General features: G+C 33.5%; 42 protein-coding genes and 2 long non-coding RNA genes across 59 annotated transcripts in view; 23 read left to right on the top strand and 21 right to left on the bottom strand.

Annotated features, from left to right (window-relative positions):
* LOC144849637 (uncharacterized) overlaps positions 1–43,465 on the top strand; it is a 123,173-nt gene extending 79,708 nt beyond the window's left edge. Inside the window, exon 17 of the mRNA XM_078706617.1 lies at positions 43,455–43,465. The gene's annotated coding sequence lies outside the window, so the exon portion shown is untranslated. The remainder of the gene's footprint in view (positions 1–43,454) is intronic.
* On the top strand, positions 386–13,677 carry LOC144849636 (CMP-N-acetylneuraminate-poly-alpha-2,8-sialyltransferase-like). 3 transcript variants are annotated; one of them, XM_078706615.1, is made up of 6 exons: positions 386–526; positions 2,864–3,009; positions 4,248–4,370; positions 5,028–5,117; positions 11,138–11,692; positions 12,454–13,677. In XM_078706615.1, the coding sequence occupies exons 2-6, from the start codon at positions 2,864–2,866 to the stop codon at positions 12,710–12,712; spliced, it is 1,173 nt and encodes a 390-aa protein (XP_078562741.1). In that variant the 5' UTR covers positions 386–526; the 3' UTR covers positions 12,713–13,677. The 3 variants fall into 3 exon arrangements, with proteins under 3 accessions (XP_078562741.1, XP_078562742.1, XP_078562740.1); XM_078706616.1 differs by having other exon boundaries at positions 5,025–5,117; positions 11,138–11,670; XM_078706614.1 differs by having other exon boundaries at positions 5,025–5,117.
* On the bottom strand, positions 14,279–39,927 carry LOC144849641 (uncharacterized). 2 transcript variants are annotated; one of them, XM_078706621.1, is made up of 6 exons: positions 39,757–39,927; positions 38,782–38,960; positions 32,909–33,044; positions 24,830–24,984; positions 23,897–24,066; positions 14,279–14,720 (listed from the first exon to the last, which is right to left on the bottom strand). In XM_078706621.1, the coding sequence occupies exons 1-5, from the start codon at positions 39,915–39,917 to the stop codon at positions 23,930–23,932; spliced, it is 768 nt and encodes a 255-aa protein (XP_078562747.1). In that variant the 5' UTR covers positions 39,918–39,927; the 3' UTR covers positions 14,279–14,720; positions 23,897–23,929. The 2 variants fall into 2 exon arrangements, with proteins under 2 accessions (XP_078562747.1, XP_078562749.1); XM_078706623.1 differs by lacking the exon at positions 23,897–24,066 and having other exon boundaries at positions 14,279–14,866.
* LOC144849628 (F-box only protein 15-like) lies at positions 40,022–46,539 on the top strand. Of its 2 annotated transcripts, none has more exons than XR_013613988.1 (15): positions 40,022–40,148; positions 40,433–40,560; positions 40,694–40,939; positions 41,371–41,484; positions 41,732–41,824; positions 42,324–42,533; positions 42,830–42,956; positions 43,690–43,772; positions 44,094–44,149; positions 44,376–44,474; positions 44,679–44,794; positions 45,203–45,281; positions 45,393–45,430; positions 45,772–45,851; positions 45,985–46,016. XR_013613988.1 is itself a non-coding variant. In XM_078706603.1 (15 exons), exons 2-15 carry the CDS (start codon positions 40,442–40,444, stop codon positions 46,072–46,074), a joined length of 1,533 nt encoding a protein of 510 aa, XP_078562729.1. In that variant the 5' UTR covers positions 40,022–40,148; positions 40,433–40,441; the 3' UTR covers positions 46,075–46,539. The 2 variants fall into 2 exon arrangements, 1 of the variants encoding a protein (XP_078562729.1); XM_078706603.1 differs by having other exon boundaries at positions 45,203–45,264; positions 45,985–46,539.
* Positions 46,540–46,702: 163 nt separating this feature from the next.
* LOC144849635 (lysosomal phospholipase A and acyltransferase-like) lies at positions 46,703–52,694 on the bottom strand. Its single transcript, XM_078706613.1, has 8 exons — positions 52,471–52,694; positions 51,812–51,953; positions 50,526–50,650; positions 50,085–50,183; positions 48,652–48,879; positions 48,191–48,436; positions 47,873–48,020; positions 46,703–47,740 (listed from the first exon to the last, which is right to left on the bottom strand). The coding sequence occupies exons 1-8, from the start codon at positions 52,580–52,582 to the stop codon at positions 47,614–47,616; spliced, it is 1,227 nt and encodes a 408-aa protein (XP_078562739.1). The 5' UTR covers positions 52,583–52,694; the 3' UTR covers positions 46,703–47,613.
* A 6,899-nt stretch (positions 52,695–59,593) lies between these two features.
* LOC144849634 (lysosomal phospholipase A and acyltransferase-like) lies at positions 59,594–68,770 on the bottom strand. The gene is made up of 8 exons (XM_078706612.1): positions 68,601–68,770; positions 66,506–66,659; positions 64,499–64,617; positions 63,909–64,007; positions 63,236–63,463; positions 62,181–62,426; positions 61,623–61,770; positions 59,594–60,961 (listed from the first exon to the last, which is right to left on the bottom strand). Exons 1-8 carry the CDS (start codon positions 68,716–68,718, stop codon positions 60,829–60,831), a joined length of 1,245 nt encoding a protein of 414 aa, XP_078562738.1. The 5' UTR covers positions 68,719–68,770; the 3' UTR covers positions 59,594–60,828.
* Positions 68,771–70,130: 1,360 nt separating this feature from the next.
* On the bottom strand, positions 70,131–104,709 carry LOC144849632 (septin-7-like). Of its 3 annotated transcripts, none has more exons than XM_078706608.1 (13): positions 104,699–104,709; positions 102,908–103,000; positions 91,604–91,710; positions 82,994–83,094; positions 82,316–82,450; positions 81,876–81,993; positions 80,389–80,484; positions 79,636–79,686; positions 76,845–76,941; positions 75,594–75,756; positions 75,238–75,385; positions 74,710–74,852; positions 70,131–74,148 (listed from the first exon to the last, which is right to left on the bottom strand). In XM_078706608.1, the coding sequence occupies exons 1-13, from the start codon at positions 104,700–104,702 to the stop codon at positions 74,100–74,102; spliced, it is 1,305 nt and encodes a 434-aa protein (XP_078562734.1). In that variant the 5' UTR covers positions 104,703–104,709; the 3' UTR covers positions 70,131–74,099. The 3 variants fall into 3 exon arrangements, with proteins under 3 accessions (XP_078562734.1, XP_078562732.1, XP_078562733.1); XM_078706606.1 differs by lacking the exon at positions 104,699–104,709 and adding an exon at positions 103,755–104,281 and having other exon boundaries at positions 102,908–103,013; XM_078706607.1 differs by lacking the exons at positions 79,636–79,686; positions 104,699–104,709 and adding an exon at positions 103,755–104,283 and having other exon boundaries at positions 102,908–103,013.
* A 203-nt stretch (positions 104,710–104,912) lies between these two features.
* LOC144849620 (WD repeat-containing protein 97-like) lies at positions 104,913–123,907 on the bottom strand. Of its 2 annotated transcripts, XM_078706588.1 has the most exons (28): positions 123,627–123,907; positions 123,323–123,478; positions 123,084–123,200; positions 122,753–122,973; positions 122,061–122,279; positions 121,631–121,759; positions 121,373–121,412; positions 120,662–120,797; positions 120,076–120,389; positions 119,792–119,864; positions 119,428–119,610; positions 118,770–118,908; positions 118,354–118,460; positions 117,938–118,088; positions 117,657–117,732; positions 117,128–117,356; positions 116,659–116,906; positions 116,323–116,337; positions 114,075–114,104; positions 113,562–113,951; positions 113,159–113,371; positions 112,650–112,756; positions 112,349–112,517; positions 111,761–111,916; positions 111,442–111,532; positions 110,976–111,162; positions 105,633–105,709; positions 104,913–105,539 (listed from the first exon to the last, which is right to left on the bottom strand). In XM_078706588.1, the coding sequence occupies exons 1-28, from the start codon at positions 123,885–123,887 to the stop codon at positions 105,307–105,309; spliced, it is 4,467 nt and encodes a 1,488-aa protein (XP_078562714.1). In that variant the 5' UTR covers positions 123,888–123,907; the 3' UTR covers positions 104,913–105,306. The 2 variants fall into 2 exon arrangements, with proteins under 2 accessions (XP_078562714.1, XP_078562715.1); XM_078706589.1 differs by lacking the exon at positions 116,323–116,337.
* A 9,876-nt stretch (positions 123,908–133,783) lies between these two features.
* On the bottom strand, positions 133,784–136,232 carry LOC144849465 (AFG2-interacting ribosome maturation factor-like). Of its 2 annotated transcripts, none has more exons than XM_078706380.1 (5): positions 136,117–136,232; positions 135,495–135,808; positions 135,222–135,401; positions 134,581–134,690; positions 133,784–134,304 (listed from the first exon to the last, which is right to left on the bottom strand). In XM_078706380.1, exons 1-5 carry the CDS (start codon positions 136,219–136,221, stop codon positions 134,264–134,266), a joined length of 750 nt encoding a protein of 249 aa, XP_078562506.1. In that variant the 5' UTR covers positions 136,222–136,232; the 3' UTR covers positions 133,784–134,263. The 2 variants fall into 2 exon arrangements, with proteins under 2 accessions (XP_078562506.1, XP_078562507.1); XM_078706381.1 differs by having other exon boundaries at positions 133,786–134,304; positions 136,113–136,232.
* A 304-nt stretch (positions 136,233–136,536) lies between these two features.
* On the bottom strand, positions 136,537–138,533 carry LOC144849464 (uncharacterized). Of its 2 annotated transcripts, none has more exons than XM_078706378.1 (2): positions 138,416–138,533; positions 136,537–137,887 (listed from the first exon to the last, which is right to left on the bottom strand). In XM_078706378.1, exon 2 carries the CDS (start codon positions 137,878–137,880, stop codon positions 136,666–136,668), a length of 1,215 nt encoding a protein of 404 aa, XP_078562504.1. In that variant the 5' UTR covers positions 137,881–137,887; positions 138,416–138,533; the 3' UTR covers positions 136,537–136,665. The 2 variants fall into 2 exon arrangements, with proteins under 2 accessions (XP_078562504.1, XP_078562505.1); XM_078706379.1 differs by having other exon boundaries at positions 138,443–138,527.
* A 91-nt stretch (positions 138,534–138,624) lies between these two features.
* On the top strand, positions 138,625–144,080 carry LOC144850021 (borealin-like). The gene is made up of 8 exons (XM_078707184.1): positions 138,625–138,834; positions 139,836–139,987; positions 140,266–140,394; positions 140,939–141,087; positions 141,391–141,506; positions 142,368–142,475; positions 142,828–142,951; positions 143,040–144,080. Exons 2-8 carry the CDS (start codon positions 139,846–139,848, stop codon positions 143,157–143,159), a joined length of 888 nt encoding a protein of 295 aa, XP_078563310.1. The 5' UTR covers positions 138,625–138,834; positions 139,836–139,845; the 3' UTR covers positions 143,160–144,080.
* A 1,034-nt stretch (positions 144,081–145,114) lies between these two features.
* On the top strand, positions 145,115–147,426 carry LOC144849581 (transcription and mRNA export factor ENY2-like). The gene is made up of 5 exons (XM_078706535.1): positions 145,115–145,253; positions 145,503–145,583; positions 146,148–146,218; positions 146,374–146,448; positions 146,904–147,426. The coding sequence occupies exons 1-5, from the start codon at positions 145,246–145,248 to the stop codon at positions 146,978–146,980; spliced, it is 312 nt and encodes a 103-aa protein (XP_078562661.1). The 5' UTR covers positions 145,115–145,245; the 3' UTR covers positions 146,981–147,426.
* LOC144849580 (glutathione S-transferase theta-1-like) lies at positions 147,310–150,889 on the bottom strand. Its single transcript, XM_078706534.1, has 4 exons — positions 150,502–150,889; positions 149,035–149,156; positions 148,550–148,669; positions 147,310–148,188 (listed from the first exon to the last, which is right to left on the bottom strand). The coding sequence occupies exons 1-4, from the start codon at positions 150,661–150,663 to the stop codon at positions 147,834–147,836; spliced, it is 759 nt and encodes a 252-aa protein (XP_078562660.1). The 5' UTR covers positions 150,664–150,889; the 3' UTR covers positions 147,310–147,833.
* A 1,877-nt stretch (positions 150,890–152,766) lies between these two features.
* LOC144850506 (putative aquaporin-12A) lies at positions 152,767–154,341 on the top strand. Its single transcript, XM_078707789.1, has 2 exons — positions 152,767–153,385; positions 153,990–154,341. The coding sequence occupies exons 1-2, from the start codon at positions 152,794–152,796 to the stop codon at positions 154,265–154,267; spliced, it is 870 nt and encodes a 289-aa protein (XP_078563915.1). The 5' UTR covers positions 152,767–152,793; the 3' UTR covers positions 154,268–154,341.
* A 501-nt stretch (positions 154,342–154,842) lies between these two features.
* LOC144849638 (deubiquitinase OTUD6B-like) lies at positions 154,843–160,505 on the bottom strand. Its single transcript, XM_078706618.1, has 9 exons — positions 160,381–160,505; positions 159,762–159,913; positions 159,216–159,323; positions 158,563–158,700; positions 157,870–157,935; positions 157,595–157,703; positions 157,132–157,193; positions 156,936–157,048; positions 154,843–156,462 (listed from the first exon to the last, which is right to left on the bottom strand). Exons 1-9 carry the CDS (start codon positions 160,460–160,462, stop codon positions 156,369–156,371), a joined length of 924 nt encoding a protein of 307 aa, XP_078562744.1. The 5' UTR covers positions 160,463–160,505; the 3' UTR covers positions 154,843–156,368.
* Positions 160,506–160,511: 6 nt separating this feature from the next.
* LOC144849625 (geranylgeranyl transferase type-2 subunit alpha-like) lies at positions 160,512–168,773 on the top strand. The gene is made up of 12 exons (XM_078706596.1): positions 160,512–160,636; positions 161,136–161,246; positions 161,362–161,486; positions 162,017–162,204; positions 162,755–162,952; positions 163,219–163,302; positions 163,398–163,579; positions 163,879–163,972; positions 165,383–165,523; positions 166,258–166,469; positions 166,968–167,166; positions 167,807–168,773. The coding sequence occupies exons 1-12, from the start codon at positions 160,634–160,636 to the stop codon at positions 167,962–167,964; spliced, it is 1,695 nt and encodes a 564-aa protein (XP_078562722.1). The 5' UTR covers positions 160,512–160,633; the 3' UTR covers positions 167,965–168,773.
* A 5,638-nt stretch (positions 168,774–174,411) lies between these two features.
* On the top strand, positions 174,412–180,628 carry LOC144849697 (uncharacterized). Its single transcript, XM_078706707.1, has 7 exons — positions 174,412–175,358; positions 175,754–175,779; positions 176,288–176,405; positions 177,690–177,814; positions 178,423–178,542; positions 178,695–178,820; positions 179,187–180,628. The coding sequence occupies exons 1-7, from the start codon at positions 174,815–174,817 to the stop codon at positions 179,787–179,789; spliced, it is 1,662 nt and encodes a 553-aa protein (XP_078562833.1). The 5' UTR covers positions 174,412–174,814; the 3' UTR covers positions 179,790–180,628.
* Positions 180,629–180,904: 276 nt separating this feature from the next.
* Positions 180,905–198,587, bottom strand: LOC144849763 (uncharacterized). The gene is made up of 16 exons (XM_078706799.1): positions 198,531–198,587; positions 197,629–197,657; positions 196,083–196,203; positions 190,269–190,343; positions 189,700–189,788; positions 189,212–189,404; positions 188,812–189,044; positions 188,188–188,709; positions 185,992–186,147; positions 185,343–185,522; positions 184,338–184,910; positions 183,971–184,206; positions 183,288–183,535; positions 182,834–183,037; positions 182,420–182,598; positions 180,905–182,276 (listed from the first exon to the last, which is right to left on the bottom strand). Exons 2-16 carry the CDS (start codon positions 197,641–197,643, stop codon positions 182,205–182,207), a joined length of 3,096 nt encoding a protein of 1,031 aa, XP_078562925.1. The 5' UTR covers positions 197,644–197,657; positions 198,531–198,587; the 3' UTR covers positions 180,905–182,204.
* A 643-nt stretch (positions 198,588–199,230) lies between these two features.
* Positions 199,231–199,806, top strand: LOC144850367 (uncharacterized). Its single transcript, XR_013614082.1, has 2 exons — positions 199,231–199,280; positions 199,504–199,806. It is a non-coding gene; the product is annotated as an uncharacterized LOC144850367 (long non-coding RNA).
* A 2,432-nt stretch (positions 199,807–202,238) lies between these two features.
* On the top strand, positions 202,239–204,785 carry LOC144850580 (uncharacterized). The gene is made up of 2 exons (XM_078707882.1): positions 202,239–202,316; positions 203,825–204,785. Exon 2 carries the CDS (start codon positions 203,845–203,847, stop codon positions 204,241–204,243), a length of 399 nt encoding a protein of 132 aa, XP_078564008.1. The 5' UTR covers positions 202,239–202,316; positions 203,825–203,844; the 3' UTR covers positions 204,244–204,785.
* Positions 204,786–206,041: 1,256 nt separating this feature from the next.
* LOC144850560 (uncharacterized) lies at positions 206,042–207,084 on the top strand. The gene is made up of 2 exons (XM_078707855.1): positions 206,042–206,085; positions 206,396–207,084. The coding sequence occupies exon 2, from the start codon at positions 206,416–206,418 to the stop codon at positions 206,968–206,970; it is 555 nt and encodes a 184-aa protein (XP_078563981.1). The 5' UTR covers positions 206,042–206,085; positions 206,396–206,415; the 3' UTR covers positions 206,971–207,084.
* A 1,557-nt stretch (positions 207,085–208,641) lies between these two features.
* Positions 208,642–221,319, top strand: LOC144850259 (uncharacterized). The gene is made up of 4 exons (XM_078707499.1): positions 208,642–208,925; positions 218,015–218,437; positions 218,561–218,680; positions 219,134–221,319. Exons 1-4 carry the CDS (start codon positions 208,835–208,837, stop codon positions 219,496–219,498), a joined length of 999 nt encoding a protein of 332 aa, XP_078563625.1. The 5' UTR covers positions 208,642–208,834; the 3' UTR covers positions 219,499–221,319.
* Positions 221,320–221,776: 457 nt separating this feature from the next.
* LOC144850643 (low-density lipoprotein receptor-related protein 12-like) lies at positions 221,777–236,368 on the top strand. Its single transcript, XM_078707985.1, has 11 exons — positions 221,777–221,904; positions 222,195–222,342; positions 225,807–225,845; positions 226,289–226,427; positions 226,781–226,971; positions 227,568–227,708; positions 228,014–228,375; positions 228,706–228,856; positions 229,577–229,693; positions 231,834–232,073; positions 232,626–236,368. The coding sequence occupies exons 2-11, from the start codon at positions 222,300–222,302 to the stop codon at positions 233,612–233,614; spliced, it is 2,412 nt and encodes an 803-aa protein (XP_078564111.1). The 5' UTR covers positions 221,777–221,904; positions 222,195–222,299; the 3' UTR covers positions 233,615–236,368.
* Positions 236,369–236,430: 62 nt separating this feature from the next.
* On the bottom strand, positions 236,431–242,898 carry LOC144850642 (NACHT, LRR and PYD domains-containing protein 3-like). Its single transcript, XM_078707984.1, has 6 exons — positions 242,833–242,898; positions 241,512–241,677; positions 241,170–241,262; positions 240,702–240,791; positions 237,113–239,885; positions 236,431–236,724 (listed from the first exon to the last, which is right to left on the bottom strand). The coding sequence occupies exons 1-6, from the start codon at positions 242,833–242,835 to the stop codon at positions 236,634–236,636; spliced, it is 3,216 nt and encodes a 1,071-aa protein (XP_078564110.1). The 5' UTR covers positions 242,836–242,898; the 3' UTR covers positions 236,431–236,633.
* Positions 242,899–243,835: 937 nt separating this feature from the next.
* On the bottom strand, positions 243,836–245,991 carry LOC144850349 (uncharacterized). The gene is made up of 3 exons (XM_078707613.1): positions 245,874–245,991; positions 244,909–245,316; positions 243,836–244,572 (listed from the first exon to the last, which is right to left on the bottom strand). Exons 1-3 carry the CDS (start codon positions 245,927–245,929, stop codon positions 244,299–244,301), a joined length of 738 nt encoding a protein of 245 aa, XP_078563739.1. The 5' UTR covers positions 245,930–245,991; the 3' UTR covers positions 243,836–244,298.
* Positions 245,992–246,669: 678 nt separating this feature from the next.
* On the top strand, positions 246,670–249,952 carry LOC144849658 (uncharacterized). Of its 2 annotated transcripts, XR_013613991.1 has the most exons (3): positions 246,670–247,225; positions 247,428–247,683; positions 248,228–249,952. XR_013613991.1 is itself a non-coding variant. In XM_078706645.1 (2 exons), the coding sequence occupies exons 1-2, from the start codon at positions 246,801–246,803 to the stop codon at positions 247,600–247,602; spliced, it is 600 nt and encodes a 199-aa protein (XP_078562771.1). In that variant the 5' UTR covers positions 246,670–246,800; the 3' UTR covers positions 247,603–248,207. The 2 variants fall into 2 exon arrangements, 1 of the variants encoding a protein (XP_078562771.1); XM_078706645.1 differs by lacking the exon at positions 248,228–249,952 and having other exon boundaries at positions 247,428–248,207.
* A 7,776-nt stretch (positions 249,953–257,728) lies between these two features.
* Positions 257,729–276,604, top strand: LOC144849467 (uncharacterized). Its single transcript, XM_078706384.1, has 13 exons — positions 257,729–257,997; positions 262,746–262,880; positions 263,186–263,428; positions 263,805–263,926; positions 265,137–265,228; positions 270,113–270,142; positions 271,261–271,350; positions 271,829–271,945; positions 273,050–273,145; positions 274,220–274,309; positions 274,555–274,665; positions 274,784–274,813; positions 275,470–276,604. Exons 1-13 carry the CDS (start codon positions 257,776–257,778, stop codon positions 275,583–275,585), a joined length of 1,494 nt encoding a protein of 497 aa, XP_078562510.1. The 5' UTR covers positions 257,729–257,775; the 3' UTR covers positions 275,586–276,604.
* Positions 276,605–276,888: 284 nt separating this feature from the next.
* On the top strand, positions 276,889–328,798 carry LOC144850174 (ankyrin repeat domain-containing protein 27-like). 2 transcript variants are annotated; one of them, XM_078707402.1, is made up of 26 exons: positions 276,889–276,958; positions 277,391–277,513; positions 278,880–279,002; positions 280,279–280,338; positions 280,901–280,991; positions 281,374–281,448; positions 281,944–282,089; positions 282,301–282,423; positions 283,049–283,262; positions 283,457–283,598; positions 283,827–284,016; positions 284,696–284,826; positions 286,127–286,209; positions 289,310–289,425; positions 290,534–290,626; positions 291,541–291,649; positions 291,782–291,942; positions 292,405–292,515; positions 293,012–293,176; positions 294,206–294,406; positions 296,631–296,750; positions 299,453–299,614; positions 319,397–319,490; positions 324,233–324,417; positions 325,222–326,308; positions 328,563–328,798. In XM_078707402.1, the coding sequence occupies exons 1-26, from the start codon at positions 276,947–276,949 to the stop codon at positions 328,565–328,567; spliced, it is 4,122 nt and encodes a 1,373-aa protein (XP_078563528.1). In that variant the 5' UTR covers positions 276,889–276,946; the 3' UTR covers positions 328,568–328,798. The 2 variants fall into 2 exon arrangements, with proteins under 2 accessions (XP_078563528.1, XP_078563527.1); XM_078707401.1 differs by lacking the exon at positions 328,563–328,798 and having other exon boundaries at positions 325,222–328,421.
* Positions 328,799–336,355: 7,557 nt separating this feature from the next.
* On the bottom strand, positions 336,356–374,330 carry LOC144850178 (putative G-protein coupled receptor CG31760). The gene is made up of 11 exons (XM_078707406.1): positions 374,179–374,330; positions 353,544–353,730; positions 350,486–350,618; positions 348,562–348,897; positions 347,897–347,965; positions 347,080–347,189; positions 345,476–345,690; positions 342,489–342,627; positions 340,602–340,707; positions 338,820–339,002; positions 336,356–337,367 (listed from the first exon to the last, which is right to left on the bottom strand). The coding sequence occupies exons 1-11, from the start codon at positions 374,294–374,296 to the stop codon at positions 337,101–337,103; spliced, it is 1,863 nt and encodes a 620-aa protein (XP_078563532.1). The 5' UTR covers positions 374,297–374,330; the 3' UTR covers positions 336,356–337,100.
* Positions 374,331–376,158: 1,828 nt separating this feature from the next.
* On the top strand, positions 376,159–384,388 carry LOC144850177 (receptor-interacting serine/threonine-protein kinase 1-like). The gene is made up of 8 exons (XM_078707404.1): positions 376,159–376,197; positions 376,661–376,887; positions 377,909–378,215; positions 378,843–379,023; positions 379,991–380,143; positions 380,316–380,407; positions 380,761–381,565; positions 382,332–384,388. The coding sequence occupies exons 2-8, from the start codon at positions 376,685–376,687 to the stop codon at positions 382,604–382,606; spliced, it is 2,016 nt and encodes a 671-aa protein (XP_078563530.1). The 5' UTR covers positions 376,159–376,197; positions 376,661–376,684; the 3' UTR covers positions 382,607–384,388.
* Positions 384,389–386,509: 2,121 nt separating this feature from the next.
* LOC144850179 (receptor-interacting serine/threonine-protein kinase 1-like) lies at positions 386,510–390,339 on the top strand. 2 transcript variants are annotated; one of them, XM_078707408.1, is made up of 8 exons: positions 386,510–386,594; positions 386,866–387,084; positions 387,444–387,747; positions 388,305–388,488; positions 389,094–389,246; positions 389,509–389,600; positions 389,797–389,944; positions 390,028–390,339. In XM_078707408.1, the coding sequence occupies exons 2-8, from the start codon at positions 386,885–386,887 to the stop codon at positions 390,315–390,317; spliced, it is 1,371 nt and encodes a 456-aa protein (XP_078563534.1). In that variant the 5' UTR covers positions 386,510–386,594; positions 386,866–386,884; the 3' UTR covers positions 390,318–390,339. The 2 variants fall into 2 exon arrangements, with proteins under 2 accessions (XP_078563534.1, XP_078563533.1); XM_078707407.1 differs by lacking the exon at positions 386,510–386,594 and having other exon boundaries at positions 386,673–387,084.
* Positions 390,340–391,166: 827 nt separating this feature from the next.
* LOC144850176 (protein FAN-like) lies at positions 391,167–404,455 on the top strand. Its single transcript, XM_078707403.1, has 25 exons — positions 391,167–391,295; positions 391,663–391,761; positions 393,006–393,084; positions 393,235–393,290; positions 393,903–393,990; positions 394,396–394,509; positions 394,945–395,130; positions 395,561–395,632; positions 395,816–395,924; positions 396,386–396,479; positions 397,029–397,191; positions 397,440–397,594; positions 398,228–398,403; positions 398,623–398,754; positions 399,128–399,170; positions 399,478–399,701; positions 400,013–400,112; positions 400,893–400,951; positions 401,504–401,639; positions 402,048–402,171; positions 402,356–402,433; positions 402,729–402,879; positions 402,968–403,070; positions 403,245–403,354; positions 403,919–404,455. The coding sequence occupies exons 1-25, from the start codon at positions 391,252–391,254 to the stop codon at positions 404,005–404,007; spliced, it is 2,784 nt and encodes a 927-aa protein (XP_078563529.1). The 5' UTR covers positions 391,167–391,251; the 3' UTR covers positions 404,008–404,455.
* A 242-nt stretch (positions 404,456–404,697) lies between these two features.
* On the bottom strand, positions 404,698–406,045 carry LOC144850184 (exosome complex component RRP41-like). The gene is made up of 3 exons (XM_078707415.1): positions 405,884–406,045; positions 405,467–405,673; positions 404,698–405,286 (listed from the first exon to the last, which is right to left on the bottom strand). Exons 1-3 carry the CDS (start codon positions 406,043–406,045, stop codon positions 404,924–404,926), a joined length of 732 nt encoding a protein of 243 aa, XP_078563541.1. The 3' UTR covers positions 404,698–404,923.
* Positions 406,046–406,103: 58 nt separating this feature from the next.
* On the top strand, positions 406,104–412,508 carry LOC144850180 (heat shock factor protein 1-like). Of its 2 annotated transcripts, XM_078707409.1 has the most exons (11): positions 406,104–406,333; positions 406,738–406,846; positions 407,000–407,124; positions 407,332–407,450; positions 408,109–408,237; positions 408,716–408,779; positions 409,071–409,489; positions 409,755–409,860; positions 410,687–410,716; positions 411,129–411,174; positions 411,790–412,508. In XM_078707409.1, the coding sequence occupies exons 1-11, from the start codon at positions 406,238–406,240 to the stop codon at positions 411,912–411,914; spliced, it is 1,368 nt and encodes a 455-aa protein (XP_078563535.1). In that variant the 5' UTR covers positions 406,104–406,237; the 3' UTR covers positions 411,915–412,508. The 2 variants fall into 2 exon arrangements, with proteins under 2 accessions (XP_078563535.1, XP_078563536.1); XM_078707410.1 differs by lacking the exon at positions 410,687–410,716.
* A 412-nt stretch (positions 412,509–412,920) lies between these two features.
* On the bottom strand, positions 412,921–499,535 carry LOC144850183 (testis-expressed protein 47-like). The gene is made up of 8 exons (XM_078707414.1): positions 499,525–499,535; positions 415,586–415,723; positions 415,258–415,330; positions 414,826–415,133; positions 414,591–414,650; positions 414,148–414,211; positions 413,753–413,848; positions 412,921–413,533 (listed from the first exon to the last, which is right to left on the bottom strand). The coding sequence occupies exons 2-8, from the start codon at positions 415,673–415,675 to the stop codon at positions 413,490–413,492; spliced, it is 735 nt and encodes a 244-aa protein (XP_078563540.1). The 5' UTR covers positions 415,676–415,723; positions 499,525–499,535; the 3' UTR covers positions 412,921–413,489.
* On the top strand, positions 415,964–429,582 carry LOC144849693 (tyrosine-protein phosphatase non-receptor type 1-like). 2 transcript variants are annotated; one of them, XM_078706703.1, is made up of 10 exons: positions 415,964–416,202; positions 418,169–418,265; positions 419,593–419,693; positions 421,502–421,600; positions 423,241–423,381; positions 424,506–424,715; positions 425,062–425,238; positions 425,330–425,421; positions 425,868–425,990; positions 428,278–429,582. In XM_078706703.1, the coding sequence occupies exons 1-10, from the start codon at positions 416,143–416,145 to the stop codon at positions 428,306–428,308; spliced, it is 1,131 nt and encodes a 376-aa protein (XP_078562829.1). In that variant the 5' UTR covers positions 415,964–416,142; the 3' UTR covers positions 428,309–429,582. The 2 variants fall into 2 exon arrangements, with proteins under 2 accessions (XP_078562829.1, XP_078562828.1); XM_078706702.1 differs by having other exon boundaries at positions 425,868–429,582.
* On the top strand, positions 430,088–443,299 carry LOC144850617 (5-oxoprolinase-like). 2 transcript variants are annotated; one of them, XM_078707943.1, is made up of 27 exons: positions 430,088–430,169; positions 430,698–430,862; positions 431,627–431,818; positions 432,058–432,189; positions 432,879–432,985; positions 433,139–433,254; positions 433,675–433,807; positions 433,924–434,036; positions 434,336–434,424; positions 434,628–434,745; positions 434,977–435,119; positions 435,220–435,452; positions 435,700–436,005; positions 436,417–436,555; positions 436,662–436,838; positions 437,288–437,425; positions 437,682–437,792; positions 437,900–438,001; positions 438,153–438,327; positions 438,721–438,830; positions 439,033–439,254; positions 439,350–439,484; positions 439,969–440,118; positions 440,469–440,543; positions 440,875–440,957; positions 441,360–441,618; positions 442,251–443,299. In XM_078707943.1, exons 2-27 carry the CDS (start codon positions 430,701–430,703, stop codon positions 442,419–442,421), a joined length of 3,891 nt encoding a protein of 1,296 aa, XP_078564069.1. In that variant the 5' UTR covers positions 430,088–430,169; positions 430,698–430,700; the 3' UTR covers positions 442,422–443,299. The 2 variants fall into 2 exon arrangements, with proteins under 2 accessions (XP_078564069.1, XP_078564070.1); XM_078707944.1 differs by lacking the exon at positions 430,088–430,169 and adding an exon at positions 430,216–430,233.
* On the bottom strand, positions 481,844–482,839 carry LOC144850495 (uncharacterized). The gene is made up of 3 exons (XM_078707775.1): positions 482,808–482,839; positions 481,987–482,633; positions 481,844–481,936 (listed from the first exon to the last, which is right to left on the bottom strand). Coding segments are annotated over exons 1-3 (681 nt in total). The 3' UTR covers positions 481,844–481,934.
* On the bottom strand, positions 482,513–496,608 carry LOC144850618 (partitioning defective 6 homolog beta-like). Its single transcript, XM_078707945.1, has 3 exons — positions 496,103–496,608; positions 495,586–495,808; positions 482,513–484,740 (listed from the first exon to the last, which is right to left on the bottom strand). The coding sequence occupies exons 1-3, from the start codon at positions 496,163–496,165 to the stop codon at positions 483,977–483,979; spliced, it is 1,050 nt and encodes a 349-aa protein (XP_078564071.1). The 5' UTR covers positions 496,166–496,608; the 3' UTR covers positions 482,513–483,976.
* On the bottom strand, positions 498,465–508,131 carry LOC144850493 (NPC intracellular cholesterol transporter 1-like). The gene is made up of 20 exons (XM_078707774.1): positions 508,066–508,131; positions 506,435–507,739; positions 505,809–506,038; positions 505,461–505,561; positions 504,834–505,009; positions 504,403–504,531; positions 504,011–504,193; positions 503,522–503,636; positions 503,204–503,331; positions 502,852–502,989; positions 502,602–502,691; positions 502,148–502,338; positions 501,427–501,578; positions 501,139–501,271; positions 500,948–501,012; positions 500,497–500,647; positions 499,880–500,111; positions 499,418–499,531; positions 499,090–499,252; positions 498,465–498,815 (listed from the first exon to the last, which is right to left on the bottom strand). Exons 1-20 carry the CDS (start codon positions 508,129–508,131, stop codon positions 498,586–498,588), a joined length of 4,092 nt encoding a protein of 1,363 aa, XP_078563900.1. The 3' UTR covers positions 498,465–498,585.
* An 8,596-nt stretch (positions 508,132–516,727) lies between these two features.
* LOC144850181 (uncharacterized) lies at positions 516,728–536,205 on the bottom strand. Its single transcript, XM_078707411.1, has 7 exons — positions 536,178–536,205; positions 521,947–522,069; positions 521,513–521,596; positions 521,225–521,356; positions 520,792–520,863; positions 520,058–520,114; positions 516,728–518,563 (listed from the first exon to the last, which is right to left on the bottom strand). Exons 3-7 carry the CDS (start codon positions 521,591–521,593, stop codon positions 517,592–517,594), a joined length of 1,314 nt encoding a protein of 437 aa, XP_078563537.1. The 5' UTR covers positions 521,594–521,596; positions 521,947–522,069; positions 536,178–536,205; the 3' UTR covers positions 516,728–517,591.
* On the bottom strand, positions 523,367–528,502 carry LOC144850492 (uncharacterized). Its single transcript, XM_078707773.1, has 4 exons — positions 528,207–528,502; positions 526,127–527,502; positions 525,537–525,631; positions 523,367–525,118 (listed from the first exon to the last, which is right to left on the bottom strand). The coding sequence occupies exons 2-4, from the start codon at positions 527,492–527,494 to the stop codon at positions 523,741–523,743; spliced, it is 2,841 nt and encodes a 946-aa protein (XP_078563899.1). The 5' UTR covers positions 527,495–527,502; positions 528,207–528,502; the 3' UTR covers positions 523,367–523,740.
* LOC144850490 (uncharacterized) lies at positions 531,273–533,706 on the bottom strand. Its single transcript, XM_078707771.1, has 4 exons — positions 533,614–533,706; positions 532,872–533,126; positions 532,383–532,697; positions 531,273–531,953 (listed from the first exon to the last, which is right to left on the bottom strand). Exons 1-4 carry the CDS (start codon positions 533,704–533,706, stop codon positions 531,645–531,647), a joined length of 972 nt encoding a protein of 323 aa, XP_078563897.1. The 3' UTR covers positions 531,273–531,644.
* Positions 536,206–555,583: 19,378 nt separating the features above from the next.
* On the top strand, positions 555,584–556,288 carry LOC144850604 (uncharacterized). The gene is made up of 2 exons (XR_013614089.1): positions 555,584–555,649; positions 556,021–556,288. It is a non-coding gene; the product is annotated as an uncharacterized LOC144850604 (long non-coding RNA).
* Positions 556,289–576,716: the final 20,428 nt, after the last annotated feature.

Below are 576,716 nucleotides of genomic sequence, written 5' to 3'. Positions count from 1 at the left end.
AATTCAATTGAAAAACTCGTTGGCTGGCATCCAACTTGACTATTTTTTGCTTTAAATGACAGTTTTTTAAGGAAATACATTTTTTCGATCCATTTTTTGTAAAAGTGGATAACTATTATGTGACATTAAAATGGCATATTCAACAAAACATTGTTTAAGAATTATTTTTCAGGGGAGAATACATCTTTAATGTTGTCATTATGTACACGAAAGCATAAACAATAACATAGAATATTATATACCGTATAATATTATTCATGTACACTAAAAAAAAAGGTATTAAGTGACGTAAAACATAACACATTGGGCATGCGCATACAAACCAAACCAGCCAGCAGGCCTATATAATATCAACGTCAGCCGTTATTTACACAAATTGTATTATATATGATGTAAGGACCAGCAGTGACGTTCCGCTACCAGTAGAGTAGGTCGGTCTAGAAACTACACAGCAATGGATTTTATGATACGTTTCGAAAATTGAATCGGGTCACACGGGGGCACAAAAACACGATCAGTTAAAAAGGTAAGTTCTACAATATTCTATATTATATTATTGGCGTTATGAAAATCAGTGATCACAATAATCAATTAAGCTACACTACCGTACGGCATATAATAGATTATACCAATATGCACTTATTATATTTAAATAATTAACATAGTATAAAATCCCTCTCGTTATTGGAGTCAGTTTCATACTGTAGGCCTAATAGATAATGTGAGCAAACATTTCAGGAGGTAATCAAAATAAGTTTTATTGTATTGTGTGAAACAATAAACTTGATACTTTTCTGTCTTATGATTTAATTTAAAAAGAAGATTTTAAGCTCTCCAATCATGATGCTTTTCATGTTCAAACAAATCTTAGGCGCCCCAAAGCACGTTCGTTCTTCATTTTACATGGGTTATTCCGGAGGTTAAGCCGCCTTCTTCGATTGCATTGCTAAACTGTGCACATCCGTAATGTTGTTTGGTGCCAGACAAAATGCCTACTTCACGGATAAATACAATGGCCTATTTACTTCCTGGTATAACGCAATCATTATTCATGTATTTCTCATCATCTAGGCATATAAAAGCAGAGACACTGCCCTACACATCGCTCAAGACACCGGCGTTCTGTATGGTGGTGGTATTCTCCCCCGCTGCCGTCCGTGCGCGCCCCTGGGGTGTTTGTGTAACTCAGTTTTAATATCAAAGGATAGAAATAGGCCTAAGCAAGGGCATTAAAACTATATCGTTTTCAGGAGATCTCAGAATATTCATTAATTCATTATTTATTCAATAGTATGTAGGCCACTGGCCCACGTACAATACTTAGAAAATAATACATAACTTAAGTAGTAGTAATTAACAGCAAAATAATTATATGCAAAAAAGGAAAATCCTACCAGGTTATTGATTAGTAAAATGAACTTTTTATGTGTTGGTTGATTAAAATAATATGGTTTTAAAAAGGAGTGTCTAATTCCGTTGTAGTATGGACATACTAAAACAAAGTGATATTCATTTTCAATAGGCCTATAGACACTATTATTATTATTATTATTCATGATATTTTTTATTTCCAAAAAATATTACAATTAAGTGGCAGCCAAAACCTGAAATAAAGTGTCTTTTACAATTACAATAAAGTATAAGATCAATAAACAACAGCAATACTATTATGGTATACTTACTAATATTACCAAAAAAAAACCTAACAATGAAGAAACCGTACAAAACAACGACAATATTTGCTAATAAAAAAATATCGATGTCTATGTAAAATATAATTATCATACTATATTCACAAATGAATTAAAATTGGATAACGTTATTATTAAAGCGTGGTTCCCACTAGCGACGTAACGTAACGCAAATGACGCAACGTAAGAAAATGCCCTTCCAATATTTGTGTTTGCCCCCGCCTGCGTGAAATCAAACCTGTGATTTTTGCAGCACTGTTGCGTCGTCGGTTCCCACTTGTGATTACGCAATACAGCCTAAAGCGTGGTTCCCACTAGGACGCAACGCAACGACGTATTGACGCAACGTGCTGTATTGCGTAATCACAAGTGGGAACCGACGACGCAATAGTGCTGCAAAAATCGCAGGTTTGATTTCACGCAGGCGGGGGCAAACACAATGATTGGAAGGGCATTTTCTTACGTTGCGTAGATTGCGTTACGTTGCGTCGCTAGTGGGAACCACGCTTAAAGCGTGGTTCCCACTAGCGACGCAACGCAAGGACGTAACGCAACGCAAGCGAAATGACTAATCACAAGCGATGGCTTATTCGCTTGAGATTGCTAACTGTCTATAACTTCGCTTGTCATTGGTTAAAACGCTTGCGTTGCGTTTACGTCCTTGCGTTACGTTCTAGTGGGAACCAAGCTTAAGTGACACCATTGTTAATCAACCCTGTAATTCATAAGACGGGTGAGATAAGGTATTGGACTGTTAAAATAACGTTTTGTTTCCCATTAATATTCATGATATTCACTCTGCTTTCTGAGCGCCACATTTTGAAAAAATGTTCAAACCTGGTGTTTTTTTGTACATTTCAGTATCTGTATCCGTAACGTACAAACACCATCTCTAGTTATCGCGTACGTTGGTTATATTAATTATATATTAATTTATAGCAAACGGTCGACTTAACAAAGTTCACTATACTTTTATATCAATCAATATCTAAAATTATTATTCGATTGATTAGGACTAAAGAAGAATCCATCTATTTTTATATACTTTGGCAAAATTTAAATAACCAACATTTTGTTTTTAAGCTTAGGGTAGTTATAGGCCTACAATACAACGATGTTGAAGTTGTTATTATTAAATTGCATACTGTATTTTTTTTTTACTAACATTCAAGATGCCCGGAAAGAGGAAGACAATACTTGGAATATTCACCACTATTGCATTCTGGGTGATTGCTGTTGTTCTGTACGAACAAAATGTTTTAACTCTAAATCTAAATCAATATTACGGCCGTGGAACTTTACGAGAAGTTAATATCAGGTAGGGTATACTCTGTATATAAGCATTCCAGGCCGTTAGCAATACTGTAGTTTCTCCCTCTTCATTTATGATGAGCCTCTAAAGTTTGGTTCTCACTAGCGACGCAACGTAACGCAACCGACTCAACGTAACAAAATGCCCTTCTAATAATTGTGTTTTCCCCCGCCTGCGTGAAATCAAACCTGTTATTTTTGCAGCACTATTGCGTCGTCGGTTCCCACTTGTGATTACGCAATACATCACTTTGCCCTCCTCTCCCCTCCCCACTCGTACAACCAATAGATCAAACTACATTGTTGTGTTTAATTTTGTCCTAAATTAACTAACTAACTGAACTGCATTTCTCTGTTTAATTTTGTCCTACAACTAACTAAACGTGCATATCATTGCTATGTTTAATTTTGCTCTAAAACAACTAACTAAACTGCTCTGTTTAACTATGTCCTAACCACACTGAACTGCATTCGATTCCTCTGTTGTCCTACAACCAATAGATCAAACTACATTGTTGTCCTAAACAACTAAACTGAACTGCATTGCTGTTTTTTATTTTTCCCTAAGCAACGTAACGAAGACACGTCTTATAAAGCTCTGTCTACAAAAAAATGTGATGTGGTCATATGGATATGATGATGTCATATCGCTACCATATTTGGGTATATCACTACCATATTTGTGCACAAATCACACTTTTTTTGTTAAACTAGTTTGATAGTGTAGACAGAGCTTTAGGCGCAACAACGCGACCAATCACGAACGTTCTGTATGTGACGTGATTCATGGCATCCTATACCTCCATGATCAAATTAGTCGCGCCTGTTGTTTTTTCACCCTTATTTTCGTTGCTTCCAAAAGTGGAAAAGTAATGCTTGGTTCCCACTAGAACGCAACGCAAGGACGTATACGCAACGCATTGCTTGTGATTGGTCAAATCACTTAAGCTTTGTTCCCACTAGGAGGCAACGCAAGGACGTAAGCACAACGCAAGCGAGTTGACCAATCACACGCGATGGATTATTCGAACTGACACTTGTCATTGGTCAACCCGCTTGCGTTGCGTTTAGGTCCTTGCGTTACGTCCTAGTGGGAACCAAGCCTTACGTTTCGCTTGCGTCCTAGTGGGAACGAAAGCTTAATGAACAAATTGTAGATCTAACAGGTAAATCTACCTTGATTGATGTTTTTTTATGTTATGAAAATTAAAAAAAAAATCAATGTTTATTTATTGTTTTATCCAGTAAATTATACAACAACAGTTACAGTAAAAACCAGGGAAGAGTAAAAGTAGTAATATCACTTGTGGGTGAAAACCAAACACAACCGCATCGGCATGTTCCGACAACGGTATCGCATATGCCAAGGTATGGCTTCAACATTATCTGCAAATTATAACTTCACTTTATTACTTAACCTTGGTTCCTAACGCTACGCAAGCACGTAAGCGCAACGCAAGCGAGTTGACCAATCACAAGCGAAAATTCGGGTAATCCATCGCTTGTGATTGGTTAAATTAGTCCTAGTGGGAACGAATACATTGAGCGTATACGCGGCGCGCGCTTAAAGCTTGGTTCCCACTAGAACGCAACGTAAGGACGTAACGCAACGCAAGCGAGTTGACCAATCTCACGCGACTGTTCGAATAATCCATCGCTTGAGATTGGTCAAATCACGTTGCGTTGCGTTACGTCCTTTTGGATCAAACACGTCTGGAACTCCTATTGCAGCCAGTAATCAGCGCAAAATTGTGTTTTGACCCTACCTTGTAGGCCTACCCATGTGTGGACTGAGGCAAACGCCCTGTGCGTGAAATCAAACCTGCTATGTTTGCAGCACTGTTGCGTCGTCGGTTCTCACTTGTGATTACGCAATACGGAACGGAAGCGACGAGCTTTTGATTCGGACCTATGACCTCACGATCGGTAGGCCTAGTCCAAGGGGGCGAGGGCCTGCGCCTCACAAAGTATAATGTAGGCTATAAATATTACATTAACATTTATATTATTGTTTTAATCCAGCAGTAGTGGATTCAACTCCAGTAACAATATTAAAGCTCAGCCTCTAGCAGATCTACATGTTCATATTAATGTAACAGCAGCATCGATATTAAGGTATGCTTTATTTCATGGACTGTTGCTCCAAAAAGGTTATAGTGTATCTCAAAGACCACTACAAATACGCCAGCTCTCGCGTGATATGCGAACTCCAGCGTGCTTCCCCCTTGCACGCAAAACTAAACGTGGGGGGGGGGGGTTGAAATTACTTGCGTTGCGCTATCATAAGCTTGGTTCCCACTAGAACGTAACGCAAGGACGTAAACGCAACGCAAGCGTGTTAACCAATGACAAGCGACAGTTCGAATAATCCATCGTTTGTGATTGGTCAATTCACTTACGTTGCGTTACGTCCTAAAGCGTGGTTCCCACTAGCGACGCAACGCAAGGACGTAACGCAACGCAAGTGAATTGACCAATCACAAGCGATGGCTTATTCGCTTGTGATTGCCAACTGTCTATAACTTCGCTTGTCATTGGCTAAAACGCTTACGTTGCGTTTACGTCCTTGCGTTACGTTCTAGTGGGAACCAAGCTTTATGTTGCGTCTCTAGTGGGAACCAAGCATTAAGCTTGATTCCCACTAGCAACGCAACGTAACGCAACCTACGCAACGTAAGCAAATGCCCTTCCAATAATTGTGTTTGACCCCGCCTGCGTGAAATCAAACCTGCGATGTTTGCAGCACTGTTGCGTCGTCGGTTCCCACTTGTGATTACGCAATACAGCACTTTGCGTCAATACATCGCTGCGTTGCGTCACTAGTGGGAACCACGCTTTACGTACATGCAATTCCTTGAGTCCTAGTGGGAACCGAGCTTTAGTTTGCGCGAACGAAAAAATAAAGAACAGGCCTACAGACACTCAGAAAAACGAGTTCTTGTTATTGTCCCCGGACCCCATAATGAAAAATAAGATGAATAAAATCAAACTTAGGCCATTTTGTAGTTTTAAAATTTTAAACATTCGCGTTAGACAATATTATTCAATACATTTTGAAAATACGCCGAATGTTTTACAATTTTTGAAGTAGTTTATACAAATGTTGTTTTTTTTTTTATCAAACTGTTTATTTTATTTTTGTTATGCTGTCGGAAACACTTGGTGTCAATCAAGGACTTACGAAAGTTGGAAAAGCTCTTGAAAAAATCCGTAAAAGCAGAGGCTGATATAAACTACTTAAAAAGTATTCAAGTTATTATATTAATGACTAATCTAAATGTAGAGGCCAATTAACATTTGTGAATGCCTCCCTTGAGCTTGGTTCCCACTAGCGACGCAACCGACGCAACGTAAGCAAATGCCCTTCCAATAATTGTGTTTGTCCCCGCCTGCGTGAAATCAAACCTGCGATGTTTGCACCACTTGTGATTACGCAATACGGCACTTTGCGTCAATACGTCGCTGCGTTACGTTCTAGTGGGAACCACGCTTTAGTTTGTGTCACGCACGCCTAAGCAAGCGACGAGAATTGGATTCGAACCTACGACCTCGTGGTCAAAGTACAAAGGTATTGTAACAAACTCAATGCATTCGTGGTGTGCACTTCTTTTGAATATAGATAACCTTGAACCAGTATTTACCCGTCATGTGTACTTTATTCAAAGATATAATTGTCCCCCGAAGAACAAAATGTACATTGTATTCAATTTAATTTCCTTGTCAGGGATTTTATTCAGGCCTGCGGTACACCACGTATCATTATTATTATGAAAGAACTGTTGAGTTTCTCAATGGTTCGATCAATATGCTTTGATCGTCCTCATGAGTGACAATGTAGACCGGGAAGCTATAAACTAAATAAAAATATAAGCGAAATAGTGTGTGATTCAGGCCCTTATATTTCACAAAAGTAAAAGATAATTAAAAAATGTATTATAGACCGGCAGCCCAGAGACATTTGGTTAGATGAGCTAGGTACCAATATCTGACTATTTTAAGTGTTTTGGGGGTCACTTGAAGTCAATGAAAATGGGAGTCTGCCGGGTACCCCCTGCTGCGTCTAGACCGGGGGACCCCGAAAGGTGCTAAAAAATCGGCACCGGTTAGATGAGAGAGATACCACCTAATTTTACCACCATGGGATGCCCATTGGCATCCTTATAACAGTATCACAAACGACAGACTTTTTGTCTGCTGCAATAGGCCCGCCAGACAGACGAGGGAGGGCCTAAAATGGGGCTAGCATAGATGAGTGAGGTACCACTCAAAATTAATGCCAAATGAACAAGTTGTATTCATACAATACGAAATGGATAACAACAGACTAATTGTCTGCTGCACCGCAAGTGCCAGACACCCGAAAGTTAGACTAGACACCCCGCTTCCCCCAACTAACCCAGCCTAGATATTGTAGATACCACCAGCAACCAATTTTATATGATTTAGCACAATGTAATACCAAATGACCTATTACAGACTATCTGTACACTGCTTTGGCCCTGGCAGACTCCTCTAAAGTTCGACTAGAGACCCCATTTACCTAAAGTACAGCCTACCTTAGATATTGTAATACCACCAGCAGCAAAAAAAAACCAAAACAACATGTTTAATTGAATAAAGTTTAACTTTAATCGAACTAACACAAAACAATTGAAAATATATCACCATTCTAAAGGGAAAATAGTTTAAGAGTTTCACTTAAAACTTATATAAGCCAAATAATAAATACTTTTCAATGCATGAGGTTGTTGGAATCTACCTAAAACATATTTTACTGACTAAACGCTGTAGTTTTACAGAAATAACTTTAAATACCTTTTTTCTAGGGACAGTACAACATACTGAACTATTTATAGGCCTACTGTAGTACTGTACAATTTTAAGTCAAAAAACGATCTGTTGCCCAATGCTTTTTAGAAGAGTAATAATAATAATTTGTAACATAATGTGGTTATTATGTACTATTAACATTTAAACATAATTCTGACCAAACCCAGTAGTATTAAATAAATAACCTTTACAATGAAAGTTTTGCCCAATGCTTTTAGGTAGATTCCAACAACCTCATGCATTGAAAAGTATTTATTATTTGGCTTATATAAGTTTTAAGTGAAACTCTTAAACTATTTTCCCTTTAGAATGGTAATGGTCATTTTATCGTCATTGATGGGATATATTTTCAATTGTTTTGTGTTAGTTCGATTAAACATGGTGTTTTGTGGGGGTTTTTTTTGCTGCTGGTAGTATCTACACTATCTAAGGTAGGCTATACTTGGGGTAAATGGGGTCTCTAGTCGAACTTTAGAGGGGTCAAGGCCAGGGCACATAACATTCATGATAAATGGCACCTCTAATTGGCCGGAAAAAACACTCTCATGCAGCATCATGCTACCGTACTTTTTATCATTGTTGAAGGTTTTGATATTAGCCTTTATTGTTAAAACGACCTTCACAACCAAAATATTTGTTTGTAATAATTTTTTTTAAATGGAACGCTATAAAAATAATCCTCTGCTTCATCAGAGCATGAATACCTAATAACCAGACAAGAACGTATCTTTAGTAATTATTATTTATTTTACTATCAATCCATTTTCATATCACGCAATCCATTTTTCAACAATATAGTAGTATAACAATAACATTTTGATTGAATAGTGAGGGATTAGTTACAGTTTGACTTGAATAAACCATTGGTAATTTACTGAAAATCCAAAATGAACTTGTGTTATAATACAAACAATATTATTCAATCAAAGAAACGCTCTACTACACATGAGAAGTAGATGTCGGTCGATAAACTTCTGACGACGACTAAAACGACGACAATCAGCTAAATGTTAGTGATTTTATTTCATCTCTGGCTTGTTACATTTTTCATGACACATTACCGGACTTCCCCCTCCTCTCGAAATGAACTACAGTACAGATCTTCCCTATCTAGGCTCGTGTATGTAGCATACTACGCTATTCACAAATTACCCACGCATAGCAGTGTTACTAGAGCCATCACAGATTATCTCTAATGGATCAATCATTCACACATGAATTCAAAAATTCATCGACAAACGAAATATAGCCTATATTCATTCCTTTTAAATATTAGGCATATTGCCAAGGCTAATAATCGATTTGTCCATAATTATTGCGTTTTGCCGGGGGTTTTTCATAATCTAAGGCCAATTTTTAGGCCAAATAATAATTGTGCGTATAGTTTTGTATTTCCGATGCGTGTAGTACCCTATTTATCTTCATTTCCGTACGTTCGTAAATATTAGGCCGAATTTCCGTAGTAATTTATAGACGTTCCGAAATTTGAACCGTGTTATACCGGTAGCAGAGCAAAGTTTGCTTCTTTCTGCAAATGTCCTATCATTATTTTCTTTGTTTTATTTGGAGTGTGGTTTAAAACAACACTTTTGTAAAGTTTATAGTGGATAAATAAAAATGAATTTTTGGAAATTGTGGTTTTAACATCTGACTTTATTTAGCATTTTTAAATGAATTAAAATTCCAAATTATACAATTTAACCTTTTGCTCAATATCTTTAAAGAAACAGCTTCATATTTTTTGTATAACTTTTTAAAATTATTAATTGATAATTAATTTACATTAATTGAGTACAGTTATTAGAATGTATTACCGTACCAAAAGTACCTTCATCGGGGACTTCCATGTGACGTTCGCATTGAACTTAAAACAATTTAAGTTAAGATGATGACGCGCGCGCGTTACGTGCAGTGGCGTAATGCAGAAGCTTGAGGCCCCTGTTTTAGGGACGAAGTGGCCCCATCCAAGGAGGCCGTTTTTATGATTTTTCAACATATTTTAATGCCTTATTTCTCCTCCGGGTCCTGCTCAGGGGCCCTTGTAAGCTCCGGGGGCCTTGGTGGTTTAGCTAGCCACCAGTGAGCGCTCATAGCCGTTACGCCACTGATTACGTGTCTATAAAGTCACGTAGTATATTATTTTATGATTATTTTTCTATTAGATTTTGGAATACAACGAAGACACCATCGAGCGGTCTTTATCTAAATAGTCAGATATTGGTACCTAGCTCATCTAACCAAATGTCTCTGGGCTGCCTGTCTATTATGCCATTTCAATGTCACATAATACATGAATAGTTATTCATTTTAACCAAAAATTGGATCGAAAACAACATTATTTACCTGAAAAAAATGTAATTTAAAGCAAAACATAGTTAGCTTGGTTGAATCATGGAGGTATACAATTACCTCCATGATTTTGGGGACAATACATCTTTAACAATACTGTGCAATGAACGAAAGCTTCTCTTTAGTCAGCGTGAAACGCGATCGAATGGGACAAGTTATTGTCTCGTTATGTTACCTGTAATTATTGACTGCGATTCGCAGTAATTAAGCCAGCACATACAATAGATAACGTTTTGTCATGACTACCATAACAATGTCATCATAATAATATAACTAAACAAATTAATGAAACGGTGGAGTTGCATTATATAATCAACAGTAACATGAATTACAAGTATAGAAATAGACATTTTGCTATATTATTATTTTCTGGAAAATATGTGCTTCTTAATCCGTTCAAATCAACGAAGTTAAGCGTAGTTCCCACTAGGACGCAACGCAGCGACGTTGGCACAACGCAAGCGAGTTGACCAATGACAATCGATTGATTCGTCAAATTACTTACGTTGCGCTTAACGCATGGTTCCCACTCTAGAAACTCAACGCACGGACGTACTACGCACAACGCAAGCGAGTTGACCAATGACAAGTTCCGTGTCGACACATTGAGTTCCGTGTCGACACATTGAGTTCCGTGTCGACACATTGAGTTCCGTGTCGACACATTGAGTTCAGTGTCGACACATTGAGTTCCGTGTCGACACATTGAGCTCAGTGTCGACACATTGAGTTCAGTGTCGACACATTGAGTTCCATGTCGACACATTGAGTTCCATTTCGACACATTGAGTTCCGTGTCCACACATTGAGTTCAGTTGGTGGGGTTGCAAGGCCAGGGCGCATGGCAGTCTAGTACCAATACAATAATGACCCGGGCCTCAGAGGCTTGCTGCGACCTCCTAGTTCCAGTGGGAACCAAGCATTAAATCGTATATATATTTTGTATCCATTTTTAGAAGTGCATTGAATTACAGTGGAATCTCAACGTTCAACAACTTACAGGTATATCTGTACCCGTCTCCAAAAAAAGGAGAAATTACTATCACCAGAAAGAGACTACATGTTTTTCTCAGCCCCCAGATGGAACACAGCATGGCGAGACCAGATGGATCACCATGGTTACCAGAAGCAGATACATGTGCTGTCATTGGAAACGGAGGAATATTAAGAGGGAGCAAGTGTGGAGATGAGATAGATGCACACGATTTGGTTTTCAGATCCAATATGGCCGACATTTCTGGATTTTTTGAAGATGTTGGTGGAAAAACTAATCTTATGAGTGTTAATATGGAGAACTCGAAAATCTTAAATAAATGCGTGAGATCTTCTAAATGTCGCAGTAGATTATTACAATACATGAGACGTTTCAAAGGTACAATTTGGTGGTTTTCAAAATATGGAACGTTCGAGGCGAACAATCATTATATTCGAAGTGTTATAGCATTAAGAAGATATTTACCCGGTATTATATACGGATACCCGAGAAAAAGTATGATACCCTTACTGGAAAAGTTAGTAGTAAAACTTTATTTTTGTTTCAAGTTAATCTCTTGTCCGTGCTTATTCTAATAGAGCTATTACGTCATATATAATACCCATACATAGTCTATTCAGCAGTCATTATGAATATTATACAGAATTTTATTAATGATAAATTAAGGCCTATTTACACAGACGAGCGGCCACACGGTAAAGTTAAGCGGAAAACAAAACTATAGAATCTACTCTTACTTATGACCGTTTACACGAAACGCGGATGTTAAGCGGAAACACGCTCAGATTTCACGTGTGAAAAGCACGCGATTTTCCGCTTACCGTTTACCGCTCGTCTGTGTAAATTGGCCTTTAGGACTAAATCAACCTTTGGCGGCTTTTTCTCATTCTCACAGCAGATTTCCTCATCTTCATCGTTTCAATATGAATATTCACTACAGTATCACTGGACGGTTTAGTATTTCTTCTTATACCTGTAAATGATGATGTGTTTGAAAAAAATGATGAAAAAAACAATTTAAGTTAAGATGATGACGCGCGCGCGTTACGTGCAGTGGCGTAATGCAGAAGCTTGAGGCCCCTGGTTTAGGGACGAAGTGGCCCCATCCAAGGAGGCCGTTTTTATGATTTTTCAACATATTTGAATGCCTTATTTCTCCTCCGGATCCTGCTCAGGGGCCCTTGTAAGCTCCGGGGGCCTTGGTGGTTTAGCTAGCCACCAGTGAGCGCTCATAGCCGTTACACCACTGTAATCATTTTATGATTATTTTTCTATTAGATTTTGGAATACAACGAAGACACCATCGAGCGGTCTTTATCTACACGCCGTCGCCGCTTCAGCTTGTAAGAAGATTTCAATGTACGGGTTTTATCCCTTCAATCAGACGGAATCTGGCCATGCTCTGCCGTTTCATTATTACGAAAAAGGGTCATTTAAGAATAAACACAATATACCAGAAGAGTATATGAAATTAGTTGAATTTAATAGGACAGGTGTGATAAGATTGGTTACCAAACAATGTAGGCCTACTACATAAAAGGACAGGGTTAGTATTTATGACGTCAGGGTTGGGGAACAAATTCTTGTGACAGTATTGGTTTGAATAGTCTGTCATTGTGGTTGGTTAAATTTATTGCGCGTACGTCCTTGTGGGGTGGGGAGCCAATTCATGTGACCGTATTGGTTTGGATGATCTGTCATTATGATTGGTTGAATTCATTGCGCGTACATCTTTGTGGGGTGGGGAACCAATTATTTTGACAGTATTGGTTTGGATGATCTGTCATTGTGATTGGTTGAATTCAGTGCGCGTACGTCCTTGTGGGATGGAGAACCAATTCTTGTGACGTATTAGTTTGGATGATCTGTCATTGTGATTGGTTGAATTCAGTGCGCGTACCTCCTTGTGGGGTGGGGAACCAATTCTTGTAACAGTATTAGTTCGGATATCAATGCTATCTATTATTAACGAGAAAAATATTAATAATAGGCAGACACATTTAAAAAAACCCAGAATTACACTCTCGATTAATTATGCTGGTTTCAGTTATTAAATCGTTTCATAATTTTTTTAGCTAAACTATAATAACACAGTTATTTTTGTTTTTCATTTTAAATATATATTCACTTAAAAATGTTGATAGTTTTTAAATATACTTTATTTATGTATAAAGTTAAAGATATATTGTCCCCCTGAAAAAAATATTCTTTTTTATAAATTTTTGTTGCTGAATATGCTATTTTAATGTCACATAATAGTTACAACTTTGGCCAAAGATTGCATCAACAACAAAATTATTGAAACATTGTAATTTAAAGTAAAAAATATTCTATTTTTTTTATTTTGTAAGTGAAATCATTGTTTTTTTTATTTTTTTCGATGGAAAAATGGTCTATTTATCAAATCTTCGTGTTTTTGTGGGACAATACATCTTTAAGAAATGTCAAGTACTGTATTTGGTAATAAAGTTCACAATATTTCTTTTTATTTTATATTTGCATTCCACAAAATAAAAGAATAAACAATTAAAAAATATAAATAATTATGTCATTAGATCTATTCTTTGTTGTTGACACTATACCATCTATTTTTAGTCTTACTGGAGAAAATAAAAAACTACACATTTTATCATAAATTAACGAAGAAAAAATATACTTTACTTATAGAGAAAAATAAGTTTGATTTTGCCCCCAAAAAACATTAAAAAAAAGAAAATTAAAAAAAAGATTAAAGGGACCAAAATAGTTTAAATCAAGAAAGATGTTTTGAAACTAACAAATAATTGAATGCGAACAGAAGCAGATCAATACTACGATATTAGTTTCTTATTTGTAGTTTTCGATTTGATTTTCTATTTTTAGCTCAGAATCCAATCTCCATTGTATGTTAGTCTAGGATTTCAAAATTCACCTTCAATCAAATATAGTTACAGCGCTAACCATGTAATTGGTGTACCAACATCCAATCAATGGTATTACTGCACTTTCGCACCACAATCTCTCTCGAGCTTACCCATTTTAAAAACATTTCCCCGCTTGCTGCGCGAGACTGTGTAGGCTAACGCCCAGTTTTAGGTGCGAAAGTGCAGTGCGCCCAATCAATTTGGTGTTTTTATTAACCAATGTTCTGAGAAGAATGATTTGTGCGGCCAAAAAATGGAGATAATTTAGACCTGTTTCTACCGAGATTTAAATACCGTATTTTCCTGCCAGAAACATGTCCTTTATAAAAAACAACCGATTTTAAATTATGATTTAAAAAAACCTAATTTATTCTGGTTTTATTTATTATTATATTATCATATATTATTATTTACAGATTATAAATTAGGCTACATCATGATTTTTGTTATAAATTATAAAAACCGGTTTCAACAAAACCTGTTCATTTGGAATTTCATAAACAGAACCTTATTGATTGAATCACTTGATTGCCCGCAGCAGAAACTGAACTCCAAGTACTAAACTCGTCAACTCTGTACACCATTATAATCTCTTTGCTTTGTTTGTTCCATCTGCAGAGTTCACCTGTCTACCAGACTGGTGTTTGCAATCTACAATTTTGAATGTTTTTTGCGTAGTTTATCATTTTTTTCTTTATTGTTGGATGGACTAACCAACGTATTTTGATCAATGTTATATAAATCCTCCTTCATCGTTCGCACCATATCACGATCCAATTTCCTCCCACCTGTAATCATCAAACATATATTATTATAATTGATTTCATGCTGAATGGTAGTGACCGCACAAGTGGAACTATACGAGAAGTTAATATCAGGTAAGGTATACTCTGTATATAAGCATTCCAGGCCGTTAGCAATACTGTAGATTCTCCCTCTTCATTTATGATGAGCCTCTAAAGTTTGGTTCTCACTAGCGACGCAACGTAACGCAACCGACGCAACGTAACAAAATGCCCTTCTAATAATTGTGTTTTCCCCCGCCTGCGTGAAATCAAACCTGTTATTTTTGCACTATTGCGTCGTCGGTTCCCACTTGTGATTACGCAATACATCACTTTGCCCTCCTCTCCCCTCCCCACTCGTACAACCAATAGATCAAACTACATTGTTGTGTTTAATTTTGTCCTAAATTAACTAACTGAACTGCATTTCTCTGTTTAATTTTGTCCTACAACTAACTAAACATGCATATCATTGCAATGTTTAATTTTGCTCTAAAACAACTAACTAAACTGCTCTGTTTAACTATGTCCTAACCACACTGAACTGCATTCGATTCCTCTGTTGTCCTACAACCAATAGATCAAACTACATTGTTGTCCTAAACAACTAAACTGAACTGCATTGCTTTTGCCCTAAACAACGTAACGAAGACACGTCTTATAAAGCTGTCTACAAAAAAATGTGATGTGGTCATATGGATATGATGATGTCATATCGCTACCATATTTGGGTATATCACTACCATATTTGTGCACAAATCACACTTTTTTTGTTAAACTAGTTTGATAGTGTAGACAGAGCTTTAGGCGCAACAACGCGACCAATCACGAACGTTCTGTATGTGACGTGATTCATGGCATCCTATACCTCCATGATCAAATTAGTCGCGCCTTTTGTTTTTTCACCCTTATTTTCGTTGCTTCCAAAAGTGGAAAAGTAATGCTTGGTTCCCACTAGAACGCAACGCAAGGACGTATACGCAACGCATCGCTTGTGATTGGTCAAATCGCTTAAGCTTGGTTCCCACTAGGAGGCAACGCAAGGACGTAAGCACAACGCAAGCGAGTTGACCAATCACACGCGATGGATTATTCGAACTGACACTTGTCATTGGTCAACCCGCTTGCGTTGCGTTTAGGTCCTTGCGTTACGTCCTAGTGGGAACCAAGCCTTACGTTTCGCTTGCGTCCTAGTGGGAACGAAAGCTTAATGAACAAATTGTAGATCTATCAGGTAAATCTACCTTGATTAATGTTTTTTTATGTTATGAAAATTTAAAAAAAAATCAATGTTTATTTATTGTTTTATCCAGTAAATTATACAACAGTTACAGTAAAAACCAGGGAAGAGTAAAAGCATGTTCCAACAACGGTATCTCATATGTCAAGGTATGGCTTCAACATTATAACTTATAAAATTATAACTTCACTTTATTACTTAACCTTGGTTCCTAACGCTACGCAAGCACGTAAGCGCAACGCAAGCGAGTTGACCAATCACAAGCGAAAAATCGGATAATCCATCGCTTGTGATTGGTTAAATTACTTACGTCGTTGCGTTACGTCCTAGTGGGAACGAATCTTTAATAATACATCGAGCGTATACGCGGCGCGCGCTTAAAGCTTGGTTCCCACTAGAACGCAACGCAAGCGAGTTGACCAATCACACGCGACTGTTCGAATAATCCATCGCTTGAGATTGGTCAAATCACGTTGCGTTGCGTTACGTCCTTGGATCAAACACGTCTGGAACTCCTATTGCAGCCAGTAATCAGCGCAAAATTGTGTTTTGACCTTACCTTGTAGGCCTACCCATGTGTGGACTGAGGCAAACGCCCTGTGCGTGAAATCAAACCTGCTATGTTTGCAGCACTGTTGCGTCGTCGGTTCTCACTTGTGGTTACGCAATACGAAACTTTGCGTCAATACGTCGCTGCGTTGCGTGCTTTAAGCGTGGTTCCCACTAGCGACGCAACGCAAGGACGTAACGCAATGCAAGTGAATTGACCAATCACAAGCGATGGCTTATTCGCTTGTGATTGCTAACTGTCTATAACTTCGCTTGTCATTGGTTAAAACGCTTGCGTTGCGTTTACGTCCTTGCGTTACGTTCTAGTGGGAACCAAGCTTTAGTAAGTGTTTAGTTTAGTTTAGCGACGCAACGTAACGCAACCTACGCAATACGGCACTTTGCGTCAATACGTCGCTGCGTTACGTTCTAGTGGGAACCACGCTTTAGTTTGTGTCACGCACGCCTAAGCAAGCGACGAGCTTTGGATTCCTACCTATGGCCTAGTCCAAGGGGGCGAGAGCCTGCGCCTCACAAAGTATAATGTAGGCTATAAATATTACATTAACATTTATATTATTGTTTTAATCAAGCAGTAGTGGATTCAACTCCAGTAACAATATTAAAGCTCAGCCTCTAGCAGATCTACATGTTCATATTAATGTAACAGCAGCATCGATATTAAGGTAGGCTTTAATTCATGGACTGTTGCTCCAAAAAGGTTATAGTAATAATAATACGAATTTTGATTGAATCAAATTACTTGCGTTGCGCTATCATAAGCTTGGTTCCCACTAGAACGTAACGAAAGGACGTAAACGCAACGCAAGCGTGTTAACCAGACAAGCGACAGTTCGAATAATCCATCGTTTGTGATTGGTCAATTCACTTACGTTGCGTTACGTCTTTGTGTTGCGTCTCTAGTGGGAACCAAGCATTAAGCTTGATTCCCACTAGCGACGCAACGTAACGCAACCTACGCAATACGGCACTTTGCGTCAATACGTCGCTGCGTTACGTTCTAGTGGGAACCACGCTTTAGTTTGTGTCACGCACGCCTAAGCAAGCGACGAAATTTGGATTCGAACCTACGACCTCACGATCAAAGTACAAATGTATTGTAACAAACTCAATGCATTCGTGGTGTGCACTTCTTTTGAATATAGATAACCTTGAACCAGTAATAATAAATAATTTATTAGGAAATGACACCTTTACATCGGTGGCACACACAGAAGTGGTGCATCCAAATTAACATAATACTGTACATCAAAACAATACATAATATGACGGATACAGGTTCTTAAACTATTTGCAAAAATATAAAAGAAAAATCATTATCAACATGGTAATACAGGTACTGTATTAAATTGTCCTACAGTATCATAGGTTTGAGTTGATAATTTAAAAAGGTATATAAAAATAAACATAAAATATATAGTAAAGAGTTTACATTACAAACCATTGTGTTTCAACATCAGGTACTGAAGACCTATAGTTGTTATCACAGGTGTATAAAATCATATATAAAAGCAACAATACAAAAGAAAAACAATCTATATATTGGGAGATTTAAGTTCTAACCGTTTCTCCCATGCAGCTCTTGTGTATTGTTTACAGTATTTACCCGTCATGTGTACTTTATTCAAAGATATAATTGTCCCCCGAACAAAATGTACATTGTATTCAATTTAATTTCCTTGTCAGGGATTTTATTCAGGCCTGCGGTACACCACGTATAATTATTATTATGAAAGAACTGTTGAGTTTCTCAATGGTTCGATCAATATGCTTTGATCGTCCTCATGAGTGACAATGCAGACCAGGAAGCTATAAATAAATAAAAATATAAGCGAAATAGTGTGTGATTCAGGCCCTTATATTTCACAAAAGTAAAAGATAATTAAAAAATGTATTATAGACCGGCAGCCCAGAGACATTTGGTTAGATGAGCTAGGTACCAATATCTGACTATTTAAGTGTTTTGGGGGTCACTTGAAGTCAATGAAAATGGGAGTCTGCCGGGTACCCCCTGCTGCGTCTAGACCGGGGGACCCCGAAAGGTGCTAAAAAATCGGCACCGGTTAGATGAGAGAGATACCACCTAATTTTACCACCATGGGATGCCCATTGGCATCCTTATACCAGTATCCCAAACGACAGACTTTTTGTCTGCTGCAATAGGCCCGCCAGACAGACGAGGGAGGGCCTAAAATGGGGCTAGCATAGATGAATGAGGTACCACTCAAAATTAATGCCAAATGAACAAGTTGTATTCATACAATACGAAATGGATAACAACAGACTAATTGTCTGCTGCACCGCAAGTGCCAGACACCCTAAAGTTAGACTAGACACCCCGCTTCCCCCAACTAGCCCAGCCTAGATATTGTAGATACCACCAGCAACCAATTTTATATGATTTAGCACAATGTAAGCAATACCAAATGACCTATTACAGACTATCTGTACACTGCTTTGGCCCTGGCAGACTCCTCTAAAGTTCGACTAGAGACCCCATTTACCCCAAGTACAGCCTACCTTAGATATTGTAATACCACCAGCAGCAAAAAAAACCCAAAACAACATGTTTAATTGAATAAAGTTTAACTTTAATCGAACTAACACAAAACAATTGAAAATATATCACCATTCTAAAGGGAAAATAGTTTAAGAGTTTCACTTAAAACTTATATAAGCCAAATAATAAATACTTTTCAATGCATGAGGTTGTTGGAATCTACCTAAAACATATTTTACTGACTAAACGCTGTAGTTTTACAGAAATAACTTTAAATACCTTTTTTCTAGGGACAGTACAACATACTGAACTATTTATAGGCCTACTGTAGTACTGTACAATTTTAAGTCAAAAAACGATCTGTTGCCCAATGCTTTTTAGAAGAGTAATAATAATAATTTGTAACATAATGTGGTTATTATGTACTATTAACATTTAAACATAATTCTGACCAAACCCAGTAGTATTAAATAAATAACCTTTACAATGAAAGTTTTGCCCAATGCTTTTAGGTAGATTCCAACAACCTCATACATTGAAAAGTATTTATTATTTGGCTTATATAAGTTTTAAGTGAAACTCTTAAACTATTTTCCCTTTAGAATGGTAATGGTCATTTTATCGTCATTGATGGGATATATTTTCAATTGTTTTGTGTTAGTTCGATTAAACATGTTGTTTTGTGGGTTTTTTTGCTGCTGGTAGTATCTACACTATCTAAGGTAGGCTATACTTGGGGTAAATGGGGTCTCTAGTCGAACTTTAGAGGGGTCAAGGCCAGGGCACATAACATTCATGATAAATGGCACCTCTAATTGGCCGGAAAAAAACACTCTCATGCAGCATCATGCTACCATTGAACAAAACGATCGTACTTTTTATCATTGTTGAAGGTTTTGATATTAGCCTTTATTGTTAAAACGACCTTCACAACCAAAATATTTGTTTGTAATAAATTTTTTTTAATGGAACGCTATAAAAATAATCCTCTGCTTCATCAGAGCATGAATACCTAATAACCAGACAAGAACGTATCTTTAGTAATTATTATTTATTTTACTATCAATCCATTTTCATATCACGCAATCCATTTTTCAACAATATAGTAGTATAACAATAACATTTTGATTGAATAGTGAGGGATTAGTTACAGTTTGACTTTAATAAACCATTGGTAATTTACTGAAAATCCAAAATGAACTTGTGTTATAATACAAACAATATTATTCAATCAAAGAAACGCTCTACTACACATGAGAAATAGATGTCGGTCGATAAACTTCTGACGTCGACTAAAACAACGACAATCAGCTAAATGTTAGTGATTTTATTTCATCTCTGGCTTGTTACATTTTTCATGACACATTACCGGACTTCCCCCTCCTCTCGAAATGAACTACAGTACAGATCTTCCCTATCTAGGCTCGTGTATGTAGCATACTACGCTATTCACAAATTACCCACGCATAGCAGTGTTACTAGAGCCATCACATATTATCTCTAATGGATCAATCATTCACACATGAATTCAAAAATTCATCGACAAACGAAATATAGCCTATATTCATTCCTTTTAAATATTAGGCATATTGCCAAGGCTAATAATCGATTTGTCCATAATTATTGCGTTTTGCCGGGGGTTTTTCATAATCTAAGGCCAATTTTTAGGCCAAATAATAATTGTGCGTATAGTTTTGTATTTCCGATGCGTGTAGTACCCTATTTATCTTCATTTCCGTACGTTCGTAAATATTAGGCCGAATTTCCGTAGTAATTTATAGACGTTCCGAAATTTGAACCGTGTTATACCGGTAGCAGAGCAAAGTTTGCTTCTTTCTGCAAATGTCCTATCATTATTTTCTTTGTTTTATTTGGAGTGTGGTTTAAAACAACACTTTTGTAAAGTTTATAGTGGATAAATAAAAATGAATTTTTGGAAATTGTGGTTTTAACATCTGACTTTATTTAGCATTTTTAAATGAATTAAAATTCCAAATTATACAATTTAACCTTTTGCTCAATATGTTTAAAGCAACAGCTTCATATTTTTTGTATAACTTTTTAAAATTATTAATTGATAATTAATTTACATTAATTGAGTACAGTTATTAGAATGTATTACCGTACCAAAAGTACCTTCATCGGGGACTTCCATGTGACGTTCGCATTGAACTTAAAACAATTTAAGTTAAGATGATGACGCGCGCGCGTTACATGCAGTGGCGTAATGCAGAAGCTTGAGGCCCCTGGTTTAGGGACGAAGTGGCCCCATCCAAGGAGGCCGTTTTTATGATTTTTCAACATATTTTAATGCCTTATTTCTCCTCCGGATCCTGCTCAGGGGCCCTTGTAAGCTCCGGGGGCCTTGGTGGTTTAGCTAGCCACCAGTGAGCGCTCATAGCCGTTACGCCACTGATTACGTGTCTATAAAGTCACGTAGTATATCATTTTATGATTATTTTTTATTAGATTTTGGAATACAACGAAGACACCATCGAGCGGTCTTTATCTACACGCCGTCGCCGCTTCAGCTTGTAAGAAGATTTCAATGTACGGGTTTTATCCCTTCAATCAGACGGAATCTGGCCATGCTCTGCCGTTTCATTATTACGAAAAAGGGTCATTTGAGAATAAACACAATATACCAGAAGAGTATATGAAATTAGTTGAATTTAATAGGTCAGGTGTGATAAGATTGGTTACCAAACAATGTAGGCCTACTACATAAAAGGACAGGGTTAGTATTTATGACGTCAGGGTGAGGGAACAAATTCTTGTGACAGTATTGGTTTGAATAGTCTGTCATTGTGGTTGGTTAAATTTATTGCGCGTACGTCCTTGTGGGGTGGGGAGCCAATTCTTGTGACCGTATTGGTTTGGATGATCTGTCATTATGATTGGTTGAATTCATTGCGCGTACGTCTTTGTGGGGTGGGGAACCAATTATTTTGACAGTATTGGTTTGGATGATCTGTCATTGTGATTGGTTGAATTCAGTGCGCTTACGTCCTTGTGGGATGGAGAACCAATTCTTGTGACGTATTAGTTTGGATGATCTGTCATTGTGATTGGTTGAATTCAGTGCGCGTACGTCCTTGTGGGGTGGGGAACCAATTCTTGTAACAGTATTAGTTCGGATATCAATGCTATCTATTATTAACGAGAAAAATATTAATAATAGGCAGACACATTTAAAAAAAACCAGAATTACACTCTCGATTAATTATGCTGGTTTCAGTTATTAAATCGTTTCATAATTTTTTTAATTTATAGCTAAACTATAATAACACAGTTATTTTTGTTTTTCATTTTAAATATATATTCACTTAAAAATGTTGATAGTTTTTAAATATACTTTATTTATGTATAAAGTTAAAGATATATTGTCCCCCTGAAAAAAATATTCTTTTTTATAAATTTTTGTTGCTGAATATGCTATTTTAATGTCACATAATAGTTACAACTTTGGCCAAAGATTGCATCGACAACAAAATTATTGAAACATTGTAATTTAAAGTAAAAAATATTCTATTTTTTTTATTTTGTAAGTGAAATCATTGTTTTTTTTATTTTTTTCGATGGAAAAATGGTCTATTTATCAAATCTTCGTGTTTTTGTGGGACAATACATCTTTAAGAAATATCATCAAGTACTGTGTTTGGTAATAAAGTTCACAATATTTCTTTTTATTTTATATTTGCATTCCACAAAATAAGAGAATAAACAATTAAAAAATATAAATAATTATGTCATTAGATCTATTCTTTGTTGTTGACACTATACCATCTATTTTTAGTCTTACTGGAGAAAATAAAAAACTACACATTTTATCATAAATTAACGAAGAAAAAATATACTTTACTTATAGAGAAAAATAAGTTTGATTTTGCCCCCAAAAAACATTAAAAAAAAGAAAATTAAAAAAAAGATCAAAGGGACCAAAATAGTTTAAATCAAGAAAAATGTTTTGAAACTAACAAATAATTGAATGCGAACAGAAGCAGATCAATACTACGATATTAGTTTCTTATTTGTAGTTTTCGATTTGATTTTCTATTTTTAGCTCAGAATCCAATCTCCATTGTATCTTAGTCTAGGATTTCAAAATTCACCTTCAATCAAATATAGTTACAGCGCTAACCATGTAATTGGTGTACCAACATCCAATCAATGGTATTACTGCACTTTCGCACCACAATCTCTCTCGAGCTTACCCATTTTAAAAACATTTCCCTGCTCGCTGCGCGAGACTGTGTAGTCTAACGCCCAGTTTTAGGTGCGAAAGTGCAGTAGCGCCCAATCAATTTGGTGTTTTTATTAACCAATGTTCTGAGAAGAATGATTTGTGCGGCCAAAAAATGGAGATAATTTAGACCTGTTTCTACCGAGATTTAAATACCGTATTTTCCTGCCAGAAACATGTCCTTTATAAAAAACAACCGATTTTAAATTATGATTTAAAAAAACCTAATTTATTCTGGTTTTATTTATTATTATATTATCATATATTATTATTTACAGATTATAAATTAGGCTACATCATGATTTTTGTTATAAATTATAAAAACCGGTTTCAACAAAACCTGTTCATTTGGAATTTCATAAACAGAACCTTATTGATTGAATCACTTAATTGCCCGCAGCAGAAACTGAACTCCAAGTACTAAACTCGTCAACTCTGTACACCATTATAATCTCTTTCCTTTGTTTGTTCCATCTGCAGAGTTCACCAGTCTAGCAGACTGGTGTTTGCAATCTACAATTTTGAATGTTTTTTGCGTAGTTTATCAATTTTTTCTTTATTGTTGGATGGACTAACCAACGTATTTTGATCAATATTATATAAATTCTCCTTCATCGTTCGCACCATATCACGATCCAATTTCCTCCCACCTGTAATCATCAAACATATATTATTATAATTGATTTCATACTGAATGGTAGTGACCGCACAAGTGGAAAATATAGCAATGATTTTAACAAACAAAATATGAATTATTCATATTTCTGTTTATGTTAAAATCCTTAAGCTCTGTCTACACTATCAAACTAGTTTTGCTATATTTACTGTACCAATTCCATGTTCTACATAGTGTACTGTAAAGCTCTGTCTACACTATCAAACTAGTTTGAAAAAAAAAAGTGTGATGTGCCCAAAGAAATGTGAAATGTTATTTTAAACTGTTGTATATTTTTGTGTTACTTTTTCTGTATTTAAGTTTATTTCATATTTACACTTTAGGGGGTCGGAGAGTCACTCGATAGTGTTTTGTTTCACTTTTTGACAATCCCGTCTACCCCCTAAAGTGCTATGTACCTTGTGATTTTTATTATTTATAAAAGACGAAATATATGAAATGAAATATGGTAGTGATGACATCATCATGTCCATATATGGGCACATCACATTTGTTGTCACATAAAGTTTGATAGTGTAGACAAAGCTTTGTGGATTATGTATACACAACCATGTTGAAAATAGCAGCAGGAATACCACTTTGCTTGTCAGGTTTGAGAACTAATGCAGATTAACTAACAATTCATAATGATGTTTGCCTCTATTGTCAAAAAACTACTGGCTTGTTTTACGAAGGGAAGTATTGTGTTTCCTTCCAGCTGTGTATGTACGCTGGGATTGATATAGGCATTTACTTACCAATACATTTCTTTGCAATAGATTTAGATGTCAATATTAGGTTATTGACTTCATCGACCTCGTCAACAATATCAGCTTCCAAGCACTGAGGTCCGGTAAATCGTTTGCCAAACAAAATGGCGTCACGTGCTACTTTGTTTGATTTCAATCGCAATCTTTAAATAAAAGAATCAATCATCATACAATTTCTTTTCATTATTTTATCTTTAAACAAGAAACATTAAAGATGGTCCCACTGAAAAAATGATTTTTTACATTTTTTTTCTTGAATATGCCATTTTAATGTCACATAATAGTTATCCACTTTGAGAGCAAAATTGAATCCAAAAAAAATTTATTTACCTAAAAAAACTATAATTTAAGCAAAAAATAGTCAAATTGGATGGATGGATTTTTGGTTGAATTTGACCATTTATTGTGTCATTTTATATGAGAAAACATGATTTTTTCCATTTTTTTTTCTACGGATGTGATTAACTTTATTGAAACTACAAAATAACCTATTCAAAGTCTGATTTAATTAATCTTCATTTTTCATGTTTTTGGGGGACAATACATCTTTAATGTGCTTTGCCACTAAAAACTCAATATTGAAGTGGAGCTGTAGATTGGTGGTTTAGATGCTTGGCTACCAATCTTAGTGTCCTGGGTCAAAATCCTGTCAGATGAAGGGGTTTTTTTCTTATGACAGAACAACTCCACTCCCAATAATACTTTATTTGTGTAGAGCATCTTGTGTATATGTTTGTCTCTGTGATTATTTACTTAACTTGTTTATGTATGCAAATATTTAGCAAGCGTTTTGTTGGATAATCATACACACTGTTTATTTATTGTTATTATTTGTTACTGCCTCATAAATCTGTAAAGGTTTTTGAAGCAAAATTGGACAAGTATTGGTCAAAATGTTATCCATTTTAATACCATGTTGGGATTCAAAGCATAACTGATTATGGGTCAAAAGAGGCAATTTAGCCTATGTTGTATATACCCACACACAATAAGTTTCAAAGTAAAATCATACATTATTGCAGTACAAATATAGTATTGTTGATCCAAAATGGAGCTATAACATTTTTTTATTTTTTATTTTATAGCTTTATGTTCTAAATTACATTTCAATCACAATATTTAAGTTTTGCTCAAAAGAAACATTCTTTCTTAAAGTACTCCCAATTATTTATTTTATTGTTTTGTTTGTAAATATTATTTAAATTTTCCATGTTTCTTTTAAACAAATTTTCTGTTTTGTTTCTGGACCACATTTTGTGATTGCTACAGATTCAAACCGGGTGAATAGTCAATTATTATTATTACTTCAGCAGTCATAAAATAATTATCAAACAAAATATTGCAAACAACCTATACTGTATACTGTACATTACACCATACACAGTATTGCAGTCTAGTACCGATGAATAAAAGCAATTTTTATCACGAATTTGATCACCTATCATCATAAAACAGTCTTTTCTGAGAATTTGTACCTGTGTCATTTATCTATCTCGGCTTACTGTATATACAGTGTGTAAAGTAAACTATGTTTAAATAAATAAAAAACATCTGTTTGCATGGAGAAATTTTGATAGAAAGACAGTTGTTGATTAATTTATTCAGTCAAAATGAATAATACATACTTAAATACAACAAACTCTGTATATAATTATTTTCGTTAAACATTTCATACGTACGTGTGTGACGTTACAAAATGGCATAAAATTCTATATTGCAAGATTCTACTCATCCCATGCATAATGTATTTGAGGTGTTACGTAGGTGGTAGATGTTACCGGTCCATCATCTCTCGTACAAATAGGTTTCATAAAAGCTTTTATCCAGCTACCATTGGGGCACTGAATGCTTGTCAGTATACCGTATGAGTGATGTGAAACTTTGTAATTGTTAGTTGTTCTAAAATCTGTTTTTGTATATCTCAAAGCAAATATAATTTCTATGTATATTTTATATGCAAATTACAATAAATGGAAGTAATTTTCCACTGATGAATGAATGAATAAAAAGAAAAAAGAATTTTATAAAATACAGTTAAAAGCAGAATAGACATTTAAAATCAATCTATCAATTTTTGCGATTGAATGCAGAAAAGCTAAATCGCAATAGAACTCTGAGAAACCGGAATGTAACTCTGATAGATCGCAATGTAACTCTAATATATCGCAATATAACTCTGATAGATCGCAATATAACCGGGGGCAGTCGCAGAGACTCCAGGGCTGTAGACACTGAGTATTTGAGCAAGCAAATTGTTAAATGACACCCCTAGATGGCCGCAAATGGTACTCTCGCACGTAAAAGTCATGATAAATTGCACCTCTAGTTCGCCGGAAATGTCACTCACTCTATAGTGCGCTAGCAAACAGAGGATTGTAGCCTATATTATTCCGCCGGTAATAAAACATACGCGACTAAAAATATAGGATAACATTTTTTTTCGTTCACAGGGAAGTCCCCGATGAAGGTACTTCTGGTACGGTAATACATTCAAATAACTATACTCAATTAATGTAAATTTTTTTAAAAGTTGCTGCAGCTATATTATATTGAGCAAAACGTGAAGTTGTATTATTTTGAATTAAATGCTAAATAAAGCCAGATGTTAAAAGCACAATTTCCAAAATTCATTTTTATTTATCCACTATAAACTTTACAAAAGTGTTTAAACCACACTCCAAAATAAAACAAATGATAGGACATTTGCAGAAAGATGCAAACTTTGCTCTGCTACCGGTATAACGCGGTTCAAATTTCGGAATGTCCATAAATTACTACGGAAATTCGGCCTAATATTTACGGACGTACGGAAGTGAAGATAAATAGGGTACTACACGCATCGGAAATACAAAACTATACGCACAATTATGATTTGGCCTAAAAATTGGCCTTAGTTAGATTATGGAAAACCCCCGACAAAACGCAATAATTATGGACAAATAGACCGGCAGCCCAGAGACATTTGGTTAGATGAGCTAGGTACCAATATCTGACTATTTAAGTGTGTTGGGGGTCACTTGAAGTCAATGAAAATGGGAGTCTGTCGGGTACCCCCTGCTGCGTCTAGACCGGGGGGACCCCGAAAGGTGCTAAAAAATCGGCACCGGTTAGATGAGAGATACCACCTAATTTTACCACCATGGGATGCCCATTGGCATCCTTATACCAGTATCACAAACGACAGACATTTTGTCTGCTGCAATAGGCCCGCCAGACCCCCCGAGGGAGGGCCTAAAATGGGGCTAGCATAGATGAGTGAGGTACCACTCAAAATTAATGCCAAATGAACAAGTTGTGTTCATACAATACTAAATGGATAACAACAGACTAATTTTCTGCTGCACTGCAAGTGCCAGACACCCTAAAGTTAGACTACAGACCCCCCTTCCCCCAACTAGCCCAGCTTAGATATTGTAGATACCACCAGCAATGTTATATGATTTAGCACATTGTAAGAAATACCAAATGACCTATTACAGACTATCTGTACACTGCCTTGGCCCTGGCAGACCCCTCTAAAGTTAGACTAGAGACCCCCCCTTTCCTCAACTAGCCCAGCTTAGATATTGTAGATACCACCAGCAACCAATGTTATATGATTTAGCACATTGTAAGCAATACCAAATGATCTATTATAGACTATCTGTACACTGCCTTGGCCCTGGCAGACCCCTCTAAAGTTAGACTAGAGACCCCACTTTCCCCAACTAGCCCATTGTAGATACCACCAGCAACCAATGTTATATGATTTAGCACATTGTAAGCAATACCAAATGACCTATTACAGATTATCTGTACACTGCCTTGGCCCTGGCAGACCCCTCTAAAGTTCGACTAGAGACCCCATTTACCCCAAGTATAGCCTACCTTTTTGTAGATACCACCAGCAGCAAAAAAACCCCACTAAACAACATGTTTAATTGAATAAAGTTTAACTTTAATCGAACTAACACAAAACAATTGAAAATATATCCCATCAATGACGATAAAATGACCATTACCATTCTAAAGGGAAAATAGTTTAAGAGTTTCACTTAAAACTTATATAAGCCAAATTAGGGACAGTACAACATACTGAACTATTTATAGGCCTACTGTACTGTACAATTTTAAGTAAAAAAATATTTACTTTAACATATACGTTAACTTATAATTCAAATGTTTATTATTATAGTCAATATATAATAAATAAATAATAATCCAATATTACATTTTTATAATAGGCACTAAATTAACAATATAAATAATAAATCTGATGAAGAATATAAGTTCCACTTGAAACTTATTGGGTTGGATATATATAAAATAGGGTAATTCGCCTCTTCAGACCCACAATTAGTTATGCCACCGAAACGTTTGAATTGTAAATAACATCAATCAAACCATATGGCCCAGTATCGATATTATTGAAAGGTAGTGTACAAAAACTAAACGCCAATTGTTCTAGGTGCAACATTATGGGGTAGCTTCTGTGAATTGCCTGATGAAAACGGATTGACAACAAGTAATGCATCAACAACATAGTAATAGGCCTGATAAAGCATGTATGGGACTTTTATATAACGTGTCATTTAAAACACCGATTAAAACACAGACAATACGAGTTGTGAATTTTAAAACGTTTAAACCATTGGTGTTAGAAAAATTTATGCAAAACAATTATTCTACAATAACAGGAACACTTGTTACCCATGGATAGGTGTCAATTTTCCCCTGATGAATGAGAACATCTTCTGCATTATACTTCTTTATTTTTTCACATTATTTATATTATCATTCGAGTGGTTCATTGTAAAGTATATTGCAATACACTGTACTGAACAAGTTAAGTACGACAGTATACATTAACTCTGATTCCATTTCAGTTTTTCTCTCTTGACAATTAGCATTTATTCAATTCAAGTTTATTTTTCTTTTCACAGTTGAAAAAAAAATGTTGACGAATAAAGTTAATCTTTGTCAATAAATAAGATAACAACAATATGAACAAATTAAGATGCCAAAATCCTAAAAAGAAAACGATGAGATGGGCTGCCCAGAAACAGATACATAATATACAATATTGTATTCACCATTTTATCCAAACATATAAACTAAATCTTACTATGAATAGGCCTAATATATACATTTTGATTTAGAAAAATGATAAGCTATCTTTAACAATAGGTCTATAGTTCTTAATGTTATAGCTAGTACATTGGTTAAACATTACTAAAAATAATACTTTTGCCAGGAACATACAAACAAATTGTTTGTTATTATCAATATAACTTAATTGTATTCTATTTATTCTTGGTTATCATACAAATACTTTATATACAGAATGATGACCAAAGACGATACATTATAATAATGAGCGAATCTCTCTGTCTCCAAACATTCTGTTCTGCATATATACAGTAACACAATTGTAAACAGTTTTTCTAAAAAATTGTTTTTAAACATAATTTCTTTTTGAAATGGCAAGACAACAGTATGGTTTTATTTAATTAATATACATTATAGCCTAACAGTTAAAGCCCCCTTCCCTACGTTTTTTAGATCTAATTTAAGATCACAAACTATATTTAATGTAAAAATAATACTATATGGTCTTATTGCGATAACTTTTTTCGTCGTTAAACGGTTAAAAATGTGAAAAATAAGTCGATTCTAATAATTATAGCGGCCCGCTATAAATCCCAAAATGCATTGCTCGCGGATTGATATTTTTGTTTTTCACCTGTAATTCGCCCACTTTTCGATCGATTGTGAGGCCAAAACAAATGGAAGACTCCTAACTTTTCAGCGAAAATACTGGGTTTTCCCCAATTTGTATCAACGGAGTCTGGCAAAAATAGAAAGACAATTAATGCAGCAACTATACAACGCCAGGCTAGGTATATAGCTAGCGTACGATGTTCGTACGTTACCGATGTTTACCAGCTAGGCCTACAAAACTAAGCCTAGCTAGGCTAGGCCTAAGACCGTCCACGAGAGGTCGATCGCCGCGAGCTACTTAGGTAGTGCATTGTTTCTCACTTTTTATCATAATTTACCATAAAACGTACATTTAAGACAAGGAATGACATGGTTTAATGTTTTTAAAGTGATATATATGTATTATTTTCCAAAAAACGTCCAAAATTGCAGGGAAGGGGTCTTTAAACAATGAATGTATTTATTTATGATGACTTACGAATGCATTCCTGCTAAGACACAGTTACTAGTATTTATGTAAGAAATGCACTCATCACTTTTGATCCAATGTGTACCTCTGTAACTTAACTATATTCATTAACAAGATCAAGTCCACAATAATTAATAATTAATTAACAAAAAGTTAGTTAATATGTTTCTTTTAGCCACAACTCATGTGTAAATATCATCTGTGTTGATTACCATACATATTAGGGTCCACAATCAGGATACAGTGAGCATTTTGGATTTTGCGGTGCAGCAGACAATTAGTCTGTTGTTATCCATTTAGTATTGTATGAACACAACTTGTTCATTTGGCATTAATTTTGAGTGGTACCTCACTCACTATGCTAGCCCCATTTTAGGCCCTCCCTCGGGGGGTCTGGCGGGCCTATTGCAGCAGACAAAAAGTCTGTCGTTTGTGATACTGGTATAAGGATGCCAATGGGCATCCCATGGTGGTAAAATTAGGTGGTATCTCTCTCATCTAACCGGTGCCGATTTTTTAGCACCTTTCGGGGTCCCCCCGGTCTAGACGCAGCAGGGGGTACCCGGCAGACTCCCATTTTCATTGACTTCAAGTGACCCCCAACACACTTAAATAGTCAGATATTGGTACCTAGCTCATCTAACCAAATGTCTCTGGGCTGCCTGTCTAAAAGCGATTATTAGCCTTGGCAATATGCCTAATATTTAAAAGGAATGAATATAGACTATAATTTGTTTGTAGATGAATTTTTTTTTTTGACGCAAAGTTCATGTGTGAATGCTTGATCTATTAGAGGTAATCTGTGATGGTGCTAGTAACACTGCTATGCGTGGGTAATTTGTGAATGACGTAGTAGGCTACATACACGAGCCTAGATAGGGAAGATCTGTACTGCCGTTCATTCCGAGAGGAAGGGGAAGTCCGGTAATGTGTCATGATAATGTAACAAGCCAGAGATGAAATAAAATCATGAATACATTTAGCTGATTGTCGTTGTGATAGAAGTTTATCGACCGACATCTATTTCTTATGTGTAGTAGAGCATTTCTTAATAATTATTTTGTTTGTATTATAACATAAAGTACATTTTGGATTTTCAGTAAATTGAAAAAGGTTAGGCTTACAAATGGTTTATTCAAATTCAACACTGTAACCAATCCCTCAATTATTTATATTAATATTAGGCCTTTACTGTTTTGTTGAAAAATGGATTGCATGATAAGAAAATTGATTGATAGTAAAATTAAACAAAGATACGTTCTTATCTGATTATTAGGTATTCATGCAGTGATAAAGCGGAAGATTATTTTTGTAGCATTCCATTTAAAATAAATTTTGTTACAATTTTAACAATTAGGCTAACATCAAAACATTCAGCAATGATAAAATGCCCTGCAACTCTGTAACTACTTTATGACTAAGCCTAACAAGTTTTGGGTCCGTAAATTATGGAAAAACGCAATAATTATGAACAAATCGACAACCCATATGATGGGTTTTTCCCGAACACAGTGTGTGTTGGTCTCCTGTCGTACCTCTCATCAGGAGAGAGATACATCTCCCTGCTCTCATGACACGCACACCACAAGCAACTAGTCAATCAGAAATTCATTCTGTGCATGCTCAGAAACCTATCTACATTTATCTGTGGGTGGTATAGTAGGCCTATTGGTGACTGCTGTTCATTCTGCCAATTTACAAATATTCTCTTCCAGACTGGACTTCTATAACGTATAAATATGGATATTGTATACGATTAAATAGGACCCCTGATAACTCTGATAGATCGCAATATAACTCTGATAGATCACAATGTAATCTGATAGATCGCAATATACACCTATTGACGACACATTACAATTTATTGAAAGTACTATTAAATAATATTAAGTTCTTACTTGGCTAACTGTATCATAAAAGGTGAAAACTGTAGTTTGAGGTCGATTTCAGGCAGGCAGAGCCATCCACGGTCCTTACGCATCACACGATAATCAAAGGCAAACGCTAGAAGGGCACCTCCTGCAAAAGCGTGACCTGTCGTCGTCAGAAAAAATAGAAAATTAGTCAATTCAATCAATTTATTTTTTAATCATAAAAAACAAAAGATTATTTATTATTTGTTGTGCCCAAATATGGTAGTGATATGCCCAAATATGGTATAGACCGGCAGCCCAGAGACATTTGGTTAGATGAGCTAGGTACCAATATCTGACTATTTAAGTGTGTTGGGGGTCTGGGAGTCTGCCGGGTACCCCCTGCTGCGTCTAGACCGGGGGGACCCCGAAAGGTGCTAAAAAATCGGCACCGGTTAGATGAGAGAGATACCACCTAATTTTACCACCATGGGATGTCCATTGGCATCCTTATACCAGTATCACAAACGACAGACTTTTTGTCTGCTGCAATAGGCCCGCCAGACCCTCCGAGGGAGGGCCTAAAATGGGGCTAGCATAGATGAGTGAGGTACCACTCAAAATTAATGCCAAATGAACAAGTTGTGTTCATACAATACGAAATGGATAACAACAGACTAATTGTCTGCTGCACCGCAAGTGCCAGACACCCTAAAGTTAGACTAGAGACCACGCTTCCCCAACTAGCCGAGCCTAGATATTGTAGATACCACCAGCAACCAATTTTATATGATTTAGCACAATGTAAGCAATACCAAATGACCTATTACAGACTATCTGTACACTGCCTTGGCCCTTGCAGACTCCTCTAAAGTTAGACTAGCGACCCCCCTTTCCCCAACTAGCCCAGCTTAGATATTGTAGATACCACCAGCAACCAATGTTATATGATTTAGCACATTGTAAGCAATACCAAATGACCTATTACAGACTATCTGTACACTGCCTTGGCCCTGGTAGACTCCTCTAAAGTTCGACCAGAGACCCCATTTACCCCAAGTATAGCCTACCTTAGATATTGTAGATACCACCAGCAGCAAAAAAAACCCAAAACAACATGTTTAATTGAATAAAGTTTAACTTTAATCAAACTATAACACAAAACAATTGAAAATATATCCCATCAATGAAGATAAAATGACCATTACCATTCTAAAGGGAAAACTATAAGCCAAATAATGGAATCTACCTAAAACATATTTTACTGACTAAACGCTGTAGTTTTACAGAAATAACTTTAAATACCTTTTTTCTAGGGACAGTACAACATACTGAACTATTTATAGGCCTTCTGTACATACAATTTTAAGTAAAAAAAAAACGATCTGTTGCCCAATGCTTTTTAGAAGAGTATAATAATAATACCGTAATTAGGTTATATGCATTATCATGCATATAACCTCTTGATTCTGTCAAAATCTTTATTAGGTTATATGCATGATATGCATATAACCTCTTGATTCTGTCAGGATCTTTATTTATTTATTCTTTCCTTAGCACTATTTTGTCCGTGAATTATCTTGGCATCAGTTTCATCTAGCTAAGTCAATTTTTTAGAGTATATTCCTTATGGCCAGGAATCGATGTGGTTATGTTTTCACGGTGCGCAATCATAAATTACGCGGTCGCGCGATTTAATGAAATCACGTTTGTAATCATATCTTCACAAGCATGAATCACTTTTAAACAAAATTTGGTACTCATAAATTTCAGGTCATATTTCATCATATGGCAATATAATTACGTGCGTAGCGCATATAACGCATGCGTACGCGCGCTTAAAAGTTTTAAACTTGTCAAAATTTATTTTCGATGAAATTAGAGTACGTTTCAGGCAATTTTAAGCGTTTAAAAAATTGCCACGAGTGCGCAGAATTTTGCACGCGCACTGCGCGTTAAACGTTAATGCGCACTATTTTTGCCCGATTTCTGTTTTACAACCTTTCTTTAATAATATCATCATATTTGATTCACTTTTCAACTCGAAATTGCGTTATACAAGCACGTCAAAAGTGACAGGCTACGCACGTATAAGTTAACAAAATAGTGAAAATATGCTAAATTTTAAAATTAATATATATCGTCAGAATGCTGGGGAACACCTATTTTTTATTTCATTTTCTTGAAGTGTATGTATCATATGTATGATTTATTATCAAATTAAGAGAACAAAAGTTGATTAAGTCATCATTAATTGCATATTGAATTTAAAAAAATTAATTATGACAATCAATCAAATTATAACATTTTCTTGGGCCGAAATAACAAACTTAACATTAACTTTCTTCCTTAAGAAGTTCATATATTAAAGTTAAAAGTATATAGTTTGACAGTGCATCATTTTTTAAAATTTTTAAAGATGTCATCATAGTAAAACATTATAATTCATTGCGGTATGTAATAATCTATCTGCACCAAAGTGGTTACTGCATAGTAAATACACGGAGGAATCTTTCCATAACTTTAGTCAGTTGTGTATGGCTCGGTGGTCTTTGCTCGTGTCTATAGCATTCAAGGTACCGAGTTCGAGTCTCACCTTGGGAAACGAAACGAAATAAGATTTCTTTTTATTATCCGTATTGTTTGTTCAATTGTATTTCTTAGTGTATAGATTATACACATGATTTATAATGAAATCTAAATAAAAACACAAATGTGGTTTATGACATTATATACGCAGAAGGATTATGATACCGGCTATTGTATTTGCGTTAGCAAGATCCTATAATATATTATAATTAACTAACAATTCTGAGAAAATCAATCAATCAATATATCTTAAATCAATCAATTATCTTTATTTAAATCAATGCATATAACCTATAATTCGTCATAGTGACGAATTAAATCTAGTTTGTAACATAATGTGGTTATTACTATTAATAACATTTAAACATAATTCTGACCAAACCCAGTAGTATTAAATAAATAACCTAATAAAAGTTTTCTTTTTATTTAAATATTTCTTTGTTATATTATATTATATATAATGTACTGTAAAACTGTAGTTGTAGCCAAATTAGAAGAGTATATTAATATATTTTCAACAAGTACTGTAGCCCAATGCTTATTACAGTATATAGATTATACTAATTTTGTTTAAGTACCTTTTTTAATAGATACAGTACTACATATCTATCCCAATGCTTATTAGAAGAGTATATTAATCATTATTTTGAACAAAGTTTGTGTATTAAATAAATAACTTTTACAATAAAAGTACTGTAACCCAATGCTGATTAAAATAGTATATTTAATATTTTTATAATGGAATCTACTATTAACAATAAAATATGTTTAGATGTACATATTACTGACCAAACTCGGTAAAAGTATTAAAAGTATTTATAATAATTATTGTGTTTAATATATTTTTTTTCTCTCTCGAAATACTGGATATTACTATTTAAACGTATATGTTAAGGTAAATATTATATTGTAGCCCTTGCTGCATTAGTGAGAGTTGGATAATTGTATTGACATGGACATATAAACATTTATATTAAATAAAAAGCATAAAAACGGTATAACGGGAGAATTATGAATTATTCTGTAAATTTCTAATTTCTAAAAACAGAACACTGTCAGTGTCATCGCTCCATTCGGCCCAGAACTTATATCATCTTCGTTGGTTTCGCTAACACTCACAGGTACATCTTCAAAAAGGTTTTCGGGTAATGCCGATTCTGGAAACCAGTTTATTGTAAAAGTTATTTATTTAATACACAAACTTTGTTCAAAATAATGATTAATATACTCTTCTAATAAGCATTGGGCTAGTTATGTAGTACTGATCTATTAAAAAAGGTAATTTAAAATTAGTATAATCTTTTATTATAAGCATTGGGCTACAGTACTTGTTGAAAATATATTAATATACTCTTCTAATTAAGAATTTGGCTACAACTACTGTTTTTTACTTACAAATTGTATAATGTTGCCGAGAGTAGCTCTGCTAACTTCTCTGGCTGTTTTACTTTATCGTTTTGATTTAGCTTTTCGCTTTTTTTTGTATCCATTCAGATCCAGCCACTGATACCCACAGTATTGTCATTTTTCAGTAATTTTCCTTTGGATTTATATGTATATAAAACAAAGAAATATTTAAATAAAAAGAAAACTTTCATTGTAAAGGTTATTTATTTAATACTACTGGGTTTGGTCAGAATTATGTTTAAATGTTAATAGTACATAATAACCACATTATGTTACAAATAATTATTATACTCTTCTAAAAAGCATTGGGCAAAACTTTCATTGTAAAGGTTATTTATTTAATACTACTGGGTTTGGTCAAAATTATGTTTAAATGTTAATAGTACATAATAACCACATTATGTTACAAATTATTATTATACTCTTCTAAAAAGTATTGGGCAACAGATGGTTTTTTAACTTAAAATTGTACAGTACTACAGTAGGCCTATAAATAGTTCAGTATGTTGTACTGTCCCTAGAAAAAAGGTATTTAAAGTTATTTCTGTAAAACTACAGTGTTTAGTCAGTAAAATATGTTTTAGGTAGATTCCAACAATCTCATGCATTGAAAAGTATTTATTATTTGGCTTTTATATAAGTTTTAAGTGAAACTCTTAAACTATTTTCCCTTTAGACTGGTAAAGGTAATTTTATAGCCTAATTGTTAAAACGACCTTCACAACCAAAATATTTCTTTGTATTAATTTTTTTTTAAATGGAACACTATAAAAATAATCCTCTGCTTCATCAGAGCATGAATACCTAATAACCAGACAAGAACGTATCTTTATTACGTTTTACTATCAATCCATTTTCATATCACGCAATCCATTTTTCAACAATATAGTAGTATAACAATAACATTTTGATTGAATAGTGAGGGATTAGTTACAGTTTTACTTTGAATAAACCATTGGTAATTTACTGAAAATCCAAAATGAACTTGTGTTATAATACAAACAATATTATTCAATCAAAGAAAAGCTCTACTACACATGAGAAATAGATGTCGGTCGATAAACTTCTGACGACGACTAAAACAACGACAATCAGCTAAATGTTAGTGATTTTATTTCATCTCTGGCTTGTTACATTTTTCATGACACATTACCGGACTTCCCCCTCCTCTCGCAATGAACTACAGTACAGATCTTCCCTATCTAGGCTCGTGTATGTAGCATACTACGCTATTCACAAATTACCCATGCATAGCAGTGTTACTAGAGCCATCACAGATTACCTCTAATGGATCAATCATTCACACATGGATTCAAAAATTCATCGACAAACGAAATATAGCCTATATTCATTCCTTTTAAATATTAGGCATATTGCCAAGGCTAATAATAATGGTCTCTAGTCTAACTTTAGGGTGTCTGGTACTTGCGGTGCAGCAGACAATTAGTCAGTAGTTATCCATTTAGTATTGTATGAACACAACTTGTTCATTTGGCATTAATTTTGAGTGGTACCTCACTCATCTATGCTATTTTAGGCCCTCCCTCGGGGGGTCTGGCGGGCCTATTGCAGCAGACAAAAAGTCTGTCGTTTGTGATACTGGTATAAGGATGCCAATGGGCATCCCATGGTGGTAAAATTAGGTGGTATCTCTCTCATCTAACCGGTGCCGATTTTTTAGCACCTTTCGGAGTCCCCCGGTCTAGACGCAGCAGGGGGTACCCGGCAGACTCCCATTTTCTTTGACTTCAAGTGACCACCAACACACTTAAATAGTCAGATATTGGTACCTAGCTCATCTAACCAAATGTCTCTGGGCTGCCTGTCTAGTAGTGATGTGACATCATCCTGTCCATATATGGGCACATTTTCTTGTCACATAAAGTTTGATAGTGTAGACAGAACAAAAGAAAATTTCATACCATTAATTGCAGCAACTGTTGGCATTGGGAAAAGTAATATTTGAAGTAAAACGTCTCGATAATTCTCAACACAATCATTGACGTCTTCGAGCGTAGACTCGCTCATCCATTTCAGATCTAAACCATTGCTGAAGAACTTGCCATTTCCGGTAACAATCAATGCCTTTGTGTCCGGGTTACTATAGAAATTAAATAAATTTAAATCAATTTTTCTTCATCAATGAGTTTATAAGACAAAATAAGACTTTTCTTGAGGTCCAAAAAGGATCCAAATTCTGTTTTAGTATTGACAACACAATTGGAATACCAAGATTCCTATACAGTATTTGGAGTTATTAAAGTCTGTAGTAATAAAAAATAAGAATGAGGTGTTTGGGGGCAAAAATTACATATTTAACCCATTTGAGACCAAATGGTTCATGGATAATAAAATAATATTTAACAAAAAATGGGTTATAAGTATATTAGAATTTATAATATTAATCATCTTTCAAAATGAAAATAAATGTATATGATTTTGCCTGGCTTGAATACATCATTGGGCTAATGACATGATCAAGTTTTTCTTCAGTTCAATCCAATTAGTCTACCAAGCCGGTAATGGATTTTACGCATATTTAAATACTTGATTATTAATATCTATACTATATTTATGTTAATCCATTTAACTTTCTTCAAGTTCAATATTATTAAATAATTTAATATAGCCCTACTTTACTGCATGTTGGCAAAATAATTAAAGAATATTAAATTAATCCATACTAGATTCTGTAACTGTAACATTAGGCATTTATTATTATAAAAAAAATATATATAATTAAATCAAGAAAGTGTAACATGATTCAAGTAGGATGTTAGCCCGTTGTTAAGTTCAAAGTCCTGCCTTACACAGGCCTGTTGTCAGGTGATACACCATCTTTCCCAGGTACGCCGAAAAGGGAAAAAAATTATGATTATGATATGACGAAAACCTACCCTAAAACAACTTCTAAGCAGTGTTTTAGTGCTTTACATGAATAACTATTAAATCTATTTTCACCATAATTCATATTAAGAATCGCAAACTCTTTATCAAAGGAAACATTATAACATTTACTGGCATATAGTTGGCCAGAGGTACTGGTGGCTGAAGCCATGTCGACTCGAGCGTTTCCACCCTCTATAATTTATACCAAACTTTAAAATTCAACTCCTTGAACTTATAGAGGGCGTAAACTAAACTTAAACATAGAGGGCAGCAACTTAGTCGAGCGTTTCGATGACTACATAAAGCTTTTAACATTTTTTTGTTTTATTGGGTGACAATTTATACTTTTTATAGGCCCTAAATAAACGATAAATATTTTTAGATATGATTTATTTGAAAGGTAGGATTATTTAGAAAAACATTAGCTTGGCCTATTTTGATAGAGATCAGACAGATTTTACGGTATTGGAAAAACAAGGAGAGGGACGCTGCACTAACTCCCCCACACACACTGTCTCTGCTGGACGTACTGATATAAAAAGAGGAAAGAGACTCATTCATGCAGTGAACATAACATAAACATCCAGAAAGGGTGGGGTAATGTTAGAGTGCTGTGGTAGTGAGGCTTCTCTAGGTTGTATGCTAATGACATTTTAAAATGTAAAATTTAGATTTGTTTTTCAGCTCAGAAACATGGGTGAACATCACAAGAAAGTTCTGCAACAGTACCTGAGATCACATGAATCAAAATCTAAAACAAATGATGGTGAACATTCCTCCTATAGGCCGAATGCTGGTGATTCAATTGATAGGTATATAATTAAATTAAACATACCGTAAAACCCCACCCTTCCCACCTTTTCGAAATGTGCAATTATTGTACACTGGCAGTGGTGCATTGAGATTACTAATTAAGATTAAATTTAATTGATTTTTATATTCCAGAACTACTACTACGCTAAATGAAAAATTTAAATGGATGAATGTTTCAAAAACAGAATCAAACACTTCTGCTCCTAGAAATACAGCATTAAGGAAGACGTTGCCAAGGAGACCTGTAGCAGGACGCAAACTAAAGATTGATGACTTACCAGATGAAATCTTGCTTATAATCTTTGAATTCCTACCAGCAAATGACCTCTTGGTGTCAGCAAGTGTTTGCAGAAGATGGTTAAAGTTGTCCAATGATGAGTAAGTATCGTTGTCACCTGACCACCTCCAGTGCAACAAGGATTGGTAATGAGTATCATGTCAATTTGGTGTCACGTCCAACTCTGTTTCGTGGGTCATCAGTGTTACACCTCATGTCATGGGTCAAATCAGTGTCACAACCAACACTGTGGCATGGTTGAAGAACGAAAGAACCTACACAGACTTCACTGGCATAGTGACATAATTATTTGCTGATAAATGTAACTTGAAGAGTATATATATGTAACACTTAAATTGATGTGAAATAAGTGTCAAAATGTCAATATGTACTATTTCCACATGCAATGATTATTTATGTTAATTAGGTGATAAACTAAAATTTAATAATTCCCATAAAATTTTAAAATAAGTACATGATAATAATGACAGATAAACATAAATGCCCATGAAAATGGTTTATTTTCTTATAGTATTCTGTGGCAAAGATTGTACATAAAGTATGGACAGCTAAAGAAGAATGAATCTGTGGATGTTCAATTGAAGTGTCATGGTGGAATAAGATGGAAACGAGAATGTATTAGAAGGTAAGAATAGAGGTTCATGGGAATGCTGATGACAATGAAGATGTTATCCTAAAGCTCTGTCTGTGATGTGCCCAAATATGGTAGTGATATGCTTAAATATGGTAGTGATATGATATCATCATATATGGGCACATCAAATTTGTTTGTCACATAAAGTTTGATAGTGTAGACAGAGCTTAAGCTGGTAATTTATTATGAGTTATTATACACAGATACATTTACAATTGTTTATGTTTTCAATCTATAGATGCATTGAGAAGAGAAACTCAAGACTTAAGTTGCTACTTAAAAAAATAAACAATTATACATTACTTCCTGCAGAAACAAAGAAGGTAATAGAGTAAGTATACAATAAATAGTTGTAATAGTTAATAGTAATTTGCATATTTATGTGTTGTTTCCCCTTCCCCATCTCTTAAAGATGTATTGTCCCCCAAAAACATGAAAAATGAAGATTAATTAAATCAGACTTTGAATAGGTTATTTTGTAGTTTTAATAAAGTTAATCACTTCCGTAGAAAAAAACCCGGAAAAAATAATGTTTTCACTTATAAAATAACATAATAAATGGTTAAATTCAACCAAAAATCCATTGGCTGGCAGCCAATTTGACCATTTTTTGCTTTAAATTCCAGTTTTTTCAGGTAAATAAATTTTTTTTTAATCTAATTTTTGGTCGAAGTCAATAACTATTATGTGACATTAAAATGGCATATTCAACAAAAAAAAATTTAAAAATTATTTTTCAGGGGGACAATACATCTTTAAAGGTTTCAGTTATCTATTAAAAAAACCCGAAAATAACTAACCATTTTTTTCTGTTTTTAATACTACACTAGAAAACTTGGTATAAAATGGCAGTTGGTTTTAACAGACAGCGACAAAAACGAGCATATTATTGACCAATCAGATGTCTCCCATTTTCTAACGTCCATAACAGTTCGTTGGTATAGCTTGGAATTTCCTCCAATCAGAAACATTCGTCAAGTTGCCATATATGCTATAGCGCCTGTGTTTTTTCATAAGAATGGTAGTCCAGTTGTAAATAGGTACTATTGCGGGAAAGCATTTTATATTATTCAAATTTCAATTATTCAATTACAGAACCGTAACAAACAATAAATGATATGACAATTCTACAACAGATAACATTCTTATCTCATACAAAAGAAAGTTCATTATGGTTTTGTAATGATATGATGACAAAAATAATCATCACTGCGAAAGTGAAAGTCGTACCAAACAAGGATTGAACTCTTGAACTTGTTTAAGCATTTATTTTAATTTCGAAAAAAAAAGTGATTGATAGTTCTTTTTTTAATTTAAACTTAAAATCTTGTTTCAGTCCATGTCAAAGGTCATTGCTTCTAAAGACTAACCCACAGACGATTCTTATAGGACAAGAAATTGGTGGAGATGACCGAGTGAGTCTTTATTACGTGCAAGGTGGTCCACTACTGGCAGTCTGGAAGGTAAGCTTCAGGATAACGTCTTCTGGCACACTCTCAAGTGCATAGCCACTATCGTTCTCTCACCTTAAAAAAAGAGGTGTCCATATTTGGTTGGGGGACTGTACAGAAGCTTGTTGAGAACCTTTTGTATCAATCAATCAAAATCAACATTTATTTCCAAAATAGTGGCGTCACCAAAAAAGCAAAAGCTTGTGTCAGGAACGCCAAAACAAAACATTCAAAAGCAAACAAAACATATATATATAAGACACAGAAATTAAAATAACAATAAGACGTAAAGCCGTACATTTCAATTGCAGTATAAATCATATTAATACATTTTCAATTGCTAGAGGTAAATATATTAAAAAAACAGTATCTCTGTGGCAGTGGCGTAATGGCCATGAGCGCTCACTGGCTAAACCCAGGGGCACCAGAACTAAGGGGGCCCCAGTGCATGAGCAGCTCAAATGCAACTACCCAGCGTTGGAGGGCCCCTTAGGACCAAGGGCCCCAGAGCATAAAGAGGCCCCAGTGCATGAGCAGCCCAAATGCAACTACTCAGTGTTGGAGGGCCTTTAGGAGTGTTAAAACAGGGGCCTTTTCCCCATGCGATATGCCACTGCCCTGTGGAAAACCACAACAACATTCTCCACAAACCTAGAATATACAGGTTTTTTATTTTCAGTTTGGTTTCATGAATTAAAATACATGTTTTAAAATGTTCACCCTTCCTTTATTTTTTTTGTTAAAGGAAGACGAAGATCTTGCATTTGTAAGCCAGTCTTTTCACTGTTCACATCTCATTCAAAAGTGTCTGTATGGATCTTCTGAAAGGTCAGTAACTTCTGTCGCATTTACAATTTAAGTTGATGTGAAACTGAACATTCTCATAGCAGAATCTTTGACTCAATTAATACAGCAGATTTAGGGTTCAAAACCCTCAAGCCATAGAGATGGTAGAGTGCAGGGTCAGATCCAGGAGTTTTAAAACAGCGATTGCTATTGCAGTTACTATATAAATAAGTAGTTCATAATTTAATTTTAGCCGTCAAAAGAGGAAGCACGCCCCCAGCGATATATATGTAAATGAACAGTTACGAAAGTGAAATCAAAATAATTTTTTTTTTTACTTTAGACACTTTTTTTTCTTTTTAGTATTCATCGTCCAATTCTAAAAAAACCACCAGTAGATGATATAGACCCCCAATATGGTAAGAGAAATGTATTTTTTTATTGAGTCTATTGCCTCAGAATTCAACTCAGTATATCCTCGATTTTAGGTCTATCTACATTATCAAACTGATAATGAGCCCATATATAGAAATGATGTCATATATTTAGGCATATCACTACCATATTTGGGCACATCACACTTTTTTTGTCAAACTAGTTTGATAGTGTAGACAGAGCTATACGATATCACTGTTTTATTTGAAGGTCTCCACGACTACACCTGTGTAGTGGAATTGCGTAACCAGAGGGCAGCCCACTGGAATCAACAATTCACATTCCTTCATACATGCAAGACAAAGATAGGTAAGAAATAGAAATTCCATTTCATTTAAGATTGGCTTAGGCATAAATATGCAATGTAAGTGTGAAAAAAAGGACTTACAAATGTTTACTGTACTGTTTTAAATTCCTTGTTTGTTTAACTTTATGTTTATATACTTCAAGTTTAAAATTTAAAATGTTGTGATTTTTTGTGTGTTTTATATACACTTTCATAATGCTACAAAGTTGATGGAATGGCAAAACTTGTTCTGATCAGAGAAGATAAAGCAACGGATCACTCGGCCACGAGTAAGAAACTCTCATTGCCATGGAAAACGGAGATCTTTAAAGGAATCGTACAGGTATAATAATGACACTTAAAAGTGAACTGTACTCGCCAGTGGCATAACGGCTACGAGCGCTCATTGGCTAAACCCATTGGCCTCGGATCTTAGGGGCCCCCTGAGCAGTGTCCAGAGGGAAAAAAAGGCATTAAAATATGTCGAAAAAGGTTAAAAACACCCGAGGCCTCCAGCGTTGGAGGGCCACAGTTCCTAAGCCAGGGCCTCAGGTCTCTGCGTTACGCCACTGGTACTCGCTCAAATATTAGCACACACTAGGTGTCGTCTGCAATGAACTGCTGTCCCACTCATACTAAAAAGGGTACAAAAATGGTCACCGTGGGCTAACCTGAAACAACTTGTTTTTGAGAATTTTCTACACTATAAATTACTATACTAATATATTTTTGGTTTATACTTTTTTGAAAGAATGTTTGCATTATGGATGTGACATTGCATGATGAATTCAAGGAAGCGATGTGGACCATAAGGTACAAGATCTCTTTATGTAAATGTATATTTTAAAATATATTTAAATAATATTAGAATAGCCAAGTTTTAACTAGAAACTCGTAAGTTTAAGCACTAAATTATTATATATATTTTTTTTAAATCACAGTTCGCCTGTAGTAATAGCTGAAACAGAAGACCACAAAGGTTAGTACATTATGACTATAATGTTTTAATATTACGTAGTATTTATAAGGCTAATATACCTGCATGCTTACAAAGCAAACAAATTAGGGTTAGTCACAGAAGTTCTTGTTCAGTTTATAGCACTCCTAAGGGGCCCTCCAATGCTGGGTAGTTGTATTGTGACTGCTCATGCTCTGTGGCCCTTAAGCCTTGGGACCCCCTGGGTTTAGCACTCCTGAAGGCTCCTCCAACACTGGGTAGTTGCATTAGACTACTCATGCTGTGGGGCCCTGGGTTTAGCCAGTGAGCGCTCATAGCCGTTACGCTGCTTTTCTCGATAAACTATTTGTATTCTTTTACAGTGGATTTTACATATGATGGTCCTGAATATCACATCACATACAATGATGAGACTGGTCATGTGATGTTGCGTTTAATTTGGGTAGGTTATCAAATGTTTGTTATTTAATACTTTTGTTTAAAACAATTTTTTTTTTAATGGTAGAAATAGTTAAATAGGCCAAATGCATAAGGTTGCCAGGTTATGTACTGAAGTTTTTAAATTTTAATTACAGATTGAAGACAGAGACATATTTATGATAACTAAAGCGGAGTTAAATCTATCCTGTAAAGCTATCAATCAGTGGTTTAAAACAAAGTACTAAAAGGAAGGAGTTACGACCTGTAGTGTTCACTTTTATGTGCGCTTCACAACACATGGTTATAAAAGTAAATAGGATTTTTACCGCAGGGGAGTGTCCCACCGGAGGTGCTGACCAGTCGTGGGCGATCCAAATTGATTTTTTTCAATTGGTTTTGTTATGTACTACATATTTTATTTCAATTTGTTTTTGTTAATGAATGTTGTTTGGTATGTGTGTACTGTACATGTAAATGGTATCCAAACTGACTCACTTCTTTCGGTACTGTTGTACCCATTGTAATTCTGAATGAATAAAGAATTGATATATTAGTGTAAGACCATAAATACTGATACGTGTGTGTGCAATAACACAAAATTATTTAATTGACAAAAAAAGTGTGATGTGCTCAAATATGGTAGTGATATAATATCATCGTGTCCCTCACATGAAGTTTGATAGTGTATTATAGTAGACAGTAGACCATACCTGTTTATCTGTGCAATAACACTAAATGATTTATAGAATACTTTATCATATCATCACAGTAAATTATTTATTTATAAAATAAATACATACAGTCTGATCAGCTTTTTTTTGCAGAAAAATTGACATAAATGTTTAGCTAACTATGCAAAAAATTGAAGTACATAACTATGCGGAAAAATTGAAATATATGTGTAAGTAACTATGCGAAAAAATTTACATACATGTGTAAGTAACTATGCGAAAAAATCGAAATAGATTAGTAAATATGCAAAAAAATTTAAAATATATGTTTAAAGATGTATTGTCCCTTGAAACACAAAAAAATGAAGTTCAAAATATTCTAAATTTAAATTGGCCATATCAAAGTAATATTAAAATTATTCACCTTAAGTCGAAAATTCGAGTCAAAAACAACAATTGTACGTAATTAACAGCTAAATTAATTTGATTACATTTTGTCTGGATAATCGTCCCGAGCGAAAGTAAACAAAAATTTCAAACCACGAGTATGCATTATGCATGATGCTAATTAGGATTGTTCTCACAGATCGCGAAGAAGTTTTATGATTATGCATACAGAGTAGCCAAACAAGCGCGTTGCATTATGAGATATGTTTTGATAGAAAACTTTGACTGGAAGTCAAAGTTATTTTTTGAACCAAAAAACGTCTGTATTTCAGTTAAATGATTTTTTTTTTCGACTCATTTTTGGTAAAAATTAATAAATATTATGATACTTCAAAATGACCCACTTTTTTTCGAAATCTTTTTTTTTTTTTTTTTTTTGGAATTTGACAAAGGGACAATACATCTTTAACTAACTATGCGAAAAAATGAAATACATGTGTAAATAACTGTGCAAAAAATTGAAATATATGTGTAACTAACTATGCGGAAAATTGAAATATGCAAACAAAATGAAATACATATGTAACGAACTATGCGAAAAAATTACACTTGTCAATTGACGAGCTAAGACCGGCCCAAGTCGTAAGTGTACATAGGGTCTTTCAAAAGAAATCTTGATTTTTGAAAAATATGCTAGTTGCAATGTTTACTTATGACGTGGGAGAATTAGTCGTCTGTTTGTAGAACAGTGTTTATTATGTAGTTGTGTAGTGTAGCCTTCTGAAGGATTTTAGTATGTTCCCCTCCTGATATCTCAAATTCTAAAACTGGTTGTGTTTGTTCATTCTGCCACCTGTAGAAATTGAAACAAATTTTATTATTTTCGTTATTCTCTTGTGGGATTCAATCTAATTTGTTTATACTTATTATTCTTAATGGTTATTTCTAAATTAATCATTTTTATACTTTGCTACTAACAACTTACTTCATAAGATATTGAAGACTGTTCAAATTAACTACACCGTCCCCTTTTCCATACTTTACTGTAGGTTGCACTTCAGGAAAATCAGAATCATACGTATAAGTCTGCTCTGTCTGCACATCCTTACCGTGGACATTGAAAACTGGAACACCTTACAAAATAAATAAAAATCATGGTTTTTAAAAACCTCTAAAACGGACCAATTTCCTAAAAATTTAACATTGCAATGACAGTTCCTCCTTCATAATAAATAAGTGTTCCAGGAATACAAATTAAACATCGCAATGAAAGTGAAAGCGCCCTCAAACAAGTATCTCATACCTGGAGGTTCCATAGCACTGATTGATGAATTAGTATCCTTCCAAAGTTCGTAGCCAATTGGAAAATTGGTGTCATTAAAAAACTGTTGATAATCGTATGCTGTGTAGTTACGTGTTGGCGTGCTGATAATGACTTCATCTTTCCACAAGCTAGGTACAGGCAGTAGAATCGCACTGCTGGGGAATGTATGCACAGCCTTTCTGATCTTGTAGGGATCAACAAATATTGGATGATCGAAATTATCACCTTAAACACAAGAAATACAAAACCATTATTTTAGTGTGTAGTAGAAAAAACATGCATATAAGTTGGATTGGGGAGACCTCCATCTGGTCTGGGAACTAAATTTTATTTTTAAAATTTCGAAGTTATAAGCTTCATTATAGAATTTTGTGTGTTGATATATATTTATTATTATATTAAATACTTTCAGAGATAAATTCTATCTACAGTAGACCTACCTGATGCATAAATTTTAAACATTTTTGTAGCGCCACCTAGTGGTGGTGCGATAGCAACCCATGATTGTATAAAATTGTCCTTCCATGCCTGATCTTGGTGGTTGAGGAAGAAGAGGGTGTACACACAGCCTAGGCTGTGACTGACCATCACAACTTTTGTGTTGCCATTCATGTGGTATGTCTCTTCAATGAGGGCCACTAACTTTTCAAAATAATCACCAGCTTCATCTGTAAATATGCAAAAGAAAAAGTGTGATTAAAACAAAATAATGACTCAACTAGATACCTAATGATTATGCTTCAATAATAGACGACCAACGACCTAACTAGGTCTGGGGCCGGATTTATCAAACTTGCTTAGCAAAAAAATCGTCTTAACTTTGCCTTAAATCCTTGATTTTGCCTAAGTCAGATTTATTAATATATCTAAGCAAAAATATTTTCTTAATTTTGTCTTAAATCTAAAGCCTGTTTTCTTGTTGACGTAAGTCGACGCTATCGTTAAAGCCTGTTTTCCTGTCGACGTTATTCGACGCTATTGTCGTTGATCGTAAACAGTTCAACTTGATCGTTTTCAAATGATCAAGTTGAAATGTTAACGATAGCGAGTACCTTTTTCTGTAAATCGTTAACATTTCAATGTTTACGTGGAAGATCGGCGATTATTGTTAACGATAGCTTCGACTTACGTCGACAGGAAAACAGGCTTTTATCATTTCAACTTGATCGTTTTCAAACGATCGTCGTTGAACTGTTTACGATCAACGACGATAGCGTCGAATAATGTCGACAGGAAAACAGGCTTAAGACGAACAACACCCTGCCTTAAGATCAAAAATTTCGTCTTATCTCATTTCTGCAACAGCAACATTCTTTTTGACAACACGAGCGCACTAGGGCGGAACATTGAACAACAAAATATAAGCAAATATTGATGCCAACCCAGGTCAATCGAAGATCGTGCCTGCTGTTTTTAAGAGGCTTCTTAAGACTTATTTGTTTCTTAAAGCATTTTAATCTCCTTTTTTCTCTTTTTCCATGCCACCTAGATTGTTTTAGATCTATTTTTGTAGGGCAGGAGGCGCCTGAGTCTGGGATGACCGAGACACAACTGGTGCTGACCGGGGTTCAATTAGACCGAACCCTGGTTAGCGACGAAGGCGTATCCCCTTACTGCGGTTTGGTTTTTTTTTTTGGCATGGTTGGATTTCCCTTTTTTCATATTTATTTATGTACAGCGCTTAGAGGTTTCACAACATTAGGCGCTATATAAATCCAGGATATTATTATTATTATTACCTAGAAACCATGAAAACTGTTTCGATCGAGTGGGAAGGGAGGAAACACATCCCATTATCCCCACATGTGCACGATGAAATAACATGACATAGTTTGGTCATCACAAATCAAAGGCTCTTATAATTTGCACTTACGTGGTGCTCGTCGGAAATCATATGGAGCTCCACGAACTGACACATCTCTTGTATAACCCTTAGCAACCAATGCATTCACAAGTCCAACAAAATACTTCGCTGTTAAATAATTTGTTATAACATTAATATTTGATGTTAAACATTATTATATTTTAATTTTAAATGTCTGGGTCATAAATAATTCAATAAACTGTACATTTTCCTTTAAACACATTATAAAAAAGACATTTTATAACTTAACCTCTTTTTTAGCAATAATTATCAAGTTATTATCAATTATAAAGTAAGAAATAGGATCATGAATTGTAATTATTTGACAATATGGAGGTTTTCGTTTAAATGTTATTTGTGATCGGTGTATGTAGGTTTATGGGAGGGTCTAATAGTTTATTTTTATGTAAATACTATTTTGATCTGGGACACAATGTAAATGACACTTACCCTGAGGGAAGAACGTGAGATTAGGAGATATCCATTCAACCGTTGACGTATAGCCAAATCCTGGCACCGTGATATTCACGCCTTTTGGAGGTGAACTTGTCCTTGTTTTCATATCATATACAAGTCTACAAAAGGATTAGAAAAGATATAGTACTATGTGGTGTAACGCAGAGGCCTGAGGCCCCCGGTTTAGGAACTCTAAGTGGTCCTCCAACGCTGGAGAGGCCTGGGCATTTTAGCCTTTTTCGACATATTTCAACGCCTGTTTTTTCCTCTGGGCACTGCTCAGGGGCCCCCCATAAGCTCTGGGGCCCCTGGGTTTAGCCAGTGAGCGCTCATAGCCATTACACTACTGATGGTACTTGTGAGAGTTTTACTAGCTGTACAGGAGCTCTTCGCTGTTAAAATGACTATTAACTTTTAGTACCTCATTCTTCCCAGTTGCAAAGATAGTTTGCAGTAAAATATGTCTATATATGGTTGCATTTAAAGATGTAAAATTGAAGATTAATAAAAAGACATTGTATAGGTCATTTTGCAGTTAATCACTTTTGCAGAAAAAGTTTGTCACTTACAAAAAGACAGAATAAACAAGAAATATTTCTTACAAAAAACGCCCCTCGACATTTTAAAATTAAACATTGTTCTTTCTTCAGATATATTAAATGATAATTATTAAAAAGATGTCCTTTAATCGCAAAAATACATACAAATCAAAGATAGTTCTTTAATTATGAATCACATTATGCCCATTTTTTCACTAGTTAATTCATGGAGTTATAATCCATGGTTAATTGTATACTATAAATACACAATTTTCAACCTGTAGGCATGCAACTGAATACCCTCTAGAGACAACACAAATTCCTCCACAATCTGTTGATTCGTGTCAACCAATCAAAGGGTGAGAATCCAAAATCATTCAACCGTGAGCCCTGATAGAGTACCCTCTTTTTCCAGACGTTTTATGGGTCCAGCAGCTGGGACCTATAAATTATAGTCGAGTTTACAAATTCGCAAAACTTTCGGCTTTAGAACTATAGCTACCGTAATGAAAAAGCTTCTTAATGAGTATGTCCTCCTGGGACATAGCTGGCTAAAGCTGCGGCGCGAAAACCCATCGACATATATTTTGATTTAAATTACAGTATTTTTCAGGTAAATAATTTTTTTTTTTAAAGTGAATGACTATTCAATAATCAGGGATGACATACCAATGAAATGTACCATGTGGTGAAGTCTTCTTAAAATAAAAATACTACAGGTACAGTAAACAAAATGCTTACTTTATATTTGCAACGAAACAATCTTCAGCACCGTCGATTAAATTGAACCAGATACGGTAGGTTTTGTTTTTTCGACAGTAGTAATGCGGCACTTCATTGTTTTCCTGTTTTACCATTAATTGGCTAGCCCCATCACCTGGCACTGCAAACAAAAACAAATACAGATTGCTTATTTTTACTATTTGCATATTTATTTAAGTTTGTTTCATATAGAGTATTTATTGTATCGGTTTTCTGTTTCATACCTTCAAGTGGCAACTTTCGTTGCTGTTGGTTTTGATGAAATACAATTTTAAAAAGTTTAAAAAAAAATGTAAATATTTGATATGAATAACATAAGTTTATCCAAAGTTGAGTTAAAAAGTGCAGACTTTTCTGGTAAATGTTCTGAGTGTGATGAAATACTGTTTAGTAGCATAGAGCTGTTGGGATAGTCATAAAACACAAAGATCTAATGTTATACTGACACAAGATTCAATTCCATAAAACAGGCATCGAGATGTACCCAGAGGTGTACCTCCTTTGTAATTATTATCAGCTTGTACTAACTCCACCTATTTGCTACATAATGCAGTACACATAAAACATTTTTTTAACTTTACATGTTATGGTCATTTGATTGTTCACGAGCAAAGTCTAAAAAACAAAACTTAACTTACGTAAAACAACTGGGTATTTCTTGAACTCCGAACATTCTGCCGTAAAAATTGCACTGAAAATAATAATGGCAAAAACGGTAAATAATAATTTGACTTTTTTTTGCAAATACATCTTTACGGCGTCAGGCTAGGCTTGTGTTTCAATGCACCGTTATTGTGTACTTCACACAGTATCAATGTTTCAATACCACAGAGTAATGTGTACTGTATAACATACAACTGTATAATCATACAAACTCTATCCTCTCCTTGCCAGTACATCCATATTTAAGGAATAATACTAATTAATATGCATGTACTGGGAGGGGACTTTGAAACTTTATATGATGGTAAGAGATACTGATTGGTCCATTGTATTATGAATGTATTGTGGAATAGATTATAGGAGTTGATAAATGTAATACTGGTGCCTTCCGGGTTTAACATTTTTTTAAACTCAAATATTTTGTAAAAAAATATTTTGTAATTCAAGCACACAACAAAACTATTTAATCAAAGAAATATGTGATTTTATAATTTACCGTTTTTTTCCCCAATAAACTTTAGTCTCAAGCTTAACTGGAAACTGAGGAAATTTGGATTAGGCCATCAACGGACCCACGACAGCCAGCAGTGCAGCGTCTACCATATCGGCACACCGGGAGATGATCCCCTACTCTTTTCAAATAGTATACCAAGTTATTTAATGTGCACTATAATTTACATGGGACCAACAGGTTTATGTCCCATCAGAAGGACGAAGCAATGAGAGTAAAGCATCTAAGCTAAGGATACAATTAGTATGGTAAAGATAAGCTAGAACCCATGCCTATCACATGCTAGTCCAATATTACACCATCACTCTCTGGTATAAACAGCCGCGCTTTTCCGGTCTCCCATCCAGAATGCAACCGGGCCTACATTGCTCTTAATTTCCGTGATCTGACGAGAACCGGTGTTTCAATGCAGTATGGCTGTATACATCTGTAGAAACTAGATACTAAGAAAAAAAATCAGAAGGTAGAATTTAAAGAATACATACAATATCTGACAACAAGCAAGGCAACAAAGCATAAAAACAAGGAAAGATATTGTTAAATAATTAATATGGCGTGTTGCAATGTATGGATGAAGAAATTATTACTATTAATACTATTTTATATTATTTATAAAACTAAAATAATGGCTATTTATGGCTTGTTTTGAATGATTATACATTATGACCAATTTTTGGTACCATATATTTGTAAGTCCGGTTAATATTTGGCTAGTCTTACTGGCCGGATCTATTTTGGCTAAAATTGGTCTGTCCGGACAGGTTTCGGTGCGACAGGTCTACCAAGGTGGGAGTGTCGATAAAAGCAAGTAGAGCTTTCTTCACCACCTACAATGTCTCCACCAATTAACCCTCATGGCCGCGGTCCATGGCTAAAGAATGTCAAATCCCACCCTCCCAACGCCCCTAATAAATTATTCGGTAAGTAATCTTTTTCCCTCTTTTTTCTTGAGTGTTTTCATGTAATTAAAAATTATATTAAATACAGTCAACTCTGTCAATACTGGACTCTCCGAACACCAGAAACTCTCCCAACACCAGAAACTCTCCGAACACCAGAAACTCTCCCAACACCAGAAACTCTCCCAACACCAGAAACTCTCCCAACACCAGAAACTCTCCCAACACCAGAAACTCTCCCAACACCAGAAACTCTCCCAACACCAGAAACTCTCCCAAACCTGAGACAAAAGGTCCCAATTTGTTACCATTAAAAACACATTCTGAATACCAGACTTTTAGAAAACCAGATAGCATTAGGTAGCCTAACGGTGTCTAGTATTGGTAGGGATAACTGTACTATAATGGCTAAATAAATATAATGAATACAGAATAGTATAGTTACAAAATTTGACAAGAATAAGCTATTGAAATATCACTTGGCTCTAGAGCGAAATTACAATGCAGCGTGATACGAAAACAACCAATGAAACGGCAGGGATGCAATAGGTGTGATGTAAAAAATCTTTAACCTACTAACACTTGGGTCTCCTAAATACCAAACCCTACACCAAGCCCCAACAGTATAAAGTCTGTATTATACAAAATAGGATATAGAGGATTAATTGATATATTGATATCAAACCCTACCAATCCCTATCAAAAGGCTTGGTGTAGGGCTTGGCATTTAGGAGACCCAAGTGTTAGTAGGTTAAAGATTTTTTACGTCACACCTATTGCATCCCTGCTGTTTCATTGGTTGTTTTCAAATCACGCTGCATTGTAATCTCGCTCTAGATGCAAATGATATTTCAACAGCTTATTCTCTTCAAATTTGGAGATTATTATTATTACAGTATTAATATTATAGGTCAGAGTTTGAAGGTAGATGCCCTGGAAGATGAAAAAAAAACCTTGTGTGGTGGGCATGCCTTAAAAAAAGAAATGAATTAAAAAAGAATAAATAAATTAAAGAATACAGTAAATAAATTAAAGAATAAATTAACTGTACGGAAAAGACAAGTGAGGGTCAAGATATGACTGGCTATTATTTAATTTTTAATTTTTGTTAAAAAATGGCGGATGGAATATTATTCCACAGTGTGGGTCCTGCGTATCTTATTAATGTGTTAGAATGTGTTGGTTTTATGGGTGGGTACAGACATTTGTTTTGAGATCGAGTGTGGTGATGTGGAGAGACGAATTGAAGGTAAAAGGAAAACAGAGATGATTTGGCATGAGTTGGTTAATGCAGGAGAAGACAAAAGAACTTTGTTGGATGAGATTAATATTGTTAATTTGATGAGGCGAAGATTCCAGAATAGATTTGATGAGTGGGACAGTGGTGATGCTCCAGATTTGTTTCTTTTTTGTTTAGTCTACTAAAATATTGCGTCACAAAATGAGTACATTACAGTGAAGTAGTATAAAGCTCTGTCTACACTATCAAACATTACCTCAAGTTTATTATGGTTCCTTTTTATTCTGATTTTTGTTATTTTAGCTCAAGTATAGATATGGCACGCCAAAATGTCTTCTTTGTATGAATATTAAACGGAATTGACATCTAGAACCTGGACTATATAGGAGCGTAAAAAATACTTTTTAAAATGTGAGCAAAAACACTAAATGCTTTATTTAAAATACTGTACAAATTTGTTCTGTTATAAGTATTTATTGACGAAATGTATCATACATCTGATTGGCCGATTCGCAGCAGCCATAATAGGGACCGATCCTTCGATTTGTTTAAACAACATCTAACATTTGGTCTATAACCACACCCTGCTTACCAAATTTTTGGATGAACTTGAATATATTCCGGGTGAGTTTATAACTGGATCAGTACATTAGGAATAATAATAATAATAATAAATAACATTTATAAAGCGCAAGAGACAAAGGTTTCAAAGCGCTGTGTTTTCCAAGATATGTGCAAGTAGTAGCGTGTGATTATGCTTCTCTGAAGAGATGAGTTTTGAGTTTAGTTTTAAATGTGATTACAGATTTTGATGAGCGTATTTCGAGGGGTAGAGTGTTCCAGAGTTTTGGGGCTGCGACAGCGAAAGCACGATCACCGTAAAACCGAGTTCTGGAACGGGGTCCAGGTTTGAGAAGAAGTCTGCAGGATGAACGAAGCGAAGAGTTGGTTGACGGAGTAATGATGTCACATATGTAGGCTGGAGCACATCCGTTGATGGCCTTATATGTCAGCAACAGGATTTTAAAACGAATGCGCTGAACTACAGGCAACCAGTGTAAGTCACGAAAAACGGGAGAAATATGTTCATGTCGTTTAGTGCCAGTGATAAGTCTTGCGGCGGAATTTTGGATTCGTTGAAGAGGAGACAGATAAGAAGTTGGTAGGCCGTACAGAAGCGAGTTATGACAGTCAAGACGAGATGAAACAAAAGCATGAACAAGACGTTCAGTTGATGTTTTGTCAAGGTACTTACGAATCTGTCCGATCTGGTAAATTCCAAAGGAAGCACCACGACAAACATTACGAATGTGTTCTTTTAAACCGAGGCTGCTGTCTAGTTGGACGCCAAGATTTTTGGCTGAGCTGGAGGTAGAGACACTAGTATCTCCGATATGGACCAAAGGAAATGATGATGCCTCACGGAACTTTGAATGAAAATGGATCATTTCAGTCTTGGAGTCGTTGAACATGAGTTTATTTTGAATGGCCCATGAGCGAACATCAGTGATGCATAATTCAAGGCTGTTAACAGATTCAGAATGATGTGTAGGTTTCATGATTAAATATAGTTGAGTGTCATCTGCATAGATCATATGACGAACTTCCGGGTGGGAATCAATGATGTTGCTGAGTGGTCCAGTGTATAAGATGAAATCGAGTGGACCTTTTACGGATCCCTGCGGTACACCCCAGGGTAGAGCGAACTCATCAGACATCGAATCACCCACAATGATTGCTTGTCTACGATTCTCAAAATATGAAATAAACCATTTCAATGCGGTTCCGCTTATGCCGTATCTTTTCTGAAGACGTTGAAATAATAAATCATGATTGATAGTGTCAAATGCGGCGGAGTAGTCGAGTAGAATAAGTACCGCTTCATTACCTTTGTCTAAAGCAAGTAGTAGATCGTTTGTAACACGTAATAAAGCGGTTTCAGTTGAGTGGAAGCGGCGGTAGGCTGATTGGACTTTTGAAAACAGGAAATGTTCATCCATATATGCTTTTATCTGAGCAGTTGCAATTCTTTCCAAGACTTTGAAAAGGAAGGGAAGATTTGCAATTGGTCTATAATTTTGTAGGACGTTGGAGTCGAGATTTTGCTTTTTCAACAGTGGAATAACGAGGGACAATTTAAATGCAGATGGTACAGTACCTGATGACAGCGACATGTTGACGATTTTAGTGATATGCGGTAGTAGAGCGTCAATGCAGTTTTTTAGTAACCATGTTGGAATTGGGTCAAGTCTACTGGACTTAGATGCGCTTTCAGCAATGACTTTGCGTACAGTATCTTCTGATGTTTGCTCGAATTCAGCGAAACTACTATTACATGAATCGTCGACGTTGACAGTTATTAGTGGAGTGTTTATGGAGTTAAGTTTCTTGCAAATCTTCAGAATCTTTTCATTAAAGAAACAGCCAAACTGGTTTGCGAGATCCATTGAAGATGTGTGTTTCGGCAGAACAGGAGAAGAATCGACCGAGTACAGTTTACTTATGATGCGGAAAAGGTTCTTGTCATCCGCATTAGCGATTTCATTGCGATGATAATTGCATTTTGCTAGATCTAGCATATCTTTATATGCTTTGCATTCCAACTTGTACCTCTGTTTGTCGATATCCAAACCAGATTTCAACATTCTGCGTTCTGATCTCCGTTTGACGCACTTCGCTTCACGGAGTTCATTCGTGTACCATGGTGCCCGTGGTCTAATGGTGATCAGTTTAGTTGTTAACGGAGCATGTTGGTCAAGGATGTACTGCAATACATTATTGTATTGGTCAGCGAGATCGGAGACATTATCTTCCGGTGCGCAGACGAGCGGCGAATTCATTATATCTTCCACAAAACAATTTAGATCAATGTTACGAAGTTTGCGGAAGGAGGTTGTCCGCGTTGGTTGTTTAGGATGTGATAAATCCATCAGGCTGATGACAGCCATATGGTCGGAAGGTAGTCCTTGTTTGACAGTGGTTTGTTTTATTATGTTGTCGTTTTTCCGAGAGATTAGAAGGTCCAATGTGTGCCCACTAACGTGAGTGGGGCCTTGGACATGTTGATGAAGACAACTCGTGTCAAGCAGTTCATCAAATCGCTTGGTGTTGTTGTCCAAGAGGTCATCTGTGTGAATATTGAAATCACCAACAATCAGAAGGTTTTTGGTGCAAGAGACTGATTCAAGAAGTGATGAGAATTCAGTGATGAACAAGTCAAAGGTAAGTTTGTTTTTGGTCGATGGTGGTGGTCTGTAAATTGCAATCAAGTTAATTACAGATGAATTGGAAGTGATCTTGATATCCATATGTTCGAAAGACCGGAAACTTGTTGAAACATTTGGTTTTATTTGGAGTCCACGGTGCGAAATGATGCATATTCCACCTCCGCGTCCACCTGTAGGGCGTGGCGCGTGTGACACCACGAAATTTGGGAGGGTGTTACTCACGTCCGCGATAAAGTGGTTGTCACTTGCATCACCTTTCAACCAACTTTCGGTAATTACTAAAATGTCACATTCAACATCCAAAATAAAATCACAAATGTGAACAGTTTTATTTCTTAAAGAACGTGCATTCCACAGTCCAAAACAGATGGAACTCGAACTACGAGATTGTTCAGTATCCACGGAAACAGGTCCGCGAGGTTGAGAGATGTGTTCAGAGGCGGCAGAGATAAGCTTGCTTCGTCGTCGACCAGCCTTCTTTCCTCTATGTGTTTTTCGAGTTGAGAATGCTCGGCATGTGGTAAAGGCATTGATATTCAAACGATTTATAGTGTCAATTTCAGATGGAGTCAACGATGACTTTAAGTTTCCAGATAATCTGAGAAGTTGATCACGATCGTAGTAAATCATAGACGCTATAGATGAACTGACAGGTTGAAATTAAAGTCAATGAACACCCGTTATGATAAGACGATTCGGTTCTGTGAAGTAAGCCGACTACTACAATCCTAGGCCTACCGTAGTTGACAAATCCGGCAAAGAATGTTGAATGAACCGTGGATACGGCTGACCGCGAAGGCTGACTGCACAGGAATGTGAGTAGAAAGGCAAGCGAAACTGGCCTAGGAAAAACGGAACATTAGTTTCGCTAATAGACCAACGATGTTATCTTCACAAATATATACAACGGTCAGTAATAACCAGGAAAAGTTCGATGTGGCATTAAACACACAGATTTCAGTGTACAGAAACTGTAATTTTACAGAAACTTGGAGAACAGATCAGACTGGCCGCTTGTGAGGCGCACACGTCTTTTTAAAATTCAATTATTATTATTATATCTAATAGCATATAATAGCATATTACACTTAAATCATTGCAAATTAACAAACAAAACAAACCTAAACACTAATTCTTAATAAGAGGGTATTACTGTAGGTTGTTTGTAGCATCACTAATAACATATTTTCCAAATGAAAAAAGAGAGATTGTTAAAATGAGTGATTTCAATAAAATAATAAAGCGTTAATTTAATAGCATCAAGCCTTCTCTTTTAAATAATTTGTTATTTTTAAATTAAATGTATATTTATAATAGCTAAAAAATGCTTTAATTCAATTGTTACTTTGTCAAGAATATTCTACAAAAATCTGTTTCGTAAATATTGTAAGAATATGTACAGTCTTTTATTAAACTTGTCAACGCAATCTTGCATTTCATTTTACGTACGGTTGTTAAAAACTACATCATACAATAACATAAAACTTTCTACATACTTTGTAAATGTCATACTGTATACTCTTGCATATATCTTTCTATCTAAAAATAACACAGCTTTTTTATCAGTCAATTTTAACAAAAAAAAGAAATTTTCTTAAATTCAGCTTGTCATATAAAAAAACAAAAAGTTTATCCGATATGAAAATTAGGCATATATTAATTTATTTTTACAAACTATTTAAAATTATGAGTCATTACTTTCTTTTTAGCAATACATGTAATTAGTAGTTGATTACTTTATTTATTAAGTTATTAAAGCCATCACCAAACAGAAACACACAAACATTTGTTATTCCTAATCACATTATTTCACTGGCCCCAACACATCACATTTATTCTCATAGCAGTCAAAACCTAACTTTTGCACAGTAGCACCTGTTGTTAGTAAGGTAGGCTTTTAAAATCACTGGCCAAACTCAACGGAATGCACAGTAGTATATACTCCCAATATGCGACGTTACACGCCAGTTTTAAGCGAAAGAAATACATGCCTAATAAAAATCTCATAAAGAATCGTGTGCTACATAAATCTGCGAAAGGAATGGCATATCTGCGTAACTAAATTGCGAAATAATCAATGTCTGCGTAACTAAATTGCGAAAGGAATCAACATACCTGTTTAAAAACTTGTTATGTCACTGAAACTGACATGGTGCAAGGATCTAAGTGAGGGTGTCATTTTATGTGCAACTTATTACATTCATTCGTTTCATTATTTCGTATACCATGACGACATAATATATCCATAGTAAAAGAAAAAAAAATTTGTGAAAACTTCCAATAAATATTCATTATTGGCATACAAAAAATAAACAAACAAGAAAACAATTATCAGATAAATCGTCGTAATTAGTTAATTAAATAAAACAAATCGAAATATTTCATATCCAAATTATGTTTGGTAATGCAGCGTTTATGAGGTATAATAAAAACAGTTAAAAAATAAATATTGATCGTTATAATTTGTCGTCTGTTTGTAGAACAGTGTTTATAATGTAGTTGTGTAGTGTAGCGTTTTGAAGGATTTCTAGGTGTTCCCCTCCTGATATCTCAAATTCTGAAACTGGTTGTTTTTGTTCATTCTTCCACCTGTAGAAAACAAAACATTTAAAAATCAACATATACCAGGACAATAATTACATTCGATATTTGTCCTACAGAAAACAAAAGAAATTAGAAATGTGTAGAACAATAAAACCTAGATCAAAAAATGGGACTAAAACATTATTTCATAAAGACATGTGGTGTAAGTGGTTATCCCATAGTTCTAGGTTGAAAATCTTTTCAATTTCTTTTAAAATGTATACCATATATCCTCTGGTATAATGCCACCCCACTAGAACATGAAATTGGGCCAACATTTGGGGGGGGGGGGGGGGGGGACTGTATCCGAGGAAAACCTGGTTCAGGAAAAAAATGATTGGCAAGCATTTCTTGTAAAAACTGATCTGAACTTGCTAGAGAGAGGCTACATCCAGATCAAAAGTCAATACTGGGACTATACTCGGGGATATGCCTGTTTGTGAAATCAGACATAAAGTTGGGGGTGGGATTAGACCCAAAATGGGATTATACCCGACGATATACGGCATTTATCAATCTATTTATGTTCAACCTGCATAGAAACCACAGTTCTTCGCAGGGATCTGGTTGATGTTCTTGATTATGATTCTAATTTATCGTCCAATTAATCGAGTCATTAGATAGTAATACTCATTTATATACTTCGCTAGGATACTAATAAACTTACTTTAGAAGATATTTGAGACTTCTCATATTAACTGTACCATCCCCGTCTCCATACTTTACTGTAGGCTGAACGTCGGGAAAATCAGCATCGTACGTATAATGCTCCTCTGTCGGCACATCCTTACCGTGGACAGAGAAAACCGGAACACCTTACAAAATAAATGTTAAAATATTATTGTTTTTTAATTTACAATATTGTAAAAACATATATTTCAATAGAAATTCCCAATTTTTCCCATCTGTAGTTTAGCAAGGCAAGACAACCTAACAACAGGACACTGAGCTTGCCTTGCCAAGATATTAGGAACTCATAAACATTCCTTTGATCTTATGTCTGGCTGCCACAAAATACTAACAATACTGTACTATGTGCAGTGTCTGTTAAAGGGCATGGAACTGATCGTGTCGCAGCCACAGATGAACCCTTTGATCTCCAGAGCTCAGCATCCCGTTAGATTGCCGTAAGTTAGGTATTTATTGTGGCAAAATTAAAACACTCAGGAATACAAATTTAACATTGCAATGGAAATGAAAGCGCCCTCAAACAAGTATCTCATACCTGGAGGTTCCATAGCACTGATCAATGGTTTAGTATCCTTCCAAAGTTCGTAGCCAATTGGAAACTTGATATCGTTATACAACTGTTGATAATCATACGCTGTGTAGTTACGTGTTGGCGTGCTGATAATGACTTCATCTTTGTCCCACAAGCTCTGTACAGGCGCTAGAATTGCACTGCTGGGGTATGTACGCTGCGCCATTCTTGCCTTGATGGAATCAACGGCCCAAACACCAAAATTATCACCTTCAACACAAAAGTATATAATAATTATAGTGTTAGTACAATATATGAATAAAATACTGACAGATAAGGGCGTATCAATTTGATCTCTAGTGCGCGTGCGTACATTTGAGGGACTAGTGCTGTTCCACCGTACCACGCCGAGAATGTTAAAGAGTCGCTATCCAATCGGGTTTGAACTATACCATGAAAGTCCCAGTGGTCTAATGGTTAGGACATCTGCATATCAAGCAGAAGGTCCGGGTTCGAATCTCGGTTGGGGCGACTTTTTCTCATTCTCACAGATTTCCTCATTTTTATCGTTTCAAATTAATTAATTAAATTTCAGTATATCACCAGGCGGTTTAGAATTTATTCTGAGCTTGTGATTTTTATATGCATATATACCAAATATATGATATGTAATATGCATACGTGTAAAAGCAAAGGAGCTTGTAATATAGTTGGACCTGGGGAAACGCCACCCTCTCCTGGCACTCAAAATTTTGCACATGACTACGTGATGTGCAATCCATGATTTCTAAACCAAGTCTCATACAGTATGAGGCTTAGGTAGTGCTGTTGGATTGGCCGTTAGAAAAATCAAGGGACTAAGACAGGACTTGAACCAAGGAGGAGGATTTTAACTATCAAATCACAGTGCCACTTTTCATAGTGTTGATTTTCATCTGTGATTGAGTAAGTTACATAGTATATAGTTGTATAATCTTCATTTTGAATTTTTACTTTTTTGTCAAATCAAAATAACATACATACATACTAAATTTTGTGTATTGATATTAATTTTCTGTAATACATTCCATGTACGGTACCTGATACATAAAGTCTTAGAATTTTTGTGGCACCACCTAGTGGTGATGCGATAGGAACCCACGATTGTATAAACTTGTCCTTCCATGCCTGATCTTGGTGGTTGAGGAAGAAGAGAGTGTACACACAGCCTAGGCTGTGACTAACCAACACCACTTTTGTGTTGCCATTCATGTGGTATGTCTCTTCAATAAGGGCCACTAACTTTTTAAAAAAATCCCCAGCTTCATCTGTAAATAAAAGATATTAAAAATTAATTTAAAAACTTGTTTATTTAGCAAATTTCAGGATCATATTTTTGGAATTGGCGCTATCTAAATGATTAATTGATTGATCACTTTATTTCAGAATAAAAATTCCATTTATTAATATACAACAAACAATACAAAACAGAAAATCACACTAAAATAGGAATTTCTCCCATTTAGCGAAAAGATTTGAAGATCGTAACAGATAGTTCATAGTACACCTTACAAGATAATTTTCACTATTCAAAACTCCTATTCTAAAACTATATATTAAAAACAAATAATATAATTGACTGAATTATACCTAAATAATTACCATATTTGATCACACGCAACAAATTTTTCAGATTCTGTTCAACTTACAGAGCACAAGAAACAATTGTATGCTCTGATATGATTTTTCGAGATATTCTGTATAAAAACTTACTTGGTGCTAGTCGGAAATCAAACGGAGCGCCACGGACTGACACGTTTCTCGTATAACCCTTAGCGACGAGTGCATCCACTAGTCCAACATAATACATTGCTGTTAATAAAAAGAAAAATTATTCATAATTTGTTTATTAAAATATACAAAATTCATCCATTGTTTTAACAATATTGTTATTATTTCTTATGTAGGTTTATAAAGATACAGAATATTTAGGAAAGGTGTCTAGTTAGTCATTCTTCTTTTTTTCTTATCAAGATTTACTCAAATCCTTCTGAATTCTTTTTCTTATTACTATTAATTTTTTTCCTGTCTTTTTTTTAACGAAAAAAGGGAACAATGTATGGTAATGCTAATTTTGATAGAAGGAAATAATAATAATTGTCTTTTGTATAGCGCCTAACCAAAATAAATTTTCTCTAAGGCGCTAAGACCACAAGGCTCGAACTATGTAGAAATTACGTCATTTCATATGCTCAACTGTTTGAAGATGTCAATAGATAGATAAATAAATAATCATGTGTTGATAGCAGTAATTAAGTATTATGTATAAAAAATACTATTTTGATTAGTGATGTGACACTTACTGAAGCTCTCATGACTAGGATCGAACCACTCAACTGTTGACGTATTGCCAAATCCTGGCACCGTGATTTTCACACCCTTTGGAGGTGAACTTGTCCTTGTTTTCCTATCATATACAAGTCTATAAAAAGGAAATAGGAAGGATTAGGGGAAATAGAAAGGATTAGGGGAAATAGAAAGGATTAGGGGAGATATAGATCGTCGGTTAGTCACCAACAACCAATAAAAGAAGAGGGTACAATACATATATTAGCTTTAACAACAAGGTACATAGTTGCACTACAGTACAATAAAATGTTTACACAATGGAATGATGTACTGTACAGTAATAGGGAGGTTTCGGATACGTCACGCATTTGTGAAACTTTTGAGCTGATCCCCATTTCATATTCGTAAAGCGTATTTGTGTTGACGAATATCACCAGTCATATTCGTAACTACAAAACGAGTATAGTTTTTGATCTATTTTGCACATTTTGCATTTGAATTAGGAATGATTCATGATTATAATATAATTATAGATTTATTGAAAGTAATTTACTAAACTAATTTACTAAAATGCCAGGTCAATTTTTATAAATAGCAGTTTTTAAAGTCCTCACTCGCATTGATGTTACGCTAGCCCTAGGCATCTAAGCACCAAGCAACACGTACCTGCGATACGCTCAAATTTACCGCAGTCATATTTTGGACGGCGCCCTCAATATTTCATTGCCATGCGAAACAGATTTTTACTGGCTTACGAAAACGAATACGTGCGCGTGACGTATCCGTTTTCGTTATCGTATTCGTAAGATTGCGAAACCTCTCTAATTTCACTAGCTTACAACCATTTTCTGATATGAGCTTAAAATTCATCAAATCAAATGTACTACACATGGTGTACCGCAAATCTTATTTCAAAACATATTGATTTCGCCATGCAAATGTTCAAACAAAATATGTATTCTTTCTCCCTAAAGTTTCATTTTGTATTACCGAAAACAAAACATGTTTAAATTGGTGATCAAAACGTAACAAATTTCATTATCACGTTTAATAAAAGAATGGAAAGGATGAGTAAGTACAGTAATACCAGCATAAATATTGCTATTATCTATGATCCTTTATCTTGTTGTACAGGAAGCCAGGAAGTGTGGTACTATACTGTACTACTGTATATACTGACCGTTGCACCATATTATGGTTAATATAATTTGTATGGTGTATACCTGCTAACTTTTTCAGTGGCCAATGCGCGAGATGTTAAATTTAAATTATATAGCACCCTCTATGTTATTTTAACTCAAATTAACCGCTCCCTATGTTTAATTTTTTGACATATTGAGTTGGCTTTCCTGTATACAATCAATAATAATAATTTATTTCTCAGTCAAATAAAAACAAAATACAGTTAACATTTTCTAAAATAATAGATAATAAATAAGAAAAGGGGTACCCCACTGGAAGCTTAAGCTTTAAAATGTGGGGTCCAGGCAACATAGTTAAGTAGGGTAAGGTAAGAAACATGTAAAAAAGGCATTTAACTTAACGAATGCAGTAGTATACTACTGTACAACAACTATAAAATACAAATAAACATAGGCCTAGGCTATTGATGCTCAAATTAATTAAATAACATGCAGTCCTAGTCCTAAATTAATTTCAACATGTTTTTCTGAATATTTTTATGGATGCGTGAAAAATAGCTACGTATGCGTGAGGCATAAAAAATACACACAAGAATTGTGCACAAGAGTTGGTACAGTAGGTATAAAGGGCCTTTCACACCTGTTCCGGCACGGTTCCAGCGAATCGAATGCCAATGTTTCGTTTTCACGACGCTTCACACGGCTATGCACCAATCGATATGCCCATAGCCGCGTAAAAATGAAACACTGACTTTCGATTGGATTTTCCGGCGCCGGACTGGAACCGTGCCGGAACAGGTGTAAAATTAAGAATGTAGGCCTACAATATTATATTGTAGGCCTACATTCTTAATTTTATATTATATACATTATGCTTACCTTATATTTTCAACGAAACAGTTTATAAAAGGTGGGATGAACTCGCCTACATCTAACCAGATAAAGAATGAAGTGGTGTGTTCTCGGCAGTAGAAATGTGGCGCTTCACTCTTATTCAGTGTTGCTTTTAATTGGCTACCACCATCGCCTGGCACTGCAAAAAAAATAAACACATTCAAGATGTATTGTTTTGCAAAAATATGAAAAATGAAGATTAATAAAATCAGACTTTAAATAGGCCATTTTGCAGTTTTAATAAAGTTAAAACCCCAAAAAAATAATTATTTCACTTATAAAAAGACAAAAAAACGTTTAATTTTAACCAAAAAACCATTGTCTGACAGACAATTTAAGTTAGTATTTTTTGCTGTAAATTACATTTTTTTCAGTTATACATAATTTTTTTTCAATCCAGCTTTTGGTCAAAGTGAATAACTATTATGTGACATTAAAATGGCATATTCAACAACAACAAAAAATTTTTAGGGGACAATATATCTTTAAAAAATAAAACAAATAGTACAGTACAATAAGTCATTGTTAGAATACTGGCTGATTGATTCATACACTAACACATTATAATAATACAACATTTATGGCATAATAAAAATTGATATAAAATTCACATTACATTGATCATACTGTACTTACAATGTTTACAAAACTTGTGAACTCGCAAATAAACAAACGGAAAAGTGATTATTAAATGCGAACTATAATAAATAAAGACTTGCTAGTAAATCTAAAGCCTTGTCTACAATATAACAATTTATGTAACAAAAAAATGTGATGTGCCCATATATGGACATGACGATGTCATTTACTACCATATTTGGTCATATCACCACCATATTTGGGCACATCACACTTTTTTGTCAAAACTAGTTTTAAGACAGGGCTTAATACTGTTTATTTTTATCTTAGGTTGAGAACAAGTACATTTTTGGATAAAATGTTTTGAATAAAACCGTATAGTAGCATGCCATAGAAAGCTAGGAATTATCAGATACTAATAGTAATACACCAATGAATATTTAATGATACAATTAGACCCTACACTGATAAGATTGAACTCCAGAATACATACAGTACATGCATTTATTTATACAGTAACCCATTTTAAAGTTATTTTGTTTGCTTTCAAGTTAGTAATATGGTGTATTGCAAACACTCTTATCGGCTTGGAGCGATCACACCATATTCGATACAGAATACACACAAAACATTTTTAAAAAGATTTATTTTATATACTGCATTGCAGAGAACATTTTCATTAACAAACGTATTAACGTATTTTATTATAATAACAATAACATATGATAAATCAGAATTTTGAGTTTTGTATTGTATTTTTAAGCTAGAGTATAACATTTGATTACCTGGTGGTAGTGTTTTAATGACATAAAATGCTATCAAGCACATGTTATTAGAATGCTATATGTTAAATTTAATTGGTATTTAAAAAAGTTAAAATCAGAAATATTGGTATACATCTCTCCTGAAGTGAATTGATTCTTTTGACATTGTGGAGCAGTCTTCAATCACAGACCTATAAATTATAGGTCCGTGCTTCTTCAATCTAGTAAACCTTTAATTTAATATTTAGCAGTTAAAAAAAATGCATAATAACCAAATAACATAAAACATGATGGCCGCATGTACTATTATTGTATTTGATATACACTTTATATTATGTGTTGACAAATATGGGATGTATGTACGTCTGTTCTGTAAACTCCTGCCTGGTCTCTCCGTCTCTCTGTACTTACTGCCCTGCCACATCATCTTTTAGAACTCCATGCAATTTATTAACTGTAGGCCTATATAATATTCACATTAGTCATCATAATTATGAATTAATAAGAGTAAGACAACTAATAAATATTTCACGGATCCTATTTCACAACTGAATAGTAAAGACAAGTAAAACACCAACAGTGTTTAATCAACATATTCTCGAAGGCCTCAGCTAGTCTAGGTCTACTATCATTACCCAACCAAAAGCGCGCCTGCTGCTGCCCAATTGATAGTATGTCCACGTCCACCAACAACAAGAGCGAGGCCTAACAAAAACAACAAAGCAAACTCGACTTACGTAAAATAACTGGGTATTTCTTAAATTGTTTGACCGAATCTCCTGTTGTTAAAAGTATACTGAAAATAATAACGCAAAAAAGGGTAAATAATAACTCGATTTTCTTTCGAAAATACATTTCTAACAAAATCGTCAGGGCTTGGCTTGCGCTTGTGTACTTTTTGTTACTACGTTTTGGTGGTGTCGTATGATGTTTGTTTGTCGCCCCCCTCGCCCCTCTCATTCATTAGGGTTTAAACACAACACGTGTGTAAATAGTCCAATCTCGTGACCATCGATCACGCGAAAACTGAATAAATATAAACATGACTGGACACTCTCACGTTTAAGATGCTTTTGTTTCAATAATCATTTCATTTTTCAAAATAGCTTTTCAACTATTCGAAATTGAAATCTTAATGTTTCATTTTAATAACACGTGACCAACACACCTCTTACACGCCCCAATCTTAATAATACTCCGCCGTAGTTTGTGACTAAAGGCCAGGTGCAGGCAAAAAATTTCTATTGATCATACATTCCAATAATTATCGATCTATAGTTTCCCCTATGTTTCATAATTTTTGGGATTTTATTTGTGTTACAGGGGCTTTTTGAAAATTAGCACTTTCATATCAGTGGGGGGATAGTTCAAATTACACAGTAAAATCTCTATTCTTTTGTACACAAATTTTGAAAATAGAGAGGTATTTTAAAAAGCTATGAAAAATAAACGGTGTGGTAAAAAATGTTATCAGATGACTAAATATAGGTAATATAACTTGAATTTTACATTTCTGGTATTTTTATTCAACTTCAGAATTTTATTTTCATGCTATAGCAAAAATTATCCACCGTATATCCACCATCTTTTTTCACCTTCTAGGGAGTCACCAATGTTATTACATTATGTTAACTACCTAACTACTGAAAAAAGGTCTTCCTGGTTTTTTTGGCAGAATTTTGCCAAATTTTGTATTTGACCATATTAGGGGAAATTCATGGTTTTTCGTCTTAATTTCTGTTAAAAATATTGGATTTATGTACAATTAACCAGATATTATATTTAAAATTCATGCCTGTACCTGAGCTTAAAATCGACTTTTACTACACTGGAAAAAATAAGTTCTGCTAATATTTCCAATTTTTATTGAAAAGCGAAAAATAACGAAGTGATTAGTAGTGTTCCGTTAACAGAATGAAATTGATTGGTCAAATGAAAATGGCTCCTGCACATTTACAAACCCTATTTAAAAATTCTCCACTTTTTTTAGATAGTTTGTGTTTAGTTTGTTTGTGATTTCATACCTCCATGGTTAATTTATGTATTTACTATTACTGCTACTGTTGAAAGATAATTGTATGTATTATTAACACACACTCTTCTGAGTATTTGTGAAAAAGTTAGAGGATGAATTTTATTTTGGGAAATATTCAAATTTTAACCCTTTTTTTTCCACCAAAAAAGTTGACAAATGCACATATGTGCGTTTTTAGTAAACCAGCATTAAAGAGTTATCAAGAAATAACTGGGTTATAACCGTAAAAAGCCTTGTACTTTTTATCTATGGGTGCAAACACCGCACCATATTACCAAAACAAATGAAAGTGACACAAAGCAATGGATTGTTTAATCCTAATCCTATAGTATTAATTTAATGAGCAACATGGCGTATATTAACTACATTAACATACAAGACTCTAGCATACTTTACAATCAGCTTTAGATAGCAACTCAAGAGAAAAATAACTTTTAAAAAATATTAAAAAGCAAATTTATAATACAAAAGTAGAGGATTATTAATTTTAGAAGGATAATCAGATTTAGCCTTCTCACAAAAATTCTGATGATTACAATTTTTTAACAGTTGCCACAATAAAGATACAGTACCAGCAACAGAGTGTAACAAACAACTACATTACAAACCAATTTTGCATTGTTGCAGAAGCTATCACAACAGATTGGTTTGTGTGAGCATGTGCGTTTCGCTCCGTTGCTTTCTCTGAAGCCACTCCCAGCAACCAAAAAAAGTCATTACAGTAATCCATAACACATAATTTTTTATATAAACATATAGTTAGAAATAAGTTTACTTTTATCTTAGTATATCATTGGTTATTACAATCTTATGCACAGTATTTATGTGGAATTGGACACGCATCAATTTTGTATAAAAAAACAAAAATGTACTACGGTAATTGTATAGTAAAATTTTAAATTCTTTTCGCTCCAAAATATAAGAAATCGGCTTTGCATAAACAATATATAAAACGATGACAGGCCTATAATAAATTATTATTTAGATATACAATAATTTAAACTATAATTATTAATTAACTTAAAAAGTTAATAAGTTGGAAGATGGTCATATCATCACTAGTAGCTTTCACAAGGGAAACGGGGGGAGGGGTGTTGCAAAACCTAAAATCTTGATGGCAATAAGAATATTTAAATAAATTGCCTGGGAAAATTCTCTATCGTGCCCGTAACAAAAAAAAATGCTATACATGCTATGTTTTTTCTTACAAGCAGCTTACTTTTTTTACTTAAAAAAAATATGACACTACTGCTTTTAATAAATGGCAAAAAATGTATGGGAAGCCAAGACGTTTTGTTTGATCAGTATCTGCACCATCAACGTACACCCACCCTCAACACACTAGTCATATACTGTATATGTATCAAATATGTATTCAACTCGCATTTATAAAAACACACACGCATATTCCTCTCAAACACACACACCCACACACTATATAAATCACATAAACTACAGTAATGATATCGTCGTTATTAATAATTATTATTATTAAATATGTTTTTGCATCATGCTTGCAACGACATATTTATAATGAGAACTTGACCTTTGACCTGTGTGTACATGTGCTACCACTACACTATATATCATATTTATACCACTTATTATGTTGTTCAAATAATCAATAAATAAATTAAGAGTTATAGAAATTTGGAATTACAAATGGCAACTTTAAATAGATTTTCTTATTAAATAATACAGTTACAGTTTTAAAATGGTGTTAAATCTGGAACTACATTTGAGCTAAGAAAAAAAAAAGTTTCATTTATAGGCCTACTCCGACATAATGGCAGTACATAAAACATCTAAATATAATACACAAATTAAATGATTAGATATTAGAGAACAGAAATGCATTTTAATACATAACAATTATACAGTTACTACTTTACAAAAAATGATTATATAAGGTTGAAAAAACTAAGTTATATAACAATCATACAAAAATAAGGACTAAGTATTTTAATATATTTGGCTATAAAATAATAAAGAGCAAGAAATTGGGGCTTATATTTTACATGCTTTATTAAGCCTGGTTCCCACTAGGACGCAATGCAAGGACGTAGCCGCAAACGAGTTGATCAATGATAAGAGACGGTCGAATAAATCCATCGCTTGTGATTGGTCAAATTCCTTACGTTGCGTTACATCGTTGTGTTCCGTCTCTAGTGAGAACCAAGCATTAACTGATTTTTGTATACAGTACTATCAGACGGTTGAACGTTCACAAAAGCAAATTTAATTATTCATAATAAAGACATTGTAAAAAAGACATCTTAATCAACTTTCAGAGCACACACCATACAAACACCAGTGCTGATCCGGTGTGTGTAAAGCTTTGTCTACACTATCAAACTAGTTTGACAAAAAAAGTGTGATGTGCCTAAATATGGTAGTGATATGACATCATCGTGTCCATATATGGGCGCATCACATTTTTTTGTCACATAATGTTTGATAGTGTAGACAGAGCTTTAATGCAATGTGAAAGGCATATACATGCCATGGATTATAATCTAAACACATATTCCATTAAAATATGGGGGGGGGGGGGGGTTAGAAAAAATGACCACAAAAATAATAAGATGTTTGTAATATTGTATTCCCATAACCTGTGCAATATGATTTCCACATTATTAATATTTATTACGTTTTTTTTTTCTATCTTATATATAAAAACAAGCTTACCAATAATATGGGTATAATAATAAAACCTTATAGTTACAATACAAATAGATTCAAGATCCAGACAATTTCTACAATATTATCAACATAAAGCTCTGTCTACACTATCAAACTAGTTTGACAAAAAAAGTGTTATATGCTTAAATATGGTAGTGATTATGACATCATCATGTCCATATATGGGCACATCACATTTTTTCTCGCATAAAGTTTGATATAAGTGAGCTTAAGTCAGGACATTTCAAATATATTTGTTTTATTGTATGCACTATCATTATTGTTTGCTGACATTAAATTTTAACATGTGTAATTATTAATAAATACTGTATTCCGTTCACTAGCAGAGTAGAAGACATGTTTAAAGTTTTACCGAAATACAAACATAAAATTTGCTAAATTTCTTTTCTATAAAATATCGTAAAGTGCTAAAAAAAATCGTTGAAGAATTTTTGATGTTTAGTACCTTGGAAAAAAGAGGGTGCATGTAAATATACCCATATTTAAAATTGATATGAAAAAATGATGGCATGGGCTTATTACCAATACAGCATTTTGTCTGAGAAGTCAAATATTAACAGAATGGGTAAATTACAAGAAAAATTTAAGGATAAATTTGATAAAGTAATCACTGAAGGTCGCAAACTACTGTTATAAAATATATGGTCTACAATAGTCTACTCAAAAACCATACACAAAATGACAAAATATTTGGATGTATACAAATACATTAAGTGGTAGAAATATACTCAGAAATTTTATCCCGTATATATAACTTCTTTAATTCACAATACCAAGTACAGTAGAACCTCTATTAAGGGGACACTTGTGTGAAACAAACATGGGACAATATATGTATTAACACTACATAAACCCATATTTGGGGGAAATCCCATATTCGGGGGAAATCCCATATTCGGGGGAAATCCCTACTCAGGGAAGTCCCTATTCAGGGAAGTCCTTATTCAGGGGAAATCCCTATGTCTAAGGAATCCCTTAGAGAATTCCCTTCTTAAGTGGACACTTTGTTGGTCCTGAAAGTGTCCCCTTAATAGGAGTTCTACTGTATGATGAACCAACAAAGCAGTATGATCATCTGTGCATGCTCACAAACAAGTCCATGTTGTGATAACTTGATAGACTGCACCAAATTCTGAAATGGAGGTTGTGGAGGTAGCCACGACAAGCCATCACAATACAGATTTGTTTGTTAGCTTGCGTAGACATTTTTTACGCCCGGTTGCTTCGTTTTCTTCCGCGTGGTGTTGTGTAAAGTTTCTATTGCTGGCCTCTACAGCGTAAGTGATAGCACAATCGTAAATGATGTGCGTATCTGTCCAACGACCAGATATACTCCTCTTCCCGCTCAGAATCTGTGGCTCCTCACTGAGGTCGCAATGGCATCTTCTTTTCATCCTCTAAACATACAGGATTTGACTCAATATTATATACAATGTTGGAGAAAGGTACACAGTTCCATATTTGAAGGGAAATTCATTTTGCAAGAGATGAGGATGGCTTAAAATAAAGTCTTCTTTTTGTCCTTAGATTTCTTATCACCCATACTCCTGTTAAAAATAACAAAGAAAATTATAGTTCATTTTTATTATTTTGTATCTTTAATCCTGTACATATTCCTTAATTACGTAAATGGCTTTGTTTTTTATTTTCTATTATTGTATAATGATGATAATGACATTTTCTTTAGTGTGGTTTACACTTGGACTTAACACAAGGATTAAGCGCAATGCAAAACGTAATCGCAACGCAAGAAAGTAAGCGTTACGCAAGTGGGATGACCAATCACAAACGGTTTGGGTGATCCATCACATTGTGATTGGTCGAATTACTTGCGGTTTAGTTACATCCTTGCATTGCCTCCAAGTGGGAACTGAGCAGTAAAGCTCTGTCTACACTATCAAACTAGTTTGACAACAAAAGTGTGATGTGCCCAAATTTGGTAGTAATATGCCCAAATATAGTAGTGATATGACATCATCATGTCCATATATGGTCACATCACATTTTTGATGATGATGATGAGAAAGCTTTGTTTTAGTGGTTATGGGGAAAATTATGAAGATAATGACGACAATGATGTTGTATCATATTAATATTTAAAAACTTACTTATTGTTAAGCATCCTCGATCCCGACAGACGGACTGACTCGTCAAATACAGCCTTGTCTTTCTCAAACTGTTTTCTCTTTTCTTCTAATTCTCGTTGTTGTTGCTCTAAACTCTTCCTCATTTGTTCATCTCGTCGTCTCAACTAAAAAACAAAAGTTAATTAAAAATTAGCTATCATCATTTGATTTATTTAATTAAATTTATTAAATAGTTTATCCATCCCATCACTCCAGACTGCACATTTTGGACAAGCCTTCAGATAGAATAAAAAAATTAGATTTATTTAATTAAATTATTAAATAGTTTATCCATCCTGTAATTGAGAAGTTACTCGCTGTTGGATGCGGATGAAATAAAAAATTGTAAAAATCACTAGCCCATCGGGCAAGTTAACTGAAGACACACATTTAGGGCAAGCACTCGGATAGAATACACAGACATCACCATTTGATTTAGATATGTTTTATTACTAGCCCACCAAGCAAGTTCACACATTTTGGGCAAGTCCTCAGATATAATACACTTACATCTGCTTCTGAATCTTTTAATTTCTTTTTCTTTTCCATTACTTTCATCTCAAATACTTGTTCCATCTCTGCTTCCATTTTCTTCATTTTCAGATCATGTTCCTTCTTTTCATCTTGGAACTGTGATAAGGGATTCTTGCTTGCTACCCTGAAATTAAACATTCATTTATAAATTTAATTTTTATTTAAAAACATCCGTTTCCTCCCTAAAATCCCCTTTTCCTCTGAGCACTATGAGCACCTATGAACTATACTATGTATAAAAATAATTATAAAACTCTATACAAAATCATTTATCAAATACAAATTACAGATGAAAAAAACTATGTATTAAAAATATAGCATTTGACTCTTACTTTGACGACACTTTGCGGCCTTCACCCGCGGTGATAGCGGTAAGTTTGCGACACCTGTAGTTTTCGTAATGAACGTTATTCGTCACGTCTTTCAGGTCTTGCATGTGTGTTCTGATGAGCATATTTCGAAGTGTAATGAAGTCACAGTGTTCTAAATTTTCAACTGAAAATGATAAAAAAATATTACAAATTAAGTTTTTGACATGCAAGTAATAAATTTCTTGTAAAAAAACGTCTAAATATTAAATGATTACACAGAGCTTAAATGTAAAATTTACATGGTAGTGTTCACATTTTTCTTGCATTATATTTGAGCACCTTGGTATATCGATGCTTGCCTGTTAATATCATGGGTTCAAATCCTGTATATTAAGCTCTGTCTACACTATCAAACTAGTTTGACAAAAAAAAGTGTGATGTGCCCAAATATGGTATTGATATGCTTAAATATGGTAGTGATATGACATCATCATGTCCATATATGGGCACATCACATCTTTTTGATTTTGTTTTGTTTTTTAATTTGGAATTGGTATAGTAAATATATTATGAAACTAATTCTCTATTGTGATATTAACTACAACCATGACACTGATTGTATAATACCCCTTTTACACCGGCAGTAAAAATGCGGAGTTGATCCGGAATTGTATAACCCGAGTCGTACCCGGGACGCAAAAATGCGGAAATGTAGGCGGTGTAAACGACATAAAAAGTTACCCGGGTCGCTGAACCACCCGGGTAAATGCGGAATGTATTCAGCGTCAAGTCAACCCGGGACGCACCCGGGATGAACCCGTGTTTGCGGTGTAAAACGCTCAGCGTATCTTTACCCGTTTGTTTACTATCCTCGCTCACTATAGTATTTAATTTACATAGAATTAAGATAAGATTGATTTTGTTTATTTGCTTATTTATTAAATAAAACTTATGGTTATTTATTATTCATTTTTATTTCAAGATATTATTCTTCGCGAGTAGACTCAATTTTTGTGTGTATTGCCATAATACAAAATTGTAGGAGGTATAATGAGCAGACCGTTACTAGGGTCTCTCTTCGTGCGTGAGAGGGCAATATTTCGAATGATCTAGAACATTTACACGGGTTGGTATTTTGCAGTGTAAATACACGAAACCCGTGTCATTCCCGGGTTAATGAATCAGGTGTGAAATGGAAATTTATCCGGACACGAACCGGGTTTGTTATAAGCTCAGCGGTGTAAAAGGGGTATTACTTCATCATTTTCCTACCTTCTGCTACGCCCCATGGATATTGTCTTCCTCGTACTCGTTTACCATTAACCTCCAAAACTGAGTTACTACCAACAACCGCAAATGGTACCCTGTCCTAAAATAAAAAAATTTAATATGGTGTAACTTTATTAAAATTTATCAATAAAAATACTCCTTCAAAAACCAGAAACTCTCAAAACACTAGAAATGTCAGAATCAGAAATTTAACAAATTTTTCCCCATTATTTAAATTACATTGAGAAAACAAGACATTTTGGATAACAAGCCTATTGTCTCACTGAATATTATAGTACTGTACATACTATATGAATATTTAACTATCAACTAAATTAATAACTTGCTGATGCTTCATTGCTTCGTGGAATATATTAATATTTATTAAATTATAATATTTATATATGAGTTGATCGCAACAGTAATGTCTAATAGCATGATGAATTATGTAAGCTAAATGCAGAAGACATTGGCTACCAAACTGTATATATTTCTTAAGCTTTAGCCTGACTGCAATTTCTACATTCAGTTTTCTGAGTGCCTTCATTTAATAACCCTCACGACGGAATAGTGCTCTCTATAAGCACTTCTTTCTGGCTGTTTTACTTTACCGTTTTGATTCTTTTTGCTTATTTTATTTGGAGATGTTCTTTGCCTTTGGATTTCAATACATGTATTTGTATAGTATAATAAAAATACATTTATTTTACTATTACTATGCACTAATTTATATGTACATTAATTTAAAAATACTATATATTATAATTAATACCTATTGTCTGGTTATAGTAAATACTAGAGATCCAGTCGCTGAAACCCACAGCATTATCAATTTTTTGCCTTTGGATTTTAATACATGCATATTATAATAATAGATTATTATTATACTATACTATGAACAAATTAATTTATAGTACCATCTTATATGTTATATAAAAATACTACACATTTTATAGTTAGCATTGTACTGTGGATTTAGTAAATTTTGATTGTAGAACGCATCTTCATATCGAAGTGTGCCACTGTTACAAAAGTGTATGTTCAAATAAATTATTATTCTTATATATTATGAATTAATACATATTGCCTGGTTACTCCTTATTAGGTTATTCAACCTACAAGATAGCCTATGGTACAATTCTATTTCCTATTCAACGGCTTGCACACTTCCCGCATGTCCGCCCACAATGACTTAAACGTTGTAACCTTTAACCAGGGCTTCTTCTCCCTAAGGCTGTTAAATCTATCAATTCACCTTTACGGAGATCTTAATGTGAGTCATTATCTATTTTTAGCCAAGGATCAATAACAGGCAAAATGCTGAATATATGTTTTATCAACTACAAATTGTACATTTTGTGTATTTTTTAATATAAGTTAACAATTTATTTAATATGCTATATATTTTAAAATAGGAATAAAAGGAACCAATTTAAAGATTAAATATGAATGATTAAATCAACACAGCACTGTTTTCTATAATCCAAATTATTTAAAAAAAATTGCACATCATCACAGCAACAAAAAGTCTATTTAAAATAATTTAATTTTTCAGGTTACTAGCTCAATGGGTTATTGATACATAAACACCACCACCAATTACAAATGTTTAATGAATAATCTATATAATACCACACATTCATACAGTAGATATTAAGCTCTGTTTACACTTTCAAACTATGTGACAAAAAAATGTGATGTGCCCATATATGGACATGATGATGACATATCACTGCCATTATTTGGGAATATCACCACCATAATTGGGCACATCAGACTATCAAACTATGTGACATATTACTACCATATTTGTGCACATCACACTTTTTTTTGTCAAACTAGTTTGATAGTGTGGACAGAGTTTTAGAACAGAACATTTGTTTAAGCAATAGCAATATACCACCAATAAGCAATGCAGTTTGCAATCACAGAATACGAAGATTAATGAAGATGAGAAAGCCAAAGAACAGAAATCATAAATATTCATTAAGGCATTTATAATGAATATTCATTTAAGGCATAAATATTCATTAAAGAACATAAATCATAAATATTCATTAAGGCATTGATAACGAATATTCATTAAAGGCACAAGTGTCATTATACATAATGAATTTTTAAAGACATCCATAATGAATATGTATAAGGCATATATAATGAATATGTATAAGGCATACATAATGAATATGCATGAGGCATACATCCAATGAATATGCATGAGGCATACATCCAATGAATATGCATGAAGGCATACATCCAATGAATATGCATGAGGCATACAGTACATCAAATGAATATGCATTAAGGTATAAGGCCTACCTAATGAATATTTATTAATATGCAAAACATTGTGATTTCAAACATGAATTATATTACACTTTACAGGTGTAATATTTAACTTCCAATTCAAAACACACACAATACATTGTTTATGATACGGAAATAACAACAAGAAGAGAATGACACAACATCAAACAATTAAATACTAACAGTGATATAACACAAGGGACACAGTCAGACATGCAGCTAGTAAAATGATTACAAGTTGTATCGTCTCTGAGAAAAGTTTCAAAAAGTCATCAAAATATTTTATAAATTGACAACAAATTTGACAAACATGACGCCCACACCTGCGTTTTGTATGGTGTGCGTCCTCATGTGCGTGTAAATTCCGGAGTTTTTCTCCGCAATGTTAAAGGGGAGTTTGTTACTCAGAGAGCGACACTACTATGATGTGTATATATATAAAGCATTGGTGAATCTGATAGATGAATGCGGTAGTTATATTTTATACCTTTACATTCACACTAGCCTTTTCTTGATCTCTCTGCAACATATTTCTCCTCTGATAAAAGAAGATGCAATGAGGAGGAGTAGGAGGTAAAAGAAAGAGCAATATTAACTCATTTCAATAATTAATATCTATAATATTTCATATCTTTAAATAACTATCATAAAATGTGCCATGCGTTTATCTGCCAGAGGGGGTTGTGACCATTGTTCTAACAGCTGAGCAGACTATTTTTGTAGTACATTTTCAGGCAATAATTGCATTCATTCATTAATAACGGTGTAATACAATAGATTCCACTAGTTTGATGCATTGTGGGTTAAATATTCATGAACAGAGAAGTTGTAGCTTTCCAAAATAAGTTAATTTTTCTACCTACAAGATTTTCTTTGATTTTCAATATTTTAGTCTTCATATGTGTCAAAATAATTTATTTAACATTTTTAAATAGAATAGCATGTACAATTTATTTTTGTTATTAGAAAAGAATGGATATAAAAAGGGGTCCTTAAAATGTATGGTTCAAAGTTCAATTTAAAATTGAAGCCCACAATGCATTATTCAAAATGGTGGACTAATGAATATCTACTGTACACACAGGAGAGTCGTATTACCAGGTATGTTACAGTAGGGTGTGGTACTACCAGATGTGGTATTACACCAGGAGGGACGTTACCAGGTGGGACAATACACCAGGTGGAGCGTTACCAGGTGGGGCATTACCGGGTGGGGCGTTACCAGGTGTATCAACATTACCTTCAATACTTTGTTGTCTTTTGAGTCGTCTTCATCTTCTGGCATTTCTGGGAATTCGTAGATTTTTATCTTATTTTCTTCAATTTCTTTCATAATCTGTAAAGATAAAATAACAATGAACATTTAAACTTAAATTTTGTTAATATCAATTATATTTGGTAGAAAGTATCTAATAATATTTCCGACTCTATAAAATATTTAGATAATGAATGAGAGAGTGTTGTTCCTAGACATGTCCTCAAACATCATCATTAAGCTCTGTCTACACTATCAAACTAGTTTGACAAAAAAAGTGTGATGTGCCCAAATATGATAGTGATATGTTTAAATATGGTAGTGATATGACATCATCATGTCCATATATGGGCACATCACATTTGTTTGTCACATAAAGTTTGATAGTGTAGACAGAGCATGTCAACCATTTTCCTATCAATAACAGATGTTAATTGATCCAAAAATTCTTGCATTGAATAGCATTGAGATGTGTAGTATTATCACTGGCATGTCAACACAAACAGCCTCTGTTTATTGACATGTGACAGTGCTCTCTAGCTTACCTGCTAACCTAAGCCTAGACTTATCATTAGCATACCAACAACACAAGCAGTCAGTATTAATTGACAGACATAAAACAGCTTAAAGCAGTCTTCCTGTACCAAGCTAGGCCATCACTCAATGACTGTGTTATCACTAGCATACCAGCACACCTGCTGTGACGTTTACTACAAATCACCATAGTGATATATCATCACAATCTTGTATATGACAGTTCACTAGTGTTGGACGATGTATATAACATTGTTTGGTATTCAAACGACATATTTTATACATTGCTTTCGTTTTCCATGGCAAGTAACAAGTGACGGCTTATATCTTAGTCGACTCTCCTAAAGGGTCATTCACACCTGTTCTGGCACGGTTCCGGTCTGACAAATCAAATCGAACATCAATGTTTCGTTTCACAACGCTCCATGCAGCTATGTACCAAACGATATGCGTGTAGCCACTTGAAAATGAAACATTGACATTCGATTTGCCGGCGCCGTACCGGAAAAGGTGTGAAAGACCCTTTCTGAAACTGGACACCTAAAGTATTTTTTACCATATAAAAACAAAGAATTTCTTGAAAACAAGACATATTTGGCCAGCCCAAAGGTGTCTAGTATTTGAGAGGTGACTATTCATGTCATAAAATATTAAATAAAAACAAAGCTGGCTTGAAATAAACCGTTGTTTAGTTTTATATGCACTGCACGCCGTATGCAAAAAAAAGAAAAAAAAGGGGGGGGGGGGGGGAATTGCAACAGCTATAGCCAATGGAGCAATAGCCTTAAACTATGAAGTATGCTCCTAAATGGAAGAAGAACTTTTGCCTGTTGGTGGATGGCTGGGTCAACTCTGTCCACCAAAACCACAGTACAATCATTTCATTAGAACAGTAGTATTAGCAAAATACTCGCCAAAACCAAACAGCATCAATTTACCTGTTTCTTGAAATCCCTACATTCTTCAGCAGTCAGTGTGTCAGCTTTAGCTATCAGCGGAATGATATTTACTTTATCATGTAATCGTTTCATAAACTCCACATCCAATGCCTTCAACCTATAAATGATAAATGACAAGTTATGTTTGGGCTGCAGTCTGACGCAAATCACATTTGGGTTCAATGCTTTTCCAAAGCTCTGTCTACACTATCAAATTATGTGTTCAAAAAAGTGGACATGATGATGTCATATCACTACCATATTTGGGAATATCACTACCATATTTAGGCACATCAAACTCTTTTTGTCGAACTAGTTTTATAGTGTAGACAGAGCTTAAGGTATAGCCAGATTTATCAACCGCTTTGTACTATAAAACAACCCTCGAACCACCCACCCTCCCTCATATTTTCTATAACAGGGGTCAAAGGTCAACTTACCCATGGCCTGATGGCGCAATAAAGTACAGACAAGAATGTACCCGCTTGTCTGGAATGCTTTTTCTACTAACTTGTGACTCGGCATTCAAATATTCTTCAAATTTATTATCAATGTGATCAATAATTGGTTGCCAGCTGAAAATACATCATAAATAAATCATTACAGAAATCATGAATATTCATATATCATCACTATGAATAAATCATAAAACATTTGCATAATTAATCAATAAATCATGAATATTTATATCATCACTATAAATAAATCATAAAACATTTACATAATTAATCAATAAATCATGAATATTAATATATCATCACTATGAAAAATCATAAAACATTTGCATAATTAATCAATAAATCATGAATACCGTATTCATCACAATAAATAAATCATAAAACATTTGCATAAACAATCAATATTTATACAACTCTATAAATCATAAATATTCATATTTTCTAATCATAATTTGATACAATTAATATGAATATTCATAACGATGGGTAGGGTGGCCATTTCCTTTCCACGCCGCCTTATCTTCCCTGATATTTCACCCAGGTACTCATTTAAACTGGACTGGGAGATATTTCCTTTATGGAAATTAAAGCCAGGTCTTTCTGTATGATAGTCAAGTGTGCTGACCACTTGACCGCAATGTTTATAATAAGTGACTGTACCAATTACTATTGTCCACTTGGTCACCAAACCCTGGGGTGTCTACAATTGTTAGTCGTAGTTGTACTCCGTTTTCTTTGAGAATAACATTTGATGTCTCAACCTACAATTTAACAAAGAAATAATAGATTATTGTAAACATTAATCACACAAAACATTGAATATAATATAATAGTCATTCTAATTTGAAATGTATTTATATCTTTAAATTACTAATAAATACTATAAAAATTAATATCAATATGCACTGATTATATTTGCATAATAAACTTTAAAAAATGAGAGGAAAGTCATGATTAACATTTTTTATTGTTATTGAATAATCATGAAGATGTACAAAATAAAGATAAATAGAATAACTGAATTCTTCTTTATGAAATATTGAAGATATGAACATTGTTAAATAAATTCAAAACAACATTCTCCTATTGGGATGATGAAAGTTCTGTAAAATCTTACTACAATCAAAATTGTGTCGCAATTAATAAAGAAGCTGCTATTGAAAGAAAATTCACATTATTTATGCTTACTCGGAGCATGGAGTAATAATTAGATTTATTCCATGCTCCGAGTAATTAAGTAATTAGTATTCACATCTCGTTAAGTATTCATAATGTACTATTCAATATTTTTAGCACTTATGTTGAGAACCGTTCCATTGATCTACTAAGAAAGAGGCCAATGCACTCTGTAAATCAATTTTCTTAAAACTGCTTTCATCAATATTTTGGAATCTCTGTATGTAAAATGTCTTAAAAACATTATTATTCACTCCACAAAAGACAAGTTTTAACGCCAATTCATAAAGACGAGTGGTAACTTAAAGTGGAAAATTGCATAGCTTGTCCCATGTAGAAGCTATATCTATCCTGGGCAGAAACGCCAGTCCCCACCGCGTTGGGTGTAAATAGTCATAAGGCATAACATAGATTATATATTTTTATTACCGTTACCACTCGGCTGTGTAAATTGGCCTTTGTGCTCCAAATGTACTCTACTCTGATGTAAAATAAGAACAGAAAGCAGTGAAAAAATAGTAGGATAATCAATAACCCGGCTGGAGGAAAAACTGGTTGGAATGTTACACAGTGTATTAAATGTATAAAATATAACATGTAGTGCAGACTAACAGTACTGTAAATCATTCTTTGGCATTTATCAAGGTTAGCTTATCCTATCCATGTTGATAATTCTACTTTATGTAATGCATAATGACATCTTAGTATCAAATGATGAATTAATGTTCCCTTGGTGTGATTAGGTTAGAGCCTTCTGAACAGTTGAGTAGGTTTATGTAGATCAAATTATGTATAATACTAGAGTACTTTTATGCCATTAACCTTTCTTTAACAAAGAATTTTCTTTGCTAAGTTTTCTCTCTTATTTCTTAAACTACAGTAGGTTCACAAAAAGACGCAACGCACGGACGTGAGCACAATCATCGATCAAAACTCGACGGATCATCCATAAACAACTCATGATTGGTCAAATTATTTGGATTTACGTCCTTCTGTTGCGTCCTAGTGCGAACTAAGCTTTAATAATAACATAAAATATTTTGGTCATTTCTCTTCTAGCACTGTGGTGCATCTCATTGTTTTGGACCTTTTTATTAGAAATTTGGCAAAAACAGAAAGACAATTTTAAAATGCAGCAGCTAGGCCTGAATGATAGGCCTACAAAACTAAGACTAGCTAGGCTAGGTCTACTGTAAGACCGCACGAGAGGACATTCAACACGAGCTACTTAGGTTTTTTCTCTCTTTTTATCATAATTTACCACAAAACGTACATTTAAGACTAAGGAATGACCTGGTTTAATGTTTTTAAATGTAATATACATTATATTATTATATATATTATTATATATATTATTATTATACACATGCATTATTTTTACAATGGATCTTTAAATATACAGTATATTTATATGTTTTACATATCATACACAGTAATACTGTAGATACAATATATATTTAATAATAATAATTAAAAGATCCTAGATAAAAAATATCTAGATGTTAGCACTGTAGGCATTGTTATGAATAAGTACGTACTTCCAATGTCAGCTACTTAACTCGTACGACCTACGCCATCTGCCTACTTAATTCAGATTTTCTTTAAGCCAATACAATAAAAGAATACTTGGTAACTGTTATTACCATAATTAAGATGTTAGATCAAAACAATTGTATCATCATTTTCTCTTTTTATAAATCAGTAAATTTGTAATAATACAATTTGATCTTTCTGGTCTTTAGTAAAGTGATCACAAATTCGTTTTGATTAAGAAATAAAGTCGATATTAAATTACAAAACTTTATTGTTAGGGTTTTCATGGGCGTGGCATATAGATTAAAACATTAAAATAATATACAATTTGATCTTTCTGGTAAAGTGATCACAAAATTGTTTTGAGTAAAGAAATAAAGTTTATTTATTGTTAGAGTTTTCATGGGCGTGGCATATAGATTAAAACCTTAAAATACTTATTAAAATGAAGTTCAACAAATTAAAAATGGCTCAGATAACTATTCAAATATAATTAATATTATAATCCCATTTCTTTTGTAAATAGACAATAAAAGGAAATGATCAAATAATATTATATCTACATTGTACAGTTATATTATCAATGTGATAAAATTCACTGAAAACTTGAATATCTGAGAAGGTCCCTGAAAATGAACTTACTAGTAGTAGTAGACTAGTAGTAGTACGAGTACATTTTAGTTAGGTCTTTACCTATCCCATCTATCCTGTAGATTAACCTCATGTACTTCAATTAAGAGAAGATTCAGAGCGTAAAATTAATAAGATTATTATTCATTATCATTCAATTTAATAATTGGAGAGCATGGCGTGTCCCGGTGTACGGTAACAAAAGGGATCTTATGATAAGTTGGTTCCTCAATGTGACACAAAATTAAGTGAAAGTGAATTCGAAGAAAAGTTCTTAACAAAATGTCAAAAATATTGATATACAAAATGCATATGAAAAAAATAATACTATTAAAATTACTGCACAATCTAGTACTGTATAGAAAATTTACAGGGCATTATAAAGCTCTGTCTATCAAACTTTATGTGACAAAAAAATGTGATGTGCCCATATATGGAAATGATGATGCCATATCACTACCATATTTGAGCATATCACTACCATATTTGGGCACATCACACTTTTTTTGTCAAACTAGTTTGATAATAGTGTAGACAGATATTTATACAACAGTTCCTGTTTTGGCCACTCCCCAAGTCATTGTGGTATGTGAAAACTCTATCATATTTTTATGGTTAATAATAATTAATAATAACCTTGATTTGGCTCCAGTTAAACAAATTCTAGTTGAATTTTCATTCAATTACTCTTCATAAAATAATAAACAATTGGATACAATAATTTAAATATGATAAATGTGACCTTCACAAAGAAATGTAAATACTATTCACAGAAAATAGTATCACTAAATAATAATAATGCCCCATATTTATGTTTTATGTATTATGTACCAAATACTGAATTTTAGTCTCGACCAATACTTGTGATGTTTAAACTGGGCCACCTTTTATTTTCTTTTTAGCCATTTACCTATTTTAGACGAGTAATTTTTTTTTGTTTAAACCAATTTTTTTGCAATGCCAAATGACACATTCAATAATAACTTCTCCTACGTCACAGTCACAATTAATGAAATGAAATCAGGTCACGGAGAGTTCATCATAAATTCTCTAATTAAATGGACAGGTAAACCGCTAGTGAATTCTGATTGCTATTCTATAATATAAATTAAAGTACATTTTGCTTCTAATCATTATCTGTTTATCCTCCGGATTATACCAAATATTAAATTGAATAGTTAGCTAACTACTCACAGACCAATTAGCTTAATTCCCAATTAGTGGATATCCAGTAATACGATGCAGCAGCATCACATTATGGACAGAATTTAAACTCTGCTGTTAAGTTTCAACAGAGTTTTGGTTATTTGAAAAAACTAGTTTAACCCCTGTTAAGACTAAACAGATCTGTTTAGCCTGTTAAAGTGTTAGGGCGTTCGTACAAACTAGTTTAACCCCTGTTAAGACTAAACAGATCTGTTTAGGCTGTATGTTAGGGTGTTTGGACAAACTAGTTTAACCCCTGTTAAGTCTAAACAGATCTGTTTAGGCTGTTAGTGTTAGGGTGTTTGGACAAACTAGTTTCACCCCTGTTAACACTAAACAGATCTGTAAAGTGTTAGGGTGTTTTGACAAACTAGTTTAACCCCTGTTAAGTCTAAACAGATCTGTTTAGGCTGTTAGTGTTAGGGTGTTTGGACAAACTAGTTTCACCCCTGTTAACACTAAACAGATCTGTAAAGTGTTAGGGTGTTTTGACAAACTAGTTTAACCCCTGTTAACACTAAACAGATCTGTAAAGTGTTAGGGTGTTTGGACAAACTAGTTTAACCCCTGTTAAGACTAAACAGATCTGTAAAGTGTTAGGGTGTTTGGACAAACTAGTTTAACCCCTGTTAAGACTAAACAGATCTGTAAAGTGTTAGGGTGTTTGGACAAACTAGTTTAACCCCTGTTAAGACTAAACAGATCTGTAAAGTGTTAGGGTGTTTGGACAAACTAGTTTAACCCCTGTTAAGACTAAACAGATCTGTAAAGTGTTAGGGTGTTTGGACAAACTAGTTTAACCCCTGTTAGGACTAAACAGATCTGTTTAGGCTGTTAGTGTTAGGGTGTTTGGACAAACTAGTTTCACCCCTGTTAACACTAAACAGATCTGTAAAGTGTTAGGGTGTTTGGACAAACTAGTTTAACCCCTGTTAACACTAAACAGATCTGTAAAGTGTTAGGGTGTTTGGACAAACTAGTTTAACCCCTGTTAACACTAAACAGATCTGTAAAGTGTTAGGGTGTTTGGACAAACTAGTTTAACCCCTGTTAGGACTAAACAGATCTGTTTAGGCTGTTGAAGTGTTAGGACGTTCGTACAAACTAGTTTAACCCCAGGTCTGGTTAGGCTGTTAGGGTCTTTGATCAGACTAGTTTAACCCCTGTTTAGACTCAACAGCGGTACAGTAGGGTTTTAGTAATACAAACTACTGTAGCTTAGCCCCTGTTCATACTAACAAAGCAATACAATGCTGACAAATTGCTTGAGGTCTAGCATTAGGCACATCTTATTGACCCTGGCTGACCGGTTGACCGTATTAGCCTAACTTGCGGATGTCAATCTTTCATTTTGCAGACATACATTAGCCTTTCCAATAGCCTTGAACTATTAAGTCACCCATGAAATCAATAATTATTAATTTATTAATGCAACATTTATAATTTTATTAAATTATGGATTCAATATGTCAAGTGTTCAGTATTTTGAGGTCACTGTGTTTTTATGTAATCGATAAAATTATTTAGGCATATAATTTGGAGTAAAAATTCTTAATTTTCATAATTTTAGAATATATATATATATATATAGCAAATTTCTTCACTTGCACTAATGAAGGGCTAGTGTTGCCCGAAAGCTCTGCTAACCTTTCTGGCTGTTTTACTTTATCGTTTTGATCTAGCTTTTCGCTTTTTTTTTTTGTATCTCCATTGAGATCCAGCCACTGATATCCACAGCATTGTCATTTTTTCAGTAATTTGCCTTTGGATTTATTATAGCAACTAATACAATGTTTTAAAGAGCTTTACACACAAAAATGATACATAAAATATTCTAAGATAAAAACGTTATAAACCAAAATGATATGACACGACTAAAGCATGGCATTTATATGAAGTGCCAAAGTCATTATCCATAGTAATTGTTACGCATGGATGAACAAATGATCACAAACTATATTTTAAATAAACATATTTCTTACTATTTTTAGAAAATAGTTGAGATTTTCAGCATCATTGACAATACTGAGTACAGAAATGACAATTTAACTCGAAATGTATCACTTTATATTGGAGCATTTGCTATTTAAATATTTATACAATCTGTTGACACTGTTACCTACAACAGTATAAATGAATACATTTCAAGGTGAGGTTGTAATGGCTTAATTGGTTACAAGGTTGTTCATCCACATAGCTTTGCATAATGTTGTAATGTACCACCATGGAGGCATGGATTCAAATCCAATGAAAAATATGGCTTGATCTATATGCCTATTTCTCTAGTACCTTTATGGTATACTGTACTGTGTAGCATTAAACTGTTGTTGCTTTCAACAGAATCTTGTCTAATAGAACTAGGCTTCATGTGCACAATATGGGCTAGTAATTTAACAAGCCCAGTCACTGGTGGTCTAGTTGATACAAATGATTAATACAGCAACTCTTCTTTTGTATTGCCAGGGTATTATTACTTTTGAGTGGTTAATACTAAAATTAAATTGTAGTTTCAAACATAGATGCAGTCAGCGAGCCGTCTTTAGACAGGAAGCTTAAGAAGGTCCCTCCCTGTAAGCTTCACATTTTGCAACTCTATCTGTTTGACCTTGTTGTAACAAGCCTAAACAAAATAGGCTGGCAGCAGTTAATACATTATAGCCTATTACATTACTCTCAAGTTTTTTTTATGTAGTAGGATATGGCATTTCTTCCACTGCCTGCTAGCCTACAATAATTGTTTGTTGAGAGTGAATATAATTGGTCAATTAGCGTGTGAACGGTTCTTGTTTCTACCAGAAAACAAAACAAAACCATCAACTTGATTGACTGTTAGAATTAAACTAGTTACATACAGTAGTTTTCCTGCTATCTATGCTATCTGTGTCAAAGCACAGAATATAAAAAAAAAGCGGTAGTGTTAAACATTTATTAGAAAACAAGAACAATTCATAAATGACTTTCCACCTGTCACCAGCTATAATTGTTTGAATGTGAGGTAAAAACATTTTCAACTAGTAGATCATACCATAACTTTTTTTCAGCCGAAACACACCCTTATTTTATGTACCAAATAAATTTGGTTACTTTTTTTTATCATCAAATCTCTTTTATTTCATTCAATATAAATTGAAACACATCTAAAACGGCACTGTTACACCAAAAAGTACAAGTAACCTAACTGATTAGCCTACGGCAATGAAATGCGAGCTAAAAATTACACAAAAAAAAGACAATTTCTACTTTATTTAAAGATGACCTAGATCACTTCACAATTAAATGATTATATTTCCATATTTAAAGGGGACAATGACATCGGTGATCCTTCATATAATCACAAAACTATTTGAACAAAACACACACATTTTATTTTTTTTTCAATTATTGATAGAATTGCCAATCTTATCATGAATCCAATCTATAATTTTATCTTTTCTATTCATTTTTGTTAAAAAAACCATTCACGATTGAAAAGATTTTTACAAAATTCTAGGACACTTGGTTCAATTTAGATATAGATACGCGAAATACTTGTAGATCATAGAAAGAAGATATTATTGTGGCTAGTTTAACAACAATCTTGGGACTTTAATTATTTTTGTTTAAAAAAAGCATTTATTGAAAAATAATCTTGGTTTTGATATGCGAAATACTGTTGATAGAAAGAAGATATTCTGGCTACTTAACAAGTTTGGTTTAGTAGAGTAATATTACACTTAAGTAAGATTTTCTCTTAAATATTAAGTATTTCCCTAATAAATTGTATTCACTTTTAATTTTAAGGGTACAGTAAGTGTTTCGCTTAGCCCAGGTGAATACGGCCACTGGGACTTAATTAATATCCAGAGCAGTATTTTCTTGATTTTGCGATAGTCTACCGGCTTCTCTTAGCATGTCCTTGGTCATTTTAATGCTTAACTATATGAATACTAAAACAATAGACAATTCAAATGTAAACATAGAGTAATATAAACAAATCACAGCGAATGTACTTGATTAGATCAGCTTGAACGGAAGACTAGTGGGCCTTGCCACGATAAGCACTTCCTCTTTTAAGACCAGCAATATGCTGTACATAAATCTACTATTTCAGTAATAAACAATCATGTTATCACTGCCAAAACATATCATTGCTTTTTTCCATAACTTCTAACCAGGAAGAAATTAAGTGTTGAAAAGCATTATAAAGATTCATCAATTAAAGAGTGTGTATGCTTTTAAAACTGTATTTTCATTACCCCTTCGACACACTAAAATAGTTTGCTCATTGATGACAGTGGTGATATGAGAGCTCACAGAGATTAAATGCAACACAAGAACATAACGCAATGTAAGTGATTCGACCAATGACAAGTGATGGATTATTCGAAGTGTTGCTTGTCATTGGTCAACTCATTTGTGTTGCTTGTGTTGTGTCTAAGTTCTTGTGTTGCGTCTAAAGTACTTGTGTTGTGTCTCTAGTGAGAACCAAACTCAAGGGCCCCAGAGCATGAGCAGCCTCAATACAACTACCCAGCATTGGAGGGCTTTTAGGAGTGCTAAACCAGGGGCCTTTTCTCCCTGCCTTACGCCACTAGATGATGCATGAAGATTTTGGTTACTTGATGATTATGATAGACAAAATTGATGATATTATATTGATGACAAATGCAAACGCACACAAGATGATAAACAATAATAATAGTGTTAATTTATCAAGATACAGAGTAAAGAAAGCCTAATATTTACCTGTGTGGTTTTTTTCATTCGTTGAGATGGTCCTGGATACTGGTTGGAGTAAATATCAGTCAAAAAAAGAGAATTTATCAATGTACTTTTGCCAAGACCAGATTCACCTACAAAAAAAAGGAGATAAAAAAATGTTTAGCTTAAAATTCCATTAATTAACATTTAATTATCAAATATAGCCCATTAAAACAAATGTTATTACAAATGTACTGCAGTGTAATATATTACTACAATTTTTAATATTGTTGTGTAGGTTTTGACATGAGTGTTATTTTTGTTTGGAGAAGTTGGGCGGGAACACTTTATCTCTTTCAACCACACTCAACCTAATTCAACACATCACCCATCCAAGAATCACCCCTAGGTACCAGAAAGTATTACTTTATTTTTTTCACAGCCACCCATAACTTATTGACACCCATCCCTAGACTTCTTCAACTACCTACAATACAGTAGATCCATGTGCGTACTGTACCACTAACAAGGTGTGGTCATCAATGCTTTACTGTTCAGAAATAAAGTAGTAATTTATGACCATACTAACAAACAGGGATTTCCTACACAAGATATAAAGGTATGCAACAACAATGCATACTACAAAAAAACACTTTAACTCGCACGTTCGTTTTTTTATTACGTTTGATCCTTGAATGACAAAGTTCAACTTTTATTTTATATGAAATACTTTTCTTTATAATGAACACAATAGAGACAACACTTCAAAGGAGTCAAATCAAAGGATACAATACTGAGGTAGCACAATTAAATCACAATATTACTAGGGTACAATCAATACATTTTGAGAGTAACTTCTCACCCCTGATTACATGATCAAACACAAGGCTAGGCCGGAGCAGCAGGACCCCTGACACATGAGGCCTAACAGGCATTCTAGCCCAGTCAAGTAGAAGTAATACACCATCAGGTTTGTGTTATTCCCTCTGTGTAACTCTAACAGAATACACATGGCTAGATTTGTCGCAACAAAGCTTACGATTACCCTCGAGCGAAAGACACCTAATTTTCTAGTACAGAAAATATTATCAACAAAAGATAAAATTTATTTATAGAGCATCAACTTTATTCTTCTTTTAATCTTTTAATTGATAATCTTCTTTTATATATTATTATTGCACAAATTATGAGACATTATAGTCAGGTTGAAATGAAAAATCTTATATTTTAAAAATCTGGACATCTTGGTAGACCAGTTCTTTGTAAGGAATGGTCAAGGTATATATAATAAAGAAAGATTTTTGTATTTTTTCAAATGTTCTCTTTTTAGGAACAGTATCTTTCTCTGTAAAGCTCTGTCTGCACTATCAAACTTTATGTGACAAACAAATGTGATGTGCCAATGGACATGATGATGTCATATCACTACCATATTTGGGCATATGACTACCATATTTGGCCACATCACACTTTTATCGTCAAACTAGTTCGATAATGTATACAGAGCTTTAGTGTTTGATTGAAAATGCATTTGAAATACTTTTTATAAGCAACACTGTTCAATCCACTTCAAAGGTAAGTAGTGATTGAGTTTCTGAAGAACGTCAATAAAAATTTATAAACAATTCCAAAAATGATTAACAATAAAATGATTAACAATAACAATAAAGTGATTATTCTTGAAGCTATAATAAAATTTAATGAGAATCAAACCAAGCATTTTAGTACGAACAATATGAATGGTCAAATAGACACAATTACTAGGAAATGAACCAATTGAAAAGTTGCATAGTTTTGAAGTGAGTCAATCAAAGGAGATTGGTGTCATGACCTTCTTGTGAAAATAAAACCACAAAGCAGAATCAATAGCAAGAATTCCACAACAAGTAGAAAGAAAATGTACAACTCCAGTTTCTTATCAATTAAAATAAACTATGAATATAGCTAGTTCTACTTTCAATATTATTATCAATGTATTAACTGATTACTTTAGACTCATATCTATAATAGATCTTCAAAAAATCTTTTTATCCGGATTTATATTAATTATAATATTAGTATCTGTATATAAATCTTTACATTAAATGTTGCACACACACATATTTAATCACTGGTTTAACATAAAGAATTATATACAAATATAGATGTTTTTAATTTTCTTTTAAACGCCATACACAAACGTATTTAATTAGACCAGTTGGGAAAAAAACAACTGTGCGTTGCATGCACCCTTTTACATAAAAGTTAGTTTCTGGGGAAGTATAAGGTGTGTCAATAAAATTACTGATAGAGAAATACTGTGAAATATATCAGTAAAGATCAGCAGTTTAACATTTAGCCTATTGAAAGCTGATCTACTGCAGGAAATACGTGACTACCTCAGGAAAAACAAGTCTGTACGTTATACGTCCATTCTATAGCACTCTTTATTATATTTCATTTTTAATACAAAATTATGTACAGCACTGACTACAGTATCACATTATTATCCTTCTTTGCCTTAAGCTCTGTTCACACTATCAAACTTTATATGACAAAAAAATGTGATGTGCACATATATGGACATGATGATGTCATATACTGTAACTACCATACAGTATTTAAATCATACTGTCAGATTATAGAAACAGTGCTCATATTCGGAACATGATCTCATAATCGCGTCGAGCATAGCTCATTGGCGAATTTTTTTTTTTATGTTGAATGAAAAAATGTCTCTGACGGGATTCCAACCATATTTTGTAACATCATACCTACCTTTTTTGTCAAACTACAGTAGTTTGATAGTGTGGACAGAGCCTTATGTAGAAAATTAACTGATAATTGAAATACTGTATAACTACATCATTTCACTCTCTAACATGATCAATATACGGCTGTAGTATTTAAATATAAAACTTACTGTGTGTCTTTGTATAACCACCATACTTCAAAACAGTTTTTGCTCTGTCTATACTATCAAATTAGTTGACAAAAAAAGTGTGATGTGCCCAAATATGGTAGTGATATGCTCAAATATGGTAGTGATATGACATCATCATGTACAATGGGCACGTCACATTTTTTTATAGTGTAGATAGAGATTTACAATAAGTAATTATTTAAATGTCATGTAAACATTATGTATGTACATGTTAAATTTGATTAAATCTAAGGTAAACAGTTTGCATGAAGGAGTACTGCACATAGCATAGTGACTAATGGTGATGAGTCACAACATAAGGGTACACCTTGAATACAGTTCTACAGCACCAAATCTAGTATGCAAATAGGAGTTATTATAAAAAGAAATAAGCTCTGTCTACATTATCAAACTAAGTCGACAAAAAAATGGTGATGTACCCAAATATAGTAGTGATATGCTTTAATATGATATAGTGATATGACTTCATCATGTCTATGGGCACATCATATTTTTTTTCACATAAAGTTTGATAGTGTAGACAGAGCTTTAGAAAAACTTGGAAAAACCAAGCATGCAATTTACAGTAGTTTTATACAGTTTTGTGGTTTTGACTTGAGACTTGTCCCTTAAAGTATAGTGTTTAATATGGTATATAATAAATGTCTAATAAATAACTCAATTTCTCAATAAAGATTCCATTTGCAACTTAATACAACTTAGCTTCCAAATCCATCCAGGTTTATTTTCCTTATAAGATCTATTGTAACTGTACACTTTAAATACCTCCATGATTTGATTAAAGGAGTGTATACATTAGTTTTATACTATGTTAGTTATAACACTAACATTTTGTAGTCAGAAATGAATAATATTAATATATTGAGAGTGAGAATAGGCTAAAGTCCACAGTAAGTAAAATAAGTCCACAGTAAGTAAAATAAGTCCACAGTAAGTAAAATAAGTCCACAGTAAGTAATTAATATAGCACATTGGCTGGTAGTACTTTAACTACACATACAAATAACTCAAGTGCTGCACATAATCCTGGTAAACAGCAAATAAAAATACAAACAATATATTAGCACAAACACAACAAAATAAATAAGCGAAAAAGTTATGTAGGCTGTTTTAAGCTGGATCACCAAAACTTTACAAATGTACGCCTTACACAATTCTTTCAACTTACAGTATAGTTCTGTAACTCATTTGATTGGCCACAAAGGAAACGCAATAACAACATATTTTTTATTTTCAAATTGATGATTAAAAAGAATGTAGTTTTTTCTTGGTAATTCACCATGTTACAATGTGATAAATTATAATACTGTTCAAACATTTCGTATTATTATTTAATTATCAAATTTTGAATGGAAAGAGTCCTTGGCCTTAATCATTATAATATCCTGACACCCACAAGTTGTATTCATACCATACAAACTAGGATTTAGATCAAGGTTAGCAGCAACAACCACAATGCATTCCTATATAGTGACTGGGACCCACCACAAAAAAAAATCATTTTAAATCTTTTTCTTCTTTCTTATGACAAAAAGTGCTAACTGAACTATACTATCAGTACTACTGTAGCCCCTATATATAAAGCTCCGTCTACACTATCAAACTTTATGTGACACAAAAATGTGATGTGCTCATATATGGACATGATGATGTCATATCACTACCATATTTAAGCATATCACTACCATATTTGGGCATATCACTACCATATTTGGGCATATCACTACTATATTTGGACACATCACACTTCTTTTGTCATTGAACTAGTTTGATAGTGTAGACCGACAGCTTAATAGAGGACAATTAGTTGGGTCCCAAGGTGTCCAATTAATAGGAGTTCTACTGGAGTTTTGGTTTTTTCTAAACTCAGGGGTTAACTGTTAACTATTACGACAACAGTAAGTTTGAATTTGAATGTATTATTACACATTTAATACTTTATTAAAATACAGTACAGGCAGATAAAATCTGTTACCACCAAACATTTTGATTGGCTTCTTGCCTTAAAATCTCTGAAAATATTTGGTGACTAATGCGCAAAAAAAAACACACAGTAGCCTGTCAGTGACTAAACTCTTTAAGTTCATATTTGACCTGTAACAAGAACATCAATTAATTAAAATATTATCAATGGTTGATTGTTCAATTCCATGCCATATATACTTCTAAAAATCCCTTAGGCGTAGTAATAATATAGAGCAAACATAGCTAACTGTACTTGCATAATAAATGCATTCTTTGTAGGCCTTTATCTGAATTCCAATGAAACAAGAAGTACTTCACAAAGTCCAGAATAAGAGCTTTCAATTATATGCTTTGTAAAGGTCAGAGGTCATAGGTCACACTGAGGTGAATGCTTTTTTTTTTCACAATATTTAAAATAAGATTATTACTTAATGCCATGAAAGAGGGAAAAGAGAATGGGGAAGGGAAAGAAATTGGGGAGGAGAAAGAGAACAGGAGGGGGAAAGAAAATTGGGAGAAGAAAGGAAATGGGTCAGGAAAAGAAAATGGGGAAGAGAAAGGAGAGAAAAAGAAAATTAGGAGGGAAAAGAAAATTGGGAGGGAAAAGAAAATGGGGAGGGGAAAAATAGGGCGGGGGAAAAATGGGGAGGAGAATGAAAATGGGGAGGAAAAAGAAAATGGGGAGGAGAAAGAAAATGGGGAGGAGAAAGAAAATGGGGAGAGGAAAGAAAATGGGGAGGGGAAAGAAAATGAGGAGGGAAAAGAAAATGGGGAGGAGAAAGAAAATGGAGAGGAGAAAGAAAATGGAAAGGAGAATGAAAATGCGGAGGGGACAGAAAATTGGGAGGAGACAGAAAATTGGGAGGGGAAAGAAATGGGGAGGGGAAAGAAATGGGGAGGAGAAAGAAAATGAGGAGGAGAAAGAAAATGAGGAGGGGAAAGAAATTGGGAGGGGAAATGCGAGATGAGAAGAGAGGATATGTACAGTAACCTACCATAAATAGGCCTACACTGTAGTAGTAGAATAGATAAAATAGACAATAAATACTGTTTGATTTATTATTATAAGTCAGTGAGTATAAACATGTGTAAAGCTTTATTTAGATGAAAGACAAGATAACAAACTACTCAAAGCAATACACAGAGTATCTTTATGTTAGAATACTAATAATAAAAGCTTGTTCATTAACCGTCTCCTCATATCAATACAATCTACAAGATTTCAAGATTTTATTCATCCTCGGTAAAGAAATTGTCTAACTGTCATAGTAGCAATGAAGAACGCTAAACTCTGTCTACACTATCAAACTTGTGATAACAAAAATGTGATGTGTCCATATACGGACATGATGATGTCATATTTACGCATATCACTACCATATTTGGGCACGTCACACTGTTTTTGTCAAACTAGTTTGATAGTGTAGACAGAGCTTAAAGTGATGTATGTTGTGATGTACAAATATGGTACTGAATTGCTATCATTTAACTATCAAACCAGGTATTGTTGAAAGTCCTGTACAACGAGGATACTGGATACCTTTTTTCCTCATTATGGAATCACTTATGTTCAATATTTCAATCATCACACTATAAATAGATTTAATTATAGTGTCGTGAAAGTATGTTATAAATTGCAGATTATATAAACCGCTTAAATAATAAATTACAGTCAACGATTCAATAAAATTGAGCATGAATGTACACGGTTATGAGATTGATTATTACAGTAGGTTTTTGTAACTATTAATTACTGTACAATATCACAGGCAAATTCTGTGATACAGCATCACACATTTATCACATGTGATGTCTGTATCATAGGCAATAAGCCTATACCTTAAAATAATACAGGCGCCACAGGTATGACACATTATTACAGAATTTGGTATTTTAAAGGTATTTTATTTTTCAAACTGAGATATTAGCCTCTAAAACTATTTATTAAAAAATTAAAAATTCCTACGGTACTACTGTATAAGAATAATTTAGCAGTAGTCAAACTAGCCACGATCAATATGTTTAATGCACATCGTAACTCAACCAGATTACCACGTTCGGTTTCTGCAATACAATTCGTCAATTCTTGATGAAAAACTACTCATGCGTACCAAATTGAAGATTTCATTCATTAAAGAAAAATCAATTGTCTAACTGCAAAACGTCTGTAGCACATGGCTTTGTCTAAGTGTTATCGGTTTAAGATACTGCGTATGGGAAAGCGATACTTCTACTAGCTACGAAAAAATATTGGAGACAATGTTATTGATTTACTGATTAAATTTGTGTGTCAATGAGTTTAATGTTTCATTTAAAACGGTTATGAACTATTAAAAACAAAAATGAAACACTATTTTGATAATTTATTCTGTAGAATTCTAAAAAAAAAAAAAATAATATTTCTAAAGAAATAAACTATAAAACAGAACTGTCCTTGGTATAATTTTATACTATTGTCAAGAAAATAACTTTTAAAAAGACATACAGCAGTATCGCATTGTAAACAAAAATAATAAATTAAAATTTATAAATCGCCGGTATCCACCCCCTTCCCCCATGTGGAGCTCATGGCGCTTTGTGCATTAACGAACGTACAATAATAAACTAACATTATTTTACCAAAAATGAAACTAAAAAATTGTTTTGTTTTCCACTGATACTGACACCATTATTTTAAAAACTAATTAAAATCATGTACTGTACTGTCATTCAAAACTATGGACATTTGTAAAGGTTAATATTCCATGTTAAAATAAGCTAGCTGAGTACCGTTTCTAACTAAAACGTAAAAATCAGCTTTACAGATATTGTACAGGGTTAGCATGTTTGATATTTAAAGTTATCAACTTATTGAATTAAAATGACAAAAATGGGGGCGGTGGCAGGAAAAGGAAGACTTTAGCTATCTGGGAAATGATTTATATATTTTTCTGGGCTACATTCCAAACAACTTTACTACGTGTATAAATGTAGAAAAATAATCCCAACCCAACTACTGTACACTACTGTAAAGCTCTGTCTACCTATCAAACTAGTTTGACAAAATATGAAGTAGTGATATATGGTAGTGATATGCCCAAATATGGTAGTGATATGACAACATCATGTCCATACTGTAGATGGGCACATCACTTTTTTTGTTGTCACCAAGTTTTATAGTGCAGACAAGGCTTAAAGGTCTGTCTACACTATCAAACTAGTTTGACAAAAAAGTGTGATGTGTCCAAATATGGTAGTGATATGCCCAAATATATGTCCATATATTGTATGGGCACATCACATTTTTTTGTCACATAAAGTTTGATAGTGTACACAGTTCAGATTCCCAATATAAAAACATTTGAAAGTAAAGCAATTTTTTGGTTGATGTTTCATAATTCACTTTCCAGTAAAAAGTCATCGACATCCCGCCAAGAACGAGAATGGTGAATATTATACTTTATTTTATCACTTTCCTTCTACAGTAATCTATAAATATAAATTGAAAGACGAATTATTCAACTGAGGTGTTATAACAGCCAATAAGAGGTGACCTTTGATTTCCTCCTGTCTCATAGCAGCAGTCTGACCTTTGACCTACAAGTTGAAAGTATATTTTGTGAAAGTATCTCTCTTGAGGAAAAACTACATTAAAATGTAGAATGTTTAAAGCCAAATAAGGTAACAGAGAAATGTCAAAATTCTACTTTGAAAAAAGTAGTTTAAATGTTAAACGTGCATTTACTGTATACAATGTAGGCCTACTATTCTTAAATCTTATACTATTTAGGGACAAGGTACTTTTTAAAGCCTTTTATAAAATTCCTTAGCCCTAGGCTTCTATTATACAATACAGTATAAAATGAGTTAAATTTCATTTATTGTGTTGATTGTTCACTTTAATTATCGATTTCAATGGGTAGGAATTCTCATGGGGCATGATGGGGGTTTTGGGCGATTATTTGATAGGGTGGGTGCTTATTGACCCAGAGGTTATTTGATTATCTTAGAATTTAAGGACCCTATTTAAATTAAATTGATATTTCTTTCGACTTCGGCTTTCCTTGTTTTCTTGTTTAATGTATTTGCTTGTAAATTGTTTGTATTCATATTGTCTTGTAATCTTATATTGAAACCGAAAAAATCAAATCAAATCAAACATCAGAAAAAGTTTGTCAAAATAAAACCTAAACAATTCAATTAATACTGTAGTGTATATTCTCAGTTTTTATACAGATAACATCACTGGTTATATGTTTAATTCAAAATGAAGTGCAAGATTGTTGGGCATTTAAAAAATAAACTATACATAATGTTATTGTTAGGCAACAAAATGTCAGTAATTTTAACGCAGCCTTCAATTTGTACTGATAACATCATCAAATGAGTAATAAAACCTGGGTAAGCTAAGCTAGCTACGAATACTACTAACTAGGCTTTCTGTAAAGTTCTGGTTCATTAATAAACCATCAAGTCCTGAAGCATTTTATGCCCTTTAAAGGCAGTAATATGATGTCATCCCTACTCTAGGCCTGAAGTTGATCAAGATCTAGAAAATAAGCTAGATGCTCTCTGGGTCATACCAAGAATGCAGTTCTATTATTAATGACATCAAACGACATCGATAAAAACAAAAATATGTCTTATTTATCTTATTAAAAACCATGAACATTATATCAATAAATTTAACTAGGCTGTACTGTAGGACTACTCTCACAAAAATACCAGTTATAAGAAATGGCAACAAAAATGATTTTGTGGATTAAAGATCTGTCTACACTATCACCCTAGTTTGAAAAAAAAAGTGTGAATAATGTGCCCAAATAATGATAGTGATATGCCTAAATATGGTAGTTATACTGTATGACATCACTATGTCCATGGGCACATCACATTTTTTTGTCACATAACATTTGATCAGGGAGTTGTAAAATAATTATTATTATTTTACAACTCCCTTGTTTGATAGTGTAGACAGAGCTTAAGAATTTTCACAAGCTGCAGTATCTCCCAAACAGTAGACATGGTGATGACTATTTGTGATGAGGTTTCCGGCTGGGACACCGAAAACAATAACTGAATTGCACTGGGTATCACAAAAGCAGATGTTCGTCGAACTTTACAATTAATAACACAAGATTTAAAGGCTCGTAAAACATATTGTTACACTTGTGTGCCACCCACCTTCCTGTTAATACCATAGTAGTAAAAAGTAGTATAGAAGGACCTATAATATTTCTGCTGCAAATACTGTAAGTATACCCCTCTGGTAAAAATCTCAGTACAGTTTACCAAAAATAAATACTCAATCCTAAAATATTTTTGGTTGTCTATGCATGCAAGGGCAATGTTAAGAACTTTAGCCTTCAAGTTCTTAACTAAACCTAAAGGTGTGGCTTCTAATCTATTATTTAGTAACATCAAGTGCTGTACAGTATAGTAGCCTACTTCACTGTACAGTACTACAAAACAGTGGAGATTGATTCATTGAAAATGACATTTATGACTAAAAATAATTTGTACAGTGCAGATACTCATATGTGGTCTTTGGTTTGGAGTTACTCTAAATAAATGTTGAAATATTATATCTTAATAAGTTTTTTTCTTTTCTTAATCTTAGCTTAATTTCGCCAGTGTAGCATAGCAAAAAGCTATACAAAACAACCTTATTGCTACACATTTCTACAATTGTGTAGCAAAAAATACAATACAAAACTATGTTTCTCGACTAAAAAATCAGTTTGATTAGCAATATTGCCAAACAAAATTTTAAAATGAAATTTCCCTAACTTAGCCATATTTAGAATTCAGATAAGGTTCCTACAAACCTGATATTTGACAAAACAGGTTTCCTTTCGTGGGCAGTTTTAATGAACTTCATTTGCATACAGGAAGTAAAGGTCAAACTACCTACCACAGAGTTTTGTACGCATTATAATTGCCACAATGAGTAGTAAACATGGAAACAAGATAGACATTGATAAGGATGGTGGTCTTGTCTTGATGTTTGTGGTCTGTGGTTGACAAAAACCTAACCATTTAAGATAAACTATGACCTCAAATATGTGGCAACTTTATGTGTGGAAATGACATTCATTAACGCCATTTAAAGAGATAATTTGCGTTTCTCACTCTTCTACCAAACTATTGCCTCACTTCTCCACCAATTTATTCCCGTTCCTCCACCAACTTATTCCCCATTTCTCCACCAACTTTACTTTACTTCGCACATGAGATCCCTATTAAAGCTTGGTTCCCACTAGTACGCAACGCAAGGAAGAGTAACGCAACGCAAAGTGATTTGACCAATCTCAAGCGATGGATTATTTGAAGTCGCGTGTGATTGGTCAACTCGATTTTGTTGCATTGCGTCCTAGTGGGAACCAAGTTTAAGGGGACACTTTCTTATGAAACAAACTCTCTTATATTTAGAAACAAGATTATTAAAATGGTAAATCTTTTAAATTAAGTATGTTACTTACCTACTACCATCAGTGTATATTCAAATCCCCTTTTCACTGATCTCCTGTAAACCTGATTAGGAAGATTAGCAAATCCCACATATCCCTCCATGTCTTTAGGTTTATTCTATAGAAAAAACACACATAAAAAATATTCAATAAACAAAATATTGTTTGTATATTAGCAATTTGTTCATTCTTTCATTCGTTTTTTTCATTCATACATTTTTTCAATCATTCAGGTGTATTTCCTGACTTTAATAACTTTAAGCCTCTGGTCCCTAGAATTTTTAGTAGATCTTCAGGCAGTGGAACACAAGTCTTTGGGGACATCCCTACACTTTCTTATGAAACAAACAAGGAGGAGCAATGGATGTTTTATAACACTTTGGTCAACCATTTTAACTTCAGAGCTGAGCAGGGCCGTAGCCACCAGTACGGTTGGTAAAGTTTCAAGCTGACCAACTCAGTGGCTTGAACAGAGATTGTTCTTTATTCTTGTGAAAACTGCACCACTTTATTTCTCGTGGCTACATCACTGCAGGACACTTTTTAGGCCTGAAGTACAGTATGGATTTTACTGAAATCACTAATTAATACTGTAGGACACTAAGGTGGTTGGGAAGAGAAAATTAATTGACCAATTTAATCAAATTTTTATGTAAAAATTATTATTATCAATCATGAATATATTTTTATTTATTTTTTTGTATTATTATACAGCTTTAACTTAATATTACCTTTAATATGTATATATGTCTGTTTAAAATATAAATATGGAAAAGAAACATTCATTCTAATAAACAAGGGGCGTGCCCATTGTATCTAACCCACTAAAACCCATTAAATTGTTCCCTAGGATACTTACCGCTAAAGATGATATTCCAATATGATGGTCACCAGACGATTTGGTTGAAGAAGCAGGCATGATTGCAAAATATAGTTCAGAAGAAAAGGTGAAAAATTAAACAAAAATGAAAATTAGCTTATTACGTAATATAATGTAGAATTAAACTTCTGGTTAGTGTCACATCTAGTAAGAAATTGTCTCCTTCAGAAATGAATAATTTATTATCACAAGTTTTAACAACAAAGAAAACTTTATGTTAAATTGTTCTGGCAAAACTTTGTATTATTTCTCTGAGCTTTTCCTTTGCAAAAAGAATTTATGAATTCCAAAAAAACCAATAACCTCTTATGACGTGCTGACCACAGTGTATATAATCCAATATGAGCAGGAAGTCGAATATATCCCGTTTGTTAAAGTGGTATTCTACTGGCGTGCGTGTGGAGGAGGTATATCACACAAAAAGGCATTGAAAGGGCGAGGCCGCCAGGCTGGCGGCGCTCTACGACCGGCAACCAAACTCACTACATACATGTGTGCATGATGCTAGCTAGGCTAAAACTACTTACCAACAAAAACAGTCAACAAAAATGACCCAATTTACTTATATTATTAGCCGAACGGTCCGCCTAATTAAATTTTAATAACAGTGACAGAACAAAAGTATTCGTTATGGTTAACTCTTGTCAGTTGCACTCGTCAAGGCTAAGCTAGGCAGGCGGTAACTCATCGGCCTGTAAAAGTACATACCATGGCCCTACCACCACCTCTACTCTTTAGACCGGCAGCAAGCTAGGCTAGCACTCGTCGGAGATCATGATCACCACACAAAGTTTAGTCGAATAATGCATCACATTGTAATTAAAAGTTTACTGTTCTAATAACAAATGCATAATTTATCATTTATCTTTCAGAAAATAAACCTGATATTGTTATCAAATTTTAATTTAAAACAATTATCTTACCCATTTCTATGTTTACGGTGTATTTCCTAATAAAATATCCTGTGGTACACACACTGCACCCTCCGCGAAAAGTCTGGTGGTGGCATGCGCAGAACGTTAAATCAGAACAAATTATAGAGGGGGCAATACATTTTCTTTTGCGTTTTTTTTCTGAGGGACATACAATTACATTTTTTTAAAAACAACCACACATTAAATTAACAGTAAATCAATAATAATATAACAATATTAATAATACTTTAATCTTTAAAATGTATTTACAATCTTTTTCAATAGGCTGGAATAGGTAAACTGTAGCTTAGGCCTACTATTAGTATTATAACATTCACTATAAAAATATTTATTTTTATAATAAATAAAAATAATTATTTTATTATACTGTATAAAGTAACTTAGGTTTTATTTTATTTAATGGAGCTCATATACAATTCGATGATGACTTTCCTGCCAAATTCCTTTACATTTGAAAAAATGCTATAAAGGAGTAACGATTATTTTATATACTAAAAAAATCTGTGTACAAATTGAATGTCTATGTAATATACTACACGTCAGCTTTAATAGACAACAATGCTAATGTCAGACAAACAACTTTTCTGTTGAAATCCTCATTGTTTTGTTGGCTCATTTGACACCAACGACTGGCTAGGTACAAAATACTTCTGCGATGTCTTTAACATAAGCAAAATGGGTTGATGCATCTCATCATAAATATCGATCGGACTCGGAAAGGGGTTCATGTACAATGTCTTCATCGGAAGGTCGATTCTGTTTGTAAAGTTATATAATCCGTCTGGTTGTAATTTACGCATATTCTGGTTGATTGGTGGAAGACGAAGATCTGAAAAAGAATAAAAAGTTGGTGTTAGTTCTTAGGTGGTTAACAAAACCCTCCCCCCGGTTTGGTTACAGCTGCAGCGAGTTATAAGCTTACCAACTGTGAGGGCAGTTTCTCTCTTTGCACGGCATTTACTTGTGTGTGTTTCCCCAAGACGTACCAAACTCGGTTTACTAAATGGAGAGAAAAAAAACATTCATTCATTATTTTCCTATTAAAAAATAAGGGACCTTGTTAAAACTGCATTTTGTTTACTCTTTACCTGTTTACTATACTTATAAACAAATACAAATAAACACCCTGAGGCCGAGAGCCAGTTTTACCACCATTCTAACAAAGTTTTGTGAAGCCCTTTTATACTATTTTAATACCACATGTTTACTATGCTATCACTTTACATTTTTGTGTTTTTAATCTTCAGGAAACCCAATTTCATGTTCACCAATATTGTGTTTGTTTGTTTGTTTCTCTGCACACACACACACACATCAATTACAATAACAGAAAATTAAACTAGTAATAAAAGAGGCCATAATAAGTTTGGAAACAAACTTTAAATCATGGCCACCAAAAAAATAAAATGTTGAAGGTATAGTAGCCCAGTGTAGCCCAGACACAATTACGATTTATCTTATCTTATCGTACAGAGTATTTCTTATCCCATATACAGTTACTGTTAAAGATGATTAACAAACTAGAACATAAAAAAAGCACAGCATTGCAACAATTGTAATTAAACCTCCAACCTGCGTCTATCATTGAATATTGAGTGCGATCGTTCTCTCTGATGTCTAATTCAAAACGTAAAATACAAAAAAGTTACAAAATTAAATATAAATCACATTTGATAAAACACTAAAGCTCTGTCTACACTATAAAACTAGTTTGACAAAAAATGGTGTGATGTGCCCAAATATGGTAATGATAGTCCATATATTGGCACATCACGGTTTTTTTGACACATAAAGTTTGATAGCATAGACAGAGCTAACAGAAAGAATTTCAGTCAACTCTCCCATTATGACACTACCACTATCATAACTGGTTCCCTAAATGTCTGGTTACCCTTATCAATATCAGATAATGAATGAGTTTATGAGTTTAATGGAGATAATAGTTTCAGTTGAATAGAGCTTTTGAGAAAACCTGAGCATGAAATAGTACATTCAATTACTAAGATGGAAGAAAATATGCATGGTACAAGATAATCAACCAATCAAATAGCAAGTATACTTAATATTATTCAATTAATTATTCCTAAACACTGCACCCTGTATTTTTACCAAATTACCTTGTTCTCATATCTCTGGATGCAGACAAATAAAAAAGAAATAAAATCAATTAAATATTTATACCGACACAGATAATTTTCTGATAAACAAAAGTGAACAATAAATACACCAATAACTATTCATTCACTGGTGCATGGAGACGAAGAAAAAAACGTTTTATTTAGATTTTCACTCCTTGAAAATTTATATATTTAGGCAAATTGCCAAGGATAACCATAAGCGAATTCATTCACTATCCTTCTAAGGTGGCAATCCTGTTCACAAGAAAAACATATACACAAGATGTTCTACATAAATAAACAAAGTCATCAAGTCTTTGAGAGTGGAGTTATAATTTGTCATTAGAAAAAATCCTGACAATCCATACAATTATATAATAATAATAATGGTTTTAATTTTAGTCTTTTTTTTTTTTTTATATATACCTGTCGTGCTTCACTTTAGTTTTCTTGGTTTGACGTTCTCTATGATTTATTAAATAAAACAAAGTGTGCTTAATAAAGTCCATATTAAGAGAATTTCTAAGAATATTTCTATGAATATGACTACACTAGCATACTTAATTTGCATTTCAATCACCTCATAAGACTAACATTTCTCTTTATTTCTATTAATGGAACAATCCTAATCTAAAAGACGTTCACATTAAAATGCGAAGTAATAATATTACTATATTCATTTTATCATTATAATATAAATAGTAAAGGTTAATGCATGCCCCATTTAGTCTCTTTCTAACTACATTAATTATTGTATATTAAATTAAATAACAAATGATTCACAATATACCTTTGGAGTTCTTCAAACAAGTCTCTGAGTGGCAAAAAATAAATATTTGTATGTATGTATTATTATTATTATTATTATTTATTCAGGCAAAAGATACATTTTACAAAATACAACGGCCTTGCCATGTATTTATTAAGTAAAGGCTATAATAATATGGAATAAACAATTGACAGACAAACAAAGCGAAATAAACAAAATAAAGATGAGCTTTTTTATACATCAATATGTGTGTAAACGTACAACATGGGATACAAGTACACTCCCAAATTTGGATAATATATAAATACTGTATGCTGGATGAGGCAGACCAGGCATACGCCTCGTCTGAAATTTTTTATTTTTACCATCCACCCCAATTCGCCAACAGGGATCGTCATATTTTATATTAATAATTATATTTAAAGCATTTTTGCCTCGTCTGTTTTTAACCTCTAGCTACGGCCTTGGCATGTATTTAATTCCTGGGGGTATATATCACTTCTTTATATACAAATCAGGCAAAGAACAGTAATTCTAAACCGCCCGGTATATACAGTTATATATAGATAACAAAATCATAACTAAGTAACACATTGACACTGCAATCTTCAGAATTAAATATAAACTATACCTCGATGTCTTCTGCTCAGCGGAAGCAGTCCTAGTTGAAGCAGATTTAAAACAATATTTAAAAATATTTATTATTAAAATTAAAACTGTGTAATATCTTAACAAATTTCATTTTTCGGTTATCTATTTAAAATTCCTAATTAAATCATATTTTATTAAGATATTATATTTTACCTTAAATTTCTAGCCCCTTCTAGCATATCAACCTGTTCCATTCTTATGAAGAAAAAGGTCGAAATAATATCAATAACATACAGTAGACTGTATCAAAATAGTTTATGTAATAGAGTATTTACTATTCATTAAAAACTTATTCATTTTTTTAGCCACAAGAAATAAACTTTTAATTAAATTATACTATATTATTTTAATTAAATATAGTGTTTCCTACCTGCTCTCTACCTCATCAACAACTGCTGGATCCAAATCACTTAGTAATATAACAAAAATATCAAATTAAAAAGAAAGAAAGAAAATCTAAACCAATCAGTGATAGTGTTACATAATATGAAATAAACTCTAAACCAATCAGAGATAGTGTTACATATATAAAAGAAAATCTAAACCAATCAGTGATAGTGTTACATAAATGAAATAAACTCTAAACCAATCAGCAAAGTGTTACATAAATTTGAGTGAAATCAAAAACCAATCAATAGACCACAAATTTATAAACTGAAAAATTAATTAATTTCAATAAAAAAACAATTAATTTCAATCAATAAATCCTAAAACGTTTCAACAAATCAATAGTCAATCAAACCAGTCAATCAATCGATTAATTACAATCAATAAAAACAAATATAAAATCAATCAAACCCAATCAATTATTCAGGGAGAAAATAATCAATCGTTTTTGAAAATCACAAATAATCATAATCAATTAGCTCAGTTAATACATCACAACTGATAATCAATGCATCCAAAATCAATTAAATCAATTAGCTACTCAATAAATGACAATCAATCAATCACAATCAATCAATTACTACTCAGTTAATACATCACAATTGATAATCAATCAATCTATTCAATCAATCAATTAGTTACTACTCAATAAATGACAAGCCGATATTCAATCAATCACAATCAATCAATTATTACTCAGTTAATACATCACAAGTGATAATCAATCAAAATCAATCAATTAGTTACTACTCAATAAATGACAACCGATATTCAATCAATCACAATCAATCAATTACTACTCAGTTAATACATCACAAGTGATAATCAATCTAAATCAATCAATTAGTTACTACTCAATAAATGACAATCGATATTCAATCAATCACAATCAATCAATTACAACTTAGTTAATACATCACAACTGTTAATCAATCTTTCAAAATCAATCAATCAATCAATCAATTACTACTCAGTTAATACATCACAAGTGATAATCAATCAAAATCAATCAATTAGTTACTACTCAATAAATAACAACTGAAAATCAATCAATTACAATCAATTATAAAAAAATTTAATCAATAGCAATATTGCACATTATTAAATACAAAGATTAGAAAAAAAACTATTAAATACTAAAAAGGGACAATAAGAATAAAAATGTGTTTTCTTCCTTGTAAACAGTAAATACTTGAATAGAGTGATAATTATGTGTGCAAAATTAATTTCATATTAGTATATCACACTCAAACTTTAAAATTAAATAAATTAAAACAGAAGTTGAAAAATTGCAAGTGCAAACAATGCAACCAGGCAAAGTTTTGCATTCCTAAAAAAAAAAGGGTGCATGGATTTCAAAAGGAGAGAATGACACTAAAAAATAACACTATTACAGAAATCAGGATGTACTGCAAATAAGACATTACCTCTGTTGAATAACATTATTAACTGATCCACTAATTTTTCAAATAAACAAAATCATATAATAACATACTAAATATGGACTACTTATACACGATTGTATTGAGTTGGTAAAAGGCCAACTCAGACAGCATCGTACGAGGCCAGACAAAATGTCTTGACTCGTCGGTGCTATCTGAGTTGACGAGTCGAGTCGTCTTGAGAAAGCATCGGGTGTAAGTTTTAGGTTGTTAGTTTTCTCCCGAACGAGACGACTCGTCGGGTCTCGTTTTACGACGCTGTCTGAGTTGGCCGTTACAAAACATATACAATTATAAAAGTTATGCAGACTAGGAATGATGGTTAAAGTTGAGAATTAACATATCCATAATAAACTATACTATGCTTACTTTAGACAGATACATTTTTACCTTGATTCCGACAAAAATAACACTTTTGATTCAAATATTCCTTGTGGTACGAAGTTTTACGAGAGACAATTCCCAACTTGCTTAGTACTACTCAATGCTATTTGATGTATACTTTTTACATTTACATACAAACCTCTCGATCAAAAGACTACGATATTAATATTTTCAGCTAGACCACAGGCCAGATGCTCAACATCAAATGAGTTCAGCAGTGAAGTGGTGGCCAAGCAATACGCAGCAGATAAGAGTACAAAAGTGTAACATCACACTACCATGTGATACCCTTTCTTTAGAAGCTATTCATTGCTAGTTGCATACTCATGGGTCAACCATAAAGGTTTATTCCGAAAAGCCTAAACAAATTTTTTGCAATAAACCACTATGTTTATATTCTCAAAATTTACAATGTTTTCTTTTTCCTTCAAACAACTTAAAATTCTTTTGACAAGAAAAGGGGTCACATGGTACTGTGATGTCATCGATTTCTAAACCAATAATTGATTTCATACCTTCTAATCTTTGGCAGTACAAGTACAGTGTTTTTGTGATCATCTGTCTTCTGTGCAGCTTGTGCTAGTTGCTGCTGCCTCAGCTGTTCTAACTGCTTTTCTATTTCCATCTCTACAAAGTAGTTGATCACCTCAATCGGCTCAATATTGTCAATGGCCGAGCCATCTGGTGCCATGTCAAAGGTCACTATGAACATTTTAAAAAATCATAGTAAACTTTGCCAATAGTCAGAATTAAAAAGAGGCAAGGTTACCCAAATAATAATGAATAACAAATTAAATAATCAGTAAAAAGGTTCTTCACATTAAAATACCGTGGGTCCGTATCGGGCCTACACTGAATTTCCTCAGTTTCCAGTTAAGCTCGAGTACCAGTATTAATACCTTTACCTTTATTGTTGCTGCTTTTACTAAAATTTGGTAAATAAATGGTTTATATGAGGAAGAAAATTCATTTATATCGTACCTGTTATTGGTTTTGACTCATCAGGACTTTCATTTGGGCTGCTGTCATCTTTAGCTCCGGACCCCACTGACTGAGGACTTGAACCATCCATCTACAAGATGGAAAAAAAATGCAAAGGTAAAAATATTGACATAGGTGTGCCAACAAAACATTACTTTAAGCTCTGTCTACACTATGAAACTAGTTTGAAAAAACGTGTGATGTGAAATATGGTAATGATATGCTTAAATATGGTAGTCTTATGACATCACATTTTTTTGTCATATAAAGTTTGATAGTGTAGACAGGGCTTTAGTATATACAAAATAATGTATTATACCTTTTGGCCTTTCTTTAAGATGCTCTTCGTTGGTGATGTTGTTGGAGTTGGCCAACCACTGCTGTTGTCTCCAGATGTACGTCCTCCTGGCCGTCTCTGAATTTTGCCGGATACTTTACCTTTCTTAAGATTATCCAGTGTTTTCTTTAAATGGTTCTATAGCAAGACAAAATAATAAAATATAATAAATACAAGTATAAATAGTGTATTGAAACTTTAAGTTGGGGTGAAAGTTGGCTAAGGGGACTACAATTTGAGTTGGTCAATAGAAATTATTTGGTCTTAAAAGTTGCAGTTTTTACACCACCAGGCCTCTATCACAAATGAGTTTTTTTTATTAACATACCTCATTGAGATAGTAGAACACTTATAACTAATCTGGAAAATATTTAGTGATAACTTTAAAGCTCTGTCTACACTATCAATTATTATGCAAAAAAAAAAATGTGATGTGCCTGTGGACATGATGATGTCATAACAGTACCATATTTAAGCATATCACTACCACATTTGGGCACATCACACTTTTTTGTCAAACTAGTTGTCAAACTAGTGTAGACAGAGCTTAAGTATAAATGACCTGTTTACCTTGAACAGCGTGGTCCATTTCCCCACCCACATTTTGCACATAACTGTTAATTCCTTCTTTCGGTTATCGTCGTCCAAGTTCCAGACGTCCCAACTATCGAGTTCTCGGAAGAAATAATTATGCGTGTCTTGCAGACCAATCAGTATCAACATGTCGTGAACCAGTTCTCTGTAAAATTAATTGATAAAGAAAATACTTTTAAATAAAATATTTTAAACAATAAAATCACACTGTATAATATTCTGCATTTGCCAAGTTTTATTTTAAAGTAAAAAATAAATATTTTTGTACAAAATTTACCTAACTTGCCGATCACCATCTAAGAATTGTACCATTGCCTCGATGATGAAATCTTGCTCATAAATGCCCATAGCACATAACAACTTTAGAGCACTAACAATAAACATCTAAACATTATAAAATAAAAACACTTTCAATGTTGATTTTTAAACAGATACTACATGATGGATCAAACAACACTTTTCTCTCTCTTGAGAAGTAAAAATAGGGCCTCTTTCCATCTATGTCAGCCATTCTCACCAGTGAAACGTTATTAGTGTAACTTGTGATAAATGTCTGCTATGCTTATTAACTATCATTAGAATTATCAGCTCTGGTGCCTTGAGGCTAAAGTTAAGGGAACACCATCAGGACCTAACAAGGGTTCTTTACTAGGGGTGTCCACTGAATAGGGCTAGATCATAGTTATGAAACATATATATTGTCCCCTTGTTCATTTCACAGGCAAGTGTCCCCAGGGGTGTCCCCAAATTAAGATTGTCCCAAATGAAGGGTTCCACTGTTTTTACCTTTTGTTCTTCATCACTACAAGATGGTCCATTGTCCTTATTTAAAGTGCTTATCATCGTCTCATACACTGCTCGCGAGTTTGACAGCTGCTCTTGCTGGTTCAGCACCGCAATCACTTCTGTGATGGGACTCTTCATCCCAAAGTCGGCTATCTTTACCAGTTTCAAAAGCATTGTAACAAAATTGACAATGGTCCACGGCTTTGGAAATGACTATAAAAAAAAAACATTATGTCATTGTCAAGTACAGTACTGGATATTTGGCATAATAGCTTTCTGTATCAGTAGCATACTACAAGTTGTGTCCTGTATATTCTACATAATAATATGAATGAGGTGACATTTTTCTTGCATACATAACTGTATTTTTTTTTAAATGACCAAGAATTTAGTAATGACTTACATTAACGTTAGCATCCGGGAAGTACTTCTCAAACCAATCTGATCCTTTGAATTGAGTGAAAAAATCTGGTAGTGGTGTTGGGGGTCTAGGTGGTGACGGTGTCGGTAACGGAGGTGGTGACGGTGTTTTTGGTTTCGGAGGGACAAATTTTTCAATCTTTTTCATTGGTTTGATTTCTCTAGGTTTGGGTGGTGGCATGATCTCGACAACTGGCTGAGGGGGTGCAGCTGCGGGTGGGGTTGGTGGAGGGGTGTAATCTGACAGATCATCCTCAATTTCCTTCGGTGTTGTGCTCTTTGTAATGTCGATATCAAACTGATCAAAGAAACTAGGACAAGGTGGTTGTTCGACCTCTTTGACCTCTGGACTCACAACTGGCTCCTTGGTTGGCTACGAAAAATAAGGAAGTAAATTAATCATTTATGAGACAATATATTAAAGTATGATAGGTATATAACATTTAATTCAGTACAGTTACAATAATAAATCAATAATTTAAAATATTAACCATACCTCGTCCTCTTCATCCCATACAAAAACACGCTGAAAAAGCAACAAAATGAATAATTCAGGAGATAAATCAATGAATATTTATAACATCAATGAATATTTATAACATCAATGAATATTTATAACATCAATGAATAACATCAATGAATATTTATGACATCAATGAATAACATCAATGAATATTTATAACATCAATGAATAACATCAATGAATATTTATGACATCAATGAATAACATCAATGAATATTTATAACATCAATGAATAACATCAATGAATAACATCAATGAATAACATCAATGAATAACATCAATGAATATTTATAACATCAATGAATAACATCAATGAATAACATCAATGAATAACATCAATGAATAACATCAATGAATAACATCAATGAATATTCACATTAGGAATAAATATTAATTTCATGTTGATGACTGCCTGATGCAACTAAATTATGAAAAAAAATTAATAATATAAACATAATAAACAAAATGAGCATAATTATGTAATGTAATGAATAATGTACGTGTATAAAAGCAGGAAGGTGTTTTTCACCTTCCTAGTAAAATCAAGAACGTTAATAATTTATTTTTATGCCCAAAAGTACTAAACCCATGCTTTAAGGTATGATGCTTAAATATTGGGTTTTTGCCATGAGAATCCTAGAACACAAGATCTTAGGATTGGTATAACAAGCATGTATTCCTGAACAAAATAGGATGGAGCTATGATTTGGTTGGTTGGTTGCTGTTGCGATACTCAATTATCTTTATGAAGTGCAAATTACTGTGGCAGTCATCACCTCAAAATGTTCCAATGCAGTGCTTTTTCAACTGCCATATATTCTACTGCACAGGGCACACACAAGTACCCAACTAACTCATGGTTTGTCTTTGCCTTAGACAATTATACAGTGCATTTTCATTTGATAATATTGCAATTCAAATATATGAAAGCATAAATGAAAACAATTAAAATTTAAAAGCAATGACAGAAGCAGTATGAAATTTGTTTTTGCGTAGGTTGATCATTTTCAATTTAAATTTTACCAAATTTTCTGGCAATTTATGGGAGGTAGTTTTCACTGGTGAAGTAAAACTCAAACTTTTCTTGATTTCTTGAGGGAAATTTTGTTTTGGTGATTCAACCTTTATCTCTGTCTTCTGTGCGTGCTTTATATTTTTCTTATCAATATCAATATGCACTACTTTTTTAGTCTTTATTAGGATAAAAAAGAAATGTTAGTTTAAAAGAAAAAATAACAATAATAACTTTAACATGAAAATATTAATAACAATTGATAATTAACATATGATTAATAGCAGAACATGCACATTTTCTAACAGAACAGATAACACTGGGAATTCATTATTCAATTTAACATAAAATAACTGAATAAAATACAAATTATTGAATGATTATATTTTTTATAACAACATGCAGTATACACAACTAATACAAACATATAAGGTACAGTCAACTCTCCAGAATCGGACATCCATGGGCTAGCCAATGTCAGAATGAATTACAAATATTAGGAAAGAAATTGTGACATTTGAGATCTTGTAAAAATTCTAGTTTTAGGAGGGAGTTTTCCAAATGGAGGTCTGGCTTTGAGAGAGTTTCCAAATGGAGGCCTGGCTTTGAGAGTTTCCAGATGGAGGTCTGGCTTTGAGAGAGTTTCCAAATGGAGGTCTGGCTTTGAGAAAGTTTCCAAATGGAGGTCTGGCTTTGAGAGAGTTTCCAAATGGAGGTTTGGCTTTGAGAGTTTCCAAATGGAGGTCTGGCTTTGAGAGAGTTTCCAAATGGAGGTTTGGCTTTGAGAGTTTCCAAATGGAGGTCTGGCTTTGAGAGAGTTTCCAAATGGAGGTCTGGCTTGAAAGAGTTTCCAAATGGAGGTTTGGCTTTGAGAGAGTTTCCAAATGGATGTCTGGCTTGAGAGAGTTTCCAAATGGAGGTTTGGCTTTGAGAGAGTTTCCAAATGGAGGTCTGGCTTGAGAGAGTTTCCAAATGGAGGTCTGGCTTTGAGAAAGTTGACTGTATGCATTGTTAAATAACATTAGTATGTATATTATATATGATTATGCAAAACGAAATGAGCCAACTAAACGAACTTAAACTTTGTATTCTCCTAAAATGAGAGGTATTTCAACATTTATAGAAAATAATCTTTGCAACAAAACTTAATGCAAATAAGTTTACAACACATGCAACAACATTTATTTTCAACAAGAAATTTGTATATACCTCTGCACTTCCAGACTGAAATAATAGAAAAATATTTGAATTTAAAAATAAACTTCTCTAATAATATTCAATAATGAATCAGTGTTAAGCCCACCCTGGGGTTATAAGTCTATTTTTGATTATAAATATATACTGTATATTTGGAGCAACAATCTCAGTCTAGAAAAATATTTGAATTGAAAAATAAACTTCTCAAGCATCTAATAATGAATCAAGGTTAAGCCCACTCTGGGGGTATAAACCTACTATTAGTTATAAACACATACCTATATTTAGAGCAACAATCTCGGTCTCAAATTTATGATAAAATATTTAGATAAAAAAAGGTTTGCTTACTCGTTTTTTACTTTCAATTTCTGCAAGTTGTTCTTTGTTTAATGCTGGTGGCCTGTACCTCTCTTCTGCCACCTTCTGCGTTAACTCTTTAGGCCATAATAGCCGTACTAGTACAGAATTAGGGATGAATCCCATTGGATGAATCGGGAACGGAGTTTCTCTCTTTGAAGCAGACTCGGGTCCATCATTGGACTCTGGAGGTGCTTTGCAAGTGGAATGATGCGGGAAAAACCCAGATTGTTCAAATTCTAATTTTAAATGAAAAATATATCAAATTAAGTTACAATTTTGCTTTGGATAAATTGGATATGTTTAGTCTACATTTCTAGGTTATTTAATCGACCAAAAGCAAGATTGTTCAATTTCTAATTTACTGAAGCACATAAAGTGTAAATTTACATGGAATGATTTTTTATTGTTTAGGCTACCCTCTGCGTTAGTCAACTAAAAAGCATTACGACTACGCTACCTGCATCCCACGTTGTCTCAGTTTGTTGCCGCTTTTTTACAGGATTCGGGCTGAAATTATCTTCCTCCGGCACTTTCTCTGCATTTTTTTCATTGTGTATTATTTGCCAGTATCTATGGAATGCCTTTTCCTTGGTTCCTGGCGGTGGTGCTGGTTTCTTTTTACTACCTAACTCTCCATCACGAATCTTCTTTAATTCGATATCCCTCGCAGCTAGAACAGAATACGCCTTTAAGGAAAACAATTATAACTTTAGTCAAAGTTAATTTAAAGCTCTGTCTACACTATCAAACACTATATATGAATATGGTAGTGATATTCCCAAATATGGTAGTGATATGACATCATCGTGTCCATATATGGGTACATTACATTGTTTTGTCACATAAAGTTTGATAGTGTAGACTGAGCTTTTTTTAATTTTAGTATGGGATGGCAAAATGGCATGTAGCTATTTGAACATAGGGGATAGGGAGGAAGAATAAGTAACTTGTTATTTTATGGACAAAAAAGGAACAAAATACTTTACCTTTTGTTTTTCTTCTCTTTCCTTTACAATTCCTTCACTTTCTTCTGCAGTAAGAATGTCAACAAAACTTTCAAATCTAAATAGGTAAATGGAAGGAGACAGTACTTAATAAAAGAATAATCTGGCCCGGTGTATACGGTTCCCGAACCAAAAGATTTCCATGGTTCCAACTAACAAGAAGATAAAAGAGTGTCTGATTACAGATATTAACATTTTAGTTTGACACGCATGAATGAACACTAGAAAAAGTGGTAACATAAACGCTGTGAATGATGACTCACCGAAAGAGTGACGAATGAGCAGATTTCAATCTTTTTTTATCCACTGGATCCAAAGTTTCCAAGATATCCTCGTCATATGGAATTACTGGTTCTGTTGCCATGGTAGGAAATCGCATGGATACCATTTTGAACAAGTAGTTTCTTGGTAAAACTAAAATAAGATTAGTGTTAATGATAATAATAATAATAATAACCACATTGTAAAAGTAATTAATACAGATGAAAAGTAGAATTCTTAAGCTCTGTCTACACTATCAAACTAGTTTGACAAAAAAAGTGTGATATGCCCAAATAATGGTAGTGATATGCCCAAATATGGTAGTGATATGACATCATCATGTCCATATATGTGCACACCACATTTTTTTGTCACATCAAGTTTGATAGTGTAGACGGAGCTTTAAAAGCAAACTCACATGCACTGTGGTCCATTCTATGCATGTGTTTTCCAATCCCTATCATAAGGTCTGCTTGTTCACTGAAGAAATTCAAGCTTAAGGGTTCAGAATTCAACTGTACAATTCTGAAATTTAAAACAAGAATTTTCCTCAAAGACTTGATTGACAGTTATTTTAAAGCGCTGTCTACACTATCAAACATTATGTAACAAAAATATGTGATGTGCCCATATATAGACATGATGATGTCATATCACTACCATATTTGCGCATATCACTACCATAATTGGGCACATTACACTTTTTTTGTCAAACTAGTTTGATAGTGTAGACAGAGCTTTACACTTGCTAAATGAAGTTTCTTTACAACCTCATACAGTGTTTGTAGACAAAACGCCCAAAAAAGAAATAATAATTATTATAAAAAACTTTACCTTACGAGTCTGTTTCTCTGATCCCAGATTCTAATGGTACTGTCTAGACTGGAAGATGCAAAGAGCCTCATTCTAGGGCAGCAACTGATGCCTGTTATCATGTCAATATGATCATCATCAGGGCTATGATCGTATCGGCCTAGAAAAATATAAATTTGGCACCAATCAACTCACTTATAACCGCACATCGCCGGACCTTTTCTTATGCTGTACCTTACTGCTGGAACAACCTACCTCGCAATATCCGTTCGGCTGACTTTATCGTGGCATTTAAGAAAGCTATTAAAACATATTTATTTCTGATAGATAGGTTGTAGGTAGGCATAGACACCAAACACCACTATGGCACTTGTGAATACTGTCCAGATAGGCCTTGAACCTTAAACTGCAGGGGAACAGTGTGTTTGAATGATCTTTGTTGTTATTTTTTGTCATTAATGGGTTGTCTTTGGTTAGCCTATTTCCTGCTCAGAGTCTAGATAATTTTAATAATCAACAAACACTCAAAGCGCTCTGATCTTTACGAAATAACACTATATAAATGTTGCAATGTATGTATTATCAATGAATGGCAGGCAATAATAGATAATTTGGAAACTGACAACCCTCATTTGATGCTTCTGAGAACACTTTATCAAAACAATTCAAATAGCCTTACTCTTGTTATTTAGGTTGTAATGGACAACACTGTATGTAGCAGATGAGTTGTCCTGAAATGCAACACATAAAGTAGACTTCATCACAGTCATATGGTGCGGCAAATGTGCACAATAAAAGGACATTAACGGTGCTAGTGCTTCCTCTGCAAACGGGAAGACTCGCCATACTTTAATCACATTGTCTATAAAGTATAAAAAATTCAATGATTATTGAATTTTCTTTTTTTTCTTTGACAAAATGTGAAAAAAAAGATTAATGCATTTATTTTAGTATGCAGTGAAAAGGTACATTTAAATTGTATATCCAGACGACCTCTGCCAATTATATAGGTATGGAGTTATGTTTATAATAGTTAGGCTTACCTAGGCCAGCCGAAATGAGCTGGTTGTTCTCAGGATTTGACACTAGGCCGAGTACACCACCGGATCCATGTGCCTGTAACCAGTGGAAAAGTATATTTAATATAATCAGTTCTATAATTTTGCTCACAAAAAGAAAACATATCATTTTACTTGAACATAGTAGGATGACTTAACTAGGAAAATTGGTTTGGAAAATAAGAAAATATTAACATTTTTGTGAGCGTAGACATACAAATCCAAATATAAGTACATATATAATATAAATAAAATAAAAAAAGTCTTACATCAATCTTAAACTTAACCTTCATCGTCTTCCAATCTAAAACTGCGATGTAACCGTCTTTCCGTCCACCAATCAGAAGCGATTGATCCACCGAGTTGAGCTGGTTACCCGTACCAGCTGTGAGAGTTTTCATGATGCCTTTCCATGCGTCATCCCTCATCTTGGATTCAACAGAATATTCATACAGGCTGATGCAGTTCAGGAATTCTCCTTTCTTCTTTCCGTGCGGATTCCAGACTTCCTGGATTGTGCATGGGTTGGTTGACGTGCCGGCTTTCACTATGGCACCGTTGCCAAGATTCACAAACATTGTACCTATAAACAAAATTTTATTCATAACTTTTACTATTTTTCTAGGAAATTAGGGACTGTTGACACAAACAAACTTATTTTTGGCCTAATGATTAGACTAAAGCTCTGTCTACACTATCAAACTAGTTTGACATTGTATTGTGCCCAAATATGGTAGTGATATGACATCATCATGTCCATATATGGGCACATCACATTTTCTTTTGTCACAAAAAGTTTGATAGTGTAGACAGAGCTTTACAATACTGCTGTACAACAAGTGGAAATAGAAATACCTTCATTAGCTGCATAGACCGCATCTGTAATGCCATCTTGTTTTGATGCTATAAACGAAGTGATGACATCACCACTACCAGGTGTTACAATTCTAACAGTTGCATCACGGCATATACAGATCACCTTAGTAAGTGCCTACACAAAAAACACCGAATCAATGTATTATTATGTATCAATGTATTATGTACTTATTTTTAATGTACATTTTAACTACAAGGGGAAATATATTTTAACCAACCTCTATTCAGGGATGAGGTGTATTCTTACTTTTTCTGTGATCATACAGACAATATTAACTATAACATGTCAATGTCAGATTAGGTCATGTCATGTCATTGTCAGATTAGGTCATGTCATGTCATTGTCAGGTAGTATCATACTGTTGTATTTGTGAAAAAGATTATAATAATGACATAAATGCCTCTGTGATCATACACACAATATGAACATTTTTTTCATTGTCATGTTAGGGTCAGGTTAGGTCATGTCAATGTAAGGTCATGTAATTGTTAGGTATTATCAAACTGTTGTATTTGTGAAAAGGATTATCATAATGACATAAATGCCTCTGTGATCATACACACAATATGAACATTTTTTCATTGTTATGTCTGGGTCAGGTCATGTCATGTCATTGTAAGGTCATGTCATTGTCAGGTATTATCAAACTTCTGTATTAGTGACAATGCTGATTATAATGACATAAATACCTCTGCACTAACTGTGACATTGATATGATCAACTTTACTCCTGTAAAAACAATAGATTTAATATGTTTGTAAACTGTATTTATTCTTAGTATACGCCCACTTTGGAGCATAAGACAATCTAACATTTATTAAAGTAATTTTTAAATCTAAATAAACTGACATATGTGGGTGATCCACAAACATTTTATTTCAAAACCAAAGCATAAACCTTTACAATAATGGTTAAATATCAACATATAAACAAAGTAAATAATTTACCCGATTGTTGTGTACAGAGTGTGAAGATGTTTTAGCTTCCACAAGTCAACTCGTTGCTCAGAGTATGAATATAAAGAATCATTTTTCAGTATACTTCCAAGACCTACGATAGGATTATCTGATTCTATCCTGCAATAGAGAAACATTAGGTTAAATATACATTCATATTAAGCTCAAACTTTATGTGTCAAAAAAATGTGATGTGCTCATATATACTGTAGACACGATGATGTCATATCACTACCATATTTGGGCATATCACTACTATATTTGGGCATATCACTATCATATTTGGGCACATCATACTTTTTTTGTCAAACTAGTTTGAATGATAGTGTAGACAGAGTTTCAAATGAAAAGAGTATAGTTGGTTCACAACTGCCATTCAAATCTTGATGTCATGTTTGCTAGAAAAGTTTACTCAACTTACAAATCCACTTCATCGCAAGTTTCCAGGCTCCATACTCTTAGTGTACAATCTTCTGAAGCTGACATGATGTTAGGGCTATATGGGTAAACAGCTAAGGCGGTCACTACAGTGCTGTGACCAACAAACACCAGCTGCAGATGCCAGTCCTCATTCCATACTTTAATGGAACCATCTCGTGCGGCTGTTATCAGATATTTCAACGGGTTGAAAAACAGCAAACTGGCAGAAGAAAGAAAATATATCATTCATGTTATCATAGTAGAAAACTGTTTATTTGATCAAAATGATAGCCTATGCTTTTTCTTAACAGTACTTAGTAGTAGTACTCAGTACCAACTAACATTGGCCTTGTACAGTCAACTCTTCCAATACTGAACACCTTTGGGTTGGCTAAACATGTCTGGTTTTCGGGAGAGTCTGGTATTTTGAATGTGTTTTTAATGGTAAAAATGAATTTGGGACTGTTTGAACTTCAAGAAAAGTCTAGTATTGGGAGAGTTTCTGGTTTTCAGTGAGTCTGGTATTGGGAGAGTTTCTGGTTTTCAGTGAGTCTGGTATTGGGAGAGTTGTATTTTAACATTTAACATCATTTGTGCAACTTGATGTATTTTTCTTGTAGTTTTATTGTCTTAATTATGCAAAGCAAAATGAATTTCCATTCTAAAGTGGACTAATCAATTGTCTTGCTTTACCTTGATATGGCTCGAACATGGAGATCCTTTTTGTATGACAGCAGTATCCCATCAAAAAGGTTAAACACCGCTACACCTGTATGACAAACAGCGAAGCAGCGTTGAGTGCGACTGGCGGTGTCCTCTAGAGCCAGCAACGTGAACTTATCCTTAACGGTCAGATCTTGTTTAGCTATCTTGCGATAAATAAGATATTTTGCTCCATATCGGAAGTTCCAACACTACAAAAGGAATTTTTTCTGTTTAACTCAGTATATATGTTTTAAGGAAACCAATAAGCAGTTTTAAAAGAACTATACCAGTTTTAAAAAAAGAAATTCACAGCCCTTACCGTCACATGGCCTTCTCCCACTGCAATAAACTCTGTCTGCCATTGATTGTACAAACCGCAAAATATCTTGAATGGTGACTTCGCTTCGGAGATCAACTCAAAATCAGTGGCAAAGTTCTAAGAATATAGGTGTACAGTATAGACATTTATTGTTTTTTTTTTTTTTTCAATACACAAATAAGAAAATATAATATTATAATAGTAGTCATTGGTCAAATGAAGATCCAAAAGAACCATACCCTAACATGAAGACCTCCAGTTTCCCAGCCAATGTAGCGTTTTACTTCTTTCGCATAAATAAGATGATCAACATGTTCTTCTGGAACGAGGTAATCTTTTTCCCGTCCATCAGCATGGAAAATGTTTATACCGTTACAATCAACCGTCAAGTATTCCTACCAAAACGGAAAAAAAAAAAACGGAAGAAAATTAACTTTGTGTCATATTCATATTTTACTTATCTTATGTTCAAAAATATAATTAATTTTGTGTAAATATACTTGAAATTATTTGGCACTTTTGGGCTTATTACCATGTTTTTACCTGTGTCTGTGGATTAAATAAAACATGTTGAATCTTATTGACATGGTTGATCTTCCTGAGGTGGTGAACCCCATGTGTAACCTCCACATCTCTTGCATCGGATTTGGTTATTTCACGGATGGTATTTCGAATCGACTCTCTTAGTTTCCTCCATAAGAACTGAGCTGTTGATTCGTTGTCACGTTGACCCGGTCGCTTTTCTCTGTCTTTCAGAATCTTGGCCACGAGATTACTTCGAGAAAAAGTTTGGTTTTCTTCCATCTTTCTTTAGCTTCAGGTTTCTTTTTAAAAAGAAAGAAATGTTTAACACAAAACACACTAGGCTAGGCCTATTCTATAATATATGGTATTTCTTGTGGTTATGGAAAGACTGGCCAGCAGAGAAAGGCTTGGCCTTTTTCTTTTTAAATTGTAGGTTTAAAAAAATAGGATTTTAAATGTAAATAATTAAATTTAATTATAAAATATTAATAATACTGTACTGTATATTTGATCTTACCAAAATTATTGAATTATCAATTATCATAATATGACATACTGTAGCCTAGGCCCTTATGCTAGGCCTACTTGTTCTTTTATTTTAGGGGCAATCACCAACCACCACCCATCTCTCCCTCTCTCCCTTCTGTCTGCTGATTGTCGGACTGTCCGTCCGCCGCCGACCACACACACAAGCAGGGCAAATGTGTAAATATTTATTGAAAACAATGCATTAATTTTGTAACAAAACTACGCGAAGCAATGATTCTGGTTTGATTATTTTAAAAAGAATAGAAAACAAGTTTCCCCTTATCGCAACTCCACCGTAAAATTCAAAACAATTTCGGCCATTTTGCTTCATGTAGTCATGGAAGCAAACTAGAGAGGGCGGTATTGCAAGTTTATCTATACTTTTTTTTCACAATCCGCCTACTTTTAACCAATCAAACGATAGCATGAGCGCGTAAATTCAATTGAGACGCGACGCAGCTCTTGAGTGTGCTTGGTGATCGCGCGGCGTTGCATCACAACATCAAAACAATTTACGCCATTTCAAGATTTGGAGTGGAATAGGAAACATGGACATACATTTCTGGCGAGTTTTCCTATTTTTTTACAATTTATCTGGCACGAAATATAGAAGGGGATTTTTTTCCCTGTAAATAATTGTACAGGGGTTTTAAAAGTCAATACATTATATAATTCCTCTCTAAAATGTGTCATTATTATTGTCAGTGTTTTTTATTTACACTGCAGACAACAGCAAGAACTCAATATAGAGAGGCTGCCTGCAGCAGCATGCCTATTTTTTTCAAGACTAGGCCTAGGCTAGGCCCCTAGTGTGCCTATGGCCTAAGTTTATTATCCTTATTATTATGAATCATTGTAAAATTTAAAATAAAAAAAGCAGTCTTCTGTGAAGAAAAAATACCCAGCCCAGCCCAGCCTGGCCTACTGCTTTAATAATAATTATTATCAATAATAAAAGATAATACGTAGGCCTAGCCTAGGCATAGAGGAGGCCTAGAGGAATACTTTGTCCAGCTTTTTAATCAATATTTAAGTTGTTTTAATAAATATGTTCATTTTCTAAAGCTCTGTCTACACTATCAAACTTACTGTAGCCATATACTGTATATGGACATGATGATGTCATACCACTAGACTACCATATTAAAGCATATCACTACCATATTTGGACACATCACATTTTTTTGTCACAAAGTTTGATAGTGTAAGACAGAGCTTAATGCAATGTAATGAGAAAATATACTTTTTTGTGCATCTTTTGAATTTTTGCATAGGAGTTGTTTTCTAATGGGAATAAAATAAAGTTTATTTTCAAAGGAGTTTAATGCAATTCCACATGGAGAAGAAATTCTATACAGTATGTGGAAATATATTTATGAGTTCGAGAAAATATATTTTGTTTTTCTTTTTTTTTAATTTAAATTCTACGTCGAGTTGTTTTTCAAATGAGAAGAAATAGTATGAATTTAATATAATAATATGGCCTAAAGTTTTTTTCTAAGAAGTTTAAATGTAAATTGGAATCGTCTTTCTGTGGAGAAGAAATGCTAAATATTTTATTATGAGGTTGAGAAAATATATTTGTTGTGCATCTTTGTTAAAATTGAAATTGTATGTTGAAGGGGAGGAGTTGTTTTTCAAATGATAAGAAATATGTTCAATGAATTTAATAATATTTAATATGGCCTAAAGTTTTTTTCTAAGGAGTTTAGTGCAATTGGAATACGTTTTTCTGTGGAGAAGAAATGCTAAATATTTTATTATGAGGTCGAGGAAATATATTTTTTGTGCATCTTTTTTTTGTTTTTCTAAGAGAAGAAAATGTTGAATGAATTTACTATAATGGCCTAAAGTTTATTTTCAAAGAAGTTTAATGCAAATTGGAATCGTCTTTCTGTGGAGAATAATATGCTAAATATTTTATTATAAGGCTGAAGAAATATATTTTATGTGAATCTTGTTTAAAATTTAAATTCTACAATAAAGTGGAGGAGTTGTTTTTCTAAGAGAAGAAAATGTTGAATGAATTTAATATAATGGCCTAAAGTTTATTTTGTAAGGAGTTTAGTGCAATTGGAATACGTTTTTCTGTGGAGAAGAAATGCTAAATATTTTTATTATGAGGTTGAGGAAATATATTTGTTTAGCATCTTTTTTAAAATTGAAATTCTATGTTGAAGGGGAGGAGTTGTTTTTCAAATGATAAGAAACATGCTCAATGAATTTATTATAATAATATTTAATATGGCCTAAAGTTTTTTTCTAAGGAGTTTATATGCAAATTGGAATACGTTTTTCTGTGGAGAAGAAATGCTAAATATTTTTATTATGAGGTTGAGGAAATATATTTTTTTAGCATCCTTTTTAAAATTGAAATTCTACGTTGAAGGGGAGGAGTTGTTTTTCAAATGATAAGAAATATGTTCAATGAATTTAATATAATAATATTTAATATGGCCTAAAGTTTTTTTCTAAGGAGTTTAAATGCAAATTGGAATACGTCTTTCTGTGGAGAAGAAATGCTACATATACAGTATTATTATTATTGAGGTCGAGGAAATATATTTTTGTGCATCTTTTTTAAAGTTTAAATTTGACAATGAATTGGAGTTGTTGTTCTTCAAATGAGAAGTATGTTGAATGAATTTAATATAATAATATGGCCTAAAGTTTATTTTCTAAGGAGTTTAATGCAACGTCTTTCTATGGAGAAGAAATTCTATGTTGAAATATATTTTTATAAATGGAGAAAATATATTTGTTGTTTTTCTAAGAAATATATTAAATTGTGAATGAATATATTGTTCCATATAATACAAAGTATATTTTACAAGGAGATTTATTCTATTGGAAGTGCCTACCAGTTTTTCAGTGGAGAAGAAATGCAAGCCTTAGCGAATAGCCTATATATGTTTCAATATATTTTTAATTTTCTTCTACTGAAGAAAATTTGGAAGATTTTCCATGGAGAAGAATGATAATTATTTAAAGTCAGTTTTAATGGAAAAAAATATTCTTTATGGTGAAAAATAGTGTTACATGCATGTTGATATGTTTTCTTTTATTTGGCTTTTAATATTGCTGGAAAAAAGTTTATTTTATAGTCTAGCTTTTAAAACTAGGAAATATATATTAGTATGCTCTACATCATCACCATCGTTTTTAGATTAATTTTTTTAATTCAATTTTCCAAGGAGAACAAATATATTTTTAAAGAAGTCGATTTTCCAAGGAGAAGAAATGTTAAATAAATTCATCTATATGTTTTTGTATTTTGTTGTCTTTTATTTAAAGGGAGAATTGAATTCGATTTTCCAAGGAGAAGAAATATCAAAATAAATACATCTTTATGTGCCTTGAGCACCTTTGGTGGCGAAGTGCGCCCTAGAAATCTGTATTATTATTATGCGGTTATGCATTTTTTGTTGATGTTTTTATATGTGTGCATTTTTAATGTTATTTATCTAAAGTGAAAATAACTGCATTTTTATGTTATGTATGTTTTAAAAAGTCATATAACCTAAAGGAGATAAGAAGTGAATTTGTAATTTGATTTTCCAAGGAGAAAAAATTAGAAGTCGATTTTCCAAGGAGAAGAAATGTTAAATAAATGCATCTAATGTTAATGTATGTATGTGTGCATTTTTAATGTTATTTATCTAAAGTGAAAATAATCTTTATTTGGTTATGCATATTTTAAGTCATATCTAAAAGGAGAAGTGAATTTGGGATTTGATTTTCCAAAGAGAAGAAATATATATATAGAAGTCGATTTTCTAAGGAGAAGAAATTTTAAATGCATTTGTTGTTAATGTTGTTATGTATGTATGTGTGCATTTTTGATGTCAAAGAAATGAATATGGAATTCGATTTTCCAAGGAGAATATTTAAAAGAATATATCTTAGAAGTCGGTTTTCTAAGGAGAAGAAATATTAAACGTATGTTATGGTAATGTTGTTATGTATGTATGTGTGCATTTTTTATGTAATTTATCAAAAGTGAGAAATTATTTTGGAATTCGATTTTCCAGGGAGAAAAAAATATATTTAAAAAAATATATCTTGGAAGTCGATTTTCTAAGGAGAAGAAATATTAAACCCATGCTATGGTAATGTTGTTATGTATGTATGCGTGTACTTTTAATGTCATTTATCAAAATAAAATGGAGAATGAATTCGTAATTCGATTTTCAAAGGAGAAAAAATATATTTTACAAAAAAAAATATCTTAGAAGTCGATTTTCTAAGGAGAAGAAATATATTTTAACAAATATATCTTTAGTCGATTTTTTCTAAGGAGAAGAAATATTAAACGCATGTTATGGTAATGTTGTTATTTATGTATGTATGCATGTTAATAATGTCATTTGTCAAAAGGGAGAAGAGAATTTGGAATTCGATTTTCCAAAGAGAAGAAACATTGGAATATGCATCTTTGTGTGGTTTGTAATTTTAAACTGAATTTGCAGTTTGATTTTTTAAGAAGAAAAAATATATTTTTATATTTGAGTATCAATTTCATATTCTTCTGGAATTAAAAATAAAGTTCATAAATAATGCATTTTTTATGGTGGAAGTTAGTATTTTCACCATTATAAAATGAATGGAAGTTGATTTCGAAAGATTTCTATACTCGATTTTCTAAGGAGAAGAATATTGAAAGTTGATTTACAAGGTTTTTGTATGATGTATCATTTAGTTCGATTTGTAAAGGAGAAGAAAAACCATTGGAAGTTAATGTCTTGAAAATATATTTATGTAAAATAAATGAAATATCATTTGATGTTGCTATATTTAAGTTGAAAGAAATAAAAAGTTGGAAGTTTTTCTATGATGTATCATTTAGTGCGTTTTTCAAAGGAGAAGAATAACAATTGGAAGTTGATTTGATAAGAAGAAGATGTAATGTTGTAAAATAAAGGAAATATCATTTGATGTTGTTATATTGAAGTTAAAAGAAATAAAAAGTTGAAGTTTTTCTATGATGTATCATTTAGTGCGTTTTCCAAAGGAGAAGAATATACAATTGGAAGTTGAATTCGATTTTCCAGTGAGAAGCAATATTAAAATAAATACATCTTTATGTGCCTTGAGCACCTTTGGTGGCGAAGTGCGCCCTAGAAATCTGTATTATTATTATGTGGTTATGCATTTTTTGTTAATGTTTTTATATGTGTGCATTTTTAATGTTATTTATCTAAAGTGAAAATAAATGCATTTTTATGTTATGTATGTTTTAAAAAGTCATATAACCTAAAGGAGATAAGAAGTGAATTTGAATTTGATTTTCCAAGGAGAAAAAATTAGAAGTCGATTTTCCAAGGAGAAGAAATGTTAAATAAATGCATCTAATGTTAAGTATGTATGTGTGCATTTTTAATGTTATTTATCTAAAGTGAAAATAATCTTTATTTGGTTATGCATATTTTAAGTCATATCTAAAAGGAGAAGTGAATTTGGGATTTGATTTTCCAAAGAGAAGAAATATATATATAGAAGTCGATTTTCTAAGGAGAAGAAATTTTAAATGCATTTGTTGTTAATGTTGTTATGTATGTATGTGTGCATTTTTGATGTCAAAGAAATGAATATGGAATTCGATTTTCCAAGGAGAATATTTTAAAGAATATATCTTAGAAGTCGGTTTTCTAAGGAGAAGAAATAAACGTATGTTATGGTAATGTTGTTATGTATGTATGTGTGTATTTTTTATGTAATTTATCAAAAGTGAGAAATTAATTTGGAATTCGATTTTCCAAGGAGAAAAAAATATATTTAAAAAAATATATCTTAGAAGTCGATTTTCTAAGGAGAAGAAATATTAAACCCATGCTATGGTAATGTTGTTATGTATGTGTGTATTTTTAATGTCATTTATCAAAAGTGAGAAATTAATTTGGAATTCGATTTTCCAAGGAGAAAAAATATATTTTACAAAAAATATCTTAGAAGTCGATTTTCTAAGGAGAAGAAATATATTTTAACAAATATATCTTTAGTCGATTTTCTTCTAAGGTGAAGAAATATTAAACGCATGTTATGGTAATGTTGTTATTTATGTATGTATGCATATTAATAATGTCATTTGTCAAAAGGGAGAAGAGAATTTGGAATTCGATTTTCCAAAGAGAAGAAACATTGGAATATGCATCTTTGTGTGGTTTGTAATTTTAAACTGAATTTGCAGTTTGATTTTTTAAAAAGAAAAAATATATTTTTATATTTGAGTATCAATTTCATATTCTTCTGGAATTAAAAATAAAGTTCATAAATAATGCATTTTTTATGGTGGAAGTTAGTATTTTCACCCTTATAAAATGAATGGAAGTTGATTTCGAAAGATTTCTATACTCGATTTTCTAAGGAGAAGAATATTGAAAGTTGATTTACAAGGTTTTTGTATGATGTATCATTTAGTTCGATTTGTAAAGGAGAAGAAAAACCATTGGAAGTTAATGTCTTGAAAATATATTTATGTAAAATAAATGAAATATCATTTGATGTTGCTATATTTAAGTTGAAAGAAATAAAAAGTTGGAAGTTTTTCTATGATGTATCATTTAGTGCGTTTTTCAAAGGAGAAGAATAACAATTGGAAGTTGATTTGATAAGAAGAAGATGTAATGTTGTAAAATAAATGAAATATCATTTGATGTTGTTATATTGAAGTTAAAAGAAATAAAAAGTTGAAGTTTTTCTATGATGTATCATTTAGTGCGTTTTTCAAAGGAGAAGAATATACAATTGGAAGTTGAATTCGATTTTCCAGTGAGAAGCAATATTAAAATAAATACATCTTTATGTGCCTTGAGCACCTTTGGTGGCGAAGTGCGCCCTAGAAATCTGTATTATTATTATGTGGTTATGCATTTTTTGTTAATGTTTTTATATGTGTGCATTTTTAATGTTATTTATCTAAAGTGAAAATAAATGCATTTTTATGTTATGTATGTTTTAAAAAGTCATATAACCTAAAGGAGATAAGAAGTGAATTTGTAATTTGATTTTCCAAGGAGAAAAAATTAGAAGTCGATTTTCCAAGGAGAAGAAATGTTAAATAAATGCATCTAATGTTAAGTATGTATGTGTGCATTTTTAATGTTATTTATCTAAAGTGAAAATAATCTTTATTTGGTTATGCATATTTTAAGTCATATCTAAAAGGAGAAGTGAATTTGGGATTTGATTTTCCAAAGAGAAGAAATATATATATAGAAGTCGATTTTCTAAGGAGAAGAAATTTTAAATGCATTTGTTGTTAATGTTGTTATGTATGTATGTGTGCATTTTTTATGTCAAAGAAATGAATATGGAATTCGATTTTCCAAGGAGAATATTTAAAAGAATATATCTTAGAAGTCGGTTTTCTAAGGATAAGAAATAAACGTATGTTATGGTAATGTTGTTATGTATGTATGTGTGTATTTTTTATGTAATTTATCAAAAGTGAGAAATTAATTTGGAATTCGATTTTCCAAGGAGAAAAAAATATATTAAAAAAAATATATCTTAGAAGTCGATTTTCTAAGGAGAAGAAATATTAAACCCATGCTATGGTAATGTTGTTATGTATGTGTGTATTTTTAATGTCATTTATCAAAAGTGAGAAATTAATTTGGAATTCGATTTTCCAAGGAGAAAAAATATATTTTACAAAAAAATATCTTAGAAGTCGATTTTCTAAGGAGAAGAAATATATTTTAACAAATATATCTTTAGTCGATTTTCTTCTAAGGAGAAGAAATATTAAACGCATGTTATGGTAATGTTGTTATTTATGTATGTATGCATATTAATAATGTCATTTGTCAAAAGGGAGAAGAGAATTTGGAATTCGATTTTCCAAGGAGAAGAAATATTGGAATATGCATCTTTGTGTGGTTTGTAATTTTAAACTGAATTTGCAGTTTGATTTTTTAAGAAGAAAAAATTTATTTTTATATTTGAGTATCAATTTCATATTCTGGAATTAAAAATAAAGTTCATAAATAATGCATTTTTTATGGTGGAAGTTAGTATTTTCACCCTTATAAAATGAATGGAAGTTGATTTCGAAAGATTTCTATACTCGATTTTCTAAGGAGAAGAATATTGAAAGTTGATTTACAACGTTTTTTTATGATGTATCATTTAGTTCGATTTGTAAAGGAGAAGAAAAACCATTGGAAGTTGATGTCTTGAAAATATATTTATGTAAAATAAATGAAATATCATTTGATGTTGCTATATTGAAGTTGAAAGAAATAAAAAGTTGGAAGTTTTTCTATGATGTATCATTTAGTGCGTTTTTCAAAGGAGAAGAAAAACCATTGGAAGTTGATTTTATGGAAGATGAGAATAAATGAAATATCATTTGATGTTGCTGTATATTGAAGTTAAAAGAAAGAAAAAGTTGGAAATTTTTCTATGATGTATCATTTAGTTTGATTTTCAAAGGAGAAGAATAACAATTGGAAGTTGATTTGATAAGAAGAAGATGTAATGTTGTAAAATAAATGAAATTATCATTTGATGTTGCTATATTGAAGTTGAAAGAAATAAAAAGTTTTTCTATGATGCATCATTTAGTGTGTTTTTCAAAGGAGAAGAATATACAATTGGAAGTTGATTTGATGAAGATATAATGTTGTAAAATAAATGAAATATTTGATGTTGGTGTGTATTGAAGTTGAAAGAAATAAAAGTATTTTTATGATGCATCATTTAGTTCGATTTTCAAAGGAGAATAAAAAAACATTGGAAGTTGATGTCTGGAAAATATAATGTAAAATAAAAGAAATATCATTTGATGTTGATATATTGAAGTTGAAAGAAATAAAAAGTTTTTCTATGTTATGTCTGATTTAGTTCGATTTTCAAAGGAGAAGAAAAAAAACCATTGAAAGATGATGTCTGGAAAATGTAATGTAAAATAAATGTTATTTGATGTTGCTATATATTGAAGTTAAAGAAATAAAAAGTTGGAAGTATTTCTATGTTGCATCCTTTAGTTCGATTTTCAAAGGAGAAAAATATACCATTGGAAGTTGATTTGATGAAGATATAATGTTGTAGAATAAATAAAATATCATTTGATGTTGCTGTATATTGAAGTTAAAAGAAACAAAAAGTTGGCAGTATATCTATGTTTTTTTAAAGTCGATTTTCTAAGGAGAAGAATAATTGATTGCGTTAGAAGAAGTTATAATGTTATAAAATATCATTTGATGTCATTGTATATTAAAAGAAACAACAAGTTGGGGCTTTTTCTACGGTCGACTTTCTAAGGAGAAGAATAATTGATTTATTTCTAGAAGATATAATGTTATAAAAATATAATATCATTTTATGTCATTGTATATTGAACGTTGGAGCTTTTTCTATGGATCTTTTTTAGGTCGATTTTCTAAGGAGAAGAATAACCAGTTGATTTTTACTAGAAGATAATATTTAGCTTTGTCTACACTATCAAACTTTATGTGACAACAAAATGTGATGTGCCCATGTACGGACATGTTGATGTCATATCACCACCATATTTAGGCACATCACACTTTTTTGTCAAACTAGTTTGATAATGTAGACAGAGCTTAAGAGATGAAATAGAATCTTTGTCATTGATGAATGTTGAAAGAAACGTTCTATTTGGATGTTTGCAGTCTAATTTTAATAACAAGAACAAATTCATTTTGCAAGGTAAAGAAATACATTTTGTTATTATTTAGATGACATGTTTGCATACCTCTTTACTTGGTAAGTGATATCCTGTTGTAAAGCTATAAACCTGCATTCACACTAAGCCAAGATTAGGTCTATGTTACCTTTTTCTAGCACTGTGTTCACACACAGGGTTTTTTTTTACTGAATCAGAAATGAGTTAATACTTGTTTGGCTACAACCATTCTTTACAATTTTTTATTGGTTCATCTGACCGAAATCCTTGCTCAGTATAAACATACTTTAGTAAAACATCTTTTATTTATTATATTAAATATTTTAATATATTTTTCCAGTTAAAATAAACATTTACTTCAAACAAACAAACTGGTGAAGTAATTCCTGATGAAGTCTTCAATAGGTAGACAACCATTTGTATAAAAATATATTGTTTTTTTTTTTACAAAAATTAAATTTCTTAAATGTCCAAATTAATCACCTTCGAGGAACAGCACCAACTTTAAAACATTATCTGTAAAAAAATTACAATTTGAATTGAAAATGTGTAACCTGTGCATGGCATATATGAATTACAATTTTGTTAATAAGTTTATGTAGCGCGATCTTTTTAATTGGAATTGCCGTCAACCAACATTTCTTTGTTTTTTTACGATGACAATGTTTCGTGTACTACTCTATCTTGTATCTAATTTGTGCCAAATTTCATAATCAGGCCCATGAGACTATTAATTACTCATCAGTCATATTCTGGTAGTATTATTCACTGAATTCAAATTGACATAGTTACCTTGTGTATGAACTGTAATGTTATCTTCTTTAAATTCAGTTTGTAGTTTCTTTATTGAATTCTCGTCTTCATATCTAATTTTATCCAACAGCACATTCCTCATTGTAATCCTGACAAAAAGTCTTTTAAGATTTTAATAACTTTATTTAGAATTTTAACTATGTTTACTTAAATTAAATACAACTAAGTAAATTTTAAAGAGATTTTGACTTTGTGACCAACAGAACCTAGGACTTACTGTATGACCCACTATACGACCCCTGTGAGAGGTGCATCATTCACAAATAATTATTGATGTAGAGGTGTGTCGAAAAAATTAGATGGTACGTCACATCAATGAACAATGGTGCGTCAGTGCCGTCACTTTTTTTTGTTTTTGTTTATTTTTTTTATTATTTCATATTCGTCACTTTACCACCCACCATATCACAGTGCGTCAGAATGGGTGCCTCATGTCACATAAAGTTAAGTCACCTTTTTGACACACAGGTGCGTCATGGTATTACACACATCAGACAAATGAAGCACCTCTCCCGGGGGTGGTATACTGGGTCATACAATTGACAAGTGTATTAAAATATGAAGTTTTTAATTTATGGTCATAAAACCAAAATACAGATGAATAGAGAAATCAAGGATACTCCTGACTGAAAATTCTTGCTAGATCTGCTAGCCACTCAAGCATATCGGATATGGAAGGGCAAGTGGCTGACCGTTTGATAGCCCTATCTAGCCCCAAGACTTTGTGATGTTTGTTGTACACTTCCATGCTATTGTTGTTGATCCGACTTACTTTCTTTTGTATTTCTTGAAGAGAATGCCTGATAAAAATATAATTATTATTAATAATTATATATCATCAACATTTATTTGTTTTTCTTAATAATATTTTCAATAGAATTTTTTTTTCTTACATGTTTTCTCTCAGTCTCTTCATTACTACTTCCATGGAAAACAGCAGGGATGCATTTAGTCTGTCAGCCAAGTCTGGGAATTGTGCGACGACGGGATTATTCGCAGCCTCAACCGCTCTCAGACAGCAGTTTCGCTGTTCAGCCAAGTTCAACAGCGATTCAACCAACGCTAGAGATTTATTATTGATCTCTTTCCACTGTGTTTCTTGTATATTCACTGTTTTAAATGACTTTTTCAATTGTTTTAGAATAACTTCTTCAGCTTCGTTAGCCATCTGTTGTCCAGCTACTTTATTCATTGTTGAAAATGAAATCTATATAAAGAGTAACGTTTTATGGAAAATACTTTGCTTAAAAATTCCTATATAGGCCTCTAGTCTGAAATGATATCACTCATTTTGTTGCACCAGTGCACCAAGAGAACCTTCTTCCACCTGCAACAGCAGCAGAGTTTTAAAAAAAGAGTAGAGGCCTAGGATTCCCGAGGCCTACTATCTATAGCTATTAGGCCTAGGCTAGCTATTTATTGGTGGAACATGTCAGTGTAGAATACAATAATAAATATATCTAGCTAGGGTTAATTTAGTTGAGTCGATACATCCTATACTACACACCTACCTACCAATTTTATTACCACCAATAGGTGTACTAGTATTGTATTATAATTAAGAGTGTTTCTCTTATTCTTTACTCCATGGTTTTCTATTAAACAGAACCAAACACACATGGCATGGTGGCACAGGGGAATTACCTACCTCGGCGATTCCATTTTACAGTGGGGGTCATGTCAAAATCAACATTCCTTGTTCACTTTCTCCAGAGGGCGCCAAACACAAAATCAAATTCATCAGGGTGGGAGTTTAAACAAAATTGTACATTGATTTATTATACAGTACTCGTTTTTAGCATTAATGATACCTAATTTACTAAAGGCAACGATTATACTCTAAAACGTGCTAGTAAGTTTATTCAATGTACTGTATATTAATATTATATACAATAAAACGTGTTTGATGGACAGTCATATTGTAAAAAAAATGTAATTTGGAGGTAAAGCTACTGAAATTAAAATACTGATGTTGGAAATGGTGACACATACCATACAAGAATTTACAATTCATTTAGTTCTTTTAATTACTTTATTAAATTTACAATAGTTAACAGACAAACTTTAATTTTCATTTAAATCTAAATCTGCATCACTTTCATCGTCCTCATCATCATCATCCTCCTCATCACTATCAGATTCATCCTCTGTTTCATCATCATCATCACTATCCTCATCACTACTTCCCTCTTCACTACTGCTCCCCCATAACTGTCGTTCTCTCTCTTTTCTTAACTCCTCATCTATTAGTGGTTTAAACTCAATGGCTTCTTTGTTATCGGGTTCATAAATCAAAATCATTTGACAAAGTTTCTGAGCGTTTTCGTAATCTTTCTCCATCACTGTCTCAAGAAATTCACTGAGTAATTCAAGTGGTGCTTTTTTCCCTTCCTCGTCGATTTCATCACCGCTATCGTCGCTGTCAGCATCCCCATTTGATGCTTTTTGTGCTACGATTGTTTTAGGCTCGAAATCAACCTCATTTTGACTATGACTTACATAATAACCATTGCTTACACTTGTCATTTGTTTAATGGAGTTCGTATTACTATCAATCTCATCAGTCTCGTTTAAATTAAATTTTGTATGTCCTGCGCCCTCTTTTTGAGGATCTACGCGCTCAGTGGAAGAATTACTGCGATGACTTACATAATAGTCATCTGTTACAGTCACTGCTTGTTTAGCACTCTCAAGTTTAATCCCGTGGACTCCTGTTTCAAGAGAGTTTAAAGTCGACTTATCTTCAGCAACTGAAGTTTTTCTTAACGTTGGCGTAGTACTACAAACAAAAGATTCAAATTCTTTGTTGATTGGCATTCCATGTTTCGTTTCAAGCGTGTTTAAAGTTGATTTATCATCCGTAATTGAGGTTTTATTTAACGTTGGAGTCGTACTACGAACAAACGATTCAAATTCCTCATTGTTCGGCATTCCATGTTTTTCAAAGTCCCTTTTTACAGACGGTAAGACAACCTTTTTATGAGATGACGAAGACGCATTGCTATCAATGATTTTATTAGAATTATCTTCTCTTTTTGAATGTGAACTTGGTGTTGTATCTTTTACTGTATCAGACTTGGTATGATGATTATTTGTCTTGTTAGGCCCAGTTGGGCCCACTGCTTCAGCCTCATTTGGTAAGATTTCTAAAGTACTTCCACTGCGTTGCAAAAGCTTAGGTGTTGTTGATCTTCTTCCTGATGAGGTTGGTCGTTCAAAGATGGTAGGTTTTGACGGTCCTGTACCCAACACAGTTATGGAGTTTGCGGTGTGATCCATTAGTTACCTGCGCATGAGAATTTTATCAAATTAATTATAAAAATTATTGTTAGAAAAAATCTCACTTTTCTTTAATTATTAATAATATAATAATGATAAAGAGATAAGCCTAGATTAGGTTTCATATATTTTATTATTTATTTAAAACACGAGAGGCAGCGGTGACTGATGACAATTTTTATTTATTGGCTATTAATTAGCTAGTATTAGTAAGCCTAGCTTAGTTTGTTACTGTAAAGTTAGGAAGCTCGCCCTCTTTCCACGTAAAACATTTGGCCCTACTAGTACTAGGTAGATAGAGGCTAGTACACTACTACTCTCTACCTAGGCTAGTAGGCCTAGGCCTACTGTACTAGCCTAGTACTAGTAGTACTACTACCCTAGGCTAGGCCTACTAAAAGTACTAGCCTAGTAGGAGGCTAGAGAGGCCTAATAATAGTAAATACAAATAGGGGCCTAGGCCTAGGAGGCCTACTCATACTCTGCTAGGGAGGCCAAATAATTTATTTACAAAGAAATTATACAGATCAATTACCACTTGTTCTTGATAATAACGCCAAACCTACTTTTCTATATACAATTTCGTTTTCGTTAAAATTATAATTAAAAGTATAATGTCGCTTAGAAACTCCTAACCGGAAATACAAAATCTGAAATATAACCTTTCAAAATTGTTATTCTTTAATCAAATACTAATTACTCCAATAAATATCTTTATAAATTGTCTGATTTCGGGAATAAATTATTAATGTTCAATTAAATGATTAATAACAATATAAATTAACTGTTATGTTAGAATAATTTAAATTAACATAAAATTCAAAATAAATATTTTGACCTAGGATTAGAAAGGTTCATATTACAAAGTCGCTGATTGGTCAATTGAACATGCGTTCAAATTTATACAGCGGGTTTTATAAATGAAAATAGTGTTGACAAGTATAATTCTGAAAAGTAAGACATTATATTCCTAGTTTAGGCATTTTTTCATGAATAAAATATGTAAATTAAGATTCAGTTTAATATAGTGTTTAATACAGCAATATATTGATGTTTGATTTGCTAGTTTTAGGGCTAAATAATGTGAAATAAATTGATATACCTCCTCTGTCTAGTTAGGCCTCCTGTCTGTGTGTGTGTGCGGATGGTAACGGGACGATTCGGCCCTGAGACGATTCGGCCCGGGACGATTCGGCCCTGGGACGATTCGGCCCGGGACTATTCGGCCCTGGACGATTCGGCCCTGAGACGATTCGGCACACTTACATTTATCGGCTTTGATATGCATTTATAAGCATAAAATAAGCTTTTTTCCCCAAACTTTATTTTCAGAGAGACTATGGGGTAGCACTACTAGGGATAAAGATGCAATAAAGCAAACATTTTGAAAACATTGTCGAAATAAATAAAAATAATCATTTTTTAGTCACGCGAACGATGTAAACAAGTTACGCCCTCTGTTGGCCGCTTGGCGAATGCACGAAATAAACAAGGTTTTCGAAGTAATAAATTGAATATAAAATTACGTTGTTTTAGTAATTTATTATATATATTATATCAACTTTGTCAATATCAATAAAATACGGATTGTTAAACACCTTTAAAAACTTGATAAATAAAAAAAAAATGAATATGAATTTGGTCTAAAATGAGACGTTTCGGCCCACAAAGTGGGATGTTTCGGCCCAAAAGTGGGCCGAATCGTCCCACCAAAAGTGGGCCGAATAGTCCCGGGCCGAATCGTCTCAGGGCCGAATCGTCCCTGAACCTGTGCGGATTATGTCTGGTCGTGCAAACTCGTTCGTCTACGTCGTAAAGTGTGTGTAGCGTAGATCTGGCTTCTTTGTCTCTTATCATTTTAGGCTTTACTATCAATTAGACTTTCGTACTACTGTACTAGTCTAGGTTAATACTATTGAGTATTGTTTGTTAATAAAAATTGTTAACTTTTTAAGGAAAAATAAGATGCCTCCAAGAAAACGTCGAACAAAACTGACAACTCGACCAAAACCAAAACTTCCCCAGGGACAGGGCCAAGATGATGTTCTCGATACAAATGTACGAAAAAACAAATTGGAATTACTGCTTCGGGATTTCGACTTAGAAGGTAAATATGAAGAAAAAAAAAAGTTTAACCACAAATTATAAATAATTTAAAGAAAATAAATGTAAACTGGAAACAACAATCTGAAATGTAACCGTCTTATTTATAAACAAAACAATTATTTTGTTGCGTTTTCTTTCAGTGAAATTAGTGAATTAAATTTATTATTAAAACTTCAAAATCGCCTATTCAAAAAAGATTAATTTTATACATACTTTTATTTTTTCATTTTTTGGAGGATAATATACGTCTAACTTAGCATGTATCTTTTTGTCATTTAGTGAATAACAGACTAGAACAAATGGAGAGAGAAGCTCACAAGATGAGATCAATGATTAACACATTATTTCGTCTCGAGATGTGCAAGATGAATAAAGATATTCTACGTATGACAAGAAAAGAATTTCTTGGTATGTGATTACAATAATTGATTATATATTATAATAATATTTTATATATTACTAAGAAATTATTTATATAGCAAGCCTACAGAGTACCGTTAATACACGGTATTAAATGCAAACCTTTCCAAGCAATTGCATAAACATGTTTTAGGATAAACAAAATGTGCAGTAGTTACTGCAGTAATTGCAGTAGATTGCTATTATATACAGTAGTAGTATATATCAATCTTGTTGACCTGAACAAAACTTTGAACAAGAATACTTTAAATCTAATTTTGTAGTGAGAAATTATCTGCAAGAGCAGGCCTATATCATAGAGGTGTTATAGTATAGATCTATCTACACTATCAAACTTTATGTGACAACAAAATGGGATGTGCCCATATATGGACATGAGGATGTCAAATTGTCATATCGCTACCACCATATTTATTATTTGGGCACATCACACTTTTTGTCGTAGTGATAGTGTAGACAGAGCTTTATAGATCTATATGTACATTTGATTGGTAGTTATTATTAACATTTTTTGGGTTTTTTTTTTATAAAGCTAAAGGAGGATGCGTTAATGATACTGCTCTGCAAGAGGTTTCTCAATATGTTGATAGTTTATCAGAACATATCGTCAAACCTTTGCAAACTTCGGCAAGCTCGGCAAATTCAGATCAAGATGGAACAGCGACAGTGACAGCTAAAAAGGTAGCGTGATGTGTTCTACTACTGTAGTATATCCAAATACAATATACAATCGTAGTACTGTTTTAAAGTTCTGTCTACAAGTTTATGTGACAAAAAAATGTTTAGTGCCCATATATGAACATGATGATGTCATATCACTACGATATTTGGGAACATCACTACCATATTTGAGCATGTCATACTTTTTTGTCAAATTAGGTTGATAGTGTGGACAGAGCTTTAGAACTAAAGTAGAAGTCTAAGTTTAAAATAAAGCAATGTATTTACTGTTTATGATAAAAAAAAAAAAAACATTTTTTACAGAAAACAAAACAAAAGAAGGTAAAAACAACTAAAAAGAAATTAAAAACATCACCTGGAACAGAAGAGGATGAGAACATGATGCCTCCGCCGTCTCAATCGCTGCGTCGATCAACAAGGTAGCGTGCTTGTTTATATCTCTGTTATCTTTTGGGTTAATAGTGTCTCCTTTAACATTGGTATCTTAAAGCTCAGGTACAGCCATGAATTTTAAATATAATATCTGGTTAATTGTACATAAATCAAATATTTGTAACAGAATTCAATACGAAAAAACATGAATTTCCCTTAATATGGTCAAATACAAAATTTGGCAAAATTCTGCCATAAAAACCAGGAAGACTTTTTTTCAGTAGTTAGGTAGTTTAACCTAATGTAATAACATGTCTGGTGACTCCCTAGAAGGTGAAAAAAGATGGTGGATATACGGTGGATAATTTTTGCTATAGCATGAAAATAAAAATCTGAAGTTGAATAAAAATACCCGAAATGTAAAATTCAAGTTATTTTACCTATATTTAGTCATCTGATTACATTTTTTACCACACCGTTTATTTTTCATAGCTTTTTAAAATGCCTCTCTATTTACAAAATTTGTGTACAAAAGAATAGAGATTTTACTGTGTAATTTGAACTATCCCCCCACTGATAAGAAAGTGCTTATTTTCAACAAGCTCGTGTAACACAAAAAAAATCCCATAAATTATGAAACATAAGGGAAACTATAGATCGATAATTATTGGAATGTATGATCAATAGAAATGTTTTGCCCGCACCTGGCCTTTAACATATTACTAAAGCTCTCTCTACACTATCAAACTTTATGTTGTCATATCACAACCATATTTGAGCATGTCACTACCATATTTGGGCACATCACACTTTTTTTGTCAAACTAGTTTGATAGTGTAGACAGAGCTTTACTCTAACAAATCACAATTGTTATGACTAATTTATTTACGATTCGATTTTTTTTATAGGAAACAACCAAGTACATTGATGACACCAGCACAACAGACACGCCGTAACCGTGGCTTGTCAAATGCGGGTTGGAACACACCTGCAGTGACTCCTAAGTTTGATCCTAGGTAAGAAATCTAGATTAAAATACCCCCCAACCTAATCAATCAAGAATGCCAATTTATTAACCATAATAAAGAAAGCCAATCTATTGACATCTTCAAACATTTGCTGAAAACCCATCTCTTTCACATAGCATATGAAATGACGTAATTTCTACCTAGTTCGAGCCTTGTGGTCATAGCGCTTTAGAGAAAATTTATTTGGTTAGGCGCTATACAAAAGACAATTATTAAATGGAGGAGTAGGGGGTGATGTGGGTCCTATGGCATGTCCAAGTCATATGCCAAACAAAAAGAAGGATATACTGTAAAATAAAACAATGTTATTTTTTTGCCGATTGTTTTGTTTTTAATTCAGATTGCCGGTGACACCTGGAGCGAGGAGAGCCCGTAAAGGTGAAAGGTTAATGTCGATGACAGGAAGTCCCGTAATACCAGCAGCACCCGCTCCTACGACAATATCGCAAGATTTGAAAGACAATGTAAGTATTTTGAGAGCTTTTAACAAGTTGGGTAGGTTCCATCCTTTTACCTATCACCTTTAAATGTTGTTGATTTTTGTTTTTGCAGATAATCGCTGTCAACAATACGATCCAGCACATTGACTTAGATGACCAAGTGGCCAGACGCAATATACAAATGTTACAGGACAGTTTAGCCAAGATACTACACACACTTCCAGTCAAATAAAAACATTTCTGTTCATCGTTACCATTTTTTTAATTCTTTTTTTTTTGTGTAAAAAGTTACAAAACCATATGAACTCTATTTGGTAGCAACCTACATCAAAATAAGTGTCCAACCAATCAGGGAATTGTTTAGAGAAACAACATGGCATACTGTATGTTTACATGTTTAAACATTAATGAACATTGATGATCAGATCAACTTTGTGAGCATAATGTCCTTCTGATTGGCTACTGAACATTTTTGCATTGTATAAGTTTCTGAATAATCGTAACAGACCTTGTATTATAGCCTATCATTTTGATAGGAAACTTAAGTTTTAAGGTCTGTCTACACTATCAAACTTTATGTGACAAAATATCTGATGTGCCCATATATGGACATGATGATGTCATATCACTATGTCATCATATCATGTCATATCACACTTTTTTGTCAAATTAGTTTGATAGTGTAGACATAGCTTTAGATTATACTTGAGTTAATAAGTGGGTGGCTAATGTGCGTTTATAACACATAAACTTTGTAAAATATTTTTTCCTTTAAAAGTAGAATTCATATTAAAAAATTAGTTTTTATTGTTACATTGTATATATAATTTTATATCTTTAAGTTGTTTTTGTTCTTCAAATTTACTTCAAATAAAAACTAAATATTTAATGAAATTGATAAATAATTCAGCACTGTAAGAGAGGCAGTTTGTCTGTTACACAACTTATCACAAGCACATCCATACAATGTACAGGTGTCAAAATACTAATTTAACCAGAATTTTTTTGGGAAGGTACTGAGCTACATTTGAACCGCCCTGGGGGTGGGTATTTACACATATTTTTGTTCGTATGTTTTTCCAGTGTTATTTACATTTATAATCATTATTGTAACTTGTCACCTTCGTTCAAATAAATACCATCTGAAGAATGAGGCTTTGTCCGACCATTTGTGTAGAGTATTTGTATTGTTACTACAGCAACAAAAACATTGTTAACATGACTACAGGCCTTTAAAAATTAGTTAATAACAGTGGTGGATTTAATTGTATTGAAATAGAATGGGGACCATGGGGGTCGAGGAAAGTTTACTGATTTTTAAAATCAAAACTAGTGAGGGCGTTATCTCGCCTACAGCAGAGCCATATATATAAAGAGTTACGACATTGAAAATTAGAAGCCATTTTTGTGTCAAAGAATTTGCACGCTGAGGGCGCGCGCGTCTCTTTTGTATAGCGTTTTGCTGTAGTTCATTCATTATTTTTAGATTTTTTTGTCTATGAAATAACGCTTATATTCCGTTTTTATTTTAGTAATTAATTTTATTAATGGTATTAATTTGGTAACATATATATATTGTGTCTATAATAACAAAAGAATAAATGCTAGGGCCTACATGCAAGTCAGGATACATCAAAGCATGAACCAATACAAAAAACACACAAATTCACCCCTCTTTTTATACAGTATATGGCTCTCTCTGTGTGTTTTTGACACAAACTTTCAGAGACTCGTTCATCATTTCATTTGTAATAATTTACCTTTATTATTTTAATATTGTTCATACCCTATTCAATATATTAACAAATATATCCACGACACTATTATTTTATTTAGTCATCAAAGCATGCATTATGAATTGAAAATATTACATAATTGTTATTAATAGGACGTAGTTATGGGATGTTTCGTTCCAAAATCAATCAATCGAACTTTATAATGTACTAGCGCACGCGCGCGCAATATTCTTTGCCGCAAGTACTTCTGTACGCAGTGCACGTCGATATTTCACCGTAAAATGTGACATTACATTTTTTTAAATATAAGAGAAAGTTTAAAGTATTTTCTTGCTCCTATACTTTACATGCATTAACGGAGACAAGTTTGACACAAATTGATCTGCATATCACGTGACTATAATCCAATGTCGTAACTCTTTATATATAATGGCTCTGGCCGGCCTACAGGGAAGACTCGATGCGATCGTCGCTCAACAAACAAAACAACCACCACCGCGGCGCGAGCACAAAAAAACATTCGAGATTGTCCTAAGAAACCCACCAAAAGTAAACAATTATAGAAAAGCAGAAGGAGAAACTATGGCTGAGTATGTTTTTTTATGATTCAAATTATCTTAGACGCACGTTTTATAGCCAAGTACAAACTTATAAGTTACTGTTTGTCTTCAACTAAGCTAGCTAGGCCTAGACATGCTCTTCTTGCAATATTTATATCGCGGGCGAGTCACTCGCATACGAATTCGGTCACACTAAATCTCTGTAGGCCTAGACCCAGTAGTAATTAATGACTCGAATTGCTTGCCTTTGAATTTGGCATATCTTTCCCATTTTTTTAGATTAAGTGACAGAAAACATCATGATGCTAAAATGAGAGCAACAATACATCAGAAAATGGTAGAAACTGGTGAAAAAGAAAGGTAAACAGTTCACAGATACTCTACTTCTTAAAGTCAACCACGTTAATTTTCACCGAGCAAGAGCTAGGCCCAAATGCTACTCTAATAAGAACTTTCAACTTTGTAAAATTTTTATCACCCAACCTTACTTTATAGTTTAACTTTGTTTTTCTCCTACCTTTTAAACATTTCACAAACACCCTAGAAATTGTATTTTAACTTAAAGATATATTGTCCCCCTAAAAAAATATTTTTTTTAATTTTTTTGTTGAATATGTTATTTTAATGTCACATAATAGTTATTCACTCTCACAAAAAATTGGGTCTGAAAAAAATTTATTTACCTGAGAAAAATGTAATTTAAAGCAAAAAATGGTCAAATTTTCTGGAAGACAATGAGTTTTTGGGTAATTTAACTGTTTATATTGTCTTTTTATAGGTGAAATACTTTTTTTCCCCCGTTTTTTTTTCTTATGGAAGTGAACAACTTCATTAAAACTGCAAAATGGCCTATTCAAAGTCCGATTTTAAAAATCTTTATTTTTCATGATTTTGGGGGACAATACATCTTTAAATTACTTTCAGATTAAAAGAACTTTTACGGGCAAAGCTAATAGAATGTGGATGGCGAGACCAACTTAAAGCTTATTGTAAAGGTATATATTTTAATTATAATTGTTCAAAGAGATTGTCTTAAAATAAAAAATTGATCATAATGTCACAAGCACGATTATTTTTCGATTAAGTAAATTGGATTAATTTAGATAGGTGATAACCACAATAGCTAAAAAGTAAATGCTTATATTTGCAGAGGTTGTGAGAACAAAAGGACTAGAACATGTAACAGTAGATGATTTAGTTGCGGAAATTACACCAAAAGGAAGAGGTGAGTTTGAAATCATTTTAAATATGACATTTATTGAATATATAAATCGTTCTAAATCTTCCCATACAAGTTTGGTAGTGGAGTTGTGGCTTGGTGGTTATGATGCTTGGCTACCAATCCAAGGGTCCTGAGTTCAATTCCTGTCATATGTCAGGATTTTTTTTCTAATGACAAATGAACAATTAAAACTCCACTCCTAAAGACTTGTAATAAGACTATGTTTATGTAGAGCATCTTGTGTATATGTTTGTCTTGTGAACAGGATTGCCACCTTTAAGAAGGATAGTGAATGAATCGGCAATTTTCCTAAATATATAAAAACAAAACAAGATTATGATTCTGTTCAGAAGTCCACACTTTTTTACTTTTGTCAAATGAATAAAAGAAACACATTGTAATTTTTACTAATGATTGAGTTTAATTGTTTTTGTATTTTTATTTTTGTTGTTGTACAGAACTCGTTCCAGATGAAGTAAAGAAAGAATTGCTACAAAGAATAAGAGCATTTCTTGCGGACCAGGCGACTATTTGATAAACCAATCAAATGCAAGTGACTGTTTCATAAACCAATCAAAGCAATGCTATTCCCTCACAGGAACTTGTAAATATGAAAACAATCTAGTATAGGAGTAATATTTCTCCTTTTGGGAAAATTTGTATATCAGGAATAGATCACTTTCTGATCTATATATAATGTATTATCCAGACATGGAGACTTTGTGTGGATAATTTACACCACAAATTGAAAGATGTCTGTATGCCCAGATGAAGGTACTGTACATGAAAAGATGAAAAAAACGTTGTCCTCTCCTAGAAGTTTAGACAACAATGTTGTCTCAGCTTAGAAGTGCTCATAATCAAAAGATGGAGGGATAAGATCGATTAAATGACAGTTTTTCTAATAAAATACAAGTGTACAATAATTTATTTTCTATTTTAAATTCTATTTTAAAACTAAAATTCTATTCATCATCAACATACTGTAGTACTGTCTATTATATGTTTGGCTTATGCCGTTTAGATGCGTTGTCATGACGTCACTCACCATTGACATGACGTCACTTACCGTTGACATCGCACTGTAGATGCTCACATAATATAAATGCCCTTAAAATGTTCTAAAAGAAACTACTACCTCTTATACAGTGTCTAATAGCAAGCATCGTAAAAAGCAATAAAGAAGAGAAATATAAGCCCATGGGCTTGTTTCGACGCTTCTATGGTATACTACAATCAAGACAATCTAACTGAGCTCGGCTTGCCAGGATAGCATTACAACTAACAGTCCTTTGATCTTATGTCTGGCTGCGACAAATACCGTAGTACTACCGCGAACTTATGTCGCAGCCACAGATAAACCCTTTGATCTCCGGAGCTCAGCATTTCTAGTCAAGCGCTTCTTTAAGTTCATTAACATAATCTGTGTGCGTTTTATGAACATCTTCCCAGAATTCAACATCCTGCTCAATCAATTTCAACCATTTGAAAACTTTAGGCCACATCCTAAATGAAAATCCGACCCACTCTGCCTGAATTAACGTGGTCGCTACTACGATGTCCGCCATGGTAACTTGCCCGCCACACAAATACACATTGTCTTTTAGATATAGTTTCTCTAACATTTCTAAGTTGGTGATTAGTTGTTCTGTTCCAGACTTTACGAGGACTTCAGTGGCTGCTCTGGATGCGAGACTATACTTCTTAAGTGATTGTGGATAAGCACATCTATAGCCTACAATTCTTTAATAAGAAAAAATAATAATTTAGTTGGAGTCGCAGTCGTCTTAACTAATCTCTGTCATATAGTCATAATTATTTTAATCGTCATCGTTGCCATATCGTTGTCGTCATCGTCGCCATACCGTTGTCGACATCGTCGCCATACCGCTGTCGTCATCGTCACCATAACGTTGTCGTCATCGTCGCCATACCGTTGTCTTCATCGTCGCCATACCCTTTTCGTCATCCTTAACATCGTCCCTCTTCAGTAAATTATACCGTTATCATGATCATTTTGTCTATACAACATCGCAATCATTACCGTCAACTGTGCCGTTCTCATCGTCGACTTTGGCGTCGACGTCAACTTTAGTAGGTTTACCTGTGAAGTTCTGACGATGCCCATGCTATGATGGACTCCACTTGCATCCTCTGCGATAACGTTGAACCGTAGCTGGCATAGTTAGTGTAACGTGAGGACAGATATCTTAAAATCGTTTGTCTACAAGAAAAGTAAATTCGTACAATCAATATAATGTAATCAATTAAATAAAATGTTGTATAATATATGTAGGATTTTGTTTGATAACGAGGTTGATAATGCTGTTCTAGTTAACGTATGGTCTTTAAAATACTTTGGAAATGGAAACATAAAGGCCAACTCAGACAGCATCGTGTGCGTACGACGAGGCACGACGAAACGTCTTGACTAGTCAGTGCTGTCCGAGTTGATGTCCTCTTGAGATAGCGTCGGGCGTAGTTTTTAGGTCGTCGGGAGAACTTTAAACTAACTTTCTCCCGACGAGACGACTCGTCGTACGACGCTGTCTGAGTTGGTCTTAAGTAGGCCTATTTTGTACTACCTACCCCTCAAATACTACGATGTCCCCATCAACGATTGTTGGTACCGATTCGTGCGGGTTCCGTTCGGCTAATTCCCGGTTACCTTGCTTGTAATCAACGTCGATGAGGTTGTATGGTATCTTGTTCTACATTAAGAAAACATATTTCCTTTGATTATGAATAAGTTACACTGAGAGTTACGAGAAGTACATTCCGGCACGCGATATTTCTTTTCGTACATAAGTTGTGGGACCCCTCTCATGAAACGTCACAAAATAAACATGAATATTCATTAGTCATATCATAAGGTGTGACGTAAGAATGAATTAGAACTAGGCCTACAATTCGCTTCCGGCACACCTTTGAATGTGAGAAAACAAACAATCTAATTAATCCTATTGTGTGCTCTATTTAAACATTAATTACACCTTGTCTATTCATCCTGCCGCCGTAGGCAGGGGAACGTGTGTACCCAGTACTGGTATGTTTTGTTTCCATTCAAGTAGTCTTGTTATGTGCCCTTGTTTTGTTTAAACATGAATCGGCCTTTATTTAAGTACAATTGTATGCCATTTGAACAAAATAATAACGTAACCAAGAATGCAAAAATCTAAGACCAACGATGGAATACAGTATAGGCCCACCGTTGAAGAATATGATAAATATAAAATATTGTAGGCCTAAAAATGTAAATATAAATGGGAAAATAACCAGCGACTTGCAGCCTACTGGGCTGAATTGCGCACAGGTGCTAGAACAAAAAAATGCATGCGTTTAAAACGACTGGAATTAATCTGACAGACGATAAAATCAAATTAACCTAAAAACCAAAGATACGAAGGGGTGTACCCTTTATAGATTACATATTCATAAGGTTAATGAGTGCGCTCTGATAATAGTCCAATTTTAAGTTTTATTATCTTATCTAATTTTTTGTGAGTTAAACGATATCAACCAATTGTTGTTGATCAGTATTTTTTATCATAGAACACAATCTGGAACCAAACAACTGGTATATAAAAAAAAAGAAATTGTACCTTATAGTGTAATTAGTATTATTTTATTTCAGGACCCCAACGGAAATAAACCTGTGTAATTGGTTTTATTGGACTATCCTGGTCAAAATCAATTTTAATACTTTTACATTTTTATGACACTTTTTTAACGCTTATGTTATTGTTATTTTACCCTTATTTTGTTTTACCTTTATCAATTTTTAAATGTAAATTTTAGTGTTTTACTCTTTTAATACTTGTTTTACGGATTTTACATTTTTTACTCTATTTTAGCATTTTTATACTTTTTCTAATATTTTGAATTGTATATAATAATGTCTTAAATTTTGTGTATTGAAATCTGTGATTTTGACCAAATAAATGAATGAACCTATGCTTATTCGGAAAAAGTCGGAGACGTCACGTCTACTTGAATACCTCAACATAGCGAAGTGTAACAGTAGTATAGGAAAGTCATTGATGCTATGTTACGTACCTGCGCTAAGTAGATCCACACAGCCCGACAAGGGGGTGACAACCGAACAACATACACATCAATGGGTTCCTGGGGTACACCATTCAGCAAGCAAGAACTCTGTCTTCTGTCCAGAAGTCCACCAGATGATACAGTCAACATCGAACTCCGTCGGAAATTCATCGTGTAACTCTGGAAGTATCCTAATTATCTCTGATTATGATAACGACAATCTTGAGTGTCTATTTAGAAGATAAACACATGCTTGTGTGCAAAGAGTGGTGCGTATAGTAAACGTCAAATTGTCTTTTAAAGATTGAAGACTCGACTGAGACTAAATTCGGCAAAATTAACAACGTACGTCTTTTACTGCCAAGTATAATAAACCAACCTTTGTCAATAACGGTTCATGATTTTGACTATTAAACTAAATATAAGCACATACGACTTGGTTATTCACAATAATAATAGCTCACTTCTTCCCCATGGGAACTAGACGCCGCGCAGGTTGTGTATCGGTTGATCTTCTCCTAACAATAACCAGATTACAGACGATCGAATAACACACTTTATTGTCTTGTATACTCAGTAGCTGGCGCACTTTAAATAAGTTATATTTAGACAGTAGTATTAAAAACGTTGCTTTCAGATTTACAAATATTACGGGTCAACAAAACATGAATGAACTAATAAAACCTGTCATGCGGTAATATATTGTGTCCACACGTTCTACTATTTATATATCTAATAAGAATAGTTCAATTACCTGTGAGCGCGGTCACCGCTAATTTCAGAAAAACGTCAAATTAATCTTGCTAGTCAGTTTAATAATTTCAATTCCCTGGTCTGATTTTTATAGCTTTAATTAGCGCATAATAAAGTTGTTCAAACATATCTGATAATTAAATATCATACTTTTCCTAATATTATACCAATGCAGACATTTTGATTTCTTTTATAGCTTTAATTTGCGCACAAAGTCGTTCGCAAAATGTTATAATTAAAATATCTTAATTACCTTACTGATAACAATATGTGGTTATGAAGAAAATAATGTAGCTCAGGTAAAGCTTGGTTGCCATTAGCGACGACGCAAGGGCGTAAAGTTTAACGCACTCGTTGGATGGATCATCCAGGGGCAGATACATCATCCAGGGGCGGATACATCATCCATGGGCTGATACATCATCCAGGGGCGGATACATCATCCAGGGGCTGATACATCATCCAGGGGCGGATACATCATCCAGAGGCGGATACATCATCCAGGGGCGGATACATCATCCAGGTGGTGCAGATACATCATCCAGGGGCGGATACATCATACATCATCCAGGGGCTGATACATCATCCAGGGGCTGATACATCATCCAGGGGCGGATACATCATCCAGAGTCCATCCTTAACTAATAATCACAAACGATGGATTATTCGAACAGTCGCGTGTGATTGGTCAACTTGCTTGCGTCTACGTCCTTGCGTTGCGTCGCTAGTATGAACCACGCTAAGATTGCAATGAAGGAGCCTCATCTTTTTACACCCGATCGATAGGCCCCAATCACGGTTAGTTAGACCATCTCCAGTCTCACCCCCACACCTCCCACTAAACCCAGCGTACGGGTGTGTTAACTCTGTGCGTGTGTCACCACTTTTTCTTAATCTACAGGACTGTCGACTATTTATCATTGGTTATAATTAACCTATTTATAATATTATGATATCTCTCTTGCTGTGCTTACTGAAACGTCACACTTTATGCTTTGAATATGTATGTTCACATTCCACGCGTTCTTCTAGGCCTGTAGCGCGTTATATCATAGATGTTAATCAACCATCAATATCGAACAGTCAGTGATTTTGGGGCATCGAATTCTTTTGATAGCTAGGCCTACACCAGATTAAAATATTGCATATTGATTATATATTGTTTGTATTTAATCGCTCGACAATCATCATCGAATTCAAAAACATTTCTGCACAAGTTTTTATAAAAAAGGTAAAGGTATTAATATTTGTTCTCGAGCTTAACTGGAAACTGAGGAAATTCGGATTATTATCGAATGAACATTTGAATTTAAAAGAATCAAATCATTACGTCACCCGACTGATACTCCGAGGGATAATATTTATTGATCGGTTGAACATCGATTTTTTGAGAATCAAATCATTCGAAGTTATATCAGAAACGAATCTGTACGGGTTATTGATTTATTGAAAATTGATTTTTGTTATTAGGAAAGATTACCGGACCGGTAGTCTAGGCCTACGCGCGCGTACGACACCAGGACACAGTCTGCAGATTATACCTGCATTATGTATACTTATTCGGATGTCGGTGTTTCTTTCCTCCTGCTATTCATATCTGTTATATGTTGTCAGATGCTCCGTAGCGTATCTAGGCTACTCATACCCCCAGAATATCAGCAATACAGCTCAGAAGCGATATCAACATTTCAGTTAGTCGTCGGGTTCATGGAAGGGGACATTATTCTGGAATTATTAGGTCCCTGGGGTTACGCAACGTTCCTTTTCTTCCTTGTCATTTCGTTTATTTTAACGTTTGATGGTGCCGCCGATCCAGGTAACACGTTTTTTAATTATCTGATGGGTAACATTGACGGTGGCACAGCGTTGTGTCGAGTCGTGTTCCAGGTGATTGGTGGCCAATTTGCATATCCATGGGTACGAGCACTTTGGAGGGCCGAGATGTCGACACCTCATGCTAATCAGGTGCCCTTTATGGACAGTATCTGCCCGTCGTGTTTGCAGGTGCCTTTGATGTATGGGGCAATGGCTGAGTTGTTGGCGACGTTCACGTATTCTTTCGTCTTGGCACTTGACGTCGTCGGCGGAAAACTAGAACGTTATGTCGACGCGGGAACTCAGGTAGTCATAATAATGATAGGTATGTCAGGCCTATGATAAGTAATTACTTTCATTTACCAAATTTAACGAACTCTATCAGATTCAATTTTTATTCAAACATTTGTAAACACACATTTTTATAATATAATTGTATCATCACCTTTTGTATTCGTACCCTGCAGATTTTCTGCTTAGCATATTTCCATTTATACAACGCATAATTTATTATTGAATACAGTTCGAATATTTTATATATTTAAATAGCATGCTTTATCGACCCGCAGTAGATCCATTTCATATAATATGGCATTACATTATATAGTATGGATATTTTTATATATAGTGTGGCTGCATCGATCCGTTATAAATATATCATTATAATACTTTATTAATAATAATATTTTATATATAAATATTGAGCTTCTCTGAATCTGAATGCGATCTTAGCTGATGTGTTTTCATTTAATCGGAGCATATGACCATACCATGTCAGCCTTCTTTTCTTACTCCACTCAATTAGTCTCCTTTTCTTTTTTACAAATCTTCATTTTTTATTTAGTTTTCCTCAACAATCACATGATATTCATACATGTTTGTTCGCTATTAATTCATGTTTCATCTTTCCTTTTGATCCCTTTCTCCAGGGTACACATGGACTGGCATGATGTTCAACCCTGCTCTAGCAGCCGCATTGACATTCAATTGCAGAGATCACCCATTTTACGAACACGTCGCCGTCTACTGGCTAGGACCTTTAGCCGGTGTCTTAATACACAGCATTCTAATCAAAAGCGCTATCGAACATGGACACATCGACGACAGTTTTACTGTGAAAAAAAAACTATATGAAATGTCGCATAAAATCGTATCTTCAAAATCTATTTATAGTTGCTCATTGAAAACTGCGAAGAAAGATGATTGAAGAAATTATAATGAATTTTAATTATTCGAATATTAATATATATGTATAGTTGCAATAATCTGATATTTAGTCCATCTTTCACATTTTGTTAGAAAATCTACTATTTTATAAAGAAATGTCGAATAGGGTTTACGTCTGATCAGGCGTAAACGCAGGGGCCCCTGGTTTAGAAACCCTGAAGTGGCCCTTGAGGCCTCGGACGTTTTTAGCCTTTTCGACATATTTGAATGCCTGTTTTTAGCCACGTGAGCGCTCATAGCCATTACGTCACTGCGTCTGATAAATATCGTGCCCTTCCATTCGACAATGATGACACGTTTATAATATAATGCGCACGTATACGTCGAATAACCATCGTGCTGTTGGGTTGCCATAACTACGGTGGGTTCCAACTTTGTTTTTTTTTCATCGTGAGGTGTTTTCCCGAACTTATAATGAATACATATCTCTTTATTATGTATGTAACTCTTTATATATTACATTATTCAAATCAAAAAGGCCAAATACAACGATTTCGTTTGTCTAGATTTTACCTTATCAAAAGCATAATAATTGACAGAACAAACAGATTATATGCATATATAATTTATTTTATGGTTATAAGTAGTGATATAATAATGAGGTACCTGATTTCTTTTTGTAGACACACATTTATGTATGAGTTCCTATAAAATGTATTTACATATTTAAGATTAAACAACAACGAATACATATATATATTAAAACTATTAATAAATAATACTTAGGTAGACTAAAATTTTCCGAATCAATATGTCCATTGCTTCGACAATAAAAACAAATTATCCGTCTTCAATTATTAAGACTAAACGGAAAAGGATCTAGTAAAACAAATACAGCTGACAAAACGAAAATTAACTAAAATTATGATTAATAATTAATGATATACAAAAATAACTAATAAGTTATATTATTTTATATAACAAGTTGTTGTTGTTAAGGGTTAAAGTTTGCTATAAGACTCCATGTTGTCCATTCCATAGTTGCTGTATTAGCATTATTTAAATATAAACACATAGATATTAATAATTATACAAGATATGCCTTGTTAACACAGTAGGCATAAAGTTAAAATTGGGATGGATACATCATCCAGGGGCGGATGCATCATCCAGGGGCGGATGCAACATCCAGGGGCAGATACATCATCCAGGGGCGGATACATCATCCAAGAAGATTGCATCCCCCCACTTTTTAAGAAGCTATTAAAATTACAGTATACGTTATCGACCCCCGTTTAAAAAATCCTGGATCCGCCAACCCCCCACTTTTTTTAGAAGCTATTAAAATTACAATATATAATTACAGGTCGCCCACGCCCACCCGTTTAAAAATTCCTGGTTCCGCCCCACCTCCCCCTGTTATCAGACCGTTTGTTTAAAAACCCTTTTTAAAGGAGTGCAGACCAGTACCAGACCTATATAAAATACCTCTTTACTGTTATAAGTTAGCAATATATTAGAGTGGATATTTAAAGGCAATATTTACAATTATTTAAGTTCAATTTTTAGTGCGACCCTATTATTATTTACCTAGACGGTTACTACTCCTATATTATTGCTGTGGCAAGTAAATTTCACTAAATTTTCAAGACCTTTTGAACACAACCTATTTTTTAATTGGACTTAGGATTAAAGAAGCTGTTTGTTTTAAAATAGCAATTAATATACATGGGTTACATAATAATTTAAAATAAACAACAAATAACATGAAAAATATATATTTTAAACTTAAAGACAAACTATCATTAATATAAGACTATATCTCTTAAAATTACCATACTAAAACCCTTATGTTTTAAATAATATTTTGGCGTCTTTTTGATTGTAAAGTATTGTAAAAGTTTAATAATATAAATAATAATCTTAAAATTGTAAAAAACAAAAATATTTTTGGATTAATTTTTTAAAACTTGTTTCAGCCATAGTCATATTGAGTAAAAATGATATGATAACCTGGCAACGCAATTTACCTAGCAACTACAGTAGTTTGGTTTTGTTCAAATTGTAATTTTAGATTAATTGGTTTGAATTTTTATACTAACTCTGCATGCGTCATATAACATAAGTTTTCTATGTTTATGTTATAAGTCTTCCTCATTCTTAACTTTTGTACATTCTGATTTTGGTATAACTGAATTGTAGTGCTCTCCCAGTCCAAAAGCATGCCGATGATATCTGAAAATAAAAGAATGTATTATAATAAATGTGATAAAATTTATTGAATCGGATGTTTAATTAATTAATTAAATAATGTTATACTATACTATAAAGGCCAATTTACACAGACAAGCCATATTCCTTATGACCATTTACACAAAGCGCAGAGTGGACTGGCGGTTTCCGCTGACGATAGCTACAGATTCTATGCGGGACAAGTTCTTCGCTTACTGTTACCACTCATCTGTTTAAATTGGCCTTAAAAGAGAGTTTGTACGTATGTTTGATATACATATTTTTTCTACTGCATGTATCTACAAACACGGGAATCAAATTGACCGAAATTGTACTAGGAAGGCTTTAAAACTACAAATTTGAAAATTATCCACCAAATTGGATCAAATATGGTGGTCAAAATGATGTCTAAATTCCCAACTTTGACTGTGCTTTTAATTTTAATTTTGTAATGTGATGATGTTAAGTCTACTTACGAGAGGATAAGCGGCATATGTTTTTCGCTAAAGTGTTCTCCAACCGTCAAAGGAGGGCTATCCGCTTGAATGACTTCAATTGGTGATTGGTAAATATGACTTATTGCATTAATCTATAAATAATAATAAAAGCAATTATTGATTTAGCTTAGCATTCTAATTTTGTTACGTCATAAAAACGTAGAAATGCACTCACCTCATGCTGGCCTCCCCATGCAGCGGTGTTGGCTATTTCTTTACAGTATTCTTCATACTCTTCTAAAAAAACAAAAAACAACAAATAAATGTATTTTCAACCAAGACTTGAATCTGGGTTTTTCCGCATGATAGTCAAGTGTCCTGACCGCGATATTTCTTTTCGTACATAAGTTGTGTGTGGTGTGACATAAGAATTGACCTAACTACAATTTGTTAATGCAAATGCTTTCTGTCGAGCCGTCTGTGTAGTCAGATGGATTAGGTTACGGACTTTGAATGTCGGTGTATAGGGTTCGAATCCCATGAGCAACTTTTTTTTACTTTACAGTGAGAGAGAGATTATTTAGAGGGTTAGGTTTAGTTATACTTAGGAAGAAGTTCGGCTATCTTTCACATAAGGAGTCCCAACGAAACTGTTACCTTAATATCAGCTGATTGTAGTGTAATAATATACAGCATACCTTTAGTGTAGGGTTCCCCTGAATCAATTTTACAAAGAAAATATAGAAAATCTTCCATATGAGATCTCATGTATTCAGCTGTCTGTTCTCGCAAGCTCTGCAGTTTGGTCTGTGAGAATACAAATTAAAAGATTTTTAGTTGAATATGTTGTAACATGTAAGAGCGCCCTCTTGTAACTTTTGATTATATTTTCTGTTTGATAATTTAGATTTAGCACCCTCTTTTAGCTTTTTAATTATATTATATTTGATAATTTAGACTGATTTTGACTAACCTGGGTGCCTTGCCTTGCCAGTTGATCAATCAGGGCATTATACAAACAGTGACCATCGGACGCAATCTGAAATAAAATTGACATTCATTAAAGATGTATTGTCCCTTGAAACACAAAAAAATGAAGGTCAAAATATTCTAAATTTAAATTGGCCATATCAAAGTAATATTAAAGTTATTCACTTTAAGTTGAAAATTCGAGCCAAAAACAAAAATTTTACCTAATTAACAGCTAAATTTATTTGATTACGTTTCGTCTGGAAAATCGTCGCGAGCGAAAGTAAACAAAGATTTCAAACCATGAGTATACATTATGCATGATGCTAATTAGGATTGTTTACAACTCGTCATGGTTGAGAAGGTGTTTTCACACAGATCGCAAGGAAGTTTTATGATTATGCATACAGAGTAGCCAAATAAGCGCGTTGCATTATGGGACATGTTTTGATCGAAAACTTTGACTGGAAGTCAAAGTTATTTTTTGGACCAAAAAACGTCTGTATTTCAGTTAAATTAGATTTTTTTTTCGACTAATTTTTGGTGAAAGTTAATAACTATGACTTTTTTTCGAAATCTTTTTTTTTTTTTTTTGGAATTTGACAAAGGGACAATACATCTTTAAACCATTCCTTAAATAACTGTTGGCGTGGAAAGGCACTGGCCACCCTACCACAAAAAAGGTGATTAAACTAACCTCGCGTATGCACAGGCCACGCTGAGCTAAAATTGAGTTTATCTTTTGTTCTTCCATCTTTCGACTACTAAACACGTTGTTCGCTTCGTCCTCCACAATCCTTCTTTCACGCTCTTTTTCCTTGTTTGCCTTTTTATTCTATAAAAAATAACGACGGAATGATATATGCCACCGAGCAAAAACTCCGCCAGCCTGGAGTAGAAAAAAGGCACCACTGGGAGATATGGCAATGCCTGTGTATCGTATCATGATGAGTACAACTATTGTATCTCATCTGCTACGCCCCTACGATCATCTAGGTCTAACTAGAACTAGATACAATATATTTACAATCGGAAAATTGATTTCAATCAGCATTTAAAAATACAGTGATTTGGTGAAAGTGGAAACTATTATATTAACTATACTAAGGAACCATGGTAAAAATATTCTACTGAAGTTACTGCAGTAACTATATAAAATTGTAGTGACCATATATGGACATGATGATGTCATATCACTACCATATTTGGGTATATCACTACCATATTTGGGTACATCACTACCATATTTGGGCATATCACTACCATATTTGTGCACATTACATTTTCTTGTCACATCAAGTTTGAGAGAGTAGACAGAGCATAGTAAAACTAATATAAAAGTTCTTGTACCCTTCTTTTTTGTGCTCTTGTTGTTTTAACTGGCACCTTCTCCTCCTCCTTATCTTCGGATTTTTCATCTACATTTAACTTGTCCATTTCCGATTCCAATCCATTTTCCTAGAGAGAAACAAAATGTTTGGATAAAATGATGCTGTGAAATTGAAGAAAAATTGAGGAATAGGAAATCAATAATCTTATTTTAGTTTTAAAGCTCTGTCTACACTTTTTTGATAAAAAAGTGTGATGTGCCCAAATATGGTAGTGATATGACATCATCATGTCCATATATAGGCACATCACATTTTTCTGTCATATAAAGTTTGATAGTGTAGACAGAGCTTAATAAATATCTCTTTAAAATATCTAGGATCATGTCTGAAACATTTTATTTATATTTTTCATACCAGCAACAGTTATCTTATAAATAAAGGTTACTTTTCATACAGTAGTATTTTTTAATGTGTGGTAAACAAGAACAAAAAAAATTGGTCAATTGGGACACAAGAGCGGTCGAGTTTCCGTTGTTGGTCTGGGAAAAATAATCTCTAAACCAACCATAATAGACTCTTCGCCGGCAGTATGGGCATTAAGCTCTTCTTCATGGCGTTTATTAAGTTCGGCCTCTAGTTTTGCAATTTCTATCGCTGTTTCTTTCTTTTTCTTCTTATCACCTTTTGGAACTGCATGTTTCATGGACTGGATTTTACCTATATGAAGAACAAAAGTATAATATAGGTTAGCCTACTATATACTGTACTGTACTTTTTCTATATAGGCCTAGTATTATAAATTACACTTTAATAATACTACTAATAATACTATATTAGTATTACTATCATCTATGTATGGAGGAGAGGCCACCTATTTTAATTATTAGTTCTTTTAAATTTATATTTGTTAGGATAGATGTAAAAATATATTAATTTAAATATTGTGCTTTGTCCAGTCAAAAAAATGGGCCATGAGTTGACTAGGCCTAGACATTGATTGCTAACATAGAATGACAATGCCGGGACAAGCCTCTCATAATCACTTTCTTTGGTTTGATCGGTGGGGGTGGAGAGAGAGGCCTAAAACGGGATTTGAAAATTTTCATTGGAATTTCCCATAAAAATAATCAGTAACAGACATTAATTTCGAACTAATAAGATAACACTGTAATTCTCTAACTTACCTTGTAACTCTTTGCGTTCTCTTTTGTGCCTTTGTGCAACATTTTCATTATTTATTATGGGACTATCTTCAAAATCTCCCATTTTTCGTTCGCGCTACGAAAATCATCAACAAGGTCACATAAAGACACTAGTTATATACACGGCCGTCGTTATAGTTAAATCAGTTTTTATCAACTGGTGAGTTCAGATAGCATGAGCCATTTCCCTGCAAATAGATATTAGCTGTACGTTGAGAGTCAAATTTCGCGGAAAATGGTGGGCTCATTTTAAAATTAATTTATTTGTTGTTATAACATATAAGTTAAAAGTAAACTTTATATATTTATATTATGTCTGAATGGTATTAATAGTTTTACGCAAAATTCGTGTAGTTTTTAGTGATTTTGACTGCTAAATAATCATAGAAAGTTTTAGGCTTTGCTGTGATTTGTTGCATGACAATTTCAGAGGGAAACGGGAGGTATTGATTGAGAAAAAAAAAAGTTAATTTCCAGAGGAATTGATCTCTGGGCCTAGGCGTACCCAATGTGAATTCAAAACAATTTTTACACTTACACACCAGACACCACCCCCTCCCCCTGCAGTGTAACCCTAAATTATTACTGAAACTACACCCCAGCAGATTTGCAAGACCACGTACGTCCACACACACCTCCCCCCCTCTCTTCCCCAACTCCCCCACTCCTACTACTCTACCTTACTCTACAATGTATGCACTGTAAATGGTTGTGATCTTTATTTTTTTTTTCACTAGCATGGGCGAGTAAAAGTAAGAACTACCGAAGAACAGAAGGAAGCTAAACGCAAAGAAAGGGATAAGAAATTAAAACTTTATAATGGCGTTACGTCCAAAATATGGAAAAAGGTATTGTACATAGACTTGTGTTTGTTTTTGTCTCATAATAAATATCTAATTCAGGATGCTTCGCATAAAACGTGTTATTAAGCGTTCATATTACAGCATTAATTTGTTTTTATAGCGAGAAGAGAAAGAATTGGATGAGGAAGCGTTAGGGTTAACGAGGGAAGTACTAGCAGCCAATCCTGACTTCTATACCATGTGGAATTTCAGGAAAGAGATATTTTTAGAGATGAGTTCATCACGGTAAGGGATTATTCATTGTTACCAAGCCGCAGCTTTAAAAAAAAACAATTATTTTTGTATTAAAATAAACTGACTGAGATAACCTCCAATAATGAGGTGACAACCATTCACAAGACATACACACATACACACCCTACATGCCCTACATAAACAAAGTCTTAAGCTCTATCTACACTATCAAATTAGTTTGATGTGTGATGTGCCCAAATATGGTAGTGATATGCCTAAACATGGTAGTGATATGACATCATCATGCCATTCCATATATGGGCACATCACATTTTGTTGTCACATAAAGTTTGATAGTGTGGACAGAGCTTTACTGTATATGTCAATCAATCAATTGTTTGACAGGATTTGAACTTATCAACTACTTTGAAATTATTAGTAATAAATGCTTTTCTCTATAAAAGTAGCTAGTAATAGCAAAGAAAGTCATAAAATATAAATGTAATATCTTTCAAAAGTATAACTTTATTTGACATTCACTTTTATTTATTATTCACAATTATTTTCGTTAAAATGATCAGACCAGAAGATAATTTCCAGACACTGTGTTCTTCTGAGCTGTCTTTCCTGGAGGATTGTCTGCAAGTGAATCCCAAATCATATGGAGCTTGGCATCATAGATGCTGGATTATGGACCACATGCCTCAGCCAGATTGGAAGAAAGAATTGAAATTATGTGACATATACCTTGAGCACGATGAACGTAATTGTAAGTTTTGTTTCGTTTATTTTCCACTATTCAAGTTAATTTAAACAGTTTTAACATAAGTATACACTGTATATGGGTTTATGGAGGTCACATTAAGTTCATTGAACTTTAAGTCGTGACCCCTGTATCAGTATAATAATAATATGCTAGTAGAATAAAATATATATGTTTAAAAATGAGGGTACATAAAAATCAAGTACATAAGTTAATTTATTATCTTTTTATATCGAGGTAATAATATAGTAGAACCGATATTACATTTATGTATTGGTCTATTTATTTTCTTTTTTTGTCATTCTTTTTCACGTTTTTTGTGTTTGTATCGGTGTTGAGGGCCTCATGCATGCCATGTTATTGAGTCATCCTCATTAAACAAAGTTTAATAAAAAAATAAAATTAAAGGGACATCAAAAAGAATCAACAAAAATTTGTTAAAGTTTAGCAAAAAAAGTATTACTAACTATATTGCCCTGATTTGAAATATTTAGAGCCAATATCAAACTATTTTTTGTATAATTTGTATAAATTACAACCTTTTCCTTCTTTACAGTTCATTGCTGGGACTATCGTCGTTTTGTCGTTGCAAGGTCAAAGGTTGCAGCAAAAGATGAGTTGGATTTTTCCACCTCGAAAATCAGTAGTAATTTTTCAAATTTCTCGTCATGGCATTACCGCAGCAAACTTCTTCCGTTGCTCTATCCCGATGAGAAAAATACCGGAAGAGTCCGGGAAGATGTTCTACTTGAAGGTATGTTAAACTTTATATTGACAAATATAAAATAAAGAGTTTTGATGAAGTGCAGTTGTTTTATGTTGTATATATTTATGTTCCCAAGACTTTATGTAATAAAAAAATGTGATCTACTGTACCTATATATGGACATAATGATGTCATCACTACCATATTTGGGCACATCACTACCATATTTAAGCATATCACTACCATATTTGGGCACATCACACTTTTTTGTCAAACTGGTTTGATAGTGTAGACATTTCTTGCTTTATTTACAGAGTATGAACTTGCCCAAAATGCGTTCTTTACTGATCCAAATGATCAAAGTGCTTGGTTTTACCATCGCTGGTTGCTAGGCAGAGGTAAGTACTTCATATTAAGGCCAATTTACACAGACGAGCCGTAACAGTAAGCTGAGAAAAAAAAAAAGAATTATTATTATCATTATTTTTCACAGCTGAAAGCCCGCAAAATATTAATTTTCTGTATGCCAATAAACGGCACAATATGATTGTAGTAGTATTTGCTAAACCTGTTCTCATTCCGGAGAAAAACAATGTTAAGGTCAGCCTAGATGGTCAACTATTAGCTGGACAATGGAGAACATCAAGTGGTCAGCATGTTCATTCTCAAGTCTGGGTATCCTTACACTTGGTGTTTTCTTTCAATCTGATGAATAATTAAAATTTTATTTGAAAAATTCAGTACTATCATCACCATCAACATCATTTGTAATCATTATCGTTATCTACAATATTTATTATCATTATTGTCACAATCCAAATTATTATCATTATCCTCATTAGCACTGTAAATTACCATCATATCATTATCAACACACTATCATTGTAATCATCATAATCATCATCAGTATCTTTAAAATCTTTTTGTTTTTCGAATCAGTTGTAATATTATAAGCCTTATCAAAATGGTAACAGATTTTCACACCAGATTGTGATAAGATCAATGGAGTAACTTTGGATTTGAATTTGAACAATGGACTAGTCAAAAAATCGTGTTCATTTACAGAAGGCAGGTAGCTTTACATTTAGTTATAGGATGATGGTGACATTATGATAATGATTTTGTGGATGATGGTGGTGGTGTTAATTGTGTTAGTGGTTTGGTATTAACAGTGTTGGTAGTGTGGTGTTAGTGGTTTGGTATTTAACAGCGTTGGTAGTGTGGTATTAATGGCGTTTTTAGTGTGGTATTAATGGCGTTTTTAGTGTGGTATTAACAGTGTTGGTAGTGTGGTATTAATAATGTTAGTGGGTGGGTTGGTATTAACAGTGTTGGTAGTGTGGTATTAATGGTGTTAGTGGTTTGGTATTAACAGTGTTGGTAGTGTGGTATTAATGGTGTTAGCGGTTTGGTATTAACAGTGTTGGTTGTGTGGTATTAATGGTGTTAGTGGTTTAGTATTAACAGTGTTGGTAGTATGGTATTAATGGTGTTAGTGGTTTGGTATTAACAGTGTTGGTAGTGTGGTATTAATGGTGTTAGCGGTTTGGTATTAACAGTGTTGGTTGTGTGGTATTAATGGTGTTAGTGGTTTAGTATTACCAGTGTTGGTAGTATGGTATTAATGGTGTTAGTGGTTTGGTATTATCAGTGTTGGTAGCGTGGTATTAATGGTGTTAGTGGTATTTTAAACAGTGTTGGTAGTGTGGTATTAATGGTGTTAGTTGTTTGGTATTATCAGTGTTGGTAGCGTGGTATTAATTGTGTTAGTGGTTTGGTATTAACAGTGTTGGTAGTGTGGTATTAATGGTGTTAGTGGTTTGGTATTAACAGTGTTGGTAGTGTGGTATTAATGGTGTTAGTGGTTTGGTATTAACAGTGTTGGTAGTTTGGTATTAACGGTGTTAGTGGTTTGGTATTAACAGTGTTGGTAGTGTGGTATTAAGGTGTTAGTGGTTTTGTATTAACGGTGTTGGTAGTGTGGTATTTATGGTGTTAGTGGATTGCTATTTAACAGTGTTGGTATTGTGGTGTTAATGGTGTTAGTGGTTTTGCATTAACGGTGTTGGTAGTGTGGTATTAATGATGTTAGTGGATTGTATTTAACAGTGTTGGTAGTGTGGTATTAAGGTGTTAGTGGTTTTGTATTAACGGTGTTGATTGTGTGGTATTAATTGTTTTAGTGGTTTGGTATTAACAGTGTTGGTAGTGTGGTATTAAGGTGTTAGTGGTTTTGTATTAACGGTGTTGATTGTGTGGTATTAATTGTGTTAGTGTGGTATTGACTTTTAATGGTAATAATTTATATATTAAGTCATTTGTTCTATAATAATATTTATGAATGCTTTAAGGCTAATTGTTGACCCGTATACGCCCATAGCATACTTAGTTATTTTAAGTACCTCATTATCTATGAAATATTAACTTTTCCTGTGCACTGATGAGTATCTAAAAAAGCTTTCACTTTTCCCGCTATAGGGGATTCCGAAAGTTGGAGTAAGGAAACGAATGTGGCAGCGACAATGTTCTCTTCGCAATTAAGCGTGGAAAAATCGAGCGTTCTTGCGCAAGAGCTGGAGTCTTGCCAGCAACTCCTCGAACTAGAACCAGATAATAAATGTAAGAAAATCACTGTTTAATTGTCAAACATTTTTTATAGAAATAAATCGGAAAGAAAATTTTGTTGAAATAAAAGAAATAAATAAAGTATAGAATATAACTTTTGATATTGGTATATAATAATTTGTAGTAGAAATATATAAACAGTATAAATAACCTTTCTGGCTATAGGATCACTTGTGGTATTCCCCCCCCCCCCCCTCTCTTTCTTAAAATAAAGCTCTGTCTACACTATCAAACTAGTTTGACAAAAAACGTGTGATGTGTCCAAATATGGTAGTGATATTTCGAAATATGGTAGTGATATGACATCGTCATGTCTATGTATAGGCACATCACATTTTTTTGTCACATCTAGTTTGATAGTGTAAACAGAGCTTAAGATATTACAGTTAAAATGTTGTAATTTTGTATTAATTGTTTGTGTAGTTTAATATAATATTATTTTAATACCATAAGTACAATTAGCAGTGTAATTGGAACGCTATATTTTTATACTTAATAGTTTGTAAAATGTTTTGCGAGAACATAATAAATCCATTTATTATTTTCTAAAGATAAAAATCGTAGTTTGTCAAAACTAAAGTTTTCCAATCAAAATGAAATTAATAAAAATTGAAAATCATTAATTTTAGATGTTGAAAGATAAAACATTGAAAACTGTCTCTCACTTTCACAATATACTTTCAAATTCACTTTTACTTTAATTTGTCAATTATCATCATTTTCATCAGGGTGTGTTTTCACAATTATCCAGCTGATGAGGTCATTAGACCCGTTGCGATACGAGTCAGAGACCGACGGTCACGTGAACGTGCTCCTGAAATCTGACCCATATCGTGCTAATTACTTCCACGATCTAAGAAGTAGATTTTGTATCGAGAATGTTATATTAAGGGCTGAGACAGCAGGAAATAATGTTAAAACTATAGATATATCAAATAAGGTATTACAAATATGTATATGTTGTTTATGTTTCACTATTAAAGGTACATTGTCCCCTTGAAATTAAAAAAAATATATTTTTCTCCAATATGCCATTTTAACAGTATGATGATAAAACCATAATTTAAAGGAAAACTGGAAGCCCATTTTCTGAAATCTATTAGATTTTTGGTTAAATTTAATTGTTAATTTTATCTTTTTTGTAAGTGATAGATGTTATTAATTGTATTCATTTTTTGGGCAAAAGGGAATAAAGCTCTGTTTACACTATCAAACTAGTTTGACAAAAAATGATGTGTCCAAATATGGTAGTGATATGCCCAAATATGGTAGTGATATGCCCAAATATGGTAGTGATATGACATCATCATGTCCATATATGGTCACATCACATTTTTTTGTCACATAATGTTTGATAGTGTAGACTGAACTTTATAATATATGTTATTATGTGTTCATAAGATTCTTATTGTTATGATAATACTATATTCAACACTAGGAACTGACAACTCTAACACATCTAGAACATCTGGTGTCAGTGGAGGAAATAAACCTGTCATCCAACAAACTACCGTCACTAAAGGGTTGTCACATGTTACAATGTGCCAAGAAGATCCTTGTGGATGATAACGTCATTGATAGTTTGCAGGAGCTCGTGCGATTACCATCTCTCGAGGAACTTTCTATAAAAAATAACAGTATCCTTTGTTGAATATTTATATCTTTTTTTTTTATTTATATCTTTCTCCAAAAAATAAAATATTTATATCTAAATTTTCATAGATCTAAAACAGTGGCGAATTTTTTATTTTTTTTATATGATTTTCTTAAACAATTAAACATTTTTTGTGTCGTGTATGGTTAGAATAGAATTCAAATAACTAGGAATAACCTTTGACCTTTGCTAATCCCTGACAAGATCAAGTGGTCTCAAACATTAGGTAAGCATGCATTATATAATTTATCTAATAATAATAATAATAATTTAATGATTTTTTTTACTCTTTCAAATCACCCAATATCAGTCAATTTTGGATTAGCCAAAAAATAATAATGAAGAAATTATTTGGGACCGTTTAGACTTAAGCTTTGTCTACACTATCAAACTAATTTGAAAAAAAAAAAATGTGATGTGCCCAAAGATGGTAATGATAATGACATCATCATGTCCATATATGGGCCCATCACATTTTTTTGTCACATAAAGTTTGATAGTGTAGACAGAGCTTTAAGAAAAGTCTGTTTTTGGGAGAATTTCGGTTTTTCTGAGAGTCTGGTATTGGGAGAGTTGACTATAGTTACATGTTACTGTTATGGATTCTTATCGAATGCTATCAGATATCAAATCTATAGATGAACTTTCAAATTTAACTTTTTCGCCAAATCTGACAAGACTGTGTCTCCAAGGCAACCCAGTTTGTCAAATTGATGGTTTCCAGAGTGCAATCAAAAATCTACTTCCTCAACTCCAAACCCTCAATGGAGTTGAATTTTAAATATTTCTGGCAATCTTGTCCCTTAAGAAGAAATACTTATTTTTAACCAATTTTAAAATCATGTTGTCCAAAAACATTCCATAATTTTTAAATACCAGTTGAATAAAGGAGAGCTATGGATGGAGAATATTAAGCTCTGTCTACACTATCAAACTAGTTTGGAAAAAAAAAGTATGATATGCCCAAATATGGTAGTGATATGCTTAAATATGGTAGTGATATGTCATCATCGTGTCCATATATGGGCACATCACACGTTTGTCACAAAGTTTGATAGTGTAGATAGAGCTTAACTCACGTTGGCTAGGAGATTCAATTTAAAGATATATTCAATATCGAAAAGCAAAAAATAGAAAAAAAAACAATACAAATGAAAAAACAATAAAAGAAATTTGACCAAGAATTCGAAAACAAATTAAATGTATTGAAAGAAAATAATTGAATGGACGAAGGAAGAATCGCAAAAAAATATTAAATTATTTTATGGGTAAATGCATTTTTACTCTTTGGAACCTGTTAATTATTGATAATATGTATTTATGGAATTACTAGTCAATTAGTTACCGTTGTGTGCCACAGTATGTCGTGATTGCATGTGCACCCTCGTCATGTGTAATAAAAAGATAATAATAATAATAATTAATAATAATAAATAATAATATTATTATGTGTATTGCTTGCTTGATTGATGGAGAAATAACTTAAGATTTCTCTATGATTATCCTGTTCTGTGTTTCTTTGTTACCGTAATTTCTGAGTATTGGAAATAATGGTACTACTGTACTGAAATATACCAATTCCACAAACAGTTTTTTTCGTAGCGTTTTATTCATTTTGCCACGCGTACGAACATGGACAGTAAATTTAGATTTGACAAATTAAGCATCGTTTTTCATTTGATGACAACGTATTCGGGTTTATAAGTAGGGAGTTTTTTCCGCCGCCGAGTTGTCGTCATCGTTTCGTTTGAGGGTCCTCCTAAATACCAAGACCTACCAAGACCTACCAAGAACTACCAAGACCTACCAAGAACTACCAAGACCTGTCAATTTAAAGTGTTAATTTAACGAAATATGATATATATAGACTTCTAATAGCATTTCCAACAATAAAACCTTAATTTTAGCGCGATATAGAGACCAAAAATGTTAAATAATCGACAAGCTTCGCGTTCGCGAAACGAACTGAGTTGATGCATACATTGCGTCACAAATGTCCGTATTGCGTCAACTAGTATGACCTACCAAGAACTACCAAGACCTGTCAATTTAAAGTGTTATTTTAACGAAATATGATATATATAGACTTCTAATAGCATTTCCAACAATTAAACCTCAATTTCAGCGCGATATAGACACCAAAAATGTTACGAAAATGTTAAATAATCGACAAGCTTCGTGAAATGAACTGAGTTGTTGATGCATACATTGCGTCACAAATGTCCGTATTGCGTCAACTAGTATGGCTCACTGACACTCGACGCAGTTCTCCTGTCATAGGCCTACTGGGTCGTAGGCCTACATTTAACATTTTTGGTATCTATATCGCGCTACAATTGAGGTTTTATTGTTTAAAAAGCTATTAGAAGTCTATATATATTATATTTCGTTAAAATAACACTTTAAATTGACAGGTCTTGGTAGTTCTTGGTAGGTCATACTAGTTGACGCAATACGGACATTTGTGACGAAATGTATGCATCAACTCAGTTCGTTTCGCGAACGCGAAGCTTGTCGATTATTTAACATTTTTGGTGTCTATATAGCGCTAAAATTGAGGTTTTATTGTTGGAAATGCTATTAGAAGTCTATATATATCATATTTCGTTAAATTAACACTTTAAATTGACAGGTCTTGGTAGGTCTTGGTAGTTCTTGGTAGGTCTTGGTAGGTCTTGGTAGGTCTTGGTATTTAGGAGGACCCGTTTCGTTTGTGGGAAGCGTATTCGACTTTTATCAAGTCTAGAACGTCTAATGTTATCCCCGATGTTATCACGAGCTGTTTATGTCCCGAAAACGTTTTGTTACGAGTTGAGTTGAGTTTTTTTTTCGAGTTGTCTATGACGTCATTACATCGGCCCATCGTGAGGTTTTAATGTCAATCACATCTATGAGTATTTTACAATTCTTCTCCATCCATGTAGAGAACGGGCGATAACAATCTACACCGCCGTTTTAAATTTAGCGCGGGTTGTCGATCGGAAGCCAGATGGAAATGTTTGATGAAAGCCATTCGCCAACTTGCCAAAGTATTTTATGTTGATGACTGTTCGCAAATACATCAACAAATAAAACGACATCACTTTCGTTTTGAGTGGTAGGCCTCCTTCCTGCATATCGGAAATAAGTGTTCATTTCGTGTCCTAAATTTAAAAAAAGAAAGGATCTCACACGGCTGGAAGAAATGTATTCCACAAATGTCGATTGATTTAGCGCCAAAGTGCAATTTATCAGCAAACGATTCACACCCCAACTCTCTCCCCCCCCCCCCCCCACACCTGAACTCAACCAAAGCGATGAATATATATTTAGGCACAGAAGTTTATTCTTACTTATTATAATATATAGGCCTAAAGTAAAAAGGCGGGGAATGAGCTGCTAGGAGTTCATTGTACTATCGAATCCGAGATACAGGATTTTGAAATAGGGGTTCCCCCAGGGCCTAAGAATGGTGAAATGAAGAAGGGTTGAGCCCTATCTTTTGCTGGAATCTATATATATATATATAATATATATCTCATGTCGGACCTACCGACCGATTTATCCGGGAAAACAATTACAAGCGGAGTTTAGTACGATTTGAGCGTCTTTCAAGTCACGAAATGTGTGCAGAATGGATGAACGAACGGTCTAAAAACAAAAGGACCAACTCACATAGACATAACATAGAACTAAAACTGTCAGTAGGGGACCGCCTACAATTGGAACAAAAGCGAAACAATTTTTTTTTTCATAATCACACATTTTTTTCCTCAAAATGTTATCAATGGTTTACAATTAACGCAGAGTGATTGAATTATTATCTTCCAGTTGACTTTTATATTCGATTTCCTTTTTGCACAACTCCCTTTCTTTTTAGGATGGAATCAAACACAATGGGAATGACGTCACACGCGCAATACATTTTCCTGTTATTAAAGCAAAAATAACACTTGTAAAATGTAACTGTATGTTTGTATGCTTATATTATGTATAGTGTGTTTATTGTCACAAATTCTCTTTTTTCAAAAGCTATTGGGGTTTTTGTAGCAGTTGGACCTCGCCGCGCGGGAAAATAGTATAATCTTTCAATTTTTAAATCGCGGCGGCCCGCGCGGTCGATTTTGAATCCACCTCCTCGTCTTAACGGTCATCATTTAGGCTTGGTTCGCACAAGGACACACATACTGTACACGTAATTTTGTCGATAAGTAGATAAGCGCAACGCAAGCAATTGACCAATCACGAAGCGATGGGTCATCAAAACAGTCGCTTGTGATATGTCAACTCACACGTGCGTGGAAACCAAGCGTAATATTGACTCATCGGATTCGCGTTGCGCAACGTGGAAACCGGACCAGCTTCGTACTGAGCAGCCCAGTGCGCATGTTGTTTATGTTTATGAAATTTTTTTGTGTCGCAATCAAATTCAAAGTTGAAATATGAAAAGAAAAAACAGAGAAAAGAGTTTCGATATGAAATAGTGTTATAAATTATCTTTGATAACATCGAATTTCATGTCAAAATGAGATTGATTAAAGTTCGAAAGAAGCGAGAAAGAAAATAGTTTGACATTTAGTCCTGAAGTTGTTTATACAACGAAAGAATCAAAACGAAACTGTTTTTGATGAGTCAGTATTTTTGTTTTAAAATAGTTTCACCGGGTTGAAAGGATAGGATATTTTAAACAATCGTTTTTCATTATGTTTTGAAATTTCGTTTTTGACATTTACTGAAATTGGAGAGTGTTACTGCAGAGTGCATCTTTTTATTAGGTGATCATTTAGAATAAAATGATCACCTATTGTTATTGTATAAAATCTTTATTATTATTTTTCTTTTTTTTTTTCTTTTTATTGTTTCTGTACACTATTTTGTGTAACAATTATCTCAAAAAGTTTAATGTCAATGATTACAAAAATTTCAGAATATCTTTCAAATAATATAACTTAATCCTAATAAGCTTTCCAGCGTGATCACTCATCCGTGACGACATTTATACGCCATTTTGCGAAATCACATTATCAATCATATCTCCATAATTCATTATCACATATTAATGAAATTCACTACACGTAAACTTCAGATCAAGGGTAAAAATATTAGCAAATAAAAACGCACGCGCACGTAGGTTCATGCGCGTGATATCGCGCGTTAAAAATTTAAAACGCTCAAAATTAAGTTTTGATCAATTTAGAGCATGAATTAGGCCATTTGCGTGTTTCAATAAATTACTGCGCAAAAATGCGTTTTTGCGCGCGCGATACTTAAAAAGCGTAAAAAATATGAATTTTTTTTACAAATCTCATTCTACTCACCATCCTTAGTACATTCACCAAATTTGAGTCAGTTCCGACTTAAAATAACGCTATACGAGCACGTTAAAAATGACAAAATGCGCATATTAATTTTACAAAAGTTCTGAAAATGGTGAAAAATAGGTCTTTTTTAAAATGAAAATAATTCTTCAGAATGCAAGATGACCCCCGATTTTTTTAACTTATTCTGGAAGCCATTGAGTTGTAGATATGAATTCATGTACACATTTGACGTACAAAATGTTTTGACGTCATCAAATGGCCACTTGAATTTAAATATTAGGATTTGTTATCTTTTTGTGTAGATTATCACATTCAACAGAGCGCATCTTGGTTATGTGTGCTCGAATTTCGCACAAATTTCAGTATGTGCTTGCTTAATTAATTATCTTTATCATGAGTTGACACTATCTTCATTTTAATGACGTCATCACGCGTAAAAACTTGAATAACGTAGGCCGTGTAATTTCACCTTCGCAGTAAATTTGAATATCTTACAGCTCTTCAGAATTGAAGGTTACCTTGATGATTATAATTTATTATGAAAGCTGATGAAATGTAGATATTAATTCATATAAAAATTAAGCCTATCGGATGTTGTGACGTTAACATATGGCCAGTTGAAGTGAAAAAGTAGTTTTTTCATATTTTTCGTCAAAGTTATACACAATTCAAAGAGCGCGCACAGCGCTTCTACGTGCCAAATTTTTTTCCAAATCTTATATTTTTGGCTCAATTAATTATCTTTCGAAATTGTCATCTTAAAGTTTAGTTTGATAACGTCATCATGCCAAAAAATTAGAACATGTGTGTCCCGTAATTTCACCTATGCTACACTGTATATAGATATACAGTATATACTGTACATATTGTATATGGCATATAGGCACAACTCAGCACTATAAGCATATAATAGGATGGCATACATCAACATTTTCCGATCGTATGTTAACGTACGTGCATGTTTAAAAAAAATTAATTTCAGTAAAATGATAAAAATGATCACCTATAATTCGTCAAAGTGACGAATTAAATTCTAGTTTTATATTACTTTAGTTCCTGTTATTCTAGAAGTTTCTGCCCTATGAATATTCATTTATTCTGTTACTTTCTCATTTGCATTCTCATTTACATATTATTTGCCAAGTGTGCACAGCGTGCTGTTTCTCCTTTGTTTTCCTTTGTCTTGATTTTCTTTTGTTCTGCTCAGTTGTTGTTTGCCTGTGCAAGGGTACAGGTATGTGCAAGTGCATAAGCAGCCATTATTTTTCCAGCTCCAGCTCTACAGTTTTAAACAATTATTTACACTTTATTTCTATTGGATATTTCTGGGATTTTACTTTGTTTTGGAATTACTTTGCAAATGTTGACATTATTGTGAATGGTGCATATTAAAGGCATTTAAACATTAATTTTAATTTCACTCTTTTAATTTCTGTATGTTGTAAGAGCTGTGTACATTAAAACAAGGAATCAACAGCAGCTGACCTAATTGGTAGATCCAATTAAAGAGAGGCCTAAATAGCCTTGCAGGGGCGGGGCTCAGGATGTGTGGAGTGGCCGGGCATATCAGGACGGATTTAGATATTCCAAAACGGAATGGCGGCTTATGGCCTCCGTCGATGGCCTCTAATATATTTTCATTGACAAGTTTAAACACAATAAGGATCGGCGATTAAAACTATCCGATTAATTATAAAATATAGTCACGTCATATAATAGACGCGCGCGTAGACATCATATAAATCGCGCGTATCGCTGTACTGCGTCGCGTGTGTTATACAATTTAGTTACGTCATATAATAGACGCGCGCGTAGGCATCGTATTAATCGCGCGTATCGCTATACTGTTATCACGTGTGTTATAACATTTAGTCATGTCATATAATAGACGCGCGCGTAAGCATCATGTTAGTCGCGCGTATCGCTGTACTGCGTCACGTGTGTCAGACCAGCGATACGACAGGGAAGACTGTGTGAACTTGGTTTGGATTTATTACTGTAATCGATTGCGTTGTAATAATTTCATAATCCGTGATCAAATAGAGCGACTGTGTGTTTGGTATCCGTTATGCTGTTTGTGATTTGTTTACTTCCTTTCTTGAACGATGTATAAGGTCACGCACCGTTCCGATACTAAACCAGTTACAAAGCCACCTACACGGCCACAAGAGGCGAATCAGGCGTTGAAGACGGATAAATCACCTCACACGCTTGTCATCTATCCGCATAGTGAGTGAGAAGCTTAGAACAACCGGTTTAAAACGCCGCTTAAACTAATGCAATTATCTTTGTGATTTTGCTACTAACGCCGAAAGCTGACATTTCTAAAAGATGTGGGATGATGATTCTATAAAATGTTTATTAGGAATTTGGAACTCGCAGGATATTTACCCGCAGTTCGACGGCACACGAAGGAATGGAGTCGTGTACAATGTGATTACCGATCGACTGAAAGAACAAGGCTACGAGCGAACCGTGGCCCAAGTACGTACCAAGATGAAAAATATGAGGCGGGAATACTTTCAGATCCGAGAGAGCATGGTGGCTGGGGTGGTGGACAGAAAGGTCTGGTGGCCGTACTATGACGAATTGGAGAAGATCGTCAACAAGATAAAACCATCAACTCAAAACATGTCTATATATTATTGCCGGCCCCATAGCTGTATTGATTTCGGTGACGATTCCGATCTGACGATGAACGGAGATGAGGGTGAAGATGATTTGGAGTCGGTGGAGGTTTCGTCCGCTGCTGCTGCTGCTGCCACGGGAGTTATCGTTAACGGAAATTCGTCTGGGAATGAAAAACGAGGGACAGAAAAACGAGGAAGCGAAACAGGAGAAGAAATTAATGGACCATCTACTACTCGTGTACCAGGTAAATTTCTGTATATTTTTGCCATTGATTGATTGATTTTGATTGATTAGAGAGACGGGTTGGCGTGTTAGAGAGGGGGAATTCCCTTTTACAAAGATCGCGCCAATCTAGGTCTATCCCAATAATAATAATTTAAATGCAGGGGTTTTCAGAGGAAAGAAGACATTCCAAAGAAAAACAATTTGGGAAATTCCCTGTAGACTTTATTCAATGAGATATACAAAAAAAAGTTTGCATAAAAATCTATTAATATAATCTATTTATTTTAATAGTTAATTTTAAAACAATAGTTTTGTTATGACAAGGAAACGCCCTGAGAAAAAAAACCTACTATAATTAAGCTGTTTAATCTTTCGTTTTTTAAAAGATGTTTATTTTTTCATTTTTTTTCACAGAACCAATAAGAATCAGGAAAAGAAAGGTAGTATTATGTAATGTTTATTTGTATTCCAATGAGAAAAAAAGCAAACTATTTCTCTGATATTAATAAAAATATACAATAATTTAAATTTGTAAAAGAAAAAATATTAAAATTAAATTTTGATGACCGATGTTTAGGGACCACTACCTAATCAATAGTATAAATAAATAGCAAATATCAAAAGTGACAAATTATATGGATTGTTAATACAATACAAAAAATAAAGTAACAATATTTTTTTTTACTCTGCACGACATATTCCTGAGAAGCCAGCAAGCAACAACAAGATGAACAACTATTAAAACAAATCTTGAGCTCTGTCTACACTATCAAACTTTATGTGAAAAAAAGAATGTACCCGTATATGGACATGATGCATATCAACCATATTTGCGCACATCACACTTTTTTTGTCAAACTGGTTTGATAGTGTAGACAGAGCTTTACAATTTGTTTCCGAAAAACATTTTTTCAGAAAACTATTTATTCTTTGATATTATTTATTTAGATGTCAGAACTTCTCCTAAACATGGATGATGCATACAATGACCTCGTGACAAAAAGGCGCAAGTTCCAGCAACCAAAATATCATAATATACTTGTTCATCGGCAGAATCTCTATGAAGGTAGGCAGAACAGAGGCCATTTTATAAAACTTTTATTGTATCTCATACCTCTTATCCACAAGGAATCTTTTACCAACTGAAATTAAAAACAAAGGTAACTGGGAAAAATATCTATAAATTCAAAAATATATCAACTCAAATGTCTTCTAAGTGATTCTGCATATATCTACTTTTAAAAAAAATTTTACTTTGTATGTATGTCTTTTAGACAAAAGAAAATTTGTTTTTAACTGTTTTTTTCTGTATATATGTTATAATTTTACTTTACTTTTAAACCTTGTAACTGGACCATTTTGAAAAGCAGTAATACGTTACTGAAAATGCAATCTCGTTAAAAGAAAGAATAAATAAATAAATAAATGTAATAGCAGGTAATAGGTAACAATGTATGTAAAATCGGACTGAAAAAAAGCCACAGCCCAATAATAAATTGTAAAAACAATTATGACCAGGATATTAACAAAACCTGTGGGTGTAATATTGATTATATTAAACAGGTTGTATATTTCTTGTCAAATTAATATTAAAAAACAACTAGGAAGTTAAAATATTTTTGAAAATTCCATCTGTGTTTTTAGTAATATGGTCATATGATTGTATATTTATTTTTAGTTTTTTTTGCAATCTGTTATCTGAGACATAATCATATTTCTCTTTCATTATTGAAAACAATTGAATGAATAATTTGTAGTTGAGTTACATTTGAAAAATGATTTCTTTTACTTTCGATTTATTTTGAAAGATAAGCGTTCTATCAGGCCTTTTTTTGTTTCCTATTGAAATATGTTTGTTAATCTGAAGTATGTTTCTTACCATAAAGATCTTAAGGCCTGTTCAGACCTATGGAGCTATGTTTTCGTATTGTACGCTACGCTAACCCTACAACTCCATAGGTCTGAACCAGGAAAAGATTAATGGAAGCCACCTCTTACGACACTACTCTTTCGTTCGTTACGACAGCTCAAGATACAAGATTAGTAAACGCCGCTTACGATACGAAAGTCATGCATTAACGATTTTGACCTCTATCCTATCAAATATACTCCTGCATACCAGATGTTCGCCCAAATTGGTTGCACTTCAGTTTCAAACGAAAGCGCTAGTTAAGCAAATCTTTGCTGTTACAACGCTTATAATATGACATTGTTTGCGATACAAAAACTCCATGGATCTGAACATACCCTTAGTTGTTAAAGAATTTACTAAATATTTTGGCCATCCGGTGAACAGTTTCTTGATATTTTCACGTTTTAATTTTGATATTTAACAATTTTGCTTTTTAAGGTTTTCTTCGGCATGAAAGCAGGACGTGTGTTGAGAATGCACATCACACCACTGGCAAGCTAGACTATTGCGAGGAAGATGAAGAAGCATGGCTGTATTTTGGTCCAGTCAAAAAAACAAATGATGTACGTCCACTACATAGTTTTGTATTATATAACATTGCATTATTGCAGTAAATCAGTAAATGATTTAAGAGATAAATATGCTATTCTTTTAAAACTACTAACAGCATTAGAATCATGTGCTCCTGTAATGTAAAATTAATAGTTGAACTTAACTTCAATTTCAACTTATCTTCAATTTATTTTCCAAATTCATGGGATTATCATTAAATAATAAATTAAATGTTTAAAATGAAGGAGGGAAAAACCAAAAGATCAATGTTTGTTGTGTGGCACCCTCATGCAGCTTGTTGTGGTGTCCAAAGCAGATCAAAGCTCCTCAAACCATACCATATAAATTACAATTTAAAAGATAGGGCATTAAGTTCACTTTAGCACTTAAGCTCTGTCTACACTATCAAACTTGATTTGACAAAAAAATGTGATGTGCCCATATATGGACTCGATGATGTCATATCACTACCATATTTTGGCATATCACTACCACATTTTTTTGTCTTGTTTGATAGAGTAGACAGAGCTTTAGTTTCACAATTGCTAGGCCACCAGCTGCTCCCCCTAATTCCTGGATCCACCACTGAAACAGCACAATACTCTTGTTTTGTTCATAGAATTCAGTTACGAACATTACGGAGAAGGATCGAGGTATGGATGTGTTCCTGCTGGCAATTCTGTTTGCCTCTCAACACAACTCTCTGGAAACCAAATACCAACCAAGATTTAAGTCAGAGGTCAGATTCTAATTTGCACTCCATACTAAAGGAAATTATTATTATTCATAATGCATCATAAGTTATTTATATTAAAATGTTGCAATTTTTTAAAATTATTAGATATTTTTTATTATTTTTTTTATATTATTTTTATTTACTTTGTTGATCAGAGATTGAGCAATGGTGTAGACGGCCCCTCGTATAATACATCTCTTGAACTACAAGAAGCAGCCAATCGCTGGCCTTTGTTACCAAGGAGACAGTTACAAAGGGCATTAGGAGACTATGAATTAATGGTAAATATTTGAGAATATTATTCAAAAATAAAATAAAAAATAAATCTGCAAAATCACCCAAAGTGCTTTAAAGATGTATTGTCCCCCTGAAAAATATTTTTTGTTGTTGAATATGCCATTTTAATGTTAATAGTTATCCACAGTTATCCAATTTCATAAAAAATTGGATCTAAAAAAAAATATATATCTACCTGAAAAAGCAAAAAATGGTCAAATTGTCTGTCATAGGAAGTGATTAACTTGATTAAAACTACAAAATAACCTGTTCAAAGTCTTCATTTTTCATGATTTTGGGGGACAATATACCTTAAAAAAAGGGATAACTCATTTTTATTTTATTATTTTTACATTTTTTTTTATTTTTAGGAACAAGAAAGTAGAGCATTCGTTGATTATCAGCTTCTATTTTGGGTCGCAAGTGATGACTCGTTCCACGATCGAAGAGGAAAAAACTTTGCAAAGAAGGTACTTGATGTTCTTTTTTCATGGCACAAAGACGCAGATATTAAAATGTCTACGCAAGGTGCTGACCAAATGTTAGCAATACGCGGGATTGTCGCGCCGTTACCGGTACTGAGCCAGGGTAACGACGCAAGAGCATTAACACTGACGCATAGAATTCGAAACCATCTTCCAATCACAATGGAGACGTCGTTACATGATGGTAAAATGTCGGATTTGTACGTATTTGACACTAAACGTGGTAAAGTACTTCTGCTTGGAATCGTTTCAAACGGCGGTGAGAGCTTAGAATTGCGTAAAAATCAACTCATGGAACATATGTTGTTGTCATGGCGACCGTATCAGACAATGATGTTCGGCATTTTATTTCGGCCTACTTGCGTTTATCTTGTGATTTTCGAACTTGATATGCAAAGCAGAGAATTAAGGCGGTCAATTTCACCTCCACTTAAATATCAGAAAGACGGTTTGCGTACGGTTTTCGAGAGTGTATTGTCAACTTTATAGAGAATATAACCTGTTGAACTACGTTGAACAATAAAAATTACAAAAAAAAAAATTATTGGATGGCAATGATAACAGGTGTACTGTACTACTGTATTTAATATTATAGCAATAACAAATAATAGGCCCATAATATTGTATAAATGATAATAATAATAATATAAATCCAAAGGCAAATTACTGAAAAAATGACAATGCTGTGGGTATCAGTGGCTGGATCTCAATGGAGATACAAAAAAAAAGCGAAGTAAAACAGCCAGATAATAATAATATATATATATATAATTTCAACGAATCTTTCATTGCTCATGGCGCTGTGGACTCGGATGTTGCACTTTTCAACTACATGCTTCTCCCTTAAGGTTCACACCATTTCAGTGCAGCCACTTTAAAGAGCTCTCATCTGTCCACTACACAGCGACTGTGTGTGAACTAGTTCACCGGGGACAAGATGGACAAACTAGCTGCTACAGCATTTTTTGCAAATTTGAGCCATCCATTGTATATTGGATCACAGGATGCCGGGAAGCTAGACACCAATTTTTTTTTCGGTTAGTTTCATCGGCTGAAAATCAGATACTATTGAAAGATGGAACCAAGGTAGAAAACAAAATCGGTAGACTGATGAAACTTCCTCGTTAACTGGTACCAACAAGCAAGAGGTTGACACTTGGTCAATTGCCGTTTCATACAATGAGTTACAAATAAGTTTACCAAAAAAAAAAACTAACAAGCAAAGGCTTAATTTTTATCAACAATAAAAATTAGTGTATTTAAAATGCTCTCGTCTTTGTATAAACCTGTTTTTGTAAATGTCCAGTGTAATTCACCTATCCACATGCAAGCCAAGGTCCTCATAGGGCAGAAAAAGTCTTTAAAATTTGGTACTGGGCTTGTTTTGGAAATTGGGAGCTGAAGATGATGCTAACCAGATATTTCAGATTTAAAGAAATCTATCATAATTTTGACCTAAAATCTAGTGGCTAAACCCAGGGGCCCCATAGCTTAAGGGCACCCAGAGCCAGCCCTAAAGCAATCACCCAGTGTTAGAGGAGTGCTAAACCAGGGGCCTTTGCCCCATGCGTTACACCACTGAGTAAAGAAGATATACACTGTACGATTTTCAGTTAATTTTTATTAAATTAATTTTACAAACGTAACGAATATAACAAAACTAACATTTGCCTATTATATCTGGCATAAAACAAAACATTTTGGAGCTGTATTTTCTATGTCTACAGGTCCAGCCTATTATAGAAAATCAACTCAATGAAGCAAGTAGTAACATTGAAAATTAATTTATCAAATTGTAAATTAAAATTATTTAAATAATTAAATTTATTTTGGAATGAATTCATTATTTGATTTAGTTGCAATGCCTTAATAAAACGTGTAAAACCTAGATAATACTAAAGCATGGATATATTGTATTAAACAACATACATTAAATTTTAGAAACAAAACATATGATATGAATATGAGTATGTATCTAAGTAAATCTAATGAATTGTCTTTTAGCTGTTTTCTTATCCAAAGTATTATCCAAAATTGAATATAATTAATATTCATTTACCAAATAAAAGAAAAAAAGTGTACAAATTATATATCATTTGTTATTACAATATAACACCTCCTTTGGGACACCCCTATTAAGGGGACACTTTCCTGTGGAAGGAACGAAGAGCAAGAGAAAGGTCACCCCTATTCAGGGGTCACCCATATTAAAGGGACACTTTGTCGAGTCCTGAGGTGTCCCCTTTATAAAGGCTTTTACTGTAATTTAATTTCCATAGATTTCCTTCACCTGTGTTTCATAAATATTCATCAATATCTTACAAAATGCATTTTGATTAAATTCCCTGGTTATCATACAATATATAGATATTTACATTTGTTTCTACCAATAGCTAGTGTACCTAATTATTGCACCAATATAAAATTAAATTGCGCATTTTATATTTACTAATATTATTACTATTCATTCAGATACAATGAATACAGATATTTGATGAAATAAAAAGATTCCTCCTGAAGGGAATGTCTAGGGTGTACCTCCACCACCTCCCGTGTCAGGGTACCTCAACTATCGCCCCTACTATTTGCCCAATGCTGATTCGTACTTGAAAAATTATAATTTATACTACAGTATTATTTCATAAAAACTATATTTATGTTTTAATAGTAAAGCACCCCTTTTTACAAATTTTGTATAATGCACTATTTTTACTACTGTTTTAATAGTATTTTGACATATTCAATAATTTCCTTTATTTCGGATAGTACATCCCATATACAAAACATACAAAACAAAAAGAGAAAAAATGTCACAAAGAAATTAACAATATCATCTTCCAACAAACAACATATGATTTCATAAAAACCTCTTTTGCCTGTTTAAACAGAAATATATAAACAGGTTTATTTCTTTGGCGTTGAGCGTCCTTTGTTTGGAGTCTTTAATCTTGACGGTGAAGAATACGTTGGAACATCCTATGATAATAAAAAAAAATATTATGTGCCTTATCCTTTTGATTTACATAATTTATGCATTAATTAAACAATTTTTATATATGATATTGTAATTTAGTGACATATAATGGATAGACATAGACAAATATTGAGGAAAATATTACCTCGTATTGAGCAAGTTTTTCTCTCAGCATGGTCACTTCAGCACTGTCTGTTTTCTTGGTGGCAGTGCCCAGCTCAACTGAGCGTACACGTTGCGCAAAGCTGAGACTGCACTGCGTCTCACCGGCGTTCTTAAGTACGGGAGATACTTGCACTACCATTAACGTCTTGCTATCACCACCTGTAAACAAAATTAAGGTGTGTTATGTTAAAACGGAGTTCTTTTAGCCAAGTGTTGAGGACATTTTCACAATCATACAGAAAGACCCTCAATGTTCAATTCTCAATTTGGGATGACTCCCCAGTCCACTCAGCTGTAAATGAGTACCTGTCTGAAAAATATTAGGAAGGATAAGGCGGCATATAACAGCACATACACTAATACCAATGGTCAGATGAAAACATATCTTACGTACCTAGAGAGTCTTGTAAAAGATACGTCAGCTTTGAGTTTCTGTAAGGTATGTGATTTTGTTTGTTTCTCAGAGCTTGTATTACATCGCCCAATGATGAAAGGCTTTTGTTAATATTCTGAGCTTCTTTGAGTCTTGTTGTGTCAGTCCCTGAGCCTGATTTGTCGACACGTTCTGACCCGGCTAAATCTACAAGGTTTAACTTTCCTGCAGTAAGTAAAGAAAATGACGTTCAATGTGAGTCTGAATCAAATTAAAAGACGGAATTCAAAGAAGAAAATAAATAATTAATGTTATATGTCGCTTCTATAAAGGAGACACTAATTTATTTATTTGTTGAAGAATGCACTTCTAGTATCATTGGTTTTTACAGGCATGCAAAATTGTTATTAATAAATTAAACCAAGAGGACAGTTTAATAACACACCTATGGTCTTAAATTATCTTTTGTACTTACCGTTACTCCTAACACCTGTTGTTTTATTTTTGCCTGATATAGACACGCACAGCAAAGCGTGTGACCGAGAACTGTGTTCATTCATATCGGTACACGCCGTTGCTCTGTTTCTCTTGCCTATCTTGAAAACATCGTTCACGTCTTCAACACACTTGACTTCCGTCTTGGTTAGTCCTGGTACATGGAGACCACCCTCTGGGTTCATTTTAATGTCTAGCTTCATGCTTGGATCAGAACCCAAAAGGTCCCTATTGAGAATTGTTAAAATAACTGAGTTCGTCATCATGTTCGAGTCAAATTGAGAAAATCATTAACAAATTTGTATCAATCCAAAGTTTATATTGGTATAATTGTATATTTTTGTCTTTGTGATTATTTAAGAGGGAGGCGACTTTATTAGCCACTAGCCTTAACGGCTGTGTGTTTATCTGGCTTCTCTGGGAGACTTGTTTCTAAACTGTCATTAAAAAGTCAGCCAGTTAGACCAGTTGAAAAACCAGTTGATTGCCAGTTAGAAATATGGAATGGCAAAATGGAGAAAGAGAAAATAGTCATATTTTCATTAACTGTCAGCCAGTTATACCAGTTGAAAACCAGTTAGACCAATCAAAAAATCAATTATACCAGATTGCCAGTTAGACAAGTGGAAAGACAAAAACGAAGAAAAAAGAAAGTAGACATACCGTAGTGTTTCGTTATAAATTTCCATAACACTGACGCATATATTATATTCCCATTCTTTTTCTCTTTCCTCAATCTCAAGGAACAATTGACGAAGTGCCCTCTGATTGAGTCCAGGATCTGTGGGTGGACCTTCCATTGTGTACGTTTTCCCGGAACCTGTCTGTCCGTAAGCGAAGATGCAGACGTTGTAACCATCAATACTGCTGATAATTAACGCCTGGGCTTCTTTGAACACCTATAAAAGGAAGCATAAAGAAAGTGAAAATTCCTCCATCGGAATGGTATGTTCATTTAGTCCCAATAGTAATGCTTTCTCTAATGGTTTCTAGTTTTAAAAGGGCACTTCAAGACTTGTGATACACTAACCTCCTCTTGATTGGAAGAAGCCTGGAAAACTTTATCAACATCATATGATGTCTGCCGTCCTTTGTTGGTCACATAAATGAGGCCATCGTCGTCCCTATCATATGACACCACATTTTTCGCATGTGCACCTCCGCCATCTTCTTTAATAATTGGTCGGACACGACAGAATACTCGGATGTTCCCTTTGAGATCGACAAGTTCATTATGGTATTTCTTTCTCAATGTCATCTCCTTTTTATATTTGCGCACCAGCTCTTTGTTGTTGTCATCAATCCCCGCAATGGCTTGACCAATTTCGTTTTTAGTTTTCTGGATGGCGTTGGCAAGCATTGTCGGGAATTTGCTGCATAACTGTCTCAGCTGCTGGTACTCCTTGGCAAGATCCAGCAGTCCTGGACGAATGTCTTGGAACTTCTTGTGCATGTTGTCAAATTTGGACTGCATCAACCGAACCTTTTCTTCAGATTCAGCTTCGGTTTCTGCAACTGCTTCCTCTTTGCCAAGGATCAGTTCTTCTATTTGTTCTTCTGTTTGACGTTTTATTTGAACCATCTCCTTTTCCTGTTCTGAAATCTGTAAAATTATTCAAGCATGATTAGTTAAATCAGTCAGTAAATTGAATTGTTATCTTCTTGCTTTATCCTCACTCTAAAGCTTGGTTCCCACTAGGATGCAACGCAAGGATGTAAGTGAGCAGTGGCGTAATATAGAGACCTGAGGCCCTTCGTTTAGGAACCTTAAGTGGCTGGAGACCTTGGGCGTTTTTAGCATTTTTCAACATATTTTAATGCCTGGGAACTGTTAAGGGGCCCCCATAAACTCCGGGGCCCCTGGGTTTAGCCAGTGAGCGCTCATTGCCGTTACGCCACTGTAAGTGAGTTGACCAATACAAAGCGACAGTTCCGATAATCCATTGCTTGTGATTGGACAAATTACTTGTTGTTGTTGTCTTGTCTTGTAGTTGTGAACTAAGCTTTCGCTCTCTGTAAAATGTCTAGATGTTACCTTTTGTTCAAGAAGTTGACTCTCTTTCCTTGTCTGTTTAAGTTGACTCTCTGTGTCAGCGTACAAGTTCTTCAGTTGGTTCAATTGACCTTTCAACTTGATCACCATGGTCTGGGAAGCAGTGAGTTGTTTCTTTGCTACGTCTGATTCCACAGTGACCGTCTTGGTAACCTCAACAATCTGTTGAATAAAGAAGTAAACAGTCTTAGGGTTGGAGAAAATAATTTACAAATCACGAGTTTGACACTGTTACAGCCTAAAGTGAAAAAATTCCAAATGATTTTTAAAATATTCTTCAACTGGAATAGTATTCAAGTAATTTATATATATGTTTGTTTTTTTTTTGTTTTTTTTTATTCATATCTTAACATATTCATTTCACATTCATATGTTAACATATTCCTATCTTAGCGTTCATTTCACATTCATATCTTAACGTATTTTTATCTTAACATTCATTTCACATTCATATCTTAACGTATACATATTTTAACTTATTATATATAATGTTGATATAAAGTTTGCGGTGTACACCATGTAATTTGTTCTGAAAAGAACTGGTGAGTTTCTCGACGTTATATATTTATTAAATTGATAATATTTCCATCTTTTTTTCTAAAATTGATTTTGAAATAAAAATAAAATGAACCTCTGGGTTTTCCTTGAGGTATTCGAGTTCATTCTGCACTTCCTGTAGCTTTCCTTGCAGCGTGTTGATCTCTACCCGTGCTTCATTTAAGTGCTCTTCGTGCGTTTCCAACTTCACGATACGGTCACGCAGCTTAGCGTTGTCCTCCTCCAATAACTGAAATTTGAAAATTGTGATATAGGTAAATATTAATAATATATTCAGGTGTATATCTAAAGCTGTCTACACTATCAAACTTTGTGACAAACAAATGTGATGTTGCCATATATGGACATGATGATGTCATATCACTACCATATTTGGGTATATCACTACCATATTTGGGCACATTACCAAAACCCTTTAAAGGCTGTGCTTTGATTGCCTTGGGCTGTGTAGGATATTTTAAAATTTAAAAATGGAAAATAAAAAGAATAAATTAAATATATACAGTAATACAATATTAGCGAAGTGGTAATTTTGCAAAAAAAAAGAAATTTAAATTAAATAGATTTTTCCCCTCAAATTTAGTCTAAAAATATTATAAAAAAAATAAATAAATAATTAGGATGTATAATTACACAAACTATGAATATGAAATGATTAATATGAATAGGCTCAAGAACACAATATCCAAGCATTCAATATTGTACTAATATAATTACACTTAATATTATGTATATGCGCTCACAGCGAATGAATTCTCTATGTGTACAGAGGTAGAGAATGTTTATATTATGGATATAAACATGTTTAATTAAATCATTATGAGAATGGTTAAAGCTGTATTGGTTGGTGTAGGTAATTTTGCTCACAGATTATAATATAATATAACATTGTTCACATGGCCGTAGCCAGCATGAGGCGGATGAGAAAATTTTTAATTTTCACTACCCACCCCAATTCTCCAGCAAAGATCGTTATATTTTATATTAATAATTATATTTATAGCATCTTTTCTTCGTCTGTTTTTAACCTCTCGTTTTAACGGCCTTGTGTACATAATATTAGGATAATAACATTTTACATATTAGGATAACATTCCACATACTGTAAGCGAACAATTTGTACATTATGGTAATAAATTTATATTAATTTGATTAAAAAAAATCAGAACTATGCAACGTTGATATCTAAGCAGCTACTCTAACTTGAGTTGACATGTATGCTTAATTTATTATATAGCATTTGCTACAATAATAAATATTATAACTGGCATAGCTACACAACTGCAATATGAGTCACCAATCATACACTTACGCCAATGTAATCCATTGTAATAATCCTTAATAACACAAGCCATCCTTTCCAGTTTCCATAATATTAATAATAATCAAATAATTATGACCAAACACCATGCTTAAACATTCAAACTATGTTATACACAGATATGACTGTAAAATCATATAGCACTACACGGCTAAATATTAACATCCGATATGATCCTGTTTAGAAGCAGACGACAGCAGGTTATAGCGGACGACGACACCAGTTGTTGTTTAATCAATAGAATTGTACTTTACCAAATCATCTTGGCTGCTAAAAGAACGTGCGTTCACACAGCTGTGCAGTGAGGCGTATCGTGCGAGGAGATATGTAATTACCTATGGTAATTAGATACTAATAATACATTATAGACAATGTGGGGACTGTAGTATTGTTACTGTACATCTCTAGCAAGAAAACATACTTGTGATATTTGTCATCTATTGTTTCTAATTAAACAATACAGGAGTGATGGCGAAAAATGTTTAAATTCAATTCAATTGAATTATTTTATTTCGTCAAGTACTCTGGCTCGAAAATTATCTTTGTCACGTATATAAAAACATTTTAAGCACAATTGCTGCACTATGTTAAAATAGCCATTATTACCTATTGAATACAAATCATCATTCTAGAAGATAAAGTTAAGTGCTGAACCTAGTGTCCTTCTTTTGCATTGTAAAATTTAGGGGCCATTTCTGGGTCCACCTATGAGCCCCTCCTGAAGTCCTAATAAAACATAATAAAAAAGATAAAAACAACTCTATTACCTTGTATTCATTGGCAGCGAATTTGACAATTCGTTGTGAAGAGGACGATGTGTCCAAATTTTTTTTGCTAAAAAATTAAGGGGTTCAGGACCCCCGTCCCTGCCCCCTCCTAACTGGTTGCGCCCCTGCCCTCCTGAAGTCCTGGAAAACATAATAAACAAGATAAAAACAACTTAATTACCTTATATTTGTCGGCAGCTACTTTTTCTCCACATTGTTTCTTCAAACTATCAATCTCTTTTTCATTTTCTGCTTTCTCTTTCTGAATTCTTTTCAGTTGATCTTCCAGTTGCGCCACCATACTCTTTAATTTATGCGCATGTTTTCCTTCTTTCTGTGCTTTTGTAAGTTCCGCCACGAGGTCATCATTCTTTGCTGCCAGTTGTTTAATCTCTTCAGAGTCATCTCTGGATTCTTTAAGCTCTTTCTGACTGTTGATGAGTTGCTCTTCTTGTTTTGTAAGCTCTTTCTGACTATTGATGAGTTGGTCTTCTAGTTTTGTAATAGTACTTTGAAGTTTTTGTACTTGTTTGTTTTCTTTGCTGGCTTTTGTTAGATCTTTCTGCAACTGAGCGTTGGTCACCGTTAGTTTGAGAACCTCTTCTCGGTCTTGTTTGGCACTTTCAAGCTCCTTCTGAAGTTTTAAGTTCATTTGTTTTAAGTTTTTGACTTCTTTTTCGCTGTCTGTTATTCCACGTACACTCTGTAAATGTATAAAATATAAACAAATTATATTTCATGCTAAACGAAGGATTTAGGATTTGCTTTTATCTGTTTTAAATTGAACAAAATGTGAATTAATTACCTCCGAATGACCGTTTGAAATGTTTGCATTTCCTTTCATTGCAGACTTTAACTCCTCCTCTAATTCTTGTCGTTCTTCCTCGTGATCTCTCTGTAAATTTGAAATTTCATTTTCCAAGGAGAAAACCTTTCCCCTTATCTTTGCATTTTCTGTGTGTTGTTTGTCCAAGTCATCCGTCAACTGCTGGATTAAGACAGAAACTTTCTCTGACTTAGGCTGAGGACTTCTGGTCCCTGAAATGCAATTTAAAATTAGGCTTTAGGTTTGGTACTATCAAAATGTTCAACAGCAATTACCATACTCTTGCTTACCACAGTTAAATGAAGCGAAGCCATGCTTTCTAAGCTAAATCACTACCATATTTGAGCATATTACTACTATATTTGGTAGTGATACATACCTTTAACTTCTCCTTCAAGTTCGTATATTCTAGTTTCCTGCTCTTCAATAACGTCCTGTAAATTCTTAATGATGCCTCTCTTGTCGTCCAAGTGCGTTTCATGCGTCTTGCGCATTATTTTTATCTGCTGCCATTTACTAGTTTGTTCTTTCTCACTACGCTGTTTATATTTGTTCGTACTTTCTCTGAAATTCTAGAAAAGAAATAAATGCTTATTTATTTATATTTATTACTTAATATGATATCCTGTATAAAACGTAATATTAAATCAATTTTTTTAGGATACAAAACTGCTATTTTATTATTGTTGATTGCTCATTTTACTTCTTGGTTGTTAAGCTCTGTCTACACTATCAAAATAATGTGATGTGCCCATATATGGACATGATGATGTCATATCACTACCATATTTGGGTATATCACTACCATATTTGGGCATATCACTACCACATTTGGGTCAAACTAATTTGAGCTTTAAGTTTACGTACCTTCACTTTTAGCAAAAGGTCTTCTCTTTGATGATTCAATTCATCTATTTCTTTCTTCATTGCTTCATACTTAATTAGCGTTGCATTGTCTACAGAAAAAGAAAAAAACAAAATGTCAAAGGTTAACTAAAACCGAGTCCTAAATAACAAAGAATTGAAAGAAATATCAAGATTAGATTCAAGAAATTTTTTTGGTTGGCATAATTAAGACAATAAAAACAACAAAGAAAAATAAATCAAATTGCAAAAGGCAATGTTAAAATACTATTTATATGTTAAAATACTGTTAACAATTACTGTTAAAAAACTATTAAAAACGCAGATTGGAAAAACGCCATAGGCTCTATAAAATACTGTTAAAACGATTGTTACTATGGGTCAATAAGGGTTCTATCACTTTTTTGTAACATCAAATGCATAGATTCCAATTTTTAATTATTCAAAGACTTTGCTTGGTACCACAGAATCAAGGAAACACTACAGATACTTATAATAAAATATTGTCCTGTCATTGTTAATGTTTTTTGTAATCAATTACTATACTAATTTGCAAATAATTTATATTTGACCTTTGACCAATTCATCTTCAGAATCTGTGTCCGTATCGGAGGCTAAACTTTCTGTGTAGCTTGTAGTATCTGCAGCTGAAAAAAATAGATTTTATGTTTTTGATATTGTTCAATATTACATTAAAAAATAAACAAAAACAAAATAAATAAATTAATTTTAAAAAAATTATTAATTTTATAGTTAGTTCTGAATTAATAATTATCTTCAACTGAAAAAATAGTAGATTTTAATGTTATTGATATTATTCAATATTACATTAAAAAAAAAGATGAATAATAAAAAAAAATAATAATAATAATTTTATAGTTAGTTCTGAATTAATTATTTAAGATTATGAATGTATCCCACGCCCCGCACCTAATTGACCCCTTGATAATGAATTACTTTTTCAGGATAAAGAAAGCATCTGGAGATATAAGTTCTACGTAATCTGTTAGCCATGCAATACAAAACATTCATGTTTGAAGAAAGTGTGTAAGTAGGCAAAATTTATACAGATTTCTTCTTAATGTCAACATAAATAATGTAATGCCAAAATTTATGTGACTGTCTGCATATAATTACCATACAGAGTAAAGCTCTGTCTACACTATCAAACTAGTTTGACAAAAAGTGTGATGTGCCTAAATATGGTAAGTGATATGACATCATCATGCCCATATATGGGCACATTTTTTTGTCACATAAAAGTTTGATAGCGTAGACAGAGCTTAACACATTAAATGGGCAAAACGGACTTGCTCTATGCATAGCTCCATGATCCTCTGCATTAAGCCCATCCATTTGAATATAAGCCCATTCAAGTTTGTGCTGAAGGTTGATCATTTATATAAAGAAATTCAAATTCTCGCCAAGTTTTTGTAACTGTTGTTTAATAAAACTACACTGAATATTGGATTTTTAGATTTGGTGTTAATATGGAGCTGCTGTATGTCTCACATTTATGGTGTCATAATGAATATTATACAGTATACTGTACTATAAAAGGTATCAATTTTATGATAACACTGTGTAATTTGTACTAAACATACAGTTCTCCCCAATTGTATGGAGCCATATTGTATCTGTGAACGTATCATTTTAATATATTTGTTTTGATTCTTTGTCAAGGCCTCAATATGGCTTCAATCAGACCACATGCTGTATGTAATCAACAATCAAATTGTTACTAAGCAACCTAAAGCTATAAAGTCTAGGTGCTTTATAGCACAATGTAGAAAACAAATAGCAAAACTCGGGAACAAAACTTTAGCTACAAAAACCTTTTGTGTACTTTACTTCTTTACTTCCTTTTACAATGCTAGATAGGCATTTCATTTCCCACTACTTTCAATTTCAATCAAAGGTTTTAACTTACAACCCTAAAATAGCACTCTGAAATGGACGGGACAAAAATAAGCTACGTAGGCCTATAGAAAAAAAAGTAGGCCTAGCCCAGTGGTAGGCCTACTCATTCAAATGGTGCATGCAAGATTTATATTAAGAGAGAATGGAGGCACAGATTTCATGGAATAGTCCAAAATAATTTGATTTTTTTGAAATATTTTTTTTTTTGGCAGTGGAAGTTGAATCGAGAATTAGATGAGTATTCTAAGTGATGATAACCATTTTACATTCATTAGAACATTGTCAATAATTCATTATTATGACGGTCCTATAGCTAGAGGTACTGTATGAAATTTGATGAAAATTAGGGGATGGGATTATTACTCTCGGATTGCATTTACAATGGATTTGGCCTAAATTAGGAGGTGGGATTATACTTGAGCATGGGATTATATCCAAGCATGGGATTATATCCGAGCATGGGATTATACTTAAAAACATGGGATTATACTTAAAAACATGGGATTATACTTGAACATGGGATTCTTGAGCATGGGATTATACTTTAACATGGATTATACTTGAGGATGGGGTTATTACTTGAGCATAGGCTTATACTTGAGCATGGGATTATACTTGAGCATGGGGTTATTACTTGAGCATGGGGTTATACTTGAGCATGGGGTTATACTTGAGCATGGGGTTATACTTGAGCATGGGGTTATACTTGAGCATAGGATTTGAGTATGATGTTATACTTGAGCATGGGGTTATACTTGGGCATGGGATTATACTTGAGCATGGGGTTATTGCTTGAGCATGGGATTATACTTGAACATGGGGTTATACTTGAGCATAGGATTTGAGTATGATGTTATACTTGAGCATGGGGGTTATACTTGAGCATGGGGTTATACTTGGTCAATACAGTAATCACTAATTAACACCAAGAACATTACACACCTCAGTCAAGCAAACCGCAATTGAGGAAACTCAGTGAAATCAGTTGTGTTGCCTTTTTAGGTATAAATCTTTTCTGGTGGTTTTTTTTATCGGCTTTACTAAACAAATATTTATTGCACAGTTCTAATATCTGATATAGCTGGTTACCATGGCATCAATATCAACAAATAATAAAGGTTTGGCAGTAATAAATAGTTGTGATTCCATAATTATACAGTTCCACAGGATATTATAGCCATACTTTGTCCTAAACCTTTCAAATCTTTTAAGTCTGCTTTTAGGGAAAACTGGTATAAAATTGTATTGACAATACTATTGTCATCGCCTGAAAATAACATACAATGGTTATTGTCATTTGATACAATGAAGTTTTCATTTTGGTACACTAACTCCATTTTAATAAAACTGACCTGATTATAAAAATCATTTATATTTATAGGAAGAAGAATTTGATTCAGACAATATATTTGGTAATTGTTTTTTTGTTAAATAGAAACAGGTTTGTCACAGCATTACAGTTCAATGAAATACCACAATGGCATCATAAAGTTTTATAAATCTTGGAAAGAGAGTGAAATTGCCTCATTACATCTGTATTTACCTTTAACCTTTTGAACTCATTCATTCATATGTAATCGCATAATGTATTCCTGCTGAGCATATAGGTAACATAAAAGGTAGCACTGTTTTGGGCTTATAATTTAATTTGATTTGTAACATGTGTGCAGTTGATACAGTATAATACTAAGTGCTGTTAAGTATCTTTACAATGAAAAATCCAGGTATCAGAATTTAATTAGTCATCATTGTACTAATAGCGATTGATAGATATCTTCTAATTAAAAAGTATTGATTTTCTATTGTTTAACGTTTACAATGTTACTACAGTATATTGATTTTTTGTTAAGAAAATGTAGCAGATTTTTATGACTAAACACCATAATATGGTGGTACAGAAACACTGCCTATGTTCACATGCTTTTTTCTCTATCTAGTTAAATTGTGGTCTATCAGAGTTATATCCTTTGTGAACGAAGACAATCTAAACATGGTTAAGTATCCGACACCTGATTAGTAAGCAAACACCCAGCTACAGTATTTGCATGTAAAAACAACCGATTGCTCTTAAAGATGTATTGTCCAACTGGAAAATAATTCTTAACAAAATTGTTGTTGAATATGCCATTTTAATGTAACATAATAGTTATCGACTTTGACCAAAAATTGGATCGAAAAAAAAATGTATTTACCTGAAAAAAATGTAATTTAAAGCAAAAAATGCTCAAATTGGCTGCCAGCCAATGAGTTTTTTGTTGAATTTAACCATTTATTTTGTCATTTTATAAGTGAAAACATTTTTTTTTTCAATTTTTTTTCTACGGAAGTGATTAACTTTATCAAAACTACAAAATAACATATTCAAAGTCTGATTTAATTAATATTCATTTTCTCATGTTTTTGGGGGAAAATACATCTTTAAGCTTTTTTCACATCGCACCTGGATGCAGTCTGGCGCACTGAGAAAAATATTGTGGAAAATGAGTAAATGGTAAAGCATGCTAAAGTAGCTTTAGAATGGCGAGATAGAGTTACATATAAAACAGTTTATGCATGATTGTCCAAATATTGTAGATTTAATTAAATTGAGAACGGACAACATAACAAACAGTGACAGCAGATACAAACTTGTGCTTAAAATTTAGTCAATAACATCTGTTTATATTTGTTTACTCCACTTATGACTAACTCGGAATCTGAACTGCCTTTGTTAAAAACAAACTTTCAAAATGAGTTCTGATAAATTTAAAAAGAATAGGCCAATGTGAATTGTCCAAAACAATTCCATTTAATATTGTTTATGTATTGTAATATGGTAAGATTACAATGAAAACTCGACTCATTTTTAGAACATTTTACAATAAGGCCATGTATCTTGAAAGTAAACACATTATCAATCAAATTTCAAAAATATTTATAAATTTTAACATTAGTTCTTGAGAATGGAAAGTTTTAGTCCAAAAATAAAAAACAAATTTTATTTTCCTTGTTTGAGAGTAATGGTCACTTCTACACTAAGTCTAAAGCTCTGTCTACACTATCAAACTAGTTTGACAAAAAAAGTGTGATGTACCCAAATATGGTAGTGATATGCTCAAATATGGTAGTGATATGACATCACCATGTCCATATATGACCACATCACATTTATTTGTCACATAAAGTTTGATAGTGTAGCTTTATGAGTGATTAGATTAGTTTGGATTATTTTATAAAATTTGTATTAACGCGAGTTAATATTATGACACAATGTTGAATGCGTGCGTACAAGAAACATGAGGTAATAAGATGTATCGTGGTGATTAGGAGCAGGTGTTGTATTCAAGTTCAGTAGACGTTTACAATATAGACTTAAACGTAAATTATTGTTCACTATTGATTTGAGACAATTAAGTTGATTTATGTGTTGAAATGTAGATGATGCAGTTTGAAATTAAATGTAGGTCTATGGTGAACATTTAGAAGCCTGACACATTTAATAAATCAAAGAAAACATGGTACTAGAGTTCAGTGGCGTAACAGCTATAAGCGCTTACTGGCTAAACTCATGGGGCCCCGGAGCAGTGCCGCCCAGAGGAAAAAACAGGCATTAAAATATGTTAAAAAGTGCTGAAAACACCCGGGGCCTCCAGCTTTATAGGGCCACAATAGATTCCTAAACCAGGGGCCTCGGCCTTTTGCGATACACCACTGGTAGGGTTGGCAGGAATTAGACATTTTTGGTCAATGGTTCTTAATCTTATGTTGTGGGCAATTATATGCATATGTGTATAATGATATTCTAAGCATATTCTCATAGTCATGGACTTCTAGGTTATAAGTCTTTAAGAAAACAGGATTGGCATGAATAAGACAGCTCATTCTTGGTGAATGGTTGTTATGTTGTGGGCAATATGCATATTTCATAATGATATCCTATTAAGTACGTCCTCTGAGTTCTAAACTTAACTGGGTGTAAAGGCTTTAAGAAAATATACAGTAGGTATACGGTTTGGGTGCTAGCTTAGTGTTTTTGTCTTTTTGTTCTCTCTTTTTTGTCGAGCTCATAGAGACATCGTTTATTTGCGCTATATAAATCTATCTATTATTATTATTATTAGCGTTAGTTAGTAGGAAGACTTGTTGATGTAGGTAATTATCCATATTGGTATAATGAGATCTAAGCATGTCCTGGGTACTGAACCTATAACTGGGTGATAAGGTATTCAATACACTGGGTGTATTGATGCAAATAAGATTACAACATTCCTAATTCAATACACTTATTATCCACCTAAGGGCCTCTACACAATGCCCCTTCTATCGGCACACTCACTGCAACTTATTTAACACAGGACTCCTTGTCATCTTACCATTGTGCATTTACTGATGAATTTAATTATATATCTTTATTGAAATATTTAGTTTTAATGGTCTACTTTTTAAAAATAAATTAATCAAAAAATATAGAATGTAGTAAGACTTACCAGAAAATCCCAACTCGGCCATCATAACCTCTGTCTTGGAGGGCGTTGGAGAGGGCCTACCCTGACGGGTGTATGTTTTTGGGGTGTGAAATATTGGTTCTCCATTGACACCTCTCGGGCTCTGTAAGTAGGATAATTCAAGTATATATACATTTTTTATTCACCTCATTTATGTCCACAAAACAAGTTCAAAAGGATTCATATACTTGTGTGTGGGCTGGTGGTGGGTAATGTGGAGGTGGGGATAGAGGTGGTCCCATTGCTTTTTGACAATCTGAACTTATAATTGATCCTAATCAAATGTTTACCCCCCACCCCCACTTCAATATAATCTTGATATAACATTGCCCATACAGTATGTAGACATATACAGTAAAGGTAATGTCTTTTCAATGTCTGACAATTGGGAAAAACCAGTGACCATATTTAAATGTAATAGGAAAATGTTAATTTCCTAATGCCTGAATCATGTGATTCAGATTTCATTACCTAATAGGCCTATAGATAGAAAGTTTCAACCCACACATCAGATCCAAGAACTAACTACTGTAACAAGGTAAGTAAGTTTAAATGGCTGTATCTGTATAAAAACATGTATATACTTTTGCTCGAAGACTAAAGAATCGGTCTTTTATTTAAACCATTCTTGTAAAATCACATCTTTTATTTCAACTCAATCCGGTACTCTAGTTAATAGCCTACTTCATGTATAACACAGTGTAGGCCTGACGTGTAGTAGGCCTACACTAGTACCTTAGATCAATATGATTTTTCTTGGGAGTAACATTTTTTTATGTCATTGTTACAGTTCTGCCAGTTTATTATTTAAATGAATTTTTGTCTGATTAAATTGAAATATTTGGAATTTTATCATTTTGAAGCTTTAAAGCTTCCTTAAGTATCACTGTAGGCCTGTAGCAGGCCTATACGGTAGGCCTACTGTGCCTATGTAGATCAATATAATGTTGTTTTTTTTCTGGGAGGAAATATTTTTTTTCAACATCATGTATTCATTAGTAAAACAACTTATGAATAAGTTTTGTCAGACATTTGAAATTCTATAATTATTTTAAAAATGTCCTTTCTTTTTTTCTATAAGAATCTTTACAATATTCCACAATGGTGACGATTATTGCTGACTTTCAACCACACTGTGTTTTTAGTGGGTCAGATGTTCTTGTAACATGTCGTGTGGAAGGAATAAAGGACAAGCATGTTGTAAGCTGGCTTAAAGATGGACAAGAGATTGTAGATGATGCCAGAATATATTCTAGAGTTGATACAGATGGTCAATACAGTCTTATAATAAACAATTCACAAAAAGCTGATGAAGGGATATATTCACTTAGAGTTTACGAACAACTCTGTAGCAAAAATCTAAATCAGATTGCACAAAAGGACATTGTGTTTTTTAATATTGGGGATTTGAATGAATGGTCAGAGCATTGCGTACAGACTTCTTATTCATATTCTTCATGGGAAATTTTCCTTCTTTTAGTGAACGAAATGTGGGATTATACACGGAATTTGTTTTGGAATAACTTACCTTGATGGCAGACATTTCGATCAATTAACCTGAAAAAATATAAGAATAAAACATTATTGAAGGGAAAAATAACATTAATGATTACAGTAATTAAGAATTGTAGTTAATTGTATCATGGAGAATTAGGTTCCTCTGTGGCTGTACTATATTACTAAATTTGAAGTAAGAAGGGGAAAAAATATTATGTAAAAAATGAGCAACCCAGATGACTATACTCATCAAATGGCAAATATTTGATTCATAGAGATAGTCTAATCTTTGACCTTATTAAAAAAAAAGGTATTGTTAAGTAATTTAATTCTGCATGAATTATTCTAATTTGATCAATGTGTTGCAAAAGCAGTACAGTACAAGATCAGAGATTTTAACCCCGGAAGGCGCCTTTAAGGGTTTTAATGAGCACATCATCAAAGGAATGGGCCTATACCTGTCCGCTTATCTTTAATAAAATCTGTGTTGTAGTCTTACCTGTATTTAATACCCTCTGAACCAATGCATAGTCAGTCAATGTTCAATATTTATCAACATAAAATGTCTATATTACGAAATTCCACCCTGATTCAGATATTGAGGAAATGTAATTTCATTCCTCATGTTACCACACAGAATGAGTCATCAATCAAGTAAAAATAAATATTGTTGTTTAAACTTTTGGTCTCTTTTGTCTGACAAAAAAAAACTGCAGTTTTTTAGATTAAACCAATTGCAATTGTCTGTGTTTCCCTCTTGCCCCTACCAAAATGGACAAAGCCTAATATATAGACTAAACATAAAAGTAACACGTAAATACTACGTCAGGTGTTTATTATATCGAATTTTTATGTGGCTCGGAAGAGCAGAAGAGGCAAATAAGTTATCCTAAAGGAACACCATAAAAATGGTAAAATAATAGCCAAACTTACCAGATATTCAGAATTATACTGTAACAACGTAATGATTAAAGTTCAGTAACTCTTACTAAAGCATTTACTCTCTCCAATCTTCTTGTAAGCAACTTATCACCTATGAATGGATCTCAGTTTGTGTTTGTGAAATCAACCGGAACCGTACTTATATTTTGTCGCGGCGATAAATTCAAAGGCGATTAAATCATTGTAAACGCCCTCTCTCGTCGTCGTCGTCAAACGAGACGGTCTTATCTTTTGACGACGCACCTACTTAGAATGGACAACAGATGGCGCTAACAAATGAAAGCAATACTGATGCAAGTCTAGTCTACCCATCAAGAAACATCATTGGGCCAAATGTGAGCACGTACCAGTTTCCGAGTAAAAAATTAAATTACGCGACCAAATTAGTAGCATTAATAGATAATAATAATATGTAACTAGGTGGGGAGAGAGGTGGTCCCACTGCTTTTTGACAATTGGTCATAATCAAATCTATGTTAAGAAATGAATATGTTAAGAATGTGTTAAGAAAGAATACGTTAAGATATGAATACAAGAAATGAACATGTTAATGAATATGTTAAGATATCAAGATTATGAAATGTCATTATGAAATGAATATATTTTAGTAATAAAAGAAAAAAAAAGAAAATCTTCACTGACCTTGATATATATATATATATATATACTCAATTGGAAAAACCAGATTTAACAAGCACGAATGTGCAATACTCGGGGTACAGCGAAAGAAGCTGTAATGACGTCATAAGACCGGATGTAACGTCACATACACATCAATAACCGCGCTACCAAATACGGTTATATGGTACCATCTTCGAATAAGGGAGGAGTAGTACTTTATAAATCGCACTTTTTGCTCAATAGTGTCCAGATGGAAGAAGAAGAGGAAAAGATGAGAGAGTCCTAGACTCGGGTACCCCGAGTAATAAAACGAGATATACTCTATATCATATTACGTATACAGTATATTTCACCATAAAGTTAAAGAAAAATAGGTTTCGCCAGGGCTCGAACCGGGACCTTCTGCGTGTTAAGCAGACTTGACAACCACTACACTACGAAACCTCTTACACTAAAAATGTGGGTTACAGAAAGTTTTTTAATCCATTTAATTTACAAATAAATATGGTAATAAGCACAAAGCAAAATAAACATGTGTAAAAGTGATAATTACCGATTACACAAAATAAATATTTAAAAAAATAATAAAAATAAGATATACTGTGTATAATTATCATATTGCGTATACAGTACTTTTCACCATAAAGTTTAAAAAAAAAGGTTTCGCCCGGGCTCGAACCAGGTACCTTCTGCGTGTTAAGCAAACGTGATAACCACTACGCCAAGAAGCTGCATATAACTACGTAACGCTATGGCGTGTGTCACACATTGTGGCTTCTTAATTAAACAAATTAATTAACAAAAAAGCATGTTGATGTGCGATACTCGGGCTACAGCAAATGAAGCTGTAATGACGTCATAAGACGGGATGTGAGGTCACATACACATCAATAACCTACCAAATACGGCTATATGGTACCATCTTCGAGACATCGTATGGCTGCATCCGGTTTGAAATTTAAAAATCCGGCTCTATAGATTTGAGGACGTGTCCCTGCAGTATATTCATGCCAAATCCCAGCTCAATACTACAACTAATAAGGGAGGAGTAGTACTTTAAAAATCGCACTTTCTACTCAATAGTGTCCAGATGGAGGAGAAAATGAGTAAGTCCTAGACTCGGGTACCCCGAGTAATAAAAATAAATGGAATTGTTTCCTGATCATCATTACCTAAGATAGGCATACTGGTATAGAAACACACATCAGATTCAAGGGAACTAAGAAGGTAAGTAAGTGTACATGGCTGTATCTGTACAAAACATGTATATACTTCTGATTGAAGACCACTAAAGAATCGGTCTTTAGGCCTAATCATGGAGTCCATGCATTAATTTTAAACCATCCTTTATTTATATAATTTAGCCTTCTTAAAGCTTCCTTAAGTACCACTGTAGGCCTGTAGCAGGCCTATACGGTAGGCCTACTATACTGTACCTGTGATCAATATGTTTTTTTTCTGGGAGGAAATTTTTTTTTTTCAACATCATGTATTCATTAGTAAAACAACTTATTAATGCTTTCTTTTTTTTCTATAAGATTCTTTCAATATTCCACAATGGTGACGATTATTGCTGACTTTAAACCACACTGTGTTTTTAGTGGATCAGATATTCTTGTAACATGTCGTGTGGAAGGAGTAAAGGACAAACATGTTGTAAGCTGGCTTAAAGATGGACAAGAGATTGTCCGAGGTGAAGAAATGTTTGTAAATTTTTACACCAGTAAGCGTATGTTTCCTACAGTTAATACAGATGGAAAATACAGTCTTGACATAAAAAATGCAGACATTACTGATGAGGGAACATATTCACTCAGAGTTTACGAACAACGCTGTTCCAGAAATCTAAAACAGATTGCACAAGCAGACATTGCGTTTGTGAGTGTTTGCAGTCCAAAGACTAGTGAAAACCCGAAACGCAGATTAAATTTTTCACTTGAGTGAATCGTTGCAAGGATGACAAAGTTTTCAAATTTTGCACATATGTTCACTAGGGCATATACTTTATACTCGAAAAATCACTGTAGCCAAAACAAATTGTATTCTATGACCATAAATAGATTAATGATTAATAAATGCCATTTTGTTAGGAAAATATCAAAGAACAAGGATTGCTGTTTATTTGGTTGTAATGATTGGCATTCTTTCTTTTTTATTTCAAACATTCCTTTGGATCTGGATTTTGTCTATTGTGCCAGGGAGGTGAAAAAATAATAATTATTTTTTCACCTCCCTGATTGTGCTATGTCTCCATGGATATAAAAGAAATACTTCATTCAATTAAATTAACAAAATATATTTACGAAAAACAAAAACTTTTTTATTTAATAATTAAAACACTGCATTGAATAGATTTGATCAATATATTAGGTGTTAAAAATAAACGATTGGAAATTTCAACCCTGGAGTACCCCTTTAAGGAATCAATGCATGCTCAGTCAGCCAATATTTGCCAAAATAAAAGTCGAATACATTCTACGGTCGTAAATTCACATTTTCGCCAACCTCCTCCTGTGCATGTTACTGTTACCACAGAGAATGAGTCATCGAGTAAAAATAAATAAATTTGTTGTTTCAACTTTTGGTCTCTTTTGTCTGACAGAAAAACTGAAGTTTTTTTAGATTAAACTAATTATAATTGTCTGTGTTTCTCTCTTTTCCTTACCAAAATGTACAAAACACAGTTTTAAAGCCTAATATATAGACTAAACATAAAAGTAACACGTAAATACTACGTCAGGTGTTTTTATATCGTATTTTTATGTGGCTCGGAAGAGCAGAAGAGGCAAAGGAAGGAACACCATAAAAATGGTAAAAAATTAACCAAACTTACCAGATATTTAGAATTATACTGTAACAACTTAATGATACAAGTTCAGTCTTGAGTACAGTAACTCTTACTAAAGCATTTACTCTCTCCAATCTTCTTGTAAGCAACTTATCACCTATGAATGGATCTCAGTTTGTGTTTGTGAAATCAACTGGAACCGTACTTATCTTTTGTCGCGGCGATAAATTCAAAAGCGATTAAATCATTGTAAACGCCCTCTCTCGTCGTCATCAAACGAGACGTGTTATCTTTTGACGACGCACGTACTTAGAATGGACAACAGATGGCGAATAGAAACGGACATCAGATTCAAGGGAACTAAGAAGGTAAGTAAGTTTACATGGCTGTATCTGTACAAAACATGTATATACTACTGATTGAAGAAGTAAAGTAAAGAATCGGTCTTTAGGCCTAATCATGGAGTCCATGCTTTAATTGTAAACCATCTGTTACAACCGCTAATGTAGAAAACGCCAGCTAATGTCGAAAAAACCGCTAATGTAGAACAATCCACCACCGCTAATGTAGTAAAACCTCCAGCTAATGTAGAAACACCAACAGCTTATGTAGTAAATATAAATCAACACCAGCTAATGTAGAAACGAAAATTGCCTCCCAGCTTATGTAGTTACTATCGCCAGCTAATGTAGAAAATGTTATATATTTTACAAAAATGTCTAAATCATGTGCAAATGCATCGATCTTTACTTAGAATTTAGATATCAGTTTTTCCACCTCTTGTAAGCAAAACGACCACACATCGTAAGCAACCATATCTGTTAAGGGACCGGTTCTCATAATCGACCACCTCTCGTAAGGGATCACCACCTCTCATAAGGGACCGCTTCTCATAATCGACCACCCCTCGTAAGCGACCACCTCTCTTAACGACCACACCTCTCGTAAGTGACCACCTCTATTAAGGGACCACGATCTCTTTCTCTCTATTAAAGGACCGCTTCTTATAATCGACTATCTCCCGTCTCAACGACCTCGCGTAAGTGACCACCTCTATTGAACGACCACCGTCCCTTTTAAGGGACCGCTTCCATCGCATACGAGAGGTGGTCAATGATGAGAAGCGATCCTTTAACAGAGACAGTGGTCGTTCAATAGAGGTGATCACTTTCGAGAGGTCGTTGTGATGAGAGACGGTCGATTATGAGAAGCAGTCCCTTAATAGAGGTGGTGGTCATTTAAAAGAGGTTGTCACTTATGAGAGGTGTGGTCGTTAAGAGAGGTGGTCGCTTACGAGAGGTGGTCGATTATGAGAAGCGGTCCCTTAAACAGAGATGGTTGCTTACGATGTGTGGTCGTTTTAGAAAGTTGGTTGCTCACGAGAGGTGGAAAGACTGATAGCTAAGTAAAGATCAATGCATTTGCACATGATTTAGACATTTTTGTAAAATATATAACATTTTCTACATTAGCTGGCGATAGTAACTACATAAACTGGGAGGCAATTTCGTTACTACATAAGCTGTTGACCGTTTCTACATTAGCTGGTGTTGATTTTTATTTACTGCATAAGCTGTTGGTGTTTCTACATAGCTGGCGTTTTCTACATTAGCGGTTGTAACACCATCCTTTATTTATATAGTTTAGCCTTCTTTAAAGCTTCCTTAAGTACCACTGTAGGCCTGTAGCAGGCGCGGCCTATTCAGTAGGCCTACTGAGCCTATGTAGATCAATATAATGTTGTTTTTTTCTGGGAGGAAATATTTTTTTTTTTCAACATCATGTATTCATTAGTAAAACAACTTATGAATAAGTTTTGTCAGACATTTGAAATTCTATAATTATTTAAAAAATATCCTTTCTTTTTTTCTATAAGAATCTTTACAATATTCCACAATGGTGACGATTATTGGTGACTTTAAACCACACTGTGTTTTTAGTGGATCAGATATTCTTGTAACATGTCGTGTGGAAGGAATAAAAGACAAGCATGTTGTAAGCTGGCTTAAAGAGGGACAAGAGATTATTCGGGGTGAAGATATGTTGGTAGATGATTACACCAGTAAGCGTATGTTTCCTACAGTTGATAGAGATGGCAAATACAGTCTTCAAATAAAACATGCAGAGATTACTGATGAGGGAACATATTCACTCAGAGTTTACGAAAAACGCCGTTCCAGAAATCTAAAACAGATTGCACAAGAAGACATTGCGTTTGTGAATGTCAGAAACTTTGGTGAACAACTGAATTGGAGAATGGTGCAAAATTCTGCATCATTCTGTATAGTGAGCTGATAATACTATAAGTCCAGGCTTAGTTTAGACAACAAAACCAGGGAAGAGTGTACAATTATAATAATTTTACTCCTTCCTGCTATATCAATGTTATATTATACAGATATTGCCTGCTTAGAGGTAAAATATAAGATTTGACATCCCTCGGGGAATGATATTTTGTTCGAGGGAATATATATTTCCTGAAGGGCGCGCGCTGTCAAATCTTATATTTTACCTCTAAGCAGGCAATATCTGTATAATGTTACATTTTTGGTAGAATTTTGTCTGTTTATAAACAACTGTGTTTGTCAAAATCCTGAATAGATATCTTTTATTACCTTTTCTAAGTTTAAGTATAAAATTGTATTGTCCATGAACACTGCTGCCAATCTATAGATTAGATCAACTTTTAGGTTTTTCACTCAGAGTTTACGAACAAAGCTTCTAGAAATCTAAAACAGCCAATATTTGCCAAAATAAAAGGCGGATACATTCTACGGTCGTAAATTCACATTTTCGCCAACCTCCTCCTTCTGTGCGTGTTACTGTTACCACAGAGAATGATGTCATCGAGTAAAAATAAATAAATATATTTGTTGTTTCAACTTTTGATCTCTTTTGTCTGACAAAAAAACTGCAGGTTTTTTAGATTAAACCAATTATAATTTCCCTACCAAAATGTACAAAACACAGTTTTAAAGCCTAATATATAGACTAAACATAAAAGCAACACGTAAATACTACGTCAGGTGTTTATATATCGGATTTTTCCAATCTTCTTTTAAGCAACTTATCACCTATGAATGGATCTCAGTTTGTGTTTGTGAAATCAACCGGAACACCGTACTTATCTTTTGTCGCGGCGATAAATTCAAAGGCGATTAAATAATTGTAAACGCCCTCTCTCGTCGTCATCAAACGAGACGGTCTTATCTTTTGACGACGCACGTACTTAGAATGGACAACAGATGGCGCTATGGTAATTGTATAATAAACGCGCACTCTTCCCTGATAAAAAGTACTCTGACAAATTATTTAAAAAAAAAACAAATTGTCAAGAATGAAATTCTGAACTATTTACGGCCATTGGTTTTGTTATACACGAAGTATTCCTTCACTTTGAAATAATATGTAAGCTAAAAAATGAAAGCAATACTGGAACAAGTCTACCCATCAAGAAACATCAGTGGGCCAAATGTGAGCACGTACCATTCAGCGATTTCGGAGGAGATACGTAAAATGACGTGACCAAATTATTAGCATTTAATAGATAACAATTTATATAACAAGGTGGGTAGAGAGGTTTTGATTTTTGACAATTGTTCATAATCAAATCTATGTTAAGAAATGAATATGTTAAAAAAGTGAATATGTTAAGAAAGAATACGTTAAGAAAAATGAACACGCTAAAGCGTGGTTCCCACTAGAACGCGACGTATCGACACAAAATGATGTATTGCGTAATGGGAACCGACGACGCAACAGTGCTGCAAAAATCGCAGGTTTGATTTCACGTAGGCGGGGGAAAACACAATTATTGGAAGGGCATTTTCTTACGTTGCGTAGGTTACGTTACGTTGCATCGCAAGTGGGAACCAAGCTTTAGATATGAATACGCTAAGAAATGAACATGTTAATGAATAGGTTAAGATATGAATGTTATGAAATTTCATTATGAAATGACTATATTATATTAGTAATAAAAGAATAATAATAAAATCTTGACTGACCTTGATATACTCAATTGGAAAAACCAGATCTAAAAATAAATGGAATTGTTTCCTGATCATCATTACCTGATAGGCCTACTGGAATTTTTTGAATAGGAACACACATCAGATTCAAGAACTAACTAAGAAGGTAAGTAAGTGTACATGGCTGTATCTGTACAAAACATGTATATACTTCTGATTGAAGACCACTAAAGAATCGGTCTTTAGGCCTAATCATGGAGTCCATGCATTAATTTTAAACCATCCTTTATTTATATAATTTAGCCTTCTTTAAAGCTTCCTTAAGTACCACTGTAGGCCTGTAGCAGGCCTATACAGTAGGCCTACTATACTGTACCTGTAGATCAATGTTTTTTTTTCTGGGAGGAAATTTTTTTTTTCAACATCATGTATTCATTAGTAAAACAACTTATTAATGCTTTCTTTTTTTCTATAAGATTCTTTACAATATTTCACAATGGTGATGATTATTGCTGACTTTAAACCACAGTGTGTTTTTAGTGGGTCAGATATTCTTGTAACATGTCGTGTAGAAGGAATAAAGGACAAGCATGTTGTAAGCTGGTTTAAAGATGGACAAGAGATTATCCGAGGTGAAGATATGTTGGTAGATGATTACACCAGTAAGCGTATGTTTCCTACAGTCGATACAGATGGAAAATACAGCCTAAAAATAAAAAATGCAAAAATTACTGATGAGGGAACATATTCACTCAGAGTTTACGAAAAACGCTGTTCCAGAAGTCCAAAACAGATTGCACAAGCAGACATTGTGTTTGTGAATGTCAGAAAGTCTGATGAACAACTGAAATGCAGAATTGTGGATAAAGCGTTATACCGACCCAGAAGCGTACAGAGGCCCGAGGCCCCTGATTTAGGAACTCGAAGTGGCCCTCCATCTCTGGAAGCATCGGGCATTTATAGCTTTTTTAGATATATTTTAATGTCTGTTTTTTCCCTCTGGACATGGCTCAGAGCCCTCATAAGCTCTAAAGCCCCTGTTAGCAAGTGAGCGCTCATAGTCGTTACGCCACCACACTGACAAATTTTGCACATGTTCACTAGGGCATCTCGACAAATCATAGTATTAGTAGCAAAAAAAAAAAGATTATATGACCATAAGAGAATGATTAAAAATGTGTGTAAGCAATCTTCATACTCCAGTGTTCTTTGTTATTTTCCTGTTTATTTAATTGTACTGATTGGCATTCTTTCAAACATTATTCGGATATGTTCTTCGGTATGTATTTTATAGCAATAAATCTTCTAATAGTACCCCCCACCCCCACCACCCCTTCTAATAGTAACCCACCTTATAAGTCAATCTATAACAATAACCCACTACTCTAATAGTAACCCATGGGGTTAATATTAGAGTCACAAAAACTATTGACAAAATGACATTATGAAGAATTTATGATTTAACCGTATTTTGAAAACAAGGAAAAACATGTTGATCTCGGGAGTGGGGGAGGATTGAGTGTTTTGGGGTTTATAAAATAAAGCAAACAAATTTTCGTACTGTTTTATTATTTTGCTATGAGTTGCTGACCGGAAAAGTTGGGGATGGGCTACTATTTTCAGGTGACTAATTTAAGATTAGTAATACTGCTCTAATAGTAACCCCCATTCTAATAGTACCAACCCTAAAAAACAATCAAAGAACCCAGGGTTGCAATCAGAATATTTACGGTATTTGTTGGCACCATGGAAAATGGAAGAGTGTAGGCCTACTCTTCGCTAGAACGATGACCATAATTCATTCTGTATGTAACAACTGTGTTTGTCAAAATGTTATTGTCTTTTCTAAGTTTAAGTATATTGTCCATGAATTAGTTAACACTGCTGCCAATCTATAGATTAGTTCAACTTTTTTCGGCTTTTCTTTTTGTTATTTTTATATGTGTGTTTTTATATTTATATCTATATTTTCATCCTGTGGTGTATACACTGTTGGATGTGAAATAATGAATAAAAAAATATATGTCTATTATTTACATTACAGTCAGTAAAGCACCTAATACTGCGTGCGTCTATTTGCTTTTGACGAAGATGTGATTTATTTTAAAGAGAATTATTAAAATTACATCAAGATTTAGTACTTTTGTTTTCCGACTTTCATCCAGCTCAGCGAATGAATATTATTCACAAATCTAAGAACCTTGAATAACAGGATCATTCCATTTTATAGTAGGGGCCAAGATAACCCGATTTTATCCGTGTATTAACCACTAATTATACGAGTTTGTTGGTTTTGTTAAATTACTTATTTAACATTACTTACTTATCATTTGACTAATTCTATTTAATGTGGATCGCAAGGAACTTGTCACTTTTATCATTGTTTAGATTTATTGTCACCAACAACAAAGGGTGAAGTAGCCAGCAATGAAAAGATGTCCTTAAAATAGGACGGAGATTGGATAATTATTTACATTCAGATTTCAGTTAAGGGTCCTTGTTGAAAAGGTTTTAGTTTAAAACGTACTTTAGAGTTTAGACCCCTTTATACTTTTATCGATTTGTTTATCTTTAAGGCCACTGTGTAGTAGCTTACGACTAAGGCCACTGTGTAGTAGCTTACGACTGTCGTACCGCACCGCATTGTTCAGTGGAACGGTCTGCGACGCGGAAACGTTTCTGCGCAGTCGCAGAAGAATTTATCGTATTGAATTCGATCCCTACCGAACATCCTCAGGCCTCGAATAGTCAGTACTCATTATAGCCCAACTGGAATACATATCTGTGTACTAACTAACCGTAGTTGTTGTCTTCGTGTTGTAGGATAATACACACACACACACCCGCCTTTGTTTACGTGCAAAGAACGGACAAATCTCTGGATATTTTACTGACTTTACGGATAATATAAAACCATGCGGTTGTCCAAAATGGATATTAGATTATCATTATTCATTGTAATATTATTATCAGCATTGGTTCAGAGCACAACAGAGATAGATAATCGTGAGTATAATTTTCTGTAAATATTTTATGTTGTATATACATCATTCATAATAATTTCAGTGAAAATACGTTTAAAATAATTAAACCATGGGACCTCCATGATTAAACTGTATTAGCAAATTATAGAGTCGACAAGCTGATGTAGGCCTACATTAAATCATTATTGACAGGCTAACATATATCATTACGTAATACTATATAGAGAACATTAATTATATGAGCTTTGTTTACGACATACAATAGCTATAATGTATACTGTGTGTGAACATCTCACTCCATTCTTCATTCTCATTCATAACCTGATGAGATGTTCATTCTAATATTTTACCAGAAAACACGTAGCATAACAAAGTAGGCATTCACATAAATGTAATATTAACGTTTTTTATTTCTGATAATGGATTTTGTCTAAATGCTAAGTCCTGACGAAGCCATGGTTTGTATGCCAAGTGTATTTGTAAGAGTGTACGATTGTTATTGCGTCGTGTGGACATGATTTACTCGGAACAAAAGACAATTTTTCTGATTGAATAATTTATTTTAACCAACAACTCTGTATTTATCATTTGTATATAAACCCTGCACTTCCATACATACAAAATGATATTTATTAAATGCAGATAATGCACTCCAAAGAAATTGTTACTTGATTGAAAAAAAAACCACTTTAATACCAGTGTAGGCTATACATTGCCTTAACTCCAAATGCTTAGTTCCGTTTATACCTTTATAAACGTATTATTGAAAGTATTGTTGTATTTCTACAGTGTATGGTTTGGATAAACATTATAAACGTTGTTTATTTCAAAAAGTGAACTCATTGTGCCCACATGCACGTTGTAACAAATCACCCAAATAAATGAGGTTAAACTCCTACTTGTCTTCGTGAGTCACCAATTCGATGAAGTATGTCAAAAACTAACAACCCGAGAGTTATATCACCACTCAGTTTACTAATTACAACCATAAATTCTGCTATAGATAAAAGTCATCTTCATTTAACGTTGATTAAACTTACTGTAATTGAATCCAGGGAGTGTAACCATACAACAGTATGTAATAATACTGTATTATTACTGTATATTATTATTACTGTACCTAATATTTGTCATATAATACTGTATTATTACTGTATATTATTATTACTGTACCTAATATTTGTCATATAATACTGTATTATTACTGTCTATTACTGTACCTAATATTTGTCATATAATACTGTATTATTACTGTCTATTACTGTACCTAATACAGTATTTGTCATATAATACTGTATTATTACTGTCTATTACTGTACCTAATATTTGTCATATAATACTGTATTATTACTGTCTATTACTGTACCTAATATTTGTCATAATCACTGCAAAATGAATGATACAGCTTACAGTATACTACTGTATAGTCCTCTTGTCAACCGGCTCTGCCACCGTGATTTCGTTCACGTATGTTGACCCTGGTCTCCCCAATTCATTTTTTAGATAATATATATAAATATTAACTAGAATTTAATTCGTCACTTTGACGAATTATACACCTAAAAATAAAAAATGTGTTCATTGTCGACCTTTTCGAGAGTGTTTTAAGCAATAATATAAATTTAATTTCTTTATCATTTAAAAGTAGTTTTTCAATAAGTTAAGTGTGTACTGTAATTTAGATTTTCCACTCTTTTGGCATTCTGTAGGCCAGTATAAACTCACTACAGTATGAATACATACTAATTAATATTATTTAAATAGTGTATGTTTACTCCCGGAGGATGGTGGTGCATACGCTTCGTGTATTACTGTTTATCATTATACAATTTGTGATAAGCCAGTTGTAATCGTTTCTAATTCGATTCGTAAAAAGCAAGCCATCTCCGCCATATTCTTTACTGCTATTCCATAACACATGACTGCCTGCTTTGTTGTCGAAGCTCGTGTTTCAAAATTGTTTGATAGACCAAGCTGGCAGCCAGGATCAAGGTCAATTTGAAACAGCAATTTAATCAACCAATAATCGGCCATTTTCTACATGTTAAATATTACAGTATGTTTTAATACTGTTTAAATGCCTCTGTCCTGTTTGCCTGAGTATGGCGCGCCAAGCTGTCATTTATTCGGAAATAAAGACATCTTAGTTAGGATACTGGCTACAGAATTATGTTGCTATTGCTATTAATATTATATATACATTATATGTTTTGATACTGTTTAAAGGCCTCTATTCTGTTTGCCTGAGTATGACGCGCCAAGCTGTCATTTATTCGGAAATAAAGATATCTTAGTTAGGATACTGGCTACTACAGAATTATGTTGCTATTGGTATTAATGCATACTGGCTGGTACTTATTTTAGGCGGTCTTCAATTTAATTGTATTTATTTTAAATTGCAGGTTGATGGCTTCCGAGAGGAACGTAAATTTGACATACAACACGTGTATATAAAATTCATAACAAATACTATAATGTTTATGATATGTTTAGGAAATCCTTTCCTATAAATGTAGTACGACAAAGGAAATGACCACCATAATATTAATATACACCGTCACAAAACTATGGCGCGCCATACAAAACGGTAGATGACGTGCAGTAGTTCACCCGATTCCCAGTGCTATATCTCCACATACTATATATTTCCGAAGTATCATAGGACTATTTGGTAATGCAGCATCACATGTGGTGCCTGTATCATGTAATGTTAGGTTGAGGGTTAGGTTACTCTAGATACATGTGAAACATATGTGATGTATTACCAAATATTCCTATGATACTTTGATACTTCGGAAATTGATAGAGTACCGAGAATCGGAGAATCGGCTGAGTAGTTGATAGAGATGTTATACAATCTAGGCGGATAGAGACATTAAGATTGATATGCTCGTAGTTTTAACGTGACCATCCTACTGTATCTACACAAGACGTAATGGGGTTCACTCTAGTCACTTTTGTACACAGTTTATGTTAATCAATCCAATATTCATGACTCATAGAAATCGACTTGATTCCAGATAGAGTATAGTTTGTAGATTTTGTACAGGTGAGATATCTACTCTTGGAATTAGTGTCGAATTTCATTCATTTCATCAATAAGGTATGGATCATCTCCATGTATAGAAAATCAAGATTGTTTGTTTTTTAATATCAATTTATCATCGATGATACATTCTCGGTATTTATTTTTAATATTTAACAGCACACGGATTTGTGTATAAATTGTACGGTATATATTTATTAAATCATGTATATCATATATTATATCTCCATAACATTACAAGAACCTCCTGTTCAAAGGACAAAAAAACAATGACATCGTGTAAAATTGCACGACACATTATACGTTGTGTGTGATCGCATTCGATATTACGTTTTGTTCGGTTCAATCGGGAAATTGTAAATCAACATTTTCCTACAGGAAATAGATTTTTTTTTAAAGATTGTGTTTGATTGATTTTAATTATGTTGATATGGTCCAGGCTTTTGTCTACAACTTCCGGTGATTTTTGGCATGTGGAGCCGAGTCATGAGACAAACACTATTGTGAAACCCTGTAGGGGTCTTTTTCAGTTTGCCCAAACGAAACAAAACTGTAAACTTCAATATTAGAAGAAAACAATAATACACATGGGCTATAATGTCTCTGATTAATGAAACTGACAATTACATTGCTTGGGAATTGCTAGACGTTGATTTTGCTTCAATGTGTAGGCCTACCATGGCATAATACAATGTATGGAAAACACCAATACCAAATCTCCACATGGCATTGTGATGTAATAAGCAAATTACGTAATTCAGCATTGTGCATCAACATGGGCTGCCTGTATCATATGGAAGCTATTCGTTATGTTATGGTAGGCGGCACATGTGATGCTATATCACCGAATATGCCTATGATTGGGCAAATTTAGATACAGTATACCGAGAATCAGCTAATGGAATAGTGTACATTCCATCCAGTGGAATCCTGTTATTATTTTTCCTCAATTGTTGGCACGAATTGCACCATTGATGATATCGTATCATCCATTTACATTACACTGTACTGTGGTATCACACGCCTTACCACTTGGCGTGTGTTGATTGTGTTTGTCGGCTTTTCCGGATGTCCTGGAGCGTGGATGGCATTTCTCGTGCATGTTATGATAAATTTATCAATCGGCAGGTGACGTGGTGAAGATGTTTTTACAAACCTGCCCTTCTTAACCCCATTCCAGTGACATACTGACACTACTTAACAATGTTATCTCTTTCTTTACCACAACATATAAATACTTTAGATTTAATTGCAAGAATGTGAATCCCCCCCCCCCCCCCACCCTCTTCCAACTCAACATAAATACACTTTTTTGGAGAACCGGACATTTTTCCTGTATGTAGGCTACCATATATTTTTTAATAAAACCAGATTTCTTTTTTTAATAAAGGAAAGCTTGGTTATAGAACATGACTTGACAAGCAATGGATTATTTGAAAATTCGCGTGTGGTTGGTCAACTCGCTTGCGTTGTGCGTCTAATACGTCATTGCGTTGCGTCTCTACTGTCTAGTGGGAACTCGACACGACATTACGTTCAGCTTTAACATTAAATTAAAGAGAAGAGAGATAATGTATTTGTTTATTCGGAAAGAACGCATCTTAATTTATTAGAACAATCTCAATCCATCAAGTCTATTTGTTTTGAATGTCAGAAAATAAGAGATAGATTGATGGACCATGTACACGTCATCTGACAAAGCTCTCTGACGTGATTAAGATCGAATTAAGTCAGCTGGCATTGACGAATGTTTTAACATGTCTGTTGACACTAACACAATGTTAGCAATGTTTTATTGGTATAGCAACATAATTTGATGTAACATTTATTAGGCCAAAACAAACTAGCTTTCTGACGGAAGGCTACATCGTCGGCAGGCTATCTAGAGGTTGTGGGAGTTTCGAATTTGTTCGCAACGTGTTCTTGATGTTCTACGAAGGAGGAGGGGGGAGGGGGTGGTTGCACGAACAAAACATTTATTGAGAGTGACTAGATGACGGACGGAAGGCTACTTCGTCTGCAGGCTTTTTTATGATAACAAGTTTTTTCGAAATGCTCAATATGGTCTAAAACGTCTCCAAATGGTATAATAAGCTATTCTGTACACTTTGATATTTTGTGTGAAAAAGTTTTGTCGAAATGCTCAAAATGGTTTAAAACGTTTCCAAATACGATATTAAGCTATTTTGTGCACTTTGATATTTTTGTGTGAAAAGTTTTATCTGGATGTGTGTGAGTTCGGGTCTCATCCGAATTTGATGTCCCACACGTACAGGTATTGGGTGAACAAAACATAATATAGAGATCTCAGACGCAAAGCTACTTTCCTAGCACCGAATAGTCAAATTATCATCATGCCATTTAAATCCAATCTGCAGACAGTACTGTTTTGATTCAGAGCTCGTATACAAGAAAGCTTCTTTTCATTTCTGTGATTATTTATATATTTTGTTTGCTTTTGTCTGTTTTGTTTTGGCGTCCCTGACACACGCATTTGCTTTTTTGGTGACGCCACCATTTTGGAAATAAATGTTATTTTTGAGTGATTTTGATTTTGTTTCTTGATTTATTTAAAGGCAGTTAGGCTAATATATTATAATGGATGGATGATTACGGGGTTAAGTTCGGGACATTACTAATTTTGTCGACAAAATTAGCATTGTCCCGAACGGCGCCCCGTACATGATAGCATTTGTAGATGTTGTTTTGATTCAGTGTGCTGATTCTCAATATGTTAATATGTGTGATTCATTCTACTGTGTCAGTGGTCGTGAGCTGTCGTGCAATAATTGCATTTTAAAACAGCTAACTGTAGTAATTCCCCATGTTCTCGTATATTTTTATACTGTGCCGTATCTGTGGTTGGTATATGGATAGATGACTGATTAGGAAAAATGTAGGCCCCTACCAAGAACACAAGAAAACAACACAACAATTGATTTTGCTCGTAGCGTAGTATCTTAGGACAAAAGTGTTTTTGTCTTAAGTCTGTACTTACTGTATTTCGAGGCTTTTCGATGTTTGTCGGAGTTTACAAGCTCAAGTAGTATACGTATGGAACGCCATATATTTATCTTTTTACTAATAAGTACTTAAAAGAGTCAATGGGTGCATATTCGAAAGTAGAAGACCGTTTTTAATGAACCTGTCTGTCTTTTGGCAGACATAATTAGGCCTATTCGGATTGTATATATTTATTCGTTCTTTTCTCTATGGTTTGTCGACATGGTTCGCATTGTACTCAATGGGTATATATTCTTTCCTCATTCGGAAGTATGAGATCGTTTTTAATGAACCTGTCTGTCTTTTGGCAGACATTAATTAATCTAATTGTATCTATTTATCCTTTCTTCTCGATGGCTTGTCGACATGTTTTGTTTGTACCGTCGTGATAACAATACTGCGTCCGTCAACTTGAGACGACGACGTCAGTTCTTTTGTTGTGTAGGCCTGTCATTCGTTGATTAACACATCGATTAGAGACCCCAAGGTGAGTGATAGGTGTGACAAACCACAAGCGTGGGAGCGGTGTTTGTCACAGGCCGAAAATGTAGATCGGAACCAGGTTTTGACCAAATGACGTGAAATGTTTAACAATGTGTAATGCTTTGTATGCGGAGTGTCCTGAATGTCATGTGTTTGACCATTTTACCATTATGCTCACAGATTTTTATTGTATCTTTTATCAATTAAGATAACTCTTTTACTGGTGTGTGTCTGAATCAGTAATTAAGTGGGACCGGGAATGCAAGCTCAAGGTATTCAGTAACCATACAACCATAGATCCTACTATACTGAGGAGATACGGATATATACGACAATGTACTATAATGTAATAAGTAGAAATATACTCCATACGGCATTTACGTACTCTAACTAGACATACCATTGACACTAAAATGCAACTTGAGATTAGGCTGACCTTTGACCTGTCTCATCATCGAATCTTTTGAGAATTATGATACCTTATGTTTTTAATCTTCGATTGCTATTTCAAGTGAGAGCGGAAGACGGTGTCTGATTAGATTGTAGAATAGGTTTTCAGAAAAACGCTCTAAAAGCATGGACCGGATTTTGTTTTCTGACTGACTTTTAAAATCAATATTCCTTCCTCATAATTTACTACAGTACAAAATCAAACTAAAGCTCTGTCTATACTATCAAACTAATTTGACAAAAAAAGGGTGATGTGCCCAAATATGGTAGTGATATGCTTAAATGTGGTTTTGTAATGAATATTTATGTATGTTTATGATTTTTGTTGTGAATGGAAATAAAGAAACAAACAATGATAATGACATCATCATGTCCATCACATTTTTTGTCACATAACGTTTTATAAGTGTAGACAGAGCTTTAGTTAGGTCGTAAGTGGTACGAAATTAAACCAATTTATACATAATAATAAGCAGGTACTGTAGGCCTACTGTAATTTCATAAACGATGCATGCGCTATGTTACAATACATCAGTTAAGCCTGGTTCCCACTAGCGACGCACTGATATTCCCAAATATGATAGGGATATGACATCATCATTTCCATACATGGGCACTTCACATTTTTTGTCACATAAAGTTTGATAGTGTAGATAGAGCTTTATTATTTTGTACAGTATAGCATGGAGAAATTTCTCCATGAGTATACTAAATTCAGTTGTGCAGTTACGAAATGGGAAATAGGATAGACGTTTATTACATTAAATGGAAGCAATAAAGCAGCCCACTGTTTCAGAATTCTACCGTACGTACCGTAGGCCCAATGATCTTAATTACAGACCGTAAGGAATCAGCAGTGGTTTGTCCTAAGGCACCATCGGATAACAATCGTAATCTGGCCAAATGTTTGTGTTATTCGAAATTGAGAACAGTTAATTTCTTGTAATGTCTCGGCGCATGGGGTGCATGCTACTTCAACCCAGTTTGCTACTTAAATGGGTTCATGGCTTTTCTGTAGCTGAGTTGAGTATGGCGCGCCAATGTCATTTATTCAAGCAATAGAGATATCTTAGTTTTAAATAGATATCTTGGTTTTAAATAGAGGTATCTTATAGTTTTAAATAGAGATATCTTAGTTTTAAATAGAGATCTATTAATGGAGATATCTTACTAAGATATCTTTATTTCCGAATAAATGACAGCTTGGCGCGCCATAGTTGAGCCAACCACGAATTACCGATGTTATATCGTTTCAACCTGGTATATCCGTGATTTGCTAATTTTGTTTGATTGCTATCAATTTAGTATTAACAGTTTAAAATTAAGCGGTTTAACAATATCCTGATCACGTGTCATTAATGGATGTCAGTTGTGCTATATTTCGCTTTATATTATTAGCTTTAGGCTTTAAGGTGCCTGAATTATTTTTACGAATTTCAATTCTGTGTAAAATGAAGTACAGTATTAAAAAGATTGTTTTGGTTTTTTGATCTATCACGTCGTGATTGGTCAAATTAGGCCTACGTGCAAAATGCGTCCAGTGGAAACCAAGCATTAAGACGTGGCGCAAGGAACGCTTAAAGCGTGGTTCCCACTAGCGACGCAACGCAAGGACGTAACGCAACGCAAGTGAATTGACCAATCACAAGCGATGGCTTATTCGCTTGTGATTGCTAACTGTCTATAACTTCGCTTGTCATTGGTTAAAACGCTTGCGTTGCGTTTACGTCCTTGCGTTACGTTCTAGTGGGAACCAAGCTTTAAGCGTGGTTCCCACTAGCGACGCAACGCAAGGACGTAACGCAACGCAAGTGAATTGACCAATCACAAGCGATGGCTTATTCGCTTGTGATTGCTAACTGTCTATAACTTCGCTTGTCATTGGTCAACACGCTTGCGTTGCGTTTACGTCCTTGCGTTACGTTCTAGTGGGAACCAAGCTTAAGCGAATCACAAGCGACAAGCGACAGAATAATACATCGCTTTTGATTGGTCACGTTTACGTTACGACTTACCTCCTTGCGTTGCGTCCCTAATGGGAACCGAGCTTTAAGTAAACCATACAGCAAACAACTAAACTAACTACCAAACTATTTTATATTAAACCAAATGTTATATATTATTTTCAGTGTACGTTCAGGACGTCCACTGTGACCGAGTACGAAACATCACCAACCTCTCGGCTGTAATCTCATCTCACCGAAGCGTAACTACCTCACCATACCACCTCTCAAAAGACTGCATCGTCCTCATCTCAGCACCCCCGGGCCAGCAAATAAACCTACGTTTCGAGTTCTTCGATCTGCAGCCGTCCTACGACAAGGATAACAAGATATGTAGCCCGATTTTAGGCGATAAATTGATGATATACGAACGCGGTCTCGAAGGCCTTGCAAGCCCGCCTGAAAGAACGTACTGTGGCGGGTCTGGTGTGTTTCCCGCAGACTATCAGTCGACTTCCAATGTCCTTGGTGTACGATTCTTTTCCGATAATATTGCGTCGCAAAAAGATTATGGTTTCAGATTTACATATACAACGTTTAAAAGCGAAGGTAAACATATTTTATAATATAAATACAATAGGCTAAACAATGTATTAATAGGGAATATTTGAAACACAGTGATACTTTTTTGTCTCTCTTCTCATGTTGATGACAACTTCGGTTTCGTTTTAGTGAGTGGCGACTGCTTTATGTGTAGTGACGGGACGATGTGTATAAACTCTGACGTAGTTTGTGACGATATCAAAAACTGCAACGATGATAGTGATGAAGCCGTGGATCTGTGTGAAGCTGGTAAGTTAATGACGTCACATGTTTTTGACGTCACACGATTACGACGTCGCATTTACGGCCGGTTTCGCCGGTGTTACCAAAGTTAAAACCCATAACACTAAAACCCATAACACTACAAGACCCATAACACAACAAGACCCATAACACTACAAGACCCATAACACTACAAGACCCATAACACTACAAGGACTCATAACACTACAAGACCCATAACACTACAAGACCCATAACACTACGAGACCCATAACACTACGAGACCCATAACACTACGAGACCCATAACACTGCAACACCCATAACACTACAAGGCCCATAACACTACAAGACCCCAACACTACCAGAAAATAATTAAGTGGTAAAGTCATCCAATTCGCACGACGAATAAATTCGCCATGTTGGGAATCCCATATTTTAGTATGAACATTTACTTATTTTTATTTATTTATTTTTTCAGAAAGTAACAACATAATAAAAGAATGGATCAATTGGCTAGGCCTAGAAGTTGTGATAGTAATCGCAGCCGCTGTAGGCCTTGTTTTAATCGTCATGATAGTGACGTGTTTTATATGCTGTTGTGGTTGCTGTTCCAGAAAAGAAAAACGCGATTCTAAACCGTACAGGGCTCCACCAACACCGCGACCGACGTCATTTCCGTCGCAGTCCAACTTCTCATCGTATTCGTCAGCGTCGGGAGGGACCGGAGGACGGCCGTATTTCCAGCCTCCGCATAACCCTATGTACCCACCAATTCAAAATGGCGGATATAGTGTTGTCTATAACCATGACAACGGGAAAGTTGATTTTCCACAGAAACTTTGAATTAATTTATGACGTAATCTTACACTGTTGGTCATGACGTCATCGTTATATGCCTAATATACTATCCGATATTAAAAACTAACGGGATATTTTTGTTAATTCATTATGATATTAGATTATATCAAATATTTAAGTACTTGGGCCCATGAGTAAGGTATCCAATCTCAAGTCATACACAAAGTTGTCCCGGGATCGTATCAGTTCCCGTGTGTTACTGAACGACCGGAATCGGTCACACTTGGGCCTACGTAAAAGAGATTGTTTCGTTATGATATTATAGTTATAACAATTTACGTAATACAACTCATACTGATTTTTATATACACTCAAATTTTATATTGATATTCTATATTATATTTCATTGATCGGATCCCGTTAAAATTGTGGCGATCAAAAGCATGACGTCATTGTTATGTGTTCAGACGACAGCAGTCGGCTGTGTGTGAACGAAAATGAAGGATTGCGTTCCTCACCGTCTGAACACGCCGTGGTATGAGATCATCGCGGTTGAAGCAATGCAACTGGGATGAATTGGCCTGTTATTTAAGCTGTTTAATTAAGCTGTTTTAAAGTATTATTCTGATTATTATTATATATTTACTTCCATGTAATATTTAAAATACGGGTTACAAGTTACACAAACGTCTAAATTCTCGTTCGAGTCACTCATCAAACTGAACAACCATGGAAGTGATAACTCCATGGAACAACTATCAAACGTTTTACAGTATTTATATTGTAGGCCTACTTGTCTGCTGAATAGGGGATGTCGCAAAGAAGGGGTTCTACCAGTAGAAGGAAGTACATCCTTGGTTGACATTTAGAGGCACATTTGACGGGTTGCCTTATATGAATTCCATGGGGACTTCGACTATCGCTACGCAGAAACAACACTGACGAAGAAGAATGTGCTGCGTTGTGAGAGCATGCGTGACTACGCCAAATTCAGAAATGTGTAGTTGCGAAATGTATTACACGGTCAACCGATAACGGTTATGGTTCCGTTATCCTTATTGACATCAAATAAAACTGATTAGGATATCGGAGCTGAGCGACGATTCGATGGGAATTATGTTACGTTGTGTGAATTGTGTGTGTAACTCGGCGAGTAAGCCTATTATTAAAATGTTTTTAATTTCTACCTGAAGTCAGGTATTTTGTACATAATTTACGCCGTTAATTTAACGGTAAATTTAATGGCTGATTCGTGACATCCTACCGAAAAAAAGACAAAAAAGTCTGTGTATTTATTAAGGATGTTCTTTGTGAAAATAGAAACTTTTATATACTGCCTGGTATAAAACTGAAAATGGGCGTGATACAGTAGTAGTCCTAATGTCTGGTGACGTCATAGGTCTACACTGAAAAAAGACATGTAAACAAATTAGGCTTATATTTTTCAACTGAAACATTCGTTTTAGATTGTATAAAACATTTTAGGACTATTATTTATGTAGTGTAGTTAACTCGTGGTCCAGTGTGTGAATAAAGTGAATATACAGGTCAGGCCTGGTACGGCTAGACCATCGTTGTAATCCTAGCTACGACGAAATTAAGAAATTAAGAAAGATGTCTATAGTCTTTGTCGACTTTATTTTAGATGTTGTGCGTTTCAAGCGCAGCTCAGATGCGTTATGCGTGATGACATTTATCATCTGCAGCTTTCTGAAACATTTTAAGTTGCTAGAAGTAAACGCAAATAAAAAATGCGATGTTGTTTAGTAACGTAGTCTAGAAATTGCTGTTTTATAACAAAAAAATGTCTAAAAGGTATCTGTTATTGCTTATGGCTGACGTATTAAATTTTAAATAAAAAATGCATCAAGTCTTTTGTTTTTTCTTTGCTAAAGTTAATGCTATTGATATCAATTATGCATTAGTCTTGAACAAAATATCCATGGATGTTTTTTTTTTAAATCATAAATAATACATTATGCCTACTTTGTTAATAATATAACGCAACATTCTGCAAGTCGACTATAGAGGGAGACAAACACGATATATAATACATCAGCAATACATTTTATCATTTCATTCAACACGCAACAAGGAAAACATCCTGTATTTTCAATTGTATCTTTAGAATAATGTTTGAAATATAGAAGAAGTTTTAAATATATAGGCCTATAGACATTATAAACACACTGTAACAGTTTATTTATAGTTAATTTACAGTGATCGACACCATGATGAGAGACAAAAAGTAATGTCATCAAATTATGACGTCATCCAGTATCAGAAGGCGGTGTTGATTTTTGGATTTACTGCTGCCAGTTCACGACACGACGAAAAAAAATAAATGTTCCCTTTAATGTCTGTTATATGTTGTTTAAACGTGCTTAATACAATGAATTACATCTTATTGTTTACTTGATACATCTTTATAAGTCTACATACCATACAGTGGTGAGTTTTTATTCAGTTTATGTACGTTTAAAGTGGTGTAACTAACAACAGAAACACATACGTTTTTGCTAGGCCTGGCCCTTTTACTAGCCTAGGCTAGCTGAAAGGCAACAGTCGAGGATCCAAAAATGACACTTATTCTAGGCGTAAGCTCTACCCAATCCAACCCAACCTAGGCCTAGACTAGTTTGATAATACGATTATGAACTAGGCCTAGGCCAAAATAAATATTAACTTTTAAATACGTATTAAGAAATAAAAATGTTGATTGTTTTTACTTTTGTGCCCAGATTGGATTACAATTTTATTCAACAAGAAAGAGAAAAGACAGTTCAAAATAGTTTCTAATCCTTAGCAAATTTTTGATGTGGAGTGAGAGGTGACTAGCCTAGGAAATGATACTATCAGAAAATACTATCAGCATTCTGCTGCTAATAGGTAAGTAGTGTTACAGTACTATTGAATTTCAAGAAACATTTAAGAAGAAGAGGGAGGCTAAAGGGTCCGACGACTCGCCAGCCTCTTTCATATCTTTCATATTGAGGTGGCGTTACGGTGACTAATAATAAGTGCCGCTGAAAAAAACCCCGATATTTTATACGCAACCAACATGTATGCAAGCTAAAATATGCGCAAATAACTATAGTTTATACCATGGAGTAATTACACTTACACTAAGATAAACACCAAATTAATTTATGATTAAAATAAAAAAACAATGCCATCTTATTAAAGTAAATTTATGATTTCAGGTGGGAGAGTTTATTTATAGTAAAGTGTGTGACGTAAAATTTATTGTTAGAATGCATGTAATAAGACTATCAACGTTGACTGTTATTTGACCAGTCAAGTGGTCAGTACTTAAACGCACTGTTTGTTTAATTATAATTAATTAAGCATTGAAACATTAATTTTCGTATAATTACATTATTATGTTTCTATAATGTACTGTAGTATGTCCAAAGTTCACTCAAATTCAAGGGCTGTTTACATTACAGTCATGTCGTCTGCTTTCTGCTTCATGGAAATAGCATTTTTAAAAATTATTAATCAAATTTATTTCTATATTTAGACTTTGAATATCACTATTTTGTTTATAGTCATACTCATCTGCAATACTTTTATTACTGCATGTCATTAATGCATTTATGTCTAAGTGTAGCCAGTAAATTGTTTTTTAAATATTGTGCTGATCTGTCAAGTCATTGTAACTAAAGGAATTGATAGATAGTGTCAGGCCAGTTATTAACTGTTAATAATTTTAATTTGATACGCATCCAACAATGAGCACAAACCCACCAATTACAGGATGGATGAACTATTTTATAATTTATCTTGCTTAGGCTACTGTATAAACAAAGTCTCATTTGAGGCTTAGGGAGTGAAGTTAAAAGAGATGTGAGTTACAACCCTGGCACTAGGTCAGGATTGAACCCCGGACCCTGGGATTGGAAGGCAAGCACGTTAACCACCAATCTCCCCTACCATATTGATAATATCATGACCTATAATTATAGGTCGGGTCCAGGATAATAATACATTTGATTGGTGTCATGTTTTAACATATTTAGTGATCATACTGTAGTGTGTTATAGTATGCATAATGTTGGTTTTATTTATTAAATTATTATTTTTTTGTGGCCACACATTTTTTGTTTTTTGAATTAAAAACTTTAGTAATTTTCTTTTGCGGATTTCCGTTTATTTTAATGGTTATTATTGTCTTGTTGTTAGTTTCAGTTTAAAGTTTAAAGTGACACCATAAACATGTATATTTAATACAAACTGTACTATTACTGTGGTGTTTTTTTTTTACAGGGCGTGGAGTTTTTACACAGGGCTTAGTATAGCATCTAGTGCTGCAGCGCTATTGCGGTTGGTTGTAGTTATAAATGTATATTAGAATACATACTACAGTATTACTATAGCGGTTGGTTTTAGTTATAAGTGTATATTAGAATTCAAACTATTATAGCGGTTGGTTGGTTGTATTTTATAAAAAATGAACACAAGAGTTTGTCATTGAGCGCAGGAAATGCTCTGTGTCTGTACACGTGTTCTCAATTCTGATTGGACGTTCACCGGGGGAGTGAACCCTCACAAACTTGGCACAATCCTATCAAACTTTAGATCTGCAAGTTTCATTTTCAAAATTATCATTACTAGCAATAGCAGTCATAAGTCAAGTCAAAGTAAACATTTTTTTTTAAAGTAATACAGTACAATCATTTGATTTAAAAATAAGAGGGGGGAATTCCAATAACAGCAACATTTCTGAATGGCAACCACTAAAATGAAATGTGATAATGCAGTTTTTAATTGTTTTATTGTTAATACTTTTCCGGTTCATTTTTAAAATTATAATTTATATATGAATAAAATGTATTTCCTTGTGCTTTGTGCACCTCAATTTACAGTTATTAAGGTCTGTTCACACTATCAAACTTTATGTGACAAATGAAATGTGATGTGCCCATATATGGACATATCACACTACCATACAGTATTTAGGCATATTATCACCATATTTGGGCACATCATACTTTTTTTTGTCAAACTAGTTTGATAGTGTAGAGGTCTTCACCAGCCAGCACAAAAGCCTCTAGTTGCAGTACCTCAAGGTACTGTTTTATTTTCCCCTCTCATCTCTTACTTAACTGTTTCACATTTCCCCCTAGACTTTTCTAGCTACAGTTTCTAGCTACATTACACGCAATATTATTATTTGATTATCACGGAAATTTGTAAATTTGGATCTAGAGATGTTGTATTCATTCATTCATTATTTCAGATAGGATATCCATAAAAGGAACTATATACAGAACAAAGGAAACAATTAACAAAAAAAATATTGACTTTATTTGCCCTGCTCTGAGATAATAATTGATTAATTAATTTTCAAGCTTCACAAACTTCTATTTCTATTTTGTCTGCAACCTCAGATGAGAAAGTGAGATTTCTTTATATCTAAATTTGATCAATATTAATAGAGACATAACTCAAGGAGTTGATTGCATTTTAAAGTACAATGTGCTGTTTTGTAATTTATTTTCAAATGTGTAGGCCTTGAATCTAGGATTAGGCTGCTTAGGCAAGCAAGACCTGAGCTGACTATACAGTATGAAAGAATATGGTGTGACTGGATTAGGAGGAACATACTGTATATGGGGACCAATCAAGGGGTTAGCAACAAAAATGTGTGACCAGAACAGGCTGAGGGGTAATGAGTGAGCCAGATACATGGTGTTATACTGTACAGTAGTACAGTAAAGGGGGAAAACTACAGTGTATAATGAATTACACGGCAGTGATGAAGGGTTGTGGCTCAGCCGGCCTGGGCCCCCTCTAAATTTCACAAAATTGTAATGCAAAAGATAGGACACCAAATTAAGTCCTTCATCTCACTACTTTTAGTACCTGGGACGAACGAAATGTTACTGTATACTATAGTGATGAATGGGGCCAACTAAGGGTATTGTAATTTTAGCATCCATAGTTAAACATTTGTATTGTATACAGATAGTACAAAGGTCCAGTTATATTCAAATTCAATATTTACTTTCTCTGGCCATATTCTATTTTTAGCAAACACAAGTTTTATTACAACTGTGTCAAAAAGGAGAGAAAAAAACAATTTGACGTCAATGTTTTTTATATGAAACCTGTTTACAATACAAATCATATGGTTCACTTAACGAAATAAACTTACCAATTATCAGGTTTTTCAGTGAAATGAATTTGAATCTGAATTATATAATTATGTATTGTTATATTTTAACGCTAAACACACAAACACTGTTGTTTTTGACAGCAATTTACTGTGTTACAATCAATGCTTTTTCACTGGATATATTAATAAATATTATTATTTTAACATTACACAACTTCCTTTTTCTTTTCAGCCTCCTGTGAGCTTGGAACACTTTCTTTCAACCCACAAGGTAATGGCCAAGTTATATTCCTAATTAATTTCTTAAATGTTATGACAGATTTTTTTTATTAATAAATACTTGTTATCATTTAAAGATCTATTGACCCTAAAAACCTGACAAATTAAGATTAATAAAATCAGATTTTGAAAAGGCCATTTTGCAGTTTTAATAAAGTTATTCACTTCAGTAGAAAAAAAAATCAACAAAAATAATTATTTCACTAATATAACAAGATAAAGGAAACAGTTCATTGTTTTTGCTTTAAATTACATTTTTTTAAGGAAAATAATATTTTTTTTAATCCAGTTTTGGTCAAAGTAACTATAAAATAACTATTAATTATGTGATATTAAAATGGCATTTCAACAAAAAAATGTTTTACAATTATTTTTTTATGACGACAATATATCTTTAAGATATTTTTTTTAATGTACTATTTCAATTTTTTTTAGGGGACAGTGCAAATTGTGGAGCTGTACATCACCAAGGTCAAGGTCGGATTACCTCACCTAATTTCCCAAACCCTTATGATGATAATTCTAATTGTCATTGGAAGATAAAATCTGAAGATGGGCACACAGTCACTGTCAGGTGAGTAAACAAATCAAGGTTAAAGGTTATTATTCTGGTCCTCAAGACGAGATTTGACCCAGTTATAACTTCAGACTTAGAGCTGTTTTTGTGACATTTTTAGTGCCTTGAGCATCTGCTTACATATTGATCAGTCTGTCTGTGTTTGTTTTGATTAAGAGTTTTGATTGGCTATTAACATGTCTATTAGAATTTTTTTTTAAATAGATTTAAAGTTGAAATTTTACAAAAATTGTTTGATGGTTTGCATGGCGAAATCAAATGTCGATATAAAGTTTGCGGTACACACATATATTAGTTCTGAAAAGAACTGTTGAGTTTCTCTTTTTACAAAAATTGTTTTCCGTTTTTAGATTTACACAAATGAATATTGAATCTCTGGATGGTGAATGTATAGATAGTCTTAAGTGTAGCTATAATTCGACAGAGGTCGTTTACTGCGGTATCTCACTTCCTAACACCATAACGTCACAATTCATCACTCTCACGTTTACTAGCGATGAGAACAATGTGCGCAACGGATTTTCGTTGGATTTTTATACAAGTAAGTTTCATTTTTTTTCGTTTCCTTTATTTTCACTCTTCAATATGAATTTAAACAGTTTTAACATAAGTATACAGTGTATGGGTGGATGGAGGTCACAGTAAGGTCATTAAAACTTCATTGAAGGTGTCATCCTCGTTTCAGTATTATAATAACATGCTACAAAGTAGACTAAAATATATGTTTTAAAATAATAATAATAATAATAATAATAATACAAATGCACCAATTCCAAAAAAGGTAAACAGTACAACCATGGTAGAACTCTTCTTTAAGGTACCCCCCCTATTAAGAGGACATCCCTACTAAAGGGACACCCCTATTGAGGGGGACATCCCTAATAAAGTGACACCCCTATCAAGGGGACACCCCTATTGAGGGGACATCCTACTAATGGAACACCCTTATTAAGAGGACACAGACACTTCTTTTAAGAGGACACACCTACAAGGGGTACACTTGCCTGTGATGAAAAAAAGGCCAACATATATGTATATACAGCCAATGGAACACTTTGTTAGGTTGGAAGGTGTCTCCTTATATGGGACATCTATTTTGACTCTTTATTTATTTATACTTTGTTTTATAAACCATAGGTACATATCCTGCTGCTTCTTGTAACACACAAACTGAGTTTCATTGCAAGGCAGAGAAGAAATGTATTCCTATCACCTGGAAATGTAACGACCAGTATGAATGCAGCGACGGCTCAGATGAAGCGCCCTCACTCTGTCATGGTAAGAGTTTCAGCTATTCAATTCTTTAAACATACGTTTGCCAGTTAATATATACAGGAAGGGTATATACTTTGTTTACAGTGTATTCTTTACTTATAACCAAGTCCTATAAAGCTTACAATGTCATTTAAATAATTGAATCTGATTGACCAATGGAGACTGTTATTTTAACTGTACAGTTATTTTGTGTATACTTCTTCACAGATTTAACTTCAGTTCCTATAAAGCTGTTGTCCTAACTGCTCTCAATGTCATTTAAACGATTGAATCTGATTGGTCAATGGAGTCTGTTATTTTCTTCACAGGTTTAACTTCAGTTGTACCCGCAACTCCAACGGAATGCGGGTTACATTCCTTTTTATGCATATCTGCTGCCACGCAAAGCAAAGAATGCTTTCCCGACATAAGGAAATGCGACACCGTCAAAGATTGTTCTGACGGGCGCGACGAAGAGGGCTGCGGCAAGTGCATGCATTATCTGGAAGACAACCAGGGTTATTTCATTTCTCCGAATTTCCCAATGAATTATGGGAATAACCTAGACTGCCAATGGAAGATCATCGTGTCCGAGGGGAACACTATCCAGCTACGGTTTGTGGAGTTTGAGCTGGATGCTATGTTGGATACGGATTATATCTGGGTTTACGACGGAGGCAGCGAATATGCAGTGAGTCAGCAAGAATATATCATAAAGCTATGTCTACACTATCAAACTAGTTTGACAAAAAAAATTTGATGTGCCCAAATACAGTAGTGATATGACATCATCATGTCCATATATTGGCACATCACATTTTTTTGTCACATAAAGTTTGATAGTGTAGACAAGGCTTAAGATTTTAAAATATATCTTACACTATATTCGACAGTTATCTTTGCTTATTCATTCTTATAGTTAAAATTGATTTGTAGAGAATATATCAATTAATGCTTTCTACAGCAATTATTTGTTTATTTGTTTGTGGTAAACTAAATCTGTTTTGTTTAAATCCTATAGGATCGGTTTGGACCTTATTTTGGAACAAAATCAATAGAAACTATTCCTCCAAAAGTGATTGAATCAACCGGTGATAGAATGTTGATAACTTTCCATTCAGACAATGTTGCAAGAGATAGCAAAGGATTTAATGTGACTTACCAAACTAAAGGTTATTTATGTGCTTTATTATATTCATCATTTTTCTATGGATATTACTGATCTAAAGGATCTTTCACACCTGTTCCGGCACGGTTCCGGTCCGGCACCAGAAAATAAAATTGAACGTCAATGTTTCATTTTCACACGACTACGCGCATATCAATTGATGTATAGTCGAATGGAGCGTTTCGCATTGATGTTCGATTCGCCGAACCGGAACAGCTGTGAAAAGCCCTTTACACAGGCTTTATAGATCCATTTGATAGATTCCATTCTCAACCTTTGGCCACACAGTCATGTGCGTAGCCTAGAGTCTAATTTATGAAGGCTGTATTCACTAATCAAACTTATTTCCCCTGGCCTTAAATTTTGCTTAAATAGTAAATAAAAAGTTGAGAAATTCCCTTCTTATGTAGAATTCACTTAGATAAGAGAAGTTCCAAGTGTTTCGCTTGGCCCAAATGTGAATGGTTTAAGCTCTGTCTACACTATCAAACTTGTTTGACAAAAAAAGTGTGATGTGCCCAAATATGGTAGTGATATGCCAAAATATGGTAGTGATATGACATCATCGTGTCCATATATGGGCACATTTTTTTTGTCACATAAAGTTTGATAGTGTAGACAGAGCTTAATACACAGGCTTCTCCAATAGTACGTTCAGCCTATCCTGACTAGTGTTCTTATATGTACAAACGTCTGTTAAACCATTGTGCCTGCCTTTTTATAGGTAATTGTCTATCCAATCAACTACCATGCCGTGATGGATCCAACTGCTTTGACGTCGATCATGAACGCTGTGATGGTGAATTTGCATGCAGTAAAGGAGAAGATGAAATGGGTTGTTGTAAGTATACTTTACACATTTGGAATTTGGAATCGAATCAATAAATGTTTATCTGAGTAAGTGCAGTAATGAAATTATCAACTTCTCTCCATTGTTGGTTTATCTGGGTAAGTGACACATAGACTAAAGCTCTGTCTACACTATCAAACTAGGTTTTGACAAAAAGAGTGTGATATTCCCAAATATGGTAGTGATTTCCCCAAATATGGTCTACGCTCGCGCTAACCGCTCGCCAATTCGCCAATGGCGACTGGAGTCTCCATTTGGCGAAAATAATTATTGCCTCGTTCGCCAAATTGGCGAAAATACATTTCCAAGCCTAGGCCTAGCCTGGTCGGCGTGACTTCTTATGGGAGCGAGAATTCGCCACACTTCGGTACTTTCTGACTCGGGTACACTTTTTACCACCACAGCATTTTATGTGACGACGTCACGATCGCCGTGTTTATTTTTTTAGTTCTGATTAAACATGCGCAGAGCGTGCCTCGATGACGTTTTAATGACACACAGTTAATGTGATTGGTTCGTGGCCGGCCTTCGTCGACGTGATGATGAGCGAATAAAAGGGGAAGTCCCTATTCTTCGACGTAGAAAATGAACTTCGAGAAGAAAAATGTAAACAGAAACATGTGGACGAATACTTCCGTAAACGAGGCTGTTCTGTTATTTAAAAAGTAAAAGTAATTACCTCAATTGTAAAATGTTAACATGTTTAATTTTATTTCCCTTTCGATTATTCTAACCGAAAGTTGCGCTTAAATTGAATAGCTAAGAAACAGCGTATACTACAACGGCAACCCTGGCCAAAGCGCGTTTCGGCCGCCTACATAGAATGGGTTACGGCCGCTGCATAGCAAATTCAAAGCTTCTTAAATTTCTGCGGTACATTTCTTCCTAACGTACTTGTTTTATATAATAGATTGATAAATATTCCACTTATTAAATAATTTAATAAATCGGTAAAATTGACGTTTCGAAGCAAATATTCCATGATGAGAGGTGACATTTTTCGACATGCCTCGTGTGCGGCGAAGACTAGTTCAGAAAATGGAACAGTCCACTGCGGGGGTTATCCAATCATTAATTAAAGCGCTAATACATGCATACCATGCACATTGCCTGGGCGACGGTAATTTAGTAATAAGCGGAAAATGGTAAACACTGATATTTATGGTAGGGATTATTTTTTTCAGTGGTTGGTCTTGTTGGCTTCTTCGCACGAGGTCCACGCAAAGTCAAATAAAACGATGTGGTTTATCAAACAGAAATATAAATTAGCTTTAATTCAATACTAAATTAGCCAGATTTTGATAATGAGAAAGACTCAAAAATTCAATTTTTATCGTTAAAATTGACATATGAGGCGGATGTACATAATAATAATAACCGATTTACATATCAAAATAAAGAGTATTTAAAGCCTGATAACATGCAACAAAAATTACTCCACCACCTATTATGGACCTCGTGCGATCGGGTGCGAAAATGGGTAGGTGTTTTCCAAAGTTATTTTTAGCGCGCGGATTTCGGCTCGCCGGCTTTTGTACCTCATTTTTAACTCGCGTTTTCTATTAAAATATTTAATAAACATAGATTAAAAATATATAAAAATAATCCCTTAAACAAGATCTTTCCAGGCATATAATTTTTATTCTCATGGGTACATAAGAAATAGTATATTTTTAACTTCAAAGACACGTCACTTTTTGAAATTTCACGAACGTGTTAAAATCGCGGTAACGAAAATCAGCTTCATTGGGATACCTAATAATAATATAAATGTAAAAGAAGTCACAAATAACAAACAAATACATGCATTATTTATTAAATAAACATTTTTGCGAATTTTTATGGTTTTTTTAATTTGGCTAAAGGATTTTCAATTTGGCTAATGTTTTTCAAAACCTTTCGCCATTTTGGCGAACGAAAATTTGACCTTAGCGCGAGCGTAGATGGTAGTGATGTGCCCAAATATGACATCATCATTTCCATATACTGTATACACATTTTTTTGTCACATACAGATTGATAGTGTAGACAAGGCTTATTGAAATGACTAACAACAACTGTTACCTTTGTAAGTAGGTTTATCTGCACCTATTGTGTTTGTAAGAAAACTTATTTTATTTTTTTTCATTAGTTGGATGCACAGAAACTCAAATAGCTTGTTCAAAAGAAGAGAGTCGCTGCTACACACCAGATAAGAGATGCGATGGACAGGCATCATGTGAACACAAGCAAGACGAACGTAACTGTCCCGTGGACTTATGCAACGATGTCAAAGGTCTATTTCTATGTGACAACAAACACTGCATTTTTGAGAGCTGGAAATGTGACCTTGCCGATGACTGCGATGACAACAGTGACGAAAGAGATTGCCGTAAGTTACATTTATAGGTCATACTAGCGACTTTTTGTAGAGGTCATGAAAAAAAACAGAACAGAAATTTGACCAGATCATTCCTTTGTGTCGTTTAAAGATGAAGAGTAGGGATAATGATCCATTTCAGCTGCTTTCGTTGTGGACAGACAAACGAGTGCCATTTGGTGGCAGAACTCGACACAAAGGGACACTTAGAGCAGAATGAAATTGTGTGTTGTCCACACCTGTGCACAATTTAGCCTTGTAAAGCTCTGTCTACACTATCAAACTAGTTTGACAAAAAAAAGTGTGATGTGCCCAAATATGGTACAGTAGTGATATGCTTAAATATGGTAGTGATATGACATCATATATATGGGCACATTACATGTTTTTGTCACATAAAGTTTGATAGTGTAGACAGAGCTTACGACACAGATTGCTCCCCACATTTAACATTTTCAGAAAAATCTCTCTCCCTAATATTTTATGTTTATAAAGGTTGCATTTTTACTCTAGTTGCGACTAATGATATAGTAACTTATCATAAAATGTTTGTTTTTTTTACAGCTGTTTCCAACAAAGTGATAACAGCAGCTGTCGTTGGTTCCATCATCTGCGGACTTCTTCTAGTGGCAGCTCTAAGTTGTACCTGCAAACTGTATCAGTTACACAGTGGAGATCCCTACCAACCATCACACAGTACCTCACCTATGCAAGAGATTGAACAACAGTTACTATGGAGAGAAGCTCCGCCATCTTACATCGCGTCGATGGCTTCCCCACATTACTCCCGAGCTCAGCAAGAGTTCCTTAGCAATATTCCATCGCAAACACCTTGTCCACCTCCTGCCGTGAACACTAATAGTAATACAGAAACCAGACGTACGAGACGGCCTAGTTTTTTCAGAATGTTATCGTGGGATAGATTTGCGCAACGTCGTAATCGTGAAAGGCCAAGTAGTACGCCAAATGATGTTAATCAAACGCAACCTAGTAGCAATAACGAGTCTGATGTAATCCACCAACAGATTAGCGCTAACCGACCGAATCCTGCGCATGCCAATGGCATCCCACCAGAGGACGAGTCGACAGCAAACAGCACTGAGATGCAACCGGCAGCTCCTGTACCGTTAATAGAACCCTCACCATCTTCCGAAAGTGGCGCGGTATCAGATACGGACTCTGACACGAATCACGAAGCAAGCGACAGAGATCATATGGACAGACGTATCTTATACGCGGCTGCAAATCTGCGAAGGATACGAATCAATGGTGGTGTTCAGAACTTGTACCAGCACACCATGAACCGAACAGATCCACCATCACAGACGACCTTGCCTCGATCAAGGTCAGATATTCCATCTGAAAATATTAACTCTGCAGAACCCATTCATAGTTCTGTTTCGTCAGATGCAATCATCAACACGAGCCAGGCTACGTCATCAAATCCAGTACAAACCCATTCTAGAGCGGCGTCGAATGGCTCCGTCATATCAACCGGGTCAGACTGCACAGTTCCGTTACTTGGCCGCCCAACTAGAGAAAGCTTATGTTAAAAATATTTTATACAATTTTCTAATGATAGAATTTGTTTCTTGATGTATTTTATAATTGTATCTCATCTTGATCATAGTATTTATTAGATTTAAAAATTCGTAAAGCCTGTAAATTTGAAAATAGAGTATTTTAAGAGGACTATTAAGTATGTATGCAGAGAGTTATCTACAGAAAAAATCTCCCAATACTGGACACTCTTGGGTTGGCTTAATGTTTGTGGTTTTCCAGAAATTATGGTATTTTCCGAACGTGTTTTTAATGGTCATTTGAAACTTTTTGGACCTCGAAAGTGGGAATTTGGAAAAGTTTTCAGAGAGTCTGGTATTGAGGGAGTTGTCTGTATTCATATGGAACTCTAACTTCTTTTCTATACACAATTAATAATGTTAATGGAGAACCAATTTTAACCCCTTTCAATTTGTTTCTTCAAAATATGCATATTTGGTTCAGTTTGTGCCAATCTTGGTGATGTCATTATTACTTTATAGAGCAAACTTTTTATTTTGTTTATATTATGTAAATTGTGCAAATGTTGTGTATACTGTAATTACATATATTAATTATGTAAATATTTATCAAAATGTATATATTAAGTATCTAATTTGCATACACACCTGTATATACAGTATGTGATTATGTGAAATGTAAAGCTCTGTCTACACTATCAAACTTTATGCGACAAAAAAAAGTGATGTGCCCATATATGTCATAGCACTACCATATTTGTGCATATCACTTCCATATTTGGGGACATCACATTTTGTTGTCACATAACGTTTGATAGTGTACTGTAGACTTAAGAGGGGGAATGGATTATAGTTTAGTAGGTATTGCAGTTGCAGACAGTATATGCTAAAATCTAATAATAATGTTTTTTATACTAACATAATATTCCATCCATGATGTGTGAGATCTTGCGATTTTACTGTAAAGCCTGGTTCCCACTAAGACGAAAATAATAGATGTAAGCACAACACAAGCGAGTTGACCAATCGCAATCACCAGTTTGAATAATCCATTGTGTTGCGTTCTAGTGTGAACCAAGCCTTACTGGCTGTAGCACATGGTTTAGGACATTTCAGCCGCAGCCTCAATGCAGTCAGGCTTTTCATGAAACCAAGGCTACCTTGGTGGTCGAGGGTCAACTTTCTCGGAAGTGAGGTCAAGCTTTTCAGGGAAGCAACTGCTGGCTTTCATCATTCAGATTTAGACCTATGTTCTAAAATCTATTTATATTTACAGTACTGTATTATGATAATGAAGTCTTTTGAAAGGCAGAATATAGTTTGTAGTCTACGCACTGAAATATATGATCAGGTCTTGTAGATTACTTGTACAGAATAGTTATCTTTTAATTTCACTGCATGGCTACAACACAGATCATTTGTGACGACCTATGACCTTAAAATATAAATTATGCATGACGTCATTTATCCAAGTCGTCGTTCAGCTTATTATTATATGGAGTAATTTCGATTTTTTAAAGTCAACCATACACCAAACCCAAAAGAGGTTAAAATGCACATGTTAGTAATAACAGAATAATCCCGGCGGAAAATTGCAAGAACCAAATTTGTATGCGAAAAGTACCTCCATATGACATCATAAGCCCCAGGTCATCTAAAAATCAAAAGCTGCCTAATAATACAGTACTGCATGCTGATATATAATACATAATAAATATATTCATGTCCACCTGGACAAGTTATTTGTTTTCATTATATATGGAAATGTGCATAGGTTTTAATATGTTAATAAGTAGTACTTGATATTTTTTTATTGGTATGTTAAAAGCAAAATTGTAAATGTTTAAAGGAATTGGTGATATTACAAAATAACTTGATTTTATGTAGTTAGGCCGATAGAGAGTTTAAGTCCATTGATATATAATTGAGTGCGCCTTCAATTTGAACAATGCGACATAACAATGTTGTTTTTTTCCTTTGGTACAGTACTTTGTTGCAGATATTAAGTAATGAAGAGGTCAAAATATGACAGGGGCGGATCCAGGATGAGGGAGCGCTAACATATATTATGTTAATAGTCTGTCAAAAATAGATATAAAATGTAGTTCATAAAAAAGGTGTAGCGCAACCCTCTGGATCCGATCCAGCATCAAATTGTGTTATCAAATGTATTTTTGTTTAAGCACTGTTAACACTATCAAACCAGTTTGACAAAAAAATGTGTGATGTGCCCAAATATGGTAGTGAAATGCCTAAATATGGTAGCATCCTGTCCATATATGGGCACATTTGATAGTGTAGTCAGAGCTTTACATCTCTTGGAATGAATATGTATGTTTTTAACAAGCACAAATGGTTATTCTAAGTCACTCGTTGCTTTCATAAAGCTTTGTCTACACTATCAAACTTTATGTGACAAAAATTTGACATCCCATATATGGACGTGATGATGTCATATCACTACCATATTTGGGAATATCACTACCATATTTGGGAATATCACTACCATATTTGGGAATATCACTACCATATTTGGGAATATCACTACCATATTTGGGCACATCCCACTGTTTGTATGAAAGTTGTGTTTGAATTGGCAGGTCCACTTCCACACTGCTGGACAAAAACTGTGATTTATTTATAGTTGTAGGTTGGCCTAGAAATGAGGGGTTTTAAAAAGAAAATAATATATATGTAATTTCTAGGTTTTTATTGATATGTTAGTAACAAATATATTTATATTAAAATACTTGAAGAAAGTGGTTTAATTTAATTGTTGAAATAATGGTTTTTTTTGGTCAGAAAATATTTTTAAACAAATTTATTGTCTTTCGTTGGAATTAATTAAAACTAATTTTTAATTTAAATATTAAATATAGGCCTAATATGAGATTTAATTGTTTGCAACACAAACAATTTCACTCTTAAGCTCTGTCTACACTATCAAACTTTATGTGACAAAAAAAATGTGATGTGCCAATAATGGACATATGCTGTCATATCACTACCGTATTTGGGCACGTCAAACTAGTTTGATAGTGTAGACAGAGCTTTATGATTGTTGTTGGCCAGTTAGACTTATGATGACACTTTGGGGTACATAAGGAGAATCTTCTGCATCATAATCTGGATATAATTCAAATCTGTAAAGAAAAAAGGTTATTGTAATTTATAATTATAAATTATTTCCTCCATGTACACGTACATTATTACATAATGTTCTAATATCTATAACTTCACTCCCCATGCATATTATCTCCAAAAGTGTGTACCGTATTTAGTAAGTAGCCAATGTAGACATAGTTTGTTACCGTAGTTGGTGTTAAGCTCTGTCTACACTATCAAACTTTATGTGACAAAAAAAATGTGATGTGCCCATATATGGACATGATGATGTCATATCACTACCATATTTTGACATATCACTACCATATTTGGGCATATCACTGCCATATTTGGGCACATCACACTTTTTTTGTCAAAGAAAGGAATGTTATAATAAGCCGCACCTGCATGCAACATGTTACTTACCTAAAACAACTATTCTTTTGTTTACGAAGACTGACTTCACGTTGTATGGATTCTAGACCTTCTTTTTCAATCCACAGGTAAGTTAATCGTAACACAATTAGGCTAGGAAGAAACTTTAATGTTGAAGCCAATAGATCAGCTGTTGCATTTGTAACCTCGTGTTTCCTTGCCTCTTCAGAAGCCAAACCGAGCCTGCCTTGTAAACGTAATGATCGTAAGTTTTTTAGATTCGGCAGTAGATTCGTAGCTATTACCTTAAACACACGGTCTATTATCGGCGAAAACAATCCGTCTATGAAAAGAAGTTGAAGATTTTCGAACCGGTTAAGACATTGTATGCACTTTGAAACTTTCTCATAAGGCAGATGATATTCGAATGTAATGTTTAACCGTCCAAGATTAGAAATATTTTCCAAGCCATCGACAAAATCGTCAACAGCATCTTGTAGTAGTAGATTTGTACGTACGTAGAGTCTCTCAAGGTTAGGCACCCACTTTAGATTCTTGCCAAGAAGAGACATGCTATTTGATGTTAGATGTGTCGTTTCCAGATCTAGTCTAGTTAAATTTGGAACGCAGTGAAGTTGTTCAACGATCTCTCCAATTTCCTCCAGTTTATTCTTAGGAAGATTCAATGTGCGAAGTTCATGTAACGACCCTAGCATTTTTCCAATGAAGGAACAATGTTGGACTTCCAATGACGTACATCCCAGATCTACTTTCCTCAGTGACGTCATAGTTGTTAAATTTTGGCAAAGTAACTCGCAGTTAATTGAGAGATCGACGCCATTGATGGTGAAATTTGTTATTCTAGTGAAAGGTATGTTTTGTATTACTTTTTCCATAAAGATATAGTCACCTTTCCATGTTTCCATAAACTTGCAAAGTTCTGAAAAAGCAAGTGTACGAGCCAATGATAAATGTGGGATACCATGTGGTAACATGTGCTCTACCTGTTCATAGATTTTTTTAAGCTTTTTCTCGGGTTCTTTAGAGAGCAATTGACATCGTTTATAGTACTGTTTACCAACTGCTTCAAATTCACCCCACAAAATATCAATATCGCTATTCGTGTCCGCACTATAACAGCCAATCTTAAAATCTAAGATACGCAATTGATGAGGACAGAAATCACTTGATGGTTTCCCGCAGTGTGGACAGCTGTTTAATGCTCCTCCAAACTTTAACATATAAGCCAAAGCATGTAAAGTCATTGATGTAGCATTCGTAAAGTGGGCATTACACTTCTCAAACACATCGTTTAATAAGTGATTAAAACGTCCCTTTGATTTACTTTCCATGTTACATTTTACAAGCAGTTCAAGGAACTCTTGGAACTCTTTTGTTTTTGGTAAATCTAATTTATTGTCATTAAAATCGCTTAAATCCTGTGTATTTTGCACAATGCGCAAGAGACATTTGATAGGAACTTCTGAAACCACGGGAACTTTGGACCCACTTAAAAACCGTAGAGGTAGTTCGAAATCAAGGCAGGATTGAATGTCAGGAATCGTCTGCTCACAGATTTGGTTCAGTGAATTAATTTCTTTACTTGCTAGACATTTTGCTGCAAACCATTCTTGGAAAGTTTTGTGGAAAAACTCATAATAGTTCTTTATTAATGGCAAACTACTCAATCCCGCCGGAATTGAAGTTTGATCTTCAGATTCAGTGGTGAGATTTATCTGTAAAAGTAATCCCATCTTGCAAGCATTCCTTAAGACATTGGCGTCGATATATTCGCCTTCTTCAAAGCACATTTGCTTGTTCCGCAAGCCATTGAAAGCCAGTTCGGCAAGTCTGTCCACTGTCTCCAGCTTGTCTCTTTCAGAAACTTGTTCAACTTTGTCTTTTCTATTGCATTGCATCAGATATTCATATAATAGTTCATACAAGTCGCTTATCGTATCTGGCAACACTGCTTTGTGGTCACGATACAAGATGCATATCAACATACACATAATTGGTATAGTAGCAATTCCAGTTGATATACCTGTCATATTCATTTGATTCAACAACGTATCTGCCATTTCAACCCTACTCCCAAAAAATTGTTCAACATATTCCTTGACTTGCACCTGAGTGTAGCCTTTTACTTCATAATTCTGGCCAATGTAAACATCTGGTGACTTATCGATAATTTGAAAAGCCCTCCATGGTCGCGTGGTCGCGATGACGCAGGCCTCACGTAGATACTCATTGCGTATTATGCTCTCAATCTCGCCAGGCTCATCAGTCCCATATTCACCACCATATTCATCGACGGCATCAACCAATATAATGACCTTATCTGGATTATTATCAATATAATTACTAAGCTTAGTCTTGAACATTCTCTCTATTTCGATTCCTAATAATCTTTGCTTGAAAATGGCGTTACTCAACGTATCGCCCTTCACAACACTTTTCATTCTTATTAAGAATAATAGTGGAATCTCGTTATGAGTATGTGGAAGTTTTTCCTCTGCCCAATCTAAGGCTAGCTTTTCAAGTAAGGTGGTTTTACCTGCTCCAGCCTTTCCACGAATAAGAGCGCGATATGGTGATAACGATGGCAATACTTCTTTATAATGTTGGACCTGTACTGAAACTTCGATCGCGTTTGGAACTTCACAAATAAGATACAAACTAATAAACAAATTCTTCATTTCAAGTCTGTTTCGCGGATCTCTTGTCATCCAAGGAAGAAGTCTAATTTTGCAGTTTGTTTTGTAATATTGACGTAACTGATTCCTACACCTAATGAGTTCTTGTACAGTTAATAATTGAGGTTCTGAAATATAATATGTATACACACAAAACATATTAATTTAACATTTATTGATCTCTTTTTTATTGTTTTTGTAATAAAATAGTAAGATTGTATAACTTTGTATTGTATAGGTCTTAATAAGATATATATATATTTTATTCCATTCTATAAGGGGCGGGTTTCCCGCTGTTGAATGAGATTGTAAATAAATAAATACATTTATCCTTAAATAAACCGGTGTAAAATATAAATTAAACAATTATTGCTTAAATGAATCATGATTCGTCCAATTAAGATAATTTAATTTATTATATTAAAGGTGTAAGAGCAGGAAACACATCCCTCCCTTCTAAACAATTTCAATATTTTGAAGCGCCAAATGGTTTCTATTAAGTTAATAAGAGTGTACCCGACCCGAGTTACCCGAGTGTACCCGACCCGAGTTACCCGAGTGTACCCGACCCGAGTTACCCGAGTGTACCCGACCCGAGTTACCCGATTTTAGCTCGGGTTATTATTTTGTTTTCGCGATTTACACAAATTATTTTGTTTTCGCGATTTAAACAAAAATCATCCCTTCCTCTTTCCAATTAAAAAAGTTATACGGTAGAGATAAGCTATGCCTAGATGTCTTTTTACAAATTGAATGAAACTTTGTTAGATTGTTTCATCAGTAAGCACATGTCCCATTTCATTGAATTTACCGTTGTGTTAAACTATAATAGCATCCATCCATGGATGCTCCAGTAGGCCTTCAGATGTTAAACCGCAAATGTAACGAAATGGAACAATTAAGCTCACAAATGGTAGTCGACTTACGTAATAAAATAAACTTACCATCTGGTTGGATTACTGTGGTCGTATTAAAATTTTGAACATGACCCCCTTCACCAACGTGGATTTTAATAGGAGTGTTGGAACTTGGATCTGAAAATAAATTAAAACAGGAGTAAGATGCGGGAAAGGCCTTTCGAATTCCACTTGATCGACTTACTGTAAAATAATTACTGTTTTTAGCGTACGTGAAAATGCAAACGCGACTGTACAGCTCACTATGTCGGTCGGTTGGTCGGTCGGTAAACACTAACTCAAATTTGAGCACGCGACTACAACCATGTGTATATGGCCTTGTTTTCTTGTTGTTAACTTGGTCCTACTACATTTAACGCAAACACAAAAACACAAAAAGTTGAGCAAAAGTTATACTGATACATAAATCAGTTAAAATTGTGTAATTTGTGAAGGGTTAAATATTTTATTAAGAATCATACAATTGGATGTGTTTATTGTGCTTATTCTACGTACCTGTAGACCTCCTTTTGACATTCACGTTAATATTATCGACGGTACTATTAAACACACACACAGAGTTATTCATGTTTAATATTCGGGGGGCTTCTGAAAAAAGGAAATGTGAATGGTAACATTATACACTAAATTATAGAGTTGTTGTTGTTCTTCTCTTTGGGAATGTGGTAACATGAGCACGTAAAAACAGCCCCTCGCTAACAAGAAGGTGGATGGAGAAAGGGTGGGAGGGTGGGGTATCTGTACTTTACTGTAGCACGACTCTTGTTTGAGATTCGTCGGCCTATTTGGTTGGAAGATATAGGTAAAAAAGAACAACATTTTATCAAGTAGGCCTACCACATGATGTTCCTTGACAACTAGACCCAGGTACGTCTGATGGTGGTCTTTCAATATCAGACTCTTCCCCCGTACCAAATGTCACTCTCTGTTCACCACTTGCAATTCGGTCACCATCTCTGGTCTGTTTGTCCAAATTGTCTTCAACCTCATCTGTATTTTGTTCCTGAAGTAAAACATGTTAAATGAAGAGAACAATTTTCTACTAGAGGTTTAAACCCTGCCGATGTTGGCTGTACTTAAGCAGTCATGTCCCTGTCCTAAAACTACAGTATCTCAAATAGGCTTATACTTATAGTCCTAATATGAAATTTAGTTCACTTAGGTTGACCATGGATTAAAGAATATTCCTTAATCCATGGGTTGACCTGGTCTCCCCAATTTGTTTTTGTTTTCTATTATTCTGGTATATAGGCCTAAAAAGTCTGAAATATTGTTTTAAAAATAGGTATTTAAAAAAATGGTACGAGCCAAGAGGTTTTAGTTCGTGTATAGGCCTACAAGAAAAGCAATTGTTGCATTTTAGCAACCGGGAAAAGAAGAAGAAAACAAACTTTCAACATAAAGGTGAATCGTGTTGCTTACACTTAAAGATGCCTTGTCCCCCTGAAAAATCATTTTTTTCAATTTTTGTTGTTGAATATGCTATTTTAATGTCACATAATAGTTATGGACTTCGACCAAAAATTGGATCGAAAAAACATATTTACCTGAAAAAACTGGAATTTAAAGAAAAAAATGGTCAAATCGGCTGCCAGCCAAAGGATTTTTTGTTGAATTTAACCATTTTTCATGTTATTTTATAAGTGAAAACATTATTTTTCCGGTTTTTTTTCTACGGAAGTGATTCACTTGATTAAAACTATAAAATAACCTATTCAAAGTCTGATTTAATTAATCTTCATTTTTCATGATTTTGGGGGACAATACATCTTTAAGCAAGGAGGTGATGTAAAATAGGCCTAATTGTTTTTTTAAACTAAAACTACCAAACTTCTATGTTTTGAGCAAACACATTTCCTTTCTATAAAGATGCATAATATAGCAATTATCTAGTGTTCCAATGGCCTATTACGCATAAGAATCAATATAGGCCTATTTATGCTAAGATATTAATTCGGCATCATATGCTAGCGAGTGAAACACCAGACACACCTTGTCGCCGTTGTACCGTTTATGTGATCTTGCAGACATTAAATTGAATCATTTCCTTCCATATACGCGGACCTCTCATACCAACTAAATACTACCACATTAATGCGTATTATTGTAACTAAACTAACATTAATTGTAATAATTTATAAGTACAAAATAAACATACCATAATCTCTTCACTGGGTGGGTGATACTAACAACAACCGATCAACAACAATAAAGCAAATCCTGAACATGAATTAGTATTATATTCATTGTGGTGTTATTATACCACAGTATTGTACATACATGAATACCAGCTTTGTCTAGGTATGACGCGGCCGCATTCTAAGAATCGATCGGTTATTTATGTAGCGGGCCTTATAACCCCTATGAACTAAGGAAGCCCAATTTTGTTTGCTGTTTTACAAATCAAACACTTATCATTTTTTAAACCGTTTAATATATATAATGCGACATTTATATAGCGCTATTTCGTAAAGATTAGAGCGCTTTGAGTGTTAGTTGATTATTAAAATTATCTAGACTCTGAACAGGAAATAGGCTAACCAAAGACAACCCGGTAATGACAACAAAAAACAACGAAGATGTTTAAATGATAATAACTTGTAAATGATTGACATCGATGGTTATTCAATTCAACTTGAAAAAAAAAACTATAGAGGGCACTATAATAATTCATCAATCCATTGAGGGCGCTATGATATCGTTTAAATGATAATAATTTGTAAATGATTGACGTCGGTGGTTATTCAATTGTGTTTGCCATTTGACAGACCTCCCAACTGAAAAAAAAGAAACTATAGAGGGCACTATAATAATTCATCAATCCATAGAGGGCGCTATGAAAAACATAATTTTAAAAAAACGTAATTTTGTGTAACCGAAATATAATAATAGAATAATAGAGGGCGGTACGAAGAAAGTTGTAAAATAGTAATACTGTATAAAAAACTTGTTGAAAACCATTGGTTTTATTTTACAGTTGTCCGATTATACAAACAAATATAATGAAATATATCATAAGCACATTGTACTTTGCTGACAATTCATGTTACAAATTAAAATATAATATACAAACTAGAAAAAGGGATAAAATCATTGATCGGGCATTCAATGAATTAATTATTATGACAAATTAAATTAAATATTTTAATTATTAAATATTTAAAAACCTTTTTTTCATTCATTGTCATTAAAATTTAATCCCAAACTTAAGCATGTATACCATATATGGCATAAGTTTTATGACAAAACTTTGTTGACAAGTTATTACTCAATAACTTTATTAAAAATTAAAGGTATAATTTATGTTATATGTTTTTTTGTCACTTTAGTTATTATTTTATATTTTTTATCTTTAAATAATTGTTATATTATTTATGTAAATGTTTGAAATAAAAATAAAGTAAGTAAAAACAGTTTTTCTTTGTAAAACAAATTATTATTTTAAAACTTTTACTCCAAAGGGCCAAATAGATAGGGGAGGCCGCTAAATTAGCCACTAGCCTTAACGGCTATGTTGCTACAGCGTCTGGCCTCTCCGGGGAGACTTGTCTCCAAACTGTCATAACACAAAGATAACAGTTTTAATGTACAACAATACAGTCTTGAAAGTGTAGTATCATTTGATTAGGTCTTCTTTGATAGAACAAGAAGTAGTTGTCTTGTCAGCTCCATTTGCTGGCCCATCATAGTCAGCATTGAATTCTGTTGCTGAATGATCTGCTGAATGATCTGCTGCTGAGCTTCTTGCGCAATCTCCTGCTCACGTTTCTTTAGCTCTAATTCTTCTTGTTTTATCCTAGCGTCGCTCTCTATCTTTAGTCGTAGATACTCTATGGACGACGTATCCTCCTGGTTTTGGCGTTTACTACTTCCCTGCTCGCTGTCATCCTCGCTTGGCCTGCGAAAATAAATAATTAACGTTGACAACTTCTCAAATAAAAATGTTTAGGGTACATAAATAGGACTATAGGTATTTATTTAACTATTCATCAAAATAAACACTTTTTGACATACATGGCGTGCCATACCTATACTTAAGCTGGAATATACTGTATAAACAAAAATCACACTGTTTCTCATTAGGAATAAAAGAAAAAAATATTTAAATATTAAAAACTTTTTGGCATACATGGCGTTCCATACCTATAATTAATCTGGAATATATAACAAAAATGCATACTGTTTTCCATAAGGAATAAAAAAAAAAAAGATTTAAAATATGGGAAAATTCTACCTCTTGCGTGGTTCATTGATTATGGCCATCCTTTTTCTCAATGCCATTTCATCCATAATTATCTTCGCCTCCGCAAATTGATCCGACTTTTTGTCTTCTGAATCGGTGGTATCATGTTTTAAAAGATCTCGTAATAATGTGTCAAGTTCGGTAAGTTCGGGCATTATACCGTCAAAAATCTCCTTTTCTATTCTACCCTTTGTACGGTTTTTCAAACAGTGCCAGCGGTCGCGTACTGCTCTGGCATCAACTTTGAAAAACAAGTCAGTGTTTTCTTTTATGTTGGCAGCCACTCTTTTCCAGGCGGAGCCACGGCATTGAGTTCTTTCCTTGTAACGGAATGGGAAAACGACCAGAATTTCTTTACAAAGAACCAAATCCTTGGTATCATTCCACTTCATTAAGACTCTAAAAAAAGGTGCATAATGATTAATTATAATAAAGAAATTGTAGTTATACCCCTTTCCATCAATGGAACAGTCTATCTATCAGAACAGGATGTGTGTTTGTTGATACTGTACCCCCTTTCCATCAATGGAACAGTCCAACACTTAAACGAGTGTGTTTCCCAAAATAGGTCACATTTTTATATTATTTTTGTTCCATTTTAATTATGCTACGATTTAAGTATTTTTTCAACCATTATTAAGATTTGTACAACTTTATTCCAATGACCTTGTTCTATTGGTACATTGTTTATATTTATAATATTTATACGAAAAAATAAATTCGGGACTACGGCGGCCCTCTCGTCTTACAATCAGTGCCTACACAGGTCATACGAGTTGTAGGCCTTCACACTCTATGCTGAGAACGACCAGAGTACGCGATTAGACCCCACTGAGACTGCGCGTCTAAAAAGCTATCGTTCAATCATTTTAATGCTTAAATTACGATTAAATTATAGTCTCAGAATTATTACAATACTTTATTTAACAAAAAATAGATTACATATGCATTCATACCTATTTTGAGTAGACATTTTCCAGGTTTCAAAGTTAAATTTCGTTTCCAGCTCCATGAACGACAGACGACGTTGAGCAAACGGAAGACCGTCCTAGACTTGACGTCCAGGCGTCGACGACGACAAACAGTAAATTAGCGCGCGGAGAATCAAAGATGCCTTAAACACTTTTGTATTGGGTGTAAGTAGTAGTATTCCTCCTACCACTTACTGATATCGAATCCTTTTCCTGGACTCCTCTACCCCGGGTTGTTTGGAAGCCTATCCTAGGCCGCGGTTCTCAATATGCGACATTGTCTGTCATACCGGTCAGTCTCAGTCACGACGCGGGACCTACATTTTAATGAATAACTTATTTTAAAAAAAGAAAAGAAAGAAATAGCATTAATGTATTGTCCTTCATTATGAAAAACGAAGATTAAAAAATCAGACTTTGAATAGGCCTAGGGTTATTTTGTATTTTTCCATGAAAACGGAAAAACAAATGTTTTCACTTATAAAAATGACAAAATAAACGGTTAATTTTTTACTATATTTACAGTTTTTTTCAGGTAAATAATTTGTTTTCAATCCAATTTTGGTCAAAGTGAATAATTATTATGTGATATTAAAATGGCATAAAAAAAATTAAGAAATTGTCAGGAGGGACACTTTTTGAACTCGTTTTATACGACGTGATGATTTCTATTCCCATTAATAAAAGAGGTCCGACAAGCATGATAATAGAGTTATTGTGCATAGCGCCACCTTTTGATGGCGTCACCAAATTGTTTGCGCCCTTTATAACACACATGCGCATTGTGATCGTTCTTTGCGTCGTTTGTGCCGATCGAAGGAGGTGTTAGCAAAATTTCTCTCCGATTAATCTGCACATTTTACAGTTAAATATTCAGATACATAGGCATCGTTTAGCCTAAGCTGCATCAACATGTCTTACGGTAGCCGAGGACCCCCTGATACCGAGGGAATGACTTCCCTAAAAGTAGATAATTTGACTTATCGGACGACGGTGGAAGAGTTAAAACGGGCGTTTGATAAATATGGCGAGGTGGGAGACGTGTATATCCCACGTGATCGGTACAGAGGAAACAGCCGTGGATTTGCTTTTGTTCGTTTTTATGATAAACTTGATGCCGATGATGCCTTGGATGGAATGGACGGAGCAGTCTTAGATGGACGTGAATTGCGTGTACAAATGGCTAGATATGGCCGACCAAGTGGTGGACGACGTGGTGGTGGCGGCGGGGGTGGAGGAAGACGATATGGCGGCGGTGGAGGTTACGGCGGAGGTGGTGGAAGCCGGTATGGAGGAGGCGGCGGCAGCCGATACGATGGCGGTGGAGGTAGAAGAAGGTAATATAGGCCTAGGTCTACAACTTTAATGTTCAATTAACCCGTTTTTAAATATTTAATTTCAATAATAATTGTTTTCTATGCAGGTCCAGGAATTTGATTAACTTTCACCACCATTGCAGAAGCGACACTAAGCCTCTAAATATTTGGAATGTGTTTTATTCAATGCATAAACATTTTTCTTTACAAAATTTCTCTTTAGATCAAGATCACCACGCAGGCGAAGACGATCATGGAGCAGAGGTTCTCGATCCCCAAGCAGGAGCCGCAGTCCAACTCCTCGTCGCAGAGACAGTCCGAAGCAGCAATCGAGAAGTCCATCAAGATCGCATTCTCGTTCGTCAAGGAAATCTCCATCTCGTTCACCTGCGCACTAATCACCATTGTATTAAACTTTATGAACTGATTGAATAAGTTGTGTGCGGTACGGATGACGAGAAAGTTACCACAATGAGAAGGTTATTCCCCTTTTCATAATTTTTTTAGGTATTTTAAGCAAATTCATTAATCAATACAATGTGTGAAGTTTAAAGGACAAAATACTGCAAATGTTTAAAAGTTCATTTAAAATATATAATTATGTCGACAATAAGTTAATACCTTAGTGGAAAGTGGGTGTTTCTGCCCATATTTGAGAATCTTAATGATACCCTTAATTGCATTTGTACCATCTGTATTGCACAAATTTGAAAATTCTATTGATTATTTTTAGTTCCTTTGTTTTTTATTGTTAAATAAAATTGTGTAGCATTTCTATAATCATTTGTTCTTGTTTTGATAGCAAGGGTGTGGTGACTGAAGGCTGTGAATTTTTCTATTGTTTTTTTTTTCCTTCAATATATAAATAAGTCTCTATTCCTTCACAATTTTAGTACTGTATATTTCTTGGTTAATAATGTGAGTCCGTTTATAATAAAAGTGTTTTTAAATGTAGAATGTGTTTTTTGGTATGGAATAAAGACAACATACTAACTTTATATAACATTGTTTGTTTTTTAATAGGCACAGTAGCTGTAACTGTTGCAGTAAATAAGTGTTAGCATATTGCCAGTATAAAGCTATCCCAGTTGTTACTGTTTGTGAGCATCTCGGCTTGCCTGATTCCAAATTACTAGATCCCGTGTTCAAAATGCGTTAGCGGTGGTGGTGTCCTGAGTTATAGTAGCCGATTGGCAGACCAGTGTCCAGACACTTACTGGTAGCTGATCTCAAAGAGTTGCTGTAAATTTAAAAGTCCAGGCAGAATATAAGGGAGCTGATTGGCTAGTGGGAGTTCCTGCTAATTTAAATGCTATGGTACAGTAGTGACCAGAATGGCAGGGAGCTGATTGGCTAGTAGTGGGAGTTCCGGCGAATTTAAATGCGGTCGCAGGTGCCAGACAGATTTAGTTTGCTGGTCGGTGCAAATTCCTGAAAATTTAGATGTGTGATAGTAATTACAGTACCCAGAAAAGGGAGCTGATTGGCTAATGGGAGATACAGCTAATTTAAATGCGGTCGCAGGTGCCAGACAGATTTAGTTTGCTGGTCGGTGATAGTGTAGTAGCCGGAGAATGTAAGGTAGCCGTTTGTATATAATTGCAATGCGTCCGCGGCTTTAACTATGAATTCCTTGTTGGTGTCAAATATTTAACATCAAAGGAATTTTTGCCCGTAACTGACTATTTTAAAAGGTTTTGGAAAGTGTTTGCCTAAATTCAATTTTTTTCACTAAATTTGTTTCAAGCATTTTGGTCGGGTGTAATTAACCAGTTTTTAAAATTTGGCATATTCAAAATTGGATTCAAATGAAAAATATTAATAATCCAATATTCCTCTTATGCATTTTGCGTGCTAATAACAATTGCTTTTCAGGTAGTGTTTTTAGCATTTGGTGTGGAAGGGAAATCTTTTATCAGCATCTGAACCGACAACTATGATGGTCTTCGCTAAAATGGTGTGGTAGGTGTTTACAAACTTTCCTGTACAATATACAGTATTTGTCATATTTTCAGAGAATATGGCATAGAAAAAAAGTAAGCGGAAATGGTAAGTCGATTAAATTAAAAAATGTGTGGTTAACTTTTTTGGACCCCACACAAAATTTAAAAGGGCATTAAAGACACATTGTCCCCCAAAAACATAAAAATTGAAGATTAATAAAATCGGACTTTGAATAAGCCATTTTGTAGTTAAAACAAAGTTAATCTTTAAATAAATAACATGACAAAGTAAACGGTTGAATTCAACCAAAAACCCATTGGCTGGCAGCCAATTTGACTATTTTTTGCTTTAAATTAGTTTTTTCAGGTCAATATTTTTTTTTTCAAATCCAGTTTTTGGTCAAAGTGAATAAATATTATGTGACATTAAAATGGCGTATTCGACACAAAATATTATTTTTTCAGACAATACACCTTTAAGAGAATTTGTTCCAAAATGCTGGATCCACCACTTAAACAGAACTAATAAACATTCATTATGGATGATATTGAGCTTGTACTATCAAACTTTGTTTCCACAAGGACCATAGAGATATTATAGTGAATTATCTCTATGCAAGGACGCAATGCAAGTAATTTGACCAATCATGACGCGATGTATCGCATCCAACTTGTTCTGATTGGTCAAATTACTTGCGTTGCATGCTAGGTGGAACAAACTACCCGTTTTAATTCCAACTCTCACCACACTACAGTAATTGCTTTAATAAATGCTGGTAGCTGATTTTCCCTTTAATTCCTTATCTCCTATAAATTGTACTGTAGTAATTGTATATTAATGATTCTGTACTGTATAAATAATTGAGTTGCTGAATAAAGTATTACAAATAAATTAAAAAGCTGTAGTTGGATTTTCTTGTTTCAAAATTTGTTTAATTTAAATACGATGGTACATATCAAAGACAATATCAACGAAGAAATCGAGTGTCGAGATCTTAAGTTTTCTAGATCTAGAAAACTAAGATATTCTTTGGTCTTAGTTTTCTATACCTGAAGAAATAAATTGTTTGTCGCCCTCAATAAAGTAGAAATGTTGCTAACCGTAACAACATTTAGCGCCTTTATTAGTTCAACTCGTCTATGAAATTAATCTAAATAATTTATTCGTCGCTCTCATAACATAATATAGAAGCTTCATTAACAAATATTAAAAAAACCGAAACAATTCGTGCGTCAGTTTTATTTGTAGGGCCTACAGTATGTACAAAATGTCTGATATTTGCGTGAAGATGTAGTAGGCCCTACCAAGTGTAAATTTCTCGGAATATTTTTAAAGAAAAAAGATGGTTGTCTAAGTATTAACATGATTTTAAAAAAGCAGATCCAACAACATCCCTTTTAATTTAGCGCAACTATTCCTTCTCCCATTCTGGTATTCTAACACTACGATATTATATCATGGACATGCATGGTTTTTTTTCTAATCCAACAACACCTTGTGTTCAGGTACGCGATCCTGATTAATACTCGTGTTTACTTCTTGTAACGTCGGCATTAAATTGATGAAATCCAAAATAAGATATTTGAAAGCTGCTACGGCGTATGATTGTTCAGCTGAGAACGGTTATACATCAGTGTCTTGTTTGTTGCTGCTTTTGTGAGAATATTCTTAATTGAATTCAATTAGTAAACGCTGAAGTTTCATTTCGACTTTTCAACATGCTCTTGAAATGTCGAGAATTATTGCTCGTCAAAGCGTGGAAGATTTATTAATAGCTGTTTGTACTATTTGTGTCTTTTAATAGCAACATTTTTATCCCGTTGGTTTCATAAAATACGTCCCATCGTGTGGTACTTAGTGACGACACGACGCGTAAAAAAAGCTTCCTAAATCGATTGAAAACAAAACTCAAATTCATATTTATTTTCCAGAAATTGTAGGGCCTACCTATCCTAATATAATTGTACTTTCAATATACGTAGACAACGTGCCGGATCCAGGATATTTTGAAAAGTGCTGAATGTATATGCCTATACTTTATTTTTTTCCCCCACATTGTTTTCGCTGAATTTTAGGTGGTTGGGTCGTCATTTACCCCTAGAGAGATCCAGAATATGGGGGAGTGTTTTAGGCCTAAAGATTGTTTTCATTGAATCTAATGGAATAGAATCTCAATTTATTGCAGTTTGATTGGTTTTCTTTAGCCCGTCAAATTTAATTAATTCCCATGCAAACAACTCTCCCTCGTAAGTGACCATAGTAGCATTACACTTGAGGCCTAAGTGTTAATTATGGTATTCTCTAAGAATTATCGACGGGTCGTCCGGCAGGATAAATACAGTCGATCGCACTGAGAACCGGGCAATTCGCAAGAATGGATGGATAGTATAATAAAGGATTTCAAAGTTAATTATCTTTTTAATAAACATTCAAACCAGTATTGCCTATGGCCTTGCTCCAACTCGCTCTCTACTTTAATATTTCGCCATAAGTGATTTTTACTGCCACGTTTAGTCTCTTCCTATTTAATTTGTTGATTGTGACCGGACAGGAAAACGGTGTCCATTTCACTGCATTGTTAATAAAAGCTATATCTATCCGACTTATCTATTTTGTTACGTCGACTTGCAAATTAAGAAAGAACACAAACAATCTTAATGTACTTAAAACAAAAGGAGTAAATCCTTAAGTGCTTTGATCTTTTGGACCTATAACTGCGCGTACTTTGTGTCGTCATCACTTATCGTCTGACTCGACAACTGATTGTAGCGGGGTAGAATTGGCGCCGAAAAACTTAACGTCTGTTTATTTCACTCCTCCACCAACGATAATTTGCGCGTACATTAATTATTATTCTCGTGGGCGCTTCGTAATGTTCTGGGGAAATATTATTAAATTGTTTCTCGAAGAAAACAGTGATATTTATAATTCCTTTATTGATGGATTTCTATTTTTGTAACGTTATCTGCGCAGTGTCTTTTAATTCTTTGAACAAAATGAGCCAATGTTGAATAGTAAATGATCTCGATTCATTTCAATGAAGTTTATTAGATTGATTTATGGGAGGTATCCGGTAGGATGGGAGTACGGTCCCCTCTTCATACTTGCAGCGCTATTAGGCCTACACCCGGCACTCTGAGTGTATTAGTATTAATTCTACCCGTTGATTAAATAAAATAGGCCTACAGTTTGATCATCAATTATAAAAGTACGGACGGGACAAATCGTCGCCGTTGACTCTGATTGGCGAGACTGTTAAACATACGCTTTTTAAGATTAGGCCTACAGTATTCATTTGTCTTGGTTTGCGTTATACTAACTGGTTTGTTTTTGTTGAACACTAATTGTTTACAACCTTTCCTGTAGGCCTAACGTACCGTATCTCAAGATTTCCACAGCCTAGGCCATAGATTACAGGAGACTAAACCCTCATCAGTGTGATGATTTTGTAGGCCTATTCATTTTAACTTTCAGAAAACATACTAGGCCAGTATAATTATAATGTTCTCAATAATGCCCCAGCACGATGTAAACAAACCACAATGACGACGCTGCTGTATGATGACAGATATACTATCCAATCAAGGAAGTGTTAAACTAGTGTAACGTCACATAAAGCGCGAAATTTGCCCCTGATCGTGGGCGATGCTGAACATGACGTCATAAATATATTCTTCACTTTATAAAACATGTACACATACAACAGGGATACATACGTAATAATTTAATTAACAGTCCCCTTACTTAAACGTTGAAGATACGTTGGAAGTTGTTGTACGTACGTACAGAGGAAGACATACCAAGACTCAGAACCACACTTCCCTTGAATAGCATAACATTGTGGAAAGCGTCGCAAAATCGAGAGGCGTAACTGATGATGATTGTGATGAGAAAAAAATCCTTCTTTCTTAATTTAGGCCTACTTTAACCATGGACCTATAAATTAGTAGGTACATGCTTTAACCCAGTTTATAAACTCAGTTAGCATTTTAACCTTCGACCAATTTGATCTCTAAGCGATATTTGCCAACCGTTTTGATATTGTAATACAATATTCTCGCGCAGTATGGAAAATTCATATTTGAACACCTGTCTGCTGATCATGAAGATCAAAGTGGACAGAAGGACCAACCAAGTTGATCTTCGACAACCGATATCAAACATAGGCGATTGATTATAAATTAGTATATAAAATAAGCTCTTAACGATTTAGCATATAATTATGATGTATTATCCTAATCTAGACTTCCCACCAACTACCTGTTCCCACACTGTTGTGTTGTGTCAAGACTGGTAATTTATGTTATATAGTATTAATTTTAGCGAGATGCATTTTAGACCACCTACTATATCCAGCAAAAAAATGGTAAATAGGCCTAATTTGTGGAGGAACAAATCACACGAAAGGCTGATAGACAGAGTTAATATATTCTCCATAACTTGTGTTAAATGATAGGACTGACAGACAGACAAGTCCTATAAAGGACCCTCGATGATTCGGAAGACAAAATATGAAATAGGAATTGGAAGATTAAGTGCGACAGACCAGGGGTACGGTGCAGTACCTGAAGTGGAATGACATAGTGGTTTTAAAATTAAATTTGTTAGCGGTTAAAGGCAGCACAATGGGTCCTGTATCCGGTTATACCGTTGGGTGAAATAGGTTATGGGTAAATGCAAATCCGACCTGATCCAATTCTCCAATAATACCTTTTGTATTCAATATTAAATACAGTAAAACTTTAAAAGGTATTTTATTTCCCAATTATAATTAAAACCGCAGACTAAGAAGTATTTATTAAAAGTTACAAACGAATGACCAGCTAAATTGACCGACTCATTTTCGCGATTTCATCTCGATGATTGATGGTGTGTAACATGGGTATAATGTTAGCCTTTGTATTTTACATAAACTTTACCCTGCATATTACTAATACCGGATACATCGGATCGCGATAAGTTTATAAAAGTTTTTTGGCGCTTAAATAAATAAACAACCGTATTAAAGCCCCTGAAAGTTTTGATCGGTGACGTAATTACACCATTAAATTGTGGTTCCCACTAGACACACAGCGACGTATTGACGCAAGTGCTGTATTGCGTAATCACAAGTGGGAACCGACGACGCAACATCAGTGCTGGAAAAATCGCAGGTTTGACTTCACGCAGGCGGGGGGAGGGGGGGGGGACACAATGATTGGAAGGGCATTTTCTTACGTTGCGTAGGTTGCGTTACGTTGCTAGTGAGAACCAAGCTTTAGACAGTACACTTGGGTCAATAAGTAAATAAAAATGACTTAAAATGCAAAAACAAATACCCTTTCAACTATTTATTTTATTGACAAACTTAAGCCTACGATATTATGAGATAATTTTTAATGTAGAAGAAATCCTTTCATTAAAAACATAAATGATATCATTTTATGATAACGTAAAAAGGTAAATAAATATAATCTTTGATAATGATCAATTTATTGAGAATATAAAGTCCAGTCTGTCTATGACGTCATTGTTATGAAATTGATGTTTTATCAGTTGATAAAGAAATAATGATGTATAGTATTCTGATGAAGATAAAACCATATCTACACTATCAAACTTACAAAAAAATGTGATGTACCCATATGTGGATACGATAACATCATATCACTACCATATTTGGGCACATCACACTTTTTTTTGTCATGCTCGTTTGATTTGTAGATAGAGCAAAAATATTTTCGAAAACACTCATTATGCAAATTAGTACTATTGTTATCAACACACTTGCAGGTAGGGATTGTATTGTCATGAAAAGCTTTGTTTAGACGACCAACCCTCATAGAAGCATGCATGAGTATTCCTAGCCCGGCGAAACCATGAAGCAAACACTCGGTAAGTATGGCCTTAAACACAATAAGAACATCACCGATTCCTCTGAAATATCTTCACATTGGCATATGTGCCCAGTATCATTGGCAAAGTATGTGATACAGTGTCATATAGAATCACATAATGGCGCCTGTATTTTGACACATGAATTTTTCTTAATGGACAACACGCTGTTATATCGGTTCCTACTGAGAAACGGCCGCATAAAGTGTGGTTCCTAACATGTGAATGTAAAATTATTATGTAACATACGAATTCAAGGAAAGTAAAAATTCGTCAAATATCCAGGTACCTATTAAAATTAATTCCCGTTTTCCCCTCCATACCTTATCTTAGGATAAGTTCCTTTCTATTGGAATCTTCTGGGAATTTAATTTGTTACCGCAATTTGATATTTTAACACGCATATAAAATATGTAAAATTCTACAAAGTTGATTAATTACGAACATTTTGACTGTAATGAAGTCTGACCTTATAAGGAAAATCTGTGCCAAATTTTGGTTTTATGAAGTCTACTCACACTCTAAATCTTGGTTCCCACTAGATACACAACGTAAGGAAATGCCCTTCCAATAATTGTGTTTTCCCCCGACTGTGTGAAATCAAACCTGCGATGTTTGCAGCACTGTTGCGTGTTCGGTTCGATTTCGCAATACTGTACAGCACTTCGAGTCGATACGTCACTGCATTGCGTTCTAGCTAATATGTCTTCGCTGTAGGCCCCTCTCCTCAAAAACTAAGTTAGATTCTAAGTTAATCCGGGACGGAATTTTCTCTACGCAGGGACGTTAGCGCAACGCAACCGAGTTGACCAATCACAAGCGAACATTCGGATAATCCATCGCTTGCGATTGGTTAAATTGCTTACGTCGTTGCGTTATGTCCTAGTGGGAACCAAGCTTGGGCGACGGGGACGGGGTCCTCGGTCTCGTGTAAACATCTGGGTGGTAGCGTGGCAAATCGGGCTTGTCACTGATTCAGATAGTAAGTAGGCTACGCACTGCTGGCAGTATAAATCAAGAAGAGCGAATTTAGACAAAATTAATGTATACTGCAGTGTACAAAATATTGTGTAAAGTGGTTGGATTCCGGTGACGCAATATTAAGAGAGCTACGTGTGAATTGAGTTTACGTTTGTAACAGTTTTTAGGGATTTTCGACATTTCGAATACAACCTAATTGAGGTGATTAACCACCTAAAATGTACATTTGGGAAAGTTGATGGTGCTAACGGCTATTGTCTTTGCGTGGGGAAGTGTAAGGACTTATTGCATCTAATCAAAAAGAGATGCAGGCGTATAAAACGAACGATTAAAAACGCGTTGAACGTCGTTGAAGTGTGAAACGCGACTACAACACGTAGACCTACTGCATGGCAAATACAAAAAGACCCCGCAATTTATACATTTGAAACTGAAAATGGGTAAAAAGATTATCAATGTGTTATAATAGTTAAACAATCGACAGGGGTATACTTTGTTTCGAACGAAACGATACAGCATACACACGTGACTATAAATCTGTATTTTACAATGTAGGCCTAATGTTTCCGTCCGTGTGCCCTCGATCGGTTGGGGAGTGAGGAGCAGTATCGAGTTCAAATTGAATCACTTTATGTACTGATTACAGATGTTAGTGCAGTCAACAAAATATACGATAGAAGCGAAAGGTGAAGTTCATTATTTCCATAAATGTGTCAACGAACACTCGCTCGGGGCCGAATGTGACCCGAATGTGATGTCGTTGCTAACCGATGACAAGGTCATTTCAATGTCAAGGTTTTATCACATTCAAACATCAGGAAAGCATTTACGAACAGGGAATGTGATTTTTATTAGAAAACATAAACCAATATAGGCCTACTTTTTACAATGATATTTCAGAGATTTTCTTCTCAAGCCTCACAATATTAACCTTGGGCATTTTAATTCATGTTATTACGTTGTTGATGGATCTGCACGTTTTTGGGACGAATGTGCGTACTCCTCCAATTTAGGCCTAGCTATGTAAACAACGAGATGGACACAGCGAAGTTATATAGTCTTCTTCTTTATTGGCTTACAGCCACTGAGAATAAATGTTGTTATCGCCTCACTCACTTAATTGTAAATGAAAATTAACTTACACGTTCAAGTTATATTATTAGACTATTAAATTTACAGTTAATAGATTATAGGCCACAGCTAGGTCTACTTAAGGTAACTGGATATTGAACCTGAACGTAAATTAATTGTCGGTACACTTTGATGTAAACAACCTTTTCGCGAGAAATTGAAGAAAACAAAAACGGTTAACTATTTACAATCTTGTATCATCCAGTGTCGTCACACCATTTATCGGTTTTACTTGATTACGTTCAGCGTTCTTCTCAGGTCACGCCAAACCGTTACCTTACACTTCGATTTGATTTATCAACTGTGGGTTATTCCATTATATCTGAATCACATTACGTTACGTCATTATTATTATTACGTCATCATTATTCATCCCATGAAAATAAAGAAGATCCTATTATACGAATATAAAGAAATCCTGTTTGTTTACTTAAACCGGAACTGAAATGGCATAAATAATTCCACATAAAAATCATAGTAAGTTGTTACTCACTGATAAAAAAACCTCAATAAAAATAGAACAGTCTAAGTTTACCTTATAAAAGAAGAAACTGAATCATTTTGGCATTAGTAGAAATTTCTTCCTAGTATCGATCGTTACTTAATCAGAGAGAAAAAGAAAAACATTGGTATTTACAAAGATGCATCTTCATAATATAACACAGCAGCTATTTATTATTGGGTTAACTATACTTATTATATCAACATCCGTGTTGGCAAAGTCTGCAAAGAAGCGCGACAAAAAAGGATCAGAAACTGTGAAAAGACAAGGTTTTGTTTTAAACATCACAGGAGATGTACCAGTTTTAACGGGGCAAAGGGGTAAACAGACATCGTATATTCTCGGACCTCAGACAAAGACGGTAAGTAGGCCTAGTGTTTTAGATGACTTTTATCGCAATCGGAGACTTCCGATAAATAATGCTACTGCTGATATAAATAGGAAATCATTCGATCCATGTGATGTTGTGGTACACTAGGCTTCCTTTATTATTTAGGCCTAAGTTAATAAGGTATCAGTAGGCCTATTTTATGTGTTTTTCAGTAAGCAGTCAGAGGAAAGATGGCAAAATGTTTCCTACTTTCTAGGATTTTTATCAGATAATCTATATTGTTTTGACAACTCTTGTAACATGACCACAGTGCTGGTTTTTCCATTTTCCCTCTAACTGTAAAGAACAATGATACAAAATAGTGGCTAGTGGCTAATCCTTTATTATTTAGGCCTAAGTTAATACGGTGTCAGTATTTCATTTGTTTCCCAGTAAAGTTAATACGGTTAAAGAACAATGATACCACAAATAGTTGCTTTTCTTCAGGTGGGTCCATGTTAATGAGAGAATGTTTATTTTGTTGTTCGTTATTTTATACAACTGTTTGCTAAGATTGCCCGCATTATGGGTTTATCAAAATGACTAGAATGAGTACTGGGAAAGTAGGTTAAACTGCATTTGAAACCACTTGCCATGGTTGGTAGTATTATATAGGCCTAACTGCAATGTGGATGCTTGGGTCTAGTTCAATCAATCAAGCGAAATAACATTTAGTTCCTTCTATTATAAACAAACATTAATATTATTTCTTACGATGTGTGAAAAAAATGAAGGAGGCACTGTTTAAAAAAAAGCAGAGCTGATGCTGAAAGTTCCTACAAAAATAGTTATAGAAATTATTATATTACATACTTCATTGTGAGTAACATACCTGTGATTGGCACGATATTTTGTAATAATGCACTTTATTATGTTATTTAATCCTACTTTCTGCGGAGTATTTGTAAATGTTTTGATCTTCTTGATAAAACCAATGTATTACTATTATAAGTGAACTTTATTGCACATCTTTAAAAAGGCTGCCGACAGAAAATCTATTTTTAGACCTAAGTCAAAACATTTGACCCAGTAATTAATTAAAACTCCGCGATAAAGTGTAAAATTGGAACCACTTTGAATATCCGATGATTTGTCGGTGAATCATTTGTGGTCAAGACAGGACAATGTTTACTTTTAAGGTCCATAGAGAACATAACTGACGGTTTGGGTTTGTCATAAAATGGTCATTATAGATTTACCTGTCAAAGAATTGGGCCTACAGGTTAATGCCCTAATTCTGTATTATTCTTAAGCTCTGTCTACACTATCAAACTAGGTTGACGTAAAAAGTGTGATTATGGTAGTGATGTGCCCACATTTGGTAGTGATATGACATCATCATGTGAGCACACACATCACATTTGTCACATAAAGTTTGATAGTGTAAACAGAGCTTTAGAATGTGCTTATGTTTTTTTCTAAAGGCTTCTCAAATGTCGTGATTGAAAACGCATTCATTGTGTTTCACATGTGATGTTTGTACTGAAGGTTAGGTCTACGATACAGACTTCAATAGTATGTGTTTCACATGTGAAACGGTATCATGGAATTTGCCAATGATACTGTGCAATTTCAGTACAGAGAATCGGCTATTCAAAATTAATATTATTTCTCTATACGATTATAATACAATCGCATTTTTATCAGACATCCTGGCTCTCCGCGTCCCGTTATATCAAATGGATGATTATTATAAAACCAGGTCTCCTAATTTTGTTTGACTGTGATGTTGTATCATCTCGACGTTAGAAATGTCACACCACAGTTTATCCCCGATCAATCTCCTCTTAGCTCGCTTAATAAGTTTGTAAACACTTTAATAGGAAGAAAGGATTTTACTTCAATATGTAATGCGTTCCATATTACGAAGAAGCATTAGTGACGAATCTAGGATTTTAGTGTGATGTGGGGGTGGGGGGAGGATGTGAGGGTGGCGGAGGGTGTGGTGGACAAGGCCTATAGACAAAACAAAATTGTAAATTGAAGTTATGAACCTAATCTTGTTCAGCATTTACCGAAATGTAGGGGTGGTTCCCCTTAATCACCCACCCATCTCCCCCTTTGTATGTACAATCTGTCTGAAGCAAGAACATCTTTCCTAAATTTAGGAATGGTCCACTGATTCGTTTAGTGCCATAATAATAAGAAAATCTTATACAGTATTGCGCCGGTTTCCATTACAAATACTTTGTTCTGATGTAGTATATATATGATACATTTTGCAGATTTGAACCAATCCGTTTAAGACACTATATGACATAAGGAGATTGCACAGAAAAGCCAAATTGTTATCATTCCCTTCAAGCTTCCTAACGACTTTCGACTAATTTCTTTGAACTTAAACTTATCACCTTTCCAGGGTTTAATCCATCACTCACCACTGTAATACAACTTAAACATTGAACTCGACGACAAAACGCTCGACTAAAAACAACAGTCTATTTTAACAGACTATTGTTAGCCTACTGTCATAAATTCTACTTATAAGATTAACCATAATTTCCGCTATTTCCTGAGTTTTGGTAAAAACCACTCTATAAAACACGTTCATTATGATTAACACTCAAGAATAGGTCTACATGATTTCAATCCCGATTCCTGTGCTTCGAATAAGAGATTTGCCATGTGACAATTCATCTCCAGCTTAAAAAGCGATGGAGCGCTTTTTCCTTTTATTATTTTGTAGGCCTCCTCTCCGAAATGTGGATTTATCCGACGGTATATAATATAAGATTACTTCTTGGTTTTGAGTACTTCTACGGTGTGCTAATATTTTGTCAATTCTGCCCGTATAAGCGTAATTACATTATATAGTTGGGACCCGGCAACAACCAGTCGATCGGATCTGTAGGCCTACTCGGCATTCTAAGCGTGCGTTCACACAGTACGATAGCCAACTTTCTTTCTCATTTCTTTCCACCGTGGATTAATCGCTGAAGAAGAAAAGCATATCACCCAGTAACAGAGAAGCTAAGGGGTCAACAACCTAGACGTACTAAGTGAATATAAACCTACAACATATTTATAGTACAGGGATATGCCTATTACCAGGCCGAGGTTAAGTTGGTTTATTAGTTAATCCCTGTCTGAGCCATTTTAGGCTTAAGTCTGTATCTTTTAATATTGGGTACCATAATTCTATTGCGCATGCTTGTGCCCATTTATACACCTGCGTGAAGTGAAACAACGATATCAACGTAGATATATTGGGTGTGTAGAAAGCGACGACCTCGAATTGGACGACCCCAACGACCCGGGCGACCTCGAATTGAACGACCTAGAATTGGACGACCCATAACACGAAACCGACGACCCCTATAGCCTAGCCTAGGCCTAAGCGTGGTATAACATCCCGAAGCCGAAAATAGCCAAAGATCTTTAAACCATACCTTATTTAATACTCGCAAGCAAGCAATTGATTGAAAAAATACAGAAATATCGCCATTTGATACTGAATGTGTCGACACAAACAAACGAACAGATATGGAACGCCAAGAGTGCATCATTAAAACTGCATTCGACTCGATTAGCACACGAAATATCATAAACATGGCAACCCAGGTCAAAACGGCCCCCTTTTCAGCGGCGGGTAAGGTTTGACCGTATACAATGCATATGTGAAATGTAAAGCTTTCTTATGGCCCTCCCCATGCACATGTTCGTAACACGCTGCTTGGTAGGCCTATAGTGTTCGTTATATGAAGAAGATGTAATTATACGTCCATGGTTTAACCATGTAATGTATAATATTTATTTCTTTTGAATTTCTTTTTAATATGTTTGTCGAAATACCAATGACCAATCCACTGAGCAAACCTTACCCGCCGCTGAAAAAGGGGCCGTTTTTACCTTGTTTGCCATGTTTATGATATTTCGTGTGCTAATCGAGTCGAATGCAGTTTTAATGATGCACTCTTGGCGTTCCATATCTGTTCGTTTGTTCGTTTCGACACATTCAGTATCAAATGGCGATATTTCTGTATTTTTTCAATCAATTGCTTGCTTGCGAGTATTATATAAGGTATGGTTTAAAGATCTTTGGCTATGTTCGGCTTCGGGATGTTATACCACACTTAAGCCTAACGCCTAGGCTAGGCTATAGGGGTCGTCGGTTTCGTGTTATGGGTCGTCCAATTCTAGGTCGTCCAATTCGAGGTCGCCCGGGTCGTTGGGGTCGTCCAATTCGAGGTCGTCGCTTTCTACACACCCTAGATATATTACAAGATCGAAACTCGCCTGTGCATGAGTTATGAGTTTTGTTTATATTTATCTGTGTTTACGGTATGTGGAATGGAAAACAGCATGATATTCGTGGCTAATTTAAAGAGACCCCGATGTAGTTCATATCACAGTGAGTTTAAATAAAATCGCTGTCAACAAAAATGAAAAGACCACTGAGGTTGATTTGTTTAGTCCAATACCAAATAATATTCCAATAGATAAAATACCAAATAGCGGCGGTGTGCAGTGTCCAAAACCTGCGGTTGGTAGGAAATATACAGTATCGCGATCCCGGTTGAAAAACTGTGAAATAAATGCACTTCAACCGTGTACAGAACATTGTTTTTAGATATGGGGTAGATGTATGGTTTGAGTGTGGTGTATGGTGGTATATGGTGTGTATATGCTTCCTTGCTGTAGGTATAATAATAGGAAGTTGATATACATATTTTGGTATAATTTATAGCATTTTGATACTTTATACCATTATGACGCATTTTTCGTTTTGTTTGTTACAGAATTCAAGAAAAGGGAAAAATCGAAAATCAGGTATACAATCAGACCTGACGGCAAAGCAAGAAAAACAAATAGTCTCATGGCATAATAGTTACAGGAGAAGGGTTCCTGGACCGGCCTCAGATATGGAAGAAATGGTAAATCACAGTATTTAAAAATTGTCACGTGGCACGGTAAAATGTCACTATAATAATAATAATGTTCAATTTATACAGCGCAAAATGTCTAAGCGCTGAACAATCAAAAGAAAATGTAAAAAGCACTAATTAATGAATTAATGTTGAAAAATGCAAATTAAAAAGATGGGATTTGAGGACTTGTTTGAATGCCTCATGTGACGAGGTGGGGGAGTGTATCACGTGGCATAGCCTTCGCAGATAGTTGTTTAGACCAAATACTTTTAAATCTAAAAAGTGTTCTAAATTGTCTATACTTTTCTTAGAAATGGGATGACGACTTAGCAGCCATGTCTAAAGCATATGCTGAGCAGTGTGTATGGGAACATGGGAACCCTGAGTGGGACACCAATTACCATTACATAGGACAGAACCTAGCCTGGAGCAGCAGCCGGGCTCGGCAGACGTCACCCTCATTCATGCTATCGTTATGGAACAATGAACGAAAGTATTACAACATTTTGACCAATGCTTGTCAGGAGAACCAAATGTGTGGACATTACACTCAGGTACATGACTTTTAATTTTTAAGGGATTTAAAGCTTTGCCCACACTATTAAACTTTATGCGACAAAAAATATATGGACATGATGATGTCATATCATATTTGGTAATATCACTACCAGAAATGGGGACATCACACTCTTTTTGTCAAACTAGTTTGATAGTGTAGACAGTGCTTAAAGGTGTTTATTATACGAGGAGGTATTAAGTCTAACCTCTTTACTGCAGTATTGAGAGACTTGCAGAATAACATATACATTTATGACCCAGTGTGGGATCCATTTTTTCTATTTTCGTGTTTATAAATAGATTTTCCTTTTTCATATTTCGAGTTTGTTTGACCGTTTTAACAGCATTTAACCGTCCTTTCTAATTTATCAGATGGTATGGGCAAGTACGAAGTACGTCGGATGCGCAATACATTTTTGTCAAAGCCTGTTCGATCCTGCATCTGGAGCAACTCACAAAAATGCCAATTATCTTGTTTGCAATTATGGAGAAGGGTAGGTTGAGATTACTGTATATAGTTCATGTTTAAGGATGTTGTATAGTAAAAGTAAAGTATCGAAGAAATGGGTAATTGATGACAGTGTGATTGATTGGATGCATGGTTCAATTAACACAGCAGACGCGCGCGCCAGAGTACATGACGAGGATTACGCGTACGCAGACACAGTCTGAAGTGACAGAGATAGCTGGAAATGTATTACACCTAGACTTGTATCTTAATGACTTGCGGTAGTCAGTTAGGGTATATCTAATGACAGCTTTTTTGGTTGAGTTCGCTTATACGAGGACATGTAAATGTACCACCTACCAATTTTCTAGTTTACACTATGCAATTATAAAATTGCATTTTCCAAGGATGCTTTGGAAACGTTAAGATAATTAATTTGCATTAGGAGATAAATTACTTGGTATTTACCTCTAAAAGCTCTGCCAATTTACACGTCTCACAAAGGGAGACTATTGTAATACATGGTTGTAACATTTTAATAATGCCAACATTACTGCTTTTAAAACATTTAAATTTACGTCGTAATGGAAGATACCTTCTGTACTCAACGTGCGACCTTTATTAGAAAGTAACACATTTTATCATTGAAGATGAGCCTTTATTTAAGGAGAATTAACTGGACATATATAGTTAGTGGCAAATATTTTCTAGTAAGATGTACTTTGTATGAATTTATGATGAACAAAAAATATATAACCTTTATTATAATGCCACATTGTAGCCTATGTCAAGAAAGTACACTCACGTGAATGTTGTTATTTACCACATTTCAGTAATGTATTTTTCCAAGAATGTTTGTAAATATCGAGAAACCACACACATTAATTGGGCGATTGTATAGTTCATATTAGGGACGAGAAAATTGCAAAAACAAAGACGATGTTTTTTTTAATGTATAAATGATGAATAACAAAATCACAAGTCTAGGCGCCATCGCCATACGTTTATCACGATTCAAAAATGATTACCATAATAAAGTTAAATCTCTTTAGGAAATTGGTTGTCCTAAATGCAATATGCCATTAAGTGTTGACCTTATTTCGAACTCCGAATCACAGACCAGTTATAACACACCACCGTCCAACACAACTCGACATGTCTAAATTTGTAAATCATTAGGAAAAAATAACAGGAAAGTACTATGTTAAATATGTGCAAATAGATTTATGTTAGCCATTATATTTTTTACTTTACAGAGGAAATGTTGTTGGACGAAAACCATACAGTATTGGTGAACCGTGCAGTAAGTGTGAATCGGGCAAAGGTACCTGCCGCAACGGACTTTGTAGTAAGTATGCATCGTTTTGGTTCAAGAAAAACAAAAACACATACACACAAGATACGCATCGAAATTTCACTAAAGCTTGGTTCCCACTAGGGACGCAACGCAAGGACGTAACGCAACGTAAGTGATTTGACCAATCACAAGCGATGGATTATTCGAAAACTGGCTTGTGATTGGTCAACTCGCTTGCGTTGCGCGTCCGTTCTTGCGTTGCGTCTCTAGTGGGAACTAATCTTTACCTCACGTATTATACGCTTGTTGATCTCGTAAAAAATATAGACTGTACCTATAGTCGATGTGTTTCGAACGTTAAACATGTCTGCTTCTGTCAACGTGGAGATCTAACCTTGATTCTTTTTGAAAATGTGTATTTCCCTGATTCGTTCGTTCTTTCATTAGATTTTAAATATTTTAAATCAATATTTTTAAATCCTTGTGTCGACCAGACGCCCCTCTGGGGGAACGTGACCTTTGACTACGATTTATCCTTCACTGGAAGCCTACACTTTCCGCCAACATTGACAAAAACATGTTGAAGTCGGGAAATTTCTACGAAATTCTATTTCTGGAACGTCTGTGACGTGTACGTGACGTAGAGAAAAAAGTTATTTGTGGTTGTTTACTTGTGATAATCACAATTTTAATTGGTCCTAATAAGACCTGCAGGCTAGATCAAATGTAATACTTAGTGCAATATTAAGTGTCAGACCCGTGACTTAAAGGGTTACTCCGGGTTTTAAATTTATATTGTTCTAAATACTGTAGCAACAACATGGATATAAACCCACTTATTTTCCGACAGCAGAATGAACGTCGTAAATTAAGTCCCTTTCTAAAATGGCGCTACAGAATTTTTCTAACGTTAAAAGATAGGAAATTCAACAATGACTATCAGTTTCCAAATATCATGTATTCCTATTTTCCGATCCTTATGTCTTGAGCTATATCCATTAGCACACCCCGGTCCTTAAGACCCGAAGGAATTTATTTTTCTTATTTGAATTATTTTTTCTTGACATCAATTTTTATTTTTCAATTTGAATTGTTTTTATTGTTATACTTTTGTTTTTTGCATTGTACTATCATGTCTCATAACCACTGTAGATCAGATTGCAACACATCAAATTCCGACCGATTATCAAGTTTATTGTTTTCTCCATCTTCAATCAACCCAGATAACTTTACCTCCAATATTGACCCTGATTCACAATTTTTTTCAAATAGCAACATGAGCACCTCCCAATATTACGATCCTAATGAATTTTCTGTTAATACCACAAGTGAATGTTTCTCTACTATCCATTTTAATTCAAGGAGCATTTTAAAACATTTTGACGACATGAAACAGCTTTTAACATTACTAGATTTACCATTCGATGTAATTGGCGTAAGCGAAACATGGCTTAAGTACGATAATCCCTTGGTTCAACTCCCTAACTACCACTTTGTCTCCAATCACCGAACTCATAAAGACGGCGGTGGGGTTGCCATGTATATTCGTGATGGTCTTCAATTTGCTACAAGACATGATCTTCATCTCCATCCCTCTATTTGCGAATCCATTTTTATTGAGATTAATAGACCTAACTCTAAAAACATTGTCATTGGTACAGTATATAGATCACCATCCCTTGACCCTCTTCAATTTACGAACGAACTTGAATCTGTCTTATCAAAACTATCAAGAGAAAACAAAATTGTGTACATTCTCGGAGACTTCAATATTGATATCCTCAAATATGAATCAGACAACGATGCCCAATACTTTGTTAATTCCTTATTTAGCAATCACTACCTTCCCCGCATTCACAGACCATCTCGTATTACCAAAACTACAGCTACCCTGTTAGACAATATCATAAGCAATCAAATTGACTTTCCAAACATGAGTGGACTATTTTACAGTGACATCTCTGACCATCTCCCAGTGTTTAATATTTCATTTTTGTCCAATGTTACTACTAGCTCAAACAGGGAAGATAAATCGGCTTTTAGGAGAATTAACCCCTCTACATTAGAACACTTCCGTCAAGAAGTGGCTTCTCAACAGTGGACCAATGTATTTTATAACCAGGACCCCGATATAGCATACAATTACTTTGAAAACACACTAAAGTCCCTTTACGACAAAAACTTCCCCCTCCAATACAACACTAAAAAAGACAAAAAAATAAAATCATGGATGTCTGACGGCTTGCTCAAATCTATAAAATATAAGCAGAAATTATATGCCAAATTTCTTCACCGTCCGACTCCCATAAATGAAAAAGCTTATAAACTATACCGCAATAAATTGAATTCTGTAATCAAAATTTCTAAAGCTAATTACTTCCAAAATATATTTCACAAACATAAAAATGATATCAAGGCAACTTGGAAGACAATTAATTCTCTGATTAACAAAAACAACAGCAAACAACAATCCAATACTCGCTTTAACTGCGATGGCGAATTGACCGAAGATCAGGAGAAAATTTCTAATGCCTTTAATAAATACTTTGTCGAAATTGGCCCCACCCTTGCAAACCAAATTCCCCGTGTTACCAAATCATTCAAAGAATTCTTACCGAATCCAAATCCAAATTCAATATTTCTTAACCCAGTTGATGAGTCTGAAATAGTCAAAATAATAACTTCTTTTGAAAATAATAAATCTCCAGGTATTGATGACTTTCATACCAAGGCCATTAAATACATTGCTGACCTGATTTCCCTTCCCCTGTGTCATATTTTTAATCTTGCTTTATCCAGCGGTGTGTTCCCAGAGAGGATGAAGCTAGCGCGCGTTACCCCTATTTACAAATCTGGTCCAAAATCTGATCTTTCTAATTATCGACCCATCTCCATTCTATCCATTTTTTCAAAAGCCCTGGAAAGAGTAATTTATGACCGAATATTTTCATTTATTACCAAATTCAACATACTTTTCAACAGACAATACGGTTTCAGAAAGGGACACAACACGTCAATGGCTCTCATCGACCTGACAAATAAAATTATAGACGCTTTCGAAAACCGCCATCTTGCAATCGGCATTTTCATAGACCTTTCCAAGGCTTTTGATACTATTGACCACAGTATTCTTCTACACAAATTATCTCACTATGGAATCCGTGGATCTGCAATTAATCTCTTAAATAGTTACCTCTCCAATCGTGCCCAATGTACCAAATACTCTCACTCCATATCCACTTTTAGTCCTATCACATGCGGCGTCCCTCAAGGATCTCTACTTGGCCCCCTCTTATTTATTCTATACATCAATGATATTCACTTCTCTTCAAAGCTCCTTAATTTTTCCTTTATGCTGACGACACTACTGTTCTTTATTCTAACAAAAATGTCCAATCCTTATTCAATACAGTCAACTCCAATTTGATAAATTTGTCCCAATATTTTGCAGCTAATAAACTTTCTCTTAATCATAAAAAATGTAGCTTCATCCTCTTTGGGACCCCACAACTATTAAAATCTATTGACTTATCAGCCAACAGAATTACCATTGACAACCATGATATACCTTGTGTTCAATCAGCTAAGTTTTTAGGTGTAGTTATGGACAGCAATCTAACATGGAAAAATCATATTAAAGAAGTAGAGAATAAAACTTCCAAAAGCGTTGGTATCATTTCTAGGTTATCCTCATTTGTACCCCTTAATATTCTTCGAACCCTTTACTGCTCCCTCATTCTTCCCTATTTGAGCTACTGTAACATTGTCTGGGCCAATACTTACGTATCCAACCTCAGTAAACTGCAAATTATACAAAAGAAGGCTATCAGGATTATATCTGGCGCTCCACCGCGGTCCCATTCTTCCCATTTATTTTCCAAACTTAATCTCCTCAAACTCATTGATATAAACATAATGCAACAAGGCAAATTTGTATTCTCCGCCCTGCATTCCACTTCTCCAAATCATTTAAACAATATGTTTATTCCGAATTTTTCTATTCACAATTACCCTACACGTTCTAGAACTAATATACACATACCTATCCACAACACCAATTATTTTCAAAACAGTATTAGATACTCCGGTCCATCAATGATGAACAGTTTACCACCCCCAATTACAAATGCTGTTTCAATTTCTTTATTTTCCAAAAAATTAAAACAACACCTAATGTTAAAGTATTAAAAAGACAACAATCGAATGTCGCAATTTGATTTATGCTGCTGAACATTGATCTACTGTGGTTTTTGAGTTTTATTTTCTGATTCTACAATTTGATTGATCTATTTTTTATCAATTTATTTATTTATTTATTTATTTATTTTATTTATTTTTTTTAATTAATTAATTAATTTATTTATTTATTTTTTATTTTTCCTTTTCTGTGCGTTTTTTTGTCTTGTTTGTTTCTCTTTATTTCCACTCTTATTCAATTATCCATTTTATTTGCATAGGCATACCCAGCACAAGATTTCCTCATCTTCTCGGGATTATGCCTTCCTCCATAGCCAATTTTCTTAAATTCACTTTTCTGTTGTTTTATCCAACAAACATCTATTTCATTTTTTATATTCCTTACCATTTTTGTTTTATTATTTTGTACTGTATTGCTATGGAGGAAAATAAATGTCTTTTGAAATGAAATATCAATATTTGAGACATTTTTACTAAGTTATTTCCAATGTTGTTGTTGAAAAAGTTGATATTGTAAACAAAAAGACATTTGAAATCCGAGGGAGGTAATTTTTATAAGTGAAGTGTACAACATCATGTGGACACTTCTTTAATGTGAACCATGAATTAAATTATAAAGAAGTTCATTTTAGATGTTCGGTTCAGTTTATAAGAAATGTCAAATGTGTAACGCAATGATTTATGAATGTAAGTGTTAAACGGCCACCACTTAACTATGCTACTTTGAATTCTTTTTAGGTGACTGTAAAATGAAGGAAAAAGATTGTGGTAAGTGGAAAAGTGCATTGCATCACTGCGCATGCGTCTTTAGATTAATTAAATGAACATGTCACGTTACCATGTTGATGAACGTGGGCCAAATAAGCTTATTAATTAGTAGTGAGTTTTGCATTCAAATCTAGTGTTTTTATTACATAAACATCCGATTCGAAAGTAGGCCTACACTGTAGTTACTAGTACTACAACAGATATAAACCAGTACACTGACTTGTAATAAACTTTAGCAAAATATAACAAGGCAATTCATCTTGATGAAGTCATCAATCATAGTTAGGTGCGGTTTTAATCTGTGACATATTGATACAATACAATTATAATAAACACCATTTCTTATTGAATTACCTCTACCGTACAATGTCTGGTTACTCAAGAGAGATTCTTAATTGATACTTTATACCTACGACGCGTGGTCAAAATTGCAACGAAAATAACAATGAAATGTGCACATAAGAAAAATGTCCTCGTATTGTGCCTCCTTGCACAGTGCCTGCACTGTTGCACCTTGTCCATTTTGCTTATGTTATACGAACAGGCCCCTTTTTTTACGAACCGTCACAAATAGGCATGTTGGTAATTGAACTGCACATCCGGGGCCTTTGGCAATATTTCTGGGCAGAGAACCGCAAGGTCCGTTAATTAGATGACTATTGATAGATTTTACTTATTTTATCTAATGAAAACATGAGCTATTGAAAAGTGCAAAGTCTTGACCGCCCCGAAGCCTCACAACCAAACCGGCATGGAAATATCTTTCGACAAAAAGTTAACTAAAACACAATTTTAAACACTTTAACGTCATGGTGAATTATTTTTAGCCTCATTTTTGTGGAATCTTTCACACATTTTTACTGCAAATCATGGCGACTAATTGGAATTAATAAGACCATCGTAGAGGAATTAATTCATTTGTGGGACTAAATATAATCCAATTACTCAATTTAAAATTAGTAATATCTGTAGTTCCAATGTCATTCGAATTATTGGCTGAAAGTACTATAATATGAGGAAGTTCCATTATGGTTGTTAGTTTATACAGATTATCAAATGCAACAAATATTAGATCTATCTTGTTTACCCCACTTAAATTAGTTTTTGTCTTTTTATAGTCTGTGCTCTTACTTGTGAAAATGGCGGAGTTCTTAATAAAGACTGTACTTGCGACTGCGCACCTGGATTTACAGGCTCGTCTTGTCAAAGTAAGTAACCATGGTGATATTTCTTAGTAGTATAATTAGTAAAATTCATTTTCAAGATTCTGAAATTAATAGCAAATTGTTGGTTAATGTGTCCTTCTGATTTGGCCAATGTCAGTAGCAATTATACTCAGAAAGACAGCAAATCAATTAAACATTGTCAGTGGGCAGTAATGAAGAAACTCATCCGAAGATTGGAAAGTAAACATTCCTACATTCGTGGTAGAATGTCGGAATTAAAACTTGTTTACACTATCAAACTAGTCAAAAAAGTGCGATGTGCCCAAATATGGTGGTAATGTGCCCAAATATGGTAGTGATATGACATCATCATGTCCATATAAGTTTGATAGTGTAGACAGAGCTTAAGAAACGTCGATGAAGATTAGAGAAAGATCAATGAAATGTATGGTAGAATTGAAAGTAAAACACTTAAATTTAGACAGTTATTTTAAATGTATTTATGGTTATTTTATTTCAGATGCATGTAACAATACTCATCCATGGTGCGGCAATGGCTGGCCCAAGGAATGGTGCTTCAAATACGATGATGCAAACCCCGTAGAAACGCTTTGTCCCGCACTCTGTGGACTATGTGGTAAATTAATAGAATTAGGCCTAAAGACAATTTACACAGACGAGCGGTAACGGTAATAACAATATAGCATTCCTTATGACCATTACACTCAACGCGGAGCGGAGCTGAGGACAGATACAGATTCGACGCGGGACAAGCTACGCGGTTTTCCGCTTATCGTTACCGCTCTTCTTTGTGAATTGGCCTTTTACGCGTAATTGCTAAACTAGTATAGTACACAATTGTACTTATATAACCATTTATTACTCTTACCGTCTGTTCATTATTTATCTTGATCACGTGTTCGGTTTCCATATAAGGAATGAATTTGATCATCTGAATGTTCTGTCTGGGGAGGAAATTCGATTTCCTTAGGGTTGCAATTTACGATGATTAGCAGTAGGTATGGACGGCATAGATACTCGATTAGTCACCCCAATCTGACAAACTTCATCACAAGTTTGGCCTACAGAGATATCAAAACAGAGAAGACTTAGTTAGTGAACATAATTAGTCTTGTGACCCCAATGTTTCCAGCCACCTTGCTTTATAAAGTGGATGTACTTATCGGGTAATGACTGCTGCACACGTTTTAAACACTTGTGTTTTGTTGAAATTTGAAATTACTTACTTTTATTATGTTTTTGAATTCCATGTTTTGGTGGAAGTTAGGTCACATAAAGGCGAACGTAACACCAACATTTCATCTTTTATTTGTCAAATCCAAACTGCAACATCGACAACATAATCTAGTGAATTCATCAAAAGTGAATTCATCAAAACGATATTACTTGGTATTTGACCTATTTAGTAACTTTGCAAGAAATTCGTAGAAGAAGGTTTCACTCTCCCGATTTAATTCCTTTGAATAATTATCGGCACTGACCTGAATTTGGAAAACTGCTAAATATTCCCGGGCGGGGGTCATGCTAAGGTCCCGTGCGGGGCTCATGTTGAGGTCCCGTGCGGGGGTCATGTTGAGGTCCCGGGAAGGGGGGGGGGGGGTCATGCTGAGGTCCCGGGCGGGGGTCATGCTGAGGTCACGTACTCTTGTCACCTGCAAACATGCCTATGTCAATAAATAATTCGCATCCTCACTGAGTTTGACCTATGTTTGTTTTGCAGAATGCGGAGGACCGCCTTGTGAAAATGGAGGCTTCAAGAACCCCGACACGTGTAAATGCGAATGCGAAGATTCCTGGTCTGGTCCAACCTGTTCAGGTGTGTAGGCCAGTTTATTATCATAATAAGAGTAGGCCCAGTAATCAGAAAATATACGGTGCTGTATATGAATATATAAAGGTAAACTTGTGCGGCCAGTATCGATAAAGGAGATGCTCGATCTTGCACGTATACGCTGTACCCTAAATTCACCTCAACCCTTATCGTTATGTTTACATTTAAAACTATATTGAACAATTCTGTAAAGCATTTTGATGACAGTAGACCTGTTATAAACAAATATAAATAATAACCCTAGGCATTATCAACAAAAGTGAAAGAGTGAAAGTTATAGCCAAAGAAAAAGTAGGGCATACCTGTTATCCCGAAACAAAATAATATAATACTGGATTTGTGACACAAAGATAAAGATTCGACATCAGGACTTTCTTTTGTACACTTTCCCCTGCTTATCGTCAGATAAGGACAAGGAGCACTTGTTGCAATGGATAGCGAAACACTGTGTAAGCGCCATTTAACACGTACGCCTATTCGTGTGTACCGTTGTTATAAGACATATTTTACAATGATGAATCAAACAAATTTAGATGATATAAATTGTGAATAACTAGCTTGAAACCTATGACAGTTCTAGTTCTGTCAACAAAATGTATAACTTTTTGACAGAATGATTCAGCAAACATTTATACCATAAAAGCCCCCATCGTTGATGATTGCAAGACGAGGTCCCGATTGCGAATAACTAACTTGAAACCTACGACAATTTTTTTGTAAATTCCATGTTCTATCAACGAATGTATATCTTTTTGACAGAATGATTTAGCAAACATTTATAACTTTAAACATTTTGACAGAATGAGTTCAGCAAACATTTATAACTTTTTGACAGAATGATTCAGCAAACATTTATAACTTTTTGGCAGAATGATTCAGCAAACATTTATAACTTTTAAACATTTTGACAGAATGAGTTCAGCAAACATTTATAACTTTTTGACAGATGATTCAGCAAACATTTATAACTTTTTGACAGAACGATTCAGCAAACATTTATAACTTTTAAACATTTTGACAGAATGATTCAGCAAACATTTATTTTTTTTTCTTTGACAGAATGCAATGTGAAATGTGAACACGGTCAATTGAACACAGATCAATGCATGTGTGAATGTGATGACGGCTGGACGGGAGAAACCTGCTCGAGTAAGTCATACCTAATTTACACATGGATGAATGAATAATGGACCGTGCCAAATTCTACTGCAGTTGTTATTTAATTCTACTGCAGTAGAATTATTTTGTTGACTTGGTCCCTAAACTTATAATTGCTTCCTTATCGAGTATTTATTCAGTGAAATCAGGAAAGAGTGAAGTTTCTTCCCTGGTAAAATGGTCTTCAAACTTCGCCATTTTATAATTTAAAATAATGATTTTTTCTAATTTTATAGATATATGTGAAAATACACATGAATGGTGTTGGAATGGTTGGTACCCAAACTGGTGCGACGAAGACCATCCGTACGTACCAGAAAAGTGTCCGGCCATGTGTGGTCTATGCAGTAAGTTTTAACTTTTATAATAATTGCTTTTTTTGTACAGTATCTTCTTCTTCTCTTTTGTTTTACGCAAATAAATTTTCTGCAACTAAAGTTATTATTTGCTTGTTTTTTTGTTCAGGTGTACCAGACAAGACTTATGACACTCCAGGTAAGCATCAAAATCGAGTGTATTTTACAGTCTCAAACATATATGTATAAAGTAGAGGGACACATTTTTAACAATGATGAAGAAGCAACGCCAGTGTTACCATGTTTCAACTCGACTTGCCTTTTCATCTATTTCTCCCTGAAATATGCATATAATAAATTTGATATGCTTACAAAACCATTATCTTGCTTACAGTATACACAAACATGATTCATTCTTAATTAAAAATAAACGTTTCACGTTTATAGTAAATTGCATTTGCTAAGTCATTACATTCATTAATTGATATCTCACGTAAAATATTGATAAACACTGTGAGAGACTTCAATATGCACACTGAGCACTTATGCGAATTTCCATTTAGGTATCAAACTCATAATACTATTTGTTTAATTTCTTCAAGAAAAACAACGTTTATTTAAATATCATGATTTTTAACGAAATAATTTGTCCTCAATTTGTTTGTTTTGAAAAATAAAAATAGCAATCGTCCTCATTTTATATAACTTGATTCCCAGATCTCCAATTTAAAATACTCCTACTGACACTATCGTTTTTTGTCATTTTCTTCTTCAATTTCATAAATTGCTACCTAAGTTGTATTGTCCATTTTCATATCTTTGATAAAATAATCGTTCACATTTCTTTCTTTTCAGAATCACCTTGTGAAGATCAATTCTACCATTGTAAATGGTCCAAATCCACCTGTGATACCAACAGAGATTTTGCCGTCAACTACTGTCCGATATCGTGTGGTTTCTGTTCTCCATAGGCGGCCTAGAAGTTGATGACGATCCCCGTTGAACAATTCCGTAATCACAACTCGTCGCCGAGCACCAAAGCCGTCGTCGTCGTCGCCGTCGTCGTAGTATCGATTCCTTCTGTTGTTCGATATACGAAGCTTATTTATAATGTGTGTGTGTTAAATGTGAATTTTGTAATAGATTGTAGCCATCAAACATGAATATTTAAACAGTTTTAGTTTAAAATAAGAAAAAATTGCTAAATATTACCATAACCTTGATATTTTACTGTGTATTGTAATTTCTTCTTGTAAAAGAAAATTTAACGCTAGATATTGCCAGTGGCACGATTTTAGAACGCGCGTTCATATCTTGATATTAATAGCATGATCGACTTTTGTGCGCGCCCGTGTGCCGTCATTATTGCGTCATTGGCGAAAAGTAAACGCAATCAGTAACATTAGCAAACATTTTTGATCTTTTTACAACCCCTGGAATTTAAAGTCCGGGTCCTCTCCTCTTAACTGTACAAGAAAAACCTCTAGCGCTGAGTTTATATGCGTTCTTTTATTGCGTTGATACATTGGTCAGTATCAACTAACCAGTATTCTTGTAATTTATTCGGTGGAACCGAAGGTGTAAATAATTATTTAATTAAATTGTGCAGGTGGTAGAGCCTCTCCTATATCAAATTCAAACATATACCTCAATTATACAGCATAGAATTAAATAAGACAAATATTATTGTTATTGCAGTAAATATATGCATTTTCTCCTTGATAAGTGATGCCAAAAGATATATGCGCATGATACAACTGATGATAATTATAAATGGTGTTTAATTAATAATTGTGCACTTTTGCGCGCGTTTCTAGAGTGTGGTTATACAATTAAATGCGCATTATAAATATAGATAAAAAATTTGAAAAATATTGATGTAAGTTTGTATATAATAGATATAGTTAAATATTAAATACATATTATCTATTTATTTTTATGATTTTAAGTAATGTTTTCAAAATTAACATCGTCAATAAACATTGGAAATTGAAAATAATTGTTGCATAGATTCAAATATAAAATATTGTGTAGTTTTGACAAGCTTTATTATGAATGAATGATGATTTAATCAGGGAGTTGTAAAATAAAATTTGTAAATAATTTTATAACTCCCTGATTTAATGGACCAATACAACACCGTATTTGGACGGCGATGTGAGTTTTTGAACGGTTTGGAAATTTCACTTCAATTACAAACGCGTTTTATGGACGATAAACGATGTGTTACTTTTAGGCGCAAAACGTTGATTGACATTCAATTTTACGCAGACAGCAGAAGCAGCACACCACGGCGATATTTACTAGCCCTAGCCTAGGCCTAAATTAACTTATGCGAGATAAGGTTAGCTTTATATTGTTTACTACCACGAATGAAAATACTGATTGTACTTCATCTTACCTCTCTATATATTTAATTCTAGGGTTAGGTAGCTTAGCTAGGCCTAAACTAGTTTGTTAGAGGTCCTGCTGGGCCTAGGCCCTAGCCTAGTAAGTAGGCCTAGGCTAGTACAGTAGTACTAGTAGTTGATGAGTGTTAGTTATTTAATTAGTGTGTTGATGAAATGAGGCTCTTTATTTACTTATTAGAGCCCTCTCTAGCCTATTGAGGCCAGGCCTGTCTAGTAGGTATGTGCTCTTTTCTAGACTAAACCTAGGGGCCTAGTCTAACTTTCCGCAGGCTAACTAGCTAGTGGTGGAATAGTAATCTAGGCTAGGCTATTACAATTTTTTAGTAGATGCAGATAAAACTTTTTATGTTTTGTATCACACACAGAATGATTATGCAAACAACAAGATGGATGCATACGATGAAGATATATCTGAAAATAAATTTTATCGAACCCTGCTAAATAAGCACAAGCACTTGTACGACAGAGCAGCAGAATCGAGATGGATGGTTTGTAGAACAGTTACCACTGATACTAAACTTGTTCTAGATAGATAAAAATAAATCAACCTAACCATTATCTAATTTTATACCTTTATGATCCATTGTCCTCAAAACCACATGCAGAGTGGACAATATGTATATATAATTAATATAAATTAATTCACTTTGTTGAAGATGTTCCAAACTATTTAAAAAGTATTGTAAAAAAAATCAAAAGCTCTGTCTACACTATCAAACTTTATGTGAAAAAAAAATGTGATGTGCCCATATATGAACATGATGGTGTCATATCACTACCATATTTGGGCACATTACACTTTTTTGTCACACTAGTTTGATAGTGTAGATAGGGCTTCAGCATACTCATGGAGGAACTACTTTGACCATTGACCTTTGTTTTAAATGCTTTCCGCATAGAAACACTTTCATTTTAACCTGTAATCAGATAAAGATTCTGTACAATTCCACTTTAATATTTCTAGATAATTAATCACTAAAATTAATAAATAAAGACAGATTAATATTACGAAGACATTACAACATAATGATTTTTAAAAATAGTAACATAATAATTATTCTTTTTTGCCAAAATACATTTAAAAACAAACGCAATAAAATGTATGGTAAGAAACAATAGAACCGACTGAGTCAAGGAAGACTGAAATTACTTTCCTGGGAAAACAAAAGCAAGCTTTGTTATACCACTTATACCCAGTTGCATTAAGGGCCTGTTTCTGCTGCATAAAAATAACCGGTTAAAATCGGTGTGAATAAATTAACTCCATTTTCTTGGGAGCAGAAACAGGACAAATTTGTGGTTAAAAGGCAGTGCAAAATAACCGGTTAAAAACACCCATTCAATTCGGTGTTAGAACGCCATTTTACCGGTTATCGCTGGGCAACTTTTAGCTGCAACACAAAATGGTTATTTGATTGACAGCTGCTGACCCCGAGTCAACTACACGGCGGTAAAATTTTGGGTAATTCCACCCATTGATTTAACCGGTTATTTCGGAGCATAAATTGAGCAGAAACGCGGTCTTGTTCCATTTTAAAATAAACGGTTAATTTTCGTTATGCAGCAGAAACAGACCCTAAGTGGTCTTATTTATCTTTTTTTTTATCTTATCTGTTATAACAATGTAAATGTACATGTATGTTCCTATTCCACAACTCATGTGTGTGTGTGTACACAATTATCAGTTTCTAAAGCTCTGTCTACACTACCAAACTAGTTTGACAAAAAAATATGGTAGCGATATGCCCACATATGGCAGTGATATGACATCATCCTGTCCATATATGGGCACATCAAATTTTTTTGTCACATGAAGTTTGATAGTGTGGACAAACCTTTAAACATTTTGTTTAGATCTGCATTCCACGATCTGGTGTATTTTCAAGGCTCTCTTTAACAATCACTGATTACGAAAACCACATTCTAAGGCCATCAACACTTGGAAAGGAAACACTTTATCTCACGGCAAGTGGAAAAGTAAGTACATTGTCATTACAGTAATTAGATATATTGTCCCTCTAAAAAATATTATTTTTTCAAATTTGTTGTTGAATATGCCATTTTAATGTCACGTAATAGTGGATCCAAAAAAAAAAATGATTTAGCTGAAAAAAAATGTAATTTAAAGCATAAAAATTGTCTGTCAGACAATGGTTTTTGGTTGAAATTAACCGCGTTGTTTGTCTTTTTATAAGTGAAATAATTTTTTTTTGGTTTTTTTTTACAGAAGAGAATAACTTTTTAAAGACTGCAAAATGGCCTATTTAAAGTCTGATTTTATCAATCTTCATTTTTCATGTTTTTGGGGACAATACATCTTTAAAAAATTATTATCTTTCTAATTATTAGCGGTACCAGTGTTTTTCCGGTAGTTTTTTCATGCCTTCTGGTGGATTATTTATCTTTGACTAGACACACATCCGTATTTTGAATGTTGCTGGTACCGTTTGGTTTCCAAACAAATTTACAAAACATTGTCTTGGGATAATTTTCATTATTAACAGTAACAGAGACATTATGTTATCAGTTGAAAGAAAATCAATATATAACTATTGTAGAGGAATATTGATAGCCATACTACAGTACGTTTATCGAAAATAAAAATAATGATTGTCACATGCGACAATAAAATACATACATACAATATCTCTCCCCCTTAAATGCAATATATCTTATTCTGATTTTAAAACCAAGTTAAAGTTATGTCTCAAAGATAAGCAATAATTTTTGGTACCAATGTCCTTTTATATGAACGTTTTATTTTTTAATGAATTTTAATTAAACATTTCTCTAATTTATTGTACATGTATGAATTTTAACTTTTAAAATCTGTATGAGAATTTTAACTTTTATGAATGCCCTTGTATCTCTATGTTTGAATGTCGTCTGTATATTTTTGTATTGTTTTTAAGAGGGCCTCTTCAAGTCAGCTGTACAGCTGTTAGAGCTACCCAAAGTTGAATAAATTAATAAATGAGAAATTTATTAAAATTTAAATATTGTACATTTTATATATTTCCTGTTTTTTTTTTGGTATGTCTGGTTTTCTGGAAAGTCTAGTATTCCAAGTGTTTTTAATGGTAACAAGAGTTTGGGACCTTTTCCCCCTGTTTTTTTGAGAATTTCCAGTTTCCAGAGATTCCGGTATTCGGGAGAGTTGACTGTATTGACAAATGTTTTTTTTCTCAACAATTTTTGACAAATAATATACTGTATATACATTTTTGAGAACTTGTTGTTTTTATTATTCCAGACAGTACATTTTATTGGTGACTATATTCAAACAAGTTCTGGATTCAAAGATGAAAGGAAGGTAGTGTAGTGTACTAGTTTTGTTTTTGTTTTTTATTTTCTACTACGTTACTATCACTTTCATCATTGGTTTAAGTTTAAGCTATCTGATGAGAATGTACATTCTATTTGTCCTATCATTGATTCATCATCATTATCAATATCATCATCATCATCATCATCATCATCATAATTGTCATCATCATCAATATCATCATCAAAAATGTCATCATCAATATCATCATCATCAATGTCATCATCAATATCATCATCATCATTATAAATATCATCATCAACAATATCATCACTATCATCAATATCACCATCATCATCAATATCATCATCATAATCATCATCATAATCATCATTATCATCATCAATATCATCATCAATATCATCATCATCATCATCATCATCATCATCATCATCATCATCAACAACAACACCATCATTATCAATATCATCATCATCCTCAATATCATCATCAATATCATCAATATCATCACCATAATCATCATCATCATCAACATCATCATCATTGTTATCTTTATTGATCGCAATTTACATCTTTGCTTACTTTTCAGGTTAAAGTTTTGTTTGAAGAAACGTATTTCAACAGTCGTGATGAAAGTTTTAAAGTATTCTGTTTGGACCGACTATTAGAAGGGGGAACAGGTCAGTATATCACATAATATGCTACATACAAATATTGACATATTAAGTAAAATTTAAGATATAGAATAATAGTGGAGACCAGTTTCTGCTTCTCTGATTAACAAAATCTATATAAGTATTAATACATTTTGTGCGACATATTGAATACTTCGTTAACATAACAAATTCTATGTTTCAGTGAAAAAATAAAGAACATGTGAAATGTGAAAGATCTGGATATAGGTGACAGTTGCTATTGACAATCATATGTGACGTTTCTAAATGAATAATGATATATGATTTATATGAGCAGAATTTGTCTAAAAAGTGACATTTATGTTTTATAAATAAAAGCTTTAAATAGCGAGCATTCATTTACTTGTGTTTGTTTTTATTAATGCAGATGTTGTTGAAGATCCCATCACAACAAATCTGGAAAATTATGAAGATTGTGCAGAATATTTATGGGGAAACAAAGGTACAAAGGTATTTTTTTACACAATCAACAGCAAATACATTACTCGGCAATTACAGGATGTAGAATCCATGCTTTCTAAAGCTCTGTTTACACTATCAAACTTTATGTGAAAAAAATGTGATGTGCCCATATATGGACATGATGATGTCATATCACTACCATATTTGAGCATATCACTATCATATTTGAGCATATCACATTTTTTTTGTCAAACTAGTTTGATAGTGTAGACAGAGCTTTAAGCCTCATATGAGGCTTAGGTAATGGTGCTGAATTGGCTGTTAGAAAAATCCTGGGACTATGTTAGGACTTGAACCAAATACCTTGCTGGGATTGGTAAGCAAGCATGTCATACACTAAGCTGTAATACCACTACTTTAAAAATATTATTATTTTTAAATAGGTTTTTTTCTACAGTTTTGAAGTGATATCTTTTTCCATATTTCTTTCTTTCTTCATTATTTTAAAATGAAATCATTTTTTTTTTCATTGCAGTCAGTAAATCTTGTGAAAAGCAAGTCAATGATTTATTGCATAACTTCTACCCTACCCAGCATTCCACTAACTTACGACACATCATTGATGAAACTAATACAATATTTACAAAAGCAATGCGGACAGCACTTAGAGACCCTGGATTGGTAAGTATAATATTTATAGAAGTCATAGTTTGACCTTTGACATGTTTAGGTTGTTGACAGATAGAGACGAAATCTGTTAAAATGATAATCTTATTGAAAATTTGACTTTTTAAAGTATGTACTCCGATAAGCTACTGGATTTTGTTTTTCTTTTTCTCGTAATTTGCTTTTATATTCGTCTTAGTATTAATCGTGTGACTTTTAATTTCAGAGGAAAACGGTAAAGCAAGATAAAGCATACCTCGATCTTCTCAAAGTTGCTATGGAAACATATGTGATGCATAGTGTTTATAAGAAAGTATTCAAAGTGTTGAGCAGTCTATTTGCAAATGACGTAAGTTTTTTTTTTCTGGGTTTGAATTTTATTATTATTTATTTACTGATTTCACTAAGAGGTCCAAAATTATGAATGTTATTTAAATCTAAGCTCTGTCTACACTATCAAAGTAGTTTGACAAAAAAAGTTTGATTTGCCCAAATATGGTAGTGATATGCTTAAATATGGTAGTGATATCCCCAAATATGGTAGTTATATGATGTCATCGTGTCCATATTATGGGCACATTATATAAAGTTTGATAGTGTAGACAGAGCTTTAGATATGTGTAGGTACAGACAAATCTCTCTCTTTTTCATAATGGTACCAGTCTTCCATATCAATTGCTTATGTTACAAATTTTAGATTTATTTTAAAGCAATTTTATTCTTAAATTTTAAAGTTTAGTTGACTCTCACAATACCATTGAGCTGTAATATGGTGGCGCTATACTGTAGTTAATTTGAATACCACCTGTGTATATTTGAATACCACCTGTGTATATTACTATATAAATACACGACGTACTGTACAATAAACGCTCTCTCACTAACATTCTTTACAGCCTAGGTCTGGTTTTGCTAAATTGTAAATGTGTTTTTAATAGTAAAAAGAATTTAAGATTTCTTATTTTGTTTCTTAGGATGCAGCTCTTAACAAGACTACCCGCAATTTATCAGAACTGCAAGTGAAACATCTTGGTATTCGTAGCGAGTTCACGATGAATGTTCCTCGTGCACGTAGAGAGTTAACGAACATGAACCACTGCAAGACGCCTCTAGAGAAGCTGCATTGTTTAAGGAGGACGATTATGGGCCTTAGCCAACCAAATATGAAAACAAAACCAACCTCTTCAGGTAAAAACACCATCGTGGTGCACCACAAGCTGAAAGATTTTCCCTAAACACAGCTGTGTATTAACTACCAATATTGGCTTTGCCACGCAAAATATGCATTTCTCTAAACTTAACGATTTTCTGAGTAAACTCTTTCATTACTTGTAAGTTAAGTTTAAAACACAATCACAATGTTTTCACAATTTATCTTTTAGAATCATCTGCCGTTCTGTCATCCGACGACCTCCTTCCCATTTTGGTGTTTTTAGTTGTTAAATCTGAAGTACCCAACTGGCTTACCAACTTGGCATACTTACATAATTTTAGATTTTCAAGTATTCACAACGATGAATTTGGGTTTGTATTTTTTTAAAAACTTAACTTTTTCAAAATGTATTATGTCTTCAGGATTGCTGAAATATCTTCCTATTTTGGCTGAGAGGTTATGGCAGGAGTACTGCATACCATAGTCTTAGAAATTGGCACAGGTTCAAGTCTCTCATTCACTACAGTTCTGGTGGTAGAACAACTTCTCGAAAGTCGACCAAACAAACATATTTATAAAGTTTTTCTTCTTTTTTACAGTTTTTATTTAGCATCTGTCGAGGCAGCTGTAGAACATGTTAGATCAGGAGACATGAATGGTTTACCCATTGGGCCTGCTAGTTCCACACTCTCTATATTCAGTATGAGTCCTACTAATATGGGCTCTATATGGCCTAGAAATGACTCCTACGATGGTGATGACACACCCTCAATAGAACTCCTGTTTGAAGTAAGTATTTGCACTGTTTGAAGATTGTCAAATTGATAATGCCGCCCTCTATAAAAGCAGTACTTTTGTATTTGAATTTTTGTTTGAATAACATTTTTGTTAGTTAAAGATATATTGTCCCCCTAAAATGTTTTTTTCACAATTTTTGTTGGATATGCCATTATAATGTCACATAACATTTTTTAATTTAGACCAAAAACTGGATTGAAAAAAAATTGTTTACCTGAAGAAAAATGTAATTTAAAGCAAAGAAAATAGTCAAATTGGCTGCCAGCCAATGATTTTTGGTTAAAATTAACTTTTTATAAGTGAAATAATTATTTTTGTTGGTTTTTTTTCTACAGAAGTGATAAATTTATGAAAACTGTAAAATGGCCTATTCAAATTCTGATTTTTTATCTTCATTTTTCATGTTTTTGGAGGACAATACATTTTTAAAGGAAGCAGTGTCCTAAATGAACAATAAAACATATTTTGTAAAGTTTTTTTATTATGAGTTTATTGTTATTATTTTCTCTTTATTTCCAAAATATACAAAAATACTGACCAGGTTTATAACTCGTAGCCAAATGTAAAAAAAAAATACAATATCGCTTAACAATGTAAAAAAATCAAGAAAAAAATGTAAAAGTCTTTTAAGAAATTATCTTTATATCTCATGTTTATTTCCATTTCTTAGGAGATAAGACATGGAAGGTTAGATAAAGTAGAGAAACTGCTAAACATTGGCTCGACAGATTACGGACATGTTGTTGAAGAAATGTGTCATCCATTATGCGGATGTGACCGATGTGAAAAACTTATCACAAAGTATGTCATGTTTATTTTTCCTCCTTTTGACTCTAGATTTAGGTATGGAAACGTTTTTCCAGCCGGTCTGGACCCCCCTAAATTTCACAACTTTTAATGCAAAAGGTAGGACATCAAACTCTGGAACCAGCCCCCCCCCTCCCTATTTCAAAATCCTGTATCCGCCACTGATACGTCCAAGTTTTTTAGACTCCTATTGTATGTATTTCTTTTTGGATGATGTGAAAATAATTTTTTTAAAAAGGTATCACATCACACAATCAGTTCATCTATCATGTGGGCCTCTGGTAGCGTAAGTGTGGGAAAATATGGGGAGGTGCAGTATTTACACGGTATATTTCCGAGGACTTGTTAGCAAAACTACCAGAGTTGCCATCGCCAAGATAGAGGGCGTACACTAACAGTAGTATTTTTTTCTGCGACATGATTAAAAACCACTCTGTTTGAACTCTTGGCAATAATAAATCTTTTACTAGTGAACATTTCAATTAATATTTTGTTGTTTTGAACATTGAACATGAGGTTATTTAGTTTAATCACATCACAACCTACACTTCAAAATCAGATTTAATTTATTGTTATAAAAAAGAAAGAAGATGTTTACAGTTTTTTTTAACCGTCATTGAATATAAAACACAATAAATGAGTTATAATATATCTCTTACACTTGAAGTGAAGAAAAATAAAATTATTATTAAGTATTTTCTTAAGTTGTTGTTATACAAGTGTAATTGTATCTTTATATGATTGTTATCGCCCTAATCTTGTTTTTCACTTCTTTCTGCCTGAGAAATCTTACAATAACAACATTTGATTATAGTAGATATTAATACTAATACCCATATATTAACTAGGGAAATGTTGTTAGAGTTCAGTCGGGTGCTAAAAAATTATATCACCTACTCCACCACCTGCGTTTATGCAAATGTTTAACTTTCTGTACAAAGTATATAATTTAAATTAAGAGTATATTGCTATACTAATTTTGCATATTACTTTCTTTCTTTCTTTTATTTACCCATAAATATAAAGTAAACATTGTAACATACAAATAATAATAATTATATCAAGGGAAGGGCTAAAAAATAGTTAAAACTAATCAAGTCCAGCCCCTAAACCTTGGTGTTGGCATCAGTCGATGTAATAAATATATTGTGGTTGAAGTGATTTTATAAAAGATACTTTTAAAATGAAAAATGGTATTCTCTTTTTACTGCACCCACAGGAATATTGTAATTATGAATTTTCCAATGACAATATTTATTTCAATTTATTAATGACGTATTTTTATTTTTTTTAGCAAAAGAAATGACCCAAAAGCAGTGACTGCTTTCTCGAGGGATGATAGAGGATGTACAGCGTTGCACGTGGCAGCATCGTACGGTACGATTCATACCTTATTCTCGCATTTTAAAGTCGCACTCGTTTGGTTTAACATGAATTTTGACGTAGTACATTGTTTAAAATGTTTTTTTTTTCAAATGTAAGATGGTTAATTTGGACACTCCTATTTAGGAGATATCTCTATTAAGGGGACACTTTCATATATGTACACAACAGCCAAAACCCAATAGGACATCCCTAGGGTAGGACACTTTGTTGGGTCCTGTGGGTCTACAGCTAAACCCAATAGGACATCCCTAGGGTAGGACACTTTGTTGGGTCCCGTGGGTCTACAGCCAAACCCAATAGGACATCCCTAGGGTAGGACACTTTGTTAGGTCCCGTGGGTCTACAGCCAACCCAATAGGACACCCCTAGGGTAGGACACTTTGTTGGGTCCCGAGGGTCTACAGTCAAAGCCAATAGGACATCCCTAGGGTAGGACACTTTGTTAGGTCCCGTGGGTCTACAGCCAAACCCAATAGGACACCCCTAGGGTAGGACACTTTGTTGGGTCCCGTGGGTCTACAGTCAAACACAATAAGACATCCCTAGGGTAGGACACTTTGTTGGGTCCCGAGGGTCTACAGCCAACCCAATAGGACATCCCTAGGGTTGGACACTTTGTTGGGTCCCGTGGGTCTACAGCCAAAGCCAATAGGACATCCCTAGGGTTGGACACTTTGTTGGGTCCCGTGGGTCTACAGCCAAGCCAATAGGACATCCCTAGGGTTGGACACTTTGTTGGGTCCCGTTGGTCTACAGCCAAAGCCAATAGGACATCCCTAGGGTAGGACACTTTGTTGGGTCCCGAGGGTCTACAGTCAAAGCCAATAGGACATCCCTAGGGTAGGACACTTTGTTGGGTCCCGAGGGTCTACAGCCAAACCCAATAGGACATCCCTAGGGTAGGACACTTTGTTGGGTCCCGAGGGTCTACAGCCAAACCCAATAGGACATCCCTAGGGTAGGACACTTTGTTGGGTCCCGAGGGTCTACAGCCAAAGCCAATAGGACATCCCTAGGGTAGGACACTTTGTTGGGTCCCGTGGGTCTACAGTCAAACCCAATAGGACATCTCTAGGGTAGGACACTTTGTTGGGTCCCGAGGGTCTACAGCCAAACCCAATAGGACATCACTAGGGTAGGACACTTTGTTGGGTCCCGTGGGTCTACAGTCAAAGCCAATAAGACATCCCTAGGGTAGGACACTTTGTTGGGTCCCGTGGGTCTACAGTCAAACACAATATGACATCCCTAGGGTAGGACACTTTGTTGGGTCCCGAGGGTCTACAGCCAAACCCAATAGGACATCCCTAGGGTAGGACACTTTGTTGGGTCCCGAGGGTCTACAGCCAAACCCAATAGGACATCCCTAGGGTAGGACACTTTGTTGGGTCCTGTGGGTCTACAGTCAAACACAATATGACATCCCTAGGGTAGGACACTTTGTTGGGTCCCGAGGGTCTACAGCCAAGCCAATAGGACATCCCTAGGGTAGGACACTTTGTTGGGTCCTGTGGGTCTACAGCCAAACCCAATAGGACACCCCTAGGGTAGGACACTTTGTTGGGTCCTGTGGGTCTACAGCCAAACCCAATAAGACATTCCTAGGGTAGGACACTTTGTTGGGTCCCGAGGGTCTACAGCCAAGCCAATAGGACATCCCTACGTTAGGACACTTTGTTGGGTCCCGTGGGTCTACAGCCAAACCCAATAGGACACCCCTAGGGTAGGACACTTTGTTGGGTCCCGAGGGTCTACAGCCAAACCCAATAGGACACCCCTAGGGTAGGACACTTTGTTGGGTCCCGTGGGTCTACAGCCAAACCCAATAGGACATCCCTAGGGTAGGACACTTTGTTGGGTCCTGTGGGTCTACAGCCAAACCCAATAGGACACCCCTAGGGTAGGACACTTTGTTAGGTCCCGTGGGTCTACAGCCAAACCCAATAGGACATCCCTAGGGTTGGACACTTTGTTGGGTCCCGTGGGTCTACAGCCAAACCCAATAGGACATCCCTAGGGTAGGGCACTTTGTTGGGTCCCGAGGGTCTACAGCCAAACCCAATAGGACATCCCTAGGGTAGGACACTTTGTTAGGTCCCGTGGGTCTGCAGTCAAACCCAATAGGACATCTCTAGGGTAGGACACTTTGTTAGGTCCCGTGGGTCTGCAGTCAAACCCAATAGGACATCTCTAGGGTAGGACACTTTGTTGAGTCCCGAGGGTCTACCCTTAATAGAGTTCTACTGCACACCTTCGTATCATTTTTTCCCCAACGTTTTAGCTTTGCTAGATTGATCATTAAAGGTTATGTATGTTTATTTGATAAGATCGAATAAAAAATACACATTTAATGGTAAAGTAAAGTGTGCTTATGATTAATGATCTGTACGAACGAATCAATTGAACATCGATGTGCTACGCACGAACGCGCTCACATTGATTTTTAACATAAGTAATATCGTCATAACAAGCTGTTTATGTTTTTTACACTACAGTGTTAAGTACGATGTCATAAAAAGTTCAAATGAAAAATTATTAATGATTTGTAAGCAAGATTTCGACACGTTGTTGACTGGTCACATTACAGGACAATGGCCTTAGAATTTATAGTTTTCACACAAAATAATCCTAAATAATAGATTATAGTATTTTCCTATACACTTATAGTCATTAATATTATATAACATTACCATTTACAGTATTACACTATATTGATGAAATTGATAGATTTTATGTAATAGGATTATAGGAGTTTTGAATGCAAAAACAACAAATCATAGGGAGGTTATACAGCCTAGTAGGATAAGAATAAAATATACCCTTTTTTTCTTTTTTTTGTATCTATAAAAGATATAAAAATAAAAAAATAATAATATAAAAAAAAAGAATATCCCCCATTATTCCATCCCCTCTCTGTCTCCACTATCAAATTTGATGTGACAAACAAATGTGATGTGCCCATATATGGACATGATGATGTCATATCACTACCATATTTAAGCATATCACTACCATATTTGGGCACATCACACTGGTTTGATAGTGTAAACAAAGCTTAATATTACCAGTATTTATAATTGAACTTTTACAGGTCATTCTTCTATCATGGAAACATTAATGAAAAAGGGTGGAATAGTGTGTGCCACAGATTACCACGGATCAACTCCGCTACATCTAGCCTGCCAGAAAGGCCAACAAGCTGCTACAGTAGGTTTTCATAGTCTTTTAATTCAAGTTTAGTGTATATTGTGTTCACGTACAGGTGTAGGATGAGCCTCAATCTTGTGTTTCACTCTCAGTGCATATGTGTAGATAACCATTCCTCAAAAGTTCTGTTTACACTAACCATTCCTATCATTTCTAAAGCTCTGTCTACACTATCAAATTTATGTGACAACAAAATGTTATATATATATATATATATATGGACATGATGTCATATCACTACCATATTTGGGCATATCACTGCCATATTTTGGCCAAACTAGTTAGTGTCACTACCATATTTGGGCATATCACTGCCATATTTTGGTCAAACTAGTTAGTGTAGACAGAGCTTAAGATTAAATAGCACTTTAGAGTTTATTAACAGAGGCTTTTAGTACAGTTGGCTGTGTTGTCAAAAGCTTGTGTTTTTAATAACTTGCGATGTGTACAGATAATCTTGTGTTTTAATAAATTGTCTCTTAGTAAGTGCTTTTTAAGTTTGTCATTATGATTATTAATTATTATAGTCACACACTCTGTTTTAATAAATGTACTATTTAGTTTCATTTAAATAATCTGTAATTAAAGTATAAAATAGTGGAGCTGTAGCTTGGTGGTGATTGCCTTCCAATCCCAGGGTCCTTGGTTCAATCCTGATCTCGTGCCATCCTTGTAATTCACATTCTATTTCACTCCCCAAAAGCTCTGTCTATACTATCAAACTAGTTTGACAAAAAAGTGTGATATGCCCAAATATGGTACTGATACAACATCATCATATCCATACATGGCCATGTCACATTTTTTGTCATGTCACTTAAAGTTTTATAGTGTAGACAGAGCTTTAGCCTCAAATGAGACTTATAAGTGAGGTTAGCACAGTAAAGTTCCTTACGGTAAAGCTCTGTCTACACTATCAAATTTATGTGACAATAAAATGTGATGTGCCCATATATGGACACGATGATGTTATGTCACTACCATATTTGGTCATGTCACACTTTGATAGTGTAGACAGAGCTTTAGATGTAGATTTAAAATATATAATATAATATTAAGGCCATCTTGTCAGAAAGTTGTTTATTGTAGTTATTTTTATAATTTGTAGTTACTGCTTCTTCACCATGGTGCAGATATAAACGCTGATGACAACGATGGCAATACTCCACTGCATCTGTGCTCTGCAAATGGACATGAAGAGGTAGGTCTTAAGCTTAAAGATGTATTGTCCCCCAAAAACATGAAAAATGAAGATTAATTAAATCAGACTTTGAATAGGTTGTTTTGTAGTTTCAATAAAGTTAATCACATCCGTAGAAAAAAAAATGGAAAAAATCATGTTTTCTCATCTAAAATGACTAACCAACCAAAAATCCATCGGCTGGCAGCCAATTTGACTATTTTTTGCTTAAATTATAGTTTTTTTAGGTAAATAAATTTTTTTTTGATTCAATTTTGCTCTCAAAGTGGATAACTATTATGTGACATTAAAATGGCATATTCAAGAAAAAAAATGTAAAAAATCATTTTTTCAGTGGGACCATCTTTAAGCTACACTATCAAACTTTATGTGACAAAACAAGCACGAATGTGCGATACTCGGGGTACAGCAAAAGAAGCTGTTATGATGTCATAAGACGGGATGTGACGTCACATACACATCAATAACCTCGCTACCAAATAGTTTATACGGCTATACGGTACCATCTTCGAGACGTCATATGGCTGCATCCGGTTTGAAATTTAAAAATCCGGCTCTATAGCTTTGAGGACATGTGCCTGTAGTATATTCATGCCAAATCCCAGCTCAATACTACAACGAATAAGGGAGGAGTAGTACTAGATGAGAGAGTCCTAGACTCGGGTACCCCGAGTAAAAATGTGATGTGCCCATATGGACATGATGATGTCATATCGCTACCATATTTGGACACATCACACTTTGTTTGTCAAACTAGTTTGATAGTGTAGACAGAGCTTAAGAGATAACACTACTGATACTGGTGATAGTCTAAAAGGCCTGTATCAATTATCAATAAAGCAGTTTTAAAGCATTTGATAACTAAACTGGTACTCTAATTTTTATTATATTAATTTGTTTTTTTAAATTTCTAGTGTGTAAAAGCTATCTTATACTCTGAACAAGTCATCAACAGTGTTGAGGTCAACTTTCCAAATTGCCGTGGCAATACGCCACTGCATGAAGCTGCAAGATGGGGTTATGGTAAGTACAACTAATAATAATTTTTCTGTTACTATCTTTCTTCATCCGCTAGAGAGCCAACTTCTGTAATATTTTGTAGTTTTTTACATTTTTTTTGGATTAAATTAATTATTTTAACATCACACATTTCAGAAAATATTGTTGAGATACTCCTTGAGCATGGGGCTTCAGTTGAAGCTCGTAATCGCCGAAAAGAAACTCCTTTGATGCGTTCGCTCAACGCAAATGTCAACAACCTACTCCAGAGGGCAGTAGACATGCTTCGTGACGGTCAGGAGTATATGATGATGATGGTACAGTACTGTATTTTCATTCTGTTTTGAAGAGACTTATGTAAAGCTCTGTCTACACTATCAAACTGGTTTGACAAAAAAAAATGTAATGTGCCCAAATATGGTAGTGATATGCACAAATACGTTAGTGATATGACATCATCATGTCCATATACGGACACATCACATTTTGTTGTCACATAAAGTTTGATAGTGTAGACAGAGCTTAAAGCTTTAATGAAATCTAATGTATTCATTGTGATCGTACTATGTATGTCCAAAATCAATCTACCTTGGCTTATGTGACTGCATAGCAGTGCAATATATTGTCATTAATGAGTTATTGTTATCACTTTGTGAAAAACTACATTAAGAAGTTCAAGTATTATAGACCTTCAATCCCCACCCACAAAACAAGCTTTTCACCCAAGTTGTTTAGAAATTTTATTGAGATGTATATAACATTCACAATTTCCCCAACAGACATCACCCGATGGTCGCCAAACCGCAGGAAGTGAGACGAAATCATTAACAACACCTCTAATGAGAAGGCAAGGGGGAATAAAAATATCTCCACAACAGAGAGCAAGAGAGGTAGGTTTATAAATGGTTTTTAATTTAGTACAGAACATTAGAGGAGATTATTTGTTGATGATGATATAGGTATTTCCACATGAAATGATTGAATTTTGCCAAATTACAATGTGTTATTGTATAAAGCTCTGTCTACACTATAAAAAAAAATGCGATGTGCCCAAATATGGTAGTGATATGACATCATCATGTTCATATATGGGTGCATCACATTTTTTTGTCACATACAATCTAAGCACTACACTATCAAACTATTTTGACAAAAGCGTGTGATGTGCCCAAATATGGTAGTGATATGCCCTATTATGGTAGTGATATGACATCATCATGTCCATATATGAGCACATCACATTTTTTTGTCACATAAAGTTTTATAGTGTAAACAGAGCTTAACGATTTGAATTGATCATAAACTTAATCAATTTTACATACATAAACATAAAGTTTGATAGTGTGGACGGAGCGGAATACTCAAATGTGATTGTGTTGTTTCTAGGTGGAGAAACTTCTTAGAGCATCAGCCGACGGGGACGTTCAGATGGTACGCTACCAGTTGGGGTGGGAGAGTGACAGTGATGACAGCGACATGGAAGATGTCACTCCAAACCTTCAACTGTGCCATCCTCTTTGCCAGTGCCAAAAATGTTCAGCTCTTCAAAAGGTATCTATAGAATTTGAATTGATTGAATTGAATTAAAAAAAAAATTGAAATCAGAATATTCATATAATATATGAAGACATACTATAAGAATTTGAATTGATTGAATTGAAGTTAAAAAAAAAATTAAATCGGAATATAATTATATATATTTATATAGTGAAGCTGTAGCAATTGATGGTTAATGTGCTTGCCTTCCAATCCCAAGGTCCAGGGTTCAATCCTGACCTAGTGTTGTAACTCAACTCTTTCAACTCCACTCCGTAAGCCTCAAATGAAACTTAGTTTATAAGCACGATACATTATAAATAGTTTGTGCTCGCTGTTGGATGCATATGAATAAAAAATAATTTTAATTTAATTGCTTGAATTGCATTAAAAAAAAATTTGAAATCAAAATAATATATAAATATACATGTAGTAGGTTGTAAGTTTGAACCAGGTAATGTAGGCAAAAGCAGAGCAGAGAAATACTTAATACTTTAAACTAAGTTAAACATTTTATCCTCAATTTCTTTAAGCACTAGAATATTTCTATCCTATTTAAATACAGTAAAGTTTCTATAAAATGCAAACTTGCAAACAAACTGCCAACCATTTCAACCACTATTTCATTCATTTCTTTAATCTACAAAGTAATATAAAAAAAATGTCTAACATATCATATGTCTATTTAATGTAAAAACTCTCTTGATTTGTGTTTGATATTATTGCTTAGTAGTACTAGTTTTTTTCTAAATCAAACTATATTGGATAAAGCACATAATATAAATCCACTTAAAGATGAGAAGAGATTTTAAATTACTTCTATCTTTGCTATCATTTACTTTGCTTAATAAATAACTATTGACTACTAACCTATCAAATCAATGTGTATTTATAACATTTCAATGTTTTTAATCATTGTTCCAAGACATAAACATATTGAAAGGTTGAATTAAACGAACTCATGGGTTTATTGGTGTTATGACCTGCCTAGGTCATTATTATTAGAATTTGTCCATAGATTACTGATATTTTACTTTTTTTCAGCGGACAACATACGGTGTTGGCGACATAACTGTTAATACAAGTAATGCCGAAGGCTTCACCTCGCTGCATGTCAGTGCATTACACGGTCACGAAACACTGGTGGCGCTCTTATTACGCAGAGGAGCAAATCCTAATGTTCGAAATACGTCATATCAGCAAGTCACTCCCTTGCATCTGGCTTGCAAAGAAAATAAACCAAAGGTAAAACTTTTAAAGTAATAGTATTTATAGATTCCACACCACACATTGCTTTTTTTGGATTGCCTTATTATGAATTTAAATACCTTAAAGATATATTGTCCCCCTAAACAAATTTTTTTTTAATATGCCATTTTAATGTCACATAATAGTTATTTACTTTGACCAAAAAGTGGATCAAAAAAAAAAAAAACTTAACTGAAAAAATGCAATTTCAAGCAAAAAATACTTAAATTGTCTGTCAGACAATGGTTTTTGGTTAAAATTCAACATTTCTTTCTTGAAATAATTATTTTTTTTGTTTTTTATTTTACAGAAGTGAATAACTTTATTAAAACTGCAAAATGACCTATTTAAAGTCTGATTTTATTAATCTTCATTTTTCATGTTTTTGGGGACAATACATCTTTAACACAAAATTCGCCTTGAAAATTACAAAAATAGTGCGATTCTTTTCAACCATTCTTCTACACTTTCTCCTGCTAAGCATGACATCATAGTCTGATTCTTTCAACCATTCTTCTACACTTCCTCCTGCTAAGCATGACATCAACAACTATTCAATTTATACGATATTACTATTTATAATTCTTATTACCAGTAATAGTGTCGTTAGAGTCATGACCTCTTAAGTGTGACCTCTTAGGTGTTTTCCCCAGAGCCATTTTAAATAGTATTTTTCTGTTTGCAAATCATATTCCTGATACAGTTGTACGCGTTTGTTCCAATAAATTACTATTTAAACACCTGTAAAGTTGAAAGCTGTTTTACAATTTTAATATAAACTCATCAATTACAGAGCAATTTATTCTGACAATCATTCATTTAGCAATTATTATGAGACTTTTATTGGGTACATAAATTAATTTTAAAAAGTACTTTCTTCAACAAAAAAAAACCTGTCCAAATTTGTTATGAAAGAGCAATTATTCAACCAATAGTAGTTTGTCATATAAAAACTATTATTTTGAATTATTTCTTAGAAGTTGAAAATGGTAATTATGGTTGTGCTGTGGTTACGAGTTAAAAACGGTTATTTTTAGAAAGGTCACGACATGAAATGTAATACTTTGTGTTGATACGAGTCTTTACCTTAATCAACGGTATAGTGCTGACATTTAAAGAAAAATAAAAACTAATCAGTTCTTTGAGTATCTGATCATTAGTTCTGATGTAAAGTTTCAGGAAAGTCAAATGTTTCATAATTTTAGTTGGCTCTAAACTACACAAACAAAATACATACTAGTTACTGTAGATCTCCAAAAACCAAATTGGAAAAAAAAAAAAAGAATCTGCAGATATTTCTATGGACTATTCGCTACAGAAAATAACCTTCATGGATTGCCTCATTTATGAATTTAAATACCTTAAAGATTGTCCCCCTAAACATTAAAACATTTTATGTGATATTATACGATTGTTTATAATATAAAATTGAAACCGAACCAAATACCATTATTAAACCATTAGTATATCTAGTTCTATTGTACCACGTATATCTGTTGAGAAACTCAACAGTTTCTTCAGAACTAGATATCTGTGGTGTACAGCAAACTTTATATCAACATTTGATTTTGCCATGCAAACCTTCAAACAATATAATATTATTCAGGCCTTTGAGAGGTGGGTGTGGGATTGCTCGCCTACAATGACCCTATCCTGGAATGCCCTTGAGGAGTGCGATTTACAACACACTTAGATTCTGTGAACACCAAGATACAAACAGCACACCTCCAGCACACCTGAATGTGGCGTTGAGCACAATTTGTAAAGCTCTGTCAACACTATAAAATTTTATGTGAAAAAAAAATGTGATATGCCCATATATGGACATGATGATGTCATATCACTACCATATTTGAGCATATCACTACCATATTTGGGTACATCACACTTTGATAGTGTAGACAGAGCTTAACTCACCTGCAAGATGAGGTGGATATTAGAAATAGAACAGTTAGAGTAGAAAAAGACGGCGTGCAAAGCAAGTTCATTTCCAAACGCGATCAGTCAACATCGCGTGGCAAAATGTTCACAGAAAGCTAGAAAGCTAAACGTGCATTAGAACCGTTCATTATCACCATTAAATATCACTTTTCCATTAGATAGGGCAAATTCCAAATGACATGTGATGCCTAATTGACCAATCAAATTGCAAGAATACAATCAGGTGTGTTATAATGTGTTATAAATAATAAAACAATTAAGTTTTTCTTGCATATTTTAGGTTGTACAACTGCTATTAGACCATGGTGCTAAGTGTAATACTAAGGATGTAGGAGGCAATAGTCCACTCCATTACTGTGCAATGTCTGGCCATCTGCAGCCCTCTACAATACTCATCCAGGTATGTGTGTTCAAGTCTTTTACATTGTTCATATGCCTTCCAATTTAATTTGTCTTTTATTGGTCTAATTTATATATGAAAAAAATAAAATAAAAAAAAATGTAGTAAAAAAAACAAAAACAAAATACAGTAAAAAAAAAATACAGTAAAAAAAATTCCAGTACATTGTCATGATCATTACCATAGTTATAATCTTTAGTCTCATTTATAGTATAATCTTAATGATCATTATAAACTAGCCTATATATAATATAAATTAAAATTGGTTGGGAACTTACATAGCTGTAGAAAAACAAGGCCAACAGCCATTAAGTCACGTGCTACAATGCATAGTGATACCGGACCGACAGACAGACCGACAGACAGACCGACCGACCGACCGACAGTGAACTATAGAGTCGCGTCCACGCGACTAAAAACCACACATTTTTATTATCATCATTTTTTATATCATTATCATATCGTAAACAAATCCAGCATCAACATTATCATCACCAATAATAGTTATCATCAGTTTAGTTTCATTTATTTATTTTCCACACATTGAACAAAAAAGAACATATATATATATACTTTAGAAAAAAAACACTGCATCATCATTTTCATCACATCATCTTCATCACATCATCACATCACTTCATCTTCATTACCACCGCATCACTTCCAGCTTCATCAACTTAGTTCATCATTACTGTGACATGCAACATTAGTTAAAGTAGAGCAGCTTACAGAATTCTGCTAAATGTCAGGTCTTACACAATACTATAATTTTCATTAAAGTAAGTGTGAACACAAATCTAAAAGCTTACCAATACTTGGATTCAAGCAACTCAATCAAAGTTCATATGATCATGTGATATTTTAGAGCGAAAGAAACACACTTTTTGAAAACAATCGCTGCCATTTTAATTGTTTGTTGGAACAAAGCAGATCTAATGTCCATTGTTTTCATTGGTTCAAATAAATTAATTAATAATTAATTAATTACGTTTCATTATCCCTAAAAACTGATTTTCACCATTATCTAATAATATCTATGAAATGTATACTAATATCTGTAAAACTCTGTAACACTATCAAACTTTATGTGACAAAAAATGATGTGCCCATATATACATGATGATGTCATATCACTACCATATTTGCGCATATCACTACCATATTTGCGCATATCACTACCATATTTGTCAAACTATTTTGATAGCATAGACAGAGCTTAACACTATAAATGTTGATCGATTCATCTGTCATTTCTTCTCTCTTCTGATTCCTTGGAGACGTTATGTTTTTGTTTTTTAACATTAATTTATTTTTTGATTGAAAGAGATGATTGATTTCTTTTGTGAACGTTTCCTTGGATTAGGATTTCATTTTCGCCGTAAAATCCGATTATTCCACAGAGAATGGACAAAAAGGAGATTCATGATTTGTAAAAACTTACTTAAAATTGTGTACTGTATTATAATAAGGTTATGTTTTCCCACCCATCTTAAAATACTTTTTATAAATCTTCTGGACAGTTTTTTGTCTGGGTTGCGACCCTTATTATCCAGTTGATAAATAGAACTTCAGAGGGTGCTTGTGTTCGTGGAACCGACCCCAACCAACATTAAACATCTGAATGTATTCCAAGCTTTTACAAAGTACAGGATTTAATAGGGGATTTGGTCTATATTGGGATGGCATTTTTTTTTATTCTGTTTTCATGCAAGCCTATAGTACATCTGTGATCTATTTGATCATTACTGCAGTAGAGCTGGTGTTTGATGTGAACATCTACATTAATATTACCTCATTACTGCAGTAGATCTTGTGTTGTGTGTACAGTACATCTATTTTATTAGCTTATTACTGCAGTAGATCTTGTGTTGGTTGTACAGTACATCTAGTTTATTAGCTCATTACTGCAGTAGATCTTGTGTTCAATGTATAATACATCTAGTTTATTAGCTTATTACTGCAGTAGATCGTGTGTTCAGTGTATAATACATCTAGTTTATTAGCTCATTAGTGCAGCAGATCTTATAACATTTTAATATTCAATGTTAGTAGTGTTGAAAAAAACGCATAATGAATTTAAAATGTCAAGATAGATAGCCGTAAGGTAACAAAAGTGTTGTACGTCAATATAACATTCAGCACAGATTATTCTAAAACACTGTGTAATTAATCAAATTGACTTTGACAAAAGATGTGAAGATTTTAAAATCTTAGAGTAATTATTTAGAGGTTACCTTTACAGTTGCACTTATTATCGTCTGTTTAATCATGTTTTGCACTTTGCGATTACTACTACAAGCCTGCAGGCCTACAAATAACTGTACAACAAGTAATAAGCTAAGCTCTTCTAAGTAAAGCTCTGTCCACACTATCAAACTTCATGTGATAAAAAAATGTGTTGTTTCCATATATGGACATTATGATGTCATATCACTACCGTATTTAGGCATATCACTACCATATTTGGGTACATCACTTTTTGTCAAACTATAGTTCGATAGTTCAGATCCACTGGAATGATAAACATATTGATTCAATGTTCACTTGTCGTTGCTGCTTTTGTGTAGTTTTTTTACCTTAAATTTGAGTGTACTGTTAAATAAGAAAATAACAGTGAATTAATTAGTTAATTAATTAAGAATTCTATGACAAAAATAATTTTAAAGCTGCGAAAATGATAATTTTTGTTTTTGTATTTTTAGAATGGTGCAAACTGTAAACAAGCGAATGCTAGAGGCAACCTACCCTTACACGAGGCGGCAAGGAATAATTACGTTGAACTGGTTGAACTTCTGGCAAATAAATCACCATCAACTGTTTTATGTAGGAATAAAGCACAGTTAACACCTATCCAACTCTCACAAGTAAGCAACTTTTTTTTTCTTTAATTTTTTGTTTGTTTAGTTATCCACACCTTGGCAGATAACTCGTGATTGTATGGAATCATCTTCTTATTTTTTGTTGTTTAAAATATAATAGTTATTCACTTTGACCAAAATTATTTGTCTGAACAATCTGTAAGTTAAAGAAAAAAAATCAAAATAAATTAACTCAATATTAATTCTATATACAACAATTCACTTCATATACTACAATACCCTGCATAAATAATTTCACTCCATAAAAAAACACTCTATATATATATATTCACTCCATAATAATTCACTCCATAAAAATGCACTCCATATACAACAATACACTCCATATATAAATTCACTCCATAACAACTCATTCTAGATATAAATTCACTCCATAATAAACATATATAAATTCACTCCATAAAAATTCACTCCATATACAACAATACACTCCATATATAAATTCACTCCATAAAAATTTACTCTATATAAACATTTACTCTATATAAAAAATCACTCCATATATAAATTCACTGCATATCTAAATTCACTCCATATCTAAATTCACTCCATATACAACAATACACTTCATATATAAATTCACTCCATATCTAAATTCACTCCATATACAACAATACACTTCATATATAAATTCACTCCATAACAATTCACTCCATAAAAATTCACTCCATATACAACAATACATATAAATTCACTCCATATCTAAATTCACTCCATATCTAAATTCACTCCATATCTAAATTCACTCCATATCTAAATTCACTCCATACAACAATACACTTCATATCTAATTTCACTCCATAAAAATTCACTCTATATAAAAATTCCCTCTATATAAAAATTCACTCTATATAAAAATTCACTCCATATACAGATTCACTCCATATATAGATTCATTCCATATACAGTACAAGTTGTGTTTGAAAAGACAGTTGAAAATCCGCTTGTCCTAATTTACTAAAAGTACATTGAAAGTAATTTCAAATAATTAACGATGCCCAGATATTCTAATTACCAATAAAGTTCCAATTAAGATTACAATTATATATTAAGACCCTTGTGGATTGATTAAACTGAGTGTCTGAGATTAAATAACAAAAGAAAGTGTCGATAGTTGCAGATTCAGCTGACCTATGACCCCTTCAATAAAGTTCTATTTTAAAGTGGATGAGTTCCGCAAATTTAAAAGAGCATTTGTATTTATTTTTGTCATAATAAACGTTAAAACAAGTAACTGAGTATGATTTATAATTTCCTCTGCCTAGAACTATCTTCTTCATGTATGGTTTTATTCGAACTTTAAATGTCAAAGGTTAGGTCAAAGTTCAGTTTAGAAAGAAAGAAGAAATTACTTATTGATCATTGAAACTTCAACTATAGTATAGGAAGTCCCAATAGCTCTATATATTGTACAGAATTTCTTTCTAACACTAACAGTGTTTAACAGTAATTATACAATAGTATTTGGAACTATAAATGACGCTCAAACGTCAACAAATTGTCCCCTTAAATAGGAAAGTGTCCCCTTAATAGTGTTGTCCCCTGAATATGGTAAGTTGGTTGTATATTGAAACTATAAAGTATTGCCCCTTGTTCATTTCATGGCATAGTTTCTGCTCCCCCTGTAAAGCTCTGTCTACACTATCAAACTTTATGTTACAAAAAAATGTGATGTGCCCATATATAGACATGATGATGTCATATCACTATCATATTTAGGTATATCGCTACCATATTTGGGAACATCACACTTTTTTGTCAAACTAGTGATAGTGTAGATAGAGATTTATAGCATAGTGCAACCTCTAAGATTTGTCAACAAAGCCATTGAAGTTTATGACATCATTATAAGATCATTATTTTGAAAAGCAATTACTACTACTAACAATTAATGTTTATTACTCACTAACAATGGTTTAGGTAACATTGAATTTAAATTAAATTCTAATTTCCAACTGAAGAAGTAACTGTAAATATTTCCATAATTGAATAATTAGAAAATAATTAACTATTCATTAAAACTGAATCAGTAAATTGTAATTGCCACCGAAGTATCATTCCGATTCTTGATGGTCATATCCTTCCACAGGGAAAGATTTATCCATCCACGTATAATTACTGAAAGCCTTCAAGGGATTTCGTAGTGGCATACTTTTGCTTTTGCTGCAGTATGGACTATCATTGCTTTTCAAGTAACTGTGCAGGCCTTTTTAAATTTGTAGGTGACGTGCTACAAATTGCACTCCTCAATACATTCAGTGATGCTGTAGGTGCGATGTTAGTATTTTGGTGTGTAGAAGTTTACCAAATTTAAGTGTGTTGTAAATCACACTCCTCAAGGGCAGTTTAGGTGTGTGTTAGGTGAGTGATCGCACTCGCTCACCTCAAAAGAAAAGGCCTGTGTATGTACTATTATTAATACACTCTGATTTATTTCTTCTTTGATGCTGGGTGACTTCTTCAGTACAAGAAAGTTTTCCCAGTCCATTTATTTATTTGTTTTTATTTCAACAATATTTATTTACGAGGGTGGTCAATCCAGCCGAAGCTGATCATTAGGGACCCTCACAAAAATAGAATATGACAAGACATAAACATGCAACAATTAAATTATTAAAAATAAATACATTTCATGACCATGATCAGCACACCAGGAGACAATTATCCCCTACCCTTTTTGAATAACCAAGTTATTGTGCACATGTGCAATGTGTGTACACAGCACCAACAGCTTTATGTCCCATCCGAAGGACTAGGCAATGAGGTTAAAGCATCTGGTAAAGGATACAAGCAAAAATAGGTCTCAAAGCCATGCCTCACTGGAGACTGTTATCCCTTACTATTGCGCCATACTGCTATCTCTTTTAACTTACAAAGAACTCATATTTTCAAATTTAATCATTATTTTGTAGGTAATCTAAATACATTTTAATTTGTTTCAAATACTTAGTTCAGTTAATGGATTTTAAAAATATTTTCTTTATTTCTAAGTTTATCAATTTTATTGATTTCTGTCAACTTTGTTCATCCGTCAAGCTTAAGTTATCAGATAATTTCAAATTTATTTTAATTTCCATTATTTATCTTTTAAACTAATGCATTGGATCAATTGTTTTTTAAAGCGAAGTTCTTCACAATATGTCATTTGTTATAAATATTCCATATTTTGATCAACATTCCATTAATTTTAATGACATTTGGATCATTGTGGAATTTTTTTTTCAAAATGTTAAAATACAATAGTTGACTAGAGGAAACTGAAACAAATCAAACAATACAAATTTGAAAAACACATTCTTTTAATGAAAAGTGTATGAGATATATTATTTCCATTTTAATTTGCAAAATAAAATTGAATCTTAAAAATTAAAGAAGAAAGACTTCTAATTTTACCCATTTTCCAAGAAATGCAAAGGTTAATAGATAGATAGGTAGAAATTTCTAAATAATAATAATAGTACGAATTTGTAACGCGCCAATTCCAGCAGTAAGTGATCAAAGGCTCGGTATATGAGAGAGCTCAGTCTGAAAGAAAAAGATGAGTTTTCAAGGCAGATTTAAAAGTGAAATCTACTTTAATTTCTCATATTTTCTTTAATAATATTAAATATTATTTATTACAAGCGTAGACTACCTTCCATCGATGAATTCCAATCGTAATACATCCATGAATAATTAGTACTTCAATGTACTGAAAATTGACCCTATTAGAGTAACGTAAGTTACAAGTTTTTGACTTTTCTCTTGGCATAGGAAGAAAGAAAGAGTCTCCTGGCGTGAGAAATTGTAAGAAGTGAGAAATTTGTGCTTTTTTGCTGATGTTTTGTACATATACTGTAGACCTTATATTGTAGACCTCCTGACTTTTAATAATAAATGTCAAGTTCTATCGGAAATAAATTGCATTTTCTCATCTCTTGACATGACGAGTCAATCACACGTGATTTAAGAGGATTTGCTAATCTTAGTGCCTTTATTTAAGACTATTACAAACTGGATTCTAATATGCTGTTGATAATGTTATTGTCATTCAAGTGTCTATCCTTCAAACTATTGTCATTTTCACATTAAAAATTGTGTAACTTTTATAAAATGCTATAGATAGAGTAGCATTGATTGATTGGCTAATACAATTTCTATGTACTAAAATGACTCGATGATTATCCCGACTTATATAATATATAATTGTATTGTCACTAAACAATAGGTTGATGTAAAAATAGATTATTTGATTGTGAAAGGGAAATTACTGCTTGCTTTTAATCTAATCTTGCGTAAGACGCATCGACATCAAAGTATTAAACTTTAAATGCAATTATACAGCTAGCAGTAAACATTTTATACCTAGTAGTTGATAGCACTAACCTATTGTGTTGAATTATTAAAGGCTACAGCCTAGTCAAGAAGATAGTTCCTAATTATGCGCCATAGGCGGTTTTCTATCTTAACGCTTAGTGTAATCAACGTGTCTATGCAGGCTTCGATTAAAGTTTTATCATGTTGCTATATTCCCATTGTTGTGTTCGAATAATTATTTTCATTGCATTGTTCGTCAACTGATGTAAATTTGTTTCACATTTTCACATCAGGAATCATCGAACTTGTTTAATATAAAATTGTTGTTGTACAAAACCCTGTGTATTATTTTATTATAATTATCTTTACTCACTGTCATCATTTCATTATTAGAGAGGTTTCGCAATCTTACGAATACGATAACGAAAACGGATACGTCACGCACACGTATTCGTTTTCGTAAGCCATAAAAAAATCTGTTTCGCATGGCAACGAAATATTGAGGCGCGTCCAAAATATGACTGCGGTAAATTTGAGCGAAGCGCAGGTACGTGTTGCTTGGTGCTTGGCTACCTAGGCCTAGCGTAACATCAAAGCGAGTGAGGACTTTAAAAACTATTTAAAAGCTATTTATCAAAATTGACTTGGCATTTTAGTAAATTACTTTATTAAATTACTTTCAATAAATCTATAATTATATTATAATCATGAATCATTCCTGATTCAAATGCAAAATGTGCAAAATAGATCAAAAACTATACTCGTTTTGTAGTTACGAATATGACTGGTGATATTCGTCAACACGAATACGCTTTACGAATATGAAATGGGGATCAGCTCAAAAGTTTCACAAATGTATGACGTATCCGTTTTCGTTATCGTATTCGTAAGGTTGCGAAACCTCCCTAATATCATTATCATCACTAATCATTATCATCACTAATCATTATCAGTATCTCATCACTCATCATTATTATCGCTCATCAGAATCAATACCTTAATTTCTATGCTTGATATTTTTCTGCAATCCTTTTTCTTCAGAAAACTTTCAATTTTATTTGTCAATTATTCTAATATCTAAAAAGTTATTACGGTATTTCAATAATAATTGTTAAATTTACTGAGACGCCAAAGACTTACTAGTACTAGTCCCAGGGCATGTCAATTCAATTACATGAAATCACTATGCAAGCTAATAGTACCTAGAAAAACCACAATAATCATCATCAACATAGGCCCCGGGTTCTTTCTATGGTAAAAAGTTCATTTAATGATACAGTCTGTTTCATTTTATTAAGCAGAAGATGCATGTAGCATAAATTGAGAAATGCATAAAAAACACAAATCAATAATAGTATTTTTTCATTTATAGTGTTTTGCTTAATAACAGCAGTGTCACCGTTGATCGATACAATAACGTTAAAACTGTTATGTTTCTAAGCACTCAGTATCTTATTTTATCAATTCTTGCTTAGGGGCCTTTATGCTTGAAAAAAGTGCAAAACGGCAGGGAGAGTAGGAAATTGTTTTCAGTGATTAACGAATATACTACAGTATATTAATATGATCAAGAGTGTTGTTTAGCAAGTGTTAGATTTTGATAAGGGTGCAGGGCCATAGCCACCAGTATGATTGGTAAGGTTTCAACCTGACCACTTTTTCACAGAGGCCTTTGAAAACCCAGTGGTTTGAACAGAGATTGTTCCATTTTCTTGTGAAAATCGCTCCACTTAATTTCTTGTGGCTACATCACTGAGGGTAGACCATGAATGTGTTGGCTTTTCATACTACCTTTTTTCTTTAAGGTGTGGAGTACCTGTTTTGGGTTGTTTTTTTTTATCTTCTTGTATCTTCAATTCGCCCGTTATTAATTAGATTCTAATTTACATAAGAATTGTTAAAGTAACTTTTATAGTTGATACGTTAGTTGATAATACTAGGGTCCTGATAATACCAGAGTCCTGATAATACCAGGGACCCGATAATACCAGGGACCTGATAATACCAGGGACCTGATATACCAGGGTCCTGATAATTTCAGGGACCTAATAATACCAGGGTCCTGATAATTTCAGGGACCTGGTAATACCAGGGACCTGGTAATACCAGGGACCTGATAATACCAGGGTCCTGATAATACCAGGGACTTGATAATACCATGGATCTGATAATACCAGAGACCTAATTCAACCTTTCTATTGTTGGCTGTGCTATTTCACATAATAGTGTACTTTACATTCATATTCAAATATGGTAATGCAACCTTTCTATTGTTTGTATTTTACAAATTTATTCATATTTTTTAATACATAAATTTAGTAGAGCAACCTTTATAATTACTAAAGTTACCTGTACTATTTTACATTGTGCATTCATATTAGTCAAAGTATTATAAACCAACCTTTGTTATACAGTAGCTGTACTATTACATTATTACATTACAAATTTGATATAGCACTCTTAGAATGAAACTAATATCAAAAGCGCTGTACATTGAAATTATGTTCCATAAACTAGTTGGAAAAAAAACGTTTTTAGTTTATGCTTAAACCTATCAAAGTTAGCTGTACTATTATATGAGGAGTTCATATTTCCCAATGCTTATATGTATTGCGCTATGACCCAAAATGGCGACTCACCACCCATTGGCGCTATTCATTTCAGTCCATTTATTTCGTCAGAAAAGAACAAATACAAAACAAAAGAAAAGAGTTCAAAATAAAAAAGTCTGGTTCAAACCAAAAAGTGAACCACTGTCAAGTAACTCACCAAAATGAAAATTAAAAAGAGTAAATACAATTATAATTGAAATACATAAAAAAAAAAATTAAAATCAATGAAATACAGTAATTACAATCTAAATATATGTCTGAAACTATTAAGAATAAATAAAACATTAAAAATCTAGGAATAAAAAGGCAAATTTATATTTGATGACTTGCATAAATATTTAAGAAATGTTTAAAATCTATAACTAATTCGTCACGAACATCTATCCCATAATGTCTTTCGAACAGGAGATTCTTGTGTATAGGTTCTCTGGCTATACTATTTTTCATATTTCCCCATGTTTAATAGGAAATGCAACTTGTCTATTTTCCATTATTATGAAAACTCAAGTGCTTTTCGCGGGATCTCTCACAAATGCATTGGCACATAATTGTATGAATTATTTAGATAACATTTGTATGAATTATTTAGATCACATTTGAATGAATGGCATTTATATAATTCCTCCTTCCTGTTGACAATCATAAATCATTCACATTTAATAACTAATCTGTGATAATCATATAATAAATCTTGCTTAATGCAGTATGTTTTTTACGGATTATACTCTTGATCATAGAAAATATCATTTGAGAAGTATTACCAGGGAAGAGTGAGTTGAATGGGCCATTTTAATTTCACAACATTTATTCACTTTGACCAAAAATTAGATCGAAAAAAAAAAATATTTACCTAAAAAAACTGTAATTTAAAGAAAAAAATAGTCAAATTGACTGGAAGTCAATGGGTTTTTGGTTGAATTTAACCGCTTTTTTCCTAATCTGTTTTTCTACAAAAGTGATTAACTATAAAAACTACAAAATGGCATATTCAAACTCTTTTTATTAATCTTAATTTTTCATATTTTTGGTCGACAATACAGGGTTCTGTCGAAAATAAGCACAATGCCAAATTTGTATTAATTTTTAGTTTAGTTTTAAATAAGAACAAAACCAATCTTTGTTCTTCACCGCTACGAATTAATAAATGGTGCCACACTGTTTCTAAACAAATTTGTAGAAATGTCAGAAATGTTTTTTTCTTTTTTACGGTAACTTAAACATTCTGATATTGTGATTACAACTTATATCATTAATTCTATAATATAAAATTACAATTCAACTAAACTACATATTTGATATTATATTCTGTAAGATATTTCGACCTACATTAAAATAATATCATCTAAGAAAAAGTTTCTTCATTGACGTAATAATTTGTTAATATGAATGATATGAAATTGTTTTGTACGAATGTTTTAATCATGCAATACCAACTTCTAATCGTTCATAATGTATTTCAAGACTCTAAAGTCCTGTCCACACTATCAAACTTTATGTGACAAAAAAATGTGATGTGCCCATATATGGACACAATGATGTCATATCACTACCATATTTTGCACATCACATTTTGTGTGGGCAGAGCTTTAGATGTTTATAATCCATATTAACTACAAACCTTGATCGAAATGTGATGATATTCTGATAGAAATTTATTTTATTGACATAGGTCCATTATCACATAGACTTTAATTACAACACTTAATTTATATGAAGAAAACAATTTTTTATGCATTTATTGATTTTCAAGTAAAAATAATTGTAATGTTTAACATATATTGATCATTGTATGAAAAAGGACAGACTATTTATTTATTTTCTTTCTTTCTTTCTTTTATTCAATTTTTCACACTTCAAAAATAATACAAGTTATGTGAAACAATAATAACAGGTATCATAGTAATAAACAATAAGGTAATCAAACTAATTTAAAAAAAATATATAGAGATACTTGTACTTTAAAAAAAACAAAGAAGTGTGAAAGGAGGTCAAATAAGTATGATACTTTAAGCTTGACCCCCTAACAAGACTGCAGGTTACAGTACATAACAAACAAACTATTATTATTTTACTTCAATTGACTACTTACTGTATGCACTCCAATTTAATTTTGAGGTATTACAAACAAAAGGAAGCACAAACAACAAAATGAGCTCTTACAACTGTTACTGTGCAAACATGTTTCTGTATGTTTCTATATATATACTGTATGAAGAGTGTATGCATAATACTTTCCATCTAAAATACATTTTTTTTAAAGAACCATACTTTTTTTAAATATTTTTTTTAAAGTGATACAACTACAGTAAATTATATTAAATAAATTCATCTAGTTCTGAATATAATAAACTGGAAAATTATTACTTTTTCTGTTGAACCAAATAATACAGACACATGCCTTTTCTCTTATGTAAGATCCATGCTTTTTGGCTAAATGTGAACTTGAATTGAATTTGTATACATTTATTCTAGTACAACTATTCATATTAGATTTGCAATACGTAACATGAATCAAAACTAGCCGCGAAGTCTTCTCAGAACTATGTGTTGAATTATTCTCATTACTGCATAATATGATCTGAAAAAAAATAATTGGCCAATTTCCATAAATAGATACATTTAAGCCCTGAAGATGTAGGCTATTTATAACTATCACTAGAAATGCTGTCTCTAAATGTTTAATGAAAATGGATTCCAAATCTTACACTTAATACGTTCGTCCTGGAGGTATTCTTTATACTGCCAGATTTATGTAATAGAACGAGCGATAGCTACTTTAATTGTAATTATAGTTACAGTAGAGATCTTTTTAAAGAACGCCTCAACTTATTACCAGATTTAAAGTGTAAAAAGTAAGAAAATGTCATGGCAACTTTGTAATTATAGGTACAGTACAGTACGGTATAGATCCCTTTAAAAAATATCTAAACTTATTGCCAGACTTAAAGTGTAAAAAGTAAAAATATGACACAACACCATAGGTACAGTATGGTAGAGATCCATTTAAACAGCTTCAAATTGTTCACTCATTCACAGTTATAAACAAAAAGTGAGAATATTTCCAGATTGAAGGTACGAAAATTAAGAATATGCTACAAAAACTTTGATTGTAACTATAACATTAGAGGTCTCTTTAAATAACTTCTCAACTTATTGTTAGATAAGTACAAAAAATAAGAACACGCTAAAACAACTTTGATTGTAACTATAGATACTTATTGCTAGATAAGTACAAAAAGTAAGAACACGTTACAACAACTTTGATTGTAACTATTGATACTTATTGCTGGATAAGTACAAAAAGTAAAAACACGCTACAACAACTTTGATTGTAACTATAGATACTTATTGCTAGATAAGTACAAAATGTAGAACACGCTTCAACAACTTTGATTGTAACTATAGATACTTATTGCTAGATAAGTACAAAATGTAAGAACATGCTACAACAACTTTGATTGTAACTATAGATACTTATTGCTAGATAAGTACAAAATGTAAGAACATGCTACAACAACTTTGATTGTAACTATAGATACTTATTGCTAGATAAGTACAAAAAGTAAAAACATGCTTCAACAACTTTGATTGTAACAATAGATACTTATTGCTAGATAAGTACAAAAAGTAAGAACACGTTACAAAAACTTTGATTGTAACTTTAGATACTTATTGCTAGATAAGTACAAAAAGTAAGAACACGTTACAAAAACTTTGATTGTAACTATAGATACTTATTGCTAGATAAGTACAAAAAGTAAGAACACGTTACAACAACTTTGATTGTAACTATAGATACTTATTGCTAGATAAGTACAAAAAGTAACAACAATACAACAACTTTGAATGTAACTATAGATACTTATTGCTAAATAAGTACAAAAAGTAAAAACACGCTACAACAACTTTGATTGTAACTATAGATACTTATTGCTAAATAAGTACAAAAAGTAAAAACACGCTACAACAACTTTGATTGTAACTATAGATACTTATTGCTAAATAAGTACAAAAAGTAAGAACACGCTACAACAACTTTGAATGTAACTATAGATAACAGTAGACGTCCCTTTAAAAAACTTCTCAACTTATTTTAGATAAGTACAAAAAGTAAGAACACGCTACACTTTCCAGATTTAACATGCAAGAAGTAAAACAATAATGTTTTGATTGTAAGTATAGTAGATGTCCCTTTAAACAACTTGTCTGTCCTCTTATGCAATACTTTATTATTAATAGAATGTGTGCATTGGTGCTCTACAACAAGTCTAGGTGTTCATTCATGTACAGCTCTCTAGATTGTAAACTTCTATTCTACATTTACACTTAGGTTGTTCAGATGTTGCTGTAAATATGTCTTATTTTTAAATTTTTTCCTTCTTACTATACTACTTTCTCTTATTTTCCTCAAATATGTTTCTCATTATTTTCTTCCTTCTCACCCTCCATGCCACCTTTGGTTATCCATATATTGCATTGCATATAATACCACCTCACCTCCTTTATGTCTCATCTAGAGGATGATGCAACAACCTACTTTCCATTGAGTACAGTAATTGTTGTTTCACTTTTGTTTCAAATAATGTACCTGGATCATGACATCAAATCATGTTTCATTCAACGTTGAATTTATTTAAATGATTTAATGTTTACTTTGATAATATTCTATAAATATTTGATCTTGGAAATGTAGGTTATTTGAGTTTGTAATTTAAGCTTTGAATATTAAAGCATTAAACCTTCCTTTTTAAATGTCACATGATAAACTTTATACAAATCTTCTTCCAATTAAAATCTATCCAATTAGATCTCTTCGCTAAAAGACCAATTTAAGACCTTCTAATACAGTTAAATGTTGCACAATAGTAACAATAGGTAATTGAAATCGTCGCTAATTAAGATAAAAACACTAGGGAGACATTTGAGAAATCGAATTAAAGGATGTGGGAGACATGGGAATATCTGTTTAGGAAGCCAGGAAAGAGGATGCTTAGCAGAAAGACATACATAACAATAAAATAAGAATCTGCTTTAACAATGAAGAAGAGTAAACAGACATGAAAAATCATTGATTAAATCCAGATAATGAAAGCTCTGTCTACACTATCAAACTAGTTTGACAAAAAAAATTGTGATGTGCCCAAATATGGTAGTGATATGACATCATCATGTCCATATATGGGCACATCACATTTTTTTGTCACATAAAGTTTGATAGTGTAGACAGCTTCATGCTTCTTTTCACCAGGATAATATTTATATGCCGTTCTTCATAGCGCTTAATGCACAAATCTTCTAAGCGCTTCAAATGATTACCCCAGTCATGTATTTAACACGTATGGACACCTCCTATAATTATGTAGCTATTAATTATTGGAGAAGTCTATTTGATTTGACCATACCAGGTACCCATTTGTGCAACTGGGTGGAGAGAAGCAAATGGACTAAGTGTCTTGCTCAAGGACACAATCAATGTTGATTTCCAACTCCAGATAGATAAGTATATTAAGATATGGTACAACTAGCAAAGGTTTGCTAGTTGATAAAAAAAGGAAATTTCTATACATGAAAACAAATAATCTTGTAGTATGTTATTGATAAATATTGGGAAATATGTAGAAAAGAGATCTCCACAGCATGCCTGAAGAAAGCTGCCTTAAGTTAAAAAACAAAACGAATTGATCTATATATTTTGATGATGAGATGATTGATGGGAAGTGATATGTCATCAGTAACCGTATCTGCTGCAGGCATATACAAGAACATCATCTATTACAAATTAGTTATCTTTTCCAAATACTGATTGTGTTTCATCAGATATGATACGTCTCATCTTTTTGATTCAAGCTCAAATACGATAAATATTTATTTCTTGAATGTTTTGACTGTTTGCATTTTTCTTTTGATTAATATATTTATTGAAGATGTATTGTCACCTTGAAAAAAATAATTTTTAAACATTGTTTGTTGAATATTTCATTTTAATATCATTTAATAGTTATCCACTTTGACCAATTAATTGAATCGGAAAAAAAATGATTTACCTGAAAAAACTGTAATTTAAAGCAAAAAATAGTCTGGCTGCCAGCCAATGGGTTTTTAGTTGAATTTAACCATTTATTTTGTCATTTTATAAGTTTTATTTTTCAATGAAAGTGATTAAATTTAAAACTACAAATTAACCTTTTCAAAGTTTAATTTTATTTATCTTCATTTTTCATGTTTTTGGGGGACAATACATCTTTAAACTTAACAATAAGTAAGTATAAAATATTCTTACATGAATTGATTTAATCTGTAGTTTTTGAGATATAATAATTTACAAGTGTCATAAAATATTTAAGAAACATGACAAGTCATCAATAAAATATTAAAATAAAATATTAAATTCAACTTAATATGACCTTTGATGTTATAGATATAAAGAATTGATGAAACCATTTTTGCTACTAAATATGTACAGTAAATTAAAATGAGTACGTCAAGTGAAAGAACATTCATTTTGTTTTACAGATAATATATTGTCTTGAAAAACAATTTTTATCACATTTTTTGTTGTTATTTTAATGTCACATAATAGTTATTCAGTTTGACAAAAAAACTGGATAAAAGAAAAATACGATTTACTTGAAAAAATGTAATTTAAAGCAAAGAATACTTAAATTGTCTGTCAGACAAGGGTTTTTGATTAAAATTAACTGTTTCTTTTATAAATGAAATAACATTTGTTTTCTACAGTAGTGAATAACTTTATTAAAACGGCAAAATGGCGTATTCTAAATCTGATTTTATTAATCTTTATTTGTCATGTTTTGGGGGGATGATACATCTTTGAAACAATATTCAGTTTAACATTCATGTCAATGTGTTTTACACTAGAACTTAGAAGAGACAAATTTGTTTGTATGAAGACCATAAAGAGGAAAAATCCATACATACATCATGAATATAATAAATTAAAGTGACAGTGATTAGGAGAAATAAAACATAAATGAAGCATTTTTTATTTTACTGTAGTTGAAATTAACCTAGAAAATGTTAGAAGTTTACTAGATTTTATTGCTGTTTTTTTATATTCCAATTATAGTATGTTATTGATCCTTATATAGTCTGATTTAGATTCATAAAAAATGATTATGCATCGAAAATATGATCTTACATGCATTTTAAACCATTCAGGTTAATAGCCTGTCAAACTTTGTGTGACAAAAAAACATGATGTGCCCATATATGGACATGATTATGTCATAATAATACCATATTTGGCCATATCACTACCATATTTGGGCATATCACACTTTTTTTATCAAACTAGTTTGATAGTGTAGACAGAGCTTTGACTATTCCTACAAGAATGTCTACATTTTGTTGAATTCCTTTTACTACATTGGCGGTATGTTATAAACTTCAGATAATAGGTTATTGAATCAGATGTAAAAGTTTTATTATACATCAAAATATACATTTAACATGTACATATTGTGTCTATGTTGCGCAGCAAATGAATTTGTCCATTTGTTCAATTATGTTGAAGAAAAATAAGTACGATGCCTGTCTTTCAACTCTAGATACGTGAGGTATCTTCTTTATCTGTACTTTAACTTTAAGAGACAAGCCGATTGAATTCGTAATTATAAATAATCTATTAGCTTCATTCTCCCATCAGCGGCATACTTCCCCCAAGTCATAAACATAATTTTGATACTTTATAATGTGATGTGATGAATGTTGTTAGTACAGATAGTTCTATTTGAAGGGATTATTTATTACAAGTGTTTATTTCACTTCTACTATTATACCAGTATTCTGTTGGTACTCTTTTTGATATTCGTCGCTGCAGAACAGAATCTTCTTTTCAATCATATTATATCCCACATGTTACCAGAATTGGGAACAACTTACCCGGTGAAATTTGCAACTTCGTTATTTCTGTTAGTTCTTTTAAAACCAAATTATTAAATTATCTCACTATTTATTTTTAAAATAATTTTGATATTGAAAATGTGTGTAGTTGGTCGCTTTATTGTAGATACTTTAATTGTAGAACGTAAACATTTTTTTTGGGTTTATTTCCGTGCTCTGTTCTGGGTTGACCATCTAGCATAGGTGTTTAGCACCTGTTTGGTCTTTCCTTGCCTTTTATATTTGTTTTGTCTTCTTTATATTGTATACAGAAAATTGAATTTTTGTCCGTATTACCTGTGTCTGTAAATAGGCTGGCCCGCCACAAGATTTGTATCTTCTTGGGCACTGCCTACTTCCTTTTATTGATATCTATATACTTTTTTTATCATCAATTGACTTGTTATATATTTTACTGGAATTTGTTATGTTTACCTCATTTTCTTGAAGGAAGAAATAAATGTTAAGTTGAATTGAGTTGAGTTGAGTTGAGTTGAGTTGAATAAATAAATAAATAAATAAAAAAGCATAAATGCATAGATGTCTGTAAACAAATATTTATTCGTTCCAATTCCTTTCTCGAATCTTCCTCCTTCCCTTCTTCATCTTCTTTTCCATAATTCTCTATTTAATGTTTCCTTTTTTACCTCTTTTAACTTCTCAGATATAAATCAAAATTTCTCTTGGTAAGTTTTTTTTAATGTCAAATCGGTCATAGTTATTTGACCGGTTGAATAACAGGTCAACTTAAAGTATAATTGTATCGAACCAATGGCAGTATTAGTTTCTTTAATCAATATTACTGTACCATTATTCTTTTTATTTCCAAATCCTTCCAGATTTAAATGCTATAATTCGGATATTAAATGTTGATTTTTATGTATGAGAGTGTAAAATATTTAACATATTCAGTTTTATGTATTTTGAAGCATCATTTTCCTTCTTAAAATATTTTTTTGTTATAGTTATACAAAATAACACTATGTTTATATTTTTATTTGGAAGCTGGTATATTTTATTTAAAATGTTTATTAGTGTCACATATATCACATGTGCTGCCTGTACAGTATTATGTTAAGTTAAATTTTGTATGACCTATGATACAGGCATCACATGTGATACATATATGACACTGTATTACAGCATTTGCCTACGATAACTGACAAGTTGTAGAATACCAAGAATCGGCTACATTACTATAATCTCGCAATATGCCAAAATAAATGTTTATTGACTTTTAAATTTTAGGAGACCATTAAATTATAACCGTCTAATTTTTTCTATGAATCATGTAAATTAGATAAAGATAATCTTATTACTATCTTTTGCAATTGATTTAAAGCAGCTAAAGTAATATTTATTTCATAAATTGCTAAAAAATAATAATGTAATACTTAGCGTTATTGCCTTTTATTGCTAATAAAGTTAAAATGCCAAAAGTAACAGAAGTGACTACAAATCACTAATATCTATAAATCATTGTTTACAGAATTGTTAAATAACAGCCAATATATACAAGTGCAATAAAATGAATAATGCTTTGGAAATGACATGTCCTGTACATAAATATAATATATTTATTAAATATAATGAAAACAAGACCTCCGAAAAGAGAAAAAGGATAAAGAATCGGATAAAGATCGCTTGGCCTAAAATCAGTAAGATGATAAAAAGTAGTCCAGAATTGAGATATTGGACAAGATTGCTTAAAAAATGCCTAATATGGAGTCATTTAACTGTAGTTAACTACAAATTAGCGAGTGAGTGGCCGAGTGGTTAAGACAGTGGAACCGTAATACGTAGCCATAACATCGGCAAGAGTTCGAGTCTCACTCGCTCCATGGTTCTGGTGGTAGAACGAGTCCTCTCGAGTGGGACTATAAACCATAGGTCCAGTGTACACATAGCTCATGTGCACTTTAAAGAACCTAGATGAGTAGGGGGTTACCCCAGTGTACTAGTCCACACACTGCCACTGTCACACACCGGCGACCAAACCGGTACCCACATCAACTCCTTTAGGAGCATGTTGTGGGGTTGGACACCCACAACAGTTCAGGTGTCAGTTCAGGAGAACCAACAATGGCCATCCAGCAAAACCCCCGCCAGCCCGGAGAGGAGATAGGCACCGCTGGGAGATATGGCATACATGAGTGTCGTATATCATGATGAGTACTACTGTATCTTGTCTGTTACGCCCCTACGACCACCTAGGTCATGGGACAAACGAATTAACGAACTACAAATTAGTTTAAACTGCAATAACATATTTTGATAACATAGAAATTAATTTGTTTCAATCTAGGTATTTATGAGACAGCAACTGCAATAAATCTAGCAAAAGTTTGCTAAATAATTGCAGATTAAACAAAATATAGTTACTGCAGTAAATGAACATTTAATATGATTAATCCTAAGACTTAATGGGCTTATTTGTCATCCAGCACTTGGCGGTTTATCATGGTTAGATATGAACAGAAATGAAAAACAAATTGAAAACCAGGTTGCAACTGGGTCGCGGTCTAAAAACACATGAAACGGGGACTTTATTAGAGATTATATAGAAATTGTGTTAAGTAAATACTCAAAGTAATTTGTCTGTTCTCCTAAAATAGTAATAATTGCCTTTGACTAGTACTGGCTTAAGGTCTTTTATTTATATGCTGATATAAACTTAATACTACATCTTAGTGTCATAGCAGTCCTAGTTAGATAAATCAACTTTATTATGACACCACTGTGCTTTGTAACTATTGAGAAGCTTTTCAAATGTCCTTTTTATACTACTTTATTCGAAAATGTCTGGCCAAAAGGTTTTAGTAATGTATGATTGTTTTAGTGATCGTTTTATACATTGTTGGGTTTGAGACTTGTCTTTTTATACCTGATAATCATAAAATCATGTAATAATCTCCTCCTAAACCGCAAGTCCGATATTAGCGCCGAGCTGGGCCTGCTTTTAATTCCTCAATTAAGCTATGTTAGAACGGCAAATTTGTTTAAAAAATGTGTTTTTTAGACCAATTTCTTTCCAACTGCCAAATGCTATGTTTGGTAATTTTCTTCCATTTTGGACGGGCAACAGCTAGTAGAATTATTTTTTGTACTGTAGTTTTATTTGTGATTATGCATTTGAATGATAGTTTGTATAAAATAGAAATTTACGTTGCAGGTCAAAATCGCATTTAAAAACTAGGACTGTAGTTCATTTTATAAACATTTTCATGGATGTGGGTGACATAATAATATGCGTACTGTACTAGGAGATTTTAAAGCAGTTTGAAGGTGACTGCTTACTGAAAATGCATGCAAATGCAACCACATTTTTCAAATTAATCTCAATTTTAAAATCTTTGATCTTAAACTTAAAGATGTATTGTCCCCCCAAAAACATGAAAAATAAAGATTAATAAAATCAGACTTTGAATAGATTATTATGTAGTTTTAATCAACTTAATCACTTCCGTAGAAAAAAAACCGAAACAAATTAATGTTTTCACTTATAAAATGACAAAATAATGGTTAAATTCAACCAAAAACCCATTGGCTGGCCGATTTGACAATTTTTTGCTTTTAATTAAGTTTTTTAAGTAAACACATTTTTTAGGTGACATTAAAATGGCATATTCAACAAAAAATTTTAAAACAATTATTTTTTCAGGCGGACAATACATCTTTAAGGAATGGAACAAAATGTTTCATATAATAATTTTTTTAAACAAAGAATGGAATACATATCTTTTTTTATTCTCACATTTTAAAAATATTTTCTTTATCTCTGTCAAATCTGTTATTCTTAAAGATAAAATGCAAAAGTAAAATGTCAGTTTTAAAATATTCTTTTACACCAATTGGTTTTTTAGTTGAACTAATGCATAGAATAGTCTTTACAATAAATTAGCGTACGATTTGTCACTAAATGGTTAGAATTACATCTGCCAACTTCATCGTTTGATGTATGCTTCTGCTGGCCGGCAATCTGACTTACGGCCACAGGGTAACACGTATTTTATTCATACTTAAATAAAAATCAGAGCCAAGTTTGTAAACCATGTCTATTGTATAACCTTTTAAGTATACGCAACGTTTGTGATATTAGTGAGGTCATGTACTGCACTCGTTATGTCAATTGCCAATGCATCATGGAAACCTGTGATTTAAATCCAATCGGATTTCATGGATTTTAACTTTTTTTAAATACTCACTCATATACATTAATACTAGAATAAATGAACTCTTTAACTATAAGATAAGCCTTCTAGCTTTGTTAGCTTAGCTAATTATTTATATCAAAAGCATTTTATGTCAACAATTCTGTATGTGGACTGAATGAAGCAGTTCATATGATAACTTCTTAAGCCAACTGGTCAATTAATGTTTTTATGTCATTCAGTAAAAATAAAATACATTCATTGCTTTTTGAATTTTTTCCACCTGTTCTTTAATTATTTCTGAAGTTATTTTTCAATGTTCCATGTTTAATGAGAATTAGAGGATTATTTATTTAAAGAACAAAAATTGAATTGTTTATGCTTGGTTCATCAAACTGGAAAAAGTAGAAGAATATAATTCTTACTATTGCATAAAGTCAAAGTAAAACTTTATTCATCCCTCACTGTGGGAAACCAGGTGCTCGCAATTTTCGATATACATATTAAAATACAATAAAATATAAACAAATGTAAAAACTCTTGCATAATAAGATAGACAAACATTTCAAAACACAAATAAAAGCAAGGATTTATCTCAAAATTAATCTCTTTTTTATACATTTGATGAATCTTTTCAACAATACTACCTTTGGAGTTTCTTTACTTTGGTTACTTTTTACTTGTTCTTAGCTAAATCTTTTGCTTTATATGTTCCAATGAATCTTTTCAAAAATAACACTATTAGAGTTTCTTTACTTTGGTTAATTTTTACTTGTTCTAAACTTTGTTTATTTTATTTTTTTTAGAACAGCGAAGTTTCAAAGATTTTAAAGAAAGTAAATGAAAGTTACCAAGAGCAACAAGTTCTGTCGCAAGTTGCCGTGAGACCAACAACATTAGGTAAACAACATTATTCAATAATAACTTATTTTATAATATAAAAATCATAAGAAAAAACACCATTCTCTTAAACAGTCTTTATTTGGAGATGTCTTCTACAGTTAAATTTCCTAAAATCTTCAAACTTTTGGCCAAAACCCATTAAAAAAAAAGAAACACACATTAATGATGAAGAAAATTAAGAAACTAAATACTGCCCTCTATTGATCAATGACGACTTTTAGCGAGTATTTTTTTTGAAAAAAAAATTAAAGTAACATTATCATGAGTTGTAAATGCTAAAATATTATTGCAGTAATATTACGTGTTTCTTATTATGGAGTTATTGCTAAATAGATTAAGAAAGCAATACATACAGCTGTTATTGGCAGGTATCCAAATGTATTGATAATTAATCCATAAAAACTATACATGAGAAAATGCGAGTTGATGATTGATGATTAGTGGTTTTAACAGCTTCATAATGTTAACACATTTGTTTTTTGACACACTTGTATAATTGGGTCCTGTGGGAGATTTAATACCATCGCTGTAATCAGGGTATTTGCATTTGAATAATCAAAAAGAAGTGTACCTACTTAAGTACCTACTTTTTGCTCTGAATATTAATGCAAAATAGTTATTATGGGGTAATTGAGTGGGTTGACATTCACAATGTTACAAACTTGAAGTATGCTGATCTCATATCGGCAAAAATTACCACAGAATATCATATTTTTCATGTGGTATTTTTATGGTAAAACTGTAAATCCCAACATTTTTGCGACCTTTTATTTTCATGATTTGATTTTCTTGTCGTCTTCTACAATTTGGCAAACCAAATTGGTGATTGAATAGCGTCAGTAAACTGACTGGATACGCGATTGTAAATTTAGGGATGTAAATAAATAAAAGGTGAGGCATCATCAGCATATGCCCTCTAGGACCTGCCAGGGCTCAGCCACACTTTGAGAAAAAGTATGTATTTTATTTTAAAATAAATAATAGTATAGTCCCCACCTTGAGACTAAGGGGTTCTAAACATAACATCATAATAAGGATGGATAAACTAATTTATTCTGCTTATAAACTAAGTCTCATTTGAGTGGAGTTGAAAGAGTCGTCAGGATTGAACTCTGGATCTTTGAATTGGAAGGCGAGCATGTTAACCACCAAGCTACAGCTCCACTACTAGCTACAGCTCCACTACTAGTTACAGCTCCACTATTAGCTACATCTCCACTACTAGCTACTGTACAGCTCCACTTTTTATTTTATTTTTTTGATTAAACTTTGTTTAATGAGGGTGACCCACTACTAGCTACAGTCGATCCTACAGAAAAACAGAAAATACTGTAGTGATGAGGCTTAGGAGCTGTTAGGCATCTTGTGAACTTGCTTGACAGACCTCGATAGACACTTAGACCAAGGCACAAACAAATGACCGACTTTGGATGAACTGACTGTGAAAGAAGTGAAACTGCAAATGACCTCAAAGTTAGGGCATCTGAATTGATTGATTCTGAACGCTGCCGTTTGAGAGGATGAGTTTGTACAAATGATTATTTAATTCCTAAAATGAGCTTGAGTCAAATAGAAGAATTCTTAACTTATTTGACAGCGTACATAAATTAAAACATTCTTGTGGTTGTGCGCCGGGAACCTTATTCGGTGTCATTTTTGCTGTTTTAAAACACACATAGCGTTTCGGTCTGAAGATATTAAATATGTATTGTCCCCCAAAAACATTAAATATGAAGAATAATTAAATCAGACTTTGAATAGGTTATTTTGTTTGTAGTTTTAATAAAGTAAATCACTTCTGTAGAAAAAAAGTTTTCAATTATAAAATGACAAAATAAATAAATTTCAGTTATTAAAGGATGTTTTAGATTAGACTTGCCCCAAGTCTGTAGTTGTTGTCTTTTTTATGTTAGTCCACGTTTCGATATTTGTATGTGTACTACAAAAAATATGATGATGATCATGTATTATACATGAAACCATATGTGCCAAAATATTTATCTTTTTACTAATTTCTGTCTAGAACCTAGATCCACCAGTCAGTGTTTCAATTTTTGTCTGAATAGTACAAAAAATATAAGCTCATGTATTTTACATATGAAACACCATATGTGCCAAATAATATCGTTTTACTAATTTCGGCCTTGAATACTAGTTTAAATGTACGTAGTTAGTGAATAGGTTTGTTTAATAATTAAACCCTTCCTTCCTCCCAGTCTTGTTATTAATGCATTTTGACATTTTCATTACTGCAAACATTTCTTTAATTGTTTGAAGCAAAATATGAATATTAAAACATAGATTTGATTCATCTTCCAAATTTCAGTTGAGATATTGACCTATAGATCTCTTCATAATTAAATTAATCAAATGCTTCCATAACTAAGAATTGTTTTGATGAATAAAATGACATACAGCAATATCAGAGGAGAAAAAACATTACATGACATTGTTCAAATGTATGTTTAGCAAAATTAAAAACATTTTTCAAAATGAGTACAAGTTACTGTTTTTCAGCAAGATTTGTTGATGAACAACTGGAAAGCATTTGTCGCCAAATGCACAACATTTTTCATTCCTACAAGAGATGATTACTTTAGACATTTTTTGACGGATCGCTGTCATTTTAATTGCTTAGTACCATTTTATATACTTCCATTTTTAACGCTCCCGGTTTAAACGTTTCATAAAGGTTGTGATAAAATAAGTAAATGTCTAATAGTCTGTTTCTACTTTGCTTGATTTCCACTATATCGTGTCACTATATCAATCATGGTTTTATTTCTAAAGCCTATCATGTTTTGAAGTAGTTTTCAAACCGTCAGTTTAACCGTCATATTTAGCCTTGGTTCACATCAATAATTTTTTAATCTCCGTCATTTCTTGTTTTTTCTCAAATCTCAATATATTTCCACATTCTTGTTCATGTGTTATACATTTTTGAAGTTTGAATGCATCATTTTAGTCTTCAATATATCATATTGCAGCCTCAGGTCATGGCTAAAGTTAACATATATGTATTTTATAGTTTTTCAGTACGTAATGTGTATTAATTTGCATTTATGTATTTTAAAGTTTTTCAGTACGAAATGTGTAATACTTTTATACATTTATGTATTTTATAGTTTTTCTCAAATTATTCACCTGTTATCCTCAATTTATTTGAGCATTTTATATTTTGTTAGTGTCATAAGTTTTAGGTTGATGGTTTCTGAAATATATATATCAGTTATGTATCATATTTTAACTCTAGATAGTTCAAACTAGTTGGTTTTCTGACCTCCTTCATTTATGTTATAGGTTATAAAATGTATAGTAAAGTATCAAGCTAAAATAGTGACATTTCTTGCTTGGTTGAAGCTTTACTTCAGCTTAAATCAGTAGTTAAAAGTAGTTTAAATAAATTCTATGCTTTCTTTTATTACAATGGTAAGCTTCAGAGTAGCTTTCTATGTTAGTTTCCAAGATACAGTATTTGCAAATAATATTACTTTATTGACAATATTATTGTTTGTTTATTTTTATTTATTTTTAGATCCTTTTCCAGAACTCTTTATTTTTATGGAATAAAATTGATTTTATTAGTTAATATTTCATATTGGGTTTTCAGCAGTGGTGTAACAGCAACACAACATTACAAAATTGACTATTTGACAAAAAAAGTGTGATGGGCCCAAATATGGTGGTGATATTCCCAAATATGGTAGTAATATGACATAATGTCCATATATGGGCACATCACATTTTTTTGTCACCTAAAGTTTGATAGTGTAGACAGAGCTTTAGTTTGATCAAAAAATGCAAAATACAATTAAAAGTAAGACAATTTAAAACTATCAAAGAATTGTGTTCATAAATGTTGTGGCATATTATGTTTAATCATGCTTACAGTTTTCTATATACACTTCATACTTTCTACTTAATGTCATGCTTGAAACTAAAGGTCCTCTAACAAAAATGGAAAATAAATTATACTGATTTAATCATTTAAACAGCCAGATGTAGTATGTTATATATCTTATAGTATTTAAACCTATAAAGTAAATTACCTTGTTTGTTTTCTTAGTAAATGTTATTACATTTTGTTAAAATTACCAGGTGAACACTCCAATTCCAAATCCATTGTACACGATTATAGTAGATGAATGCCTATAGAAAAGTCTATAAATAAATGAACAAATTATTATAGTGAGTTTTGCCAATGGGGATGAACATTGTATTTCTTTGCTTTTTTATTTGGTCTGACTGTAAAAAATAGTTTTGTTTCTTTGAACATTTCAATAATTTCTTTTCACAGTGAAATATTTCCAAATAAATGAAATGGAATAAATAAATATGTAAATAATAAATTGATTTTATTTTTATTTTATTTAAATTATACATCCAACAGCCATTGGAGATTACAAGATGTCTTTAACAGTAACATTTTAAAATTCATATATAAAAAAGTAAAATAGTGTAACGATTGGTACAGTACATTTAACAAGTTACAAACATATTAAAGATGAAATAAATACTTAATTCATATATTGCCATTGACTCCACTATTAAAATTTTCTTTAATTGTTTGTCTTTATTTAAATCCAACATTAAGAATTGTTTGTAATTGGTTCTTGTGGACCTTGTCGATGTTCTTGTGTCTTGTTTTTTATGTATTCCAGTTGCGAATTAAAATAAATAAAAAAAAAAAAATATTAATATCATTAATTGTTTATTACTCTTTCTTATAAATGTTTTAGCTCCAGGATCTCCTGTTAAGAAAGTAAGCATGCATCAACTGTTCCAAGCCTACAACGAAGCCGATCTACGTCAACACGAAGCACTGAAACACAGTCTGGAGATCTTCAACAAGAGGAAGCAGCTTAAGCGAACCAAATCATTTGATCGAAGTGCACCAATCCTTGACGTCACATTAAAACATCAGGTAAATATTTTAATTAACTCAGCAACTAATAAACTTTATTTATTTGATACAAGAAATGCTAATTTTTAGTAGTAGCTGGCTATTTTTGTCATTACGGTTCTTTCAAAAACTAATGATAGATATTAACTAAGGTTAATTGACTTTGCTAGGATATCATTAGCTTGTGATCATTTCATTATGACAAAATGCAACAATGGTTCTCGTGTTAGGTCATGATTCATTAATCATCTGGATTGTCAATATTTTTCTTGAAAAATTGCCTTTTTTCTTTGAACGAATTCTGACTTTTGTGATTAGTTTGGTTTGAAGTATCCCCAATACTATAATTAGTGTATTTTGATGAGTTTTCTATCTAAAATTACTCTTTTTGAAAAAGTAATTAAATATGTTGATGACAAAATCAAATTATTTTCAAAGGATTGTCCATTTCATTTTATATTGAAGTGAGTTTAGCAGAGAATATCAGCAATAACATTTTTATTAGAAAAAAAGTTGTTGATATAAATTTGACAGGTATAAATAAAACACCAACTTCCCAGGCCCGATATCAGGACTTTTTTTTTCTCTTTACACCAAATAGAAGCTCAAAACAACCATCCAAAAGATTGAAACTTTCATTTCTGGCTGTTTACTTTATTGTTTTAATTGAGCTTTTTTTTCTTAATTTATTTTTGTATCTCCATTGAGATCCAGCCACCGATACCCACAGCATTGTAATTTTTTTGATGATTTTCCCTTATGTTTATATTTTGCTATGATATTATTTATAATTAAGTAAGTTTTTATTTTATGGTTTGTTCACAGTTGAGTATAAAACATTTTGATAGAAGGCGACTTAGACATATTGAACTTGAAGAGAGTGTGTTACATTTGGTAGCAGAAGAAGAAACAATTGACATTGTTGATAAAGATAAATGTGACGATAGAAAAAGGAAATGGGATGAAAATAGCAGTACTGAAACAAGATTAAAGGGAAGGAATTTGGAACTTTCTGGAACAAAATCTGCATTGAAGTTGAAAGATGATTCTTATGACAGCAAGAATATCAATAACAGTTCCTCTTTTGTATCAAATTCAGAAGAAACAAACTCACAATCGAATGTTTGTACAACTCAATTGAATACGTCTGTAATTAAAGATATAATAATAAGTACTGAATCAAAATTAGAAGAAATTGACTCACAATCAAATATTTCTACAACTCAATTGGATACATCTGTGGTGAAATATTTATCTGATTTTGATAATACCAATATCTCAAGTACTGAATCAAAGTTAGAAGAAATTGACTCACAATCAAATATTTCTCCAACTCAATTGGATACATCTCAGTTGGATACATCTGTGATAAAAGATTTAACTGAATTTGATAATACTAATATTTCGAGTACTGATGAATCAAAGTTTGAATGTAAGAAAACGAACTCAGAATCTACCAATTCTCAGTCAGATACTATACAGGACACTACTGGTTCTGATCTATATAATGTTTCTGAGACTGATGCTATTTCTGAAGATGTTTTTGCAATTATTGAGGATGAACAAATAAGTTTGAATGACTCCAATAATTCAGATAATTGTAAAATGTTAGAAGCTTCTGAATTTCTTGCTGATAAACGGACTGATGATGGAATAAAAAATGGAAACATTGTTGAAGAAAACCATGTCATTGAAGACATGGAAAACAGTGAAGATGTTTTACAAAAGGAAGAAGATGAAGAAAAGAAGAAAGAAAAGGATGAAAGGAAAATTGTAGAAGAAGATGAAAGAAAAGGCGAAGAAAAAGAGGAAAGGGAATGTGAAGAAAAAGTGGATGAAAGAAAAGGTGAAGAAAATGAAGAAGTAAATGGAAAAGAAGAAGAGGAACCAAAAGAGATGGTAGATCTATCAGGTAGTATACACTCTGATTCTTCAACTTTTACTCAAACACACTCACGAGGACATTCAAATGTCTCCGTAGAAGATATGGTCACGTTGACGTTAGACATGCGCGATAATTACTTCCGCGTCGAGAGCGATGAAGATGCTATCGAAGAGAAACGTAATTGGGACAGAGACAGGCCGTCGTTAGTCTCAAGTAAGCTTCTGAATACAAATACAGAACAAGCCATTGAGCATCTTGACAGTCCATTGACCGATTCAGACGTTGATAATCTAGTAGAAAGTTAGAATGACTTAAATAATCAGTTTGCGTTTTTGCAATTATCCTGGCGACGAGAGAGCTTAGTACAGCGCTGGCAATAAGCTGTAATGTAAGCCTAGGAGCTTGAGTTCATTAGACAGATGTCGTCTTTATGTCGGATCAAGATAGATGATTTTTTGTTATAACAATTATTCAGGCTCATTTGTTTTCTCAATATTTTCATCATTCCATAGATATTTTAATAATTATTATTTTTAATATGGAGCTATACCAAAGTGCTAATAACAAGTAAACATTATTAATAAGTTTTCTATAAGTTTGCTTGGATGGTAGATATTTTGTTTTAAAGTTAAATCATTATAGTGATTAACCTTGTTTCTATATAAAATACCAACTCAAAAATGTACTCACTGCCTGAAAATATTCCAATATTAAATTCATGACTTTTTCTGTTTTTAGATTATAACTTGCTATCTAATTTGACCCTTTACCTAAACCACCCTAACCTCGGTACTGTATGTACAACTTGTACAGTATCAGCCAAATTATTTGATACAATGTCATATGTATCACATATGACGCCTGTATCATATCTTCTGAATTACACCAAAGTTAAAACTACCCTCACCTGGGTACTGTATCTATGATTTGTACAGTATCATGGAAATTATATGATATAGTGTCATATGTATCACATATGACGCCTGTATCATATCTTCTGCATTACACCCAGTTTTGTCCTATGTCATAGTGTAAAAGTTGCTGCTACAGACTGTAGTTGTCTGGAAACACACTCAGCCTAAAGACAGTATGGTTTGCCTCCCGAGTCTATTGCCACGTTACAGTTAAGTGGTGATTATTTGAGTGGGGGTAATGGCTATGTTTTCCCATTTTGATTTTTTCACAGAAATTCAGCCTTTTTAAAAATATACGATTGAGATTAGACATTTATTTCTGCTTTAAAAGATGAAGATAATTACTAGCTATTGGACTACATTAAAACTACCTGTTTCATAATTTATATCAGCATTTTTTATTCGCGATGCACTTACACCATTAAGTCGCGTAAATTATTCTAAATATTCAAGTTGAAGTACTGTACATCTAATAATTTATTAATTAGTTAACATTCACTAACCGCGCACGTGATCTACGTGCGCTAAATCCGTACACACATTCATGTTCGCTTATTATGCGTCGGCGGCCTATATAAATGGATAACCATCTAATTCGTACACTGACGTCACATCATGTGCACACGTAATGACACGTTACAAGTAATACCGTATTAAGAAAGAAAAATAATATTTCTCAATGAAGAATTTTTGTCAACGAGGGATGTCTTGGTGGTACGTCGACCGTATCAAATGTATTTTTTTTTCCTGAACTGTCCTGTGTTTTGAGAACATGATATGAAATAATGCCGTGATGAATGCCTGTCAAGTTGTATCGTATCTGCAATAGATCGTTATTATGAAAAATTCTTTTTGAAACTCTGAAAACATAAATGATGGATTTATGAAGATTTTCTATATTGCGAGTATTTTTTTTTTGCACTTATATCTTTTTTTCTATCAGTATAATCATAGAGATAATAATATCTCTATGGTAAAATATATAGGATATATATGTATATAAAATATTTCGAAGTTTCTATAAAACAAACGCTAATTCCATTTAAAACTCTTTTAGGAATATTTGTTAATGTCTTAATTTAAAATAAGAAATGCTTTTAAACGTACGATAGTCAATATAGTATAATATCTATATCCACCAAAAACACGTAAATTAAGTAAACTGTTTTTTATTACGTCAATAAATGATATCAAAACAAACTGTTTAGATGATTTTGTTAATTATTGATTTAAACCCCGGATTCTCGTCACATATTGCATGTATCGTGCCAGTATCATGCAACTGTTGTAATACAGTGATACCGATTCAGAGAATCAATCGATTTACGTTCTACTATTAGAAACTTGTCTCGTTTTCTTGTTTTCAGTTTGAATGAAAAGTTAGTAGACTCTACAATAAAGTGAGAGATTGGAAAAAAAACATTGTAGTTGTATCCTAACATGGAAGAATTGTTCCTCAGGACACTGAGCTCGCCTTGCCAAGATAAGAACTCGTAACAGTCCTTTGATCTTATGTTTGACTGCGACACATCAACAGTGCTATCTTATGTACATATTCTCTGCGGCGCGTGGTGTCTGTTAAGGGGCGTGGAACTGACCGTGTCGCAACCATTTGATCTCCGGAGTTCAGCATTCTTGGTTTAACACTATCATTGTTTATCCAGTATTAACCCACTAAAATGTAGAAGAAAAAAAACCAAATACAATACAGTATTAATGAGAAGATGAGTGGTCTGTCAAACGAGTACTGACGTTACTTAACAATGTATTAGCCTACTAGAAAAATACAAAACAAGTTTTAAATCAATTAATTTAATAAAGATCAACAGTTATTCAGATTAAAAGTGACGTTGTTTATTTTAACTTAATTTAAATATATTTCACTTCATGTTTCAGCTATCGCTACGAGTTAGCGTCGTGTATAAATTAATTGTTTATTTAACAGAGAAATGTGATTTTTGAAAACAATAAATCCCCAAGGCAAAATTGGTTATCAACCATTGAAGCTATAGCAAATAAACGTAAATTGAACGCATGCGCGTACAGATTACCAATAATCAGACGCGCGTGTTTGTTCTGTTCCCCTTTATACGCTCGCGTACAAAATCTGTATCATTTTTTCAACGACTTGCACATACAGATTATCAACACTTAGACGCGAGTGTTTGTTCCGTTCCTCTTTATACGCGCGCGTACAAAATCTGTATCATTTTTCAACGACTTACGCATACAGATTGTAAACACTTAGACGCGCGTGTCTGTTGTGTGCCTCTTTATACGCGCGCGTACAAAATCTGTATCATTTTCATCGACTTGACAATTTCTTTTTCGCTCATCACTGACCATTTTCCAATCTTCTGAAATGAAAAAAAATACTTCGTTTGTTGGCATGATGATCTATTTGTTCATTTTGGTTGTGATTATTTTACTCACGAAAATATTTATAGTAGCATGTCAGTTCTGATTTCTATTTTATTTCTGAAAAACCTCGACTATTCCATTTCACTTGTTAAAGACTACACGGTTTTAGCGGATTGATTATAGGTCCAGGCGACGAGCTAGCGTCATACAAATGTAAACGCAATCGCATGATTAGACCTACCACGGAAGAGTGATTAGTGATTTCACTCTTCCCCGGTAGGCCTACTAAATCAGCATAATGTAATCTTTTAAAAACCTGTCATTCATCATTATATCCTGTCTTACGATTGGTCAATTCAGAACAGTAATTATTGGATAATCTATAAGAACGTTATTATATAATAGGTTCTTTCTTTATGAAGTGTTTAATCAAAAACCTATTAATTATCTTTCTACGGTACAATTCAAAAGCTAATTATAGTAGCTTCGTTATGAGTGTATAACAAGTGTATCTTGACCACTCATTGCATTTTGTAATCCACGCTAGATTATGGTCTTCTTTAGAGATTATCATTTCCGAGAAAAAAAACATTAGAACAGTAATGCGACACTGATTAATAACCTAATCAAGTATATAGCCTATCTTTTTTTTACCCTAAACGATTTCTTACGCTTGCGCATGCGCATGTGCTTGCGTTTGAATTTTGTTTGCAGGATGTATCAATCAATTTCTACTCTTTGATAATTCTACGTAATTGAGGTTAGAGCGTAATACTTATAGTGTCTTAGATTGTATCATCTTATATCAATATGTGATACAGTACTGCATGATGAATGATAAAGTAATGTGTTTAAATTAGTTTGTCCCCCAAGGACCCATACAAAAATGTACCCAACCGTTTGGTTGTTTGTTTGCTTGCCGTTATATTATTGATACCGAATGTGGCGGTTTATCAATGTTGATGCTTGCCAATGTTGAAGGGTTGATGCTGTGGCGGTTTGTTGTCGGTCAGTGGCTTGTGGCTAAATATTTCGGTAAAAAATGTCTTTAGGCAATGTGGCCAAGGATTACCAATAGTGAATTAATCACTGTCCTATCAGATAGGTGGGCTATTTTGTGAACCAGTTCACCGGGGTAACCCCCTACTCTTTTCGAATAATGAACTGGGTTCTTTAAAGTGCACACAGGTTATAACTGTGTACACTGGACCTACGGCTTATAGTCCTTATCCGAGAAGACTTGTTCCACCACCAGAACCAGAACCCTTGCCGATGTTGTTGGCTCTTTAGGTACGGTAAACAGCGCCCCTGCCTTAACCACTCGGCCATTTGACTCGCTTAACTCGAATGAAACTGCCAAGCGGATAAGTAAATATCGAAATAGTTTTGGCTCAGTGGACGATTAACCCCAAAATTCCTATCTCCTCTGTACAAAAGTTTGTTTTTCCCCCAATTTCTTAGGGCTGTTTTCTATGCCTTACCGTCATCTCCGAAATGTACTATTACAGTCAGCAGTATGTAACAGTGTATACTACGTGTTGACATAAAAATGAAACTTTTTGGAACCCTTTCATATCGTATTTAAAGCTTGGTTCCCACTAGCGACGCAACGCAACGCAATCTACACAACGTAAGAAAATGCCCTTCCATTCATTGCGTTTGCCCCCGCCTGCGTGAAATCAAACCTGCGATGTCGTCGGTTCCCACTTGTGATTACGCAATACAGCACTTTGCGTCGCTGCGTTGCGTTCTAGTGGGAACCACGCTTAATGCTATGTATTTGTTGATCAACATGGTAGTACCGTATTGGTATTTGGTTCATGGTTAATACATTTACACTGTTCAAAATAAATTATCTAGAATATTGTTTTCAACCGACCTGATTTTATTGCAAAAGATTATACAGATATTCAACAATAAACGATTTATACATTTTAGATTACAAATTACATTATTTTAAGATCAAAATACGTTAATTTACTAATCTAATCTCACTTAAGTGATTTTTAAAAATGCAATTGAACTATATATAAATATATATATATATAATAATAATAATAAATTTCGTTTGATAGTGCAATTATATATATATCAGTAACAATGGTTAAATTTTAACTTAAAAGAAGAATAAAAACTTAATCAAATTTAAAAATTAATATTTTATATCAAAATAAAAATCGACCATACGAATTGTACGAAGAGCACCTCAAATCAAGTGCAATATATATAAATGAAATGTTTTTTATCTTGTATGAATATGTTTTAAAATAAATAAAAAATAAATAAAAACGAGAATAAAGTAGTCAAATGTAGGCCTATGCCAGTTCATGTTACTCAAATGGTAAACTAAAAGAAATACAAAGTGGTTAAAAAACATAGTAGGCCTTAGCCATTTTAGCCTAAAGCTTGGTTCCCACTAGCGACGCAACGTAGCGCAATCTACGTAACGTATGGAAATGCCCTTCTAATAATTGTGTTTGCACCCGCTTGCGTGAAATCAAACGATATTTGCAGCACTGTTGCGTCGTCGGTTCCCACTTGTGATTACCCAATACAGCACTTTGCGTCGACACGTCGCTGCGTCGCGTCGCTAGTGGGAACCACGCTTAAGGTGACATTTAATCGGTGTTACATACAGTTCAGTCAATATGTATACATTTATTATTCGTCTGTTACTATAATTTTACCGTTTATCACCGTTTCATTCGTTAAACATTTGAAATAAAACTAGTATGCCGTGATAAATCGAATCTAAGCGGCGCTCCGACTTCATTAATCCAACAGATAGGATAGATAAAACATGGACATTAGCATTTATTCGTATTCTTCCATTTCGTTATTCTCACTTCACCTAGCCATTATTATTGCCCAGAGTAATATAAAAGCTAGTTTTTAAATAATAAAACGATGAAATGTGCATTCATGTCTTTAAGGCGTTAAATACAATAAATTGTCATGACACCACAAATAGTCACAAAGCTGACACCCGTGCAAAAGTCGTGTCAACATTTTCATCAGTTTGTGACAAGTTATGAATATTCTGACGTTTTAATCGTCGACACGACCGACAATCGCAAGTGAAATTGACATGTCAAATTGAATGCCTTTTTCCCAGTAAATTTAAAGTATTCGGCGAAAAAATGGTTTTTTTTTGTAACGCTAAATAAGGTCATTATAAACAAAACTATTAGGTTCACGTCCGGGATTTTTTCATTAGGAAAAGAGCTTTGTTTGGCATTGTGATGTACCATAAGATTGTTTAAAAGCCCAGTTACGGTTTTCCGGAACGCTTGAAACCGCGATCATGTAATTTTCACGAGAAATTTATTGATTCTTTAAAGATATATTGTTCCCCTAAAAACAAATTTTGTGTTGAATATGCCATTTTAATGTCACATAATAGTTAGTCACATTGGCCAAAAACTGGATCGAAAAAAAAATTATTTACCCGAAAAAATGTAATTCAAAGCAAAAGAACACTTAAATTGTCTGTCAGACAATCATTTTTGGTTAAAATTTTAACATTTGTCTTTTTTGTAAGTGAAATAAATCTTCAAAATGGCCTATTTAGGCTAAATCCTGATGTTATTAATCTCCATTTTTCATGTTTTTGAAGGACAATACATCTTTACATTTTTTTTACTGAATGTGACCACAAAAAAGTATGCCATATTTGGAAATATAATGCGACTCGTGTGAATAGACGAAAGAGTGAATAATGGACGAATGTAAGTTTTGTTCGGATGAATAGAACACTGAAGTGTCGGTACAAGCACCTCCGATACACATGATACCTGTAATGCCTACATACACGACGAAATTACATAGTTAATTAATATGAATGAAGAAGTATAAATGTTGAGAGTAATCAAAATATATGATAGTGTCCATGAGGGATTTGCCAATTGCGTGCTTAAATTGAATAATGTTGTGAATTTAATTATTTATTACTATGTCGTGAAAGCCCATAGACATTAATTTATTTTTAAACGGTTTCCTCCGCGAATGGAATCTGTCTGTAATCCTATCCTGTATCGGATAGATTTCAATTCTATATGTACATGTTTGAACCTATCTGCATCACTGTGTATACTGTTTGAAATGTAAGGGTTTCTTCGAATAAACTTTGAAATTTAAGTTTGACGTAGACGCAACGAGTTGACCAATCACAAGCGACTTCAGATGATGTATTGCGTCGTAATTGGTCAAATTACTTGAGTTGCGTTTACGTCATTGTGTTGGTTCCAAATGAGAACTAATCAACTAGCCTACCTGAAAAATAACACGGAAATATCACGCTGATATTTTTGAGAAATAACTTTAAAAAAAAATTGTATACAAAGAATGAGCTGGTCATTTACGCGTGTCGCTTTCGAAGGCAATGGATATAGAGCGTTATTTGGAATGTAATAAATAAATAAAGTATTGTATACACGAACAGTACTCAAAGTGGGACGTCCTCTTGGTAATAGACACCTGATGCTTTTGATATAAAAATTGGCACGCACGTAACAATATATAATTTGTAAGAAACTAAAAATAATCAACAACAACTGTGACATTTTATTTCAAATTCTGGCAGTTGTTTAAAAGCAAGGGAATAGAATTGATTGAAATGTACATTATTATTCATGATTGTCTCATGAAAACAAAACATGTTTGTTTAAAAAAGTCACTTTCTGTTTAAAAAAACTGTGTTGAGGGAAAGCCTATTGCGAAAAAGTGCCGGTTAGTAATAAACTATCTGTTCGGCTCTTGGCATTTTAGTAGCAGCATGGTTTTAATAACAATTCTAATCATCCCAGAGCAGACTATTAACAACAAATGGAAATAATTGCCTGCTGCTGTAACACTCGCACACATGACCACAGTTCCCGCGCGTACAACGCACCGGCGCCTACAACAAGTTTAGGACTCTTTAACAATCTATCTAAATCCTGTTTTCATGTCGACGTTATTCGACGCTATCGTTAACAATAATCGGCGATCTCCTACGTAATCATTGATATGTTAACGATTTACAGGAAAAGGTACTCGCTATCGTTATTATTTCAACTTGAAGTTTTCAAACGATCGTCGTTAAACTTTTAACGATCAACGACGATAGCGTCGAATAACGTCGACAGCAAAACAGGCTTTAATATTCCCACTAGAACGCAACGCAAGGACGTAAGCCGCAACGCAAGCGAATTGGCCAATCACAAGCGACAGTTAGTCCATCGCTTTTATTAGTCAATTCGTTTAAGCTTGGTTCCCACTAGCGACGTAACGCAAGGACGTAACGCAACGTGATTTGACCAATCACAAGCGATGGATTATTCGAAAATTAGCTTGTCATTGGTCAACTGCGTTGCGTCCAAGTAGGAGTTGGGTTTTTTTACGATTTCTGTTGTTATGTGTATTCCTTTTGTGTATGTTATATAAAGCGTGGTTCCCACTAGCGACGCAACGCAAGGACGTAACGCAACGCAAGTGAATTGACCAATCACAAGCGATGACTTATTCGCTTGTGATTGCTAACTGTCTATAACTTCGCTTGTCATTGGTTAAAACGCTTGCGTTGCGTTTACGTCCTTGCGTTACGTTCTAGTGGGAACCAAGCTTGAATAGTGAAAATGATTAATATATATATAAATAAAAATTAATTTCTCTGTGAAGTTGTTAAAGCTTGGTTCCCACTAGGACGCAACGCAATGACGTATGGCAACGTAAGTGAGTTGACCAATCACAAGCGATGGATTATTCAAACTGTCGCCTGTCATTGGTCAACTCGCTTACGTTGAGTTTACGTCCTTGCGTTACGTCCTAATGGGAACCAAGCTTAATCAATCACAACAACAGTTTGAATAAGCTTGTCAAATCACTTACGTCCTTGTGTTGCGTCGCTCGTGGGAACAAAGCCTTAACCTGCTGCCTACTGTAGTGGATAATGTTGCGTATTGAGCAATTGAATACAATCAATGACAACGTGTATTGTAATAATTTGCTTCGATCCAAGTGCACAATTGTATCATAAGTAAATTAGTCGAGATTCTATGTATAGGCCTAGACTTACGTCAGAGATAACAATATTCATAATCAACCATTGTGCTTTATTTCCGTCATGTTCAGCTTTAGGTTGTTGCTAGCCTTCTGTTGGCTAGTAAAATCGATGCGCATGTTTTTTTCATTCCATTCATCATAGCGCCTTATCCTTTCTTTTATTCATCCTCTTAAGCTTGGTTCTCACTAGCGACGCAACGTAACGCAATCTACGCAATGTAAGAAAATGCCCTTCTAATAATTGTGTTTGCCCCCGCCTGCGTGAAATCAAACCTGCGATGTTTGCAGCACTATTGCGTCGTCGGAACCAAGCTTTACTATTCATTCAGTTCATCTACTACTTGTTTACATACTGTATCATGTATTCAACCGTGCATCATTACGTCATTGTGTAGGTTTGCTATGATTCGACTTTATTAATGATTTAATAACGGCCAGGTTATACGAAACTATGCAGAATAACAACACTATAAAAGGGTTAAAATGTGATGAATTAATCAAGTGACACAATGTGAACTAGCAAAGCCAAAGTAACGATTGTATTAAAGGCGTGCTTTAAGAAGTGGTGACGTCAGAACTTGGCAAACCCCAGATCTTAAAGTACTGTATAAACAAACAAAAAATCAACATAAATTCGTAAATATTGTACCAAGTTATAGTACTGAAGGTGCAAGCCGATCACCCCCCCCCCCCCCCTCCCCTTGACCCTAAAATACTGTACACCCTGGCAAGAATTGTGCCACGGTGGTTCGCGTGCGTGAACAAGAATTGACCGCCATTTTGTTTTCAAAACATTACAAATTAGTAATAGTGTAATATAATACCAAACATCATTGAATATATATGCATTAGTTAAACAATCTTCCTGTCACGCTTTTTATGGAACTCGATTCCAAACCTAATACGTCTGATTTATATATTCGAACGAAAGCAATAATATATAAACTTAACTTAATATTGCACTTAAGAGTATAAACAGGGAGGTGTATAAATACGCTGTATGACGTTATTATTAATACTAATAAATTTACTAGTTTTTTAATTATACCCCTTGATTCTTGCTACTGAACCAATTGGAGCCGCCGAAATTACACACCTGACATTCAGCAACCAATCCCTACTCTCAAATTAGCAGTTTTATTTGTGATTGTAAATAGTTCAAATGATGCACTTTTCCAAGGATTTGGACCAAACACTTTCTAAACCATTATACCACCACCGGCTAATAATATGCGCAGTATTTCATTCGTATATGCGAACCATATTGATAAAATGAATATAAGTCTTAACTTTTTTTGTGCCGGATTTTGTTTCAGCAGTTATTGATCCTCTGTTATTATTCTTCTATTATCTCACCAGTTGATATTATTATGGTGATTTCTGTAAAATGTGATAGTCGTATGATGTTCGAAGCAGCGATCTTGTGATAAATCATCTTTTGTAACAATCAGTAATAAATGTAAAATAATATTTATGTATTCACACTGGAGATATTGGAAGGCTCATAAATGATCATCGTAGTTGCAATTATTATCTATATATGATGACTGTCCTTCTAGATGGTTCGCTTCACCGTTCAGCGGTTGAAGCTCCTCGTGTAGGCCCAATGACTCCATTGATTGTCGAGTTTTCTTGCAAACTTGGACCGATTCTAGGGCTTTAGAAGCCTCTGCAGCTGCGGCTAATTCTTGCTTTAGATGAGGGTTGCCTAGCCTCATGCTCTTGTCTCTGAGTATCTCTAGTTGCATATACAGTCGTCGTAATTCGACCTAAAAAATATATGATATGCTTAGCATAATTGGCCATTATACGTCCTGAATATTTTCATCAATCAGCAATCATTATCATCGTCGTTGTCATAGTCGTCGTTGTCATTATCATCGTCGTTGTCATCGACGTCGTCATTGTCGTAGTTGTCGTTGTCGTAGTTGTCATCGTCGTCGCTGTCATCGTCGTCGTCGTTGTTGTCATCGTCGTCGTTATCGTTGTCATCGTCATTGCCGTCGCCGTCGTCGTTATCGTTGTCATCGTCGTTGTTGTCGTTGTCATCGTCGTCGTCGCTGTTGCCATCGTCGTCGTCGTTGTTGTCATCGTCGTTGTCACATCACATTTTTTCTTCACGTAAAGTTTGATAGTGTATACAGAGCTTTAGTCAAGGTATTTTAAGATACCGTACTATTTTTGATGGTGAGGATGAACTATTGTATCTTTATTGCACTGCACATATCCATTTTAGAGTTTTACAGCTAATAAGTATATATCTTTCTATAGGATAATATATTGGATTATTCAACAAAATGCATCTACTGTATCGAACTACTTTCCTTCTCCCTTCTAATCAAAACAAACTTTTTAACTTCACGTGGCGTCACGTGGCGTACACACGTACACTCTGAATCTAGGGCACGTATAGTATCTTCATCTCGATGAAACTAGTTCAATGTTCATCGTCTTGGTCATAATGTCATAATTTTATTTACTCTCTCGAGCTTAGGTCGTATTATTCTAATATACTGTATACCGTAATTGCTTGTTAAACAAAGGCGTGCCATGCATACATGTGTATTGTTTGTAAATGAGTCCTGGATTTCAAGAGACACAAACTCCGCGCATGCGTGATACTGTAGTATTGTCAATATATAAATGTGCGCGTCAAAGATGCGCACTGTAAAAAATGTTTTACTGTAAAATGTCAACAACTTAACTGTAAAACTAACATATTCTTGTAAACTATTTTACAGTTAATTATTTTACTATAAACAATACACTGTAAATCGAATTACAGTTAACTGAAAAACAATTTACAGCAATAACAAACAATTTTGTTTTCTCCTCGCAGTCAGGAATAGTGTGATTTTTTTTTCCAATCAAATATCTTGAATTGCTGTAAACAGATTGTTTATAACTTGTGATCCGTCGGAAATGTACACACATTTAAATGTTTTTTGTAAAACAGTTGTTGGATGTAATTTTTTACATTAACAAAACTGTACATTTAACATTTTTTTTACAGTGCGCTAAATGCAAAACATTGTAAACGATTTGGTTTCATTAATCATTACACTGCATCAAGTCTACACTATCAGACTTTATGTGACAAAAACATGTGATGTTCCCCTATATGGACATGATGATGTCATATCACTACCATATTTGGGCACATCACACTTTTTGTTTGTCAAACGAGTTTGATAGTGTAGACAGAGCGTTATGGCACTTACCTGTATATCAGACTTCTCCATCTTATCCGTCTTTATGGCAGGGGCGACCGATGATGGATATCCAAGTGGCGGCCGCGACCACGACGCGTCGCCAACGCTCGACCTATGGTGACTTATCTGTGTCATCGTAGTCTTAAACTTTGTATCAATAACATCTCCTTTTCCTTTGTAAACCATATATATCTGTATATGATAAATAGTGTAACAATAATTGATGACGAGATTATAGAGCCAGGGAAAACTAAATGCAAACATGCCATTTAAAACTACAGCAGCACGCAACAACCCCTATTCTCACGTTCTCTCTCTCATTAATGTCAAACGCATTTTGTATATAATGTGAGAATAATACATTATGTGATATAGTTATATAAGCTATAACAATTTTGACATTACGTCAAAGAAACTAATAGAATAACATAATCAATATATCATGCGTTAGGTAATAAATAAAGTTAGATATTGGAATTGATCATATAAAGCTTGAACGCTCGATATGATGTGATCATTAATTGTGAAAATAATGCTAAACGTGTTTCGCTGTTATAACTAAACTCTGAAGAGAAGTTAAGCATAGAAGAAAAATGGACGTTTTAACGTCTGCATACAAAGATAGTTAGATTACCACGAAAGATAAAAAAAAATACTCAGATTTAAAAGCTTAAATTTTGAGCTTTCATCACAAAAAATTAACGTACAGTGTTTGTCATAATATTTTTTTATAAGAGTCTTATGCGAGCTCAAAATCTCGTATCAAACATCTAATAGCAACATAACGAGGTATTTAATACACTGTTTGCGTACCATATCACACTATTGTCATTTTAAAAGTTTTAGAGTTTAATCCGGGCTCAACCTGGCGTATCATACTCTAATACTCGTGTATATATACAATATGGCCTAATAAAAATATGAGCTTATCTCGCATCTCAAACAACACACAACAGTCGCGTTCGTTTAAGCGTGGTTCCCACTAGAACGCAACGCAGCGACGTATTGACGCAAAGTGATGTATTGCGTAATCACAAGTGGGAACCGACGACGGAACAGTGCTGCAAACATCACAGGTTTGATTTCACGCAGATGGGGGCAAACAAAATTATTGGAAGGGCATTTTCTTACGTTGCGTCGGTTGCGTTACGTTGCATCGCTAGTGGGAAGCAAGCTAAAAGGCTGCATTGCGTAATCACGTCAAGTGGGAACCGACGACGCAACAGTGCTGCAAAAATCGCAGGTTTGATTTCACGCAGGTGGGGGCAAACACAATTATTGGAAGGGCATTTTCTTACGTTGCGTCGGTTACGTTGCTAGTGGGAACCACGCTTTAACACTGCAGTAAATAGACACAGAACAAACAAGAATATTTCTTACAAAAAACGCTGCTCGCTTATTGTTATTGCTAAGGTCAAGTCTGGGGGTCACTTCATCACGCCTAGATACTTCAAGTATCCTATTACAAACAAAAACTTCAATGGACTGTTTTGATAATAATTCAATGATTATCTGACAGCGAGTTATAGTAATATCATGGGACTCATAAATACCAGAAATGCTTTGGGATTTGTCGTTAGACTCTTTCCCAGACTTTTTTTGGATTCAACAGGTGCTACCTATAAATTATAGTCGAGACTTATTTTTCGCAAAAATGTCAGTGTCTAGTACTATAACTGCTGCTATGCTTTATATCTGAATGATTTATCTCTTGTGACGTAGCGGGCTAGAGCAGCAGCGTGAAAACATAAACATAGACAAACACAAGAAAACAGAGTAAATGTAACTTACCTTACTACCAAATAAAAGAACTAGAACCACTGTGGTTGTCAACTGTGTATGTGCAAAATCTATAACGTGCATTAAATCAGGATTGGCAAGATCATGAAGGAAAAACCTATAACAGATTTGAAACAAAAAATATTTAATATCAGTGTCCATTGTAAGAAAAGCATGGTTATACCAAGGCACTCTAACAACAGGATGCTGATCTCCGGAGATCGAAGGGTTTATCTGTGGCTGCGACACGATCAGTTCCATGCTTCTCAATAATGTACATAGTACAGTACTGTTGGTATTTGTCGCAGCCAGACATAAGATCAAAAGAAATGCCGAGTGATTAGGTACTTCACTTATCGTGGCAGAATATAGTCTTTTTGTCGATAAGATAGGATCTACAGCTCATTCGTCTGTTAAACCCCGATGTAGTACTGCACATGTTTCGTTGATTGCTGTGACAGTAACATATCTGTAGGGTATTTTGTAGTTATCTGGGTTCCAGACGGAGTTTTGACTTAATATTAGTAAAAAAGATAAATATTTTGGCATGCATGGCGTTTCTGTAGATTTCTTTCTTTATTCATCCAAAAAAAAAATACATAAACATAACATTATAATATAAAACATTAAAATAATTGGATATAAAGGAAGAAGAGAAAGGGCAACTTCATGCCTATCTAGCTCTACTCCCTGTATAACGTTTTATACGTATACTACTCTACGCTTTCAGACAAACATCGAAAACCTCGAAATAACTACTACAGGGGCATGTCTAGGTATATTGTGACCTGGGAAGAAGTATGTAATAGCCTAGTAGTTAGCCTTCACCCACGTACGACGTAATCATCTTTACAATTAGTGCAAAATAATTGTTTAATTTTTATATAATGCAGATTAAAACGTTTCTCAAAACTTTTAAATGTCAACACTGACATGTATGCCAATTATATTTGAATTATCGGAACTAGCAATGACGTCACCGCGTAACATGCTTTACAAACTTTCTAAGTCTTTTCAATTTGTATTTAGATGTTTCCAATTAGGATAACAATAAGATATTTTGAAACCTAAAACCCTAATTAAATTTAATTCACGAATTTTGTATCGTTATTTATAACTGATTATTTTCAGCTGCCGTTGCAGAATGTCTTTTCATGGGAAACCATTGTATTATTAATCTGTAACATTATACAGAAATCGAGAAACAAATCGTCTAATTTATTTATGTACAAAGCGAAAAGAAAATCAATTTTTAAAAACAGGTCACGGCAAACAAATTATATCATAATCACTTTTAAACATTTTTTTTTACGTTAAAACGTGACTGCGCCAGGTGAATGTGTGACGTCATTGGTATATTAAAGATCGGGAATTCAATTCAAGCAATATTGTTTTTGAATAGCGTGTTAAATCAATCACATCCATCATCTGGTTGTGTTTTTGATCAGTAGAAAGGTCTATTCGAACATATAATTCGAACCCAGGCTCTATGGATGGCAATAATACACTACCATTGTATTAAACTACAATACCCCTATTGTACAATGTGTCAAGCGTTACTGCAACCAATTAAAAAATCCGCGATATTAAAATCCACGATACGTCTAATTTACAAATGGGGTTTGTTGCAGAAGGTATCACAACACGGGCTCATATTTTCCATCTATAGCAGTGGCGTAACGGCTATGAGAGCTCACTGGTTAACCCAGGGGCCAGGAGCTTATGGGGGCCCTGAGCAGTGTCCAGAGGGTTAAAACAGGCATTAACATATGTCAAAAAAGGCTAAAAACGCCCGAGGCCTCCCAGGCCACTTAGGGTTCCTAAACCAGGGTCCTCAGGCCTCTGCGTTACGCCACTGATCTATAGTCTGCTACGATCAAATCAATAATAGACACTTACAATGCTATTCCAGAAAACACTGATAATAACGTTTCGTTGTATATTGCCCAACTTATGAAACGACTTTCATTGAATTCAGATGGCGCCTTCCTCACGTTGTAGCACAAACGTACACCCCAGAGCAGAAACAGCAACTCGACTATAAAAATGAAAAACGAGAAACATAAAAATGAATTATTGTATCATATAACGCAGGCAACTGTCATTAAAATTGTGTTATTTATTCGTGTGTTATTTTTTTCGATAAAAATTATAATTATGTCCATTATAGCGAGTGCAGTATTGATGATATATGATGCAAAATAGTTTTTTCTATATACCACCACACGTCACGCGAGGACCATCTTCGTTTATGTAGGCCTGGTGTGTGAAAATTACCTCAAATTTGACACGCGATAACATAGAGTAAATCTCTGTCTACACTATCAAACTTTATGTGACAAAAAATGTGATGTGCCTATATATGGACATGGTGATGTCATATTACTAACATATTAGGGTATATTACTACCATATTTAGGAACTAGTTTGATAGTGTAGACAGAGCTTTAAGGGTTTATTGACACTTAATTAACAATGTGATAATATGACCGTGACCGTTAGCTAATGTTAGAGGGTCTGTTTTGCAGAGAGGGGATAATGATAATGACAGAGGGGATAATGATAATGACAGAGGGGATAATGATAATGACAGAGGGGATAATGATAATGACAGAGGGGATAATGATAATGATAGAGGGGATAATGATAATGACTGAGGGGATAATGATAATGACAGAGGGGATAATGATAATGACAGAGGCAATAATGATAATGACCGAGGGGATAATGATAATGACAGAGGGGATAATGATAATGACAGAGAGGATAATGATAATGACAGAGGGGATAATGATAATGACAGAGGGGATAATGATAATGACAGAGGGGATAATGATAATGACAGAGGGGATAATGATAATGACAGAGGGGATAATGATAATGACAGAGGGGATAATGATAATGACAGAGGGGATAATGATAATGACAGAGGGGATAATGATAATGACAGAGGGGATAATGATAATGACAGAGGGGATAATGATAATGACAGAGGGGATAATGATAATGACAGAGGGGATAATGATAATGACACAGAGGATAATGATAATGACAGAGAGGATAATGAAAATGACAGAGGGGATAATGATAATGACAGAGGGGATAATGATAATGACAGAGAGGATAATGATAATGACAGAGGGGATAATGATAATGACAGAGGGGATAATGATAATGACAGAGGGGATAATGATAATGACAGAGGGGATAATGATAATGACAGTGGGGATAATGATAATGACAGAGGGGATAATGATAATGACAGAGGGGATAATGATAATGACAGAGGGGATAATGATAATGACAGAGGGGATAATGATAATGACAGAGGGGATAATGATAATGACAGAGGGGATAATGACAGAGGGGATAATGATAATGACAGAGGGGATAATGATAATGACAGAGGGGATAATGATAATGACAGAGGGGATAATGATAATGACAGAGAGGATAATGATAATGACCGAGGGGATAATGATAATGACAGAGGGGATAATGATAATGACAGAGAGGATAATGATAATGACAGAGGGGATAATGATAATGACAGAGGGGATAATGATAATGACAGAGGGGATAATGATAATGACAGAGGGGATAATGATAATGAAAGAGGGGATAATGATAATGACAGAGGGGATAATGATAATGACAGAGGGGATAATGATAATGACTGAGGGGATAATGATAATGACAGAGGGGATAATGACAGAGGCAATAATGATAATGACCGAGGGGATAATGATAATGACAGAGGGGATAATGATAATGACAGAGAGGATAATGATAATGACAGAGGGGATAATGATAATGACAGAGGGGATAATGATAATGACAGAGGGGATAATGATAATGACAGAGGGGATAATGATAATGACAGAGGGGATAATGATAATGACAGAGGGGATAATGATAATGACAGAGGGGATAATGATAATGACAGAGGGGATAATGATAATGACAGAGGGGATAATGATAATGACAGAGGGGATAATGATAATGACAGAGGGGATAATGATAATGACTGAGGGGATAATGATAATGACTGAGGGGATAATGATAATGACAGAGGGGATAATGACAGAGGCAATAATGATAATGACCGAGAGGATAATGATAATGACCGAGAGGATAATGATAATGACAGAGGGGATAATGATAATGACAGAGAGGATAATGATAATGACAGAGGGGATAATGATAATGACAGAGGGGATAATGATAATGACAGAGGGGATAATGATAATGACAGAGGGGATAATGATAATGACAGAGGGGATAATGATAATGACAGAGGGGATAATGATAATGACAGAGGGGATAATGATAATGACAGAGGGGATAATGATAATGACAGAGGGGATAATGACAGAGGGGATAATGACAATGACAGAGGGGATAATGATAATGACAGAGGGGATAATGATAATGACAGAGGGGATAATGATAATGACAGAGGGGATAATGACAGAGAGGATAATGATAATGACCGAGGGGATAATGATAATGACAGAGGGGATAATGATAATGACAGAGAGGATAATGATAATGACAGAGGGGATAATGATAATGACAGAGGGGATAATGATAATGACAGAGGGGATAATGATAATGACAGGGGGATAATGATAATGACAGAGGGGATAATGATAATGACAGAGGGGATAATGATAATGACAGAGGGGATAATGATAATGACAGAGGGGATAATGATAATGACAGAGGGGATAATGACAGAGGGGATAATGATAATGACAGAGGGGACAATGATAATGACAGAGAGGATAATGATAATGACAGAGGGGATAATGACAGAGGGGATAATAATAATGACAGAAGGGATTCTGATGATGACAGAGTGATCAACATGACATGATATTTACCAAGTGTTCCTGCATGATCCCACCAATCATTAGAACATTGTATTGACTTCACCCCTGTCATTGACTGCACTGTTATGACTGTTGGAGGTGATATTGCCGTCCTTGCTACCAGATAACCTAGGAATACAATCTGTATGATGCACAGCCTCTTTATTAAATCAGCGTCCGTGATGCGAACACGAAGGGCAGACTGCACTTTGAATACCACTGCAATCCTGAAAACAAAAATGATTTAAAGCTCTGTCTACACTATCAAACTAGTGTGATGTGCCCAAATATGGTATTGATATGCCTAAATATGGTAGTGATATGACATCATCATGTCCATATATGGGCACATCACATTTTTTTCCCACATAAAGTTTTATAGTGTAGACAGAGCTTAAGGTTTATCGCAAATAGCGTGCGTGACGCATGATGGGAAGGCTTTGGGAGCAAACGTCACGACGCGTACGTACATTATTGTGGGTTTGGGTGGCAAATTTCTATGCACGATCGTCGTCGAGAACTCGAGCGTAAGTCCTGTCGTCGTAAATCGAAAGCTCCCTATTCGCACCGCAAAATGAATTACTAGTGAATACCGTCTTGTGCAAGATTGTCATGTATATTTCTATAAATCAAAAATAGGCCTACATCATAGATGCTTAAAAGCTCTCATTCTGTCCTGCACTTAAAAATAATGTAACTCTAAGTATCAACTCTATATAGTTTATACTTTAATGGATTTAGAAATTCTTCAATTTAAATTTAAATACTTGCACACCGGTGCATGCAACACTACATCAGCGGAAGTGAAAACGACAGCTTAACGAATCAGTCTTGCGTAGCAAAAGCGTTAGTTTTCACTACTATATAATTATATTCTAGTACTGTACAACTAAAGCTTGGTTCCCACTAACGACGCAACGTAATGCAATATACGCAACGTAAGAAAATGCCTTTCCAATAATTGTGTTTGCCTGCGTGACATTAAACCTGTGATGTTTGCCGCACTGTCGTTGCGTCGTCGGTTCCCACTTTTGATTACGCAATACATCACTTTGCGTCAATATATGTCGTTGCGTTGCGGATTAGGCCTTCTACCACGTGGACCAACCGGCAGCCAGCAGTGCAGCGCCTATCAGATCAGCACACTGAGAGACGATACCCTATTCTTTTCGAATAGTGAACCAAGTTCTTTAACATGCACTATGTGAACAACGGCTTTACGTCCCATCCGAAGGAGGAGACAATGAGAGAGTAAAGCATCTTGTGATAGGTTTGTAAGTCATAGTCTAGATTTTAGACGGCGATTCGACTTAATATTGATTTCTAAAAAATACGAACATTTTGGCAGACATATGTTGAACGTATATAGAGCTTTAGAATATACTGTACGTATAGTTTATTAGAATCGTTTCATACTGGAGCAAAAAGTAATATAAACTAATATGATTGATGTGATGTAAGCGTGTATTCAACAACATTAAAAATGTTGATATAAAGTTTGTGGTACACCACGTATATTAGTTTCTCGACGTTTCGATCAATATGCTTTGATTGTCCTCAGGAGTGAGAATGGCATCAAATGGTAAAAATGGCATCAAATGGCGCCCCATACCTACCTCCATGTTTTAAGAAGTAGCGCCCCATACGAAGTGGCAAAGCCAGCCACTTGAAACCACTTCTGTAGAATGCATTTTGTAGTTGTAAGCTCACTATACCCAGCTAGAACCTGTTATTATTATTACGACAACAAAATGAATATAATTCAATTCAATTTATTTGGTCAAACGTTACAAAATGAATTACAGGAAAGATGAATTGCTAATATTTAAGTACAATAGATACCTTTGTGCTTGAATTATTATTATTCTGTGACGTAAGAGTGTTTTAAAATCAGGTCACGTAATGTAGCTAGATGAAGTGTTTGGTTTACATGGCAATTGCTTTGTACACCGTGTTCACAAATGTAGACATATTAAAATGTTGGATTGATTGATTGACGGAATAATTGATTGATTGATTGATTGATTGAAAGAATGATTGATGAATTTATCGTTCAGACTGAATTACTTTAATTATTGTGTTCTACTTTATATCCATTTTTCTTTTCTATACTATATAAATAACTATTCGACTTAAAGCTCTGTCTACACTATCAAACTAGTTTTACCAAAATAGTGTAATGTGCATAAATATTATGGTAGTGATATACCCAAATATGGTAGTGATATGTCCATGTATGATAAATCGCATTTTTTTGTCACATACATTTTGATAGTGTAGACAGAGCTTAAAGCTAGATTCACTCAGGACCAATTACAACCGAGAGTTCGAATGACCCACTCTTAGCATTTTTGTAGATATGTGTTTTTAAATTATACGTCACTATTGTGCGGTAATTATTTCAGTGAATAATTGATATTAATCAAAACTTACCCGACAATATAACAGCAACGAACCAAATAGAATAATTCGTAATAGCATGGGGCTGGCTGCTTTTACAACCTGAAAAAAAATTAGAAAAGTCGTCTGTATACATTCTTTAATGTAACAGACTGATCCACTCTTTTTGAGTGAATGGTCACTCTATTGAGGAGTGTACCACATCTAAACGAGTAAAACAGTGAATGCAATTCAATCTAAGTTCACTCTTTTTAGAGTAAATAGTGAAGAAAATTCACTCTAAAAATGTTGTTTCTTATTCCAACTACTGTTTCTTTTAAACTATCTTAAAGATGTATTGTCCCTAAAAACATGAAAAATGAAGAATAATTAAATCAGACTTTGAATAGGTTATTTTGTAGTTTTAATAAAGTTAATTACTTTCATAGGAGAAAAAAATGTTTTCACAACATAATAAATGGTTAAATTCAACCAAAAATCCACTGGCTGTCAGCTAATTTGTACTTTAAATTACAGTTTTTTCAGGTAAATAAATTTTGTTTAGATCCAATTTTTGGTCAAAGTGGATAACTATTATGTTATATATTAAAATGGCATAATAAACAAAAACAATATTTTACAAGTTATTTTTCAGGGACAACATCTTTAAATGTGAATTTAAAATCTTTAAATGTGAATTTTAAAATCTAAAATCTTACCTTTATGTTCCTGTAGGCTAGTGTAAAATAAAACAGAGCGGCCAGTCCAACGATAGCCATACAGTCGACCGCTAATAACACGTTTCTTAGGACCCAATTATATACAAATATACAAGATTGACCATTTGTGCACTCATCACATCCGTCTCCGCATGGTAGACATATTAAATCTCTGTAATTATTATCAACTCGTATCATATATTTACGAAATTCTTCTTCCATCTCTGAGCCGTTGTAGAGACGTTCTTCCGCCGTCTCGTTCGGGAAGTAATATCCTTTTTTGCAGATACAGACATAAGATCCTCTACGGAATCCTTTCCCAGAAACAAATTTACACTGGAAAATAACATAACACATATTGAGGACTCTATATAACACGTATTCATATTCATGCCATGTCAGAGGTCAGCCCCTATGTGTCAGAAGTCAGCCCCATGCGTGTCAGAGGTCAGAAGTCAGCCCCATGCGTGTCAGAGGTCAGAAGTCAGCCCCCATGCGTGTCATAAGTCAGCCCCATGCGTTTCAGAGGTCATCCCTCATGCGTGTCAAAAGTCATCCCCCATGCGTGTCAAAAGTCATCCCCATGCGTGTCAGAGGTCAGCCTCATGCGTGTCAGAAGTCAGCCCCCATGCGTGTCAGAGGTCAGCCCCTATGCGTGTCAGAAGTCAGCCCCCATGCGTGTCAGAGGTCAGCCCCAATGCGTGTCAGAGGTCACCCCCATCCGTGTCAGAGGTCAGGTCCTCAATCCCTTACCACCTTGTTCATCAAACACCGCACTGGCCAGCTTAAGTATTTTCAATATATTAAAGTATAAAGATTTGTTTTCATTCGTAGCTTCAACAGTTTGTATCTATTAACCGACATTAATAATAACAGAACTGACCGCCAAAAAGATAAATGAACTGCAAGGTAACTCACAATCTCTGTGTTTATCGATTAATCCATTTCCAACGATAACAACTTTGACTATTAATACTACTAGTATAATAATATAAGTGTACAAATGCGCAGATTAACCCACTTCTTAAATTAATTCCAATGCGACATCAAATCCTTATTGGATTCAACCATCGATTGTTTACTGGTTACATCATTACAAACTCATTCTGACCTCCTGCTACACGTCTTTTCCAAAGAGTGTATCGATAATTTTGAAAGCAGGTGTTACAATTATTTATTACGATTTGATTTGATGTCGTAAATATACACACGTATTCTGATTTTCTCAACACGTTTTTTTTTCGAAAGTGAAGCAGTTTTATTAGCAGCTACGCCGTGAATATGCGCACGTATTCGAACCTCCTACAAGATGTCTTTTCCAGAGAGTGTAGCAATATTTTTGTTAGGAGGTGTCGCCATTTCGTTACGATTTCTAGACCAGCCGTAAATACACACGACCTCCTACAACACATCTTTTTCAGAGAGTGTTGCAATATTTGTTGTTAGGAGATGTCGCAATTTTGTTACGATTTGTAGACCAGCCGTAAATAAACGCACGACCTCCTACAACACATCTTTCCCAGAGAGTGTAGCAATATTTTTGTTAGGAGGTGTCACCATTTCGTTACGATTTGTGACCACGCTGTAAGTACACGCACGACCTCCTACAACACATCTTTTCCAGAGAGTATAGCAATATGTTTGTTAAAAGCCATTTCGTTACGATTTGTGACCACGTTGTAAATATACGCAAGACCTTCTGCAGCACATCTTTTCCAGAGAGTGTAGCAATAATGTGTTTAGGAGGCGGTGTCGCCATTTCGCTATGATTTGTGACCACGCTGTAAATATACGCATGTACTCTGAACCACCCTTCTGAATTCCTTCAACCAGAAAGGTTGCCAGGGTATTTTTATATTCTTATGTATTTATTGTGGTATATTTAACTGATTATAGATATCAATCGATTATATTAATTACTCACAGTTTGTGTTTCTCGGTGGCATTTATCTGAACCAGCAAACACGTTGTCCACTTCTTCTTCTGTGGCGTTTTCACTCACTGGACATTGGTCAATATCGATGTCCCGTAAATCAATATCTATCCCACTTGTTCCTCTTTAATGAAAAATAAAAAAAAATTATAAAAAAAAAAATTAAAAAATTAAAGAAAAAAAAAATTAAAATGTAAGCCAACAGAAAATTAGTTTCATCATGAAAAGGACGTGCGCGTCAAAAGCTTGTTTCCATGTACTCAAAGCAAGGGCGTACGACGCACAAAGCAAGTTGACCAATGACAAGCGACAGTTTGGATGATAACTGTTTCGTGATTGGTCAAATTACCAGAGTTGCGCTTACGTCTTTGCGTCCTCCTTGTAGGAATAAAGTTTAATCGTGGTGGTAGGCCTTGTGTACGCGCACGCGCAAAGCACGCTGCAAAGGTCACTCCTATATACAAAAAAGGTAACAAATCTGATCCCAACAATTATCGACCAATTTCTGTTCTTACTTTCTTTTCAAAAATTCTTGAAAAACTTATCTATGACCGTACGTATGATTTCATTAACCGACACAACATTCTCTACAATAAACAATATGGTTTCAGACAAAACTATTCCACTTCTTTTGCTTTAATTGATCTTACCAACAACATTGTGGATGCTATTCATAATAAGTTGTTTTCGTCTGGCCTATTCATAGATCTGTCGAAGGCATTCGATACCATTGATCACACTATTTTACTGTCAAAACTCTTTAACTATGGTATCCGTGGCATTTCTCTTGACCTTTTTAAAGATTATCTGTCTAATCGACTTCAATGCACCTATATCAACAATGTTTTTTCCGATTTCAAACCTATTGTTTGTGGTGTTCCTCAAGGGTCTCTATTAGGCCCTCTTCTTTTTTTATTGTATATCAATGATTTACCAAATGCATCTGACATCCTTTCTTTTTATCTTTATGCTGATGACACAACCATTTTTTATTCACACACTAATTTTGATTTCATTTTCAATACTTTTAATAGGGAATTGAAGAACGTGAACGATTATTTCAATGCAAACAAACTTTCAATAAATATTAACAAATGCCATTTTATGCTTTTTGGTTTTCGACACCAAGATTTGATTAACGACACTCATAATGTTTACCTTGCTGCCCACAAAATTCCTCTTGTTAAGCATACCAAATTTCTTGGAGTAGAAATAGACGAAGAACTAAACTTCAAACACCACATTAAAGAAATCGAAACTAAAATTTCGAAAAATATTGGAATATTATATCGTCTTTCATTTTACTTGCCCAAAGAAGTCCTTCGCATGATTTATTGTTCACTTGTTTTACCTTTTATTTCTTACTGTAATATTGTCTGGGCAAACAACTATGCTTCAAACCTCAACAAACTTTTTATTCTCCAAAAAAAAGCTATTCGCCTCATCTCTGGTGCGTCACGCCTAGATCACACTAGTGAGCTTTTCTCTGACCTTAAATTATTAACTGTCCAAAACATCAATATCCTCCAACAATGCACCTTCGTCTATGAACATGTCAACTGTCTACTTCCAACTAAACTTTCTTGCAGCTTTATAAAAAATAATAGTATTCATACCCATAAAACTAGATCCTCCTGTAACCTCCACCCTCCCCTTACCAAATTAACATTAATGCAACATAATATCCGTTATAGTGGCACCAAATTATTTAATGATCTCCCCGACGAAATTAAATTGGCACCTTCAAAAAATAAATTTTCTTTTAAACTTAAACAAATTCTACTCCATAAATAACTAATAATAATAAAACAACATATTTATTCTGGTTTTTCTGTGCTTCCATAGTATTATATTATTATTAACTTGTCGTTGACTTGTTTTGTTTCTGTTTGTTTAAACTCCAATATGTTTATAACTTTTTAACTGGCTACCCGTCACAAGTTTTTTTGGAGGGAAACCTCCAAATGTTATTACTTTCTGGGTGTTGCCTCTTAATTATTTATATTTAAATTGTTATTTTGTTTACTTTGAAATGATAAGAAATAAATGTTATTATGAATGAATGAATGGTTGTCTATGGAAAATATACAGAAACTGATGATATGCAGAATGTTACATACATACGTATGCTCCCGCTTGTTATATTTAAATCTACGAAGGAATTATAATGTTTTAAAAACGCATTAGTATAGAAATACGGTTACGCTTCAAAGATATAAGGAATTATATACTTCAGAAAATGTGATGTTTGGTTAAATGTAACAGTTGTCTTTTAAAGTGAAATCATTATTTTTGTTCGTTTTTTCTGCGGTGTTGAATAAATTTATTACAACTACAAAATGGCCTAATCAAAGTTCGATGTTGAAGTTAACAGTTCTCTTTTAAATTGAAATCATAATTTTTGTTCGTTTTTTCTGCGGAGTTGAATAAATTTATTAAACTACAAAATGGCCTAATCAAAGTTCGAATTTTTTTTTTCATCTTTATTTTTCATGTCTTTGAGGACAATAAATCTTTAATTCCAAAATAAATGAACGTATCTATTGCGTACGTTTTGACATTTCTATCGTTTCTTAATGTTTAAAATAATGACTATAAAATACATTCTGATGGATTCTTCGTATATGCTTACTTAATTTACGTAGACATATCAAATTTCCAATATCGGAAAGTTTCCCGTTTCAATTTAAATACACGAAAACGTGCTCATAATATTGAATGTTTACTACGCTAATCGCTCTAACGATTTCACTATTTATAGTATTTATTGTAACTTTGATTAATGCATTTGTCTACTTGCCATTTACTAATAACAAAGATTATTATTTTTTGAAGACATTTGGATACGACAGCTATCTGGGCGCTGATGGATGTGTAAGCATGCGCATAATGTTCTGTATGCTCTATATTTTCAAGGAACGTAACGCTCTGTCTACACTATCAAATGTTATGTGACAAAAATGATGTCATATCACTACCATATTTGGACACATCACACTTTTTTGTCAAACTAGTTTGATAGTGTAGACAGAGCTTTAGTAAAACTTACTTAAAGTAATATGTACCGTTGTCAGTCATTCCAAGGAACGGTATTGTATACGTCATCATCCAGATGTAGCCTCCACCGCAGTCGAAGTATGGTGGACTCCAATGGCCGTCTTCATAGTTCACCATGATGTACTCGTCAAAGTACGTTTCTTGGTGTTCAGTTGCGTTCAGACGAAGAGCAAACTCAACTAAAATACAATGAATAGCATTGTGATACACCTTGAAAATGTTAAGCTCTGTCTACACTATCCAACTAGTTTGACAAAGAAAAGTGTGATGTGCCTAAATATGGTAGTGATATCACATCACATAACGTTTGATAGTGTAGACAGAGCTTAAAGATTTGAATTGATCATAAAACATACAATAAATTATTAACGTTTAGGCCTAACAAAATCAGATTTAATATTTTAAAATGTATCATAATGGCATCCAGTTACTTCGTGTTATATTATTGATTAACCCTTCGATATTTGTGTCAAAACTTAAAAACTTTGCCCAGCTAACACACAGTGGCAGTCCATAGGTTTCAAATAAATCTACACTAGCAAACTGAACCGAATGTTTGTCTAAAGTTTCCTAGTTTCCTAGTGTAGATTGTTTACAAACTTTACATTACGTTATTAAGTATCGTATCTTTTTACATTCATTCACGAATGCAATTTAATTCCATTATTTACATTCAAACATTAACGCACCACAAATTGATTAGCAATTTCCATCAAGGACTGGAATTACGAATTTCTAATATATAACATTTTTAATTTCCTGTCGCCTCGATATTCAAGTCATAATGAAATAGTAGGCTATCTGATGATTTCTCACAGATTTCCACATTATTCGTAAAGTAATATACGAAATTTAATCATCTTTGCAGGGATTCTGAGAATGATTATTAATTAGGCAATTGGTGAAGAGTAATTTACAGTAAATGTATTATGTCAACATGTAGGCCTAAGGTCACACAAAGAAAATGTAGGCATATGTGACCAGTGTCGTCAATGCATATCAAGTGAGTCACAGTAGCCATCGGTCGGGTGGGACACTTGCTTTTGGCAATAGTACACTGAAATCTGATGAATTCAGAGATGTGCTTCACCCGTATTACAAACCCTCAAGAACTTTGAGATCTAATCATTTGCTTGAAATTCCGAAAGAGATATAGAAAGTCCCCTATACCCACGTTGGTCCATATTTTAAATAAGCATCATGCTGTAGTTAAAGAACATTTTAAATAATTAACTAGTATGTACCTGATTTAATTTAACCTGTTTCTCAATCGAATGAATTTTAATCACTTTTTTGCTGTGATAATTTCCCTTTGTTTTTGTATGACTATTTCTTTTTTTAAATGTTTTTTGTATACATTTTTTAGTTCACTATGTCGGTCGGTCGGTCGGTCGGTCTGTCGGTCCGGTATCACTATGAGTTTTAGCACGCGACTTATGGCTGTTGGCCTTGTTATTACTTAATGTATTGATATTTTTCTATGTTAATGTTTTGATGTTTTTGTGTACATTTTATACAGTTTGTATGTTAATGCAATACTTGCAGCTTTTTGTATATATATGTTTTTTTTATACCGAAATAAATAAATAAAGGAGGTGGGTGGTCGGCAGGAGTTTTGATGTGTCATCTTGGTGTTTTCTATAATAACACAAACTGTTGTTATCAACTTGTGCACGCGCTCATCATAATTCGTGACTGACGAAACGTTTCTATTTGATTGATTAAAAAAACTTAATATCATTCTCAGAAAGTTCCTCACTTTAAGCTAGATAAACATTGTTATTGTAGATGAATTGCCTTGACGACAAACATCTTGGGGCGATGAATATCCCTACGCGAGGAAAATGGCTGGAGGAGGTAAGCAATAGGCCTACGCAAACAATCTGTAACATATTCCACCTGCCACTAAAGTAGTGACTTTTATTTATTGATACTTTTCATACACATCGGCAATTTCACATTATTGTTTGCCTTTCATACTAATAATTTCCTTTTTAAAATGCAGTTTTTTCTGTAATATAGTCGGCTGGAAATGTGCTGCGACGTTCGGGACATTTGTCATATCTGTCGACAATAATGAACCGTGCTGTCAAAAACAGGAAAAAACAAATTGTAAAAGTGATGAATGTTTGAAAAATAGAAAAATAGAAAAACGTTAAAAAGGAATGATAAATTGAACAAAAATGACACTTTTTTAAGCTATCATCCTTTTCATGAGGGGAATGGTCAACCAGTCGGATATATTAATGATTAAGGGCAGAGTCTTACGAAAAATGAGTAATGGTCATTTTAGTGAAGTTTAAACTCTTGCTGTATTCACCTGCTGTAGGCTGGTAGGCCTACATAACGAATGTAGCCTATACGGATGAAGCTTGACAGACGTTGACTTGATTACAATATCAAATATCACTAATAGCGATATCAATTTCATAAATTTACATACACATCAAATATAATCGACTTATTAGATTGATTTAGAATAAGGAAAAGTAGTACACGTCAGGAGTTACGATATTGCTTAAATACGGTGCGCCGCGCCGTAATTATATATGTTCCATACAGCTCCCCGTACTATATAATAAAACGTGATGCTTAAAGGATATTTCCGAGTTTAATCTTGGTTCCCCACTTGTATGACGTCACGTGAGTTGATCAACCACAGCAACATTTCGGATGGCCTATCGCGTCCTGATTGGTCAAATAACTTGCGGCGCGCTTACGTCCAATTGGTAACCAAGCTTCATGCTACTAAGTATACATTTAAAGATATTCCATGAAAACATTTTTTTTAATACGCTATTTTAATATCACACTTTAATTAAAACTGAAAAAACCTATTAATTTCAAGCAAAAAATAGTTACATTGTCTGCCATATAATGGGTTTCGGTTACTTTGAACCTTTATGCTGTATTTTTATAAGTAAAACCATTATGAGTTTTTCTACCGAAGTGAATACGTTTACTGAAGCTGCAAACAAAGTCTAACCGTTCAAAAAAAAATGATTGGCATTATTATAATGTTATAATATTTAACAATAGAAATTCTAAACCATAAATTTACTTTAATAACTCTTCTTCAAGAATGTTCTTATAAAACCAATCGATTATTGTTCCCGGAATGATATACTAATTGCATTTCAGACTGTAATTTAGCTGTTGTGATAACACATTAACACAGAATAGTGGCAATGATATGTAGTAGAAAAACCATTAAATCTTATTGTGATATAGAAACATAGATGAACGCCGCAAAAGTTACACGCACAAAATGCTCGTAGGTCAGCCATCTTATGCGGAAGCTGTACACGTACATCAAAGCTGCGTTAACGCACCCTGTATGTACAAACAATTTTGCGTTATAAAATGTCTGCGTAATAAAAAATATATGCACAATAAAACCACAAGGTGACACTTAATAGTGATATGACACATGCGCGTACAAACATTGATAATCATTGTGTTTTTACACGCGCGCGTACAAACATTGATAATCATATTTTACACGCGCGCGTAAAACATTGATAATCATGTTTTTACACACGCCCGTACAAACATTGATAATCATGTTTTACACGCGCGCGTACAAACTGTAATGTAATGATATAGATTTATAATAGAAAAATCAACCTTAGTATCACAATTCGATTGGGTTCATGAATTCGCCCCAGAAAGGTCCAGTGAAGAGATTGTTCAGATGTTTTAATGTCCATTAGTCCATAATTAAACCCCAAACGAAAACAGTTGATTTGACTTTATGGCCGTTCACATCATAAAACTATTAGATATTGACAGTTTTAAGCAGAGATTCGACAGGGCCAATTCATCATTGTAACCCCCCCCCCCCCCCCAGATAAAATCAATCACTCCCATCCAAACGTACCTGGACAGACTTAGGACCAATCATTAAGCCCACAGACGATGTAATGACATATACTAATGAACAGAAGCCGATGTACACGTCATAGACACTTCTTCGAAGACAAACCTTTTTCTTCGAACACACACCTCATAGACACTTCTTGGAGCACACACCTTACCGACACTTCCTCAGAAGCACATCTACAGCCACACCTCACTTCCAGCATCACTTATACTTTGTTCCTGTTTCTTTATAATTATATCGTATTGTGTACTATAACGTATTATTGAATAAACAACTGTGATATTCTATCAACCAAACGAGTAGAGTCTTTAATACATTAAAACCTCCACACATTATATTACAAAACATTGATAATCATTATGTTTTACACACGCACGTACAAACATTGATAATCATTATATTTTTACACGCGCGCGTACAAAATTTGATAATCATTATATTTTTACACGCGCGCGTACAAACATTTATAATGTATTAATCAGTGACAATATTGATTATTAAAGGATGTTCATGTAACGAGATTTGTAATCTTATATAGATTAGAAGAACAAAAACAGAATACAATTGTTTAATAAGAACATCGTTAATGTTTAATCATCGTATGGCGTATGCATTGATGTAAATAAATAAGAACATAATATTATACTCATACTATAATGAATAGTCATAAAGACGGTGTGCCCTAAAGGTTTTAAATCGTATGCATTGAAATGAAACGAAGGTTTCTTTCTCTTTTTTTTGCAACTTTCAGCAGCGTCTGTCTCTTTGATATTGTAAACATTATATAATAATTGTAAGTACCAGTTCCTGGTATCATTTTTCATACATACATAATTATACTCATACTATAATGAATAGTCATAAAAACGTTTGTGCCCTAAAGGTTTTTAAACCGTATACATTAAAATGAAACGCTGTTATGTTTCTTCTTTCTTTTTTGCAACTTTCACCAGTATTTGTATCGTAAACTTTAAAAATATATAATAATTGTAAGTATCAGTTGCTGGATCATCTTTGACATGCGCAGAGACGATCTTAAGTATCGTTGTTGTGTCACCTTGACATGCGCAGACGATCGTAACTATCTGTCGCATAAAGCTTGGTTCCCACTAGAACGTAACGCAAGGACGTAACCGCAACGCAAGCGTTTTAACCAATGACAAGCGAAGTTATAGACAGTTAGCAATCACAAGCGAATAAGCCATCGCTTGTGATTGGTCAATTCACTTGCGTTGCGTTACGTCCTTGTGTTGCGTCGCTAGTGGGAACCACGCATTATAGAAAACTATAAGATGTGAATTCTTGTTTTTGTTTGAAAAGAAGATAATTCGACATCACACTATAACAACATTTCAACCTTGAAATGCAGTAATGTGCGAATTGTAATTAATTCCACGATACCTTTGTGTGAAAGACAATCAATATAAGCTAATGGGGGCAGAAAACCTGAAACAAATCTCCAACAAATAGCATTTTTTCCCTCGGGTTAAAAAGAATCTGTTTTCAAATGAAAGATCTGGTTGATTTGGAATAGGCCTACCACTGCACACTGGTTGCAGTTGGCAAACACTGGGATGAAACGACCATCAACAAACCATGGAGGTATAATCTATTTTTATACCTTCATGAACAAACAAACAAGCATTAAGATAATGAGGAAGAGGCTTCTTCCGTGATGAATATTGACTAATTGATATTCGTTCGCGACAGACGTTTGCAATCATTATCATACAACATCTCAAATATGAATAAATCATGACAGCTAGGCCTACTGTGTATTTTGCCTTTTGCGCGGGAAAATCCCAATAACGTTTTCGCGTGGCAGGCAATAATAAATAGCTACAGGAATATGTTTTCGTCAGCCTATGGAATCTACAGCCTGTAAAAATAGTGTTTAGATCTTAAACATGTATTTTGTTTTGCTTTTTCCACACGTTTAATCTTAAACATGTTCAAATTAACATGTTTAGGTTCTAAAAATACATTCTAAACATGTAGTCTGTATCCAACTCAACACATCAGTGACGTGTTGATTGTTAAAGCAATATATATTGAGCAATATAAAGACACGTTAAGGTTTTAAACGTGTTTAATTTTCAACATGTAGCTATAAACACGTTTAGGTTTTAAACACGCTAAACATGTAACTCGTGTTTAAAAGCTAAACGTGTGGAAAAGTCGGTACAAAATAGGTGTTTACGTTCTAAACATTTTTACAGTGCATGAGGCACGCCAGGCAATGATGAATGATTTTTCTGTTAGGCAAACAAACAATGTTTATGTATATTTTATTAACTAAGGATTACCATGGTGAGCGGATGTTTTAATAACGAACGCGTCACAGCCACTTTATTACTTTACTTTTATACACCTTCTGTCTAATGGTTGAGCGAATTAATATGTATTACAAAAAGTACACTAACATTTGTTTAGCATGCATATACGTGCATGCATATTGCATGCTTATTTCTCTACATTCTTAAAAAAAAGGCGATATTAACATTTATATCTAAAACGTTTTCTAATGTACTCAAAAGTCTCAATAGCCGTAAGGCTGTTTGAACTCAATCCTGAAACGTACGTATATTCAATGGCGAAACGGCTATGAGCGCGCACTGGTTAAGCCCAGGGGCCCCCGGAGCTTATGGTGCCCCTGAGCAGTGCCGAAAAAAGCAGGCATTAAAATATGTAGAAAAAAACTGAAAACGCATGAGGCCTCCAGCGTTGGAGGGCCGGTTGGAGTTCCTAAACCAGGAGCCCACAGGCCTCTGCGTTACGCCGCTGGTGGCAATCACCCCCACCCCTAATGCAAAATGAAAGGGATGAATCTAGTGTCTTTGAATCGGTTTTATTTGGATTGACAAGAGGGTGTGACTAGGACCCACGCCCCGACAATTATGGTAATTTGTCGGAGCTGACGACAATACATACTTTACGGTTTTAATTTGAAATTTTACACACTATCGTGTTTGACCCCGCAAGCAGAGCTAACAGTTTCAACGCGTTTTTGTTTAGTAATTGGTAAATAAAATCGCTGTTGGAAATTGAAGAAAAATTCTATAGCCTTATATGTATAATAATAGGAATCTGTAATTTGATTGTAGCCCCGTGTGGTGTGATGTGATTAAGAAGTGAAACATATCTGCAGGAAACATGAGTGTAGAATTTTATGAATAATTGATTCCAACTTAACGGCTGATACATAACACACTGTCTAATATTATTTGTATACATTGTCAGATGGTTGGTCGACAATCATCTCTAATCTTGTCGACAAATCTTCATTCGAAATAAAGTTTCAAATCTTATCTCGATCTTTATCTGAATTGTCCAATCATGTTTTAAGAGATGACAGCGTGTATGGCGTGCTTATTAGATTATTTATAGTCCGTATTGTTTATACTGTATCAGGAGGAACATAACGTTTTGCACACCATACCCATTTTATGTAAAATAACGTGTTATAAAGCTTCACGCGCGCGCTGAAAACGCTTCATCATTATCATTTTTTTTCTCGACAACTTCTCAATATTCCCATCATCCTTAAAGTATAACGATAGACATATAGACAGACCGAACAATGTATATTTAAGATTGGTTCCGACTATAGGATGTAACGCAGTGACGTTAGCGAATTGACCAATCACAAGCGATGGATTATTCGAACTGTCGCTTGTGATTGGTCAATTTGATTGCGTTGCAGCTTACGTCCTTGCGTTGCGTTGTAGTGGTAACCAAGCTTTACATAAATAACCATACTTAAACCAAATGGCGGTTATCAAAACTAGGCTTAAATATGGCCAGCTAGTGTTTTGTATGGGTTGGGTTGTTTTAGAAAGTGTTAATTTAACTCTTTTTTTCAAACAAGAAACAGGTTATACATTATACGTTTACCAGGTGATATTCAAATACTCAGTATGTCTACTTTGTCTAGAATATTGAAAGTACATTACTGAGAGCCGTTATTGATTCAATTTGCTCCTCGTGTGAATGCTATCTATGGTGAGTGGTAAGTGCTAACACCAGAGGAATCCTCATCATATTTCTCACACACCTGTCTTTCTTCAGCTGTGTTTTAATCCACCGTTTGATGTAAGCTTTATCAGTTTCTACCACCTGTAACGTCACCCTTCACCTCCGATGCTGGGTGTTCACCGGTAGCCTACGTAAGTATACCGTTTAGTTCATTGAACCGTTGTGAATTGTTGGCTAGGCCTAAAGCGTGGTTCTCACTAGCGACGCAACGTAACACAACGCTACGACGTATCGACGCAACGTGCTGTATTGCGTAATCACAAGTGAGAACCGACGACGCAACAGTACTGCAAACATCGCAGGTTTGATTTCACTCAGGCGGGGCAGTTAGGGAATATCTTGATTTTTCTGTGAAAAAATTATTAACAAAGGTTTTTTTGCAGATTCATACTCTATCACATACCAATATACACCAAAAAATTCCTCCAGACATCAGGGGATGGGGAAAGTGGTTAAATTTGACCTTTGACCTTACAAGGCATATGACACTGTATCTCGGTAACCATTGGTCCGAGAGATTTAGTTTTTGCACCAAACTGTTCCTTATATACATATTTATATTTACTATAATGAAGTATTTTTTCAAAAATTCATTAGAAATGGTGGAAAATGACCTTTGACCTTTTAAGCATATAACAAGTGTATCTCAGTGATCCTTGATCCTAGAGACTTAGTTTTGGCACCAAAATGTTCCTTATATACATATTTATATTTTCTATAATGAAGTATTTTTTCAAAAATTCATTAGAAATGGTGGAAAATAACCTTTGACCTTTTAAGGCATATAACACATGTATCTCGGCGATCCTTGGTCCTAGAAACTTACTTTTGGCATTCAAAATGTTTCTTATATGCATATTTATATTACTTGTAATAAAGTATTTTATAAAAAATGAATTAGAAATGGTGGAAAATCATGACCTTAGATGGTCATGAAGCTGTATTCTGAAGACCATTGGTCGTAGAGACTTAATGTTTCTTATGGGCATATTCATATATATTAATAAAGTAGGCCTATTCTACCAAAAATTGTTTATTATGGTATTTTCCTCAAAAAAAGCTTTATTTAATGCTGAAAAACATTTAGCCCGATTACATATTTGAATTCTCCTATCATAATAAATTCAAATTCAAAATAAACATTTATTTCCTTTAATTGCAGAATAGAAACATAATAAAGAACAATGAAAGGTAATAATAAGGTTTAAAAAAATAAAATGTAACATACAAATCATAGCTTTCATCAGAGAATCATTAAAAGAATGTCAAAATTTCAATTCTGTGTAATAAATAATAGAAATTAAAAGAAGGTGGCATAGTCCAAAAGGCAAGTCTGAGTGGGAGGAGCCATATATTAACTAAGGTTCGAAACAAAACATGATTACAGTTACTTACACACACAAAACAAAAACACACCCATAATGTATCCCTATCCGAAAAAGTTAATTATGTCTTCTGACCTCACATATTTTGTTATTGTATAATAAAGTACCCTTATCCCAAAAGTTAATTTTGTCTCCTCCTAATCTCACATGCTATATTCATGGGCCATACCGGCTCTGTAATGGACATGGGTCAAACATTTCCCATATAGTCTGTCTCATAACAGGATAAACTAAAAAAAAAAAAACCTAACCCATATGGATTTGCCCGAATGAACCCTCTATCTAAGGACCCTTTTGGGATCTCTATGTGGTGCGCTACACAAGGCCTTGTATTACTATTAGTAATTAATATGGGGTAAATAGTTCATAGATTGGACCATATATAATAAAACTAAATATGCACCCTTGATCTTGATTATGGATTTGCCCAAATGAACCCAAGGGCCGATCTTCCATGGATCCTTCTGGATTCTCTATGTTGGGCTACAAGAGGCCCTATATTGGAAATACTGTATGTGGGATGAAAATGTGGGTTCATATAGATATGTCCATGGAATAAATCTGCCTGTGCACCCTCGATACTTAAAGGAACATTTATGGATTTACCCAAATTAACCCAAGGGCAGGTCCTTCATGGATACCTTCTGGGTTCACTATGTGGCTGGGGCTACATAAAGCCCCATATTGGAAATATAATGGATGACAATGTGGGTTCATGGAATAAAGCTGCCTGTGCACTTTCGATACTTAAGGAATCCATATGGATTTGCCTAAAATGAACCAACAGCAGGTCATCTAGTTAGACCCTTCCGTGGTTCTCTACTGTATGCTTATCCATATTACATCATCTCTGCCATTGCAACCATCTTCTTTATTAGATCTTAAGCCATCCCCAGAAGTTCGAAATCTTGGGGTTTACATGGATTCCCACTTGCAGATGGATGCTAACATCAATGCCATCGTTCTGCTATGGTTGGGATTAGGAAGATTGGTCTAATTTGTAGATTTCTGGATAGGGTAACAACTGCACGACTTCTGCATGCCTTTATATCATTACGTCTGCACTGCAGCAGTATTCATGTCGCACAGCCCAAGACCCTGCTTAGGAAGTTGCAGATGTTACAAAATAGTGCTGCCCATATAGTGTGTCGAACCACATAACACATATCTTGCATGAACTGCACTGGCTTCCTGTGAAGGAGCGTCTCAACTTCAAGATATTGCTGCTCACATATAAATCTCTTCGTGTTTTCACTCCACAATCCTGTTGTCACAGTCTTCGTTCCAATTCTCAGAATCATCTTGTTCCTGCTAAAGTGAAGACCATCTTATGGTCACCGTGCATTATCTTATGCAGCTCCTATGCTTTGGAATTCTCTTCCAAACTGCATTAAAGATGCACAGTCAATGGCTCTTTTTAAGAGGCTTCTTAAAAGACATATTTGTTAACATATATTGTTTAATAAAGCATATTACTCCCCTTTTTTCTCCTTTTCCATGCCACCTAGATTTTTTTAGATCTAGTTTAAGTAGGGCAGGAGGCGCCCAAGTCCGGGATGACCGAGACACAACTAATGCTGTCCGAGGTTCAGTTAGACCGATCTCTGGTTAGTGACGAGAGCGTATCCCCTTACTTCGGTTTGGGTTTTATTTTTGGCATGGTTGGAATCCCTTTAATCGTATTAGTTTGTGTACATCGCTTAGAGATTTCACAATATTAGGAGCTATATAAATCCAGGATATTATTATTAGGTTATATGCATGATATGCATATAACCTCTTGATTCTGTCAGGATCTTTATTTATTTATTTATTTATTTATTTATTTATTCTTTCCTTAGCACTATTTTGTCCGTGAATTATCTTGGCATCAGTTTCATCTAGCTAAGTCAATTTTTCAGAGTATATTCCTTATGGCCAGGAATCGATGTGGTCATGTTTTCACGGTGCGCAATCATAAATTACGCGGTCTACGCGCGATTTAATGAAATCACGTTTGTAATCATATCTTCACAAGCATGAATCACTTTTAAACAAAATTTGGTACTCATAAATTTCAGGTCATATTTCATCATATGGCAATATAATTACGTGCGTAGCGCATATAACGCATGCGTACGCGCGCTTAAAAGTTTTAAAATTGTCCAAATTTATTTTCGATGAAATTAGAGTACGTTTCAGGCAATTTTAAGCGTTTAAAAAATTGCCACGAGTGCGCAGAATTTTGCACGCGCACTGCGCGTTAAACGTTAATGCGCACTATTTTTTCCCGATTTCTGTTTTACAACCTTTCTTTAATAATATCATCATATTTGATTCACTTTTCAACTCGAAATTGCGTTATACGAGCACGTCAAAAGTGACAGGCTACGCACGTATAAGTTAACAAAATAGTGAAAATATGCTAAATTTTAAAATTAATATATATCGTCAGAATGCTGGGGAACACCTATTTTTTATTTCATTTTCTTGAAGTGTATGTATCATATGTATGATTTATTATCAAATTAAGAGAACAAAAGTTAATTAAGTCATCATTAATTGCATATTGAATTTAAAAAAATTAATTTTGACAATCAAACAAATTTTGACAATTTCTTAGGCCGAAATAACAAACTTAACATTAACTTTCTTTCTTAAGAAGTTCATATATTAAAGTTAAAAGTATATAGTTTGACAGTGCATCATTTTTTTTAATTTTTAAAGATGTCATCATAGTAATAAATTATAATTCATTGCGGTATGTAATAATCTATCTGCACCAAAGTGGCTACTGAATAGTAAATACACGGAGGAATCTTTCTACATGTTTTAGTAAGTTGTGTATGGCTCGGTGGTCTGTGCTCGTGTTTATGGCATTCAAGGTACCGAGATCGAGCCTCACGTTGGGTAACGAAACGAAATAAGATTTTTTTTAATTATTTGTATTGTTTGTTCAATTTTATTTCTTAGTGTATAGATTATACACATGATTTATAATGAAATTTAGATAAAAAGAAACTTATGTCTTTATTATTATGTAACAAATATGGTTTATGACATTATACGCAGAGGGATCTTTGATCGGATTGCGATACCGGCTATTGTATTTGCCTTAGCAAGATCTTAGCATATATTATAAATAATTAAAGATTCTGAGAAAATCAATCAATCAATATATCTTTTACAAATCAATTATCTTTATTTTAATCAAATGCATATAACCTATAATTCGTCATAGTGACGAATTAAATCTAGTTATGATTATGTTCAGTTCTACATTTGGCCCATGTATCAGATCAATGCATTTGGCTACATAAGGCCCTGTATTAGAAATATATCGGGTAAAACTGTGGATTCCAGCCTATCTGTGCAACCCTGATCCTTAAGGAACCCATATGGATTTGCCAAAATGAACCTCTGGATTCTCTATGGCCATACATGCCCTTTATTGGAGATACATGGATATCTGGATGAAACTGTTTGTCTTATAATATGGATTCGACCATATGGGAAAAAGCTATTACATACGATTCTTAAGGAACTCCTATCGATTTGCCCAAATGAACCTTTTGGGTACTCTATGGCCTATAAATTGGCCTTGAATCGGAAACATGTAGATCGAACTGTGGGTCCCTTGCATCGGTCTATGTGGGAAAAAGTACTCAATAAATCTTTAACGTGGTCTGCAGCTCAAAATTTAACTTTGGTTGTGACATATTAACACTGTATTATGTTGTCCAATAACTTCTGACCATTCTGTAAATATTTCTTTAAATTAAGATATAATATTATATGTTACCAAACAACCACCACACCCCCAAAACACCTCTTTGAATTAAAATCCATCCCAAGAGGCTCCTATGTACTTCTTGTATAGTTATTTTCAAACAATATAATCCATTAGATTAAATATAAATATATATCTATTATAAACAATTTGCGCTTAGTTTCAACTCTCTATGCCATGTCATTATTTAGATGAGAAAAACAAGTCAAAGGTTAAAATTTCATAAAAAATGGGTGATAGAAGTAATACTAGAATAAATAAACTATAAATTTATGTCAAAGGTCAATAACCACACTTCCGGTCATTTTCAAGCAAGATCTTCTGTTAAACTGAATATAAATATATATCTTGGGAACAATTTGCTCTTAGTTTTAATTCTCTACGACCTGCCGTTACTTAGATATGGCGAAAAGAGGTCAAAGGTCAAAATTGCTTGAAATGGGGTTTCCGGTCAATTTTACAAAAAAATTTCTATTAGAACTAATATTAACATATACATTGTGAACAATTTGACACCAAAATTAACTTAATACAATATAGCATGTTGTATGAAAATAGTGGCCATTTTGTTTACATGATAAACAGTACAGAGTACATGAAAAACATGATATTTCTCAGTTTTAGTTTCAATAACTTCAATCTACACCCATGTCCACAATCAACTATCAAATGATTCAAATTTTTTTACACATGATCATTATATTGGAGAGATATTTTTAGAGAAGTTTCGTTACCATTGAGTGCTACCTTAATTTTTTTTTTCTGGTGTAAAAAATATACTTTTTTTGTTTTTTTGGAAAAAATGCTTATAAATTAGTAGTAATTGACCAAAATTCATAATATAACCCAATATATACCTGCATAACTATATATCAAAATAAAGATAATTAAGTAAGCTATCATTTGATACTAAATAAAATGAGGTACATTCAAAATTCACAACGTTATTAAAACAATAACAGGCGTATCTCTAATTTGACACCAAATGATCTTTGACCTCAAAATGACCCCTTTCCCCAGGTCAAAATTCATGGAGGAATTTTTTGGGATGACTTGGGATGCATTAGAACATGAATCCACTGAAAAACCTTTGTTAATAATTATTTCACAGATTGGCATTTTTTTGACCTAAAATTCCCTAACTAAGAAGGGCATTTTCTTACCTTGCGTAGCTAGTGGGAACAAAGCTTAAGCGTTAGGCGTAACGTAAACGGAGCGGTATTTTAACATGCATTTGAGGGGAAGGGGATGGAATATACTGAAAGGAATGGAATTTTCAAACAATTTTAATGCAATTGTTTTTATGGTTAAATAATGTAGAAATAGGCCTATATCCTTCCTCTATGAAACGCCAACAGTGCTATAATGTTTAAACTAGTCTATGTTCTACACGGCGACGATTCATCTTAAAATCGGTTTTTAAAATAAAACAATTTTTGCACAGTAACATTGCCTTTCATACCCAACTGGACGGACAAAATTTATTTATACAGCGCACATATCCACTAAAGTGCTCAAGGCGCTAGTGAAAACCATGAAAACATATTAACCTTAAAACTAAATACTTACTTATCAGCTTAATAGCATTGGTTAGGCCCTATAGTTAGTTATTATTAGATACAGTGTATTTAATTGGTACATAATAGGCCTACGTAGCAAACGTGCTCAATGTAAAATTCAGAATATGAAAAGATAACATCTTTAACGTATTAGAGTATTGTCAAATATGATTTGTGTGCGAAAGAATGACAATTTGACGTTTTACGTAGAGGAACACCATTGGCGTGGTAAACATGACGATTTTGATGATGGTTCCATTTAAATTATCTAAACAGAGTGCGTCGTGGAAAAATATAAATACATTTCTAAGTATACATCGGGCGATACATTTTCTTAGTATAGGCCTACATCTGAATTTTTTTTTGCTAAACTATTATTTTTTTAGATCCATTGAGATCCAGCCACTGATACCCACAGCATTGTCATTTTTTTCGGTGCATATTTTATTTTGTATCTCCATTGAGATCCAGCCACTGATACCCACAGCATTGTCATTTTTCATTGCTTATTTTATTTTGTATCTCCATTGAGATTCTGCCACTGATACCCACAGCATTGTCATTTTTTCAGTGCATATTTTATTTTGTATCTCCATTGAGATCCAGCCACTGATACCCACAGCATTGTCATTTTTTCAGTGCATATTTTATTTTGTATCTCCATTGAGATCCAGTCACTGATACCCACAGCATTGTCATTTTTCAGTGCTTATTTTATTTGTATCTCCATTGAGATCAAGCCACTGCGCTATATTTATGTTTAAAGAGTGTTGGTGGAATCAATTTATTCGTTTAAAGCTCTGTCTACACTATCAAATTTTATGTGACAAACAAATGTGATGTGCCCATAGACATGATGGTGTCATATCACTACCATATTTGGTCATATTATTACTACCATATTTGGGCACATCACACTTAATTTGATAGTGTAGACAGAGCTTTAGAGCCTTTCATAATGGTATTCAATATCAGCGTAGTTTAGTATTGTATCTCAGTATACCGATCAATTAAGGTATCACATGTCAATCAAGACATTACACGTAAATAAGACAACACGCTCATCAATACATTTTCAATCAATTATCTCGAAATATCTGAGTCAATTAGCCATTCAATTGTGGTTTATTATTCTGTAAGACGTCTTTGAAATTCGATCTTTTTGGAAGAAAAAATACAATGAAGGAGAATAGAGATACAGATGCTGTACGTGTTCGAGGAAAAGTACAGAAAATGAACACAAAACTAAAGCATCTTTCCCACGTAAGGGCGTTACGAGCGGTAACGGTAAGCGGACAACCGCGTAGCTTGTCCCACATAGAATCTGTATCTATCCTGAGCGGAAACCGCCGTCCGCTTCCGTGTTGTGTGTAAATTAATGGTCATAAGAAATAACATATATTATATATTTTTATTACCGTTACCGCTCGTCTGTAAATTGGCATTTACGCGCATGCAAGTGAGGTGGCCAATCACAAGCGAAAGGATCCATTACGTCATGATTGGTCAAGTTTCGTCATCCAACAAGTGTGTGGAAACAAGCTTATAAAAATGTCACGGCGCGTACATAACGTCACGTATTTTCAGTTTTGAATATTGTTAATTTGCAAATGGAATATTACCACAGATATAAGACTAATATGTAAATCACATTAAGACCGTTGAGCGGAACAAAACAGGATAAGAAAATGTTGCCATGGTTACATTGTTTGAAGGTGGTCTTTTGTGAAGACGCCACCACAGCCTGACATCTTCTTTTTTAATCCGGGGTGGTATTTATAGATAAATAGGGCATCCAGTAGTTATGTCATCTAATAAAAACAACCGCGTACTGTTTCCAAGGTAATTCATTTCATGTTATAAAAACATTAAAATCAACATTCTAAATGACTAATATACGAGAAAATAATTATCTAAATTAAAGGTTTTATTTAATAATTTCACATTGACAGGTGTCTTTTAAATATATCTCTGCTTGACGTAACAATACGATTTGAATATTTTATATTACGATTGTGAATAAGCATATCACCTCTCTGTGTGGCCACCGTCATGGAGAGAGGACCGCCAGAAACCGCGGTAAATAGGCTAACTGGGCTAGAACGAATAGTCACAGAATCTTCTTAATAAGAGAATAATTTCAGATACTCTGTTCGTCTCGAGATTCCCTCGCCATTCCTATACCCTCGCGAGTATGCCTCATCATTTGGCACTTGGCTAGTGACATTAAGTTCAATTCAAAATTGCATTTCTTAAATAAGATATTAATTACTCTTCGACTCGAGATTCACTCGCGATTCCTATACCCTCGCGAGTATGCCTCAACTATTCATTTGGCACTTAGCTAGTGACATTGAGCTCGATTCAAAATTGCATTCTTTATAATTATCTATTCATGGACGACAAACGTTAGACCATGGATGAATAACTAGTCCTCCGCTGTTAATTTGACCATAATTACTATAATTATTAAGATATACATGTGTTATTATATTATTATGTTTGTGCCGTTCTTAAGTACGAGGACGGACCGTTGTAAGCTCACGTGACCCATGCGAGTTGATGTAAAGCGTGGTTCCCACTAGAACGCAACGCAGCGACGTATCGACGCAAAGTCCTGTATTGCATAATCACAAGTAGGAACCGACGACGCAACAGTTTGATTTCACGCAGGCGGGGGCAAACACAATGAGTGGAAGGGCATTTTCTTACGTTGCGTAGATTGCGTTACGTTGCGTCGCTAGTTGACCCTAGTTAAGATATACATATTAATTATGTTTTTGCCGTTCTTTTGAAGGACGAGGACGCGCCGTTGTAGGTTCACGTGACCCATGATGCGAGTTCATAATAATGATGGTGAAAGGAGATGCGCTTTTAGAAAATCATGCGGTAATGTCAACAGCAGTAAATACGGCGCTCGTGATGTCTTTAAAATATTATTACATGTTTATCAGGCCTTTCTCTGGCCTTGAGGAGACGTAATAATTATAATAAGAGCCTACATGAATGGGATGGTGAATAGGCCTGGACCGTTACAACAAAAGAAACACAAATTATATGCATAAATCGTGTCATGTATTAAAATATCTTCATCAACAAGATCACCGAGACGTTTTAAAGCACAATTTTTCTTAGGATAAAATGTTATTTTGACCAATTTCAGCTTCAAATGTAGGCCTATATATATGTATATTTTTAATGGACAAAAAAAATTTTTATGAGATAATGTATTTCTCCTCACAGGTGTACTACTTAAACTGTAATAACTATTTCTAACAACAATTTGTGTCTCAATAAAAAACAGTGTATCTCGATCGATCGATTTTCCCCGAGACTTTGGGCTTATTTGTTAATTATGAAGACCTAACATTTTTCTAATCGTTCTTAGTATATTGTGTATTCCGTAAATAATATTGGTTTCCTGAGACGCAACGCAAACGAGTTGACCGATGACACGCGACATTGCTCGTGTTGGTCAAAGCACTTAAGTCCTTGCGTTGAGTTGTTTCCCACTAGCGACGCAACGCAGCGACGTATTGACGCAAAGTGCTGTATTGCGTAATCACAAGCGGGAACCGACAACGCAACATTGCTGCAAAAATCGCATGAATAAAAAATCGCATCGCAAAGGTTTGGTTTCAGGCAGGCGGGGGCAAACACAATTAGTATAAGGGCATTTTCTTACGTTGCGTCGCTAGTGGGAACCAAGCTTAAGTTAGGTTTTTTTTTCTCACAATTGTGCTTCATATAAGTGACAATCTGTATAAGGCCTACGATTTTAAATTCATATTCGACACATTAATTTGTTTTTACTTTGTGCTGTCGGCATGAGTGTTTTTATAAAGTGTCATCACTCTATATAATATTAATAGGCCAACGAATGAAATAATCAAAATGTTAACTCTGTGTTTTTTGGCCTACATTCCAGTACCGTAAAGATAAGTTACACTATATAATGGCAGATTTCCTGATCGATTTTTAAACAATCTAAAAATAACGTTAAAGTGTTGCATTCAGTAAGCTTACCGTTCAGAGCTAAGTATGTCTAATTTCTAACGGCAACAAGAAAGGATCAACGCGTGTTTGATAATTGTCAATTTTGTAATTTGCAGCTTAGCAGAAAACGTTTATTTTTCTTATTTGTTTTCATAAGTGTCATTTTTTGAGTTATTATTCTCAGACGATAGGATCGTAATGAAGGCAGTTGCGACTCAATTTGACGATCACCTGTCGAGTTTTCGATCATTGTGCGATTTCTATGTTTGATTATAGAATGACTGATCTGGGAAATCTGCTGACTTAAGTCCAAGTGCTTATCGACAAACTCTACCAAATCAGCTGGCCTATTTTAATTGAACAATAGTACATAACAAAGCTCGAGGAGACAAACGACAAAAATGTTGAGTCGGTCGGTCGGTCTGTCCATGGAGGAAATATTATTTCCTTCATGGTTTGCCAGTCAATATTCAGTATACAGTATCGATATAATAATTAAAAAGTTAAATTTAATACGTCAACGGATTAATCGAGGATAAAGCATTTTTGTTCAGAATTCAACCAATTCAGTTTTTAACCATGGAAAACTATCGTAACTAACAGTAGTCGTCCGTTTTGTATAAAGTTTACGTCTAAAGACAATTAACAGCACCACAGTTTCTTGTCTCCTGACTACAACCTTTGTCTCACTATTATACACACTATAACATTTCCTCTTTTTGGGCAAGCCAACCTGGTTCGGAATAACGGTATGAAATTTGTTTTTAATTTAACCAAGGCCGTACTTGTGCACTGCCTACCAATATATTATAGTAATCTTTTTTGTAATATTATGCGAATATCTAAGCTCATTATCTGCTTATTGTTCAATTTTGTACTTAAATTTGAAGGTTAAAACTAGAAATGAAAACATGATCCAATATCCTGTGCATAATCCTGCATTAGATGGGATCTATTTATTAACATTGTTTTATGTTTTATTAATTGAGATTGTGATGATGCAGTATGGCTGATCATTTCAATCGTTTGTGCGTACGTATACGAAAGGAGTAGGCCTATATCGTTTTTTACGCCAATGTAGTGTATCGTTTGTGCGTAGGCTACGTATCGATTTTATGACACGTACCATACTGGAGGGCGTACGAATGAAGTATCCTTTTTTACGCCAATGTAGTTTATCGTTTGTGCGTACGTATCGTTTTTATGACACGTACCGTACTGGAGTGCTTACGTACGAATAGAGTATCGTTTTTTTACGCGAATGTAGTGTATCGTTTGTGCGTCGTACGTATCGTTTTTATAACACGTACATACTGGAGTGCGTACGAATGGAGGGTCCTTTTTTTACGCCAATTTATTGTATCGTTCGTGCGTACGAATCGTTTTTATGACACGTACCGAAACTGGAGTGCGCGCGTACGTATGAAGTATCGTTTTTTACGCCAATTGAGTGTATCGTTTGTGCGTACGTATCGTTTTATGACACGTACCGTAATTGGAGTGCGCGTGTACGAATGGAGTATCGGTTTTTACGCCAATGGAGTGTATCGCGCGCAAACGATATCGCTGTCCGGTTTTGCGGATTCAACGTACGAATCGGATCGGTATCCGTACAAAAACGGATAAAAATACCAGGTAGTTGTTTATACAACCCCCTGCAAATGCAAACATTTGTCGTTACGAGAGATATGTGTTTTAGACGCGTGATTGTTAGGTATACAGTGCGTACGAACGGACTGTATATCGTTTTTTACGCCACATCGCTTGTGCGTACGTATCGTTTTTACTGAGTTTATCGTTTGTGACGAAACTGGGAGTATGTTTATGTATGTATATCGTTTTTAGGACCGGAGATCCTTTTTCAAGAAAGTATTTTACAGTAGGCTTAATATGACATTTTAAAAGGCCTTCTTTACGTTCATTTTACAACCTAATTATTTTATCGCATTTTATTCGGTATATCAGAAAAGAGTAAAATCTCTGGGTATATAATTTCTTACCTTTTGTAGGTTTTCTCGTTTTTAACAATTCCTCGGCTTTTTGTCCAGCTTCCCAGAAAAATTCCGATTGGTTTGTTAAATAATCGTAAGAAACGGATAAATCCTTGACCAATATCATGCCATTGGACTGGCGATAGGCAAACGGACAAAAAGCAGTATAATTCCCGAATTGTTTTCTTCCGTGGCAATTTCCGAATGCAAACACGTCGGGGTTATTTTCCACAACCGAAACCACAGCAGAATAAAAGAATAATTCGTTGTTTTCTAATTGACTATAAATACTACTGTTTTTCCAAATTCGTGTCAGAAGGTTAGCCCTATGAACGGCAAACATTGCTTGACGGCGAAACATTCTTGGGCCGTAAGTGACAGCTCCTCTGTCTAGGGTAACGTCGGTACCTCTTTCGCAATTTGCAACATTTCGTTCAATATCTTCCATACGTTGAAGAAACTTAGACACAACATCTGTATGTGCATTTAGACGTCTTCTATCATCTTCCTCCGTTACGTTACTACTGCTATTGGTAAACACAGATTCGGTACTATTATCGTACTCAAACTGTGTTGTAGTTGAGTTACCACTAAATGATGAGTTTAAACCTAAAACCGTTGTAAAAGTTACAGATAAGACGAAAAACTCGCATACCAAAGCTTGCATTTTGATAATGTTTTGATTTTTCTCGAACTATAAAATCCAAAAAGGTGCTGGTCGTCGAAGTAATGTGTTGTTAGTGTTGCGATGTGGAGTTGCATTATGTCATACAGAAACGTATATAGCGTTCACGGCCATCGATCGCTTGCTACTGTTGGCCTGCTATTCGCGACTAAATGGACATGCTCGCTCTGTGATGACGAAACAAGAACCGTCCTCCTATCGCAATTGATCTGATGTTGATTTAGTATTATACTATTTAGTGTAACACGCTTCTTTTCCACAACACGTTAAAATGACTTTTTAATGATGATCTTTTCTTGTAATAAGCCACAATTAACAAGTTAATTTTATCTAAGACATTGTAAGTTGGCCATCGACACAGTGTGTATATTAATTTTCGCTCCACCTCTTTTGATAAGATAAGAAGATGGTCTTCACAACCTATTGTGACGACAACGTAGCGAAGACAACACGCACAGTTCGATCAATCAATATATGGTGTATCGTTGTTCCAATTTGTATTCATAATTATGTTAATTGCTATCTATTAATCAATAATATAGACAAAAATTACCGTACCTTTTGATTAAAAGAATCTACTATGATAATAACTCCTTGATTTAAACAGAGCAAATACGAGTTGCGCGCACGATATCAGCGTTCGGCTTTCCGGTTATCGACGTACGGATCGGTGTGCGTACCAAAACGGATACAATTACCAGGTGTTTAACAACCCCCTGCAAATACAAAGTTCATCAAACTGCTATTACGAGAAATAATGTGTTTAACACGCGTGATTTTAAGGTAGGCTTCACGCGAGGTAAAATTAACGCACTGTGTATACAAGCTACTACTAATGCAGAGTTAATTCAGAGTAATGATTAGTTACAATACAAATGATTTTTACTCTGATAAAGGTTTTTCGATCCAGAAATGAATTTGGCTTACTTATACAGTCATATCACCTGCATTTAAATGTCAATATCGTAGATAGGCCGCTTGTCCCTATAACATAATGAGGGCGCTATTTGGTTTAATTGTTTCATCATAAAAATACCGGTTCCATGCAAAATAGAATTTAGTTTGCGTTTGGAGATATTTTTGATAGTCAGTTTGTATGTTATGACATGTCTAATCATTCTTACTAAATGCTTTTAATAAGCAGTTCCGAGGAATTTAAGGAATGCGGATTTTAGATTGGAACTATTTATTAATCATCATCTATTTTTAGAATAAGATGGGTATTTCCCCTCATTACGTACGTACCTACCCATCCATGACCAACCGGAGGTGTAACACGATACGAGAGACAGACGAGCTGTGATGTTATTAATGTAAAGCCGGGAAGAGCGAGTTGTTTCCTGGTTTGTGTTTTCTTAAATGATATGTATTGTTAATTATTAATTCATTTGAGTATAAAGTAGATTGAGGCTCAGGATGCAGTGAACATAATCGTGTCACTCAAAAGGCATGAAATCCTCCTTTTATTTAGTTTTCTAGCTAGGCCTCGCATATACACCACCACTAGGCTAGTCTAGTCTAGTAGGCTAGTTAGATTATCCCCGATATCCAACACCACACACGAGGCAGACTCGCCTCAAAATACCAAGCAAGATCGAGAGGGGAAACACTACATAGAGCCTATTCGGAGATAATGGTTTTAGTTAGTATAATATTCCTGGCCAATGAGACATACTTACTATTTGTACTTGTGTGCAGATTTCATAACAACATTTTACAAAAATAAACAGTATTATTTTTGGTTATTATTTACCAGATATTTAAAAAATTAAATAATAATAATTCTGCTTTATTTTTTACTAGCAGTAAAAAAAAAAAACACGTTCCAAAATGGCAGAGGTCAACACAGTGGATGGTATAACTTCTGGAATGGAATCAATTAGTGTAAGTGGTGGAACTGGTGCCTTCTTAGAAATTAAGCGCTTAGACTCATTTACATTTGGCCAAGATATTGGAAGTGGATCGTTTGGGAAAGTATTGAGAGCCCGTCATCCTACCTACAATGATGTTGCTATTAAAATGTTGCCGTGTGGGTATGTAAAACACGATTTATTGTCCCCCTGAAAAATAATTTTTACAATTTTTTTTTTCACATATATAGTTATCCACTTTGACCAAAAATTGGATCTAAACAAAATTTATTTACCTGAAAAAACTGTAATTTAAAGCAAAAAATGGCTAAATTGACTGCTAGCCAATGGATTTTTGGTTGAATTTAACCATTTATTATGTTATTTTATAAGTGAAAACATTATTTTTTTCTACGGAAGTGATTAACTTTATTAAAACTACAAAATAACCTATTCAAAGTTTTTTGTCATGTACCGTAACCTGCAGTCTTGTTAGGGGGTCAAGCTTAAAGTATTATACTTATTTGACCTCCTTTCACACTTCTTTTTTGTACAAGTATCTCTATATATTTTTTTTAAATTAGTTTGATTACCTTAATGTTTATTACTATGATACCTGTTATCATTGTTTCACATAACTTGTATTATTTTTGGAGTGTGAAAAATTGAATAAAAGAAAAGAAAAGAAAAGTCTGATTTAATTAATCTTCATTTTTCATGTTTTTGAAATACATCTTGAACAATATTAATGGCTAATAAACTGGTCAAGCAAAATCTTTTTTCCTATGAAAAAAATCTTTGTAGTTCCAATAAAGTTTTATTTATTTATTCATTTAGCATCCATTCAACAATACATTTAAAATACATAACAAAAAAAAATACAATGTCGTTTCAGATGCTTCCACCCGACCTGTAATGTAGAATTTAAACTATAATGTATTCAATTCTAATATAATGCAGTAAAACCGCTCCTTTGGGACACACCTATTCAGGGGACACTTTCGTGTTAATGTTCAACCCCTAATATGTATTGTCCCCAAAATCATGAAAAATGAGGATTATTTAAATCAGACTTTGAATAGGTTATTTTGTAGTTTTAATAAAGTTAATCACTTCTGTAGAAAAAAAAAAAAAATAATGTTTCACCATTTTTCATTTTTATATAGCTTAACCATGTACAAAATGTCTGATTTTTGTCTTTCAGAGAGGAAGCAAAAAAAGAAGCCACAAAAATGAGAAAATTATGTGTTTATCCATCGATAGTAAATGCGATATGTTTGGCCATCAGCAATGATGGACAAAAATTGGGAATAGTCATGGAATGGATGAGACTTGGAAGTTTAAGATCTTTTCAACAACGAATAAAACACATTCCATGGGCTTTTAGAATGAGAATGTTGAAAGATATCGCAGAGGGAATGTACTTCCTTCATCATGATCAAAACCCTCCAATTGTTCACAGAGATTTAAAAGCTGATAATATCTTTGTCAATGAGAATTTAGATGTAAAGGTATGTTGCTCTTTTTATAGAGAATGTGTTTTATCGTATTTAATTACTACGCCTAACAGTCAATATCTAATTACAGTAGAACTCCTCCTTTGAAACACACCTATTCAAGTTAAACCTCTACTTAACGGCCAACCCCTATTCAGATGTCACTTTGTTCGGTCTTGATCCTCTTGAACCTCTACTTAACACTTTGACTGCCAAACACGGAGATCTCCCTGTTTGGAAACACAACACTTGACTGCCAAACGCGGAGATCTCCATGTTATTTTACGAAAATCCAGTAGATAGGTTACTAGTAACGTTTACTTACTTTGTTGATCTCACCGGGCGATATTTTCATATTGTGATGTCTTGCACAAAATCGCGAATATCTCTACTTCATTGCTCGAAACTATGAAAAACTAAAAAATGGGTTACTTTTATTTTACTGTTACAATTTACATTTGGTTTGAAAAACGTTGTTGGTATCATTGTAAAGCTAAAATCTTTATGCTTCTTTTAGTCTATATTACATTTCAATCAGATCACATACGTACTAGTTTCAATCGTGGGGGCAGTTTCTAACAGGAAAAACCTCCTCAAAAGTCAAAGTGTTAATTGCAAATATTAATGTTTGTTTTTATATAGATTGGTGATTTAGGTCTTTCACGAACTATGAATTCGATGATGGATCGACAAATCGGTGGTACCCCAACTCACATGCCTCCTGAATACTTTAATATAAAATGTATTCCAAATACCAAGTGGGACGTTTATAGTTTTGCTATTTTGCAATATGAAATTGGAAGTGGAGAAGAAGTTTATAAAGGTAGGTACATTCCACTAGCCCGGAACTCACTTAAACCTATAGTTTCGATCTTTATTGTCCAAAATGTTCCCAAATTCATTACTTCTATTGAATGCTGAAAACATTTTTGTCTATCCCAAAAGTTCTGGTTATTTGTGGACCTCTATCCTTTGTCTATGTGTTATTTGTGTAAATTGTATATTAAGTATAGATAAGAAAGAAACATGAATTTGATATGTGAGAGAAAACATTTTTTACATTTTTAAAAATTTTTTTTGGAAAGGCGCCTTATAAATACTGCGACCTCATATCTGTGACCTCATGTTGGCAACGTCATATCTGTGACCTCATATCTGCAACCTCATATCTGCAACCTCATACCTGTGACCTCATACCTGCGACCTAATACCTGTGACCTCATATCTGCGATCTTATATTGGCGACCACATATCTGCAACCTCATATCTGCCACTTCATATCTGCAACCTCATATCTGCAACCTCATATCTGCAACCTCATATCTGCAACTTCATATCTGTGACCTCATATCTGCAACCTCATATCTGCAACCTCATATCTGCGACCTCATATCTGCGACCTCATATCTGCGACCTCATATCTATGACCTCATATCTGTGACCTCATATCTGTGACCTCATACCTGCGACCTCATACCTGCGACCTCATACTTGCGACCTCATATCTGCAACCTCATATCTGCGACCTCATATCTGCGACCTCATATCTGCGACCTCATATCTGCGACCTCATATCTACGACCTCATATATGTGACCTCATATCTGTGACCTCATACCTGCGACCTCATACTTGTGACCTCATATCTGCGACCTCATATCTGCGAACACATATCTGCAACCACATATCTATGACCTCATATCAAAGACCTCATATCTATGATCTCATATCGGCGACCTTTTATATACATCTACCGTATACTGACTGCTACAATCTATAACTTTTTCTTAGAGCTTGAAGGTGACCCAGTCCGACTAGAATTTCTCATAACGAAAGGAAAGCGTCTGCAAATTAAAGATCTGCCCATTCACACTCCATCTGTTGTCAAGGAGTTGATAGAAAAGTGCTGGAAACATGAGCCTATAGAAAGACCAGACTTTGAATGTTAGCATTTGTTTGTATCTCTATCTAGTATTATTATAATAAGAACAATCAGTAAAAAAAAAATAAGAAAATCAAAACAATGGCATTGAATAGCAAATAAGAGAATTATGATATCCCTTAATATTTTATACCTTATTCGTAGTTTTTAGTTAAAATCTGTAATCTTTCTTAGATATTAAAACCAGAGTTCAAAAGGAATACGATGAGAATTTTGAAAAGTCAATACACGAAGCATTAACAGTTTGTCAACAGCAGTTATCAAAGGTAGGAAAACAAATCTTTAAACTTAAGTTGTTTTTTAGTAAAAAATAATCCATTATTAAAGGTTTATCTCTTATTGTTAGAGATGATCCCTAAAGATAGTATTAGAGGTAAAGTAAAGGCAGCGTCGCATAACGAGTTGTCTCGTCGGGAGAAAAGCATGTTCTCCTGACGACCTAAAAACTATGGCCAATCCTATCTCAAGACGACTCCTCTTGTCGGGATTTAACTCAGACAGCATCGACAAGACGTTTTTGTCGGCCTCATCGTACGATGCTGTCTGAGTTGGCCTTTAATTGTACAATAAATATAGTAAGGAATTTGATCAATTTTAACATTTTATTTCTTTGTTTTAGGAAGAAAAAAACACTACGGAACTTGACCAATCAAAAAATCTAAGGACTGCTAATCCGATGGTTGGAGTTGATAATGACAAACAAGCAAACAGTTCTAGAGAAAATGCAAATATCAATCAGAATAATTATAAAACACCAGAGTTTGGAAATAAAAGAATACCAGGTGAAGAAATAGTGTTGAAGACTAACTGGTCTTTTTCTGAAGCTGTCCCAGGATCACAAGGAGCAAATATGGATGATTGTGGCTCTGAAAAACAACATTCTGATTTTCAAGAAACAGCTGGTGTTTGTGGTTTAGAAAGTACAGTCAGTGAGTCGGTTCCTCAAACAAGTGAACATTATTCGCTAGAAAAGATTGCCGTATCTTGTACTGATACTAGAGAAGTATCTAGTATTCATCGCAATGTGACATCTGGAACAGCCACTACCAGCTTGGCAACACCTTTTGTTTCTGACATGGGGATTGGAATGCTGTCAACAGAAAATCAAGGTTTTTTTGAACCTCAAACAGCACAACCTCTTCAGTCCGCACCACCTAATTCCGATGTTTATGCTTCCAGCCACTTCTCAACAAATACTTTTAGGGACTTTTCTACCAGTCAGTACCAAGCAAAAAATCCTCCACAGCCAATGACAAGTAGTTATGGCGATTCCAGTTCCTACCAAGCATTATACACGGACACTAGAGTCAATTTTACTGGACAGCCAATACAAAATCCACATTATTTTGATTACAAACACCATCAAGGAGTTGGTATTCGTGCACAAACTGCACAACCAAGGCCATCTCCTATAATGCTCATAAGTAAGTAAAAACAATCAATTTATAATATTACATCTAGTACCCTTTTCACATCTGGATAAATTTCTACAACTTGTAACTAGGTTTGATCTCCAAACTTATTACATGCATACATGAACCCTGAGAAATCTTGGGAGAGAGCATAGTTGCACACTATTTGATTACTATGATTGGTCAGTTTAATATACGCTCACGCACAGTAAGAATTCGGGAACATCTTGGAACAAACCACAGGCCATCAGTGTGTTTTTCTCCCGAGATTTCACAAGGAACCCCTGTGAAATCCTAGAGATTTTCCACAACATTGTATTCACACTATGCAAACCTGGTTACAAGTTTTTACATTTTTCAGATGTGAATAGGGTATTGGATTACTTTCTTCAATCTCGCTTTTCATTGGGATTTTCCAAAAAGCTTTTGGATGTTTTGATAGATTTATTTATTTATTAGAAATTTGACACAATAGCAATACAAATACATCAATATTCATAGAGAAAAAAGATTTAAGTAGTGGCATTGTTTTGCTTTGTTAGTAAGTTTTTATAATGTAAAATTCATTCCCTTCTGTATACCTATTACACACATAATAAGCGGGTATATTTATCATTCCATATAAAAAAAAATTGGGAGCAATTGCCGCTTAGTGGAAAGTGGGAGATTGACTTGAAATATTGGGAAACTTTCGCAATTATCAGGTAACTTGAGAGGTCCGGTTTATGGTGAATTTAGTAACTAAAATTTAAACATTTTCTTTCAACAACATTTACAGATCCTACCAGACTAATAGACTTTGATGTTATACGATGCATCAAGAGAAACCTTGGGCCAGATAAATTCAGAGATTTTGGAAGCGTTTTAGATTTTTCAGATGCAGAAATTGATGTAATAAAGTACAACTATGACAAGGATGGCTATCAAGAGCAAGTTCACCAACTCATCAGAAAATGGAAAGAACGATTTGGAGCCCCAGCAGTTTATGATATCTCAGTTTGTTTGTCCAAAATTGGACAAGTTGACATTATACACAAATTAAATCAACTTTAGTGCAAACTCTGTTTCCTGAGTGAAAAAATAAAAAGCAATAGCAATAACAATAAAAATACTGTAAGATGAGGGCGTATCAATTTGATCTCTGGTGCGCGTGCGTACAACTGAGGACTAGTGCTGTTCCGCCGTACCACGCCGAGAATGTTAAAGAGTCGCTATCCAATCGAGTTCGAACAATACCATGAAAGCCCCAGTGGTCTAATGGTTAGGACAACTGCATATCAAGCAGGCGGTCCGAGTTCGAGTCTCGGTTGGGGCGACTTTTTCTCATTCTCACAGATTTCCTCATCTTTATCGTTTCAAATTAATTAATTAAATTTCAGTATATCACCGGGCGGTTTAGAATTAATGTTCTGTGCCTGATTTGTTTATATATATAAAAGTATCTCTTCGGAGATCCCGCCTCGTGAATAAAAATACTGTAAGATGAGGGCGTATCAATTTGATCTCTGGTGCGCGTGCGTACAACTGAGGACTAGTGCTGTTCCGCCGTACCACGCCGAGAATGTTAAAGAGTCGCTATCCAATCGAGTTCGAACAATACCATGAAAGCCCCAGTGGTCTAATGGTTAGGACAACTGCATATCAAGCAGGCGGTCCGAGTTCGAGTCTCGGTTGGGGCGACTTTTTCTCATTCTCACAGATTTCCTCATCTTTATCGTTTCAAATTAATTAATTAAATTTCAGTATATCACCGGGCGGTTTAGAATTAATGTTCTGTGCCTGATTTGTTTATATATTAGTTAATTATATATGTAATTTGATAAATGTGTGGTAATTCCTACTGTATGGTATGTGAATAGGCCTTATGCAGTATTTACAGTATTCTATTTCACGTTTTCTGTGTTTGTGCTAAATTTGTAATCATGTTTTGATGTTAAACAGCTAATGATCTTTTTGTACCCTTACCATCATAACTCATTTGCTTTATGTAAACATTGATAATTAAAGTTGTTTACTGGACTATATTTTATATTTATTCAAATTTCATTAAAAATTTAGATTCTTATTGCGCTCCTTGTTATTAAATTTGATTAGTTTTTGTTAATACTACTAGCAGATCATTAATTCAAAATATCCTTCTGCAGATTTTATCTGTCTGTAAATAATGTATTAAATAATGTGTATTAATAATTATGTATTAAATTTATTAAATAATAAATAAAAATGATAACACATCCAATTTAAAGTAACCTGCTATCAAATTGTATTATCCACTTTACGGAATCTTTAAAGACGTATTTATCCCCCCAAAAACATGCAAAATGAAGATTAATTAAATCAGACTTTGTTTGAATAGGTTATTTTGTAGTTGTAATCAAGTATCAAAATAATGTTTTCACTTATAAAATGACATAATAAATGGTTAAATTCAACCAAAAACCCATTTGACATTTTTTTGCTTTAAATTACACTTTTTTCGGGTAAACAATTTTTTTAGATCCAATTTTTGGTCAAAGTAGATAACTATTTTACAATATTATATTTCTATCAAATGTACATAAATGTCCTATTTTTTTCATTGCAATATCATTACATTTTTTAAAAATGAGTTTGTAAAATAAGTAACAATACGACTAATAGAACTATAGTGTGCCGCATAATATTTTAAATAGAGGGATCTATTATTTATCATTTAACCAAGGACATGGAATTGTTATGCAAAATGTAGATGTAAAACAGAAACATGGTTCAAGTAGTTATTTCCTCTATGACCCAGTGCAGCGACCCTGCAAACATGACCTTTCTATAGACCATTCTATTAATGTGACTAGTCAGGTGTGTATTGATAATAATTTCCTTTAAAGATGTATTGTCCCTTTGTCAAATTCCAAAAAAATAAAAAATAAAAGATTTTGAAAAAAAGTGGGTCATTTTGAAGTATCATAATAGTTATTAACTTTCACCAAAAATTAGTCGAAAAAAAAATCATTTAACTGAAATACAGACGTTTTTTGGTTCAAAGTTTTCAATCAAAACATACTATGATTGGTCAGTTTAATATACGCTCACGCACAGTAAGAATTCGGGAACATCTTGGAACAAACCACAGGCCATCAGTGTGTTTTTCTCCCGAGATTTCACAAGGAACCCCTGTGAAATCCTAGAGATTTTCCACAACATTGTATTCACACTATGCAAACCTGGTTACAAGTTTTTACATTTTTCAGATGTGAATAGGGTATTGGATTACTTTCTTCAATCTCGCTTTTCATTGGGATTTTCCAAAAAGCTTTTGGATGTTTTGATAGATTTATTTATTTATTAGAAATTTGACACAATAGCAATACAAATACATCAATATTCATAGAGAAAAAAGATTTACGTAGTGGCATTGTTTTGCTTTGTTAGTAAGTTTTTATAATGTAAAATTCATTCCCTTCTGTATACCTATTACACACATAATAAGCGGGTATATTTATCATTCCATATAAAAAAAAATTGGGAGCAATTGCCGCTTAGTGGAAAGTGGGAGATTGACTTGAAATATTGGGAAACTTTCGCAATTATCAGGTAACTTGAGAGGTCCGGTTTATGGTGAATTTAGTAACTAAAATTTAAACATTTTCTTTCAACAACATTTACAGATCCTACCAGACTAATAGACTTTGATGTTATACGATGCATCAAGAGAAACCTTGGGCCAGATAAATTCAGAGATTTTGGAAGTGTTTTAGGTTTTTCAGATACAGAAATTGATGTAATAAAGTACAACTATGACAAGGATGGCTATCAAGAGCAAGTTCACCAACTCATCAGAAAATGGAAAGAACGATTTGGAGCCCCAACAGTTTATGATATCTCAGTTTGTTTGTGCAAAATTGGACAAGTTCACATTATACACAAATTAAATCAACTTTAGTGCAAACTCTGTTTCCTGAGTGAAAAAATAAAAAGCAATAGCAATAACATATATTAGTTAATTATATATGTAATTTGATAAATGTGTGGTAATTCCTACTGTATGGTATGTGAATAGGCCTTATGCAGTATATACAGTATTCTATTTCACGTTTTCTGTGTTTGTGCTAAATTTGTAATCATGTTTTGATGTTAAACAGCTAATGATCTTTTTGTACCTTTACCATCATAACTCATTTGCTTTATGTAAACATTGATAATTAAAGTTGTTTACTGGACTATATTTTATATTTATTCAAATTTCATTAAAAATTTAGATTCTTTTATTGTGCTCCTTGTTATTAAATTTGATTAGTTTTTGTTAATACTACTAGCAGATCATTAATTCAAAATATCCTTCTGCAGATTTTATCTGTCTGTAAATAATGTATTAAATAATGTGTATTAATAATTATGTATTAAATTTATTAAATAATAAATAAAAATGTTAACACATCCAATTTAAAGTAACCTGCTATCAAATTGTATTATCCACTTTACGGAATCTTTAAAGATGTATTTGTCCCCCAAAAACATGCAAAATGAAGATTAATTAAATCAGACTTTGTTTGAATAGGTTATTTTGTAGTTGTAATCAAGTATCAAAATAATGTTTTCACTTATAAAATGACATAATAAATGGTTAAATTCAACCAAAAACCCTTTTGACAATTTTTTGCTTTAAATTACACTTTTTTCAGGTAAACAATTTTTTTAGATCCAATTTTTGGTCAAAGTGGATAACTATTTTACAATATCATATTTCTATCAAATGTACATAAATGTCCTATTTTTTTCATTGCAATATCATTACATTTTTTAAAAATGAGTTTGTAAAATAAGTTTAAGTACAATACGACTAATAGAACTATAGTGTGCCGCATAATATTTTAAATAGATATATATAACCAAGGACAGGGAATTGTTATGCAAAATGTAGATGTAAAACAGAAACATGGTTCAAGTAGTTATTTCCTTCTCTATGACCCAGTGCGGTGACCCTGCAAACATGACCTTTCTATAGACCATTCTATTAATGTAACTAGACGTGCTTCCTGCTTCTGTTTTTGAACTGTGGAGTCAGGTGTGTATTGATAATAATTTCTTTTAATAGTTTATAATATTTAAGAAACTAAACCTAACAGGTTATAGTACCAAACTAGCACTACCAACCTACAGGTAGCCTATAGCCAATAGTCAATAATTGATAATTAATATATAAGGCATACTTCTGCTTCAAATGTATTTTTAAGGCTTGCTATCAGAAATTGCAACAAATTTGTATTAATGTAAAAAATGTATTACTTTTTGTGTTTTGCATTATATTGTACTCTGCATCTGCATTTTCCCCCCAGAAATTAAAAAGGTTTAAAAATGGCTGACAAAGTGGATGATCTAGCTTCTGAAATGAAATTAATTGGAATAAACAAAGGAACCGGCGCCGACTTAAAATATGAGCGCCTGGACTCATTTAAATTTGACGATAATAATATTGGAAGTGGAGCCTTTGGAAAAGTGTTTAAAGCCCACCATCCTACCTACAATGATGTTGCTATCAAAATGTTAAAGAGTAGGTATGTGAACAATAATTATTAGTCCTCTCTCCATGACGGTTGTCACATAATGCTTTGTATTATTTTTTATTGTATTTATATGTTTCATATGGACAGTTTGTCTGAAATAAAGTTGAATTGAATTGAATTGAATAAAAAATAAAATTAAATGTTAAAGACTAATCAAATCATTAGCACTATCTAAGTGTATCTATATAAGGACAAATGTGAATTTGTATGGAATGTCGACACACAGAAGAAATTGCTAATAAATCTATGGAGAAGTGACCTTGTGGGTTTCCTTTCTATAAGTCTTGGAAATCTTTTTGGAAATGTCATTTTGTGCATCTTCCAACGTTTAAGGTTTTTTTTTCTTACAGAGAGGAAGCTGAAAGAGAAGCCACAAAAATGAAAGAACTCCGTTGTTATTCACATCAAATTGTTCATTTTTTATGTTTGGCCACCGATAATGAAAAATTTGGAATTGTTATGGAATGGATGAGACATGGAAGTTTAAGATCTTTTCAACAACGAGTAAAACACATTCCATGGGCTCTTAGAATGAGAATGTTGAAAGATATCTCAGAGGGAATGTTCTACCTTCATCATCATCAAAACCCTCCAATTGTTCATGGAGATTTAAAAGCTGAAAATATATTTATCAGTGAAGATTTAGTTGTAAAGGTATGTTTATTAAAATATTTTTCATTAATATAATTATACAATACATCTTTTACATTATAAGACTTATCAGAGCCAAAATATAAATAAGCTTTACTTCCAATAAGTAGCCTCCATACTTGATTTGGTATTAGTCGGCTTTCGTTTTGGGATGGTATGACTAAAGAGATGGTAATATGTAACAGATTGACGAGTGATAATGGTAACATGGAGTTTATTGGTCAGTGTTTTGCCAAACTATGATGTAATAGTACTGAATTCTTGAGTGGGACTTAAGTTCATTTATCATTTGTATCTAATGTTGGTGCAAAAACAAATAAAAAGTTGTACTAGGCCTATACTTTAAAAACTGTAAATAAATAAACATTTTTTCAAAGACAGCGTGGTTGTCCTATAGTTCTAGAATAAAAACTTTTTAAAATTTGTTGATATCTGTTTATCATCGATCGTTATTGTCCTGTGCAGCCTAAACCAGTATGTACAGCATTTGTATATACCAATTTGCCTCTATTTTAAATGCATTATAATATTATTGATTTTTACATATAATAATACTGTAGATTGGTGATTTAGGACTTTCAAGAAGTATGAGTTCAGTAATGGACGTACCAGGTAAAGCCGGTACACCAACTCACATGCCTCCGGAATATTTTACAGATTTCAATAGTCGAAATACTAAATGGGACGTGTATAGTTTTGCCATTCTGCAGTATGAAATTGGAAGTGGAAAAAAAGTATATGAAAGTAGGTATAATATACTATAGGCATTTTAAAGCCTTTAAAAAGTATCTAAATATGAAATGAAATGGCTATTTTGGTCATTTTTTATATTTTATTTCTACAAGCTCACTGGTGATTTAGTTAACTTTCTTTCTCAAATGTGACAATCCGTTTCACAGGACAAACACACACTAGATGCTCTCCACAAACAAGTGTTTTTGAGTTAATGTGTACTTTTGTCACCATACAGTTTTAATTAAGTCTGTTCTTCAGTCAGCCCATTGATGATAACATTGTCCTCTATAAATTATATATACAGTAAATAATATTACAGTAGGTACAGTAATGTAGGCCTACAATGAAACTTAGTGTTACTTCTGTATTAGATATGAAAGTTGTGAATAAAATCTACTGCAACCCCTTGCTTAAATAGTAATTGTCTTAATTATGAACAAACATGAATTCATTTGAAAGGAAAAAATAAGCTCAGCTCAACACCCCATGTGTTCTAATGTTTACTATTATGTATGATACAGACGTGACAGAGTTTCTGGTTTTGGATGGATAACTGAACTGTATTAATTGTGAATTGAAATACTCCATCTATAAAATGTTTCTTTTGTTTCAAGACGTTGACGGTAGTGGTCGGCTAAAAATACTCATCACAAGAGGAAAGAAGCTTATAGAGCTTGAACCTCTTCCAGCTGACACTCCATCTGTTGTCACTAAATTGATAGAAATGTGCTGTGAACATGATCCTGACAAAAGGCCAGACTTCACATGTTAGTATTTGGTTACTTACTATATTTTCCATAAAAAGGAAAAAAAAGGTACAAAGTTACAATGTCAAACAATAATATTATGGCAATGACATTAAAAAGCACAGAAAAAATAGATTGAAACATTGCTAATGTCTTAGTGGCAGGCCCAGACCATAAGAAATATTGCCTGGCATGTGTTGCCTCAGTGTCTGTGTGAAAAACAGGAATATTCCCAAATATCTTTATGGTGATTTTTTAAGTTTAATTCTTTCATCATTTTTAGATATTAAAGCTACAATTCAGCAGGAATATGATGAGAATTTTGAGAAGTCTATTACAAGAGCATTAGTAGATTGTCAACAGCAGTTATTACAGGTAAGAACAAAATTAGATTATGTGAAGAATTTTTTGGATGAGGTAGCCTAATTAGAGATTTATTATTAGAGACTCGCTTCTAGTACTTATGATCACTTATATAATGTTGATTACATAAACCGTTATTGCATAAGAGGTGCTACATGAGGCAAAGGTTGTAATTTGTATTTGTAACAATTTTATTTCTTTTATTTAGGAAAATACTACTGAACTTGATAGATTGGAAAATAAACCATCTGTTCCAGATGCTGAAAAAGCAGCAGAAGAGCGTGATTCTAAAAAAACAGCTGATTCAGAAACTCCATTAGCAGAAACAAAGCAATCTGCTACCCTCACAGTTAAAAGTAAGTAAAAACATAATACCTGTACTAAGTTGCCAAATAAATTACATTTTTGATTGTCACATATCCTTTTAATTTATTTACAGATGGCACCAGAACAGTTGATTTTGATGTTATATTTTGTATCAAGAGAAAGCTTAAACCAGAAAATTTTACAGATTTTGGAAATGTACTTGGATTATCAGATGAAGATATTAGTACAATTAAGTATGACTATGACAGGGATGGCTTTAAAGAACAGGTTTACCAACTCATCTCAAAATGGAAGCAACAATTTGGAGCCCCAACAGTTAATGATATCGCCAAATGTTTGTCCAAAATTGACAGAGTTGATATTATACATGAATTAAATAAACTACCTATAGAATATACCTAGAGACCCATGTCTACTTTTTTTTTTTAATGTGTCAGTTTTTGTTGAAAGTACTTAAATACACAGATTGTAATCAATATCATCCTCTGTTTATCATAGATGCATGATGTTTATGTAGAGCATCCTGTGTATATGTTTGTCTTGTGAACAGGATTGCCACCTTTGAGAAGGATAGTGAATGAATTCATTTGTGGTTATCCTTGGCAATTTGCCTAAAATGAGAATAAAAAATAAAAAATCCATTATTTATAATAAGACTGAAAATAAGAAACAATATAAGTTGTCTTTTACTATTGGCAATTTACAAAGGTATATATCTTTTATGTCAAAAACTGTGTACTACCCACTTTTTGTTTAATTTTGAAAGAATGATATGCATTTAATACTGTTAAGAAATTACTGTAGATAAACAGTTCTTTCTTCTACATTTGGCAATCTAAAAATAGCAATGATAACAACTAATTACTCATTATAATTATATTACCATAATTATAATTATTATATAAGTTGATAATTTTATATGACAATAAAACACTCGTTTCCATAAGTGTATACTATCTAAAATATTTAGTGTTTTATTGTTGTAAGTGCTTAAATTGTAAGCAAAAAGTATTTTATATTATTTGTTCTTGGATTGTGCTAATTTTTTATATTTGCAAAAATAAATTATAAAATATCATGAAAATTTAGTTCATCAATTTACTTTGAATGTGACATGTTGTATACAGTATTTAAAAGCTGAGTTAATTAACCACAATAGCGCCCTTATCGTGGTTTTGTGGACCAATCACAGCTCTGCAGGTGGTGGTGTGTGTATGTGTAAACATACGGCCGGCGGCCGTACGAATAAATTTTATTTACCAACAAAATTTAAAACTAAACAGGATCGAGGAGAAAAAAGAGAGGAGGAGGGGTAGTGTGCAAAAAAAATAAAGTCATGGCATTTGTTGATGCCAAAAATGACTGTATTGATAAAGAAAGGTAGGCCCAGATTATATCCTATCACATTATTTACTACTCTAGGCTATGCCTAGGCTAGGCGGATAGTATGCCGTAGTACTAGTAGGGAGGGCCTCTAGTAAGTAGGCTAGCTGCTGAGGGTAGGCCTTACTAGGCTAGGCCTAGAGCCTATAAGGCCTGTACTCAGGCCTAGGCCTAGCCTAGAGGTTAGGGGCCTAGGCAACTAGGCATAAGTTAGGCCTACTAATACTATTTCTAGGCCAGGCCAAGTCTAGGAGCTATAACAAAATGTAAACAACAAGGTCACAGTGGAGCCTACCTGTAATTGTAATTTAGGCCTAGGCCTAATCTAATAATATTTAATATGCCTACTATTTATTATTTACAGATTTTCTTTACTACTACTTGAGCCTGGAGAAATTTACCTTGAAGATTACAGTGTATATTATTATCGCAATGATTTACCAGAAAATGAGGCTATTCAAAGGTAAACAAAATAGTAGAAGTATTATAGAGATTTAATTTAATTAATATCTCTATGATATTATCCATCAAAACTAATATAATAACCTAACAAAATTAATACTGCATATTAAAAGTTCAATCCCAGGAAACAAATTTACTTTCAATTGTTAAATAATAAAATATTTATGAAGGTATGGTGATTAAGTGTTTTATGTATTGTCTATTTTCCTGGCAGGAATTACTATTTAACATAAACAAGCGTCAATCAGTAATAACAATACAAAATGCAAATGGTGAGTGTTGATGGCACCATGGTACTAATAAAAAAAAAGTGTTGCATAACATAATATATATTATGAATAATACTAATTTAAGTAATATTGTACAATATAAAAAATTCATATATAAAACAAGCACGAATGTGCGATACTCGGGGTACAGCAAAAGAAGCTGTAATGACGTCATAAGATGGGATGTGACGTCACATACACATCAATAACCTCGGTACCAAATACGGCTATACGGTACCATCTTCAAGACGTCATATGGCTGCATCCGGTTTGAAATTAAAAAATCCGGCTCTATAGCTTTGAGGACATGTCCCTGTAGTATATTCATGCCAAATCCCAGCTCAATACTACAACGAATAAGGGAGGAGTAGTACTTTATGAATCGCACTTTTTACTCAATAGTGTCGGATGGAGGAGAAGATGACAGTCCTAGACTCGGGTACCCCAAGTAAAAAGTGTTGCATAACATAATATAAATTATAAAATAATACTAATATTGTACAATATAAAAATCATATATAAAAAAAGAATTTTGTACAAAGTTATTGTTTTTGTTTATAAATGTATTTACTCTGTTGTTCCTTTGTACATTTTTGATTTAATTAAGTTTAACCGTGACCAGCTTTCATTTAATTAAGTTTAACCGTGACCAGCTTTCATTTAATTACAGGTGCCGACTTCGCTCCTCTAATGATCCCACCCGACTTTTCGTTCCACGATCTAATCGGAAAGCTGGTGACATCCGCGGATCTGGAACACGCTACCTGTCGACTTGAGAGGAGCGAATTCGGCACCTTTATTTAAATGTCATCGTAAAACTATTCTCTTTAATTAATTACTAAGTATTGTTTGGCGCTCTGTTCTTTGTAGGGCGCCATATAAAAACTTATATAGAATAGAATATAGTTTGTTGAACTCAAATTATTATACATTAATTATAAACATTATTTTATTTCACTTATTTGCTTCAAAACAGGAAGGTCAGAGGTCGTCTAAAAGTATGTTCAAAGTCAATTGTATTTACCCCGCAAGATGCTCGTTTTCCTATTGTAAAGGTACGAAGAAAAATATTCATTCATACAAAAAAAAAAAATTAATTCATTCATACACTTCCATGATTTATAAAGCACTTATTTTATAAAGTGTTGTTGACATTCAATGAAATTCTACTTCACTAATTTGTGGTTAAATTTATATTTTTACAGTTTATTTTAAGAAATTGTGATCGAATCACAAGATGGAGTGGGAACCTACTATCAAAGTAAGCTATTACAACTGTCGGTATTATATCTACATAATTGTTTTAATTCTAATTTGAAAATTCTATTGTAATTGTGAAACCTGTTAACATTTGATGTATTAGATTAGCAAATTTGTGAATTGTTTTTTTTCTGTATTTTGTTAACACAGTTTTTTTAAATGCTAAACCAGAAAAGTTGATTTAACATCAAATAAAAAAGTGATTAACACTACAGATTTTCTTTCACAAAGCTATCCAAATTTATTTATTTATTATTTATTTATTAAATTTCTGCCATATACAGTACATAGAAAAAACAAAACAAATTTAAAAGGCAAGGAAAGACCAAACAGGTGCAAAACACCTATGCTAGTTGGTCAACCCAGAACAGAGCACAACACATTACATTCTACAATTAAAGCATCTACAAGAAAGCGACCAACTACACACGTTTTCAACATCAAAATTATTTTTAAAATAAGTATTTAGATAATTTAATAATTTGGTTTTAATTGTATAAATAAAAAGACAACTGTAGATCCTAGCTATTAGTTATTAACCAATCGGAAATCTAAATCTGAAATTAAGCCATGTTTTCTAAAAGAGAATATAAAATGAGTGATTGTGTTGCAGGCTGGGTAACAATGTTGTAGCAATAGAAGCCAAACAGACAGTAGAGATGAAACAAGATGATGTCATAGGACCATACCATTTTAATAAGGTAAATTGAAGAACTACAATAATACTGAAATTGTGTCAAAAGTTGAATATCATGATTAAAATGTATTGGCTATGCTTAAGCCACATGGCTCATATTGCATGTAAATCAAAAGTTTTGTATTACTTCTAAAGCTCTGTCTACACTATCAAACTTTATGTGCCCATATATTGAAATGATGTCATACCAATACCATATTTGACTACATCACTACTTTACTGTATGTGACAAAAAAATATGATTTGCCCACATATGTACATGATGTCATACCACTACCATATTTGGCCATATCACTACCATATTTGGCACTTTTGTCACATAAAGTTTGATAGTGTAGACACAGCTTAAATTCTTTCGATGTTCAACTGATATTATTTTATATCCTTGGGTGGGTATTTTTTATTGCAGAAAGGCGGCAAATACATGTTCTCTCTCAACTTTGTGTCGCCAGAGAAGGTTCTACCTCAGATGTGTCAGCTACATAGAGCCTCTCAACTCACTCCTGCAGACCAAAATGCAATGGTGAGTTCCTTCACTTGGGCCATTCTGTCCAAATAGCAAATACATTCTTCTTCTTATTATTATTGTGTTATACTGAAGGATATCAATTTGTTATTATAGTTTTTTGTTAAAGCATAATGTTATTAAATTATTATTAGTGTTGAATTTTTTATGTATAATACACCGGGGTAACCCTCTACTCGTTTCGAAAGATGTACTAGATTCTTTAAAGTGCACATGAGTTAGATGTGTACACTGAACCTATGGTTTATAGTCTTTATCCGAGAAGATTAGCAGGGTCTAGGAATAGATTAGCTTCTGCTATTTCCAAGATCCTTTTGAATGTTCATACATGCATGTATTTGTACAATAAAGTTCTCAATTATTCAATCAGAAATGCCAATTATTTTATCATTCATTATTCAGTTCTGTCATTTATAAACATTTCTTCTCCAGATATCAACAATAATCCAATCGTTACAAAACAGGGTAAGTTTTGATACCAGTTGGCTTGGCAACTTATACGAACAAATCGTCATGGAAACGAGTTGTGATAGAATCTCACCCCTGGTAGTGAACCCAGGTAAAATAATGCTCACCTCATCAAGGCTATACTTTCAACCTTTCAATAACTTAGAACCAGTAAGTTGTATTTTTTATATTTGATTTAAACAATATTTATAAACTCTGTGTCTACACTATCATACTTTATGTGGTGACATGTTCGGCGCCCCATACCTATGCGCCATCTTTGATCATTCGTATCACGATAGTTGTTTATGTTATGCTGACATTTTGTTGATCAAAGGTGGCGCATAGGTATGGGGCACCGAACATGTCACCACACTTTATATGACAAAAAATGTGATGTGCCCAAATATGGTAGTGATGTGCCCAAATATGGTAGTGATATGACATCATTATGTCCATATATGGGCGCATCACATCTTTAGATTATGATAAGGAACTCTTTGTGTACACAGACTGTTGACTACTGTGCATTTGGGTGTTGACACCCTGTTACTGTAGGTTATAGATATTAAATGGGAAAATATTCTTTTTTCTCTATTAGGAGCCAGTTACAAAAATTAATTTAACTGAAATGAAGAGGATACTAAAACGTAGATTTTTATTAAGACAAGTGGTATGTATTTTAAAATTACTATGTTTTGCAGAAATTTGATATATTTATAATTAACTGCTACCCAAGTATTTATTTATTACTAGTCCAATTTGAAGCTTAATTATTGAATAGTTACAATAAATGATAATGAATTAGAGCAGTAGGGAATAATTTTTAGTAATTAATTTCTTTCTTTTTTTTTAGGGTTTAGAGATATTTTGTTCCAAAGATTCATTAATAGCTGATATGTACATTGTGCTTCCAACAGCGGTAGAGCGAGATAAACTTTATGAGCATTTGCTAGAGCAAGAAGGTTGGTTTATCTCAATTTTGTCATCCATACAACTTATCAGCTAAATGATATTCTGTGTACTGTACACTGTACATAACTTTTGCATGTTATAGGAGTCAGGTCAGTCAGTCAGTTATAGGAGTCACTCTTAATATTTACCAAAAATATGTTTGTAAAACTCAGCTATTTTTAACTTTAATTCTGTTGGCACACATGCCACACAAAGGGTCTTTCACACCTGTTCTGGCACGGTTCTGGTCCGGCGCCGATCAAAACGAATGGCAATGTTTTGTTTTCATGCAATCTACACGGCTATGCGCCAATCTATATGCGCGTAACCGAGTGAAAACAAATCATTGACGTTTGAATTTGCCGGAGCCGGACTGGAACCGTGCCGGAACAGGTGTGAACGACGCTTAATTGTAGGAACGCAGAGAGGCTGGCAAAAGGCGCAATATTAGTATTTTGTGTTTTATTTTCAGATGTGTGTTTGATGGAGAATGATAAAGAGAATATGCTGTTAAAATGGCAGAGTGGAAGTGTTACCAACCTTGATTATCTACTGTATCTAAATAGGTATGACATTCACTGTAAATGATCACACAAGCATTTCTTTACTATCTTCTACAGTATACATAACATAAATCTCTTCATAAACAAAAAACAAGTGAGGAGTAAAACATGTTTTAAACGATGAAAGGAACCTCCAAGAAACCCCAAGGGGCTTGTGATAGGAGGCCCACTAAAACTAGTTACATTAATTAAGATACCTTAAAAAGAATAAATAAATAGATAAATAAATTTAAAAAAAAAAAAAAAAAATAAATGAATAAATAAAATAGACGAGTAGACCATAAATTATAACATGGGACGCGCGAGAGAGAAAGTTAGGGAATACCATTGTCAGGACAACCAAATACTATACTGTATATCTGAAGTAGAACCCCTATTATGGGGACACCTTTGAGACCAAACAGAGTGTCCCTTTATTAGGGGTGTCCTCTGATTAGGATTTCCATCCGTTTTACAGTAAAGTGTCCCTTTAATAGGTGTATGGCAAAGGATGTGTTCTATGTAGTCAACTTTGAAAATATTTACTGTTTTAAAATAAATTGTTCTCCATAGTGAGGCAGATCGAAGCTTCAACGATTTTACTCAGTATCCAGTGTTTCCGTGGGTAATAGCAGACTACACTAGTCCGACGCTTGACCTCAGTGACCCTAAAACATTTCGTGACTTAAGCAAACCAATTGGAGCGCTCAATCCGAAGCGCTTGACAAGATTTAAGGTAAGAGTACAATTTTTTAAAGACATAGTTTCTACGATTATAAATCTCTGTCTACACAATCAAACTTTATGTATCAAAAAAATGTGATGTGCCCATATATGGACATGATGATGTTATATCACTACCATATTTGGGCACATCACACTTTTTTTGTCAAATTAGTTTGATAATGTAGACAGAGCTTTAATGTTTTCTTCAAATGATCACATCTGTAATACAAGTGTGTTCCTATGCAATTTTTTTTACAGGAAAGATTTTCTGATATGCCCGAGCCTAGGTTTCTGTATGGTTCCCATTATTCAACCCCTGGCTATATCCTGTATTACCTAGTCCGTGTTGCACCTCAGTATATGTTGTGCTTACAGAGTGGAAGGTTCGACCAGCCTGATAGGCTCTTCAACAGGTTAGTTTGAAAGTAATGGTATGGTGTAATGGTATACAAATAATGAATGATAAGGGATATTGGACTAATATGTGAGAGGTATGTGAGAAACATGTCTGTGTCATCCTTATCCTTACAGTGTCCTTAAGCTCTATCAAACTAGTCGGACTAATAAGGTGTCAAACATAAATTTGACAGAGCTTTAAGCTAAATACCTTACTCTTATTGCCTCCTTCGGATGGGACATAAATCTGCTGGTCATGTAAACATACATTGTAGTTATACTAGTAGAACTTAGTTATAGTATTCAAATAGAATAGGATATTGTCTCCTGGTGTGTGCTGATTATGGTGCTGTACTGGGCCCTCAGTATAAAAAAGAAAGGCTAAAGCTCTGTCTACACTATCAAATTTTATGTGACAAAAAAATGTCACATAAATGTCATTTGTGGGAATATCACTACCATATTTGGGCATATCACTACCCTTTTTCGGCATGTCACTACCATATTTGGTGACATTCCACATTTGAAATTGGTCAAAATAGTTTGATAGTGTAGACAGTGCTTATGTGTTCCTAAGTCAGATTCTAAAGACTCATACTTGTTCATGAATAACACATTAACAAGATTACCAATAATTTCTACCTTCTTAGCATTCAAGAAACATGGTCAAACGTGCTCTCCCTTCCCTCGGATGTCAAAGAGGTCATCCCAGAGTTCTACTTGCCCGAGTATTCAGATTTTCTCATTAACAAGCAATCGTTAGATTTAGGCGTAAGACAGGATGGGTCGAAGGTTAACCATGTGACCTTACCTCCATGGTCTTCAGGTAATTTATCTATATCATTTAAATAACTTTATAACATCAAACTTAAATGAGATCAATGAATATTTATTTATGATTTAAAAACATAATCAAATAAGCAAATTATTATTATTAACACTGAGGCCTACCTCCAAATAGAAAATTACCACTGTACCTCCAAATGTGCAAATATTAACAGAAATGTAGTTTTTAAATAAGCGATATTATTAAATTATTTCTCAGATCCAAAGGATTTCTGCAAAAAGTGTAGAGAAGCGCTAGAGAGTGACTATGTATCCATGCACTTGCATAAATGGATTGACCTCATATATGGCTTCAAACAACGTGGTAAAGAGGCTGAAAAATATGACAACTGTAAGTCTGTGACAAAAAAAGTATGATGTGCCCCAATATGGTGGTGATATGCCCAAATATGGTAGTGATATGATATCATCATGTCCATATATATGTCCATCATGTCCATATATGGACACACCACATTTTTTGTCATAAAGTTTGATAATGTAGACAGCATAACAAACAAGAGCTTCAATCTAGGGCTGTCAATCATGGGCTGCGAGCCAAACCTTATCTGCAAGTGAATTTGATATGCCCCCCCCCCCCCCCCAATCTCAAGGAGTTACTGCTAATAAACACAAGTAAATCAACAAGTTATGTAAAAATAATCATTGTCTTCAAATAATAATAATTTATGTTCAAATGTTATACACATTTCTTTTTTTTTCAGTGTTTTACTATCTAACTTATGAAGGTGCAGTGGATATTGAAAAGTAAATTTTTTTTTTATGAAATGAATTTCAATCATTTTGAATATTAGTTATTTTTTCCTGTAACCAAATCCCAGTAAAGCTCTGTCTACACTATCAAACTAGTTTTACAAAAAAGTGTGATGTGTCCAAATATGGTAATGATAAATGACATCATCATGTCCATATACGGGCACATCACATTTTTGTCACATAAAGTTTGATAGTGTGGATGGAGATTAAGGTCATACTAAAAAGTTTTCAGATTTTAAAACTCTTATCCAATGTTTATTGATGCGATATCAAATTAATATTTGTGTTTGGTTTCTAGAGTTAAAGATCCAAACGAGAGAGCTGCAATTGAAGCCCAAATCATGGAGTTTGGTCAGACACCCAAGCAGCTGTTCACCAAGCCTCATCCCAGTAGGTTTCCTGCAACCGGCAGTGATCAAACGAATCCAGATGATGGCAAACTAGCAGATGGTACCGAATATGAGGAAGAGGATGAGGAGTATGTAGATGATGATGTCATTGAAAGTGAGGTGGTAGATCAAGGTAAGCTTAGTACAGTATCCCTTTTTGGGATAATGCTCTCTGTATCTTTATTCTGAGACAAAATATTCAGAGCATATCTGTACAACCATTTAGAGGAATCATCATCTTAAACGCTAAACGTTGTTAGACATTGCGCGTCTCACTTGTGTTCGCCACTCAGTACGTTTTTCAGCAAGCATGTGTATAGGTTCGCATGTGAACAATTCTGTTTCCTTTTTTATGTTTGCCATCCATGTTGTTTTTGGTCTTCCTTTTGATCTTTTGGAATACTATTTAAAAAAAAACAAATTAAACCACTTTTTATTTTCCAGATGGCTCTAAATATTTAGATGAGGAGGAATCATTAGAAACAAGTAACTGGTCGCAGCTAGCAAATCTTACACTCTCTCAACGCCACAAACTTCACCGAGAGTAAGTTTATAAAAATAAAAATACAAGATGTAGTAGAGTTGTAGCTTGGTAGGGGAGCTGTAGCTTGCTGGTTAACATGCTTGCCTTCCAATCCCAAGTCCAGGGTTCAATCCTGACCTAGTGCCAGGGTTCAATCCTGACCTAGTGCCAGGGTTGTAACTCACGAATCTTTCAACTCCACTCCCTAAGCCTCAAATGATACTTATTTTATAAGCATGATAAATTATGAAATAGTTTATCCATCCTGTAATTGGCGAGTTTGTGCTTGCTGTTGGATGCGTATAAAATTTAAAAAAAGGGAAAATTTTATAATATGTTTTTGCACACTGCCTGGATGATTTGTGTGTTTTTATGGTAATGCATTTTGTCACATTACTGTTTCTCTATTCTATTCTATTTTGAATATGGTTGTCTACAGTAGATATAAAGTGTAGCACATTATTATATTTACAACTTTATTAAAGGTTAAAGATGTATTGTCTCCCAAAAACATGAAAAATGATGAATAATTAAATCAGACTTTGAATATGTTATTTTGCAGTTGTCATTGTAGTTAATCCCCTTCTGAAAAAAAAACCCGAAAAAAAAAGTGTTTTACCATATAAAATGACAACATTTTTGGTCAAAGTGGATAACTATTATGTTATATTAAAATGGCATATTCATCAAAAATTGTGTTCAGCATCATTTTTTCAGGGGGACAATACATATTTAAAGGTTAATATTATAGTGCAATAGTTCACAATATTATAGTTATAAAATGATTCTTTTTCTGTATAGCATGGTTACCTCTTTATGCTTGTCAAGTGATAATAAACATGTTTACTCCGTATCTCAAGGTAAGATATTTTGCCATTTTTGATTGCTATTAAAATGTTGATATTGTAATAGTAAAATAATCTTTTTGTCATCACCTCTATACCACTATTCCAGTTTTTCAAAAATTCCTTCTTCCATCTTCTTTGTTCCTCCTCCTTATCCTTCATCTCATTTTCCCTCCTTTTTCCAATTAACCCTTCCTTACTCTTTGCTTATCCCTCTTTCCATCCTCCTCATAACGCACATAACCCCCATTATTATTAGTGAACCTTCACATCGGGTTAATTGCTGTCCTCTTTGTTTACCGTCCCGATGCAAAACGTCTCTATTAACAGAACCCCTACCATCATATTTATTACTTCACTATCGTAAAGCTCTGTCTACACTATCAAACTTTATGTCACAAAAAACTGTGATGTGCCCATATATAGATACGATGATGTCATATCACTGCCATATTTAAGCATATCACTGCCATATTTGGGCACATCACACTTTTTTTGTCAAACTAGTTTGATAGTGTAGACAGACAGAAGACTCATTTAAAGATCTCTATATTTTGTTTTTTTCAGCTGGAGTTTTTAAAGTATATTCATTTGAAGAGCAACAGCAAGTGCGTGGGATCAATCTTTCATCAATGCCGTTATCATCCATTATACTACTACCAAATGAGAAGATGGTGCTGATTGCCAGTTGGGACAATTCACTGTAAAGTTTTTCTTCCACTTGTAGTTTACAGAAACAAATAACATTAAACAAACCTATTTCTGTTTTATGATTGTGAGAGATTTTTTACTGTATACAATCAACATACACACAGTTGGAGATATCACAATTATAGTACAGTATATCATGTATCAGCTCTTTTCAAGACTCTAAAGCTCTCTCTACATTATAAGTGATGTGCCTAAATATGGTAGTGATATGACATCATTATGTACATACTGTATATGGGAACATCATATTTATTTGTCACATAAAATTTGATAGTGTAGACAGAGCTTAAGAGGCATTGAACCCCTCTAATATGCAGCTAAGGACAAACAGTAGTACATTTTCTAGTTAGTACTAATAAGTTAAGTATAACATACTTTTTGTTTATTTACGTAATACCAGATACTTATATTCAATGGAGTTTGGACGTGTGATAAGCCAGTTGACACTGCATGATGATGCTATATCTGATATGTTTTGGCAGGATAACATGTTGTTCACCTGTTCCTGGGATTCAACTATAAAGGTAAACTAATAACTACTTCAGTAAACTAATTACAAATGCCTTTCTTTTTCAAGCTCAAACACCTAGGTTCAAACCCTTAATTTGACACAGTAGAATTTTTCTCCTTGCCCAAAACTGTGCACTACAATGAGACTTGTTTTCGAAAGCATTTCATTATACAATTTTCATTTGTCCACATTTGTAGGTTTGGTTGTATGACCCGGATGCTGACCCCAAGAAGCTGTCTCTGGCCCCAATTATGGAACTTGATCATGACGCAGGTGTAAGTGTATATATATATTCATAAAGTGTCATTTTTTTCCACTAGACCATTTAATATCTAAAGCTCTGTCTACAATATCAAACTTGTTTGACAAAAAAAGTGTGATGTGCCCAAATATGGTGGTGATATCCCTAAATATGGTAGTGATATGACATCATCATGTCCATATATGGGCACATCACATTTTTTTGTCATGTAAAGTTTGATCGTGTAGACAGAGCCTAATGTTTCTTTCTGCCATAAATGCGACATATTATTTTTTATTTTTTTTGATATCTTTTTTATCTATTCCTAGGTTAGCTGTATCCATGTGAATAGCAGCAACTCTCAGATTTTAAGTGGAACAAAAGATGGAAATGTGTATTTGTGGGATGTGGAATGCCAAACAGTGCTCCGACAAACGCAATCGCACGTAGGTCAGGTCACCTGCGTGAAATTCAGCAAAGGTGTGAAAAAAAACAGTAAATATTTAGATTGCCATACTCACTGCTATACTCCATTTTTTATTAAACCATTTTAAATTAATTTTATTAGACGGGCAACGAATGGTTTCGTGCGGCGAAGATTGTTATATGCGTGTTGTTGACATTAACACAGGGACTGAGATTCTTGCTAAAGATCTAGGTCAAAGTATAAGGTATGTCATCAGTGTGTGGGTTTCAAACCTTAAAATCAGGGGTTCAATTGATGACCATTCCTCACTAGCAATGATAAAGACTGATTCATATTCTTAAGCTTTTGTAGGTAAAATATTTGGCTGAGCTTCATCTGCACACAAATAAAAATAATTAATAAAGGTATTTATTTTCAGCTGTCTGTGTTGGCCTGAGCAGCAACACTTGATAGCAGGAGGACAGGGTGAATTACTTGTATGGGATATGGCCAAAGCACAATTAGTTACTAAAATCAAGGCACATGAAAGTAAGTGTAGTTAGTATAAGATTGAGAAGTTTTTTTTGTTTTTAGATTGTGCAATCAAAGTGACTATGTGCGAAAGTGGAGTACACTACATGTACATAGGTCTTCGTTCTGAAACGGATCTTCTTATGTTAACACCACCTAGAACCAACCTTAAATTCGTGTCTAAAGCCTGTTTTCCGCTATCGTAAAAAATGAAATGTTAACGATTTACAGGAAAAGGTACTCGCTATCGTTATCATTTCAACTTGATCGTTTTCAAATGATCATCGTTGAACTGTTAACGATCAACGACGATAGCGTCGAATAACATCGACAGGAAAACAGGCTTAAGAGCTTCTTTGCTCAGGCATCAGAGATCTGGAACCAACTTCCTTGTTCCATCCCCTTTTCAATACAAATCTCTCCTGAAAACTCGCCTATTATTCTTTTCATGTTGCGCTGTGAGACACCGGTAAAGAGCGCTTTATAAATGTTTGATATTATTAATATTATGTTTCAACACTTGCAGCAATGGAATAATGACACAATAAAATCTTATCCTATTTTGTTCTTAAATGATTTTAGGTATGATTGCATCAATGTGTCTTGGTTCAAATCTCCATCTAGTCACTGGTGGCGAGGATAGAAATGTTATATTATGGAAGAAGATATAGAATGATCAGTGATAGGCCAGTAATGATGGTAAAATGAAACATTATAAGAGGAGCCAGCATTTCATTATTGTTACCAGTTTTAAATATTTATGCAAATAATATTGGCAATATCTTCTAATGCAACAGAGAATATTATAAATTAATATATAATATATTGGTTTTTTTACAATTATGAATTTAGATTTTTTGAATGTCTACTAAAATTAACTGTCTTTATTGAAATATTATTATATAATTACTTGAAAAGTATGAAATTTAAAATTTTGATTGGAGGAAATAATCTATAACAATTAATAAATTATAATTAAGAATTCTATTTTTAGATTGGTGATAATGTCAAAGGTCAAGTGCCTACTTTCCACATTTAATATGGAACATTTAATTTTTTTTTTCCTAATTAAACTTTCATTAAAAATAGTAAATTACTGTAATACTATTTAATTTGTTTTGGATCAATAATTAAACATTTTAAATGTAAAATTGTGATAAATGTATTTTAATTTTAATGTGATGTTTTTTTTTTAGAATTATTTGGCTTCAGATGAAATTATTTCATGGCAATTTGTTTAAATTTTATTTCAATTTCAGGATAAACTACTTTATGATTGTAGTTTTGCTATGAAACACTATACTTAGGATTTTGTGTATGAAAACCCATCCCTGACAAAAAATGACATGAACGAACCTGTCTAAAATGAACAACTTGTTTATTTAATTTTCTTTACAAACAATAAGTTACATAAGTGTAAATAACCTGGACAAGTCACTAGTGTTATTTTAGATACCCTAACATTTAAACATATCTCACTATACATGTATTGTATTTGTCAAATATACATGGAATTATCATTGATAAATTATGTGGTAGTCCAGTAGTAGTGCAGGTTCGCAAGGTCACATGTCCGAATCTAGATCATCAACCAACTTGCATCGACTGTGACAATCCACTGATTCGTAAACGCACCGCTTGGTTTAAAATACCAAACATATCCCGACTTCCTTTACACGCCAAGTCCGTCACTTTACTCAAGTGGTCCATGTGAAGTCGTGACGTCATCTTAAGGTGTACGATTTTTTCTGATCTTGGAAAGAGCGCCACCACCATCTCAGGCCCACCTTGCGATTCCTCGATGTAGCTAACATCTAGAAGTGGGGTGTCGTTGACGAAACTCGCAGAGCAAGAACAGACATAGTCGTTCATTGGTATGCCAGCATCAATTAATGCTAATGTAGCTGTGTTGATGCAAACACTTAAGTTACCGCCGTCAGACTGAAGAACCTAAAAACAAATATGGTAAAAGAGAGAAAGGAAAAATTACAGATTTTTAATGTGAAAATTAAATGTGAAATCGATCTTTGTATATTCAATCAATATTTTTTTTCATTTTATTGACATTTTTATTTCATTTATGTTGTAATCTGTCTCTAATCTCTGTCACACCATTATTAGCTACTGTACCTGCCAGAAGATGTCGATTTGCGAATGCGGATAAAGCTCGGTACATATTGCAGCCTCAAATGCTCTTCTAAGATTCAACGATATCTCCTGCGATTGTTTATCTCCCTTTGGTCGTCGTTTTCGCTCTCCGGTACTGAACGTTGCCATACTGTATTGACAATTTAAAATAACCTTGTCATGTTGCGACTTTGATTTACCACCTCGTACCTGCAAAAGAAAATTAATATTTGTTTATTTTAATTTTAATCTTAAAAAGACAATTCAAAACAAAACATTTACATTCACTATTGACATTGCTGACCGTGTCAATAGAAAATACTATAATTTCTACACGGTCAGTCGTGCCTATAGAAACATTACAAATTTACAGGCACTGCTTTCCGTGCCGATAGACAGCCTCTCACAGTCATACTGTACCTCATGAGGTCCATAAACAACGGCTAAAACTTTTGTGTTTCCTTGTTCAATATAAGCCGAACCATCAGCATCATTTAGTACTCCTAATCGACATTGTACTTTTCTTAATTCATGCGGCTTTCGACCGTCAACTCTAAACCCCTGATCAGACAAAAGTTCCATTTTCCGAGCGAGTATTAAATCATAAAACACATGTTTTATATAATAATAAGTTCAAAGGTTAAACTCAGATCGATAGAGGGCGCTATCAGACGTGATTTTGCCATTTTACATTTTGACATCGTAAACTTCTTTATAAAATAAAAAGTCAAAATTTAGTAAACTTGCATTACAAAGACTACATGTAAATATAATATGGATAACACTGCAAGCAGTGTTCCAGCGTTTATCAACAAACTATGGATGCTAGTTGAAGATAAGGTCACAGATGATTACATAGAATGGAGCGAGGTAAACAGAGCTCTCTTCAGATTTCACCTCATTCAGTCCCTCTAGCTGCTAGGCTTAGGTCCTCTAGGTCAGGGATTCCCCTACTACTTAACTTCTAGCTAGCGGGTACCTATTCAGGCTAGGCCCTATAGGGTATAGTCACACTTCTACAGACAGGATGAGCAGAGAAACTGGCCTAGGCCCTACTATTTTTTTTTAAATATAGGCATCATAGGCCTAGACTTAATATAACATCATTTAAAAAGTGCCCAATTAATAAATGTCGTCTGCTGCATGAAATCTATTCTTATTTACTCCAATTAACAACCAGAATAAAATATTTAATGTAAGTTAATTTTCGAAAAAAAGAACACATGTTAAGTTGCAGGTCAGCTATTAATGTTTGTTTTATTGTTATTTTTCAGTCTGGGACAAGTTTTTGTGTTTTGGACCAGAGTGGGTTTGCAAAAACTGTCTTACCGCTTTATTTTAAACACAATAACATGGCAAGCTTTGTCAGACAACTCAATATGTGTGAGTATAATTTTTTAGGCGCAATTTGAACAATTTGAATCAGTTTCAAATTGCGCAAGAACATCTTCATGTACTAATTTATTCATTAAATTCAAAAAACAAATATGCATCATACAGTATGAATGTATTCAGAATTAATTTATTGATTTTCAGATGGCTTTCGAAAAGTCAGCTATCCAGAACAAGGAGGGATGAGGTATGATGGCGATGCAATTGAATTCCAACACCTTTACTTCCAAAGAGGACAGAAGGAACTTTTGGAACAAATAAAACGAAAGGTAAACCTTTAATGTATTTCTCTACAATAATAATAATTAATAGATATTTCCTCATGTAAAATGCAGGTCAGTGATTGGTTGAATTTAAAGGTCAACATTACATTTTTCTTTTTTGAATCATTATGTAATGGTTAAATTAAGAAGAAATAAGAAAAGTATTGTGTTCATTTTGCCTGCAAACTTATTGATTCTCTCGTTTCTTTGTAGGGAACATCAAAGGAGGATATAAAAGTAAAAGCAAATGATGTCACTAAGGTACTAACTGAAGTGCAGGAGTTGAAAGGCAAACAAGAAGATATGGACTCTAGGTTGACAGCCATGAAAAGGTAAGTACTAGCCCAATGTCCAAGTGCTAGGCCAATGTCCAAATACTAGTCCAATGTCCAAATACTAGCCCAATTTCAAAATACTAGTCCAATGTCCAAATACTAGCCCAATTTCAAAATACTAGCCCAATGTCCAAATACTAGTCCAATGTCCAAACACTAGTCCAATGTCCAAATACTAGCCCAATTTCCAAATGCTAGCCCAATTTCCAAATACTAGCCCACTGTCCAAACATTAGCCCAATGTCCAAATAGTAGCCAAATGTCCAAATACTAGCCCAATGTCCAAATACTAGCCCAATGTCCAAATACTAGCCCAATGTCCAAATACTAGCCCAATGTCCAAATACTAGCCCAATGTCCAAACACTAGCCCAATGTAAAAAAACTAACCCAATGTCCAAACACTAGCCCAATGTCCAAATACATGCCCAATGTCCAAATACTAGCCCATTGTCCATGTCTGTACAGTATGTCAATGCCCCTGGAGACTGGTACAAATAACATTTCATTAATACAGTATTACTATCTTCACATTGGAGTTTTCCTTCGGTATACATAGACTGAGATTTAAAGGGTGATCCCATGGACTAGCATCTCTCCTTCCCCTACCTACTTAAGAATACTTTCATAATACTTTATGTTGTATTTATTTACAGGGAAAACGAAGGTCTATGGCAAGAGGTGATTACACTGAGACAGAAGCATAGCAAACAACAGCAAGTTGTGCACAGGCTGATTCAGTTCCTCATGTCAATCATACCACAAAGGCCTGTCAAAAGAAAGAGGTTTGAATAATATTATAATATTTTACTATTTGACATAAAGTTATTTTACAATACTGTACAGACATGGACAATGGGCTAGTAACAATGTTTTGTCCCCTTGAAAAATAATTATTAAATTTTTTTTGTTGAATATGCCATTTTGATGTCACATAATAGACCAAAAATTAGATCGAAACAAAATTTAATTACCTGAAAAAACAGTAATTTAAAATAAAAAATAGTCAAATTGGTTGCCAGCCAATGGATTTTTGGTTGAATTTAACCATTTATTTTGTCATTTTATAATTGAAAACAGATTTTTCATATTTTTTTTCTACGGAAGTGGTTGACTTTATTAAAGCTACAATGTTTCAAAGTCTGATTTAATCTTCATTTTTCATGTTTTTGGGGGACAATGCATCGTTAAGGGACACCCACGGGAGCCAATAAAGTGTCCCCTAATATCACTACAATTGATTTTAATATATTTCTTATGCAGGCCATTAATGATACAAGACGCAGCACAGAACCCCAAAACTAGGAAACAGATGCCAACATTTGAGGTAAGCTCACATTTTCTGCAATAAATACAGATTATCTGTTTACAGTATAGGCACTGTAGTCTAAAGCTCTGTCTACACTATTAAACTAGTTTGACAAAAAAAGTGTGATGTGCCCAAATAGGGTAGTGATATGACATCATTGGGTCCATATATGGGCACATCACATTTAAATAAAGTTTGATAGTGTAGACAGAGCTTTAATTAATCTTTAGTTTGAACCCAGGATCCTAGAATTAATAAGCAAGCTTGGCGACCACCACTGTTTAATCAATTTGTCATTTTCTTTTGTAGACGGCATCATCATCAAACGCTTCCGCATTACAACCATCTTCGGCAGCGGCATCTCAACAATTCTTATCAGAACTTTTAAACCCGCTTGGTGATGCGTTGATGCAGGTGAATGCATCGAGTACAGACTCCCTCACTCCTCCCGATGAAGTGTTACTTCCGGCTGTTGACGGGCCCGAGGCTACTTTGACGGAGCTTACGGAACCCATCATACAATCTCCTTCTGAGATTCAGAACTTTGATATTGTATCTCCTTTGAACAATACAAACTCGGACGTCGTTACCGAAATTGAGCCTTCAGAATCTTTAGACTTTCTTCAAGATATTCCTCTACAAACAATTTCTAGAAACGGAGACAAAAAGCACACGGAACCAAGCAATTCGTTGGTATTACAGCGCCCTCTTTCAGTTGATGAACACAAGTTAGTATTACTATACAGTTAAACGACCTACAGCTTCATCAGCATCTTATATACTCTGTGGTGTAACGCAGAGGCTTGAGGCCCCTGGGTTAGGAACCCTAAGCTTAAAGCTTTCAATGCCTGTGCAAGGGCACGGCTCAGGAGGGACATAAGCTCCGGGGCCAGTGAGCGTTCATAGCCGTTACGCCACTGTATATACTGCATGGTATAGTGTCTCAAGTTTATATTTTTAAATTGCTAACCCTTTTTTTCCATTTTCTTAAAGACAAGAACTATCGGAACATATTGAGAACGTACAATCAAACATTGAGTTTATCCATGAGATGCTAACAAACGGACAGTATAGCCTAGACCCAGACACACTTTTACCAGTAAGTAACACTACACTAACTTTCTTAAATCTCATTCATTATTAATATTATTTTCATATATATAATATGTAAGTTTTGTATTCATATATATATATTTCAAATTAATTAATTAAATTTCAGTATATCACCGGGCGGTTTAGAATTAATGTTCATTGCCTGATGAGTTTATATAAATATATATAAATCCAAAGGCAAATTACTGAAAAAATTACAATGCTGTAGGTATCTGGATGATCTCAATTAATAGAGATACAAAATAAAATAAGCAGAAAGCTAAATCAAAACGATAAGGTAAAACAGCCAGAAAAATTAGCAGAGCTTCCGGGCAACACTAGCCCTTCCTCATACAGTATATATGTATATACCGTAGTTCCCCGGGTATAATCCCACCGTGGGGGTAGGATTACACTCAAGGTGGGGTTATACCCGGGAACTACAGTATAATAGTTTCAGACATTTGAACAAGCATCTGCCTCGGAACGCAACAAAATTAGCTGATTTTCGGTACTGTATCTAAATGTGTCCAGTATCTTAAGCAATTTCTCTAATACACCATCAATCAATCAATCAATCGTTCGATTTATATAGCGCCATTCCAACATTCATTGCTCATGGCGCTGTATCATAAACCTTAACTGGCACCATATGTGATACAAATGAGTTTTTTTGCAATTTTTTTATGGTACTGGGCAATTATTTTCATATGTGGAGATACTATACAGCACTCGGAATGTGGGTTACAAAATTTTTCCTTGACTGTTTTGCCAGATATGCTAAGTTATCCCCACAACCTAAGTTTTTAATATTTTTGATGGTTGTTTTTCAGGTATTTTACCCCGAGCCTTCTTTTGACCAGGTATGCAATCATTTGTAGGCTTAAAAAAGTGTTTTATTGTGTTAAGCTCTGTCTACACTATCAAACTTTATGTGACAAAAAAATGTGATGTGCCCATATATGAACATGATGTCATATCACTACCATTTTAAGCATATCACTACCATATTTTGGCACATCCCACTTTTTTTTGTCAAATTAGTTTGATAGTGTAGACAGACAGCTTAACACAAGTTGCCTATCTAGTTTCTTTGTTGCACTCAAAATTTTCTGCTTGGTGGTACTGTATATGCATTGAAGCATTTTGATTGGATAGCATTTCTTTAACACCATGTGTTATGGTGTAACAGCACTTTAGTACTCAACTTTTATATGTCCTCATCTTTATTATATATATTTTCATGTGCATTATTCTAAATCATTTTTTTCACAGGATTTTTTGAGCAAGTTAGCGGCAGCACCTGACGGAAAACATTCAGGTAAGTTTATACTATAATGCACTGTCCTAAAAAACTGTGCCCTACAGGCGATTGTCGATAAATAAAGGTACGGTAAAGGTATTTATATTTGTCCTCAAGCTTAACTGGAAACTGAGGAAATTCGGATTAGGCCCTCTACGGACCCACGGCAGCCAGCAGTGCAGTGCATACCATATCAGCACACCGGGAGACGATCCCCTACTCTTTGCAAAATTAAATAGTGTACCAAGTTCTTTAACATGCATTATGTGCACGGGACCAACAGCTTTACGTCCCATCCGAAATTCGGTATTATTTACACATGCACTGTGCTTGGAATTAATAGGCATTCTCAAGTGGTCGCTTACGAGCCTTAAGGCTAATTTACTTTTTTATTAATGAGTGATAACGATAATAAAAATATATATAATCTATTCTCACTCAGGATAGATACAGATTATACGTGGCACAAGCTTTGCAATTTTCCTCTTGTCGTTACCGCTCGTCTGTGTAAATTTGCCTTTAAACTGCTCTCATAAAAACAGCGAGGGGTTTGAGGAACTACATCTCCTCAAACAGACTAGTCGTATAATGCTAACGACGGTGTGATATGTTTTAAATTCACATTTTTTCCAGGTAACGAACTAGTTGAATACCAGCCCATCTCCAACGCCCAATTTGACGGCGATTCATTGTTATCATCGTTCTTGAATACCGAAGATGCTACGGATGACGCTACTAACAAAGAACAACTTGCATAGAATATAATTCTATACCACGATAAATATCTAAATGTTTATTCCAAGTAATTGGAATTTTATTATAAAACATAAACTTTGAAATATGAAAATTGATTTTAAAAATCAAGCTGTCTATAAGAAAAGATTTTTTTTTCGCCTAATTGTTGATACCGATATTTTGTAAGCAATGTTATTAATAATGTACTGCAGGTTATTTATTTTATAATATTTGATAAAAATAATATTTTGAGATATTAATATTTAATGAACCGAGTTTTCTTATCAGTTTCAATTTGAATCAAAATGTAAAATGCTGAATTTTTAGATCAAAATGAGCAACTTATTTATACCCAGTAACCTTTTGATTTATAAACATTTATTAAATCTTAGTAAATCAATAATAATCATATAATACTTAAATGATTTAAGAATCATGATGTCACAACATTAATGTGACAATACCATGTGTTTTCATTCTGTTTGCTAATACTGATGATGATAACGTACTAACATTTATTCATTGTAAATTTAAACCAACGATACACCAGTAACTTATTAGACTTGTTAATCTATTATGGCCTTACTATTTTTATTTCATTTGTAAAGTTTCATTGTTTATCTTGACATCAGCTATTTGAACAATCCGGTTTGAATTGTAAATATTAATAATGGGATAATTTATCAAATACTTTGCCATTATGTACTTTCTATCAAAGAAATTATAGATACAATGTTTTAAAATGTTTTTTTATTCTGTTTTTGTACAAAAGAAATGTTACTTATCATAAGGCTACATACAAAATTATGGAGAAATTTATGTTAGGGTGCCTGGGGATGTTAGGGTGCCTGGGATGGTTGGGTGCCTGTCGATGTTAGGGTGCCTGGGGATGTTAGGGTGCCTGGGGATGTTAGGTGCCTGGGATGGTTGGGTTGAGCAGGTAATACTGTAAGTGGGGTGGGGCCTGAAACATCTTCTGAGTATTATGTGGCATACACATATTTCTAGACTAATAATGGATTGAGCCTGTGAATTGTGGATAAGGTCAAACTCTCCTGACTAAATATTTCTGCATGACCTGCTCAGAATAATGCTTGTAATATATGCTTTCTCTGTAATTATTTTAGAAGTATAAGTTGAAAGAGTTGAGTTGATACAATTTATTTTAATAAAGCATTTCTGTATTGTTTCATTTTAGGCAGAAAAAAGTTGTACATAATAATGAGAAGTTTAAATAATAGTCATATGAAACAAATTGTTTAGTGGATTTTTATTTTTGTTTATATAGCAAATTCCCCCTCTGCCATTTTCATCAAAAATTGACAGGTCTAACATTCTGTTCAGGGGAGGATGCGGAGTAATGACACCGAGTGAAGCAACACATTGGTATGCCTTTCAATGAGTAAGTACACATTTTTGTCTCCATGCATTTCAGTTAATTGTAATCAAACATTCTTGTTTTCAGAACTACATATACAGCAGTCCCACTATTGGTAACACTAAAAGAACAGCTATCAATTATTTAATTTATTATTTTGTTTAAAATTACAGCTTTTTTTAGCTAGATATAAATTATATTTACAAATGCCAATTAACAATTAATATATGGGAAAGTTCTTAGTTGGTAGTGGCCATACCAATTCTGAAATAAAAATGAAAAATTTAGTAAAAAAGTGCATCTTTAAAAATTGGTGTAGCCCGTCTAAATGTGAACTGCAGTGGCGTAACACACAGGGCAAAGGCCCCTGGTTTAGCACTCCTAAGGAGCCCTCCAATGCTGGGTAGTTCCATTGGACTGCTCATGCCTTAGGTTTAGCTGGTGAGTGCTCATAGCCGTTACACCACTGATGCTGTAACTTACCATTATCCAATACTATATCAAACGGCTGGTCATATTTCTCAAGGTAACTTTGTGGCGTGAAAAGGTCAGGTGATCGCAGCAAGTAACCAATAAGATCTACAATGGAAAAAAAATTAAAACTGTTGGTTCGCTGTCCAGGGTGGGAAAAATATTTGTTTTTCTTGTTTTGATCGTCAATGAAATTCTGCATAATTTTTATGTTCAGTATAAAAAACATTTAAAATGGTTTAGGGTTATTCTTGGATAAAATAGACATTTTTAAAATAATCATTGTACTGTAGTTCCAATTGCCATAGCCTACTTAGTGGCACAGTGGCATGGTACTTTACATGCTTGCTTACCAACCCGAGTGTCATGGGTTCAAATCCTCTCATAGTTTTTTAAATATAATTTACCTTGTGGAATGAGTAAATCTGGAACTTTCTCATGTAGGGAGTCCATAATATTCCTTTGTGTTATCTGGTGAGAAACAATTATGTTAGAAAAACATTTCTTAACGGTACAATCCAGAATCATCTAGTTTTGAATAAGTTCAAAACACACACTTGTCGCACTACGTCGTAAAGAGACAATAACTCAAACCACATTTTGGAAAAGCTCCTCCTATGTTTATGTACAGTGGCATAATGCAGGGAGAAAAATCCCCTGGTTTTGCACTTCTAAGGGCCCTCCACTGAGGCCTCTCATGCTCTGGGGCCCCCTGAGCTCTAGCTCCCCCTGAGTTTAGCCAGTGAGTGCTTACAGCCGTTACGCCACAGTTCATGTAGAAGTGTGTGTGTGATTGCTAAGGTGCATGTTTGGTGATAAATCTAAAATATATATGATGATGAACCATTACCTTTGGTTGCTTAGCAAGGTACGCCCCAAGTTTTAGTATCAGCGTCAAACATTCTGGTACCTAAACCAAATATAATAATATACAGATGCCATCATATTTGTTTTGAAACGTTCAAAGCAAACTATAGTAAATAAACAAGGCTGTTGGGAAAATTAATGGGAACAATTCTTCAGTTCATTTTGCATATAATTGTTGACAGTAACCCTGTACAGTGTACAATATTTCTGAATCTTACAAGCTTTTCTATTGGTTCACTTGTTTCATATTCTTCCAATCGCGAGGCAGGCAAATTTAGCACCCTGAAAGACCACTGTTGAAACAGCCGATTGGATACGTTGCTTGAGATGACGAGAATTTTGCTGTTGCTGATTGGACTGTCCTCCGCCTCTGTCAGTTCCTTTAAGTCCCTAATGATCGAGATGATCTCTTCGCTGCACGTTTCAACAAGATGTACAAAGTAATTTGGGTAGACGAGAAGTAAGCCGGTGGCGCTCTCTCCTTGGTAGTGGTTCTGCCAGTATTTTAACTGTTTATCATAATGTACTGGAAAACAAAGTACACACAACATGTTAATTGTCAATAGATCTAGCCTACTAGTATATGCCTATTATTATATTGTCTTAACTTAACAAAACATTCAAATAAAAAAACATAAAATAAAAATTACCACAAAGATCATTCTTGTCATTAAGATTTTCTGAAAGTTTAGCAACATACACCAACCGATGCAATAATGATTTCTGAAAAATAAAACCAATATAATATTGTTAAATTAAGACTCCTTTTTTCCTATAGGCCTAAGCCCTAACCTAGGTTGAGTATGCCAGCGGATCTGATCCACCGCTCCCCCGTTTCAGCACACAAAAACACATCTTGTCGACTGGTTCGGCTACCTCCCCTCTAGGAGGCCTAGGCCTACTACTACTAGGCCTAGCCTAGGCCTAGCCTAAAAATAAAGACAAGTTAGTATTGTGTTGTATAAAACCAACTGTAACCTTATTCAATGCCCTGTTTCTGTCTTCAATCACTTCTAACAGATTTAGACGGGCACTTTCATACATTGAATCTGTTTTTGCATCCCCCATATTATGTTTTTACACTTCAAAAAGGAAAGTAAACATAAACAAATTGCTCTAGCCTTGACGAGCGTAATGTATCCAAGCAACATTTACAAAAGTTCAAGAGCTCCCTCAATTGTTTTAAAATCACACAGCCGGTCGCCGTACAAACAACCGTTTCTGGATAGATTTCACGGCAGCCTTTCAAATAAACTTAGCTTGAAAAAACGTTGCGCCCTCTATCAACCGAAGTCGTGAAATACGATAACTTCCGGTTTGTAATTTTCTTGGAAAACCCTGCGGTTGGTGAGCGTCCCCGTGAAATAAAACAATTCAAGTAGGCAATTGTTCACAATCGCATGCACAGTTTTGTCTGCTTTTTTGGCAACAAAATAGCACAGTACAGTACTTACATCCGTGTTTAGTTGACATGCTAATAGACAAAGTTTTCATATTCCATTATTAGAACGTTATGTATTAAAACTACTACTAAAATGGAGGAGACATTTTCACGGATAGACGAGGAATCAAGCGGATGGGCCAACGAGTTTATGGTAAGGACTCAGTCAGGGTGTCTTTCTAGCTAGTGCTCTTCGTTATTAGGCCTAGCTTTTTATGATAGAAGTATAACTTGTATAACTGCATGCATTACTTTTTAATATAAAAAATAATTACGTTTATTTCATAAATTATTTATAAAAACGGAAATTATATTCTATAAAATTTTAATTGTTTTTATTTATTTTTTAATACTAGATAGGCCTATAGTTAATATATACAAAAACAAGTATAGATAGGCCTATTCTATTTTAATTGAACAAAAAACTACTACATTTACAAAACTGGATTGAAGCGAATTTCTCTGTTTCACTAACCAACCAATTGTTTTGGTATGGTAGACGAAGGAGAATGTAGTTTAACAGTTGTTTAACGTGGATGGAATGCATGTTCCACTTTATTGTCTACATTGCCATTTCCTTCGCTCTACCGTCACTGTCCCAAAGCAAAAGCTCGCTTGCTATTGTACAGTAAATTAAAAACTATCGGTGAATTGTTGGAATAAATTAATTGTTTATTTAACTATTTTAAAAGTGTTTGTAAAGTTCTGTACAGTAATAATAAAAACTAAAAATATGTAATATATTTAATTTTTAATTGTACATAAATGTTATTAAACTTTATATGCAAAAAATAAAATTGCAGCAGCTAGTAGCCTTCAACTATGCTCATACTGTAAGTGGAAGAAGAAGAAGAAGCCAAAAATACCAAAAAGACCAAAATATACATAGTACTTGTCAAAATGCCAATGCTTTTTGGAGAAAGAATTACCACAAACGTTTATTTAATAAAGTGGTTTTGCTAACAAGTTTATTTTTGTATTTAACCAAGAATTTTGATGACTGCTACTGGGCAGGATGTATACTTCCTTTGTCTTCCACTTTGTTTCTGATCATTTGTGGTTTACCTCAGACACCGACTGAAAGAATGTCATTTTTTTTCTGAATATTTGTATAACAACATGAGTCAAACTCTGAATACAATATAGCGTTTGTTTATTAACGTCACCTAGGATAAAATTGGCACCGCATCCACCTTTTCTGTGAGCACACCACAATCATACCTCCCGCGCCCATTCTATTGTGTGTACCTTGTCTTTGTTTATTTAAAGGTAAAGGTAAAGGTATTTATATTTATACCTTCCCTTCCTATTAGTCAAAAACAATTTTAACCTAAGTACTGATATTTGTTATTCTCTAATTATTACTAGGCATTTTGTACTGCAAATATCAATACTTCATGTGCTGTTTTTTGTCATGTACCGTAACCTGCAGTCTTGTTAGGGGGTCAAGCTTAAAGTATCATACTTATTTGACCTCCTTTCACACTTCTTTGTTTTTTTTTAAAGTACAAGTATCTCTATATATTTTTTTTTTATTAGCTTGATTACCTTATTGTTTATTACTATGATACCTGTTATCATTGTTTCACATAACTTGTATTATTTTTGAAGTGTGAAAATTGAATAAAAGAAAGAAAGAAGAAAGAACATTCTGCAGTTGTCTAAAGCTCCGTCTATACTGTCAAAGTTTATGTGACAAAAAATGTGATGTGCCCATATATGGACATGATAATATCATATCACTACCATATTTGAGCATATTACTACCATATTTTTAAATAATTTGTACCAAATAGAATAACATTATGGGATATCTGGGTTGGCACCACAAAGTGGAAACTGTTATTTATTTAAACTTTGTATTCTTAAGCTCTGTCTACAGAAAGTGCCCAAATATGGTAGTGATATGACATCATCATGTCCATATGGGCACATCACATTTTTTTTGTCACATACAGTTTGATAGTGTAGACAGAGCTTTATTACCACAACCAAATTGTTGTTTTTCGTAGTAAAATAACGGGCTAATTTCCTGTTGATTTCGTAATTTGTTAATTCATTGTTGCATGAAAGGGTGGAAATAGATGAATGTAATTAACTTTTTCCTGTTTTTATTACAGAAAATTCAAACAAATTGTTTTGAATTCAACTACACAATTTTAGAAGCTAAGAAGCCAGATAGTAAAAAAAGGAACAGGTATCGTGATGTACTACCATGTAAGTAACACACTCTCTCTCTGATATACAGTATGAATTTGTGCCCAAATATGGTAGTAATATGCTTAAATATGGTAGTGATGACATCATCATGTCCATATATGGGCACATCACATTTTTTTGCCACATGAAGTTTGATAGTGTAGACAGAGCATTATGGATCATATCCAAATTATTCTACTGCAGTAAATGCAGTAATCTACATTTCAATTGCAATTTATGATTTTATTTTATTTCCACTCACTATATGTAATAATTATTGTGTATGATTCGACCGTGTAAGAATATTGAGCACTGTTATTTACTGTATGCAACTTTGTTAATTAAGTTTTAACAGATCTTTAAATTTTAATGTAAAAAGAATACATTTTCATTGATTACAACAAAGTTTTTATTATTAATATTATATAGTATTATTACATTTATTTGTACTAAATCAATTCATTCTACAGATCATTTTATGTAATTTCTAATTTTACAGTATAAATTGTGAAAACTTCCCTTAATTAAAAGTAAAATGTAAACAAATTCCTATTGAAATCATAACTAAGTTCTTTATTGATAGTAATAATAATTATGTAATTTAATTTAATAATGAAAGTACAGTACTAATTCTTTCATTATTTATAGACATTTCTTGGAAAAAGACAATTGACAGATTTTTATTAGGAATCAAAGTGATATTATTAATATTTATAGTAATTGATCATTTTGATTCTTTGTCCGATAAAAATAATCAAAAATTTAATTGAACTTTGAGTAGAGTAGTAGTTTTCTTTGTAAAATTTAACAAAATTTAACAAATTGATGACACTAAAAAATATTTTTCTTTAAAAAGAATTATTTAGAAGTAATTTAAGAAATAATTCTCAGTAATTTGATTTTCTACTTTTTTCTTAATTTACCTGATTTTTAGCCATGTATTTGTTTTTTTGAAAAATTGTTTGGTCTTCGGGAGAAGATTACAATTGATTTGAATAAACCATAAGAAATAAATAAATAATTATTAATATTTTCATATTTCATAATTTTCACAAGTGGCTTGGTGCTTATGATGTTTGGCTACCAATCCAAGGGTCCTGGGTTCAAGTCCTGTCATATGTCAGGATTTGTTGTAATGACAATTTACAACTCCACTCCCAAAGACTTGTAATAAGACTTTGTTTATGTACACCATCTTGTGTATATGTTGTCTTGTGAACAGGATTGCCACCTTTAAAAGGATAGTGAATTAATTCGCTTTGGTTATCCTTGGCAATTTGTCTAAATAAATATAAAAAAAAAAATAAAAAGTAAATTCAGACTGATGTAAATCTCTATATTACAGATGATCACAGTCGAGTAAAACTAGACGCTGGGAAGAATGACTACATCAACGCCAGTCATGTCCAGGGCAAGAAAGCATCAAAGAAATATATCCTCACACAGGTACGCAATTCGGTTTTACTTGATTATAAGCCCATGGGGAATTGTGCTGGATGGAAGTGAGCAGGAACACCTACTGTAAATTAAACTCGGTCAAACTCACTCACAAACTCGCCCTAGAAAAAAAAAAATACCAATTTTATTTTGTTCCAATCCACTGTTTTTACGCTGACACCCACCCCCTACAGTAGGTCACTTTACTAGCTATGTACATTCCGTAAGCCCAACAACTTTTACAGAATATTTTGGGGTTTACCATAATGTGTAAAATATTTTACAATAAGTTGTATACATTTGTTATGTACAGGTGGATATTATGCAAATAAAGCTTGCTACTGCTAACAGTTTCATTCCATTTGTGGTTTAAAATTTGTGTTTTTTCAAAAATAGATTATAAGCTGTATGAGATTCTACGATAACTCGTAAACTGCAAATTGTACATGAGTCATTCATGTTTCTCCTTTGCATATTTAATACCTTCTTGGAATTCTGTCGTACAAAAACAATTTGAGAGTGTTTCATGCAAAAAATATTGATTAAGTAATGCTAAATGGCACATTAAGAACCATTTTATTATATAATGTATTTCACTTGCTAATATAGTCAATGCTGTAGTATTGAAATTCCAAGAAAATGTTATAAGTAAAAGCCAAGATAAATGTTTTTATTAAAACATTAATGTATGACACATGGTTTTATTACTTTGATAGTTGGAATATGTAGGCTTACTCATTGGCTGTGTCAAGCGAGTCAGATGTGTGTGTGCATTGATGATAGACTTAAATTATCCCCTTCAATTCAGACTACATTTCTAAACACTTTATGTCTTCCCCTTCAAATTTACAATAATATTTTCTGTACTTTCTGACAAATAAAGATAATATACAGTTCTAAGTTAATTTAACAGATGTCTCATTATGAGAAAACTGAAGTGTTATAAACTGACTGTTATGCTAAAGTGGAACTAGGGCAGTCTGGCTGTCTGGCCTCATAATGTCATAGTGTTTGATAGTTCTTGGAAATATTCGCTAGAAAATCCATCAACTGTAAATAAAAACGTAATTTTATATCTTGAACTAAAAATATTTACTTCTAGAAAGTTAATTGAGAAGGTGATCCATACTCTCTATGCAAACGACAGAGTCATCTTTTTTTTATCATCTGGTAAATGTTTTTGGCAAATCACAAACTATGCCTTAACAGTCTATCTACACTATCAAACTAGATTGACAAAAAAATGTTCCCAAATATGGTAGTGATATGCCCAAATATGGTAGTGATATGGCACCATCATGTCCATGTATGGGCACATCATTTTTTTGTCACATAAAGTTTATATAATGTAGACAGAGCTTTACACGATGTGGGCTGGTAATTATATTTCATTCCACGAATCGTACAAAATATTCCGCAATTCAAATGAACAGACCTGTAAATCTCATTACAAAAAATCGTAAATAAACCTGGCTTAACAGTATGTCTACAGTCATAAAATGAATTTCTACATTTTGACATAGTTTTATGTTGCAACAATTAAAATAAAATTGTCAATAACTATTTTCTTCGGATTCATACAATACTATGTCATCACAATAAACAAGAAAATAAAACAGGCAAAATTTGAATTAGTGTACTACCAGTACCAGAAATAATGATATTTTTTACAGTACAACTAATGTTTTTTTACAGGTATATATCAGAAACGATATTAAATATTTGTTAAATGTTTACTACATGTCAAAATATGTTTTTAACATTGTATAGCTTTATATACTGTTTTATTATATATGATATCATATTTTTTTAAACAGGGACCAAAGGATAATACTGTTGGTCATTTTTGGCAAATGGTCTGGGAGCAAGACTGCAAAGTGATTGTAATGCTCAACAAAGTTATTGAAAAAGGAGTGGTAGGTTTAAATCATTAGCAAATCATAATTATTATTTCAATAATAAGTTAATAAATTCATTTAATATCACGTCTACTTGGCATGGATGTGACACAAATGAGGGTACTGAATAACCCAGGCTTACTCTAAATTAATTTTAAGAACTTTCTTCTATTCTAATTTTTAACTTTTTGGAAAATCAGAAAAAAGATTAAGGTCAGTTCAATTGTCCAGTTTTCACAACAGGAAAAATTGTCACAAAATGTTCACACTTGAGCAAAAATGTCACACAGGAGCAAAATTGTCACAGCATGAGAAATTGTCATACTGAAGCAATTGTCACACAGAAGCAATAGTCACACAGAAGCAATATGTCACACAGTGAGCAAAATGTCACACAGTGAGCAAAATGTCACACAGGGGCAAAATGTCACACAGGAGCAAAATGTCACACAGAAGCAAAATATCACACAGAAGCAATTGTCACACATGAGCAAAATGTCACACAGAAACAGTTGTCACACAGAAGCAAAATGTCACATAAGAGCAATTGTCACACAGAAGCAAAATGTCACACAGAAGCAAAATGTCACACAGAAGCATAATGTCACACAGGAGCAAAATGTCACACAGAAGCAATTGTCACACAGAAGCAAAATGTCACGCAGGAGCAATTGTCACACTTGAGCAAAATTGTCACACTTGAGCAAAATTGTCACACAGGGGCAAAATGTCACACAGAAGTAATTGTCACACAGAAGCAAAATGTCACACAGAAGCAAAATGTCACACAGAAGCAAAATGTCACACAGAAGCAAAATGTCAATTTTGGGGGTTCAAAGTTCAGTGTGATAACATTCAGCAGTTTTTACAACTATGTCAAACATCATCTAAATCAATTATTGATATAAAGGAGAATCTGAACTTGGAATGAAGACATATAGAGCATTTGAAAGTTGAATAGGTAGTCGGTCACGTCATCAGGCTTGGCAGACAAATTTCTTTGAAATCGGTATTCATTTTAAAGCTTATAGCGATTATAAAATGAATACATAAATTGATAAGATTATCTATGTATGACAACAGATGGTTTTAATGGCGTGATAGACTAAATAAATATTTTAACAACAACATTTCCTAGAAGTATACGTACTGTGATTATAATTGTATTATTATCTTAGATGTTATATCTCTGAAAAGCAAGTTCTACAAGGTTAAAATATTTCTGTAATCTTTTGATAATATAAATAAGAAAATGTTTTAGCAATCAGTTTAAAAAAAAACAAAAACAAGGATTTTATTTATAAAGACAAAATAAACAGTTAAATTTAACCAAAACCTATTGTCTGACAATTTGACTATTCTTTGCTTTACAGTAATTATTGTTTTTTTTAAGGTAAATACTTTTTTTTCCGATCCAATTTTTGGTCAAATTGAATAACTATTATGTGACATTAAAATGGCGTATTCAATAAAAAATTTAACAAGAATTTTTGTTGAGGAGGACAATATATCTTCAAGTCTTGGCTCAAATCTGTTTTTTTCATTTTTCATTAATTTCTTTCCTTTTTTTGGACATGGTGGACATGGTTGTGTGTTAAGTGCATTACAATTATTAATGTATTTTGAATTTTAACCATGTTTATATTACTTTGTTTCAGCTAAAATGTGCCCAGTATTTCCCTTTGAGCTCAGAAGACAACAGAACCATGGTGTTTGATACAAATTACAAAGTACAATTAATAGATGAAGAAGTGTCGTCGTTCTTCACAATTAGGACCATGAAACTGGATCACATCCCTGTAAGTTGTTAAATGTCAAAGGTCAAAGGTGAATTACTGGCAATAGTGTAAATTAATATATAAGTGTGTTTATTATTATTGTATGTTTTATTATTCATTGTCAAATGTCATTGGATCTATTTTGAGACATAGTTGAGTCACGCACTGGAAGCATTTCTTGGAAGCCAGGGTTTATAGCAGCTATCATAAAGTTTATTAAACTGTTGATTGAAATTTATTCACGAAATATTTTAATAAAGGCAATACAAAAATGTATTGAGTGTTTAAAAATTGAAAGAGCTTGTCACGCTGTCTAGCTAGCCGATTCACAATCTACAAGTTTATTACCTCCGCCAAGGAGGTTATGTTTTCACCCCTGTATGTTTGTGTGTTTGTGTGTGGTTTTGTGTGTGTGTTTGTGTGTCTGTGAACAGCCTGGAGGCCACAGTTTTTATCCGATTCTCACCAAATTTGGCAACAATGATCTATGCCCCAAAAGCTCGGATGAGTTCGAATTTGAGGGGAAAAGGTCATAGGTCAAGGTCACAACTAACAAAAAACTATTTTACTGCCTAGAGACCACAGTTTTTATCCGATTCTCACCAAACTTAGCCACAATGATCAATGACACATCATATAATTGTGGTTAAATTTTAAAGGGTCAGGGTCAAAGATCAAGGTCCACAAAAAACAAAAAAAAAGAAATAAAAAAATAATAAAAAAAAATAAAAACCTAAGTGGGACTTGAACCTGCGATCTCAACTGTGAGAGGCTGGATACATAACCATTACACCACACTGTCATCCACAACTTTGTAGTGTGCAGTTAACATATTTAGACTTAGAACTAATAAAAAAAAATGTAAAAAAAAAATATTTAGGGGGCATTTTATGTAGGGGAATTTTACAGTAGGCGGAGGTTTGTACTCTCGGAGTACCCTCTAGTTAATCATATTTTTTGGGGGTTTATTATGCTGTCAGAAGTTCGGCAACATATTAACGACATCTCCTTAAACACTTCGGTGTCAATCAAGGACTTAGTTGGAAAACCTCTCGAAAAGCAGTAGCTGATGCAAACTACTTAAAAAATTGCAAAACGTTCGGCGTGTTTCCAAAATGTATAATATTCATATTTTTTTTTTGTAGACAGGAGCAAGTAAACAAGTATTACATTTCCACTATACAAAATGGCCAGATTTTGGGGTACCTCAATCGCCTGCAGCTTTCCTATGCTTCTTAGCAGCTGTGCGAGACAAAGGTGGTATGGATAGCAACGACAGCCCACCTGTAGTCCACTGCAGTGCAGGTGTAGGAAGGTCTGGCAGCTTTTGTCTGGTGGATACCTGTTTGGCCATTGTAAGTACCTTGGTTGAGAATATTTTCCTATCCATCCATTGTAAGTTTGAATGATCACTTCAGAATCACTAGATACGATTTTTTTTTCCTGTTTGGCCATTGCATGGAGGTTCCTCTATGGCTGTTCTAAGTACTCTATATCTTCATATATATTCATCATTAATTATTTGCTCAAAGCTCCGATGATGATGTCATATCACTACCATATTTGGGAATATTGCTACCATATTTGAGCACATCACACTTTTTTTTGTCAAACTACCTGTAGTGTAGATAGACAGAGCTTTAGCAAAAAGAGCAAAATTTAAAGAACTGAGTTATTAATGTGATATTATGTGTATTCTAGATTGAAAAGGATGGAGATTTCAACGATGTAGACGTGATGTCGATTCTACTAGACATGAGGAGAGATCGGATGGGGTTAATTCAAACCCCTGCACAGCTTAGATTTTCATACTTGGCAGTTTTAGAAGGAGCGCATGCTGTTTTAGAACATATACCTCTTAGTACATTAGTTGAAAAAGTAAGTTTAAATGTACTAGTTCTCAATTTTATTTATCTTCAAAGAAGGTCTCATCTGAAACGCCCTCTAATATTTGTTTTCTCTCAATTAGGATGATATACCTACAAATCCGCCACCAGTACCACCTAGGCAAACAAAACGACCACATTCACCAGATGACACTGATATTGGGGCAGGTGGAAAGTGAGTATTATTATCAAGGTCTATACGTTTATAATTGAATGTTATAAAATATTTATTTGCCAGGACATTGATAAATAACTCCTTTTTTTATAAATTACATATTATTTTTACCTAATTAATGATTGTAGATCATTGTTTGCAATTGTCATATTCGATTGGGACTTTTACCGTTGAGTACAGTTTTTCCGTTGAGTAATTATTTAACGGAGTATTTTGAACGTTGAGATTGTTCTTAACGAAAAAGCTTGCGTTGTCAACGTTTTCTATTCTATTCGAATGACGTTCTGTTGAGCACAAATTTACAATTCGAATACAAAAAGTACTCAACGAATCTTTACGTTGACAACGAAAGTTCCAATTCGAATATGACAAATTCTATGTATTTTTTTTGTAAATGTTTATAAAATTGCCAATTCAAAATGTTTTTCTTCTAATCTTTTACGTAGTGCATCTGTTGTCAGGAAAAGACTGCGAGATGAAAAAAATCAAGCGCTGAAAGACAAGGTGGAGAGAATGAAAGATAAACAACGAAAGAGTGAAAAGAAGAAGAAAGACAGATCAATACTAAAGTATGTTGGGGTTGGGGTAGGCCTTTTAGTTGGCGCCCTCCTTGTATACAAATGGTATTATTGACAGTGGAGGAACAAATGCACACACAAACAACACATTCCATTAAAAAGGATGTACAGCAAAGAATGCTGTGAAATTAAATTGTGTTAAAGGAAGTTTGTAGAATGTCCATAAGGGGCTGCTGACAAATATTTTGACCAGTTTCTGTCCGTTTGAGCTGACCATTTAGTCAGAATATTTTGTTACAGTTTCTTATAGTCCATATAAACCGAACGGTTTTGGCGAAATTAAACGATTATTGTATTTTTTTAAAAAGAATATTATTTTTTTATTATATGTTTATTCTACCTCAAATTTATTTTCACAATGGTCACACAAATTGGTGCGGAATACTGTCTGTTGATGCGTGACAATGTAGTCAATCATCTTGTAGTTTAGACTATGTGTCGGATAATAGATTAGTGCGTTGTACGCCGATTATTTACTTGTGGTTTACTCTAGTGTGATCATTTTTAATTTCTCTTTTTTTTAAAATATAAATTAAATATTAACTGGTGCTCAGTTTGCAGTTAACTGAAGACATTTTTTATGCAGCTTGTTAATATACAGTGCTTAGCACATGTTAGTTAATGAACAAGATGTGAATATTAATATTTTACAAATATTTAGCACACACGGTCAGGTACTGACATAGTGAGACAAACCCATTTTTTTATAGGTTGTTTTACGATGGTTATATCCCTCCGACTCTTACGAATAAAAAAGAAATTTAATTTAAATGCTTAAAGATATATTGTCCCCCTAAAAAATTTTTTTTTTAAATTTTTTTTTAATATACCATTTTAATGTCACATAATAGTTATTCACTTTGACAAAAAACTGGATCGAAACAAAAATTATTTACCTGAAAAAAATGTAATTTAAAGCAAAAAATACTTCCAATTGTCTGTCAGGCAGTGGTTTTTGGTTAAAATTAAATGTTCCTTTTATAAGTGAAATAATAATTTTTTTTTTGTTTTTTTTTACATAAGTGAATAACTTTAATAAAGTGGCCTATTTAAGTCTGATTTTATTAATCTTTATTTTTCATGTTTTTTGGGGACAATATATCTTTAAAGATAGAACTTTCTAAAGTCAGTATGTATATCAAGTGGTTCAGACATGTGTCATTTTTTCACTCCACCGTTGCACCAAATTTATCCCACTAATCTTGTTTATGCACCAAGATTCTATGAAATTTAAAATACTTTTGTTTATATTTTACTTTTTGAAATTTTCTTCTATATTTTGTGTTGTTTTTATATACGTCGTATCTACATTTTTTTTATGCTGTTGTTTATGTATAACTATACTAACTTCTAGTGTCCTGATTCCTGTCGGTGCTCTAGTCAAAACGGAACACTCTGTGTTTAATTGTGTCGCTTACTTGAATTTAAATTAGAATATCCCATCAGCTGTATTAATTATTATTACATACAATTTTCTAAGCAGTATATCTTTATATAATAACAAAATTATGATTAATAATTAATTAATGATTATGAAATAAAATAATAGATTTTGTATCTAAGATTTTTTTTTTGTACTGAATTTAAGTATTTTAAAATGTGTGTGAATGGGAGTTACAATTTCTGTGTAAACTAAAATTAGTAATGAAATTAAATACTGTATATTCATGTCTCAAGTAAAGAGTGCATTCATTTTGGACGTCTAAGGTTATATTTGTGCCATGCGACCGTATTCACTTATTTCATGAAAGATCACAGTGAAAATCGAAATTAATCCCGTGTTCAAAATCTAGTTAAAACTGTTTATGATATGAATTCATTCTATTTGATTGTTAATTTACTTATCTAATAAGTTGTATTCACTTGAAAAATTGATTAATTTTAAGGATCGTGTGATTGGTGAGTATGTTCATAGGAGTTTATTGTTGCCATGGTAATGATTGCTGTAGACCACCTTGTGGCAGCTCTGACATTATAACAGATAAGATGGCAAAACCTGCAAGAGCTGAAGTGACCCTAACCGACAATCAACAGAGATCAAATTACACGCCCCTCATCTTTTACGGCATAAATTGCACAAGACAAATTCTCCAAAGAAAGTGATAAATTAATCTAATGTACAGTAGTGGTAGAGGGTGTGCTAAAGAGTCATATCACGTTTGCGGGTTTTCTTGTCTTTTTTGTATTAATTATAATCTGAAGTTATTAAAAAAAATATTATTTACGTATTATAAATGATGTTTTCTCTCACCCCATTTCTTTTTTTGTATCCACACAGAAAAGAAAGCAGGGTTGTAGCAAAGAAGTAAAACCAGATACCATTTCCTGATAATGTACTGGAATTAGTCAATGTGGCCAATTAAAGCCCCTCTACCTTTTTTCACAATTATATGTAGTATAGTCTGCATTATCATTATTATTACAGTGGTGTAACGGCTATGAGTGCTCACTGGCTAAACCCAGGGGCCACTGAGCTTGTAGGGGCCCTCAGCAGTGCCCAGTGGAAAAAACAGGCATTAAAATATGTTGAAAAAGGCTAGAAACACCTGAGGCCTCCAGCGTTATGGTTCCTAAACCAGGGGTCTCGGGCCTCTGCGTTACGCCACTGCAGTGCAGTGCACTCTGTTGTTGTTCATGGTCTTATGCGATTTTAGAATAAAATTTGTACACTTGTGACTTGAGTTAATAACGCCACAAAGGCGCAAGTTACGCCAGTCTTAAGCCGTATGTGTGAACCCATAAACATGGTTATAATTTGACAAAGACAAATTCACGATTACCACCTTAATGATCAAAACCGATAACTGAAATCCGAGAAATATATTTTGTGATATCATTTTAACAACTTGTTATTTGCATGTACATTTTACAGAAAAAAAATAGGTTAAACATTATTTATAATAAGTGACATGATGGTTTATAATATACTGTACAAATAATGTTATGGCATAGAACTGGTTTTCAATCTGTTTTTTATGTTACATCAAATTGAAATTATATTGGTAACACACACACACATATTTTGTTATATTATTTAAAATACACACTTGTTGTATGTATAAATAATCCAACCTAGAGGAACGTATACTTGTTGGCCTTTAGCGTGTCATACATGACCCATTATGAGTCACAAAATCCATTAAGGTCACATCTATAATGTTTTGTTGGTTGTTTTGCACTTGACTTAGACCAGAAATAATGGCATTACCAAGAATTTGCAAATTTCCTTTCAATTCTTATTTTCTAAACAATATTAACATTGGATTTTATTCAAAAGATTGTTAGTTTATGAACGTTTACCACTGCAATTCTAAGGCTCTGTCTACACTATCCAACTACTTTGACAAAAAAAAGTGTGATGTGCCCAAATATGGTAGTGATATGGTCAAATATGGTAGAGATATGACATCATCATGTCCATATATGGGCACATCACATTTTTTTTGTCACATAAAGTTTGATAGTGTAGACAGAGCTTAAGACTAATTAAAATCTAGAAGTTCTTGCTGATCTATAATAAGTAAAAAATTATGTTAATAATTCACAGATTATGTAATAAAGTGAGTTTGTTTTCTACTTTTATTATTGTGTTTTTAACTATTTAATGTTACGTGTAATACACAATGTGTGCAGCAACAAAAGGTAATACGTAATTTTCATAAAATTAATCATAAAGTTATCAATTAAAGATGTATTGTTTCCCAAAAAAACATGAAAAATTAAGTTTAATTAAGTCAGACCTTGAATAGGTTATATTGTGGTTTATCACTTCCGTAGAAAAAAAAAAATGTTTTCACTTATAAAATGACAAAATAAATGGTTAAATTCAACTAAAAAAAAAAATTTGACTTTAAATTACAGTTTTTTCAGGTAAATACATTTTTTTTCTATCCAATTTTTGGTCAAAGTGGATAACTATTATGTGACATTAAAATAGCATATTCAATCAAAATTTGTTACAGAATTATTTTGTCTTAGGGACAATGTATCTTTAAGATAATTTCAATAATTGCATGCGTATCACATTTAAATGCCCTGGATTTAACGCTTGACTGCACAAACACGTGGGTGACGTCACGATGATTAAGCAGATTGTTTTATAAACAGAAACAAACTGCACTGGATGGATGCGGTTTGACTTATAACGAAAGAAAATATCAGCAAATATCAGTATGTATTGTAGTATATAAACAATTTAAAAAGCTGGTACACTGGTTTGCAGGCGTCTAAGCAAGTAATAATAATAACTGGCATTAAATCATTGATCAGTTCCTTGTCAGTAAGTTAGGCTAGGCCTGAGCTACGTTTTGGTAGGTAGGCCCTACCACCAGCAGAGAAGAGTGCGATGTAGCCTAAACAGTACAGGTGCTACTACCCTAAGCTAGTTGACAATCCGATTTCGGTGTATTAGGTTGAGGCTGCATAGAAATAATAAGTGTATATATGCTCCAAGGTTCTTGCGAAGTTGTGTTTACTTTTAGCCATATTATTAATAATATATACATATTAATTTAGTTATATTAATAACTTGCCTAGGCCCTCAGCTACTAATTTTTTGTTATAATTATTACTATTAAATATTATATTACGATGACGCACTAAATGTGTGCAAGAATGTATTTACAAAAAAAAAATGCTTTTGAAATATTATTTAATTGTATTAAGTGTAATTGTTTGTACTTATATATTTTTTTTCAGATAATGTTTGGGAAATTTCAATTTGCGATTGATCGTGGTGGTACGTTTACGGATGTCTGGGCGCAGTGTCCAAACGGAAAGACACGTGTAATGAAGCTTTTATCAGTTGATCCCAGCAACTATCCTGATGCACCAAGGGAAGGGATTCGTCGTATCCTTGAACAGGTCAGGTGACTTGCTTGCCTCGTTTCTATTTCATTTGACCTTTTCATTCTGTTGACCTTTTCATTCTCTACTGATTATAATATTTTATGCATTAAATCAAATATACTCATCATATATTCATAAAAAGTGTACAATAATAGATAATAATAATAGGCAATTAAGAGATTTAAAAGAATGAGGTTGAAAAAATGTATAAAAATTGTAATAAAAATGTTTTACATCCTACAAACTAACCACAAATTATTTGTAAAATAGATGTTTTTTATACAATTATTCAGTAGTCACTTTTATAATTTTAATTTAGGTCCTTAAATTTAACTACAGTTCAGTTTTATTACCTTTAGAGTGACTTATTAATTATAATTTATTTTATAGTGTGTGTGATGATTCATTTTTGTATCAATCAATTTATTTGGCACACAGAAATACTGATGAATCCATATGCATCAACATAATAATTAAATGTGATGGTATAATAATGCAATTACTTTACAATATTAATATTAATAAAATAGGAATAAACAACATATGTAAACTCTAAAATGATGATGATGGTAGATGCTGTATAACATTCATTATAATATATAGCACAGTAGCACCAGCCTATAGTTTAACAATTTTAGATCTTTAAAAAAATGTGTTTACTATGAAACCAAGAACAATAAATGTGGCTGATGCATCCAAAAGAAAAAAAAAAGAATTGTAAGTAAGCTTGTACAGTATCAATCTTTGCTAAAAGATAAATAATATTTGTTGTCTTACAGGAGACTGGAAAGCTGTACCCCGCAAACAAACCCCTTGATACTTCCCTTATCGAGTGGATCCGCATGGGAACAACCGTAGCAACCAATGCGCTACTGGAACGCAAGGGGGAACGGACCGCTTTAGCCATTACAAAAGGTTTTAAAGATTTACTATACATTGGAAATCAAGCTCGTCCTAATATATTTGACCTTGTAAGTTCAAAGGGTATAATAATAATAATTTATTTAGAAGCTACACTTTTGGCACAGTGGCACACTTCTTGAATGAAGATGCTTCCAGTATTTTCACATGTAATGTTCAATAGCTTTTGTAACTCGGTGATCTTACCAGTTTAGTTTATGTGATCACCAAGTTTTTACGGTTTTTGTTTGTATATTACAAAAGTGGATGGTTTGATGTCTCGCACTGACGTAAAACTTCTTAATTGTAGGAGATTGTGACGCCAGAAATGATTTATGAGGACGTGATAGAGGTCGACGAACGTGTTTATCTTCAACAAGATCGATGTCAGCTTCCAAAACCAGAAGGGTTGAAGACTGTGGCAGGAATAACTGGTGAAAAGGTAAAGAAACATCAAGTGAACAATATGATAGACTACACAGAATTAAGTGTGGTTCCCACTAGAACGCAACACAGTGATGTATCGACGGAAAATGTTGTATTGCGTGGGAACAGACCACGTAACAGTGCTGTAAACATCGCTACGGGAAATCAAATCATTTTGATTTCACGCAACAAACGCAAGGCAAAATAGCACTGGAAAACATAGTACAGCGCATACTCAAAAGTATGTGGGGTGAACCAGGTCAAAGTCTACGGCACACTATTAACCTTGACATGCAACAAGCAGATTTGATTTCACGCAGACGGGAGCAAACACAATTATTGGAAGGGCATTTGCTTATGTTGCATTACGTTGCGTCATTAGTGAGAACTAAGCTTAACCATGCTTGTATAAAGTTAGTACCCTTATTATGGAGACGCCTTCGAGACCCAACAAATTGATCCCTTGTTAAACATATATGGCATGCATTATATTAATGGGAAAGTATCCTCTTATTATTTTAATAGGCATGTCTCAAAACAGAGGTTCTAAAGTTCTGTCTACACTATAAAACTTTATGTGACAAGCAAATGTGATGTGCCCATATATGGACATGATGATGTCATATCACTACCCTATTTGGGCATATCCCTACCATATTTGGGCACATCACACTTCAAACATCATCTTTATTTTATTTGTTACAGGTTGAGATTCAAAAGGAAATAGATGAGGCTGAACTGCGTGCTAATTTGACAGAGGTGTTTAAGAAAGGTATCAAAAGCCTGGCTGTTGCTCTAATTCACTCCTACATGTAAGGACCAGTGTATTTTAATTGTTTATAAATGAATTTCTATCAATAACATTTGTTTATGATGATCACAATCATCATATCATTCTGAACACATGTCGGTGCAGTCAAATGATAGCGCATATGTAAGCCCCAATAAATATTGTAATCTTGTAGTTATGATGGTCATGAGAAAGAAGTAGCAAGGATTGCAAAAGAAGTAGGATTTACACATGTCTCTACCTCAAGTGATGTCATGCCAATGGTCAGGATGGTGCCAAGAGGCTACACAGGTATAACCTTTGACCTTCTGGTTTACTCTTATAAGTTATTTAAAAGCACATTTTGTTTTATTTGGAGTAAGAATAGTTGCATCTGTACCTATACTATAAGGACTTGTGTTGCTCGTCACATTGCTTGTATCCTTTAATAGGCAAGACACTTATACGTTTGCCTCTCTCCACCCAGGTGTACAAATGGGTACCTGGTAGGTCAAGACACAACATTAGGTGCTTTATAAATCCAGGATATTATTATTATAGCTTCTTGGTCCCGGCAAGGATTGTGCTTGAAATTGGCCAAATAAATCATTATTTAGCCTGTTCCTTTATTGAAAAATTGATTGTTCAAAGAAAAAATGTTTGATGTATTGTTTCCCCGATTCTTTCAATAACTTCCCGCTTTTTAACCATTTCTGAATTGTCCTATTTCAGCTTGTGCTGACGCTTACCTTACACCTTGTATAAAGGACTATCTTCAGAGTTTTGCGGCTGGATTCCAGTCTAACCTTGAAGGAGTAAGAGTTCTTTTTATGCAGTCTGATGGCGGACTCACTTCCATGGAAACGTAAGATATTTGTTTTTTTTATTAATTTGCAGTTGCTGCAATCAACACATCTGTTTGGTTATAAGCACCAATCCAGTTGTGCTAAATAAATCAATAATTTGTTTTCAACTTCTCAGATTTAATGGTGCCAGAGCAATACTTTCTGGACCTGCAGGTGGAGTTGTAGGCTATGCCTTGACCACTTACAGCAAAGAGACCAGTCAACCGGTCATTGGATTCGACATGGGAGGTAATATCTTCTTAATTTGAATTATTTGCAAAGCTTCTTTTTCATACTATAATTATTGAATTATCTGTGGTTGATAGAAACAGTGGCTGCTATGAGCGCTTACTGGCTAAACCCAGGGCCCCAGAGCTTAAGGAGCCGCAGAGCATGAGCAGCCCCATTGCAACTAACCAGCATTGAATGGCACCTTAATAGTGCTAAACCAGGGGCTTTTTCCACCTGCATTACACCACTGCATAGAAAATTAGGCATTGCAAAAATTTATCTGTATTTCACACGCATTAAATTCTTAAATTCTGCAGGCACATCGACCGATGTTAGTCGTTATGCTGGCGAGTATGAGCATGTATTTGAAACAACTACAGCTGGTATTAGTATACAAGCTCCACAAGTAAGCTTTCATCTTGTTTATAATTGCATAAATACACAAAACCAATGAATTAACAGAATATAAACAAACTTCTGCTTCAAAACCAGCACTGTGAATGTGCTCGGCCACTCGCATGGTCAACACTCAACCACTCACTCGCTCACTATGTTGCTTTGCTTATAATACATATGTGTGTACTTAACTGGTACTGCTGTATTCTTTAGTTGGACATCAACACAGTAGCTGCAGGAGGAGGCTCCAGACTGTTCTTTCGTTCTGGCATGTTTGTAGTTGGACCAGATTCTGCAGGAGCACACCCAGGACCAGCTTGTTACAGAAAAGGTAAAAGTATTGAAGTATTCAATGCATAAAACATCTGCTAAATTTTATAAAATATAACTGAATGTGTGTGAATGAGGACCAAAATAAAACAAACTTTACTGCACAGTCACCGATTAAAATGACAGATACAATAACAAAGTATTCAATACAGGTGGTGAAGCAGTATTATCAATACATGTGGTGTATTTTACAGGTGTATTTTATTAGAAATAAATAAATGTTGTTTTACAGGTGGTCCGCTTTGTGTGACTGATGCAAATCTTATTCTTGGTCGACTTCTGCCTGAACTTTTCCCCAAAATATTTGGACCAAATGAAGATGAAGAATTGGACAAAAAGGCATGTTTCAAGCATTTTGAAGATCTCACCAAAGAGGTAGTTGTGACTGAATCTGTATTATGTGTTTGTTAACTTAAGATGTAGATCAAATGTTTGTACGGTTCCTAATATATTATTCAATTTTGTTTTTGTCAAGATTAACAGTTTTAGAGCAGATAGCGATGGTGGTAAACAAATGACGGTAGAGGAAGTCGCTATGGGTTTCATCGACGTTGCAAACGAAGCAATGTGTCGGCCAATTCGCAATTTGACCCAGGCTAAAGGTCATGACACGTCGCGTCATATTCTGGCTTGTTTTGGAGGAGCAGGTGGTCAGCATGCTTGTGCAATCGCCCGGTCACTTGGGATGACCACTGTCTTTATTCACAAGTAAGTACTGCATGGCTACATTATTCATTCGTTCCACCAATCTAATGGTACAGTATACCCTTTTGTATGACACACCAAGCTGTCATTTATTCAGGCAATAGAGATATCTAATTAGTTTAAATAGAGATATCTTAGTATTAAATAGAGATATCTTAGTTTTAAAAAGATATATTTCCTAATAAATGGCAGCTTGGCTTGCCATACTTGTGTAAAATGAAAAAACAAACCTTTTATTTAATTTTCTTAGATATTCTGGGATCTTATCTGCCTACGGAATGGCTCTTGCAGATGTGGTTTGTGAAAGTCAAGAGCCGTGTGCTTTGCCCTATCAAAAAAAAAACTTCAACAAGTTTGATGAAAAGTTAGACAAACTAACACAAGAATGCGTCAAATCACTTCAAGAACAAGGTTTTAGCAAAGAGCAAATACACACTGAGGTGTTCTTACATATGCGGTATCAGAAGACGGACTGTGCCCTCATGTGTTCGCCAATCCCAAGTACAAACGTTTCAAGTCCTAAATATGGAGATTTTGAAACTGCATTCACGAACCGGTAAGTCTTCTAGATGATATTTTATAAAACAAAAGTATACAATTAATTTATAAAAATTTGTGGAAATTTACAGTTAAATAAGCTTAAAGATATATTATCCCCCTAAAAATTTTTGTTCACACTTTTTGTTGAATATGCCATTTTAATATCACATACTAGTTATTCACTTTGACCAAAAACTGGATCGAAAAAAAAATTATTTACCTAAACAAACTGTAATTTAAAGCAGAACAATTTTTATTTTGTCATTTTATAAGTGAAAACATTTTTTTTTTCGTTTTTTTTCTATGCAAGTAATTAACTTTATTAAAACTACAAAATGGCCTATTCAAAGTCTGATTTTATTAATCTTCATATTTCATGTTTTTTGGTGGCAATACATCTTTAAGATTAAATTCTGGTTTATTTCAGATATCAAAGAGAATTTGGTTTCACAATTGCTGGTAGGGACATAATTATTGATGATATCCGTGTACGAGGTATCGGAAAAACTGTAACACAAGATAACACCCAATTGAAACAAAGTTCAGAAGTACCTATACCTGAGAAGGTAACATTACTTGCATATGAATGCCCAAATATGGTAGTGATATGACATCAGCTAATATTTATTCACTATGAATATTTTTAACAATAATGTGTGCTTTGGTTGCTAGGTTACAAAATGCTACTTTGAGAAAGGTTATCAAGATACTGGTATATTTCTGCTGGAGAAATTGATGTTTGGACAGACAATTACTGGTCCAGCTATTCTGATAGAAAAGAACAGTACAATATTAGTGGAGCCCAACTGCCAAGCAATGATCACAGCAGCGGGTGATGTCAAAATACAGGTAGTGACTCTTGTGGACATAGATTGTGGGTAGTAATTTGAGCTTAGGAATCGTGAAAAGGACAATGCTATATTAGTAGTGTCTAATGGCCAATTAACAATCAGTTAGGAAATGTCAAAATACAAGTTTTTTATTATTTATTTATACTGGGCAACCTCTTCAGTCCAAGACTGGTCTCCCAGAGGACCCAGTTCAGTGGCTGTGATGTACTAGTACACCGGGGTAACCCCCTACTCGTCTCGAAAGATGTACTAGGTTCTTTAAAGTGTACATGAGCTAGATGTGTACACTGGATCTATGGTTTATAGTTGTTATCCGAGAAAACTCGTTCTACCACCAGAACCATTGAGCGAGTGAGCCTCGGATCCTTGCTGATGTTATGGCTATGTAATTAATTGGTTAATCAAATTAATTATAAAATGCTTACACCATTCTCATCTCTTTTTTAGGTTGGATCTGGAGAAGTTAAAAAGGTTGGAACAGACTTGGACATGATTCAGTTGTCAATTTTCTCTCATCGTTTCATGAGCACAGCTGAACAGATGGGTAGAATTCTACAGAGAACATCAATATCAACTAACATAAAGGTACAGATGTGTCCCTCATAAGCAGCTCCGGGGCCCCTGGGTTTAGCCGGTGAGCGCTCATAGCCGTTATTCCACTGGCTAACAAATGATATTTTATATTTTTATTGGATAATTCTGGAATCATTTTTTATTAGGCCAGCCTGTTCTTTTTCTTATTCACTTTCCAAAGCTGTGTCCACAGGAATGATTAGATTTCCATGTACTGTTTTTTGGCTAGCCTGTTTTTATTCAATTTTTCTTCCATTTTCTTTCACAGGAACGGTTGGATTTTTCATGTGCTGTGTTTGGTGACAATGGCGGGCTGGTCGCCAATGCTCCTCACATACCTGTACACCTTGGTGCTATGCAAGACACTGTACAATACCAGGTAGAAATATTAAAAACTAGAAATATTTAAAATAACATTAATTAGTCAATAGAATTTTGATTATTTCGTGCAATGCTTGTCATAATGTAAAACGTTTGTTTTTTTAGATTCGAACCCTTGGTGATGAAATACACGAGGGAGACATGATCCTTAGCAACCATCCACGTGCTGGTGGAAGCCATCTTCCTGATTTAACTGTCATTACACCGGTAAGAACATTTAGTTTCAGACTGAAACAAAAAATATCATATTTTGTTTACAATATTCAATTAATCATAAAGTCAGCCAAAATATATATTTCCTAAAAAATTGGTAGCTTTCTCAATTAACTAGAGAGCATACACATAAACTATTTTTCAGGTCTTCCATAAAGGCACAAAGAAGCCAGTGTTTTTTGTAGCCAGTCGGGGTCACCATGCGGACATTGGAGGTAAGACTCCAGGGTCTATGCCTCCGTTTTCAAAGACGCTTGATGAAGAGGGCGCTGTATTTTGGTCTTTTAAACTTATCAAAAATGGAGTCTTCCAAGAAAAAGGTATGTTGCATTTGTATCTTGTACGTGTTTGTGTGGAACAAAGCATTTCTACTTCTAGATGCACTTTATACAAATAAATGAAGCTGAGCTTTGTGGTTAACATGCTTTACTTCCAATCTCAAGGTCCGGGGTTCAATCCTGACCTAGTGCCAGGGTTTTAACTCACAACTCTTTCAACTCCACTCCCTAAGCCTCAAATAAGACCTAGTTTATAAATTATTAAATAGTTTATCCATCCTGTAATTGTCGAGTTACTCGCTGTTGGATGCGTATGAAATAACATTTTAAAAATGTATTCTATTTGTCTATTTGTCTTGCTATACTAAAGTCAATTTATTGTAAAAACCAAATCGGAGGGAATAATTTGAAATTGATGTTTCTTGCCTTTTACAGCCGTTACTGAAGCTTTTATGGCACCTGGCAAAATACCTGGCAATAGTGGTACTCGAAATCTCTATGACAACCTGGCTGACCTCAGGGCTCAAGTGGCAGCCAATCAGAAGGTGTGTTTTACTAATTTTTGTTTACCAATTACAAATTTACTATTAAATTTATGATAATGTTCCATATTTTCCATATCTGTTTACAAATGACAATAAATTTACCTACTTATGTACGTTGTTATTACACTTTATTAATGTACAAGTATAACAATAAAACTATGTACACAGTATAATTTTTTTCATTTTTTTTTCTTCATTTTAGGGTGTTATTCTTATAGAACAGCTTATTGAAGAGTATAGTCTTCCTGTGGTGCAAGCCTACATGCAACATATACAGAATACCGCTGAAGTCGCTATTAAAGACATGCTGCGACAGATTGGCCGCCAGACGCAGCAACATACCGGTCAAACAAAACTGATGGCGGTTGATCACATGGATGATGGGACGCCGCTGAAACTGACCGTCGATATTGATATTGAAGAGGTGATTTGACGTGATTATAATGGGCCTACTTTTCATAAATATTTAAACAGGGAGTCGTTTTTTTTTTAGGTTAATGTATTTCTGTGTCTTCGCAGGGTTCTGCTGTGTTTGATTTTGAAGGGACTGGTCCGGAAGTACATGGTAACAAGAACGCGCCTCGCGCTATCACTACCTCTGCCATCATATACTGCTTGCGATGTATGGTGGGACATGATATACCTCTTAATCAGGTATGTAATGTTTGTACAACTGTATTTTCTTTTCACGGCTGCCTGAATCTAGTTAAACTGTGTCCACACACATTGTTGACCGTTACTTGTGTGTGGTATTTTCTTTTTCAGGGCTGCCTGAATCTAGTTAAACTGTGTCCACACACATTGTTGACTGCTACTTGTGTGTGGTGTTTTCTTTTTCAGGGCTGCCTGAATCTAGTTAAACTGTGTCCACACACATTGTTGACTGCTACTTGTGTGTGGTATTTTCTTTTTCAGGGCTGCCTGGTTCTAGTTAAACAGTGTCCACACACAATGTTGACTGCTACTTGTGTGGGTTATTTTATTTTCAGGGCTGCCTGAATCTAGTTAAACTGTGTACACACACATTGTTGACCGTTACTTGTGTGTGGTATTTTCTTTTTCAGGGCTGCCTGAATCTAGTTAAACTGTGTCCACACACATTGTTGACTGCTACTTGTTTGTTTTATTTTCTTTTCAGGGCTGCCTGAATCCAGTCAAAATCATTGTTCCAGAAGGCTGTATTCTGGCACCGTCTGAAAATGCCGCAGTTGTTGGTGGCAATGTACAGACATCCCAACGTGTTGTAGATGTCGTGTTGAAGACATTCAACGTATGCGCTGCATCTCAGGTACGTGTTGTCAGGTAATTTTAATATTAAAAGAACCTCTTCAGGTCTTATCAAACTGTACCCTAATTCGAGTGTCCCCTGAATAGGTTGGCTGCTTAGTTCAAGATATATTGCCTGTTTTTTAGGTGTCCCAATAGGTTCTACCGACTTTGATGTTCTTCCTGTTTCTTCGTACTTTCTCTTCTCCTATTTACATTTCTTATAGTATCTTTCTTCCTATTAAATTTCTCTTTCCTTCTCTCTACCCTCTTCATCTCACCTCTCTCCTCCCCTCTACTCTTTTCTTTTCATTCCCCTTTATTTTTAAATTATATGCAGTTATTTTGATCACTTTCTTCTATTGTGTATAGGGCTGTATGAACAACATGACATTTGGAGACAGTGACGTTGGGTACTATGAAACATTGGCTGGCGGCCACGGTGCTGTAAGTTTCAACTTTGACCCCAGGGTGCTGCACCATTTTCATGTGTATAATGTTTTTAATTGTACCTGAATAAAATAAATTAATGAATAAAATTATGTATGTAATGAATTGAATAATTTGTAACAAATGGTGTTCATAATTTTATTGTTTTTACATTTTAAAGCTCTTTCTACACTATCAAACTTTATGTGAACTTTATGATCTGCCCATATATGGACATGATGATGTCATATCACTACCATATTTGGGCACATCGCACTATTTTGTCAAACTAGTTTGATAGTGTAGACAGAGCTTAAGACTAGTTGACATGCACTGAACTTTTAAATAGGGTCCTGGATGGGACGGAAGAGGTGGTGTCCACACGCATATGACAAACACTCGAATCACAGATCCTGAAATATTTGAAAGAAGGTTTGTGTATTTTCAATTTTAAAGACACAAAGCTGAATGTTAGTTGTTTTATTATTCACACTACACTAATGGTTGATGGTTTTAAATTTGTATAGCGCAAAATACAAATAGTCTCTATGTGCTCTCATACTGTTTGGAGAACATTTATTGAATATTGAAAAAACGAATTGAATATTTAACTAGTGCTATTAAAAGTGTACTAAACATGCATTATCCCCAAAACATGAAAAATAAAGCTGAATAAATCACTTTTTTATCGTTTTTTAAAGTTATTCACTTTTAGTACAAAAAAATATTTCACTTATGATTTCACTTATATAAAGGACTGAATAAATAGTTAAATGTAAACAAAAACCTATCAAACAATATTTTTTTTTCTCAACAATTCATTTTTATTCCTAGATACCCGGTTGTACTGAAAAACTTCCAGTTAAATTCTGGATCCGGTGGGGATGGGAAATGGATAGGAGGAGATGGCGTCATTCGGGAAGTTCTATTCCGAAAGCCATTGACACTGTCGATTCTAACAGAACGAAGGAGTTTCCAACCGTACGGAATGGCGGGAGGGCAACCTGGAAAGCGTGGGAAAAACCTGATGCTGTTTCACGATGGAAGGCTGATTAATCTAGGAGGAAAGAATTCAGTTGATGTTGTTGCTGGGGTAATGATTACTTTTAATGTTCATTCATTTATCAGTGGAAAATTACTTCTATTTATTGTCATTTGCATATAAAATATACATAGAAATTATGTTTGCTTTGAGATATACAAAAACAGATAAATGAAAAACTAAAAATTACAAAGTGTCACATCACTTCAGTGCCTGAATGGTAGCTATTTGTTCATAAAGTTGTGATAATTGAAAAAAACTGCAAAGTTAGTAGAGCATCTCTTACAGGGAACAACAAATTTGAAACAGTCTCCCACCATGGACCTATAAATTATAGGTCCAACAGTGATGTAGCCACAAGAAATAAAGTGGTTCGGTTTTCGCAAGAAAAGGGAACAATCTCTTCATTCCACTGGGTTGTCAACAGCCTCTGTGAAAAAGTGGTCAGGTTGAAACCTTACCAACCGTACTGGTGGCTACAGCCCAGTCCAAGCTCCCACAAAAACAGAAACAAATTTGTTTAGTTTTTTTTATTAGTTTTTCTATTTTGTTCAATTTTTTGGTTTAAGGATCTGTGTATTATTACTTAGTTAATAGATAATCTTGTTTCATTTATCATTTTACTGGTTTGTATTAGTATTTTCTTTGATAAACCTGACAAGATATTATTTATTGTTTTACAGGATTGCCTGCAGACCTTTACCCCAGGGGGAGGGGGATATGGAGTGAAAGATGAAGAAATTCAACAATCGGACCTTCCTAGAAAAAGACGACGAATGAATAATGCTAAAGAGAATGATTTTCATGGTCGTGGAAGTCTTAGTGCCTTTAAAGCAGCTCAAGAACAGGCTTAAGTAATTAATTAATTTTCACAGTTTTTTTCATGAAAATTGTATTTTTAAATGTAGCTAAATCTATATCAAGATGCTGTAAATGTTCTAAAAATATATGCCATAATAATTGAATTTTGAAAAAAAACTCAATATATGTGCATAAATGCCAATATTATCGCTTAATTATTGATTTTAAAAAAGTGGAAATTTTGGCAATTTTTACAAAAAAAATTTCACCCTTTTATTTTTAGACTTAACTAGTTAATATGGCTCTATAAGATGATGTTAACACAATATATGTGCATAAATGCCAATATTATCGCTTAATTATTCATTAAAAAAAAGTGGAAATTTTGGCAAATTTTCGACCCTTTTATTTTTTGACATAAATGGTTACTATAGCATGAAAAACATGCGCAGAGTCGAATAATGGGTTCTGCGCATTTCAATTATGCTATAGTAACCATTTTTATCGAAAAATAAAAAGGTCAAAATTTGGCCATTTTTTTTAAAATAGCCAATTTTCGATCCTTTTGTTTGACATAAATGGTTACTTTAGCGTAATAAATAGACAAAATTGGCCTAGGAACATAAATCTTTAAGAAAATCACTATATAACTAAGTATTATATGAACTAAAGTCTTATTATCAAATTATTAAGTAATATAAATTGTTTTTATATTACGTTTACGTTAAATTAGTACTTTCTTAAAAATACATTTTGTAGTTGAGTTGATTCTTTCATGACAAATGCAGTTGAGTGAGTCTTTCGTGATTTTCTTGTGTATGATCAAGAATGTTGAAAAAACAGTAAAACTGACATATCAAAAAATTATAGTCAGTAATTTTAATAAATTTTTCTACACAATAAAGAGTACTTATATGTACTACTAAAAGGTGTGAAAATCAAAATAATATTATCTACACACGTGAAGAGCTAAAACAATAACACATTTATTATTTGATTATCTCAAAACTTTGCTTTATGCAGTTGAGTCGTTCTTTCATGACGGGGCAGTATAATAGTAAGGGAAATTTTCGAAAAAGTAACCAGTTTTATCGAATAATGGGTTCTGCGCATGTCAATTGTGCTATAGTAACCAGTTTTATCGAAAAATAAAAAGGTCGAAAATTGGTAATTTTTTGAAAAAATCCCTGTACTATAGTAAGGGAAATTTTCGAAAAATGGTCATTTTTCAACCCTTTTATTTTTTGACATAAATGGTTACTATAGCATAATAAACATGCGCAGAGTCGAATAATGCGTTCTGCGCATGTCAATTGTGCTATAGTAACCAGTTTTATACAACAATTAAAAAGGTCAAAATTGGTCATTTTTGGAAAAAATCCCTATACTATAGTAAGGAAAATTTTCGAAAAATGGCCAATTTTCGACCCTTTTATTTTTTAACATAAATGGTTACTATAGCATTATAAACATGCGCAGAGTCGAATAATGCGTTCTGCGCATGTCAATTATGCTATAGTAACCAGTTTTATCGAAAAATAAAAAGGTCGAAAATTGGTCATTTTTTGAAAAAATCCCTGTACTACAGTAAGGGAAATTTTCGAAAAATGGCCATTTTTCAACCCTTTTATTTTTTGACATAAATGGTTACTATAGCATATTAAACATGAGCAGAGTCGAATAATGCGTTCTGCGCATGTCAATTGTGCTATAGTAACCAGTTTTATCGAAAAATAAAAAGGTCGAAAATTGCTAATTTTTTGAAAAAATCCCTGTACTATGGTAAGGGAAATTTTATAAAAATGGCAATTTTTTGACTCTTTTATTTTTTGACATAAATGGTTACTATAGCATAATAAACATGCGCAGAGTCGAATAATGGGTTCTGCGCATATCAATTGTGCTATAGTAACCAGTTTTATCGAAAAAAAAAAAATCGAAAATTGGTCATTTTTTGAAAAAATCCCTGTACTATAGTAAGGGAAATTTTCGAAAAATGGCCAATTTTCGACCCTTTTATTTTTTGACATAAATGGTTACTATAGCATTATAAACATGCGCAGAGTCGAATAATGCGTTCTGCGCATGTCAATTGTGCTATAGTAACCATTTATTTTTTAAAAAAAAAAGGTCGAAAATTGGTCATTTTTTGAAAAAAATCCCTGTACTATAGTAAGGGAAATTTTCGAAAAATGGCCATTTTTTTACGCCTTTTATTTTTTGACATAAATGGTTACTATAGCATTATAAACATGCGCAGAGTCGAATAATGGGTTCTGCGCATGTCAATTGTGCTATAGTAACCAGTTTTATCGCAAAATAAAAAGGTCGAAAATTGGTCATTTTTTGAAAAAATCCCTGTACTATAGTAAGGGAAATTTTCGAAAAATGGCCATTTTTTGACCCCTTTTATTTTTTGACATAAATGGTTACTATAGCATAATAAACATGCGCAGAGTCGAATAATGGGTTCTGCGCATGTCAATTGTGCTATAGTAACCAGTTTTATTGAAAAATAAAACGGTCGAAAATTGGTCATTTTTTGAAAAAATCCCTGTACTATAGTAAGGGAAATTTTCGAAAAATGGCCATTTTTTGACCCCTTTTATTTTTTGACATAAATGGTTACTATAGCATAATAAACATGCGCAGAGTCGAATAATGGGTTCTGCGCATGTCAATTGTGCTATAGTAACCAGTTTTATTGAAAAATAAAACGGTCGAAAATTGGTCATTTTTTGAAAAAATCCCTGTACTATAGTAAGGGAAATTTTCGAAAAATGGCCATTTTTTTACGCCTTTTATTTTTTGACATAAATGGTTACTATAGCATAATAAACATGCGCAGAGTCGAATAATGGGTTCTGCGCATGTCAATTGTGCTATAGTAACCAGTTTTATCGCAAAATAAAAAGGTCGAAAATTTGTCATTTTTTGAAAAAATCCCTGTACTATAGTAAGGGAAATTTTCGAAAAATGGCCATTTTTTGACCCCTTTTATTTTTTGACATAAATGGTTACTATAGCATAATAAACATGCGCAGAGTCGAATAATGGGTTCTGCGCATGTCAATTGTGCTATAGTAACCAGTTTTATCGAAAAATAAAACGGTCGAAAATTTGTCATTTTTTTGAAAAAATCACTGTACTATAGTAAGGGAAATTTTCGAAAAATGGCCATTTTTTGACCCTTTTATTTTTTGACATAAATGGTTACTATAGCATAATAAACATGCGCAGAGTCGAATAATGGGTTCTGCGCATGTCAATTGTGCTATAGTAACCAGTTTTATCGCAAAATAAAAAGGTCGAAAATTGGTCATTTTTTGAAAAAATCCCTGTACTATAGTAAGGGAAATTTTCGAAAAATGGCCATTTTTTTACCCCTTTTATTTTTTGACATAAATGGTTACTATAGCATAATAAACATGTGCAGAGTCGAATAATGGGTTCTGCGCATGTCAATTGTGCTATAGTAACCAGTTTTATCGCAAAATAAAAAGGTCGAAAATTGGTCATTTTTTGAAAAAATCCCTGTACTATAGTAAGGGAAATTTTCGAAAAATGGCCATTTTTTGACCCCTTTTATTTTTTGACATAAATGGTTACTATAGCATAATAAACATGCGCAGAGTCGAATAATGGGTTCTGCGCATGTCAATTGTGCTATAGTAACCAGTTTTATTGAAAAATAAAACGGTCGAAAATTGGTCATTTTTTGAAAAAATCCCTGTACTATAGTAAGGGAAATTTTCGAAAAATGGCCATTTTTTGACCCCTTTTATTTTTTGACATAAATGGTTACTATAGCATAATAAACATGCGCAGAGTCGAATAATGGGTTCTGCGCATGTCAATTGTGCTATAGTAACCAGTTTTATTGAAAAATAAAACGGTCGAAAATTGGTCATTTTTTGAAAAAATCCCTGTACTATAGTAAGGGAAATTTTCGAAAAATGGCCATTTTTTTACGCCTTTTATTTTTTGACATAAATGGTTACTATAGCATAATAAACATGCGCAGAGTCGAATAATGGGTTCTGCGCATGTCAATTGTGCTATAGTAACCAGTTTTATCGCAAAATAAAAAGGTCGAAAATTTGTCATTTTTTGAAAAAATCCCTGTACTATAGTAAGGGAAATTTTCGAAAAATGGCCATTTTTTGACCCCTTTTATTTTTTGACATAAATGGTTACTATAGCATAATAAACATGCGCAGAGTCGAATAATGGGTTCTGCGCATGTCAATTGTGCTATAGTAACCAGTTTTATCGAAAAATAAAACGGTCGAAAATTTGTCATTTTTGGAAAAAATCCCTGTACTATAGTAGGGAAAATTTTCGAAAAATGGCCATTTTTTTACCCTTTTATTTTTTGACATAAATGGTTACTATAGCATAATAAACATGCGCAGAGTCGAATAATGGGTTCTGCGCATGTCAATTGTGCTATAGTAACCAGTTTTATCGAAAAATAAAAAGGTCGAAAATTTGTAATTTTTGGAAAAAATCCCTGTACTATAGTAAGGGAAATTTTCGAAAAATGGCCAATTTTCAACCCTTTTATTTTTTGACATAAATGGTTACTATACCATAATAAACATGTGCAGAGTCGAATAATGGGTTCTGCGCATGTCAATTTTCGACCTTTTTATTTTTCGATAAAACTGGTTACTATAGCACAATTGACATGCGCAGAACGCATTATTCGACTCTGCTCATGTTTAATATGCTATAGTAACCATTTATGTCAAAAAATAAAAGGGTTGAAAAATGGCCATTTTTCGAAAATTTCCCTTACTGTAGTACAGGGATTTTTTCAAAAAATGACCAATTTTCGACCTTTTTATTTTTCGATAAAACTGGTTACTATAGCATAATTGACATGCGCAGAACGCATTATTCGACTCTGCGCATGTTTATAATGCTATAGTAACCATTTATGTTAAAAAATAAAAGGGTCGAAAATTGGCCATTTTTCGAAAATTTTCCTTACTATAGTATAGGGATTTTTTCCAAAAATGACCAATTTTGACCTTTTTAATTGTTGTATAAAACTGGTTACTATAGCACAATTGACATGCGCAGAACGCATTATTCGACTCTGCGCATGTTTATAATGCTATAGTAACGATTTATGTCAAAAAATAAAAGGGTTGAAAATTGGCCATTTTTCGAAAATTTCCCTTACTATAGTACAGGGATTTTTTCCAAAAATGACCAATTTTCGACCTTTTTATTTTTCGATAAAACTGGTTACTATAGCACAATTGACATGCGCAGAACCCATTATTCGACTCTGCGCATGTTTATTATGCTATAGTAACCATTTATGTCAAAAAATAAAAGGGTAAAAAAATGGCCATTTTTCGAAAATTTTCCCTACTATAGTACAGGGATTTTTTCAAAAAATGACCAATTTCGACCTTTTTATTTTTCGATAAAACTGGTTACTATAGCACAATTAACATGCGCAGAACCCATTATTCGACTCTGCGCATGTTTATTATGCTATAGTAACCATTTATGTCAAAAAATAAAAGGGTCAAAAAATGGCCATTTTTCGAAAATTTCCCTTACTATAGTACAGGGATTTTTTCAAAAAATAACCAATTTTCGACCTTTTTATTTTTCGATAAAACTGGTTACTATAGCACAATTGACATGCGCAGAACCCATTATTCGACTCTGCGCATGTTTATTATGCTATAGTAACCATTTATGTCAAAAAATAAAAGGGTCAAAAAATGGCCATTTTTCGAAAATTTTCCTTACTATAGTACAGGGATTTTTTCAAAAAATGACCAATTTTCGACCTTTTTATTTTTCGATAAAACTGGTTACTATAGCACAATTGACATGCGCAGAACCCATTATTCGACTCTGCGCATGTTTATAATGCTATAGTAACCATTTATGTCAAAAAATAAAAGGGGTAAAAAAATGGCCATTTTTCGAAAATTTTCCTTACTATAGTACAGGGATTTTTCTAAATAATTACCAATTTTCGACCTTTTTATTTTTGGACAGGGAAATTTTCGAAAAATGGCCATTTTTTTACCCCTTTTATTTTTTGACATAAATGGTTACTATAGCATAATAAACATGTGCAGAGTCGAATAATGGGTTCTGCGCATGTCAATTGTGCTATAGTAACCAGTTTTATCGAAAAATAAAAAGGTCGAAAATTGGTCATTTTTTGAAAAAATCCCTGTACTATAGTAAGGGAATTTTTCGAAAAATGGCCATTTTTCGACCCTTTTATTTTTTTACATAAATGGTTACTATAGCATAATAAACATTCGCAGAATCGAATAATGGGTTCTGCGCATGTCAATTGTGCTATAGTAACCAGTTTTATTGAAAAATAAAACGGTCGAAAATTGGTCATTTTTTGAAAAAATCCCTATACTATAGTAAGGGAAATTTTCGAAAAATGGCCAATTTTCGACCCTTTTATTTTTTGACATAAATGGTTACTATAGCATAATAAACATGCGCAGAGTCGAATAATGCGTTCTGCGCATGTCAATTGTGCTATAGTAACCAGTTTTATCGCAAAATAAAAAGGTCGAAAATTGGTCATTTTTTGAAAAAATCCCTGTACTATAGTAAGGGAAATTTTCGAAAAATGGCCATTTTTTTACCCCTTTTATTTTTTGACATAAATGGTTACTATAGCATAATAAACATGCGCAGAGTCGAATAATGGGTTCTGCGCATGTCAATTATGCTATAGTAACCAGTTTTATACAAAAATTAAAAAGGTCGAAAATTGGTCATTTTTGGAAAAAATCCCTGTACTATAAGTAAGGGAAATCTTCGAAAAATGGCCAATTTTCGACCCTTTTATTTTTTGACATAAATCGTTACTATAGCATTATAAACATGCGCAGAGTCAAATAATGCGTTCTGCGCATGTCAATTGTGCTATAGTAACCATTTATGTCCAAAAATAAAAAGGTCGAAAATTGGTAATTATTTAGAAAAATCCCTGTACTATAGTAAGGAAAATTTTCGAGAAATGGCCATTTTTTTACCCCATTTATTTTTTGACATAAATGGTTACTATAGCATTATAAACATGCGCAGAGTCGAATAATGGGTTCTGCGCATGTCAATTGTGCTATAGTAACCAGTTTTATCGAAAAATAAAAAGGTCGAAAATTGGTCATTTTTTGAAAAAATCCCTGTACTATAGTAAGGGAAATTTTCGAAAAATGGCCATTTTTTTACCCCTTTTATTTTTTGACATAAATGGTTACTATAGCATAATAAACATGCGCAGAGTCGAATAATGGGTTCTGCGCATGTCAATTATGCTATAGTAACCAGTTTTATACAAAAATTAAAAAGGTCGAAAATTGGTCATTTTTGGAAAAAATCCCTGTACTATAGTAAGGGAAATTTTCGAAAAATGGCCAATTTTCGACCCTTTTATTTTTTGACATAAATCGTTACTATAGCATTATAAACATGCGCAGAGTCAAATAATGCGTTCTGCGCATGTCAATTGTGCTATAGTAACCATTTATGTCCAAAAATAAAAAGGTCGAAAATTGGTAATTATTTAGAAAAATCCCTGTACTATAGTAAGGAAAATTTTCGAAAAATGGCCATTTTTTTACCCCTTTTATTTTTTGACATAAATGGTTACTATAGCATTATAAACATGCGCAGAGTCGAATAATGGGTTCTGCGCATGTCAATTGTGCTATAGTAACCAGTTTTATCGAAAAATAAAAAGGTCGAAAATTGGTCATTTTTTGAAAAAATCCCTGTACTATAGTAAGGAAAATTTTCGAAAAATGGCCATTTTTTGACCCTTTTATTTTTTGACATAAATGGTTACTATAGCATAATAAACATGCGCAGAGTCGAATAATGGGTTCTGCGCATGTCAATTGTGCTATAGTAACCAGTTTTATCGAAAAATAAAAAGGTCGAAAATTGGTTATTTTTTGAAAAAATCCCTGTACTATAGTAAGGGAAATTTTCGAAAAATGGCCATTTTTTGACCCTTTTATTTTTTGACATAAATGGTTACTATAGCATAATAAACATGCGCAGAGTCGATTAATGGGTTCTGCGCATGTTAATTGTGCTATAGTAACCAGTTTTATCGAAAAATAAAAAGGTCGAAATTGGTCATTTTTTGAAAAAATCCCTGTACTATAGTAGGGAAAATTTTCGAAAAATGGCCATTTTTTTACCCTTTTATTTTTTGACATAAATGGTTACTATAGCATAATAAACATGCGCAGAGTCGAATAATGGGTTCTGCGCATGTCAATTGTGCTATAGTAACCAGTTTTATCGAAAAATAAAAAGGTCGAAAATTGGTCATTTTTGGAAAAAATCCCTGTACTATAGTAAGGGAAATTTTCGAAAAATGGCCAATTTTCAACCCTTTTATTTTTTGACATAAATCGTTACTATAGCATTATAAACATGCGCAGAGTCAAATAATGCGTTCTGCGCATGTCAATTGTGCTATAGTAACCATTTATGTCAAAAAATAAAAAGGTCGAAAATTGGTCATTTTTTAGAAAAATCCCTGTACTATAGTAAGGGAAATTTTCGAAAAATGGCCATTTTTTGACCCCTTTTATTCTTTGACATAAATGGTTACTATAGCATAATAAACATGCGCAGAGTCGAATAATGGGTTCTGCGCATGTCAATTGTGCTATAGTAACCAGTTTTGTTGAAAAATAAAACGGTCGAAAATTGGTCATTTTTTGAAAAAATCCCTGTACTATAGTAAGGGAAATTTTCGAAAAATGGCCAATTTTTGACCCTTTTATTTTTTGACATAAATGGTTACTATAGCATTATAAACATGCGCAGAGTCGAATAATGGGTTCTGCGCATGTCAATTGTGCTATAGTAACCAGTTTTATCGAAAAATAAAAAGGTCGAAAATTGGTCATTTTTTGAAAAAATCCCTGTACTATAGTAGGGAAAATTTTCGAAAAATGGCCATTTTTTTACCCTTTTATTTTTTGACATAAATGGTTACTATAGCATAATAAACATGCGCAGAGTCGAATAATGGGTTCTGCGCATGTCAATTGTGCTATAGTAACCAGTTTTATCGAAAAATAAAAAGGTCGAAAATTGGTCATTTTTGGAAAAAATCCCTGTACTATAGTAGGGAAAATTTTCGAAAAATGGCCATTTTTTTACCCTTTTATTTTTTGACATAAATGGTTACTATAGCATAATAAACATGCGCAGAGTCGAATAATGGGTTCTGCGCATGTCAATTGTGCTATAGTAACCAGTTTTATCGAAAAATAAAAAGGTCGAAAATTTGTAATTTTTGGAAAAAATCCCTGTACTATAGTAAGGGAAATTTTCGAAAAATGGCCAATTTTCAACCCTTTTATTTTTTGACATAAATCGTTACTATAGCATTATAAACATGCGCAGAGTCAAATAATGCGTTCTGCGCATGTCAATTGTGCTATAGTAACCATTTATGTCAAAAAATAAAAAGGTCGAAAATTTGTCATTTTTTAGAAAAATCCCTGTACTATAGTAAGGAAAATTTTCGAAAAATGGCCATTTTTTGACCCCTTTTATTTTTTGACATAAATGGTTACTATAGCATAATAAACATGCGCAGAGTCGAATAATGGGTTCTGCGCATGTCAATTGTGCTATAGTAACCAGTTTTATCGAAAAATAAAAAGGTCGAAAATTGGTTATTTTTTGAAAAAATCCCTGTACTATAGTAAGGGAAATTTTCGAAAAATGGCCATTTTTTGACCCTTTTATTTTTTGACATAAATGGTTACTATAGCATAATAAACATGCGCAGAGTCGAATAATGGGTTCTGCGCATGTTAATTGTGCTATAGTAACCAGTTTTATCGAAAAATAAAAAGGTCGAAAATTGGTCATTTTTTGAAAAAATCCCTGTACTATAGTAGGGAAAATTTTCGAAAAATGGCCATTTTTTTACCCTTTTATTTTTTGACATAAATGGTTACTATAGCATAATAAACATGCGCAGAGTCGAATAATGGGTTCTGCGCATGTCAATTGTGCTATAGTAACCAGTTTTATCGAAAAATAAAAAGGTCGAAAATTGGTCATTTTTGGAAAAAATCCCTGTACTATAGTAAGGTAAATTTTCGAAAAATGGCAAATTTTCAACCCTTTTATTTTTTGACATAAATGGTTACTATAGCATAATAAACATGCGCAGAGTCGAATAATGGGTTCTGCGCATGTCAATTGTGCTATAGTAACCAGTTTTATCGAAAAATAAAAAGGTCGAAAATTTGTAATTTTTGGAAAAAATCCCTGTACTATAGTAAGGGAAATTTTCGAAAAATGGCCAATTTTCAACCCTTTTATTTTTTGACATAAATCGTTACTATAGCATTATAAACATGCGCAGAGTCAAATAATGCGTTCTGCGCATGTCAATTGTGCTATAGTAACCATTTATGTCAAAAAATAAAAAGGTCGAAAATTTGTCATTTTTTAGAAAAATCCCTGTACTATAGTAAGGAAAATTTTCGAAAAATGGCCATTTTTTGACCCCTTTTATTTTTTGACATAAATGGTTACTATAGCATAATAAACATGCGCAGAGTCGAATAATGGGTTCTGCGCATGTCAATTGTGCTATAGTAACCAGTTTTATCGAAAAATAAAAAGGTCGAAAATTGGTTATTTTTTGAAAAAATCCCTGTACTATAGTAAGGGAAATTTTCGAAAAATGGCCATTTTTTGACCCTTTTATTTTTTTACATAAATGGTTACTATAGCATAATAAACATGCGCAGAGTCGAATAATGGGTTCTGCGCATGTTAATTGTGCTATAGTAACCAGTTTTATCGAAAAATAAAAAGGTCGAAAATTGGTCATTTTTTGAAAAAATCCCTGTACTATAGTAGGGAAAATTTTCGAAAAATGGCCATTTTTCTACCCTTTTATTTTTTGACATAAATGGTTACTATAGCATAATAAACATGCGCAGAGTCGAATAATGGGTTCTGCGCATGTCAATTGTGCTATAGTAACCAGTTTTATCGAAAAATAAAAAGGTCGAAAATTGGTCATTTTTGGAAAAAATCCCTGTACTATAGTAAGGTAAATTTTCGAAAAATGGCAAATTTTCAACCCTTTTATTTTTTGACATAAATGGTTACTATAGCATAATAAACATGCGCAGAGTCGAATAATGGGTTCTGCGCATGTCAATTGTGCTATAGTAACCAGTTTTATCGAAAAATAAAAAGGTCGAAAATTTGTAATTTTTGGAAAAAATCCCTGTACTATAGTAAGGGAAATTTTCGAAAAATGGCCAATTATAAACATGCGCAGAGTCGAATAATGCCTTCTGCGTATGTCTATTGTGCTATAGTAACCAGTTTTATCGAAAAATAAAAAGGTCGAAAATTGGTCATTTTTTGAAAAAATCCCTGTACTATAGTTAGGGAAATTTTCGAAAAATGGCCAATTATAAACATGCGCAGAGTCGAATAATGCCTTCTGCGTATGTCTATTGTGCTATAGTAACCAGTTTTATCGAAAAATAAAAAGGTCGAAAATTGGTCATTTTTTGAAAAAATCCCTGTACTATAGTAGGGAAAATTTTCGAAAAATGGCCATTTTTTTACCCTTTTATTTTTTGACATAAATGGTTACTATAGCATAATAAACATGCGCAGAGTCGAATAATGGGTTCTGCGCATGTCAATTGTGCTATAGTAACCAGTTTTATCGAAAAATAAAAAGGTCGAAAATTGGTCATTTTTGGAAAAAATCCCTGTACTATAGTAAGGGAAATTTTCGAAAAATGGCCAATTTTCAACCCTTTTATTTTTTGACATAAATCGTTACTATAGCATTATAAACATGCGCAGAGTCAAATAATGCGTTCTGCGCATGTCAATTGTGCTATAGTAACCATTTATGTCAAAAAATAAAAAGGTCGAAAATTGGTCATTTTTTAGAAAAATCCCTGTACTATAGTAAGGGAAATTTTCGAAAAATGGCCATTTTTTGACCCCTTTTATTCTTTGACATAAATGGTTACTATAGCATAATAAACATGCGCAGAGTCGAATAATGGGTTCTGCGCATGTCAATTGTGCTATAGTAACCAGTTTTGTTGAAAAATAAAACGGTCGAAAATTGGTCATTTTTTGAAAAAATCCCTGTACTATAGTAAGGGAAATTTTCGAAAAATGGCCAATTTTTGACCCTTTTATTTTTTGACATAAATGGTTACTATAGCATTATAAACATGCGCAGAGTCGAATAATGGGTTCTGCGCATGTCAATTGTGCTATAGTAACCAGTTTTATCGAAAAATAAAAAGGTCGAAAATTGGTCATTTTTTGAAAAAATCCCTGTACTATAGTAGGGAAAATTTTCGAAAAATGGCCATTTTTTTACCCTTTTATTTTTTGACATAAATGGTTACTATAGCATAATAAACATGCGCAGAGTCGAATAATGGGTTCTGCGCATGTCAATTGTGCTATAGTAACCAGTTTTATCGAAAAATAAAAAGGTCGAAAATTGGTCATTTTTGGAAAAAATCCCTGTACTATAGTAGGGAAAATTTTCGAAAAATGGCCATTTTTTTACCCTTTTATTTTTTGACATAAATGGTTACTATAGCATAATAAACATGCGCAGAGTCGAATAATGGGTTCTGCGCATGTCAATTGTGCTATAGTAACCAGTTTTATCGAAAAATAAAAAGGTCGAAAATTTGTAATTTTTGGAAAAAATCCCTGTACTATAGTAAGGGAAATTTTCGAAAAATGGCCAATTTTCAACCCTTTTATTTTTTGACATAAATCGTTACTATAGCATTATAAACATGCGCAGAGTCAAATAATGCGTTCTGCGCATGTCAATTGTGCTATAGTAACCATTTATGTCAAAAAATAAAAAGGTCGAAAATTTGTCATTTTTTAGAAAAATCCCTGTACTATAGTAAGGAAAATTTTCGAAAAATGGCCATTTTTTGACCCCTTTTATTTTTTGACATAAATGGTTACTATAGCATAATAAACATGCGCAGAGTCGAATAATGGGTTCTGCGCATGTCAATTGTGCTATAGTAACCAGTTTTATCGAAAAATAAAAAGGTCGAAAATTGGTTATTTTTTGAAAAAATCCCTGTACTATAGTAAGGGAAATTTTCGAAAAATGGCCATTTTTTGACCCTTTTATTTTTTGACATAAATGGTTACTATAGCATAATAAACATGCGCAGAGTCGAATAATGGGTTCTGCGCATGTTAATTGTGCTATAGTAACCAGTTTTATCGAAAAATAAAAAGGTCGAAAATTGGTCATTTTTTGAAAAAATCCCTGTACTATAGTAGGGAAAATTTTCGAAAAATGGCCATTTTTTTACCCTTTTATTTTTTGACATAAATGGTTACTATAGCATAATAAACATGCGCAGAGTCGAATAATGGGTTCTGCGCATGTCAATTGTGCTATAGTAACCAGTTTTATCGAAAAATAAAAAGGTCGAAAATTGGTCATTTTTGGAAAAAATCCCTGTACTATAGTAAGGTAAATTTTCGAAAAATGGCAAATTTTCAACCCTTTTATTTTTTGACATAAATGGTTACTATAGCATAATAAACATGCGCAGAGTCGAATAATGGGTTCTGCGCATGTCAATTGTGCTATAGTAACCAGTTTTATCGAAAAATAAAAAGGTCGAAAATTTGTAATTTTTGGAAAAAATCCCTGTACTATAGTAAGGGAAATTTTCGAAAAATGGCCAATTTTCAACCCTTTTATTTTTTGACATAAATCGTTACTATAGCATTATAAACATGCGCAGAGTCAAATAATGCGTTCTGCGCATGTCAATTGTGCTATAGTAACCATTTATGTCAAAAAATAAAAAGGTCGAAAATTTGTCATTTTTTAGAAAAATCCCTGTACTATAGTAAGGAAAATTTTCGAAAAATGGCCATTTTTTGACCCCTTTTATTTTTTGACATAAATGGTTACTATAGCATAATAAACATGCGCAGAGTCGAATAATGGGTTCTGCGCATGTCAATTGTGCTATAGTAACCAGTTTTATCGAAAAATAAAAAGGTCGAAAATTGGTTATTTTTTGAAAAAATCCCTGTACTATAGTAAGGGAAATTTTCGAAAAATGGCCATTTTTTGACCCTTTTATTTTTTTACATAAATGGTTACTATAGCATAATAAACATGCGCAGAGTCGAATAATGGGTTCTGCGCATGTTAATTGTGCTATAGTAACCAGTTTTATCGAAAAATAAAAAGGTCGAAAATTGGTCATTTTTTGAAAAAATCCCTGTACTATAGTAGGGAAAATTTTCGAAAAATGGCCATTTTTCTACCCTTTTATTTTTTGACATAAATGGTTACTATAGCATAATAAACATGCGCAGAGTCGAATAATGGGTTCTGCGCATGTCAATTGTGCTATAGTAACCAGTTTTATCGAAAAATAAAAAGGTCGAAAATTGGTCATTTTTGGAAAAAATCCCTGTACTATAGTAAGGTAAATTTTCGAAAAATGGCAAATTTTCAACCCTTTTATTTTTTGACATAAATGGTTACTATAGCATAATAAACATGCGCAGAGTCGAATAATGGGTTCTGCGCATGTCAATTGTGCTATAGTAACCAGTTTTATCGAAAAATAAAAAGGTCGAAAATTTGTAATTTTTGGAAAAAATCCCTGTACTATAGTAAGGGAAATTTTCGAAAAATGGCCAATTATAAACATGCGCAGAGTCGAATAATGCCTTCTGCGTATGTCTATTGTGCTATAGTAACCAGTTTTATCGAAAAATAAAAAGGTCGAAAATTGGTCATTTTTTGAAAAAATCCCTGTACTATAGTTAGGGAAATTTTCGAAAAATGGCCAATTATAAACATGCGCAGAGTCGAATAATGCCTTCTGCGTATGTCTATTGTGCTATAGTAACCAGTTTTATCGAAAAATAAAAAGGTCGAAAATTGGTCATTTTTTGAAAAAATCCCTGTACTATAGTTAGGGAAATTTTCGAAAAATGGCCATTTTTCAACCCTTTTATTTTTTGACATAAATGGTTACTATAGCATAATAAACATGCGCAGAATCGAATAATGGGTTCTGCGCATGTCAATTGTGCTATAGTAACCAGTTTTATACAAAAATTAAAAAGGTCGAAAATTTGTAATTTTTGGAAAAAATCCCTGTACTATAGTAAGGGAAATTTTCGAAAAATGGCAAATTTTCGACCCTTTTATTTTTTGACATAAATGATTACTATAGCATTATAAGCATGCGCAGAGTCGAATAATGCGTTCTGCGCATGTCAATTGTGCTATAGTAACCAGTTTTATCGAAAAATAAAAAGGTCGAAAATTGGTCATTTTTTGAAAAAATCCCTGTACTATAGTAAGGGAAATTTTAGAAAAATTGCCATTTTTCAACCCTTTTATTTTTTGACATAAATGGTTACTATAGCATAATAAACATGCGCAGAGTCGAATAATGCGTTCTGCGCATGTCAATTGTGCTATAGTAACCAGTTTTATTGAAAAATAAAACGGTCGAAAATTGGTCATTTTTGGAAAAAATCCCTGTACTATAGTAAGGGAAATTTTCGAAAAATGGCCAATTTTCGACCCTTTTATTTTTTGACATAAATGGTTACTATAGCATAATAAACATGCGCAGAGTCGAATAATGCGTTCTGCGCATGTCAATTGTGCTATAGTAACCAGTTTTATCGCAAAATAAAAAGGTCGAAAATTGGTCATTTTTTGAAAAAATCCCTGTACTATAGTAAGGGAAATTTTCGAAAAATGGCCATTTTTTTACCCCTTTTATTTTTTGACATAAATGGTTACTATAGCATAATAAACATGCGCAGAGTCGAATAATGGGTTCTGCGCATGTCAATTATGCTATAGTAACCAGTTTTATACAAAAATTAAAAAGGTCGAAAATTGGTCATTTTTGGAAAAAATCCCTGTACTATAGTAAGGGAAATCTTCGAAAAATGGCCAATTTTCGACCCTTTTATTTTTTGACATAAATCGTTACTATAGCATTATAAACATGCGCAGAGTCAAATAATGCGTTCTGCGCATGTCAATTGTGCTATAGTAACCATTTATGTCCAAAAATAAAAAGGTCGAAAATTGGTAATTATTTAGAAAAATCCCTGTACTATAGTAAGGAAAATTTTCGAAAAATGGCCATTTTTTTACCCCTTTTATTTTTTGACATAAATGGTTACTATAGCATTATAAACATGCGCAGAGTCGAATAATGGGTTCTGCGCATGTTAATTGTGCTATAGTAACCAGTTTTATCGAAAAATAAAAAGGTCGAAAATTGGTCATTTTTTGAAAAAATCCCTGTACTATAGTAAGGGAAATTTTCGAAAAATGGCCATTTTTTTACCCCTTTTATTTTTTGACATAAATGGTTACTATAGCATAATAAACATGCGCAGAGTCGAATAATGGGTTCTGCGCATGTCAATTATGCTATAGTAACCAGTTTTATACAAAAATTAAAAAGGTCGAAAATTGGTCATTTTTGGAAAAAATCCCTGTACTATAGTAAGGGAAATTTTCGAAAAATGGCCAATTTTCGACCCTTTTATTTTTTGACATAAATCGTTACTATAGCATTATAAACATGCGCAGAGTCAAATAATGCGTTCTGCGCATGTCAATTGTGCTATAGTAACCATTTATGTCCAAAAATAAAAAGGTCGAAAATTGGTAATTATTTAGAAAAATCCCTGTACTATAGTAAGGAAAATTTTCGAAAAATGGCCATTTTTTTACCCCTTTTATTTTTTGACATAAATGGTTACTATAGCATTATAAACATGCGCAGAGTCGAATAATGGGTTCTGCGCATGTCAATTGTGCTATAGTAACCAGTTTTATCGAAAAATAAAAAGGTCGAAAATTGGTCATTTTTTGAAAAAATCCCTGTACTATAGTAAGGGAAATTTTCGAAAATTGGCCATTTTTTGACCCTTTTATTTTTTGACATAAATGGTTACTATAGCATAATAAACATGCGCAGAGTCGAATAATGGGTTCTGCGCATGTCAATTGTGCTATAGTAACCAGTTTTATCGAAAAATAAAAAGGTCGAAAATTGGTCATTTTTTGAAAAAATCCCTGTACTATAGTAAGGGAAATTTTCGAAAAATGGCCATTTTTCTACCCTTTTATTTTTTGACATAAATGGTTACTATAGCATAATAAACATGCGCAGAGTCGAATAATGCGTTCTGCGCATGTCAATTGTGCTATAGTAACCAGTTTTATGCAAAAATTAAAAAGGTCGAAAATTGGTCATTTTTTGAAAAAATCCCTGTACTATAGTAAGGGAAATTTTCGAAAAATGGCCATTTATTGACCCTTTTTATTTTTTGACATAAATGGTTACAATAGCATAATAAACATGCGCAGATTCGAATAATGGGTTCTGCGCATGTCAATTGTGCTATAGTAACCAGTTTTATCGAAAAATAAAAAGGTCGAAAATTGGTCATTTTTTGAAAAAATCCCTGTACTATAGTAAGGGAAATTTTCGAAAAATGGCCATTTTTTTACCCCTTTTATTTTTTGACATAAATGGCATATAGCATAGCATAATAAACATGCGCAGAGTCGAATAATGGGTTCTGCGCATGTCAATTATGCTATAGTAACCAGTTTTATATAAAAATTAAAAAGGTCGAAAATTGGTCATTTTTGGAAAAAATCCCTGTACTATAGTAAGGGAAATTTTCGAAAAATGGCCATTTTTTTACCCCTTTTATTTTTTGACATAAATGGTTACTATAGCATAATAAACATGCGCAGAGTCGAATAATGGGTTCTGCGCATGTCAATTGTGCTATAGTAACCAGTTTTGTTGAAAAATAAAACGGTCGAAAATTTGTCATTTTTTGAAAAAATCCCTGTACTATAGTAAGGGAATTTATCGAAAAATGCCCATTTTTCGACCCTTTTATTTTTTGACATAAATGGTTACTATAGCATAATAAACATGCGCAGAGTCGAATAATGGGTTCTGCGCATGTCAATTGTGCTATAGTAACCAGTTTTATACAAAAATTAAAAAGGTCGAAAATTGGTCATTTTTTGAAAAAATCCCTGTACTATAGTAAGGGAAATTTTCGAAAAATGGCCAATTTTCAACCCTTTTATTTTTTGACATAAATCGTTACTATAGCATTATAAACATGCGCAGAGTCAAATAATGCGTTCTGCGCATGTCAATTGTGCTATAGTAACCATTTATGTCAAAAAATAAAAAGGTCGAAAATTTGTCATTTTTTAGAAAAATCCCTGTACTATAGTAAGGAAAATTTTCGAAAAATGGCCATTTTTTGACCCCTTTTATTTTTTGACATAAATGGTTACTATAGCATAATAAACATGCGCAGAGTCGAATAATGGGTTCTGCGCATGTCAATTGTGCTATAGTAACCAGTTTTATCGAAAAATAAAAAGGTCGAAAATTGGTTATTTTTTGAAAAAATCCCTGTACTATACTGCCCCGTCATGAAAGAACGACTCAACTGCATAAACCAAAGTTTTGAGATAATCAACAAAACGTGTTATTGTTTTAGCCCTTCTTATGTGTAGATAGTATTATTTTGATTTTCACACCTTTTAGTAGTACATATAAGTACTCTTTATTGTGTAGAAAGTTTTATTAAATTTACTGACTCTAATTTTAGATATGTCAGTTTTACTGTTTTTTCATAACATTCTTGGTCAATCATACACAAGAAAATCACGAAAGACTGACTCAACTGCATTTGTCATGAAAGAATCAACTCAACTACAAAATGTATTTTCAAGAAAGTACTAATTTAACGTAAAAATATATAAAAAACATTTTATATTATTTAATAATTTGATAATAAGACTTTAGTTCATATAATACTTAGTTATATAGTGATTTTTTAAATGATTTATGTTCCTAGGCCAATTTTGTCTACGTCATATAAGGCACCCAAAGCCCATTGTCTGCCTGTGCGTTTTTTGGCTTGTTATAAGCTAAGCCTAAGACTAATTGGGGTTTTTGCTTATAAAGAATGAATTTATATGTGATATTATTTCATTAGAGGAAAATGAACAAGAATATATGTTATTCAAAATAATGACACCTTTTAAGGCATGATATTTAATTCATTCATTTTTTAAATTATTTTTGTCTGGACACTACCGTCGTTATATTGCTACAATCAAATTTCCCACTTTTCTGTATATATAATAGTGTGTACATATATTTGTATCTAAAAATAAGTTTAAAATATTGTTTTTCATGTTTCTTGTATTTTTTATTTTTAGTTTTAAGTAATAATTTAAGAGGGAGAATATTCAATAATAGCATAATGGTGTTCACATACAGTAGTCTCTCCGGGGTATTTAATTCTGAATATTCGAAAAATATAATTAATACTCTAATAATAACTAAATAAGTTTAAGTAAGTATTGAATAAAATAAATATTGACAATTATTAGTAGGGCAGTACCAAATTATTTAATGTTTAAAACAAGAACATTTGAGTACACAGCTTGCTGTGCAGTAAACACCATTGTTGTGCACTTGAATGGGTTTCCTATGACATAATAGGTGTTAATATGTCAATTGAGTGAGTCTTTCATGACATTTGCAGTTGAGTTAGTCTTTGATGACAATAGTAACACACACTTGCAATTGAGTGGTATTTTGAATTTTAAATTTCATATTTCTAGTCAAAATTTTAAATATCTGAATATACCACAAGGTGTATTGTTCCCTAAATAGCCCAAAAAGCTAAAAAAGTGATTTTTGAAAAATGTGTCAGTTGAGTCGTTCTTTCATGACAGGGCAGTATAGTAAAGGAAATTTTCGAAAAATGGCCATTTTTTGACCCTTTTATTTTTTGACATAAATGGTTACTATAGCATAATAAACATGCGCAGAGTCGAATAATGGGTTCTGCGCATGTTAATTGTGCTATAGTAACCAGTTTTATCGAAAAATAAAAAGTTCGAAAATTGGTCATTTTTTGAAAAAATCCCTGTACTATAGTAGGGAAAATTTTCGAAAAATGGCCATTTTTTTACCCTTTTATTTTTTGACATAAATGGTTACTATAGCATAATAAACATGCGCAGAGTCGAATAATGGGTTCTGCGCATGTCAATTGTGCTATAGTAACCAGTTTTATCGAAAAATAAAAAGGTCGAAAATTGGTCATTTTTGGAAAAAATCCCTGTACTATAGTAAGGGAAATTTTCGAAAAATGGCCAATTTTCAACCCTTTTATTTTTTGACATAAATCGTTACTATAGCATTATAAACATGCGCAGAGTCAAATAATGCGTTCTGCGCATGTCAATTGTGCTATAGTAACCATTTATGTCAAAAAATAAAAAGGTCGAAAATTGGTCATTTTTTAGAAAAATCCCTGTACTATAGTAAGGAAAATTTTCGAAAAATGGCCATTTTTTGACCCCTTTTATTTTTTGACATAAATGGTTACTATAGCATAATAAACATGCGCAGAGTCGAATAATGGGTTCTGCGCATGTCAATTGTGCTATAGTAACCAGTTTTATTGAAAAATAAAACGGTCGAAAATTGGTCATTTTTTGAAAAAATCCCTGTACTATAGTAAGGGAAATTTTCGAAAAATGGCCAATTTTTTACCCTTTTATTTTTTGACATAAATGGTTACTATAGCATTATAAACATGCGCAGAGTCGAATAATGGGTTCTGCGCATGTCAATTGTGCTATAGTAACCAGTTTTATCGAAAAATAAAAAGGTCGAAAATTGGTTATTTTTTGAAAAAATCCCTGTACTATAGTAAAGGAAATTTTCGAAAAATGGCCATTTTTTGACCCTTTTATTTTTTGACATAAATGGTTACTATAGCATAATAAACATGCGCAGAGTCGAATAATGGGTTCTGCGCATGTTAATTGTGCTATAGTAACCAGTTTTATCGAAAAATAAAAAGGTCGAAAATTGGTCATTTTTTGAAAAAATCCCTGTACTATAGTAGGGAAAATTTTCGAAAAATGGCCATTTTTTTACCCTTTTATTTTTTGACATAAATGGTTACTATAGCATAATAAACATGCGCAGAGTCGAATAATGGGTTCTGCGCATGTCAATTGTGCTATAGTAACCAGTTTTATCGAAAAATAAAAAGGTCGAAAATTGGTCATTTTTGGAAAAAATCCCTGTACTATAGTAAGGGAAATTTTCGAAAAATGGCCAATTTTCAACCCTTTTATTTTTTGACATAAATCGTTACTATAGCATTATAAACATGCGCAGAGTCAAATAATGCGTTCTGCGCATGTCAATTGTGCTATAGTAACCATTTATGTCAAAAAATAAAAAGGTCGAAATTTGGTCATTTTTTAGAAAAATCCCTGTACTATAGTAAGGAAAATTTTCGAAAAATGGCCATTTTTTGACCCCTTTTATTTTTTGACATAAATGGTTACTATAGCATAATAAACATGCGCAGAGTCGAATAATGGGTTCTGCGCATGTCAATTGTGCTATAGTAACCAGTTTTATCGAAAAATAAAACGGTCGAAAATTGGTCATTTTTTGAAAAAATCCCTGTACTATAGTAAGGGAAATTTTCGAAAAATGGCCAATTTTTGACCCTTTTATTTTTTGACATAAATGGTTACTATAGCATTATAAACATGCGCAGAGTCGAATAATGGGTTCTGCGCATGTCAATTGTGCTATAGTAACCAGTTTTATCGAAAAATAAAAAGGTCGAAAATTGGTCATTTTTTGAAAAAATCCCTGTACTATAGTAAGGGAAATTTTCGAAAAATGGCCAATTTTCAACCCTTTTATTTTTTGACATAAATCGTTACTATAGCATTATAAACATGCGCAGAGTCAAATAATGCGTTCTGCGCATGTCAATTGTGCTATAGTAACCATTTATGTCAAAAAATAAAAAGGTCGAAAATTTGTCATTTTTTAGAAAAATCCCTGTACTATAGTAAGGAAAATTTTCGAAAAATGGCCATTTTTTGACCCCTTTTATTTTTTGACATAAATGGTTACTATAGCATAATAAACATGCGCAGAGTCGAATAATGGGTTCTGCGCATGTCAATTGTGCTATAGTAACCAGTTTTATCGAAAAATAAAAAGGTCGAAAATTGGTTATTTTTTGAAAAAATCCCTGTACTATAGTAAGGGAAATTTTCGAAAAATGGCCATTTATTGACCCTTTTTATTTTTTGACATAAATGGTTACAATAGCATAATAAACATGCGCAGAGTCGAATAATGGGTTCTGCGCATGTCAATTATGCTATAGTAACCAGTTTTATATAAAAATTAAAAAGGTCGAAAATTGGTCATTTTTGGAAAAAATCCCTGTACTATAGTAAGGGAAATTTTCGAAAAATGGCCATTTTTTTACCCCTTTTATTTTTTGACATAAATGGTTACTATAGCATAATAAACATGCGCAGAGTCGAATAATGGGTTCTGCGCATGTCAATTGTGCTATAGTAACCAGTTTTGTTGAAAAATAAAACGGTCGAAAATTGGTCATTTTTTGAAAAAATCCCTGTACTATAGTAAGGGAATTTATCGAAAAATGCCCATTTTTCGACCCTTTTATTTTTTGACATAAATGGTTACTATAGCATAATAAACATGCGCAGAGTCGAATAATGGGTTCTGCGCATGTCAATTGTGCTATAGTAACCAGTTTTATACAAAAATTAAAAAGGTCGAAAATTGGTCATTTTTTGAAAAAATCCCTGTACTATAGTAAGGGAAATTTTCGAAAAATGGCCAATTTTCAACCCTTTTATTTTTTGACATAAATCGTTACTATAGCATTATAAACATGCGCAGAGTCAAATAATGCGTTCTGCGCATGTCAATTGTGCTATAGTAACCATTTATGTCAAAAAATAAAAAGGTCGAAAATTTGTCATTTTTTAGAAAAATCCCTGTACTATAGTAAGGAAAATTTTCGAAAAATGGCCATTTTTTGACCCCTTTTATTTTTTGACATAAATGGTTACTATAGCATAATAAACATGCGCAGAGTCGAATAATGGGTTCTGCGCATGTCAATTGTGCTATAGTAACCAGTTTTATCGAAAAATAAAAAGGTCGAAAATTGGTTATTTTTTGAAAAAATCCCTGTACTATAGTAAAGGAAATTTTCGAAAAATGGCCATTTTTTGACCCTTTTATTTTTTGACATAAATGGTTACTATAGCATAATAAACATGCGCAGAGTCGAATAATGGGTTCTGCGCATGTTAATTGTGCTATAGTAACCAGTTTTATCGAAAAATAAAAAGTTCGAAAATTGGTCATTTTTTGAAAAAATCCCTGTACTATAGTCGGGAAAATTTTCGAAAAATGGCCATTTTTTTACCCTTTTATTTTTTGACATAAATGGTTACTATAGCATAATAAACATGCGCAGAGTCGAATAATGGGTTCTGCGCATGTCAATTGTGCTATAGTAACCAGTTTTATCGAAAAATAAAAAGGTCGAAAATTGGTCATTTTTGGAAAAAATCCCTGTACTATAGTAAGGGAAATTTTCGAAAAATGGCCAATTTTCAACCCTTTTATTTTTTGACATAAATCGTTACTATAGCATTATAAACATGCGCAGAGTCAAATAATGCGTTCTGCGCATGTCAATTGTGCTATAGTAACCATTTATGTCAAAAAATAAAAAGGTCGAAAATTGGTCATTTTTTAGAAAAATCCCTGTACTATAGTAAGGAAAATTTTCGAAAAATGGCCATTTTTTGACCCCTTTTATTTTTTGACATAAATGGTTACTATAGCATAATAAACATGCGCAGAGTCGAATAATGGGTTCTGCGCATGTCAATTGTGCTATAGTAACCAGTTTTATTGAAAAATAAAACGGTCGAAAATTGGTCATTTTTTGAAAAAATCCCTGTACTATAGTAAGGGAAATTTTCGAAAAATGGCCAATTTTTGACCCTTTTATTTTTTGACATAAATGGTTACTATAGCATTATAAACATGCGCAGAGTCGAATAATGGGTTCTGCGCATGTCAATTGTGCTATAGTAACCAGTTTTATCGAAAAATAAAAAGGTCGAAAATTGGTTATTTTTTGAAAAAATCCCTGTACTATAGTAAAGGAAATTTTCGAAAAATGGCCATTTTTTGACCCTTTTATTTTTTGACATAAATGGTTACTATAGCATAATAAACATGCGCAGAGTCGAATAATGGGTTCTGCGCATGTTAATTGTGCTATAGTAACCAGTTTTATCGAAAAATAAAAAGGTCGAAAATTGGTCATTTTTTGAAAAAATCCCTGTACTATAGTAGGGAAAATTTTCGAAAAATGGCCATTTTTTTACCCTTTTATTTTTTGACATAAATGGTTACTATAGCATAATAAACATGCGCAGAGTCGAATAATGGGTTCTGCGCATGTCAATTGTGCTATAGTAACCAGTTTTATCGAAAAATAAAAAGGTCGAAAATTGGTCATTTTTGGAAAAAATCCCTGTACTATAGTAAGGGAAATTTTCGAAAAATGGCCAATTTTCAACCCTTTTATTTTTTGACATAAATCGTTACTATAGCATTATAAACATGCGCAGAGTCAAATAATGCGTTCTGCGCATGTCAATTGTGCTATAGTAACCATTTATGTCAAAAAATAAAAAGGTCGAAAATTGGTCATTTTTTAGAAAAATCCCTGTACTATAGTAAGGAAAATTTTCGAAAAATGGCCATTTTTTGACCCCTTTTATTTTTTGACATAAATGGTTACTATAGCATAATAAACATGCGCAGAGTCGAATAATGGGTTCTGCGCATGTCAATTGTGCTATAGTAACCAGTTTTATCGAAAAATAAAACGGTCGAAAATTGGTCATTTTTTGAAAAAATCCCTGTACTATAGTAAGGGAAATTTTCGAAAAATGGCCAATTTTTGACCCTTTTATTTTTTGACATAAATGGTTACTATAGCATTATAAACATGCGCAGAGTCGAATAATGGGTTCTGCGCATGTCAATTGTGCTATAGTAACCAGTTTTATCGAAAAATAAAAAGGTCGAAAATTGGTCATTTTTTGAAAAAATCCCTGTACTATAGTAAGGGAAATTTTCGAAAAATGGCCAATTTTCAACCCTTTTATTTTTTGACATAAATCGTTACTATAGCATTATAAACATGCGCAGAGTCAAATAATGCGTTCTGCGCATGTCAATTGTGCTATAGTAACCATTTATGTCAAAAAATAAAAAGGTCGAAAATTTGTCATTTTTTAGAAAAATCCCTGTACTATAGTAAGGAAAATTTTCGAAAAATGGCCATTTTTTGACCCCTTTTATTTTTTGACATAAATGGTTACTATAGCATAATAAACATGCGCAGAGTCGAATAATGGGTTCTGCGCATGTCAATTGTGCTATAGTAACCAGTTTTATCGAAAAATAAAAAGGTCGAAAATTGGTTATTTTTTGAAAAAATCCCTGTACTATAGTAAGGGAAATTTTCGAAAAATGGCCATTTTTTGACCCTTTTATTTTTTGACATAAATGGTTACTATAGCATAATAAACATGCGCAGAGTCGAATAATGGGTTCTGCGCATGTTAATTGTGCTATAGTAACCAGTTTTATCGAAAAATAAAAAGGTCGAAAATTGGTCATTTTTTGAAAAAATCCCTGAACTATAGTAGGGAAAATTTTCGAAAAATGGCCATTTTTTTACCCTTTTATTTTTTGACATAAATGGTTACTATAGCATAATAAACATGCGCAGAGTCGAATAATGGGTTCTGCGCATGTCAATTGTGCTATAGTAACCAGTTTTATCGAAAAATAAAAAGGTCGAAAATTGGTCATTTTTGGAAAAAATCCCTGTACTATAGTAAGGTAAATTTTCGAAAAATGGCCAATTTTCAACCCTTTTATTTTTTGACATAAATCGTTACTATAGCATTATAAACATGCGCAGAGTCAAATAATGCGTTCTGCGCATGTCAATTGTGCTATAGTAACCATTTATGTCAAAAAATAAAAAGGTCGAAAATTGGTCATTTTTTAGAAAAATCCCTGTACTATATTAAGGAAAATTTTCGAAAAATGGCCATTTTTTTACCCCTTTTATTTTTTGACATAAATGGTTACTATAGCATAATAAACATGCGCAGAGTCGAATAATGGGTTCTGCGCATGTCAATTATGCTATAGTAACCAGTTTTATACAAAAATTAAAAAGGTCGAAAATTGGTCATTTTTGGAAAAAATCCCTGTACTATAGTAAGGGAAATCTTCGAAAAATGGCCAATTTTCGACCCTTTTATTTTTTGACATAAATCGTTACTATAGCATTATAAACATGCGCAGAGTCAAATAATGCGTTCTGCGCATGTCAATTGTGCTATAGTAACCATTTATGTCCAAAAATAAAAAGGTCGAAAATTGGTAATTATTTAGAAAAATCCTTGTACTATAGTAAGGAAAATTTTCGAAAAATGGCCATTTTTTTACCCCTTTTATTTTTTGACATAAATGGTTACTATAGCATTATAAACATGCGCAGAGTCGAATAATGGGTTCTGCGCATGTCAATTGTGCTATAGTAACCAGTTTTATCGAAAAATAAAAAGGTCGAAAATTGGTCATTTTTTGAAAAAATCCCTGTACTATAGTAAGGGAAATTTTCGAAAAATGGCCATTTTTTTACCCCTTTTATTTTTTGACATAAATGGTTACTATAGCATAATAAACATGCGCAGAGTCGAATAATGGGTTCTGCGCATGTCAATTATGCTATAGTAACCAGTTTTATACAAGAATTAAAAAGGTCGAAAATTGGTCATTTTTGGAAAAAATCCCTGTACTATAGTAAGGGAAATTTTCGAAAAATGGCCAATTTTCGACCCTTTTATTTTTTGACATAAATCGTTACTATAGCATTATAAACATGCGCAGAGTCAAATAATGCGTTCTGCGCATGTCAATTGTGCTATAGTAACCATTTATGTCCAAAAATAAAAAGGTCGAAAATTGGTAATTATTTAGAAAAATCCCTGTACTATAGTAAGGAAAATTTTCGAAAAATGGCCATTTTTTTACCCCTTTTATTTTTTGACATAAATGGTTACTATAGCATTATAAACATGCGCAGAGTCGAATAATGGGTTCTGCGCATGTCAATTGTGCTATAGTAACCAGTTTTATCGAAAAATAAAAAGGTCGAAAATTGGTCATTTTTTGAAAAAATCCCTGTACTATAGTAAGGGAAATTTTCGAAAAATGGCCATTTTTTGACCCTTTTATTTTTTGACATAAATGGTTACTATAGCATATTAAACATGCGCAGAGTCGAATAATGGGTTCTGCGCATGTCAATTGTGCTATAGTAACCAGTTTTATCGAAAAATAAAAAGGTCGAAAATTGGTCATTTTTTGAAAAAATCCCTGTACTATAGTAAGGGAAATTTTCGAAAAATGGCCATTTTTCTACCCTTTTATTTTTTGACATAAATGGTTACTATAGCATAATAAACATGCGCAGAGTCGAATAATGCGTTCTGCGCATGTCAATTGTGCTATAGTAACCAGTTTTATGCAAAAATTAAAAAGGTCGAAAATTGGTCATTTTTTGAAAAAATCCCTGTACTATAGTAAGGGAAATTTTCGAAAAATGGCCATTTATTGACCCTTTTTATTTTTTGACATAAATGGTTACAATAGCATAATAAACATGCGCAGATTCGAATAATGGGTTCTGCGCATGTCAATTGTGCTATAGTAACCAGTTTTATCGAAAAATAAAAAGGTCGAAAATTGGTCATTTTTTGAAAAAATCCCTGTACTATAGTAAGGGAAATTTTCGAAAAATTGCCATTTTTTTACCCCTTTTATTTTTTGACATAAATGGCATATAGCATAGCATAATAAACATGCGCAGAGTCGAATAATGGGTTCTGCGCATGTCAATTATGCTATAGTAACCAGTTTTATATAAAAATTAAAAAGGTCGAAAATTGGTCATTTTTGGAAAAAATCCCTGTACTATAGTAAGGGAAATTTTCGAAAAATGGCCATTTTTTTACCCCTTTTATTTTTTGACATAAATGGTTACTATAGCATAATAAACATGCGCAGAGTCGAATAATGGGTTCTGCGCATGTCAATTGTGCTATAGTAACCAGTTTTGTTGAAAAATAAAACGGTCGAAAATTGGTCATTTTTTGAAAAAATCCCTGTACTATAGTAAGGGAATTTATCGAAAAATGCCCATTTTTCGACCCTTTTATTTTTTGACATAAATGGTTACTATAGCATAATACACATGCGCAGAGTCGAATAATGGGTTCTGCGCATGTCAATTGTGCTATAGTAACCAGTTTTATACAAAAATTAAAAAGGTCGAAAATTGGTCATTTTTTGAAAAAATCCCTGTACTATAGTAAGGGAAATTTTCGAAAAATGGCCAATTTTCAACCCTTTTATTTTTTGACATAAATCGTTACTATAGCATTATAAACATGCGCAGAGTCAAATAATGCGTTCTGCGCATGTCAATTGTGCTATAGTAACCATTTATGTCAAAAAATAAAAAGGTCGAAAATTGGTCATTTTTTAGAAAAATCCCTGTACTATAGTAAGGAAAATTTTCGAAAAATGGCCATTTTTTGACCCCTTTTATTTTTTGACATAAATGGTTACTATAGCATAATAAACATGCGCAGAGTCGAATAATGGGTTCTGCGCATGTCAATTGTGCTATAGTAACCAGTTTTATCGAAAAATAAAAAGGTCGAAAATTGGTTATTTTTTGAAAAAATCCCTGTACTATAGTAAAGGAAATTTTCGAAAAATGGCCATTTTTTGACCCTTTTATTTTTTGACATAAATGGTTACTATAGCATAATAAACATGCGCAGAGTCGAATAATGGGTTCTGCGCATGTTAATTGTGCTATAGTAACCAGTTTTATCGAAAAATAAAAAGGTCGAAAATTGGTCATTTTTTGAAAAAATCCCTGTACTATAGTAGGGAAAATTTTCGAAAAATGGCCATTTTTTTACCCTTTTATTTTTTGACATAAATGGTTACTATAGCATAATAAACATGCGCAGAGTCGAATAATGGGTTCTGCGCATGTCAATTGTGCTATAGTAACCAGTTTTATCGAAAAATAAAAAGGTCGAAAATTGGTCATTTTTGGAAAAAATCCCTGTACTATAGTAAGGGAAATTTTCGAAAAATGGCCAATTTTCAACCCTTTTATTTTTTGACATAAATCGTTACTATAGCATTATAAACATGCGCAGAGTCAAATAATGCGTTCTGCGCATGTCAATTGTGCTATAGTAACCATTTATGTCAAAAAATAAAAAGGTCGAAAATTGGTCATTTTTTAGAAAAATCCCTGTACTATAGTAAGGAAAATTTTCGAAAAATGGCCATTTTTTGACCCCTTTTATTTTTTGACATAAATGGTTACTATAGCATAATAAACATGCGCAGAGTCGAATAATGGGTTCTGCGCATGTCAATTGTGCTATAGTAACCAGTTTTATTGAAAAATAAAACGGTCGAAAATTGGTCATTTTTTGAAAAAATCCCTGTACTATAGTAAGGGAAATTTTCGAAAAATGGCCAATTTTTGACCCTTTTATTTGTTACTATAGCATTATAAACATGCGCAGAGTCGAATAATGGGTTCTGCGCATGTCAATTGTGCTATAGTAACCAGTTTTATCGGATTTTGGAAAAAATCCCTGTACTATAGTAAGGGAAATTTTCGAAAAATGGCCAATTTTCAACCCTTTTATTTTTTGACATAAATCGTTACTATAGCATTATAAACATGCGCAGAGTCAAATAATGCGTTCTGCGCATGTCAATTGTGCTATAGTAACCATTTATGTCAAAAAATAAAAAGGTCGAAAATTGGTCATTTTTTAGAAAAATCCCTGTACTATAGTAAGGAAAATTTTCGAAAAATGGCCATTTTTTGACCCCTTTTATTTTTTGACATAAATGGTTACTATAGCATAATAAACATGCGCAGAGTCGAATAATGGGTTCTGCGCATGTCAATTGTGCTATAGTAACCAGTTTTATTGAAAAATAAAACGGTCGAAAATTGGTCATTTTTTGAAAAAATCCCTGTACTATAGTAAGGGAAATTTTCGAAAAATGGCCAATTTTTGACCCTTTTATTTTTTGACATAAATGGTTACTATAGCATTATAAACATGCGCAGAGTCGAATAATGGGTTCTGCGCATGTCAATTGTGCTATAGTAACCAGTTTTATCGAAAAATAAAAAGGTCGAAAATTGGTTATTTTTTGAAAAAATCCCTGTACTATAGTAAAGGAAATTTTCGAAAAATGGCCATTTTTTGACCCTTTTATTTTTTGACATAAATGGTTACTATAGCATAATAAACATGCGCAGAGTCGAATAATGGGTTCTGCGCATGTTAATTGTGCTATAGTAACCAGTTTTATCGAAAAATAAAAAGGTCGAAAATTGGTCATTTTTTGAAAAAATCCCTGTACTATAGTAGGGAAAATTTTCGAAAAATGGCCATTTTTTTACCCTTTTATTTTTTGACATAAATGGTTACTATAGCATAATAAACATGCGCAGAGTCGAATAATGGGTTCTGCGCATGTCAATTGTGCTATAGTAACCAGTTTTATCGAAAAATAAAAAGGTCGAAAATTGGTCATTTTTGGAAAAAATCCCTGTACTATAGTAAGGGAAATTTTCGAAAAATGGCCAATTTTCAACCCTTTTATTTTTTGACATAAATCGTTACTATAGCATTATAAACATGCGCAGAGTCAAATAATGCGTTCTGCGCATGTCAATTGTGCTATAGTAACCATTTATGTCAAAAAATAAAAAGGTCGAAAATTGGTCATTTTTTAGAAAAATCCCTGTACTATAGTAAGGAAAATTTTCGAAAAATGGCCATTTTTTGACCCCTTTTATTTTTTGACATAAATGGTTACTATAGCATAATAAACATGCGCAGAGTCGAATAATGGGTTCTGCGCATGTCAATTGTGCTATAGTAACCAGTTTTATCGAAAAATAAAACGGTCGAAAATTGGTCATTTTTTGAAAAAATCCCTGTACTATAGTAAGGGAAATTTTCGAAAAATGGCCAATTTTTGACCCTTTTATTTTTTGACATAAATGGTTACTATAGCATTATAAACATGCGCAGAGTCGAATAATGGGTTCTGCGCATGTCAATTGTGCTATAGTAACCAGTTTTATCGAAAAATAAAAAGGTCGAAAATTGGTCATTTTTTGAAAAAATCCCTGTACTATAGTAAGGGAAATTTTCGAAAAATGGCCAATTTTCAACCCTTTTATTTTTTGACATAAATCGTTACTATAGCATTATAAACATGCGCAGAGTCAAATAATGCGTTCTGCGCATGTCAATTGTGCTATAGTAACCATTTATGTCAAAAAATAAAAAGGTCGAAAATTTGTCATTTTTTAGAAAAATCCCTGTACTATAGTAAGGAAAATTTTCGAAAAATGGCCATTTTTTGACCCCTTTTATTTTTTGACATAAATGGTTACTATAGCATAATAAACATGCGCAGAGTCGAATAATGGGTTCTGCGCATGTCAATTGTGCTATAGTAACCAGTTTTATCGAAAAATAAAAAGGTCGAAAATTGGTTATTTTTTGAAAAAATCCCTGTACTATAGTAAGGGAAATTTTCGAAAAATGGCCATTTTTTGACCCTTTTATTTTTTGACATAAATGGTTACTATAGCATAATAAACATGCGCAGAGTCGAATAATGGGTTCTGCGCATGTTAATTGTGCTATAGTAACCAGTTTTATCGAAAAATAAAAAGGTCGAAAATTGGTCATTTTTTGAAAAAATCCCTGTACTATAGTAGGGAAAATTTTCGAAAAATGGCCATTTTTTTACCCTTTTATTTTTTGACATAAATGGTTACTATAGCATAATAAACATGCGCAGAGTCGAATAATGGGTTCTGCGCATGTCAATTGTGCTATAGTAACCAGTTTTATCGAAAAATAAAAAGGTCGAAAATTGGTCATTTTTGGAAAAAATCCCTGTACTATAGTAAGGTAAATTTTCGAAAAATGGCCAATTTTCAACCCTTTTATTTTTTGACATAAATCGTTACTATAGCATTATAAACATGCGCAGAGTCAAATAATGCGTTCTGCGCATGTCAATTGTGCTATAGTAACCATTTATGTCAAAAAATAAAAAGGTCGAAAATTGGTCATTTTTTAGAAAAATCCCTGTACTATATTAAGGAAAATTTTCGAAAAATGGCCATTTTTTGACCCCTTTTATTTTTTGACATAAATGGTTACTATAGCATAATAAACATGCGCAGAGTCGAATAATGGGTTCTGCGCATGTCAATTGTGCTATAGTAACCAGTTTTATTGAAAAATAAAACGGTCGAAAATTGGTCATTTTTTGAAAAAATCCCTGTACTATAGTAAGGGAAATTTTCGAAAAATGGCAAATTTTTGACCCTTTTATTTTTTGACATAAATGGTTACTATAGCATTATAAACATGCGCAGAGTCGAATAATGGGTTCTGCGCATGTCAATTGTGCTATAGTAACCAGTTTTATCGAAAAATAAAAAGGTCGAAAATTTGTAATTTTTGGAAAAAATCCCTGTACTATGTATAGTAAGGGAAATTTTCGAAAAATGGCAAATTTTCGACCCTTTTATTTTTTGACATAAATGATTACTATAGCATTATAAGCATGCGCAGAGTCGAATAATGCGTTCTGCGCATGTCAATTGTGCTATAGTAACCAGTTTTATCGAAAAATAAAAAGGTCGAAAATTGGTCATTTTTTGAAAAAATCCCTGTACTATAGTAAGGGAAATTTTCGAAAAATGGCCATTTTTCAACCCTTTTATTTTTTGACATAAATGGTTACTATAGCATAATAAACATGCGTAGAATCGAATAATGGGTTCTGCGCATGTCAATTGTGCTATAGTAACCAGTTTTATACAAAAATTAAAAAGGTCGAAAATTGGTCATTTTTGGAAAAAATCCCTGTACTATAGTAAGGGAAATTTTCGAAAAATGGCCAATTTTCGACCGTTTTATTTTTTGACATAAATGGTTACTATAGCATTATAAACATGCGCAGAGTCGAATAATGCGTTCTGCGCATGTCAATTGTGCTATAGTAACCATTTATGTCAAAAAATAAAAAGGTCGAAAATTGGTCATTTTTTGAAAACATCCCTGTACTATAGTAAGGGAAATTTTCGAAAAATTGCCATTTTTTTACGCCTTTTATTTTTTGACATAAATGGTTACTATAGCATAATAAACATGCGCAGAGTCGAATAATGGGTTCTGCGCATGTCAATTGTGCTATAGTAACCATTTATGTCAAAAAATAAAACGGTCGAAAATTGGTCATTTTTTGAAAAAATCCCTGTACTATAGTAAGGGAAATTTTCGAAAAATGGCCAATTTTCGACACTTTTATTTTTTGACATAAATGGTTACTATAGCATAATAAACATGCGCAGAGTCGAATAATGGGTTCTGCGCATATCAATTGTGCTATAGTAACCAGTTTTATCGAAAAAAAAAGGTCGAAAATTGGTCATTTTTAGAAAAAATCCCTGTACTATAGTAAGGGAATTTTTCGAAAAATGGCCATTTTTCGACCCTTTTATTTTTTTTTCATAAATGGTTACTATAGCATAATAAACATGCGCAGAGTCGAATAATGGGTTCTGCGCATGTCAATTATGCTATAGTAACCAGTTTTATACAAAAATTAAAAAAATTGAAAATTGGTCATTTTTGGAAAAAAATCCCTGTACTATAGTAAGGGAAATTTTCGAAAAATGGCCAATTTTTTACCCTTTTATTTTTTGACATAAATCGTTACTATAGCATTATAAACATGCGCAGAGTCGAATAATGCGTTCTGCGCATGTCAATTGTGCTATAGTAACCATTTATGTCAAAAAATAAAAAGGTCGAAAATTGGTCTTTTTTTAAAAAAAATCCCTGTACTATAGTAAGGAAAATTTTCGAAAAATGGCCATTTTTTTACCCCTTTTATTTTTTGACATAAATGGTTACTATAGCATAATAAACATGCGCAGAGTCGAATAATGGGTTCTGCGCATGTCAATTGTGCTATAGTAACCAGTTTTATTGAAAAATAAAACGGTCGAAAATTAGTCATTTTTTTAAAAAATCCCTGTACTATAGTAAGGGAAATTTTCGAAAAAAATGGCAATTTTTCGACCGTTTTATTTTTTTACATAAATGGTTACTATAGCATAATAAACATGCGCAGAGTCGAATAATGGGTTCTGCGCATGTCAATTGTGCTATAGTAACCAGTTTTGTTGAAAAATAAAACGGTCGAAAATTGGTCATTTTTTGAAAAAATCCCTATACTATAGTAAGGGAATTTTTCGAAAAATGCCCATTTTTCGACCCTTTTATTTTTTTACATAAATGGTTACTATGGCATAATAAACATGCGCAGAGTCGAATAATGGGTTCTGCGCATGTCAATTGTGCTATAGTAACCAGTTTTATCGAAAAATAAAAAGGTCGAAAATTGGTCATTTTTTGAAAAAATCCCTGTACTATAGTAAGGGAAATTTTCGAAAAATGGCCATTTTTCTACCCTTTTATTTTTTGACATAAATGGTTACTATAGCATAATAAACATGCGCAGAGTCGAATAATGCGTTCTGCGCATGTCAATTGTGCTATAGTAACCAGTTTTATACAAAAATTAAAAAGGTCGAAAATTGGTCATTTTTGGAAAAAATCCCTGTACTATAGTAAGGGAAATTTTCGAAAAATGGCCAATTTTCGACCCTTTTATTTTTTGACATAAATGGTTACTATAGCATTATAAACATGCGCAGAGTCGAATAATGCGTTCTGCGCATGTCAATTGTGCTATAGTAACCAGTTTTATCGAAAAATAAAAAGGTCGAAAATTGGTCATTTTTTGAAAAAATCCCTGTACTATAGTAAGGGAAATTTTCGAAAATTGGCCATTTTACAACCCTTTTATTTTTTGACATAAATGGTTACTATAGCATAATAAACATGCGCAGAGTCGAATAATGGGTTCTGCGCATGTCAATTGTGCTATAGTAACCATTTATGTCAAAAAATAAAACGGTCGAAATATGGTCATTTTTTTGAAAAAATCCCTGTACTATAGTAAGGGAAATTTTCGAAAAATGGCCATTTTTTTACCCTTTTATTTTTTGACATAAATGGTTACTATAGCATAATAAACATGCGCAGAGTCGAATAAAGGGTTCTGCGCATGTCAATTGTGCTATAGTAACCAGTTTTATCGAAAAATAAAACGGTCGAAAATTGGTCATTTTTTGAAAAAATCCCTGTACTATAGTAAGGGAAATTTTGGAAAAATGGCCAATTTTCGACCCTTTTATTTTTTGACATAAATGGTTACTATAGCATTATAAACATGCGCAGAGTCGAATAATGCGTTCTGCGCATGTCAATTGTGCTATAGTAACCATTTATGTCAAAAAATAAAAAGGTCGAAAATTGGTCATTTTTTGAAAAAATCCCTGTACAAGGGAAATTTTCGAAAAATGGCCATTTTTTGACCATTTTATTTTTTGACATAAATGGTTACTATAGCATAATAAACATGCGCAGAGTCGAATAATGGGTTCTGCGCATGTCAATTGTGCTATAGTAACCAGTTTTATTGAAAAATAAAACGGTCGAAAATTGGTCATTTTTTGAAAAAATCGCTGTACTATAGTAAGGGAAATTTTCGAATAATGGCCAATTTTCGACACTTTTATTTTTTGACATAAATGGTTACTATAGCATAATAAACATGCGCAGAGTCGAATAATGGGTTCTGCGCATATCAATTGTGCTATAGGAAAAAATAAAAAGGTAGAAAATTGGTCATTTTTTGAAAAAATCCCTGTACTATAGTGAGGGAAATTTTGGAAAAATGGCCAATTTTCGACCCTTTTTTTTTTTGACATAAATGGTTACTATAGCATTATAAACATGCGCAGAGTCGAATAATGCGTTCTGCGCATGTCAATTGTGCTATAGTAACCATTTATGTCAAAAAATAAAAAGGTCGAAAATTTGTCATTTTTTGAAAAAATCCCTGTACTATATTAAGGGAAATTTTCGAAAAATTGTCATTTTTTACCCTTTTATTTTTTGACATAAATGGTTACTATAGCATAATAAACATGCGAATAGTCGAATAATGGGTTCTGCGCATGTCAATTGTGTTATAGTAACCAGTTTTATCGATAAATAAAAAGGTCTAAAATTGGTCATTTTTTGAAAAAATCCCTGTACTATAGTTAGGGAAATTTTTGAAAAATGACTATTTTTCGACCCTTTTGTTTTTTTACATAAATGGTTACTATAGCATAATAAACATGCGCAGAGTCGAATAATGGGTTCTGCGCATGTCAATTGTGCTATAGTAACCAGTTTTATCGAAAAATAAAAAGGTCTAAAATTGGTCATTTTTTGAAAAAATCCCTATACTATAGTACAGGAAAATTTTCGAAAAATGGACAATTTTCGAATGGTTACTATAGCATAATAAACATGCGCAGAGTCGAATAATGGGTTCTGCGCATGTCAATTATGCTATTAGTATCAAAAAATAAAAAGGGAAATTTCGAAAAATGGCCAAATTTCGACCCTTTTATTTTTTTACTAGTTACATTGGCTCTATAAGATGATGTAACACAATATATGTTATCATAACATGTACTGTAGGTTTATACCTCAATCATCTAAATAATATCCCTGTAGTGATTCTGATTTAGGGTCGGCTGATATTCTTTGAAAACAGTTCATCATCAGCAGTAACATGTTAGAGCATTTTTATTTACAAAAACGTGTATTTCAATAGATGCATTAAAAGTAGACGCTTTTTTTGCGCTCCATAGAAACGAAAATATTGAAATTTGAGTATGCAAAGTTCGCCAACAGTATGCGAGAAACACGTCTGTAAAATCATAAATTTAAAAGACTTTTTATGTAATTCTTCTAAGGTGTGGTATTCACGATAAGTTACGTAACAAGTTTGTAGTCGAAATTAATACCGGTGCGAAACGGAAATAGCACCAGGGGGGCGGGGGTTCTACTGTAATTGAATAATAGAGGGCAGCAGATTCTTACTAGTGCACTTTATTATTTTATAATTTGATACACAATCCCCATTAAAATAGTTAAAATAATACAAGTGCAAATACAAAAGAAAATACATAATATTTACAAAATTAAAAATACATTGTTGATAATAAAGGAAAATAATGTATACATTTTCATATAACAATTGGCATTTTAAAACTACATAAATATGCATCCGCAAATACCTATCATATACCGGTACATCTTTTCAATCAAATGCTTTTATCTATTTTTTATGCAATTAAACAACGAATAATATTTGAAGGTAAATGAATTAATTGAGGATCGATTTACGCAAATAAATGAATTATCTTATAATAATGTATAACCAAATTGCTTAAAAAAACACATAAGTTTGGTTTTATTTTTTAAATAAAATATTAAAGCAATTTGCACCAATAGATGTAATTAAAAAGTCGCATACATTTAAAATTTGTTTTGTTTTTATGCCAAAAAAACCCCTGATAACCTAAATGGAGATAATAAAAACTAAATATATAGTAACATATGTTTGACATTTAACGCCAAAATAAAAGGCACTAGATAAGATCAATTCTTAAGTATCTACCATCAGAAAATATATATAACAATATATCATATTCCAATAAATGGTTCAATTCATTAAAAATTACATACAATAAGAAAATACAAAATTCATTAACACTTTTTACATCATACTCCTATTGCTATGGAAACCATAGAAGTCTAGGAAATTTTGTGCAATTTATTTTATACACAGATTCCATAACTACAAAAATGAATATGTATTTGGAACTTTGAATTTATTAGTAATGAAGCTAATTAATCTAGGTTACATGGAGATTTTAAGACCATAGCTGAACCAATCAATTTCTATATTACTTTGTATATAAATACATTAACAGTAACATAGTACAGTAATAAACTTGGTGTGAAAAATATTGGTGGGTGGTGCATCATTTAAATACTGGATAATTTCAGATCACATACAGTATGGGGGCGCAAATGGTAGGTATGGGGAGCAAATGGTAGGTATGGGGCGCAAATGGTAGGTATGAGACGCAAATGTTAGATATGGGGCGCAAATGGTAGGTATGGGGCGCAAATGGTAGGTATGGGCGAAAAATGTTAGGTATGGGGCACAAATGGTAGGTATGGGCACAAATAATAGGTATGGGGCGCAAATGGTAGTTATGGGGCGAAAAACCACACCGATGACCTGTCGTGCTCAACAGATTGGGTTAAATTATGACTTGAATGAGGGCAGCATTTGGCTAATTTATGCAAAAATTAAGAATGTCATCATACTACATCTTGCTACATGTGTTATGCGGAATGTATTTACGTGAATCTGTGGTAAGGCATGTTTTTAAAATAATCCTGTCGAAATAGAACAACTGTACAGTAAAGGTATCTTTACCTTCCAATCAAAGATTAAGAAGTTAATAATCAATCATTACTTTAGGGTGAGCACACAAAGTAATTGCGCAGTTTATAAAAACATTGTTAAAGTTCTATTGGTTGCCTGTTTAAAACTACAGTATAAAGTTTGGTTCGCATTAATGACGCAACACAATGAAGTAGACGCAACGCAAGCGAGTTGACCAATGACAAGCGACTGTTCCAATAATCCATTGCTTGTGATTGGTCAACGTTGCGTTGCGTTGTGTCCCTAGTGGAAACCAATCTTAACACAAAAATCAAAAGATACTAAAACCATATTGCGACTCAGGTATAAGCCCATTAGGCTTTCAGATTGTCCCATGTCAGTATGGTAGTAAGTATAATCAAGATAAGTTACAGTACTACCGCAATGTGTAATTACTGTAAGTGTCAAAGGTCAATGACATGTTATTACTGTATGCTCAAACAAGAAGTTGTTAATGTACACAATATTAACAATACATTCTTTTATATCAAATATTGGTTACATCTATTGCCTACTGTTTCCTGTGTATTAAGGATCCATATTGTTTACTGTACAAAATAGGCAGTTATTCTATGAAAATAAACAAGTTTTAAATCAAAATTTGATTGGGAAAAAACCCTTTTTAATATGTAGCTGACAATGGAATCAAATGAATTGAAAGCTATAAATTAAAAATAGAATATCCTCCACTTCTTGTATTATTTTAATAAATTACTTTTACAAAATATGCATCCCATAATGTCAAGTATGTTTACAATGTAGAGGACAGATTTTACAGGTAGTATAGAGGTCAGATGAGGTCAGGTGACTATTAAAATAATCAAATGAGTTTGAGTGTAAACTAAAGGTGATGTTTGATTGCAGCTGTGGGAATTGAAGATGTGAACAGTGTATTTGACAGTAGCAGAATATCCCAGTACTGCAGTAATAGCAGAATATCCTAGTACTGCAGTAATTGTGATCCTTCCATCTACAGTAGCAGAATATCCCAGTACTGCAGGAGTAGCAGAATATCCCAGTACTGCAGGAGTGGCAGAATATCCCAATACTGCAGCAGTAGCAGAATATCCCAATACTGCAGCAGTAGCAGAATATCCCAGTACTGCAGGAGTAGCAGAATATCCCAATACTGCAGCAGTAGCAGAATATCCCAGTACTGCAGGAGTAGCAGAATATCCCAATACTGCAGCAGTAGCAGAATATCCCAGTATTGCAGAATATCCCAAGTACTGCAGAATATCCCAGTACTGTAACAGCAGAATATCCCAGTACTGCAGGAGTAGCAGAATATCCCAATACTGCAGCAGTAGCAGAATATCCCAATACTGCAGGAGTAGCAGAATATCCCAGTACTGCAGGAGTAGCAGAATATCCCAATACTGCAGCAGTAGCAGAATATCCCAATACTGCAGGAGTAGCAGAATATCCCAATACTGCAGCAGTAGCAGAATATCCCAGTATTGCAGAATATCCCAAGTACTGCAGAATATCCCAGTACTGCAGAATATCCCAGTACTGTAACAGCAGAATATCCCAGTACTGCAGAATATCACACCACTGCAGTAATTGCAATCCTTCTATCTACATACAGTGTTATGTTTAACATATTCTAATAATGGGTCTCTTGGCGTTAGCAATAATATATCATTACAGTATACAGTTTAATTAGCTTGTTAATTACAAATTACAGTTTAAAAGAATCATTGTATTGCTGTTGAAATTATAACGAACCAACAGCATAAAGTGCGCATCTCAACTATCATGTCATCGTAAAAACAATGGTGTCTGAGATGTTGGAATGGAATATTGACATTGGAATACAGCAAAGTATACTGAATATAAAATTGGAATAACTATCTAATAGAATTTTAAAATCTTATTAAAATATACTGTACAATGGTGTTTGACGAATGTTTTATTATTATTTGTACAAATGAATACCATTTCAATTAAGCTTGGTGTCGCACATTGACAGAGTGCAACGACGTAGGCGTAGCGCAAGTCAGTTGACCAATCGCAAACGATTGATGATTATGTTGTGATTGGCCAAATTGCTTATGGTGAGCTTACGTCCTTGCATGCGTCAAAATTGGAAGCAAACTTCAACAGAACAGTTTAAAAATAATGTACATCCTCAATTTGTTCTTAAAAATATTTTGTCAAGGTACAGTACTTATCTTATTTAAAACTTATTGCTACAATTACGAACCTTAAAAAACAATTGAATACCATTTCATTTTGATTCAAAAAGTATAATTATTAAAATTATTTTTATTCTATAAGGCTACAATATCCCAAAAATGCATAATGAATTTGACAAGGTGATTCAAATTTCAGAAAGAGACATTTCAATTTATAGTAAAATTCTCTCTTCTACAGATGAATGGGGGATACAATTCTCCCCCTGCTGCCTAACCAATTTCCTGTCGATTTCTTCCTAACTAGCAAACAGTGAAAAGTGACAACATTTCCATAAATTTTGAGAAATTTCATTTTTTATGGTGAATATTAAAGAACTATTAATGTGTATTGCAAAATGACATAGTGTTGCATTTTAGACGGAACTTGGATTAAACATTGCTAGCTTAGTATAACCACCTCAGGCTGAGCATTGTAAACACTTTGATGGACTGTTGAAGAAAACATCAACTCAAGCACAAACGGATCTTCCCTTGTTTTCCCTTTTCAACTGGAATGATTACTTTGTGTACTGGTTACAACAAATGTTGGCGCAGTAAAATCGTGATAGTGATCAGATTTTGGTGTGTACTGTACTGTTGTACATCCAATCTCATATTAATAATGAACAATAATCATACTGTATAGTACAATATAGCTGGTGTTCATGTTTTGGCACAGTATTCAAAAGCTGGTATCAATAGTTTAAAAATTCAATAAAATTAAAGAGTTAACGCCGATGTTTCTTTTTCCAGCAGGTTTTCTTGCGAGGAATGTAAAGCGTTTCCGTTGTGAACGCCATTCCTTAAGGAAGCACCAGATCCCATCGGATCCTCGTACGACTTGTCATTTTTTTCTAAATCCATCACCTCATCTTCATCGCTATCAATGTCATTGTGGTGATGTTGATGTTGATGTCTCCCTGCATCCACCAACGATGGTAACGAACGATTTAAATGAGTCGACTGTGACGCCAAAAGGGCTGTCGGTTTACGATGCGATCGTGAGATTGTGTTGCGTTGATTTACCGGTTTCACCGTAATGATCAAGTTTGAACTATTGGCCACCATCATGTCCGTTACTTGATCTAAAGTCTTTCCAATCACCTCAATACCGTTTACCTCTAAAACTTCATCATTAACGGCTAATAAACCCGTACTCTCTGCCAGACCTCCGGGCACTAACCGCGAAATAAAAATCCCCGGAACTTTTTCAAGACCTTTTGGCGTGACACGAACACTCGTTCCATCTCGTATGTAAAACCCGAGAGGCTTGTCGGACCCGTGCTTGTGTAGACGTACCCTTCTGTGCGTATCTGGTACGATATCAACATCAATAATCGCCGATACTCTTCGGAAGTCCTGTGGCATTGAGATGGGCATTATTGGTCTTAAAGGTTTCGCAGCATTCCCTCCTCCAAGAATTTTTCCAATTCCTTTGTTTTTACGTAAAGTTGTGCTCATGTACATACTCTCATTTGCTTCTTCTGAAAAACAAAAAAAGAGAACACATCTGAGGACGAACCAATTATATCCTCCCTCTCTCCAAAACTACAAGTCATTTTGAGACAAGTTCTTTGAATTTCTTATTATGATCCAAGCCGATAGAATATATGATTTTATCCTCATGCATTATTAATATTATTATCAATTTTTTTAAATTATTTACTTTATATTTCATCTTCAAATGTACATCACATATTGTATTAAAAAATTGTTGTGTTCTATTTGTTAAAAAAAATGTTACCAAATATATAAATGAGGTATGTTCTTGCATAGAACTAGTTTTTCATTTGGACATTGGTGATCATTTATCTTACTTGGTTGCATAATAAAATCATTATATAATCCAGAAATCGTTTTTAGTCAAATGTTCGGAACATTTAGAGACCTTTTGTTTGAGAACGCATTTGCGTTTCTGCTAAAAATTGCTCAACGAAAAAACCGGTTTTGCCGATTGAGAATGGAACAATTTGGCCCTTGGGTTATTAAAAAAATATTATTAAGTTTGATTCTTTTTATATGTTGGACATTTCTGTTGACAAGAAATATTAGATATGGACACTTAGTAAAACTGTGCAATAAATGAGATACAGGTATGTCATTGCATATTAGTAAACATTACAAAATGTTCACATTTGAAAAAGTCCTATGGTGCTTCAACATTTTTGCCCCTCAAGCATAAAACCAAAAGAAACTGCAAAGGAATTCAACCAGGGACCAAGGATCGCCACGGTTCAACGCACACACAGTTGCCACTGTTTATTTGACTGTAAACTCTCTCCAGATAGTTCAGCTACAAAGTCGCATAATTTATTGTCAAGTCTTTACAGTCAAACAATGATATTAAAACAGCGCCAACAAAAAGGATTCTTCATCCAAATGCTAAATATCTTTTTATTTGCTAAAGAATATGTTTCAAGATCAGTTTGTTACAATATTGTTGTTACTGTTTCACTTTTACACACAACCCCAGGCCGCCATAATGAAGGTCTATAATTAGATTGTACAGATGGGTTAATATTTAACGATTTAACTATGTTTTTCAACTGCTGAAAACCACTTGTTAATGTTTAATATTAAGACAAGATGTAACACAGTAAATGTGGTGAGAAATCAATGCCACTGCTACACTACATAATTTATCTGAGCAAGACTCTCTCTACTGCCTTTAAAAAAGTATATGTTGGATGCTTAATTTGCGACTAAATTAACAAATTAGCAATGTCATAACACTACCATATATGGGCACATCACACTTTTGTTGTCAAGCTAGTTTGATAGTCTAGACAGAGCTTAATATCTCACTATTTGACAAAGTTCTTTAAAACACACACTATTTTGCATGAAATATTTTTATCCCAATTTGATCAAATCTAAATAATCAACAGTTTTGAAGTTATTATACTGTATGTCTCTCAGAGAGTATAGAGAGAGAGAGCAGATACCTGTAAAGTAAAAAATGAAATGCCGTAGGCTACTAATATCTGTCTACACTATCAAACTAGTTTGACAAAAAAGTGTGATGTGCCCAAATATGGTAGTGATATCCTTAAATATGGTAGTGATATGACATTATCATTTAGTTATATATGGGCACATCACATTTTGTTGTCACATAAAGTTTGATAGTATAGACATAGCTTAATACTGTTTAAGTGAATTCTAGGGTATGGTTTTCTGTAATCTTCTGATAGAACAAAGGGGAGGATAAGGGAAGCAAAAAGTTTGATAGATAGCGTAGACGGAGCTTAAGCTAATACTATATGTACAGTACACTTTTCAATTGACGTGGATATGCAGATCAGAATTGACAACAGCCGATTATTGAGAATCTGCTGGTCCACACATAAACAGTGCATACCATTATTAAAATATTTATGAGTATATACCTGTAGTACAGTATCTATTACAAGGGCATTGAACTTTACTTTTCTAGAAGTTCAATAACTATTGACAGTTTTAGAATCAGTGAGGCCAAACATTGACTCATTAAATCATATACACAGATTGGTACTGTGTTCTATGATGTTGATTGTTGGAACTTGTCTGCTGTGGAAAACTTCTGTTTGAAAAGTTAAACACACTTTACTTCACCATTTAAAAAGTTAAATTTACGAGCAGAAATGGTAATACAAATGATAGAATCTATGTTATTCCTTAGACCATTTACACACAACGCCAAGAGGACAGGCAATATCTGCTCATGACAGATTCTATGTGGGACAAGCTACACGGTTTTCTGCTTACCGTTACTGCTTGTCTGTGTAAATTGGCCTTAACAGGCCGGCCCTTTTTAGTGAGTAAAAGAATACGGTTTTTAAACGAAATTTTGAAATAATTGTATTTTCTTACCAACAGAAATGGACTAAAATTAAATTCATAAAACTGGATTTTTCTAAAAAAACAGGCCCTTTTAGACTACTGTAGAGTTCTAACCAACTCATATGAAATTGAGTTAATAACATGAAATGGAAATACAACTTTGGGATAATTGTAACATAATTGGTGTGGCCTGGGTGACTAAACATGCAGACAGGGCAATAACACAACAATAGCCTGTTCCTTCACTATAACTTTTGTTAGTGGTATACAATAAGCCTTTGTTTAGACAGTGGCTTAAAATTCTTAGCCTTTAGTCATCTATTGAGAGTTTTCCCAGGAGAGAACAAATCATGGACCAGGGGGAGTTTTACAAAATAAACTTGAAATGCACTCGACTATTTTGACTATTTTTTATCACTACAGAATATTGTATGCAATTATTATGTGTCATGAGGAGGGGCTACAGTGACAGACTTATTTGTTTCTCTATGTCGTCCCTCAACCAAATGATACTTTGTTGTTATTTCTTGTTTGTATGTTGATTTTGGTCGAAATAAATGTTGAATGAAATTGAAAAATTGAAAATAACGCATACTTAATTCATTTATTTTAACAATAACATAAAAAAAGTAATAATTTCCTAGAGTAAGTTGAGTTTAACACAGGTTTGAATGGTTTGGTCAACAAGAATATTGTTTACATTATATAGTACACATTTTATACTCAACACTGTACACTTTGTTTGGGTACATTTCTCAATAGCCCTGCGGGTCAAATCTGTCATGCCCCCTAAAACAATTTGTTTGTACACGCCTCTGTGTGAGCAGGGTAAAGAACAATGACACACTGTTATCCATTGCAGATAAAATAAAATTTAGTACAATTACTAATAGTACTTAAAACGCTAATAAATATGTTTCTGATCAAATAAATTTGCTAGATAACAAGATACAGTACATACACTACAGTGTTCTGTTCTTGAATGCCTTCACATCAACTGAAGAGTGATATGGTTTCCAAATTTATAGGTCTATGGGGAGGTACATTGATGTTTAAAAGATGAGGAACATTCTTCATGTACAGAATATATGATTTTAACCTTTTTTAAAATGTATACATTACCAGAGACATAGTAAATCATTGAAAACATAGACTTAAGACAGTTCTTATTGCAAGTCAAAGATCGGTTCAAATAAATTGAACAAAATTAGACACAAAAGCTTTGTGGTTTTGGTTTAGTAGAGACTTTAAAACCATCATTTTGAAAGTTTATTATTGAACTTTCTTTTCTTAAGAAACATTCCTTAGATATCATACTGTACAACCACAATGTCTTTGTTGTTTTAAATTCCAAATTCCATTGTTTAGCCAGGCATTGTGTTTATAATAAATTGCTAATACTTCTTGTTTTTTTTATTTATAATAAAACTTAAAAGACAGATTTCAATACTCAATTGTTATTAAAAATTCTACAGTTATTCTTGAAATAGAAAAATGGTATGTCAAAAGTAATTTAAGATAGATTTCAATTCTCAATTGTTACTTTTGTACGCTGTGAACTATACTGTACTTATACTTAGAAAACGTGTCAATATAAAAGTCAAAACAGAATTTGAATTCATCACAATAGTAACTTTAACTTTAACTTTAACTTTAACTTTATTTCGTCCACATGGGAAAATATTTTGAGTGCTTTTCACAAAATTGTACAAAAATATATAAAAACGTTTCATATAAAAAATAATTAATTACAATAGTTAATAAAAAATAAAAAATAAAAAGCTGCAATACATCAAAAATTTCAAAAATTATGCAAAATCATTTAACAGTCTAATAGAATACGGAACAAAAGAATTAAAATATCGCATAACCCTGCTATTGCACGATCTCAGCACATTTAGTCTTTTTGATCTCATTTTAACATAATGTTTATTTAAAGGGTGGTTTGAGTCGTCGCATATTTTCATAGCCTTATTTCTTATGATTTTGTTGCAAAGGTCATCCAAATTATGTCTAGATCCTGTGATCCTACCTACTTTATTTAATATTCGTTGTAATCTGGTTTTTTCTTCTGTTCTACATCCACAGAATCAGGCAACACAACAGAAAGTGAGCACACTCTCAACAATCGAAGAGTAAAATAAATTTAATACAGTTCTATCTACCCCATAATTTCTCAGTTTTCTGAGAAAGAACAGTCGTGTATTTCCTTTTTTTATAGTATTTTTACAATGTTTCTCCCAGCTAAATTTGTTATCAACAGTCACACCTAGGTATTTGTAGCTTTCAACAGATTCAATTTCCTGATTATTAATTTTAAGGGGAGCCAGAGCAGTACATTTTTTTCGAAAATCAATTATTACTTCTTTGGTTTTCTTTTCGTTTAGTAAGAGGCAATTTGCCTTACACCAATTCGAAAAAGCAACGATTTCATCATGATATTCAGTTTCACTAGCTCTGTTTTTTAATAGGCCAACGATGGCGGTATCATCCGCGTATTTTAAATAATGTATGCTACTAGAAGTTGACTTACAGTCATTGGTATATAAAATAAATAGGAGGGGGCTTAACACACAACCTTGGGGTGATCCTATATTTGTGTTGATCACACTCGACTTATAGTTACCAAGAGATACCTTCTGTGTTCGATTGCATAAGAAACTTTCAATCCATTTGATTATGGATGGGTTCACCTCTAGCTTAATCAACTTATCTATTAAGATGGCAGGATTAAGGGTATTAAATGCTGAGGAGAAGTCAGCAAAGGTAACTCTCGCATAACAACTTAAGTTATTTGTATGCTGGTTTAGCAGTTGGGTAAGAGTTAGTATCGCATCATCGACAGATCTGCATGATTGGTATGCAAACTGATATGGATCAATTAAATGGGATAAGGGAGTAATAATTGAGTTACACATAAATTTTTCAAAACATTTCATCACTATCGAGGTTAAGGCTATTGGGCGGTAGTCATTCAAAATCTTAGGGTTTGGAATTTTGGGTACTGGAATAATAGATGCATCTTTCCAGACCGATGGAACAATATGATTATCTAACGACAGTTGAAACAGTTTGGTAAAAGGAATAGACAGTTCATGGGCACATGTCCTCAGAATACAGCCACTAATGTTATCAGGACCACTTGCTTTATTTCGTTTCACTTTTTTGAACAACTTTTCAATTTTCCAAGGCTGAATCTTAACTTGTTCGCTAGTAATAATATTATTTGAAGTCAGATTGGTACAATTGGTATGACTGGCATTCTCAAATCGCGCAAAGTGCTTGTTTAGGTCATTTACAAATTTATCACCGTCATTGTATAGCAGAAGGTCCTTCTTTTTTGCATTAACACCAGACATAATATTCATACAATTCCAGGCCGCCTTGGCATCTCCAGATTCCATGGAATTTTCAAGCTTTCCTTTAAATAAATATTTTGCTCTTTTTATCTCATTCTTTATTTCTGCTTTTATAGATTTAATGCGAACTGTATCACCACTTTTAAAGGCATTTGATCGTTCGCGAATGAGTGCTTTGACTTTATGCGTAAACCAAGGCTTCTGATTTGGATAAAAGGTGACACGTTTAGTTTCAACACATAATTCCTCGCAAAATGAGATATAATCATTCACAACTTGTACTGCTGAATTAAGGTCATTTGCTGTATCAATAAGTGTTGACCAATCAGTAGACTGGAAACATTCCTGTAGCTTTTCTATTGCCTCACTATTTCGAACTTTAATTATTTTCCTGGTAGGCTTTTCCGCTCTAATTTTTTGTCTATATGTTGGTAATAGGGTAATGACGTTATGATCAGAACTTGCAATAGGAGCGTTGATCATACATCTATAGGCTTTGTTTAAATTACAGAAGCACTGGTCCAGGATATTCCCGTCTCGAGTAGGTTTATCAACGTACTTTTTGAAAGTAGGCAACGCTTTCTTTATTTCTTTGCCGCTGTGGTTTATATCTCCAAGTACGAATTTAGGGGAATCAGGGGATGCCTCTGATATATTACTCACAGTATCTCCGACAATACGAGCGGCTTCATCCGCATTTGCGTCGGGTGGAACATAGATCAGGATCACATGGATTTGATTAAACTCCCTAGGAAGGTAGTACGGTCTGAGCGATATGCATAAAAGCTCGATATTTCTCTCACAGATTGATTTTTTTACGGTAATATTTGTGCACCAATTTCTGTTTATATATAGGCCTAGACCTCCTCCGCATTTCTTGCCACATAGCTCTGGAATCCGGTCATTTCTAAATAATAGGAAACCATTTAAATCTACAGCACTGTCAGGGGTTTCCGTCTTTAGCCAGGTCTCGGTAAGACCAATTATACATGAGTTTCTAAAATATGTATCATATTTGACTAGGCTCTGGAATTCTTCGATTTTATTCAGTACTGACCTCGTATTTGTAAAAGTAATCTGCGGTAATGCTAGAGTGTTTCTTCGCTTTTGTAATCTGTGTAAATAATTGCTCAGAGAAACGATATTTCATGGTACTGTATCTGTACAGAAATAACCAAATGCCACGTCAAAAGCCAAATTTTAAAATACAATTATGCTCAATCTTGCGTGTACCCCCAATTAAAATAGTACAATCATATATTCATTTTTTATCCAATTCATTCATCACAATAGTACTGCAATCATTGAGAAACAAACTATCATGGTACAGTATCTGTACAGTATTATTATATTAATTAATATTATATTAACCAAATGCCATGTCAAAAGTCAAATTTTAAAATACAATTCCACCCAATCTTGCGTGTACCCCCAATCAAAAATCATATATTCATTTTTATCGTCTATTTGACATTGAAGATAAAAGAACAATAGAAAATATCTTTAAAAAAACTGCTGTTTTATGGCGATAATAATATTTTGACAGTTAAAATATTCCAAGTAGACAATAAGGAAGCCACAGGTTGTTAATACAGTATACCACTTCCTTGTATACAGCATGTGGGATGTCACCTAAATGGGAAGTTGTTAAAAATGTTGATCTGTACAAACTACAATATGATTGAAAAAAATATTGAATAACTGAACCTACTGTACTATCATCAGAAACTATATTAAGTTTTAAAATGGGTGATCACTTAAATATCTGTCCAAAATCATTTAATCTTTGTCTGGTGGTGGGAACATGCGTTATTCGCCCAATGGGGACTTGGCATAGTATCCACAGTCATAAGCTTGTAAAGTGTACAGATAGTACAGTAGCTACCAGAACATTACATCCAATAATGCAAAGTTTAAAAGTTCAATAAACAATGAGTATTGGTAATTATTACAATGACTCATTAACTAACAATTCATAGAAAAGATAATAAAAACATATGTAAGGATGTTATTGTTAATGATTACATTAGTCAAAAGAAAGAATTTAAGTGTCATATTGAATAATTCCAAGTTATGTACTATTATTTTTGAAATGAATGTTGAATAAATGATCTTTGGTCAACAACAAAAAAACAATTATTCATAACTAAAATTTAAAAAGAAATCTTATTTATACAATTAATAATTACTTTTTCTAATTAATATTATGAGAATACTGTATCAAGATTATTAAACTACAGTACGATTTTAACTTGTTACTGTACATTTGATTGGACTCCCTGACACAGTGAATCTTTCCTCAACTTTAGGGTCTCCAATTCATACAGCTGTACAGTATAGTACAATGCCATTTAAAATTCAATCCTCTGTAATAAAAAAAAATCTGATGTTTCTGGTTCGGAGAGTCGAGAATGCATGAACTCTAAATCAATATCCTTCAGTAACATTTTAGAGATATCTTACAGTGTTTCTTTGCATATCCTACATTTTAGCAGTTTTGTGTTGGTCAGTCACGCATAACTAATGAGTTGATCAAGTGTTATTGTAACCAATATTGTACTTGGTATAGATATTGTTCATCTTAGCAGAAACTATTCTAGTAGCACTATGAAGCATTGATTTACTACTGTATCAAGATACAGCAGTCAGTGAGTGTATTGTATGATATACATAGTAGCTCTATTGCTTACAATATTCATTAGCAAATGGTAATGTATACTGCAAAACATACACATTATCTCCTGATTAAAAATGCATTTGGACCAAATAAATAATAAACTAGAGCCTGAACAGACTATCAACTCTACATTTTGAACAAAATACCGTATATTTCGGTGTATAAGTCGCACCTGTGTATAAGACGCACCCCCTAACTGAGAGTAAAATATCGGTATTTTTTATATCGTCGATGTATAAGACGCACTTTATATTTCATCAAAACAATGTTTTTTTAAATTGTAATCAATATTATTGTAATAATATATTTTGTTATCTACAACGGCGTCCTTTATTTAGGTTTTTTCTTACCTAGGCTCGGCCGCGCCCAGCCTCAACAAGTTCTTTTTAACTTGTTATTCATGAGTTTCGCACCCGCAACATCGAGTGCATGGATATGATGACCGTGTGTGTAACACGCATGTGTGTGGGCTAGCTTCGCTCGATCATTTCGAGAGGGCGCACGTTTTCACGGACAATCGTATTCGATTAGTATCTATGTATCCCAGAAGTGTGTACGCTAGGTCCATGCTATAATCAACTGGAGAATATAATAGTCGAATACCGTACACCATGTGGCCGCCAAGAAAGGCTTGCGCTGGGGGTACGGCGGTCGGCGATCGTGCATATAACTATAAATAAATACTATTCCAATCGTAATAAAACGTTGACAAATGAAATTTTATCGGAGCGCCTAAAACAGCTCCATATTAAATGAACAAATCTTGTCATCATATTTAGTATAACATCACGCTAAAATGCCTTGAAAACTAGGCAGAAGCAGGTTGCCGTTACGTTAGTATACTGTAGCTAGGCCTAGCCTACTCAGGCCTAGCCAACGAGGTGACGATATGTACAATCTGTGTGGTGAGGCATTTATGTTCGGTGTATAAGACGCACCCTTAATTTAGAGGTCAAATTTGCGTGTCAAAAGTGCGACTTATACACCGAAATATACGGTATGTAAGCTTTCAGGTGACCTCTGACAATAAAAAAGTTGTATAGTCTAGCTATCAACACAACAATTTGACCCCTAACATTTGACCTGATGTTACCATAGCAAAAGTCATATCTGTGCTAAAAAACAAAGAGCAGAGAGATCGACTGACAATCACACACTAGCATCATGGGCATTATTACATATAATTGAGTAATTTGATAGATTTAATGAAGATAAATTCGCAAGATATGAACATCAAGTGTCAATCATAGAGTGTGACAACAAGATGATGTCATCATATTCTTCTTCGTTAGTTTATTGTGGTATTTCTCACCTGTCTGTGTCTAATTGCTTGTCTCAGTTAATTGTTAGTTGTATTATTCTCACTGAGTTAAGCTCTGTCCACACTATCAAACTAGTTTGACAAAAAAAGTGTGATGCCCAAATATGGTAAGGATATCCCTAAATATGGTAGTGATATGACATCACCATGTCCATATATGGGCACATCACACTTTTTGGTCACCTAAAGTTTGATAGTGTAGACAGAGCTTAATTCAGTGAGAATAATACAACTATACAAGTCAGTTGAATGGGATTTATTATTATAACCTATTTAGCTTGTTTGCATGTTGTTCACACCTAAAGTAATACTATGTGATAGTCCTACTAAACAACACAAGCTGCCGACACCACCAAGCTACAGGACCCTGTCGTGATTCTTAACTATTTGTAATCAATTAAAAAATTAAAAGTTATCTCAGGTAAATTAACTGTTATCAACAAAGCATTGAGTACACCCTTAGCTAGTTATCCTGCAGAGTTTATTGGAAGTGCTGGTATCCCCTATGTTGGATAATAAACAGGTTGTACTACTGTAGATGTATACAAGCAGAACGAACAGCATCTCAAAATTAGTACTACTGTATCAGTAGACATGTCAATACAATGTCAACTATTGATTATAACACTAATTAGTGTAAGGTATTTCTCACATTCTTCACAAACAATACACCTATTGAGATGACTCATTTAGACTTAAGCTCTGTCTACACTATCAAACTAGTTTGACACAAAAAGTGATGTGCCCAAATATGGTAGTGATATGCCCAAATATGGTAGTGATATCATGTCCATATATGGGCACATCACATTTTTTTGGTCACATGGAGTTTGATAGTGCAGACAGAGCTTAATACTGTTTAAATGAATTCTAGGGTACTGCTTTCTTTAATCTTTTGATAGAACAATGGGGAGAATAAGGGAAGCACAAAAGCGCAACAAAAAGAGAGGGGGAGGGGGTGGTACAGTCTTTGTAAAGACGCTAAAGGACAGATGTGTAGGAAATTGACAGTATACTAGGTTTTTGTGGACAATACTGCACAGATTGTATATTATGGCTATGGTCTGTATACCTACAGTTAGGTATAGGTGTTCCTTAGTCCGTCTTTTCGACCCAAACTTTTGTGATCCATATATAAGTAAATGCTTACCTCTTCTTTGCACCACTAAACGTAATGGCGGTTTGAAGTTGGTTAGCGCTTTGTGATAGTTATCATCATTGTTTATTGGCAGTAGATCGTCCTGAGGATCCGTGTAACTCACTAAGAATTCTATATTCTCCAACTTGTGCATTTTTTCCAAGTGTGCATAAAAATTATCAAATGTTGACATTGTATTTGTGTCTACAGAGAAACGTCTGAACTCAGCATCAAACTAGAAAATAAATTAATAATACAGAGAAAAATGTCAGTTTAGTTAAAAAAAATAACCAACCAAACAAGAAATAAAATAGAAATCATTAACTTACTGTACAGCCAGTATTGTTTGACATTAAATATAGTAGGAGTACATTAATTAAATTAATTTTGTCAATTAATTGAATTTAATTAATGCATTATGATTATATTATACATGTACTGTAGGCCTGGCTATATCATGTCATGTTGAATTCCTTTTAATGTAATTCATTCAATATTATTATAGGAAGATTTGTTTTATAAATTTTACCTTGCTTTTGACTTCTTTCAGACCAACCATCCCATTCGTGTGTCTCTGCTTTCGTGTTGACATTTTAATTGCTCTGTGTATTGATATTAATTTACTTTCAAATTGTCATTAATTAATAAGTTCCTTTTGATAGTTAATAGGATAAAGGTAGTCCTAGGCCTCAAAGTTTCTTGTAAGTTCTGTCAACCACCGATTACCAGTCGTCAGATCGTAGGCCGGAAACGATATGCTTACTTTCCTACACAGATGACGGTTTGTCGCCTGTTTTCTTCCGCCTTCCAAGGCCTTACTCACGATGACGACACATTGCTGGTCCAACACCCACACACGAAAATGTAATTAAAATATAACACCAAAAAACACCAAAATAACTTAAAATATTGACGAAACAACTACAATATAATATAATCAAGTAAAATTTAAAAAACACCTAAAATATCAGTTAAAGTAAGCCACTTTCTTCCGCCGTCAATTTGTCGGCCTAGACTGTGTGTCGAAGGTAGTTTGGTTTAGTTCCTGCGGGGGAAAATCAGACCTTTGGCCAAGCCCTGTGACGTCATGTAAATTATAGAGGGGGTAGTCATCATTACAATTTTTATCACAACATGAATAAGGCCATATTGTGATAAAAAAAACTTGGCTCGCATACTAATAATAATAATATATTTTGAGATGTATATCAGTGCATCTGTTTGTCGATGATGGATGATGTCAGTTATGGAGATTTCAGCTAATTTTAGTTTCATTATAAAGTATAATTTAAGTGGCAAATCTAGAAATTTTAATGGGGCTAAACATTTTTTTCTGTACAAAATAAATAATTGTTATTAAAATAAAAAGCACAGTTTAATACACAGAGGCTGTTGACTCACACAATCAATTTATTCAACAATTATTAATTCACATTTAATTATCATGTTAGGCCCTTATAAACAACTATCAATCCCTATTATATTATATTTACGGCGCGGTAGATCATCATTGTTCGGCGACTTTCTTGCATCTTCAAATCAATATAATTTGGCCTAAGGACTAAACACTAAATCATCGTATCGTAACATACACAAAGATGAGACGCGCGCGTACAAAAATTGTGCCATTTTTATCATCAACGTTTAGACGGCCCTTTTTCACATCCTCTTGATGCGCAGCATTAAATTCAGTACAATGAATACATGAGTCATTTAGAGCATACGCGCGCATGCGCTCCGATCATTATGTGTCCATATTATTGAGTAGGGCGCCTAACCTTTACTGCATGCCCCTCCCCCGCCCCCAGTGTAAAGGCCTATTGACCATTTTGTAATAAAACAAATAAATACAGCATATTCCCATTATTGAAATGTCAGATCATAGAGATTTTAAAGTATATAATATAATATAATCTATAATGTCTATGGTCAGATAGGTTTGTAACTATACTTACAAATAAATAAAAATGTATTGTTATATAATGATTACAAACATAGAATTTTAAATACATTGTTAAAGAAAAGTTTACTTCAAAATAGATCAAATTACAATAAATACAATTACCATAGCAACGCGTACAAAATTTTAAAAAAATGTATAGTCTCGATACCATGATGATTTGTACCATTTTTTGTTGTGACGTCACAGTACCCGATAATTGCCGGTTTCACTTTACGATTCCGATGTGCGCATTTTTCTTGGAGTAATTTTATATTGTGTAATTTTTATAAACAAATTCTAGAGATTAAAAATCTGAAATTCTTCAAATTCATTCCAAAATATCGCGACAAAAAAATGGGTATAAATATTACAAACATTTTATGATTCTTTCGAGGCTCACTTCTGGTAGAGTCTTCGGATAAATAAGGACTATAAACCTTATAGGTCCAGTGTACATAAAATGCTCATGTGCACTTCCGAGACGACGACTACCCCTGTGTAGGCCTACTAGATGATATAATACAACCACTGTCACCTACGACCACGCCAGGTGACGGGACCATAGGCCTATGTTTCTTTCTAAGTGGAAAAATCGATCAATTTCTTTAACAGTGTTTCTACTTCCATAACTATTATATTTACAGAGATTATACAAATTCCAAGTATGCCTATATATAAACTGTTCTTTTAGAACCGGCTTACTTCAATCATAGAGATATTATAGTCACTGTATAATATCTCTATGCTTCAATTCGTGGAAAGTTCACGGCGTCACACATCTGAAATAGGACTGGCATTGTTTGAAGTTCGATATATGGGACGGATGCAATACCCAGGCTATTTTTCAGAAGACACTCCTAAATGTTAGGAAGCGTTTTCGAGACCTAGGAAGATAATACGTCACATAAGAGATATATCTTCACAACACAGATGTGTATTAAGCGTACAAGAAGGCATTATAAGACCTCAAATATTTGTTTTTACTATTCTTATACAACCTATTTGTATTGCAATATCTACCGCGTCTCAACGGCTAACGCAAAACACCAGAAATCTATAAACTTTTCATATTATAGTTTGGTTGTGTCATCTGTGATACCATTTTCCTTGTTATGAGCTGCAGGTTCATTTTCTTCTTCAGCTTTATTTTCTGCTTTTATAGAAGATTCATCGGATATATCTACGGCGGCGGGGTTATCATGACCCGATATGGTCTCTATACTTCCATAAGCTTTACTGCTGTTTTTCGTGATGTTAGCTTGTTGTTCTTCGTACAACATTGCGTTATTGACTGGAGGTCCTGTAAATACAATACGATTTATGATTTTTAAAACATGAAGGAACGCATATGGAAAACCACACATTCACAATACTGATTATTTAAAAATTATAACACGTAATCCGTGCTACATAGGCTACGCGCCAAAATGTAAACGAAAAAATGAGCAGAAGAACGTTTTATGACGCGAAGGAATACCCAACCAATCAGAACTCAGGAATGTTTGAGTCGACCGAATGTATTAGTGGAAACAGCAATCTAATTATTACTGTAACATAATGTTTAGTTTACTTACCAATAAAACTAAGTAAAACAGGAAGGAACACGAGTCCATGGAATGTTCCTACAATCGTTATTGTAAAGAACATCCTGAAGTAGAATATGTTAAAAAGTTGCGATTTTGCAAAAGCTAAAACTACAATTCCTGGTAAATTGGTCATAGCAACACCACTAAGTACCTAAAAAGAAAAACAAAAATAGGTTTTGGAAAGGAGAAATATATTTTAAGGAAACTGTAAAGCACCATATTTACTGTCATCGGGAAAAAACAAAAAAGATTGCGGCGTACAAAGGATTTTTTTTTTATTCGCGTTTGTACGCGCGCGTTGTCTAAAAATACTTACTGAACTCCCCGTCGTTGCTAATGCCTTCTGAGCTCTTTGCTTCCTTGTCGGCAAAGTGCAAGTTCTGAATTTTCTAACAATGTGCGAAATAAACTCTACTGAAATACCAATAGCCTTGTTAAAAAAAATAAAAAATAAACAATTTAGCAAGAGATGTAACGATGATTACTGACGACAAAATCGAAAAATAAAATACCGGGAAACTATCAAACCATAGAGGGTGATATATTTTAAATCAATAATATATATCCAGATATAAAGGGCGCTATTAAAAAAAAATTGGACAATATTAAACAGGGTATACCAAGCCCTTTCTAAGTATGGGAATTTATTCACTATATTCAATCTCTTCGAAAAATTAAGCATAATTATTGAAAAATATATCGCCCTCTATCTTGTGTCTTAAAGACTAAGCATATATTGAAAAATATATCGTCCTCTATCTTGTGTCATCAAACTTACCATGGTTAAATTAACTAAGGAAATAGCATTGAAGTCGATGTTCCAAAAGTACATGATACCAAGCGTGTCGAATAGAATCATCAGAATGTTCAGGACGATAATGAGAGCGGATATGACGTCAAATCCTAACATCAGGAAGCTAACAAGAAATATCGGTATCAGGGAGATTCCAAGATTGAAAACAGCGACCTCAACCATATCCAGATACTGTTCATAATACACGTAAAAAAGACTGCAAAAGAAGACGTTATTCAGTTTAGAAAAATTATAAATTTTCAACCGTCAAATAGGCTGTCAATCATTATTTCTTATTTGGCAAATGTTAGCAAAAATACAGTGTTCCAGTATCACTGCGCGTGCAAGAGGTGTTCCATTATTATCAATAAGGTTTTCGACGTACCTATAAAAAAAAAATTTAACCTAAGAAATACGCATGCGCATTTCAATTTGTTTACAAAGGGGCGGGGCATACGCATTGCATGTTGGGATATTCGGTTACGGTTGAAGTAGTGGGGATCGAAAAGTCCCTACTATTTTCATATGCGCGTAGTATTATTATAAGCACGAATTGTGTCAATCCATGGAATTAGAAAAATGTAGTATAATTTTCGAAATACCTGTATGGAAATACTTTAAAATCTGGCGGAAGATCAAGTTCCTCTCGCATTGCATTTTCAATGTTCGTAGAGAGCGCCCTCGCTTGACGTAAACCATTCGTAAACTCTTCAGAAGTTTTCAGTATAGTGTGATAAGTCATGAAATATGTTGCTGAAAAAAATGGTCAATAGATATTTTATTCAGAGTCGTTGAAGACATCAAGCTGTCTGCTGTACGGTAGATTTCACGTAACCATTACATTTGGCGTTATTGCGAAAGCTATCACAAAGATTGGTTTCCAACGACGTTCCTTTATAGTGTTGTAACAATTTGTTGTTGATATCACACTTAAATAATTTTAACTTTTATCTTTTTATAACAAAATCTGTTATTTAAGTAAATAGGCCGGCACTACCACTTAAGTGAAACACTTAATACATACTTCCTGCTTAATTACCACAAGTGACTTACCTCCCACCTCAGTCTTGCCAGTGACATTCAAAATTTCAACTGCATCTCCATACGCAGCACGCCCTCTGAAAACAACAAGCATGAACGAAAATGGATATCAAATTTTTTTTGTTTTTTAAATTTATTTTTCTTCTAGACTTTTATGGCCTACCTATGAACCTATGTTACAAATATGTGTTTTTTAAACTTACCCCTTGCTACAAATTTCAGTGGGTGTGTCATTTAAGAAGAACGGAATATAATCATTAAAATCATCGTCAACAGGTCGTTGACCTCGTGACGTCAGAGGCATACAACTGCGACAAACTGGAAATGTTTCTTCAACTAAGAAATAAGTGAATACACCAATTAATTAAATGAATTAACTTATTTCTGCATTGCTATCATAATATTATAATAATTATAGGCCTCCAATACAACAATATTTTATGAGCCATATCAATAATAAAAGAAAATAAATACTGTTCATTTAGGCCTACCTGAAGCTGAGCAGAATTGGCCGGCTTTATCACGATAAGGGTTAAGCAAGTTATCTGTATAAGTTCGACAACATGCACTTTGACCTATGTTAGGCGTTATCCAGTCCAGGTAGTCGTCGATCCAAGAGGCTGCTGGGTAGGCTATTGTTGTCCTATAGATTAAAACATATTGATCACTATTTAAATTGTAGGCCTACGTGAGGGGAAAAAACGATGATTTGAAGACAACATGATTTCCCATACTTTACAGTTTGAAATGACGAGATGTCAAACGAATTCAATGCTTAGCGTTACTATGTTGTTACGACAACGCTCCCGCTAAAAATGGCGTAGTTGGGTGTGATGAGAAGCTATCACAGCTTCGATTGCTGTGTAGACATGCGCAGTAGTATGATTCAGTAAGTCATACCGCAAGGTCTAAAGTCACAATCAATCAGTAAGTCTTATTTTGACTAAGACGCATGGTGGTAATATTACAATTTGGTGCTTAAAATAAAGGAGACTTCTGGTTAAATCAAAGTTCACCTGATTATATAATGGTTTTACCTCAATGTAACGTACGAGTAGACTTATTTGAGTAGCTTATCGCAGGTAAACAATCAATCCCGATAGTATTATGTTGTCCTAAGGTAGTTACACAACACAGGAATAGTTTAAATCTATTATATAAACGGTATGACTAATTTATTCAGTGTTTCAATGGGTACTAAATAGAACTCACTGTTCCTTGATAATGGAAGCAAAATATATCTGTTGAGTGAGGGAGTCTTCTGCACAACCAAAGCCTCCGCAGACTTTATTTTGACCATCGATGGATGTGAAGTTATAGCCAGAGGTGGTGACAAAGTAAACTGGAGGACCAACGCTTAAATACTTAGCAAGACCGTCAAAGTAATCTAAAACATACGAATCCTATAAAAAAGAAAAAATATCATAGATTGTTTGTTTGTTTTCTTTTTGTTTATGTCCAGTATCATTCTGTATTCACATGTGTCACTTATGTAGGACCACGGTCTATGATAGGCGTCACATGTCATACATAATGTGAGACCATATCACAGAATTGACATGATAATTGCAGAAAATTGCTATGATACTGTATACGCACTAGGGGGCCTATATATACAGTTTCGATAAAATGAGTTGAGACTGTCAGTCGCATAGAGTGACTTTACCTTAGGCATTGCTATGTCTTGTTCTAGGCCCACTGGAAGTTTCGCCATAAACACCAAACAGACGCATGTGAACGTTAGAAAGAACAGGATCTGTCAAAATCAAATCAATTTAAAAAAAAAACTTGTTATTGTTATTATTGCAACATGTTAACTACTTGGGACGTTAAAATCGGTATCTCTACATTATGATAACATTGGGAAATATTTCCGTTCTTTTCGGAGGGAAACCCCCGTAAATTAATTTACTTACAATGAATGGTCGAACCCATTTTTTGACGATGAACGGAGCGTAATGCGATGCCATGAACTGTTGTACGAAGCCTAAGTCAGTTTTGGGTTTTTCGTTGTTTTTATCTCGCACAAAACAGCAAATGTCATATCGATTACTCTATCAAAATAAAAAAATATTACAATTTTATATTTATGATTATTACAAGTGTATATGTCATGGTTTTTCGTTGTTTTTATCTCGCACAAAACAGCAAATATCATATCGATTACTCTATAAAAATTTAACAATTTATATTTATGATTATTACAAGTGTCTATATGTGATACTTTATTCATGTTTTGTAAACTAAACATTGATGTTGCAATCTTACCTCTTGTCGCTTGCAATCTAATGTGAGTAGAGCAACAAAGGCCGTAACCTGTAGAAAGAAGTCTATTAGAACAGCTAGACCGGCATACAAAGCGAATGTGCGTACCGCTGGCATTTCAGTTAATGCTCCTATTGAAACGAAAATCAAGATTGGTTAAAATCTTTCGTACACCAGTTAACTGAAAATAACTAGTTGTCACACGTAGTACAGTTATCGAAGCAAGCCATACTAAATAGTAAATTATTACCTTTCTTTGGTCCATCCTTCCTATATCTTCCAATAAGATAGAAAGTACAAGTAAATAATCCATTTACTTACCAAGAAAGAATGCGATCGATTCAGATAGACCACACATTAGCATACTGGGCCCAACCTCTCCAAGAATTCTTCCGATGTGTTCTTCTAGTGTTTCTTTCTCGCCTCGCTTACTTCTCTACAAGATAAAGTTCAAATATTGACAGAAACTCTATAGTATGACATACTGTATTGTGAACATACATTGGCAAAACTTGAACTGTGAACTATTATACAGAGGTAGACGCATTTTGCGTTCGAACATTTTGCTGTTGAAATTTGTTATAGTTACAATACAGTGCAGTAGGTTTCGCAAACGCGTTTCCTTGCAAAGATTAGGCCTACACACCTTTAAACTATCTACGGTATCTACTACACAACAAAATGTGATGTGCCCATATATGGACATGATGATATCATATCACTACCATATTTGGACATATGACACTTTTTTGTCAAACTAGTTTGATAGTGTAGACAGAGATTTAGAGTCAAACAATATTTTGTAATTACCTGAAAATCTAGAACTAAAATGAACATATTGTCAGCTCCAATGGCGAGAATTAAAAATGGTATAACTTCAATTATAATCAAAGTTGTGGGTACTCCGAAATAGCCATATACACCCGTGGACGCAAACACACACATTAGTACCATCAGTACCCCACCTAACCCCAGAGTAATCTTGGAATCAATCTGTAAAACAAATAAGACAAATAAGTAAGTATACTTATATAATTAAGTCCTAGGTAAAAGTACAAGTAAGTACAGTTGTTTCATACTGTTACATAAGTAACAAAGTAAGAATACTGGATCTCTGGTAAGTAATGTAATAGCTATACAAGTAATGCTTAACTATAAGTTAAAGTATAATGACTTAAGTATGTAACTAAGTCAATACTTACAAGAATACGATCGCATCGACTAAATTCACCAAGTGCCAAAGCAATATAGGCAAAAATAACAATATAACTAACGGCTATCGTGATGACATCTGATTGACTGGATCGAACAATTTCATCTTCAATGGAACGCTATATAAAAAATAAATAAAAAATAAAGTTAATTTAAGAAGCAAAATTAAAGATTTATATACTGTATATTATTATTAGGAAAGGTAATGTGCCCATATATGGACATCATGATGTCATATCACTACCATATTTGGGCACATCACACTTTTTTTGTCTAGTTTGATAGTGTAGACAGCAGAGCAGTTTAAGACAAAATAACGAACATAGTAAATTAGCCTAGTGTTTTGAAGCATTTATTATGAAATGTATAGCATGTATTCTCTAGAAAAATGCTTGATGTTTTAGTTTTCCTCCTGAATTACCTCAGCATAGTACGCAATCGTCAGGTTATCATTGTGATAGCTTTGTATATACTCTAAATAAGCCTTTTCCCAAGCCAGCGACATTTGGTAGATTTCATCGTTATCCTTTTTGTTCAAAACAACAAAAGTTATACTGTGCGCCTGCGCAGTGTTGTATTCTTCTGTCCCATTGGTAACTATGTAAATTAAAAATGGCGTTGTTGAGAAGAAGAATAATACATTATGTTAATGTTTAGAAAATATCAATGGAGTTTAGCAACAGTTTTAATTATTCCATTCCAGTTAGTATAGGAAAATTTAATGATTTTGCGATTTCTGTTACTGCACAAAGAAGTATGAACCTTCACCATTCTGGAAATACTCATGCTTTACTCGACAAAATATCGATTAATACTTTAGACACGGATACAGGACATTTTTTCTGCACGTATTTCTAATTTACGCAGTCATCACTGATAATCAAAGGTCAAGTTAAAGGTCAAACGAACGCCTCTTATTCAATATTTCAAAAATCTACTGAACAAAGTTTCTGCACGTATTTCTGGTTCTAAAGTATTTGTATATTGCGGAAACTGTTTAAAAAAGGACAAAGTTCGTTATTTAGTTTCACAATGATATCAAACTCACCATTGAATCCCCCAACAATGACGTAAGGTAGTGACGGTCCTCCAAAGTCACTTATACATGGTAACGAAAGTGGCGTGGTGTCCACTGTTGAAAGTGGTGCTCTAAACAAAAGTAGTAATTTTAGAAAAGTATTGTAATGGTAATAATGATAAGAAGAGTAAGAACATTCGATAAAATAATATTATAATTAATGGGTTTTGAAGAATGAATAAAGATGATAATTACGATGATGATGATGATGATGATGATAACAATTGAATAGATTTACATATTTTGTATTGTGTTGATATTGATATTATGTCTCTATTTTGGAGACTTTCTGAATAAAAGAAAAATGAGTATATGTACCTCATGCAGTATAAGAAGTGGTCGCGATAGTCCGCTAATCTTCCGTTTGTTCCAATGTCCTCATAGTTTAATGTCTCTAGGTCGTTTTGGTAATATTGCAAGGCGCTGGTCACTGTACATTTATCGTTGACTGGTTTGAAGCATACGTCACTGAGGCTGATATTCTTCTTAACGCCTTTGTATTCAAAAGGTACCTGCATGTTAGTAACGTGCAGTTGCAGTTCCAAAATCTACAGAGGAGGAAAAATAATAATATATAACTTTAACCTTTCTAAACAGAAATAATATTTCTAATTATTTGAACTTATGTAGGCCAATGATTTAAATTTGTCCAAACTGACTTTAAGAATGTAGTGAATTCTCACAATATGTAAAATCTACAGTCATCCTTTCTTTGGTTTCGTTTTGAATTCACTTTAATAAATTTTAAAACATGCTTGCAAACAATATGTATTCATAACTTAAATCTTGTTTGCATATGCATACAACATTCAAGTGGGAAAGGTAGTCAAATTAAGCATATAACTATAAGACTTAATGTCCCAATCTCATAAAACAAAATGTGTTACAAAAGTACTTGACACCCACTGAGAGAAAAATAGTTTTAATACGTAAGATCATCTTACCTGTTCTAAAATATCTTTATCCATAACAGGTCCAAATTCGACAGGGCCTTCGCTCCAACTTTCATAAATCGTGGAGGTTCTGTTTGGCGCAGTGATAATCAACTGCGCTGTCCTGTAAAATGGCATAAAGGCATCGTCATAGTAGTCCTTCTCCCAACGCGATTGACTGTCAGGCGCAGACCATAGTTCCACTGGATCCGTTGTAATCACCAACTGTAAATTTCCACAAGAGCAAGCTACAATGAAGACAACTGATAGGAAAATTACAATGTACGGGTGTTTTGCACACCATACACCAAGAGATGTAAACACCTTCTGCAAATAGTCGTCGAATATTTTACCACCTTTCTCAAATGTTCCAATGTCTTCTTGTGTTAATAGAGGTGTTATTTTTTCTGGTGGTGGTACTTTGTACTCAATTTCAGCATCAGATTTTTTGTCTTTAAGTTTGCTGCGCTCGTGCACAATAAAAAACGCGATAAACATGGATGAAAGACATACAAATACCATTATTATTGTAAAAGTGAATCCAGATATTTCACCCACCTCCCATGGTTCTGGAGTCGGTGCTATTGTAGGGTTTCCACTGGAACAAACGAGTGGACAGTCCTGACAACTGCAGGCTGTTGAAGAATTACCAACTGATTCTGTACAGGCATATGTGTACTCGTTCAATGGTTCAATACCTTTGTTAATTTCATCCTCGCTAGCGTCCCCTATTACGTACGTGATTTGGAATGGGGCATATCCATTGTCAATAGTACCAAGAAAGCCCAACCAGATTTCAGGCGTACATTGATCAGCTGGCACACCGTCGCACATCAAATCAATCACTTTGATATTGGCGCTCGGAAACTGAACGTTCTTGCACGAATCAAAAACACCGTCTGCGTAGTCACGTGTCATGAAGTAGTTCATTTCAGCAACTGTACGCGTAGGATGTCCAGCTACGTCATACGAACGAGTTACGTTCATATACACAGCCTGGTTCGGGTTACACGTCATTTCACAGTACATATTGACAAAGTTTTCTACACACGCGGGACATCTTTGCATCGCTTGCTGGATAAATCGAAGACTGACCAGCAACGTCTGAAGCTGATCTGTGGAACAGCACGTCTTTATTGGTCTGGCGGACGCGTACTGTGGACATAACTCTTGTAATAGTACTATACCAGTTGGGTCTCGTAACTCCTGTGATGGACCGTTGTAATCGCAATTTGACTGCAATCCTGTTTCAGGATTAATGCCACATTCACCGTACATTATACATGTGTCTGGTTCATGTACTTCACTTGAATAAACCTGAAGGAAAAAATGACATAAAGTAAAAATAAAGTAGCCCCATGTCTATTTTTAGATTTAGTTCTGTCTACACTATCAAACCTTAAGTGACAAAAAAATGTGATAGCCCATATATGAACATGATGATGTCATATCACTACCATCTTTGGGCATACCACTACCATATATGGGCACATCACACATTTTTGTACCATGAAATTTGATAGTGTAGACAAGGCTTTAGCAGTGCCACTAGTGTCACAGATACTTCACCAAACAATGGTAAAGGCTGTTTTATCATATTCTTCCCGTGTCATTAATTGTTATATTATTTCAAAAGATCTTACCTTATTCTGACACAGCAGGAACATAGTAAACCACAACACTAGTTGAATTCTATCACCCATTGCCATCACTCTTCCTCTAACTATTATTCTCCAAAGCAAAAGGTTACTATTACAATTACCATATATACTATCGTTTTCAAAGTGCAATATTGAGGTATATCAAATATGACTGTACTCGTTCTGACTGTTCTGTATGATAATATGAATATATTTATATAATGATATAATATGCACAATCATTAGTGTAATCTAGCTGAAGCCTTAATGATGACACGATGGTATAGTATGACGAAAGTGTGACCAATCCGACGCTACCACTAGTAAATTATTAACTAAACTTGGGTGGATCATTTCTTACAAAACAAATAAACTTGATATTAAAATTATTAGGCGTTCTATAGAACGTTATTATCGAAAGCTAATAACTCGGTAATAGGTCTATAGTAATTAAAATGATAATGTTGATTTATATCACACACAAATAAAATTACAGTAACAATTACATAATTCGAATTCGTGGATGGTGGTCAAAATAAAAATATTGGGCAGAAGTTAAAAATGAAGAACCTCAAATTACACATACACATTATATATAATATACGGAGTATTAAAGTTTCATTGTCTAATGTACTGAATACTTATGTACTGTAAGAACAAATGAGGAACAGATCTGAACCCGAAAATCATAACCGAGAGAGCAAAACTAACTAATATTATACTAACCATATGGTATTGAAGGGTGTTTGGTTTAAGTGCCCGGAGAATATGTCGTATCTTCTGCATGTTTGAGAGTTTTCTTGCTGGACTGTAATCATAATCAATTGTTTATATTTTATATCTATTATTTTAATACCAATTCTATATGTTTTTATATTGCTATTTTTGCTATAACGCAGGTTGCAATAATATAAATTTGAATTGGAAAAACTTGTTCTTGTTGTGTTCTATTACATTTCAATGTGAGCCGATGAAATGTCATCATCACCCTACCCCGCCCAAAGCACCTGAGTCCACTCTCCTTTCCATAATTTACATAACGTGTAGGCCTACTAACAGCGTTAAACCTTTAACACATTTATAGCATAAATGAAGCCATATCAATCAATTATTGATAACACGACAAAAGAAATTCATTGCTAATAACCTTAAATATGTTTACATTGAAAGCTGAAAAAGTTTCAGATAACGAAGTGGTATTTCTCTTTACAACACGACTAGATTTAACAGCAGTAGACATTATGCAAGATTTTAATGATTTAGATAAAATATATCTACATGTAATTAATTTGATAAGGATTTTAATTGTTTTTAATTAAACTGACCAGCGACGAACAAGTGATTTCATTGGACAAGATAAATCGAACCACAACAGCGCGATCAAAACTCCGTAACTTAGGCTTACATCTGCGCATGCGTACACATAATTTTGAACATAGCAAATAGTTCAATCACAACGCTGATTGGTGCGAAGCATGCATAGATGTTTATTTTGTTTTCTTTCTTATTATGGAAATTACAAGCCATTATTTCTTACGTACAATCCAAAAAATAATTTATGTTTTGTATAATTATTTCTCTATTAACATAATTTTGACATAAAAATTCTTTTTTTTGGGTCAATTATTGTACTTTTCGTGACAATGACAATGGTTCTTTATTTCTTTATCGACCCTTTTTCAGGGTATGAAAGAACATTCTTTCAATCTTATACAGAAACAACTAAACACTTTCAGACATAAATTTTTGGTCTTATACATAATTGATATATCGAAAAGCAATATCTAACTAAAACAAATACAAAATTTCATGAATAAATTTAGCTAAATTTGATAGTTTTTTTTGGATCTGGTATTAAGTAATTGGTGCATTTTGGCTCTATTTGGGCGGGTGATATAATACTTTTGAATGTATATTTGGTGCATGGGAACAAGTAAGGAGCAAATAAATAAATAGTGGTATTCGTCTCCAGTATCGCTTTGGTTACATAAAGTAAAGTGAAAACGTAAATCCTAGCCATCTCCCTGATCCAGGACGCATTTGTATTGAATGCTGCCTTGAAAGGCATCCCGTAGTTCTGACTGTAAACTGCCCAAACAATAATTTGAAGACAGTCAGACCAAAATTCAACTATACACCAGTATAGCACATAACAACGATGTTAGTCATTATTTATATAAGGCATGATAAGATATTTTCAGTGCTGAAGTGTTTCCATCACCAGGCGACAATTCTATAGAGGACGCTATGAACAAAAACTATAACCGTAGAGAAAGGAAGCAGTTTTTCTGGGCCCATGCTTCATTGTTACATGCTGTGTGTATTATCTACAACCTCTTACTACCATACATTATGTATTCTCGTTATGCGTTAGTTAGCTACTGAGGAGAACAGCATAGAAACTGTTTTCCTCTTTTGTGGCGTAAATCACCACATTTATTCATTCATTACATTAATAACCAATACAATTTAATAAGTGATTTTGTTACTTAAGTAAAAAAGTGGAATAATATTTAATAAAGCAATAAGAACAATTTAATTTCTTAACGTATATATATTCCGACAGAAACACATCTTTTTATGCACTTTTGCATAAAAAATACAAAAGATTTATCATCGGCATTCGTCGTATGCAAGCTATACTTGTTTATGCTAATATATACACTGCCCTCAACCCCGACCATGTCGTCATTAAGTAAGCATTTTGCACCGTGATTTAATATTTTTAATAGAATCAATATAATTGAAAATACTGTATCAATAATCAATATAAATCATAAGATGACCTAATACGTAATTAGAGGATTTTTTTTTAAAATAATGATAGTAAAACTTACAAGCTGTTTTTCCTAAGCCAACAAAAATGATTATATACTGAAAAAATACCAAATTATTATTATTAATACTTAAATTAATTAACTAAGGTTGTCAAACAAAATGTAATTATCGTTTTTATTTTTTTCCTCATAAAGTTAAGCAAAATAGTGAATAAGGAAGTGCCAACATGTATGTTTTAATAAAGTTAGAAAACCTCTTAAACAAAATGGTTATTTTAAAAATTATTATCTGAAAAAAGATATTTAGACGGGATCGAAGATGTGAAGCCAAATTCTTACTAGTCATTAGCTTTAATTGTTTTCAATTTAGTTTATATTGATGTAGACCGGATTCTTTTTTGTCACTCGTAACAATAAGAATGTCTTCTCCGCTACTATCTTTAGTAATACACATTCCACGTGGTTTATCAATATTATCACATTTCTCATTAGCACATTTCTCACCCTTAAGATTATTAGATATCTCACCATATTTCTTTCCATTTGCATAATACATAATTATAGCATGTTTAAAGTCGTCCTTCAATCTTGGTTTATCATCAACAACACTAATGAATATATTGTCTGCCGAATCAACAACCACACCTCTTACAAGATATCGAACTGGCACTGATCTAAGAAAGGTACCGAAACCATCAAATACTTGCAAACGACGGTTGTCGCAATCTGTCACAATCCAGTCACCCTTGCTAGTAATGGCTACAAACCATGGATGGTTAAGCCGTCCATCACCTTTTCCTTGAGAACCAAATGTATCTTTGAGTTTACCGTCACTCTTGAACATGTAAACACAGCAGTCATCGTAATCTACAACTAGTATTTCGTTATTTTTGGTCAATGCAATGCCGTTTGGTTTCTTCAAGACATCTTTACCAAAACGCTGACGTACTCTGCCATGTGTATCGCATACAAACACTTCGTGGTTGTTCATATCGGTTATGTACAGGAAGCCTTCTTTAGATATAGCTATCCCGAATGGTTCGAAAGCTACCATGTCAGTTTCTTTGATTTCGAACGACCGCAGATATTCACCAGATCTGTTGATTACGACAACGCAACCCGTACGTTTGTCTGTGACGAAGATTTCCTCACCAAAAGCTGCAACATCATGTGCATGGTCGTATTTCGCTTCTCCAAATACGCTACTGGATTGATGTAACGATGGAGTTTGAATTTTATTCGATGCCATGTCTTAGCCTAAGTAGAACATTCAACAGAAAACACGTTAAATAACCGAGTTGTTAGAAAAGCTCTATTTACCATTTACAATTAAGGTAGGTACTGTAGGTACTTCTGCCTAAATGATAAATTCCACACTAAAAGTCTTGTGAATAAACTTGTGAAAAACAAGGTTGGTACCAAAGTTTGAATATTTTCTACTTTTGTTGAATACAGAATACTAGAATATACGTTCAGTAATGATTTAAATATAATTCCAAACAGTCTTGTGAAAACACATGGTTGGTAACAAGGTTTGAATATTTTCTACTTTTTAAATAAACATTCAGTACTAATTTAAATAGAATTACAGATTACCTACACAATAATCCAACCTAATGATGAAATCTGAAATGGAAACACTGTATTCATACTACACTTACCTTTTATTTTGCTCTGATTGTCCGCCAACAACTGAACAAAACCTTCAATGAACCTATTAATAATGTTATCTCATGTTTTTCGAATGCAAAGTCCAACAAAAGGAGAGACATAAACGACACAACTTGTTTATACTTCGAATAAATCAATTATTAACTATTGTATGAATATTATGCCTTATTAAACCTCTTTTGAAAATATTGTTACATTAATAATGTTTATAACTAAAGGCCTAAACCGCTTTCCATTCATGGGGTGCAATCGCCGCCATTTTAAAAGATCGTATTGTTAGAAACCGAACTACGAACGGGGCATTTCCGACACAATAAATACTCACAGAAACTGATACGCGTCGAATTACATTGATTACATAGAATAGTTGTTCATAGATTATTATCAAAAGTCGTTTCCAAAGCAACAAAATCAACAAAAGAAAACTAATTGCAACTTTTAATTTCAAACGAATTATACTATACATGTGGTGAATCCAATAATATGTAATTATATTTTTTTTGTAAAATAATGATAGTAAAGCCTGGTTCCAACTATGACGAATCGACAAGCGATAGTTCTATAATCCATCGCTTGTGATTGGTCAAATTACTTGCGTTTGCGCTTACGTCATGAATAAAGAACCAGATAGCTATTTTACTCAACTTTCTTAACAAGTTTAAATCTTTTACATTGACTTTAATTCAGTGCAAAGTAAAATTTATATCATCACAGCAACTTGTTGCTAACTTTAAGATACAAGCTATTAGAAAGTCTTTCAAATATTATATAATTTTATAATTATGCAATTCACTTCTGTCACCTGTAACGATAAGGATGTCTTCTCCGCTACCATCTTCAGCAATACACATTCCACGTGGTCTCAAAAGCTCATCTCTGAGATGATCAGATACCTCACCATAAAAGTTTCCATTCGAGTCGTACATCATTACAGCATGTTTATAGTTCATTTTCAACCATGCTTGATCAATAACAACACTGACGAATATATTGTCTGCAGAATCAACAACCACGCCTCTTACAAGATGACCAACAGGAACCGATTTACTAAATTTACCAGAGCAATCAAATATTTGCAAACGACGGTTGTCGGAATCTGAAACAATTCAGTCACCCTTGCTATTAATGGCTACAAACCATGGATGTTTAAACTCTCCATAGTCTTCTCCCCAAGTGCCAAATTTACGGTTAAGCCTCCCATCCTTCTCGAACATGTAAAGGCAACATTTCTCGTAATCTACAACGAGTATTTCGTTATTTTTGGTCAATGCAACGCCATTTGGTTTCTTCAAGACATCTTTACCAATACGCTGGCGTACTTTGCCACGCGTATCGCATACAAACACTTCGTGGTTTTTCATATCGGTAATGTACAGCAAACCTGTTTTCGATATAGCTATCCCGAACGGGTCGAAATCTCTCATGTTGGATTCTTCAATTTTGAAACTCCGGAGACGTTCGCCAGATCGGTTGATTACTTTAACGCAATTACCGTACCTGTCTGTGACGAAGATTTCGTCATCAAAAGCTGCAATATCATGTGAACCATAGTATCTTGCGTTTCCAAATACGCTACTGGATTGACGTAACGGCGAAGATATTTGGAGATACTTTGGAGAGTTCGAAAATTTTACTCTGTTTGCGAATGCATTGATTTTGTAAATACCACTCGCTTTTGGAAAGAACGTGTACTCAGTGTCTCCTGCTCCGTATGTAACAGTGTGGCCAGTGGGATAAACAACGTTGACAGTTACTCCACTTCTATCATCGACTTCTTGACCGTTACGATCTTACAGTTTCAACGTAATGATTGCACGTCTGTTGTATTTCTTGAAATTGATGTCTTTAATCTTTGATTTGGTAGCATCAATTGGCAACGGCACATCCGTTCAAGAAGAGTCCAAATACCTTCTAGACGAATTTTGATCTCTTCCCGGTGATTCCACACTTTTTCCAGATAAATCCACGGCTTCTAACAACGCCATTCTTGTGTAATCATTTGGAAGCTGACCGACATTAATTCTACCGTATTCACGTCTGCATTCCGGACAGGTGAGTACACCACCACGCGTTCGTTGCCACTGGTTTAGGCAGTCTTCACAGAATGTATGTTGGCATCGAAGAACTTTCGGTCTTACAAATGGCCCGTTGTGAATTGGACATTCGGTTAGAGGTTGAATGCTACTAAAAGCCATTTTAACCTAAGTGGAAAAAAATAGCAGAACATGAGCTTTATATTTTTAAATTAAGATTGATGTCGCCAGTACCCTAAGAGAAAAAAAATCTAAAAAGCGAAAATGATTGTGTATAAAATTAAATAATGGAAAGAAAAATGGTTGGTTCCAAAATTACTCAAATTAATGTTAATCGTCTCTAATAAACTACGATAATATTTATAAAACATAATGTTTTAGTTTTTACAACTTCCAACTAAAAATGCAAAACTAGAACTACAAAGCATCAATCGCTTCATAGTGATCGGCCATTTTATTTTGGAAAAGTTCAAAATTACGTCAGACTGAAAATTAAATCTATACCAAATCGGCCTACAGTTGCGATAATGAACAGAATGGGGTATACTGGGCTTATACACATGCGAAAGCTATGTCAAAATGTATAAGCTAGCATCTAAATGGAATAATATACATTGTACTGTAATTATTCAAAATACAGTAGGCCTAATAATAGTATTTTAATCAACCAATCTAATGATAGTGAAAACATTTAACACATTTTTATACTGGTTTAAAATCAATGAATACAATCTAATGAAATATAAATCCCTACCTTTTATGTTGCTCTTAAAACGTCCGTAGCAACTCAGCTGAAGCGAAATCGTCTCTGATTATAAATGATTGATCTGATTGTTGATCTTATGTATAATTTTGATGCAAAGTCCAAATAATAAAAAAAAAATGTAAATACATTGGTGCTTATTTTTATACATGAATAAGATTATTATTATCAAAGAATTTGTTTGGTTGTTTATTTTTATACTGGGTGACCTCTTCAGTCAAAGACTGGTGTTCCAGGGGGCCCAGTTGGTGATCAGTGGCTGTATACGGAGGTATACGGAGGTTGCCCAAACTATCATTGCCTAACATTGTTACGTCATTTATTGCTTACATGGAATAGTTAATTATTGTTTACTTCATACTAATTACATGAAACATAGTTCATTGTGATGCCAAAAGAAGATTAGAGATCTAACATCACTATGCAAATTGACGTAATGAACTATTGTGTGTAGTTGTATGTAAATAGTCTATTTACAACTGCACACAACAGTACATTACGTCAATAACATAGTGATTACATGAAATACGTTAATAATAATAACCTGAAAATGTTCATTATTGATACTTCTATTTACATACCAGATATTTACAGTAAAGTATTGTTAGTACAGATGTTACAGGTTATTTCCAATCTTCTTCTGGTATCATGTCTGGTTACATAAGTTAATGACCATTGTTCTCCAGAGTTCTTGGCATCAACTGGCAAAACCACATGAATTTCAGACGAATCCACAACTTCTACCAACACCACCAACAGAAAATTATTTGTAACCTTGCTCACATCAATTTTACCGTACTTATTTTTTGTCTTAAAAATGAATTAACATGATAAAAAATATTTACAAATTAAATTAATTATTTAATTAATTACACAAAATATTGAAAAGGTATTGACTGAGGTGCAATTGGTTTTACGAATAGGGCTACTATCGGCATTGCGGAATGCGGGCACTGTACCTATAGATACAAGGTTTGAAAGACAGACCACCATTCAACGCCCTAATTTGCAAATCCCGAAACAATATTGTTTGTATAAATAATGATAATACGAGATATTGTGTATGTGAAGTGTTCTAACAGACGACAATCTTATCATTCACATTTTATATACCGTAGAGGACGCTCATGGGAAAAAATGATGATAAACATATGTTAATCTACAGCCTATCTTTACCCCTAGACATACATACATAGATTCTCGCAATGCTATAGAATGCTTATAACTTTTAAGAAAATAATAGGGCATTGGCCTTTTTTTGTTGTGACATATAATATTTACGACAGAAGCAGGGTGAAGACTTTTGCATAACAACTAAAATAGACATACCTGTCGAGCCAAACAGTGGACCCAAAATGGATTCATCATCGTCATTTGTCGTAGATCTATATATTCGGTAAATACACACCACAGCCATGTCGTCGTTAAGAAATAAATTGTTTAGAAAAAAAATACACAATTTAATAGAGATTATTCCGTAATTCTTAAGCTTGATTTAATGATTTTAAATACTTTACAAAGTTCAATATCCAATATTGTAGAATATTAAAATCAATATAATTAACTAATTCATTAATATTTTTTCAAACGATGTCATTTTTTTTTGTAATTCTAAGCATAATAGTAAATAACGAACAGCCATCAAGCTGTTTTTCTTAAGCTAGAAAAAATGTTTATACACTGCAAATATGCTAAATTAGTATTAATAATAATATTGCTATTAGTCAACCAAGTATAGAATAATTTACCATTAAACAAATGTTTACAATTAAAGTTAAGCATTATTTACTATCCAAATATTGTTCTTAGGTTATTTTTACTATTCATCAGTTCTATTACTATTAAGTGACATCTATTTATTTTTATTTCATTTTATTTTATGTGTTTAAATTATTATTATGCTATATTCATTAAATAACTATCTAGCGTATGTTAAATAATTACTTTGTATTTCATTTACAAGGCCAAATCCAGACAAGCGAAAGCTTTTTATGTTGTCTTTTTGTGTCAAATAAATTGAGCAATGTAATTACTATTATTATTTTACATTTTTTGAAAATAAAGAGATATGTAAAATTATCGTTTTTTAAAATTACTTTTTCCATAACTTTAAGCAACATAGTAAATAATGAACAGCCAGCAAGTATGTTTTAATGAAATTAGAAAAACTCCTAAACAATGTTATTTTTCTAAAAAATATTATCTGAAAAGATAGGCCTAATATACCAAATTATTATTAACTAGAAATAGCTTTATTTTGTCTTTCAATTTTGTTTCACTTTCTTTTATTGAGTAATGCTAGGAGTTAGTTTGTATTTACGTAGGCCAATTCCTATTTCGCTGTCATTTGTAACAATAAGAATGTCTTCTCCGCTACTATCTTTAGTAATACACATTCCGCGTGGTCTTATAAGATCCAAATCCTCATCCTTACAGCTTCTCTTGAGGTTATCAGCTGATATCTCACCATAAAGTACTTCATTCGCGTTGTACATCATTATGGCATGTTTATAGTATTCCTTTTCTCTTGGTTTATCATCAATAACACTTATGAATATATTGTCTGCCGAATCAACAACCACACCTCTTACAAGATGTTGAACTGGCACTGATCTAAGAAAGGTACCGGAACCATCAAATATTTGTAAACGACGGTTGCCACTATCCCCAACAATCCATTCATCCTTGCTATTAATGGCTACAAAATAAGGGCGCCTAAACTGTCCATAGCCTCTTCCTTGAGAACCAACTTTACGTTTAAATTTACCGTCAATTCCGAAAATGCAAATGCAGCATTGCTCGTAATCTACAACTACTATTTCGTCATTTCTTGTTAACGCAATGCCAGTTGGTTTCTTCAAGACTTCTTTACCAATACGCTGACGTACTCGACCATCTGTATCGCATACAAACACTTCGGTGTTTCTTCGGTTACCCGCACTTGGCGGATCTTCTGATTTGTCATCCTTTTCGATAATGATTTTGTGATTATTATCGGTTATGTACAGCAAGCCTGTGTTCGATATCGCTATCCCGAATGCGTGGAAATCTCCAATTTCAGTTTCTTTGAGTTCGAATGACCGAAGTTTTTCACCAGATCTGTTGATTACATTAACGCAACCCGAACGTTTGTTTGTGACGAAGATTTCATCCCCAAAAGTGGCAACATCATGTGCATGGTCGTGTATCGGTTCTCCAAACACGCTACTGGGCTGGTGTAACGGTGGAGTTTGAATGCTATTTGATGCTACCTTAGCCTAAGTAGAAAAAATCAACACCTAAGATAATCAAGAGACTAGAAAAGTCTAAATTATCATTTAAAATTGATAAGGTTGAGGTACATTTACCTAAATACCTAAATTCAACACTGAAAGTCTTTGGGAAAAAAATCAAACGAAACGAATAGAAAGAAATCGTCCATGCATTATTTAAAATAAAATCAGTGTTACTAAAATACCGTACAGTTTTCAATAAACATAAACCAACCACCTATGGTGCCAGTAGTACGTTGAAATAGAAATATGTCATAATGCGTACCTTTATACTTTGCCCTGAACGTCCGCTAACAACTAAAGAGAACACCTGCACATATTTATTGATCGTATCTCATATTCGAATGCGAAGTCAAAGATTATAAATAAATTACACCATTGAAGTCTGTTTCTATACTTGGAAGTAATTAATTAAAATCATAGGCTTAAAACCCTTCAAAATATTTCAAAGGCATAAACCGCCTTCCGTATAATTTTAAAATAAATGTATACTATATCGAGTGTAGTGTGAAAAACGAATTACGGACGGGGAATTTCCAACAGGAACATATACATCGAGTTACATTGATTATATGAAATTGTTTATAATTAGTTCATTATCATAAGTCGTTTTCAACGCAACAAATGAAAATTAAAGGCAACTTTAAATTTTAAACGAATTATACATTTTGCACAGGAGTGGTGAGTGGGACATTGAATTCTAAATGCAATCTCAACTACAGAAATTCGTATCATCGATGTCGTTTCATTCACATCGCGTCAATAAATTCATATCACTCGAAGCATTTATTTACACAATGCATTTCATTCACATCGTGACGAAATTTATATTATCGAAATGTTGCGTAAATGGCGTTCCATATATAACGATGTATTTTAATAATCCTCTGATAAAGAGGTCATTAACTATCAGTTTGTTGTGATCGATAATGTAATTCAACACTTTTTACTCGAGGAAACCGAAACATTATATGACATTAATATAATTATGCGTGCGCATCATGCGTGTTAGTATGACAATATATCGTTCCAGAGAACTAATCATCGCAGATCTTCTTTTCCTGTTTTCCACACAAGGCGAATTTGTTCGCGGGAATCGAAAGCGTCAGTTTATACGTATGCGTATTCAGGTTTTCTTCTTCCAAAACCTCCTCTCTGCTACCTCTTTGAGTTTTTCGCTTCAGCGAAATTGTAGTTCGAATTGTTTTAACTTTTTGCGAAGCGAAACATTGCGCAACCAATCAGAGCTCAGAAATGAGTTATGACGCGTTTATGAGCACTCATGCGAATCGAAAAGCTCAGCAGACACGCGATGAAAATCACATATCCCCACTCTTCTTGTAGTGGTGCAAAGGATATAGGCCTATACGATTTCTATCTGCGAAACGTTGGATTCATTTGCCTAGTGGAAAACGGGCTTAAAACTAGTATCTATTATCTTTCTGATAAAATCAATTTTTGAGGACTAAAGTTACTAACCCTTTTTTCGCTCGTTTGTTGTTTTTCAACTTCATCCTTGGGTTGTTCTTCTTGTTTCTATAGTAAAAAGCATGTTATCATTCATGTTAGAAACATACATTTAATGTCATGAGGAAACAGTAAGAATAGTAAGGATCTGAACAAAAGAAAAATCATTGATAAACACGGTTAAAATATTAATAATCATCATTTAATTTTCTATTTTTCAAATAATTATTATAAAAGTAAATGCATTGGTCTCATTGGTGAATCCCTAGATGCGTAGGATTTTTAGTGATCATGTTAAGACATTAATACTAATGGGGTTTCTAAGGAAGAACACCGCCAACGCCCCCACCCCGGCTCTGATGACTACTCAGTTAAAACCCTTGTTTGTTTTTTTTAAATACCATTCTTGGTTTGTATTGCCGTTAATTTAGGTAATCCCTAATTATACACATGCATTAATGGAGTCTAATCTAAATATATATGGCATAGAATATATATTTAACCTTCATTCAAATAATGATCTAAATAGTATGAACAACTTCGCCTAGTGGCTTTAAATTAGTTTCCTAGATATCTCGAAAACTAAGTAATCTTAGGTCTTTTTTTTCTAGACACTCCTGACATAACATGTAGGTAATTATGCTTTGGATTGGTTAAAAATACTGGATTTATTGCATTATATTGATAAAAAATAGCAAGTGGCATTTAACTGATAACATTTATTTTTGATGACTAAAGTTACCAACCCTTTTTTTACTATGTGATTGTAGTGTTCCACGTTTGGCTTCGGCGGCTTGTTCTTTCAAGTTTTCCTCTTTCTACAATAAAAAGCATGTTATTATTCGTGTTAGAAACATATACATTTAACATCATGAGAAAACAGTAAGAAATTAGAATAGGAAGGATCTGAACAAAACAAAAATCATTGATAAACACGTTAAAATTAAGGGTCCTAAACAACCATATTAGCTAAAACACTGAGGCATGAGTTTAAAATATAATCAATAGTGCACTGTGAATCCCTATTTAGTGAAAGTCTAAAAAATGTTAAGACATTTAATAGGGTTCTTTTTCCTAGAAAAGGGGAGGTCAAATTTTGCTAGCTTGCTTGCTTCAAAATGGACAAAATACATGTATTTACGTTTACGTCAACCGAAAAATGAAATTAGATCAGTTTACCGTAGATCCACCTTTAGAAGATTGTTCAACATTTTTAATTGCAGACCGAATGCTCACAATTTGGCCAGCCTTCAGTTTGCAGTTCTTCAACAGCTCATCAGTGGCATTTTTGATCTTAGCAAGAGTACCCAGCTGTAAAAACAATCAACCAACATACTATATTCATTTTCGAAAGGAGAATTGAGTAAAAACATTTTAAAAGCACTCAACAAATATAATACATTTATAGTTTTAAATTAAATGTAAGCAAATGAAAAGTTTAGTCATTATGATTGTTATTTCACCAACCTCTTCGTCTATTAGGACGTCTATAGTTTCTTCCGTGACGCCTTCATCTATCATATGCTTATGCAGGGTTTTGTTTTCCATTTTCTATAAAGATATACAGCAGCGTTTAATGACTTTACTTTATTTACTATTTTTGAAAATTTTGTAATGTAAAATTGAACAGTGACCAGTCTCTGACGTCACCGGATTACACTCATTGAGCAGAGTGGTGCTCAAGCGGAGACGATTGATCGCTCACAAATTCTGAAATGCTTTAATTACAGCAGGTTAACGATATAGGATAGGATAGAGTGTGTGACTTTACCAATAATTGCAAGCTAGACCACTATAAACAATGTGATTGCTAGACAATACCTACAAATTGGCAGGACCTTAATATGACGATGGCCATTTTAAATTTTACCAGAAAGGCTTAATAAGATTACGTTACTTACCTTTTGTGTTGCTCTGAATGTCCGCTAGCACCAACTGAGGCTTAATTATGCACATCGTCATCATTTGCATGGTTAGTATTGACGTACCAAAGTTTCTATGTACATACTAACCAAATTATATTTCTGAGAAGAACATTGTATTATGATTGCAATCTTTAAAGCTTTTGTAAACATTAATAAAAAATCAAATGATCGCCTGATATTTGCATACAACGTAAAATATATTTACAATGCGTGAAAATGAGGCCAGGTATAATTACTAAATAGGTTTACATAACATTTCATTTATGTCCAAATAGCCACGGCAGTAGTAGGCTTATCCAGAGGATTAACGTAAACAAATTATTGTGCAGGAGAGTGGACGCCATTGAGATAAAATTCATTCGGTAACTTTTGGTTGGAGATCGCGGAGATAATAATACATTTACCGTCATTAAACATTTACACACTTCATCATAACTACTGATTAATGTTTTATCAGTTTCTAGTGGATGAGATAACAGTACACTGACAAATACACATACGTCATGATGATGAAAATGTAAACTTTCCATCATTTACAGCCATTCATTTTCTTTCATTTGACCACATGTCAAAGGTTAGAATTGATTTGCGCCGAATGAAAAAAGAGCGGAACGTAATGGTAAAAGGGACGAATAGAAAAGTGCCGAATGCTAAAAGAGCCGAATAGAACTGATATTTGCTGTCGAAGGCAGCGGTGGCGTTCCATGGTCGATTTTTTTAATCGACTAAGTCGAAATTTCGAAAAATATGTAGTATGTCGAAATTTTGTTATAGTAATAAGATAGTACGTGTACTCATGTGACATGATTATGCCTTCGTAGATCGTATACGGATAAGATATCTAATGTCATTCTCGAGTCAGCCTAAACATCGAAAGTTTAAAAGAAAGACCACATTACAATCTTGGCTTGCTCGGCCAACAGCCAGTACTCGACGATTTAAGATAGAATCCGAGGAAATCCTTTCAATGAATTGAATAGAACGTAGCTGATACTGATGTTGAATATATTGTCTGCAGAACTGACAACACCTCTTGCGAAATATCGAACTGATCTAAGAAATCGAAATGTACCGGAACCATCAAATATTTGTAAACGACGGTTTTTGCAATCTGACACAATTCAGTCACCCCCTGGCTAGTTACTAGAACGTTAAATTATAAATAAAAGAACTTGTAATTTGTTGAGGACGGTTTTTATATTTATTTTTTAATCTTATATATTAATGATTTAAGAAGCAAATAACTTCATTCTAAGATTTTTGTTCATGTTTTCTTCTATGTTTATTACTTTAAAACTTTTCTTACAATTTTGGAAAATACGTCTATTTTTCTTTTGAAAGAAGAAATAATTATCTTATTTTATTAATTTCATCAAAACCAACAGTAATGAAAGTTGCCACTTCAGTTGTGTGTTTTGCATTAGGCACATACTTGAAATAAATACATTTCCTGAATGGAGAAAGAATACATGCAATCTCAACCACAAAAATGAGAAAAAATACAATATTATAAATAAAAGTCGGATATATTTGTAGTTGACTATTTTAAGTCTACAAGTTACTCTCATGTGGCGTTTATAACGATGTATTTTTAATGAATGTCAAAATGATTATCTTAAATATTGTGTATACTCTATAGAGGTTATACTATCAGTTTGTGTAGACGACAATGTATTCGTACCTAGTTCAATCCATTAACATAAAAATAATTTTGTTGCCACTAACACAAGTCGAACACGTTTTAGTCCTCCATGTTTTTTAAAGAATTCACTATTTGATCAATTTATATTTATGCAATTCCTCTCTGTCACCTGTAACAATAAGAATGTCTTCTCCGCTACCATCTTTAGTGATACACATTCCACGTGGTAGGAAAAGATCACCTCTGAGATGATCAGATACCTCACCATAAAAGTTTCCATTCGAGTCGTACATCATAACAGCATGTTTATAATTCCTTTTCAACCATGCTCGATCAATAACAACACTGACGAATATATTGTCTGCCGAATCAACAACCACACCTCTTACAAGATGACCTACTGGCACTGGTTTCATAAATCGAACGGTACCAGAATTATCAAATATTTGCAAACGACGGTTGTCGCAATCTGACACAATCCAGTCACCCTTGCTAGTAATGGCTACAAACCATGGATGGTTAAACTGTCCATAGTCTTTTCCTTGAGTACAAAATGTACGTTTAAGTTTACCATCATTTTCGAACATAAAAAGGCAGCATTGATCGTAATCTACTACTAGTATTTCGTTATTTTTTGTTAATGCCACGCCGTTGGGTTTCTTCAAGACATCTTTGCCAATACGCTTACGTACTTTGCCACGTGTATCGCATACAAACACTTCGTGGTTGTACATATCGGTTATGTACAACAAGCCTGTTTTCGATATAGCTATCCCGAACGGTTCGAAAGCGTTCATGTCACTCTCTTTGATTTCGAACGACCGCAGATGTTTACCAGACCGATTGATTACTACAACGCAATGACCCCCCTTATCTGTGACAAAGAGTTCCTCCTCAAAAGCGGCAACATCGTGTGAATTTTCGTATTTTACTTCTCCAAATACGCTACTGGATTGACGTAACGGTGGAAATATTGTCAACTCTCTTGGAGAGTTCGAGAGGTATGTTCCATTTACGGATGCGTATATCTTGTAAGTACCACTTGAGGTCAGACGGAACGTATACTCGCGACACGTGTCTTCATTACCATATTCAACAATATCACCACCTGGATAAACCACCTTTATAATAAGGCCTACTCCACTTCTGTCTTCTACTGCTTGACCGTTCATGTTCTTCAGTTTAAGCGTAACGGTTGCTCTTGCTTTGTGTTTCTCGTATCTTACGTCTTTGATCTTCGATTTGGTGGCGTCAACTGGTGAGTCTATGGCCTGTAACAAAGCCAAAGTTGTACGATCATTTGGAAGATCATGGACGTCGATCCTGCCATACTCATACCTGCATGTTGGACAAAGAAGTGATCCTCCAGATGTCTCTTGACATCTTTTTAAACAGTCTTCGCAGAATGTATGTTGGCATTCCGGTAGCAGCTTTGGTCTTTCAAATGGTCCCATGTGAATTGGACATTCGGTTAGAGGTTGTAGGCTATGCAGCGCCATCTTGTACCTTTATAAAGAAAACAAAGTTACGAATTAAATGATATGGTGATACACATTTTGACATGACTTAGCTAAGAGTAAGAAGACTATTCGGCGGAACGGCGGTGGTAGTATAGTAGTATAAACAGCACCCACTATTTTGAAAAGGTGATCCTAGGCCCAACACTTTTAACGCACACCTTAAATAAAAAAAAGTCGTAGTCCACCCCATACGTTACACTAATATAATCTACAATGGATCGATCATAATGACCACCATTTTATTTCTGATGTCTACAATAACACCAAAAGCACAGAACAGTAGATGGAACAGACTGCTCTATGTTTAAGTTTAGTAAAAATGAATACGGCTATTTAGTATTTTAAATTTATATGTATAAACATGGTAGACTACCGGTGGTACATTACCTTTATCCTGAACGTACACATCCGACGAGCAGGCTGCAGGGGCTAGTGTAGGCCTAACGACTGATGGTCTTATCTTGATGTTTGATGTAAGAGCAAAGTTCAGAAATAACAACTATCACAATGGGTACGTATTATCTTTTTTGGGTATATTACGTCACTATGTACAAATACATTTTACTGTAATAAAACGAATATTTACAGTAGTAGCCTACGTAAATTCATAACCGCTTATAAATCAAATATTTATAACGAATGATTTGTAATACCATTATGGAAAGATACGGTGTTTTACAGTAATAATACTTTCGAATACGTATTGCTTCTAAAAAAGATAAACTCAAAAGAAAAACAATAAAAAGGTTTCGGAAGACTAAGCGTGGTTCCCATTTTGGAAAACAATCTGCCGAAACGCAACGTTAGAATTTCTTTCAATTGGCAATTGTTTCCTCCGCCTCTGTATATTTGCGTCACGTACGTACATACGTGCGTCTATACTCACGTACATACGTGCGTCTATACACACGTACATACGTGCGTCTATAAATACGTATGCCACGTGCGTCCAGAACTTTATATTAATGTATTTGTTTTTAAATCACTATTAAATCATTTTATATTTGTGCAACGCATTACTGTCATCTGTAACTATTAAGATGTGTTCTCCTCTATCATCTTCAGTAATACACATTCCACGTGGCCTCAAAAGTTCATCTCTTAGAGATATCTCTCCGTAAAACTTTCCGTTCGCGTGGTACACCATCACCACGTGTTTATAGTTCATTTTTGTCCATCCACTATCAATAACAGAACTGATATAAATCTTGTCGTCATGGTCAACAACCACACCTCTTACAAGATAGCCAACAGGAATTGATCTAAGAAATCGAAATGTACCGGAACCATCAAATACTTGTAAACGACGGTTGTTGCAATCTGAAACAATCCAGTCACCGTTCCTAGTAATGGCTACAAACCAAGGATGGTTAAACTGTCCATAATCTTTTCCTCGAGAACCAAATTTTCGTTTAAATCTCCCATCATTCTCGAACATGTACAGACAGCAGTCATCATAATCTACAACGAGTATTTCGTTATTTTTTGTTAATGAAACGCCATTTGGTTTCTTCAAAACGTCTTTACCAAAACGCTGACATACTCTGCCACGCGTATCGCATACAAACACTTCGTGGTTGTACATATCGGTTATGTACAGCATACCTGTGATCGATATGGTTATTCCAAATGGGTCGAAATGTCCCATGTTGGATTCGTTAATTTTGAATGACCGGATTTGTTCACCAGATCTATTCATTACTACAATACAACGATTGTACCTGTCTGTGACGAAGATTTCACCATTAAAAGCTGCAATATCATGTGCACCTTTATATTTTGCTTCTCCAAATACGCTACTGGATTGACGTAACGGTGGAAATATTGTCAATTCTTTTGGAGAGTTCGAGAGGTACATTCCATTTACGGAAGCGTTTATTTTGTAAGTTCCACTCATTGATGGAAGAAACTTGTACTCATGGCTTCCATCTGTCACCTGACATTGAACTAAATCACCACTTGGGTTGATTACCTTAACATTTACTCCTCTTCTATCCAAGACTTCTTTACCATCACTATCTCTGAGTTTCAGCACGACGGTTGCCCGGGGCTCTTGTTTTTCATACCTTACGTCTTTAATCTTCGATTGAGCTGCATCTGCAGGCGAATCCATTGAATCTACCGACGAATCAACAGCCTCTAACAACGCCAACCTTGTATAATCATTTGGAAGTTTACCGACGTCAATTGCAGAATACTCGCGCCTGCATGTTGGACAAAGAAGTCCCCCAGAGCTGTCTTGACATCGTTTCAAGCAGTCCTCACAAAATGTATGTTGGCACGGTAGAACTTTGGGTCTTTCAAATGATTCCATGTGTATTGGACATTCTGTAAGAGGTTGAATAATTTGGAATGACGCCATCTTGTAGCCTAAGTAGAAAAGGCAACATGTAAAACAGTGGTCGAATGTACGCGGCCGGGATGCAGTTAACTTGCTTGTATTTAAACATCAGACGAATATAATAAAGGAATTTGCCTCATCCATGATAACCCAAATAGTTTAGTATTGTCGGAGCAAAATTCAATCAATTTAATTCAATTTTGTTTTTAATATATACAGTACAATACAAATGAAATCTTTAATAATCAACTAATAAATAATATGAGAAAAAGATTCCCCACTGAATGAATGTTTTGGTTTGATAAAAATATTGTTTCATTTATTATACACAATTTTTAATTGTTTAAAAAAATATATTTCATCAGATATACGATCTTTTAAGAATTATATTTTTTTTTAACAATTAAAATTATTAAATCACTGTTTTGTATAATTATAATTCATGACATCCCACACTAACTTCACACGCCACCCAGCATAGCGCATTCTCTTCCTGTGCGCTGAGAGAGAACGATGATTGAATTATACGTATATGCCCAGGGAGGTATAAAAATAATTATTATTTTATTTATTTGTATACCTTCATGATATGCCTATCAGTTATAGCCTGCTGTTTTGTATTTTACGATCATTCGGGAAATTACCTCACACGTCACACATGAAAATCAGCATTTCAGGCCCAGCATTTGTGTTGTATCCGACCAATAATAATGATCAGTATAGGCTTACTAACCTGAGTGATCGGCAGGCTTCTAGCGCTGGCTTGTAGCTTGTTTCTAGCGCTGGCCTGTAGCTTGCTCCTAGTGCTGGCGTGTAGCTTGCTTCTAGGCTGCTGGCGTGTAGCTTACAATTACGGCTGGTTTCTAACGCATTGGTTCATCTCAAAGTCTTCTATTTATAAAAGATGTCGATGTATAACGAAAGTGAACAGGCACAGTATTACACATCGAAACCAAAATGTTATGCTTCATTTATTTAACAACAAAATAACAATAGGTTTGCACAATAATAGTCACATACAGTAGCAGACGTGTGCATTCTTACTCTGCATACATTAGTGACGTACCAGGTTCAATCATGCATTAAACATCGGAATCATAACAACTCAGGAAACTAAGCCTATCATTAACATTATTCTACAGCAGTTTGTTTATATACTAATTTAGTTAGCGGCTTTTAGGGGTTAATACATACTGTGTATTGCAGTGACTTATAAATGTCTACGTTAAAACAATCTAAAATAATACAATTTATTACAGTAGAAAAGTTAATGTAGTAAAATCATTTTAACATGATCACAATGTTACAAACAAGTTTGATTGATCGCCGTGTATTTATGCATTTTTTTAATGGAAATAATTTCTCTTGTTACGCAAATAAAATCTATCTTTATTATGAGTGTCCTCATGGAACAAATAAATCATGAGAAAGATTATTTATCATATTTAAATCATTTTATATCTATGCAACGCATTACTGTTATCTGTAACTATTAGGATTTGTTCTCCACTATCATCTTCAGTAATACACATTCCACGTGGCCTCAAAAGCTCATCTCTTAGAGATATTTCTCCATAAAACTTTCCGTTCGCGTGGTACACCATCACCGCGTGTTTATAACTCATCTTTGACCATCCACTATCAATAACAACACTGACGAATATCTTGTCTTCGTGATCAACAACCACACCTCTTACAAGATAGCCAACAGGAATTGATCTAAGAAATCGAAAAGTACCGGAACCATCAAATACTTGTAAACGACGGTTGTCGCAATCTGACACAATCCAGTCACCCTTGCTAGTAATGGCTACAAACCATGGATGGTTAAACTGTCCATAGTCTTTTCCCTGAAAGCCAAATTTTCGTTTAAATCTCCCATCATTCTCGAACATGTACAGGCAGCAGTGATCGTAATCTATAACTAGTATTTCGTTATTTTTGGTCAACGCAACGCCATTTGGTTTCTTCAAGACATCTTTACCAAAACGTTGACGTACGGTACCATCTGAATCGCATACAAACACTTCGTGGTTGTTCATATCTGTTATGTACAGCACGCCTGTGTTCGATATACAGATACCGAATGGGTTGAAAGGTCCCATGTTGGTTTCTTTAATTTCGAACGATCGCAGATGTTCCCCAGACTTATTGATAACCACAATACGTTGCTTTTCTGTAATGAAGATCTCACCATTGAAAGCTGCGATATCATACGCACCTTTATAGCTTCCTTGTCCAAATCGTAAACTAGGCTGATTTAACGGTGGTAAAATTTCCAAATCTTTTGGCGAGTTCCAAAGTTGTACTTCATTCACCAACGCGTGGATCTTAAAAGTACCACTCAATGTCGGACGGAACTCATACTCGTGACTTGTCTCTTTCTTCTGACATTGAACTACACCTCCACCAGGTTTATCTACTCGTATGGTTACTTCCAGGTTTGTAGTCATTTCTTCACCGGTAGAACTTTTGCATTTAATACCAAAGCTTGCACGCCCAAGGCGTTGATCATACCGTAAGTCTGTGATCTTTGATTTTGTAGCATCAACGAAGGAAACTTCTGACATTTTGGTAGGCCTATAGTCTTTCAGAAGCTGACTGATATATAGCGTGCCACAGTCGGGTCTAAATATTTTCTGAACGCGTTTCAAACAGTCTTCGCAAGTTTCAAGCCTAAAAATAAAGAAATGTTTTACTTTATATCAAATCAACAGTATTTTACTTCTTTAAAATATGAGAACAATGAGCGAGCAATAATTCTGAAATACCGATTCTGCAGCTGCTGGTCATCTAGAAAAAATACTGGTATGACAATTGATGACAATCGTAATACGGAACACAACTTCAGAAACTGAATGAAGTACTACTTGGCAAAATATATCAGGGAAAACTATATTCGGAGAGAGAGAGGGCTCACTACTTGATATTTCGGCCCATCTTAAAATAATACAGAGGGCGTGCTATTTAATATTTCAGCTCATATTGAAGACACATGTTTTTCAAATTTTAATATAAGCTTTTGTGTCACCAATATATCAATTTTCATGAAAATCAGTAGGCTATTCTGTAGGTATATACCTATTAAAACCCACATATTCAGGACGATAACTAAAAAATGTGGAAGTTTCGTGCGAACAAATAAACAAACAAAGCAAGTAATATACTGAGCAGAATTATATTCAGGTATGAACAATCCTTCAATGAAACTAGGTTTTGTCAATAGAGTAGATTTTACCCGGAAGAGTGTAATATCACTCATCCCTGATTTTGCATAACTAACTCTATAAACTATATTAACGACAAATGAACGACACGGTTTAATCGAAATAGATAATGTTTACACTCGATTGGGATTACAGATGTGTAGGCCTATAACCTTACTCAATTAAACAATTAAATTATGAATCAGAAACAGAGTTATATTGTATTTTAAATAACTATAACGCTTAATTATTAATTTTAAAAACACAATGGAACACCAACCTTTAGATAGAAACATAAACCAGGATGAACATTTACATTGAAATAAAAAATGGACGTGAAGTCGCCAGCTCCGATGTATCTTCTTAACATAGTGAAAGAGCAAGGTCCACAGTTGAACTAATACTTAGTTGAAGGTGGAAGATTATCTAATTGATAAACTGACAAACAAGGCCATATACATGACTGCAGTCGCGTGCGCAAATTTGAGTTAGTGTTTACCAACCGACCGACCGACCAACATACTGAGCTATAGAGTCACATTTGCACGCGACCACGCGACTAAAACACAATAAATAAATCTCTTGGGAAAATATCGTAATAAACAAAATGTTTATCGTTAAATAGAATGATTTTTATAACATTTTCATAATAAACACCTAAACTTCAATACTGTAATAGATTAAATTTGTGGGCCTACTTTTTTAACGCTAAACAACGCAACTACTGTTTACTTTGACGTCATGGAGTACAGTTTTAAGTAACATAAATGGTCACATTAAATCATACAAATGTAAATAAAAGGTTTCTTGTGTCAATTATTTAGGGCGTCTCTAATTGGAATAAAACAGCAATTCTCTATAGTTATTTAAGAATCAACGATGAGATTAAAAATTCTATGAACGTTTATTCGGGACAAAACAAATAATAACGACTTCATTCATTTACATTTATATAATAGCTGACATCAAAAGATTATGCATTCAGGGGCGGGTCCATGTATATGGAACTCTCCCTTCGAGTCAACATAACCTGTAACTTCTTTCTGGTTCTCCTTTTCTCCACATGAAATGTGAAATGAAGAATCACTCTGATCATAGAGAGATAGTTTTACGTCAATGAAACGTTTTACTTTATCAGTCTCTAACTTTGTCATAAACGCTTGTAGTAGTCTTCGTAGTCCAGCCTGTTCTGTTGTTTGTTCAGCTCCCTCATTTCCACAAAGTGTGAGTATGATATTTGCAAGTGTACGTTTGTTAATTTCGTCGACTTGAAACTGAAATATTAAAATAATAATCTCGCTGATGACTGTGAAAGCGATTTTTACGTTGAGGAAATTTTAAAGCAGCTACATGCCATATGGATGGGGTGGGTATATACAGTAATCTCGGTTGGAATAGATAACCATTTTATCCAGATATTTTTAATTCAGTTATATATCACTGATCAATATAAAATGCCTTAATTTCTCATTTGCTTATTATACAAATAAAATACATTGGATGTCTTATTATGGAAGAGCAAACATGAGTATAAAACGCACAAAGTAGGACAGGTTCGGTTGATTCTCATATTTATTTCTAGTTAGTACTTTGTTCACCGTTTTGAGTGGTCTAATAGTAAGTTACCGGCTAAAAAAAACATAGGCCTCTCACTGACTCACAATAATAACCAAAATAAAAATAATTATTTATTAAATACGTACCATGACTTCCTCATTGTTTTTTTTATTAAGGTGAACCATTATAGTAGACTTGACAAAACTGCTATTAAATGTAACTTGTTCTGCATTCTGGCCACAAAATATTAGTTTTATGTTAGAAAATCCTTTTTCTCGAAACAAACTTGTAAAATCTTTCCAGTATAACAAATGATTTGTCCAATCTTGAACTGGTACGCTGAATGTCCCAGGACGCTTGTTACGTGCATCAACAGAAGATAATTCTTCAAAAAAACGAGACATATACTTGTGACTTTCTTTATCGGCAAGACACGTATAATCTGGAAGATCTACCTCCAACTATAAAATGCAATATGTATATTAATTCAGACAATCATATTTTAAAAAAAAGATAAATAGCTTTTCTTAGAAGTCAACATTTAGTTATGCAACTGAATTTAAATAACATATAACATATTTTTTTAAAGTTTGTACATCATCATGAATAACAATAAGATTAAACAAAAAAATTACATTAGTATTTAGCATTCCCTTGTTGATCGTCACCTTCAACGTGTACTGGGCAACAGTCGCATTACAGAATTCGGTTCCTGATTTAATAGTACCGCGCGTCTTTGTCTCTGCTGTTTTTGTTTGAAGAAACTCTACACACTTGTTTGCATATTTACGCTGTGCTGGGATCGTTTTGTTTTTTTGATGGTTCACTTTTTTAAATAAATCTCTTAAAACTGGTTCAAGATTGTCCTTACTGAACTTAATCTCGATTTCCTGCAAAAAATAAATATTGACGTCAATTGCGTCGATGGGCAAAACATTAAGAACGAAGGTCTAAAACCAAAATACAAAAAAAAACCTTTTTTATAAGGAATACACATAGGTTAGATTATAACTTATAACCATTGTTTTGCCTATCTTCTGTAATTAAGAACAAAGGTCTAGAATCAAAAGACCAAATATAATATAATGAACAATTTTTCTTTTAGAATAAACGTAGGTTAGTACTTCTGTTCGTGCCTTGCATGTAACACTGCACAATCCACCACCATTGACCCATTATAAAAAAGATCTAAAATTGCGTTCTTTAATAAAATTCTGCTAACAAAAGCCAACTGTATTACAAAACACCTGAATTGTACAGATAAGCGATAACCGCAGTATATTAGAAATTATAAAATATAATACGATTTACGTCCTATCCTTGATTAAAAATTCTGAATTTCATGGATAAATATCAATGTAAATAAATAATTCATACCTTTTCCTCCCATCCTATTAGCGCCCGAACAGCTGGCAGAATGGGCCAAAAAAACTCATGCAACAATCGTGCAAAAAATGCTCCCATCACCATAGAGTGCCTTACCACAATATAAGAACAGAGTTACGCAAAGATGGTGTACTAACTACGTTTTATAGTTTCTATAGAGATATCCATTGACGTCATTTCTTACAAAAATTATGGAAATTCCAATTTTCTATTTTATGTTTTGTGTTTCCCAAATGTTCGATCTGGTTGGTCTAAACCATTATAATAAATGAATGTTGTTACCGTTGTCAAGTGAACATGTTAATGTAGTAAATTTCGATTTTTTGTAGCGTCATTTCAACGATCATTGAACACGGCTGCTGTGGACTTAGATGTTACACTTTTCAATGTTTCTAAGTCCTTCAATCGGCTTGTAATGTTTTGAGTTCGGAAATTAAAGACAATACGGTTTTCTACGTTTGGTCATAAATAAAACAGTGCTTGGTTGATGTTTTGCATTTAATACAACGTAAACTCAACATGTTTTTTTTTTTTTTCAGAGGTAAACTTAATTGTCAATAGTCAAAAATTAGTTTCTCATTAGGTGTCCTTAATAATGATCACTGATACTGAAGACGTAGTGGAGCTAATAATCTTCTTTTCAAATTGGGTGTGTCACACCAAAATCAGTCCTGGCCAAAATCGGTCCGGCGGACCAGTTTTGGCTGCCAAAACCTGTCCGGCCTGACTAATTTTTGCCGCCAAAACTGGTCGGGCCTGGATAAAATAGGTCCGGGCAGTAGGACTGTTTTTGGCCGCCAAATATGATCCGATCTTACAAATACATGGTGCGCAAAATGAGTCATAATGTATATATCATTTAAAAAGGCCTTGATTAGTCATTATATTGAAAACTACGGGATTTTATTTTTTATTTAATTATTATAAATTAAACCTGTTTTTTTTATCATCATTATTACTATTAGTAGTACTGTAACTCATCAATAATGAGTACTAATTGTTAGGCTTTTTTGTACAATTCTCTGCCTGTTTTTTTAATATCTTCGTTTCCCCATGATGTTAAAAACAACTTAATTTATTACTTATTTATGGTAAATCAATCAATATCAATTCAGTACAATTATTATAAAACAATTATACAAGATTGATTAGGCTGAGGAAGGAAAAAGGCCTCAATCATAAAAGAAAATCTAGCTGGCAATATCAGCGTCTCATACACGTTCATGTGAGTGTGTGGCAGGCTGAAATATGAGTGAACACCTAAGTCATGTTTTTAGATAAAATACATTTATTTTTAGTATTTATCCGACAATATAACTTACTTATATATATCATGGGATATTTTTCTAGCCATAAACAACTTAAAACAGCATCATAGGCCTAGTAATTCAATTAAAATCGACAGAAGAAAAACCCGGACCGATTTTGGCAGTGGCGGACTGCATTTGGCCACAACTTTAGAGCCAAAACTGGTTCGGCCGGACCGATTTTGGCCCGGACCATATTTGTCGTGACAGGTGTTCTTGTTTTGTTTTGTATGTCAATCATCTATCGGCTATAGAGATATTAAAATCACTTATAGATAATAACACATTATATTGTTTATTTTTGTAGTATTAGTATTTCTCATAGTTATTCATGTTCTAATTATTCTTTTTATTTTTTAATCATATTCAAAATAAATATTTTAATGTTTTTCTTTATATATTATGTCTCATATTCTCAATCTTACAGTTGTTTTTAAATAAAATTATCAAACACGTTTCTTTCGTATTTTACACTTTCTTTTCTTTCCTTTACAAAATCTACTTTACAATGCCCTATAATAAATTTTATATTTATCACGAGGTTTGTACACATTATATATCTGCCTCTAATGAGGTTGCATCCATTTTATTTTCATTATACATCCCACTCAAATTTGTTCTGAAAATATGTCGTTCATACTAATACAACAGAACATTGTATATGTCTAGGGTCCAGTAGAACTTAGTTGAAATTTATTATCATCAACAATTATAATGTAATCGTTTCTTCCAATGTTTGTGATTTACGTTTAAAATAAATTAATATTAATGTTTCACATCCTTTTTTTAGAAATTAAAATTACAGGTGTGACAATTTAAATACTTCCATAATTGATGTACACAGTACTTATTACATTGGTTACAGGTGATTGATTGTAGAAATGAGATTACAGTTGGAGATGTTCTGAGCTTAAACTCTAAAATAAAAGATGCTGATAAAGATTTACTTGAAGCTACCAAAATACTGGTCTGCGAGACACAGAAGTCGGTTCTTAGAGATGCAGAAATTATTATAGCAACTGATGATTCAGCGTACACCTTATACGCAGGAAACAAGACTAATGAATTTGTAGTGTATAGAGACGGATGTGGGTCAATTAAGACGAAACAGAAAGCGAGAAGCAAGGTAACCCTTTTGTTTTATCAGGGAGGAGTGTTTTCCCTCTTTCTAGATTTTATGTACAACTTTACAGTACCGATGACAATATAAAACCATTATATTATGTTTAATATAATTGATATACTTACTTTCTTTTAACGCAGTTAATCGAGGTTGATTGTGGAAATGAGATTAAAATTAGAGATGTTCTAAAGTTAAACTGTGAAATAAATGATGTCGATAAAGATTTATTTGATGCTACTAGAAAACTGGTCCGCGAGACAGAAAAGCAAGTTCTTAGAGATGCAGAAATTTGTATACAAACTGATGATTTAACATACTCACTGTGTGCAGGGGATAAGACTAATGAGTTTGTAGTGTATAGAGGCGAAGACGGGTCAGTTAAGACTGAAACGAAATCAATAACCAAAGTAATCAGTATTATTTTGTTTTACTTAGAACTTTAAATTACCGATGGCAACATAAACCCATATTACATTTCATACCAATAATGTACTTATTTGTTTTAACACAGGTGATAGACTGTGGAACTGAGATTACACTAGAAGATGTTCAAAGTTTAAGATCTGAAACATGTGATGGGGATAAAGAGTTTGTTGATGCTACTATAAAACTGATTTGCAAGGAACAGAAGTCGGTTCTTAGAGATGCAGAAATTCTTATAGCAACTGATAATTCAATATACAAATTATATTCAGGGAACAAGACTAATGTATTTATAATGGATAAAGACCAAGCCGGGTCAATTAGGACAAAAACAATTACAAGAACGGAGGTAATCAGGCTTTGTTTAGCCTATAACTATATAATGTCAATCGTCCATGAACTGTAAAACTAAATTAATTAATTGTATAATTTTTTTTAATAAATTGAATTGAATAATAATAATAATATTGTATCAACCCGATATCTGTAATTATATTAAAACTTAGATTAAACTTAAATTACCGGAACGGAAACATAAACTCATAGTTTTAATATTATGTAATACCATGTATTTATAGTTTATTGTTTTTACACAGGACCAAGTTAATTGTGGGACAGAGATTACACTTGGAGATGTTCAAATGTTAAACTCTAAAATAAAAGAAGACGATAAAGATTTAGTTGATGCTACTAAAAGACTGGTCTGCGAGACACAGAAGTGGGTTCTTAGAGATGCAGAAATTCTTATAGCAACTGGTGATTCAGCATACACCTTACATGCAGGGAACAAGACACATGCATATATAGTGTATAGAGACGAAGGTGGTTCAATTAAAACTAAACAGACGAAATGTGGTTGGTGGCAATTGATGTATGACTCTGGTTTTCGGGTTAAAGATAGCATCCCAACTAGATATGCTTCTAGAGCTATCCAAAATTAATAATGTAATAATAACCATACTACTTTTCTTAGAACCCACAACAAAAGGTAACAAAAATAAATAAAACGAATCAGAAAGTATGTAAATTTAAATTTAACCAACTTCGTATTATTAAAATTATTATTCGTGTAGTTTAAAATAATAAATGTTCAATATATTATGTATTATGTTAAATAATTATGTATATCTACTTCTGCAATAATCATACTACTGTACTTGTCTTAGGACATTTACATTTAACTAACTTTGTATTATTATTATTATTATAATTATTATTTGTATTGGTTAAAATAATAAATGTACAATATATTATGTATTATGTTAAATAATTATGTATATCTATTTATAACCAGCGCCCATGCTCTCTTATTTATTCCCTTTGAATTCGAAAATATTGAAATGAAATATTAAGCTATATTCATTTTGATATAGTTCGTATTATTAAAATTATTGTTCGTGTAGGTTAAAATAATAAATGTTCAATATATTATGTATTATGTTAAATAATTATGTATATCTACTTCTGCAATAATAATAATCATACTACTGTACTTGTCTTAGGACATTTACATTTAACTAACTTTGTATTATTATTATTATTATAATTATTATTTGTATTGGTTAAAATAATAACTTTACAATAATATTATGTATTATGTTAAATAATTATGTATATCTACTTCTAACCAGCGCCCATGCTCTCTTCTTTATTCCCTTTTAATTCGAAAATATTGAAATGAAATATTATTCTATATTCATTTTGTTATAGTAATTATTATATAAATTGTTTACAAAATTGAAAACCAATTACATTATAGTTTCAGCACCGTTCTAAACCCAGATAAAATGCTAAACCATTGTTAATTTCTATGTTAATATGGGAATAACATCTGCTGTAAAGTTGAATAAACACACATATCTATAGACGACTTGTATTGTTAATGTTATGTTTCATCAGAATGGAAAGTACACACACACACACAAAATACGTTAATAGTGATGGATTTGTTAATATGCTTATTCAATACCATATAGGTCTAGTGTCAGATATTTCTTTTTTCACTTACTAAAAATACTATTTGTAAACAGATAAGTATACAGATACGTTGATTTTATCACTGTTATTCATATATAATCATTGAAAACTTCTTTTTTAAAGTATTCGTTTGAAATTCTAACAATTATAATTTCTTTAAACCCATAAAAGTACCGTATTGCCAAACCCAATTGCAACAGCGAATTTCAGTTTACAAATTTTAGTTAAAAATTAATTGCAGTTAATGACTCATGTATTTCTTAGTTAACTAAATGCTGAAAGGACTATAAACATGGATCTCAGAATTATAGTAACAAGGCCAATAGCCATAAGTCGCGTGCTCTCAGAAAAAATGAACTTTCAAAAAGTAATGTACTTTAACACTTTTCTGTACATCAAAACAGTTCAAAAAGTACAGAAAAGCGATAAAACGCATAGTGATACCGGACCGACAGACAGACCGACAGACCAACAGACCGACCGACCGACATAGTGAACTATTGAGTCGCGTCCAAGCGACTAAAAACGATCTAAAGCTAATTTAAATGCCTTTTTTGAATGAAATTAGTACATATATATCTCCAAATTGTCACTTATTTGAGAACCATCTATATATAAATTATGGTTAATTCTGACATAGGCGAGCACAATTCAAAAACTTCGGTACAAATCTCCGCCTTGGATACCTACCTTATCTATCTCAGATGTACCGCGAAACGTAGATTTGATAACATTAGTGTTCAGTTCGACGCTATTGTTCCATATTTCTATCTTAGAAAGATATTATAAAGAGTTTTTTAACAAAATTTATGATTTCAACAGTAGATTTTCAATTCTTCGCGGTCAAAGTAATTTCCGGGTTTACGATAAGTTCACCTTGCAAAAACCTGTTTCAACTATTTTCTCTCTTTTATACACAAGGGAGCAGTTAAAATAATAGATTTGACCCTAAAGGTGACTGGAAACAGGCACTTTCCATCAATCAATACAGTGTCCCTTTGGAAGACGAAAAAAAAAATCAGATAGTAGGACTGGAGCTTAAGTTGGCCATAGTCATAGCCATTTCAGTTTTTTGTTTATTTTAAAACATACCGCGCATGTGTGAAGGTACAGTAGTTAAAGATAATACGACATTTTGTTTAAAATCGAGTAAAATCCTGATAGCTGAGTTTTATTGAGTAAGCTGGCAGGAATAAATGTAGGCTATCTTCTTGTGTCCCGTTAGGACCGAGATGTCTGCCCATGTTGCAAGCCGTAATGTCTTCTTTCTTGGGCCCACTCTGTCACGGCAGTTAGTTTCAAAAGATGTTTACATTAAATAATGTATTAATAATTATTAGGATGGTATTTATTTGAATAAACGCCTCTCCAATAAAACATCACTTTGATTAATAATCTAGGAACATAAAGTGGCGAAAACAATGGCGTTATATTTAAACGTATAATGTCGAGTACGATATAATAATTAATTCCAGAAAAAACTCGCTTGATTGGTTTGTGACTCATGGTCACGACAAATATAATACACCGGAAAGATAGTGCGGGTTTATATAGCATGCACTTTCAAAATCATGGTAAGTGACAAAGGTTGTGATATAATTATCATGTTGACGATAATTATAATGATAGCATATATTTCGCACAGGACTATCGTAGGTACGAAAAGGAGGTATAAACATGGCCTAACAAATCGCACTTGTTACTGTTCGTTAGAGCAGCTGTAAATTAAACAGTAATATAGTATACATGCGTATTAAGTCGTCTTTAGTATAACATATTGCAGTAGTGTGTGCACACCATGTATCACAAATGCATGCATGTGTTTATTTTTCACACAACCAAATCACCAAAAAATGCTGAAACCGTTTTGAAATGCTATGGTTATTGTCTCTCATCTCTATTATCGAATCAATATACGGGTAAATTGGACCGTCTGTTTAACAGTAGCGACTTACTAATAGAAAGGTAACACTAGTAACGTAGGCCACACCGGATCACACACGATCAAAACATTACAAAGTCTTACATTAATAATCAATCTATTTTAAAAATTAAACTAAGAAAGTATCTCATCATTGATACTGTATGATATAATATATTCCGGCCGTTGATAATATTGTTGCTTTTCAGTACTTTCTATATTTAGGCCTATATCTGTACATTTTTATATTACCTTTATTTACATTTCAAATGTAATTTATTTATTATGGCCTTCACACTTCCATATGTCTTACTTGATCCTTGTTCACTTTCACATCTCCGTTTTCGTCTTGCAAGGACCTTCTTGGAAATTGACTTGACGAAATTGACGATTTTATGGGTCGTCCTTGTATCCATTCACTTTGGTTTTATACATTTTTAAATTTCTTCAGTTAGTGTTACATAAAAATGTATTGTTCACTAAAAAATCAGAATTAGAATAGTCCATATTACAGTTGTAATCACTTTCGAATTTTCACATAAAATGACAAAACCTTGTTGACTTCCAGTCAATTTGACTTTTTTTGCTTTTTGTTGCATTTTTTTTTCAGACAGGTAAATAATTTTTCGATTCAATTTTCGGTCGAAGTGAATGACTATAATTATGTGGCATATTAAAAAAAAGTTAACAAATTATTTTTTCAGGAGGACAATATATCTTTATGTCAAATTCATCAACAGTGTCATTGTTTATATGATCATGGAATATATTTAATTACTGTTTTTGTCCTGTTTTTTTTTAAATATAAAGCCAAATAAGTGATTGTCAACTTTGTATGTTTTATTTTGTTGTTTAGTTGATATAACACCAGTATTGATGCGCAAACGCTATTCCGATGTTATCTACATGACTAAAACTATATTTGAAAAAAAACATTTTACAGGTATAAACAAAATAAAGTAAAACATATACTTATTGTATGTATAAATTACTTAGATTTCGCAAAAAAACCAAACAATGGTGAATATATGTTTTAACTTCGTGACAGTTAGATACAAGAGTAGGCCTATCTATATATAATTTGTGTAAGTAAGACAGTCCTCTATATCATCGTCAGCGTACAGGTACTAACTGTCGAATTGACGTCTAGTTTTGTGTAAGTTGTTCCGTTTAAAGTGTTTATTTTGACATAATCATTAGGCGAATAATTGTTTAAACACTAAGCTACAGTTAGATAAAAGAGTATAAAGTCTAATCTGTACGTATACGTTAGACAATACTTATACAGCATCGTCAGCATATAGATATTATTGAAATGACGTCTAGTTTTGTGTAAGTGTTTCTTCTGCTAATTTTCAAATATATTATCATTAGGATTGAAAGCAACGTTTTAAGGTATTTATGTTGCATGAATTGTTTCTGATTACTGTACGTTGGCACTTTAAAGGCATATTTTAGCCTAAATAGAGAATAGGCTTTTTTGTAGTGTTTCTGCTTGAAAGAAAGGGAAGTAAAGACATTTTTTACAGTTTATGTTGAATGATATATTTAATGAAAACCGGTAAGGTTAGAGTTCATACACTGTGAAAGTCCAAAATGCCATTTTGGATCTGTGTGTATGTGAGACGCTTCATACCCGAAGTCATTTTAGTACAACTACTACTTACAATTTGTATTTGCGATATGAAATATATTTATTTTTAAGAACATATAATGTTCAAAAAGGGCTTTTTATTTGATACTACTAAATAAAAGTTAAACGATTATTATAGAAGAAACAAAATTTAAAGTAAAATTCACAGTGAATTATATATTATAATAAAGGAGTCTAGTTTTGTGACAGTCAATTGAAGATGCTGTCTGTCATAGCATTTATTGTCCTGATGAAATCAGTAACAAAATCGGTATACATTTATTTAGATAAATACAAGTGGTAGTCCCTTTTTTCAAGAATAGAATGTGTTGTTTTTCAGAAACATAAATCATTTTAGTTAATAAATTGCTTTTCTATTGTATAGACCCAGATGTTTAAAGTGTTAGGGCTATTTTCCGATAATTTGAGAGTAACATGTCATGTATGCCCACCTTATTTACCACTTGTATTTACCTAAATAAATATTATATATCACCGTTAGTAAAACGCCCAGAGACCCAAATTTGCAACTGGCCCGGTCATAACTCATTTCCTGAGCTTTGATTGGTTGTGAATTAATATTTTCGCTGAAGCGAAAAACTCAAGGAAGTAAAGTTGTCGCAGAGAGGGATTTGGAAGATGGAAACATGAATATGCATTCAAATGAGCTGACGCTTTCAATTTGCACAACAAAATTCGCCTAGTGGAAAATAAGCTTACTGATTTAATACTGCTGTTAAAATGTTCATATTTATGTTAATGATTATTTATTATTACAATTCCAGAAAATGTCAAAAGTAAATCCAGAGTTCGCAGATTTACTTTCAGATATAAGTAAAGAATATGATGGCAATGAATATTTTCGGCTAAGATTTCTGTTAAAGGACCACTGTTCTGGAGAATTGTTAGGCAACGAAAACGTCACAGGACATGATTTATTTAATCAACTCATTGACCGAGGTCACATTTCTTATCCCCCTACAAATGTGGAGATTCTTATTGAAATTGCTAACTTGACAAAAAAGACTCAGGTTTTAACTTACCTTAATGATTTTAAAAAAGAACATGAAAATGTAAAAGAAATCAAGGCCAAGAAACCAATATCAGAATTTCGTAAAAATCTGTATAAAGCTATAACAACAAATACAGTTGAAGTATCAAGAATTGCTGCTGCCTACAAGTTAGGTAATCTCCAATATGGGAATATTTGGGAACTGGTATTCAAGCTTGAAACGAGCACAGAGTTGGAGGATACACCAAAATCAAAGGAAAGGTTTGCAAAACAACTTGATGGAAAAGCAAGGAATATTTTGCTCGGTTGGTAACTTTTTTCATTTAAAACTATAACCAAATATTAAACAATGATATTAGACAAAGAAATATTCCTACTGTCCATTCAATGACAAAAATATCCAGGTCTTAATGCAAAAATACTAACCTTACTTTTCACAGGTGAATCATCTGATAATGAACAAGGCAGTTCTGTGTCACCCACACCGCAGATTGGTAATTATTACATGAAAAGAGGCAATAGTATTGTTCTCAAAATGATTTAAGTTAATTGATTCTTGTTATCAATTAGTATACAGTACACTTTATTCTGATTTTCATTTTATTGAAGGATGTCTGGAATTTGTTCTTATAAAAAGATGTGAATAAACACTATTTTAACCCGACTATTTCACAGGTGAATCTTCTGGTGTAGATGGAGAAGAACGTTCAAAGGAAGGAGGTAACAAAATATCATAATTAAAATGCATGTTTCAAATAACTATAACTTTCTTACACATTAACAACTTTTACCCCACACCAGGTCTTAATGCAAAAACACTAACCTTACATTTCACAGGTGAATCATCTGATAATGAACAAGGCAGTTCTGTGTCATCCACACCGCAGATTGGTAATTATTACATGAAAAGAGGCAATAGTATTGTTCTCAAAATGATTTAAGTTAATTGATTCTTGTTATCAACTAGTATACAGTAAACTTTATTCTGATTTTCATTTTATTGAAGGATGTCTGGAATTTGTTCTTATAAAAAGATGTGAATAAACACTATTTTAACCCGACTATTTCACAGGTGAATCTTCTGGTGTAGATGGAGAAGAACGTTCAAAAGAAGGAGGTAACAAAATATCATAATTAAAATGCATTTTTCAAACAACTATAACTTTCTTACACATTAACAACTTTTATCCCACACTAATGGTGCTCTGCATTTGTGGATGTCTTGTCATACTAAAGGCTGCTAACAATACAATTTGCTGTTTCACAGTTGAGATCTTTCATACAGAGAAAAACACATCAACATCACAGTCTAAAGGTCCCATCAAAGATAGTATTTTTTTATTTGATGTCAATAGAATTCCACAAGATCGAGTATGCTTTGTTTAATATTTATTATATTGTTACATTTCTAGATTTACGTGATTTCTTTGTTGTATGTGATAATCGTGAATTGGAAAAACAAATAATAAAGAAGCTGAAAAATGTAAAATCAGATGTTACTTGCCTAAGTCAAATAGACTGGGACGCAAATTTGTGGGCAGAAAATGTGTCAACATGTTCAAAAAAGTGTAAAATGGTATTAGTGGGCTTTACATCAAACCCTACGACAACATATCCAGAGTATACTGCTAGAATAATGCTTGGACGATGGAATTATAGGCCTAAAGAAAAACTAAAACTGATTATAGCAAAAATAAGCTGGAATGCCATTATACCAGATTTCTTGGACGGAGTATCTTTTAGCAACATTTGGGATAAAGATTTCTCTAAAAAGATCCTCAACACATTACATGACAGAGGTACTCCAAATCTAATAATAACAATTATTTTTAATTCCTTATAGCAGACTTTATATTTAACAATATAAACATGTTCATCTTGTGGTTATACTTAAAGACACCTTCCCTACGTTTTTAGTCGCGTGGACGCGACTCTATAGTTCACTATGTCGGTCGGTTGGTCGGTCGGTCTGTCTGTCTGTCGGTCTGTCTGTCGGTCTGTCTGTCTGTCGGTGGTCCGGTATCACTATGCGTTTTATCGCTTTCTGACCTTATCTTGATATCAGTTTAATCTAGCTAAGTCAATTTTTCACAGAATATTCCTTATGGCCAGGAATCGATGTGGTTATGTTTTCACGGTGCGCAATAAAAAATTACGCGGTCTACGCACGATTTAACGAAATCACATTTGTAATCATATCTTCACAACCATGAATCACAATTAAATAAAATTTGGTACTCATAAATATCAGGGCATAAATCATCATATGGCAATACAATTACGTGCGTAGCGCATGTAACACATGCGTACGCGCGCTTAAAATTTTCAAAATTTATTTTCGATGAAATAAGAGTACGTTTCAGGCAATTTTAAGCGTTTACAAAATTGCCATAAGTGCGCATATTTTTTCGCGCGCACTGCGCGTTAAATGTTATTGCGCACTCTTTTTGCCCGATTTCTGTTTTCTTGACTTACTTAACTCGAAATTACGTTATACGAGCACGTCAAAAATGACAGGCTACGCACGTGTAAATTAAAAAAATATAATAGTTTTTAAACATTTCAACATTTTTAAACATGTTCAGTAATTTCAGTCAGTATAGTTCACTATGTCGGTCGGTCGGTCTGTCGGTCTGTCTGTCGGTCAGGTATCTCTATGCATTGTAGCACGCGACTTAATGGCTGTTGGCCTTGTTTAGATCTAATTCAAGATCACAAACTATATTTAATGTAAAAATAATACTATATGGTCCTATTGCGATAACTTTTTTCGTCTTTAAATGGTTAAAAATGTGAAAAATAAGTCGATTCTAATAATTATAGCGGCCCGCTATAAATCCCAAAATGCATTGCCCGCGGATTGATATTTTTGCTTTTCTTCTGTAATTCACCCACTTTTCGATCGATCGTGAGGCCAAAACAAATGGAAGACTAACTTTTCAGCGAAAATACCGGGTTTTCCCCAATTTGTATCAACGGAGTCTGGCAAAAATAGAAAGACAATTTAATGCAGCAACTATACAACGTCAGGCTAGGTATATAGCTAGCGTACGATGTTCGTACGTTACCGATGTTTACCATTTACAAAACTAAGCCTAGCTAGGCTATACTCTAGGCCTAAAGACCGTCCACGAGAGGTCACTCGCCGCGAGCTACTTAGGTAGTGCATTGTTTCTCACTTTTTATCATAATTTACCATAAAACGTACATTTAAGACAAGGAATGACCTGGTTTATTGTTTTCAGAGTAATATATATGTATTATTTTTACAAAACGTCACAAATTGTAGGAACGGTGTCTTTAAACAAGAGTATGATTCTATCACAGTTGTTGTTATGATGGTTTTCATTAAATTGTTTGTTTGAAAAAAATGTAATAACTTAATATTTGTATATTCATAGTTATTGGAGTGATAGTAACAACACAGAATTCAGAACAAGAAAAAGCTGTATATAATTCATGTGTCAAGAAATTTCCAAGACTGAGAATTTTCTTCAAAAGATTCAGAGTCATTTTGAGATGTATTGGAAAAGGGTCTATAATCCTTCAAATTGCTGTAAATGATGCCAGCAGTTTCAATAAGCTATGGGAATGTTACAACAAGAAAGAGTTAGATGAAGATTTAGCAGAAATATTAGAATGTTCTGCAAGTGAACTGCGAATATATATAGATGAGAATGAATACCAGACTGTACTCGGAAAACTAATGGAAAAAGGCAGGTTGTTTTTAAAAATTTCTTATTGTTAATAGTGATGATTGTTAGGAACCTATGTTAAACTGACTAGTGTACAATGCACCTTACTAGAATATTGCTAATTATAACAAAACAATCTTTACTGCAAATCTTGTTTAGATGCTGCAATGAGCCAAAAACTAACTGATGTTGTCATCCCAACAGCAAGTACTATGATAAGACATAAGCCTAGTACACAGAGTCTTGCTCTAGTAAGTTTTTTAAATTATTCACTTTTCATACCGAACAGCCTACCAGGCAGGGATAGAGGACAGTGTGTACTGTTGTACAAGCTATTGAATTTTAACAAAATACATATAAATGCACAATATCAGCATGGATTAAGGAATAGAAGGATATGCATCAGTTTGAGATCAAAGCTTCCATGACTCTAACCGACAGAGCACGGACCGCCCACAGTGTTACAAAATAAACACAGTTTAATTAAACTTTAATCAAATTGATTCGATTAGGCCCGGTGATTGGCTGTGATGTGGATGAAATAACCATTAGCCAATCACCAGGCACTACAATTTAAATATAATCACATCGATTTCGGAGATTTATGAAGAAACCACTGCTTAGCCATATATTAAAAACACGTTTGTTGTACTGCACAAACCACAGCAGACTGTAACAACATATGGTCAAATGCATAATATAATATTCTATAAATTAACGCAATTTTTAATTTCAGGAGTTTGCAGGGTATTATGATAATTCAATATTAAAATTGCATATTTTATTATTATTACCAACTACTTTAAATTACGGTCGTAAGAAAGTGAATTTTTCGTTGTCCGATTGTGATGAAATTAAAACAGAATTGTTCAGCAATATATTGTTGTTGTCAATTAATCATCGACGCAGACATGTCAATAGAACAATCAGACTGCGCATACGATTTCTACATGGCTAAGTTTTGTTCTAAAAAATGTAACAGTTGATTTGCAGCGTTCTATAGAGGGCCGCGGTTATGCTTGGTTCCCACTAGGATGCAACGCAAGGACGTTATTAAAACATGGTTTAGTCTCGGCAGCCAGTCAACCGTATAGAATGATCGCGTTTTAATTAATTACACCTATCCTTTGAACAGAATGATTTTCGTAAATCACGGTGGCCATTGATATCAATGCTTAGTACGTTCGAGTTCGAATCCGCGATATGTGAAAATAATCAGTATCACCACTTAAATAAAAAAATCAAAACTAGGCCACAGTGTAATTACAAAAGTAGCAAAAAAGATACCAAACCTCACGCAACAAAATGCAAAATATAAAAAAACAATTGAAAAAATAAATATATAAATGAAAAAAAAACAAACAAAAAACACACAATTAACACGAATCCAAATGGGTGTCGTGTTTCCACAAAATGCACCCAACATTTAAAAATGTTGTGTCCGAGCATTTAATTTCGAGTTGTGCACTTTTTGTGTTCTATAACTTAATTTTATCAATAAAATGTTTTGAATGATTGACATACTTCAACGTGCACCTCTCATGCACGTTCTCACTTTCATATCCCATATCCAGTATTGCGCTTTTATACTTAATCATCCCATGCGAATTATTATTAAGGCAGACCGCACGGGTTACTTATAGACCAAAATTTAATTACAGAAGTAGCAAATAGCTAACAAATCTCCCACACAAAAAAATTGCAAAATATCAAAACCATTGAAATACAAATAAAATGTAAATAAATAAAAATGACACAGGGGGGTTGCGGTATTCGTATAAAGTGGTGAAGAACAGAATGAATAAATTCTGAGCCGGTGCAGTACGGGCTTCGAACATTTTACTGTGATAAATGAAATTTTAGCATCAGCCAGAGAAGCCTTTTCCTCAATTCTTCGCGACGAAGCTGACGTCGTCGTTTTGCTCAAATAAAATTTATCAAAAACATACACACAATTACAAATTCTTTGTCCATATCAGCTGCAGATTTGTTAAAATATTACTATCATTGTCGATTTAATTGAGGTAATAAGGCAACATAGCCAATACATTTAAGAGTGGAGATCCAAAAATATAAACAGCATGCATGATCATGCCACACCTTGACAATTAAACAGCGTATAGATTTGCGGATATGCGCTGTGTCGTTTTGTATCTAAGTTTTAAATAATAATAATATAATATCCTGGATTTAACATTAAAAAAAAAGAAAATCAAGATCTTAAAAAAAGAAAAGAAGAATTAACCAATACGTTTTGATACTCATAAAACATATGAACTAATTATCAATTCATTGCTTGAAGTATGTTGAAAAAATGAAATGTTGAAAACAGTGAGGAGAAAGCGAAGGAAAGAGTGAAAAATAAAAACATATGTTTAAAATATTAGAAATCTGAAAAGGATCAAAGACAAATTAATTACAAAGCTGATTTCTTTTCAAAAACATACTGTAGTGGAATATAAAAGGAAAAACAAACCAGTGAGCAATCAAAAAAATTATCATCTATTCTTGTAGAGAAAGTGAAAGAGGCTTTAAGGCATATGCAAGAAAACAAAGCTCCAACACTGATGATGAAGATGAGGCAATAACACATCCAGCTCATAAATCTATACAACAAAATCTTTGAAACCAGAAGAAATGAAGAGAAGCAATGATATACTTTAATCCACAAAAACATGACAAAACTGACATCAAACATTACCGACCAAAAGAACATTATCACATGTACACAAATAATTTACAAAAGTATTCAAAAACAAAATCAGAGACCGAACCAAGATATAAGGCTTCATACAGTAGGACCATCTTATACAGTTTGTCAATCAACTAAAATAAAAATGAAATTAATATCACCAAATCTTTGATTTATAGATTATCAGAAAGAATTTGACTCAATAAAACAGGCATTACCATATTAGAGGGAATTATTATACCTCAACAAATATTGATTACGATTGGTCAAAGAGAAGTTAGGGAAGATTAGTAAGACAAGGAGACACTTAAGATCTTCACTGCATTGGAAGAGGTCGTAGCTGAAATTGACATTTCCAATTGAATTCTGACAAAATATATTGTTAGAACAAATATAAATGTGTGTATTCTGAACAATTTGACACCAAACTGAACTTTTTAGGACAAATAGTTACCGAGATATCGACATATTCAAACATTAGAGTTCAAGAGTCAAAAAAGCTTAATTTATGGTAATTTTTTGAAAACAGTTTCTATTAGACTAAATATTACATTTATTTTCTTAACATTTTAAGCCCATTCTCAAATCTCTAAGATTTTGCGTTATTGAGATATTAGGCAATCAAGGTCAAAGGTCAAACTGAAAAATAAAGCCTTTGCGGCCATTTTGTACAATTTTTTTTATTGTAGCAAATATAAATATATATCTTTCAAGCATTTTGACAACAATATTAATGTAAAATGTCCATGCGTTGTTAAGATATGGCAATTTTTAGTTATATAATAGAAAAATATAAACATTTAGGTCAGAGGTCACAGAGGTAAAATCAGATTTCCAGTACTCTACCAAACTGGTATATTGAATAATTTATATCCAGTCTGGTAACATCCCACCCCTTTTTCTCCCCTTAGGGACTGGACTACATCTGTCTCACCTGTTTCGCGAAACGTACATTGAGAGTAACATTAATGTCCACCATTACGAATTGTTCCATATTTTTTTCTTAGGAAGATATTATAAAGGTTTTTAAAACAAAATGTCTGATTTCATCGGTTAGATTTTTTAACCGTCCGTGGTAGAAGTGATATCTGGTAACAAAGACATAATAGTACCGGTACTATCTTTGCTGGCAATCACGACTTCAGGGTTTTTTGCTTCCCTCCAACGTTTGCCGTTGGCGGCGACATTTATACTTTGTTTTTTTTTACGGGCCACGCGTGAATTAATTAGCAAAACGAAATTGCAAATTATAGGCCTTTTTAACGAAACGGAACTTGACATCGTCGATCGATGACAAACAATGCTGTGCAGGCAAACGTAAGCTTTGATGGGGTCTCTGAGACACCCGTATACAACACAATATTGAGAACTGTTAATCGGGATCTTGATTTTAGATAAAACGGAAACTCCCTTTATGAGAAAACAATATTGAACAATTTTAATGGGGATTCACCCCTACATAGGATACAGTTTGTGTTCTGTAAATAGAACCCAACGCCTTTTGAGAATGGGAGTCTCTTGTCAGAATTTTGATCTAGCTAGTGGAGTACATACATTTATGCAAAATAAGTAAGAATTTAAAACAAAATGGTAAATTGAAAGTTATGTTTTTAACTAAGCCAAAGAATTCATAGCAATATGCTATTCATCACACCCAATGCGGCAAGTTTAAAAATGCCTAGTATGACATAGATATAAGGACTCCCATATAGATTGTGTACATAATAGTGTTAATCATTTAATACAGTACTATGATGTCATAAATGTATCTTTATACTAGATGGAAAAGAAAAACCTGGATGATTTTTATACGGTACCGATAGATGAAAATCTAATAAACTACCCAATAAACCAGGTTAGTGATTAATATTGATTATTACTAAAATTTGTGTCAAAGTTATCCATTTGTTGAGTGCTTTAAAAATAACGACGACAAATCAAACAATATTAATTTACATTTACGTTTCAAAAATTTAAATTCTTGCTATTTTCTAATTACTTTCTGTTTTGTCATGACATTAAATAATTTTTTAAATTCGTTTCCGATATGAATGATAATATGGTTTACTATAGAGGGAAAAAACAGAACAACCCGACACCACTGAGCGTCAGATTGTCCGTTTGGGGCATCAGACTGCCGCCTTACGTATACCCGACAGCCAGAGGAATGATGCCGCCGCCGGGTGGAATGCCGCCGCCGGGTGGCATGCTGCCGCCCAAGGTTGGTGTGCTTCCGCCACGGTCCAGCGAGATCACCTTGAGAGGTATGAGGCTGTCGTCAAGACACAGCAGGAGAACGTAGAGAAATACAAAGACTCCGCCAATGCGTATAAAGAGGTTTGTAAATATTTGTTCCCAAATAATTAATTTATCTACATAACAATATATAACATAACATATAACAATGTTATTCTGTTACTATTTGCAGTATTTGTTTAGTACCAGCATATTTTATGTGTCATTGTTTATTTCATTCTGTAAAACTTACATCTCAGTAGTGGTACAGCCCTGCAGCATGGTTAATTAAGCACCACTGTTTTAGTGCCTTATTAAAACATTATTAATAATAATAATAAATAATAATTAAAAATAATAATAATAACAAAATAGTAAAATAAAATAATAAAATATAGGATAAAGGATAGGCGTTGTTATTCAAAACAAATGGGAAGAGCAAGTTGATTTCATGGTTAGAAAAGACAACAAACAGTTATTTAGGTTGCGCAAATTTGAAGGATAAACAGACAAACGTTGTCAGTATATTAGCCAAAAAGATTTTGTAACGGCTATACTTCGCAATTTCTAGTGTAATTGATGGATTTTATTATGATAGAATAACTTTTTTTCTGTGTTCTGATAATTTTTAGTCGCGTGGACGCGACTCTATAGTTCACTATGTCGGTCGGTCGGTCTGTCGGTCTGTCTGTCAGTCCGGTATCACTATGCGTTTTAGCATGCGACTTATGGCTGTTGGCCTTGTTCATATGTAATTAGGTATGATTATGTTACTGATTTTGTGGTTTTTGCTCTGAATATACTGCTTAAATTGTATCTTATTTAGAACAAAAAAAAATCTCTATTGTACCGTATTATCATTTATGTATATATTTTATTAATAGCTAAAATGTAAATTTTGTTGGTGTAGGTGAATTGAAATAACAAAATAACAAATAATTACATGTAAAATATCATGATTATAACTTAATTGTTTAGAATTAAAAGAATTAGTTTAAAAAACAATTATAATATAGACGTTTTATTTCAACCAGCATGAAAGCATGTAAAGCGCCGCTGATTATGAACTTATCATAGAAATGTGCGCTTAAATGTAAACTTACAACAATCTCTCCTTAAAATTAGAATTAAAAGCATTGGGATTAAAAAGAAATTACGTTGTAGTACGCATTGCTTCTGGTCTTACCTTCTTGCTGAACTTTGACCGTGACTTTCCAGAAGTTCTTTCCAAGATAAAAATCCAGACGCTGATAGTTTGTTCAAAAGTGACGATATACGTCGTTCGCAGGCTGGATCAATGAGTCTATTTACTTACTTCCACAGTTACCTGTAATGAATAGTACAAATCAAAATATATTATGTAGGCCCAACTCGGTACTCAACATTCCAAATTAAAACAAAGAAATTTTAACGATTTACAGGAAAAGGGACTTTTTTAACTAACGATGACGATACAAAATGTCGGCGATTTACAGGAAAAGGTGTAATAATCGACGCTACAAGTCGCGATCGTTGACAATCGCAAGAGTTGAATCCAGTTCAATTCTAGCGATATCGCAACGCTAAAACGTAAGAACTGACCAATCATCATGGCGATACAGCACATGACGTCACATAATTGATGGAAAATTCTGCTGACTACATTTATTTTTGTTGCATCGCGGCGCGGTCAAAGCTAGGCCTAGCCTTACCAAAGTTACTATAAAATGATGTTCCGGAAAGTAGGCGCGGGGATATTAGGTAGGTCAAAGTCTTCAGCCTAGTCCAAAATGCTATTTGGACTAGGATAGGCCTACTGAAAACGAAGAACCATCAGTATAGAGATATTAGTATGCCTGGCCCACGTCGTGTCCTACACTGTGAGCCTACTGCTAGAGGCAGGGGAGTCCTCTATTCATTTTTTGCGCGTTACGACGACGTCGAGAAAGCAGACCGGAGTTTCAACTCTAACGTTCAACGCTAGAAATCAAATGTTTGCGCTATCGTTAACATTTCAACTTGATCGTTTTCAAACGATCGTCGTTGAACTTTTAACGATTAACGATGATAGCGTCGACAGGAAAACAGGCTTTAAGCCTGTTTTCCTGTCGACGTTATTTGATGCTATCGCGAACAATAATCAGCATTTCAATGTTTACGTAGAAGATTGACTCTCGCGATTTTCAACAATCGCGACCTGTAGCGTCGATTACCGTCGATTATTACACCTTTTCCTGTAAATCTGTAAATAAACTTTTGTGTCGTCGTCGTTAGTTAAAAAAGTACCTTTTCCTGTAAATCTTCTCACTGCATTAAAATTATCGTAGGTCTACAATATAAAACGTTAATGAACAAATTTTTTTATTTTCCTGTTTTAACACAGCCACTTTCCATTGATTGTGGATATGAAATTACGATGGAAGATGCTCAAGATTTGAAGGGTAAAATAGATGGCGAGTTTGTTGATGCTGTTATGGAGTTGGTTACTGAAACAGACGAGAGTCTTCAAGATGCAATAATTGATATATACTCAGATCCTCGATGCTCCCTGTATGCAGGAAATAAGACCAATACATTTAAAATTTATAAGCAAAACGACGAGACAGTAAAGACTGCCTTGAAGAATAAGAAGCTTTCAGACTACAAGACCGCTAAAGATAATCCGGCCGACAGGTGTTATCAGTCTCACTGGGACTTTCCTGATTTTAATTCATCCGTCGGCGGGTTTTATAATGGCGACACCAGTTATCCGGTCTTCCGCGGTTATCAGGTAGATAGGTATAATCGAGGCGCCCGAGGTTACCCGGCCGCCCGAAGTTATCCAGCCGCCCAAGGTTATCCAGCCGCCCATGGTTATCCGGCCGCCTGGGAGGGTGTCGGGTGCGCAGATGATGAGCCTGTTCATTGGGAGCAGACTTCTAAGAAGAAGAAGCCAGGTTTTGTATCCAGGTTGGGTAAAAAATGTCTAGTCTTTATTGAAAATTTCGCTCCAAAACCAATTAGAGCTATAACATCTCTGTTATTTGGTAGCTCAAAAGCTATTAAAAATTAATACTGTATACATCAAATCAAGTAACATATAGGACTAATGCAAGTTAAGAATTTTCAAATTGGATATGTTTGGATGATACAGAATGTAGACGATCATAATAAGTATTTCATTAGTGAAATTAAATTACGTCTACAGGAAATTAAAAGGCAAAATCTTATCGAGGAAATTAAACTTTCTTCAAGGTTGAAATATTACAAAGAAATTAAGACGGATTTTAAATTAGAAGATTTTCATATTGATATTCAAAACTTTAAGTTTAAACAAATCATGACTAAGTTAAAGCCCCCTTCCCTACGTTTTTTAGATCTAATTTAAGATCACAAACTATATTTAATGTAAAAATAATACTATATGGTCCTATTGCGATAACTTTTTTCGTCTTTAAACGGTTAAAAATGTGAAAAATAAGTCGATTCTAATAATTATAGCGGCCCGCTATAAATCCCAAAATGCATTGCGCGCGGATTGATATTTTTGTTTTTCACCTGTAATTTTTGATCGATCGTGAGGCCAAAACAAATGGAAGACTCCTAACTTTTCAGCGAAAATACCGGGTTTTCCCCAATTTGTATCAACGGAGTCTGGCAAAAATAGAAAGACAATTAATGCAGCAACTATACAACGTCAGGCTAGGTATATAGCTAGCGTACGATGTTCGTACGTTACCGATGTTTACCAGCTAGGCCTACAAAACTAAGCCTGGCTAGGCTAGGCCTAAGACCGTCCACGAGAGGTCGATCGCCGCGAGCTACTTAGGTAGTGCATTGTTTCTCACTTTTTATCATAATTTACCATAAAACGTACATTTAAGACAAGGAATGACATAGTTTAATGTTTTTAAAGTGATATATATGTATTATTTTCAAAAAAACGTCCAAAATTGCAGGGAAGGGGTCTTTAAGATGATTGATTAAAAATAAAAAATTATCGATTTTTTACAATTATGCTTGCAGGATGTTATAGACAACATGTGAGTAGGTTGGATGTAGTTTTTTTTTGTCTTGTGTGGGTTCGTCCCACTTTTATTATAGTTCTCTGACAGTTATAAATATAATATTATATATATATGCACATTTATATATTTCTCTTATTCATAAGGTATATTGCTAAAAAAAAATACATCTCTTTTAAACTGTATATACATAGGCTAAGATTATTTTGATGTTAAAAAGAAACCACATTTACATTCATATACATTTTTAAAAATACAATTAGTTAAAATATGTCGATGGCAATAAAATGACGATAAAAATTGATTTTAAAAAAACGTACTTATGAAAAAGTGATTATTATTGTTTTATTCTGTTCGTGTCCGTGTCTGGGTAGAGAGGCTATAAACTCAGGGGAAGGTTGGATGTAGTTGGTTAAAACAATTTTGAGCAATGTTGGGGTGGGTACGAAACTACCGTTAGCGGCACAAGTTATTCCGCCATCTTGATAAACAAAATGGCGTCCACTTGTCATGTTCGTCAATAAATGAAACCAATGTTCTACTAGTTCAGAGTTCGAAAAATGCAAGATGTTATAGATGGAATCGCATATAACCAAAATACTATTATGAAATTAAACAGGAGCTGTTGTGCCGCTCAATTATCTGGAATTCGGAATTTGAATCAACGAATCCTATGACGTGATTTGCATCACGTGATTTGCATCACGTGATTTAACCGCCAGCACATGGAATGACGTATCATCTTTACCATAGAGAGAAAGTTTAGTGTTTTCCCAACAAATGTTATTTTGTTTCTCCAGTGCACTTATACACGCCTGAATGAGTCGTCTGAGGGCGGCCTGCTCAGTTGTTTGACTGACGCCCTCATTACCGAGTAACCAAAGCATGATTCGACCCAAAGTACGTTTATTAATTTCATCAAATTCAAACTATAGAAAGAAAAAAGTTTTGAAATATTCGATATGTAAATGTCATGATTATAACAGAATTGTATAGAATTTAGAATTAAAATAATCAGTTTAAAAAACAATTAAAGACTTTTATTTCAACCAATATTGTCATGTGAAACGCCGCTTTTATCAAATATTTAACTTACTACAATCTCTCCTTGTTGTTTATCATTTAAAACTGCAGCAATAGTTGTTTTAATCGTCCCGCATTTTATCTTGATTTTTCGTCATACTCTCCGTATAATATCAACTGTGCAGTACGCATTGCTTCTGGTCTTACATTCTTGCTGAACTTTGACCAAAGTTCTTTTCAAGTTAAAATACCAGACGCTGATAGTTTGTTCAGAAGTGACGATATACGTCGTTCGCAAGCTGGATCAATGAGTCTATTTACTTACTTCCACAGTTACCTGTAATGAATAGTATAAAGCAAAATATATTATGTAGGCCTAACTCGGTACTCAACATCCCAAAATAAAACAACGGGAACTTTGAAGGCGCTTACATATCGCATGGATAATTTGACTATTTTATATATACCAGACTTTCCTGAGAACCATACATATTTGACCAGCCCAAATGTGTCCGGTATTAGGAGAGTTGACTGTATATAAAGATAATGATGAGAATGTCTTTACTTTAAATTAAACTTGAAAAACTTGAAATGTCTCATATGAGGGGTAAAATGTATTCAAAGGCTATTGGCAGCCAGAAGACTGAATTAAAATTAACATGGATTAGGCATTCTTTAAAATGTTCATTGTTCGCCTCTTTTCGTCTGTCTAAAAACATATAAAGATATTGTTTTATTTGGATAGAGAGCCCTCTATCGGCCAATGTACTGTATACACAGTTGATTACAACCTAAATAATAGGCCATGATTATAACAAGATAACTACACTATTTGATAGCAGTAATTGATAGCATTATGATTGTAGATTAAAACTCAGGGCCTCTCAACTCCACAGATTTACCTCCTATAACTATCGTCAACAACTTGGTAGAAGCAAAGTTAACAGAAGGGGGACTGAAGCATTATCTATCCCTTTTATCGTATTAGTTTAACCCGTATAGAGGTTTCACAACATTAGGCGCTATATACATCCAGGATATTATATTATTATTATTTAATGGCCACCGAACATATGTTTAAATTATTAGTATATAAACGAAATGATAAATCATAAGAGCACTGTCCATATTATGTTTGTTAAAGCACAATAACATTTTTATAAAATTAATTATATTGTTAAACGCAATGAAATGAATGATTTCTTGGTAAATTTCTAGAATTCGAAAATCGTATAGAATCCGTTCTTGAGTTACAGTGGTAGTACGGTGTGACTGCGTAGAGGGCGGGTGATCGGTTGTTGCTGCTGGTAAAGAATCGCTTTTTTGAACTGCGATTACATGGAGTCCGCCCTCTATCGCCACAAAAACCGTGTGTTTCTGTTCTGCCGGTGCGATGTTTATGTTGTAAAGCGAATACATTTTTAATGTTTCTTATCCTAACAATTACACTTCACTTGATTACTATGGCAGATTGCCGTTTTACCAAAACCGATCACAATTCAATCAGTTACGCTAAGTGTTTAGTCGGGTTTTTTTTCTAAAATAAAATAAGCAGATTTGTATTTATTGTATTACAAAAAAGTTTTTCGCATAGGGAGGTTCAACTTTAGTTTGTAACGTAAATATAGAGGCTGAAATGCTCTAGTTATAAAATATCTGGTATTAAATAAATATTTTGAGGATGTGTATTATTCAGTTTTCCTTCTGTAGTTGATTTAGCTTATCAATCAATTAATCAATCAAAATAATCAACTTTTATTTTAGAAAGTCCGTGGCCTACTGTACAGAAAAAGGTAATCCTAAACTAAACTATAGTAGGCCTCTATGCATATTCCGTGTTAGGGAGATACCGGGAATCCCTAAGCTTGGAGTGACCCACTCATACCCAGACATTCCAGTAAACCAAATGTATAATATCCCACGAACCTTTGTAGTAGGCCTAGCAGCCGTTGGCCAACGTACTCACTAACCAAACAATTCTATCTCTTCACAATTCACCAACAATTTTGACCATAGAGGAAGGATTGTTTTGACCATTATTCAATGATAAATCTAACCTTAACCCAATACCCGGCCTACGTTGACAGTCAAAACGAAGCCATTGTTTATTGAACATAAGTCTACAGACTATACAAAAAGACTATGTAATTTTTATTGTCTGGCCATAAGTTTCAGAGTCATTAAAAAAAAAAATTAAAATACAACATAATATTACAATTTCTAAAAATGATTAAAAAGAGCATCGTAGGCAGGATTTGAACCTGACCTTCAGCCATCAGAGGCCAAATGCTAAATATCCCGTATGTTGCGCAACTCTAACAGTTACATAAACAACTTCAAAGTACAAATATTTGAACTTTGTTGCATTACTTACTTAGGTGAATTTTAACAATGGTTTAGATGTATACATACATTAAAATGATTGACAAGGTAAACGATAATACAAACTCGGTTTGGATAGATAACAGGTTGGAAAACATGCAAATCTGTTATATTAAAAACCGTGGTCGCGACGATATTATCTATTCGGCAAGTTGAAAGAGTCCCGAACATTTAAACTTGAAGTTTTCAAATGTATTACCTAGTAATACTTCATTGTTGTGTAGGACTTATCTCGTAACTGTTGAATTTATATTGTGTAATAACTTCTTATGAACTTTGCTATCAGAAGTAGTTTTGTCGTTTTATTGTATTCTTGGTATCTTGCCTATTGGTAGATAGTGCGACGATATGACAGATTTTTGCCGGGTATTTGCTAAAGTGTACCAATATTGATACACATGATAGTGTTACAATGAAAGAAGTGACGGGTATTTGCCTTTGTTTCCAAATCACCAGGCCTATATATCTATTTTTACATTTTTTTTCCTGCATTTTTTAACTGTAATTTATTATTTTGTCAGTTTGGGAATTTATACAATTTCATTCACTCGTTCATAATGGTTGTATTTAAAATAATCTTCACAGTAAAACTGAATTGCTATTGATTTTTACATAAAAATATAAATCTAAAACACATAAAAAAGACAAAAAAAGGGGCAAAGCCCAAAACGACGAAAAAGAAACAAAAAACTGACATCAAAGGGAAATGAATAACAGTTTAAAAAAAAGAGAAACAGCTAGAAAAACAAATATAATATGAGTGTGATTCTTAGGATAGGATCAGTAGGATAAAATTATTTTCGGTTCCACTATCTAATCATGCTTGGGATTTTGAATGTTCATGATTCTTTATTGGTCTTACCAGGGAAGATTGAAATTAATAATTGTAATTTCACTCTTCCCATGTCTTCTTACATTCACAGTTTATGTATTCGTTTACGGCTAAATATCACGCGCAGGTGATTGTTTCGCACGAAATTTACAACATATTGTTAAATGTATACTTATGTAAATTCTTTTTTGGTGTGTGTCTAAGGAGGACGACAGTGACGTAGGCTCTATGTCGTCCCCCTACCAAATGGTACTTTTTGTTGTTGTAAATGTACATAATATTTTAATGTTGGTTTTTACAGCTCACTATGTCGGTCGGTTGGTCGGTAAACATTGTAAATTGCAATTAAAGTAATGATTTCTTGGTAAATTTCTAGCATCTAGTATTTCGATTTGTAGTAGTGCGTGACTGTGTGGGGGCGTGTGACTAGAATGACCGCCACTGACAGATTATTACGTGCTATCAGAACTCAAAACAGGGGCAACCAGGTGACATACCGCCGGTATTAGCTAGTCACCCGTGGGCCTATCGAATACTGATTTAATTAGTGAGATATAATTTATAAAATGCAGACGTGGCAAAGGCGTTTTGGGTCTTTTTGGTCAATAGAAAATTATCTAAAAATTGCTTTTACTAATTGCAATTATCTACTAGATAGTATTCGCGATGAAATGCAAATTATTATTGTATTTAGAAATTGGGTATTGTGCCACTTGTAATCTTACAGATTAAATACTGTGTAAGATTATGGAGTATCACAATTATTATTTGTTGGATATTGCATTATTTATATGCCTATATCTCGTGACAACAAATCTTAAATTATGACAACAGTGATCTGTGGGCGTAATAGGGTAATGACCGTGGACGAACACTATCTATTTCTAGAAATAGATAGAGATCGGTGGACAAAAAGGTAAACCTGTTGGTCGACTTTGTTTTCTGTTTGACTTGTTGAAAGAAGAAATCAAGAGTATAAACAGTTTCAATGTTAAAAACAATGACTATGGACAAAATAGACCTTATAATTTATATAGAAATCGAGATTGGAGAAAGACAAATACCGTGGCACTTGAATAATCTTCTTGTAATGAAGTGTAAGATTATCCGGTTTACCTTTTTACATCAAACGAGAAATATTAAGTCAATTTGTCGGTCATTATTGAGTATTAAACTTTAACACTATTATGCTTTGAGCGCAGCAATTCAATGTATTTTTTCGAAGTACTTTCTAATATCCAGTCAGGCCACAACACGTACAATGTTGAAAAAATCTGATTAAGTTTAGTGATGCTAAGGTGGTCTTTCTTATTTTGTACTTTTCTTACGCTAAAATGAAAACTAATTTGTCCAATTAATGTGGAGGTCCTACTAATAACGGTTATAACAATGCTAACTAAGAATGCTATTATTTATTATTATTTATAATTAGTAAAGGAAGCTATCATTGTGAGCAGCCAAAAGAAAACAATCACCTACGACGAATAGCTTTCTTTGTTTTATTTACACGTAAATATAAATTATAAGCATTGTAACAAAAAATTATAATAATTATATCAAGGGAAGGGCTAGTAGTTAAAATGGTTAATAGTTAAAACTAATCAAGTTCAGCCCCTAAACATTGAAATATAAATAGTTATATAAATAAATTAGAAGTGATAAATCATTTACAGCAGTGAAAGAATTAGCAGGAATTAATAAAAAGAGAAAGTGTAAAGGCACACAGACAATATTAAATAAAGATATAAATGTACTATCTTCTTTTTTTTCCTGCAATTTTTAAACTGTAATTTATTATTTTGTCAGTTTGGGAATTTATACAATTTTATTCACTCGTTCAAATGGTTGTATTTAATTAAAATAATCTTCACAGTAAAATTGAATTTCTATTGATTTTTAAATAAAAATATAAATCTAAAACACATACAAAAGACAAAAAAAAGGGGCAAAGTCCAAAACGACGAAAAAGTAAAAAAAACCGACATAAAAGGGAAATAAATAACAGCTAGAAAAACAAATATAATATGATTATTATGATTATTACTATGTATTAGAGATACAAAATGGTGGATGGATAAAAAATGCTTAACCATTGATAAAAACAAATCAGTAAGGTAGGATAGGATCAGTAGGATAAAATTATTTCGGTTCCACTGTCTAATCTTGCTTGATAATATTGGATAATTGTTCTACCTGCACTCTTTCGATGGTTAAGTGTGGTCGTTGTAAGTTATCGTAGAACCACTAATTGCTACCTAAACCATTGTAAGCAGGAATTATCCACACCAACATAATGTAGAAACTGCGAAACTGCAATCTAAAACAAACTTAAAAGTAGAATTAAAATAATATACAATTATCACATTTTAATGAGGAAGATGGCGATATTGAGCGTTCCATGAACAGCTGTGGTTTGCAGACGTGTTATTTATTACATTCCCTTCATTGTTGAAACATTATATTGCCCTTCATTGTTTCATCCAAAGGTTCTCTTCCCAAAGAAGGGGTAAATATATGTATGGCAGTCAGAAGACTGAATTAGAATTAACAGGAAATGGACATTCTTGTTCAAATGTTCATTGTTCTTCCCTTTTCGTTTGTCTAAAAACCTAAAAAGATATATTTTATTTTGATAGATAGCCCTCTATCGGCCAATGTACTGTATACACAGTTGATTACAACCTAAATAATAGGCCATGATTATAACAAGATAACTACACTATTTGATAGCAGTAATTGATAGCAGTATGATTGTTCCTACATTGCATTTTATCCATTCGAAAGATCTTCTACTTTAGTAATATTAACGTTAATTTGAGATAGATAATTCAGATAAATTAATCATCCATTTAAAAAAGTCTTTTTTCCATGTTTTTTTTTTTTTATATTTATTCTGTTTTATACTGAATGACACTTTCAGTGCTAAAGCATTGATTTCCAAAGTGGTTTAGTAGAGAAACATTAACAATATAATAAAAATAAGACAACCAACACAGTAATTTACATTAGTACATACACATTTTATTTTTATTTTATTTTATTCGGTATATAAAAATATATTACAAAACGACAGTCAAGGACTGAAATGAATTGTATTACAAATAAATAAAAATTAGTTAAAATTGCTATAAAAATAGAAACATCTTATTAAAATTAGATATCGTACCATAAAATTAATAAACATACATGAATAAAAAACCTTAAAACATACACTTATTACATATCTCAAAAAGAGCTAGTGGTGCCTATTAATAATATCCACCATGGTGGGAACTGGAGACGACCTAAGTCTGCTGGTTTTACAATGAGGTACTTCTAGAAAGCGGTTGAATCTGAGAGACCGAGCTGGCTTATGAAGAGGGGGAAGTATTTCTCTAAAAAGATAACTTTCTCCAGATTTAACTAAAATACAAAGAGATTCTAACAGAAGGGAAGGTAAGCAAGTGACCTGCTTATTTAGTATATTATAAAAAATAAAATGATAAATCATGAGAGCACCGTCCATAATATGTTTGTTAAATTTTGGAATCTTTGAAAAACCAGAATTAGATTAGTTTCATTGCCTGGCGATTTTTCGTATCGTTAATCTGGCTTTCTATCCTACCTAACAACGTTTTATATTCGTGCAATGGTTTGAAAATCTATTTTCGCTCGATCACCTCGTGAAAATAGCTGGGTAAAATGCTGGCAGTCAAATAGATTAATTCTAGAAAAATAGATGATCGATCTATAGGCCTAAAGTGTTTTAATAATCCCAATCTATATTTTACTGTTGAAAACTATGACAGATTTTTACGTGCTAACAGAACTCAAAGGCGTCTTGAGGTCTTATTGGTCAATAGAAAATTATCTAAAAATTGCTATTACTAATTGCAATTATCTATACTAGATATCATTCGCGATGACATGCGATTATTATTTAGAAATTGTGTATTGTGACACTTATAATCTTTCTATAACCACAAGATATTTGTCTTTCAAGCCAACCGATCACTATCTATTTCTAGAATTAGTAGGTTAATGTTTCGGTAATTATTAATTTTTTTAGATTACATTATCTATAGGCCTATCTCGTGACAAAAATCTATAATTATGACAACAGTGATATGTGGGTAAAAAGGCAATTTAATATGTACATTGTTAGATGTCAAAAAAAAAGAAATATATTACAAACATAAGCGACATTTGTAACATTTTTATTTCGTGAGTAGCAGCGACGAGAGATCAACATTTTGATTACACCGCGTTGGAACTATTTCCAAGTTTTTCGTCACATCATGAATATTCATGTCTGGATGCACGCCCTCTATAGTGTTTGCTTTAACCTTTTAGGAAAAAAATAATGCCACCGGGACGTGAATGAAACTGTTCAAAACAGTCTTAGGTCTCATCGACGCATGCAAGGCACGATGCATGTGCACCACCAGTACTTTTATAATGTGTAATCCAGCAAACTACGTAATTCATTATATGAGGCTACAGAAAATGAATTTCATTAAATGGGGCCAAAATCCAACAAAGACTTAAAATATTAGAATAAATTTAACACAAGCTATTCATTGTTGAAACATCTACCAACCCGACAGGTTGCGTATGTGTGACATGTAAATCAAGAGATACAGCGTTACCGTTGCATTTGGTTGGGTTTTTTTGCGAGGTTGAGTTTGTTTTTGGTCTTGTTCGATTTTTTCTTTTTATAAAATAAAATTATAATATTCCGATTTTGATTTCTGACTGCTGCGCCCTACTACACACAAGCGGTCTTCCGGGAAAAAATCGAAGAATAGTAGGCTCTCGTATATAATAATAACGAATGTATCTTACTTTAAAAATGCTATACAGAATAACAATGGCTATTTAATACGCCCCTAATGTTGGTGAATAAATTATATTATTATTGAATGATGTCAAATTTGTAATGAATTATAAAATGGACCAGTAAAATCATCGGCATAGCTCTTCAACCTCTTATTTCGCTTTATGAAAGGGATATCCAAAAAACTGTAATTAAAATTTGTTAGGATCCCGATCACCCTCTAAATAAATTCTTTAAGCTTAGCCAAACTGGTAGACTGATCACTCTGAATCAAAACACTAAACGTTGCCGACAACCATTGTGTGTTTTCCTTTCTACTGTGGAATTTTCCCTTCAAGTCATGATCGTTAACGTGTTTTTTTTCTGGTTATATTTATTTTCAAATGAAATATGAAATATCATATACATATGATATTAAGTACTTGTATATTTACACAATGATGATGATGATGACCCTATATTTCTAGAAATTATAGACAGTAATCGGTGAGCGTAAAACGATAATGATCGTGCAATTATTAATCTTACACATTACACAATGTATAAGATTATGAGGTACCAAAAGACATTTGTCTTTCAAGCCAAAACCGATCACTATCTATTTCTATCGTCAATGCTTCGGTAATAATGCAATTATTATTCATTGATATTATTAATATTGCATTATCATTTAGGCCTATCTCGTGACAAAATATCTTAAATTACGACAACAGTGATCTGTTGGTGTACAAAGGCAATGACCGTGGACTTGAATATTTTTACTTTCAAGTCAACCGATCACTATCTATATTTCTAGAAATAGATGGTGGACGTAAAAAGGTAAACCGAACACTAGAAATCTGCGATTTTATCTTTTTGCCTTGTTAAAAGAAGAAACCAAGAATTATTTTTTATCCTGTATAAATATGTTTTAAATGAATAAAATAATAAAATAAAAATAAAAACACTATGACGATAGGCAAAATAAACCTAATTCTAGAAATTGAGATTGGAGAAAAGAAAATACCATGGCACATGTGATTTGTAACTCTATGAATAATGATAATGCTATTAATACATTATGCAGGACATTTTCCAAAATGTTCTGTTGAAGTGAAATTTCAGATTGAAAACATATTACATTAATTATAGTATAAACTGTATGACTCTATGGCGTAAATTCAATGAAGGTATACTGTGAACTCATTTAGAGTTTGCTTTAATAACGGGTTCGTAAGCTACTCAATCCAATTCAATTAAACTTTATTTCAGACAAACTGTCCATATGAAACATATACATACAATAAAAAAGACAAGAAATACAAAGCATTATATGCCAAACGTCATGGGGAGAGGACCAAGAATTATTTATTGACATAAGTGCCTCTCTCCACATTTTGGAATCATAAATATTCATATATAGTTTAACATTGAAGTTACCTAGTTATATTAGCGTAAGTATGGTGTAACAAATAAAGTTTCCTCATTATATGAATATTGGAGGAACTTCATACAAGTTTTAAGTTTTTAACAGAAATCATAACAGTTGGAATAGTCTGATTAAAACCATAGTTAACGTACTTGCACGGCATGTTGCGCCTAAACAGCCTTATAGTGAAAGGCGTAGAGATCTTTGTATATCCATTTTGAATTCTAACTATAAGTTGTTTCCACTTCTTCGGCCTAAGAGGTAATATTATTCATAAATATATACTTTTTGCAATGTTGATAGGATACGTACATCAATATTGTAACACTGTGCGTCACAAGACTAGTATCATATTTAGTACAGTTAATTATTGAGTTAAATTTGTAATGTGTTTATTTTTTCTATTGCAATCCTTTTTATTATCATAAAGTGCAATTCAGCTGAAAAATTGTTACTTTATTCCTGGTGCTAAATTTTATGAATGTATTTTTATGTATAATTGAATAAAATATAACAGTGATATATCCAACCTACATCAGCGTTGTTTTGTGGAAGTTGATATTGTTAATTTTCTGGTGAAATGTTTTTCTTTTTGATGTGTATGTTTTGTATATGGATGTACTATCCGAAATAAAGGATAATAAATGGATGGATTGTAATAAAAGTGTAAAATTATTCAAGTGTCAGGTTTAACCTTTTTCCACCGCCAATCTTAATATATTTCTATAAATAAAAGTCAATTTGTCAGTCATTATTGCGTAATAAACTTGTTAATGTAAATACAAATTAACATGATGATGTAGTTTAATGAAAACATATGCTAGGTGTTCTTTCTTATTTTGTACTTTCCTTATACTAAATTGAAAACTTATTTTTTCATTTGATATCATAGTTCTACTAACATACATGGCTGCAGTCGCATGCTCAAGTTAGTGTTTACCAACCAACCGACCGACATAATGAGCTGTAGAGTTGCGTTGCACGCGACTTCTCGCGCCTAATAACGGTAATTACAATGAAAACTAATAATAGGCCTACGAATTTGTAAATGCTGTGCAAACAAAGGTTAGAATAGGCTACGTATAAATAGTTGATAAAACCTTCATTAAATAGCAGTCTAAACTATTCATCAATGAAGTTTTTTATTGTTACCATGAAAGATTTAAAATATTAAATTCCTTATGTTTTATATGTAGGGCATTATACCCTCTCGCTGGAATTTGCACTACTCGTCGTAAACATAGCCACTTGTCTTACTATTGCATTATAATCAATGGTGCTTTTTTCAAAATTGTTAGTGCGATACTTGAGAAACTTTGCTGTGCAGTATGAATGTCGTTAGCAAATTAACATAGTTGTAGACGGCACAGAATTACATGTGAATAAAAAGTAATAATAGTTTGTCACATACCCCATACACATATGGTTTTTAAAGTAGGCAGACGACTGTCTGGCCTTCGGTAGTAATACACAAGTTACCTGTAGCTACGTTACTGTCTGTATACCGGGACGTGAATGGAACTATTCAAAACAGTCTTTGGTCTCAGCGACGCATGCAAGTACCTAAAAAGTGCGTAACCCAAAATAATTGTATTCTTCTGGGCGGAATTTTTATGTGCTCAGAAATCGATTGAAACGACCAAAGAGCCGAGCTTCCAGGGCGCTTCGTCCCCTGAACCCCAACCTAAAGTTGCTCGCTTCGCTCGCAAAGTATTTCATTTTTATACGCCCCCGCCCCATTATTAAAAACGGATCTGCGCCGTTGCGAATGTTTGCGTTTACCACGAGTTAACAACGGAAGTGTAATCTGTAAGTTTTATAGATTGCAACCATAATGCAATCTTCTCAGAAATTAAATCGATTAGTATATCCATAGAAACTATGGTATGTCAATATTAACCACGCAAATGATGACGATACGTTCAGTTGGTGCTATCGGACATTCAGAGCAACACAAGGGGTCTTTAACGTTAAGTAGAGTCATTAGACGCTGCTGTATAACTTTATAGAAAATGGAAAAAAAAACTCTGTATAAACATATGATAGATGAAGGCGTCACGGAAAAAACTATAAACGTCCTAATAGACGAAGAGGTTGGTGAATTAACAACTATGGCTTTTTTTTTGTTTTACTCAATCTTCCTTTCACAAATTAAAGAGATCATGTTGGTTCTTTGTTTTTACAGCTGTTGACTTTTAAAAAGATCAAAAAGGCCTCCGAAGAGCTGTTACGTAATGCTTGCAAACTAACAGCTGGCCAAGTTGTGAGCATTCAGTCTGCAATTGAAAATATTGAGAAAGGTTGTGAAGATGGATCTCAGGTAAACTAAACTCACTTTTCTGTTGGATGTAAATAAAAATGTCTTTTCTTCAAATAGGTAAAATTTGTTATCATAAATTTAGAAAAAAAAAGATTGTTTTGTTTTTCTATATATATAAATTTTAAATTTCATAATTTTACTTTCAGTTCATTTACTTTTTGAAATAGACTTGATTTTGTAATAACATAAAAATTCAAATCTTGAGAAAATAATAATTCTTTCATAAATCAATCAGTGATTAGTATACAATTAATTACCCAATAAGAGTATAATGTTTAAATGCAAGAGTCAATCTATCCGTCAATTGGTAGTTTACTATTTAATTAAAACTTGTAAGTCAGTACTCAGGAGGACAGTTAATTTGCAAGTACGGTCAGTTTACATGAACCAATTCCTGTTTGTCAACAGCATTCAGTCGAAGATGTGCACTTATTGTCTATTTAAAATAATTATGTCTCTGAAAATTGTTCAATGTTGAGATGCGTTGATATTCCATATTCGTACTTTGCCCTCTAATAGACTATGTACCTTTTGCAATAGGAAAATAGGAACGAAATTAAAGATGAATTTCATTTTCTAATCAAATGCTTGTTTTATTCAGATTAAGTTATGATTTGTATAGCAGAATGAAATTACATCCATGGGATAGCAATGTTAGAGAGGGAGCAATTTATTTTGATTACTTAAAATAATGCCAATGAAAAATAATTTTCTTATGGCCGCTCATGATTTTGATATTATTTTCCCTGTTATCAATTATGCTCCGTCTTTTTAAGGAGACATATAATTTGTTTGTAAGTACCGATGTTGTTTATTGTTGCTTTTCTTTTTTGATATTCATTTTATCAAATTTGTTAGATGCATTTATTTTGTTTCATTTTAAGTTATTATTTGGACGCACCTTTATCATTAAAGTGTGCCACTGTTGTAAAAATGAAGTTTCCAATAAATTATTATCTATTAATAACGAATTGATTGATTATTCAACCATGGAGGAAAGTATTTTAAAATTATTTTTCTTTTGTTCAGATCCTTACTACACTATTCTAATTTCATGTTTTTACTATAGATAGAAGACAATTTGGAAGAACAAGCCGCCTTCGCTTACAGGACAGGATTGGACTTAGATGCATCACGACACAATCGTGAAAAAATGGTTGGTTAATGTATTCCTAAAAATATTAGATTTTTTTTTTAATATGCATTTTTAATGTCACATAATAGTTGAACCGAAAAAAAAAAGATTTTTCTAAAAAAATGTGTCAAAACACAAAATAGTCAAATTAGCTTGTTTTTGGTTTAATTTAACTGTTCATTTTTACTGTATAAGCAAAAACATTTTTTCTCGGAAGTAGTTCAAACTACAAAATGGCCTATTCTATTCAAATCTTTATATTTTTGAGAGAAAATGTCACGAAACCTCGACAATTTAATTTACACTCGTACAGAAAAATAATGTGAGCTCCTGTCGTTTTTTTTCTTTTGTTTTCAACATTTATACCTCACGCTCAAGCGAGCATTCCAATAAAGTTTCACATTTAACCATCCAATAATATATAATTTAAATAAATAACCGGTAACAATAAACGAATAAATAAATATCTTACAAGTTCACTTTACTACCTCAATTATCTCTAGATATTAAATTTATTTTTTTATTTTATCTTATTTTATTTCACATACATCCATCAGCGATATAAATATAAATATATATATATATATATATTTTCTGCTGTTATTAAATGTATTTATTTATGCTCTACCTTGGTATTGAGCACTCTATCCTAACGGTCTGATAATTTCAACCTGAATATATATAAATATAAATATATAAGATTAAAATATATATAACAACTTACACATCAAAGTTAACGCTCAGCAAATCAAAACAAGAACAATAAAAACAGTTAAATAGCACAAACTACCTTAAAGTTGAACCAAATGATGACCTTCAATAATCTTACACATCCCATTATAATCAAACCCCCAATTAAATACAACAATAAACAAATAAATGAATACAACAAATAAATAAATAATTACTCCACAAGACTACCCTTCTATCCCAAAATCACTCTCCTACCCTACACTATATTTGCATCATCGCTACACTGTTCAATAGTATTCAATTAATTTCGTCATATAAATCCCGAATTAACCTTTTACCCTCCTTATGATCCAATTATTACAACACTTTTTCTATCTCGTAATATGCTATTTATATTATTGTATCTTATTTATACTATTCTTTTCGTGTACTCATACGGTACAACAGATTAAAACTTTAAATCACTTGTGACAGACAATACATCTTTAAATTTCACTCGCTATATTTAATTTAAAATATTTTACAGTAATGGTACCGGACTACAATATTAATAGTAAAACTGGAGTTGAACTCGTCACTTTGACGAGTTCAGGTTATCCGTGCAAACGCAATATGTACAAATGCTAAAATATGAACGCCGAAAATGATTATGCCATCCTATGACATAAATTAAACGTTTACAGTGATGTATTGTGTCTATTTTGTGTCATACATTTTGCAGTATTTTTACAGAATACACAGCATAGGCCTATATTATATACAGTGTAGCATAGAAGAAATTACGAGACCCATATTCTATTCCAATTTTTAACATTATGACGTCATCAAAATGAAACATGAAGATAACAATTTCAGAAGATAATTATCTAAATAATTACATTCATAAAAATAACATACTAATAATTAGTAATAGTTTTATTTATCATATAAAGACAATTTTGAACAACATAAAATAATATTGTCGTCACTGGCGAGCCAAGGGATTTGACTCAGACGTGATAAAAAAAGTATTGATATAAACAACCCAGTAACTTTTACAGATAACGTATTTATTAACTTCTGCAGCAAGAATCAAAACAGAACAATCTAAATAAAAAATGTTACGTAAATCAAACAGAATAGTTACAGTCCACAAATGAAAATAAGTAAATAAATTAACAAGAATTAAACCAAACAGTTTATGTATGTTATGGCAAATCATCTAGATATTTAGTACAGCACAGTGCAATAAATTCAGTATTAGTAAACCAATCCAAAGCATATTACTTACAATGCACTACCATTATATCAGCGGTAATGTATTCTATAATTAGAATTATACTCTTATCACTTAACTGAAGAAAGTTTATTTTCAAGATGATATTTTGAGTAAAAATGTTGTAGCAGTTAACTACTTTAAACGACAATGAACAAATTAAGTTATAACTAGATTTGAACTCGTCACTACGTACGAGTTAGGTTATCCGCAGCCCAAAAGCCACGCGCACGTCATACTTTAGAATATTACGCACAGAAAAACGATTATGCTATTGAAAAAAATGTTAGTGCGCTCTCTATTTTGCGTCACGTCAAAGTATACGTACTACATACAGTTCAGAATAGGTGAAAATAAGTGACCAAAGTTAATGACGCTTTTGACCATGATGACGTCATCACTATTTAAAAAATGGTAAATCATGTGAAAGATAATTGATTGACCTAGACAATATAAAGAAATGGTGGAAAATGGAATACGGATAAGTAGATGCGCTCTATTAAATGTGATGCGCTATGACGAAAGAGACAAAAATCCTATATTTTATATTTGATTGGCCATACGATGACGTCACAATGTCCGGTTAGCCATATTGATTCATGATTCGATATCTACAACTTATCACCTTCCAGAATCTGTAATTTCAAAAAAGTTCACGACGTAGTTTAGAATCTATAACAGTTTAAAAAAAGGCATAATTTTCACGAAATTTTGAACTTTTTCATCAAAAACGCGCGCAAATTGTCTAATTCTACGTGCTCGTATGTCGTGATTTTAAGTCGAAATTGTTTGAAAAGTTGATAAATTTACTAGAAAATGCTGGAAAAACAAAAATCAAGCAAAAGAAAGATGTTTTTGCACTACGTGCGCACGCGCGCGTAAAAAAATGCGCCAGCGTGAGAATTTTTGAAATGCTCAAAATGACATGAAACGCGTAGAAAATTGATTAGATGTTAATTTTTCGCATTTTTAAATTTTAAACGCACGCGCGCGCGTAACTTTCTGCGCAACCTGCCATTTTTAATCCATAGAAATTTGCGCTTGATATGACTTAAATTTTCACCAAGTTTCAATACAAAATGACTTTTGGTTTTTAATCTACGATCAATCATTGAAATTCATAAAATCGCGCGTAACTTGCGCTGCGCGACTCGAAATTCATAAAACAAAGTTTCTTGCACATTTACAGTCAATCTTATGACAAAGTTATACAATCTAATGTTAGCCAGAATTAGAGATATGCATGCAACAAAATTCGTGGAAAGAAAGAAGAATATGGAAAAAAAAAAAAGAAAAAAAAAAAAAAAGATCCTGACAATAACAAGGGGTTATCCGCCAAGTGCGGATAACCAATAATTCTAATAACATACAGTATTCCATCGAGGGGTAAAGAATGCGACATGCTCGGTTTATTGTGATATAATACAAAATGAATGTTTATGTGGATGCGATGGTTCAATTAATTCCATGAGGTGAAAGATGAAAGGTTATATTTTTACGAGGCGAAGTCAAGTGAAAATATAATCTTTCAGCTTTCAACGAATGCAAAATTATTATTAGCACTATTATTATACATTAATTATTTGTTTTAGATTTGTAAATATATTCTTTTCATTTGATTGAACGATTGTGGGTCATATGATAAAAAATAAGTTCCCTATCAACACGCCACATAGCGCAGTTTTTTCCGGCTGAAGCCGACAGCGCGACCCTTTAAGCGTGGTTCCCACTAGTGACGCAACGTAACGCAACCTACGCAACGTATGAAAATTCCCTTCCAATAATTGTGTTTTCCCTGCGTTTCCCTGCGATGTTTGCAGCACTATTGCGTCGTCGGTTCCCACGCAATACAACATTTGTGTCGATACGTCGGATACGATGGATAAATTGAATAAAACAAATAATGAATGTTTTGTATTCGTTGTATTCAATGAAAAATTGACTGAACTCGGCTCCGCCTCTAGAAAAGTCAATTTCAACTCATAAAATATTCTCACCATCCAACTCATAAACATTTATTATTGAAATCCTGTGAAAAATAAATCAATTTTAAATTTAATAATTGAAAACATACTTTTTATTATTTTAACACAGAAAAAAGAGGGTAAAGATTTACCGTGTAAAAGTATGATTGAGCCTGATGACGTTTACAAACTACAAATAGATGAGGTTTTACGTGATCATGCTTTGAATCTGATTTGCCAATTACCATACTCTGCTCTTAAAAGTGCAAGAATTACTATAAAAGAAACACCAACAAGCCCAAAAAGCTCACTGTTTTCAGGTGGACAAACTAATAGATTTATCATCTCTAGAAACGACGACGGAAACCCTGTGTGCGATACGGTTAACAAATCTTGGAGGCTTACGTTTACCCGCAGAGTTACATTGTTAGGCATGGGTCATATCGGTGATGACAAAGAAAAACAATTTCTTTTGTATTAAACGGCTTTTACTTAAAAATGTCAAAATAATAAATTGGTCGTAGATTGTTAACATAATAATGATTATAATATCTATAAATTAATATAATTATTTTGTTGTTTTTCTGTTGTTATATTTTTCCACTTAAGAATTGAATCAACCATTTGGCAGGCACACTCAAAGGTGTCCCCGTCCACTAATAGAGGTGTTTTCTTCCCCCACTCCCCACTTATATTATGTTTTTACTTGTAATGGCGGCGAGTTTAAAACCAAGATATTTATATAATAACATAAGTATGTCAACAGTAATTTGAAACTGATAAGTACATTAACAACATGGGTCATAATCATCAAACATAAATTAACCAATCGACAGAGTTGATTCATGGCCAACTCTACCGAATTCGGTGCGCGAAGCTTCGATTGACGCTAAACAAGGTCTTTATACCCATCATGGTCTACTTTGGGTAAACAAAATGCGGATGACAGTTACCCGTTATAATTTCCCCATGTCCATTCTGGGTCAACAAAATGATCTTTTCTTAACTTTATTTGTCATTTGTGTATTATCAACGTAAAATATTATTAACGAAGATGATAAGTTATTATTTTTTGTGTTATGTGAATAAAATGAAACAGTTAACATCCGATTCTAGGCCTAGTCTGTGTGTGTTGTTTTCGTCTATTTAAAATGCCTAATTATGTTGCCTTTAAAAATAAATCCTCAAAATATGGGAGAAAATGTCACCTTTTAATAGGCTTCTACCTCAGTTTTCATATTAAAAATATTAATTGTTACATAGGCCTATACATTTATAATAACGTGCGAGTGCCATTTCCGACCATTTAAGAGGTGTTATATTTTCAAAATTGCTTAATTGGTGTCGAATCTCTAAAGTTGCGCCCACTTTAAGACATTTTCACATCATTATTACGATTAAAAATTAAATAGGCCTATCTATACACACTACAAGGATAATAATAATGAAATTCAATTGATTTTTATTCAATTGCTGGGTACTGTTTTTCTTACCACACACAAAAAACAACTTGTACGTTGTTTTGTTTTTATTGTGGTTGATATTCCTTATAGAACAATACAAAAACAAAAAAAACAATACAATAATATTAAAATAATATACATTAATAAGTACCACTAGGTCTGTTGCGGGCGTATAGGTAAACATACTACCTGTATATCATGGCACACACCTTCCACGTAATAATTAGGTGCAAGGTTATTCAATTCACACATTATTTGTATTCTATACGGCCACTGATTACGAACGGTTATCTATTTCTGGATTTTGTTCGTCAATATTGCGTAATAATCTTTAAAACTCTATAGTTTATGCTATGTTTTACGATTTAGATTGTTCACGTTTTTTTTAAACTTTATTTTACTATCTCAGTCAGTACAACGTGCATAACACAACAACGCGTAACAACAGCGGCGTAGCGTATCAACAAACCTTAGCTATCACCAAATAGCTGTGTTCTTAAACCATTAATAACAAATTTGACATATAAACAATAATTTACGGTATAATTTCAGTTGATTTTCATCAGTAAGCTAATAATCTCGGTTCAGTTTTCTCATCCTCCCAGACTTTTTTTTTATTAATACTATAGTATTCGGCATTAAATATGCCTAGGCCTACTACTATCAAGGCCCTAGATCGGATTGCACAGAAACGCCTACCTGAACTACCTTTGTCCAACAATTTAATAATTTTGTTTGTAATACTAACAAAAAAATATTTATTCTAAAAACTTTCCACTACAATTTACCCGATACAGCACGAGAAAACGTCTCGAACAAACACAAACACATTACACGTGGATGTGGTTCAATGGTTTATTATACACTTCCGGGGTATGTGATCGCGTAACTTGCTTGCTGAAATGGCTGCCCATGGAATTTCACTCATGCGCAGTGTATAAGAGATAGGAGTTCCATATCTTGCGTATAGTATCTTTGGTATCAACCGATCATTCAAGTTACACGCCCTCTACGCCGCCACAACGTACCACTGTAACTCAAGTACGAATTCTATTCGATTCTCGTACAATGCAAAAATGCTAGAAATTTACCAAGAAATTATTCATTTTTTAATTGACTTAATTTTTAGAAATAGATAAAGATCGGTGGACGAAAAAGGGTAAACCGGACAATTGAATAATCTTGAACTTTCATTACAATGTGAAGATTATTCAAGTGTCACGGTATTTGTCTTTCTGCAATCTCAATCCGTTAAGGTCTGTTTTGTCCATTATCATTGTGATTAATTTTAAAACTTGTTATACTCTTGATTTCTTCTTTCAAGTAAAAAAGATAATATTGACCAGCATATTTTTTAGTGTCCGGTTTATCTTTTTAAGTCCACCGATCTCTATCCATTTTAGAAATACATAGTAATTGTCTACGGTCATTTACCTGTAGATCACTGTTGTCATAATTTGAGATTTTGTTTTGCATTACCGAAACATTAACCTACTAATTTTAAAATAGATAAAGTGAGCGGTTGGCTTTAAAGACAATGTCTTTTGGTACTCCATAATCTTACACAGTGTTTAATTTGTAAGATTATAAGTGTCACAAATACGCAATGGCATGTCATCGCGAATTATATCTAGTATAGATTATTAATAGCAATTTTTAGATAATTCACGTCTGCCTTTTGTAAATTATAATTCATAGAGTCAAATCAATATTTGATAGTCTCACGTATCAGATGACACAGGTCATTTATGACTATAGTATCGTACGGTATGTGCTCTACTAGTTGCCCTGATTTGGGGTTA

The sequence above is a fragment of the Antedon bifida genome, chromosome 8 (assembly GCF_963402885.1).
Source record: "Antedon bifida chromosome 8, ecAntBifi1.1, whole genome shotgun sequence".
Classification (NCBI taxonomy): domain Eukaryota; kingdom Metazoa; phylum Echinodermata; class Crinoidea; order Comatulida; family Antedonidae; genus Antedon; species Antedon bifida.
The sequence above is the reverse complement of the archived record's forward strand: the minus strand, read 5'-3'. Positions and strand labels throughout refer to the sequence as shown.

Excerpts from the sequence above, each read along its gene's own strand:
- LOC144849636 (XM_078706614.1), top strand. The coding sequence starts at position 2,864 with ATGCCCGGAAAGAGGAAGACAATACTTGGAATATTCACCACTATTGCA. Across the intron at positions 3,010-4,247 it reads TTACGAGAAGTTAATATCAG|TAAATTATACAACAACAGTT; the intron begins GTAGGGTATACT and ends TGTTTTATCCAG. Across the intron at positions 11,693-12,453 it reads ATGATACCCTTACTGGAAAA|ATTTTGGAATACAACGAAGA; the intron begins GTTAGTAGTAAA and ends TTTTTCTATTAG.
- LOC144849641 (XM_078706621.1), bottom strand. The coding sequence starts at position 39,917 with ATGGCTTCAGCCACCAGTACCTCTGGCCAACTATATGCCAGTAAATGT. Across the intron at positions 38,961-39,756 it reads TGCTTAGAAGTTGTTTTAGG|TAACCCGGACACAAAGGCAT; the intron begins GTAGGTTTTCGT and ends TAATTTCTATAG. Across the intron at positions 24,067-24,829 it reads TATTGCAAAGAAATGTATTG|GTGGGAGGAAATTGGATCGT; the intron begins GTAAGTAAATGC and ends TGATGATTACAG.
- LOC144849628 (XM_078706603.1), top strand. The coding sequence starts at position 40,442 with ATGGGTGAACATCACAAGAAAGTTCTGCAACAGTACCTGAGATCACAT. Across the intron at positions 41,485-41,731 it reads AAACGAGAATGTATTAGAAG|ATGCATTGAGAAGAGAAACT; the intron begins GTAAGAATAGAG and ends TTCAATCTATAG. Across the intron at positions 45,265-45,392 it reads GAAGCGATGTGGACCATAAG|TTCGCCTGTAGTAATAGCTG; the intron begins GTACAAGATCTC and ends TTTAAATCACAG.
- LOC144849635 (XM_078706613.1), bottom strand. The coding sequence starts at position 52,582 with ATGTATTTGCAAAAAAAAGTCAAATTATTATTTACCGTTTTTGCCATT. Across the intron at positions 50,651-51,811 it reads TGTTTCGTTGCAAATATAAA|ACTTGTATATGATATGAAAA; the intron begins GTAAGCATTTTG and ends ATCCTTTTGTAG. Across the intron at positions 48,021-48,190 it reads CAGTGCTATGGAACCTCCAG|GTGTTCCAGTTTTCAATGTC; the intron begins GTATGAGATACT and ends TTATTTTGTAAG.
- LOC144849634 (XM_078706612.1), bottom strand. The coding sequence starts at position 68,718 with ATGTATTTTCGAAAGAAAATCGAGTTATTATTTACCCTTTTTTGCGTT. Across the intron at positions 64,618-66,505 it reads TGTTTCGTTGAAAATATAAG|ACTTGTATATGATAGGAAAA; the intron begins GTAAGCATAATG and ends TCCTTTTTATAG. Across the intron at positions 61,771-62,180 it reads CAGTGCTATGGAACCTCCAG|GTGTTCCGGTTTTCTCTGTC; the intron begins GTATGAGATACT and ends TTATTTTGTAAG.
- LOC144849632 (XM_078706606.1), bottom strand. The coding sequence starts at position 103,814 with ATGCCTGCTTCTTCAACCAAATCGTCTGGTGACCATCATATTGGAATA. Across the intron at positions 83,095-91,603 it reads GAATGAAAAAAACCACACAG|GTTGAGACATCAAATGTTAT; the intron begins GTAAATATTAGG and ends GTTAAATTGTAG. Across the intron at positions 74,149-74,709 it reads TCGAGGATGCTTAACAATAA|GAGTATGGGTGATAAGAAAT; the intron begins GTAAGTTTTTAA and ends TATTTTTAACAG.
- LOC144849620 (XM_078706588.1), bottom strand. The coding sequence starts at position 123,887 with ATGGAAGAAAACCAAACTTTTTCTCGAAGTAATCTCGTGGCCAAGATT. Across the intron at positions 119,611-119,791 it reads GCTCATTTCGGCTGGCCTAG|ACAATGTGATTAAAGTATGG; the intron begins GTAAGCCTAACT and ends TATACTTTATAG. Across the intron at positions 117,357-117,656 it reads AAAGAGAAGAAAAACAAAAG|GCGTATTCTGTTCTAGCTGC; the intron begins GTAAAGTATTTT and ends TTTTCCTTAAAG.
- LOC144849465 (XM_078706380.1), bottom strand. The coding sequence starts at position 136,221 with ATGTGTGTTTGGTTCTGTTTAATAGAAAACCATGGAGTAAAGAATAAG. Across the intron at positions 135,402-135,494 it reads AAGAGACTGAGAGAAAACAT|GCATTCTCTTCAAGAAATAC; the intron begins GTAAGAAAAAAA and ends TATTTTTATCAG. Across the intron at positions 134,305-134,580 it reads CATTACAGTTCATACACAAG|ATAATGTTTTAAAGTTGGTG; the intron begins GTAACTATGTCA and ends ATTTTTTTACAG.
- LOC144849464 (XM_078706378.1), bottom strand. The coding sequence starts at position 137,880 with ATGGATCACACCGCAAACTCCATAACTGTGTTGGGTACAGGACCGTCA.
- LOC144850021 (XM_078707184.1), top strand. The coding sequence starts at position 139,846 with ATGCCTCCAAGAAAACGTCGAACAAAACTGACAACTCGACCAAAACCA. Across the intron at positions 139,988-140,265 it reads TCGGGATTTCGACTTAGAAG|TGAATAACAGACTAGAACAA; the intron begins GTAAATATGAAG and ends TTTGTCATTTAG. Across the intron at positions 142,952-143,039 it reads CGCAAGATTTGAAAGACAAT|ATAATCGCTGTCAACAATAC; the intron begins GTAAGTATTTTG and ends TTGTTTTTGCAG.
- LOC144849581 (XM_078706535.1), top strand. Across the intron at positions 145,584-146,147 it reads GAAACTGGTGAAAAAGAAAG|ATTAAAAGAACTTTTACGGG; the intron begins GTAAACAGTTCA and ends AATTACTTTCAG. Across the intron at positions 146,449-146,903 it reads AATTACACCAAAAGGAAGAG|AACTCGTTCCAGATGAAGTA; the intron begins GTGAGTTTGAAA and ends GTTGTTGTACAG.
- LOC144849580 (XM_078706534.1), bottom strand. The coding sequence starts at position 150,663 with ATGAATTTCCGACGGAGTTCGATGTTGACTGTATCATCTGGTGGACTT. Across the intron at positions 149,157-150,501 it reads TGTGGATCTACTTAGCGCAG|AACAAGATACCATACAACCT; the intron begins GTACGTAACATA and ends TTCTTAATGTAG. Across the intron at positions 148,670-149,034 it reads GACATCGTAGTATTTGAGGG|ACAAACGATTTTAAGATATC; the intron begins GTAGGTAGTACA and ends CTTTTCTTGTAG.
- LOC144850506 (XM_078707789.1), top strand. The coding sequence starts at position 152,794 with ATGTATACTTATTCGGATGTCGGTGTTTCTTTCCTCCTGCTATTCATA. Across the intron at positions 153,386-153,989 it reads GGTAGTCATAATAATGATAG|GGTACACATGGACTGGCATG; the intron begins GTATGTCAGGCC and ends CCCTTTCTCCAG.
- LOC144849638 (XM_078706618.1), bottom strand. The coding sequence starts at position 160,462 with ATGGGAGATTTTGAAGATAGTCCCATAATAAATAATGAAAATGTTGCA. Across the intron at positions 157,194-157,594 it reads AGGGGAACCCTACACTAAAG|AAGAGTATGAAGAATACTGT; the intron begins GTATGCTGTATA and ends TTGTTTTTTTAG. Across the intron at positions 157,049-157,131 it reads CATGGGGAGGCCAGCATGAG|ATTAATGCAATAAGTCATAT; the intron begins GTGAGTGCATTT and ends TATTATTTATAG.
- LOC144849625 (XM_078706596.1), top strand. Across the intron at positions 161,487-162,016 it reads TTAGAGATGAGTTCATCACG|ACCAGAAGATAATTTCCAGA; the intron begins GTAAGGGATTAT and ends TAAAATGATCAG. Across the intron at positions 167,167-167,806 it reads ACTTTCTATAAAAAATAACA|ATATCAAATCTATAGATGAA; the intron begins GTATCCTTTGTT and ends GAATGCTATCAG.
- LOC144849697 (XM_078706707.1), top strand. The coding sequence starts at position 174,815 with ATGTGGGATGATGATTCTATAAAATGTTTATTAGGAATTTGGAACTCG. Across the intron at positions 176,406-177,689 it reads TCGGCAGAATCTCTATGAAG|GTTTTCTTCGGCATGAAAGC; the intron begins GTAGGCAGAACA and ends TTGCTTTTTAAG. Across the intron at positions 177,815-178,422 it reads CAGTCAAAAAAACAAATGAT|AATTCAGTTACGAACATTAC; the intron begins GTACGTCCACTA and ends TTTTGTTCATAG.
- LOC144849763 (XM_078706799.1), bottom strand. Across the intron at positions 183,536-183,970 it reads ATTTATAACGAAACACTACG|GGACCTTTTGGGTTCTGATC; the intron begins GTATGTCTACTT and ends AATTCTCAATAG. Across the intron at positions 182,599-182,833 it reads TCTTTTACAAGACTCTCTAG|GTGGTGATAGCAAGACGTTA; the intron begins GTACGTAAGATA and ends TTTTGTTTACAG.
- LOC144850580 (XM_078707882.1), top strand. The coding sequence starts at position 203,845 with ATGGTGACGATTATTGGTGACTTTAAACCACACTGTGTTTTTAGTGGA.
- LOC144850560 (XM_078707855.1), top strand. The coding sequence starts at position 206,416 with ATGGTGATGATTATTGCTGACTTTAAACCACAGTGTGTTTTTAGTGGG.
- LOC144850259 (XM_078707499.1), top strand. The coding sequence starts at position 208,835 with ATGCGGTTGTCCAAAATGGATATTAGATTATCATTATTCATTGTAATA. Across the intron at positions 218,438-218,560 it reads TACAACGTTTAAAAGCGAAG|TGAGTGGCGACTGCTTTATG; the intron begins GTAAACATATTT and ends GTTTCGTTTTAG. Across the intron at positions 218,681-219,133 it reads CGTGGATCTGTGTGAAGCTG|AAAGTAACAACATAATAAAA; the intron begins GTAAGTTAATGA and ends TTATTTTTTCAG.
- LOC144850643 (XM_078707985.1), top strand. The coding sequence starts at position 222,300 with ATGATACTATCAGAAAATACTATCAGCATTCTGCTGCTAATAG. Across the intron at positions 228,376-228,705 it reads ACGGAGGCAGCGAATATGCA|GATCGGTTTGGACCTTATTT; the intron begins GTGAGTCAGCAA and ends TAAATCCTATAG. Across the intron at positions 232,074-232,625 it reads CAGTGACGAAAGAGATTGCC|CTGTTTCCAACAAAGTGATA; the intron begins GTAAGTTACATT and ends TTTTTTTTACAG.
- LOC144850642 (XM_078707984.1), bottom strand. Across the intron at positions 241,263-241,511 it reads TTGTCAAGGAACATCATGTG|AAGCCCCCCGAATATTAAAC; the intron begins GTAGGCCTACTT and ends TCCTTTTTTCAG. Across the intron at positions 240,792-241,169 it reads TGTCAAAAGGAGGTCTACAG|ATCCAAGTTCCAACACTCCT; the intron begins GTACGTAGAATA and ends ATTTATTTTCAG.
- LOC144850349 (XM_078707613.1), bottom strand. The coding sequence starts at position 245,929 with ATGGAGCTGGAAACGAAATTTAACTTTGAAACCTGGAAAATGTCTACT. Across the intron at positions 245,317-245,873 it reads AAAATGTCTACTCAAAATAG|AGTCTTAATGAAGTGGAATG; the intron begins GTATGAATGCAT and ends ACCTTTTTTTAG. Across the intron at positions 244,573-244,908 it reads ATCAATGAACCACGCAAGAG|GCCAAGCGAGGATGACAGCG; the intron begins GTAGAATTTTCC and ends TTATTTTCGCAG.
- LOC144849658 (XM_078706645.1), top strand. The coding sequence starts at position 246,801 with ATGTCTTACGGTAGCCGAGGACCCCCTGATACCGAGGGAATGACTTCC. Across the intron at positions 247,226-247,427 it reads GGCGGTGGAGGTAGAAGAAG|ATCAAGATCACCACGCAGGC; the intron begins GTAATATAGGCC and ends ATTTCTCTTTAG.
- LOC144849467 (XM_078706384.1), top strand. The coding sequence starts at position 257,776 with ATGCATCTTCATAATATAACACAGCAGCTATTTATTATTGGGTTAACT. Across the intron at positions 274,310-274,554 it reads GACGGGAGAAACCTGCTCGA|ATATATGTGAAAATACACAT; the intron begins GTAAGTCATACC and ends CTAATTTTATAG. Across the intron at positions 274,666-274,783 it reads GGCCATGTGTGGTCTATGCA|GTGTACCAGACAAGACTTAT; the intron begins GTAAGTTTTAAC and ends TTTTTTGTTCAG.
- LOC144850174 (XM_078707401.1), top strand. Across the intron at positions 282,090-282,300 it reads CACTTAGAGACCCTGGATTG|AGGAAAACGGTAAAGCAAGA; the intron begins GTAAGTATAATA and ends TTTTAATTTCAG. Across the intron at positions 293,177-294,205 it reads AATGTTCAGCTCTTCAAAAG|CGGACAACATACGGTGTTGG; the intron begins GTATCTATAGAA and ends ACTTTTTTTCAG.
- LOC144850178 (XM_078707406.1), bottom strand. The coding sequence starts at position 374,296 with ATGATATTGGTCAAGGATTTATCCGTTTCTTACGATTATTTAACAAAC. Across the intron at positions 353,731-374,178 it reads AACGAGAAAACCTACAAAAG|TTGAGTTTGCTCTTCGTCTG; the intron begins GTAAGAAATTAT and ends ATTGTATTTTAG. Across the intron at positions 347,190-347,896 it reads CGTTGCTGTTATATTGTCGG|GTTCTAGCTGGGTATAGTGA; the intron begins GTAAGTTTTGAT and ends TAATAATAACAG.
- LOC144850177 (XM_078707404.1), top strand. The coding sequence starts at position 376,685 with ATGGCAGAGGTCAACACAGTGGATGGTATAACTTCTGGAATGGAATCA. Across the intron at positions 378,216-378,842 it reads ATGAGAATTTAGATGTAAAG|ATTGGTGATTTAGGTCTTTC; the intron begins GTATGTTGCTCT and ends GTTTTTATATAG. Across the intron at positions 380,144-380,315 it reads AGAAAGACCAGACTTTGAAT|ATATTAAAACCAGAGTTCAA; the intron begins GTTAGCATTTGT and ends AATCTTTCTTAG.
- LOC144850179 (XM_078707408.1), top strand. The coding sequence starts at position 386,885 with ATGGCTGACAAAGTGGATGATCTAGCTTCTGAAATGAAATTAATTGGA. Across the intron at positions 387,748-388,304 it reads GTGAAGATTTAGTTGTAAAG|ATTGGTGATTTAGGACTTTC; the intron begins GTATGTTTATTA and ends ATAATACTGTAG. Across the intron at positions 389,247-389,508 it reads CAAAAGGCCAGACTTCACAT|ATATTAAAGCTACAATTCAG; the intron begins GTTAGTATTTGG and ends CATCATTTTTAG.
- LOC144850176 (XM_078707403.1), top strand. The coding sequence starts at position 391,252 with ATGGCATTTGTTGATGCCAAAAATGACTGTATTGATAAAGAAAG. Across the intron at positions 391,296-391,662 it reads GACTGTATTGATAAAGAAAG|ATTTTCTTTACTACTACTTG; the intron begins GTAGGCCCAGAT and ends TATTATTTACAG. Across the intron at positions 397,192-397,439 it reads AGCGCTTGACAAGATTTAAG|GAAAGATTTTCTGATATGCC; the intron begins GTAAGAGTACAA and ends TTTTTTTTACAG.
- LOC144850184 (XM_078707415.1), bottom strand. The coding sequence starts at position 406,045 with ATGGAACTTTTGTCTGATCAGGGGTTTAGAGTTGACGGTCGAAAGCCG. Across the intron at positions 405,674-405,883 it reads TTGTTTATGGACCTCATGAG|GTACGAGGTGGTAAATCAAA; the intron begins GTACAGTATGAC and ends TTTCTTTTGCAG. Across the intron at positions 405,287-405,466 it reads AAATCGACATCTTCTGGCAG|GTTCTTCAGTCTGACGGCGG; the intron begins GTACAGTAGCTA and ends ATTTGTTTTTAG.
- LOC144850180 (XM_078707409.1), top strand. The coding sequence starts at position 406,238 with ATGGATAACACTGCAAGCAGTGTTCCAGCGTTTATCAACAAACTATGG. Across the intron at positions 408,780-409,070 it reads AACAGATGCCAACATTTGAG|ACGGCATCATCATCAAACGC; the intron begins GTAAGCTCACAT and ends TTTCTTTTGTAG. Across the intron at positions 409,861-410,686 it reads ACCCAGACACACTTTTACCA|GTATTTTACCCCGAGCCTTC; the intron begins GTAAGTAACACT and ends GTTGTTTTTCAG.
- LOC144850183 (XM_078707414.1), bottom strand. The coding sequence starts at position 415,675 with ATGGGGGATGCAAAAACAGATTCAATGTATGAAAGTGCCCGTCTAAAT. Across the intron at positions 415,331-415,585 it reads GAAACAGGGCATTGAATAAG|AAATCATTATTGCATCGGTT; the intron begins GTTACAGTTGGT and ends TTTATTTTTCAG. Across the intron at positions 415,134-415,257 it reads TGACAAGAATGATCTTTGTG|TACATTATGATAAACAGTTA; the intron begins GTAATTTTTATT and ends TTTGTTTTCCAG.
- LOC144849693 (XM_078706702.1), top strand. The coding sequence starts at position 416,143 with ATGGAGGAGACATTTTCACGGATAGACGAGGAATCAAGCGGATGGGCC. Across the intron at positions 421,601-423,240 it reads AAGTTATTGAAAAAGGAGTG|CTAAAATGTGCCCAGTATTT; the intron begins GTAGGTTTAAAT and ends ACTTTGTTTCAG. Across the intron at positions 425,239-425,329 it reads TTAGTACATTAGTTGAAAAA|GATGATATACCTACAAATCC; the intron begins GTAAGTTTAAAT and ends TCTCTCAATTAG.
- LOC144850617 (XM_078707943.1), top strand. The coding sequence starts at position 430,701 with ATGTTTGGGAAATTTCAATTTGCGATTGATCGTGGTGGTACGTTTACG. Across the intron at positions 433,808-433,923 it reads GGACTCACTTCCATGGAAAC|ATTTAATGGTGCCAGAGCAA; the intron begins GTAAGATATTTG and ends TCAACTTCTCAG. Across the intron at positions 434,425-434,627 it reads TTAGTATACAAGCTCCACAA|TTGGACATCAACACAGTAGC; the intron begins GTAAGCTTTCAT and ends TGTATTCTTTAG.
- LOC144850495 (XM_078707775.1), bottom strand. The coding sequence starts at position 482,839 with ATGATAGTTGAGATGCGCACTTTATGCTGTTG. Across the intron at positions 482,634-482,807 it reads ATGCGCACTTTATGCTGTTG|TGGTGTGATATTCTGCAGTA; the intron begins GTTCGTTATAAT and ends CAATTACTGCAG.
- LOC144850618 (XM_078707945.1), bottom strand. The coding sequence starts at position 496,165 with ATGTCAACACGAAAGCAGAGACACACGAATGGGATGGTTGGTCTGAAA. Across the intron at positions 495,809-496,102 it reads TGAAAGAAGTCAAAAGCAAG|TTTGATGCTGAGTTCAGACG; the intron begins GTAAAATTTATA and ends TTTATTTTCTAG. Across the intron at positions 484,741-495,585 it reads TTTAGTGGTGCAAAGAAGAG|AAGAAGCAAATGAGAGTATG; the intron begins GTAAGCATTTAC and ends TTTGTTTTTCAG.
- LOC144850493 (XM_078707774.1), bottom strand. The coding sequence starts at position 508,131 with ATGGCAATGGGTGATAGAATTCAACTAGTGTTGTGGTTTACTATGTTC. Across the intron at positions 502,692-502,851 it reads AATGGGTTCGACCATTCATT|ATCCTGTTCTTTCTAACGTT; the intron begins GTAAGTAAATTA and ends TGATTTTGACAG. Across the intron at positions 500,648-500,947 it reads TGGCAAGACTGAGGTGGGAG|CAACATATTTCATGACTTAT; the intron begins GTAAGTCACTTG and ends CATTTTTTTCAG.
- LOC144850181 (XM_078707411.1), bottom strand. The coding sequence starts at position 521,593 with ATGGAAAACAAAACCCTGCATAAGCATATGATAGATGAAGGCGTCACG. Across the intron at positions 521,357-521,512 it reads ACGTCCTAATAGACGAAGAG|CTGGGTACTCTTGCTAAGAT; the intron begins GTTGGTGAAATA and ends TTGTTTTTACAG. Across the intron at positions 518,564-520,057 it reads AACAAACGAGCGAAAAAAGG|GCTAAGGTAGCATCAAATAG; the intron begins GTTAGTAACTTT and ends TTTTCTACTTAG.
- LOC144850492 (XM_078707773.1), bottom strand. The coding sequence starts at position 527,494 with ATGGCGTCATTCCAAATTATTCAACCTCTTACAGAATGTCCAATACAC. Across the intron at positions 525,632-526,126 it reads CGTTGCACAAATATAAAATG|TTGTTATTTCTGAACTTTGC; the intron begins ATTTAATAGTGA and ends CCATTGTGATAG. Across the intron at positions 525,119-525,536 it reads GCAGCCTGCTCGTCGGATGT|GTACAAGATGGCGCTGCATA; the intron begins GTACGTTCAGGA and ends TTCTTTATAAAG.
- LOC144850490 (XM_078707771.1), bottom strand. The coding sequence starts at position 533,706 with ATGGTGATGGGAGCATTTTTTGCACGATTGTTGCATGAGTTTTTTTGG. Across the intron at positions 532,698-532,871 it reads AGGGAATGCTAAATACTAAT|TTGGAGGTAGATCTTCCAGA; the intron begins GTAATTTTTTTG and ends TGCATTTTATAG. Across the intron at positions 531,954-532,382 it reads AAAACAATGAGGAAGTCATG|TTTCAAGTCGACGAAATTAA; the intron begins GTACGTATTTAA and ends TTAATATTTCAG.